The 515,659-nt window shown below is 21.8% G+C and overlaps 132 protein-coding genes and 4 pseudogenes across 134 annotated transcripts, besides 4 other annotated features; 71 read left to right on the top strand and 65 right to left on the bottom strand.

Moving 5' to 3' along the window:
* Positions 1-354: 354 nt before the first annotated feature.
* On the top strand, positions 355-1,845 carry PBANKA_0112721 (annotated as a pseudogene).
* Positions 355-1,845: a sequence feature (fam-a protein, pseudogene).
* A 1,674-nt stretch (positions 1,846-3,519) lies between these two features.
* On the top strand, positions 3,520-5,095 carry PBANKA_0112701 (fam-a protein; the record flags this gene model as incomplete). The annotated part of the gene is made up of 6 exons (XM_034564108.1): positions 3,520-3,650; positions 3,785-4,037; positions 4,142-4,208; positions 4,370-4,479; positions 4,583-4,816; positions 5,015-5,095. 6 exons carry the CDS (start codon positions 3,520-3,522, stop codon positions 5,093-5,095), a joined length of 876 nt encoding a protein of 291 aa, XP_034419732.1.
* Positions 5,096-6,533: 1,438 nt separating this feature from the next.
* On the bottom strand, positions 6,534-7,655 carry PBANKA_0112681 (BIR protein; the record flags this gene model as incomplete). The annotated part of the gene is made up of 3 exons (XM_034564097.1): positions 6,534-6,593; positions 6,684-7,502; positions 7,644-7,655. The coding sequence occupies 3 exons, from the start codon at positions 7,653-7,655 to the stop codon at positions 6,534-6,536; spliced, it is 891 nt and encodes a 296-aa protein (XP_034419731.1).
* A 3,786-nt stretch (positions 7,656-11,441) lies between these two features.
* PBANKA_0112661.1 (fam-a protein) lies at positions 11,442-12,883 on the top strand (the record flags this gene model as incomplete). 2 transcript variants are annotated; one of them, XM_034564075.1, is made up of 6 exons in its annotated part: positions 11,442-11,572; positions 11,717-11,954; positions 12,049-12,118; positions 12,289-12,392; positions 12,486-12,716; positions 12,860-12,883. In XM_034564075.1, the coding sequence occupies 6 exons, from the start codon at positions 11,442-11,444 to the stop codon at positions 12,881-12,883; spliced, it is 798 nt and encodes a 265-aa protein (XP_034419729.1). The 2 variants fall into 2 exon arrangements, with proteins under 2 accessions (XP_034419729.1, XP_034419730.1); XM_034564086.1 differs by lacking the exons at positions 12,289-12,392; positions 12,860-12,883 and having other exon boundaries at positions 12,486-12,535.
* An 872-nt stretch (positions 12,884-13,755) lies between these two features.
* PBANKA_0112641 (fam-b protein) lies at positions 13,756-14,618 on the bottom strand (the record flags this gene model as incomplete). The annotated part of the gene is made up of 2 exons (XM_034564064.1): positions 13,756-14,379; positions 14,550-14,618. 2 exons carry the CDS (start codon positions 14,616-14,618, stop codon positions 13,756-13,758), a joined length of 693 nt encoding a protein of 230 aa, XP_034419728.1.
* Positions 14,619-15,912: 1,294 nt separating this feature from the next.
* PBANKA_0112621 lies at positions 15,913-17,497 on the bottom strand (annotated as a pseudogene).
* Positions 15,913-17,497: a sequence feature (PIR protein, pseudogene;~BIR protein, pseudogene).
* A 2,003-nt stretch (positions 17,498-19,500) lies between these two features.
* Positions 19,501-21,012, bottom strand: PBANKA_0112600 (fam-b protein; the record flags this gene model as incomplete). Its single annotated transcript, XM_034564052.1, has 2 exons — positions 19,501-20,754; positions 20,938-21,012. The coding sequence occupies 2 exons, from the start codon at positions 21,010-21,012 to the stop codon at positions 19,501-19,503; spliced, it is 1,329 nt and encodes a 442-aa protein (XP_034419727.1).
* A 2,614-nt stretch (positions 21,013-23,626) lies between these two features.
* PBANKA_0112500 (major facilitator superfamily-related transporter, putative) lies at positions 23,627-25,884 on the top strand (the record flags this gene model as incomplete). The annotated part of the gene is made up of 4 exons (XM_034564041.1): positions 23,627-25,099; positions 25,244-25,335; positions 25,450-25,522; positions 25,723-25,884. 4 exons carry the CDS (start codon positions 23,627-23,629, stop codon positions 25,882-25,884), a joined length of 1,800 nt encoding a protein of 599 aa, XP_034419726.1.
* A 1,256-nt stretch (positions 25,885-27,140) lies between these two features.
* On the top strand, positions 27,141-29,576 carry PBANKA_0112400 (cytosolic Fe-S cluster assembly factor NAR1, putative; the record flags this gene model as incomplete). The annotated part of the gene is made up of 1 exon (XM_034564030.1): positions 27,141-29,576. One exon carries the CDS (start codon positions 27,141-27,143, stop codon positions 29,574-29,576), a length of 2,436 nt encoding a protein of 811 aa, XP_034419725.1.
* A 1,043-nt stretch (positions 29,577-30,619) lies between these two features.
* PBANKA_0112300 (conserved Plasmodium protein, unknown function) lies at positions 30,620-33,157 on the top strand (the record flags this gene model as incomplete). Its single annotated transcript, XM_034564019.1, has 1 exon — positions 30,620-33,157. One exon carries the CDS (start codon positions 30,620-30,622, stop codon positions 33,155-33,157), a length of 2,538 nt encoding a protein of 845 aa, XP_034419724.1.
* A 2,874-nt stretch (positions 33,158-36,031) lies between these two features.
* PBANKA_0112200 (myosin E, putative) lies at positions 36,032-41,908 on the top strand (the record flags this gene model as incomplete). Its single annotated transcript, XM_034564008.1, has 1 exon — positions 36,032-41,908. The coding sequence occupies one exon, from the start codon at positions 36,032-36,034 to the stop codon at positions 41,906-41,908; it is 5,877 nt and encodes a 1,958-aa protein (XP_034419723.1).
* A 410-nt stretch (positions 41,909-42,318) lies between these two features.
* On the bottom strand, positions 42,319-50,131 carry PBANKA_0112100 (AP2 domain transcription factor, putative; the record flags this gene model as incomplete). The annotated part of the gene is made up of 2 exons (XM_034563997.1): positions 42,319-44,786; positions 44,863-50,131. 2 exons carry the CDS (start codon positions 50,129-50,131, stop codon positions 42,319-42,321), a joined length of 7,737 nt encoding a protein of 2,578 aa, XP_034419722.1.
* A 3,919-nt stretch (positions 50,132-54,050) lies between these two features.
* On the top strand, positions 54,051-55,997 carry PBANKA_0112000 (syntaxin-binding protein, putative; the record flags this gene model as incomplete). The annotated part of the gene is made up of 1 exon (XM_034563986.1): positions 54,051-55,997. One exon carries the CDS (start codon positions 54,051-54,053, stop codon positions 55,995-55,997), a length of 1,947 nt encoding a protein of 648 aa, XP_034419721.1.
* A 402-nt stretch (positions 55,998-56,399) lies between these two features.
* PBANKA_0111900 (conserved Plasmodium protein, unknown function) lies at positions 56,400-58,568 on the bottom strand (the record flags this gene model as incomplete). Its single annotated transcript, XM_034563975.1, has 1 exon — positions 56,400-58,568. The coding sequence occupies one exon, from the start codon at positions 58,566-58,568 to the stop codon at positions 56,400-56,402; it is 2,169 nt and encodes a 722-aa protein (XP_034419720.1).
* Positions 58,569-61,129: 2,561 nt separating this feature from the next.
* On the top strand, positions 61,130-64,132 carry PBANKA_0111800 (AP-3 complex subunit beta, putative; the record flags this gene model as incomplete). The annotated part of the gene is made up of 1 exon (XM_034563964.1): positions 61,130-64,132. One exon carries the CDS (start codon positions 61,130-61,132, stop codon positions 64,130-64,132), a length of 3,003 nt encoding a protein of 1,000 aa, XP_034419719.1.
* Positions 64,133-64,343: 211 nt separating this feature from the next.
* PBANKA_0111700 (50S ribosomal protein L18, apicoplast, putative) lies at positions 64,344-65,111 on the bottom strand (the record flags this gene model as incomplete). Its single annotated transcript, XM_034563953.1, has 2 exons — positions 64,344-64,790; positions 64,920-65,111. The coding sequence occupies 2 exons, from the start codon at positions 65,109-65,111 to the stop codon at positions 64,344-64,346; spliced, it is 639 nt and encodes a 212-aa protein (XP_034419718.1).
* A 1,873-nt stretch (positions 65,112-66,984) lies between these two features.
* PBANKA_0111600 (rhoptry protein ROP14, putative) lies at positions 66,985-70,661 on the top strand (the record flags this gene model as incomplete). The annotated part of the gene is made up of 4 exons (XM_034563941.1): positions 66,985-67,173; positions 67,332-67,391; positions 67,554-67,722; positions 67,813-70,661. The coding sequence occupies 4 exons, from the start codon at positions 66,985-66,987 to the stop codon at positions 70,659-70,661; spliced, it is 3,267 nt and encodes a 1,088-aa protein (XP_034419717.1).
* A 719-nt stretch (positions 70,662-71,380) lies between these two features.
* Positions 71,381-71,667, bottom strand: PBANKA_0111500 (conserved Plasmodium protein, unknown function; the record flags this gene model as incomplete). The annotated part of the gene is made up of 2 exons (XM_034563930.1): positions 71,381-71,532; positions 71,628-71,667. 2 exons carry the CDS (start codon positions 71,665-71,667, stop codon positions 71,381-71,383), a joined length of 192 nt encoding a protein of 63 aa, XP_034419716.1.
* A 1,012-nt stretch (positions 71,668-72,679) lies between these two features.
* On the bottom strand, positions 72,680-73,446 carry PBANKA_0111400 (conserved Plasmodium protein, unknown function; the record flags this gene model as incomplete). Its single annotated transcript, XM_034563919.1, has 4 exons — positions 72,680-72,733; positions 72,860-72,923; positions 73,114-73,169; positions 73,390-73,446. The coding sequence occupies 4 exons, from the start codon at positions 73,444-73,446 to the stop codon at positions 72,680-72,682; spliced, it is 231 nt and encodes a 76-aa protein (XP_034419715.1).
* Positions 73,447-75,565: 2,119 nt separating this feature from the next.
* On the top strand, positions 75,566-77,395 carry PBANKA_0111300.1 (conserved Plasmodium protein, unknown function; the record flags this gene model as incomplete). Of its 2 annotated transcripts, XM_034563908.1 has the most annotated exons (6): positions 75,566-75,597; positions 75,725-75,820; positions 75,969-76,078; positions 76,221-76,271; positions 76,988-77,021; positions 77,340-77,370. In XM_034563908.1, the coding sequence occupies 6 exons, from the start codon at positions 75,566-75,568 to the stop codon at positions 77,368-77,370; spliced, it is 354 nt and encodes a 117-aa protein (XP_034419714.1). The 2 variants fall into 2 exon arrangements, with proteins under 2 accessions (XP_034419714.1, XP_034419713.1); XM_034563897.1 differs by lacking the exon at positions 76,988-77,021 and having other exon boundaries at positions 77,340-77,395.
* Positions 77,396-78,329: 934 nt separating this feature from the next.
* On the bottom strand, positions 78,330-80,363 carry PBANKA_0111200 (nucleolar GTP-binding protein 1, putative; the record flags this gene model as incomplete). The annotated part of the gene is made up of 1 exon (XM_034563886.1): positions 78,330-80,363. One exon carries the CDS (start codon positions 80,361-80,363, stop codon positions 78,330-78,332), a length of 2,034 nt encoding a protein of 677 aa, XP_034419712.1.
* A 2,118-nt stretch (positions 80,364-82,481) lies between these two features.
* Positions 82,482-83,465, top strand: PBANKA_0111100 (6-cysteine protein; the record flags this gene model as incomplete). Its single annotated transcript, XM_034563875.1, has 1 exon — positions 82,482-83,465. The coding sequence occupies one exon, from the start codon at positions 82,482-82,484 to the stop codon at positions 83,463-83,465; it is 984 nt and encodes a 327-aa protein (XP_034419711.1).
* Positions 83,466-84,090: 625 nt separating this feature from the next.
* PBANKA_0111000 (6-cysteine protein P12, putative) lies at positions 84,091-85,095 on the top strand (the record flags this gene model as incomplete). Its single annotated transcript, XM_034563864.1, has 1 exon — positions 84,091-85,095. One exon carries the CDS (start codon positions 84,091-84,093, stop codon positions 85,093-85,095), a length of 1,005 nt encoding a protein of 334 aa, XP_034419710.1.
* A 956-nt stretch (positions 85,096-86,051) lies between these two features.
* Positions 86,052-87,269, top strand: PBANKA_0110900 (cytoplasmic tRNA 2-thiolation protein 1, putative; the record flags this gene model as incomplete). Its single annotated transcript, XM_034563853.1, has 1 exon — positions 86,052-87,269. One exon carries the CDS (start codon positions 86,052-86,054, stop codon positions 87,267-87,269), a length of 1,218 nt encoding a protein of 405 aa, XP_034419709.1.
* A 652-nt stretch (positions 87,270-87,921) lies between these two features.
* Positions 87,922-88,281, top strand: PBANKA_0110800 (conserved Plasmodium protein, unknown function; the record flags this gene model as incomplete). Its single annotated transcript, XM_034563842.1, has 1 exon — positions 87,922-88,281. The coding sequence occupies one exon, from the start codon at positions 87,922-87,924 to the stop codon at positions 88,279-88,281; it is 360 nt and encodes a 119-aa protein (XP_034419708.1).
* Positions 88,282-88,625: 344 nt separating this feature from the next.
* Positions 88,626-89,330, bottom strand: PBANKA_0110700 (conserved Plasmodium protein, unknown function; the record flags this gene model as incomplete). Its single annotated transcript, XM_034563830.1, has 1 exon — positions 88,626-89,330. One exon carries the CDS (start codon positions 89,328-89,330, stop codon positions 88,626-88,628), a length of 705 nt encoding a protein of 234 aa, XP_034419707.1.
* A 26-nt stretch (positions 89,331-89,356) lies between these two features.
* Positions 89,357-89,710, bottom strand: PBANKA_0110600 (transmembrane protein 234, putative; the record flags this gene model as incomplete). Its single annotated transcript, XM_034563819.1, has 1 exon — positions 89,357-89,710. One exon carries the CDS (start codon positions 89,708-89,710, stop codon positions 89,357-89,359), a length of 354 nt encoding a protein of 117 aa, XP_034419706.1.
* Positions 89,711-90,986: 1,276 nt separating this feature from the next.
* On the top strand, positions 90,987-97,828 carry PBANKA_0110500 (leucine-rich repeat protein; the record flags this gene model as incomplete). The annotated part of the gene is made up of 8 exons (XM_034563808.1): positions 90,987-96,251; positions 96,337-96,383; positions 96,469-96,541; positions 96,638-96,729; positions 96,864-97,014; positions 97,163-97,226; positions 97,331-97,641; positions 97,727-97,828. 8 exons carry the CDS (start codon positions 90,987-90,989, stop codon positions 97,826-97,828), a joined length of 6,105 nt encoding a protein of 2,034 aa, XP_034419705.1.
* Positions 97,829-99,333: 1,505 nt separating this feature from the next.
* On the top strand, positions 99,334-101,040 carry PBANKA_0110400 (eukaryotic translation initiation factor 3 subunit L, putative; the record flags this gene model as incomplete). Its single annotated transcript, XM_034563797.1, has 1 exon — positions 99,334-101,040. The coding sequence occupies one exon, from the start codon at positions 99,334-99,336 to the stop codon at positions 101,038-101,040; it is 1,707 nt and encodes a 568-aa protein (XP_034419704.1).
* Positions 101,041-101,986: 946 nt separating this feature from the next.
* PBANKA_0110300 (conserved Plasmodium protein, unknown function) lies at positions 101,987-102,458 on the top strand (the record flags this gene model as incomplete). The annotated part of the gene is made up of 3 exons (XM_034563786.1): positions 101,987-102,067; positions 102,205-102,262; positions 102,427-102,458. The coding sequence occupies 3 exons, from the start codon at positions 101,987-101,989 to the stop codon at positions 102,456-102,458; spliced, it is 171 nt and encodes a 56-aa protein (XP_034419703.1).
* Positions 102,459-103,029: 571 nt separating this feature from the next.
* Positions 103,030-103,949, bottom strand: PBANKA_0110200 (lsm12, putative; the record flags this gene model as incomplete). Its single annotated transcript, XM_034563775.1, has 3 exons — positions 103,030-103,074; positions 103,194-103,323; positions 103,588-103,949. 3 exons carry the CDS (start codon positions 103,947-103,949, stop codon positions 103,030-103,032), a joined length of 537 nt encoding a protein of 178 aa, XP_034419702.1.
* Positions 103,950-107,106: 3,157 nt separating this feature from the next.
* PBANKA_0110100 (conserved Plasmodium protein, unknown function) lies at positions 107,107-115,436 on the top strand (the record flags this gene model as incomplete). The annotated part of the gene is made up of 5 exons (XM_034563764.1): positions 107,107-114,532; positions 114,684-114,756; positions 114,934-115,080; positions 115,160-115,250; positions 115,338-115,436. The coding sequence occupies 5 exons, from the start codon at positions 107,107-107,109 to the stop codon at positions 115,434-115,436; spliced, it is 7,836 nt and encodes a 2,611-aa protein (XP_034419701.1).
* Positions 115,437-116,785: 1,349 nt separating this feature from the next.
* PBANKA_0110000 (60S ribosomal protein L39, putative) lies at positions 116,786-117,262 on the top strand (the record flags this gene model as incomplete). Its single annotated transcript, XM_034563753.1, has 3 exons — positions 116,786-116,788; positions 116,922-117,025; positions 117,214-117,262. The coding sequence occupies 3 exons, from the start codon at positions 116,786-116,788 to the stop codon at positions 117,260-117,262; spliced, it is 156 nt and encodes a 51-aa protein (XP_034419700.1).
* A 1,282-nt stretch (positions 117,263-118,544) lies between these two features.
* On the top strand, positions 118,545-120,398 carry PBANKA_0109900 (basal complex transmembrane protein 1, putative; the record flags this gene model as incomplete). The annotated part of the gene is made up of 1 exon (XM_034563742.1): positions 118,545-120,398. One exon carries the CDS (start codon positions 118,545-118,547, stop codon positions 120,396-120,398), a length of 1,854 nt encoding a protein of 617 aa, XP_034419699.1.
* A 1,379-nt stretch (positions 120,399-121,777) lies between these two features.
* Positions 121,778-122,890, top strand: PBANKA_0109800 (conserved protein, unknown function; the record flags this gene model as incomplete). Its single annotated transcript, XM_034563731.1, has 1 exon — positions 121,778-122,890. The coding sequence occupies one exon, from the start codon at positions 121,778-121,780 to the stop codon at positions 122,888-122,890; it is 1,113 nt and encodes a 370-aa protein (XP_034419698.1).
* A 7,058-nt stretch (positions 122,891-129,948) lies between these two features.
* On the top strand, positions 129,949-132,357 carry PBANKA_0109700 (SWIB/MDM2 domain-containing protein, putative; the record flags this gene model as incomplete). Its single annotated transcript, XM_034568615.1, has 1 exon — positions 129,949-132,357. The coding sequence occupies one exon, from the start codon at positions 129,949-129,951 to the stop codon at positions 132,355-132,357; it is 2,409 nt and encodes an 802-aa protein (XP_034419697.1).
* A 348-nt stretch (positions 132,358-132,705) lies between these two features.
* On the bottom strand, positions 132,706-133,846 carry PBANKA_0109600 (ATP synthase-associated protein, putative; the record flags this gene model as incomplete). Its single annotated transcript, XM_034568604.1, has 3 exons — positions 132,706-133,036; positions 133,170-133,678; positions 133,844-133,846. 3 exons carry the CDS (start codon positions 133,844-133,846, stop codon positions 132,706-132,708), a joined length of 843 nt encoding a protein of 280 aa, XP_034419696.1.
* A 1,218-nt stretch (positions 133,847-135,064) lies between these two features.
* Positions 135,065-136,161, bottom strand: PBANKA_0109500 (AP2 domain transcription factor, putative; the record flags this gene model as incomplete). The annotated part of the gene is made up of 3 exons (XM_034568593.1): positions 135,065-135,182; positions 135,323-135,842; positions 135,960-136,161. 3 exons carry the CDS (start codon positions 136,159-136,161, stop codon positions 135,065-135,067), a joined length of 840 nt encoding a protein of 279 aa, XP_034419695.1.
* A 1,004-nt stretch (positions 136,162-137,165) lies between these two features.
* Positions 137,166-137,432, top strand: PBANKA_0109400 (succinate dehydrogenase subunit 3, putative; the record flags this gene model as incomplete). Its single annotated transcript, XM_034568582.1, has 1 exon — positions 137,166-137,432. The coding sequence occupies one exon, from the start codon at positions 137,166-137,168 to the stop codon at positions 137,430-137,432; it is 267 nt and encodes an 88-aa protein (XP_034419694.1).
* A 1,507-nt stretch (positions 137,433-138,939) lies between these two features.
* PBANKA_0109300 (SNARE associated Golgi protein, putative) lies at positions 138,940-140,058 on the top strand (the record flags this gene model as incomplete). The annotated part of the gene is made up of 3 exons (XM_034568571.1): positions 138,940-139,096; positions 139,262-139,825; positions 139,910-140,058. 3 exons carry the CDS (start codon positions 138,940-138,942, stop codon positions 140,056-140,058), a joined length of 870 nt encoding a protein of 289 aa, XP_034419693.1.
* Positions 140,059-141,673: 1,615 nt separating this feature from the next.
* PBANKA_0109200 (transcription elongation factor SPT5, putative) lies at positions 141,674-145,198 on the top strand (the record flags this gene model as incomplete). The annotated part of the gene is made up of 1 exon (XM_034568560.1): positions 141,674-145,198. One exon carries the CDS (start codon positions 141,674-141,676, stop codon positions 145,196-145,198), a length of 3,525 nt encoding a protein of 1,174 aa, XP_034419692.1.
* A 729-nt stretch (positions 145,199-145,927) lies between these two features.
* On the bottom strand, positions 145,928-147,940 carry PBANKA_0109100 (transketolase, putative; the record flags this gene model as incomplete). The annotated part of the gene is made up of 1 exon (XM_034568549.1): positions 145,928-147,940. One exon carries the CDS (start codon positions 147,938-147,940, stop codon positions 145,928-145,930), a length of 2,013 nt encoding a protein of 670 aa, XP_034419691.1.
* Positions 147,941-148,211: 271 nt separating this feature from the next.
* PBANKA_0109000 (conserved Plasmodium protein, unknown function) lies at positions 148,212-149,193 on the bottom strand (the record flags this gene model as incomplete). The annotated part of the gene is made up of 3 exons (XM_034568538.1): positions 148,212-148,311; positions 148,872-149,000; positions 149,165-149,193. The coding sequence occupies 3 exons, from the start codon at positions 149,191-149,193 to the stop codon at positions 148,212-148,214; spliced, it is 258 nt and encodes an 85-aa protein (XP_034419690.1).
* A 1,767-nt stretch (positions 149,194-150,960) lies between these two features.
* Positions 150,961-151,534, top strand: PBANKA_0108900 (peptidyl-tRNA hydrolase PTRHD1, putative; the record flags this gene model as incomplete). Its single annotated transcript, XM_034568527.1, has 2 exons — positions 150,961-151,061; positions 151,264-151,534. 2 exons carry the CDS (start codon positions 150,961-150,963, stop codon positions 151,532-151,534), a joined length of 372 nt encoding a protein of 123 aa, XP_034419689.1.
* Positions 151,535-152,046: 512 nt separating this feature from the next.
* Positions 152,047-152,457, bottom strand: PBANKA_0108800 (histone H3, putative; the record flags this gene model as incomplete). Its single annotated transcript, XM_034568516.1, has 1 exon — positions 152,047-152,457. The coding sequence occupies one exon, from the start codon at positions 152,455-152,457 to the stop codon at positions 152,047-152,049; it is 411 nt and encodes a 136-aa protein (XP_034419688.1).
* A 3,566-nt stretch (positions 152,458-156,023) lies between these two features.
* Positions 156,024-158,063, top strand: PBANKA_0108700 (RNA-binding protein 25, putative; the record flags this gene model as incomplete). Its single annotated transcript, XM_034568504.1, has 1 exon — positions 156,024-158,063. One exon carries the CDS (start codon positions 156,024-156,026, stop codon positions 158,061-158,063), a length of 2,040 nt encoding a protein of 679 aa, XP_034419687.1.
* A 1,179-nt stretch (positions 158,064-159,242) lies between these two features.
* PBANKA_0108600 (pre-mRNA-splicing factor SLU7, putative) lies at positions 159,243-161,025 on the top strand (the record flags this gene model as incomplete). The annotated part of the gene is made up of 3 exons (XM_034568493.1): positions 159,243-159,312; positions 159,496-159,597; positions 159,908-161,025. The coding sequence occupies 3 exons, from the start codon at positions 159,243-159,245 to the stop codon at positions 161,023-161,025; spliced, it is 1,290 nt and encodes a 429-aa protein (XP_034419686.1).
* A 262-nt stretch (positions 161,026-161,287) lies between these two features.
* On the bottom strand, positions 161,288-162,528 carry PBANKA_0108500 (mitochondrial ribosomal protein L19 precursor, putative; the record flags this gene model as incomplete). Its single annotated transcript, XM_034568482.1, has 3 exons — positions 161,288-161,880; positions 162,043-162,400; positions 162,526-162,528. The coding sequence occupies 3 exons, from the start codon at positions 162,526-162,528 to the stop codon at positions 161,288-161,290; spliced, it is 954 nt and encodes a 317-aa protein (XP_034419685.1).
* Positions 162,529-163,209: 681 nt separating this feature from the next.
* Positions 163,210-168,453, bottom strand: PBANKA_0108400 (conserved Plasmodium protein, unknown function; the record flags this gene model as incomplete). Its single annotated transcript, XM_034568471.1, has 1 exon — positions 163,210-168,453. One exon carries the CDS (start codon positions 168,451-168,453, stop codon positions 163,210-163,212), a length of 5,244 nt encoding a protein of 1,747 aa, XP_034419684.1.
* A 2,903-nt stretch (positions 168,454-171,356) lies between these two features.
* PBANKA_0108300 (palmitoyltransferase DHHC2) lies at positions 171,357-172,583 on the top strand (the record flags this gene model as incomplete). Its single annotated transcript, XM_034568460.1, has 4 exons — positions 171,357-171,447; positions 171,584-171,711; positions 171,808-172,329; positions 172,470-172,583. 4 exons carry the CDS (start codon positions 171,357-171,359, stop codon positions 172,581-172,583), a joined length of 855 nt encoding a protein of 284 aa, XP_034419683.1.
* A 1,022-nt stretch (positions 172,584-173,605) lies between these two features.
* On the bottom strand, positions 173,606-178,510 carry PBANKA_0108200 (conserved Plasmodium protein, unknown function; the record flags this gene model as incomplete). Its single annotated transcript, XM_034568449.1, has 3 exons — positions 173,606-173,671; positions 173,757-178,147; positions 178,234-178,510. 3 exons carry the CDS (start codon positions 178,508-178,510, stop codon positions 173,606-173,608), a joined length of 4,734 nt encoding a protein of 1,577 aa, XP_034419682.1.
* A 1,819-nt stretch (positions 178,511-180,329) lies between these two features.
* PBANKA_0108100 (conserved Plasmodium protein, unknown function) lies at positions 180,330-184,868 on the bottom strand (the record flags this gene model as incomplete). Its single annotated transcript, XM_034568438.1, has 10 exons — positions 180,330-182,363; positions 182,518-182,796; positions 182,905-183,077; positions 183,217-183,352; positions 183,474-183,621; positions 183,785-183,884; positions 184,012-184,164; positions 184,267-184,359; positions 184,522-184,630; positions 184,764-184,868. 10 exons carry the CDS (start codon positions 184,866-184,868, stop codon positions 180,330-180,332), a joined length of 3,330 nt encoding a protein of 1,109 aa, XP_034419681.1.
* Positions 184,869-186,070: 1,202 nt separating this feature from the next.
* Positions 186,071-187,879, top strand: PBANKA_0108000 (mitochondrial cardiolipin synthase, putative; the record flags this gene model as incomplete). The annotated part of the gene is made up of 1 exon (XM_034568427.1): positions 186,071-187,879. One exon carries the CDS (start codon positions 186,071-186,073, stop codon positions 187,877-187,879), a length of 1,809 nt encoding a protein of 602 aa, XP_034419680.1.
* Positions 187,880-188,302: 423 nt separating this feature from the next.
* On the bottom strand, positions 188,303-190,826 carry PBANKA_0107900 (conserved Plasmodium protein, unknown function; the record flags this gene model as incomplete). The annotated part of the gene is made up of 2 exons (XM_034568416.1): positions 188,303-188,453; positions 188,656-190,826. The coding sequence occupies 2 exons, from the start codon at positions 190,824-190,826 to the stop codon at positions 188,303-188,305; spliced, it is 2,322 nt and encodes a 773-aa protein (XP_034419679.1).
* Positions 190,827-191,923: 1,097 nt separating this feature from the next.
* On the bottom strand, positions 191,924-193,454 carry PBANKA_0107800 (citrate synthase-like protein, putative; the record flags this gene model as incomplete). The annotated part of the gene is made up of 2 exons (XM_034568405.1): positions 191,924-193,059; positions 193,247-193,454. 2 exons carry the CDS (start codon positions 193,452-193,454, stop codon positions 191,924-191,926), a joined length of 1,344 nt encoding a protein of 447 aa, XP_034419678.1.
* Positions 193,455-194,989: 1,535 nt separating this feature from the next.
* Positions 194,990-196,781, top strand: PBANKA_0107700 (zinc transporter ZIP1; the record flags this gene model as incomplete). Its single annotated transcript, XM_034568393.1, has 7 exons — positions 194,990-195,399; positions 195,538-195,589; positions 195,675-195,816; positions 195,954-196,072; positions 196,193-196,280; positions 196,386-196,450; positions 196,623-196,781. The coding sequence occupies 7 exons, from the start codon at positions 194,990-194,992 to the stop codon at positions 196,779-196,781; spliced, it is 1,035 nt and encodes a 344-aa protein (XP_034419677.1).
* Positions 196,782-197,339: 558 nt separating this feature from the next.
* On the bottom strand, positions 197,340-213,662 carry PBANKA_0107600 (nucleoporin NUP637, putative; the record flags this gene model as incomplete). Its single annotated transcript, XM_034568382.1, has 1 exon — positions 197,340-213,662. The coding sequence occupies one exon, from the start codon at positions 213,660-213,662 to the stop codon at positions 197,340-197,342; it is 16,323 nt and encodes a 5,440-aa protein (XP_034419676.1).
* Positions 213,663-215,709: 2,047 nt separating this feature from the next.
* On the bottom strand, positions 215,710-218,521 carry PBANKA_0107500 (conserved Plasmodium protein, unknown function; the record flags this gene model as incomplete). Its single annotated transcript, XM_034568371.1, has 2 exons — positions 215,710-215,754; positions 215,951-218,521. 2 exons carry the CDS (start codon positions 218,519-218,521, stop codon positions 215,710-215,712), a joined length of 2,616 nt encoding a protein of 871 aa, XP_034419675.1.
* A 1,067-nt stretch (positions 218,522-219,588) lies between these two features.
* Positions 219,589-220,833, bottom strand: PBANKA_0107400 (ornithine aminotransferase, putative; the record flags this gene model as incomplete). Its single annotated transcript, XM_034568360.1, has 1 exon — positions 219,589-220,833. One exon carries the CDS (start codon positions 220,831-220,833, stop codon positions 219,589-219,591), a length of 1,245 nt encoding a protein of 414 aa, XP_034419674.1.
* A 2,030-nt stretch (positions 220,834-222,863) lies between these two features.
* Positions 222,864-224,579, bottom strand: PBANKA_0107300 (T-complex protein 1 subunit zeta, putative; the record flags this gene model as incomplete). The annotated part of the gene is made up of 2 exons (XM_034568349.1): positions 222,864-222,985; positions 223,070-224,579. The coding sequence occupies 2 exons, from the start codon at positions 224,577-224,579 to the stop codon at positions 222,864-222,866; spliced, it is 1,632 nt and encodes a 543-aa protein (XP_034419673.1).
* Positions 224,580-225,996: 1,417 nt separating this feature from the next.
* On the bottom strand, positions 225,997-227,071 carry PBANKA_0107200 (conserved Plasmodium protein, unknown function; the record flags this gene model as incomplete). The annotated part of the gene is made up of 2 exons (XM_034568338.1): positions 225,997-226,655; positions 227,041-227,071. 2 exons carry the CDS (start codon positions 227,069-227,071, stop codon positions 225,997-225,999), a joined length of 690 nt encoding a protein of 229 aa, XP_034419672.1.
* A 1,835-nt stretch (positions 227,072-228,906) lies between these two features.
* PBANKA_0107100 (proteasome subunit alpha type-2, putative) lies at positions 228,907-229,859 on the top strand (the record flags this gene model as incomplete). Its single annotated transcript, XM_034568327.1, has 2 exons — positions 228,907-229,015; positions 229,261-229,859. The coding sequence occupies 2 exons, from the start codon at positions 228,907-228,909 to the stop codon at positions 229,857-229,859; spliced, it is 708 nt and encodes a 235-aa protein (XP_034419671.1).
* Positions 229,860-230,911: 1,052 nt separating this feature from the next.
* On the top strand, positions 230,912-231,322 carry PBANKA_0107000 (conserved Plasmodium protein, unknown function; the record flags this gene model as incomplete). Its single annotated transcript, XM_034568316.1, has 2 exons — positions 230,912-231,199; positions 231,290-231,322. The coding sequence occupies 2 exons, from the start codon at positions 230,912-230,914 to the stop codon at positions 231,320-231,322; spliced, it is 321 nt and encodes a 106-aa protein (XP_034419670.1).
* A 467-nt stretch (positions 231,323-231,789) lies between these two features.
* On the bottom strand, positions 231,790-233,154 carry PBANKA_0106950 (sorting assembly machinery 50 kDa subunit, putative; the record flags this gene model as incomplete). Its single annotated transcript, XM_034568305.1, has 1 exon — positions 231,790-233,154. The coding sequence occupies one exon, from the start codon at positions 233,152-233,154 to the stop codon at positions 231,790-231,792; it is 1,365 nt and encodes a 454-aa protein (XP_034419669.1).
* A 588-nt stretch (positions 233,155-233,742) lies between these two features.
* On the bottom strand, positions 233,743-236,994 carry PBANKA_0106900 (heptatricopeptide repeat-containing protein, putative; the record flags this gene model as incomplete). The annotated part of the gene is made up of 1 exon (XM_034568294.1): positions 233,743-236,994. The coding sequence occupies one exon, from the start codon at positions 236,992-236,994 to the stop codon at positions 233,743-233,745; it is 3,252 nt and encodes a 1,083-aa protein (XP_034419668.1).
* A 464-nt stretch (positions 236,995-237,458) lies between these two features.
* PBANKA_0106800 (conserved Plasmodium protein, unknown function) lies at positions 237,459-238,319 on the top strand (the record flags this gene model as incomplete). The annotated part of the gene is made up of 4 exons (XM_034568282.1): positions 237,459-237,553; positions 237,690-237,916; positions 238,003-238,095; positions 238,258-238,319. 4 exons carry the CDS (start codon positions 237,459-237,461, stop codon positions 238,317-238,319), a joined length of 477 nt encoding a protein of 158 aa, XP_034419667.1.
* Positions 238,320-238,467: 148 nt separating this feature from the next.
* Positions 238,468-242,001, bottom strand: PBANKA_0106700 (conserved Plasmodium protein, unknown function; the record flags this gene model as incomplete). Its single annotated transcript, XM_034568271.1, has 1 exon — positions 238,468-242,001. The coding sequence occupies one exon, from the start codon at positions 241,999-242,001 to the stop codon at positions 238,468-238,470; it is 3,534 nt and encodes a 1,177-aa protein (XP_034419666.1).
* A 519-nt stretch (positions 242,002-242,520) lies between these two features.
* PBANKA_0106600 (diphthine methyltransferase, putative) lies at positions 242,521-244,675 on the top strand (the record flags this gene model as incomplete). Its single annotated transcript, XM_034568260.1, has 12 exons — positions 242,521-242,602; positions 242,725-242,881; positions 242,992-243,070; positions 243,149-243,254; positions 243,340-243,373; positions 243,479-243,547; positions 243,631-243,695; positions 243,800-243,866; positions 243,979-244,044; positions 244,137-244,238; positions 244,347-244,420; positions 244,521-244,675. The coding sequence occupies 12 exons, from the start codon at positions 242,521-242,523 to the stop codon at positions 244,673-244,675; spliced, it is 1,056 nt and encodes a 351-aa protein (XP_034419665.1).
* A 306-nt stretch (positions 244,676-244,981) lies between these two features.
* Positions 244,982-247,345, bottom strand: PBANKA_0106500 (conserved Plasmodium protein, unknown function; the record flags this gene model as incomplete). The annotated part of the gene is made up of 1 exon (XM_034568249.1): positions 244,982-247,345. One exon carries the CDS (start codon positions 247,343-247,345, stop codon positions 244,982-244,984), a length of 2,364 nt encoding a protein of 787 aa, XP_034419664.1.
* Positions 247,346-248,207: 862 nt separating this feature from the next.
* PBANKA_0106400 (GTP-binding protein, putative) lies at positions 248,208-250,072 on the top strand (the record flags this gene model as incomplete). The annotated part of the gene is made up of 2 exons (XM_034568238.1): positions 248,208-249,622; positions 249,817-250,072. 2 exons carry the CDS (start codon positions 248,208-248,210, stop codon positions 250,070-250,072), a joined length of 1,671 nt encoding a protein of 556 aa, XP_034419663.1.
* Positions 250,073-250,932: 860 nt separating this feature from the next.
* PBANKA_0106300 (conserved Plasmodium protein, unknown function) lies at positions 250,933-257,460 on the bottom strand (the record flags this gene model as incomplete). Its single annotated transcript, XM_034568227.1, has 1 exon — positions 250,933-257,460. One exon carries the CDS (start codon positions 257,458-257,460, stop codon positions 250,933-250,935), a length of 6,528 nt encoding a protein of 2,175 aa, XP_034419662.1.
* A 4,344-nt stretch (positions 257,461-261,804) lies between these two features.
* On the top strand, positions 261,805-264,563 carry PBANKA_0106200 (spindle assembly abnormal protein 6; the record flags this gene model as incomplete). The annotated part of the gene is made up of 5 exons (XM_034568216.1): positions 261,805-263,752; positions 263,849-263,944; positions 264,037-264,151; positions 264,305-264,351; positions 264,511-264,563. 5 exons carry the CDS (start codon positions 261,805-261,807, stop codon positions 264,561-264,563), a joined length of 2,259 nt encoding a protein of 752 aa, XP_034419661.1.
* Positions 264,564-264,935: 372 nt separating this feature from the next.
* On the bottom strand, positions 264,936-266,318 carry PBANKA_0106100 (4-hydroxybenzoate polyprenyltransferase, putative; the record flags this gene model as incomplete). The annotated part of the gene is made up of 1 exon (XM_034568205.1): positions 264,936-266,318. The coding sequence occupies one exon, from the start codon at positions 266,316-266,318 to the stop codon at positions 264,936-264,938; it is 1,383 nt and encodes a 460-aa protein (XP_034419660.1).
* Positions 266,319-267,442: 1,124 nt separating this feature from the next.
* PBANKA_0106000 (G-protein associated signal transduction protein, putative) lies at positions 267,443-270,777 on the top strand (the record flags this gene model as incomplete). Its single annotated transcript, XM_034568194.1, has 13 exons — positions 267,443-268,027; positions 268,154-268,479; positions 268,585-268,851; positions 269,002-269,109; positions 269,202-269,239; positions 269,331-269,403; positions 269,518-269,607; positions 269,773-269,907; positions 270,086-270,146; positions 270,240-270,296; positions 270,415-270,477; positions 270,560-270,625; positions 270,745-270,777. 13 exons carry the CDS (start codon positions 267,443-267,445, stop codon positions 270,775-270,777), a joined length of 1,902 nt encoding a protein of 633 aa, XP_034419659.1.
* Positions 270,778-271,267: 490 nt separating this feature from the next.
* On the bottom strand, positions 271,268-272,666 carry PBANKA_0105900 (uroporphyrinogen III decarboxylase; the record flags this gene model as incomplete). Its single annotated transcript, XM_034568183.1, has 2 exons — positions 271,268-272,358; positions 272,498-272,666. 2 exons carry the CDS (start codon positions 272,664-272,666, stop codon positions 271,268-271,270), a joined length of 1,260 nt encoding a protein of 419 aa, XP_034419658.1.
* A 1,097-nt stretch (positions 272,667-273,763) lies between these two features.
* On the top strand, positions 273,764-275,084 carry PBANKA_0105800 (RING zinc finger protein, putative; the record flags this gene model as incomplete). The annotated part of the gene is made up of 2 exons (XM_034568171.1): positions 273,764-273,797; positions 273,955-275,084. 2 exons carry the CDS (start codon positions 273,764-273,766, stop codon positions 275,082-275,084), a joined length of 1,164 nt encoding a protein of 387 aa, XP_034419657.1.
* A 554-nt stretch (positions 275,085-275,638) lies between these two features.
* Positions 275,639-278,748, bottom strand: PBANKA_0105700 (MYND-type zinc finger protein, putative; the record flags this gene model as incomplete). The annotated part of the gene is made up of 16 exons (XM_034568160.1): positions 275,639-275,686; positions 275,806-275,862; positions 276,007-276,110; positions 276,212-276,365; positions 276,452-276,514; positions 276,603-276,674; positions 276,822-276,861; positions 276,976-277,025; positions 277,132-277,177; positions 277,295-277,370; positions 277,476-277,614; positions 277,706-277,757; positions 277,871-278,004; positions 278,145-278,327; positions 278,443-278,551; positions 278,669-278,748. The coding sequence occupies 16 exons, from the start codon at positions 278,746-278,748 to the stop codon at positions 275,639-275,641; spliced, it is 1,407 nt and encodes a 468-aa protein (XP_034419656.1).
* A 1,010-nt stretch (positions 278,749-279,758) lies between these two features.
* Positions 279,759-282,560, bottom strand: PBANKA_0105600 (translation initiation factor IF-2, putative; the record flags this gene model as incomplete). The annotated part of the gene is made up of 1 exon (XM_034568149.1): positions 279,759-282,560. The coding sequence occupies one exon, from the start codon at positions 282,558-282,560 to the stop codon at positions 279,759-279,761; it is 2,802 nt and encodes a 933-aa protein (XP_034419655.1).
* Positions 282,561-284,960: 2,400 nt separating this feature from the next.
* Positions 284,961-285,611, top strand: PBANKA_0105500 (glutaredoxin-like protein; the record flags this gene model as incomplete). Its single annotated transcript, XM_034568138.1, has 1 exon — positions 284,961-285,611. The coding sequence occupies one exon, from the start codon at positions 284,961-284,963 to the stop codon at positions 285,609-285,611; it is 651 nt and encodes a 216-aa protein (XP_034419654.1).
* Positions 285,612-286,588: 977 nt separating this feature from the next.
* PBANKA_0105400 (coatomer alpha subunit, putative) lies at positions 286,589-291,127 on the bottom strand (the record flags this gene model as incomplete). Its single annotated transcript, XM_034568127.1, has 4 exons — positions 286,589-286,624; positions 286,732-286,877; positions 286,968-287,109; positions 287,300-291,127. The coding sequence occupies 4 exons, from the start codon at positions 291,125-291,127 to the stop codon at positions 286,589-286,591; spliced, it is 4,152 nt and encodes a 1,383-aa protein (XP_034419653.1).
* Positions 291,128-293,697: 2,570 nt separating this feature from the next.
* Positions 293,698-299,177, top strand: PBANKA_0105300 (conserved Plasmodium protein, unknown function; the record flags this gene model as incomplete). The annotated part of the gene is made up of 2 exons (XM_034568116.1): positions 293,698-299,000; positions 299,144-299,177. The coding sequence occupies 2 exons, from the start codon at positions 293,698-293,700 to the stop codon at positions 299,175-299,177; spliced, it is 5,337 nt and encodes a 1,778-aa protein (XP_034419652.1).
* Positions 299,178-301,191: 2,014 nt separating this feature from the next.
* PBANKA_0105200 (polypyrimidine tract-binding protein, putative) lies at positions 301,192-303,756 on the top strand (the record flags this gene model as incomplete). The annotated part of the gene is made up of 5 exons (XM_034568105.1): positions 301,192-302,470; positions 302,612-302,748; positions 302,898-303,155; positions 303,334-303,537; positions 303,670-303,756. 5 exons carry the CDS (start codon positions 301,192-301,194, stop codon positions 303,754-303,756), a joined length of 1,965 nt encoding a protein of 654 aa, XP_034419651.1.
* A 999-nt stretch (positions 303,757-304,755) lies between these two features.
* PBANKA_0105100 (conserved Plasmodium protein, unknown function) lies at positions 304,756-305,524 on the top strand (the record flags this gene model as incomplete). Its single annotated transcript, XM_034568094.1, has 5 exons — positions 304,756-304,808; positions 304,896-304,944; positions 305,050-305,188; positions 305,298-305,359; positions 305,453-305,524. 5 exons carry the CDS (start codon positions 304,756-304,758, stop codon positions 305,522-305,524), a joined length of 375 nt encoding a protein of 124 aa, XP_034419650.1.
* Positions 305,525-306,915: 1,391 nt separating this feature from the next.
* PBANKA_0105000 (ubiquitin-conjugating enzyme E2 PEX4, putative) lies at positions 306,916-307,732 on the top strand (the record flags this gene model as incomplete). The annotated part of the gene is made up of 5 exons (XM_034568083.1): positions 306,916-306,992; positions 307,082-307,142; positions 307,210-307,318; positions 307,452-307,577; positions 307,656-307,732. The coding sequence occupies 5 exons, from the start codon at positions 306,916-306,918 to the stop codon at positions 307,730-307,732; spliced, it is 450 nt and encodes a 149-aa protein (XP_034419649.1).
* Positions 307,733-308,801: 1,069 nt separating this feature from the next.
* PBANKA_0104900 (RNA-binding protein, putative) lies at positions 308,802-310,990 on the bottom strand (the record flags this gene model as incomplete). Its single annotated transcript, XM_034568072.1, has 4 exons — positions 308,802-310,013; positions 310,152-310,295; positions 310,439-310,658; positions 310,866-310,990. The coding sequence occupies 4 exons, from the start codon at positions 310,988-310,990 to the stop codon at positions 308,802-308,804; spliced, it is 1,701 nt and encodes a 566-aa protein (XP_034419648.1).
* Positions 310,991-314,090: 3,100 nt separating this feature from the next.
* PBANKA_0104800 (conserved Plasmodium protein, unknown function) lies at positions 314,091-317,093 on the top strand (the record flags this gene model as incomplete). The annotated part of the gene is made up of 1 exon (XM_034568060.1): positions 314,091-317,093. The coding sequence occupies one exon, from the start codon at positions 314,091-314,093 to the stop codon at positions 317,091-317,093; it is 3,003 nt and encodes a 1,000-aa protein (XP_034419647.1).
* A 494-nt stretch (positions 317,094-317,587) lies between these two features.
* Positions 317,588-319,141, bottom strand: PBANKA_0104700 (long chain polyunsaturated fatty acid elongation enzyme, putative; the record flags this gene model as incomplete). The annotated part of the gene is made up of 5 exons (XM_034567951.1): positions 317,588-317,755; positions 317,933-318,038; positions 318,233-318,397; positions 318,498-318,625; positions 318,842-319,141. 5 exons carry the CDS (start codon positions 319,139-319,141, stop codon positions 317,588-317,590), a joined length of 867 nt encoding a protein of 288 aa, XP_034419646.1.
* A 2,591-nt stretch (positions 319,142-321,732) lies between these two features.
* PBANKA_0104600 (DNA repair protein RAD50, putative) lies at positions 321,733-327,330 on the top strand (the record flags this gene model as incomplete). The annotated part of the gene is made up of 1 exon (XM_034567840.1): positions 321,733-327,330. One exon carries the CDS (start codon positions 321,733-321,735, stop codon positions 327,328-327,330), a length of 5,598 nt encoding a protein of 1,865 aa, XP_034419645.1.
* A 514-nt stretch (positions 327,331-327,844) lies between these two features.
* PBANKA_0104500 (conserved Plasmodium protein, unknown function) lies at positions 327,845-328,624 on the bottom strand (the record flags this gene model as incomplete). The annotated part of the gene is made up of 1 exon (XM_034567729.1): positions 327,845-328,624. One exon carries the CDS (start codon positions 328,622-328,624, stop codon positions 327,845-327,847), a length of 780 nt encoding a protein of 259 aa, XP_034419644.1.
* Positions 328,625-330,556: 1,932 nt separating this feature from the next.
* Positions 330,557-336,481, top strand: PBANKA_0104400 (nucleoside diphosphate kinase, putative; the record flags this gene model as incomplete). The annotated part of the gene is made up of 7 exons (XM_034567618.1): positions 330,557-330,613; positions 330,742-330,816; positions 331,068-331,258; positions 331,450-331,729; positions 331,849-331,897; positions 332,010-332,152; positions 332,303-336,481. 7 exons carry the CDS (start codon positions 330,557-330,559, stop codon positions 336,479-336,481), a joined length of 4,974 nt encoding a protein of 1,657 aa, XP_034419643.1.
* A 598-nt stretch (positions 336,482-337,079) lies between these two features.
* Positions 337,080-339,222, top strand: PBANKA_0104300 (cyclin dependent kinase binding protein, putative; the record flags this gene model as incomplete). The annotated part of the gene is made up of 3 exons (XM_034567507.1): positions 337,080-338,798; positions 338,932-338,995; positions 339,215-339,222. 3 exons carry the CDS (start codon positions 337,080-337,082, stop codon positions 339,220-339,222), a joined length of 1,791 nt encoding a protein of 596 aa, XP_034419642.1.
* Positions 339,223-339,224: 2 nt separating this feature from the next.
* PBANKA_0104200 (calcium-binding protein, putative) lies at positions 339,225-339,698 on the top strand (the record flags this gene model as incomplete). Its single annotated transcript, XM_034567396.1, has 1 exon — positions 339,225-339,698. One exon carries the CDS (start codon positions 339,225-339,227, stop codon positions 339,696-339,698), a length of 474 nt encoding a protein of 157 aa, XP_034419641.1.
* Positions 339,699-340,303: 605 nt separating this feature from the next.
* Positions 340,304-341,763, bottom strand: PBANKA_0104100 (serine/threonine protein kinase, putative; the record flags this gene model as incomplete). The annotated part of the gene is made up of 4 exons (XM_034567285.1): positions 340,304-341,084; positions 341,162-341,233; positions 341,377-341,471; positions 341,650-341,763. The coding sequence occupies 4 exons, from the start codon at positions 341,761-341,763 to the stop codon at positions 340,304-340,306; spliced, it is 1,062 nt and encodes a 353-aa protein (XP_034419640.1).
* An 836-nt stretch (positions 341,764-342,599) lies between these two features.
* On the top strand, positions 342,600-343,974 carry PBANKA_0104000 (conserved protein, unknown function; the record flags this gene model as incomplete). The annotated part of the gene is made up of 6 exons (XM_034567174.1): positions 342,600-342,776; positions 342,965-343,091; positions 343,204-343,301; positions 343,434-343,561; positions 343,760-343,820; positions 343,930-343,974. The coding sequence occupies 6 exons, from the start codon at positions 342,600-342,602 to the stop codon at positions 343,972-343,974; spliced, it is 636 nt and encodes a 211-aa protein (XP_034419639.1).
* A 1,077-nt stretch (positions 343,975-345,051) lies between these two features.
* On the bottom strand, positions 345,052-347,259 carry PBANKA_0103900 (RNA-binding protein, putative; the record flags this gene model as incomplete). The annotated part of the gene is made up of 1 exon (XM_034567063.1): positions 345,052-347,259. One exon carries the CDS (start codon positions 347,257-347,259, stop codon positions 345,052-345,054), a length of 2,208 nt encoding a protein of 735 aa, XP_034419638.1.
* Positions 347,260-350,765: 3,506 nt separating this feature from the next.
* Positions 350,766-351,350, bottom strand: PBANKA_0103800 (50S ribosomal protein L24, putative; the record flags this gene model as incomplete). The annotated part of the gene is made up of 1 exon (XM_034566951.1): positions 350,766-351,350. The coding sequence occupies one exon, from the start codon at positions 351,348-351,350 to the stop codon at positions 350,766-350,768; it is 585 nt and encodes a 194-aa protein (XP_034419637.1).
* A 669-nt stretch (positions 351,351-352,019) lies between these two features.
* PBANKA_0103700 (conserved Plasmodium protein, unknown function) lies at positions 352,020-352,655 on the top strand (the record flags this gene model as incomplete). Its single annotated transcript, XM_034566840.1, has 3 exons — positions 352,020-352,067; positions 352,190-352,368; positions 352,598-352,655. The coding sequence occupies 3 exons, from the start codon at positions 352,020-352,022 to the stop codon at positions 352,653-352,655; spliced, it is 285 nt and encodes a 94-aa protein (XP_034419636.1).
* Positions 352,656-353,412: 757 nt separating this feature from the next.
* Positions 353,413-357,717, top strand: PBANKA_0103500 (RAP protein, putative; the record flags this gene model as incomplete). Its single annotated transcript, XM_034566729.1, has 1 exon — positions 353,413-357,717. One exon carries the CDS (start codon positions 353,413-353,415, stop codon positions 357,715-357,717), a length of 4,305 nt encoding a protein of 1,434 aa, XP_034419635.1.
* Positions 357,718-358,490: 773 nt separating this feature from the next.
* On the top strand, positions 358,491-360,094 carry PBANKA_0103400 (glyoxalase I-like protein GILP, putative; the record flags this gene model as incomplete). The annotated part of the gene is made up of 6 exons (XM_034566618.1): positions 358,491-358,826; positions 358,926-359,054; positions 359,176-359,274; positions 359,383-359,448; positions 359,611-359,742; positions 359,903-360,094. The coding sequence occupies 6 exons, from the start codon at positions 358,491-358,493 to the stop codon at positions 360,092-360,094; spliced, it is 954 nt and encodes a 317-aa protein (XP_034419634.1).
* Positions 360,095-360,657: 563 nt separating this feature from the next.
* Positions 360,658-367,197, bottom strand: PBANKA_0103300 (conserved Plasmodium protein, unknown function; the record flags this gene model as incomplete). Its single annotated transcript, XM_034566507.1, has 4 exons — positions 360,658-360,801; positions 360,942-361,015; positions 361,207-361,257; positions 361,365-367,197. The coding sequence occupies 4 exons, from the start codon at positions 367,195-367,197 to the stop codon at positions 360,658-360,660; spliced, it is 6,102 nt and encodes a 2,033-aa protein (XP_034419633.1).
* Positions 367,198-370,058: 2,861 nt separating this feature from the next.
* PBANKA_0103200 (conserved protein, unknown function) lies at positions 370,059-371,190 on the bottom strand (the record flags this gene model as incomplete). Its single annotated transcript, XM_034566396.1, has 4 exons — positions 370,059-370,108; positions 370,419-370,484; positions 370,575-370,651; positions 370,802-371,190. 4 exons carry the CDS (start codon positions 371,188-371,190, stop codon positions 370,059-370,061), a joined length of 582 nt encoding a protein of 193 aa, XP_034419632.1.
* Positions 371,191-371,999: 809 nt separating this feature from the next.
* Positions 372,000-373,991, bottom strand: PBANKA_0103100 (conserved Plasmodium protein, unknown function; the record flags this gene model as incomplete). Its single annotated transcript, XM_034566285.1, has 1 exon — positions 372,000-373,991. The coding sequence occupies one exon, from the start codon at positions 373,989-373,991 to the stop codon at positions 372,000-372,002; it is 1,992 nt and encodes a 663-aa protein (XP_034419631.1).
* A 664-nt stretch (positions 373,992-374,655) lies between these two features.
* PBANKA_0103000 (mitochondrial ribosomal protein L41, putative) lies at positions 374,656-375,378 on the bottom strand (the record flags this gene model as incomplete). Its single annotated transcript, XM_034566174.1, has 3 exons — positions 374,656-374,736; positions 374,901-374,965; positions 375,243-375,378. The coding sequence occupies 3 exons, from the start codon at positions 375,376-375,378 to the stop codon at positions 374,656-374,658; spliced, it is 282 nt and encodes a 93-aa protein (XP_034419630.1).
* Positions 375,379-379,096: 3,718 nt separating this feature from the next.
* On the top strand, positions 379,097-384,883 carry PBANKA_0102900 (AP2 domain transcription factor, putative; the record flags this gene model as incomplete). The annotated part of the gene is made up of 1 exon (XM_034566063.1): positions 379,097-384,883. One exon carries the CDS (start codon positions 379,097-379,099, stop codon positions 384,881-384,883), a length of 5,787 nt encoding a protein of 1,928 aa, XP_034419629.1.
* A 1,197-nt stretch (positions 384,884-386,080) lies between these two features.
* On the top strand, positions 386,081-390,610 carry PBANKA_0102800 (conserved Plasmodium protein, unknown function; the record flags this gene model as incomplete). Its single annotated transcript, XM_034565952.1, has 1 exon — positions 386,081-390,610. One exon carries the CDS (start codon positions 386,081-386,083, stop codon positions 390,608-390,610), a length of 4,530 nt encoding a protein of 1,509 aa, XP_034419628.1.
* Positions 390,611-391,878: 1,268 nt separating this feature from the next.
* PBANKA_0102700 (conserved Plasmodium protein, unknown function) lies at positions 391,879-392,997 on the top strand (the record flags this gene model as incomplete). Its single annotated transcript, XM_034565840.1, has 1 exon — positions 391,879-392,997. One exon carries the CDS (start codon positions 391,879-391,881, stop codon positions 392,995-392,997), a length of 1,119 nt encoding a protein of 372 aa, XP_034419627.1.
* Positions 392,998-393,782: 785 nt separating this feature from the next.
* Positions 393,783-401,704, top strand: PBANKA_0102600 (centrosomal protein CEP76, putative; the record flags this gene model as incomplete). Its single annotated transcript, XM_034565729.1, has 20 exons — positions 393,783-394,067; positions 394,189-394,323; positions 394,425-394,564; positions 394,672-394,766; positions 394,877-395,100; positions 395,229-395,480; positions 395,628-395,725; positions 395,818-396,009; positions 396,128-396,479; positions 396,587-396,722; positions 396,868-397,045; positions 397,173-397,244; positions 397,377-397,474; positions 397,634-397,807; positions 397,907-398,636; positions 398,747-400,559; positions 400,713-400,985; positions 401,102-401,192; positions 401,328-401,491; positions 401,642-401,704. The coding sequence occupies 20 exons, from the start codon at positions 393,783-393,785 to the stop codon at positions 401,702-401,704; spliced, it is 5,565 nt and encodes a 1,854-aa protein (XP_034419626.1).
* Positions 401,705-401,764: 60 nt separating this feature from the next.
* Positions 401,765-403,198, bottom strand: PBANKA_0102500 (phenylalanine--tRNA ligase, putative; the record flags this gene model as incomplete). Its single annotated transcript, XM_034565618.1, has 1 exon — positions 401,765-403,198. The coding sequence occupies one exon, from the start codon at positions 403,196-403,198 to the stop codon at positions 401,765-401,767; it is 1,434 nt and encodes a 477-aa protein (XP_034419625.1).
* A 1,798-nt stretch (positions 403,199-404,996) lies between these two features.
* PBANKA_0102400 (AT-rich interactive domain-containing protein, putative) lies at positions 404,997-410,911 on the top strand (the record flags this gene model as incomplete). Its single annotated transcript, XM_034565507.1, has 3 exons — positions 404,997-407,006; positions 407,282-410,647; positions 410,762-410,911. 3 exons carry the CDS (start codon positions 404,997-404,999, stop codon positions 410,909-410,911), a joined length of 5,526 nt encoding a protein of 1,841 aa, XP_034419624.1.
* A 745-nt stretch (positions 410,912-411,656) lies between these two features.
* Positions 411,657-412,979, bottom strand: PBANKA_0102300 (cation/H+ antiporter; the record flags this gene model as incomplete). The annotated part of the gene is made up of 1 exon (XM_034565396.1): positions 411,657-412,979. The coding sequence occupies one exon, from the start codon at positions 412,977-412,979 to the stop codon at positions 411,657-411,659; it is 1,323 nt and encodes a 440-aa protein (XP_034419623.1).
* A 3,157-nt stretch (positions 412,980-416,136) lies between these two features.
* PBANKA_0102200 (trophozoite exported protein 1, putative) lies at positions 416,137-418,842 on the top strand (the record flags this gene model as incomplete). The annotated part of the gene is made up of 1 exon (XM_034565285.1): positions 416,137-418,842. One exon carries the CDS (start codon positions 416,137-416,139, stop codon positions 418,840-418,842), a length of 2,706 nt encoding a protein of 901 aa, XP_034419622.1.
* Positions 418,843-420,064: 1,222 nt separating this feature from the next.
* PBANKA_0102100 (dihydroorotate dehydrogenase, putative) lies at positions 420,065-421,618 on the top strand (the record flags this gene model as incomplete). The annotated part of the gene is made up of 1 exon (XM_034565174.1): positions 420,065-421,618. One exon carries the CDS (start codon positions 420,065-420,067, stop codon positions 421,616-421,618), a length of 1,554 nt encoding a protein of 517 aa, XP_034419621.1.
* A 587-nt stretch (positions 421,619-422,205) lies between these two features.
* Positions 422,206-423,630, bottom strand: PBANKA_0102000 (mitochondrial chaperone BCS1, putative; the record flags this gene model as incomplete). The annotated part of the gene is made up of 1 exon (XM_034565063.1): positions 422,206-423,630. The coding sequence occupies one exon, from the start codon at positions 423,628-423,630 to the stop codon at positions 422,206-422,208; it is 1,425 nt and encodes a 474-aa protein (XP_034419620.1).
* Positions 423,631-425,893: 2,263 nt separating this feature from the next.
* PBANKA_0101900 (RNA-binding protein, putative) lies at positions 425,894-427,330 on the top strand (the record flags this gene model as incomplete). The annotated part of the gene is made up of 1 exon (XM_034564952.1): positions 425,894-427,330. The coding sequence occupies one exon, from the start codon at positions 425,894-425,896 to the stop codon at positions 427,328-427,330; it is 1,437 nt and encodes a 478-aa protein (XP_034419619.1).
* A 1,295-nt stretch (positions 427,331-428,625) lies between these two features.
* On the bottom strand, positions 428,626-430,125 carry PBANKA_0101800 (conserved Plasmodium protein, unknown function; the record flags this gene model as incomplete). Its single annotated transcript, XM_034564841.1, has 1 exon — positions 428,626-430,125. One exon carries the CDS (start codon positions 430,123-430,125, stop codon positions 428,626-428,628), a length of 1,500 nt encoding a protein of 499 aa, XP_034419618.1.
* A 1,912-nt stretch (positions 430,126-432,037) lies between these two features.
* PBANKA_0101700 (conserved Plasmodium protein, unknown function) lies at positions 432,038-433,485 on the top strand (the record flags this gene model as incomplete). Its single annotated transcript, XM_034564729.1, has 2 exons — positions 432,038-432,960; positions 433,083-433,485. The coding sequence occupies 2 exons, from the start codon at positions 432,038-432,040 to the stop codon at positions 433,483-433,485; spliced, it is 1,326 nt and encodes a 441-aa protein (XP_034419617.1).
* Positions 433,486-433,880: 395 nt separating this feature from the next.
* Positions 433,881-435,905, bottom strand: PBANKA_0101600 (JmjC domain-containing protein, putative; the record flags this gene model as incomplete). The annotated part of the gene is made up of 1 exon (XM_034564618.1): positions 433,881-435,905. The coding sequence occupies one exon, from the start codon at positions 435,903-435,905 to the stop codon at positions 433,881-433,883; it is 2,025 nt and encodes a 674-aa protein (XP_034419616.1).
* Positions 435,906-436,572: 667 nt separating this feature from the next.
* Positions 436,573-437,976, top strand: PBANKA_0101500 (conserved Plasmodium protein, unknown function; the record flags this gene model as incomplete). The annotated part of the gene is made up of 1 exon (XM_034564507.1): positions 436,573-437,976. The coding sequence occupies one exon, from the start codon at positions 436,573-436,575 to the stop codon at positions 437,974-437,976; it is 1,404 nt and encodes a 467-aa protein (XP_034419615.1).
* A 2,602-nt stretch (positions 437,977-440,578) lies between these two features.
* On the top strand, positions 440,579-445,023 carry PBANKA_0101400 (SAC3 domain-containing protein, putative; the record flags this gene model as incomplete). Its single annotated transcript, XM_034564396.1, has 5 exons — positions 440,579-442,907; positions 443,099-443,445; positions 443,632-443,895; positions 444,137-444,612; positions 444,834-445,023. 5 exons carry the CDS (start codon positions 440,579-440,581, stop codon positions 445,021-445,023), a joined length of 3,606 nt encoding a protein of 1,201 aa, XP_034419614.1.
* A 406-nt stretch (positions 445,024-445,429) lies between these two features.
* PBANKA_0101300 (geranylgeranyl transferase type-2 subunit beta, putative) lies at positions 445,430-446,584 on the bottom strand (the record flags this gene model as incomplete). The annotated part of the gene is made up of 1 exon (XM_034564285.1): positions 445,430-446,584. The coding sequence occupies one exon, from the start codon at positions 446,582-446,584 to the stop codon at positions 445,430-445,432; it is 1,155 nt and encodes a 384-aa protein (XP_034419613.1).
* Positions 446,585-447,279: 695 nt separating this feature from the next.
* PBANKA_0101200 (elongation factor G, putative) lies at positions 447,280-450,439 on the top strand (the record flags this gene model as incomplete). The annotated part of the gene is made up of 4 exons (XM_034564174.1): positions 447,280-449,787; positions 449,890-449,977; positions 450,167-450,259; positions 450,360-450,439. 4 exons carry the CDS (start codon positions 447,280-447,282, stop codon positions 450,437-450,439), a joined length of 2,769 nt encoding a protein of 922 aa, XP_034419612.1.
* A 602-nt stretch (positions 450,440-451,041) lies between these two features.
* PBANKA_0101100 (liver merozoite formation protein) lies at positions 451,042-451,995 on the bottom strand (the record flags this gene model as incomplete). The annotated part of the gene is made up of 1 exon (XM_034564063.1): positions 451,042-451,995. One exon carries the CDS (start codon positions 451,993-451,995, stop codon positions 451,042-451,044), a length of 954 nt encoding a protein of 317 aa, XP_034419611.1.
* Positions 451,996-452,993: 998 nt separating this feature from the next.
* PBANKA_0101000 (MYND-type zinc finger protein, putative) lies at positions 452,994-454,264 on the bottom strand (the record flags this gene model as incomplete). Its single annotated transcript, XM_034563952.1, has 3 exons — positions 452,994-453,098; positions 453,378-453,495; positions 453,699-454,264. 3 exons carry the CDS (start codon positions 454,262-454,264, stop codon positions 452,994-452,996), a joined length of 789 nt encoding a protein of 262 aa, XP_034419610.1.
* A 1,122-nt stretch (positions 454,265-455,386) lies between these two features.
* Positions 455,387-459,407, bottom strand: PBANKA_0100900 (ATP-dependent RNA helicase, putative; the record flags this gene model as incomplete). The annotated part of the gene is made up of 2 exons (XM_034563841.1): positions 455,387-455,522; positions 455,641-459,407. 2 exons carry the CDS (start codon positions 459,405-459,407, stop codon positions 455,387-455,389), a joined length of 3,903 nt encoding a protein of 1,300 aa, XP_034419609.1.
* A 4,545-nt stretch (positions 459,408-463,952) lies between these two features.
* Positions 463,953-468,101, top strand: PBANKA_0100800 (zinc finger protein, putative; the record flags this gene model as incomplete). The annotated part of the gene is made up of 1 exon (XM_034563730.1): positions 463,953-468,101. The coding sequence occupies one exon, from the start codon at positions 463,953-463,955 to the stop codon at positions 468,099-468,101; it is 4,149 nt and encodes a 1,382-aa protein (XP_034419608.1).
* Positions 468,102-469,186: 1,085 nt separating this feature from the next.
* Positions 469,187-470,345, bottom strand: PBANKA_0100700 (Plasmodium exported protein, unknown function; the record flags this gene model as incomplete). Its single annotated transcript, XM_034568515.1, has 2 exons — positions 469,187-470,074; positions 470,268-470,345. The coding sequence occupies 2 exons, from the start codon at positions 470,343-470,345 to the stop codon at positions 469,187-469,189; spliced, it is 966 nt and encodes a 321-aa protein (XP_034419607.1).
* Positions 470,346-472,388: 2,043 nt separating this feature from the next.
* On the bottom strand, positions 472,389-472,871 carry PBANKA_0100600 (schizont membrane associated cytoadherence protein; the record flags this gene model as incomplete). The annotated part of the gene is made up of 1 exon (XM_034568404.1): positions 472,389-472,871. One exon carries the CDS (start codon positions 472,869-472,871, stop codon positions 472,389-472,391), a length of 483 nt encoding a protein of 160 aa, XP_034419606.1.
* Positions 472,872-474,176: 1,305 nt separating this feature from the next.
* PBANKA_0100500 (BIR protein) lies at positions 474,177-475,608 on the top strand (the record flags this gene model as incomplete). The annotated part of the gene is made up of 3 exons (XM_034568293.1): positions 474,177-474,185; positions 474,385-475,356; positions 475,534-475,608. The coding sequence occupies 3 exons, from the start codon at positions 474,177-474,179 to the stop codon at positions 475,606-475,608; spliced, it is 1,056 nt and encodes a 351-aa protein (XP_034419605.1).
* Positions 475,609-476,876: 1,268 nt separating this feature from the next.
* PBANKA_0100400 (reticulocyte binding protein, putative) lies at positions 476,877-478,816 on the bottom strand (the record flags this gene model as incomplete). Its single annotated transcript, XM_034568182.1, has 2 exons — positions 476,877-478,663; positions 478,762-478,816. 2 exons carry the CDS (start codon positions 478,814-478,816, stop codon positions 476,877-476,879), a joined length of 1,842 nt encoding a protein of 613 aa, XP_034419604.1.
* A 2,259-nt stretch (positions 478,817-481,075) lies between these two features.
* Positions 481,076-482,390, bottom strand: PBANKA_0100300 (annotated as a pseudogene).
* Positions 481,076-482,390: a sequence feature (lysophospholipase, putative, pseudogene).
* Positions 482,391-485,177: 2,787 nt separating this feature from the next.
* On the bottom strand, positions 485,178-486,375 carry PBANKA_0100200 (Plasmodium exported protein, unknown function; the record flags this gene model as incomplete). The annotated part of the gene is made up of 2 exons (XM_034568071.1): positions 485,178-486,116; positions 486,289-486,375. 2 exons carry the CDS (start codon positions 486,373-486,375, stop codon positions 485,178-485,180), a joined length of 1,026 nt encoding a protein of 341 aa, XP_034419603.1.
* Positions 486,376-487,743: 1,368 nt separating this feature from the next.
* PBANKA_0100100 (fam-a protein) lies at positions 487,744-489,289 on the bottom strand (the record flags this gene model as incomplete). Its single annotated transcript, XM_034567062.1, has 6 exons — positions 487,744-487,800; positions 487,992-488,225; positions 488,330-488,439; positions 488,599-488,668; positions 488,750-488,984; positions 489,201-489,289. The coding sequence occupies 6 exons, from the start codon at positions 489,287-489,289 to the stop codon at positions 487,744-487,746; spliced, it is 795 nt and encodes a 264-aa protein (XP_034419602.1).
* Positions 489,290-490,373: 1,084 nt separating this feature from the next.
* PBANKA_0100081 lies at positions 490,374-491,442 on the top strand (annotated as a pseudogene).
* Positions 490,374-491,442: a sequence feature (PIR protein, pseudogene;~BIR protein, pseudogene).
* A 1,669-nt stretch (positions 491,443-493,111) lies between these two features.
* On the top strand, positions 493,112-493,690 carry PBANKA_0100061 (fam-c protein; the record flags this gene model as incomplete). The annotated part of the gene is made up of 2 exons (XM_034565951.1): positions 493,112-493,144; positions 493,313-493,690. 2 exons carry the CDS (start codon positions 493,112-493,114, stop codon positions 493,688-493,690), a joined length of 411 nt encoding a protein of 136 aa, XP_034419601.1.
* Positions 493,691-501,541: 7,851 nt separating this feature from the next.
* Positions 501,542-506,764, bottom strand: PBANKA_0100041 (conserved rodent malaria protein, unknown function; the record flags this gene model as incomplete). The annotated part of the gene is made up of 1 exon (XM_034564840.1): positions 501,542-506,764. One exon carries the CDS (start codon positions 506,762-506,764, stop codon positions 501,542-501,544), a length of 5,223 nt encoding a protein of 1,740 aa, XP_034419600.1.
* A 6,848-nt stretch (positions 506,765-513,612) lies between these two features.
* Positions 513,613-514,562, top strand: PBANKA_0100021 (fam-b protein; the record flags this gene model as incomplete). The annotated part of the gene is made up of 2 exons (XM_034563729.1): positions 513,613-513,681; positions 513,855-514,562. The coding sequence occupies 2 exons, from the start codon at positions 513,613-513,615 to the stop codon at positions 514,560-514,562; spliced, it is 777 nt and encodes a 258-aa protein (XP_034419599.1).
* Between the last annotated feature and the right edge of the window lie 1,097 nt (positions 514,563-515,659).

The following is a 515,659-nucleotide window of genomic DNA, read 5'->3' as shown; positions in this document are numbered from 1 at the left end:
AATATCATTTATATAATTAAAATTATTTATTTTTAGATGTTATAGTATTAATGATATTATGAATAATAATCTTTTTGATATTCATTATTTATCAAAGCTTTTGTTTTTGACGTTGTCGTATAGTTGGATTATTTAAATATAAAATATATTAAACTTATAAATTTGATAAAAGCATACAAATTTTTCTTTTAAATAATAATTTGTATTTTTTTAAAATAAATAATTGTTTTTATACTTTATTGGAGAAAGTTATTTGCTTTAATTTTAATTATGTTGTGCAACTTTTGAGTTGTTAATTTTTAATTAAAAAAAATATTAATATATATTTTAATATTTTGTTTGTAAAGTTCAAAAATGAATAAGTTTTATATTCAAATTGTTTTATTTTTTTTAACCATCTCCCTATATGTGAATAATAAAACCCTTGCAACTGAACCCTCTCCAGGAAGATCTACAACACCCGAATCAACATATCATTATCTTACGTAAGAAAATACAACAAATATATATATTACATATTTCATTATGAAAATATTAAATATACATCATCGAAACAATGTTATAATATAAATGCAATACCTTTATTTTTATACGCATAAAAAATATGTCCATTTTTATCAATGGTAGTCCAGAAGAATTATATGAAAAAAACAAGCACTTATTATGTACCGATCCAGAAGAAACTATAAAAGCAGGTGATGTTATGAACGAAGCTGTGAAACATTTAGAACATCATGCTGCAAAATATAGATGATTATAGAGTTTATGATAGAGATTCTAATAGTTCTTTGTTTTTATTTAAAAAAAAACATCAATCCGACCCAGAATATTAAAAAAAATGCATTATATAGCTCGTAAATGCTATGAGGTATCAATTAACGAACGATATTAAAGTTATAAATCAAATTAAAATAAAAAAATTATTATAATTTGATTATACATATATTTCTCTTTGTTTCCATTAGTATAATGAAATAATAAACATGTCATGGGACCCCCGATTATGCAAATTTTTAAATACTGGCTCTTTTAAAAGTATACAAAAACATAAATAATTAGTCAAATTAATATATTATTGTTACTATTTTTAGAAATTCATGATTTATTGTTGACATTGTTATATGATACTATATATTGTTTCCCATATCTTCAAATTCATAATATTTTAATTTACATAATGCAAATTATTATTATTTTAAAAGTTGTCCGTGTGTACAATCCAAATTTAGTAATGGTACAACAACGTTACGAAGATAGTTCTATGAACTGTCAGAAATATTTTTATGCTTTAGCTGCATATGTTGAAGTAAGGAAAATTTATTTTTCGTCCCCCCCAAATCATATTTTTCATATAATTCACAATATTTTATGCAACTATATATTATTAATTTTGTAGATATCAAAAGACAAAACTATAATTGTCAGGGTTTCAGCAGATATAAATGATCACAACCCTTCCAATGAAAATATAAAAACGAAATAGTAAAAAGTGCAAGTTTATTCAAAACTGAGATTGATTCTGAAGATGATATTAGAAAAGGAGAATTAAAAAAATGTTTGTTAACATAGCTGGATACCTCATTGAAATAAAGGCGATTGTGTTAATATTACCTACGTTGAATCTGTAATCAATATCCACATTTTAATAACATAATAATTTATTTCAACATTTGTTAAAAAAATATTGTTTTAAACAAATGTGTAGATATTTATAATTGCAAAATATTTAAACATTTTATATATTCATCCATTTATGTTTTTTTTCTTAGATTAATAGACATTGTACCATTTAACAAAAAATGCATTATTGAAACAGTTATAGGTTATTTATCACTTCATAAATAAACATATATTTTTCAGAATCGTAATATTAGAAGATTGATGTTAATAAAACAATTTATTTCCGTGCATAATTATTGCTTTAAATTACCATCATAAAACACATTTTTCCGTTTTGAAAAAGTATATATATTTGTTTATGTCTTTTAATATTAGGATGCATCTATATGTATTAATTTTTGAATACTACAAGTAGAAATGTTATTATTTATGATATTTCTTTCATTTAATACTTATCACCCTTTTGGTTTACCAAACATAAACATCATCTATCGGCTAAAATTTGGGGGGATATCCCATATATTTAAGCGATTTTTTATTTATGTATACTATTTAAGATGTTAAACTAATAATGTTTTAAAATTAATCAAACGAGACACATAAACCTCGAAAAAATAATATTATTAGTATCTTCAATTCTTTCTTTCTTATCTATATAGGGATAACTCTTTGAAGCTTTTAGCATAAATGTATTATCCATGCCTTCTAAAAAAAAAATGTGTTTATGGTTATTTAAAAATAGCTCATAAGAATTACACGGCATCACTATCTTATATATATAAATATATTTATTGTTTATTTAATAGACTTTTAAACAACCAAATATTATTAAATATGAGCCAATTAAACCATCTTTGACCCAGAAATAGAACCATAAACACCTTAACACCGAGACAATTGTAACTAAAAAATAAAATATTTTTTGTATTTTAAGTTTTTTATTTTATATTATATATCTTGCTAAATAAAAAATATGTTTTATAATTCCCATAAATTTACAAAAATATGCATCAATATTACTAGCATCAAACAATTTTTATCTCTTTAAAATTTATCAGCAAAATATTTAGAAAATTTTTATTAAAATTAATAATAAAAAAATTACAGATATCACAATTAGGTATAATAAAAATATACGATTTAATATAAATTTTATTATGTGTTGTTATGATGAATAGGAAATGGTATTATTGTTACAGTTGTAGTAACGCATTAATACACAAACTAATGTAACTATTACCTTAGATTAAGCTATGTTAATACATAAAAACATAAAAAATATGTTTTACGTTCAAAACAAATAGAAAGAAATAACAAAGCTATATTTTTTATATAATTGCCAGCATATTATATGTATAATTATATTCAAATCATATATATTAAAAAATATTCATTAAACTAAATATATTTTTTATATCATTTTCTTTATATTTTAAATTGTTGGCGTTGGTGATAGCTAAAATTATACAACTTTGTAACATATGTAAGGTATCATATATAATTCCATGCATAATAGCATATTTTATAAATTTTATTTTAAAGTATGTTTTAGTTGAATGAGCTATAAAACTCAAAAAACTTATATATTAATAATGCAACATTAAAGATATTACATAATTAAATTTGTTTATTTTTATTTATTATAACATTTTATAACCCCAAATCCATAATATTATGCATACTCATTTTATTTATGAAAGCTTTGGGTATTCAATACTTGCAACCAAACTAATTAAATATATATTTTTTATTTTTTAAATAAATTTTATTTTTATAGTTTTTTCGAAAATTTGTTTGATTTTAATTTTATTTGCACAATTTTTCGAATTCCTGGTTTGTAGTTTTTAATCTAAAAAAATATATATAAATTTATTAGTATTTTGTTTATTAAAATCGAAAATGAGTAAAGGATATATTAAAATCATTTTTTCTCTTTTAATTTCATCCGTATATATGAGCAATAAAACTTTTGCAGCTGAGGCTAATTCAGGTATTGAAGCTTTACGAAGATTTGCTCGGCCACCTAGCATGTAAGAAAATATGACAGTATATATATTCACATCGAATATAATTCGTATTTATGGAAATGTATATCTACATAAGATTGAATAGTAAAAACATCAGTCTATAAATTCATTTATATTTTTTCTTTGCAAATTAAAAGGTCGATTTTTCCCAATGATTATTCAGAAGGAACAATTGAAGAACAATCCTTCAACTCATGTGTATACCCTGAAGAAATTGAAATAGCAGAAAAGGTTATGAATGAAGCTGAACTGTTATTACAATACCATGCTGCAAGTACGGATGATTACAAATTATATCATAAATTCAGTAAGGATTCAATTGCATATTATAAGAAACATAGAAATACATTAATTTTTAAATTTAATCATAAAATCAAATACCCAGACAAGGTATGAATTAACAAGGAAGCATTTTTAAGTCATAATATTAAGTTAAAATTAAAAAATAATTATTACATATATATATATATATATGCTTTTTCCCTGTTCATTAGTATAATTATATAATAAGCATGTTATGGAATTCAAATGCCAAATATGTTGGTGATCAAATTGTTAAAGGTATTAACCAAATAATCAATCAATTTAATATACGATTCCCAATATCCAATATTTCATCTTTTATTATTTCCAATATTCTATAATACTGTTTTTTTATCTCTTACTCGTTATTTTTCGTAATGTCCTAATTTACATTTATGTAAACATATAATTTTTTTTAGAAAAAGTTGCACGTGCATACTCTCCAAATTTAATGATGATCCAACAGCGTTACAAAAATGATGCTATATCGTTCCATGGATATTACTATGCTTTAGCAAAAAAAGTTCAAGTAAGGAAACATTTGTTTTAGTTCATCCCTCTAAAAATGAAAATTTACACATTATATAGTGTAATTTATGCAAAACATATATATATTTTTGATTCATTTTTAGGTATCAGACGACACAACTATAATTGTCTATACATCATCTGATGTAAATGACTATAACAGTGTCGATAAAAAAAAATATACAAACACTATTGTAGAAAGTGCAAACTTATTCAAACCAAAAATTTATTCAGAAAATGATATTAGAAATGGAGAATTGACAAAAATGTTTGTTAATTTATCTGGATTTATAATTCAAAAAAAAAGGGATTGCGTTGATATTACCTATCTCAACTCTGTAAGCAATCTACGAATTTTTATAACTTAATAATTTTATTCCACGATTTATTTTGTTATTTCGTTATCCTATTTTATCACTTATAAAAAATACATACCATTTATATAAATGTAAATATTTATAATATATGATGTTCATCCGCATAAAACTATAATATTTCCTTTTATATATTTATCCATTTTTGTTTTTTGTTCACAGATTAATATTAATACCACTATTTTTGAAGATTTATTAATTAGAATAATTAATTTATCACAAATACTAACTATTAAGAGATAAACTACCATAATTTTCAAGAAATAGTGTGCAATCCTCATAATATTTTTGATCATTTTAATGTTGTAATACATTATTAATAAAATAAATATGCTTTCATATATGATGTCTATTTTAATTTATTTCCATAACCACATTTTTTAATAAAGTTTACTTTCTATATAATTTCTTTAAATCGTTTTAACATAAGGATGCATATATTTATTTTGGCGAACGTCATAAATATAATCATTATAATTTGTGAAAAATATTTCTTTATTCTCCCTGTTCATATTAATATTGATAATCCTTTTATATGTAGAAATATATAAATTAGTATTTTTCTTGTACTATTTCCCTTATTTTCATTATGCATATACAACTCCCCATTGTTATTATCAAGCTTAGAAACCATTAAATATATCAATAATCATCCTCTAAATCATCTATTAATGATTTATTTTCTCTTTATTTTTTTCTCTCTTAAATTTTCTCTTTGGAACTGTTTTCGAATTCCAAATAATGAATACTAATATATTTTTAGAATTATAGAAAAGAAAATTATAATTCGAAATCAAATAAGTCAACGATACAACATTGTTTTATATGGATTATTAAAATCCATATATTTATATTATAATATTACACAAAAATCCATTTTTTAATTGTCTTTATAAACCAAATTACTTATAATTTTTCGATATTTATATAGACTTTTAAATTCAGATCCAAAGAATCTGAACCCAAAACAAAAACTATTAATTAAATTTATAAATAATTGTTCCTTTTTATAAAATAAATAAATGGTACAGAATCGATATGCATAACTTTCTATATGTTTAATAATCCCATTTTCTCATCAACTCAATTTATGACCTTTTTCATGTTTTTTCCTTACTTCCCTTCCTTCTACCCCAGTTTCTTATATTATGAATTGTAATCACTTAAAGCAGTGTTCTGTTCTAGGAACAAGTCGATTGCAATATTTGATAAATTGACCCATAAACCATTAACCAAAAATTAACAATAAAATACAAAAAGTACATAGTTCAACACATTTAACATTAAGTTATATTAACACGAAATGAAATTCTTATAATTTTCAAAATATATTTCTTCATCCTCATTTTTTCTTAAATATTTACACTTAACATAAATATTAAAAACTACAACTTATCCTTTACATATCTTAATAATTTATTTCCTATATATATTTAAAACAATTATTTAAACTAATAAATGTTATCAAATTATAAAAAATTATGCAAAATTAAATGCAATATAATACTTAACCCTATCCCGAATATGGGGTCCACAAACATAACCCTGACTCACAACATAAAAATATATAAAAATTATGCAAAAATTATGTAAAAATTACTTATTTCTAAATATAAAATTTCTTAACATATATAAATCATTATTACTATTCCTGAAATAGCACTACTCTTCGAACCATATATTAATGATAAGTTCTCTTCTTTATTTTTTTACATTTTTTTCGAAATCCAAATAACGAATACTAATATAAAAATGGTAAACATATTATATATTTTTTGATAATCACATATAAGTAATCACGAAAATAATTTACAAATCCCTTATTATTTACCTTATAAGAAATCCCGCAAAAAATTGCTATTGTAAATAATATCGATAAAACTGGAATTAATTTATTTGCTAACGACAAAATTGATGATGTATCTTCAAATCCTTGTGCAGAATGTTGTAGAGAAATTTTTGTTGTTATCCATGGAAGAGATGGAGTATCGTTACATTTAGCATTTTTACATGTATTTTTAAAATTATTATAATCAGTTGATAAAGTAGATAATATTTTATTATATGAATTGGCATCATTATTATTATTATGATATTCATTAAGTTTTTTATATTTTTCAACAAATTCATTAGCTTTGTTTAAATATTTCTTGCAATCTATATTGTTTACATCAAATTCAATATACATATTACATAATATATTAAATGCATCATATAATATAGATATAATATTTTTATTCATATTCACATTCGTCATATCGTGTTTTTTAACTATAAGATCCTTATAACTATTATAATAAGTTTCAACACCAGTTATTTCCTCATTATACTTATGATTATTTATATGTGTAGTATAAAAAAACTTTAAACTGTTTTTTATTTCATTTCCATTTAGGCTTAATATATAAATTAACCATAGCAAAATGTAATCAACAATATCGATGTTACTTTTGGCAACAGACTTAAACAAATTAGAATCCTTAAAGAATGCATCAAGCAAATATAAACATCCAGCATTAACTTTTTCGATCGCATTAACACAATTTTGATTACTACAATACTTTTTGAAATCATTATTATTTTCAATTTTATAGTTTTGATTACTCGATTGATATGTAAAATTCGTCGATAAATTCTTGAACCTTTCACACTAAGGAAACATTTAAAAACAATTATTAGAAATGTATATTATTGAAAATTTTATTAAAATAAAATTTAATGATATTTATATATAACAAAATATCAAAAAATGTAAAGGAAATTATTATTATTAAAAAAATCCATATATCACTTCCTTATTCATTGTGATGAAATTTAATTTTAGATTTGTAAATTAGGTACAATCATGTTGCTTTATATGCACTGCATCAAATACTTGACGCTAATACTTTAACCCTATATATAACAATTTTCTGTAGTTAAATATATTATAAGTTTTCCAATAGTTAATATAGAATAATAAAATAATACTATTACTAAAGAAATTCTCTATTTCTTTTTATAATAATTAGCTAAATTACCTTAGATAGAGGGTTGCTTAATACATTTTTGATCAAATGTATATATGATGCATTTTATACAAAAAATGTTGTTCTTACTAACATCTAGTATAACTTTATTATAAAAATGGATATAATTTTATAAAAAATTTTAAATATATTTCCTTGTATTTATGTTTGAACATAGAAAAGGAATATATTTATATCTTATGTTTTAATGATTATCTTTTAAAACTTAAATACTGTATAAATCTAAAAAATAAAAAATTTTATTATTACTATAATCTTTAACAGTATATAAATAGACATTTTTTAAGGTATATTAAATTTGTATATACTTGTTTCTTATAATATATAATATAGTTTTTTCTAAAATTATAGTATTTTCAAATTAAGTTATATGCTCCACTTTTTATGCAAATTAAATAAATTTAATAATACTTTTAATTAATATATATACATTCCAATTATATTTTAACATTTCAATAACTTCATTTTTATTTTTATATAATTCAATTTAAAAATATACCTTATTATGTAATTTTATAATATATTTTACACGTCTTTTCCACGGTTTAAAACAATTAGCACTGACCCCATATTTATTAAGATATTTATAAGTTTAAATAAGCCTTTGAACGTAAATATTTTTTAAAATCATACTTACCAAATATTAAATATATAACACATAAATAAGTATTGATGTAATTTTTAAAGTATAATAGAAAACTATGTATATTAGGTTAGTATATTGCACTTCGAGAGGAGATATAAAGGAAGTATGTTTTTTTAAGACAATAATGCAGCCATATAAAATTTACTTATTCTACATAGTTTAATAATGTCTTATATTTTCTAACATTAAGGTTTCTAATTCATGTATACATTAAAATTCTTAATTAAAAATAACTTAGAACTATTATTTTTCTAAATATATAGTTTGCTTTTATATTTTATAATAAACTATATTTAGTTTTATGATGAAAAACAATATTTTTAAGAAGACTATAAGTATTAATATTATTTTGTTTGGTAGTGTTAGTTCAATATTATCGCATTAAAAGTTTACTTAACTAAAAATTATAACATTTCATTTTATAATGCATCCATACATTTTTATTCTTATTAGAAGTTTAATAATATATATCAACCTGCTTGAATAAAATAAAATAATATATTAATCTAATATTATTGTTGTTACTAATGATATATCACTGTACACTGCAATGCGATAACTAATGCACTCAAGAGCAATATTTTAATCTAATTATTAATTTTCTATGTCGCATTGCTTTTAAGTACATCATTTTATAACATATATATTATTTTGTAATAACAATATATTTAAAATATAAATTTTGAATTTGTATATATATGATAACCTAATAAAAAATATTATTATCTCAAAAGAAATTAATTATTATTTGCCTTCTCGACAAAGTTAATATTAATATTTAATAATATGAAGTTTTCACAATAAAGCAATATTTCAAAATTAGTTATTGGTAGAGTATTTTATTATATTATATGTATATAATAATAACTCTAGTTCATCTATCATATTAATTATAATTATTAGAACAAAATATGATATGAAATTTTATTAATATGCTTATATTTTTTCTTTTAACTATTTTAAAATATAATTTATTTATCCCTCAAAAGTTGAAAGTTTAAAAATGAATAGTGATTAATCTATTATTATACCTTATGATAAATAAGTTAAGGCATACAAAGCAATTTCTATTAATACAAATGTAAAATAAAAAAAAAAATAGTAACACAATTAAAACTTAAAAAATGCTGTATATATAATGCGATTTTTATTTTATTATTAAAAATGTTAAATGTATAAAACGTCTTTTATAAATATCGTCGTATTGTTGAACCTCGATCGATGTTTTATGAATCTATATTTTATGAATACCTATTATATACTAGTATTATACTTAATATTAATTATATACATATTAACCCGAAGGTATATTATATTGTAGACAACTATTCCAAACGAATATAATTATATGTTATACCCTCATGTATAAGATTACTATATAGTTTGGTTGCGAATTTAAAATTTAAATCAAAATAATAGCGACACAAATTATAGGCTTTATTAAATAGAATTTTCATCAAATAAAGAAACATATTGTGTTATGCATAATGCAATATAGTCACATATTAACAAATTTTATATAATAGGCAATTATGATATAGCATAATACGAATTCATATATATTAATATATACAATATAAATATTTTACTTTAATCATATTATATCGATATAAACACTCAATTATATATACTATAATTTATGAAAAAATGTGATGTGGTCGTTTTCATATTAATTGCCGTACCCCTTTTTTGGTTACACATTTAGACTTCATCTAGAGATTAACCATACGTAAATGGTATATATATTTAATCAACATTTATAGACCAATAAATATGATAAAATTATAAACAAATTAATAAAAGTATAACCATAACCCAACACATATATTCCATAAAACATATCTATAACCCATAGCACAGAACTCTAACCCATAAAGCATGAACACCTCAACATTAGAATATTATAATTAAAAAATAAATTAATTATATATATACATTTCTTGACTTTGCAACTTTATGTTTCATAATTTTATTTATATTTTATTTATTTGTATTTTTTTAAATTTTATATATACTCTGTTTTACTATTAAAAGGAAATTTATAATTTGTATTATTTATAAAAAAGCATGAGCGTCAATATTATACCCAAAATAATTTTTATAAAATTAACAAATTTGCTAGAAAAATGTAATTTAGTAAAATTTGTATTAAAAGTAATAATAAAATTACAAAATGTTTGATTATCATACTATAAACCTGGTCATATTATTATTATTATGATGAGGTAAAAAATATTGTTATTATAGTAGATTAGTAATATATAAAATTAACTAAATTTTTCAGATTAAATTAATTATTTTAATATTTATAAATATAATAGGCATGTTTTAATTAAAAACTATCCATTATCAAAGAAATTTTGTAAAGCAACTGAAGAAAAATAGCAAAAAAATTATTTTAATCTAATATTTACATTACTATTGCCTCGTTTATTTATTAATGTAAGTATATATGTATTCCATGCGCAATGGGGTGTTTTATAAATTTTAGACTGAAGTTAATCAATTATAAATATAAAACATATTTATTCATAATTCTATATGTTCAAAATATCATTTATATAATATAATTAAAATTGTTAATTTTTAGATATTATAATATTAATGAAATTATGAATCATAATATTTTTGATATTCAATATTTATGAAATGCTCTGTTATTTTGTTAGCGTCATTTTGTGGTTGAACTAATTAAATAAAAAATATATTAAACTTATAAATCTGATAAAAACATAAAAATTGTTGTTTAAATAATAATTTGTATTTTTTTAAAATAAATATTTGTTTTTTATATTTTATTAGAGAAAATCATTTGCTTCAATTTTAATTATGTTGCACAACTTTTCGAGTTGTTAATTTTTAATTAAAAAAAATATTAATATATATTTTAATATTTTATTCGTAAAGTTCAAAAATGAATAAGCTTTATATTCAAATTGTTTTATTTATTTTAACCATCTCCCTATATGTGAATAATAAAACCCTTGCAACTGAACTTGCTTCAGGAGAAAATGCAACATCCGAATCAGCATATTATTATCTTACGTAAGACAATAAAACAATATGTATATTACATATTTCGTTATGAAAATGTTAAATGTACGCATGTGCAACAATTTTATAATATAAATACAATACTTTTATTTATATATATATATATATAAATATGTTCATTTTCATCAATGATAGTCCAGAAGAATTATATGAAAAAAACAAGCACCTATTATGTACCGATCCAGAAGAAACTATAAACGCAGAAAAACTTATGAACGAGGTTGTAACACATTTAAAATATCATGCTACAAGTAATGATGATTATAAATTATGTAGAAAAAATCCTGGTATTAGTATGTTTGTTTATAAAAAAAAACATCAAGACCATACAGATGTTCAAAAAATTAAATTTAAATTTTATGATTCCGATAAGGTATCAATTAAAGAACAATATTAAAATTATAAACCAAATTAAAATAAAAAATTATTATAGTTTATATATATATAGTTCTCTTTGTTTCCATTAGTATAATGGAATAATAAACATGTTATGGAATCCCAATCATCTCAATCCTTTTAATACTGGCTTTGTTAAAAGTATATAAAACATAAATAATTAGTCAAATCAAAATATTATTGCTACTATTTATTCGATATTTCGTGTTTTATTATTGCCATTGTTATATGATACTATTTATTGTTTCCCATGTCTTCAAATTTATAATATTTTAATTTACATGATGCAAAATTATTATTTTTTTTAAAAGTTGTCCGTGTGTACAATCCAAATTTAGTAATGATACAACAACGTTACAAAAAAAAATTTGGACGCCGTCAGAAATATTTTTATGCTTTAGCTACAAAGGTTGAAGTAAGGAAAGCTTTCCTCTTCTATTTCGTTATAAATTGTATTTTTCATATTATTCACAATAATTGATGCAATATATTTTTATTAATTTTGTAGGTATCAGAAGACACAACTATAATTGCCTATACGTCAGCAAATATAAATGATCACAACCCTTCCAATAAAAAACATCAAAACACAATAATAGAAAACTCTAGTTTATTCATAACTGACATTGATTCTGAAGAAGATATTAGAAAAGGAAAATTAAAAAAAACGTTTGTTAACTTAATTGGATACCTCATTGAAAAAAAAAAAAGATTTGTTGATGTCACTTATATCGAATCTGTAAGCGATATCCAAATTTTAATAACATAATAATTTATTTCAACAATTGTTAAAAAAATATTATTTTAAATAAATGTGCATATTTATAATTTGCAAAAAATGTAAACATTTTATATATTCATCCATTTATGCCTTTTTCTTAGATTGATGGGCATGCTTCCTTTTAACAAAAATGCATTATTGCAAATGTTGTAAATTATTTTTTCCCTAATAAATAAACATATATTTATATATATTTTTCAGTACTGTAATATTATAATATTTATGTTAATAAAACGATTTGTTTCCATGTATAATGACTGCTTTAAATTATCATCATAAATTTTTCTTTTGTTTTAAGAATGTTTTTTTTGTATATGATTTGTTTATGTCTTTTAATATTAGATGCATCTATATGTATTAATTTTTTAAATACTAAAAATAAAACTGTTACGGTTTATGATACTCCTTTCATTTAATAATTATCACCCTTTTTTCTTTACAAGCATAGACATCATCTCGAGACTAAACATACAGATATGACATATATTTAATCACCATTTATAGAAAAATAAATATGATAAAATTTTAAACAAATTAATAAAAATATAGTTCTACACCAAAACATAGATTCCATAGAACAAAACTATAACTCATAGTACAAAACCATAAATCCTATATATACCTTATAATCTTATTAATAAATGTGTCTAAATTAAATTTACTTAAAATAATTATAAATATTAACTAAAAATGAGTAAATTAAAATTCCATTAATATATCATATATAATATATATGCATGGAAATAAGTATGAGTTTTTAACAAACATTAGAAAAGGATAAATTAGTTATGTAACATGATTATATATTAGATTAAAATATATATAATAATAAAACAAACAATTAAATCAAATTTCATTATTCTATAGAACGTAAAAAGGTGTAACTTTTATGCCATAGAGTATCAAATATATTAGTTTTAGCCATTTAAACAAATATAATAAAACAAAATAATAAAGAGTGATTATTCTAAATTTTTTAATGTTAATTCATAGATTTTTACCATTTCTCAATTCCGTCAAATGAGCCTCGTGGAATTAAAAGCATAAGTGGAATTAAGAGCCCTGATGATAGTATTATCGCCAAAAAAACTAAATTCGTCATCATCATCTTAAATAGTTTTTTTAGAATTTTTTTAAACTTTTGATTTGCTTTGGGTTCCTTATAATTATTACTTGATGTAATTTTATTATTTTCATTATTTTTCAATTGTTTAAAGCCTTCATGTTCTGATACAGAACAATTTTCATCTTTTTTTATTATTATTTGATCATCTATCGGCTGTATTGCTAATTCACCATTCATTTTATCAGCAATCTGTTTTTTTAATTCTTTTCGAAGTTCATTAGTCAGATTTTTAGTTTTCTTATCTAAATTATTTAAATTGGGTAATGTATTATTTTCTATATGTTTCTTTATATGTGAATCTATAATATTTCGAAGGTGTGCTATTTCTTTGTTACCTTCAACACAATCACCAAGTTGACTTGCAAGACTCAAAGTTGATTGATAAAAATCATATAAATCAAATTCGTTATCTGCATATGCTAATATCCTATTATTTCTAAAGTTTATTACATTCCTTTCAAGCCATATCCCTCTATCGTTTACAAAGTATAGTTCCTGAAAAGAAATGAAATATTTATTAACATATATGTAATTAATTTTAATTGTTGGTTTAACTTAAGTATACCTTACCAATACATGAAACAATAATATAAGGATAATGTGAAACAAATAGATACAAAAACTATAATGAAATATTATTAATAATAAAATAATATGTAACTTACATTTTGGGCATATTCAAAAGAACAAATAACAATTGAAAAAAGAACGCATTTTAAAATACTGACTCTCATTTTTACCTTTATTTATTAAATAAATGAGCTAATATATGTAGTTTAAGATAATGTTGATAACTTGATATTTATTCACAAAATAGTAATATTTACTAGTTTTTTGTTCTAAAATTTATGAATAAATGAATATATCTATAAAAAAAACGAATTTATTTCATTTATTAACTTTTTACACTTTTTGTAAAATTAATTAATGTAATTGTTATAATAAATTTCGTTATTTCATTAAAATTTCTTATGGATATATATATTATATTTTTTTTCAAAGAAATATTAACTTTTCTCTAAAAAATACACCGTTTTTAATATAATTTATAATACATTGGTGTTTTTAGTAGACGGTTTTAATATTTTATAAACTTATATTTTTCTATTATTGCTTAATACGAAAAAATTAATAAATATCAATTAAAATAATAAAATATTATATACATATATATTTTATATCTGAATAAATACAAACTTATAATGAAAAGATTAACGAAGCATCTTTGTTATTTACATTTAAATTATTTTTAATTTATTATATTTTGTTGTTATATTTTTTCAATTTTAAGTATTATTTAATAATATTATATATTTTGTTTACCACTTTTTTGTAAATTTTTTTTTTCATAAATTGGTATATAATCATTTTATTTATATAATATATCTATGCATATACACCACCAAATATATGATTTCCATTAAATAATATAAAATATTCATATCTTCAAATGCAATCCAAACAAATAATCAAATTATAATATTAAATCACAAAAGTAATACATATAGAACCAATATATTTTTATCTCAAATCGAAAAATAAAATATACTTAATTCTATTAACTTTATCTTCAGCATATTCATTTAACAAATGTTAAGATACTTTTTGTATTTAAACAATACAATATTTGACTTTTATAAATAATAATTAAAGACAAATAAGTATTATAATTCAGTTATAATAGAGATTTTCATCATATAGAAATTTTATTTTGTGTTTTATTATAAAATAAGAAACAAACTTTTGACATTTATCATATATACACAATACTTCTTTATATTAATAGACAAATTTACTATTTATTATTATTTAAATTTATATATTTTTTAAAATTTACTTCAAATATAAGTTAATTAAATTTATCATTCCAAAAAAACGTCTTTTCTTTTATAAACAAAAAAAATAAACAAAAAAATAAATTAATAAATGACACATAATCGGCCTCCATAAGTTTGTATATATTTAATAATCCCATTTTTTCATAGACGCAATTTACGAATTTACCATTTCTTCAATTTATAACATTTTTCATGTTTTTTTTTCTTTCCGATTTTTTCCCCACCCAAGTGATAAATACTAACATACAAATAGGAAAAATGTATGGCATATTTTTTTATTCGTAATTATTTATGAAGAAAATATTTTAAAAATTGTATATTTAACAATTTTTTTCTTATTTACCTTATAAATAATTGGTAGAATAATGAGTATTGAGATAGCTATAGTACCAATACCCATTACATCAAATTTATTGTTTGTTAATATACGTCATTTTATGGTTTTTTGTTCATTTTAATGTCAGTTCCAGAATGTGTGCTTCCATTTTGTATGTTTGATGAATCTTTACTATATTTTGGACCATGACTTTGTAATAAATTAGATGCACCATTTTAACTGTGCTTTGTGAGGGCCATGTATTGTTCTAGGCTGTGGTTGTGGAAATATAGGTGGTACTGAATTTTATTATGAATTTGAAATTTCCAATGTTTTTTGTGGATCACTGTCTGACCGGATTGATCATCAATTTGTATAGAAATAATGCCTACTTTTTTAGGATGGCTACTTATATCATCAATAATCCCATTTAAAAAACTCTTAGATGTACCATAAGCAGTTTTATATTAGGCATAGATGTACTATATAAATTCTTAATAGTATCCGTGGCCTTTATAATTTTTTCCTTATTTTCATTAAAAAACTTGAAAGCATTATTTAATTGTTCCATACCTTTTGATGTGATTGTAGAAATGTATGGTCTAATATCAAAAAATGCTCCTGTAACACTTCGTGGCACCTTGTACACTAACCGATCCACTACCTGAACCTCCTTGTTCAGTATTTGTAGTTACTATATCCCCCCCTGATTTTTTTGTGTTCTCCTTTGGAGATTTTGGATGAACTTTTTTACATTCTTCATTTTAAAATTCCTTTGTAATAGCATCTGCGCTTATTTCTGGTTTAAGTTCTTGAATAACTGTACCTAAATTATTTATTGTATTCCTCGTTATGACTAAATCTCTAAATTTATCATATGTTTTTTTAAAAATTTTCAGTAAATTAATATATGAATCACATTTATCAATCTTATTATATATTTGAGAGCATTTTGTGGTAATATTTCCAAGATCATTCCTTGTGCTACTATTTGTGTTATATTCATGAATTGTATTACATATTTGATAAAATAGTTCATAGAACTGACTCATGTAAACAATATTACTACTTTTCAAATAATTCTTATTACATAATACTTTCCAATAATTAAAATTACCCATATATTTTTTTAAACATGTTTCATAAGACTTTTATAAAATGGAATTATGGTCTTTACTTATCTGAAGTAATATATTGGATAACCATAACAACATATATTCAATATGCTGATGATCATTATTTTCACCATCTTTTATATTTTTATCAATTCTATTTAATTTATTATATAAATATGTACTTAATGTGCTAATTATTTCGTAATTAGTTTCACAATTGTGATGTCTTTTATTTTTTTATGATAAGGGCAATTAAATTTGAATAAACTCTTATTAGAATTAAATTTGATTTCATCGACAATTTCATTGTTAAAATATTTATTAACATTGCGAAATATTTTGCACTAAGAAATATTTATAGAATTAATAAAAAAAATATATTAATAAAATATATAAAAATTATGTTTAGTCATTTTATATAAATATAACATCCAAAAAATGTAAATATAAATAATTTTGTTTAAAAATATGTGGATAGTGCTCCATTATCTATTATAATTGAATTTTATTTATAATATGTATATTAGGTGGCATCGTATTATTTTAATATATAATATACATACTGTGATAAATATATGCTGCACTCATTTTAGTTATATACACAACTAATATCCATAAATAAAGACATTCTTATTATTTAAATTCATATGGAATAATAATCCAACATTGTAAACAAAGGAATATTCTATTTATTTTATTGCAATCACCTAAATTATCTTAATTTTTTATTATTTTGAAACATTTTTGATAATATTTATAAATTAAATATATATAATATCACAATTTTAATAACAATTGTAATTATACTATTATAGAATCATGTACAACATTGTAATAATTTAAATAAAATGTGGTTCTTTATAATCACACGTTTCCACATATAGAAGAAATATGTATTCTCTATATTTTTTAAATAAAATTGTTTCCAAGGCCATACTACTATAAATATATGATTACTATAATTTCTAAAAACATATTTGTATCTCATTATTTGATATCGTATATTGATATAAGATAACAATATGTACATCATATTTATCATTTTTAATATTACCTTTATTAAATATAAACATATTTTTTGTTTAAGTTATAATAACTAAAAAAATAATTTAATATTACTTCTTTTTCTAAATTTATTATACATAATTTCTATGTCTTTTTAATTTATTTATGTTAATTAATAACATATTTTAGAATGTACAATAACTTTATTTATACATAAATACATTTTAATAAATAATATTATGCTACATATTTTATGCATCTTTTTAAAATTAAAAAACACACAAGGCATAATTCAGCTTATTCGAAATAATGCAAATTGAAATTGATCATGGACATAAAATAGTTTTAGAATAGTATATACGAAATCCATATTATTATTTTCATCATTATTAACTATTTAATATATAATGGAGTTTAAAACTAATTTTAAATTATAAAACTAATTAGATGAAATAATTTCCATTTATATTATTTTTGAATTTTGTACTTTATAATTTTAACAATTTCTCATGGTTTTTTAGTAATGATCAATTTTTAGAAATAATACAAAACAGCTTATTATTTCTATGAACATATTTCTACTTAGGACCTAAATATATATTATACATTACATATTTTGTAATAAACTTATATTTAGTTCTATAATAGAAAAAAAATATTTTTAGGTAAAATTATAGAATTGTTATTAGAATTAATATTGTTTTTCTTGGTAGTACTAATTCTAATATTACTACATTAAATTAATACTTATAAAAATTATAACAATTAATTATCCATTTTATATAAGTTTCCAGTCTTATTATAACCTTAAAATTATATATGCATCTAATTGAATCATATAATCATAACACAGATGTTAGTATTTAGAACATCAATATATTATTGTTATTATTACGCTGTCCATTATTATTATTTTTTTTCCCTTTTACCTATGTTATAACACTATACAGTATAACGATATAATTAGTGCACTCAATATAATTACTTAATGTCAATGTATTACATTTCTCTTTTTCATTTTTTTAAAATAAATAATTGTAATATAGTATTTTAAGAACTCCCATAGATGACTATCTAAATTTTAACATTAAAATATATAATATCTATATTATACTTTAACTATATTTAATTTATATAAGTGCACTAGATAGAAATATTATAATTTATGAGCACAAATGTATACTTTCCTTTTCGTATTAATTATTATTTTTCTTTTTTGTTACCTATATAAAAATTTTTAAATTGTGAATTATAATAAATATGTTTTATCGTTCGAATAATAAAAATCAAGCCCCAAAAAATTATATTTAATTGTTTAAACATATAAAATAATAAAAGTTGGTTATTTCTTTCTGAGTCTTTCTGTAATTTTTTTTTTGTAAAATTTCCACATGCTCTTTACTTGATTACTAAATGTTTCTTTCGTTGCAAACATAAAAGGAAGTGCAGGTCCAATCGTTCCAATAATTAAAACCCCGATTATTATGTTTATACCCATATTTATGACTTTTTTTTTTAACTTATCTTTGGTAAGACTATTATATTTATGTTTTTTATAATTTGTTAAAATAATTCTATTATATTCTCTTTCATAATTACTGAAATCAATAATCAAGAAATTTTCATTATCTATTACTTGTTTAAAATGGTCATATCTCGATGATAAATTTTTTTTTTTTTCTACTGAATTATCTGAACATGGAATAAAATCTATCTTATATTTTATTTTACTATGATTTTCCTCGTTTGAAGATTCTAACTTATTCAAAACATCATCATCTATATTCTCATTATCATCAAATATACTTTTCTTATTATATTCATTTAATTGATCTTCAAGTATACATACTCTATCGTCAAATATACTGTCATCATAATCTATACTGTCATTATCATCAAATGTAATTTCCTTATTATATTTATCTAATTGATCTTCAAGTACACCTATTATATTGCCAAATATACTACCCTTATCATCTATACTTCCCTTATCATCAAATATACTTTTCTTCTTATATACATTTACTTTATCATCAAACATGTATACTCTATCATCATCTATATATAATATATCATCATCTATACTTACTGGTTTATCATTTACACATGTTTTTTTATCATTTACACATGTTTTTTTATCATTTACACATGTTTTTTTATCATTTACACATGTTTTTTTATCATTTACACATGTTTTTTTATCATTTACACATGTTCTTTTATCATTTGCACGTGCTCTTTTATTATATGTACTTGTCATTTCATCAAGTTCATTCACACATACATCATCTATATAGTTATCACTATCTATATAATCCCAACCCTCTTCACATATTTTTGTTTCTTTATATTTATTTTTATTTTTATATTCTTCGTTGTCTTTATGAAAATTTATAATATGTTCATTATATATTTCAGGTTGTGTTTCACCGCAATCTTCATATTCATCTTTCAGAGATGCAATAGTCATAAAGGAATCGTAAAAATAATTTGCATCTAATTGATTTGTTGAACCTTTTAATATTCTATCATTTCTAAAAATTATTGAATCTGTTTGGGAATACACATTTTTTCCTTTCCTTATATCGTATAAAATCTGAAAATAAGTAAGAATTTTATCAGCATATACTTGTAGATTTACATATAACCATTCATTTTAAATATAAATGCTTTATCATCACCATATTATAATAATATAAAACTCATACAAAATAAAAAATATATATACAAGGAAAAATAACCATCTTTTCATTAATCACGCAAATTATGAACAGCTTACATTTTGTTCATATTCAAAAGAGAAAATAATAATTGAGAATATCACAATTTTTTTTAAAATCTGAAATGGTTTCATTTTTAATTTTATCTATTCATTGAATAACATGTATACATAAAAATTGTTGGGATAATGTAATTTTTATATCTTAATATAATTATATATTTTTTTCATTATTACAAAATTTGTTAGTGAATTATTATATAGGAATAATAACAATTATCTACGTATGTGTTCATTCGCTCATTTTATATATTATTTATAGAATTTGTTAAGGTAATTATTATTGAAAATTTCACATATTTCACTAAAAGTATTTATGAATATAACTTTTTTTTTAGGTATATTGAATTATTTTTAAACAAAAATCATCAATACTAAGTATTCATTGCCTCAACGCTGTAATTATAAAAATATTATCAATAAATAAATGCGAGTTAATCATATTTTCTTTATAATTTTTTTTATAAAACTATTTGAGAAAAATTTATAATTTAAATATCGATTTATTAATAAATTTTAATTCTTTATAGATTTTTTTTTCTATTTTTGTATACCTCAACTATAATGCCAAATTGTTTTTATTAAATAATACAGAATACATATTAGTGCCCCAATCAAAAAATATATTATATTATTTATATTATATTATATTATTTATATTATATTATATTATATTATTTATATTATATTATTTATATTATATTATTTATATTATATTATTTATATTATATTATATTATATTATATTATTTATATTATATTATAACCTGGAAATAAAACACCATTGTTATTTATATTTAAATAAATTTTCATTTTATTTCAGTTTTATAATTTGTTTTCCATTTACATAGCTAATATTAAAATATACTTGCAATTTTCTTTTTATAACCACGTGGTCATACAAAATATGTTTCGACTACAACCATAACCACATTCTTATTAATTATTTCATATTAATAAAACATGATTAAAATAAATTGTAATTTTTATACAATCTATTATCAAAAATGCAAAAAAAAAATTATTTAAGGCCTATATCTTATAATATATGTTCATACTAAACGCAAAAAATGTATATTTCTGACTTTTTGTGTTTATAAAGAACTTTTACAATCTTATATACTCTAAATATGTAAATAATTAAAAATACATTATTAGAAAAATTCTTAAAACATATTTATATTTCATTATATCAATTTAATTTAACAACATATGGTATTTTTATATTTGCTACATTAATACTTTTTAGGTTACCTTTATAAATATAAATAAAATACACTTTTATTTAAATTATAAGAATTGTATAATAAACTTACATTATTTACTTTTTTAAATAAATGAATATAATAAAGATTCTTATCTTTTCTAAAATATAAAAAATATATAATTATTAATAGAGTTGATATTATATTGTTTCTATATTTAATTATATAGAACACCAAAACATATATAAATTGCTTTAACCTGTTTTAGTAAATTCTAACTATATCTTCACTATATTAAATCACGATATTTTTCTATTTGCATTTTTCATAGACATAATAATTTTAATTAAAATATTTATATGTTTCCTGATTGAATTTTGAGAATTATCAGTATTATAACAACCAAACAAGTTGGAAATAAAAATAATCGAAAAATTATAAAATCTAGAAATTGGGAAATTCTAAAAAATTTTAGGATATTTTATTATAATATTAAAAAAAAAATGTTGACAATAATAATAATGCTTTGTGTTATCATTTGCTCTCTTAAAAGACTAAAAAATAATTTATGTTAAATACCTTAAAATGTATACTATATATAAATACTAGGTTAATGAATTGTATATACCCTTTAATTATCACAAAACAAAAAAAAATAAAAAATGTTAAGAAAAACTAATAGCCCTTAATGCTATCAAAATATTGACAATCTTTTATTTGGGGGTTCATATAAATAAGTAATTAAGTAAATTATATTGCATGCATAAATCGGTATAACTTCAATCGATTTAATATATTTTTATTGTTGTTTTAATATAAACATATAATTTATATATTTTTATTTTTTTCTTTAAATAAAATAAAAGTACTAATTTCTATTTTAAAACAATTGAAGGGATGACATTAAAATTTGCATAGAATATTTAAGCAACATTTTAAAATTTAATTGCGAAAAAAACAATTTTACCAATTTAATTTAGTAATTCTCACAAAATCGACAGTTCTAGTGGCTTAATTTGAGTTAGAGAATTGTGAATAGATAAATTTTTTAAAATTAGAGAAAAATATATTACGTATATATATATATATATATATATATAACAATATATCCAGATTTGTTTCGTTATATATATTAAACGCGATTACTATAGCATTTATATAAATGTAATATTTTTTAATCTGTTTGAGTAACTATTTTTTAAATATATAAATTTTTGGCGAAGAATATTAGACTAAAATATATTTGTGACTTCAAGTATCTTTAGATGTATTGTCAAAATTTTCAAAATCGTACAAAAAATAATTAATTTATTACAAAAATCATATATTTTCAAACCAATTTAATATATAAAAAGTTATGCACATTTATGAAAATTTGAATATAACAAAAAAATGAATCAATATTAATTATCTCATAATTTATAATAATAAATTATAAATGCAAGCAAATATAACATATAAATATATACTTATTTATAGAAAAAAATGATAAATAAACAAAATGAAGATATAAATAATGAAAATAATCAACACCAAAATGAAAAAGCATCATCATTCAAAATGGAAGTTTATGAACAAAAATGTATAAGTAATAATAATAAATTTTCAAAACACGCAAACATTTTATTAAATGCCGAAAATTATATTAATAAATTAAGAAATAAAGCAAATAATTTTTACTTTATTTATGTAATAGTTACGATAATACATTTATTAATATATGCAAATAGAGGAATATTATCAGGATCATATGATTATTTATCATCATATTTTAAGTATATATATCCACAAGGAAATGTAGATGTACATATAGGAATTTTAGTATCTGTATTTATATATGGCATAAGTATAAATTCAATAATATCTGGATCCTTAGCATATAAAAATGATCCCTTTAAAATAACTACGCTATTTTTATTTCAATATGCACTCGCATTAATATTGACTAGCATATTTTTTGTTATCAAGTCATATTATGGTTTAATTTTTAGTAGGTTTTTTTGTGGTTTCAGTGAAGCTGCATTTGTTACGATTATTCCATCACTGATATTTTCATATTCTAAGCATAGAGCTGGAGCATGGATTAGTATATTCTATATGATGTGTCCATTAGGCACATGTTTGAGTTATTTATTAGCCCCTATATTATCAATGTTAAAAATAACTATTCCTCACGTGTTTGTATCGTCGAGTATATGCCTAATAGCACTATCCTTTATTTTCTGCCTTTTTGATGAAAAAATTTTAAAAAAAAATGATTATGAAAAAAATAAGAATAATACAAATATTCTTAAAGATAAAGATATTAATTTGGAGCATGATGATTCTTCAATAAATGGAAACTTAGAAAAATGTAATGAACAAAAAATCACCACAGAAAATAATTTAAACATCACAACTACTAAAAATTATAATAGCGACAATAAATATCTCGAAATTGAATTAGATAATTGTATTGAAGCATTAGAAGGTGAAAAAACAGAATCAGATTTATATTCCCTATTATATAATAATTTTTCTAATATTTCTTTTTTGTTGGTGGTTCTTGGTTTAACTGCTCATATAGACATAATGTCATGCCATTTGGTATATGGGCCAACAATTTTATATAGTTATGGTATTTATCCATCATATAAATTATCCGTAATTATTTGTAGTATAGCAGCTTGCTTATCTTCAATAATCGGTACAATATTTGGGGGATATTTAGTGGATTACAATAATTTAAATATACACGATATTGATAAGCATTATGAACATATTAAAAATAGTGAAAATATAAATAAATTATATAAAAAAGATTTTCTTGTTTATAAATTTATCAAATTAATGTCATTTTCTCTTTTGATTGTTTCGGTTTTTGGAAGTATATGTATGATGATCGCACCATTTACTAAAAATATATACATATTTACAGCTCTGTTATTTTTGGGATATACTGCTTTATTCGCATTATCGGTATGATAAAATTGTTTATTTCATAGTATGATATATATCCAAATTTAATTTAACTCACATTACTTAGTAGGCTTTTTCTTTTCATTATGAAAAACTTCCATGAAAACGACTAGCCATTTTTCATTTTTTTGTACATATTTTAAGCCAGGACAGAATATATTAGTTATGGCCGCTTTCCCTAAGAACTTAAGACCGTTTTCTGTTGGATTGTCTTCCTTTTTATCACATATATTGGGGTAATTCTTAAAATTAAACAAAATATATTTTTTGTGTCCTTTAAAAAAATCGAATAAATATTCGATATTATTATTTTTTTCCATTTATAAATATTTTATTATTTTTTTTTATAGTGATATACCATGGGTTATTATTATTGGGAAAATCAAAGGAACACTCGCTCCAGATTGTGTTGTTACTATCAATGTAATAATTATATTTATACATCTATTGTGTTACATGTTAAGGAATATTTATATTTTCCTTTTACCCACATTTATTTGTTTGCATGCTCATTTATATTCAATGCGCCCTCTCTTAAGTGGATATAAAAATAGCGAGACATTATAACCTATATAATATTTATACATATATATTTCCCCCAATTTTTTATATACTTAATACAGAGTGAAGTTACAGATACTTGCCGTAGTCAAAGTACTGGATTATTAATCACTTTAATGATAATATCATCCAAAACTATTGTAATAATATTGGGAACGTTTTTACTTTACATTTATGCGAAGAAAAAAATGATAAAATATAAAAATATACGATTTGTTTCGTAAATTATATATATATACTGATTAATGTTATCTAGTTTGTTACATATAGATGCCCACTTAAGTTTATACACAATTATTATATAATATGTGCATATATATAATTAACTATTTTTTTTTCCTTTACCTTATTTTTTTTGTTCTTTATAAATGGCACATATTCTAGTATTTCATTATACGCAGTCAATTTGTATTTGCTTAACTTTCAATAATTGCCTTTTGTTTCATTTTCCATATGTTTTTATTCATATATAATACATTAATCCTTGCTTGTTTAAAGCTGTTACTACCATTTTTGTTCGCAATAATTTCATGTTAAATAAATACATTTCCGCTATCCATGAATAGTTGTAACTATATGTACATACATATATACATTTTGTGTTTTAGTTAATCTGTGATTCTATATGTATACAAGCTATATACTGATGTTTTTGCTTTGTTTATTTTACATATAATTACTATTTGTTTCCTTTTTAAATAAACCAAATAATTATATTATATATATTCAATTGATTGGTAACTTGTTTATCCAACGTTTTGGATATTTAAAAGATTATTAAGATTTATATTGTTTTTTATGTCATTACTTTTTTACAACATCATTGAGGGAAATAACAGAATGAAAATGGGCCATATTTTCAAATTAAAAAAAAATTTGAGAATTTAACCTTTCTACTAGTATAACGTGTGAATAACCCATATTATCATTTTATTAAAATATGTAAAATATATATTCTTATTTTATGTAACACGCTTAGACTTATAAAATTCGAAAATAACAATAGTAAATTAAAATATTTATTTTTCTACAAATTGTGATATATTAAATTTTGTTTTTTCTTATTTCCCCCCACATTAATGTTTCAACTATTTTAAGGAAAAAAAATTGTCGTTCATGATGGCAAAATAAATAATGCGTATTGAGCCCTTTTTTTTATTTTCATTCTTACAGAAAAAAACAATATTTTAACAACTTAATGTTTTACAAAATCTCCACATTAATATTTATCCTTTGCGTTTCAGGCCAAACGCAATTGTATATTTTTATTTTAAATTTGTAGAAATCGGGAAAATAAAATTCAAATAGTAACGAAATAATAGCTGTAATAAAAAAAAATAAATACGCTATAATATATATATGTATATTTTTTTTTTTTTTGGTCATTACTCTACTATTAAATTCCACCAAAAATATTAAATGAAAGAAAATGGCATTCATATTTGATAAAAAATAAATAATAAAATAAACAACCAAAAAAATGTTTTCGAATGCAATAAAATTAGAAAACTTGAATGATTACTTCAACGATGCTGAAGAATGTATAAAGCCATTTTTGTATACGTCCAATGTTAATGAAAATAAAATAGAGAAACCAAATTTGATTAATATTAATAAGAAAAAAAATATAAAAAATGTAAAAAACAAAAATAATAATGAGAGAGGTGAAATTTCGTTAACTGATTGTTTGGCTTGTAGTGGATGTGTTACTAATGAAGAAACAAATTTTTTAAAAAATCAAAATGCAATTGAAATATTAAATAATTTAAAAAAAAAAAAAATTAACATCATTTCGTTATCATTACAAAGTTTAACAGCGTTGTCTGTATATTATAAATTGCCAATTCATACAACTCAAAAAAAATTATGTTTTTTTTTTAAATCGCTAAATTTTGACTATGTTTATGATTCATCTTTGAGTGAATTAATCGCACTAGATCAAGCAAAACACGAATTCCTTTCATATTTTTATAAAAAAAATCCAGATTTATATAAACAGACAAATCCCAAACTCAATACCACGCATGCATTGAGTAGTGATGCCGAATTGGGGGATAAGCTATTTGAAGGAGTTTTTAAAAAAATTAAAAATAAAGTAATAAATAATGAAATAAAAAGAGAAAATTATCATATTTATCAAACCCAATATAATCAAAAAAGTCGACCCATAAAACTTAATAACGATAAGGAACTATTAAATAATTATGAAGACTCGATTGATAATAAATGGGATGAAAGATATCCAGTAATATGTGCGCATTGTACTGGTAGTGTTATATATGGAGAAAAAAAACTTGATAATAATTTTTTAAACGCATTTAGTAAGTTAAGAAGCAGTCAAGATATACAAGGAATCATTTTAAAACTATTACATGCCCAGAATAACTTGTATGCATATTCCCTACTCAAAAAACAACTTATTAACACATTCTTTGACATGTATAAGTATAAATTAAAATTTATAAAAAGCTTCGAGAAATATTACCTAAAAAACAACAAGTTATTAAAAAGTACAAATAATAATGAAAAAGAAAACAATCCAACAAATTCAAATAAAGCTTATGAATATGTCCCTGTGTCAATTTATGAAATAAACCATGTTTATTTGTTATATTGCTTTGATAAAAAATTGGAATCACAAAGAAATAATATTTCACAAAAAAATGCTATTGATAAAAATATAGCAACATATTTGAATTATTTTAGTTTGAACAATATAGATAATCATGTGGATATAAATAGTTTTTATAACACTACCACAAAAACGAATTTAAGCAACAGTTTTTATTCTGTAGATTCAGTTTTAACCACTATAGAACTTATTGAATTAATTAATAAATTGCAAATAAACTTTTATGCATTGCCTGAAATAAATATTGATAATATTTATTCCCTTTTTGAAAAAATAAACAAATTTGAATTATCAAATAATAATACAAATATTGATACCACAAATTTCATGGATATAAAAAATTATAAAGAAAATAAAATACAAAATAATTTTGATGGAAACCCTGCATTACAGAAAGATAACAATTTTAACGAATCTCTACATTTTATCTATAAAAATATGTCTGATAAAGTAATTCGATGTAGTAATAAAAATAATATTTCAATGGGTTATGGAGAGGAAATATTCAAATATGTGTGTAATAAAATTTATGATTGTAATATAAATGAAAATAACTTTAATTTCAAATATAATGACATAGTTGTATTATCTTTGTATGAAAACGATACTTGCGTTTTCAGAGTTGTTTTATCTTATGGTTTTAAAAGTATGTATAGTGTTTTAAAAAAAATAAAAGAAGGAAAATATATAAAGAGAAATGAAATAAAAAAAGATGTCGAAAAAATATACAATATCAAAATCACTTACAATCTTCATTTTAATGGTCAAATTGATTATGTCGAATTAATGGCTTGTGAAAAAGGATGCCTTTTTGGATGTGCACAAAATATTTTTGATGAATATGACATTCCTGATTTTTCTACATGTTCATGTTATAATCTTAATATTTTTAAAAAAGTTGCTGAGCAAACTGTCATACAGAATTTTGATTTCCTTTCCATAGAAAATACTAATAAAAATACACTTTCAAAAAATGACGAAATACCAAATTATATATGCTGCTCAAGTAGTCAACACAAAGCATCTTGTATGAATAAATTATCATCTACTCAAATTAAAAATAATGAAAATAAAAAAACTGATAAAGAAAAATTATTTCAAGTTTTATATAACCAAATTCATAACGACGAATATACAAAATATGTTAATTCAAAAAAATCCACAAATGATTTAACTATTAACTCATTTTTAAACAATATTTTTAATATTTTTAACACAAAGACTTTTCATATATTTAAAACTACTTTAACTTCAAAAAAGAAAATGGACATAATTAACTGGTAGTTGCGATGATGATTAATTTCCCACATACCATATAATTTATCTGTATATATATACACAATGTATATCCATTGTTGTTATTTAGTCATTTATAAATACTAATATAATAAGCACACTTGTTTTGTCTTTCATACAAATTGTGTGATATTTTATTCTTGTTTACTATTGCTTTATTTGCATTATTCTTTAATTTGTTCGTTTTTATTTATTTTAATTCATTCTATTTATAACACTTATATTAACCGTATATTTTATTTTTTTGTAACAATATTTTTAAAACATACATAAATTCATGTACATATGTGTGTGCAATCAACATTCTACCCTATTTTATAATCCTCATTAATGTTTCAAATTTATTAAGAAAAATTTTAACAAAGAAAAATATAATATACAAACCAAATATGCATGTATCCCACAAAAATTAATATTACTTTTGCTTTTTACACCAAAAAAATATTATTCCATGCCCACAAAAAGTATATATAATCCTTTTAAGTAGCAAATATTTTAAATTTTTTGTATTTTTTTTCACATACGCTAAGTTATATATATATATATATATATATGTAACACCAATATCGTTGCAAAATGCAAATAGCTAAAAAAAATTATATCAATAATCATAAAAAAATAATAAAAAAAAATAGCCATAAAATTAATTTTTATAGTTTAAAAATAACGAAAAAAATTATTATTTTACTATCAAATTTATGTGCAATTTTTTGCATTTTTTTTACCAAAATTTGAATAATTTAATATGAAGAAATCACAACTTTTTGTATTGTCTTATTTTTTCATAATGTTAAAATATTTAAACTTTTTATAATATATATGAACATGCCCGTATTCCCAACATTTTTTTGCATACTGTGCAAGGAAAAAAGTGAATATATTATTTTTGTTGGTTAAATCGTTTTTTTTTAAAAGCATAAACACATAGCTATGTAGATACGTTTAACATATGTATATACGTTTATGTTCTACGCACATCATTGATTTCATTTTTCAAATTCGCTAATTCAATTTTTACCACATTTCAGCACATGATCGATGATAAAGCCATTGGAAAACTTAACAGCATATTAAAATGCAACCAAAAAAAGCAACAAAAAAGTGGAAAGAAAAATAGCACATCACATAGGATAGAAAATGAAAAATACTTTTCCCGAGCATATTTGATAGGAGAAAAATATATTAAAAAAATAATAAATGAATATAGAGACGATTTAACGCATATTATTGACACTTCAAGTGATAAAAATACTAAGGAAAAATTAAAACGTCTTCAAAATAAAAACCAAAATAACGATATTGAATTTACACATTTAAATAACTTTGAAATAGATCATCGGTTATGCAAAATTAAAGGAAAAAACATATATGAAGGAACAGCAGGAAAAATTAATGAAGTAATAATTGAGACATTAAATAAATCAGGACAATGTGTATATGTTGAAAATTCCATATTTGAAGCATATATAAAAAAAAAAAAATATGTAGATAAGTTAAACTATATAAGGGAATATCCAAAGGAAGAAAATGGATATGACACGTTCATACATAATAATTTATATAATGAACATTTATACAAAAAACACGAATCGTTAATAAATTGTGATTACAATAGATATAATGTTAATTCTATATTTTCAAATTACAAGAATATAAAAAAAAAGGAACTAAATAGTGATGATAACACCATCTTTGGTGAGAATAATGAATATAATTATCGATCTAAAAGTTGTGAAAGAAAAAAAAATCAATTGAATAACAATTATGCCTATAAAACAAATATTAATAAATCAAAAAAAAAAAGTAAAAACAATTGTGATGAAAATAGTCACTATAATGAAACTATAAAGAATGCTTATATTTTTGATCCTTTTGAATATGATGATCAAAATATAAAACTAACAACAAACTCAATCAAATGCAATGTACGTGATTTAAAAAATGGTACGTATGTAATATCTTATACTATTAGAAAAAGTGGCCAATATTATCTATCCATATTTTATAAAAAAAAACCTATAGCAAATACTCCTTACAATATTACCATCAAACCATCGACATCATATCCTCCAAATTGTATAGTATATAAATATATAAACCACAGAATAATTATTCCTGTTAATAAAACAAACAAACATAAAACAAGCGAAAATTACGGCTTGTTATATCCAGATTATGAAACTAGTTTACATGATCATTCAGTTGAATTTGAACACAATTGGAAAACAAGTAATGAGAAAAATTATATAGAAAATATTGAGAAAAAAAGCTTATTTCATCAAACAATTGAAACTCAATCAAATACTTCTAATAGTTACAGTAATAATGAAAATGATATATTACATGGCTCATCACATAGTGAGGGGTGCAATTATGGATACAACGAGGATTCAAATGATTATAAAAATATGCATGTGTTAAAATTTGACGATGAAGAAGATAACGAAGAAAATAAAAAATTCAACAACTTCTTTATTCAATGTTACGATGCATATAAAAATAAAATAAAAGGCGGAAACGAAACATTTGAAGTAACAGGATTGGGTGATGTCAAAATCACAAAGATAAATAACTTACAAAATGGAATATACGAAGTTATATATAAATATGTAAAAAAAAATTATCAAAATTATAGCGAGGACGATTTTGTTTCACCATCCAACTATAACACTTATAGAGAAATAAAAGTAAAGCTAAATGGATGTCATGTCAAAGGGTCACCATTTCAAATAATTTTAAAAAATGATAAAAAATATGAATATTTAAATAAAATAAGAAATTTATTGCCTATTAACAATATTAATGTGTTTAATCCTATTGGTAGTTTAAATAACATAATTAATTCATATAAATATATAAAAACGAATTATTTAACAAATGAGGATGGAAATATATTTATGAATATAAATCCATATTACAAAAATAAAGAACTTGATAAAATTTTGAAAAAGGTTGATGCTAATCTTATATCTATTATGTCTATACCTATGAAAGAACAATTATTTAATTATATACGACATATTAATCGTGATAAACATATAATGAAATTAAAAAGTATATTATTTAAAGAATTAATTAGTTCTCTTTATAAAATTATTAACTGTTCAGAACAAATTTATCAGGGATTAGAAGAGGATGAACAATGTTTAGTCAAACTTCGCCAAATACAAAATGATACTATTAGTGATGTAAACACTATGTACCAATCTTTGAAAGATAAAAATGTACATACATTACCATTTGATTTTTCAATTAATGATATGAAATTATACGAACAAAAATTAAAAGAAACAAAAAAAAAACTATTAGAAAAGCAAAAAGAACTAATAAATAAATATACAAACATCAAAAACAAAGAACACCAATTCTATAAAGACAGAGAAGATATAACTAAACAACTGGTTGATAAATATGAACTACATCAAGCTATGTATGATCAATCAAAAAGTGCTTTAATGCAAACACATGCTAATTTGAAAAAAAAAACTCTAACAAGTATTAACCAAGCATACAAACGAGAAAAAAAAATGATTATGTTTAAGGGGACGAATAATTTAGATGGAATTTAAAAAATCAAATATCCATATTTATACACTTTTATATCATTAATTAAAATGAAGGGGATATAAATATACAAGCGATTTTAAGAAGTCTAACAAATCTAGATCCTATATAAATTGAATTGATTATGTTTTCCTTCTATTTTTTATATCTGCTTCATTTTTTTTTTGAGAAACTGAATACATGTTATAAAATTTCTTTATTCATCTGTATAGAATAAAGAAAAAAAACGTTACACATCTAATTATGTGCATATATATCATGCGTGATAACCTTCGTTTTTTATTTTTTTTTTTAATTTGAATTATTTTCAATTTATGGCATGATCATGTCTTGAAAAATTTATTGGGTGGTGCTTAAATAAAATCATTTTTTTTTGTATAACCTCACAAAAACATTTCTTTATATACTCATGTAAATAATAATTGTTTATATTTCGATGTAATAAATTAATTCATATGTACGTGCCCAAGTGTTTGTGGCCATTTATTCAATAATATGTGTATATACTGAGAGGGTTTGTAAGTTTGGATTTAAAAAATAAAACTAAAATAAATATCATGCACAAAAGATACAAAAAAACTTATGCAACTAATCACCAAGATGATAAAAACATCCAACACACGTATATCCCTGAAAAAATAGGTGGATTATTTTCGGTATATAGTTATGATAAATTTTTAAAATACAATGAAAATATATGCAAATCACCTTTTAACAAAGTTCGTGATATTATTTTAGGCAGTGTCAGATTGGTACTATTACGATTAAAAAAATCGAGCGTTTTATATTTTTACAATACAACTTTAAAAGTGAAAGACATGCTAAATAATTATAATAATTCATTAATAATAAATAATATGTTGGATGTATAAGTGTTGATTCCGATGGTCTACATATAGGAAAAACAGATATTCCCATTCTATTTGCTAGAAATATTTTAGGAAATAATAAAAATATTGGTGATGTAATCAATTTAAGAGATGAATGCAATGTAAAAATACCCATAAATAATAATCCGAAAAAAGGAGTAGAATAAATTATTTTTTTCGACCCAAAGAAATCAGACAAATTGATTTTTCAAAAAAGTACCATCTAATAACAAACGCCAATTTAAGCAGTCAAAATTTATATATTTTACAAAAATATGTTGAAAATAGTTGCAATTTTAAATTTTATTCGTCGAAGGAAAACATCAATTATAACGAAAAATTAAATATTATATTTTTCATTCAAATTGATCAATTAAGGGAAATTTATTTTCTTCTCATTTAGGGGAAATTCAAATGAATAACAATTGTTATTATTTTACTAAATGGATCGAAAAAATCGAAAATATTGTAAACAATACATTTATATTTAGTGATGATGAATTATATGAATTGTTTCAAAAAAAAACACAATCCTAAATTTTTTAATTTAAATGATTTTTTTGTTATAACCGAAAAAATAGTATAAATAATGCGCCATATAAACAATATGAATCTCATATCAAAAATCTGTTGATAAAATATTCGAAAAATGTTTTTTATATAATTGTAAAAAATTCAAATTTCAATCATAACGAAATTGCAGATATTGTTTCCCTCCTATCTTATTTTTTAATGGCTAAAATAAAGTAAATGCACAACATACAATAGGTATTTTGATAAAACATTATAGGGAAATGATGGAAAATAATTGAAATTTATTTGTGCAATCAAAATAGATTTAGGAATTTGGCCAAATAAGAATTTACACACATAATTTTAGGAAAGCGAGTAGTTTGAAATTTTCTTAGAAAAGTGTATAATAGCTAAATATGTATATAATTATATGTGTGTATTAAAGGCTATGGGTGTAATTTATAGACATCAAATTTTTGTGTATTAATTTTCTCCTTTTCGGCAACCTATATGAATTTTTTTTATTGTGATAATGTTTGAAAAAATGTAAAAAAAACTCCAAAATGTTCCCTTCTTTTTTTAGTGTAAAATTTGGGTTTTATACATTAATTAATTTTTTTTAATTAAGTAAAATATGAATAGTTAATAAAAAAATGAAAAAAATTAATAAAAAAAAAATATTTAATTATTTTCTATATATTTCAATTCTTCACTAGCTTTATAACCCCGCCTAGCTAAAATAGATGAAGAAAAAAATGCACACACATATTTATAATACAATATTATAATAATAATAGAATAAATAGCACCGAATTAAAAAAAATGGAAACTAGTGAATTAATAAGGTATACCATTAAATATACTATATAAAATTAATAGATTAATTCTCTTTTTTTAGTAACAGCATTTATAATTTACTATTATTATAAACTTATATATTTATTTTATTTTAATATATTTATACATAATTGTTTCTATAACATATAAAAAATATTTTCATTGAATTATTATGGTGCTAATATGAGTCATTATTATTACTATTACAATAAATATATTTGTGTGTGGATGATGTTACAAATATGGATACATATATAGTTTATATACGTGTATATACTTATAATATATAATTCATTATTTATTTTACTTCTTTTATTTTTCTCAATTTTTTATTTTTTTTTTGTTTATTCTCTCCTTTGCCTAAACATTATTCAATGCCACATAAATAAACATGACAAATACCGAAGTTATAGGAGAAATTAAATTTAATTTAAATGTTGTAAAATAAAAAAAAAAAAAAAAATTGCAATGTATAATTAAAATTGTTACCAATTAAACCGTGTATTGTTTATTTTTACAAATTAAAAATAATATAATCTAAACATTGTTTATACACATTACGTTATTGTACATATTTGAATGAACTCATAAATAAATAAATATATATATATATATATATATATATATATATATATATATTACGTTTTCTCATTTTGAAGAATGTCCATAATGCGTAACTCCAATTGCGACCAAAGCTTCAAGGAAGGAGATTTGGTGTGGTGTAAAAACACATCGTCCACAAATGACCAACTCAATATGATGTACAATTTATGTCGTGTAATTGACGTAAAATGTGATAATCAAATATTATTATCTAAATATAATGATTACAGTGATTATGTGTTTCTTGCTGACTCTGAAAATTTAAGTAAAGCGAATTATTTATTTTCATTGGATCAAAATGATATGATGAAATTAAGATATATTAATGAACCATCAGTGTTGTATCATTTAAAAGAAAGATTTAAGAACAATAAATATTATACAAAAATGGGACCATTATTAATTTTTATTAATCCTAAAATTAACAATAATATTAGCAATGAAGAAACAATTGAAAAATATAAATGTATAGATTGTATAGAAGATTTAAGCTTAAATGAATACCACGTTGTGCATAATGCCCTAAAAAATTTAAATGAGTTAAAAAGAAATCAGTCTATTATTATATCTGGAGAATCTGGGTCAGGGAAATCTGAAATAGCTAAAAACATCATAAATTTTATTGCTTACCAAGTAAAGGGTAGCCGACGACTTCCGACCAGGTTCCCTATGATAGACAAAAATGAAGTAATAGAAGAAAATGAAACTGATGCTTATGAGGGGAATGCAAACGATCAAGAAGAAGACAATATTCATAACGAAGAAAATACAACATATCAATTTAACATGCCTGAAATGCTCAAACACGTAAACGTAGTGATAGAAGCTTTTGGAAATGCTGTAACTGTAGATAACAACAATTCAAGTCGATTTTCTAAATTTTGTACAATACATATAGAAAATGAAGAAATAAAATCATTTCATATAAAGAAATTTTTATTAGATAAAGAAAGGTTAATAAATAGAAAGGCAAATGAAAATTCATTTAATATATTTTATTACATAATAAATGGATCAAGTGATAAATTTAAGAAGATGTATTTTTTAAAAAATATAGAAAATTATTCTATGTTAAATAATGAAAAGGGCTTTGAAAAATTTTCTGATTATTCAGGAAAAATTTTAGAATTATTAAAATCATTGAATTATATATTTGATGATGATAAAGAAATCGATTTTATTTTCTCAGTACTCTCTGCATTATTATTATTAGGAAATACAGAGATTGTAAAAGCATTCCGTAAAAAGTCTTTACTTATGGGAAAAAATTTATGTGGACAAAATATAAACTATGAAACCATATTAAGCGAATTAGAAAGTTCAGAAAATATTGGATTAGATGAAAATGTTAAAAATTTATTATTAGCATGCAGATTATTATGTTTTGATATAGAAACCTTTGTAAAATACTTTACAACTAATTATATACTTAATGATTCTATACTTATAAAGGTGCATAATGAAACTAAAATTCAAAAAAAATTAGAAAGTTTTATAAAAACATGCTACGAAGAATTATTTAATTGGATTATATATAAAATCAACGAAAAATGTACACAATTACAAAATATAAATGCAAATACCAATTACATAAATGTATTAGACATGGCATATTTTGAAAATTCGAAATGTAACTCATTAGAACAATTATTAATTAATACGACAAATGAAGAAATAATTAAAATTAAAAATATTTGTCTCTACAAACAAATAGTACTTTCATATAATGAGGATGGAATATTTTGTGAATACAATATGGAAAATATAGACAATGAGCCTTTATACGATTTATTGGTTGGTCCAACAGAAGGGTCCTTATTCTCACTTTTGGAAAATGTTTCCACAAAAACAATATATGACAAAAGTAATTTGCACGTGTCTATAATACGAAAACTTGGTCGTAATTCAAAATATATTAAAAAAGATGATATAACTAGAAATAAAAAAACATTTGTCATCGCGCACTCTTGTGGAGATATAATATACAATGCAGAAAATTTTGTTGAAAAAAATATAGACATATTAACAAACCGTTTTATTGATATGGTTAAACAATCAGAAAATGAATATATGCGACAATTTTGTATGTTTTATAATTATGACAATTCAGGAAATATTGTAGAAGAAAAAAGAAGATATAGTATACAATCTGCTCTTAAATTATTTAAAAGGCGATATGATACCAAAAACCAAATGGCTGTTAGTTTGTTAAGAAATAATTTGACAGAATTAGAAAAACTTCAACATACCACTTTTTGCCATTTTATTGTTTGCATGAAACCTAACGAAAGTAAAAGAGAATTATGTTCACTTGATGCTAACATAATATTGAAACAAGTTAGAAATTTTAGCATTGTTGAAGCTGCACAATTAAAGATAGGGTATTATCCTCACAAATTCACCTTAAACGAGTTCCTTTCCATTTTCGACATAAAAGCAAAAGCCATTGATGAAGAAAACGCGGAAGATAAAGTTGAGCAACATGAATATGTAGAAGAGAAATCAAATGAATGCCTCAAAGAAAAAGTTGAAGCTCTAATAAAATCATATCAAATAAGCAACTACGAATGGATGATAGGAAATAATATGGTTTTTATTAGTAATTATTGCTTAAGATTATTAATTATTAATATCTTTCCTAAATATGAACATTTTAATATTTCTTATGAACAACATATTGAACATATGAAAAAATCAGCACTGTATAATCTAAATGATGTATCTAATTTAGAATGTATAAAATTTGATGATGAATATATCGAAAAAGAAATTGATACTGTAAAAAATGATAAAGCTTGTTCTGGAGAAATTTTAAGAGACGATATTCAGTCAAATAAAAAAGACAATCCAAAAAAAGGAAATAAAAATAGGCTTAGTCAATTATATCAATTTTTTGGATTCAAAAAACCCAGCAAATCTGAAGAAAAGAAAAATTCTATTAAAATAATGATTGAAGAACAATTAGTTTTGAAAAAAGATGAAAAAAATACTAATCCCATTGACGATAAATTCGATGAAAATATAGATAAAAATTCTAATAAAAATAATTTTGAAATATTAGATATTGTAAATAAAAACAGAATCAAGATAAATGAATCCATAAAGCAATTCTTTAATCTTTATAATTGTTATAAGCCATATGCTATTTGTACTAAGGGATATGAAAATTTATGCTACGCCAGCTTTGCCAAGAGGCTAACCATGGGAAGTGAAATTTTTCAGGATGCCGAAATGGAAAAATACCAAGTCATCCAAGATCTCTTTGGTGAAAAAATTAGTGAACAAGAAGATGCAGCTAGCAAAGCGGTTAAAGAAATTGAAAAGGTTGAAGAAGTTGAAGTTATAAAGGATGATTCTGAGGGACATGCTGAGGAAATTGAAACGGCGAACGCCGAAACAATTGGAGAAGATATTTCTGAGGACATCGTACCTATGAATGAAGAATCTAATAAAAACCCAAAAAATAATGGGCAAAATAAAAAAAAAAAACGAAGAAGACGAAAAAGAAGAAGCACTTCAACCGTGAAGAACGAACCGATAGACAAAAAGGAAAAACTTCCTGTAGGGGGTATATCAAATGAAACCGAAGACAAAGAAGTTTCCGTAGAAACAGAGCCTGTAGTAGAAGTAGAATCGGTAGTAGAAGAAGAAAATGCAGCTGAAGTGGAATCAGTAAAAGAAATAAAGCCTGTAGTAGAAGTAGAAAATGAAGTTGAAGTAGAATCAGTAGAAGAAATAAAGCCTGTAGTAGAAGAAGAAAATGAAGTTGAAGTAGAATCAGTAAAAGAAATAAAGCCTGTAGTAGAAGAAGAAAATGAAGTTGAAGTAGAATCAGTAAAAGAAATAAAGCCTGTAGTAGAAGAAGAAAATGAAGTTGAAGTAGAATCAGTAAAAGAAATAAAGCCTGTAGTAGAAGTAGAAAATGAAGTTGAAGTAGAATCAGTAGAAGAAATAAAGCCTGTAGTAGAAGAAGAAAATGAAGTTGAAGTAGAATCAGTAAAAGAAATAAAGCCTGTAGTAGAAGAAGAAAATGAAGTTGAAGTAGAATCAGTAAAAGAAATAAAGCCTGTAGTAGAAGAAGAAAATGAAGTTGAAGTAGAATCAGTAAAAGAAATAAAGCCTGTAGTAGAAGTAGAAAATGAAGTTGAAGTAGAATCAGTAGAAGAAATAAAGCCTGTAGTAGAAGAAGAAAATGAAGTTGAAGTAGAATCAGTAAAAGAAATAAAGCCTGTAGTAGAAGTAGAATCAGTAGAAGAAATAAAGCCTGTAGTAGAAGTAGAATCAGTAGAAGAAATAAAGCCTGTAGTAGAAGAAGAAAATGAAGTTGAAGTAGAATCAGTAAAAGAAATAAAGCCTGTAGTAGAAGTAGAATCAGTAGAAGAAATAAAGCCTGTAGTAGAAGTAGAAAATGTAATTGAAGTAGAATCGGTAGTAGAAGAAGAAAATGCAGCTGAAGTGGAATCAGTAAAAGAAATAAAGCCTGTAGTAGAAGTAGAAAATACAGATGAAGTAGAATCAGTAGAAGAAGAAAAACAAACCGTTGAAGTAGAGGATGTAACCTATGAAATCAAAGAAGATGATGGTGAAATCAGCATGGAACAGAATGTGATGATACATGTAGAAGAAGTTGAAACAAAGGAAAATCTAAACGAAATAGAAATAAACGAGAATGAAGAAATTTCAATCGATGAAAATAAAAATTTAAATGTTATAAATTGTGAATTAAATGAAATGAGCGAAATAGAAGAATCTATAGAAAAAGAAAACACGAGTGGAAATAATTGTGATGATAATGAAAATAATAAAGAGACACAGAAAGATATAAATAATACATTAAATGAAGAAACTAAAGCTTCTGATGATGATGAAGGCAATATAAACCGTGCAACAAATTACTTTAAAATGATATTATCAATAGAAAAGGAAGATTTTAATAATATTATAAATTTTAATAATTATGAAAATGGGAAACTCAAACAATATATATCTTGTTATAGTAATTTAAATGATGTAAGCTTTGAAGAATATTTTAAAAGTGTAAATTTATCTAATTACATAGATCACATAGGAGCCTTACATAAATATGGACCAGAAATTACGAAATCTATAAATAAAGATATGTTATTAAGTAATTTAAATGATTTATTTGTATATAAATCTAAAGAAAAGGAAAGTTTTATGACAATATTAAAAAATATGGCTACAGTTATGGAAAATGTTCATGGAAAAAAATGGAACATATTAATGACCGGATCAGATTACTATTTTAAATCATATTTATATAATGAGGATAAAGTTATTTATATTAATAATAATAACGATTTTAGTGAAAAAATAATTTATAATTATGAAGAGGATAAATATGACAATAAAATTAAGAATAATGGCATCAATGAAACAGGGGAAAAGAAAAGACATAGTTTGAGTTACACACCAATAGTTGAATACTTATCTTTATCAGGTGTAAATAAAAATGTGCATGAAATATGTATATCTAATAATTTAGATAAAAAATATTTTAATGAGAAATATGAAATATTATGTTTTAGATCCAAAACTATTAGTAAATTAGAATATATGAATGCTAAATCATTTTATACATCTATTAATTACAAAAAGGTAAAGACAAGATGTTTAACATTAACACATATAGATTTCACATATATGGAAGATCAAATGAAAAATAACTTTAAGCAACATGTTATCAATGAATTTATAAATAATCCCAATATAAATATGGATGATTTATCTGACAGTTTACTGAAATTAGCTACTTATTTCTATCCTAGCAATAAAGGTACATGGTGTGTATTCATATCAAAAAGACGATCTTTTACTGGATCCATTAATATTGTTAAAAATAGATATTTAAGAATGACTGTTAAAAATAAAAACAGAAAATATAACATTGTCATATTCGAGACTCCTGTATGAAAAATACCCGCATCTATCTTCATCAATTTTCATGTTTCCCTTTTTGATTTTTTTTTCATTTTTCCATTTATCCGTCACTCGTGGAATGATTTTTTCCTAATTTTTTGTTCGTAAAATGTGAAAATAAAAATAATTAAAAAAAATTAAAAAGCTAAGTGTGTTGAAAAGTTTTTAAACTTATAAAATTATTAAACGAATGTTAAATTGATGATACAATAATATTCTTCTAGTTGTAAACAATATAAAAAAATTAAAGACAAAAACGAGTAAACGACCAAATAAAAAACAAACAAAATAACAAATAACAAATCCACCAAATAAAACCAAACGAGTAAATAAAGAAAAAAGAACAAAAATATACAAACATTGCAAATAAATAGTTAATATTATGATTATATTCTTTTATTTTATCATTCATCTTTCGATTCTACTTTATTTCTATAATCGAAAATGGTTCCATCATCCGCGACTAAGCATTCACCAGCCATTCTAGCTCTCATTTCAATTGCCAATTTTTTACTTAAATCATATCCATATGTGCTTATTCCAAAATTTTTGGTTTTTTTACAACCATTTGAACTTTTCCATTCAGCTCTCCATGCTTGTACTACTCCATTGGTTCTAATAACATAAACACCAGATGGAATTGATCCAGCTTTATCTGATTTGTTATATGGACTTAAATCATCTTTTTGAGAATTTTTTGCAAACATATCTTCTTCTGATTCTTTATTATTATTACTATTAACATAGTTAGAATCATTTTCCATATTATAATCATTTATGTTCATATCTTTTATTGATATTTCTTTATTTTCATTATCATTTCTTTGTAAAAGTAAATGTGAACCCATATTTTGTTCTGTCATTTTAGTTACATCAAAATTATTATCTTCTATATTATGATCATTATTACATATTTTCGGTATTGTATCATTGTTTAGACAATTTCCATCATAATTGTCGTTTTCTATATTTATTATACCATTTTCTTTGTTATCATTCATCTCTAAATTATTATTTTTAAAATGGTTGATATCACTATTTTCTTCATTGCAATCAATATGATATTCTTCATTATGTTTTGATCCTTGACTATTTATAATATTATCAATAAGATGCTCCTTTATTACATCAGTACTAATGCTACGATTCACTTGGTTAATTATTTTTTTTTTTTCATTCTCATTTTTATTCAAATTCTGTACACAACGATTTTCATCTTCTTTTTTATTATCTTCATTATCATCATGATTATTTTCATTTTCAAAACCATGCTCACTATTATAATCGAAGCTAATATTTTTAGAACCATTTCGCGTATTACATCTATTACCTATCCCCATATTATTGATATCTATATAATTATTTTTTTTAACAATAATATTTTCATCATTATTATTACCTTCTAAATCTTTATCATCATTCATTTCTTTTTCTTTTTTTGTGTAATCAATACCAGACTCATTTTTTTCAAAATTCAAATGTTCTTCATTTAAATTATCATTTTTTTTAGAAATTAATATTTCTGAATTACTATTTTCAATTTGTTGTATATTATTAATTCCAGAAACATAATCCTTTTTAGTATTTTTTTTATACAAATTTTCAAATTTTTTTCGCGCTGCTATTGCTAAACTTCTAGCTCTTTCTTCACCAAACTTATTAATAGAAAAATATCTTTTTTCTTGTTTTCCATTTGAATACCAATTAGCACAAAAAGCTTTTTTAGAATCTTGATAAAACACTCCTTGAGGTAATATAACAGAATTATCAATTATATTATGATCACATCCTTTTTTTGTATTTGATTTAGCATATGTGATAGTGTTATTTCCATCATTATATTTATTATTTTGATATTTTATTTGTCCATTATTATTATTAAAGTTATTATCTTTTGTATATCCTTTTTTTCCTGAATTTAATAAATTACTATTTTTATTATCTAATTCAGTTTCTTCATATTCATATAATTTATTTGAGCAATTTTTAACGTCATCTATTTCACAACCATTTCCACTATCATATGCATTATAAAATGATCTTTGTCCAGAAATATTTATATCTAAATTATTATAATCAGCATATCTTTCTCCCAGCCAATTGTTATTATTTTTATTATTAAAATTATTTTTTTTTGTAAAATGTCCACTTCTAGTATTTACTCCTGATTTATATTCATCTTTATCATATCTTATTTTAGAATCACAATTTTGAGATTCTTGATTACTCCATATTTCATCATCTATATTATTATTTTTTTTTTTATCATCAGAATTATTTTTTTCATTTGGATTATTATGATTATCTATATCATTAAAATTATTTTCATCAAATCCAGCATTTTCATTATTATTTTTTTCTTCTACATCTTTTGAACTGTTTCTTGTTTTTATTCTATCATTATTATTATTTTCTATATCCTGAATTCCACTTTTTTTATTATTAACTACTGTAAGTTTTGTTCCATTCTTTTCTCCTGAATTTGTATTATTTTTAGATGTACTAGAATTACCTTTTCCGTTATTTCCTTCTAAATTTTTGATTCGATTTTCAAAAGAAAATCTAGCTTTTGTTGCTAATTCTTTAGCTTCGTCCCAACCATAATATTTAATTTTAAATCGACGTTTTATTTGTTTGCCTTCTTCATACCAACTTCCTATCCATGCTTTTTGAAATTTATCAAAATAAACTCCTCTTTGGGGTTTTAATTCAGCAACTGTATATTTAAGTTCATAATTTTCACCAATGTCTACATAACATCCACCATTTTGTTTATCTTTTCCATTGCCTCTTTTAGATCCATTTCCTTTTGTGTTTCCACTATTCTTATTCGAACTTGCATTGTCCGCTGAGTTTTTATTTTTTTCTAATCCTATAAAAAGTAAAATAATAAAATATAACGCTTGTTTATTTTCAATAATATTTAGCATTCAACATTTTTTATTTACCTTTTGTCCTTTGTCCACGTCCATAACTTACAAATAAACCGTTCATAGATATATTTCCATTTTTACCATTTTTATCTACTTTTATTCCGATTTTTTGATTATCTGTATTTCTGTGAGGTTCATTATTTTCTTTATGTTCCCCTTCATTCAAATTATTATAATTGTTTTTTTTTCCAAATTTATTTTTGTTTGATCTTAAAATATTTGTATTATTATTTCCACAAGATATATACATATTATTTTTATCATTACCATATAATTCTTTCATAAAATTTAAATTATCATAACTTGTTGTATTTCCTAATATATTATCACCATTATTATTATTAGAATTTAAAAATAAATTAGAAGAATTGTTACTTATAATTTTTCCCATCTTTTCATCATTTTTATTAATATTTAAACAATTATGCATATTATTTCGTCTATTATCGACAGAAACTAATAAAAATTTTCCAAGTTCATCTATATTTCCCATTTTCTCATTATTTGTATCTATAATCATATTTGAATAAGACAAATTTGATAAATATTCTTTTAAATCATTATTATCAATTATCTTAAAATAATCACTCTTATAGCATACACAATTCCCAGTACATAAACATGTACTATAAAGGTTATTATCAATTATATAACGATTATTACTATTTTTTTTTGCATTTTCCATATTAGATAAACAAGGCTTATATGATGCATAATTATATAATGATGATAAATCATTTTTTGTTTTATTTTCAGATTTATTATATTTAACATATTCATAAAACAAATTAGAATTATTTTCTTCGTTATTATTATTATTATTATTCCGATTTTCAATATTTAATTGCATCTGATTACCATACCTTTTAAATAATAAATCTTTATAAACAGTTTCTAAATTAATATCATTATTATTTTCTTCTTCTGATTTATTACCAAATCCTAACACATTTAAATTATCTGCTCTAATATTAGAATTTTCATAAATGTCCTGATCAGATTTATTATTATAATTTCTAACACATTCGCGTGATAATTCTTCTTTCATTTTTAAAAATAAGTTTTGAATTTCTCTAAAATTTATATTTTTATTATTTATGTTTACATCATTCGTATTCTGATTTACTTCCATAAAATTCAAATCAATATTATTATAAATAGATTCATAATCGTTTCCCATAATTTCTCCATTATTTTTATCACATAATTTTTGCAAATAATTCAACAAATCAGAATAAAATTTATTATTTATTTCCTTTGATTTATTTTTTTCTAAAATATGTTTCATAATATTTTGAAAATCCATAGAATCGTTATAATCATGCTCTTTATTGTTTAATCCATTTTTACACATATTTTCACATTTTAATAAACAACAACAGTTAGCATTTTTGTTGAAAAAATTGAAATTGTTCATATTTTCAATATTATTTTCTTTATAATCAGATTCTCCTTTTTTACTAAAATTATAATAATTTTTATTATAACATGAAGAGCAATTACTATAAAAATTATTTCCATTTCTATACTCTAAATAATTATTAGGAATTAATAAATCTCTATTTTTATTTTTCATAATATTTAACTTACTATTCAAATCAGATAAATTTAAAACCTCATTTACATTTTTAACATCATTATTCTGTCTAGAAATTTTAGACAATTCTTCCAAATTATATTCATCCAAATTACAATGCGATTTATTATCATTTTTTATATTTAAGAAAATATTATTAAAATAATGTTCATTTAAAATTATTGAAATTAATTTATTTAAAATATTAGAATTATTAGCTAAAATATTACCTATTTTATTAGCTATAATTCCTTTAAAAGTAGAATTTAAAGTTGTATTTTCATTCTCACAATTTAAATTATTTAGATATTTCAATTTGTTGCATATATTTAAAATTTGATTATAATTCATATTTTCATTATATTTACAATTCATACAATTATTTATGTTATCTTCGTTAAATATATTACATGTTTGTTTTTCATCAATTATCCTTTTAAAATTGTTATTCGAATTTACATTTAACAAATTTTTTAAATATGTGTCATATTCATTTGACTCTTTTTCTAACAATTCTGATTTTAAAAAATTTATAAATGATTCTTTATCTGATTTATTAAATTTAGAATTATTTGAAATCATATCATCACCTTTTTCTATTTCTTTTACATTTGTATTTTCATCTTGTGTATTTTCAACCTCGGGTTCTACATTTGATTCAACTTTTTCTAAATTTATATTATTAACAAAAATTTTATTTCCATAATTTCTTTCATTTTTCTTTGTTTGTTCTTCATATTTTATTATTAATTCTCGAAGCATTTGAATAACCTTTCCATTATTTTCAACAAATACATTATCTGAATCGATATTTTCAATACCAGCACATAATTCAGAAAACTCATTAAAAGGAGTAGAACTTACATTTTTTATTTTTAAATAATTTTCAACAAACTTTTTTATTTTATTAATATTATAGGAACTGTTATTTTCTGATGAATCTTTAGTGGTATTATTCATAAATTGTGATTTTATTTTTTCAGGAATTAAAGATAAAAATTTATTTATTACTTTTTCTTCTGTGTTATATAAAGCATATAAATTATTTGAAGTTTTGTCATCATTTTGCGAAGTTTGAAAAAACTGAGAATTTATTATACCATTATTTATATTTGTATATTTTGGAAATCCATTAAATGTTAAGTAATTTTCAGAATTAACTTTAGACATATTTTTATACATATAAAAAGAACGCATTCTTGAATTTTCTATATCCATTATTCTTATATTTTTTAATTTTAAAATCATATTATTAAATATAGAAACACTAATATTTGATACAATTCCTTCATTTCTTAATATTGGAGAAAAAATTATTGAATATTTTAATAAATTTCTACACAATATTATACTAATTATTTTATTTATATATCCTATTTTTATTTTTTTTATTATTTTTTCATTGGACATTTCCTTGTTTTGTGATATTTTTTTTATTCCATATTTTTTGTTAACATTATTATTTAATAGTAATTTACATTTATTATGATTATCAAATGTTAAAGAAGTATCTTTTTTTAAATTAATACAATTTTCTGAACTCATTTTTTCTTCGCATTTATTTTCTAAACTTTTAGAAATTATTTCATTATTTTTAATTAAAACATCATTAGAGGAAAATGTACTTTTATAAGATGCATCTATATCATCTGTTTCTAATTTATCAATTGTACTTGTTTTATCTTTATATATTTGTGTCTTATTATTAAAAAATAATTCATCTTTTTCATAAATCTTTATACACTTTTCACTATAATTATTAGTTATCTCTTTTTCTACTTCTCCAAATTGAATCATATCTTTTTTTTCTTTTACACCTTCCATTTTATTATTATCAATATCTTTATTATATGCATCACAATATTTATCCTTCTTTTCTTTGATTTCCTTAAAATTAGAACAAACAGAATCAACTTTTGTGGAATCGTAATTGTCTTCCCCATGTTCTATTTTTGTCTGATGTTCACAAAAATCACTAGCATCTTTATCACTATTTTCAATACAAGTCTGTTTGTTTAATGTAGTTCTGTCTGTATCTAATAAATTTGTATTTTCAGAATCATTTCTATTATTTAAATCTATAGATGCTATTTCAGTTTTTATTTGTTTATGAACATTTTTTTCATCTATTGAACTATGTCTTCTTTTTAAAATTCGAGCATTTGTTTTATTTTTTTCATTATTATTTATTAAACATTCTTCACCTTTTTCTTTTTCATCAACTTCCTTTACATTTTTAAAATCAGAAAAATGATTTTCTGAATTTTTATTTTTTTCTTTATTATTTTTTTTTATTTTGCATCTATTTAAATAAGGTAAAAATATTTTAGACACTGCACGAATAATTCTCCGATTATTATTCTTGTCATTTTTTGTTTTTTTTGTTTTTTCAGATTTATCATAAATTTGTTTATAAATATTTGAATAATAAATTATAGAATTCATATCAATTTCTGAAAATTCAATAGACATTATTTCTCTAAAATGATAAAAATACTCGTCATCATTTATATTATATATATACATATGATTTATATCTTTTAAATAATCAAGAATTTCAATTAAGCATTTTTTAATACTATATATTAATTGTTCTATATATTTATTAGAATCTAAATTGAATATTCCTAAAATTAATTCATTATGAATATATTTAAATAATTTATTGTTATTTATTATTGGAAATACATTATTATTCAATCTCATTTTTACATTACTATTTAAATGTTTTGTAGAAATATAGACAAGAATAGATGGTATTGAAATAATTGGTTTGTTTTCTATTTTTTTGCAAATTTTATTATTTTCAAATGTTTGACATGAACAACAACCATTCGTTTCTAAATCTGTTTTTCTAATTTCATTCATTATCATTTGTTGTAAATTATTTTCGTTTTCAATATTAGTGGAAATCGAATTGGAATTTTTTAAATAATTTTGAATTTTATTAACAATATTTTTTGTAATAACATTATCATTTTTTCTATTACAAATTTCAGAATTGTCATAATTTTTTATATTAATCTCTTTAATTATTTCAGATACTATATTATTATTATTATCATTGTTCGAAAAATTGGACGGTTGTATATTTTCAGAATATTCATTATAGTTTGTATTTTTTTGTGTTTTATCTTTAATATTATAATCTTGAAATATTTTATTAATATACATTTTTAATAATTTAGATGCATCATTCTGATTATAATTATTAAATTCATAATTTTCAAAATCTATTGTACAATTCATATCTTTACAAATATAACTATCATTATTATATGAACAATTAATACATGTGTTGTTAAATTTATTTGTTTGATTAGTAAAACTATCATTGTAGTTATCCATATATGTATTCATATTCTCGGTGCTCTTTAATTCTTTGTTTATTTCATTAATATAATTGTTATAATTATTTTCATTTATTAATGGTGTTTTTAAGAAATCCATCATATTATTACTTTTATTTTCATCTGAAAAAGATGCATTTTTTTCTGGGTTCTTTTCATTGTTTTGTAGAATACATGTGTTACAAAAGTCGTTTATATTTACAATTTTATTTTCATCTATTGTCGAATTAGATGCAAATGTATCCATACTTTTGTTTTGATATAAATTGTATGTTTCCTTTATTTGATCCACATCATGTTTATAATTTTCCAGTTTGAAATTTAATTTACAATTTTCCGATTTAGAATATTTATCCATTTTAGCATATAAATTATTTTTTTTAATAATTTGAAAAAAAAATTAATATATAAAATAGTAACAATTATCAATCATATATACACATATAGAAAAAACATTAAAAATATATTTATCCAAACTTTTAAATCGTGCAAATTAGTTACTATATATATTTAATATTATAAAACGGTTGAAAATGTACACTTTTTTTAAAATTACTTAAAAAAATTAATAAAACATATCTTCAAAAGATACACATGTTTCATATTCAAACAATAAACATAAAAAAAAACTTGTCTATGAATCGAAACTTTCTATATTTTGCATTTTATGTGCGCATTTATTTATACAAAAATGTTTTTTTTTCATTTACATCAAATTAAACAAATATAATATTCGATTAATTTACAATTATCGTATGTTTGTATCTATTATTCTCTTTTTTACTATAAATATAGTATAGCTCAAAATAAATGATATTTCCAAATAATATAAATATACATATACATATATATATTGTATGAATAATAAATGTTTAAATAAAATCTATAAAGGATAATTAAAATCTAAAACAACAATATATATGATCATATAAAAATAAATTGGATATGCATGTATTATTAAAAATTTATATTGATATTGGCAATATTTCTTAATAAATATGCACATATATCTACAACTATTTTAAAATCGTATTCTTCACAACTTTATGAAATGTATTATATAAATAATTATAGTGCTATATTTTTAGATAATATAAAACTATGGAAATTTAAACGTTTTTAATATAATTATCATTATTGTTATATATTTCCTTATTTTATATAAGGAAATAAATGAAACACAACATTATCAAATTGCTTATTAACATATATCAATATTTATTACATACTAATGTATGTATTAAAGAAAGTATATACTTGTTTAAAAACAAATGTTTTTCATACATTATATTGTTTATAATATTTTTCAAATCACAATAAAAAAGAAAATATATATTCGAATGAAATTTATGAAAATAACTAAATCCAACTAAGGCAACCATATACACACAATATGCAACAAGGGAATTGTTTTTCCAATTGAAATAGAAATATAGGAAAAATGTAAAAGACAATATATCAAATTTTCTTTAACCCCCGAATTTAATGTTCATACAAAATCGAAATATAATAAATACAGAATGAAAAATTATGTTAAAAAAATATTATAATATATTAAAATATAAAGTATAAAATTTAGGAAATATACATATATTTTTAAATACTTTATATTTTGTTAGTTATTATTTTCTTAAAAAACTATCAAAAAGAGTTGTACTAAGCAAATTATAAAAAGACGCAAAAAAATAATGAAAAATAAAATTAATAATAATAAAAATAACTGTAATATACACAAATATATGTATTACATTGTAATATATATTACTCAAAAAGGGAAATTAATAAATCCTCTTAAAAATATACATAAAATAATAAATGAAAAAAAAAAGTTAGCATACGATTATTACAATCTATTTAAAATACACATTTTATTATTTTGGTACATATTAACGAACTTCGAAAAAAAAGACAGTAATAAAAAAAAAAATATATTTTTTTTTGAGATAATATAAAAGTAAACAAACTTTTTTTCTTAGCGTTTTCTTTATAAAACTTGTTCTTTGTTTAAAGAGAGGAAAATAAAAAAAAATGTAACAAAACTTAAGATAACATAATAAAACAAAAAAAATGGTAAACTGATTAAAAAAAAATAAATAAAATATATATATATATTAACAATTTTAATGCATATTCTTATTTTCCTTTTTATACTTTTTATTTTTGCACTTTTGATTTCCTTTTTTTTTTCTGTTACCGTATCATATATGCATACAACCTGTATATGCGTATTTTAAACAATACATTAAAGGGTTTTGGCTCGAAAAATTAAGAACTTAAAACACACAAATATTTTTTGTTAATTAATGAATTATACAAGTTTTAAGAATAACTCTTTTATTTCGTAATGTGTAATTAATAATATATGCAAAAAAAAAAAAAAATAATATAATATAATTAATAAGTGCACTGAAAAATATTATCGAGAAAAAAAAACATATTTTAGTGCATATATTAATATATTTTCCTTTATTGGATATTTAATACACATATAATTTGAGGAAAATAAAATACATATTTTTTCCCTTACATTTTTATGTATTTTCAAAAAATTTTCCAATTCCAATCTCATGAAAAAAAAAATTTAATGAATTCATACCCGATGAAAAAAAAACTATATATACCAAAACTTTAAATATGCACACATTTTGGAAAAATTCCTTATTCTGTATCCTTAAATTATTGAATATATCTTATAAAAAAATTCAAAAATCATACTTAAGCATTAAACTGATAAACCATACACTATGTATTATATATATATATATGTATATTCCATGTAGCTATTTATGGATACATTATTTTTTTTTTGTTCTTGAATAGCTTTTATTTATTTTTCAATCATCGATCCATTTTTTATTTATGTGAACAAATCAAAAAATCAAGCACATAAAGAATAATAACTTTTTTAATTCCTCAATACCTATTAATTCTAATTTTGATGTTAAGGAATTTTCTTCTAATATATATGTACATGCATATGTATATACGTATGCATGTATATGCGTACATTTCCGAGGCAAACCAATAAGATAACCAAACAATATGCATGTATTTTTTTTCGCTCTCATATGTACCTTGTATTTGCATTGATAAATGTGTGTGAACAAAACTCGTTCTAATTAAATAGTAACAACATGAATTTAAGAGTTTTATATTGAAATATACCCATAAAAAATTATATTTTCCTTTATAATCAGAAAAAATATCCAAATTTATAAAAAAAAAATTTTGTATGTCAATATAAAACAACTATCTAACCTTCGATATTGTAAATATTCGATAATTTTGAAAACGTACTATGATGCGCATTTTACAACATTTTTGTTTTGTAAATAGAAATTAAATATTTCCTAATCATATTTTTCTACTCAAAAAATTATTTTCTTTAAACATTTTTTTCACAGCTTCTACATTATTAAAAAAAGTTAATAATCATTTAAATTTAAACCAACTTCCAATTATATAATCCCCTCATTTGTTATAATCCCTTAAACAAAAATGTATCCCATATTCCTTAATTGGAACATTTACTCTATATTTAAAAACTTGTACTTATATGAAAATAGTCACAAATTAACAATTTTTTGACACATAACTGTTAAACAAATTATATCTAAATTTTATAATAAATTTAATATTTAAAAGCATCTTTAATATTTCATTAAATAATTTACATAGATATGGCTCCATCATCACACTTTTTTATATAATGCTAGTATTTATCTCAAAAAAAAAAAAAAAACTATTATGTGCATTATAATGATAAAAAAAAATTGCATTATTTTGATAATTTGTTCTTATTAAGTATCTTTTAAAAAAATTGAATAAAATTACATACAACTTTGCATAAATTCGTAAATTTTCCCATAACTAACGAATTTTTTAATTGTTTCTTGTAAATGTATGAACAAGTCATTTTTTTTAGACTTTTTTTTTTACCTTACCAATTCATATTTTTAATTCAAAAAATAGCTAATTTAAAAAATATATGTTCATAGTTATGCTGCATATGTAATTATTATTTTAATTTTTTCGTAAATTACGTGATCTTTATTTCTGTAGTTTTCTGATTTTATAACATCGATTTTTTCGTTTCGATATTTCTTCGTTTTTTTCATTTTCCTTGTTTGCCAACAATAATTTAGAAATATTATCCAATTATATTCTTTCTAACGGAATAATAAAAACTGTTCATATTTTATTTCCCATTTTTTGGCTTGTTCCTCACACATCCTTACATATCATTTCTCTTTAAAATGGTCAAAGAATAAAAAAAAATGTCGTTGAGAGAAAGTTGCAGGAACAGAATTTTTACTGTAATCACTAAAATAACTCAGGTGAGCAAATATGTTGTTATGGTTGTAGATCAAAATGCTTACAAAATATTATCCATGATATGCAAAAATGAAGAACTATTAGAAAAAGGAGTATCATTAATCGAATTAATAAATACACAAAGAAATAATTTACAAGATTTTGATTGTATATATTTATTAAGTAATAATATTGAGAGCGTTAATATAATGTTAAAAGATTTTATAGATGAAAAAAATCCAAAATATAAAAATATTCATATATTATTTACATCAAATGCTTGTAAAAAAAATGAAATATTAAACTTAATAGCTACAAGTGATTTTATGTTAAAACGGATTAAGTCTTGTGCTTGTATAAATTTAAATTTCTATCCTTATGAAAGCAGAATTTTTTATTTTGAAAATAAAATAAATTTATATGATTTATATCCTTTAAAAAATTTACAAATATTAAATACTGCAGCCTCGGAATTAGTTTCTGTTTGTTCTTGTTTAAAAACATATCCAAATATACGATATCAAAATACCGAGTTATGTTATAAATTTGCAGAAATCGTTCAAAACTATTTAGCCGCAGAAATTTCAAAAAATAATAATGAAGATAAAGTGTCAGAAGAAGATACTGAATCTGTTTTATTAATTTTGGATAGATCCATTGATAGCTCTATTTTATTTATACATGATTATACATATCAAAGTTTGTGCTATGACCTTTTAAAAATTAATACAGAATTTGACGATAATGAAAAATATATAGAAGATAAAGATGAAAAAAATAATTATCCTCATGCAGTTACATTTAAAATGCCTAATAATGAAAAAAAAAATGAAGAAAAAAAAGCCATATTATCAGAAAATGATAATTTATGGAAAAAATATAGACACACACATATACAAGAAGTAAATGAAAATATAAAAAATGAAATAATTGAATTTACTGAAAAAAATTCAGTAGCAAAAATTCAAAAAAAAAAAAACTTTTTTAATCTTAATGAAGCATTAGAAGCAATCAGATTTTTACCAAAACATGAACACATGTTAGAACAATATTGGCTACATATATATTTATGTGAAGAAACTTTTAAAATATTACAAAATAAAAATGTAGTGGATATAGGTTTAATTGAACAAGATATTTGTTGTAATGTAGATAAATTTGGTAAAAAACTTAATCACATAGCTAATTTAAATAGCTTACAAAATATTTTAGCTAGCTATGAATATCAACAAGAAGAAAAAGCTAGATTATTATTATTATATTTTATTAATTATATAAATATAAATAAGCAAGATGAAATAAAACTCATTGAGTCAGCAAAACTTAGTTTGTTTATGAACAAAATTATAAATCATTTTTTAAAATTAAAGTTGCAAAAAAATGTTTTTCTTTCTATTGATAATGAGGATGATGTATCAGTACAAAATCATGTTTCCCATATATTTGAAAAAAAAAAAAAAAAAATTAAATATTATAAAGATATTGCAAAAAATTCAAATTATGAATTAACAAGATATGAACCAAATATAAAAGAAATTATTCAAGAACTATATACCGAAACATTGGATAAAATATATTTTCCACATCTACCAAATGTTAATATTATACAAAATAACAATAATAATACACCTAACGAATTAAAAGTAACAATAAATTTTCCTGATAAAACAAAAAATGTGTCAAGGGGAACTGTATGGGAATATAAAAAAGATATAATAAAAAACCAAACAGAAAATCATAAAAAAAAAAAAAAAATTATTGTGTTCATATTTGGAGGTATAACATTTCCTGAAATTAAAATCATATATCAACTTTCAAAACAAATAAATGTAGATTTATATTTGGGTGGAACTTCAATATTAACATCAAATATTATATTTAATCAATTTAAAACACATTCTGATTTCTAGCTATTTCAAAATATCTATTAATTTATACTACATATCACAACAATATCTAAAGTTCCCTAATTTAATAATACAATCTCTCATACTTTTTTCCTTATGAATCGATTTCCTTAATTAAAAATTTGATTTTTAAAATGAATTAATTGGGGGTTATATAATTGAATATAAACAAATTAAATAAATGAAAATGTAATAAAACAAATAAACTACTAAATGTGTAGACCTATAATAAAATTTATGCAAAATAAACTGGAAATTATAAAAACATATTTATTTGTGGAAAAAAGAAACATAATTTTTAATTACAAAAAAAAAATAAAAATAAAAAATAATAATAATAATAAACAATATACATATCAACTTTTGCATATGCAAATACTTAATATGTTTTTTTTTTGACAAATTCTAATAAATTTGTCCACATCTTTTTATATTCCTTTCTTGCTTAAAAACTTCAATCCATTGATTAAATTTTTTGTTTACATAATGTATCCTTTTTATTGGTTTATTTTTATTTACATTTATAGCATTTCTTTTTATATATTTTTGTGTTAATATATTTATATAGTAAATCCAACTATTTAAAATATTTTCAGTATAAATAAAATTAAACGAACTTTCACATCTTTGATCTAAAAATGTTAAATCTAAATTTTGATCATATAATGAATTTTGTGAAGTATATTCAAAAGGTATCAAATAATATGGCATTGAGTGTATATCAAATATAACTATACATTTATTTACTTTTTCTGAAAATTCAAAATGGATATTATTCATTATTTCAATTTTATGGTTGTTTGATATTTCAAAAATAAATTCATACATATTTTTCCTTATAAATATAGATAAATCTATATTATTTTTTTTTACAAAATCAAAGTTATTGTCCCTAAAAAAAACTATAAAACAATTTGTATACCATTCTGAATAATCGTAATTACTATATAAATGCTTTCCTTCATATATTTTACAATAATGTTTTAAAATTAAATTGTCTTTATGAGTTGAATTATTATTTAAATAAAAAACAATACAGTAATATTGTTTCCAACAATCATTATCTATATATATATATGTATATCCTCTTTTTTTTATTTCAATATCATATATGTCTGTTTCAAATACTCGTCGATTAATATTCAATTTCATATTACTATTTATTTTATCCATATTTATTTTTTTCAATTCATATATATTTTTATTTTTTTGATAATTAGATGTATTCAATATATTATTTGATATAATTTTTTCATCCTTTCCATTATCATTTTTTTCATAATTATTGTTTTTAATAACTGTATAGAAAATGTAATTAATTTTATCTATAAATTTTGATTTTTTTACATGATCATATTCAGAATTATTTGAAGCCTCTGATTTTGTTGAATCAGTTATTGTCTGTATGTCATATTCATTTATTTTATCATTTATTTCTAAAACTCTTTTATTATATTTGTTATTTTTATTATTTAAAACTGTTTCTAAATTATACACTTCCGATTCATTGTCATTAAAATGAGATTCGGTTAAATCTACAATTTCAGTGGGTGAAAACATTTTTTTTATTTTAATAAATTTATTTGAAAAATTGTTAAAAAAATTTAAATACATACTTTTATTATTTAAATTTAATATCTTATTATTATAACTCTGACAACATTCAGGATTGTTTGAATCAACTTCTGTCGATTTCTCAGAATTTGAAATATAATAACAAATTTTATCAGAGTTATATTTTTCATAATTTTCATTTTTTGTACATATATCATAAATATACACATATTCTGAACCATCCAAATCTATATTTTCTTTATATTTTTTTTCTAAAATATCATATAAATAATTAAAATTATCAGGAATGTTATTATCTTTAATATCATTTATTATAACTTTTTTTTTATCATCTATAAATGGAGTAGACTTATAATTTTCTGAATTTAATTTATTTTCATTTTTTTTTTCCTCCATATTTTCAACAAATGGCCCATTTACATTTTCTTCGTTATGAACTACTTTATTGTTATTATTTGTTACAATATTTTGCTCTTGTTCATTATTATTATTACTATTATTATTTTGGATGTTACAATGATTTTCTACCATTTCTACATCTTCTACACACGTTTCTGTTTTTTCATTTTTTTTTTCATTTTTTTCGAAACAATTTGATTCAACAATTTTCTCCAGGCTTATATCATGTACCTGATTCATTTCCACATCTTTTATTTTAATTTCTGAATTTTTTTTAACATCGATTTTTGTTGAATGCCCAATAAGATGATCGATAGATTTATTTCCATCCATATAACTTGTATCATATTTTTTATTATTTTTAAATTCAGATAAATGTTCATTCTTTAAAAATATATTATTATCATTATTTACTACGATTTGTCTACAAATTCTGTTAACATTATTATTTGATTTAATCTTTAAAAAATTTTCATCTTTTTCTTCATTTTTTTCTTTACTTTTTTCTTCATTTTTTTCTTTACTTTTTTCTTCATTTTTTTCGCCTTTTTTTTCACTAGGAAAATAAGGATATATTGTTTCAATACTTGAAATACTCATTTTTCCCGATTTAATAATGTCTTTTGATTTTTTGTAAACGTTTTCATATTCATCTAAAAGAAAAAAATATACATCCAACTAATAATCCTTATAAATATAAAAGGTTAAAACATCAAACCTTTACAAAACTGTACATATACATATTCACAATATATTATCAATTATTTTTTAAAATAATATTATAAATATAGAATATTCATAATAATAAGAAACATACAATTATTTTCAAAAATATTTTTAATATTATCAAAGTTGTAAATCTTTATATATTTAACTAACCATTTTTTTATATTCGAAAAATGTGCACGAAATTATAAAAATAAACAATATAATGTATGTATGTATGCATGTATTCAACAAATAGACAATTCACATTTATTTTTCTCTAATTTTACTTTTTTTCTCGCCCCTTTCAAATAAATGTAGTTATTTACAATTGCATAAATATATACAAACGTGTGTATATATATTTTATTTTTTTATTTTCTATGCATTTTGTGCATTTTATATTTTCCCAAGTTAAATTATGTTTTACCACTTCCATTATATATATATATATATATATATATACATACAAACGTTTATTTATTCAAATATACTCATAATATTATTAAAACAAAACAGATAAAATATTTTACACAAATATGAAATAAAAATACAATTCTTGTAAAACATATAGAATTGTTTATATATGTTCAGATATATTTTTTTAAAATTACCTTTTGGGTTGCTCGTTTGGTTTAAATTAATTTTTACAATAAGGTTATCTGTTTGTGTCTGCTTTTCCAAATTTGAAAAAAATATTTTTTTCATTTTAAAAAAAATTAAAAAAAATATATAAATTAAAAAAAATAAAAATGGACCCAAAAAATCCCTTAAAAATACTTCGATAATATCTGAACTAACCATTTACACACATATCAAATATATATATTTAAAATGTAGTTATATATATATGTGTGTTTCTATATAATTACAAAAATAACAAACCACAGTATTATATAATATGTCAATTTATAATTCTACAATATTACACACATTTGTTATATACAAATATATGTACAAGTTCTATACATATATTTATAAAACATTGCAAGCGGCTATCTGAATTTTTTTTCTGTGTTTTTAAATAAAAAAATAAAATTTACAATAAAATTTAATAACACAAATATATATATTATTCTGCAAATTTTAAATAACTTTTAATAATCCAGCATTTTATGTTAATATTTTTTCACCTATATTTAACATTACTATATATATTTTTCCAAACTCACAAATATAATAGTCACCACAATTAAAAAACCTTTTGGAAATTGCTTAGGTTATTTTAACGATTAAAAAAAATTAAAAAAAAAACAAACAATATAGTTTATATTTAAGCAAAGCAGAAAAATTTTGTAACTCATTATTAAAATTTAAAATATGGAAAAAAACGAACCGACTTTTGACTTTCTTTATATATTAAAATTAATTACAGTTTTATAGAGAGGATGGACCTCATGTTATTACACATAAATAAATTATATATTTACAAAATAAATAAGATCCTTTTTTTCTTATTTATAATCATTTCATTTTTTTTAAACTGATCAACATTTAAAACTAATTTTTTTTTTTTTTTCATTTTTTTACCACACCATTAAATATATTTTTGTAAAATGTGGAAAATAAATCCCAAATAAAAAATTGTGAACATAAACTGATTTACTCACACCTTTTTAAAACCTTTCCAACTTTTTCCATTTAATTTTGTGAAAGCTAAGTTGGAAAAATTAATGGAAATGAAATGAAGTTAACACTTTTGTTTGCTTTGTGAACAAATATCGAATTAATTTTTTTTTTAAATAATCTTGATTAAAATTGTTATAAAATAAATATCAATCAGTTAAAGATTTTAAAGTTTGAAGTTTAGGCCCAAAATAAAATTTATTTTTTTATGATTTAATTATATACAAAGTTGGAATAATATATATTCTTTTTAATGAAATATTTTTTATTTTATCTCCCAGTGAAGGGAACTGATTTGGATGTACTATCATAAATTTTAAAAATATTTTAATTTTTAAAATGTAAAAAAGAAAAAAATTATGTTATAGTTATCACACATAATAATATATAACGACACAGGAATTGTATTTAAAATAAGTGATAATTACTTTTTTGTTTTTGAGCATTTGTACAATGATATAAATAAATATACAGAATAATGTAAATCATATTTTATATATATTAAGCAACTTAATTTTTTTCCAGATTTTTATTTTTGTTAAATATATACTAATGTATGTACAAAAAACTTCACAAGTTTGCTATATTGTAAAAAAACAAAAATTTCAAAATATAATAAAATGTGAACATCAGGTATATATGTATCATATTTGATCCCTTTTACCTTCATTTTGATTTCCTATTTTGATTAGCTTTATATTAAGAATATAACTCATATTCCTATAGATAAATATGAAGGAAGTGGGGAATAGACTAATATAATAAATATGTTGATACATATTTGATTTTGTTTTGATTTGTTTGCCCCCATATAAATAAACAAACATAAAATGGAAAAATTTGGATTTAATATAAAACTACCCTTAATTGAAAAGGCATCTACAAATGTTAAGGATTTTATATCTTATATAAAACTAAATGATGGTATATACTTTGAAAAAATAAAATTTGATAATAATGAAATAATAAGTAATTTAGAAAATAATAATGTATATAAAAAGATCGAAGCTATGAAACATATATTAATTGCACATATTTTAAAAAAAAATGTTTCTTCTTTTTTTTTTAATGTTTTAACAAATATATCAGTAAATAATTTAGTATTAAAAAAATTAATTTATAATTATTTAATTTTATATGCCCATGGAAACACAGATTTAACATTATTATCAACAAATTCGTTTAAAAAGGATTTAAATAATAGCAATTACCAAATAAGATCATATGCATTAAGAGCAATTACATCAATAAAGTCACTTACTATAATTAATTTATTGATAGGAATGTTAAAAAAACTTTCAAATGACGATTCTCCAAATGTTCGTAAAACATGTGCAGATGTTATACCTTCTATATATTTTATTGATAAAGATCAGTTTATTTTTTTAAGAAAAATTTTATTAAAATTAATTTCAGACAAAGAAATAACTGTTGTATCATCAGCTATTATATCCTTTAGTACAATATGCATACATAATCATATTCAACTTCCTTATATTTATCAAGTGAAAAATAAAAAAGAATTTAATTCAAATAAACTCATATCTTATAATGATGATACATGTCAAGATTCTACAAAATTTACAAATTTGTATCATAATCAAATTTATGAACATGTTTCGAATCAAATAAATCAAACTCACATAAATCATAACATAATGCATAACACCCCAAAAGTAAAAAATGGTGAAGTAAAAAATGGTGAAGTAAAAAATGGTGAAGTAAAAAATGGTGAAGTAAAAAATGGTGAAGTAAAAAATGGTGAAGTAAAAAATGGTGAAATAAAAAATGGTGAAATAAAAAATGGTGAAATAAAAATGGACGATACATGGCTTACAAACATGCCTGATGAAACTCAGATATATAATTCGCTATCACTTTTGCATGTACACTATTATAAGTTGTGTAAATATTTGTTATATATGCACCCATATAATCAAACTTATTTAATTGATTTGTTACTACGATATTGTAGAATGTTTTATAGAAATCCTTTAAAAAATGAACAAATTAAATTAAAAAAAAAAGAAAAAAAAATTGATAAAAATATAAATAATGATAAACCCTTTAATGAAAATAACTATGACACATTTGACGAATATAAAAATTATACAATAGATATTGAAATATTTATTGATAAATTATTATTATTGTTATCATCAAATAGTTATAGTGTTGTTTTAATAACAATATCATCTTTATATAAATTAACAGAATTTACATATAAAGAAGAAATGATTCAAGCTATATTATTTTGTTTATTAAAAAGCAATATAGAAAAAAATGATGAAATATATGAAATATTTATTAAAAGTATAAAACCAATTATAAAATCTTTAAAAAATGATTTCGATCCATATATATCTTATTTTTTTATTAACAATCAAGATAGTACAATAAAAAAATCTTTAAAAATTGATATATTATATATATTAAATAATCAAAATAATCAAACAATTATATTAGATGAATTTATACATACATTATATATACCCAACAATAATGAATTTATTATTAAAAAATTATTTAGATATATAACAGAGATTTCTTTACAAAATTCAAAATGTATGTCTAAGTTCATTAATCAAATTATGATAATGATAAATTCAAATATAAAAATATATTCATATGAATCTATTTTATCGTTAAGAAAATTATTGCAACAAAATGATAATAAACAAATTAAAAAAATCATTTTTTTTTTGATAAAAATATTATTACAAGTTCAATCAACTGATGTTAAAATATCAATTTTATGGATATTAGCAAATTATCAAAAATATATTGATTACCTTCTAGTTTATGATTTGTCAAGAATATTAGTAAAATCTTTTAAAAATTCAGATAATACTTTTAAAATACATATAATTCATTTTCTGTTTAAAATATGGATATATCAATTGGGTTGTATAATTCAAAACAATTTTCATCAAGTTGATTTAAAAAAAAAACAAACTCAAACATTACACGACAAAAATGGGCAGAATTACCAGAATGAACATGCAAAAATGAAAAGCGACTTTTTGTTATTCGAAAAATTATGTAAAAGTTGCTTTTTAGTAGCATATCAAGATAGACATTTTGATATTCAAGATACGACAAAATTTTACTACCATGTGATGTTTACAATAAATAAATTAAAATCACAAAATTTATTGAATTATCAACTTTTACAAACAAATATTTTTAATCAACCAATTTCAGATTTAACATTATCTTTGTCTTATTTAAAATCTTTTTATTTATACTCTGGAGAATCGATAATTGCACATTCATTACAACTTGGATCAAATAATTTATTCGAAAATAAATTAGATAAATATTTTTCTCAATTCGAGCAAAACAAATACATTAATAATAAACACAAAAAAATACATATATACCAATTAAATACTATATCTAATTTGCTAAATCTAAAAATACCATTATATGCTGATTTACCATATTTTTCTCAATTCGATTTACCAAATACTGAACATGTTAATAATATTGAAAAAGAAAAAAAAAAACCTATAAGTTTTTCATCACGTGATTTAAAATATAATCAAAATATAACTAATAATATTAATTCTCATATTTTTTCGAACATTGATGATTTTTATAAAGAAGAAAACATGAAATTTGTTCAAAATCAAATTTCAAAATTTTCTGATACATCATTTTTAATTAACAAAGGATCGAATATTCAGGGCGAAGATGAAGAATCAGATAATAATCAACAATCTCAAAAAATAAATAAATTCGAAAAATATGAAAAGGTGGAAACTGCCAAAGATTTAATTTATGAAGAAATTGAAGATATAGAAAAATTATTTTTTAATACTAATGAATGATCATACATATCAAATTTTTTTTTTTCGATTCAACAATCATATTTGACTATTTTTTAACTTAATTAAAATTGTATTTAATTTTTTTTTTTTTTCAAATACTATGAATAAAGGTGTAGAAAAGAGCATAATAATATATAAAATGCATAAAAATTCGTACTCGTTTATTTGTGAAAAAAAAAAAAAATATATTATATTGATATATCAAAGGGTTCTATAAAATAAGACCAATGGCTCTCGCCCCCTCAGCTAAGGCTTCAATTTTATCTTTATATTTATATATTCCTCGATCAAACTTTACTCGATATATTCCTTTATTTAATGCTTTTTTTCCAATAATTTTTCCAATTTCCCATGCTGATTTTATACTTTTTCCATCATTTATTACTCTATTTGTTTTCTTATTAATATAAGTTCCTAGTATACTTGCTAAATTAGGATCTCTAGAGCAAGTAAAGCATAATATATGTTTTTTATAATCATCTATAATAGATGCATATATATGATTATTTGTCTTTTTTATTCGCATTCTCGGTATTCTTTTTCCTTGTAATATTTCTTTATCAATATCTAAGTTATTTCTTACTTCTCTGTTTGTATCTTCAACTTTTTCGACATGTTTATTTCCAACATGTTCATCTATTAATTGTTGCAATATTTCCTGTAAAAAGTTGAAAAAAAAAATAATAGTGTGCATCATACATGTATATATACACACAGTAGTTAGTACTACATATTTTTTCCCTTTTTTTTTTTTTTTTTTTTTTTTCCCATTTATTCTAAGGATTACATTTTTTACTCGTTTGCGATCCTTATGTTTAGCGCGTACTCGTGTATCTGTTTCTGTATTCTGTTTTTTTGTTTTTAAGGACAAATTAATTAAAAAGCTTTTGTGTAATGATGGTTTTTTATGAATTGTGAAACATTTTATTACACAAATAAAATATAAGAATATAGGAACTAGCAAAACTGAAATACGCATATTATTACTTTATTATTTTTTTTGAAAAAATAAACTTAAAAAAAAATTATATTATTCAAGTATCAAACACATAAACAATTTTCAACGTTTTTTTATTATGTAACTAAAATTTAGTTGGAACGATTTGGCTACCTTATAATAATTGTAATATGTAACTTTAAAATATGCATAAACATTTTAAAAGGACAATCAAATAGCCAAATATATATTTATGTGTATAACTTTACAAAAAGTTACAAAATATTATTAAAAGCCATACTGGTCTTATATTTTTATGAATTATATCTCGGCATTTTTTATTTTCCCTTTCAAAAAATTAGGGGATTTCCAAAAAAATACCCATAAATATATTTAAACTATGTTCATTGTTTTTTTTTGGGGGGAGGGGAATACGTATAAAGGCAAAACAATAATTAAATATATTTATTTCAATTTAATTATTTATTTAATTTAACTCTTTTAATTAATTTAATTTTTCCACATATATCAAATTACAAAACCCGTATTCATTAATAGGTGTATTGTTTTGGGGTAAAAGAAAAATATTACAAACCCAACGCATAGTGTTTAAAAAAAAATTCACAAAATAAAATTAATTCATAAATGCCCCCAAACAAAAAAAAAGAAAAATGTAGAGAGAAATCAATTTCAACAAATACTAAGTTGTATTCTTATTTTTTACACATTTGAGATTTTCAAAATCTATTAATATTATTATTTATTTGTTTTTTTAAATAAACAAAAAATATGAACAATCAATAATTCATAATATTTTTTTCTCCCCATAAGACAACTTCATAATTACATAAAATGACACAAAATTTGCTCAATTATATTATTAATTTACTGAAAAAAATATATAATTTTAAATGAATATATTTAATAATAATACTTTAACCTCTTTTGTTAAGTATACATATAATTGTAGGTTTTGTTAAAACATTCTACATTTCCTACTATTTTTTTTTATCATCTGTTTATTAATTTTACTAAAAAACACAACGCATATTATCTCAAAATAATATTAGTGTAGAATTTTCAATGTTTAAATATATTTTTAAAATTTTCTTATAATAATAATCATATAAAATATAAATTTCTTTGTTATTAGGTTTTATAAATTTTTATCATTAATTCTTTTTTCCTTCATTTATATTTATCCATTTTTTGTTGTTATCAAGGTAGCAAACTTCATAGTATTAATATGATTCTACATGTAAATAAGCACGAATATATATATCCTCAAATAATATTTGTAATTAATTAGACTTATAAAAATATATTCCCTTTTATTTAATTTTGTCATAAACCATGATACGTGAAATATATCATAGACATATAACTACCAAACGATGCACCCATTATGCACAGAATATAAAAAAAAAAAGATAAAACATGTTATCACAAAAAAAATTAATATATACATATATTTTTTGAAAGTGTTTTGTCTTTTTCTATGCATATTAAATTTAAAACAGTAAATGGAAAAATATAATTTATCAAAGGGTAGTATATTTCTTCAATCTTCACAGCATATGATTCTTTACATGTACATGTAAAAAACAATACATTGCGTTGTTTATATATGAACATACATGTGAAAATATATAATAGTCATAATAATAATTTTTATATGTTTTGCTTGTTTTGCTGTTTATCAAATAATTAATATATATTAAGGGATATGCCAAAAACTGTAGTTATTTGTTAGAACAACACTATCACATTTTGTATTAACATTGCACCTTTAATTAAATGAAAAGAACATAATAATAAGTTATAGAAAGTAAAAATTAAAAAAATATATATTTTTTATATATTTATAGCTAGTTGACGTGAATGCACACACATTAATAAAAAAAATAAAAATAAAATGGATGATGACTTTAGAGACCCAACCAAGCTTATGATTAACAGTAAAGAAATAGATAAAGTTAAAGCATTTGCTAAAATAAAAAATAGTATAAACAATATTTTCAAACAAATATTTTGCAATGATAATAATAATTCTTATATATATAAAGTAAAGGACATTGAATCAACATTTTGGTGTTCGCAAATTGTAAGAAAAAAAAAGTCTATAAATATAAACAAATTATAATAAAACGAAAAAGAAAAATACTTAACATTTTATTCATGTATTGAATTATTTGTCAATTTATAATATATATATTCATGTAAATACAATGTGTCATTTTTTTATCACTTTCTTCGATTCAGATATATACTCGAATAGTGTTATTGGCTTGTTTTTTTTCCTTTGTTGTTTCATGGAAACAGGTAATATAAATTGACTATAAAACATTTCTCCTTTGTCTTAATTTTTTATATTTTTTTCCATTTTTCGATCTATTTTATATGCACAAATATCTATATCGTATATTTAATTAAAATTATAAATTTTATTATTTCTCATATTTTTGTACATACATAAATTTGTAGAATGCGGCTTTAATAGGAGAAAATGGATTAACTCCAGCAAAGGAATTTGTAGAAAACATATTTGAAGAATTAAAAAACTCTGATTTATGGACAAAAATCCAAAATTTTCATTCCCTTTTTTGGTTTATTCCAACAACCGATTTTGCGATAAATTTGTTGGCAATTTTAGGTAAAATATTTATAAAATTTTAACTAAATATAGAAAAAAAAAAAAAAAAAAACTAAACAAGTGATATATATCCATCTTTTCCCATTACAGGAATGATATTAAGTGCAGGGGCTCTATTATTCAATTATATAAACGTAGTTAGTGTATTGTTGATATATATATTTCTACAAAGCATTTATAGCATAGGGAATGTGTGGTTTAATTATGTATTTGAAATCGAGCTATTAGAATTAGTTTTTCTTTGTTTATTTATAGTCCCATTAAATAAAAATCCTTTGAAAAGCCAATATTCAACAACATTTTTAATAAAGTATGTCTGCCGTTTTTTTGTTTTTAAAGTTTTAATAGGAACTAGTTTAATCAGATTTAGAAATACTAATATATGGGGGAAATTAGAAGGGAAATATTATTTATATGAAACTCAACCATTACCAACAATAATATCTTATTTCTTTCATACATATAAATTTTTGAGCAAATGTGATAATTTATTTTGTATATTATGTGAATGTGTATTTTCATTTTTTCTTTTATTTCCAATAAGATCGTTTCGAATAATAGGAGGTACATTAATATTTTTTTATTGTATTCTTAATTTTATAAATCAAAATTCTTATCTTTTTTATTTTCTACTTTTAGCACCATTGATGTATTGTTTTGATGATAAAATATTATTACATTTTTTTTTCAAATCGAAAAAAAATAAAATAATAAATGTTATTATAGACAAAATTAAGAATAAACACAAAAGTAGACGATACTTTAAAACCTTTGATATTTTTTATTTTATGGGAATGACTGAGGATGAAATATATAACATGTACGATTCATATTTTAATATAAATTATATAAATAGCCAAAATGGATTAAATACAACACAAAAAAATAATATTGAAAATTCTGATGATGATGAAGAAGATGAGAAAGAAAGTGGGGAATATGATTATAATGATGACGAAAAAGTATTTTTAAAATATGGTAATTCACAAAAAAATGATATTTATTTTAATAAAAAAAATAAAAATAATAATAGTTTTTTTCAAGATATAAAAAAAGATATATATAATATTTACAACTGGATATTCAAACAAAAGGGTTTAAGTTATATATTAATAAGCTATAATATTTCTAAAGACGTTTTTATTAATATTGTCGGATCTTTAGTTATTTTTTTATTTAATTGTATAGCTGTGTGTTTGATCAAAATATATAATAATATTGATTTGTATGAAGATAAAGTTATAATTGTTATCTCTATACTGTTCATAACTTATTTCAGTCTTTTGTTAATTTATTCATTATATTTATTCTTATTTACAAAAAATTATATAGCCCATTTTATAAGCCAAATGAGCTTATTATTATCAACATTATTGATTTATTCATATAAAATATTTCCAGATGGTTTTACAGATAAATATTATTCATCTTTGTTTCTATTTCAGTTATTATGTTTACTTATATTATCTGTGTTTTATTTAAACAATAAAAAATTTATATATAAATACTTATCACAATATTGTTATCTTATTTTATTTACACATTTTATTTATTCATTTCTACAAAATATTTTATCCCCTAATCAAATCATGAATAAAGCCATAAACAATTTTGAGTTTATGAATATATATGGATCCTTTGGTCAAATAAATAAAACAAGACATGAAATAATTATACAAGGAACTAATACAAAAGAAATAAATAATAACACAATATGGGAAAATATTGAATTTAATTGTAAACCTGATAATAATATAAAAAGTTTATGTTTCCCTGTTAAATTTGTTTATGGGTTCATACCTATTATATATATTGATAGACTAGATTGGCATTTTAGTTCATTGGCATATCAAAATGATAAAAATATTTTAGAATATAAATGGTTTAAAACATTTTTAGTTAAATTATCACAAAATGATAAACAAATTAATTCTTTACTTTACAAAAATCCATTTAATTCCAATGATAATAATAATTTAGAAACTACAATTTCTTTAAAAGTTTTAAATGCAGTATATAAATTTTCTCACAAAAAAGGACCTGAATGGTGGAACGTATCTTCTTCTGATACAATAGTTGAACCCAAAGATATTCCATCTGAGGAATTAGACACAAAAAGTAAAAAAAAAAAAAAATCTACAGCTAGCTTAATATTCTTTGATAACAAATATAATGACAGTATAGGAAATCAAGAAAAAAAAAATAATTCAAAAAAAGAAACGAATTATATGTTACGCCAAAATAATCGAGATACACAAACAAAATTTCAAAAAGCGACAGAAACAAATAATGATGAAAAAAAAAAAAAAAATTACTCAACCAAAATAAAGGAAAACAACCAAAATAATAATCAAAAATTTTTAGCTAGCCAAATAAATAAACAAATAAGAGGACATATATTATTACCACAAATTTCTAAAAATAATGTGTATTTAAAAAATGACACAATGGTTAATAAAATAAATAATATTTTGAATCAGTATTCACCTAGTTTGCTAAAAATACAAACAGCTAGCGAATTTTACGACCCTATAAAAAATATAAAATATTATGACCATTCAGGTAAATTTGGAAATAAAAAATACAAATTTTATAAACCAAATGTAGAAAAAAATACAATAGAAGAAAATGTAAATTATTTTAAAGAAAAATTAAGTGATAAAAATTTTGAAATAACAGATACATTAAAAAAAACAATAGACAATGCTATTAATAGCTCTTATGATAGTTTTGATTCCTTGAATTATTATTCAGATAAAATAAATAAGTTGGGTATGTTGGAAAATTACAATAATCAAAATAAATTAATTCCGAATTATATTTTTCAAGAAAATACTCTTATAAACCAGCCTCAAAATAATGGAAATGATGATGGAGTTTACTTAATTGAAGCTATTTCGGAAAATATTGGTGAAGATGATACACAAAAAAATTTTTGATTCCCATTTTTCAATACAATAAAAATAAACCCCATAAATCATATATTAACACATTGATCAAATATAAAAAATGAAAAATACAAAATCATCAGTAAAATGACTATATCGCTAAAGCCTCATCATAGGAATGATTCATTTTCTTACACATTTTTTTTTGTTCATTCCATTATATATATGTATAATTGTTTTTGTACATAATTTTTGTTTAATTTCAAACATTTTTATTATTACTTTCTTAATTTGTTTTTTTGTTTTATATTTTAATTTTTAATGTTTTAGATTTTTATTTTTAGACGTTGTATTAACCTTATATAACACCATTCCCTGTGCTTCATTTTATTTTTTTATTTCCTTTTTTAATTAATTATTCCTTAAGTAAATTAGAAAATAACATTTTCTATTATTTTACAATCCATCCATATATGTGTGTGGATATTGGGTTTATCCTTTAAATATTTTTTCAGTTTTAATATATTAATAAAAAAAATGTCTATAAATATTCATAAAAAAAGCATTTATGTAGCTCTTGTTCACTATGCTTAAACAGTATATAATTAAAAAATTTATAAACATTATACAATTAAAAATATATAAACATTATATAACTAAAAAAATATATAAACATAATATACCCGGTTTACTACAATAAAAATGTTTATTTATAAATGTTTACAAAATTGATATCATATTACTATTTATGAATAAAAAAAATACAAAAATTATTTATTTTCATATTTTCTTTGTTCAATGTTCATATTTTCTCTTTGCTTTTTTCGATATTCATTATTATAAGAATGAATTTTTTTGCTTTCCTTTTCTATGTTTACATAACACAAGCTCATTGTTGATAAGACTAAGGGTATTGTTGTTCCTGTACTTGTTTAAAAAGGTGAAATATATGTTATCAAACTGCTTAATTGAAATATATACATATATATAACTTCATTTCTTTGGCTATTCTTTTACCAATAATGAAAAAGCTACACCAATTAAAAAATTTCTTCATATTATTTTTGTTAAATATTATAATCTAAATGTTGTATCATTTTGTTATTTTATGTAATGTAATATAAAATTATATTATTTTTTTATTTATTTGTTAAAGATTGCAAAAATACAACAAAAAATCGGAGGGAAAAAATAACAAATAATATGAAATGACGTCAATAACCTTATAAGGGATTAAATTTATTTAGTTACCATTTATTTATTAATATTATAAAATATATTATTAATACTTATTTATTTATTATTATTATTTTTTTTCTTAGTTTTATCCCAGTTAGGCCTATAAAATTGTATATATATATATATGGAATATGCATGTTTAGAACGGAATAATAAAGTATACATATATACCACTTTATGTATGTCATAAAAATGTTAAAACATTTATCAAAAGGAATACAAAAAAATATAGTATGAATAATCCAAAACTCAAATATATGTAATTATTGATATAAGAAATATATAAACTTTTCCTTAAAATAAACCAATTTTTATAAATATATACATAAATAAACCTATATGTATGTTTAAAATACACACACATATATATAATGAGTTATACATATTTAACACTCTAACTAAAGCATTATATAATTTTCTATACTAGAATTTCAAAGATATAAGAATGAAGTTAAAAAAAAACATGAATAGTAATTCATATCCTAAGTTATTAATATACATGAAAAAAACGAAAAGATTATACAAATACAATTTAATGACGAAAGGAAAAAATTAATATATATATATAATATGCTCGTATGTATACAGGTCATATTAAAATATGCCGTAAAGCAACTTAAAAATATTCGGTTAAACATGCATATATATATATATGCACACATGAAATGTTCCCTTTATTTATTAGTGGTTTTTTTAATGTCCAATAAAATATAGTTGAAAAAAACAAAAACTATGAAATAATTTTAGATTTATTTCTGACAATAATGAATAAATATACTTTAAAAAAAATATATAAAGCGAATTACATAAATTCTTTTCTCTTAGGCATTTCAGTTCTTGCTATTTGACGTCCCGATCTTGGAATGTAGCAATGAGTCCTTGGTCTTTAAAAAGGAAACAAATAATAAATATACAATAAAATAAGTAACAATATATGTATATGTGTGCAAATTATGTAGCAATATTTATATGGAATATCACAAAGCGTTATTTATGTATTCATTTTTTACATTTGCAATTTGGAAAATGCCATAGATTCCTGAAAGAAACGCGACAACAAAGGTTATCGAAATCCTGTTATAAAGAAATATGAAGGGATATATATATTGAAAGTTACTAAATTTTTATGACATTCATATTTTTTTGTATAATATTGCACTTTTTTTCTGAACAAGTCATATAAAATGTGTTTCAATTTCTATAGCATAAATATTTGAAAACATTGACATATTTCCATTCGTATAATATCCATATCTATAATTACCAAAGTATAATGTGAAATTGCGTACTTGTCTGGTTTTCATCATATACTACAGCTGTCTGTAAAAAAGGACAAACAAAAATAATTTAATTATCCAAATGGTAGTTAATTTCTATGGCTATTTTCTAGCTATATATATAATATATATATTATCTTGTTCATATAATATAGTATATTTCTACATTTTTATCATTATTTCCCTATCCTGTTCATAAATATTTATCATATGTTCATGAATTTTATCCATTTCGTTCATTCATTTTATATAAATTTCTATACCTGGGCTGAAGCAAAACACAAGTTTAATATTATGTTATATAAAAACAAAAAAAACATTTTCCCTCCTATATATTTTCAAATAGTATAATTTTGTTTTCAGTAATTCAAACTTTTAAGTAAAAAAATATATTTATATATCTATATAATAATTTAATACATAATATATAAATTTTTATTTTTGTATGCTTTTATATTAATAAGAAAAATATAGTAAATCTTCTGTGTTTTTCTCAATTTAATTTAATTGAATTTTATCTTATTTTTTCTCGTTTTTTTTATTCATTTATCGATATAATAATATATAATATTAAAAAAAATAATAAATGGGAATATTATGACAATAGAAAAGTTTGTTTTAATTAAATTCGGGAATTTCTTATGTTTCCCCTTTTTTACATGCATATTTAATTGTAATATATAATATTAATATATATGGAAATATGCACTTAACTATTCATAAAAGTATTTAAGAATATTTTTTTTATTTTTTTATTTTCATTTTCTTATTTGTGTCCATTTTCCATCCATTGCTAACATTTCATATAGGATAAAAATGTAACACCCAAAACATATTTAAATTATATTTGTGTGCTATAAATATTATACAATTTTTTTTTGTGCCTTTAAAATAAATACCGGTGTTTATTTACAAATTTTTTGAAAATTCCCTAAGTTTAACAAAATGAGAAAATAAACGAAGAAAACGAAAAAATGGAAAAAACATATTTTGTGGGCCATATTTGCAAAAGTGAGAGTTGTGCTTCATATCACGAAAGAACATATTCCTTATTATATAATTATTTTTTTAAGATTAAATCATGATAGGACAAAATAATAAATTGCGTTATATGGAATATACTAAAGTATAATAAAATCATAGTTTCCATAAAATATAGTTTGTTTTAAAATTTAAATATACACACATATTTGCTTATATGACAAATTTAATACCCTAAAATAAATAAATATGTACAATATATAATGTGTACAACATATCTTCTTGAAGCAAACTACATTTCTTTAACTGGTAAATAATACGTTATAATATTTTCTATATATAGTAGTCACTTGTGTATACCAATTTCAACAAACCTCTTTTTTAAAATACAATGCAATAACAATGAACATGTAAATTTATAAATATCTTTTCATTTAATCATAAAATAGTACATACAAAAATGAAGGTACTACTTGGAATATAGTAAAAAAATAATATACATGATTATTTATATAAATTATTTTGTGTGCAAACGGGTTTTTAATATAAATATAAGACTTGTGTATAACTGTAACTATCTTATCAATTGATAATTAAACAAATATTATTTTCATGATATTAAATAAGAATTTTTACACATATTAAAATGTTTAAAGTATATACACAGGAAAAAATATTTTAAAAAAATATTCCACAATAATAATATAGTATATTTTATATACGATATATATTTAACTTATAAGTTTTTTTTGATTTATAGATTTGTTTCCATTCTTTTTATATATACACAAAAGGCATGGACTTATTTTTTTAAATATTATAATGTAAAAACAAAACAAGTTTTATTTTATAGTTAAAATTAAGGAAAACCTTATAAAATAACTAAATCGGGGTAATGTATATAAATTGCTTCATATATTCCACTGAGCTGTAATTGTATATATATCTCCCTATAATATATTATCATTTGAGCGTGGTTTTGAATTATAGTTATTACATTTCTTTGGTATGCTTTTAACTATGAAAATTATTATATCTATACAAATGTATGTATGCATATATATATATATTCATCGTATTTATTTGTGTTTATTTATTTATTTTTTAATTTTTTCCTTCCCATGCGATTTATTTATGCACTTATATGAAAAAAGTTTATGACAATACAAAGAAAAAATATATATATATATGTTGGAACTTTCCAATTAATAAAAAAGGTATAACAATAATAAAAAAAGTATAATAATAATATTATTTAATATAGAAAACACAGTATAAAGAATAAGGGGAAAAACATTTAGTAAATTTTTTTAATACATTAAAAAACAAATATTTTATATGTTATAAAATATACTTATTTTATATAAATTATAAGTGTTACACATAATTGTTTAAATAAATATAAATAACACATCCTTATAACATATTAAAATCGATGTTAATAAAAAGAAAGATAAAATGAAATACACAGCTTTTAAAAACTCTTTGAGGTTAAAGAAAAAAAAAACTTAATAGTCATTTTAAAAATATGTGATAAAATATAAAGGTGTACATTAACAAATTTTAATTATATCTTACCAACACATATATATATATAACCCTTTATCATATTTATAGATTTGCAAGCAAATTTTGCCAGAACAATAATTACAAGTTATACATGAACAGCGTTCCTCAGTTTTCAACATATGCATATGGGAAATACTTAAAAACGTAATAGAAAATGTGGAAATGCTAAATAAATATATATATATAACTCTATGGGATTATTTGTTTTATATTAAATGTAGTTTAGGAATTATATATATAGCTATTTATTATTTTGTTACTATTTTTTAATTGTTTTTTTTACTTTAAACAGAAATCCCCTTACGAATAGACTTGATGATTTACTAAAAAAAAATTCAAATTTAATTAGTATAATTAGCTTAAATGGATTGGATGATTTAATTACTCAATCCTCAAAAATAGGTAATTTATTTTATTCTATATAATTGATGTTGATTCATAATTTAAATAATAAAAACCAACTATTCCAAGGCATACACACATGAAGGTTTTTACTAAAATTATTTTGCTTTCATTTATATTTCATTTTTTTAATTATTTTTAGAGTCTGTTTCTATTGCGGATTGGCTACTAAACCTAGTTGAAGAGTATCAATGTATGATAAAATTACACCAGTATGAAATAATTATTCACATATGTATACATGCATATGTCTATTATATATTTTATGTACATCTCCCCCTATTTATACTACGTTTTACCTTATTTGAAAATATTTTTGTTGTTTTGTTTCCTCGATTTTCTTTTCTTTCAGCTCAAGAAAGATGTGTACATATTATGAGCGTATACAATATATGTTATAATTATATATTTCAGAAAAGTGAGATATGTTTAATGAAATAATATATTAATTGTGTTTATATATATATGTTACATGTTGTTTATTCTATATTCATCGAATTTTTTATTTTTTGATGTTTGAATAATAGTACTAAGAAATTAGTACTTACTTTATTTCGAATATCCATTCGTTCGAAATTGATACAATAATTATACATATGCTACATATTTTTTATTTTAATGATTTTATAGCTATCCATTTTGTTTTATGTAATTATAATATGAAAAGTCTTTGTATCCACAGTTATTATTCATTGAATTTTCTTCTTCCTTTTCTTTTTGTTTATAGTAACAACAAAATACGCTTAAAATTATATTTATGCATGTACATATACATATTTATATATACATATTTATATATACATATTTATGCATGTACATATTTATATGCATACATGTGTGTGTGCATACCCCTTTAATTAAAATTACAAAATATATTCATGCTATATTTTTCTTCCCTTTTTTATGTAGTAATGCTATCATGTGTAAATATGACCACAATACGGTTAAATTGAGAAAAACAAAAAAGCGCGAAAAATAAGTTTATATACTATCTATTATTAAACTTGCACACTATATATTTTATGTTGTGCTAGCCATATATTTATTATTTGTATATGTAATTATATAAACATTTATGCACATACATATATATTTATGTGTGTATGAACACGTATATATTCTATATGGGGACCCTATTTCAAAACAAACATTCAAATAGCTTATTATATATACATATGTATATTCATAAATACGTGATAGTTATTGTTTACTATTTTTATTCCCAATTTTATTAACACATATTTTTTTTTTCAAACAAAAGCAGTTGGTTTTCCATTAGGAGCATTGGATAGTCAACACAATTATATACATGAATAAAGAAATTACAATAAAATTTTTGAAAGAACAAAAAATATTAATTTATACTACTTTTTCCATAAATTTTAATTTGGGTTTTATAAAAAGTTATAACTAAGATTGTTAATTCGTTTTTTTATGTCATTTATGATATAAACTAATGCAATTAAAAACCAAACATTATATACCTTCATTTCGTTATCATGTTTTTTATGCTATATTTATCTAAATATTTAAATTCCATTGTGAGAAGAGAGAGATAAATAAGGACGATATATATATATTGTCTATATACTTATTTAGTGGTATGCTTTTTATTCATTACTATTTTTTTTTTGTACACAATATGAACATGGAATTTATTGACTTAAAAACATGCACACAAGTAGTTTTTTTGCATTTATCATTTAATAATTTTTTTTTTATCAGGCAATTTATCACTAGAAATTTGGCAATGGCTAGTTTATCTACATTCAAATTCCTAACAAAATAGCTAAAATCGATGAAAAAAAAAATAAACAAAAAAATAGCTAGCTATGCTAAATAGCTAACTCGATAAAAATATCACACAACATTATTTATGCAAATGAGTCTATTCTCGAGGGAAATCATTATTTCAAAGCAAACAACAATGATAATACATTTAATTATTTTGTTCTATTATTCATACAAAATTTTATAACTTTTGTATGCACTATATTCCTCATAATTTTTTTTAATTTCTTCCCACTTTTTTAAATATAACTTTATTTTATATAAAAATAAAAACCTTTTAAAAAACATATACTAAAAAGTTAATTTTTTAATTGAAAAAAAATCAAAATAAAGCAAAGTTAATAAACGAAAATAATGAATTATATATACAAATATTAATGAATTAAAATATACAAAAATGTCAATATAAAAAAGAAAAAATGTGACACATATTCGATTGTATTTTATTCCTTATTTAAGATTATCTTCTTGATGTTTTTCCTATTGGTCTTTTTCCTGAAAATAGATGTCTTGGTTTTTTGGAAGGAATAGATCGATCTGCCTCTCCTTTTGTTCCTTTTTCGATTTTTCTATAAGCAACTTTATTTAATTTATATGCTTTCTTTCTCTGTAATTCGGTTGATGTGCTTAGATATATTTTCGATTTTTGTGTTGGATCATTATATATATCATCTTTAATTTGTTTCCTTTTAGATATAAATTTTTTAACTTTATCTTTTTTGATTGATTTAATTGTGGATTTCCTCGATTTTTCAGTCATGCTTTTAAGTACTTTTTTCTTGTCAATATTTAATTCATCTAATTTCTTTTCTATTTCTTCAACTGTTTTATTTCGTTTGTGATATATAGGTTGTTTTTCTTCATTTAATTTTGCATTTAATTTTAATTCTTTTAATTTCATAGCCATTTTTTCTAATACCTTTTTCGTCTTAAACCATAATGGATCAATTTGAACATCATTATCAAACATCATTTCTTCTTCCTTTTCTAATTCTAATAATTTTTGTTCAATATTTATATCGATAAAATCACTTATATTTTTTCCATTATATATTTCTGGAATAACATCATATTTATATTCTTCATCTATGCTATAATTTTTTCGTATATCTACCGAATATACTCCTGCCCCTCCATTTTCATTTTGTAAATCGATTTCCAATTTTCTATCATCTGTTCTATTACTTAAATAGCTTTGTCTACTTTTATTTTTTTTTTTAAATTTCATTTCACGCATTGTAATTGGTGCATTATTGTTTTGTTCATCTGTTAATGTGTTGTCGGATATTTTTCCTTGAATTTCTGGATTTACACCTTGTTCAAGTTTTTTTTTTTTTTTTTCAATTATGACTGATTCAGGTATAAAGGGCGTCCTATTAACAACAGCCCTATTGGCAGCTAGCTTTTTATTGATAATATTTTGTTCATCTAAAAGAATATTTGAGCATTGATCCAACTTTAATAACTCACAAGCTGCTATTTTAGCTTCTTCAACACCTACTCCAGTTAATGTACTAAAAGAACAAAACTTTACTGTTTTTTTTATATCATCAACTATTTTTTTAATTAACAATTTATTTTCAATTGAAACATTGTCTAAACTTCCTTTATCAATTTTATTTAACCCAATAACAATTGATTTATTTGAAAAAAGCGATTTAATAGAATAAAGCAAATTTATTTGTTCTTTTATTGTCATTCCACATTCTTCACTAATATCTATAATAAACAATATAACACCATTAATATGAGCTAATGCTGTTATAGTTGTCATTTCTATAGTATTACGATTTTCTAAAGACCTATCTAATAAACCTGGTGTATCTATAATTTGATATCTATTTAAATTATAATCAAAATGACCTACATATAAACTTTTTGTAGTAAAAGAATATGGTTGTACTTCAACATTGGCTCTAGATACATAATTAATAAAAGATGATTTTCCAACATTTGGAGCCCCAGATAATAAAATAGTTTTTTTATGAGGATTTATTGAGGGAAGCCGAGATAAATTTTGTCGAACTTCTTCTAAATATAATAGACTAGGCTGTAATTTTTTTATAAGTTTACACATTCTTCCTAATGCACTAATTTTAAGCATTTTACATTTATATAAAGAAGAACTGAATTTTAATAGTTTAATATAATCATGGCATATTTTTACAACTAATTTACTTGCATAACTACATTGTCCTAACGCTAATTTATAATGATCGCGATCATATAATATATTTGCTAAATCAGAATAAAATGGATGTATATCATCTAATTTTGGGAAATCATTTATTATTGTTTGTAACTTATCTTTAAATAATTCTTGGCACATTTTAACTTTTCTCATATAAAAATTTCTTATTCTTGTGATTTTAAACCCCTTATGTATTTCTGTTGGGGTTTTCCTTTGTGTTCTTGATAAAACAACATCAATCAATTCCTTTGCACTTACCACCGGTTTGATATCTTTGAATCTGTATAAGTTGATTTCTTTCATTTTGAAAATGTTATATATATATTTGATATAAATTCAGACTAAATAAATACAGAAAAAGGTATATTTTGTAAATTTTTTTCTCAGTTTTTTTTCGCCTTTTTTTTTATTATATAAATCTATATATTTCTTTCCTCTGTAATCAATTGGCTGCGCATAACGTTCCAATATTTTTTTAGCCCTTTAAAACATGTTGTGATTTGGGGATATTTTTTTTCTAATATCTCTATATAATTATATATCCAAATATATGCGCAAACAAAATGTAAATATAAAATTAATATTTCTTGAATTGTAATTAAATTAATAGGTATATTTCGTATATACTTTTTCTATTAGCATTTTTATCATATATTGAGAAATAAAAAAATGATATAATTTGTTTTAAGAGGAAAAAAATAAAATCTAGTTATTTATATTTGTGCTTAAAACTGAAATAATGCATATAAACCCTTGAAAAAAAATTTCTTTATATTTTTCAAAAATGCATATAATGTATGCAATATTTTATAAATTAAAAATAATGATAAAGATAGTTATATTATGGGAAAAAAATAAAAATAAGGAATTAAATATTTTTATAAATCATGGACTAAATTTATATACATAATAATAAAAATATAGTAAACATTAAGTAAAAAATACAAATTTTTCATTTATGTTGATCATTTTTTAATTGAAAATATTTTAAGAGTTTTATTATTCATTTAAATAATTTGGAAAAAATATAATAACACAACATCGTAGCTTCATCACCGAAATATTTTATAACAAAAAATATATGCATATATAGATTGTTCTGATCTATCATATATTGGGAATAATGTATATATATTATTATATGAATTTTTTTTGCCTTTACAATATAGTAACTTCATTTTATTTTATTTTTATTTTCTCAATTTTTCACCTTTTTTAACTTTTCCTAATAAGTATACTAATTACTTGCAAAAATAAATAAACAAAATTTACCATTTTTATATATTTTTTTCTCTCAAATTGTATAGTAAAAATGGTAGCTCACTCTCCATTCTTTATAGAACATACATATTTATTTTAGTGATTTTTTTGTCCCAAAAATAACGAGAGGGGTGATGTGCCATATATATTATAATTATTATTCACACAAATAAACAAATTTTTTGAGAGTTTTTTTTTCTTTGTATAAATAGGAATATATTTAAATAAAATAAAATAAATAACAAAGGGAACATAAAATACTCCCTTTAACAATATATTGAAATTGGTGTTAAAAAAAAAAATAGTAATAATATAAAATGTACAAATAAATATATTCATTTATATAGTATACACAATATGCATATTTATATTTTTTGGGGTCATTTCATTGCGTTTGCTATGACTTGAAGTTTTTTTTGCTTAGCAATATTTTATTTATTTTATAAAAAGTGAATATATGCTCATATGGTGCAATAAAATTTGGCTATTTCTACATTATTGAAATATTTAATTTTATTTTTATTTTTTGTATTATTCATGTAAATTCCTACATATATTGTTTATATTACTTCAGTACTGACCGGTGTCTTATTTATTACATCAAAATAATTGACAGTTATATATAGGTATAATTTTCTGACATAACCATTTTAAAATATTTCATGAAAATTCTCCATTTTAATATTATGTTGCGATTTTCATTCTTATATATTTTCTCAAGTATATAATAAATTGCCATTTTTATAACACTCTCTATTTTTTTTAAATTGAATTTTCAGTATAATATGTGGTAAAAAACGTGTCATAAAAAAATATTGTTATATATATTTCGTATTATATATATAATCATTTTATTTTTTTCATTATTGCAAAAAAATATATTAGCTCTTTTGTGCATATAATTGCGAAGTTAAAAAAATAAACACAAAATCGAAGAGCTGAATTAATAAGGGCTTTATTTGATGATAAAGATATAAAATTAGGAAATCATTATTTGTGATTTGTTCAAAAACGTAAACAAGCGTATACAGATATTTCAGGGGCAACACATAACATTTTTTAGTCATGTGTATCTCTATGTTATAATATTGTGTGCATATTAACGGTCAGAAAAAAAAACAATTTTTTCCTTGCTGAGTCATAAAAAAATTGGCATAAATAATGATGAGCATATATTTTTGGGTAGCTATACACATTTTTTCCAGCTTTTGGATGATACAAAATATAGAAATATGTGATTTTTCAAGGGGCTCTCTAGACGTGGCACTTATGAATAACAAAATTTTGATTGATAATAATTTGAAGGAAGAAAATTATAATGATAATAATATAAAACATTGCGTAATTTTTACAAAGGGACTTGAAATATTTACATTTATATGTCCAAAAGGAAATAATAATGATAATTATAAAGGTGTAGAAATTCGGCCTGAACAATGTTTTGAAAAAGTTCGAATAAATGGAAAAGAAGAAAATTTAAAAGACATTTTAAAAGGTGTTGTAATAGAAAAAAAAGAAACAGATACAGAAATAATAAGAAAAGCATTAATTCCACCAACTATATATCAAGATATGTCTTTTGAATGTTCTTGTGATAATAGTTTAACTATTAAAGATAATTATATAGGGGCAAGAGGAATTATGAAAGTACATTTAAAAAAAAATATAATTTTTGGATGTGACTTTAATTATGATAGTAATGAACCTAAATTGTCCAATGGAAAAAGTGCATTTGCACAGTTTTATGATAAACAAGTTGTAGATTCAAATAAGAATATTATTTGTAATACACAAGTCAATAATAAAGAAGTATATCTTGGATTAGTATGCCCAGAAGGATATGGAATGTACCCAGAAAATTGTTTTGAGAATGTATTATTTGAAAAAAAGGTTATAAACATTACTGAATTAATTAAACATGATGTTAAATTGCATATTGAAAAAAATAAAAATATATCTTTTGCATCATTTATATTAAATCCAAATGAGAATCCCAAAAGTTTTTCATGTCATTGCATTAAAAATAATGATAATTCTTTTCCCCTTATTGCAAATATTACTTTTTCCAATTATGAATCTTATTCTTTTAATTTCCATGTAACTTATTTAATTCTTATTTTCATTCTTTTGATATCATATATATAGCACAAAGTAAAAAATGGAGGATATTTATGCATTTCGTATTTTGTCTATTTCATAAATGTGAATATTTGCAAATAAATCCATTTGTTATCGAATGTTGCTATTTTATTTGTTTTTAATTTTTTTTATTATTTATTTTTTTTTTATCATAACTAACAAATGATTTTTTTTGCCATTATATTTTCTGAAGTTTAGAAAATAAATGGAAATTATAAAGTATATACAAAAAATAAATGATTTTTATGTATTAATTTGATATTTGTCTAAATAAGTATTAAAAGTATTTATACAAATATTCCCTTATATATGCACACAAATTATATGCACACAAACTATATGCACCGTTATATTTGTAAATAAATTTCCCAACTGTTTTCGAAACAAATAAATAAAAAAAGAGAAAATATTGTGTATTTTTTGTGAAACTCAACAAAAAAAACATGTGAATTAATATGCACATGCGCATTCATAAAAAATAAATAAAAATAAAATAACGTAACAAATAGAACAAAATAAAATAACATGTAATCGATAAAAATACAACAAAAAATAAAATATACCAATATCAAATAATATAAAAATAATATAATAAATATAAATCAAATTCATTATTTTTTATATATATAAGATGGTGCAAATCAAAAAAAACATTTTAATATATACTATATTATCCTACTTAGTGTACACAATTAAAGGGCTTGAACATCAATGTGATTTTAATGAAAACCATACTATAGAAATAACAGATACTGAAAATCACGATATAGATAACCAATGTGTATTAAAACCAAATACGTTTGATAAAGTTAGTATAATATGTGGATCAAAAACAATAAATTATAAACTATATCCAGAAAATTGTTTTGAAAGTGTATATGATAGTCCAACATCAACTACTTCAAAACCATTAAATGAAATATTACCAGGTGCTGTAAATCTAACTATTAATAATGACCAAGAATCAGGAAATAAAATAGTTTCAATGCGAATACCACCAAATTTTGAAGAAAATAAAGTAATATATTGTTATTGTGATAATAGAAAAAATGATGCATCATATTCTAGAAAAATTTATGAACAAGACATAAAAAATTTGGGTACAGTTAAAATAATAATGCCTGTAATGGAAAAAAAAATTGATGGATGTGATTTTAAAAAAGAAGAATCTGAAATATTTACAAAAGGTATTAATATTAACAGTTCAGAATATAATAATGTAAATGATATTTTTTGTACTGTCGAAGCGGAACCAAATAAATTGATTGGTTTTAGATGCCCAAATAATTATGAAATTTCACCTCCTGACTGTTTTATTAATGCTTATAATTTTGAAGGAAAAACAGAATATATAAAAAATAAAATAACGTTAAATTCATTAATAATGGATAGTCATAAAAACATTTATTATTCAAAGGTACCAAGTACGGTTTATGGAAATCCTAACTTTTTCTGTATGTGTGTAAAAGACAATAAAAAACTTATAGCACATTTTAACTTTGTTTCATCTCCAAAATACAAACCATGGGATAAATATATCAGTCAATCGTATGTGAATAGTAATTCAAACTATTATGAAAAAACCACATCTATTCTTATTGTATTATTTTTTATTTTTTCGTATTTTATGTTATAATATTTTTTTCGAAGATAAAAAAATTATTTTGTAGCATATCTGTCCACGTACCAATAGTTATATTTTGAATATATCATCATATAAAATGATATTTGTGTGTTAGGTTTATATTAATATATTTTTATATTTGATTGTTTGTGAATTTTTTTTTAAATTTTATAGTATACATATTATATCTAGCTTTAAATCTTTTATGAATGTTTTTTATTTTTAATTTGTTTTAAAACTTTAAGTGGGATAATAATATAAAATTTAATAGCATGGTAATAAAATAAAAATTATTGCAAATTATCACTTTCCTCAAACGAATACGAAAAGTTGTATACGCGAACAGTATACAAATATCTATATATGTATGAAATAATTATAATTTTGAAAAAATGAAAAGATTTTTACAATCTTTATTTTGGAATTTGTCATAATTAGGATAGTATTAATTTAAAAAAAAAAAAAAAAAAGGAAACATTCCATAAATATATTTATATATATTTTTTTTATTAATGGTACATAAAATGTGGGGGAAAAAATGTTCGTGGGAATCGCATACAATTATCAATTAGCGATCTACAAAAAATAAAAAAAAAGTAAAAAATAATATATAAGTCAAAAATAAAATCATAAAAATGTAATAATGAAAATAATAAAGTGTGATAAAAAAAGGGAAAAAAATAGTAAAGAATAAAATACAATTCTCTAAAACAACAACGTTAAAGGATAAAATATGTGATAATACTAGAAACACCAAAAAAACTGAAAACTTCATAATAAATGATTATTCTTATATACATGTAAAAAGTTTATATATTCGTAAAAAAATTATATATATGCATATTATACTAAATAATCCAATGTATAGCGAAAATTCCAAATGCAGAAAAAAAAAGAAAAAGGCATAAGGAAAAGTAGCTAATTTTTTTATTAATATTTCAAAGAAGCTAAAAAAAAAATATTAAAATATGTTATGCGAACAGTGTAATAAAAATAATGTTTGTATTCTAAAACCCTCGAATAAGGAAAAATTATGCAAATACTGTTTTTTAGAAAGCTTTGAAGATGAAGTACATACAACTATTTTGAAAAAAAAAATGTTTGAAGACAATGACAAAATTTGTATTGCTGTGTCAGGTGGAAAAGACTCTAGCGTATTAACACATGTACTAGTTAATATAAAAAAAAAATATAATTATAATTGGAATTTATTTTTATTAGCTATTGATGAAGGAATTAAGGGTTATCGTGATGATTCATTAAAAGTTGTTTATAAATTAGAAAAATTGTATAATTTACCATTATCAGTTTTAAAATTTCAAGATATTTTTTCTTATACTATGGATGATGTTGTAAGTTATATAGGAAAAAAAAATAATTGTACTGTGTGCGGAGTTTTTAGAAGGCAAGCTATGGAAAAAGGAGCTTTATTATTTAATGCCACAAAATTAGTAACAGGTCATAATGCAGATGATTTAGCAGAAACGATTTTAATGAACATGTGCAGGGGAGATATTGATAAGCTAGCTAAAAATATAAATGATTTTATGCAAAAAAAAAAAAATAATAATAGCTCACTGACTAACTATTCAGAAAATAGTAACACAAATGTATTTTCAAATAGTAACAATGTTTTGGATAAAAATGAAGTTGGAAGTTCATCTTGTGTGTGCAAAGAGAAAATCAGTATACAAAGTAATAAAGAAATGGAAAAAAAAAATAAATGCAATGATGATATAGCCAAAATTAGTAATGATAATACAAAGTACGAAAATAAAGGTGATGGCTTTATTCCACGATTAAAACCATTAATGTGGTCATATGAAAAAGAAATAGTTTTATATGCTTATCATTTGAAACTTGATTTTTTTAGCACTGAATGTACATATTCTCCGAACTCTTTTCGTGGGAATTTAAGAAGTTTCATTAAAGATTTAGAAATTATTAATCCACAAATTATTTTAAATATAATTCACTCATCTGAATTTTTTTATTTTAATACAAACATAAAAAAAAAACTTAATACTTGTATAAAATGTGGGGCTTATACATCAAATGTAGTATGTAAAGCTTGTCTAATAGTTGATGGATTAAATAATTATACAGATAACTCTTTTCTATATGCAAACAAAAAAAAAAAAAATAACAAAAAAAAAATATCCATAGAATATGAAATAGAAAAATGATGTTCATATTTCTATTATTGTAAAAATGTGGAATTTTTTGATTTTATTTTGTTTTGTTCCCACCGCTATTTTATTAATTTTTTTTAAAATGATTCATTTGTATCCACATAGCTTTTTATTTTATATTTATGCAATAACTTTTGAATATTATCACTTATTCTTTTTTGTGTATATACTCCTACAATTTATTTTTTTTAATTTTATATAAACATACATTTTCACTATTTCACACAAAATATGTAATTATTTTATTTTAGGGATATCATATTATTGACAATATAAATAAAGTAAAATAATATTAATTAGTAAATATATTAAAGGGTACATTTAAACATAAAATGTGTTTCATATTTTGTTGTTTTTTTTAGTTTGGCTTATTTTTTTTCTGGACACTTGTAAAAATGTTTTAATTTTTTTTACGATTAATAGAAAAGTGTTACACTGTTTTATTTCAACTGGGTATAACTATATCCTATGCAAACAAATAAATAGACAAATAAACAAACCTATATATCTATATATATATATATGTATGTATGTATGTGTATATATTGTGAAGTGGCTTGTTTGTAAATTGTTCATATAAGTCAAAACAACTAAAAAAAAATATTTTTCACACACAAATTTTTATTCGATTTTAAGACTAACCAAAATGAGAAATCAAAACGAGAGTACAATAAATAGAATTTACGAATCGTCACTAAAAAAACTTGAAGAAAATATAGACAAAGGAAAATTAGTTTTAAAAGTGGATAAGGAAAGAAAAATAGATTTTAAAGGAATTGAGCTTAATTTAAAAAACCACATGAACGAAATGACAAAACTTGTAAAAGAAGCTAAAAATATAAAAACATTGTCAAGCAATAATATAAAAGATTTTTATAATTCTTTAATTAAATGTGATGAATTATGCGATAAATTTACAACAGATGAAATAAATAAAAAAATAAATGATATTTTTGATACAATGTTAGTAGAAATAAATACTAAGTGCAAAACAGTAGTTTTATAATTGTTGATCTTATTCTTTTGAGATATAGAAATTGTGTTGTTTCAATTTTAGTGAAAACTTATAAAACATTTTTCAAATTAATAAAATAAATTTAAACAACTTTTTTATAACTATTTAAATATTTTTTAATTATATATTTTTTTGTATTTTTCGTTTGGAAAAAGTTTAATCTATAAAAAGATTCAAATTAATTTTACAAACACCAAATGCACATTGCATACAATCTCAGAACATTGTTATAAATAAAACATAATAATATAAATTCAGTGAATAAATTATAGCAATATTCTAGCTATCCATTATGGCTACACATAGACACACAAAAAAAAAAAAAAAGAGAATATTTATTTATATATATGCTTATATATGTCTAAAATATATCGTCTTTTTGAAGTGTTAATTTTAAAATTTTTTTGCTGTTCCATTGCTGGATATTTTTTTTTAAAGTGGATATAATTTGTAGATATATAATTTGAATTAAGAATTATTTTGTTAAAATATTCATCAGCTAATTTAAATGTATTTAATAAAAGTTTATGTTCATTTTCTTTTATATCTTCTTGAAAGTTCGAATGAACAGACATAATTTTTTCGTTTTGTAAATTGTTTGTACCAAAACATAGTTGTAAATAATTTTTGTTATTTAAATTTTTTAATATATCTATATTTAACAAATTATAAAAATCTGATCCTAATTTTTCATGAATTTTAATATACTCTTTGTATTTATATTTACCAATTGGTCTGTATATATCAGGTATAATTATGCACACATTATTTGCATCTTCACATTTTAAATAATTTAATATATTTTTTATAGTAATTCCACTTTGTTTATTTATTTGGTTTATTGGCTTAACTAGTATTATATTATTTTTTTCACAAATATAAGATTTTATATTACTTAAATATATCCATGTATCATATTTATATTTATCGTTCAAAAAATCTAAATACATTCTACTAATATCCCCCTTTTTGAAGTTACTAACTATTTTATTTTTTATTTCATTTCCCAAACCAATTAAAATTTTATTTTGTTCGATCATTTGTATATATGTGCATAATTATTCTTTTAAGAGTTTAGGCAAATTATTAATCCTATACAAATTAATGTTAATCCTAATACAGATTTGTATGTAATATTTTTTTTTAAAATAATTATTTCAGTAATATATGTAAAAACAAAAGATGAAACATTTGATAAAGGCACTGCTAATGATATATCCGATTTAAATAATAAAAAATAATAAAACATAGACCCAATCTGATTTAACAAATATGGTAAAATAATGTTGATGTTTTTTAATATTGTAACAATTCCTTCTATTGTATTTTTTTCTTTTTTTTGTTCTTTGCATCCGATTTTTATAAACACGTTTGTACACCCCCACAAAATACCAATTAATATGTATAAAATAAAATGCATATTTTCACTTATTTAGGTTTTTATTTACATAAACAAATACGCTTACAATATTCTTATATGTGCTCGTATTCTGTATTTATTATATTCAATTGAAATAACGAATTGAATTTGTGTGAATTTTAAATCATTGTGCAATTATTAAAGGATAATAACTATTCTTCACGTTTTTTCATTACACTTTTATATATTTTTTTTTATTTTTTTTCTGCATTTGTTAGGTAATAATGATATCATGGAAATAAACCTTCTTATGCATAAATAGGCATATATATTTTTCACTAATATATTTAGTTTTTTTTATTTTTTATATTTATCATTTTGTTTGCAAATATGCAATATTTTGTTATTCATATTTTTGCAATTATTTATTTTAACACTGCTTTATATTTTTTTTCATTTTATTGTGTCGATTTAAAATAATATGTTCTAAGTATAGAAAAGGGATGCACATTAACTATTTATTATTCATGGAAACATCAATACTTGGGTAATAAACATATTTATTATATTTCTTCTTTTATTGTGTTATTCTTTTATTATATTCATCGTTTTAATGTGTTATTGTTTTGTTTATTTTATTGCATTTTTAACACTGTATGCAACACAAATTAATTGTTTTATGTATTTATTAGTATGCTATTTTAATTTGGTAGTTTTGTATTTATTAGTATGATTTATTTTAATTTTTTCTGTACCATTGACCAATTATTATTTGTGTTTTTGCACTTTTGTAATTTATTCATTTTTTTTATTCAATTATGGAAACTAGTAAAATGAGATGATAAAAAAATTATTGTCTTTACAACAATTCATAATTTAGCTTTTACTATACTATCAAAGTATACTTAATTTTTTGCCTTTTCATTTTTTTGTTTTTTATATATCGCGCTGTTTGGAGCTAGTGAAACTGTGGTGTATGTCAATTGCAACGATTTTATAATTAATTTAAAAAAAAGGCAAAAAATATTACCGAATAATATAAATTGATATGGATTCTGAATCCACACATCTGTATGTTACATATTTATATATAGTTTGTGCACACATCTTAGGATAGTTAAATATATTTTAAAATGTGTAATAATATTAATAGATTTGATATTATGTTGTTAAAATAAAAAACTTTATGTATAATTGAAAACAAGTGTTTGTATAAAAAAAAATTGAACATATTTGTGCGTACATTTTTTTTGTTACAAAGCTTTAGTTTATATTATTTGATTCGCTTTATTTGTTTTATGGATGCATCTATATAATTTTGTTTGTGTATTTTAAAATGCTGCTCGATTTATCTAGATGTAAGCTAAAAAGTTTAGAAGATAGTGATGTGATTCTTGAAAAATTGATAGAACTAAATTGCGATTATACAAGTATAACATATTTAGATGTTTCATATAATAATATTAAATCTATTAAAGGATTAAGACATTTTGAAAATCTGAAAATATTAAATATATCGAATAATGAATTAACTTCATTAGATGGTGATTATATTCCCTGTTCAACTGAAAAAATAATTTGTGATAATAATAATCTTAGTGACATTTATTTTAAGGGTATAACAAATGAAAGGGAAGAATCAGAATCAGAATCCAAATATGAAACTGATGAAGAAACGGGTTCAGATGATAATAGAAAAAATAATTGTATAGATAAAATATATAGTTATAAAAATGATAATAATATTTCTTCAAATTATTCAAATGATTTAAAAAGTTATAATATGCATGATAAATATAATAATAGTTTTTTTTATGATAAAATATATTACACAAATAATAATTTTCCATTAAGCAAATTAAAATATTTAGATGTAAGCTACAATAATATTAAGAGATTAGCAACATTTGAAAAATATTTACATATTTTAAATAAAAGAAATAAATTAAACAATTCCAATGAAACAAACATATCAAAGAATCTCAAATCTGAAAGTGTAGAAAGTGATGTAGATGATGCACAGATAAATAATTTTATTTCGAGTAAAACTGAAAAAGATGTTATGATTCTATTTTTTAATTCTTTAGAAACTCTGCATCTAAGAGGAAATAAATTAACTAATTTAAAAGGATTAAGTGTTTTAAAAAATTTAAAAGTTTTAGATCTTAGATCAAATTTAATTAGCCATCCAGTACAACTCTTTTATATTCTGGATAATAAAAATTGGCTAAAAAAATATCATGATAAAAAAAATAAAAATAAAAATAAAAATAAAAATACTTATTATTCTTATTTTTCATATATATTAAAAAAATATAAAAATATAAATTTACAAAATATATCCTTATTAGGCAACAACAAAGTATTCAAACCAAAACGCTTGCTTGCATCTGTATTTAACGTATTAAAAAATGTTAATAGAAAAAAGGAACTTATAACTGATTTTTCTGATCGTGTTTCGATAAATGAAAGTAATGATATTCTTGAACGTGAGTTTTGTGATGCAAATGGTGAGGAAGAAGATGACTCAGATGCTTCTTATGATACAGATTCAGACATGGGTTCAGAAGCAGATGTAGAAGTCGAGGAAAATTTGGTTCTAAATAGTGTTATGGAAAATTCAAACTTAATAGAAATCAATACATATATTTCTAAAAATAAACATGATAATTTTGTAAAAAAAAGTAACGAAATAAATATTCATAATGATATTAAAAAAATTACATCTAAACCAAAGGATTCTATTGAATTAAATGATCCTGGGTTCTATGATAAAAATATAAATAAAAATGAAAATGATTGTGCTGAGAATAGTCAAGGAGAAAAGAATAAAAATAGAGATATTCCAACTTCTTTAAGTCGAAAGGAGATAGATGTAGAATCAAGTGATACTGAAGAGGATACACATGGACAAGTAGAAAGTGTAATGGATTCTCATAGCGAATCAGAAAATGAAAAAGAATATAGTGTAAGTGATATAGAGCATGAATTTGCAACTGAAGAAGAAATCGAACCAAGCAAAGTAAAATATAATGAGATAGATGCAGGTACCATAACGAATCAAAATGATAGTGAAAGTGAAGAGGAAGAAATAATTAAAACCGTGGTAGATGCAGAGCCCATACATAATCAAAGTGATACTGAAAATGAAAGTGAAGAGGAAGAAATAACTAGAAGCGAAATAGATGCATATAGCATAAAGAATCAAAATGATAATGAAAGTGAAGAGGAAGAAATAATTAAAACCGTGGTAGATGCAGAGCCCATACATAATCAAAGTGATACTGAAAATGAAGAGGAAATAAATAGAAGCGAAATAGATGCAGACAGCATAAAAAATCAAAATGATAGTGAAAGTGAAGAGGAAATAAATAGAAGCGAAATAGATGCAGACAGCATAAAAAATCAAAATGATAGTGAAAGTGAAGAGGAAATAAATAGAAGCGAAATAGATGCAGACAGCATAAAAAATCAAAATGATAGTGAAAGTGAAGAGGAAATAAATAGAAGCGAAATAGATGCAGACAGCATAAAAAATCAAAATGATAGTGAAAGTGAAGAGGAAATAAATAGAAGCGAAATAGATGCAGACAGCATAAAAAATCAAAATGATAGTGAAAGTGAAGAAGAAATAAATAGAAGCGGAATAGATGCAGACAGCATAAAAAATCAAAATGATAGTGAAAATGAAGAAGAAGAAATAAATAGAAGCGGAATAGATGCAGACAGCATAAAAAATCAAAATGATAGTGAAAATGAAGAAGAAGAAATAAATAGAAGCGGAATAGATGCAGACAGCATAAAAAATCAAAATGATAGTGAAAGTGAAGAAGAGGAAATAACTAGAAGCGAAATAGATTCAGACAGCATAAAGAGTCAAAATGATAGTGAACATGAAAGTGAAGAGGAAGAAATAACTAGAAGCGAAATAGATTCAGACAGCATAAAAAATCAAAATGATAGTGAAAATGAAGAAGAGGAAATAACTAGAAGCGATATATATAGTATAAAAAGTTATGGCGATGATGGCGAAGATACAGGAAGTGAAGAAGAGGAAAAAGAAGAAAGCGAATCTGAGGACGATGTAAATGTGAGTCTAGAAATGGAAAGAAATGAAGGAATAAAAATAATTGATGTAAAAGAAGGTGAACAAATGCATAAATCACAAATAGAATTAACGAATTTAAAAATAGAAGAAAATATTTCAAAAGAAATAGATAATATCGAAAACAACATATTAGCTATTAAAGGAAAAGAATCAGAATATATAAATTCTCATGAAATTCCAAAAGAAGCGTATGTATCTAGTAAAGAATCCGAAATGAATAGTGAAATAAAAGTAAGTAATTCAAATGATGAAATACAAAACAAAAAGGAAGCAGAATTATGTTCAGATAAAGAAAATGAAAAGAAAAATGATCAAAACAAAACTTATAGAGATTTTCAGAATAGTTTGAAGATCTTTGATTATGATAAACATAAATATTTTCCAATATTAAATGAAAAAATAGAAAAATTAAATAATAAAATAGGTGAGTATTCGATAAAAAAACAAGCCAAACAAAAGAGTAAAGAAAATGAAGAAGAAAAGTTTACAGGTTCTATTATTCCAAATTTAATACAAAATACCAATAAAAATGTAGAAAAAAAATCAAAAAATGTGATTTATTTTTATAACAACTTAAAAAAAAATATGCTTAAAGAAAATTATCATAATAAAAAATGTGAGGAAAATGAATCTAAAAAATCAAATAAACAAACAGTTAGCTTGAAAAATGTGATTAAAAAAAAGAATCGATTAAATGGTTATAATTGTAGTGAAGTAAAAATAGACAATGATGAAAAAGAAATATATAAAAAAAATGATATTTCTTTGAAAAGAAAAAAAAATATATATAGCAAAAATAACTATTATTGGAATTCTCATAAAAATGATTCTATTCCTATCCAAATTAATAACGATAAATATATTAATATTCATTCTAACAATTTTAATAGCAATATAGATAATATAATAAATAATAATATTGATGATAAAGACAATAAATTGTATAATAAAAAAAATGAAAAATATATTAATATTGAAGACCATGAAACAAGTTGTTCTTTTTCCTCCATTGTAATAAATAAAAAAAACAACAAAATATTTAAAGAAACTGAAACTTATGATAAGCATTCAGATATTTCAAATTTTGTAAATTATTCATTCATAGGAAATGATATAATTAATAGTGAATTCGAACAAATTAGTCAAAACCCTACTTTTGAAAAAAATAATAGCAGCACAAATTATATTCCCCAATTTCATCAATGTAAAAATATAATCATAAGTGCAACTAAAAATGAAATCATTCATGAATCTGAAAAGGATGGAAATGATAATGTTAAAACAAAAATAGTAGAAAAAGCGGATCCAGACAAACATTTAGATGTAATAGAAGGTATTATAAATAGAAAATGTTTAAATCATGGTTATTCAAAATATTTCGATTTAGAAAATGGAAGCATAAATGGCAATGTTGATGATGATAATAATCGTGCTAAACAAAATTTGAACTTTAAATTTGAAAAGGGAAATAATAATGAATGTCTTGAATTGTTGAAAAAGAAAAACAACAATTCTAGACCAGATGTATTAGAAAAAAAAGAATCATCAATAGATGCAGCACACTCTATGCATAATGGAAGTAAAAAGATAGTAAACAAACTAGAAAGTAGCAATGCATGCAAAAAAGGCGATAAAAAAAGTGATAACAAGTTGGGAAAAAATAAGATAGAAAAAAACAGGGTAGAAAAAAACAGAGTAGAAAAAAACAGAGTAGAAAAAAACAGGGTAGAAAATAACAGAGTAGAAAAAAACAGAGTAGAAAAAAACAGAGTAGAAAAAAACAGAGTAGAAAAAAACAGGGTAGAAAATAACAGAGTAGAAAAAAACAAGATAGAAAAATTATGTAAAATTAAAAGTTTGCAAACTTATAATTTGCCACATAGTAAATTGCCAAATGGTGTGTGTCTCTCAAAACCTAAGCCATCTTCTGGCTTGTTTGAAATAAGCAAAACAAACAAAACATGTTTGAAGTTGATTAAAATAAATAAACATGACGAAATTAATTATACAAATAAAAACAATACCTCTTATGAAACTTGTGATAATTCGAATGAAATAAAACAATTAGAAAATAAGATAAATAAAGATTCTGTACATGATAATACAAAAATGGTAATGTGTAATGATAAAATAAATGTTTATAATAGCAAAATTAGTGAAAATAGTAACAACCATAAGTTAAGTAAAAATTTAATATTATATATAAAAGAAACATGTTTAAAATTGAGAAAAGAAAAACAATACAATAATATGTTATTTAAAGAAAATAAAAAACTTGAAAATAAAGTAAGACTGCTAAATCAAAGTAAAAAAATATATAAGAAAAAAATTAAAAATTTGGAAAAATATTGTGATGAAAAAAATAAAATTACAAAAAAATTTGAAAATATAATGAAGAATTTAAATTTATTGCAAAACTCCAAAATGGAAATTCCTATGAATGATGTCAAAATGCAGAACACATATATTGATAACACAATAAACCAATTATATGTAATTTACTATTTTTTTTATTTGCTATACGTTTTTACATTGTATGTGTTTATATTTATGTGTGTATTTCTTTGGTTTTTATCAGAACACATTCTTAGACACTTTAGGCGAAAATCACATAATAACAAAAATGTAATTAAACAAACAAAGCACATGTTGTTTACATATTTTATACAGTTTAATCAATATATATATATATGCTTTCTTAATTTTGTAGAATCGAAAATTTGGCTTCCGTGCATGCAAAAAAGGAAAAGAAAATAGCATTACAATTAAATGAACAAGTTAAGGTAAATATAATAAAAACATAAATATTTACAAATATATGTATATAATAAATAATATTGTTTGTTTTATTTTTACATATTATTTATGCATTATAACAGAATTTGAATTTGTTAAAAAGTCATGAAGAACTAACTCAAACAAAAAATGAATATTTCAAAGAATTACAAAAAAAAGAAAAAGTTATTATTAAGTAAGTGCATATACATACATATATCGTGTCTATGTTTACATTTTGAAATTTTAAATTTTGGTTGTTTATATAATCAGTTTTTTATAATTGTGTTGTTATTATACTGTATTATGCATGTTTCCAATTTTCTTTAGCTTAAATGAAAATTTAGAAGAAATAATGAAAAACACTAATGACATGAAACAAATGTTAGCAGAAAATGATGATAAATTAAAAAATTTTAAGATGGAATTATCTCAAAAAAACACAATCATTAAAGAATTGGAGGAAAAAAACAATAAACTGGTAAAAATACATAAATATATATAATACATTTATCGTTGTGTCTATATATATGTATGTATTGGCTAGCCAAAAAAAAAAAAATGCACACAATTATGTATTATTCCAAATTAACATTATTTGTTCTATATAACTTTATATAAAAATTTAGATAGAAAATGAAAAAGCAATGCAAATTGAGAAAGAAAATTTATTGGAGTTATTATATGGAAAAGGTAAAAAGTTTTAACACAATTTTTACAATTAATATTTAAAATTTTCTTGTTCGCTACTTGATCATATTAAAATATACAACATTTTACTTTATTTATTTTTTTAGACGAAAAATTAACAAACGCTAAAGAATACAAAGACGAAATTAAAGAATTACAACAAAAAATAAAAAACTATTTACATAAAAATGCTCACAAAGTACAAGATAAAATATATGAACAGATTTTAGATAAGTTATATGATGAACAAATTAAAATACAATCATTTTTAGTAGAAAAAGATCAAACTATAATTCAAAAAAATACAAAAATAGAACATCTTCAGGCTCAATTACATTCATGGGCAAAAGAAGCATCTAAATGGGTATTAATTGCAGATAAACACACAAAACTTATTACTAATCATAATAATTTAAAGGTAATTAAAAGTGTATATATGTAAATGCATATATTCCTATTTATATTAAGCAAAAATTTGCATCTATTTGTATTTTTTTTTTCAGAAAAATTATGAAGAACTTAAGTATAAGTATATAATGGATTTGAAGCATTTACAAACAAAAAAAAACGAAAAGATAAAAGAGCTTATAAGGAAGTTTTCATAAATTTGTATAATTTTATAAAAATTAAACAGGAAATTGGCTCTATATAATATTGGCTCTGAAACTTTTGAAATGAATAGGAATGTTACTATTTTTAAGAACATTATTTTAATAGCAAGTTACAGAATAGTAAATAATTGTAAATGAATTTTATAAATTTCATCCTTTTTATTTCATTTATCCATGTCTGCAATATATTTATTTGCTAGTTTTCATTTTTATTAGTAAAAGGTATTTTTCAACTTTAAGCATGTACACAAGTATACATATGTGTAGAGTGTATATTTATTTATTTATTTTGCCATTTATTTTTTTATTTTTTTTGAAAACAAAATATATAAACATAAATTATTAATTTTTAAGGAAACGAAAAATAAGTGATAAAGCACAGTGGTACCATAGGACATGTAAAATGTCGTAATTAGTTTTTTAGTATAGACAAAAGGTTTAATCTTTTATATTTAGAGAGAAATATATATTAAATAAGGATATATAAATTAAAATTCGATTTCTTAAAATTTAATATATCTTTATATAAATAAAAAAAATTCATTCTATAATTTACCAGTTGATATTCAATATTTTTATGCATATATAATAAGATAAATAGGGAAAATATATTGAATATATTTTTATTAATGCAAACAAAATATTTTATGATTTAAAATGTTCTTATTAATTTTCAGCCATTTAATTAAATGGTAAAAGGAAAATAAAATAAATTTTAAAGTATCAAATTGGTTGTTTATTGTTACATAATTTTAATAATATTTTTTTTATTTTTGTGCCTATAATATAAAATATGTATATAGAACTCATTATATATATTTGAATATTTAGTTATTTTGATATATAAATACAAAAAAATATATTTTGATAAATACTAAGTTTCCTTTCCCCCCCCTCATTCATTATATGGTGAAAAAAAACATGGTGTTTTTTTTGAATATAATGTAGAATGTTAACCTCATAACATTTTTCATTTTATTTTTTTTTTATCATTGTGTTTATACTATAACGAAATATAACATAATAGTATTAGTTTTGTTAGTATGAGAAAAATATGCAAATATTATATTTTACAATTTATTTATTTTTTTAAAAATTCACATTACCAATAAATATGACTATACATATGTACATACATTCCAAATATTATTTCCTTTTTAATTTATATATTACGGCATTTATAATTCAACATATTTAAAATTAGAGAGTTAAAGGAAAAAAAAAATTATAAATATAAGCATTAAGTATATATTTTTCATTTTTATTATTAATTTTTTTTTATTAATAATTTTACAATATTTTTATTATTTTTTTTCACACTTATATTTTTATCACTGTATATTTTGGGGATCTTAAACTTTGGTGTTTTGCTTGGAAAATTGCTCCAAATCTAAAAAAGTAAAAATAATAAAAAGTATAACAATTAAAACTTACGAAAATCCATTAAAGAAACAATCATAATAATTTACGCTAAACCATATTGTATTTAAAAAAAAAAAATGAATCCAGTACAAGCAGAAAACAATGTCATAGAGGAAAGGATAGTAAGCTTCGAAGAAGAAGTAGAAATTTTTTTAATTAATTTACATGACTTTGTATATCATCGCAATGCTGAAGCTATAAAGAAATTATTTGATACAGACTTTTATACAATATCTGATTTATATTTTAAGAATATTCGTTGGCCCTCTATAAAGCTAGTTGATTTATTTTATAAACAAAAAAATCGATTCCATAATTTGATTCACTCTTTATATGAAGAATTATATTATCGTCATGTATTTATAATAAATGATGTAACATTAGAAGATCGTAAAAATACATGGGAAAATTATAAATGTTTATTAAACTTTATATCAAGTATATGTATTGATAATGATACTAATGATAATGTATTAGTTATGCCAAATGTATGGATATATGATTTTTTGTCAGAATATATTTATCAGTTTCAATCTATGTGCCATTTTAAAATAGAATTATTAAATTCTCCTGACGAAAATGCAAAAGGAATAGATTTTGTTGTAAAAAATCCAGATGTTTTTGAAAGTAGTATAGTATTAGAAGTATTACATAGTTTATTATTAAAAGGTGAATTTACTACTTTACCTGCAGATGAAAAGGTTGCATTTGTTAATAATGTATTTAACATAAACAATGAAGAAATAACAAGTAAATATCAATTTTCTTACTTTTCATGTTGTATATTATTAAATGTATATGTATTATTAGGTGATTATTATAGTGCACTAAAAATAATATCAAATATACAATTAAATCATAAACAGTTATATTGGAAAGTAACATTATGTCATATTAATATTTATTATAATATTGCATTTTGTTATATGATGTTAAAAAGATATAATGATAGTATAAAAATTTTATCACAAATATTAATTTATTTATCAAAACAAAAAGCACATATATCAAATCAACAAAGATATCAACAATCTTTAATAAATAAATTAATCGATAAAATGTATTTGATTGCTATTATATGCCATTCATTATGTAATACACGATTAGATGAAACGATATTACAAAATATTAAAGAAAATTATTCTAGTAAATTTTATTCTTTACAGTCAGCTAATGAACAAGCATATACAGATTTATTTTATCGAGTTGCTCCAAAATTTATAGATCCTGTATCTAATATTAGTTTTCAGTTATTAACTAATTTTGAAAATGTACAAAATCAAACATATAATTCAAATCCAACTTTACGACAATTATCAATTTTTTTAAAAAATGTAACATATCAAAAAAAAACATATCATTTAATGTCTTATGTTAAATTATATCATAATATTCAAATTAATAAATTAGGGAATTTAATGAATTACCAAGAAAAATATAATGATAATGTTTATTGTGATATTATGTGTGTTAAAAATTATAATAGGCAATTGATTTGGAAAGAAGGTCCTTTATATTCTGGAGAAATAACTACATCTATTTTTGGAAATACTTTTGACTTTTATATTGATATAGATATTTTAAATATTAAAACAAAAGCACAACAAAAATTTTTCATAGATTATTTTATTCATCAAATTAGCATGTGTAAAAATCTCACAAATAATTTACAAGGAAATAGTTCTGGACATCTCTATAAAATTAAATATGATAATTATAAAAGAAAAAATAAAGGAAAAAATAGAAACAAACATGGAAATCATAAAATTCCAGTTATGCAATAGATCCATATTAAAAAAGTAGATAAAAGTTTCCACAAATATATATATCATGAATATATTTTGTTTGAATTATCACATAATATGTTATAAGATGCATTCACAATTATTTTGAAAAATGTTGGAATAACTAGGTATAAGGTTTATGTATATAATAAAATATATTTGTTGATATTCGTCGTAAAATATGCTGAAAATTATCATTGTATTGCTATCACATTGTTGTGATAATATGGAATGTGACAAAATCGAAATGGTCATAATATATTCAAACAACTATATATATAAAATTCCTATATATTTTTAATAGCAATATGTGTATAGATATTTTGTAATTGAAATGCATACATTCTTTTATGTGTGTGAATATGCTTGTTTTATTGCTATTTACTAATTTTTTATTATTTTCTTTATTGTTTTTCATTTTTCTAAAATTAAAATATTAAATTTTTAATAAAAAATATGCAAAATAAATTTTGAAAACTAACAGAAATGACTAATCTCCAAAATGTGCTATTATTTTATATATATATTTTTTACAAACTAATTTAGAACATTTTTATAGTTTTCCATTTACTAATAATTTTTTGTAAAAAAAATTACATATTTTAAGTTGTATATATATACATGTGTGTGCTTTGCTTATTTGGTACATTTTAAGATATCAACAAATTTGAAAATATAATTTTGGCTTTATTTTGTTCTAAAAATATTCGATTAATATTTTGAACCATTACTTCGAGATTGTTCTTTAAAAAAACATTTATTATAAAAAAAAAAAAAAAAAAATTAATGGCATACAGTGAAGCCATTACTATATACTTATAATAAATATATTACACATAAATCGAAAAATAAATAAAGAAAGAAATAATACATGTAAATACCATTTTGTTGTTTTTGATGTTTCGATCTAATTATAGTTTACTATTTCAACAAAATTCTGAAAAATATGGAATATCTTTCCCATCCGCCCCCCAAACCCGATTTTTGGATTTATTTTGCTAGCTATTTAAGAAATGGATGGATTCAGGTAAAATTAGACAAATAACATGATTTTTTTAAGAATATGGATATGTGTATGCTCTAATAAAATTACAACAAATATATAACAATTCATTATTTTCACCAATATAATTTTTGTATTTTTAAATTAAAACATTATTGTAGTGGACCTTTGTTATTATTCCTTTCTTTTTATTGGCATTTTATCTGAAATTCACAATGCGTAAGACAATAACCCCCAAAAAATGACCCAATATAATAAAAATAATATAAAGGAAGTGAAACAAATATTTTATCTATCCTCTATAAATATTAGCGAAATTTATTAAAATTATAAAACATATTATCAATCAAATTAATATTTTATTTTTTCCCACTTTTTTTTAGCTTCTTATGGACAAGATGAAAAAAACAAATAACATTCCCAACTTAATGGTGTTAAGGGAAATAAGTAAAATGCATGGAATTAAATTTCATAAAACTTTATGAATAACCTTTTATATTTAATTTTTCCATAATTAGATATATCATATGATGTTTTTTTTTATTATTATAAATTAAAAAAAAAAAATGTATTATTCGACCAAATGTATGCATATATCTACAAACACATATATTATGGCAAATACATGATTCCTCATCATGTGATCAATACATGCATATATATATATGTATGTGCGTATATATGAATACATTTAAGCGGATTAATAAATATTTCATATTATATTACAAAAACATCAATGTTTCACAAAAAAAATGAATATACTACTTTTTATTCAACTAGCCAAATATACATATGCGCATATATAAATATATTTATAAATAGCAAAATTATTTAAGCACATTATACGTATAAATACGTGCACCGGAATACAAATATGTTCGTTTTCAAGGCAAAATCCCTAATATAATTTAACCACAAAAAACCTTATATTAATAGTTATTTTAAATCATTATAATTAAATCCAAGAATCATATTAATTTTCTTTATCATTTTTTATTAGCCATGGCTTTCTTTTGACGAAATCTTGATATCTGAAATATGTCCAAAAATAACAAATAGGGAAACAAAAGCGTAAAAGGAAATAAATATTAAATTATATATACATGTATATATATACAAATTATTTAATATTATATTTATTTATAATTACCACTGTAATGAAACGCTCTCTTAATTTTTCATTTTTAGCTGTGCAATTATCGGGACCATAAGGATGTTTAATTCTAACTTCGCCATTTAGGACAAGAATATCTCTGTTGTTCCACGTACAGTCTGGATGGCTATTTTTGAAGATACAAACAAGTGTGCATATATATATATATATATATATATATAATAAAATTATGTATAAACATTTTTTTTTTAACAATATAAAATTTAAAGGTTATGATTATCAAAATATATTAAAAAAATAACTTAAAAAAGAGAAAAGCATATAAAAAGCATAATTCAGAATATTAATACATGCATAATGTAATGGTTATCATAAATATTTATTAAATTTTATGTAATTTTATTATTATTATTTTTTTGATTCTCCTTACGTTTTCCATATAAAATCAAACAACTCCTGAGCTTCATGTGTAACCCTAATACCAATTCTTGATTTTTTTTTTTCAAAATTTTCTATTGACTTTCTTTCAATTTTTTCAACAATAGCTTTATCGATTTTTGGTAATACTTCATATAACGTTTTTAATTTTTGCTTTGTTTCTATATCTACAATAGTATGCATCCTAATTATGTAGAAATTTGCTGTACCGTTTTTATTATCATCTTTTAATATAATAAAATTTGAACAGGTGTCATAACAATATAATTCTCCTTCAAATATATCCCCACTGGTTGTTTTTGTAGCTATTATATGACCAAAATATAAGGATGGATCAATATTGTTTTTAACCATAGTTCAATTTTATGAATTGTTCATATACTTCTATAATTGTTCATATATTTTTACAATTGTTCATATATTTTTACTATTGTTCATATATTTTTTGTTTTTTTTTGTTTATTATCCATTTGAATTTTAAAATATCAAATAGTAAAAACGGTATTTCAAAAAAATTTCGCCTTAATATATTATCGCAACGTATAAAATGTATAATGTATTATTTATATAGTATATAATATTGCATACTATTATAAATGTGCTGACTTAAACATTTATGCTTTTTGATATTTTAAATAAAAAGTTATTAAAAGAAATTCAATATACACAAATATCTTAAAAAAATAAAATATTGGTAGGATAAATAAGTAAATAGGTTTAAATTAAATTACCCTTTTTTTGCGCGATGTGAATATTAGTATACTAAAGGGATGGAACATATGGCATACAATGATTATATATTATGTTATATATCCAGTTTATTAGTTTAATATTTATAAATTATTTTTCCCATTTATCAACATATATATGATATCAATTTATTATTTTTTATTTATTTAAATTGCAAAATAAAAAATATAATAAGGAATTATATACGTAAAAACAACAGAAATATATTAAACCAAACATACCTTTATTACCACACAATTTTATTTACTATATGCGGATGTTAATTATAATTAATAATAAAATAATGTGGGAAAATCAATATTCGTATTAATTAGTTTTTATATAATATATATTATTAAACATTGTAGTAAAATTCATAATTGTAATGTTATGAAGTGTATATTTATTTGCGATATGGTATATGCTTTAAATTTAAGAAATCTAAATACGTAACATTATAAATACATATATTACTGGTTAATTTAATTTAGCTTCATTTTTTCTTATAATAAAAAATTAAAACAAGTATATATATATTATATAACTCTTCACCCTTTAACACATTAACCTATGTATAGTTGATGGAACTGCTTTTGCTTAATATACTATGGTCATAAATATCGGACAAATCAATTTATTGTTTTGAATAAATTCTGTGGATCTTTATTAAATGAACTATATGTATATGTAATTATATAAAGATTTAAATAAATTAATATAATGCTGTCTAACATTAATATTATAATATGTATATAGATTATGTTCTTTAAAAAAACGTATATATGTACCTATTTATTTGTACAAATTGTTCACAAAATAAACTATCTTCTTTTTTAATTACCCTATAAACTATAACTAGCAATAAACAATGTTTTATTTATTTTTTAATATATATGTTCACACGCTAATAACAAGCATATAAACGTCTATGTCACTTTATATAATTATAACGTATTATATACAAACGTGTGCGAGGTAAATAATTAAATGTATAATTTTTTACCCATTCTTATAAAAAATAAAAAATAAAAGAATATATACTATTTTATGTAATAAAAATAATGATTTAATTTTTACACACACTAATTCTCATTTTATGAAATAATTTCCTCAACTTTTTAAACATTTTTAACAATATATTGAAGCGTTATTTGACCAAAAAATAGTTAAAAAACATGATTATTAAACAAATAATTTATATTATTTCACAAATATAAACTATATTTTTGTATTATCAATAATTATAAAAAATATAATAAATAATGATCTATATATTGTGATTGTAAAAATAACACATGTACCTTATTTTGTGTATGCAACATTATAGCAGATAAGCATTAAACCTTTTTATTTCTACAAATGCGTTTTTATTTTTTTTTACGAGAATAATATATTTAAAAGTATATCAAATATTCTTTCCACAATCCATGAAAACAAGCTTATTTACACTGTACAATATCATGTATAAATTTATAAAAATATTATTCTCATAAAAGGTTGCGTAAATATTTCAATTTCTTTCTTATATTGTTTATACTTCCTCTTATTGTTAGCATTATATATTATTTTTTATATGTGCCTAGTATTTGATTACAACTTTTCATTTTTAGCTACCTTTTTTATCTCCTATTTCATTTTATTTGCTACCTCAATATATATACTATAGATTATTTATTAATTGCATTATACATCGAAATATAAATCCAATTTTTACAATTTTTGTATAATATATTTATTTGAGCGTGCATATATAAATATGGATATATAGACATATATATTAATGCCATTGGATTGATATGTGGGCATGTCATTTTAAAGCATCACGTGGTCTATTTTTGTATGCAATTTAAAAAATGGAAATAAACTATTTATTTTACATTTTTTTCATTAAATTCTTTTGATTATTTTATTTTTATATTGAATATAAATTATATGACATTTAAAAACATATGTATATTTTTTTTAAATGGTATATTTTCACAAAATTTATTATTGGCATGTGCACACCTCATTGTAATAATATAAGAAAAAAACAATTAAATAAATATGGAAGAATATATAAAATAAATCGTGTAGTACTTATAATTTATTTTTATTATTTTTTTATATTTAAAAAAAAAATTGAGTAGGAAATACTTTGGCAATAAAGTAAATGTACATATATGCATTTACAGTCTATACATTCTCACGTTATTTTTTATTTTATGATTATATTTAAAATATATGTATATTTTATTTTTTTACTTTCTTGTGAATTAAATATACTTCCTTTTTTGTTTCAATTTATATTAATATGTATATATTTGGGAAATTTTAGCATGCAAACACATTGTCATGTAGTAATTTTTTTTATTTTTTAATTTTAATATATAGTGTATGCTTATATATATGTACGTACTTTTATGCATTAATTTGTTTATTCGAAAAACATGAGAGGTTTGTATATATTACACACCTTTACAGAACATTAAAACACAAAAAAGTACATTAATTTGGTTAAATAAATACACATATAGAAATAAAATAAATTGCAATTATAGAACTTTCCTATCCATATTGTCAAAGAAAATTTGTGAAAAAATATACAAGTGTAAAAGCCATATATAATATGTCTGCATATTTTTTTTTCTATGATCCATACATAACTATTTTCACAAATTATTATAAAAGATAATATAACTCACATTTGTGTTTTCTTAGTTCTTCTCCACATGCGTATGCTTATAAAAAAAATATGCATATGGGGAAAATTTTAAAATTATTTTTATAAATTAACAAAAAAATGGAAAGAAACTTTCATGATGTAAATAGCAATAATGAAGATATAAGAAAAGGGAATTATAATGGGAATGATCAAATAGGAATAAATAATATATATATGAATAATAATAATAATATGAACAATTGTAATGTGGCAAATATAAATGCCCTAGAAAATATGAAATATAACCAAAATATATTCAACAAAAGTGATATAAATCTTTATAAATACAATTTATTGTTGAAAAGAAATAATATGCATATTCAGGATAATAGGAAAAACATCAACAGCATTATTACATCAATAAAACACACTAACCCTAATAACAATAAAAGCAATAATAACAACAGTAATTTAATAAATGGTGAATGTTATAACAATTCAAGCACCTATAATACACTCGATTTGAATAATACAAGTTATATGCAAAACCCAAATGTACATTTAAATGAATGTGAAAATATTATTTATAAAAATCAAAAGCAATTAAATAATACCATACACTGTCATAATGATATTAATAATATGAAAAATACATGTTTAAATAAAAACTTGTATGAACATTCAGATATTCAAAATAATATCCAGTTTTCTAATTATACTAGAAATATAAATAGTGAGAATAAATATCCATATAATTCTTTGAACAGTGATAATAATTCACTTATTCAATTTCAAATGGATAATTATGTGAATGAAATCGATAATAATGAGATCAAACAACTAATGATAAATATGAACACACACAAAAATTTGACACATATAAGAGAAAGAGAAATTATGAACAGTACATGTAATAACAACTTAGTGAAATCCCATGAAGAAAATTTTTTAAACTCAAACCAAAGTATAGTAAATAATAAAATAAAGATAAACCAAGAAAATCAAAATTTAAATAATGATAATATAACAAATAAAATACATTTTATGAATAATTCATTAAATGAGAATATTGCAAATAATAATTATAGCAGTAATAGTAGTATCGGTCATGGAATAAAAGACCAAGACGATAAAGGGATGCAAAATTACATGAACATTCATGAAAATCAGTATATAAATAGTAATGGTATATATGGGAATAGTAATGGCCACTTAAATAGTAATTTGTTTAATAATAATTTATATTTTCCAAATATGCAAATTAATAATAAAGTTGAAATGAATGGAAAAAATAATAAACATGATAATAAAATAAGCGAATTTAATACTACTCCAAATAACTATGATTCACTAATTAAAGTAGGAATAAAACATATTAATGGAAATAAAAATTCCACAGAACTAAAAAATAATTCGAACTTAAATAAAATAAATTTAAATGATTCGAGTGCATTATGCTCACCAATAAATGGTAATAAAAATAATATAAAATTTTCCAAATGTGTAAAAGAAAATAATGATTATATTGTAATTTCGACAAATAATAATAATTTTCGAAATATTACAAAAAATAACAATTTTGAAAACATAAAAAATATTCCCAATATTGTTAATACTGGCGATATTATTAATACTTGTAATATTGATGAAAGTGAATATTTAAATAATACTGAATCTATTGAGAATATTGAGAGCAATTCATTATTGGCTCATAAAAAAAAAGTCAATATTAATAATAAATTTCCTTTGAATATTTACATAAGTACTGATCACAATAGTAATAATAATAATAGTAATAATAGCAATAATAGTAATAATAATAATAATATCACTAAGGATATTGAAAATAATAGTGATAGTAGTAATAACAGTATACAAGTTATTGAGTGCGAAAATAAAAAAGTCCATTCTAATAATAATCCTCAAAGAAATAAAATTGTAAATAATGCCAATACTAATAATAATATAGAATCTTTTGATACTAATTCCTTTCCATATGCAAACTATATTATAAATAATTCATCCAAAATGAAAAACATAAGCCATAATAATATCAATGGGAAAAATTTTAATAATAATGGAATCTATGGAGAAAATATGAATATACATGACAAAGATGGTAAGTTATATAACAATTTGAGCAATTTTTATAGTAATTTAAATATTAATAATTCACAAAACTTAAGAAAAATGGATAATAATATTTCTCGAAATGGTAATGATAATAATAACTATATGCATGATTATAACAGTTTTTCAAATAATGGTAATAATTTATATAATAATATAAATCCAAATAATAATGGATATTTAAAACAAAAAAATAAAGAAATTATAATGAATCATCAAAATGATAGAACACATTTAAATAATGACGTATTTATAAATTTAGATAATTCAACAAATACGCCATTATCAAATTCTGCATCATTTGGAACAATTTCAAATTCCCATTTAAATAATATTCAAAATAATTCTAATCAAATAAATCCAGATATCCTTATTAATAATGAAGTAAATTCTAGTCATATATCAAATGTAATAAATAATGGAAACCCAAATTATATGACAAAGGGTTTACGAAATAATAACAATAATAATGTATTAATAAACGATGTAACGAATATAAATTCCCAAAAAACAGGGAAACATGTAAACAGTTTTATGAGCAATTTAACTAACAATAATGGCTTTAATTTATATAATAACATAGATATGGGTATAAATAAAAATACAGAAAATAATAGTGGAAATATGAATAAAATATTTCCAGTACACACAAATATGAGTAGCGATTTAAAAAACACAATAAATAATTTAAATGATAATAACAAATCAATGACAATAAAACCGCCATTAACAAATTTTGCTCCCATAAATCAGACACAAAATAATTATAATATAAAAAAATATGTATATGCATCAAATATAAATAAAAATATGGATGGATATTCTCCTAAATTAATAGAATATTCTTTAAAAAATGATAATACAAAAGGAGTAAATTATAATATAAAAGATAGATCTTTAGCAAACGAAAATGCGATAAATTTTATGAGAAGGAATGGAATAAATGATCATTTTATGAATAAAAGTGTGGTTCATAATTTAGCAAATAATGGGAATGAAATAGAAAATATGACAAACAGCTTACAAATAATAAATAACATCCAAATTAATCGTTCTAGTGATATAAATAAATACAAAAACGAATTATTAAATAATTTAAATGATTTTTCAAATAGGAATGATGGTGATAATTTAATTCTAAACCGTGAACATGCAGAAATATTCAGCGACAGAAATAATAATTTTTTTTACAAGGATATAACAAACAATAACATGAATGCGAATATGAATATGAATGCAAATGTGAATGCGAATATGAATATGAATGCAAATGTGAATGCGAATATGAATATGAATGCAAATGTGAATGCGAATATAAATAGTAGCGGAAATAATATTTCAATTAATAATTTGCAAAACAATATGACATTAAATGGGAATTATGATTTATTGAAAATTATGAATATATCTAACGATGATAATAAATTAAACTCAATAGATGTAAAAAATAATTTAAGCAATTTAACAAATATGGATAATTTTCAAAATAAAATCCAACTAAGACAAAAAACACATGCATGTTCAGAAAATGGAGGTTGCAATAACATGGAAAGAAATAATAGTGCAGGTATGAGTAATCGAACTAATAATAATTTAGGTGGAGTGTTAAATATCGGAAATATTAATTATAATAAATTTTATGATACAACACAGCAAAATTCTCGTATTCAAAAAAATAATATTCGACAAAATAATCCAAATATAAATGGAATATCTAATAATGGTAATTCTATGAACAATATTTCAAATATATATTCAACAGTAAATCATTTAAATAGTAATGCGAATAGAAGTAATTTAAATGTCAATGAAATTGCAAATAATAATAAAATACATTTATTAAATAATAATGTAACCACACAGACAATCGATGGATTAATATTAATGCGAAATAAATGTACATCTAATGATATAAAATATTTTCAAAATGAATATGAAAATGGAATAAATAAGATAGGATATACTTCTAGTAATGGTAATAATCAAATAGGAAAATATGAATTAAATTTAAAAAATAAAGATACATTGCCTCGTTCCAATACTAATGAACTTTCCCCACTTTTTAATAAAAATGAATATTTATATCATGCTCAAAATAATAATAACAAATATCCTGACATGTATAATAACAATATTGGAAATCACAATACTCAAATGGTTAATTCAAACAATAATGGATATGTGAAAAATGGAATTAATAATATAAACAAAAATAATTTATTTAAAGTAGAAAATGTAAATAGGATAAATAACAATAATATTGCCTATAAAGGAAATTATAACAATGGAATTAAATACAATAAGGAGCACAATATAGATACAGAAATAAATAACAATACTAAAGAATCTATCAATCCAACTAATGTAAATAATTATAATGATTTAAGAAAAAATAGTTATCAAATTATTAATGATAATAATGGGGGATTTAATGAAAGTGAAAAAGGAACTTCATCAAATTATAATTTTCAACATAACGAAATAATCAGAAATTGTATATATGATGTTGAAGCAGACAAATTAGTAAAAAATGAAAATATTAACAAAAACAATAGAGGGGGATTTGATTATATTAATAATAATTTTAATAATGCTTATAGTACAATAAGTGAAAATTATAATAGAAATAATTTTGCTAAATATGAATTTAATAAAATAATGAATACAATGTCAAAAGGAGATCTAAATAATTCACTAAATTTAAAAAACTTAACTAACATTAATAAAAATTTTAATATTCTAATGAGTAATTTGGATTCACAAAATGTAGGGAATTATGTAAATCACGAAACTAAAGACAATTGTAATATTAATATTGATGATAATAATAATAATCAATTTTATAATGGAAATAATCATAAAATGTATATCCATGATAATCATAAAAAAAATATTCAATCAAATAATCTGAATATTTTTAATGATAATAATAAAAGCAGTTGTAGTAATGGAAATAATGTTGGGGAAATAAATATGCTTAGCAAAAAAAATAATATGATATCTGAAAATATTAATGCTAATAATATTAGTTTAAATAATATTGCCTTCAAAGTACAAATGCAAAAAAATGGATATATGAGTAATGATAATAATATTTCTGGAATTTCAGATATGGGAAATTTTGGAAATCAGGATAATTTGATGTATATTCTAAATCGCAATAATAATGTTTTAATGAAAAATGGAAATAACGTAAATGGAAATGTAGGGTATATAAATACACCATTAAACAATGATGGAATATTAGGATTAAACAATCATATAAATTTTAATACAATACATAATAATGTGACAAATATTAATAACAACAATGTAGATCATTTAATTATTAGCAACATTTCACAGGGAAAAAATAATAATGATCAATCAAAATTTAATATGAATCAACATTTTCAAGAAATTAAAAATGGGTATCCAAAAATAGGAAACAAAAGAAAACAAATAGAGCCTTCAAAAACAATTGATCTATCAAATATTGATGAAAATCAGTTTTTAAATAATGGAAAAAAAAATGTAAGAAGAAAAAAAAAAGAAAGTGTCAATACATCATCAGGATCATCTGGTAATGATGCTTTATTGCCAAACTCAAAAAATAAAATACTTGGAAAAATTTCACAAAATACATTCCAAAACCATAATACTACAAAGTTATCAATTTCTACGAATAATTCTGAATTGGATACAAATCAACAATCTCACATAACCCCTGAGTCTAATACCTTATCAAATTGTGGAACATCTAAACAATTCACTGAACCCTTAACAAATTCAGAAACAAATATATTAAATAATAGCATAAAGGAAAATATTTATAATAGTGATATAGGAAAATCAGAAAATATGCAAATAGTTGATAATAATTATATCATTCATAATAATACAATTGGAAATATCAATTACACAGCCTTCGAAAGAAATAATGTTTCTATGAATGAAAATTTGAAAAATAGCAATAATATAATTTACAAAGAAAATGGTTCTGTAAACAATCAAAATAATGCATCTAATACAAAAGATATGAACACAATGATGATGGGTTCTGGTAACGAATTTTATCATAAAATAAAAATATATGATAATGATGTAAATATATGGGATAACAAAAATGGTGTTATGTCCAGAAAAAATGATCAGTTTCAATTCCCTTCATATTATAATAATATGAAAAGGAATGAAACTGAAAATGGACAAAAGGTTTATCAAAAAGATGTGTTGTTTCCAAATACAAAAATATCAGAAATTTCAGTAACAGATTCAACTATCTCAGATTATAAAAATGAAGAACACGATTTAAAAGAAAACCAAGTTCAAAAATCGTTTGAATATATAGATAAACATATAGCCAATTATGAAAATTTAATTACTAATCTTTCTTTTATTAGTGATAAGGGAAATAAAGAAATAAAAAAAGAAAATGATAAAATTTATAATGGAGTTATGAATTTCATTCCTACTAACATAAATATAGAAAATTTAACAGAAAAAAAAAATGGCATTGAATATGATTCTACATCTATTTGTAAAAATATAAATGAATTATTTGATAATAAAATAGAGAATGAAAAAATAAACAAATCAAATAGTGACATAAATATATCAAATTCATCATATAATATGTTAGTGCAAAGTAATAATCAAACTGAAAGTGTTATAGATAATTCACATATTAAGGAAAACAACCAAAATGCAAGCTTATTAAATGTGCCACTATATTTAAACGAAGTAGATAAAATGGATGATAATGATAATGTCAATAAAGAAAACAAATTTGAAGCAAACGAATTTGAAGATAATATGAACAAACACGTTTTTTTCAAAAATAAAAAACAATACGAAACATATATAATGTTTAATGACATAAATGCTGGTAAGGATAATATAAATTTATTTATGTCAATGAATATTTCACCATTTAATCAAAGTTGTAGAAAACAGAATGAAGCATATAACTTATATTTAGAAAATGAAGAAGGAAATGAAATGAATGTAAATCAAACTGAAAATATAAATACATCAAATATACAAAATGATAATCCAGTTGTATTATATAATGATCTTAATTCTGAGAAATGTGATTTAACTAATGATGAAATGAATGGCCATATATTGAGAAATTTCATTGGAAAGACAATCGAATTTAACGAAAATATAAATATAAGTGAAAATGAAATGATAAAGAATAATATGTTAAGAAGTTTGTTAAGTATAAATTCTAAGGCAGAAATTAAAAAAATAATAGAAAATAAAATATTTGAAAAAAATAATGAAAATAAAAAAATAGTATTCAGTGTTGTTAAACAAATTGATGGTGCAAAATTTTTGTATATATTAAGAATTATATTAAAAGAACAAAATATAAGTTGCAATAAAAACAAAATAAAAGTTTTGAAAATACAAAAAAAAAAAATTCTTTATAAAACATTTTATCAAAAAAGTAAGTATAAAATAAATATATTTTCCTCAAATTATGTATGATAGATCTATATTAGTTTTTTTTTATTTTTCACATAATATATTCGAGTACAAGAAATTAACAATTATATATATATATAACCATAAACCTTATGTTATTTTTTTTTTTAAAGGTAATAAATCAAAAGCTTTAACCCTTGAATATATTCTTAAACCATATCACAATGTTATAGGGGAAATGAACTGGTAAATATTTTTTTTCAATTTGTGCAGGTTCATACATATGTTATTGGATTTAAACCATATAACTATTTATCTATATCTTCACATATATATAGAAAGTTATTCATGTGTATGTACATCATAATTTATGCAAATTGGATGGTTATAAATAAATGAATTTTCTTAATTTATTTGCCTCAGTTTAGTGAGATCAGAAGAATGCCTACTTGAAAGTGATCGAGAAAAAAGAAATATTGAAAAAATAATAAATGCAAATTTTGAAATAACAACAACAACTGTATCTATGGCTACTCCCACAATTATTAATCTATTTAAGAATGACTACATGTAAGGAACTATATATATATGAACTATTTTTTTTTGTGTTAATATTATTATATTGTTTCAACTTTTTTTTTTATAAAAGGTTACAAAACTCGTATTATTGCGATATCTGGTCTTTTTATCTTTGCCTAAATGACCAGTTTAATGCTACTATTGAATTTCACCAAAATATGGTAATTATAGAAAAGGGAATATTGCATGATATATGTGTAAATGTGATACATTGTTTATAAAAAAATTCATTCTTTTTAATTATACAGAATAAAGCCAATGGAAATAAATTGTATAAGCTAAGCATACGGGCACATTGTGAAAATTACGAGACATTTTTTGAGAATTTTATAGAATTTTTGGTTTAATTTTTTTCTTTTTTATTGTTTTGTCTTTTTTTTGTTAAGATAAATGTGTTAATTTAGATAAAAAAATTAACTCATTCTATGTTTGTATTTAAAATAATTGTATATTCCACAATATATTAGTGTTTGAAATTGTCAGAATAATGAATATTCATGTTTTAATATATTTTTTATAAACACGAAATTCATGTAACACCCAACATAAAAATCGTATAAAATGATAAACAATTATGATAATGTAGTTTAACTCATATATAAACTTTTGTCAATGTATTTGGAAAAGACATTAATATCCACATAAATATCATGTACATGTTAGCTGTTACTTTATTTTGTTTGCTTAAAAAACAACAAAATATAAAATAATTTTGTTAAAACTGTCTTTTAGTCTCCATTAATTTATATATAATGAATATAAATTAATTATTATAATAAATTTATTTATATTTGTACAAAAGTTATAATTTCCCTTAAAAATTAAATGTACTTTTTATTATATATGCATGCATATATATACTAATTCGTTTTAAAAAAATATATCTTTCTATACTTTACGATTTCAAGTTTTTATTATATTTTATATTCGTAAAATATTTGTATTTTTTCGATATTATTTTTAACTTGTTATTTTAAAAGATATGGCAATAATTCCTATTATATATCTTTAAATTGGTGTTATTTTTTAAATAGGTAACTAATAAAGAATTAAGCCTATTAACAAAATTATAACAATTGAAATACATTGTTACCTTTAAATAATAAAAATTATTTATGAAATTCTTAATAAATTCACTTTTTAAACATAATTATTTTTAATACATTTTTTTAGCGTTATAATACTCCTGTTTTTATAGAACAATAATAAATTTTAATGGCGGAAAACATACATATATATAATATAAATTTTTTAATTATAATTTCCCTTATACTAAAATAAATATTATATAATGCATACTGATAGCGCCATAGGGGTTTATAAGTAATATATAACTTTTTTTCCTTTCATGTTTTTTATATATGTATTATTTGGTATAATAATAGATAGGTGACATATATATTATGCATGTTATAATATTATGCATATATAATATATATTATGTATGCATATAATAATATATTTTTCTTATATATTTTTATATACATAAAAAACATATAAATTATTTATATATAATGGTTGATTATACAATGTAAAATATGAAATTTTTTTTTTTCAAATTCAAATTTTATTTATTAATTATAAGCAAATAAAAATTTTCCTTTAAAATTTAAAATCAAATTTAAGATAGCTTTCCCAATTTAAAACAAAGCTTTGAAACTTATAACATTATCACTTATATACTTTTTTCTTGAAAATGGTAAAAAAAATATTTACATAAAAAACTTGTTATACATAATGTGATTAAATGAAAATTTAAACTCCTTGAACTACATAACATGCTAAAATAACTGTTTCATATAAATAAATAATTGTGTTTTTTTTTTTTTTAGGGATCAATTAAAACATTCAGATTAAAACAAAAACTTGGAAAATGTAAAAAGCAAAACAGGCCTGTACCTCACTGGTATAGATTGAGAAAAGATACTAAAATAAGGTAATATTAATATATAATTTTAATAAAAAAAAAAAAACATATATTTAGCGATACTATATCGGTTATAGTATTAAGTTATCGCAGATTGGGTATATTATATATAATGAAATTTTATATTCCCCCCTCCCCTTTATATTTTTTACAACATTTTATAATATCATTTATTTTTCACCCACCTCCACATTTAGATATAACACTAAAAGAAGGCACTGGAGAAGAACTAAATTAGGATTATAAATATTCAACTCAGTATTTTTATATCCTAATAAATATTATTTTGAATAAACATATATAGTGGTGATTTTACAGAAACAATAGGAACAAATACGAAAAATGGAAAAATAATAAGGCCTCTAATACTACTTAGTACTATGCATATTGTATGTATTTTTTTTTTTTAATTATGCATATAATATGCAAAAATAAATATTAATGTCTTGTTTTATCAATTAAATTAATAAACTTATATATTACGTATAAATAAGAAACATATATTTTAAAGAAAAATAGTAAACTTTTTTATTCGCGCATGTATATGCAATTACTTAAAAATCCTGCAAATAAAAATGTAAAGAATTCACACTTATTAGTTTTATAAATGAACAAAGATATATTTAATTGTTACTATCCTTTTCCTTTATATTTACTCATATAATTCGATTTGTTCTTGTGTAATTAAAATATACAAAAGATAACTTTTGTTGTGTGCTCAGGTAGCGCAATGCATTACTGTATGCTTGTAATATCCTTATATCGCATATTTAAAAAAAAACAATAATCGTGATTTTGTATATAATTGTATAAATACATATGTATATGCATATATACTATATTCCTATTTTTATCTTTTATATATGTAAGGAAAATAGGGGAATATAAAAAATTATAATATCCCCATCATTTATAATTGTGGCAATGGAGATTGTAACAATAAAAAAAATAAATAATATCAAAAATACAATTTATTGTGGAATAAAAATATATATCTTTTGTTTTATATGATAAAATTTTCATGAAAAATGTTATTTATTATATATGTCCATGTAAAAAATAAAAAATGGTACTATTTGTGCAATGATTGAACAGACACAAATACCTATTAAAAAATTAACTTGAAGGTAAACAAAATATTTAAGAATATTATTTTTACTTTGAAGTTTCAATAGTTTGTCAAATTATGTTTATATTCACCTTTAAAAAATTGTATTTTAAAGTATTTCATAATTACAATTTATAAAAAGTATTTATTTTTATTTACATATTTGTATTTTTTTGTATTGTATTTTGCACACACACAATACATAATGTAATAAAATTAATTCTAATTTATTGAATAAAGACAAGATTGTTAATTTGGTGTTAACTGCATTCCCCTTGTATTCTAAAAAAAATAATAATTTAATTTTATTTTTGTGGTTTGTTTGTCTAAATTTTTTTTAATTACATTTTTTGTATAACTTGTGTAATTCTTACTTTATCTTTGTTGTTTTTTTGGCAAAATAAAATAATTGAAAAAGAAATGGATAACATTACGGTTAATATAAATAATAGTAACGACTTTAATGAAATTATACATGAAATAAAATCAAAACAACTTTGCAATGAAAGTATAAAAAGTTCAAAAATGGCGAAATTAAAATTAACCACACAAAAGGTTAATGGTAATGATAATGATGGTACAAAGATGATAAATGAATTCGAAGAATATATGAATAAAAGAGTTCCTAACAAAAATAAAAATAAAAAAGAAACAACTCTACACAAATTAAAAAGTGAACAAAATTTAAGGAAACGAAATTTGTCAGATACCCCAATTTTCCCACGCATTACTTCATTAATTTTAGATCATGAAAAAGACAACAGTAATTCGGACTATTCTTATAAAACAAAAAATACAAAGGATTATAAAATAAATAAATATGTTTCTAATAATAAATTTGAGAAAAGTAGCATATATGACATTTATGCGAAAACATTAAAAAAACTTTCAATTGAAGAAGAAAATAATGAAGAAAGTTATTACAATGATAGTAATAATATAACCCAAGAAAAAAAAAATAAAAATATAAATAGAACAGATATTCACATTAATGAATCAGATACATCATTACATAATTCCACTTCAATATATGAAACCCAAAATTCGAGTATTGAAAAAAATAGAAACTATCTAAAAGAAAAAGCTATAAGAAATAAAGATATAAATATAAAAGGACGAAAACAAAAAAGTGATTTAATTCATCGATATAATATGAATGATTCAGAGAATGTGAATTTTAATACTTCAAGGGGAAATGATACAAAAGATTCATATTATAACTCTTTTGAAAATTCAAACTTAAGTAGTGATCACTATGCTTATAAAAACAAAAAGAAAAATAAAAAAGAAAATACATTTTATTATACAAATGAAGAAAGAAATAAAACTTATTCCAACGAATCAGATTTTTCTCATGAAAACCTTAGTGTAGAAGGAAATGTAAATTATAGAAAAGGTGATAATAATAACGAAATAAATAATATAGCTGAAAATGGAAATAATTTAAATGATCATAATTCTTTATCGATTGAAAATCATAAATATAAAAAAGAGGAAGCAAAAAATGATCATTTAATTAAAAAAAAAAAAAAAAAAACCTTGAATTATTCTGACAATCATTCCGAAAAAGACGGTTCCACAAAATCATTAAAAATTGGTAATGAAATGAATATGTATCATTCATTAAATGATAAAATATATAAAAAGAGAAGCGCAATATATTCGAAAGAAAGTTTAAAATATGATAAATCCGACATAACTACAACTGATTCGGAATATTATATGAATGATAAATATCAAAAATATATTAAAAAACAAATACCTTCTATTGAAGATGATTATAAACACAAAGAAAAATTATTAAAAATCGTAAATAGTAAAAATATTTTAAGTATTAGGAAAATTCTAATAATAATGAGAGAATTTTATATTGGATTTATAGGATTGCAGCTAATTTATTTTATAACATATCTTTTGTTTGGAAATAATAGTGTATATTTGATACAGATCATTTCAATATCATGTACCTTTTTTTCATTATTAGATGCTAATTATCACGGATATTTATTAAACGGATTCATTGATATGTGTATAGCAATTTTTTTAAATATAGCCATTATAGAAAATATTGCTGGTTTTATAACCTTACAATCTAACAGTGTCCTAAAAAATATAACTATATCAAATGTAGTTTTCCTCTATTTCTTTTCAATATTTTCATTTTTAAACAGCTATTTTATATATAAATTACATTCCCTTGAAAGGAAAAATATTAAATACGTTATAGAAAGCATTGAATCAAAGGTAAACAATGATGTTAAAAATAAAGCATAGCTTCCACATATGAATAGTTATTAAAAAAACATTATTTTTTTTAATTATTAATCAAATTGAACTTGTAAAAAAAAAGATATATTTAATAATATAAATGATTAGTATTTTACATTTTCTGATAATGCTTATAATTTTTTTTCATTATACATATTCTAGCATTAAAAAATTATTTTTTTTATATGTAACATCTTATGTTAGAATTAATAGCTAAAAACTTTGTTGTTTTATCTTGTCAAAAATATTTTTGTGCTATTTATATTTTTATAACTTTAAACTATATTTTTCATTTAATAAATGAAGAATGAAAAAAATGCCTAAATTTAAAAAATATATATTTTTTGGACACAACTTTTTAAATAGTAAAAAAAAGTTAAATAATTTGAATATTTGTTCTCATTATATAGTTTTATTTTGTCCCTGTCTTACGTTTTTAAAAATAACATTTATCAATATTATATAAAATAGGTGAATATATAACCCAGTATTAAAAAAAAGTGCATAGAATTTTCCATTCTTAATATATAATAAATAATTGTTGAAAAAAAACATTAGGGTTGATTATTTGATATAGGTTTCCATCTAAACAAATAATAGTACTTTTATTATAAAGTTCAAACACTTTATCTTTTACCAATGTCCATATTATGTGCATATGAAAATTTTATTCATATACGGAATTTAATTTAAACATTTCCCTTATAATATTTTATTATATTTTTTGAAAAAAAATTATTCAATAAATAAAAAACATATAAGTGAATCTTGTTTTAAAACATACACATATTTTGTTGTATTATATTTTAAAATGTAATTTCTTTTTTTTTTTGTCTAATAACCATAAAAATATAAAGCCCCAAATAAAAAATTAATGAATTTTATTTCAAAAAGAAATTATAACTTTTTATACAAGGGATTAATAATATATAGTGTGCAAAAAAAGGAAAATCCCACATTTCCGTCTATATGAAATGCATTAAAACATGTGTAATTTATACGATAATAATAAATAATATATATTACATACCTAAGTGTATTTAACATAACTTTACATAAAAACTTGTTTTAAATGTGAATAGAAAATAAAAGCATCGTATGTCGATGGTCATCACAATTCTGAACAAATTTATATTTTATTTTTTTTCCATAAATAGATATTTATGTTTTAATGAATATATATTTGTTTAGTTACAAAAAATATATATAACAAATCCTATTAAAAATATAGAGTACAGTTTCATGCTATTAAAACATATATGCAGACATGTATAAAACAGCAATCCAAAAGCATTAATTTTCACAAACTTAAATTCCTTAATTTATACTGTCTTATTGTATTTTTCAGGATATATTTGTGTTTTATATGTATAATTTTCAATAAAATGGTAAATGACAAGAACTGCATCAATTATGACAACAATTTTGATTTACTAATAAAACAATTTTGTACTGAGTTAAAAAAAAAAGATAAAAATAAAAATGGTTTAATTACACATAAAACTTTCATTGAAGTGTTGGATATATTCCAAATTGAATATGATACCCCTATTATAGATTATTTAATGAAATACTGTGTTGTAACTGAAGACGGTTTTATAAATTATAAAAATTTATTCCTTATTCATGATCCTTCAAAAGCACTTAAAAATATTTCCGAATGTGTACAAGAAATTTTCAATCCCCAATTTATGTATATGCAAGATAAATATGAAGATAATGATAAATATATACAAGAAAAAAATGAAATTATAAGAAAATTATATTCTCAATGGGATAAATGCTTATTAAAGGATGATGAATTCAAAGCTAAATTAATTAATAACAATGTTGACATAACACCTGAATTCGAAAGGTCTTTATACTTATATGGTCCAAGTAGGTCTTTAAGTTTTGTAAATGTAATGAAGACATTATATATTAACAATAGTAAAAACAGAAAAAACAGAACCACATTTTTAAACAAAATGAAAGATGATAAATCGTCAAAATTAAGTATTGATGAAAATTCACAGGAATGTTTTAAACAAATACATAGAAATCCTATAACATGGGAACAATCACGTATTAAAGATTCTGATAAGGTAGTTGAAAATGTTGATATTATTTCAAATCACTTAATGAATAATAATAACACTACAAATAAAGAAATGCTTCCAAGAAATTTTATTAATGACACAATTAAAAATATAATAAAAAAATATATAGCTAATAAAATTTCGGATTGTGAATTTTGTGAATACTTGAGTAAATTAAATATATCAGTAACGCCTGAATTAAGCAATTTAATTAAATATCATGAATTAGACAATAATGGGAAATTTAAAGATTTTGTTACAGCAATAAATAGATGTATGAAGAAAAATGTTTCTCACTGTTTAGAAACAAATAAAGCACTGAACACAATTAAACAGGACAATGAAAAAGGTAACTTAAATTATACCTTTAATAGATTACAAAAAAATGATTTATTGTGTAGTGATATTAATAATAATTAAAAATTTTGTGATAATTTCGATAATTATTAAGATAAAATCTTAAACAAAGCAAAAACCTTTGTAAATATTCTATATAATTTGTGTACAAAATTTGAATCAATATCTTTATATACATAATGCTTGTGGCGAAACCATGAATAAGTGTCATTATAAAATGTATGAAAAAACATAATTATACATACGCTATATACTATTCTTGTTTATATTTTTGTTCAAAGTAAATAAAATGTCATGCAAACGAACCCTTTTAATATTCCCCACGCAATATTTATGTCTTTTTATTCTTTATACTAAAATTTGTAACATTTTTTACTGAAATATTTATTACTTCTCAATATATTGGTACAAATTTTTTGTAAACTTTGTATTTATACATAATTATAAAAAAATATAAAAAAGGGAATTAGTACGTTGAACTAATGTATATATAACAAAACAATATAAAATCTACTGTTTTTTCAACATAATTATCATGATATGTAACCATGGAAATGGGTCTATATTATGCATAATAATTGAATTAGAAATAGTTTTATATGATTCTAAAAAATATATAAATATGCTAATATTTGGTGCTACATTTAATTTTCTTAGATTATCATAAAATTTATATTTCTATATTGATGTAGGAATATTATACCTTGGATTAATGTCTAAAAAAAAAATTTTGGAGTATATGAGAAAAATTGCATTTCTTATAATATTTATTTGTTCAATTTTCATTTATCATTTACTCAATTGCCGTTAATACAACAAAGAATATATTAAAAATTGTATAAATATTAAGTAAAGGATTTGTGCTTAAGTATAACATTAAATTTTGTGTGTTATATTTATTAGTAATTTGCTTAGTGTTTTTCAAATATTTTATGGTTATTTAAGAAGGGTTCTTTTATATATTTTGCAATTTGAAATTCAATATTATTAAGAATAGGCATGAAATATTTTAATAATATAGATGTAAAGTTTTAGCAAATGTTTAAATATAGTTTTTTATAAAACATAATATTATTTCATTACCTTTTAGAAAAAAACAAATATCTAGCAAATAAAAAAATTATTGACCATTTATGTGTTAAAAAATATTATATTGAGATCATTAATTTTGTACCTATTACATAACACGATTAAAGTAAAATTAGGAAATGAAAGAAATAATATATGGATGCAATTGGTTACCTATTATTTAGAAAGATGATTTAATATTTTGTCTAATTTTTTAAATTCACAAGTTTAAAGGGTTTCATTAGTATATTTCATGTAAATAATAGCAATGGTTTATCTACCTTTGTCTTTTTTAATATATTTTGAAAGGTGCATCTTAGTATCATTATTAATTGTTTTATACATTACATCCTCGGGATTGTCAATAGTTACACAACAGGTTCACGACGGATTGACATTTTTTTTAATAATATTTCAAGAATTAAATTCAATTGATATTCATAAAGTAAATACTAAGTATTCAATTCTTTACATTTCTTTAATAATGAACATAAAGATGTATATTTCTAAAAATTAAAGAGTTTTGCGCGTACATATTTCAATAGAGAAATTTTATATTCACCATTTATAAATATGGAATTTGGTAAAATATGAAAAAATTCCAAATATTATTATATTTACCATGAAAAACAAATATAGTACTTCATTAAAATATAAGATAAAAATGATTTTTAATTTTTATGATTAACAATGAAATGTGAAGATAAAAACCAAATATTAAGGATTTTCATAGCAAAATGTAAAGTTTAACAAAGAGTATAATAAGTATTGCAATGGTTTGGATAATACAATTATAGTTTAATAACATATATATCAATTGTAATATAAGACAATCAATTCAAGTATTGTTTTGTAAAATAATAAACAGAATATGCCTACATTTTTGAGAATTAAAAACCTTAAAAATAATAATTTTTGTTATTATCTATGCATAAAATAGCTATTAAAAACATGTCTAGTAAAAAATATATAATTCATTATATTTATAATATCACTTATTTATATAATTATTAATATTAATAAATATTTGATGTAAAAATAATAAATTATACTAATATAATTAAAACTATATTTTATATAGAAAATATAATAATATTAAATATATTATTATTTAAATAGTAAATAGTAAGTAAATGTTAATAAATATATTATTATTTAAATAATAAATTAATAAATGGATGTTAATAAATAATATAATAATTAAATGAATAATAAATGTTAATAAATAATATATTATTATTAAATAAGATATTAATAATTAAATAAATATATTATTATTTAAATAATTAAATGAATAATAAATGTTAATAAATAATATATTATTATTAAATAAGATATTAATAATTAAATAAATATATTATTATTTAAATAATTAAATGAATAATAAATGTTAATAAATAATATATTATTATTAAATAAGATATTAATAATTAAATAAATATATTATTATTAAATAAGATATTAATAATTAAATAAATATATTATTATTTAAATAATTAAATGAATAATAAATGTTAATTATCATTTAAACAAAATGTTAATAATTAAATGAATATTATTTAATAAAATAAAAATAAATATTAATAATTAAATAAAATAATATATTCGTAAAAAATGATAAATTAAATAAATAATATATTAAATAATTAATTAAAAAAATAATTTTTAATGAATAAAATCGTTTTAATAATATAATTTAATATATAAATATAATTAATATTATTATAATATTTAATAATTATATTATAATTATAATCAAATAAATAATTAAATTAATTAAAATAATATTAATAAATTAAATCATTTTAAGTAATAAATTATTGTATATAATAATGAATATTGTATAATTTTAGTATTTAAATATTAATTATAATTCAAATAAAATAATAAATATATTTATTATTTTAATTAATATATATATTATATACAAATAATAATATTATTTTACAAATATGTATATAATATTAAATAAAATATTAATTATAATAATATATTTATAAATATTTAAATAACATAATATTATATTTAATATTATTATTTAATTAATTAATTATTTATTTTAATTTAATTTTATTGTATATATATTATTTTATTATTTAATTCAATGCATTTTATATAAAATAATTTATTAAATATATAATTATTATAATAAATATTATATATTAAATTATAATAGAATAAATTATTAATAAAATTCATAGTTATTTTTAAATTAATAAAAATATAGTATATTTATTATAATATTTTATGGTATTTTTTTATTTAATTCATATATTTAGATATAATTATTAATTGTTTTTATATTATTATATTTTAATAATAATAATCTTAACTTACATGAAATTTATAATTAATAATATTCATTTATTATTTAATAAAACAAACTATTAATATAAATTTATTTAAAAGTTTGTCTCCTGTAATTGGAGATATAAATCACAAATTATAAAAATAAGCATGCCTTTGGTACTCTTGTATAAATGTTAAGAGTGAATTCTTACTATATGAAATTTGTTTACATTATAAACTTGTTTTGATTAATCTATCTTTATTCAATTTTTTTGCATTAGAAATTATAAATAAATGATGTATTAGTATAAACATAAAGTAATGCCAAGAGTACAATATTACTTAATAATTTGAACAATGGACAAATCCTAGTAAAAAGGAAAAAAACTTTTATATGATTGACTATTGACATAATCTTTGATTAAGTTATATTTTGATGTGTTTATAATGTTTTTTTATCAATATTTAGTAAATATGGAAAACAATTGAAACTAAAGACAAAATATAAATAAGCAAATACAATTCATTATACTAGAAAATCTTACAAATATCTCAGTTGTATGCTTTTAGGTTTATTTTATGTATATATTCTTTCTATGAACAAAAAAAAACTATTAAAGGTATCGAAATTTATACCTTTATTCCATTAAATAACATCTTTTTATGAATGTATTAATAGTGATTTATAAACAAATTATACTAAAGATCTAAAGCATTGCCTTAATAACATACAAAATATATTTGATAATATACCATACAATAAAATTGATGTTTATTTGAAAAGGGTGTTCTGCACTTTTATAACCATATGATTTTATTATATTTTGATTGTATCATTACATAACAAGAAACATAATTTTGGTAAAAAGGTTTGAAAGACATCTTTGCTGTTTTTAATTAACATTATTTTACACAAAATATGCATTCATTTAAATTGTATAGTAATATGTATGTATGATGGAATATATTTATCATAGAAATGAAAATATTAAAAATTAATCCATACTAATAGCATATTTAAATACTTGTATATCATTATTAAGTATCGCCATATATATATACTTTAGAAAGATATAAATAATATTGAAATTGAAAAGTATTTTTAATTCTGTTATATGTATATTTAATTTATTATTATATGCCCAAACTAAATAATGTACATATTGGGGTATTTATAATCATAAAAGAGGACGCATTTTCGAAGTATTAAAATAAGACAATTTTTTGTTTTTTAAAGATAATAGTACCATGTCTGAAAAATAAATACAAATATTTTTTGATGTATATATAAAATTGATGATAATTTGTTTTAAAAGGCAAATTTAAAAAGATAATGACACTTATTTAAAAACAAAGAAACTATGGAAACAAAAAACAAATTCATACATATTTATATTTCCATTAAATGAAAAATCAAATACTTTTGTTTTCCTCATATAAAAATATATGGATACTAACACACTATTATAACTATTAAATATATATAATACGTAGATAATGAAAAATATTATATTTTTTAAAAATAAAAAGCCATATATTTCGAAAAAACGATATTACATATATTTATGTGCATTGGAAAATATTGTGTATTTAGGGAATAAGTAAATCCCCATCACTTCGACGTTTATCAACAAATTTATTATTAGGCATAAATGGAGCATGCTAGTAAATAATATATATATAAGCTCTACAATATAAATTGTATTTATTTAAAAAGTAAAAAACAATTAGTTTTAGAATTATTCCATTTTTTTAATATATTAACAAAAGGTGGCAACTTAATATTAGATTTGTTAAAACGCCAGCAAATCATGTTAATAAATATATATAATTTAATATAATTTGTATAATTAAAACTATCGTGGTGTACTTATTTTTAAGAACAAGTATTAAGGAATATAACCAATTCAAACAAATGGCGCATATACAATAAATATTTTACTATAAATTGGTAGATATGTAACTTTTTAAAATTAGGAAACCTCAGTTAAAACTATGCATGGGATGTAATAATTTTTCATTAAATACAATATAAAATTAACAAAAATAAGCATATGTATTTTAAAAACAAAGTTAAGAGTTTTTTAAATATTATTAGTAAAATATAAACATAGGACAAATAATAGACAATATAAAATTAATTACAATACTATTTAAGTATTACATAAATAGAAGCAACTGATAATAACCAATGGAACTAATGTAATACTACTGTAGTTTTTAAATAACTTTGAAGAATTATTATTATTATTATTATTATCAAATTGTAGAATAAATACATTGTTCTAAAGGTAGAACATTTTTAGAAAAATTTTAATTTCAAAATAAACCAAACTATATATGTAACTATTATTACACAATAAATAATGAATTTCAATGTTATATAATCTTTATATAAATATTTCAATTTAGATGTATGTAAAAAAGCGTAGTGCTTTCTTACATCGCCAATTGAAAACAATTTAGAAATGTTATATATTATTAAAAAATATAAAAAAGTACATATATGTGATTTTAAATAACAAATTTCAGTACTTACTGTTTTTTGTTGTTTTATTTAATTTTTGTTATAAAAATGAATTATGGTTTACATCGATTAGGAACATTTATATATTTTTTGAACATCCACATAAAGGGATTTATTCAAATAAATTGGGAAATGAAATAAAATGTTTTATACCTAAATATAGCTTGATAACCTTCGTGTAAATGTAAATCAAGATGGTAAAAATAGGTCCAATTTAAAATAAAGTACGAACATTGTAAGTATCGTATTATGTATTTTCAAGGATTTCTCATTATAGTTCATTATTATACATATATTTTGGACTTTTAAAGAATATTATCTTATACTTTGTTTTAACTATGAACATTATGGAACTTTAATTTTAGACTAGTTTTGGCTCAATTATATTTTAGTAATATATTATAGAAACTATACATGCAAAAACTATATGTATCATTTTGATGGTAAGAAATATGTTTTATGTAGTCCCATTATATAGTAATGCGAGGAATGTATTTCCTTACATCTTGGAAAATGACTATGATTTTCTACTGGGCTACTGTACTTTTTTCGCATCATAGATGGAATTGTTTTTACTAGTTTTTTTTTTAATGTATAGTTTATTAATTTATATACTTATAAAATACAATATTTAAAAGTATATATTATATTTTACAATGGACAAATTTTTAAAAAAAACAATTTTTATTGTTCCAACGAATTAATTATGATGAGCAAAATTTAGATACCATGCATAAACATTTTTCTAAATATTGTGTAATTTTTTTATATTTATATTAATATATAATTTTTACTGTATACTTTTTCCTTTTGTTCTCACATTTTTAATGGTAATTGTGAACAATATTAAAATATTGTCAACAATATGTTTATCGAGCTTTTCATAATTTTAATTCCTGATTTATGCATTATTAAAAAATTTGATTTGTATATAAAAAATGAAATTATGTGTTTTTTTCTTTTTATGAAAAAAATAAAAAATGTAATTTGTTAAATGGTTTGATCATTATGTATTTTATATATTATATTATATTTTTTTTTTAATAAATTATATATATTATAAAAATTGTAATTTTTTTAACTGAAATGATACTATATTTTATGTTTTTTTGTAAAAAAAAACAAAAATAAATGTAAAAATACATCAATAGGAAGTAATGCTGCTCTTATAATACAAGTATAATTCTAGTAACATTATTAATTTAAAAAAGTAAAAAAAGTGATAAATTCTTAATATATGGAACCCATTGATAACTTAAATCCAAATAATACATTTGTTGATGATTATTTCGAGAAAGAAGATGTAATAAAAAAATTATATAGCTCAGTTTTAACAAGGACAATTAAGGAAATCGATGAAAAAAAGTTCAATTTAATAGAAACATCAATAAAATACGAAAATGAAATAAATAAATGTATTGATATAAGTAATTATTATATAAATGAAGCATTTTCATCTGCATTAAAGACAGAGGAATTAAGGCGAAAATTACGGATTCACATATATACAGTCTTTAATGATGGAGATAAAGAAACAAATTATCCTGTAGATGTAAAAATTGAAAATTCCGAGAATATATATAAATATGCAATACCATCATCATTTACTTTTAATATTCATGGTTATATTTTAAATAAAGATGAAAATGATTACGATTCATCGGAATCTGAAAATGTACGTTCAAAAAAAGTTAAATTTGAAAATGTGAATGGTAATAATTTAATAACACCTAAAGAAGATGATTGTAAATACTCAGGTACAGAAATTGATGACATATCTGAAAATAATGAGAAAATTGATTATTGTAATACGAATGTTATGAAATTCACATCTTTTTTTTCAACAATAATGGTTGTGAGAGATAAAGAAACAATTATATATGATAAAAAAAATAAAAATTATTATGATTGTGATAAATTAACATTTACACGTATAATAAATGAAAGAAAAAAAGAGATAATAAAAATATTTTTATTTTTGGATCAAAAAATACCATTTTTTGAGCTTTCACCTGATTTAAAAAATTTAATGAAATCATCTGAAGAGACAATGCCTGAAATCATAAAACGTATATATGAATATAGTTTAGAAAACGATTTAGTTGGTTCTAACTGTGTTATGCAAACTGATGAAGTGTTAAAACCAATATTAGAGGTTGATGAATATGAGTTTTCTGATTTACCCAATCTTTTGCAAAAGCACTTATCCATACAAAAACCAATAGTTTTAGAACATATTGTCGATTTAGAAAACGAAGATGAATCTGAAAGCATTTATGATGTTGTCATTGATATTTTTGAACCTTATATGACTTTAGATGAAGGCAAATATAAGAAATTTGTGCTTGATTCTCATCATTTAAATAATTTAGTAAGTTTTTTAAAAATAAATGAAATAAATGATAACAAACAATCTGAATTAAACGAAGGGGACGACTCTAAAAAATCTACTAAGTATACAAATAATCCAGATCAGTCTTGTAAAATAGAATCACATGAAGATTCAGTCACAGAAGGAGCAGATGAAATAAATAAAAACGGAAATGATGAAAATGTAAATGTGAAAGAAGAAAATGATGAAAATACGAATGTCAATGTAAATAATGATAACAAAAGTGAATACACACAATCGATTAAAGAAGAATCTTTTGATAACAATATAAATGAATTGCATAATAATAAAATAAAAAACACAAAAAAAAATATGCCTTCTTGTATTTCAATTTCAATATTTGAAAAAATTAATGATATACAAAATGAAATAAATAGTATTGATGATGATATTATAAATATATTATGTAAAATAAAACAAAAAAATAGTTTAAGGCTACGTTATACAAATTTTTATGAAAATCCATGTGTATTTATTGATCATGTTATGAATAGTAAATTTCCAAATAATATGGAAAATTTAAGCGATCACAATTATATATATGATCAATCAGCTAATATTAATGATGATAACTATTATACTTTGCCATGGGTTCATAGAGGCATTTCAAAATATTTATTAATTAAAAATAAAAATATTGACGATGTTCTTAAATCTGTTTTAAATTCAATGAATTTAGATTATAAGAGAAAAATTGATGATATAAATTCAAACGGAAATACAAAGAAAAAAGTAAACTTCGGTGCAGAAAATTTTAATCAACGCTTTAAAGAACATATGAATTATAATTACAATAACTCTGAAGTAAACAATAACCATATTAATAATAACGTTAACAACATTAACCACAATAATATTAATGGATATGATTATTTTGGAAATAAAAATATGAATTATAACCCATCTGATTTTTTAAAACAACCTATGCAAAATTATCCTTATAACAATATGAGTTATGAAAACAATATGTCAGCCCCTATGGATAATTATTCATCTTCGGGTTTTAATAATAATATGCAACCTAATCAATTCATAGGAAATATGAATCCCGAAAATAATTATATGCAAAATAATGATAATAATTTTAATGTATATAATAATCAGCAAATTTCACCATATCAACCGCAATATATGAACTTTCCTTTTAATGGGATAAACCCTCAAAACAATTTTAATTCAGTGTATGATGGTAATATGCCTATGGATATATATTCAAATAATAACTTTTATAATTCAAATAATTTGGGCTCATAAAATGAAAAATTATTTTAATGAATTTATTACAAAATTGTATGTGTATATCTATATATTGCAAGAATTATATATATATTAAATTTCTTGTAGTAGTTATGCGATAAAATTGCATAACTATATATGTTCATATTAACCACTTCACAGGAGTTATTCGTTTTTTTGGGGGGTATTTATTTTATTTAATTTTGTTTAGATTTATTGAATATTATTGAATTTTTCATAATTTTTTATTTATTTTAGTTTAATGAATATATTAAAAAAACTAAACAATAATAATAATAAAATTTATTTATATATACATAAAAATGCACATATATATCCATGAGTTTGTTTTCATGTTGTTAACTCCTATTTCGTTGCGGGTATTAGCACATCCGTAAACATGTATCTTGATGGTCTTAATAAGGATCCTTTATTATCTTTTCTATCAATATAGTCTCCCCAATTTCCGGATAAATTATTATATGTAAAATTTAAAGCAAATGATCTGAAGGGTTTTTCATATGATGGGATAGGAAATGTTTGTGTGTCTGGATTGTTTTCTCCATAAGGTATCATGTTGTATCTCCATATATGCTTTGGTTTAAAACTAGCAATTTGTTCATCATCTTTAATGGATAAATAATTGCACATTTCATTGAAACTGTTTTTTTCTGTTGAGTCTCTCAACGCCTTTTCCCTAATAATAAAAAAATATATTTGCAAATTATATATACAATGAGCACATGTAAATGGTAAAAATTAAATCGAAAGATTTACTTTTGCATGTATATTTATGTATACACATATATGTACAGAAAAAAAATGCTTACCATAACTCATTTAGCCTTTCATGGTCTTGGCTATAATCATTAATATTTTTATTTTGCAATTCACTTTGTGTATCGAAGAAATTATTGTCTTTCATATCATCAACCACTCCTAATTCTAACATATTTGTAACATCAATAATATTTTGATAAATGGAATTGTGATAGCAAGTAATAGCGGAAGTGGTTCCGAAAAAAGCCATAAGGGCTACTAACTGATAACGAACATCTGGATTGTGTTTTAAAATAATATTTTTTAGTGGCAAAATGAAAAATCTACCACCATTCTTAAGACTTCTATAAACATTTTCTATTATATAATCAATATAATATTTGTATGATCTTATATGCAGTATAAAATTATTATATCTGAAATTCTCCCCATAATATGAATTGTCATATGTGTATATATTATACTTTTCTTTATCCTTTACAACCCATTTTGGATGCTGCTTACCACCGCTTAATCGAATCTTACTTTTAAAAAAAAACCTCACATTATTTAATCGCAACTGAAAAGGGAAAATTATATATATAGAAAAATTATAAGAACATTTACTATGTAAAAGGAAGCAATTCATATACAAGCATATATACTCATATATAAGAATTCCTTTATTTATTTAATTCATTAATTCTGTGATTTTAACTTGTTTATTATTACTTTTCTTTCTTACCATAATTCACAAAATATTCGCATTACACTTTAAGGCCTGAACATATATATTTTATTTATTTGTGTATTTGATAAATAAATAAGTGTATCCTTCTTTTAAAATTCTTCTTACATTATAAATTGTTTTCACGTATATTTATATTTATTATATTCAAATGTTAATAAAAAGGATAATATATAAATAATATAATAATAATAAAAGTTAAGGAAAATATGAAAGGTTATTACGGATTATATACGTGTATTAAAGTTGTGTATGGGGAGTTATAAGAGTAAAAAAAAATAACAGGAAGAAAAGGAGTAATTACATTATTATATTATAAAATGAAATAGCCTTAAAATAATAAATATGGCTTTATTTATTCGTTCGTTACATTTAAATATTTTGTGAGTTTATGTTTTCCTATTTTAAATTTGATATGCTTAATTATAAGAAAATATCATGTTTCTTTTTTATCTCATTGCTATGTGCATCAATTTTTATAATTAGTAGAACTATGACACATTTTCTTAAAATGAAAATATGAAAAATATAGCCAAAAAGCATATATTTATTATTTTTGTGTTATATTCACATACACCTTAAAATTATAGAGATTATTTTTACTTATTTATTAAACAGCTATATATTATGAATGTGATATCATGAAGAAATTAACAATGTTTCATTTTTATACCATTATTATCTATGCAGTGTGGAAATGATAGATTCTTTCAAAGGGTGTGGTTAATGGTTTATGCACACACTCATTTATTTTATCATAGTTTATCATGTTTTATATATTCATAATTTGGATAGAGATTATTTATGTAAGAATAATAGGTATGACATATAAACATACATTGAAAAAAAATATTTTGTGTTTATAATTACTTTTCAAAACAATCATAAAAGAGGAATAAAAAACGCTTCCTTAAAAGTTATATATGAAAAAAAAGTAATAATAATCGTAAAACTCGTTCAAAGGTAAAAATGCGAAAAATTAATTGCATAAACATATATAAGTATATGCTATTTACAAAGTGTTATATTGCTAGAAAGCAGAACAGCACATCGTTGTCAAATAAAACATATAATCTTAAAAATGCATAAATTAAAAATAGTTAATTTGATTAAAAAAATGGAATTTAAATGTATCATATAACTTTTTAATTGCAAATTTATTATAAAATAGTATAAAATGATTAATGTGTGAAAATAATAATTTCCGCTTTAATATTTTTAATTCTCATTATTGTAAGTCGCATTAATTATTTGTTCGTTGTCTTCTTGTTCTTCATCAGAGTTATTATAATTTTTTTTTGACTCCTTAATATTTTTTCTTTTTTTAGCATTTTCCCTGTACAAGTAATAATAATTTTAAAAAATTATAACCACATAATGTTATTTACATTATTTTTATGAATATTTAACATGTATAGCTATTTGCACACAAATTATAGCTAACTATATTTAGCTCACTATTTTTTTTTTTCTTACATTTCGATTTCTTTCCATCTTTTCATTAGTAGTATATATTCATATTCGAGTCTTTTCCTATAAAGAACAGCTAGCTCTTTGCTTTTTTCAAACCCATATATACTTACACGAAAATAGCAATCACATTTAACAAAAAAATTGTGCTGATAATTTCTTTTGCAAAAATAGACACGCCATGCTCCACTAGCATGCCATCTTACGCCTTTAACATTACAGCAATACCTTTTCCAGTTAATGTTTTTTAAATTTTTTAAAATATTTTCCCTATTTGAATAAATAGCTCTTCTTATGAAGGATGATGATAATAATGATAAGGGGAGAATCGCATTTTTTTCGACCTCTCTTTTATTATATTTATAATTTAATAAATAATCTTCATATAATTCTACTTCTTTCTCATTATCAATATTTATATTATTTATATCGATTTTTTCTCTTAATCTTTCTTTTTCTAAATATTTTTTGTATTTTTCTGCATCGAAACATTCTTGATGGGGTTGTATCAATTTTAACATGTACTCTGTAAAGATAGTATGAGACAAAATGTGTAAATAAGTGTATGTATATATATATATATATATATAATATAAAAAGCAATACATATAAATAATAAACAAAATTATAATCCGTAACATACTTCTCTTTTGAACCACTCTTTTTACTCCAAAGAATTTTTTGTCATAAGAAAAAGTTAGACCAAATAATGAGGGTGGGTTAATTTTGCATTGAACAAATGTGGAAAAGTTCTTATTCAATATATCTAAGTTGGTAGCATGACTAATAATTATGTATGTGGATTTATTACAAGGTTTGTTATTCATCAAATATCTTCTAAGCATTTTATAGATTAAAAAAATATATTATTAAAATTAATATAGCATTCTTGGTATATATTTTGAACAAAAAATGTTTCCTTTTTCCTATTTGGTTAAATGGCATATAAGAGCCTTTAAATAACACTGTCAAATGTATATTTAAACAATGCGCTATATATATACATTTTTCGTTCTTTCATTTAATTTACTATACTTGGATAATTTTTCTATTATTCATTTTTTTATTGTTTTGTTATTATGCCATTTTTTTATTTAGTTATTTGTTCTTGATTTTCACATTTCTTTTTATATTATCATAGGCTTATTTTATTTTTTTTTTAATTTGAATATATGAAGTTATAACAAAAGAAAAAAAATATTATAGAGAAAACGCAGTGTATAAATATTAAGTGTATTATTAATTATATTATACATTTTTGATGCCTATTTCCTTTATCGCTTATTATTTTATGATATATTTTTTATTTTTCCATTTTATTACTTAAAAATGGTCGAGGCATTTACAAGCACATTTTTTTTAATGAAAAGTTAACAATGATGTGTGAAATAATGAAAAAATACAAACAATTAAAAAACATAAAAGAGGAATCGGGTTAATCGCATGCTAGAAAGGAAAATTATTCCTTTTAAAAAAATTATTAGAAAAATCTTTATATGAACATATTTTCAAAATTCGCAATTATGCATTTTTGTTTTTATGTAACAATAAACACATAAATTAGTGATGTATGATATAATATACTTAAACCATACTTGAATTTTCTTTAAATATATAATTAAAAGATAGGCTTATAGTATATGCATATGTGTGTTATATTTCTAAGTAATACCATTAAGGTGAAGTATTTTTTCAATTTGGGCATATTCAGAGATATAATTGAAGGATTATAAATCGATATTTAATCATGCTAGAACATATACAGAAAATAGAATAAATACATCCATACATATTTGCAAATATATAGTCTTTATTCATATAAAAATAAAAATACGATAATAATAAAAACATGCCTAAAAAGTTCATAAGAAAAGATGCATTTTATTTACCGGCTTTGTTTTTGGGAGGAGCGTCTTTAAGTCATTACTTTGCATCAAAAGAATTGGATGAAATCGAAAAAGAAACTACAAAATCAATTTGGGGCTTTTCAACTGGTGTAGTAATAGGACTAATAATAGGCATATGTATAGGGACCAACTATTATTACATTTTTAATAAAATATTTTCATTTTTTGATTATTTTATGAAAGATGATTCAGAAGAAAAAAGGAATTAAAAAGAAAAATGCATTTTTATAAACTTCCGAAACATATATATATAATAGTAACCAATATAATATCATATGATATTTATTTTTTATAATTTTATTCTCATATATAACCTGATTAGAATAATACTGCAACCATAAAAAGAAAATCCTTTATACAGAAAACAATTTTATATGTATTTTTGGCTTAGCAAATTTACCAAGAAAAATAAACATATTCAAATTATAGTTATTACACATTCATACCAACATTAATATATATATCCAATTTTTTTAGTATAAATACATAAGAGAAATAATTTTATTTTTATATTGATGTGTATCTTTTGTACCCACAGATACCAATAATGGAAGCCCTCAATCAAATGCCTATGCAAATATGTGTCGAAATTGTCACATAATATTTTAGTTTGCAATATATAGTTATAATATTCTTTATTTTTTTTTTATTTCGAACATTTATGTACTTTTGTTTATCCCTATATATATCGCATACATATATTATGTGTTTAAATATGATATTTAATAAATAACAAAATATTATATACATTAATATACAAAAAAATAATTATTTTAGCATAAACTTTTTATAATTGTGCTATTTTTTGATGATAATAAAAATAGTGGAATATGGCATGGATTTCTTTTTTTATTTTTTAAAAAACTGTTTAGCAGAAAAAATAATGTTTTATTATATTAGCATACCAAACTTGGGATATTATTATTTTATAAAAAAAAAATAAATATATGGAAAAAAAAAATTTATGTAGCATACTTCATACTGGGAATAAAACGTTAACGTTACAGAATGACGAAAAAAATATATATGCATGTGTATAAATGGAAAATTAAAACGGCAAGAATTGTTTATTCATTATAATAAAGCAATTTATTACAAATATATAATATATACATTTAATAGGAAACAATACCTTAGTATAATAATATGATATATTTTTAATGCGTTATTTTGGAAAACAACTAATTAAAAAAAATATATATGTAATGCATATTTGTACATACTAATGTATCTATTCATCATCATGCATATTTATTAATAACATTTATGGTAGTATTTATGAATATCTTTGAAAAAGTCAAAAGTTTTTAGTATTGGGACCCCATTAATATATGTGCATATCTGCATAAAACATACAATTTTAAAACTTTTAGTAAAGTTGAAAATGCTAAATAAAAATAAACCAAATCAATAGTTGTAATTTTTGTTCAGTTTTTAAGATTCACTTAATGTATATTTACATAGAAAAGGGCGCCATTCAGTAAATCGATAAACATTTTTTAAAAGAAGATAACCCCGCAAAAAAAAAAATAATAAAAAAAACTACAGAAAAAATATAGATAAATAAATTAATGGATGAATATACATGCACATACATCAAGGGAATATTTTTAAAGTGAAATTTCTATATTATTAAGAATTATTTTTTTTGTGAATTTAGTTTTTTTTTGGGGGTATATGCCATAAAGGTTTCGTAAAAATCTTTAGGACGAAAAAATGAAAAAAGAAAAACACAAAATAACTCCCCATGAAATAAAATATATTTCCGATTCAAAAATAAAAAACAACAATGTTAAAATAAACCTTTTTTATATTGTATTGATATTTTTAATATATATCTTAGGAGTCGTACTATATATATGTGTAATGCCAGGTAAAAATAATATTGTATGAGTTTTTATTTTTGTAAAAATATAATTTAGGAACACATTGTATATTTACTGCACTCCAATTGCTATTATTATATTATTTATTTTAACAGATTGTTATAATAGTGGATATAATTGTGTGCATAATTTTGAACTTTTAAATTTCGCAGGTCTGAATGCAGACAGTAAAAATAAGCTAAGAGTATTGATTCCCAAAAATTTTAAAGATTTAACAAATATATTAAATGTCGGGAAAATAAAAATTTTATATGAAGCTTTAATATCATATAGAAATGAACATGGAATAATATTGTTGATTCTTTTATCATTATTTTACATTTCTTATAATTCATTTCCACTATTTTTATGGTGGATGACAGGAGCTGGTAGTGGCATAACAATATTAATAGGAGCATTTTATAATTATACATTTTCTATAATATATTGTACAATGCTATCTATAGTATCCTCTTTAATTGCTTATGTTGTTTATAGTATGTATGGCAAATCAGTGATAGAATATTTTTTAAAAGATCCACTTGCAAAATTTAATGAACAAATAAATAAAAGAGTGAAAACTACTTTCGATTTGTTTTCATATATAGCAATTTTAAGATTAACCCCGATTTTTCCTAATACCTTAATAAACATACTTGCACCATGTTTATCTCTACCTATTATTCCACTTGTGTTTGCTACATTTGTTGGCAATCTTCCTAATATCATTATATTAGGTAAGCAATTCAATTTAAGTTTTTAAACATCACATATACCCACATATTTACATAATTAAAATTTATTATTATTTTTTTTTATAGTTTCAATAGGCCAAACCATTAATAGATTATCATCTATTGATATGACACACCAGTTTTATGTGCCCATAGCTTTTATAATATTGCTGGTACTTTTTCAGAGGATAATGAAATATACATATATCGAAACAGAGAAGGATAAACAATTATAGCATTTGTACTAATCATAGTGATGATAAAAGATATAATAGTTTATTCAATATATCTAAAAAAGGAAAGAATATGTGTATCCATAAATTTGTATTTTTTTTCCTGAATGATAATCTACATAATGCATACAAATGTACTGTTTTTGCATTTGTATATTTCGAAAGTTCGACATTAATTTGAAATTTTATTATATTAGCACAAATATCATATCTGTTATTTATTTTTAATTTTATTTTTTTCATATATTGATTCTTAGAATTTAGTTGCTATATTTTGTTGCTTTTTCATTTTGTTAATTTGGTATTATTTCATCATTAGTTTTTTGTGTTTATGCTATTAAGTGGTGGCGTATATTACTATTTTTTTTTTGTTATTTTTAATATTAAGCATAAATGTGCAATACACATGGATATAAAAATATGTGATGCATATATAATGCAAATAAATGGTTTTCCCCCATTCGTTTCTTTTTTTATTACTTTATAATAAACTTATTTAAGTTAAATTTTTAGAATTAAGAAAAAAAAATTTAACAAAAAACTATAAACTAATAGTATGTATGGACAAGTTTACAAAAATAAGGAAATTCTTATATTTTTAAATATATGCTTTTTTAGGGTTGTGATTTTTCATATGCCAAAGGGGTAAATATTTGTGTATAAATATAACAATATATGTAATGTTGTATATATAATTTGGGTAGTTGATAAATTATTTGGGCTTGACAAATAAATCCGATTAATTTCCATAATATAGTAGCTGTTATAAAATAAATAAAGTTTATTTAATTTATTACTTTTTTATTTTTATAACACATTTTTTGTGCTATTTAATTATTTTCTTAAATAAATTCAAAACAGGCTAGCCTATTTTATAAATATGTAAAAAAATATATTTAGATTGTAAATAACGCCGTTCCAATAAAGTTATTTTCTCTTTTATTTTTAATTTGTTCTATTTAATTTCCATGCCTTCTGTTTAACTTTATTTATTATTATTATTTTATTTTTTTTAATATCCATTTTTGTAGGTATGCGAAAAATAGGGTACAAGATTGTTTACATAATCTCATGTATAAATTTATTTTAATTCATCTTTAATATGCATATTAATTTGGTATATATATATATATATATAATATTATTATTATTTATTTTTTTTTATTTGCTATTTGTGCATTCTTCATACTTTGTATTATTTACAAAAGTTATTTTGACGAATGCTAGTAAAATTATTTTATAGTAAACAAAAATGAAATTACTTTTTTTTCATTTTTTTATTATATAATGTAGTATATATGCATTTTTTATGGTGAGTTGAAAATATACATAGGATATTATACAATTAAACAAGTAAAAAAGAAAAACAAAAAAAACGGGGAAAACAAAGAAAGCCAAAACAATTTTTACATTTTTCAATTATATCAATTCCCTTTACAATTTAACCATAAAATGAAGTTTAATTGTTGAGGGATATTTTACAAATACTTTAAAAAAATATGCAACGAAAGTTTTAAGAGAAAAAATAAAACATAAAGCAAAAGAATATAATAAATTTTAAAAACGAAAAAAAAAAAAAGAAATCCATCAATCTAAACGAAAGTCTAGTGAAACGACCATGGAAAAAAATAGTGAAGAAGAAGAGGTTGAACTTTTTAACGAGGAAAGTAATAAACCAAAAGAAGAAGAAGAAGAAGAAGTAAAAAATAATGAGGAAAATGATGAAGATATATCTCAATCGAAAAAAAAAAGAAAAAAAACAAATAATACAGTATCATATATAGATAATGAAGCAGATGAAGAAGATGAATATAACGACGATGACGATGACGATGATATTGGATATGAAAAAATAACTGGAAATAAAACAGGGAACAAAAAAAGAAAAGTAGGAAAAAATAAATATGTTTCTACATTCTTGGATACAGAAGCACAAGTAGGAGATGAAGAAGATGAAGAAGAATATGCAAGTTCATATGTAGACGAATTTGAAGAAGCTAAAAGATTAGAAAAAAAAAAATTGTATGAAACAAAATTAAAAAGTGGAACAAATCATTTAGCTCAAGCAATTAATAAATTATCACAAAGATATGAAAATGAAAAAGATTTAAAAGATGGTGCAACAGATGATGAAACTTTAACAGATGAAGAAATGTCAGAAGATGAAGAATATTTTGATGAAGCTGAAGGTTTAAATGCTTTTGATAGCCCTAAAATGTGGTTAATAAAATTATTTAAAAATGGTGCTGAAAGACATTTAGCTATGGGTATATATTATAAATATATGAAACTACAATCTAACGATTTTAATATTAAGGGTATATATGTGTCTGATGACTTAAAGGGTTATATATATATAGAAGCTGACAGTTTATATATGTTAAAAAGATTTCTTATAGGATTTAAATTTATTAATTTAAATGAAATATCTATTGTTCCAGTACAAGAATTAACATCTATATTTGCTATGTCTCATTCTAAAGTCGTTATACCAAAAGTTAATGAATATGTAAGAATAAAAAGGGGGGTGTATGCAAATGATATAGGCCAAATTTTTGAAGTTCACGAAAAAGGAATATACGCTATTGTCCGTTTAATACCGAGAATATTATATGATAAATATAATAATTCAAAGAAGGATCAATATGACAATGTAGGTATATCTACATCTGTGAATAAGAGCCATTCTACCATTCATTACGATATAACAAATAATAATTTGGATCAAATATATCCATTGATGGATAAAATTAATACAAATAATCAAATTAATAATGGAAATAATGCAATTGTTCCTTTATCGGGTGAAAAGCTAAGTTCTATAGATGAAGCGTTACAAATTCGAAGAAAAAAAAAAAAGGAAAGACCTCTTAAAAAGCTATTTGATAGAGACGAAATTGAACAAATAGGAGGAGTAATTGAACATGGACCATATCCTGGAACTATTAAATATCAAAATAATATATTTGAAGAAAATGGATATTTATTAAAAAAAATGAATATAAAATATTTAATTAGTGAAAATGCAAATATAACATTAACAGAAATACGAGATTTTAATAAAAATAATACAAATGAAGAAGATATAAATTTACATATAAGTAAATCTTTTATAAATAAAAATTCTTTACATTTATTTAAAAAAGGAGAAAGAGTAAAAATCATGAAAGGTGAATTATTTAATTTAATAGGTACAATAACTAATATTAATGAAAACGTATTAAGTGTGAATCCAGATAATTTAGCTAAAGAATTTAAATTTTTGCCAAGTGATGTAACCAAATACTTTACAGAAGGAGATAATGTAACTGTAATAAATGGTTTACATAAAGGTAAAAGTGGATTAATATCTTTATTAGATTATAAAGAAAATATTGCTCTTATATTTTCACCATCATTAAATACAGAGTTTCGATCGTCAATACAAGACTTGACAGGGACAATCAGCAGCAGTAACAACACTGTTGAAGGATTAGGAGGTGTTAATACTTTAAATGGATTTTCAATAGGAGATTTAATAGAATTAAATGATAGACAAATAGGTGTATTGACATATATCGATAAAAATAAGCACATTCGTGTATTAACAAATAGTAATAAAATTTTGCACACAACCATAGGGTCAATTACATATAAAAGATCTGCTATCGGACAAATATGTAAAGATGAAAATGGGAATATTATTCAATCAAAAGATACTATACAATTAATTAAAGGTGCACACAAAAATAAAATGGCAATTGTTAGTTATATATGGAAAAATAAAATTTTTGCAAAAATAAATAAAAAAATTGAAGATAATGGTTTTGTAGTTGTTGATTGTGAAAATTGTTTACTTAGTGGAAATGTAAATGAAAAAAAAAAAATAATAACACAACATAATTTATTCAGAAATAATAATATGCAAAGAAAAAATACTTTTCAATCATTCATTGGAAAAACAGTTAAAATTTTATCAGGGGTTTATAAAGGTCTTTTAGCAGATGTTATAGATGCTGAAAGAGATGAATTTACTTTACTTTTAAAAATTAAACCAAAAACTATACGACAAAAAAGAATAGAATGTGCAATAGCAGATGCATATAAAGATGATAAAATTTTTGATGATAAAAATACGGAAAAAAAGAAAGATAGTACAGATAAAACAAGTGGTACTGATTTTAGAGGAAAATTTAATTATGAATCAAGATTTGATAAAAATAAAAATTTGGAAGAAGATGAAGAAAGAAGAAAAACCAGTTTTAATCTACCATTTTATAATGATGTTAATGAACATAAAAATTATGATAAAAGAAAAAATGACAGAAAATATGAAAAAAATAATTACAACGATGGCTATAATAGCTATTCTAGTCATACAAATAAACCTAATTATTATGATGATGAAAAAAAAAAAAAAAAACATTATGATAATTCAAATAAAAAATATCATCAATATGATGAACATGAAAATAACAATTGGAAATATTCTTCATATAACAAAATGCATGAAAATGATACATTTCATAATAATAAAGATGAAAAAAATTATTTAAAAAATTATAAAAGTGCAGACAATATGGATGATTATTATACATCAAATAAAAATGGAAATACTGAACAAAGGAATGTTAGCCGATTTCATAATGAAAAAGATAAAAAATATGAAAAAAAAAAAACAAGTCCAACCTATTCAGAATATAAAAAAAATGATAACTTACATGAATATGACCAAACAGAAAGTCAAAATAATTTTAGTGAGATAAATAATGAAAATAATTTTCATAAAAGTAAAACAGATGAAAAAAGAGACCAAAATAATAAAGGAAACTCAGATTGGATAATATCGGGTGTAATTATCAAAATTGTAACACCTGGATTATTTTATAATGAAATAGGAAGAATAGCAGAAGTTATAAAAAAAGGTTCGTATACTATACTAAAAATTGAAACAGATAAAACATCTTTTAACATTGTTTCAGAAGCTGTTGTCCCATTGAAACCTAATAAACCAAACGACCAAGTTATTGCCATTTTAGATGGAGGGGAAATTAATCAAGGAACTATTATTGATATATCAAATGACAATAAAGTGGAAATTTCCACTATAAATGGAAATATAAACTGCGACATGCAACATGTTTTTTTGTATAAAAAGGTGTGATAATGAGATGGAAACAGGAAATATAATACACAAACAAATACACATATATTTCTTTTTTTTCATCATTTTTCCACGTTATCATTATTTTTCTTTGATTTTCTTTCTCATTCTTTACTTTTTTTTTGTTAAAATGATAAATGTTGATTTGTACAATGTATATTAAACTTACTACGTACATATATAAATATATGTTTTCACTTTTGCTCATAATTAAAGACTATGCACACGTATATATATGTGCCTACAAAAGTTGTTTAAACGGCGGAAAACATAGATATATAAATCCTATTAGATATTATGAGTAGCGATAAAAAGAGAGAATACTTTGCTCATATATGTATCTATGCATAAGGTTATAATTAGATAAGATCAAACTACTCAATCTTTAGCGAAAAAAAAAATAATAAAACAATCTCTATTGTATGACATTATATAATTATTTTTACAATATACTACCTTTTAAATTTTAAAGGAAAGTATAAAAAAAACGAGTTTGAAATATTTGTTATTTCGCATATACGTATAAACGAAGCGCAATGACGGTAACAAATGGTTACACTATAAACATAGCAAAAAAAAGATATGTTATATATACATATTTAATTGTAATGAACATGCATGTCTAGATTTAAAAGATTCACATGATTACGCGTTCGCTTGAAAAATGGCTCATATACAAGCATTATATCTCGAAATTTACTAATACTTTTAACATGTTTTCTTCTGTATTCAGTTTAGTTGATTTTGAATAAAATCCAAAACCTTCTTAACGATATTATCAGATGTAAAACCTAAATGATTCCATATTTGATTTTTAGGAGCTGAATATCCAAATTGATCCACACCTATATATGTATTAAAATAAGTATCGAATCCAAAAGTAGATGCAGGCTCAATATAAAATCGAACTATTTTTGGATCATTGTGCATCATAATAGATGTTTGATATTCTTTGGTTTGCTTTTTAAACATGGTCCATGATGGAAAACTCACAATTCTAACATTTAAATTATGTTCGCTTTTTAAAATAGCTTTGGCTTCAAAACATAAATGTAATTCAGATCCACATCCACTTAAAATAACTTTTTGTTTATCATTATTATTTTCAAAATCTTCTAATATATAAGCACCTTTTAATACACCTTCCGCTGATGTATTTTTTAAATGTGGTACTTTGTTTCTACATAAGGCCATAACAGTTGGGGTTTTGGGATTTTTAAAATGACAAAGATATGACCCTGATACTTCATTTCCATCTGCTGGTCTGATAATATTTATATTTGGGGTTGCTCTTAATAATGCTAAAACTTCAATAGGTTGATGTGTAGGACCATCTTCTCCTAATTCTATTGAATCATGTGTCGCTATACATAAAACATGATGATTTGATAAGGCTGATAATCTTAAAGCACCAAATGCATATGTATAAAAATTTAAAAAAGTTCCACAAAACGGTTCAAATCCACCATATGCATATATACCATTTGATATAGCAACCATACCATGTTCTCTTACACCATATCTTATATATTTATTTGCAAATGAATTTTTAGTTATATCTTTTTCATCTTTTAAAGCTGTACAATTAGATTCTGTTAAATCCGCACTTCCACCAATTAATTCAGGTAATATTTTATTAATACAATTTAATGCTATACCTGATAAATTTCTAGTTGCTAAAGGTGAATCATTTACTGTATATTTCGGTAAAACATTTTCCCAATTGTTAGGTAATTCTTTTTTAAATCTTCTTAAAATTTCTTGTCCTTTTTCTGGATATTTTAACATATACTTATCAAATGTTTCTTTCCATTTTATATAATTTTCTTTATTTTTTTGTAAAACATTTTTATAAAAATTTTTTACTTGATCAGAAATATGAAATTTTTTTTCAAAATCAAGACCCAAATTTTTTTTCGCATTTTTTATATCATCATCTTTTAATGCTAAACCATGAGATTTATAACTTCCTTCAACTTTTGTTCCAAAACCAGATAATGTTTGAACAATAATTAGTGATGGTTGTTTTAAATTTTTTTTACATTCTTCTATTTCTTTATATATTTTTTCAAAATTGGTATTTCCATCTTTTACTATTTTAACTTCCCAATTAAAAGATTCAAATTTTTTTCCAATATCTTCAGTAAATGATAATTCTGTATTCCCATCAATAGTTATTTTATTATCATCATAAATTAGTATTAATCGTCCTAAACCTAAATGTCCAGCTAATGATGCCGCTTCACAAAATACACCTTCTTGCATACATCCGTCTCCACATAATGCATATATATAATTGTTAAATATTTCAAAGTCATTAGTATTATATTTTTCTGATAAGTTATGAGCACATATAGCCATACCGACAGCATTCCCAGCGCCTTGTCCTAATGGTCCAGTAGTTACTTCAACCCCTTTTGTAATATAGTTTTCTGGATGACCCGGTGTTAAACTTCCTAATTGACGAAAATTTTTTAAATCATCTAAATTCAATCCTTGTTCTGTTAAATATAACATTGTATATAATAAAGAACTCGCATGTCCATTCGATAATACAAATCTATCTCTATTTATCCATTCTGTATCCTCATTATAATAATTCATTACATATCCCCATAATATATGTGCTATAGGAGCACATCCAATTGGAGCTCCTTGATGACCACTATTTGCTTTAAGTGGCAGTTCAGCAGCTAACATACGAATTTCGTTGACACATTTGATGTCTATTTCGGTATTCATATTAAATGTGTTTTAAATAAAAAATTGTTTATACAATTAATTTACGTCAGTGGATGCTTTATTTGTGATATACAGTTTGATATATTTATACAAATGGAGGTATAAAGATGAATATTCGTATTTTATTTTAATTTTACTAAATAAACACGGGGGGTTCTTATATGATTAATCATAAATGTTGCAATTTTTATTATTTAAAAAAACTTGGAAATAAAAATAACAGAATATGCTCAATATACCTTTTATATGGATATATATTCCAAGTTCGATGCTAAGCAAATGTTTCTATTGTTTTAAAAAAAAAATGTAAATAATCGTAAATGTTTTTAGCTTTATATCTGATATCTTCGTATGTATTGCTCTGTAATTCTCTGAAAAAAATATTTATACAAATAAATACATTTAATATAATTATGAATATTTAATGTGTGCTCTATACCATGAAATATGTAATTAAACAAATATTCAAGCAAAAATATATGCCATATATATATTTATATATTTTTTATACACGTTGCAAAAAATAAACTGATACAGATTGGTTAATTTCTCAAATTTTTACTTTTATGAATTTATTTTATATAAATAAAAAACCATAAACTAATAATATACATACAATATTTACTAGATTATAATATATAGTATCTCGTATCAATAAAATGTTAAGTGGGATATGATAAATAAACATATATTATACATGTACTCATTTCTATATGCGTTCAATTAACAGTAGTAACAAAAAAGTATTAATTTGGGGATGGTAATTTTATGTAGAATATAAAAAAATAAATGAACTAGCTATTTGTTATAATTTTTTTTTTTTTTTTTTAATATTGGTGTATATATAGCCATACTTTATGGAAACATGTGATGTATATATTTTATAGCGTCTATATAGAAGAAAAAAACTTATATAAAAAGTGATTATTACATTTTTATAGTTTCTCCAGATACATTTATATTTTTATACAATCGATTTTGTTTTAAAGATTCATCACTTGATAAACATTTGGATAAAATGTTACTATATTTTTCGGATGAACAATTAACTTCTATTGTGCTATAATATAAGGAGAAAATCAAATGTTTATATTATATATAAGAATAATTTAATTGTTTTTTATGTATTTATAAATTATTTGAAAAAAAAACTACCAAATAAATAAGCATAAATAAGTATTATGCATATACTTATACAATATGTAAGAATTTTAAATAGCTTACTGTGTAATTGTGCTGAGATTTTCACCCATTATAAAACCTTTAAAAAAGTAACTTGGGAGTTAAGAATATTCTTTTAAAAATTTTATATCGAAATGTAGAAATCGCTTAATCGTTAATGAATTTCACATTTACTTATATACATACACATATATATATACATAATAAATTATAATATTGGTGTTTTTTTATCGATTTATAAATACTAAGGAGAATAAAAATAATTAACTAAATAAAACTCGAAAAAAATATGAATAATATAAAATATCGGGGCACACTTAGTAGTATGCAATAATCTCATTGGTTTATATCCCTCGTTTTTTCCAATACAGTTTTATTAAATAATTGTAATGAGTTTGTGTTATTTTTTCACTTTATCGTTTTAATTTTTATTTTATTTGTTATATTTTTTTTTTGGGACATTATACATAAAAATGGAGAATAACTTTAACCATCAAAATGGTTTTCGATTTTAAAAAAATTCACCGCACTATTTACATTTTTTTTTAAGTATGAAATTTCAATAAAAATAAGTTCGCCATTTTTTCTCTTTTTTTTTGAGGGTAATTTTTTCATGTGTTATTACAGTTTTCTATCATGTTTTATATATTATTTAAAATATATTGTATAAGAACGTATACTAAAATACATACATATATGTATATGCTTGTATAAACTCATCAGTAATTAGCAATGAATATGTTTTATACGATATACTAAGATAATTAATGAATCTAAAATATACAACTAGAATAAACAATATTAGTTATGTCAAACTTAATGAAACCGACGAAAAAAACAATGTATTATTTTATATTTGTTTTATCCAATGATATTCTACTATAATATATTGTATCGCACTCTTTTTATTAACAATACATTCACCATTTTACTATTAGGAATTTATATTGTTATTCATATTTTTTAAAATATTTTTTGTATTTCATAATAAAATATATAATCATTGGCTATATGTGTTTATTTAATTGTGTTTTTTTTTTTTTAAAACGGAGTCTATAGGAAATGGGAAAATACAAGAAAATATTCAACTCTTAATTGAAATGTTTAAAATAAGCTAACACAATTTTTTCCGTTTAAATATGGGCTAAAAAAACATTTATGTGTAAAAAATTATTCGTTGTAATTCTACATAAACATCAATAAAAATTCATGTTATTTTGAAAAATTAAATAAATAAAAAAAGTGAAAGAACAATATTCGGGTTAAACGAAATATATACATTGTATAACATGCAGAAAGAAAAACGAAACAAATGGAAATGTTTCAAGGCAGAAATGCTAACTATATTTATACAGGTATATAGAAATATATGTACAAATATAGGTGCAAACATTTGTATAAATATCGATAACAATAAATATGTTTGCTATTACTACTATGGGTTTCTAAATATTTCACCGAAATAAAAAAATAAATACTATTAATTTATTTACAATGTTATTACATTTCATAGAACAAACTATATCATAGTATAATTAGCTATAAAATATTACAACATAATAATCTAAAAAACAAAACAAAATTATAATATTTTTTTCCATACTGAGAAGGTATATGATTAATGTATTCCTTTCATCTCCTACTTTATTATTATAAAATAAAAAAATAAAATAAATATCACTTCCTCTAAAATATATGCATAATGTTAACAAATAAATAGATGTATATACTTATATGCATGAATATCAGTGTACATGATTTTACATTCCTATTAGTTAAATGTGATACTGATGTACTTAAACATTTTTATAGGAAAGGCAAATTTTTATTAAGAAAAGATGCAAGAAAATCCAATTGTTCAATACATTTTAGTAAATAAGGAAATTTTGGATAAAAGATGGCCACTTGGGTCTATCATAGCACAGGGATGTCATGCATGGTAAAATATGTAGATATATAATTTCATATATAGCCAAATTCTTGTAGAATATTTTTTAATTCAAAACATTAATTAATCAATTAAATTGATAATACATATGTACTATTTTTATATGATTTATATTTTTTCCTTATAAAAACGAGATACATATGTAAATCCTTACATCCACACACACATATATATGATTTCACCTTTTTATTAGTGTTGCAGTAATAGCTGAAAATATGGACGATATTATCGTAAAGGAATATTTATCACCAGAAAAAATAAACACTATGCACAAAGTTATATTAAAAGTTGATAGTACAGATGAAATGAAAAACTTATCAGAAAACCTAGATAAAAATAATTTGAAATATAGAATTTGGGCTGAGCAGCCAGAAAACATTTTAACAGCAATTGCAATAAAACCATATTACAAAAACAGTATAAAGGACTATTTTAAAAAGTATGCATTATTAAAAAAGTTATAAACCTTATTTTTTCTATATCCACTTTTTATTACTTAAAACTTATAATATCATCGAGAAACCAAACCATATGCATATATATGTATTCTTATTGAATACCATCATTTGACTTCTTACACTTATATTGCATACACATACATACATATATACATTCGTGTGAGTGATCATGATTAACAAACCATTCGTTGCCTTACATGTATATATATTATGTTTATATATTTTTAAACTAATTGTACAAAAACAAGTTGTTATGCTCTTTAAAAGAACATTGTTTGTAAGTATCTAGTAATGGCTTCTAGTGAAGCCTCAAATATAATTTTATCATAAAAACTAAATAGTATATATGTATAAAAACGAATGCTATAAATATACATATAAAAAGAAAAAAAGGGCACTAGTAAATAATATACATATATACACAGAAAGTGCACATATGTACTTTAAAAACTAAAAAATTAAAATAAATCAACTAATATTATTATGACAATAATACCATGATGACTATTTTAAGTCCCTTAAGATCTTTCTCCACGAATACGTCTGGCTAATTGGATATCTTTTGGCATAATGGTAACTCTCTTTGCATGAATAGCACATAAGTTAGTATCTTCAAAAAGACCAACTAAGTATGCTTCTGCAGCTTCTTGAAGTGCCATAACTGCTGATGATTGAAATCTTAAATCAGTTTTGTAATCTTGAGCAATTTCTCTTACTAATCTTTGGAATGGTAATTTTCTGATTAATAAATCAGTGGATTTTTGATATCTTCTAATTTCTCTTAATGCAACAGTTCCTGGTCTGTATCTGTGTGGTTTTTTAATACCTGCTGAAATTGGAGCTGATTTCCTTGCTGCCTTTGAAGCTAATTGCTTTCTTGGGGCTTTACCTGCAGTTGATTTTCTTGCTGTTTGTTTTGTTCGTGCCATTTTTATTATATGTGGTTTACAATTAATATAATTATATATATATATAATATATTGTGTGCGTGTTTATAGTATTTACAGAAAATTTTATTTATATTTTTTGTAAATGTATATGACAAGTTTTGTTTAAATTATAATGTATAAAAAATAAAATTAAATTAATTTTTTTTTTTGGAACGTAAAATATTTTAATGTATACTTTAACTAATTCATTAAACGTATATTTTTTATTTTTTGAAAAAAAAAATTCATATGTATGCACTTTTTTTTTACATGCTTTACTGGATTTTTTAAATCATTTCTGACCCATTTTTTTTTTCTGAACTATTAATGCAAAAAGCCATGTATGCATAAAAAAAAAAAGGCAATATTATTTAAATAAATTTTAAACACGTAAAAAAAGTGCTACAAAATGGACAAAGGATATATGTGCATATAAAAAAGCAATAAATTTATATTTTTAGTTATTATAATTCATTGAGTTCGCCTTTATTTATATTTAAAAATTGCTATCATTATACTTAATACGCACATAATATTTTATTATTTTTTTTTATTTTTATTAAAAAAAATCGTTTTCGTTACACACACACACATGCGCATATATATAAGTGCGCAAATATTTATGATAACGCATATTATAATAATAAAAATCAGCGAAAGTCGGATTATATATATTATTGTATATTTTTACAATTTTTGTTAAAATTGCAAGTTTAATATTTTGCACATAGATGTGATTACCATGTTTTATTTAAAATTGTTTTTTTTTATGCAATTCATAATGCGTACGTATATATAGCATCGTTTTCGCACCTGCGCTACGTATGAAGAAAATATATATGTATATAATATTATATCTTAATGAACATATATTTTTTAATATATATTAAATTAACCCAAATAAATTATCCACTATTGCGGAATGCAAGTCATATATGCCTTCTGTGGTTTTATATTGGCAAAAACAAATGCGGAATGTTGTATTTCCTCGCGCATAATCATATCAAATATTTAATTTATTACTCCCTTTAATAATTTATAAATTACTCACCTAATTATGATATTTCAAGTCAGTTTAGGAAACGGAATAGCTAGTATGAACAAAATTTAATATGTATCAATTCTCGCTATTCTTTTTATTTAATAAATTAGACATACCCTTAGGCAAAATTTTAAATATTTTTAGTGCATTTGTGAGTATATGTATGCTCATAACATTAATGGGACTATTAAAAGTGCATGTGTTAAATTATAATTGATTCTTTTTAAAGAATAAATATGTAAAAGGACCAATGTATACCTTTTTTTTTTGTTTGCAAATAAAATTATTAAAATAAATGAAAGTATGGTGTATATTCATATATGTGTGCTTACATGTTATTGGTTTTTTTATTTACTTTCGTTTTGATAATAAACAAAATACTTCTTTTTTCCCCTCTCTTCGTCTCTCACCGAATATGAAATTAATTTCTTATATTATCATGAACATACGCCTGTAATTTTTAAAATATAAATTTTAATTCAAATGATGAACAAAATTTTCGTTCAATCGAAAAGGAAAGTATAAAGTTCTTTTTATTTATAGAATTTTTGAAGAATTTAAAGGAATCAAATAAATATGGGCATTCAGAATTTGTTTAATAATAAATGATAATATCACTTGTAAATATTATATACGATTTATTCTTATGTATTTTTGAAATAAGCATCAATGCTTCAATTAGTATAATTCCCTTTATAAGTATGTATTATCCTATTTGCGTTTATTTAAATTAAAAAAAAGAAAACAAAATTAGCGATAATCAATATTTTATTATTTTTAAATTATAGGAAAACTATACAGTATTTTGAAATTTTCTTTATAATCATATTGTTATGGTATATTTTTATGTTTTTGCTTATTCAATATGATTTTGAATATTATTCATTTTATGGGAATATGGTCTTTTTTGTTTCAATGTGTGATATAATGTAAAAAAAAGAGGAATACAAACAACGAAGATTAATTCGCTTTTATAATAACATATATTTTGTTCGATCTTTTATACTTAATCGTAATGAAAATTCATATGAGTTATCCGTTATAATTAACATATTATTATGACGGGTAAAAAATGTAAAGTGGCTAGCTAGCTAATGATTTTTTTTATAGCTATATTTGAAAAAATATGAATATTTTTTAAAGAAAAGCTAGTTAGTATAATATTTCAACTATCGCTAAATTAGTATGCTATGGACACGTATAGTTATTACTTGTGTCTATGTTACCTTCAAATATATGTGAGAGCAGTGTTATACACATTTCATATTATTTAACATTATATCATCAAATGATTTTAAGGTAACAAACACAATATATATATATATGTATAGTTTTTAGTACTCATTAATTTATACAAAATAATAGCCAAAAAGTTGTAGTAATAATACCGTTCGGCAAAGAAATTTAATACAAAGGTATGATGTAAGCGTCTTTATAAAGGAATGGAAGAATTGAAAAATTGACATTTGAGTTGCGAAAGAAAACATACACAGTTATATAATTCTTTAAAAATTATATGTATGTTTTTTGTTTTAAAATATATATGACCCGGTTTACATATAAAAATTTTATGTTAGGAGAAAGCAAAAGCATAAAAATTGCTCATAAAAAATGTATAGTTTTTTTGCAATTTGGTGGCAAACATCATAAAATATGAAATAAGTTTAAAAAGGGTATTTTTGTGTATCGAAATACAAAACACAAATAAATGAAAAATTCTGTAGTATATTTATATAAATATATTTTTTTTACTTTTTGTCCCATTTTGTAATTTTTTTTTTATTTTACCAAATAATATTTCTTCATGTATATAGATTCATAAACATTATTATATGTATCCATATTATATTGCTGTGATATCCCAGTAACAGTTTTGAAACTCATAAGCCATGCAATATATAAAGCACTAAATTAGTTATATTAAAAATATATATTTTAAAAAATATGTACATACTATACAAATGGGTTAATATTATTATATCTATTTATAATATGCAAAAAAATATAACTCATTATCCCTTATTAATTCATAAGTCTATATAAATTACTAAGGAGAAATATATTTTGTTAATTCTGTTAATTTATAGCTATATTTTTTTTTTACAATTTTTATAATAATAAATTACAAAAAAAATAAAAAAAACTTATATAGCTGTTTTTAACGACGATAATTTATAGGGGGGGTTCAATTAATGATTATATCCAAGTACCATTTGAAATAGATAAATATGTAAAACTATTTATTTATAAAAAGTGATTAAGTATTAATGTGATTAAATTTAATATAATCGCGTGTTTTTATGTTTCACTTTTAATTCCATTTTTTTAATTATGCCATTTATATTCCAATGTTCATGATTAAAAGCGCTTTGTGAAAATCGAAAGAAATTAGTAACAAAGTAAAAGGAAAAGTAATAAATGCCGTAACGAATAAAGTAGCGGAATAGGTAACATAATAAATAGCAAGCAAACATTTATTTATATATTCATCCACTTTTTGAACAAATAAAACTTGTATTTTTATATGATTAATAATAAGGCATTTTACACTAACTTGAAACCTATAGTAAATAAGGACGGGGAAGAAAAAGAGGAATTCGAAAATCAAGGAAATGCAAATAATGTAGTTTATATAGGAAACATAAGTAAATATATTGAAGAGGAAAATATATTAAAAATATTAAAAATATTTGGTGATATAAATAATTGGCATAGACAAAGAAATCCATCAACAAATGAGTTAATGACCTTTGGATTTTGTGAATATAAAGATATATATAATGTTTATTTATGTATAAATATATTAAATAATATAGAATTATGTGGAAAAAAATTAAAAGTTAATTGTAATGATAATTTAAAAAAAAAATTTGATTCAATTGTAGATATTTTGTTTGAAAAAAGGGAAGTTACACTTTTCGAAAATGATACAAAAAATATAAACGAAGAAAATACTGTAAATAATTCACTTGAATTAAAAGAAATAAAAAATAAAATTTCAAACGATATAGAACAAGATTTAAAAAAAAAAAAAATGGATGTTTTAAAATTTATAGGGGATATTAATAATGATTATGAAAAAAATGGAAAAAATGACGAAACCGAAAGAGGTGAATATAATAATGTAAATAATAACAATATTACTCAATTTGATATGGATAATAAATCCTTATTAAATAAGAAAATATATAACCATGGTAACGAAACTAACTACAATGAAAATAATAATAAATTAATAAACCAAGAAAAAGAAAAAAGAAAATATGTTACTAATAATTATAAAATTCATTGGAGGGAAAGAGACCGAATTGAAAAACTTGATGCAAGAGAAAAAAATTTAGAAAAAGATTTTTATAAAAGAGAAAAGGAATGGTTAGAATTAGAAGAACAAATTAAAAAAGATACATATAGAGAATGGAATAAGTTTATTCAAATCAAAAAAAAAGATATCGCTAAACTTATCGAATTAGATTTAAAAGGAGAAAATGAAGATTCAAGTATCTCAAGTTCAAAAAGAAGAGAAAGCAGAAGGTCAAAAAGAGCAAAGGAAAAAAAATTAGATGAACAAGATAGGTTAGATGAAATGAAAGAATTAGAAGAAGCCAAAAAAAAAGAAGAACAAATAAAGGATATTGATATAACAATGAAAGATAAAGAAGGAGAGATATTAAACAAAAAAGATAAACAAAATAGCGATACTACTGTGCAAACTAAGACAAAAAAAAGCAGTTTTTTCGCTACAGCTTTTTCATATGTGTTTGACAATAATAAAGATAAACAAAATGATAAAACAAATGAGAATTCTGAAAAGGGAGAAAATGAAAATCATGATATTAAACAGTTAAATCAAAATGAAAATGAGAAAAACCATGAACAAACCGAAAATTCTGAAATCGAAAAGGAGCATGAAGAATCTATCCAAGATAAAGATGATAATACCAATAAAAAAAAAAGTTCAAAAAACAAGCGAAAAATAACAAACAGCGAAACAGAAAAAGTAAATGACAAAAAAAAAAAAGTAACTATCGAAAATATACAAAATGAAGAAGATATTAATAAAACAAGTGGTAATAATAATAATAATAAAACATTAAACACGAAAAATAATGAAAATACAGAGGAAATACAATCTCTAGAAGACGATCCAATAATAGCATATGAACTAGAGATATCATTACCAAAAAAAAGGAAAGGAAAAAATGATACATCTAAAACAATTGATATAATTGAAAAATCAAAAAAAATATTAGAAAACATACCTTCAGAAGAAGAAGATATTTTTAATTACCCAATCGAATGGGATATATTAAAATTAAAAGATAATATTAGTACAAACTTGAAGCCATGGATATATAAAAATATAACAGAATATATAGGGGCAGATGAAAAAGAAGTTATAGAAGAAATAAGTAGCTTTTTTGTTGAACAAATATTAAAAGAAACTGCACCAAAAGATATCCTTTCCGAAGCGGAAAAGTTTTTAGATTCAGATGGAAAGAAATTCATTATTAATATGTATAGACTCATTATTTTTGAGCAACTCAAAATAAAAAATAATATGTAATGTAGCAAATATCTGACATTTCTCGATAAAAAAAATATATTCTGAGTATCAAATATTACTAAAATTTTATACACACCCATGGTATAAATATGCATTATTTGTTTAACTTTTCCTCTTAACCGTTTTCATTGCCTTTAACTAACATCAGAGGCAATTTATTTTGTTCGCTTTTTTTTTTTTTTTCATTTTTTTTTCTTTTTTTTTCTTTTTTCTCACGCTCCATAAATGGAATAGTGTCTACAACACTTTCTGCGCAAATTCTTAGATTTATATATATGCGCATTTTAACTTTTGTGATTATTTTACATAAAATAAAAGGCAAATTAATACATAAAAATGCTCCTTTATAACTATAGGCATTATACACATATACTTGTATATTCATACGTTTTTTGACAACAATTTGTTTTAAAAGCTAATTTAAATATACACTCTACTGTGAATATCGCTTTTTTTAAAGCCCAAATTGGAGAACAATGTCTTGGTTGTTTCTTTTTGGTTATTTTGTCAATTTGTTAATTTTTTTTTTATAAGAGGGAAAAAAATATTAACATAATTTTATTTTTAATTAATAAGTGTTAAATATCTATTAATTTTTTATGAAATAAAATGAACTTTCTCTCCTCATAAAAATGAAGATTTCATTGTTTGCCAACTTTACAAGGTTTAGTCAAAATTAGCTAAAATCAAAATAACAGTTAAAATACATAACAATTGTGGATAGGAAAAAACGATTTTTTTTTTTATCTTGGAAGAATATAAATAAATTAAAAGAAAAATAACAATAAAATTTTTTTTTTTTTTAAATATAAATAATGCATAAATATGCATATTTTATTCCCAAAAATATTTTTTTGCATATGCGAACAAAAATCCTATTACTATTGAATCATAGAGAAATGAGAAAATACATAAATTCAACAAAATAATTAAAATATAATATATTATATGTAAAGGAATAATGCAGTATGTTATTTTAGGACTTTTAATTATTTCTTTATTTCTCAAAAAATAGCTGATTGAATTTGTAAATTCACATATAATATATTAAGTAATATTTAACCCTCTTAGAGTTCTTAGAACAATAGATATGTTTAGTTAACAATTAAATAAGATTATAATTTATTTATACTTTTTAAGAAATAAATTATAATGTTAAAATCATGACATATATATAAAATGAATTCTAAAAATGAAACAAGAGAAGAAAAAAAAAAAGAAAAGGAGCTAAATGAAGCTCGGAAAGCCGGTATAAATTTTATGTACATATTATTTCTCTATAAAGAAAGATGTATATATTATGTAGATAACTAAATGCACACTCATATGTTCACTATTTTCATTTATCATAACTTAATATGCTTATTCGTTCGTTTTATTTCAATACAAGTTATTTATTATATTCATTTTAATGATATATTTCATTGTTCAGGAAAAATAGAAGCTCTAAAAGATGAAGATGGAAATGATATAAATCCGCATATGCCACAATATATTCTCAAAGCTCCTTGGTATTTAAATCAAACACAACCAGGTTAGAAAAAAATATTTCTTATAATAAAAATACATTTCTAGGCCCAAATATGTGTGTATTAAAAAAAGGGGGAAAAAGGGGAAAAACAAATTGTGTGCTCCATTTTAATGTTTGATAAAATTTACAAATGCAGTTAAAAACAAGTATACTTGCTCTATTTCAATCCTACAAATAATTTTTTCGAAACTTTAAGGCACATCCCTTAAATGATTTGGTCCCAATTTTTAATACATAAAATGCGTGTATATATCACTACATGTCTATATGTATATATATATATTTGAATAATTGTTAACACCCATTCTTTTAGGTCTAAAACATCAAAGATATCGAGAAGCAGATAAAGTGAAAATAGAAGAAGAAAGAAATCGAAAAATTTATGTTAAAAATACAAAAAATAAACAAAATTTTTGCAAAAATTGTGGAAGTGCTGCACATACAGAAAAATATTGTTTAGAAAGAACAAGAAAAAAAAAAAAAAATTTTATGAATAAAGAAAATGATCAAGATTATTTATGTGTTACCCAAGATCTAGGATATGATGGAAATAGAGATAGATGGGTAGGATATGATCCAAATAATTTCGATCATATATATAGAGAATATGAAAAAATAGTAGATGAACAAAAAAAACGAAAAGCAGAAAAACTGAAAAAAAAATATGAAAAGCAATCCATAAAAAAAAAAAAAGAAGAAAATGAAGAAGAAGAAGAAGAAGCTGAAAATAGCGAATTAAGTAGTGATAGTGAAAAAGGTAATGATTTAAATGATAATAAACAAAATAATAAAAAAAATAACAAAAATGAAAAAAATAAAACAATTGCTCGAAATTTAAGAATCAGAGAAGATACAGCAAAATATTTATATAACTTAAATTTAAATTCTGCTTTTTATGATCCAAAAAGTAGAAGTATGAGAGAGGATCCATTAGCTAATATAAAAAATAATTTAGAAAATAGTAATTATTATAAAGGTGAAAATTATTATAATAATACAGGAGAGGCGATTGAATCGAAAAAATTAGAAATATTTGCATGGGAATCATATAAAAGAGGTGAAAACGTTCATTTCAATGCGCAACCTACTCAACTCGAATTAATGTATAAAGAATTTTTAGAAAAAAAAAATAAATTAATTAAAAAAAAACAAGAAGATGTATTAAAAACATATAAATGTGAAAATATAACAAAAGAAATTCATAATGAACAAGAACTTATACATTCTGAAGTTTACACAGAATATAAGCCGGTTGATCAAATTGATATTAAAAAAAATAATAAAATTAAAATATTAAGTAAATATGAAGAAGATATTTATATTTCGGATCATACTTCAGTTTTTGGTAGTTATTATGATCGGGAAACAAAAAAATGGGGTTACAAATGTTGCAAATGTACTGACAAGTTTCAAAATTGTTTTCAATTATAATATTTTTTCTTTCTTCAAATTCTCATTTACAAAAAAATTATAATTAATAAATCGATTATTTATTCCGCTTTTTCCATTTCCCACTTTTTTTTTTGTTTACTTTAATTTTATATTTCTTAAACTTTTTTATTCGTAACAAATTTTTCTCTTCAAAAGCCGTTGAGCAAATTATTATTACTATATATATATATATATAATATTAACATATCATTGTACTTTTCATAAATATTAATATAAAACATGACTTTATCCAATCTAATAATCATAAAGTATTTAGAAGAGGATGATTAGAGGGTAAAGACATGAAAGCATTGTCTCCTTTATTTTTATTAATTTTAAAATTGCTCCAATGTTCTTTTTCCCGTCTTTTATTTAATTTTTGTTTTCTTCTATTTTCTTCATCTAATGCATATATAAGCATTCGTCTATATATTTCTGCACGAACTAATCTTGTTCTTTTTCTTGTATATTGTGCATATACACCACCAAATATATAAGAAGATAAATTACTTTCTATTCTTCTTTTCATATATTTTTTTTTTAGTTTAGCTAATCGCCTTCTAATTTTGGGTTCAATAGATCTAATACCTGGTTTATGTTGCCCTCGAGGTTTTTCATATTTTCCTCTTATATTATATTGCCACATATATCTATAATCTCTTGTTATTGGTTTATTTATTTTATAATATGATTTAAGCTTTTCCTCATTTATATTATATAAACTTCTTATATTTTTTACATATAAAATCCGTGGGGAATAAAATGGTATTAATTGTTCTACACCTACCCCATCAAATATATTTTTTACAATAAATGACGAATCTAATCTTTTTCTGCGAATGTCAACACAATAGCCTGTTAGAGGGGTGAAAAATACGAAAAATAAGAAAAATACGAAAAATAAGAAAAATAAGAAAAATAAGAAAAATAAGAAAAATAAGAAAAATAAGAAAAATAAGAAAAATAAGAAAAATAAGAAAAATTAGTATAAAATGGGAAAATAGTAAAATGCCCCACCCTGAAAAATTGCAAACGTTTGCTGAGATCGTGATAACTCGTATTTGATTTCAATTAGATCCCCTGTGTGTATTTTAGGCATTTTAAAATTTCTTAATTTATTCATTTTGTTCATTTCAACTAAATGGAGATTGTGCATTAACTGCCTATTATAAAAATCATGCATATAATTTTTATGGTAAAATATTGTTTTTTTGTTTTCTTGTCCTTTCTCTTTACATTTCTTTTCTATATTTTCTTCATCCTTGTCAATACAATTTATGTTAGGCCAGTATTTTGACGTCTTTTCATTTTTTATATTATAGCACTTATATTTATTTAAACTTGTTATAACTTTTGTTCTTATGTATCTTTTTATCTGTACAGGGAAGAAAGAAAGAAAGGAAGAAAGGAAGAAATGGATATGATATATAAATAAATAGGAATACATCACTTTATGTCGCATTTTCCAAAATAAAAATAACTTATTTTTTATAAGCTTACCATTATTCTATTTATTATTTTTTTTCTTCTGTGTTCAAGGGTATGTAATACTTTCTACTTTGCTGATTTACATTTGATTGACTGAATTTTTCTATCATTTCATAGTTAAAAAATAAATAAATATATATATATATATATATATATTTACATAATAAAATGAATTATTATTTCCACCTATTTTTATTAATATATTTTTTTATATACAATAAGCATATTTTTCAAAATTTATTGAAAAAAAAAACGAAAAAAAATTAATCTTAATGTATATTATATATATTTTTTTATAATGAATATATACACCCACAGTGAAATGTAGGATTTGGTAAAAAAAAATATCACCAAAATTTTAAACTATTTTTTGCATACATAAAAAAAAAAAATTAATATGATTTAATGTTTGAAAAGTTGTTAAATAAAAAGATAAAATTTACTAATTAATACACATAATCATAACCAAATCAAGTAAAAAATGGATATCCATATAAATTAAATTATAGTAAAATTTATGTATGTGAATTTATACCAAGTATAAATGAAATAGGTATATTTATAATACCAACAAAAAAAGTAAAATAGCTAATTAAAAAAAAAAATTAAAAGTTTATAGATTAAATATTACTTAATATTATATATACATAAAAGTGAATGTGTAATATATATAATTTATTATTCATTTGTTGGATACTAATCCCATACAATGTAACGAAGAAAATATTTTGCTTGTTCAAATCTACCAAGTTTTCTAAAAATGGCACTAAGGTTATATGATGCGGAAAAAAGAAGATGTTTTTTATCAAAAAAAAGGAGATAAAAATTCGAATATTTTGTATTTAAATTTCTGTAATAATTTACTATTTTTATTAAATCTGTTTTTTCATAAATAAATGGATAATTAAGACAAGTGTAACACATACACTTTTTCATATTAATAACATAGTCATATATAAATTTTTCGTTCAATTTTAATAATTTTTTTATTTCTTTATCTGCTTTTTTTATAAGTGTTATAACATTTAAATATAATTTTATACATTCATTAAAATAAGATAAATAGTGTAAGGCTCTTCCTAAATTATATAATATTTCAGCTAAATATATATATTTATAAATTTTATAAAATTGAGAATATTTTATATATTTTTTTTTTTTTTTTTTTATTTTTTGTTCATATCTTTTTAATATATATTCATTTAATATACAAAAAGAAGTCATAATAACAGATTCTCTATTCTCTACTTTATATGCCCCTGAGTAATTGAAGTACGATGCCATCAAACTAAACAAAAAATTTACATTATCAGATATTTTTTCAAACTTGTTTTCTAATTTATTTTTCATATAGACACATTTTTCAACTTTTGTTTCATTTATTTCATTCATTTCGATTTCTGAATCTACACTTTGAGTAGGTGCACTATCACGCCATTCTCTTATCCCCTCATTCAAATTATTTATGTTTATTTTTTCCATTTTGTTTTTAATTTTAACATTATCTATATTATCCTTATTCAATATACGAATATTTTCACGTCTTGATTTTAACAAGAAAGTATAAGCCCTTGTAAACTCATGAATTGCATGAATAACCATAGATGATATATTACAAACATTTGCAATTAAATAAATAAGAAATGGATTTGTTTTATCAAAATGTATACTTCTAACTAGGAAAAGTCTAAATATAATTAAAATATTTTTATATCTTGATCTTGATACTGATACTAAAAAATTTTGAGAAAATTTTCCTGTTAAAACTATATCAGTATAATATTTTAAAATTCTATATTCATTTTTTTTTTTTTTATTAAATATATACAAATCGTTTAAGTATCTAACTTGCTTTTCATAATTCCCACTGGATATATACAATCTATTAAGTAATAAATTAATTCGAAAAATATAATATTTGCAATCTCGATTTTTTACATTATTACTATTTTTTATGATTTTACTATAATATTTATTAATATTTTCCTTTATACTATTAGTATATATATTGTCAAAAAAATAATAATGGATATTAGAAAATATATTTGTATCATGTCTTTTTTTAAATTCGCTTTTTATAAAATTTATATATGTTAGTAATTTTATTTTATTTGTTTTCCTATTCTTTAAATATAAATTTAACATATGAATAGAATCATCATATAAATTCATTATACTTACTAAAAAAAAACATTCTTCTAAAAATAAAATACTAAAATAAAGTCCTAAGTAGCTTTCGAAAGAAAAAAAATTCATTTTTTTTTTTGTGTGCAAAAATGAAACACTTTTTTTTTTTTTTTTTTCTTTTATTTCATCGATTTTATTAATTGAATTTTGTTTGTTTTCATAATCCTTATCAATTATATATTTTTTTTTTAATTTCATAAGAACGCCATCATAATCAATACCAGAATATGATGAAAAAATTATATTATCACGATTTGTTTTGCCATTTTTATGATTGTCTTTTTTTAATTTTCTAAAATAAAAAGTTTCTTTTTCCATACATGCATATATTCTGCTAAAATCATGTTCCAATTCGTATAAAAAATAAAAAAGAGTATAACTAAATTTGTAAAACTTCATAACAACTCTATTATTTAATATTTCTGATTCAACATTATACTTATATTTGTAAATTCTAGAATAAAACTCTTTGAGTGCATTATTGATGTTACAAAATGTGTTTGATAATTCGTTTTTTTTATTATAATTAAATACTTCATTTTTATATGAATCATTTTTTCGAATAAACTCGCTAATATCAACTATCATAACGTCTTTATAATATAATTTGTTTTCCTCTATTTTCAAATTTTTATAAACAATAGTACTATAGTTTTCTTTTTTGTTTTTGTTTTTAAATATATTAAAGGAATAACTTAAATAAAGCAAATATTCACGATATTTGTATAATTCTGTAATATGGGTTATCCCCATTTGTTTTATCTCTTTATTTTTACAATCTATTATATCTAAAATGTTAAACAAATAAAAATAATTTAAGATTGGTAAATTATATTTTATACAAAAATAACAAAAACATATATTCGAATTTATTTTAATAATATTATTAATATTCTTATGAGATACATAATTATCATACATATAATAAACACTATTATTGTGACTAAAAGTTTTATCAAAATTTTGTTTTTTTTGGGGATATATATAAAATATGTGTAAAATATATTTATTATGTGATGTGTATAATAATAATTTATTTTTTTTTCTAAATATTTTTAATAATAATATTTCTCTTTCTTTATTACTAAGTGGTTTAGGTATAGAAAATGTTGATCTTAATTTTTTTTCTTTTATACTCAATAGTATATTAATTGATTTATTATATTTTTTTAATTTATACAAAATATTAATATATAATGTTTTTATATCTATTTCTATATTATCTTTTTCAATATTTTCATCATTTAATATTTTTAATATTATTTCTTCTCCTTTTATATAATTTCCTATATAATAATAACTTTTTACCATTTTATATACAAAGTTTGTAACATTTATTTTATTGTCAAAAGATATTATTTCATTTATTGAAGTGTTTTTTTCTGCATTTGTGTAATCAAGAAAAGTGTCATTTTCATTGTCATTTATTCCAATTATATCATTACATTTTGTTTGTCTATCTTGTTTATAAATTAATTGATAAAAAAATATTGCACATGTATACATTCCTTTAGCATAATATGATTCGGCAATATTAAAAATTATATCCTCATATAAAATATAATTTTTTTTTAATACTTGAAAAAAAAATGTATTAATTAAATACTTAGATTTAAAATTTACAACACTTATTATGGATTTTATGAATTGTGCAAATATGTCAATATGTACATGCTCACAATTTTTTGTTAATTTTTTATAAACAAATATGCATTCATTGTATTTATTATTTAATATCTGTGATTGCATAAATAAACAAATTATATTTTTTTCGTGATATCCAAAATTATAATGAGATTTTTTTTTCATTACTTTTATGTACATGTCTTTTAAAAAGCTATAACATTCATATGGGCGATTTATAATTACTAAGCATATGCATATATATATATCCACAATTATTTCATATGAATCTATATTATTATTTTCTTTTATTATTAATAAATTTTTTAGACAATTTTTATAGTCTTCTATTAATATATATGTAAATGCGATATTAAAATATAAATGATTCATAAAATTATCAAATAATTCTTTTTTATCAAAATTGTCATAATTTATTTCACTTTTTTCTTTGAAATTTATTTGAGATTCATCTTCATTGCAATTTGAAAATTTATCATTTTCCATTTCATCCACATACAACGAATATTCATTCTGACTATTTTCATCTATTAAATTTTTTTTTTTGTTATTATTATTTTTTTTTTGTAATTTTCCCTTTTTTCTTTTATATAATCTCATTGCTTTATATAAGCAATATAACAATATATTATATTCTTTTTCAATTTTACATAAATTAGAAATATTATACCAAGTTAAAAAATCATTACGAGTTAAATGTGCTGCTATCAAATAATAATTAATCGCTTTTTTCAAATTATCATACTCTCTTTCATATATTAAACCTAATAAATGATAAGGGTCATGTAAATCTGGAGATATTTTTATAACTTGTTCTAATAATTTTATACATTCCTCATAATTTTTATTAATATAACTATTATTAGCTTTATTTATTAAATTTTCAACTTCTTTATTCATTTTTGATGGTTCAGTAGATGTTATCATTTTTTCTGTTTTTCCTTTTTTATTTCTTCCTTTTTTTTTTCTTTCTTTTTTTTTCGAACTCTTTTGCTTCTCTGTGTATACATTTTCATCCTCAAAAATATCATTATCACTTTCTTCATTGTTATGTTTTAATAATAATAATTCTTCATCACTTATACTCGTATTTGAACTATTGTCTAATTTTAAGTTAGTTAACTCATCAGAATTTTCAAATATATATGAATCATATGTATATATATTTTTATTTCCATTCCCCAAATTTAATATATAAGACTGATTTGAATAAAAATAAAAATATAAAATATTATTTAAGTTTATATTATTAATATCTAATAACCTTTCTTCGCCTATTATTATATTTCTATTATTAATAGAATTAAATATTTTATCTTTTCTTTCTCCTTTTTCATTTTCATTTTTTTCTATTTTTTTATCCATTGCTATATCACTTTGTTCTTGGGAAATACTTGTTCCCCCATTATCTACATTTTTTGCATTTTCTACATTTTCACACTCAATTAACGTTTTTTTTTTAAATTTATTTATATCATCCATAAAATAAGAAAGACATATTTTATCTTCCTCATTGTCATATAATAAAGTATCAATATCATCATCGTTTACCGAATTTAATAATATATTTTTTTGTTTTTCTTCATATGTTTCAATTTTTTTCTTCGGATTTAATAATTTGTTAATTTTATTTTGTAAATTTTCATCATTTCTTTTGTTACTTTTAACCATATTATAATATTTCAAAACATCATCATCACTTCCCAAATTTGAATATTCACTTTCTTCTTCATTTTTATCATTATATTCGTCACTTTCATTTTCCTCTTCTTCATTTTTATCATTATATTCGTCACTTTCATTTTCCTCTTCATCCATATAGCTACTTTGGTCATACTTATATCTATGATGTAAATCTAACTCTGTCCATTCATCTTTTTCAAACTGTTTATTTTTTTTTTTGTTTTTGAGCTTATCGTTCATTGGAATAGATGAATAAAACATATCATCTATATTTTCAGATACATTCAAATTATTATTTTTATTTAAATTAAGTAAATTTTCTAAGAGTGAATCCGAGGATCCACTGTCTACATTTATGCTTTCTTTTCCATAATTAGAACCTGTTTCATATTGCTGTCGTTTATTTTCTGTGCTACGATTATCCATCCCGTTATATATACGAATTCTGTATGTATAAATTCACTAATTAGTTTCTCCATATACTTCCACGTATATATACATATGTTTGCTTATCTTTTAATTATTTATATATTTATTTGATTGTTTATATAAGGAATTCATTTTATCCCATTTTTTCATAGCCCATTAATGTAGTATACTCAATCCAATCATTTTCTTTTAATATATAGCGATTTTTGTATTATATAGATATGCAAATAAAACTACAGGGAATTATATTTGATATATTATTATAAATCACAATACATACACAAATGTTTAATTTTATATTTTTCAGTTATGTGTATTAATGGGGAAAGGTGAACATTCACATGGTTAATTATGGAAATTAAATATGTGGATATATACAAATATATTTTGAAAAAGAGAAAAATATAAATAATACATAAAAAAGTTTACTCTTAAATATATATGTACATAATTTTATGCATTTCTATATTCACAATTTAAAGAATAATATCACTTCCTTGCATCCAATAAGAATAAATAAGATAATTTAATATTTTTTATTTTAAAAAGGGAAAAATAAACAATTTGATTTTATATTAAAAAAAAATAAAAATATACATTTACATTTTTTAAATGAAAAAGATTTATTAAAAACGTATTTAGCCCCCATATATATATATGTTATTAACATTCATATTTTTCATAGAAATATATGTTTGTTTTATGATAAATTTTTATATTAAGTTATAATATTTTTATTTTGTTTTATTTTTTAATTAAAAATATAATAACTATATTACAAATTAAAAAGTTACATAAGCTATTTACCATTTTGAAAACAATTTCTTTTTTATTTTAAAAAATAATAATATAACAAGAGTAATAACAGTTATAGTATAATAAACACATTCCTATTAGGAAGTGTAAAAATGTATAGATTAATATATTACAATTTTACAACATTCAAATAAAAAAAGAAAAAAATTATGAAATTAGGATGTATATTTTTATTTCACCTAAAATAGCAAGCATTTAAAATTATCCCCATTTCCATCAAAAATTTTTTACATGTATACATAACAAGAGTATGGATTACCATATAATATTTTTCTTTTTTATAAAATCTGCATTTTTTTATTCATATAATTAATTTTCTCACTAATTGTGTATATGATTTTTTTAAGTATTACTCTTTGTTTTATTATATTTAGTTAAAATTTTGTTTGTGTATATTGCCTATTTATCCGAATTCTTTTTATTTTTTATTTATGTATACAAGTTAATGTGATATATTTTACTTAAGTCGTTTGAAAGTGGTTTATTTTAACATATAAATAAATATATTTTTTCTAAATATATAACATTTTTTAAAAATAAAAAAACTGGATTTATGTGTGAATATGTGTACATATTTAAAATCACTGAAAAATTATTAACATTTTTCTTTCTTAATGTTGGCTATGTATTCATAAAAAAATAGACTATTATTTTTTTATTAATTATAAAATTTTTAAAGAGAACAATATAAGATCATACTAATTCGCATAATTTATATATACAAATAATTAATAATACGCAAAAAATATATGCATACATGCGATGCATATATTCGTATGCACTTAGAATGGATTAACAATTTAACTGCATAAAGGAAATTATGATAAGACAAAGGAAATTTTTTATATGAACTGTACATAATTTTTTTTAGTTTAATAAATAAATGTGGCGATAATCGGTATTCATATTTTATCATATGTTAAAATAATATGAAAGATAAAGGCAAAATATTTTAGAAAAATATAAAAAATTAGGAAAGGAATTATACACATACCTATGCACTATATTTTACACATTATATACACAATTTAGCATACATATACACATGTACATTAAAACAAAAATTTAAAAAAAGTATGTAATGTATTTGTATATACTATATATAATATATATTTATATAGGAATATTAAACAAACTATTAAATGTGAAATGTTTAACTATTTGTGAAAACTAGTTATGGATATTTGTTTTTTTTTTAAATTAATTTTTATAGTTGTCATTGCAACAAAAAAATAAATTCTCTTTAATTTTATTATTATTACTATTTTATTATACGATTATTTTATTTTATGTATTGTTAAGATAAAAAATGAAGAAATTATGAACATACATAAAAAAAAAGACTTGGATAAAATTGTATAAAGATATTTTGGAATATTGTTTTTAATCCTTTTAAGTTATGATCTTAAAATATTAAAAAAAAAATTAATTGTTTATTTAACCTAATCCATAATATTTACAGCTCTTTATAATATATAAAATGTTACTATATTGATGCTTATATGTTATGCATATGCATGTATATTTTTACAAATAAGTAAATTTGTATGTATGTGTGTTTATATTCGTAATACATTTATTATTTGAGTGTTGTAGATTTTGTAATTTCATATATAATGATAATACGATATTATATTTAATAGGAAATCAGTTATACTGCTATATTGTTGTATTGTTTTTTTTTCCTTTGTTTTTTTTATAACACACCTTACATAGAAATATACATCGACATTTTTTTAGAAAAAAAAAGAGAAATAAACAAATTGCTCAGTGGTGTCATTTCGATTTTTCACTGATTTATATTTTTTATAGAAAAAATATAATGAACAGATAAAATTAATACATAAAATATATGTACATAATATGCATATGTTTTATATTCATATGTATGTTAATATATGTGTGTGTAACCTATAAATACCATTACAAATGACAGATAAAATAAATTCACCCCCAAATCAATGAGGAGAATATTATAAGAATAATTATTAATTTGTTAAGAAATAATAATAAATATTATTAGACAATTTAATATATATATATAATCAATAAAATAAATAAATCAATCAAAATCAATATAAAAAATGACACATAAATATATGCAGATATCACACGGGCAACCAGAAAAAAAAAGAGGTGGTTCGATATTCATATTTATTGTCTTTTTTATATTATGTAAGAAATAAAATAAATATAAATGACAACACAACCATATGTATATGTGATACAATTCGTCGTGGGAAAATAAGTTATATAAGTACTCTTTTTAATTTGTTTTTTTCTACACATTATTATTTTTCTTTTTTTGTAGCATTTATATACATTGGATATACAGGAATAGTTTTAAGATCATGGTTTATTCCATATAGAAGTGGTTCATTGACAATCGCCATTGTTTTCCATATCTTTTTTTGTTTATTTTTACTAAGTTTTATAAAAGTAAAAAAAATCTTTGCATATACACATTTTTACCTCTGAAGCTTTGCAAATAGAATGCAACTCATTTATATACGATTTTTTTTTATTCCCTTTTAGTGCGCATCAACAGATCCAGGAAAAGTTCCGAGAAATTGGGGGTTTTATGTTGGAGACGATGTGAAAAGAAGAAGATATTGTAAAATTTGCAATGTATGGAAACCAGATAGAACACATCACTGTTCGGCTTGTAATAGATGTGTATTAAATATGGACCATCATTGTCCATGGATAAATAATTGTGTTGGGTTTTATAACAGAAGATTTTTTATGCAGTTATTGTTCTATGGTTTAATTTGCTTGTTTATGGTTGCTACCCAAACTTTTCATTATATATTTATAGATAATATTAATGCATATATGGATAAAGGATTTCAAGAAAATAGTTCTTTTGTAGCTCTTGAATATACCTATGCTTCCATCGTTTTATTTTTAACTTTTGTTTTAATTTTTGCTTTAGTCCCATTTACAAAATTTCATTTAAAGCTTATTTCAAAAAATTCAACAACAATTGAAAATATGGATATATATCATCAAGACTATAATATTTATAATGTAGGATGTGAAGATAATGCAAAACAGGTTAGAATAAAATACGTGTATATATATATATATAAACATGTAATGATTTTTAATATCCTTTTATTATTTTCACAGTGTTTATATTTCAAATTAGATCAATAAAAATTTACACATATACACACATATTTACTATTCTACAGGTTTTTGGAAATAATATTTTATGTTGGATGTGTCCATGTCATTGTATTTCAAATAGACCAGCAGGGGATGGAGTTCGATGGAGAGTTAGTATGTCACATGGAAGTAATATATGATAGAAGAAAAAAAAAAGCACAAGTATATTTTTTTTTTGAGTTTATAATATGTCATAAAATGTTAAAATATAAAAATTTAATAAAAATTTCAAGCAAATATGCAATAGCATTATCTAAATAAATATTTTTTTGAAGTTTTCAATCCCCTTTCATTTACACACACACATAATCATACATATTTGTCTCTATGTTATATTTTTTTTCTGTTTATGCATAATATTATAATAAATATTTTTAACTGTCCAGTTTCTGATTTTCGCACTTGCTTTCTTTTTTTCTTCATCAATCTAAAATATGTATACTTTTATTGAAGAAAAATAAGACTGCGATTTTTTTTTTTTTTTTTCAATACTTTTCAGTAATAAAATGTATGTGTGTATATATAATTTTTTATTATTATTGTACTTCATATTAAAAATATTTGAAGTTTACTATTTTGATTTAATGACACATTTTTTCAATTTTTTTTGTAAAATTAAATTCCAGTGATTTTTTCCCCCATATTTATATATATACACACACACAATAGTTTTTAGGATATAGTATTTTAAATTAAAATAGTATTTTATTTTTTTTTTGTTCTTGTTCTGTTTTTTCTGTTTTTTTGTAGAGAAAAATTAATACTTTAGTTAAAAAATTCTTAATTAAAAAAAATAACAATAAAATGAAACATATTACAGAAAATCAAACGAGTAAACAAATAAATAACAAGTATATATAGGCTTAATTCTCAAATTACAAAAAAAAGTTGTTTTATAAATGAAACGAAGCATAAAGAAAAAAACTATTAATGGAGAGCCGGGATAAATTCAAAATGTATGTTTTAATCACGTGTGTATTATTAAATCGTATTAAATAAAAATTGTAGAAGCGAAATATTTTATTAAATATTACACACCTTGTACATTAGACATCAAAATTTGGGTAAAAAAATATCCATATAGAAATGGGAAATTAAAAGTGCACTTTAAAATAAATAAATATATGTTCCGGTATATGTTTTAGTTGAAAGCCGTATAGTTCTACTTCTTAACAAAAAACAATCCACAATAAAGACACGTAAAACCCATTTTAAACTTTTTCATACACTGAAAAAAAAAATGTGTATGATATTTCGAATATATTCAAAGATAATATATATATACATCAATTCATTTTGTTATTTTTGATTACCATTTCGGAATATGTCGCATCACATAGTTGACAACGATACTTGTATGTACAATAGACAAAAAAGTAGTAGCATATAAATATACGCTTATGACATGAATCACACACATTTGAAAAACTTCTAAGTTGTTTTTTGCAATGTGGGCAAATTCCAAATAACTCTTTATTTTTATAAGAATATTTGGATGTATTTAAAAAGGCATCATAATTAACTTTTTTCATAAAATTTTGAAAATATGTTTTATCTGTAAAATTTATATTACTACTTATATTATGATTATTAAAAAAATTTTCTAAATTATAATTTGTTTGTTTTCTATTAAATTTTATTGTTTTTAAAGTGTCATCAATAATATAATAATTTTTCATTTTTTTTTCATAATTTGTTAAATAGTCAATTAAAGATATATTATTATTTTTTTTTATGTCAATTTTACACAATATATCACCATTTTCTTTAAATTTATTTTCTGCATTTTCATCAAGTGGGACTATGGTATTAGAAATTTCTGACAAACATATTTTTTGATCATTATCCTCAATTGAATCGATAGTATCTTTTCCTTTCCCTTCTTTTATTTTATCGCTATTTAACTTTGAAATTTCGTCATCCTCAATTTTATTTAATTTAGAAAATTCGCTATTTTCTAATTCATTAACATCACGAATGCACATTGGGTTATTGGTCAAAAATGATTCATATTTGTTATTTGATATAAGAATAGAAATATCAAGGGACGATTTTAAAAAACCGTTATATTTTATACTAGAAGAAAATATATTAAAATTACTAGTCGAATATATATAATAACCCCACTCCGGAGAAAAAGTCTTTATCGAATTTTCAAAATCCATTTCATGATTATTTATTAATGAACATTTATTACTTTTGTATGATATGGCATATTTAAGAAATGTGTTTTTAGAAAGTTGGTATATTTCATGAATAATATTATTATTACTATTTTTTTTTTGGGATATATTTGTTTGTATTGGATCATCTATTTCGTCCTCTTCTTTTTTATCATTTTTTTCAAATTTTATAAAATCACATGGATATAACTTAAAAAAATATTCACATATTTTTTCCACATAATATAAACATCCCCTTAAAAATAAACGTATAATAAATTTTTTTAAAACTTTTTTTAACAATTTATCTATATTATTAGAACGATTATTTAGTTCATATGATATATACAATATTCTACATAAAACAGATAATAATACCAAAATTCTAGATGAGTTTTCTATATATTTATATCTTTTATATTCATATATAAGTATAAAAATTTTGCACACTATAATATTTATTACATTATTTTTTATAATAGTTTTTAATTCATCTATTGTTATATTCTTAGAGTAATTTACTTTTAAACATATATTTACAATTTTATAATTCTCTTTTAATACACGATTTTGTATAGTACAATAACTATTGATAAAATTATGAATATAATTTTTATTTTTTATGCATGCTTTTAAACTTTTTGTATATTTTTTTTCTAAAATATATTTTAAACTCATATTATTTAAATATTTCATCATTGATATTTTATATTTTATATAATTTATATTTATACTGTTTCTTGATATCCGTTTATCCTCTTTATATTTATCATTTTCCATGTAATTATTATTTTTAAATTGTTTTAATTCTTTATTTATTCCATATTTATGAACATTTTTTATAATGTATATTTCATAATGTGTCAATGGCCATATATATCGATAGTATTTTTTACCAATATTTATTTCTCTATCCGCTTTTTTGTTAAGATCTTTTTTATTTTCTTTGTGTTCTAGCGCGTTTTCTTCGAAGCTTGTTAGTTTTGTGCTATCATATACGTGTTCATAAATGTTTTCGTGAATGTTTTTTTTACTGCCACTGCACTTTTCACTTATTTCCCCAAAGTTTTCATCCTTAAAGTCCCTTTTACTAAATGTGAATTCATAACTATCAAAAGAATTATCACTTTTCTTGTTCATATATTTTATGTTTTCAAAATTAAAAAACTCATCAATACTATTTTCTCTTTTTAAATTTGCATTAACAGAATTATCAATATTAGATTCATTTGTGTTATTACTTTTTTCACTATTCGATTGAATATCATTAATAGGTGTATTTGATTTTCTTGAATTTTGGCTTAAAATACGATATTTTTTTACATAATATTCATTCATTTTTTTATTTTTTTTAATAAACTCATTTAATCCTTTTTCGGCAGGTGATTGCTCTCTTAGCTTTTTTATTTCTTCTTTTAAATTTTCTTGAATTTTTTTTTTTTTTTCTAATTCTTTTTTTTCTATTAATTCATTATATTTTCTTTTTATATCATCATATTCATATCTATCCATATCACTATTTTTACTTTCTTCATTATTATTAAAATTTTTTTTTTTTTTTTCCAAATCTATAAAATCTCTTTGCTTTTTCAAGTTTTCTAAAAATTTATCTCGATCGTTTTGTGACACCCCTAAGTTTTGAGCCCACTTATCAACAAACACATTAAAAATCTTATTTTCAAAAGTTTTATTAATTTCGTTAATTATTTCATCCATATTTATTTTATCATCTTTATTTATTTTTCTAACATTATGAAAACTATTACTTTTTTTATTTTGTAATTTTTCTTCAAATTTGCTATCTTTGTCATTTACATTATGATTTCTATTTTTTTCCAAATTTAATTTATTTCTACTTTCTTTATTCTTTTTCCATTCACTATTATTATCACTATTATTATTATCATTATCATTTCCATCATTTTTGTTAGCAATATCCTCATCGGAAAAATTAAAAAATGATATATTGTTATTTTTTAAATCAATATAATTTTCTGCATTCAAATAGGGTGACATAACTTCATCTATATGAATATTTTTTTTCATTTCTTTTCTACTTTCACGTTTTTCTTTCTTACTTTTTTTATTATCATCATAAAATGTCTGAGATTTTTTAGATACATCAAGGTCATTACTCGATGAATCCTCATTTTTTATAAATTTTGAATTATTTTCAAATGAATATTTTGTAAACTTTCGATTTGAATTACTTGAGCAATTCTCATAATGTGAATCATTATCTGATTCATGTTTTTTACTTTTTTTTTTTTTTTTTCCTTTATTATTTTCACTACCAAAACTGAACCTTTCATTATTAATATCCATCCCTTTTATTTCATCATTAAATTGACTAAACTTTTTTTTCATTTCTTCAATTTCATTATTAAATTCACTGAATTTATATTCTATAGTTTTATTATCACTTTCTTCATTATATTTATTATAATTTTCGAAAAATGAGTTTCCTGATTTATAAATGTTTTCATCATTAATATGTGTGTTGTTTTGGGATTTATTTATTTTATTCCCATTTATATTCATTTGTTGTGTGTTTGTTTGTTTTTCTTTTTTCTTTGTATTATCATGTTTATCATTATAGCAGTATTGACTACCATCTGATGAATTAAATTTATAATAACCATTTTCTGAATTGTTATTTGAATCTGATTTTAGTATTTTATCATTATCAATATTATCAGATTTATCATAAGTTTCACTTTTTATTGAAATATTCGAAAAAAATTCAAGAGGTTGATTATATTGTTCTATGACAAGGTCAGCTGAACGGCTTACAGCAAACAATCTTATTTCTGTTACTAAAAAAGAACAAATTTCATAATTTTCCTTATTATTTTTTTTATCAATTATATCCCCTAAATTGTTTAAATGGGAATTATATTTACCTATGCATATAGGTACAATGTTTTTAGAATCTGGAAAAAAATTAGTAGGATATAGCGAATTATTATAAAAAATTGCATACTTATTTTTATATAAATTAAAAAAATAACTATTATCTCCTGATAATATTACAAATATAAGATCAATTCCCATATTAAAAACTATAGATATATAACTCCAATAATAATTATTAAATTTTATGGTTTTTAAATGGGCAATAGGAAATTTGTCAAATTCAAAATTTTGGTTTTTATATTTTATCAAAAATCGACATTTTTCATCATCAATAATTAGATATATACCCCATTCGGAATATTCTATCCCCTTTTGAATTAAACAAAAACTTTTTTTTTCTTTTTTCTTTTTTATTTTTTTCTCTTTTATTCCTATCCACATTTCAAATGTAAAACCTTCATTAATATCATTTGATATATCCTTACATATTTCTTTTTTTATATTTATACTTTTTTCGTTAGTACTATAATTACCCCCTAAAAGTTCTAAACAATTATCTGATGGAATTTCAATATACCAATTAGATTGTCCGCTTACATTAAGACAATAATTTTTTTTATGTTTTTTTTTCAAATTATCTAAATTAAGAATTTCTTTGTTTTTTATTTTGAACATCCAAGGAGAATCTGCAAAATAGGAAGTAATTAATAAAGGTGTGAGCAAAACTATTTTTTTTTTTTTTTTCATTTTTTTATAAATCGATTATACGTACCATCAGAGCTATTTCCATCATTTTTAATATGAGCTATTCTGCCGCATCCCGATAAGTCTCCTAATTTTTTACTTTTACCTTCTGTACAACGATAATAGGCAACCAACCCGATTGGGGATTTACTAAATAGATTTTTACTGCTTTTCTTTTCCTCGGGATTCATATAATTTTGATCAATTGTGTTGATACTATAATGATGATCATCATTTCCAGAGCCATCCGAGTTTTTAAAATAGCCTTTTAAAGATATGTTTTTTTTTTTTTTTTTTTTTTCCATTATTATTATTGTTTTAAATATTATGGTATTTTACTATGCAAAGAGGATATATTTACATAATAATATTTATAGTCAAAGAATAAAAAAAATATTAAAAAAAGTTAAATTCCTTATATATATAAGCCATTTATAAAATTAGAATTAAAGAGCGTATATTTTGTTAATCTACCAAACCTTACTCTTGTAATATTTTTCGCATTTTTTAATACTCTTATTCATATAATAATTATCACAATTTTCAGTTTTTATATATTTTCATCTTTTTAAAGCAATTATATACATAAATTTTTAGTTATAATAACAAAGCATTCTCGAAAATCATATATATTTTTTTTATTACTTTTTCATATTAATGTAATATTTTTATCAATCTAATTTTTATTCTAATCTTTTATAAAATATTACCTATTATAATATTTTTTTCAGACTGTTTGATGGAAATTAAAAAAAAAAATTATCTTGTGGCATAGTACCTTCATTTATGTATTTTATATAGACAAATAAAAAATATATGTACAAGAATCAGTTAAATAATAAAAAAAATAGAGTTATATATAAAATGTGATTTTCTTTTTTATATTAATAGAAATAAAAAGGAAAATATATTAAATATTTTTAAAATAAATAAATCAGTAATAAAAATCATAAATAAATTAACTTATAGTTTATTTTATTCGTTTTTTTATAATCATAAAACATAAATTTATTATCATAGAATACTAATTATGTAGGAGGTATACAATCATGATATTTTTTTGAACATAATTAGAATGCAAATATGTACAAAAGATAACTGAAATATACACAAGTTTTATCTTGTATACATTCCTATATATTAAAAAAGTGAATACAATCATGTATATAATATCGATACATATATATATGGATATTATAGATATATTTATTTACTTACTATTTCTTACTCTTTTTCTTTTTATTTTATAAACATATAGTAATTACTATATTGGGGTATGCCCAACATTATGTTAAAAATATATAACAATTTTAACTGTATATGAATGTAACTAAGTAAATAAAGTATGTATAAATATTAATTTTTATACAAACATGAAAGAAAAGAAAAATAATAATATATATTCAAAATAACTAATGTAGTTAATACTCATATGAAGAAATTTGGTCAATTGTAAAAAAACGTTACATCAAAGTTGTACTTATAAATCAAACAATTATTAAATAATATATTTTAAAGACATGCACCAACGTGCACATAAAAAATACATGTATAAACAAAATGAAAAAAATAGACTTAATATTGATGTTGTGAAATTCAATGGGGGGAATACATCGATATATAAAACTTTAACTATATAAAAGTATTTTTCATATATACATATATTAATGAGCATAGAAAATATAATTTTTTACTAAAAAAATAATTACTATTTAATAAATTGAAAATAGTAAAACAATGCTAATAATAACCACCACCCCAAAAAAGTAGTAAAACTATAATCCTGTCATGTTATCACACATCATTCAAAATACTATAATGCTTTTATAATTTATAATAAAAAAATAGTAATAAAATATTAAGGTGATATTATAAGAAATATTTTTTTCATTTTGTTTTTAATTCACTATTTTTTGTAAAAATATTTAAAATTGGCTAGCTAAAATATGTTTTTTTCTTTAAATTGTTATGCTTGACATATAGAATGGAAGCAAATAAATAACAAATGGAAAAAAGAAAATAAAGAATCAATGTATGTATCACAGTTTTAAGGTTTAACTCTATTTTTATAATATTTTATTATATTTTGGTCTTTTTATTGATACCCCTTTTATGACAAATTCGTTAATTATATCCCAATAGTTTTAGCTGGGTAAAAATGTTGCACATGTCTTGATACGAAGAAATAGAAGAATTGTCAAAAACATTTTTTGTTTCATCTTCGGATATTGTGTAATGAATAGTTTTAATTTTTTTATCAACATAGTATATGTGCAATGTTCTTTTTGGTAAACTATTTTTTATAATATTATATCTGCATACCCCTATTAAATACCAAGATGTTTTATAAATTTGTGTGTGCAAAAAAATATAATCTTGTATTACTGATTTAAAGTAATGTGATATTAATTGTTCATCAATAATATATTTATGAAATGAGATAAAATGAATACTGTCTTTTTGATCATAATTGTATGTATATATATTATCTGTATTTTTAATAGATTTATGAAAAGCATTTCCATTAAAATAATTCCCATTTTCAAATGATACACAATATATCCTTGAAATTATTTTATTCAACATGTCGTCATTTTCGTAACTTATGTCAAAGGTACCTATATCATTAGTCTTATTTTTATGTACATATTCTTGTGAATTTTGTTTTACCATATTCATTCCAGCTATGTCAGTTAGCAACATTATACTATATTCGCTGTTCATGTAATTTTGCTCTTTTTCCTTTACATCCTGGGCAAAAGAAATCGTTTTTTTTAAGGCATCCAAAATATTTAAAATGTTTGATGATTTTTGTTCTATAGTTATTTTTATATTTCCATCATTCATATGTTTATAAAGTTTTATAAGCAAATTTTGATTAAAATAATTAACTACATAATACTTATTATATGAAAAAAAAAAATTATCTTTTATAAGGCTGATAATATTTAATTTTTCTTTAAGTAAGTATGGATTTGTAAAAACAATATCATCAATAAGAATAATAGTAATAATGCTAATTATATTTTTATCAAAAATTTTTTGAGATATTGAATTATCATTTACTGGATAAAAATTTTTATATGTTTTTTGAAATGTAATTTGTTCATAATTGTCTAATATATCAGTTTTTGCAAAAAAATTTTCATTGTTTTTGTAATTTATTAAAAAGGGCTCATATATTTTATAACAATTTACAGCTTTAAATAAAATGAATAAATGAGAATCATATTTTTTATAATTTTTTAAAACAGAAACTAAATTATTTATACACGGTTTTTTGGCACTCATATCTAAAATTTCATTCATATTTATTGGAAATATTTTTTTAATATTTTTAGGAATATTTTTAGTTTCTACTTCTACATGTATGTTGAATTTTGTTACATTTCTATCGATATTATTTGTCTCATCTTTTTTTGTTATTAAAGGGTATAAAATAGTAAAATGCTTATCAGATATTTTGTGTGAATTTATTTTATATATTATTTTTTTATTTACATTATAGCATTCATGGAAAACTAAATTATAACATGAAGTATGCACTAATGCATCACATGCATCAACTAATTCTATACTGTTTGTTTGATCAGAAGGTATAGCTTTTTTTTTTATAATGTTTGTACCTATTGGTTCTGGAAGAATTGAGATACTTATATCCATTTCTTTTTCGCTATAAGAAAATAAATTTAAATAAAATATATGTTTAATATTATTATCATTATCAATTATAGCTTCCCTGTAATATATATTACTCATATATATTTTATTATTTTCAATAGGATACATAAATCTTGTTTGAGCTTCTATCACATATTCATTTTCATAATTTAAACAATTTAATATGAGGTGCCAATACTCTTTATTTTCATATTCCTTTATATTTATTGGAAATTCTATGATATCTTCATTTTTAATTGATTTTTTTTCGATTTTTATACTATGTTGATCATTTTCCACGGGTTTATAAATAGAAGATGGAATCATTAATTCATGAGTATATGGATTTAATCTCTTTTCGCTTTTTGTTATAACGGATATAAGATTTTGAGGGGATTTAATTTCAACCAGGCATTTGTTGAAAACATGGCTATCCAAGAAATAAAGTCTTAAGTAAATTATATTCGGATTTTCTATTAAATCATTTTTCTTAATTGGCTGAAAAATAATCAAATATAAAATGGGATTCCCATATAGAAGAAAACAAAAATTCAACTAGGCTTCATATAGTTGGCACTTGTTTTGAATAATTACAAAAAATATGAACGAATATGTGTGTGCATATATATATATATGTATTTTTTTTTTTTACCTGAACATTAACTGAATGCAATTCCGGTGTTAAGACAATTCCCATGTGGGACTTTACCCACGTTATATTTTCTGAATATTTGTCTACAAGTTTTAGTATGAATTTTTTTGAGCAAATATCATGGGATACTTTTTCTAATAATTCTTTATGCTCCTTTTTTATTACAAAATTATTATTATCAACATTTAAAATGTTAATTATCCAATTCTTATTATTTTCTAAAGAGGAACGAGGATTATTTATGTTTTCTATTTTTAGTACAATTTTTTTAGCTACAATCTGTTTCATTGAAAAAAAAAAAATAAAAATTTTTATTTGCACACATTTCTTTGATATATTCATATTTATATGTACATATATGCACACCATATTTCGAGAAAATATTACTTCGTTTTTTGATGATTTGAGAATAAATTCATGATTTCGAAAATTATATGTACAATCATCAAAAGGTGTATTATTAGCATTCAAGTTCAAGCAAGGATTTTCGGGATTTTTGTGAAAACAATAATTGGAATAGCAAACATATGGTGGAATTTTTATACTAATTTTTATTTTGTCTGAAAATAAAAAATGAAAATGATAAATATTGATATATTATTTTTCCATTTTATTTATGTTTTTTAGATAATTTTCTATGCATATATATTCTATGTTAATTAACTATCCATTTATTTACATTCTACATCTATATTTAACCAGATTTAATATCCAGAACCGTTGTAGTTAAATCCATTTCAATCGAATATATCGAAGCATAGGCTCCCATAAAATATTTGCTAGTGGACACATTAATATTAAAACTTTTTCTCATATCAGGTATTAAATTCAAAATCTTTGAGAATAAAATAAAAGATTCTATTTTTTATTTTAGTATTAATTGGAAATGTAAAGTTCTTGAATAATTATCTGTATTATTCGAATATTCTTAGTTTCTGTATATTTTATTTTCATACCTCCGAGTTAGTGATACTATTGCAATACAACAACAAAATATTGTTGGATGTTGTTTTCTGAAAAAAGAGTTGACTTAAAACACTGGATGGAACTGTACACTCTTGGGTTTTGTCTATGGAATCATTTTTTTCTCCAATCGAAAAGATCCTAAAAACGGGCAAACAAACAAGAGTAGGTAAAAAAATGGGTAAAAAATGGGTAAAAAATGGGTAAAAAATGGGTAAAAAATGGGTAAAAAATGGGTAAAAAATGGGTAAAAAAATAGATAAAAATAATGGCAGAATGTAGCGCTCTTTTGGTGATCTTTTACCATATTCCTTCAGTGTCTAAACCCTCTTTTGAAACTTCGACAGAAATCTTTAGAGAATAATCTGATGGATAAATTGTTCCTTGACTAGGAAAAAAACTTTCTTTAAAAAAAAATTCGAAGAAAAATAAAAAATGTGTCGACATAAGGAAATAATATATTTTCCTTATTTTTAAAATGTATATAAATAATAAAAAAAGTTGGAAATATGAAAAATAAATTTTATTAACTTAATGATTTTTCTGAATATTCATATTTTTCTGGCATAGTCATATTATTATCCTTATTAGAAAAGTTGTAAGTATATATATTAAACATTTCCAATTCCTTTTTAGATAATTTTATTAAATACATTTTTGATGTTATAAGATAATCACAGTTATCTACAAATAGGGTGTATATGAAAAAGTAAGTATAAATGAATAAAAGACTTTTGTATATATATATTTACAATTGACTATTTATTGACTTTTTATTTTGTTTACCATTTTCGCTTATCTTGGAACTGTCATGATGGATTTCGACATTCGAAATTATCTCTTGTTCATTTTTTTTAAATGATAATATTTGTAGATTTTCTTATAAATAAGTAAATGGAAAAAGACATATATAAAGCTTATACCTACACATTTATATTCACATTACACATGTGTATACTTGTTAATGCATTAATTTTATGAACATGTACAGAACATATTTGTAAATATATAGTCATTGTGAATATGAAAAAAAAGTGTTACTAGCAGGTATTAATGATGCTAAAAAAAATTCCTTTGAATCTTTTCTTGTATTAAATTTTAAAATAATTTCTATTTCAAATTTGTTGACATTTTGTTTGTTTGTATGCACCTTTGAAATAATATTAAGGAATATATGACTATCTATTTTATTTTACTTTATTTAACACATTTAATTAAAAATACTCTTTAAATTGTTTGGAAAAAAATCCGATACCACTATTTATTTTTCAACAAACTTTTACCTTTTTACCATCCTTAAAGGTGAATAAAAAATTATCTTGGTATATACAAACTAAGTGATTAATGCAGTATAAATATACAATAAATAAAAAATATAATAAATTCATTTTAAAAAAAAAAAAAAACAGATAGACATAGGGGAGAAAAAGCATATATACATGCATACATTATTTGTCTGCTTTTCGTTTTTTTTTAAGGTCTATTTTTAATTAAATTGTGACAGAACATAAAATCATGCCATTTTATCATAATTCATTTTTTTTTTTTTGAAATTATATTTATTTTTTTATTCGCTAGTTTAGTGTTTTTTTTTACTATAAAAATAAAGGAATAATTACAAACCCCTAAATAGATATTTATAATAACATACATGGATCATAATATTAGAAAATTTAAATTAAATTTTATAAGTGTAATAATATATACACACGTATCTATGTATATATTTGTTGGTAAATGTGGGAACCTTAATCATGCATATATATATGTGTCTGTTTTTTTAGTATTTATGATATTTAGCAAATATTATAAGTATTTTCGAAAATTATATTTAAAAATAGAAAAATAAAAAATATATAATTCGATTTTTTTTTTTTTAAGCAATTAAATAGGTATGTAGTGTGAAAATGTCTGATTCTCCATTCGAAATACATTTTCTAATTCCATTAATATTATATCATGTTTTTATATATAATATATTCGTTTACCGCTTTTCAAAACAGTGGGAATGTTATATATATATATTTTAATATTTTTTACTTATACTTTTTTAAAGATTTATGGACCGTATTTATGTCAACAATTTTGTAAATTTTTTTTAAAATTATGCCGTTTTTTGAGTATGATCGAGTAATATTATGAGATATTTTTTATCCTTCCTTATTTTTAATATTTTTCTTATTTTTTCATATTTTTCTTATTTTTTCATATTTTTCTTATTTTTTCATATTTTTCTTATTTTTTCATATTTTTCTTATTTTTTCATATTTTTCTTATTTTTTCATATTTTTTTTATTTTTTCATATTTTTCTTATTTTTTCATATTTTTCTTATTTTTTCATATTTTTCTTATTTTTTCTTATTTTTTCTTATTTTTCTTTATTTTTTGGTTTGGATATTTTTTAATCTTATATAGAAAAAAACAAAATATAGGAAAAAAATATATACGACTTTTCCCTCATACATTGTTATGAAATATACATTCAAATAATGAGGAATTTATTTCGTAGAAAAAATAAGAATAAAGAAATAATATAGAGGTATATATGGATATATTCGGGTTTAGGGTATTTTGGTATAATAAGGATATATGAAAGTTGAAAACAAGTTAAGAGACAAAATATATAAACATATTTTAAATAAAAAAGGAGAAGAATGGAAAGAAGATGGAATAGATTTCAACAAATTAGTTGATTCAAATGTCGAAAAGTTAAATATAAATGAAAATGATAAAAAATTGATAAAAACAAAATGGGTTAATATATTAAAAAGAAATGCCGAAAAATATGGAAAAGTATCAGAGGGAAATAAAATCAAAATATATAATACAGGATATGCATGCTTTAAAAATATATTAAAATCTATAGACAAATGTAAAAAAAGAGTTTGGTTTGAATCTTATATATTTGATGATTCTGATTTTGCTGAGCAAATAATAAATAGCTTGTGTAATGCATCTAAAAGAGGGTGTGATGTTATTTTATTAGTCGATTATATTGGAAGTTTAAAATTGAAAAATAAATGGGTTAATAAACTTAAAGAAAATAATGTTAACGTTATATTTTTTAATACATTTCTAAATTCGTTTTTAAATATATTACCTATATTTTTTCGGGATCATAGAAAAATTATAATTCTCGATAATTCTGCATATTGTGGATCTATGAATGTCTCAGAAAATGTTATTCCAAATTTTTCAAATATAGTTAGAACTGATAAGGATGAAATATTGCTTAATATTGAAAAGGAATGTCAGAATTATCATTTATTAAATGAAAAAGAATCAGATAATGCTGAAGGATATATATTTACAAATGGTATATTAGGGAAGAAAAATAAATGTTTAGAATATTATGATTTGCATATTAAATTAAAAGGGCCAGCAGTAAAAGATTTAGCTGATGTATTTATTGATTCTTTAAAAATGGCAAATACAGATATTACCCGTGATCCAATAGAAAATCAAAAAAAATATAAAAAAAATGATGAAGATAATTCTTCATGTTATGTACAAGTACTTGAGTCGAATGTATTAAGAAAAATTAAATCAATCCAATTATCTTTTGAGTATATTATAAAAAATGGAGCTAATAATAACATTTATATTACAACTAGTTATTTTTTACCTCCAGGGTTTCTACGACGAGCTTTATTTTATGCTTTATCAAATGGGGTAAATATATCTTTTTTATTTTCTGGAAATTCAGATATTTTTGGTGATGTACCTGCTACATATTATGTTATAAAAAAATTTTTGAAAAAATTTGGTAATGAAAAAGATAAAGTAATTTATGATAATACATCAAATAATAATGAGAAAATATCTGATTTTGAAAATAGAATAATAAATAATTATCATAATAATTTACATTCAAAAAAAAATAAACTATTAAAATGGAAAAAAATAAATTTTAAAGATTTTAAAAAACATGTAGAACACAAATTTGGAGATAATTTGTTATTAAAAAATAAACATAAAGGAACTAGCGAATTTTTTTTTTTTGAAAAAAAACATTGCCATGCAAAAAATATAGTTGTTGATAATCTATGGTGTTCTATTGGTTCATTTAATTGGGATCGATTTTCTTCAAGACGAAATTTAGAAGTTATGGTATCTATTTTTGATAAAAATATATCCGATAAATTTATTAAAGAGCATGAGGAAAAAAAAAAAAATAATTCAAAACAAATAACCTTATCAAATATAAATAATAGAAATGTTTTACAAATTTTTTTTAGTTATTGTGCTTATCATATTGGAAAACTTTATGGAAAAAATATATTTGATGGATTATCCAATAATAATAAAAAAACTATCCTTAGAAAAGCTATCATAAATAGATACCTTGCAGACAATTGTATTGATCATATTTCTTTGAACATGATGTGGGGAACATAACATTTGTTCATTTATCCTCACACTTGCTTACTTATAATATATCAATTTAATTCTCATAAAATTTGAAAATATTATTAACATTATTTGTTATCACTTTTAATATTGATAAGGATGAATACACACTTTGTGTATTTGTTTAAATATGAATTTTATAAAGTTTTTTAAATTTATAAAATTTTGATAATTTAAAGAAAAAACAGTATAGTACTATATTGGCAGGCAACACACAAAAAAAGGAAATAACAGATGGGAAAATCAAAAAATGGATGAAAAAACATACTCAAACCGAAAATTATATATATCAGAAAATATATATTAATAGGAAATAAACAAATGCAGATATAAAATAAAGTGCATATGCACACAAATCGAAAGTGCAAAATAATATTTATCATTATATAATAACTTTAAATTTAAACAAATTCAAATTAAAAATTCTTTATCGTTGCATATATTCCCTAAAGTTATTAAATCAGTTCGTAATCGAATATTGTCAATTAAAGTTTCTTCCATAACCTTTCGCATATCATCATATGTTAGTTTATTTTTAAATAAAACGAAATTATTATCAATTCTGCAAATAAATAAAGCAATGAAAATAGTGAAAATGAACAAAATAATGAAAAAAATTAGTATATAGTTGTATACACATATATGCAAATTGTTCATACGATTTATGCATTTACATAAACAAAGCTTTTGAATAGTTTCAAGCATGCCATAGTAGACACTCGAACTATTTGCTTTTTCCTTTTTTTTTCTTTTTTGTGACCTACCTAAAGTGCCTTTGGCCGTCCAAGGCATTCCTTTTTATCAGATGTGAAATTATTTCAGTTTTTGTATTTATCTCTTGTTTTAATACATTTTGATCATCTTTAAGTTTTTCAATTTCTTTTGTAAGAAAAATAATTTCATTTAAAAGCTCCTGTATTTTTATTGATGTTTTATATTCAAATGTTTTGCATTTAGAAGTCTTTTTATCATCAAATACCAACTTATTTTCTTTATTGATATTTGTTATTTTTTTTAAAACATTTTGATATTTTTTATGAATTATTTTATTTTTTTCTATTTCATCTAATAATAATTTTTTTAGTTCCTTTAATTTATCATTTTTATCCAAATCTTTTTTTCTTTTTTCGCTCGATTGATATTCATTCAAAATAAGTTTGTATTCATTTAAAATTTCTATTAATTTTTCTTTGCTCATTTTGTTAAAGTTTAAATTGTTTATTTTTTTGAGTCCATATACTATTTCATTTACTTTTAGCGGTTTGCGCCATTTTATTTCCGAGTTGTTTTTTCCGGATTTATTTTTTTCACAATAATTGAGGTAATCGAAATCACTTTGACATTTCCTACCATCCATAAATGTCTTAATTTTTTTTATTTTAGAAGCATTATGGTTAGTTTCAATTTTATTTCTAACTCCCATATCGTTTATATTTTTATTTTTATCATTGCAATTAGTATTGTCATTCCAATTGCAATACAATGGACAATGGCTATACATAATTTTTTTTTTTTTAATTTTGTCCTTCATTTTGGTATGTGGATTTTCGTTACCAACCCAAAATGAACGTATTCTGTGATTATTTTCGTTAATAAATTTTATAATTTTTTTTTTTTCATTTTTTTCATTTTCCTTAATGTTGTATAAAATATTTTTGTGTATATACAAATCCTCAGATATTAGTTGTATATATTCATAATATTTATTTATTTTTTCGTCTACAATTTTTTTTTCTGTTTTTAATTTTTTATACATCTCTGATTTTGTATTTATTATATATTCTAGTTGTTTAATATAGCATTTTAATTCAAAATTAGTTTTTATATGTAATAGTTTATCACAAAGAAAATTTTGTAATTTTCCTTTTTCATCTTTTAAAATTTTATTTTCTGCTTCCAAAATTTTTAAGTTATCTTTTAAATAATTTGTATTAGATTCTTTTCTATATTCAAAATTTTCTTCAAAATTTTCTTCAAAATTTTTTATATTATTGATTTGCCCCGAAATTTGAATTAATTGTTTTGTTTGTCTTTCATTTATATCATTTAGTATTTTTTCATTTTTTTTTAATTCATTTATTTCATCAATATATTTTTTATTTATATTATTTAAATGACAAATATCAATTATATATTCTTTATAATCTACTAGTCTATCTATGGTTACATTTACACATTGCTCAACAATATATTGTATCTCTTTTTTGTTATAATATTTAATTTGTTTGAATTTATTTTCAATATTTTCGCAATTACAATGATTTCCCATTGTATCATCACTTCTTTCAACGCCTTCATTTTTATCACAAAAATTATTTTTATTTATATTTTCCATAACATCTTGTATTAAATCTTTTAGTTTTGAATTATCAAAAAAATTATTATTTTCTATTTTATCATTCTTATCTCCTGTTTTTATAACACTACTATTTGATTGGTTTGTTACACAATTTTTGTCATTTAAATTAGATTCTTTATTTTTTCCTATTTTATTTTGGTTTATTTTATTGAATTTTCCACCCTCTTTATTAAGTCCCTCTTTTTCATTTCCCACTAGATATGCCCCATCTTTTACTTGCCCACGCTTTTCATTATTGTTGATATTGTCACTATTGTTGATATTGTCACTATTGTTGATATTGTCACTATTGTTGATATTGCTCCCTTTTTTTACTATATTATTTACGGAATTCATTTCTGTGCCCTTAATATGTTTGCTACTCATTTGCAAAATATTTAATTCGTTTTGGGGAGTTGCATTTTTAATTATATTTTTATCCAATAAGACATTGTTTGAATCTGTGTTGGAATTTATGTGTTTGTTTTGTTCGAAAAATATCAAATCATTTTTTTCGTTATTAATTATTAATTTGTTATTTAATTGATTAAGTATTTTTTTCTTTGTTAAGTCTATATCATGTATAAATTTAAACATGATTATCGATATTTTTTTACAAAAAAAAAAAAAATATATACTTTGTTCACATGCTAATATATATATACACTTAATTTTATTACATCATAATATTCCCATTTTAACAGTACATATATATATATATATAATATATATATATACATGTTTATAAATATTTATACTTATACATGTTGTGAAATATGTCTGTGTTTAATATGTACAGACAACTTAATAATAATTAATTTATCATACATGTTACATTTATGTGTATAATATAATTTTATATAGTTTTACAACTATTTGAAAATATGAATCATTTAAAAATAAAAAAAAATTAATATTAGTAATTTTGTGGATCGCTAAATTACCATATTTTTATTTTTCATGGAAATTAAAAAACAAAAAAATTTCAATTGCTTTATAAAAAAAAAATACAATATAATAAAATATTATAAATAACAAATTGCGAATATATGGCGAAATAAATATAAATTTATTGGGGAAAATAAAACGCGGATTGAGAAAAAAAAATAGTATATGAATGTGAGCACTAATGTAAATGTATATTTTCCAAGTTTTATTAATACTAAAATGAAGAAATAAAAAATTTTATATCCTGAAGAATAAAAAATTATTTATATTATTGTATAAAAATTTGTGACTAATTTTATAAAAATAAATGAGCATAATAAAAAATGTTTTTTTTTATTATAATGTTTGAAGTTAGTGATCTGGTTAGGACCTAAGTCATTTTTCTTAATAAATCGCATGGAAAACAAAAAAAGTAAACAAAAAAATAAACAAAAAAAAAAAAATAAAAGCAAACAAAACAAACAAATAAAATAATAAAATGTGGAATATAAAATTAATTAAAAAAAAAAAATGAACTAAATTTTATAAGATGGAAATATCACATTTCTTGTCTTTATCTCTTATGGGTATAAAATAGCAATTACTATACATAAGTATGAAATAATAAAAATATAAATTTGTATTTTATATTGTTACCAAATATGTATATTAAAAGAAACACCAAAAATATAATAAATACAATAATAAAAAACTATTTAATTGCCCATAAGATATATAGTATAATTTAATTTCTTTTTAACTTTATATCATGGTTGATAGATATCAGTAGGTAAATTACCAACATATATAGATGAATATTTTACAATTTTCTTATTTTGTTTTTGCTCATTTATGTGTGCAATAATACTAGGCAATCTTGATAAAAAATATATTGTTGGCAATAAATTTACTGGAATATTTAATAAATAAAATGTTAACATGGAATAATAATAGGGTGAAGGATATTTATTTTTATATTTTAAAAAAATGTCTTCAATTTTTGTGAAATGGTTTAATATATATATACTCTGTTGTGATTGGTTATTACAATAATCTGTTAAATATTTTTTTAAAATATTTTTTTTTTTTAAAAAAAAATTGTTTTTATAAAAAAATAAGTCAACGTTTGGTATATCCATAATTATGTCATTTATATCATCTTCTGTTTGTTCTTTTGAATAGATATCTAAATTTAAAAACGATTTAAATGATAAATCAAAATTAATATTTTTAAATGTGTCTATATAAAAAGTAATAGCACATAAGTATATATTAAAATAATTATTTTTTTCATTCATATTTGATATTAATCTTAATAAAAAAATGTTTTCATTTATATTAGTTTCGCATATTAATGTTAATAGAACATTTAACAATTTTTCTTTATCTGTTTTTGAAGTTTCACTTTTATCCATTATTTCATCGACTTTTTCCACATCCTTATTTTCATTCCATTTTAATTTGGGGGTATTACTTTCTAGCATATTATTATTCGAATAATTTTGAAGAATAAATAAACATACATTGTCATATTCTTTATCTGTAAAGATATTTTCACATAAATTGTTTTGTGAATAAAAAATAGATAATAATCTTAGTGAAATAGCTAAAATTTTGTAATAATTTAAATTCATGTCTTTATTATTTTCTTCAAATAAAGATAAATTTAATATACATATTCTTATTAATTCTAATAAATTATTATTTTTTAATATCTTCATTATTTTTATAATATTTTTCTCATTTTCTACAAATTGGATATATTCTTTTTTTAAATAATTTATATTTTCATTAAGTTCTGTTTTGTTTGGCATTTTTTTGTATAATAATAAAAAAACTATTTCATCAAATGTGGACATTTCGCACAAACTTCGTAAACAACGGCCTCGATAAAACACATTAGCTGTTCATACGAAAATAATAAAAAAAAATATATGTTCATAATTAGTCACCTTTTTATAGGTTTTGTCATAAATGGAAAGAAACACCTTAACAAGCATGGGAATCAAATGCATTCTCAAAAAATATATATGGAATTATAAATCAAGAAATTAATATTTTTTTCTTTTTTTTTGGTTATTATAAATTACCCTTGAATTCAAAATATATTTCTGTTTCCAGAAAAAGATGAGAAAATGTGTGACCATTTTCTTTTTTGTGTTTTGTGAATTTTATCTTGTTAACATCTTTCTTTTCACAATTACAAAAATATTTTTTTTTGAAATTAATATTTTCTTTTTTAAAAGATAGGAGTATATTTTCATAAGCCCTACATATATTTTTTTTAAACATATTCATAGTAAAAAAATATATTTTTCAATTTAAAAAATACTATATATATATATATTTTTATGATAAATACCTTAACGTTTTAAATAATATCATAAAAAAAGTAGAAAATTTTTTATTTGATCATTTATTTTTGTGTGTAGTAAATATGCAATAATGCACACAAAATATTATTCTTGTTAAAACTGTTGGCATATAAACATGTGCATATACATATTTTTTAAAATTACAACAGTTTTATTGTTGTAAATACACGTTATTTTTGGATGTAGCTTTAAATGAAAAAAAAATAATATACATACATGATGGGTCGCAAAATATATATAACAACCACAACTTTTTTTTTTTTTAATTAACATTTGTGATATTTATTGAGGTTCTTAATCAATGCTTTCTATCGGTATGCCACTAATAATGCATACTGCAATATATCCTTATTTTAACTATAATTTTTTCTCTTTCTCTCTATCTATATATTCAATTATTTTTATTTCGTGGATATATTGCATGTACATAATTATATGAATACTCGTTTTCATTTATGTTTGCTATATATTTAAAATATTGCTTTCTGGTTTTGTTTAGAAATGAATAACATCGATGAAAATATATCTATTTCGAAATATATATACAAAAAAAAAAAAAAAAAAATAAGCACATATTATTCGCTATTCTAAATAAAATTTTATAGAGAAAAAATAAATAAACAAATCTGCATATATTTTTAGTTGATGTCGTTCTATATTCATTATTTATATTTTTTTTATTTTACAATGTTTTGCGAAAAATTAAAATATGAAATCATATTAAAATTTTAAAAGTATATCAAAAATAAAAGGCTGTGATTTTTCGATATTTTATTTTAATTAATTATTTAAGTAAATATATATATATTGTATTATATGATAAATTTAAATATGTATTGCAAATATTATATATAGATTTTTGAAAGGGAACAATATTAGCCCTATATGGATTAATATTCGGTTATTTATACATTCATTTTTTTTAATTTAGGTGTGATTTGTTTCGATATTAATTATAATATATTTAAATTCATATTTTTTTAGTTTTAAAATTCATATATTTTCCTTAAAAATGTACAAAAAACGAATATATACGCGATTTATATAATCACGACTTATCATTGTTTTTTTTTATTTTGTAATGTTAATAGCTATTTTTTTTTTTTTAATATTATGACTTGTTCATATTTTTTGAAAACAATTAAATATGTATGATGAATTATTTTTTGAAAATATGTATTAAACCATTATAATAAATAGCTATGATCACATATATATAATACCATTGATATACCTAGCTATTTGTATATATAGATAGCTCATATTGTATGCATAGATATATAAAATTACATGACCTCCAAAATTGATTAGCCATATGCATGTACATGTGCATATAAATCATTGATATATTTTTGTTTATTTTTTATAATATATACTATAATAATTTTATTTATTTACACGACTCGAAGAAATTTCCATCTTGCAATATAGGGGCCTAAGTATTTCTTTAGCATAAAAATGGATTTACTTTTGGCAAAAGCAATTTGCATTTTTGCATTTCTGTCAGTTGCAACAGGGGGATGTGCAATACCTTATATTTTGGGATTATTTGGAAAGAGAAATAGAAATAAGTATGAAAACAAGGTGAAAAATATTTTATCGAATTTAAATTGTTTTGGAGCGGGCTTTATTTTTTCAATTGTTATGTTTCATTTACTTCCAGAAACAATTATTATTGCAAGTTCTCATAAAGACATTACCATATTTAAGACCCATGATCCTGAAATGAAAACCCTATTTATATTTTTTTTTGTTTTTGTGGGTTTTTGTATGCAATTAGCTTTAGAATATGTTTTACCCACCGATACTAATATCTGTTGTATTGATCATGGGGCAGTGAGATTTACCGATGATAATGATCATATCTTGTAAACAAATTGCATGTTTTATTTAAATTTAGATGAAACAATTGTTGATATTTATACAATTGTAGTTTGTGTGCATATATATTCCTGTTTTTACTATATTTTATTTTAAATTTAATCACTTTTATTTCACTTGTTCAGAAATATAACAAACCATACGTTAGATAATCCAAACACCGAGATTCCCAACGCGGTACAGTTTTATAAATGTTACATTTTCTCTATCGTATATATATATATATTAATGTTAATATTTTTTTTTTTTTTTTTTTCTAAAGTCTATCAACGCAGATACACATTATCATCCACATGAAGGTGGCCATTCGAACCACAAAAATCGTTTAACAAAAATTTTAGATGTGTTAGCATTACAATCTTTTTTCTTAACAATTTCCTTGGCTATACATTCTGGGATTGAAGGTAGATAAATAAAAGGGTGATTAAGTTTGGGGATTTATCATGACACTGTATTTGTTGTGTATAAAACAATTCAGTTATTTAAGATATGCTATATTTTCTCGTTCATTTTATCTTTTTTCATTTTCTTTTCCTCACAGGAATGATTGTTGGGACATCTGATGATTCCCATTTTGTTTTTATAACCACATTTTGTATTTTGTCGCACAAGTGGATAGCCGGAGTTACAGTTTCGCTTTCCTTAAACCGGAATAACATTGTAATATTATTTAAATAAGAGTGCATAGCGTGCGCTTTTCCATTATGCATTTTACCACATGCACATGCATATACGCATTATGCACACAAATTTTATGGATATTTTTTTTTTCTTTTTCAGAGCCCAAATCTTAAGATAATTCTACTTCTTATTTTTATTTTTTCATCACCCCTTGGAATAATTGTTGGACATTTGGTTCATTCTTCAGGTAGATGGACACAATCTATGATATGTTTCATATTCAGTTATTTTTCAATAGGTTTTTTATTTCTACCTTTTCATTTAATATATATGATTTTTTTTTTTTTTATAGGGGAAAAAATTACATGTGTAATAAATGCATTATCTATAGGAACATTACTTTTTATTGGTTGTGAGGTAATATAAAAATAAACATACAATAAATTAGTTTACTATAGAAATTGTAGTATGTATTTAATATATGGACTATAAAATGTGTCACATTTTTTTAATTGCCTTTAATATTTATGCAAAAATTTACAAACTTTTTTAATTTCACACACATATATTTCTATTTTTTTTTTTATAGATACTTCTAAACGAGATACAAATGAAGTATACAAGAAAAGTTCGATTTTCTAAATGGCTTAGTTTTTGTTCATCATGTTTAATTGCATTTTCAATAATTTATTTTACATCACATATTGCCCCACATCAACATTCGCACGAATTGAATGTGAAAAAATAAAATTATACAAATATATAAGGACGATAAATGGCCATAATATATAAGCAAAGAACGAGCCAATATTATTATTTGGTTAGTTGGTGATTATATATTTAAAACAAATGGAAATACAATTTTGAGAAGTTAAAAATAAATGAACGAATACATAACCATCGATACATTGGTTATTGTATTTCCTTTTAAATTTCTTTCTTTATATAGAAAAAAATGTATTTTTTTTTTTCCCCCTTGTATTTATTTTTTTGTGTATATATACAAGATTTGTTTAATATAAATTAAAAAAATATTTTTAATGTTTTTAAATAATTGTTTGTGTGTTACAGTTTTGTAAAGTTTTTAAAACTATTTTTTTCTCTTAATATTAAATTTAATAGATTGTACAAAAAAATATAAAATATAAAAAAATGAAGATATTACAAAAATGGAAAAATATAGTAAATCATTGACTAGAACCAAATTATTATAATAAACAATACCATAATCCACAAGGTTTCTAAAATTATTGGTTGTTTGTTTTTTTGCACTATATATACATAGAAAATAGTATAGGAATAGAAGTTATGATTGCATTGCATAGTTATATAAAAGATAATAAATCTGAGTCGATCGTTGTAATATAAATGTGAATACTTTTAAGATATTATTATTTTCCAAATAGGTATTTGCAATTTTTTTCAAATTAATTTTATTAATATGATTAAGATTGATATTTTCAATATTAATTTTATTTACTTTTTGATTATTTAGCATAGCAAAAGTAAAATAAATAATACATGTTAATATTTTTTTTAAAACATGTATATCTATTTCTGTATTTTCTAAAAACTTTTTAACATGATCTAATGAGCATTTTTTATCAGTAAAAATATTGTCTTCACAATTAAATAATTCCGTTGTTATTTCATGTGCATTTTTTTTAAATCCATTTTTATCATATAAAAATTTATTTATTAAAGCATGTTTTTTTTTATCTTCATCAGTTGTTTTTTCCTTTCTTATTAAATTTGTTAATAAAAAAAAAATTATATTAGTTAATTTTTTCATTGCCACAGATACACTTTTTAACATATGTTTATTTTCATATTTAATAATATTAATATAATAAAAAGATGTGTTCATAAATACTTTTAAAACAATTTTTATATATTCATAATATTTGGTTTTATATTGTTGTACATATTCATCATAGATTCCTATATCATATTCAATTATATCTAAACATAAATTAATACAATGGAATTTTATTGAATATTTAGGAATAATATTTTGTAATATTCTATGTGTTCTTATATTTTTTCTTCTCATTTCTTTTGTATCAAAATTATAATTATTTTCATCAATATTATTATCACTTTTAACATTCACGTAATGATTTCCTCGGGTTTCTTTATGACTATCTATATCAGTTGTTACTAACTCATTTTCATCTTTCCAACTTATATCATAAATAACAAAAATAGATAAAATATTCAAAAGATCTTTAACATATTGAAGTATATATGTATGTTCTTTTATTATATTACATATATTTAATGATATTTCGTTAAATTCAAAACATAATCCTTTATCTATATAAAAATAATTATTTTCAATAAACCCATTATTGCTATTACTATTTCCAAAAATTGTATTCATATTATTACTAAGTACATTTTTATTATTATAATTCCCAATAATAAATTGACTATTTTTTTCGTTGTATACTGAATTTATTAATTTAGAAAAATTGTTTTTTATAGAATCCATTTCTCGAATATTTTTTTCTTCTTCTTCTTCTTCGTCTTCTTCTTCTTCTTCTTCCTCATTATCTTGACTTTCACTTTCGTCATAATCACTGTTATGTTCATTACTTTCATATTCTGAATAATTTGGATGAAAATGATTTCTAAAATAATTTTCTTTTTGTATTGGTATTTTATTAGGGATATTATTTTCATCATTAAATTTGTTGATATACCTGTTTATGTTTTTAGATGAATCAATTTCTCCAATATTTCCTTTTTTATTAATCAATTTTTTTTCCATATATGTTAAATTTTGTTTGATTTTTTTCGATTTATTATTTTTTTTTTTATTAATGTTTTCAACAATTTTTAATTTTTTTAAATTTAAATAATTTTGATGTATATATAAAAGATAATTTTTATACAACCTTAGTAAATAATAAGTACTCGAATATATTATATCTAAATTAACAAGTTTAACATTTGAATGATTTATTAAATTTTCTGTATATTTTGTATTATCATTTATATCATTTTCTTTATTTGTTTTTACATCTGTTTTAGATTCATGAACAAAATTTAAAGGTTTATTTGATGAATTACTAGTATTATTTGATGGCTCCCGTGTAAAATTACAAGTAGATGCATAACACAAACATTTATATACAAGATTATGATTATATGTTGTAAAATTATTTATTTCATGTACTATTTCATATGATTTCATAAGGTAGTTATTAACAATTAAATGATTTGTAAAAATAGTTATATTTGTAGTTATCCATTTTCCTATTATATTAAATAATTGCAATCCTTTTTTATCTATAACTTTCAATATAACTGTAATATATGATATAATTAACATTGGAAGTGGTATATATATATTTTTATTTTCAAGAAAATTTGTAGGAAATGTTAAAAAAGATATGCTATTTGATAAATAGTTAAATTTATATTCATATAAATTGTTAAATATATTGCTCTTTAAAAATAAACTAAATAAGTCTTCACTTGAAATAAATTCATTTATATAAGATGTATCACATAATGCACTTAATAAAAAACAAGTGTGTAATATTTTATTTTCATTTTCATTTCCAGAATTTTTGTTAAATATAAATAAATTTCCTTTTATGAGATTCTTTACATTATTTTCATCAATTTTTATATCTATTTCATATATTCCTATTCTTGTTAATAAAAATATTAACAAATTTATACTAAGCAAATTTAAATCATTTTTATTGTATAAGAAATTACTACAATATATTTCTTCATATAAATTTAAGCTTCTACTGTTTAAATGAATTTTATTTTCAAAATTATTTTTAAAATTTAAATTTATAACTCCATTATCTTCTTCACTCATTTTTACATCTACTTTATTTTCATTGACAATTTTGGTAGGTTCTGAATCTGCAAAATGAACTTTTTTTTTTTCCTTCATATACATCTGTTCTTTATTCAAAAAATAGTTTCCTATATCACTATTATCTGAATCTATTAAATTATGCATTGACACTCGATTCTTTGATTCTAAAATAGATGCATTATCAGTTAGTTCTTCACGGTTTTTTATCATAAATATCTCAGTATTATAATCTATAAATTTATATATATTATTGTAAAAATATATTGGAATAGTTGAATTATTATTTGTAAAAAAATTCTTATATGAATCAGTAAATAATGTACTAATAAATTCATTTAAAATATTATGATCTATTCTTTTAATTAATGATATAAACATATTTTTATTATTTTTTGAATTATATTCTTTTTCTGCAAAACAATAACTATAATGATATATATTTAATAATGTATATAAGCATTCATATATATATATAATTGTGTATTTGTTTAAAACTGGATGTTTTTTTGTTATTAAAATTATTAAAAGCTGTAATAAATCTCCAAAAAATTCATTACTTTTTAAAATTAATTTATAATATTCACTATGTATATCATAATATAGTTTATTGTCATCCAAATTTTTCGAACCTACATTATTACTATTGTTATTATTATTATTATAATTATTGTTAATAAAAAAAACAGATTTATATAATTCTCCTTTTTGTAAATTTGAAATTGTATCTATTCCATCGTCATGTATAGATGAGCTAGTGTTGTTGTATCTTGTTCTTGTTTTTTTATCAAAATTATTAATTATATTTGAACTACCGTCTTGATTATATGCTTTCGGAATGTTTATTATATTATTTTGGAATTCTTTTGTTAATATTTGTTTAGAAAAAACAGACGACATTTTCAATTTTTTGTTATATTTTAAATGATCAATCTTAAATTCATCATTATCACATAGATGCGCATCTGATTCTTTCCCTTGTTTAGAACCATTTATTTCATCATAAAATTTTATTTTTTTATTTATTTCATTTTTTTTATTATTATGTTTTAATATTTCACTACCTGAATCATCATCATTGTTTGTATCATCTTCGCCATCTATATTTTCTGTGTTTTTAAAATCAAGCATATTTTTTCCTTTAAATAAATTGTGAAAACCTTTGTTAATACATGATAAATATTTAAAAGCAAACTTATTATTATGTGATAAAAAAAATATAGTTATAAATAAATAAACAATAAAAAGGATTGGAGTAATTTGAATATTAAAATTTATATAATAAGAAGATTTTATTAAACTTGTTACACTTTTTAAATGACGTTGTATATTGTTTACTATATAAAAATAATTTTTCAAATAATATATTTTTTTTTTTATAGTATTATTTTTGATTTTTAAAATTAAATCAATTAAATATGTTATTTTTTCTATATATGTTTTATAAACAAGTAGCCAATTTTTATAATTTATGTTTAAATAGTTTATACTATTATAAATATATACATTTTTTTCAATATGTTCTTTTTTTTCTTCTTTTGATATATTTTCATTTATATAATAATCGTCTAAAAATTTTAATAAATAAGATTTATTTCCTATTATTTCATTTAAATTTTCAAAATTAAATTCATTTTCATTTTCTATATTTATTGGTTTTAGTATTTTATTTTTTACATTTTCATCAATATTATTATTTTCATAGTTTTCCACATATTTTCCATCATTAAATGTGTAATTGACATTTACATGTTTGCTAACTTTGTAACTGTTTAGTATTTTGCAAAAATTAACATATACATTTATTATATTTGTATATAATAAATGTACATTCTTTTTATTATATTCATTTATTCTACTTTTTGTGTTGAAACATTTTTCATTTATATCATTACATAATTTATTACTTTTTATATAATGTATATGTTCTAGATTTGAATAGTTATAAATTTTTTGAAATTCAAAATTATAATTAAATAAATAATAATGATAAATATAATGTTTTAAATAATTGTCATTATAATTTTTTACAATATTAATGTAATGGTTTATAAAATTCTGAGCATTATCAAATGTGAATATTGGGTTTAGAAATTCAAATAAATTTTTTTTTTCATTAAAATTTTCTTTATTTATTATATGAAAAATGTTACAATATTTTTGTGGACCTATATTGTTATTTTTGTTTCCCAATTCATTATTTGTTGCATTATTATTAATTGATTCAAATATTTGAATTGAATTATTATCTTCTTTGTCATTTGGAAAACTTAAATTAATAAATTTTTCAACATGTTTATCTATATTGATTAGTATATGATCTAATATTGGAATAAATATATTTAAAATGTGTAATGATATTTTGAAAAAAATTATTTTTTCAGTATCTTTTAATTTTTCGATATTTACATTTTGGGTAATATAATAAAACACATTATATTTGTTATGCCACATTGTATTTATTAAATTTATTATATATTCTTTTATTTTTTTATTTTTAGACAACATATATATAATATTCAAACTTTTAATAAAGTATATATTTTTTTCAAATGTATTATACTGTTTCAAATTGTTAGAGTTATTTAAAAATATATTTTTTTTGTAATAATCTTTTCTTTTTTTGTTTAGAAACACAATTTTTGAATTGTCGTTGTTTAACCCGGATCCCATTTCATATAAATTTTCATTATTCAAAAAATTATTTTCATTATCAGCTTTATTTATGTAATTTCCTAAAATGATTTCTTCTTCATCTTGACCATTTATAAATAAATCATCTTTAAATTCAAATTCATTTAATTTTTCATTTGTTAATAGTCGTTTTTTTCTGTCATTATGTTGTTCACCAATTTCAGCAATATTATTATTATAACCCACTTTAATCGTTTCAGATACATGCTCATAATTAGAAAAATTGACAATTACATTTTTTATCAACGAATTTAAGAAACAATTTTCTTCTAATTCTAATGATTCATCTATATTTGTGATAATATTTTTTTTATCCATTTGCTTAGAAGGAGTAAAAGATAAACCTAACAATGATAATACACAACTTTCAATTAATGAATCTGAATTATTTAAGAATAGAAATTTCCTAGTAATAACTTCATAAAAATATAAAATCAATTTTGTAATTGGCATTCTACTATAATTATTTAAAACACTATTATTTTTATTTAACCCCCCCCTTATTTCGTTATAATCTATATCTACATTTAATAAATGACTCAATTCAATCCATTCACAATATTCATTATTGATATATATATTTTTTTTTTGTAACTCTATAGATAGTTGTTTTTCAATTTCATTTTTTTGTGTTTTTAATATATTATTTATTGGGTTTAAAATGTTTTTATATTTTCCATCATTTTCTTTTTGTTCTTTTTCAGCAATTTTTTTTATATATTCTATATATTTCATTTTATCTACTTTATTGTCATAAAATATATTAGGAAATAGCATATTTTCATTAAGCTTATTTAATTTGTTGTAAAAATCGAAAACTTTTATTTCATCTTCTACAATTTTGTTTACATCATTTTGTTCATTTTCTGATTCTAATTTGTTATTAGTTCGAAATTTTATATCCTTTTCTTCACAATTTTGATATTTTATTATATCATTTTCATTTATTATTATTTTTTTGTTTGATGTTAAAGACGAATCATCAAAACCGCTTCTTCTTAAATTTGAAAAGGATAAATTATTTTCTTTTATTTCATAATTTATATCGTCATTTATATTTTCAGATGTATTCGTTTTATATTTATCATTTTCAGATGTGGCACTAACCTTTTCGATATTTAAAAGCTTAGTGAAATAAGAATGTCTTTTAAATGATTTAATATAAAAATATAATTTTAAATCACTTATATAAACAAGCTCACTTTCTATAAAATCATACTTTTCTGTATAAAATTGATTTATTGGTAAAAAATTGTATGAACTACAAAAACCTGTTACATTATAATTAATCGATTTTATTTCATTATAATAATCGTTTTTAGAATAATTATCATTTATATTTTCAGACGACAAATTATAAAATGTTATATTATCATTTTCTTCATCTTTTTCTTTATTATCATAAAATATACAAATCTTTTTACTTTTTATAGTGTCTATTAAATCAATATCTGATAAATAATCATAGACATATTTCGATTTATTTCTTTTCGAATTTTTTAATTTAAAATTTTTATATTTTAATATCATTTCATTTCTTAGACTATAATTATCATTTAATCCTATATGTCCTTTATTTTTTAAATTATTTATTTTTTTATATTCATTATCGCTTATATCACTACTATAACTGTTATATGTGCTATAGGAACTATTTGCGCTGTTTCCTTCTTCTATTTCTTCAAATAAATAATTTCCATCTTTTTTTGTTTTCAAAACCATATTTGAATTTTCAGATTCTAATTTATTTTTTTCAACTCGATAAATTAAATCGATTTCATCCATTTCATTATTTCCGCTATTATGTTTATTAATATAAGACAACCAGTTAGATGTGTTTAAAACTTCATTTCCTGATATTGAATTTTTTTTATTTCGTTCATAAAATTCTCGATCTTTTCGAGTACTTATCACAGAATCTTTTGTTTTTATATTATTTTTTTTTTTTAAGTAATACAATAAAGGAATGTCAATAAAATTGTTCAGAATATTTTGCATTTTAATTTCTCTATTTGATATAATATATGAATTGTTAAATTTTTGTTGATTTAAGTTATATATAAATATATTTTTTAATGCATATTTTAAATAATTAAATGATTCCGCATCTCTTTTTAATATATTTATCGTTGTTTTTGTATCCCGTATAATAATTTGTAAAATAAAATATATAATTATTTTGTTAATTTCGCTAGTTCGAAAAAAGTTTTTTAATAATAAAATTAAATAAGTAGTACTTGAGTTTATATTAATATTTTTAAACAAAAAATTATGTACACATATAGGGGTACATAATGATTCTGTAAAATTTATTTCCTTTCCATCCCCACCAGTAGATGCACCTGCTTCTAAACCTTCTTTTATTTGTTCACCCCCTCTTGAATTTATGTCATTAAAATTTGAAGTAATAATATTATTATTATTATTATTCAAAATCGATTCAGATATAGAATCATTTACATTTAAATTCATCATATTATTCATTGAAGTTTCATTATTATTTATAGAATTAAAATTTAAATGAAATTTATTAATTTTTTCATATAATATTTTTTCATTTTTCCATTGATTATACATATGTATAAATAAGACATCTCGTTCAAATAATATTTTTAAAATGCTCAATCCTAAAGATTTTATTTTATGAAAAAGTATATTATTATAACTTTCTTTTGAATATGAACATATAATATATTCCATTTTTTTTTTATAATAAGTTTCTGGTGTAAGCGTTGTAAATAAATTATTTTTGATATTTTTAAAATCCTTAAATTGGTCCGAAATTTTATTTTCATCATCTTCTTCCTCAATATTTGTTCGAAATAATGTTTTTTTCTTATTATATATAGTAATATAATCTGAATCATTTTTATATTTCGAAATTATTTTTTCTAAATTTTTATTTTCTTCATGAAGTATATTATCTAAAAATATTATGTTAAAAAATGTGTTCATAAACCTGTTTGATTCTCCTAAAATTTGTTCAAATAAATACATTGTTGGCCTAAAATCGCATAAATAATCGAACCTTTCGTTCATTACTGTATTTAATTTTTTATTATTTTTTGTGGAAGGTAATGGACCTTTTAATATTAACTTAAAATACATAAACACTAAAACTATTAATATATACATTTCTTTTTCTTTAAAATTTATATCTGATTTAGATTTCATATATCTTAGTTTGGCTTCTTTTATTAATTGAATTCTTTTCTCTTTTTGCAAATTATATTCATTTTTTTTTAATTCCATTTTATTTTTGTATATTTCAGCATTTAATACATTTGTTTTTATTTTTAAATCTTCATAATATTCTTTTAATTTATTTATATTATTAATACCTTCCCTATTTAATATATTTTGTAAGTTATGTTCATTTCCTAAATGCGAATAAATATTTCCTGTGCTAAATAAACTTGCATTATTATTCATAACATTTTGATTAGTTTCATTCCCAAATAGATAAGAGCTATTTCCTTTATTTCCCATTAAGTTATTTGAAAAACCCGTGCTATTATTACTAAATAGAGACGATTGTTGATTCATTCCCTGTCCTGTTAATGCTAAATTGTTTGAAGACAAACCCAACAAATTGTTGCTAGATGTAATATTATTTTGCTGAGATCCAAAAGAGTTATTGAATAGAGATGATGTTGTAGTTTGAGTCATATTGCTTGTTGTATTTCCAAATGATGATATTTGGGAAGTTGTATTTGCGCCAAATAAAGATGTAGATGCAGTTGGTGACGAAAATAAATTACTATTATTTGAAATCGTGTTAGATGTACCTAATGGGTTCTTGTTGAATATATTAGAGGTGCTATTATTTTGGCTAATTGGATTCAATAAACTATTTGTATTTGTGGTGCTAGAAAATATTGTATTATTTGTTAAGGTTGAGTTGCTTCTATTTGCTCCAAACAGAGATGTACTGGTAGATGCACCAAGTGTTCCTCCTAATTGACTATTTTTAGAATCCATATTATTTAACAATAAATTATTACTTGTATTCATTCCTGGTCTTGAACCCAAACCAAATCCACCACTCAGTCCTAAAGAATTCGTCCCCGTATTAGATGTACTTGATGTTTGATTGAGCATGCTTCCAAATGATGAGATAGTTGGGTTATTTTTGTTAGTTTGCATGTTCGATCCAAATATACTACTACTTCTAGAATCATTAATATTAGAATTATTGTTTCCCAAACTTGAACCCCCAAATAATCCTGTTGTATTTGACTGGGGAGTTGAAAATATACTAGAAGTATTTGTTCCTGAATTGGTGGAAAACATATTTAATCCAGTTTGTGGTTTGAAAATATTATTATTGGAAGAAATGGGTGCATTAAATAAAGAAGAATTAGATGCATCGCGAATTGTATTATTATTAGATGAGCTATTTAATCCTAGTGTTTCTTGAGATGGTGAAAGTAACCTAGATGTAGATGCAAACATTGTTCTTTGAGAATCCATAATGGAATGAGATGTAGTGTTTGTTTGAGATGGATTCAAGAAATTAGTAGAGTTGTTAAAATTAGATGTACTAAGAGATGATGTGTTATTTAAAGTATTCCCTGATGTTCCACTTAATATATTAGTTTGTGTATTTGAACTATTAAACATGCTTGAAAAATTTGTTCCTTTGTTATCTTGTTTGAACAAAGACATGCTAGTAGAATTTCCTAAAGCTATTGGGCTTGTTCCTAACTGAGATGTAGATGTTCCAATCCCAAAATTGGTTGGAAACGGGTTCAAAGAATTTGTAGGGATAGATGCAGATAAATTTCCACCCAAATTTGATGAAAAAGCTTTATCAAACATTTTTTGAGAATTTATATAAGGCTCAAAGGTTATGTTGTTTTGTCTGAGCATTTGCTCAATTTGATATATATTAGATGTGTTAATATTTACATCATTTTGCATTGTAATAATTTGGGATTCAATGTTTTTAGATTTGTTAATATAATAATTATATCTTCTTTTAAACATCGAATTTTCTTGTTTGTTCGTAAAAATTTCCAACTTAATATTTTCATCTAAAAAGTCTTCTGCCTCATATTTTTGATCCCGTATTTTTTTTAAAATAAAATTATTTATTAAATTATAAAAAATATTCTGAACAATATAGTTAGTTAAAACTATTAAATGTTTGCATACATTTTTATCATCGTCTGATATCATTAATTTTTTTTTTAAGCATTTTTCATATATATCATTATTTTCATTATCTTCAAAATCGTTTGAATTTATTTCTTTAATATTATTTCCAATAGTACTATTATTATTCATTCCTTGTTCTAAATTATTTTTAATGTTTTTTCCATTTTTTTCTTGATCACTTTCTATACAAATTTTATTCCCAATATTATTTGACTTGCCCATGTTTAGAATATTAAATTCTTGACCGTTATTATTTCGATTTTGACAATTTTCTGCATCTTCACTATTTTGTTCGTTATCAATTTCGTCAAAAAAATCATCAAAATTATAAAAAATATCAAAGAATGCACAATTTTGTGTTTTGGTACTTGAGTTGGAATTCATTGGCTTTTTTGATTTCATTTTAGCATCTATTTCTTTGATTTTTTCAATATTATTAAAAAAGTGCCATATTTTTGTTAAAGACATATTGAATTTTCTTTTTATTCCAATAATATAAATCAAAAAGTTAACACATTTCATAAATATAATAATAACTTTAAGATTAATTTTTGGAACTGATAAATTATTTGTTAATTGTTCTATCTTTTTATATTTTGGATTTTCAATAGATGCTTCTTTATCTAAAAAATCAAGTTTTTTTTTTAGCTGATCATTTTGATCCTTAAATTGTTTTACAACATCTAAAAATAGATCAGGAAAAATATTAGTGATAATACAAAGAACCGATAAAGCAGATGATGAATTTTTTACAAAACTAGAACATAATATTTCAAGAGATAAACATTTTAAATTTAATAAATCTAAAGATGAATTTCCTTTTGTTTTAACTATTTCATATAACATATCTAATAGATGTAATGTTTTATAATGCTTAACAATTTTATGTTTATCTTTAGATTTTTTATTACTATGCATATTCAAATTGTGTATGAACACATTTTTAAATTGAGTTGTATTTATATAATTTTGTGTATCTATCAAAGAAATCATATTATTATATTTTTTATTTCTAATTCTAAAGGGATTCTTTTCATCGTCATCAGGAAATAATTTATTCACATTATTATTTTCTTGTAAATGCATATTTGCTATATCCATAGATGTACTACTTGCTGTATTCCCACTAGCATTTTCATATTGCTCTAATAAAATATAATCAACTAATAGATTTTTATTTAAAGGCATATAATAACATAATTTATTATTATTAACTGATGATAAAAAAAGTAAACATTTTTCTAACATTTTTATACAATTATATGGATAGAATCGTTTTTCAAAAATGTTATTTAATAAATATCGTGCATCTATATAACTTTTTGAATCATCTTCTAATTCTCTTTTTAAAATTACTTTAGCTCTGTTCATAATATTTTCATTTAATGAACTTGAATCATCATCTTTAAATATTGGTGGCTCATTTTTTTTATCTTTAAAAAAATTTATTGCTTCTTTATTATCTTCAAAAAAAAATTTTATAGCTTCTTTATTATTATATGATCCATCAAAATTTGTTTTTAATATTTTGAATCGCTTTTCATATGAAAATATTTTATTTACATTATATTCAGTAAGCATTATACTCTTTATATTATCTAATTGGTTTTCTTCTGTTTTATTTTTAAAAAATAAATCTATCATGTTATATTTATTATATTCATATTTTAGTATATTATTTTCTCTTAACAAATTTTCTGCTACTTTATTATCTGCTAATAAATAATTTATACAATTTTTTTCTTCGAGTAAATTTTCTAAAAAATTTGACATCGAACTTTGAAGTTGTAGTGAATTATTATCTAAATTATTTTGCAATCCTCCAACGTATGAAATAGGATTTACTTGGGCTCCAAATAATGAAGTTACTCCTTTGAAATTTAAAAATAATTTGAGTTTATTATTACTTTGTTCAATGTCTTGTAATATTTTATTTGCATCTCTAGCAGATGCTGTATAATCATTTTCATAAGAAAGCAATTTATTATATGCATCTAAATTAGATGCATAATTTTTAAAAATTTTTTTATCATTTATATGCTTTTCAACAAGATAATTTTCTTTTATCAAATTTCTTAAATATGCATTATTCTTTTCAAGATATTCCATAACATTATTATTTTTTAAAATCTCTTTAAGATAATTATTTTGTTCAAATAATTTTTCTAACAAATTTAATTTAAAATAATTTATGTATGTAAAATATGCGTTAGAACAATAATCGTCATCATTATCATCATATCTGTAATCATTCCCATCATAACTATTATTGTAATTTCCATTTTCATATTCTTCTTCACCATTTCCATTTTTTCCATTTCCATCTTTATAAGATGAAAACAAGCTTACATTATTGTTTGAACTCGTTGTTGCATTTTGATTACTTGAAATATTTACACTTCTTCCAAATACGTTTCGATACAAATCTCTACTATTTTTTACATTAACTTGCCCATTATTAGTAGAATCTATATTTATAGAATCGATAAAACCATTGTTTGTTATATCATTAGATGTTTCATCATCTATTATATTAAAATTACCATTTAAAACTACTCCTGATTTTGTATTTCCACGTGTTTTTTCATATATATGTTGCTTATTTGTGATTTTGGAAAACTCATTAAATTTACCATTCAAAGCACAAGTAAATTGATTAAATAATTTTTTTATTAAATTAAAAATATTTAAATTTGCTGTTAAAGGTGTTTTAAAACACATAACAACATTTTCAATTATTTTCAAATCATAAATATTATTACATAAAACAGATGCAAAATCTAAAATTTGAACAAAAATATCTGAATAAAAATCGATACAAATTTTCATTTTTTCCTCGGCAATTAATTTTAAACTTCTATATTTCATTATTATCATTCTTCTTTCTTCATTTATATTATAATATTTATTTTCTTTTAATTGTGAATATTTATCATGCTCATTTTTGGAATTTCGAGTAGGAATCGTGTTAACACCATTTCTACTTCCACTATTATCAATTTCATGGATCTGTTCTAAATTGTGATGATAAAATGTATCATCGATTTCAGAAAATTCCATAATTCTCGAATGATATCTATTTATTATATTTTTCAAAATACATACATATTTTGTAATTAAACGTGGATAGTTTATACATAATATCTTTAAAAATGCTAGTATATCTATTATATATTCACCTTTTTTTTTATATATGTATATTATATTGTTATGCATATTACGATATGAATTTTGATGCATATAAAGATCAGAAGGATTTTGAATCGTTCGATTTAATAAAGAATCTGAACCCATTCTATGTTGGGATATGTTTATATTTTTATTAATTCCATCGAAATTTTGACGAGTTTGTGCATTATCTTGAATAAAAGATGCAGTGTTATTGTTTGAACTGGTAATTGTATCTTTAAATATATTTGCATCTTTGTTATCTATTTTTTTTTTTCGTTTTAAATTAAAGTCTCGTTTAATATGACTATCTATAAATGTATTCCATACATCTGTTGTTCTTCCATTTTTTATGAATGCTGATAAAAAAATACTGTGAAATAAATGAAATATTAAATTACCTATTAAGGTATAACTCGAAATTTTTTTTAAAATAAAATTCCGCAAAACTTTAAATATATTATCATCAAAAATAGATGAAAGTATATCTTCTTTGCTATTAATAAATAAACCTATAACAAATTTTAACATCAAAATGTTAGAATCATATGAACATGATCCAGTAATTCCATCATTAGATGCATCTTGAAAAATTTTGTCATTCCAAAATTCTTCGACAGGTTTTTCTTCGATTTTATTATATTTTTTTTTTTTTTTTGCTTCAGTTATTTTGCTAAAGAATAAATAATAATATGATATATTTTCACTAATATAATTTTCACTAATTATATAATTATTTTTTATTCCCATTAAATGTTTATAATCTTTTTCTGTGCTCATACAATTGTATTTCCATATTGTTGGTGTTTGAAAATTTTCAAAATCTATTTTTTTTTTTTTCAATTCTAAAAGTTCATTTATATTTTCTTTACCCGAGGATTGTACACTAATGTTAATACCATCTGGAGATGACGAATTATTTATTTTTATATTTTTTCTTTTTTCATAAACATATTTGTCTATATTTGGATGTAAGCATAATATTAATAATAAACTTATTTGTGTTGATAATGTAAGTGTTGATTTTTCAAAATTATTCAAACTACAATTACAACTATACCAATATCCAGTGCAATCTAAACATTTATTAAATATATTATTTTTTATTCCACATTTGTTTTGAGGGTTTATCATAGTATTTCCACTATTCTTCCCTCGCAAATTATTTATTTCAGAATGAAAATTGGAATAATTTATTTGATTATTTGTTACTATATTATTACTAAATTTATTTAATGTATCTACATCTACTAAATTTTGAGTTTTCTGGTTTATATTTGACATATTTTCGTTAGGTTCTGTTATAATTATATTAGGTATGCTATTTGTATTCCCAATACTAATTGGATTAGATACATTTTTTCCTTGAAAATTTGTAATTCCAGATTCTAATGATTGGTTTATCTTTGGAAAAATAGTAGATGGTTCAAAATTAAGAGATTTATAAACAGATGAGTTTAATCCATTTTCAGAAAAAATATCAAATTTATTCAAACCCGAATCCGATATATTTATATCTAACTTATAATAATCATCAACTTGTGAAATAAGTTTACTATTTTTAATATTTTTTATATATTTAATAATTTTTTTATTTTTTTTTTGTGATTCTAAAAATAAAAGATTGTCTAATTCTTTAACATAATAATCTGTTGATATGAAATCAAAATATTTTGTTGAAACAAGATGGTTTATTGATTTAAAAATGGACGAGATGTTATTTATATTTGCATGAAATTTAGAAAAATATAAAAACAATAAATCTAATAAATTAAATAATATATTTATTTTATGTGTTTTATAATTAAATGCATATTCAGCTTTATCGCATATTCCATCGAATTTTATTAAAAATTTAATTATTTTATCAATTTCTAAAAATATATTTTCAACAAAATCATTTTCTGTTAGATTAACTAATACATAATATGAAAATTTATCTCCATTTATTTTTTTATTATTAATATTTTTTTTTTTTTTTTTTTTAGAAATATTTAAACTAGCCAATGAATTATTAGTTAATGAACTATTATCACTTGATGATTTCACTTCTTCATTTTTTTTTAATTCATTATCTGTATAATTGTCTTCTTTTTCACTAAAATATTCATGTTTCATCGATTTGTTATCATTGTCTAATGTTATTCCTATTTTTTCATTCCTATTTATATATATCAAGATTTCTAAAAATATCATAATAATTAAATTCTCTTTTTCTATACATTCTTTTAATACCTCATTGATATATATTGTTTTACTTATTTCTGTATGTATGTTATTTTTTTCAATGTTTTTGTAAACATCGTTAAATAAATCACATACATAATAAACATTCCTATTTATTATCAATGAGCATTTAATTACATCTTCCATAATATTTAGTAAATTGGGATATTTTGTTCCCAAATAATTTTTTAAATCATTTTTATTTATATTATTATCTTCTTCATAATTTAAAAAATAAAATGGATTCGAAAATAATTCAATATTTCCATCAAAAAAACTTACTAACTCATCTTGAAGTTTTGTTATTTCAGTCAATGGGTTCTTATTTTTCAAAAAACATTTATTTTTTCTTTCCTCTTCATTGATAGAATATTCATAATAAATCTTAAGTTTGTGATACACTTCATAATAAAATGATGTGTTATGTTCTTTTTTTTGTTTTTTGTTATTTTCCTTTCGTATTGATTCGTCAACTTTTCCACCCCCAACTAGTTTATCATTTCCTTCAGAAATATTCATAGTTTTTATGAGATTATTCATAAACCCCCAAGTAAAAATTACTAATTTATTAGCATTCGCGTATCTACATATATAATCATGTGTTCTTTTCTCAAAATATTTTTATACAAAAAAAATAAATAAATTCAATAACTGCACATTTCTATTTGTACATTGTTTTTGATCCCATGCTTTTATTTTCGTCTTAATTTTTGGTAAATGTTATGGAAAATATAAAACTGTTTAATAAAATATACTTTCTATACAATTTTATTATTTATTTTTTACAAAATAAACTTACTATTTAAGAAGTATATAACTAAAACAAGCCCATACATACGTATGCGTGCAAAGAAAGTGAAAAAAAAATTATTATTATACCCAATTTACGATGATAGTCGAGTGCAAAAAAAGGTATTATGCTTATTGATTCACTTATTTATGATTTTATACAAAAATAAAAAATTATATGCAGATATTTACATTCATACATTTACAGCGCAAATAATATATATTATTTGTTTGTTTTTTTACAGAAATTATTTTCAATAACTGTCAATATAATACATATACAACCATTTGGAATTTAAACTCACCTTTTTGTAAGTAAAAAAAATATTAAGTATAAATTTAATATTATTGGAAATGTACGGAAATATGTAAAATTCATATATAAGTTATTCGTACTATTCATTTAATAAATAATACTATACTTACATATATACTTGTACGAATTTCCCTTTATAAAATAAATGGTCAAAATGAATATTAAATGTATTTTTAAAAGTCATTAATATTTTTGTTCTGTAAAAAAATATATATACAAAATTAAATAATGAATATAAACATGTATAATTAAATAAATTACATATATATATAAAATGTATATATATAATTAGTAAATGATGAATATATCCATGAATATTTTTTTTTAAGTATTTTTCTTATATGCTTATTCTTTTTTCACCTCATGAAACTTTTTAATTAATAGCATAATGCATACATTAATAATAATTTATTCATATGCATTATTTTTTTATTTCATCTTTCTTTGTATTGCATAGAATGAACTTATTTTTCCTTTATTCAAAATTATAAGATACTTTATATATAATAATTTTTATAAATATTATTCTTTTTCATAAAAATATATATTACATATATGAGTATTTATATTATTATATTTTACAACTTCTTTTCACAGATATATAATTTTTTTTTTTCTTAACCTATTAAGTTTATAAATTTAGTAAAAAATATTGTAGCATAAATATTTCTTTTAAATATGGAAATATATATATGCATTAATTGTGGTATTCGTTATGAGCTTAAAATTATCCATCAAACTGGTTTTACACAAAAGAAAATATATTGTTTTATTGATTTTTTTAACTATCCTGGTTGTATATATATTCATTTTTATATACCACCATGTGTGTATGCATATATACTTCATGCATGAACGCATGTTACTGCTGAAAAAAAAACCATTATTTTATTATACTACCCATGGATAGTTTACTGTTTTTTTTCTATTCCTACACATATAAACGGACTTATGTATATACCTCCAAATAATATTTACACAACAAAAATGCAATTGACAATTTTTATTAGGTAGCAAAAAGTATAAGTTTATTGTATCCATTTGTGATACATAATATCTTCTGAATAAAAAAAAAAAAAAACTAGCCAAAATACTTAAATGATAAAATAAAAAAATGGCTAGTTCGCCAAATTTTATCCTCTTAATGAATTGAGGAAAATTAGGGGATGTATATTAGTGGGGATTATGCAAATATGCTTATCATTGTTTATTTTTTATGGGTATTTTTTTGGGGGGTATAATAGAAGTCTGATAATTTTGTATGAACTTAAAAAAAAATATGTACATTCATAAAAAAATGATAAAATGGCAAATTACTATAAGTAAAATATTTTCCCATTTTATGCATACTGTTCAATGCACAATAATAAAATACATACTAATTAAACAAGTGAAATAATTTACAAAAAAATAGTGTTACATAATATTAGCAATAAATGCAACAATTTCAACTTAAAAAAAGAGGGAATTAGCAAGTTTATGTCATATGCTAATCGAATAGTTATTCAAGGTTTTCAATATTTTTTCCTGTAAAAAAAATTAACGTATAAAATATTAATAGTTATATATGGTGCACTAATAATTATGCCTATAACGACATTAATTTATTTATGTCAATTTAAAAGATAATATGAAAAGGTGTTGTTTACTTATTTAATTCCCCATGAATATTTATATATTTTTTATTTCTCTTATTTCTATTATTTGTTTTTTTTGGTCTTACCGTTAATCGAGTAACATCAATTTGATAAATGCACGAAAGAAACAAAAATGCAAAGGGAAATATGCTCTTTAAAAGAGCCTCGATAATAAATTGAAATATATTATATTTAAAAAATATGTTTTGGGTTGCCAAAAACATGGTTATCAAATTTTCAATAATATTTTTAAAAGAAATTTCAAACATATGGATAATGGTGTATAACAAAGATTTATCTATATAGCATTTAATGGTTTTTAAAATAAATATAATATTATAAAAATAGGAAATTAAAAAGGAATACTTTAATTTCCCAGCAATTTTTTCTTGGTAATGTTCTTGACTAAATTTGCTTGAATTTTTTGGTTCGTTTTCATTAATTTCTTTTGTTCTATTTTTATTTAAATCAAAAAAAGTTTTAGCATTTTTAATGAAAAATTCTCTTTGTTTTTTTAGTTCGGCATCTATCGAATTGGGTAATCGATTTGTCTCAACACCCCATACTTCTTTAGAATCATTTTTTTCATTGTTGTTTCCTTTGTCAAAGAACAAAATATTTTGATAAAAAATATTATTATTGGCTTGAAGGAAATCATAGATATATGCCACAAATATTTTGTTTATAAAGTTATCCATCACAATGGAAAAACTTATACATGGATTAGCATTATCTTCTTTTAATATTAAACTGTTTAAGTTATGTTTTCTATACTTTTGTAAATCCAACACGGTTTCCTTAATTTTGTTGTTTTGAATTAGCGATTGTATTGCGATGTAATGATTAAGAAATATATTTTTCTTTTTACTTTTTTTTTTGAAATCCTTTTTTATATTTTGTGGACAATTTTTTATTACATCATCATATTTTTTATCCTCTTCTTCATATAAATATTCAACAAAATTATAGTGATTTTTAAATGATTTCTTTTCTTGAAACCCAATATTTGTTACCTTTTTTTTTGAACTGTTTTTTTTTTCGTTATTTTTAAAAAATAATTTTTTTTTATTTTTAAAGAACACATAATAATACATATAGTTAAATATGCAAGTGTTTAAATTTAAAAAGGGATATTTCCAAGTTGAAATATTGTTATTTCTAAAAAAAAAATAACTGTCTAATATATTTTCTTCGTTTATATTTTTATTAAATTCATCCATAAATTTCGTTATATCATGCAATATATGTTTTTTTTTTTTTGAACTGTACATAAAATCGTAATTCTTTTCCATTTCAGGGGGTAGTTTTAGATTTGAATTAGACAATCTAGTGTCGTCTCGTTTGTAACAATCAGCCGAATTGATATTATTATTGTCATTACTATAATTACTATTTGTTTTATTTTTTTTCATAACAATTCGCTCATTAAGCTTATTCAACAAACGTATATTACTTGTGTGCATATGGACATCATTGTTTTCATTTAAACGGGGCGAATTCCCTTGTGTTATTTTAATATGTACTAAGGATAAAGCGAAATAATATATAAATGCTATATGTTTATATAAATTTGTATCTACTCCGTTAAATAATTTTTGATATATATTTTTTAATTTTAGAATCTCATTTAAAAATAGCTGTAATATTTCGTAACTATGTAAATTTTTTTTTTGTGTTGCTTGCCCTCTGTTATTCTCACAAGCAAATAGTCGTTCTCTTATTTTTGTTAATATATTATAATGTTTAAGTTTTAAGAATTTATTTTTGATGTATTCCTCACCATTTTTGTCTATTGCATGATGATTATCAATAATATGATCTACATTATTGCTAATATTTCCAGTGTCGTTATTATCATTATAATTGGCTAGTTTACTACTTTTTTCTGAACAATTAAGGCTTTTTATTTCGTCTTGTTTTCCCACTACATTTTGGGGTGTGTAATTATGATCGATTTTATTTTCATCAAATTTTAATGTGTTAAAATAATTAAATATATCGGACAAATATTGTATGTACAATTTTAATTTATCTACATCGTTCGTTTTCACAATTAAATTGCAAATAATTTTTTTAATTTTTTTAATTTGTTTATTCACAGTTTGTTCATAACTTTTTAAATAATTAACTAAGCAATCATTGCTGAATTTATTATTATAACAATATTGGTGAAGACATGGTTTTATGTTGCAACATAGTTTTATATATTTTATACAATTGGGCAAATTTTCTTCATGTTCATTACTATTAATATATTTATGAATTAATAAAGGTATTTTGAAGATTTCAGAAAAAAATATATTATTTGATAAAACATTTTCGCTAGTTAAATAATTTAAATCCTTTACATCCTTTTTATATTCATCACTTTGAAACAATTCTGTAATTTTGTTGTATATTATATTTACATCCTCAATTATTGTTTTTTTATTTTGTACATTATTTTCAAGCTCTTTATAAAGAATAGAGCTTTTAACAAAGATATATGGATATTTTGAAATCAAATTTTTCATATCTTTTATATTGTCATTCCTTTCCTTTGTTAAAGCCATTTTTTTAGTAATAATAAATGTACTAATATCTTCACCGTCATTTTTAAATATATTTTTTATTTCTTTTTTATGTAAATAATATTCATCCATATTTAGTTCTTTCATTTTTTGATAAAACAATTAAAAGGATAAAAGTATCCAAAAAAGAAATATATGTCGTTTGTGTTAAGAATGATATGTACTGATTACATGAACAAGTGCATGCATCATATCTCTAAAAGTGGGAATATGTATATAATATATAATAGTTACCAATGTGTAGTAATTTATATGCAGTAGATTTTGATAAATAGAAATATTTTATAAAATTTAAAAATAATATATTTATTTTGTGAGAAAAAATACATATGTAAGGAATAAAACGGAACAAGAACTTTAAATTTTAATAAACACTGAAAACGAACAAATATAAGTCACCCAATATATATTTATCGTTTAATTATTATTTTATTATATTAGAAAATTAAAAAAATAGAGAATTTCAATTATCATCAATACTATTATAATATGTATGATACACATGCACATGTTGTATTTTCTTTATAATTCACATACTAGGGCTAAATTTGTGATACATTTATGGAAAAATTCGAATAAGTAAGAAAACATAATAGAAATAAACCTTATGATAATGTTTTTGAATAAAACGAGAATTTCATTTTTGCATCAATTGAAATTGCTTTTTTTTTATACTTTTCTTTTATTCTCTTTTTAATATTTAAATGTTTTGTTGGCCATAAAAATATATGCATAGCCATGCACATACATAAAATATATTGATAATAAATCATGTAATTTCCCTCACACTTTTAAATATGTACAACATATTAGGCCTATAAAATAATATAATGAATATTACAGAAATGTAAAAATAATCGGAAAATTGATAAAAATAGTATATAAGTAAAAAAAAAAAAAAATTCCCCCCCAAAAAACCGATTATATTATAAAGCATTTTGCATATTATAAAAAATTAAAAAGCTAAAAACATCAAAAGCTCAAATTAAATGTGCAATTATAAATTATACAAATATCGTGATACAAACTTAAAACTAATATAAGTGTTACAAAAAAAATCAGCAAATTTGTAAAATGACCAAAAAAGAGCATATACTAGTAAACATCAACATGCCTCTATATATTATTTAATGTGCATTTCTGGGGATAATAATTTAAAACTTCTCGTCAAAAAATTTAATAGTTTTAACAATTATTTCTGTGCATTCATCCAATTGTTCTTTTGTGATACATAAAGGTGGTGTTAAACGAATTGTTTTGTCATGAACATCCCTAGTAATTAAACCATTTTCTTTTAATTTCAAGCAAATATCTAAAACATTAACTAGTTCATTTTTGAATTCAATAGCACATAATAAACCTTTACCTCTTATATCTCTAACAATTTTACTATCTTTTAATTTTCTTTTTAAATTTTCTAAAAATGGGCCACCTAATTTTTCAGAATTTTCACATAATTTCTCATTAATTAATACATTTAATGCTTCAACACATATAGATGCAGCTAATGGATTTCCACCATATGTTGAACCATGCTCTCCGGGTTTTATAACAAGCATAACATTATCATTTGCTAAAACAGCGGATATAGGATAATGACCTCCTGACAATGCCTTACCTAATAAGATTACATCTGGTTTAACATTGTAGTGATGTACACATAATAATTTTCCGGTTCTACCTAATCCTGTTTGAATTTCATCAGCAACAAATAAAACATTATATTTTTTACATATGTCATATACACCTTGGAAATAGTTATCTGATGGTACAATAACACCTGCTTCCCCTTGAATCGGTTCAACAATGAATGCACAAACATTGGGATCTTTTAATTCTTCTTCTAAAGCTTCTAAGTCATCATAAGGAACCTTGGAAAATTGTGGAGCAAATGGACCAAAATTATATGTACATTTTATTGTAGTAGATGCAGATATGCAACCTAAAGTTCTTCCTGAAAAATTATTTTTGCATACAACAATTTTAGCCATATTTTCTGGAATCTTTTTAACTTCATATCCCCATTTTCTACATAATTTATATGCGGTTTCGTTAGCTTCTGCTCCGGTATTCATCATTAATACTTTGTCATAACCAAGTAAATTTGAAAGATATCGCTCACATATTCCTAAAGATACACTAAAAAATGCTCTACTACAAATTGTTAAGTTTTTAGCTTGATTAATCATAGCATTTAATATATTTGGGTGACAATGGCCTTGGTTAACTGATGAGTATGCAGATAAAAAATCATAGTATTTTTTATCATTAACGTCATAAACAAATACACCTTTAGCTCTTTTTAATACAACGGGAATGGGATCATAATTGTGAGCTCCATATTTCAATTCGTTGTTTATATAATCTTCTGGTGTTTTTAAGTCTTTGACAAATTCCATTTTGAACAATCTAAAAATTGCGTAATAACACAAAAAATATGACCATGTGCAGGCCAAATTGTTACTTTTTTATAAAATACATTGCATGCACATAAATTTTATGGAAAAACAAAAATCGAAAAAAATAAGTACAAATGCAGGACAGAACACATTGCAAATGTATGTGTGGGTAATAACATGCATGTGGTTTTATATTTCCTCGGTTTAATGCATATTTTTTCGAAATATTAGAAAAGCTTACTTTTAAAATTAACAAATGTTAAAAAATCGGAAAACACAAGTTTAATGCGGAAAGTTTGGTTTAAATTAAATAATGAGTTTATATAATTATACGGATGGTACGGAATTTTTGTAATTTTAAAGTACAAGATTACAATATAACGATTAAATTTAATTAATTTCGCTTTAATTATAATATAATAAGCTTATATTGGAAATAAAATTGTATGTCATGTGGGAAATTTGAAAATTTTTGAAATAAATTAATTTAAAATAGTTTAAAATTAAGTGTGCTAAATAATCTTTTTAACGTTTTTATAAAAATGTGATATTTATCATAATACATTTTTCAAATTTCACGTGAAATTAAAAGTATTATTTTTTTAATTTTAATTAACGGTTTTTAAGCGAAAAATCATAGACGAGTGTGATAAGGGGTACATATAAAAATGTTCATAAAATGAGCAAAATCTGTAAATTTTATTACTCATCTATAATATTATAAGTAGAAAATTGGAATTCAATTTTTTATGAAAAACAAAAAAATAGCAATTTTATATGGATATTTTTTTCTCGATATTGTACCCATGTAATATTTTCTCCTAACGCATTAATATTTGCACGCATACAGTTATATTTTTTTGCTATACCCCTAGAACTTTAATAATATATAGAAAAGTAATTATTCTTTGAACAATTTTTACAAAGGGGAAGAGGATAGTATGAAAGTTATGTTTTGTGTGCAATATGAATGTAATTCCTATGATATTTATGAACATATGCTGAAAACCAAGTTATAATGCACCTTATATATAGAGATAAATATTAGTAGATATATATAATAAACCGTAATCAAGGTAAAAATTGAATTTTTAGTCAGAGAATATTTTTTTTAATTTATATATGCACTATTTACATAAGTTCCTGAATTGTTCATAAAATTTGGTGTATACCCATTCCAATTTTTTTTTTTAATTTGTATTATAATAGCTAGCTTATAAAAATGAAGGTTGGAATTGTAAAATAAAACCCTTGAAATAAAAATCATTTTATTGCAAATGCTATTCATAACTATATAATTTAAATTTCCAAATTGAAAAAACACATATATATTTCTACACATTCTTATATATGTGAAATTCCAATACCTTGGGTAACAATTATATGTACATAAAATGTGAAAGCTGTAAATTTATATTTCCACACATTTTTTTTAATTTGCGGGACAATGTAATATTAGTCTATAACTCATTTTTATTGTAATCATATAGTTATAACTTATTTGTTTAAAAAAAAAAAAAGAGATAAATAAATTTTTTTATTTAAAATGTTTTTAATAGGGACAAAGTAATATTACCATTTATAACTACTCATTAGTATTTATCAAGTTCCATATATTTTTGGGGATTTTTTTTTTGTGTGTTTTAGTGAATAGATTAACTTGTATGAAATGACCGTTAATATTACTGATAAAAAATGCACATACAAAAGGATCGACTAAACGCGTATGCTTATATGTATATAATATGCATATATTTATAAGTTGGGAAAAAATATATAATAATAAAACAAAAATAATCATTACATAACATCATGTATACATGCCTTACGCATATATTAGATATATAAGATATGAATAACTTTTATTTGTGGATTTGGAAAAAGATAAATAAAATGTGTTTGCAATTAGGAGAATTGTAATATATTCTTATAAAGTTAATTTATCTCTCCATAAAATAAACAAAACTTGTAAAAAATAGAAAAAGAATGTAATAAAATAAACAAGTGAATGTGTATCGTTTTGCTTGTGTTTATTTTTCGCCTCCCATTGATTTTCCTGCTCTTATTATTTCATCAACTAAAAGGATTTGTTGTGCTATTGCAGTTGAAATTGATATGATCTGTTTCTTTACACAGTAATTATCATAAATACCTATAAAAAAATAAAATAAAAATAAAATAATAAGCACTCGAACTGCTAAAAGTGGCAAAAGTAGTATTATTTTCCAATTCGTACCTCGAAGGTGGGGTATTATAGGCTCTCCAGAATCAAGGTCAACACCCAGAGGCTCTGCTGGGTTTTCATTGTATTTGTCTATGACATTAAAGAGTGATTGATGTATATCTAATCCACTATTTTCTAACAAAACTTTTGGAATGTTTAACAAACTGTTAGCATAAATGTCAAATGAGAATTTTTGTTTTCCTTTAATTTTTTTTTCCTCGTCTTTTAATTTATTATAAGCAGCAATTTCAAAAGCTCCCGCACCAGATATAACACAATTATCATCAATTGCATTCTTAATACTTCTTAATCCATCTCTAATTGCATCTTTAATTTGTTTAATTGTATAATCATTAGGAGCTTGTATAAATATAGTACAACTTTTAGGATTTAAAACATCTTCTATAAATGTATATTTTTCATCATTTACACATATTTCATATACTAAACCTGCATATCCAATATCATCATCTACAATATCATATACATTATTACATGGATTTCCACCACAACATAAAACAATACGTTCTAGATTTCTTCTTTTAATTCTTCGCAATGCCATAATATTTTCTTTTGCTAATAAATCTAAACTCATAGGATCAATACCTTTTTGATTAAAAACTGCAAAGTTATACATTTCGCCTGTTTCTTTAAATTTTTTTTCTATTATATTTTTTTTTATTTCAATTATTTTTTTTATTTTATCATCTGTGAACTTTCTTTCTGATTCAACTAATTTATCTCGATCTTCTGCATTTGAATAAACAAATGATGAAAATACTTCACTTTTTTCATATTCTAAGCTAGTATTTAAAACTAATATAAAACATTTTGTTAATCTATTAGGCATATTAGGATGTCGACACCCATGATCAAGTACCATACCTCGAACAAGTTTTGTATTTATACTCATATTTCTTTTTATATCCATAATTTCGATCATATGCAAATCTATTTGTTTATTTTTATTATAAACAATTTGAATACTGTCTACTAAATCTTCTGATAATTTGTCTGCTAACTGAATTGGTAATTTAGTTCTAACACATGTTTTAGCAACATTGTACAATATTTCTTTATTAAAATGATTTTCCATATTTATTGGAATTTTCATTGTATTTAATAAATCAAATAAAATATTTTTGATAGTATCAAATCCCTGTGTAATAATCCGAGGATGTATATTTTCATATAATATATATTTTTCTGATAAATAAATTAACCCTGTTGTTATTATTAAATTACTACTTGACCCATCCCCTAAATTTTCATCAATACTTGAACATATTCTACCTAACATAGTTGCTGTTGGATGTTGTATCATCATTTCATTTAATAATACATTACCATCTTTTGTTATTTTTATAGCCCCTGATGCGCTTACTAGCATTTTGTAACTTCCTTTTGGGCCAAGATTACTTTTTATTATTTCATACATCCCCTTGCTCGCATTTATATTTGTGAGCAACACATTTGTTGAGCGTAGGCTATCTGCCTTTTTGTTTAGCATGTGTACCGACATCTGCAAAAGAACCAAATAGAAAAAATTGACAAATTTGAAAAATGCAGAAAAAATTGAGCAAAACAAGTTCAGTCTTGAAATTGCAGTTTTTATTTATAACTTTCAAACAAGGTGAAGTATTCAATTACCTTTATTTTTTTAATTTAATTATTTAAGCCGTAATGTTTTCTTATTTGTTATATCACAAACTGTTAAATATTTACGAGAGCATTTGATATGTATATAAATAAATGTGCGAAATATGGAATAAATAAATAAATAAATAAATATATGGAATATGCAAGTACATGCCAAAATTATGTGCAATGAAAAAAAAATATAAACTTGCAAAAATTGTAAAAATATATAAATATAGAGAAATGGAAAAATGGAAATGAATATTTTCTCCTATCTATAGCTAAATCTTTGATGCTATTTTATTTGTATATTAAATTTTATAAAAATAATACAAAGCTAATATTTATGTAAATGTGGGGTATACAATTATGTATTATAAACTGTGATATAATAGTGAATTTTATTTTATTATTAAATTTTTTTTTTTTTATTCTACATGTTTTTCTATTCATAAACTCGAAACATAACATATATAATATTTGCCGAAAAAAATGTTTCACAAAAAAAAAATATATATATAACCCAACCTTCAAAATAATGCGACACATATATAGGAATGAAAAAATGAAATAATTTTTGCACTAAAAAAAGTACTACCAAAATAAAATACTTTTTCAAAAAAAATGAAGTTATTTTTTTATAATAATTTGTTTGTTTTCTTTTTTTATGTACATATGTATACACATATTTTTTGTTAGTATTCCCAATGTTATATGATTGCGCATTTTTTTTTTTGAAAAATAAATTCTTATCATTTCTATATATTATAAAATACTATACTCCAAATAAAAATATATAATCGTTTTTTTTTATTATTTATTCATTTTTATGTATAAAGGAAATAATTTCATTGAACTTATTCAACTAACAATTGGAAAGGAATAGAGATATAAAAAGGGTACATATTTTTTTCACAAACAAAATAAAACAAACAATTATAAAGATAACGAAAATGTAAAGGTTTTATACATTAAAATGCTTATGTATCAAATGGTTGGTAATTCTTAGATATTAAACAGAAAAGAAATAATTAAAATTATGAATATAATATATAATCATAATATTTTATACATATCTTTACTATTAAAAAAATAAGGGCGATAAAATGTTACACACATAAATGTAGAGAAAATATTAAGATTGAGGATATACCATTAAATCTTATAGAAGTTCATATAATTTTTATATTTTTCAACGTCTAATATTTATTCACACATATATATATATATATATATATATATACGTCTGTAGAAAATAAATTTAAAGATGGATTATATATTTGTGTACATTTTTCTCCTTTTTAACAACATGCTAATTTTTTATTTTTTTTTATTTTTGGGGGTTTAGAGTTTTTAGTTATATGGGGATATATAAATACATAACCTTGTGACGGGTTTAAGCCGTTATTTGGCTGATATCCCAATTGATAAGGATTAAAATTATACATACTAATTGTGTCTGTTCTATTTGATTGATAATAAATATTTGCTTTGCTATTTCCTATATTTTTACTTTGTTTATCATTTATATTTTCGCTTCTTTCTAATAATCCTGGACTTGTATTATATTTTATATAATCCTTTGATTCGCTATCAAATAATTTACCAAATATACTACTCCCTTTCCATTGGTGTTTACATGATCTTATTTTTTTATTTTGCAACTCCCAATCGTTACACTTAGAATTGCTATCATTTTCTTTTTCAACTATTTTTTCATTTTCTTTTTCAACGATTTTTTCATTTTCTTTTTCAATATCTTTCTCATCATTTTCTTTTTCAATATCTTTCTCATCATTTTCTTTTTCAATATCTTTCTCATCATTTTCTTTTTCAATATCTTTCTCATCATTTTCTTTTTCAATATATGTTACATCATTCCCCTTTTCCCCAATTCCCCCTTCATCAAGGGTATTTCTTTGCTCGTTTTCCCCATTACTATCTGCTTCATCTGTATTAACTTGAACATGGATAGAGCAAATGAAAATAAATAATTAATAAAAGATCAAATGGAAAAAAGTACAATAAACAAATGAGATATACATAATACTATGTTCATTTAGAGTGCTAAAACCACTTTCGCACAAAATAAATATATTTAAAATGCAATTATTTTTCCTGAATTGTTCAGGTTATTTAAATAATAATGGAATAAATGCATAAACTACATGTCATGCTCATGCAAAAAATATATGGCAGCGTATTAATGAAAAAAAATTTAAGAATAAGTTGCGCACACAAACCCATAGATATGTATATATAGAAAGAAAATGAAGAAAAGAAAATGATTTAATTAGCAATCCGTTTTCCATATAAAAAAAAGCAGAAAAAAAATACTTATATACCTGATATGTTTGTTCCATATATATTTTCCATAATTTTAAAAATAGTTGAAAGGTAATTTATATTTTTATTTAATTCTGTCTAAAATTATTATTAACAGAATAGAGAATTTATTAAGCTCATTAAAAAAAAAATTATAAAATAATATGATATGTTCATATAATATTTTAAACATAATATGAAATGCAAAAAAATATAATAATTGAAAATTATACTTTATTCAAAAAAAAGGTTATACTAAAATGTATTAAAAAATTAATACATGTCTTGATATATTTTTCTCAACATTTCCCTTCCTTTTTTGCACAATGATATAGAAATATAGAAGAATGAAGTAAAAAAATAAAGAGAAATAAAATTTTTAGACATTAAACTATTTTAAGTATAAATATTCAGAATATATAAAAACTATAAGTTAAATAACTTTCTTATTACAAAATGTATGACAATTCCTTGTTGGAACAAAATCATACATAGTGAAAAAAAAAAAAAAACTTATTTTTCATTTCGTTGTTTGTAATAAAAATTTGTTAGCTTCAGTGGGATATGCTAAACGCTTACAAATTTACGATATATTTTTATTTTATTATTATCACTTTTCTATTTCTCAATTTATCGTTTTATTTGTGTGTGCGAAACAAAATGGAGCCACGACATTTGAATAACCATAGATATGTTACAAATAAGTTAGTAAAATATATAGACAGTTATATGGCCATATATATATATATATATGTATATATTTGTGTTAATAAATGGCATTGTTATAAAATGGATTAAGGAAAACTATATATATTTTTATTTTTAATTTGCTAAACATTTTTTTTATAAAAACTGATTAGGGGTAAAGGAAAAAGGAGCATTCCCATTTGTATATCCGTCAAATAACAAAAGCAATGGCTTAAATAGTATGGAGGGTTTGGGGTTTTATTTTTATTAAATGTTTTTTATACAAAAATGTGGTGTATCAAAAATACAAATTTTTACAAACTTATATAATGCTATATTTCTATGCATTTATAATATATATAATGCTTATTTCGTTTTTTTTTTTTGTTTATTGTAATGCTTTCAAATTGTGAAAAATATTTATGTTATACCAAATAAAAAGGTACACATTTTAAAATCAAATAATAAAAGATATATATATAAAAATAATTTATTATATGAAAAGAAAAATTAAAATAATGTTCTTAGGATGTACATAAAAGGCTACTAAATTAATAATTTTTATATAGATATATTTACAATGAATGTTTCGACGAATATATTAGTATGCATAATATACATTAGCCAAGTACGATATAAATATTTCATAGAAAAAAAAAAAGCAAAAAAATAATGCATACTATAATATAAATATAAATATATATATATATATATATATATATATATATAACAAAAGGAAATATTTTTTATACCAAACTGATAGAATATTGCCAATAAAACCTAGGATTATAATTGCACATATAAATATAATTTAATGTGTTCTAATTTATATTATAAATAAATTATATGCTATGTATGATTTAGTATAATATGTAGCCATTTCAAATCCTTATATATATGTGTAATATGTTATCCTCTTTCTAAAAAAAAGTAAAGAAAAAAAATAAAGCTATAGTAAACAAAATTTACTACTGATATATTTATTTTTTCTTAAGGAAGTTTATTTTTCTAAACGAGAAATTAAGTATATAAAATATAGTTGGCTCTTTGATATATATTTGTTTTTTTTTCTATATATATAGTGAATAGGTACATATAATAAGCTTATTTATGTACAACTTTTCTTATGCTTGAATGATTGATACACCTTTTTAAAGTTATTTAAATTTTTATAAACATATTTATAAATAAAAGAAAAAATGGCTGATGGGGAATATAACTTTTCATTAACAACATTTAGCCCAACTGGGAAATTAGTACAAATCGAGTATGCTTTAAATAGAGTATCCAGTAGTTCACCAGCCTTAGGTAAATTCATAATAAATTTCTTTCCATTTTTTTAATCTTTACCTTAATATTTTATTTTTGTGTATACTCATCATATTTTAAAATATTTTGTAAATTTCATGAATATACTTCATTAACAATTTTTTCTGAGAAAAGAATATGAAAAGCTGAGATTATATCCTTATCAATTGTACTAGTTCTATGGGACCATTTATTGTGCTTATCCACTTCATTTATTTATTTATTTGTTTATTTCAATTTTGTAGGAATTCGGGCAAAAAACGGAGTAATAATTGCCACGGAAAAAAAAACTCCCAACGAATTGATTGAAGAAAACAGTATTTACAAAATTCAACAAATCAGTGATCATATTGGTATAGTATATGCTGGTATGCCTGGTGATTTTCGAGTTTTATTGAAAAAAGCAAGAAAAGAAGCTATCAAATATTCTTTACAATATGGAAATGAAATATTAGTAAAAGAACTTGTAAAAGAAATAGCATCAATTGTTCAAGAATTTACACAAACAGGAGGGGTTAGACCATTTGGTTTATCTTTATTAATTTGTGGTGTTGATACCTATGGCTATCATTTATATCAAATCGACCCATCAGGATGTTATTTTAATTGGATGGCAACATGCATAGGAAAAGATTATCAAAATAATATTTCTTTTTTAGAAAAAAGATATAATAGTGATATAGAAGTTGAAGATGCTATACATACCGCCATATTAACTCTAAAGGAAAGTTATGAAGGTGTTATGAATGAAAAGAATATTGAAATAGGGGTTGTTTGTAATAATAATACCTTTAAAATACTAACCCCAAATGAAATTAAAGATTATTTAATAGAAATAGAATAATAGAAAAGAACAAACACAATTATAAATAGTAATAATTGGATCAATAAATACGATACCTTTTAAAAAGGTTCCTAATCAAAAAGAATAGAAAAAAATTTTGTGCACACACATTTCATTTTTTACTTTCTTACCATTTTATGCTGCATTATGTTATATTCCATTATTTATTTTTTTTTTAATTATATATACATTCTCATGAAAATATGGAAGTCATATTTTCCACCTTTTCCAACTTATAAATATTAAAAATTGTATAAAAATTCGCTTTGTATACATAAATAAAAAATATATATTTTTTACAAAATCCACAAAATGTGTAAGTAATACCTAAATCCTATTCTCTGTATAGTATTAGTAGGAGATTAATAAAAAAGTGCCATAATGACTATCATTATTATGGTTTAAACAAAATTAATAACATAATTGATAATTCACACTTATTTGTACAAAACTATACTGAGTGTTGCGTATAGTGAATTTTTTTTCTTAAAACTTTGAAAAATTTTAACATGGTAATTTTCAAGGTACACATATTGAGTTAGTAATAATACTAACACGGAAATAGCATTAAATACCTCTAAATATATTAATAATAATAAAATACCCAATAAAATGAAAATGTATAAAAACAAAAGCGTGCAATCGGCATGTAGCTATTATATATAATATATTATGAATTAGTCATAATTTTTTGCACAAATAATAGAACAAAAAAAAAATTATAAAAATATAGCCAAAATAAAAAAAAAAACATAAAAATACAGATATAATATGAATGTATAGAGCTAAAATGTATATTTAAAAAAATAATATATCAAAATATTATTCCTGTTAATAAAAAAAAAAAATAATACAATATATATATTTATTTATTGACTATTTTGATCGTACTAAATACCAGAAGTGATTTTAAACTCATTTTTGCACATTTGGGATATCCCCAGAATAATAAAGCATTTAAGTTTAAAAAAATTGCAAAAAAAATATATATGATTTACTTAGGGAAATAAAGAAATTATTTTATAAGCACTTAGCTACTTTATAAATAAAAGATGAATCTTGTTAAGACGACATTTTGTAACTATTACAAAGGGATAGTAAACAAAAACAGCCTTTTCCAATTAAAGAATAATACTAATCATATGATTGGACGGCACATAAGTACTAGTCATATAAATTTTAACAAAAATAATACAAGTAATAATCAAGCACAAAATGAAAATAATTTACCTAAGGCAATCAGAGTGCCCATCATGCGTTTCTTTTACGGGATTATAGCTTTTATGGCAATTGTTCCTATTTGTCAGTCTCTGTATGAAACTGATAAATATTATAAAGAAGTAATTAATTAAAAAATAGAGTAAAAGGCTTTATCCATCTATTATCCGCATATTATCCACTCATTTAATTATTTTTTTTTTTTTGTATAGAACAAACAATTATACGAAAAGGGAGAGGCCTAAAAAAGACAAGAAATTCGAGTTTAACCCTTTGGGTGCTACAAGTTATAGTTGCTATATCTTGGAACATATTTTAATACAAAGGCGTAAATAATTCGAATATACTTTTCTGTTATTTCAAAATTTTTATTATTTTTTATGTTTTATTTTTTCGCAAAATCATTTCGTTGTAACAATAATTTATGCATTCCTGACGAAGATATTCATTCATATTCGCTAGTTTATTCACTTTTATGTATTCATTTATTTTTACTTATTTTAATTTTTTTGTATTATTATCATTGTTTGCCACATTTAAAGCGAGTAAATGAAAAATATGAAAAAATTATATTTAAAAAAAAAAAATATGCAATAATATAACATTAGGAATGTAATAAAAAATAAGTGTATAAATATGTGCATAAAAAAAGAAAACAAAAAAATCAAATAATTAAGGAATGAGGGTATACAAAATAAGATGATGTGTCATATTACAAGGCAGCTTTGAAATTTAAGCCAACTTGAAAAAACTTAGTTTTGTCAGTAAACTGATGTAATATTGGAAAATTTAATGAAAGTTCTAGAGCAATATTTTTCTGAACATATGTCATAACCCCAAAACCTGCTGAAAGACGAGTATCTTTTTTTAATTGATTAAAAGAAAAATAAAAATGATCACTTAACCTTCCTAATTGTATATAAAAAAATAACATAGGATTAAAATTTTGAATATTTAATATGTATTTAAACATAAGTTGTATATTAGTAAAAAACTTAGCCCCTAAATAGTTATAAGAAATATCATATTTTTTATTTTGTGCATTAAAATTAAAACATTTTTCTGTAGCTCCAATAGAGTTATATTCAAATCCCCGAAAAATTAACGAACTTCCTATACTACCAGTGAAATTGAAATTGTTTAAATAATATTGTTTATTTTTATTATAATTATATTTTATTCCATTACTAAAATGTATATAAGAATATAAATTTTTTAATATATTTTTAGCATATAAAAAATTAAAATGGTTTTTAAAAAAATTTGCTTCACAATAAGGTAAAGATACTTCATTTTCTATTTCATAGTAGTATCCTGAAGTTGGATAAAATGTGTAATGACTTTGATTTTTTTCATTGTCTTTTTCATAATTATTTATATGTACATAATTTAGTTCATCTTTTTTATATATATATTTTATAGTATTCTTAATATGGTTATCTGGAAATTTAAGAATATTGTCTGACGGGATAAAATTTTTATTTATTTCATGATAAATTTTATTAAGATTTAGTTCCCAAATAATTGAGTGGTTTTTTTTAACTAAATTTGTTTTAATAGAATTTGTTTTTATAGTATATGATCCACATTTTATATTGTTAAATGCTGATACGTATGTTTCAAAAACTAATTTACAATCTTTAAAATATTTTATATATGGTAATACAAATCGTATTGAAAAGTTATTAGTATATAAGCTACTTATGTTTGCTTTAAGCTCAATACTATTTATTGTTTTAAAAATATATGGCAAATTTATTTCAATATCTCCAAATATTTCACCACGATTATTAACATTTGTTCCAATAATATAATTTTTTTTTTTTTCTTTAAATATATAATCTATTATTATATGAGTATTTATTAAACTATTTAATTTGACAACTGGGTATTCATCAAAAATGTTTAAATTAATTATTTTGTTATTACATTGTGCGATATTGTAAAAAACTTCTTCGATATTTTTACTTTTTTTTAATTCTTCAAATATAAATTCTAATTTTGTTTTTTTAATTTTGTTAATTCCTTCCAAATTTATTGTTACGTCAGTTATTTTTTGCTGAGGATCTATTTCCATTTTTTCAAAGTTTTTCAAAATTTTTCAGTTTTTTTCAAAGTGCTTTCAATTTTTCCAACTACCTTATCATCTTCTTCATCCAATTTATATTTATACACTTATGCAATTTTTCAATTGCGTTTGAAATTACTTATCATGGGGAAGTAACAAAAATAGAAATGCCTAACCAACGTTATCAATATTGATGAATATTCATCAGCATGTTAGTTTGAAAAAAAAAAAAATTCATTACCTTATTGTATTATTACAATAATACGCATGAATATATATTTATTTTCCTTTTTTCGGTGACTTTAAAAACATTAAAAAATTGATAGTATTTCATGTTTAAAAAAAAAAAAAATTATTTCATAGTAGAGTCGTCTCAAAGGTATGAAAAGCATAAAAAATATTAACATATTTTAAAAATTTACAAAGAAAATATAAAAAGTGCAACACATTCGTATATATAAGCATGTACGAAAAAAATTTGCGACAACGGTTGAATATGCCCCTTTACAAACAAATACATTTGCACAAATTATTTTAAACTGTTCTTAACATTTTTAACTATTTTAGTGACATTAACAGCCTCTAATTAGTTGGCCATTAAAATTTTGCGAAAGCGCGCGGTATTATCAATATGTCAACATAGTACAGATAAATCGGAAATGATGAAAAAACTTTATATTCTTTATTATTTTTTTTTTTTAAAATGTTCAAAATATTCGAGTAAATGCTTATTTCGTTATGGGAAACATGGGGAATAAGAGAGGGGTTATTGTCAATATTTTTTTTTTTTTTTTCTTCATTGAAATTAAAATATAAATCATTATTATCATAATTATAATTAACTAAAATTTTATTGCTTGTAGTATAGTTATATATAGAGTTATATTTTTCAAAATGGGCGAATGGTGTATATTTTACAAAAAACCATAAAAAGGATAATATTATAGTTGGATATTTATATAAGTTGGAATTTAAGGGAGAAATAAAATTTGGCATATTTTCATTATGATTTATCTGTTTTTTCATATAAATATTTGTATTTAAAGGGATAAAATGACATAATATTAAAGCAGTCATATTTAATTGTCGAATACTAGCGCCATCGATTTTATTTTTTATTACATTTTTGATGTGATTTATTTGTTTATCTGATTTTATATGTATTGCTTTTTTAACTGAAATATCAAGATTCAACATTTCAAAAATATGATTAAATGTATAAAATAATAAATATATAATAAGTTTTGAATAATAATAATTATTATATATATGTGTATTTAAAATAATTAGTGTATTTATTAAAATAGATGAACAATGTATATTCATTTTTCTATTTTTCATATTTTGTTTTTCATCTATATCATTATCGTCTATTTTTATAATATTAGGAAAATCTGTTAAATTCTCTTTATTTTTATTATTACAAATTTTATAACTTTCTTCTGAAATTATTTTATAAATATTATTTAAATATCTATAAATTATAAATATATTGTTTTTATATTCCCAATCATTCTTTATTATACATCTAATAATGTATACACTATTTACCAAATCATTTGTCTTTAGCTGCAAATATAACTTTTGCATTTTATTTAAAATATAATTTTTATTATTTTCAAATAATACAGTAGAATTTAATTCATTTTTTTTTTTAGAAATCATAGAATCTTTTGTAATTATAAAACAATTTGATAAGACTGATCTTATGTAATGGTCTAAAATTATATTAAATTTGCTTATATATAATAAATATATAGATAAACACTTCGAATTTATTTTAAATATTTTTTTTTTTAAATTATTTAAAATACGTTTATAAATAATATCGTCATGGATGTTTAACTTACTTAATGTTGATAAAATACTACATAAATGATTTATGCTTAAATTTTCAATAATATTTTTATCTTTAATAATGGAATTATTATAATTATATGATTTATATTTTTTATCATATTCTTGAAAATTTGTTCTTGTCTTTTCGCCCTTTTGAGATATATCATTTTCATTAAAATGTTTCATTTCAATTTTTGAAATATTTTTCGATTTAAGTATATTTATTATTATATTTAGAATATCTTTAAATTCATTTTTCAAATGTTCGTTTTTTTTATGATCAATTATTTGGTTATTAGTTGTTTCATTTTTTGATATTTTAAAGTTGATAATGTTATTTTTTTCAAGCAAATAAAAGTTAGCAATGCTTGTAAACATATTAATAAATTCTACATATTTTAAATCAGAACAAATAATATATTTTTTTGAATATTTTTTTACAATATCATATATTTCTTTATTTATATATCCATGTCTAGAATATGCACTTGCAATATTCATAAAATCGAGTTTATTTATATCATTTTTATTTTTTAAAATTAAATATGTAAATATTTCAAAAACATTATTATCAGCATAGTTTAACTTACTAAGATTGTTTAATATGTTTGTCAAATGCTTAGTTAAAAATGATAAAATAAATAAATTTTCCATTACTTCATGATAATTTTTAGTGAAATTAGATATATTTTTTTTTTTTTTTTTCTTCATTTCTAAATATTTTATATATTCCTGTTTGATTCTTTTTATGATACTTTTAAAAATATAATCCACTTTTTCACGATCTAAATAATTATACGATTTTGTTAATATTGTAACTAAGTTTGATATACATTGATTAGAAAGCGTTTGGATAATTTTTTTATCACATATCTTGTTTAGACTCGTATTAAACAATTTTAAATTTATAATATGAATATTAATAAAACTGTTTAAAATAATAATTAGCGATTTTATATTTATACTATTTATATTTTTACATGTATATTCTGAAATTAAATTAAATAATATCTTGTCTCTATAATAAAATGATGCATATGAATGTGTAATGCTACTTATAAATATATCTGAACATTTGTTATTTTCATTTTTTATTTTCATTATTATTATTATTTTAAGAATTTCTAATAATTTTTTATTTTTTTCATAACCTTTACTACATGCATTTAAAATTAAAGCAATACTCTGTTCACTAATGTAGTTAACTTTACGCAAGCTACCAATTAGTTTTGTTTCTAATTTATGTAATATATTATTTTCTTCATTTTTAAATTCATTGTATATATTATTTGGCATATTCAATTTATTATTAACATTATTTTTTTTTCCATTTTTTTGTTCTAATATAAATTGGATAAGTGTACTTATATCTTTCTCTGTTAAATTTTGATTTATTTCATTGTAGTTTTCTGAAATATTTCTAATTTTTTCATATAAAATATTTTTATTTATTACACTAGTATTATTATTACTAAATTCAGAAATATATTTCAACACATTTATAGTATGTTTATTGATATTTATTTCATTTATAATTTTATTTGAAGCTAATTTTAATATTGTTTCATTTTTTATGTTAACTTTTGTTATTGCATTTACTAGTAAACATAGTTCTTCTAAATTAAAAAAGGCCAGGAAATTTTTTTCATCATTTTTTTCGTCATTTTTTTCATCATTTTTTTCATCATTTTTTTCGTCATTTTTTTCGTCATTTTTTTCATCATTTTTTTCGTCATTTTTTTCGTCATTTTTTTCATCATTTTTTGCCAACTGTCTATCCCCTAAAACTCCAAAGCGTCTCAAAACATTCGCATCATTTGATGTGATTAATCTACAGACTTTTATCCAAAAATCTTTTTCATGATAATTTATTTTAGAAAATTTATTCAAACATAATGATATTTCGTATGCATTAAAATTATAAATGTGTTTTAAAAATTGTTTACTTAAATGGTCAACATCAACTTTGTTTTTGCAATTGTTAAAACCTTTTAAAAAATAGTTGAACATTATACTGGCTTGGCAAACTCATGTTTGCCAATTTTATTAATTTAAATTCTGCATACAAACTTATAGATTATACATTTATTTTTTTCGCGTATTTTATATTCATGCTTATGTAGTCAATACTTTTGTTTTATTACTATTTCGACTTAACAAGTTTAAAATAAAAAAAAATACTTTATTTAAAGGGATCCTATATGTGTGCAATATTATTTGTTTATATGTATACGAGCAACGAAATATATTTTTTTTTTTACCAATTAAAATTATTATATAAATATATATTTATACAATATAGCTACAAATTGATGTTAACAATTTTATTTTCTAGTTTATATCAATTAGTACAAAAAAAGAAACAAATATATGGATAACTGAAAACTCTATATTTATTTTTTCTTTCAATATATTCACAGTTTTTCAAAAAAAAAGAAAAAAAAAATATTTCCTTACCATTTCACATTATTTATATGAAAATGGAAAAAAAAAAAAAGTTTTTAATTTTTTCGCGCATGATACACTTTAAAAGTGCTAAAGAATGGAAGCAGTTTATGAACCCTAAAATGTAAAGAAAGAAAATGAAAAATATGATTTTATAATCATATAATAGCTCCGATAAAACGAGGAATTTACATGCATACTACGATTTATACATACACTATTCAATGAACTTTATAGAAATGAATTAAATTTGTTTACAGAGATGGAACGCGAATAAAAAAAATAAGGAATGTAAGTGAAAATGATATGATACATAAACATACAATTTTAAAATATCCATATTTTAAGATGAAAAAAATAGGACGGTATTCAAAAATAAAGCCAACTAGCGAAATCATTTTCAATCGAGATATTGAAGTTGTTTATGATTATAGATATTGTGATATTTTTGAGAACTTAAAGGATATTATTTCATTAAATTTGAGAGGTACAAAAACAAATTAATACTTTTTTAAATGTTAATATATTTTCGAATATTTTTCATTTTTTTTTTTTTTTTTTTGGAAATTCCAGGTATTACTATACGAGAAAAATGCACAGATAATATGGCATTCGAAATATATGATACTCTTCAAAATAAAACATTAATTAAAAAAAAAAATGAAGGTTAAAAAATTAAAAAAAAATAATAAAATTTGCAGCGTTATTGTGTGCAAAATTAAAAAAAAAAAAATGAAATAATATATTTGTGTACGGATGTTGTAATGATATATATCCACAATAAAACAAATTCATCAAGGTGTTGGTTTTTTATATTTTTTTTTGTAGAATTTGTTGCAGAAGAAATATTTAAGGAACTTATTGATAAACTTCTAAATATAGACGAATAAAATTCAAGAACTAACATCTTCAATATAGTCATAGCACATATCCTATAATGTGTCTATATTTTATTTCACATATTATATGCATACAATATCACTTTTCTTTTTCATATAAAAAAAAAAGTTTGCAATATTATATCTCATACTTTTTATTTTACTTTTTTTTGTTTGTTTGTTTTTTGGGTAACTTCCCAGCTCTCTTTCTTTCTTTTGATTTTAATTTTTCAATAACCCTTTTAACTTTTTTATCTCTTTTTTCAGTTTTTTTTTTTTTTATAAGTTCCGCTTTTTTTTTCATATCATCAATTTTTTTTAAAGTTCTTCTTCTAAACGATAACCAATTTTGTTCAGATATTTTCAACTTTTTTTTCCCCCTTTTTTTTATTTCATTATTTTTATTATTATTATATTTTTCAAATGTGTGTGTCTTTATATTTCGCTCAGAAGTTTTCCAAGAAATAGACCCACCTTTATTGATAATATTTCCTTTTTCGATATGCTTATTTTGGGATTTTTTATTTCTGGTTTTACCTAAATATGTTGAATAAACATCTTCATCATTTGTTATAGAATAAAACAATTTTTTAAGGACACAAGATTTATGTTCACTATTATAAAAATGATATACAATTATTTTTTTTTCATCATTTTCACTTTCTCTTAATTTTCCAAACATTTTTCGTAAAACTAAAGTATTTTCAATTTCATTCATAAATACAAAACATGAATTATTTGAGTTTATGTTCTTTGCAAAATAATACTTTATATTTTTTAAAGTGCTTACAATATCTTCATATTCCACCTTTTCAATTTTACATTTCATTTTAATTAAATCTGTTTCTTTTTCATCAATTGATATAATAATTTTTTTTTTATTTTCATTCTTTAAAATAAATAATAATAATTTTATTTTTTCTTCGATATTTTTTGCGTATACATTTTCAAAATTGTATTTTAGTTTATTATTGTTTATATATCGAAAATGCACTTTCAGCTTTTCTATTTCTTTGTTTTCTTTGTTTTCTTTGTTTTCTTTGTTTTCTTTGTTGATTTTTTTTTTTTTTTCTCCACTCATCTCGTTTTCCATTTCATTTTCCATTTTTTCTGATACTTTTCCCAGTTTCTTCTCCATTTTCTTAGTTTTTTCTGGCAAGTTTATATTGGGTTCATTATTTTTGGTTTGCTCTGTTGTGCCGGTTCTGCTTTCCTTTTCTTGTTCATTTATTAGTTCTTTCTCAATTTGAGCCAAATCATTTTCATAAAGTTTTTCTACATTTTCGAATTTTATTGATTCCCCTATCTGTTTTTGTGTTGATTTATTTTCGTTTTGCAAAATATAATCATTAATTTCAAATATTATTGAATTTTTATTTTCTGTTACGTCAAAATATTTTAAAACATTTTTTTCGGCTGTATCACTATTTTGAACAATATGACCATCATTATTTATATTTTCTATTTCATTATTTATATTTTCTATTCCATTATTTATATTTTCTATTCCATTATTTATATTTTCTATTCCATTATTTATATTTTCTATTCCATTATTTGCATTACCATGTATATAATTTTTTACATCTGACAATGTTATATCGCTTAAGTCGACACATAAATCCGTTTTTGTTTTTTTCATCTCGCGTTCTTCTTGTTTTATTTCTCCATTATTTTGTTCGCTCTCAATATTGGTACTACTATCATCGCTACTATTTTGTTCAGGCGTTTTTTCATTTTCTCCTGAATTGTTCATAATTTTTTCATCAACAATGGTAGTATTTCCTTTTTTCACCTGAATGGTAATGTTAATATCGTATGAACGAAGTAAGGTATTCATTTTTTTTATGAGATTTTTCACAGTTATAGAGTTCAAATTTATATGGTTATATTTATTTTGTAACAATATTTTCATTATATGAGTTTCCTCGACTTCGTGTATATACACAGGCAATACTTTATTGCCATTTTTCATTTTTTTCATTTTTTTTTTATCCTTTGAAGCAGCATTTTTTTTTGTGAAAACATTTTTACCTATAATATCTTTGATTAAATTTTTTAAATCGCCGTCATTTATTTTTGGAACTTGTTTTTTAATGGATTGTTCTTCTAATTTCTTTTCTAATAAAAATTTATATTTCTTTTCAATTTGTGTAATATTTGTTTGGCTTATATTTTCTATCTTGACTGAATTATGTGTTGTCTTTACATCGTTATCACAATTTTTGTTTTCAATTAAATCGTTAAATATTTTATTGGAAAGTTTTTCCCCATTTCCTTCCTTTATAATATATTCATGTTCTAAATTTTTTATATATTCTAAATCTAAAATATTATCATATACTGAGTTTAAAAATATTTTTTTAATTGTTTCAGTATCATACATTTTTAATTTTTTTAAAGAACAAATAAAATTATCATGCTTGTATTTTGTTAACCTTATAATGTATATCATAAAATCTGTATTAAAATTAATATCAGTTATACTATAATTTTTTATTTTTTCAATAGATTTAAAATTTTTCAAATAATTATAAATTTCTTCTCTTTTGCTCCTTTTTCCTATGCAACAAAATAACCCACTAATTGCGTCAACTAGCCGAAAAAAAAAGTAGCTAAATGATTTATAGTTTGCATCCTTGCTTATTACTTTGCTAATTTTTGTACTATCTTTTTTTTTTTGTATTGAACTAAACAAATTTTCATCCTTAATATCGCTAGTAATATTGTTTGTATTGTCAACATCGTTGTAAGAGTTGCATAATTTGCTTGCCTCTTCATTTTTTCCTTTTAGTTTATTTATATATGCTTCTTTTATCATTTGTATTTTTTTTTCATCATATAAATTATTTTTATCTCCTTCTGAAACTAAATTTGGATAATCTTCTTCTGATTTGTTCATAAAATTATGAACGTTGTTCATGTGATTATTTTCCATAAGTACATTAGAATTAATGTGTGTATTTATAATTTCATCACAACTATTAGTATCATCGTTATAGTTTCTGTGATTATTATTTATATTAACTTGTTCAGATAAATTTTTCAAATTTTCATTTAATTTATTGTTTCCTCCTTTTATATCATCCATACCAAGATCAGTATGACAACTAGCTATTTGATTTACATTATTAGAATTATTAAATGTAAAAAAACTAAGAATATTTATAATTTCATTTACGTATACGGATACATCTAAAATATTTTTTGGGAAATATTCAGAAAGTTTAAATATATAAGATGTAGTATTTATATCTAAACAATCATTTAATTCTCTCTTTATATATGATCGCATTGCTTCATATTTTGCTGGGCTGTATATATATTTATTTTTTTTGATAATATTAATTTTTTTAAATATGTGATAGAAATATAGGTTATTATAATCCTCTTCTTTATTTGCATTTAGAAATTTTATATTAATATTTTTATCCTCATCACAACTGAAATTGTCTGTTATGTTTTCTATAGCATCAACATCATTAATGCCGCCATTTTTTAGAACATTTTTATTTTCATATATAGAATGGCCAGTATTATTTAAATAAATTTGTTTATTTTTTTTTCTGTTTTGTGCTTCGTCTTTTTCACTTTTTAAGATTGAAAAACTGCTATTTGTAAATCTATTAATATTTTTAATGTAACAAAAACAAAATTTTAAGAATAAAAAAAAAAGAAGGAATCGTGAGTTCATTAAAAATAATGTGTAGCTATATGTTCTTATTTTAGTAACTATTACATATACCCATAGTACATTGTAAAAATGTAACTAATATTTACATATATATATATATATATGTATGTTAATTATCAGTTTTATTATTTATAATGAATCGACTAAAACATTGCTGATAGGATTGTGTGGGATAGCAGTTTGGCTATTTTGGCGTACGAGAATGTGAAATAATGCAAAAAAAACGTTTTCAAAAAATCGAAATGCTACACAATAATAAAATGCATTAACAACCTTAAGCAAAAAATGAAAGAAAAAATTGAACATATTCATAATAACGAAACAAGCATTTTTTAAAAATCTTAGCAAAAAGAACAATAAAAAATGAAAATATAATAAAATAAATATGAAATATAAAAAAAAAATAATGAAATAAAAAAAAAAATAGCTAGCTATAACATGTTTTAAATATTAATTATGCATACATATATGAATATATATTATTTTTTAACTTAATATCGTGATAAAATTATAGAAACAATGATAGAGAAAAAGTATAATTTGAAATACTGTTGTGATGATATTTGTGTTTTTCCCAGCATAGCATTGTCAAATTATTGTGGTTAAAGCGAAAATAATCAAAAACCAAAAAATACACAATTTATTTTTATACTAATATGATATGACTTACACTTTTATATATCTATGAAAAATGCTATAATTTTATTTTTATTTCTTTTTTAGATGATAAACTTAGTGAGTATTTTGGTCTAACCGCTATATCAACATATCAGCTTAAAACGAATAAAGAGGTGCATAACATTGAGCAAAAAAAAAAAGGAAAGGTTTATTTGTATAGACTTGTGGAAAATACAAATGATAACCAATTGAAAAGAAAAAAGTATTTCTAAAATTGTCACATAATATATGCACATTGCTTTAAATGGATTTTATTCCATATTTCATTCTGTTTTACTATATTTCACTCTATTTCATTTTATTTTTTCAAAGTGACTATGCATTAAGTTATGAGAAAAATATAAATTACCATAGCGGAGTTCTACAATCGAGCTACTTGTTCGCAAATGATGTTAGTATTAAAACAATAGAAAAACGATAAAAACAATTTTTGGCTATTTCTATAACAGTTTTCCCATTTTTTTTTAAGGATTTAATGCTTGGAAGTATATGTGTCAACGGATTATATTTATCAAGTATAAAGGATGGAACCTATGATAAGATACTTGCAACTAAAGATGAAAAAAATAACTCAGGTAAATAAAATTGTATATAAACAAAATATATTAATATTTACATTTTAATTATTTTCATTTAAAAAAATTATTTTTTTTTATATAGGTCTATCTTTTGATGCGTTAGAAAACAAAATAGAGTAATCAAAAATAAAAACAAAATTAGCAAAATTAATAAATAAATAATATATATTATTTAAATTTAATAATACATATAAATATTTTCTATTTCTGTTTGTTTTCAGGAAAATGTGTGTGTCATTCAGTAATGGGGATATATCTTTTATCTCAGACGGAAATCCAGTTAACTTTTGGTAATATATATATATATATATATATTTTTTTTTATTAAGATTTTACCAATTTTATTTTGATATGTTATATATTTATAAAACAGGAAAGCTCATGAATATCACGTATGGTCTTGTGCATTCACAGGAAATGAAAATATAATTACCACTGGTATGGTTTCATTTTTTTAAGAAATATAAAAAATAGTTTTCACATGTACATGTATATATAACTGTACTAGTTTTATTTCATAATATTCAACTTTTTTTTATTAGGTTCTGATGATTGTTCTTTCAAAATCTGGGATATGAGATCTAAAAATTATTCCCACAAAAATAATAGGTAATATAAATTTTATCAAATTAAAATATTATATTAAATAAATAATTGATATATATAATCCTTGTTTGTCTATATAAAAAATATGCATAGTTATATTTTTCAATTTTTTTAGATCACATCCTCAGGGAGTTACAGTGGTTAAATTTGAATCTCATAACAGGACTTTATATACGGGCTCGTATGAAAAAAAAAAAAAAAAATATAAAATCCTTAATGTCTAAGTTTGTGATTCTTATTTATTATTTCCATTGTTTCTATCTTTATTCTTAGATATGATAACAAAATTCGAATTTTTGACCTGAGAAATATTCAGGACCCATTACAAACAATTGATTTAAAATCAAGCATATGGAGAATTAAATTTGCATATAAGTATGTAAATAAAAAAAATTGTTATTAAACATGTTTTATTTAATTTGTGCACTTCTAACAGTTACACCAAACTATATTCCCGCATATTTAACATTTTTTTATTTTTAGAAATGGGGCTCTGGATAAATTACTTGTAGCAATGTGTGACGGAGGAGCTCAAATAATAAAAAAAATAAAAAACGGTATGAATAGTATACATTTATATTTATGTTATGTATTTGTTTATTTTTCTAATTGAATGTTCATCATTTTTTTTTTTTTTTTTTTTTTTGAAATATTCAGAATATATTTTCAAAGAAATGATAAGTAATAATAATGAATTAACCTACGGAATAGATGGCATACAAATTTTAGACAATCACAAAAAAAAAAAAAAAAAAAAAATTTATATGTCTTGCTCTTTTTATAATAAAGAGGTTCAATTGTGGTTTGAGTGAAATGCAATTTGAAAAAAAAACCAAAACAAAATATGAACTTATCCAAAAGTTTGTAAATTTTATTTTATCTATCATATCAGTTTTATATCCCCTATATATAATATTCATTTATTTTTAAAATTTTCCCATATTTCAGTATACTATTCATATTATATTTGTCTTTCTTTTTTATTTCTCTATTTTCAGTGGTATTTTATTTAAAAAAAAAAAAAAAATTTAATTACGTCTCAGTTTCTCATTAATGAGCAAAAAAGAAATATTTTTAATTTTTTGTTTTTTTTATTTTGTATTTATTGATTCCTTTATTTATGGATTTTCGCCATATTCACCACTACATTCCTTTTCGTCAGTATTGTCTGATTGATCAAATTCGGAATATTCATTTTCCATAGATGTGTCATATTCATCATAATATTTTTGGTCTGAATCATAATTTTCGTTTGAATTTTTATCACTTTTTGTTTTTGGATTATTTATATCTGATTCTATATGTTCCTGTTCATTTTCGTTTATCCAATTGATTGAACTCAAATCCTCTGTTTCACTAGTATTAAATATATCAATCCATGTTGTTAAATATAAAATAATTTCATTAAAAGCTTTTAAAGTACTTAGTGAATATTTGGTATCAATATTATATATATATGGATAATCAAATTTTTTGTAATAAGCAAAATGTTGAACTTTCGAAAAAAAAACATGACTTTGTTTGTTTAAATTTTTATTTAAAAACATAAATAAACAAGATCTTTTAAAAAAAGAAATATCATAAAATATTTCATCTTTATCCAATATAAAAACATAATTTTTTATTATTGATTCTATTGAATATAAAGGTACAAAATTTTTGTTGAAAATATGAGAAAATGTTATTTTATCAAGATCTACATATTTTCTTTTTTGTGAGTTTGGGGTAGATTCTTCATCCTTTTCTTCTTCTACACCATATGTGTAAAAGTCCTTAAAAATATTATTATTAGTTTTAATGAAATTGTAAAAAAGTTTTGAACTTATATCATCCATACATATAACATAAACATTTTTTATCTTAAAATAAAAAATTAATAATATTAGTAACCTCTTAATAATTTTTTCATTTTTCAAATAACTTTTTTTATTATCAAATTCTTTATTATTTATTTCACTGTCTAATTGAGGATATATACACAACCCTTGTGTTAGATATCCAATTTTATCACAAATACTTCGAACACTAACATTTAATTTTTTATCATTTTGACTTAATAATAGAATTGCTTTATCTGTTTCAATATTCAATTCTTTCACAGGTTTTAATATTTTTTTTTCTTTCTTTTCTTCATTTGGTACTTTTATTATTATTGTTTTTTTTTCGGTATTTAAAAAATGCATATCATTGATTTTAGGTACACTTAAATAACAGAATTTGTTTACATCACTTTCTTCAATTTCGTTTTCATTTTTTTTCATCCTGATTTTTTTTATGAACTGATCCATATCTTCTTTCAAAGAAGCACAAGAATATTCAAAAAATTGGAAGTTTTTTATTTTTAAATTATTTAAAAATCGATTTTCATTTAAAATTTTAAATATATCAAACTTTTTTAAGTCGTCAAAATTTTTTTGCAATTTAGAAAGCTTTTGGCTAAGATCTATCATTTCGTTTATTTTTTCTAAAGACAGTTCTGGCGCGTTTGTTTTCATTTCATTTTCTTCAGAGTTATTTATATGAATATTATTAACATTATCACTATTATCATTATTATTATTACCCATTTTACTACTATTTTTTTCTTTCATGCCTAACAAATTTGAATCATCATTTTCCATTGAACTGTTCTCGTCCCCTTCATATACTAATGATACATGTTTGTTTATTTCTTCTGTTTTTGTTTTACTAACTTTTTTTGCTTGATCAATAGCACTTTTATATTTTTTCAGATACTGGTATTTAAGATAAATAATTTTTTTATGTATTACATTTTTGAAACTATGTAATTCTTTTTCTGAAATTGTTTGAATAAACTCATCGTTTATTTTTAAAAAGTAACGACCTATACTGTCCTCAATACATAGGTTTGATTCTTCTTTATTTTTATTCAAAACTTGTGATTCTAAAAATAAACTGATTTTATTATAGTTTTCCTCTTCGTTATTTTCGTCCACTTTCGATGTATTAATGACCAGTCTATGAAAATCATAATTTAAGTCACATAAATTTAGTAAATTATTATTTTTAAGCTTATTTATTCGTTCAATTTCCTTTTCCCATAGTGGTGTATTATGCTCATCTTTTGACGTGCTGTGCTCTTTATTTTTTGGTATGTATGTGTTATTATTATTATTATTGGTGTTGACTGTGTTTTGATTTTTTTCTTTTCCATCTTTTTCACTTATTTGAGATATTTTATCTCCTTTATTTTTTTCCTTTTGTTCTTTTTCATATTCATATATTATATCATTTAATATTTCATTATATTCATTATCTCGATTTATGTCAAATTGACTATAATTATTATTATTATCATCTGTATTATAAAGTTTATGACTAAAATTGTTATTATTTTGTGGATACTTGTTTTCTATATTCTTAATCTTTTTTATATTTAAATTGAAAATCGTTTTTCTATTATACTTTGTACCACTAAAAAACACGTTGCAAAAATATAAAAAACAGTAAACCTTTTTCATTAAGATTGATGATAAAACAGTTTAAGAAATATGTGATAATACAATCACACCACAAAAAAAATTAAAAAAATTATTTTCACAGCATAATAAAACAAGAATATAAATCAAGAAAGACTATTTAAAGAATTTTTATTCATAAATAATTTATCATAAAGTTCATTAATATATTACGCGCCATGTGTGTTTTCATTAAAATTTTTAGCTAAAGTTGTTCCTTTTTAGTGATTTTTTCAAATATTTCAAAAAAATAGGAAATAAAATGTAAAATATTACAAATAAATAAGCCCACAATGTATATTAGTTAGATAGTAAGTGAAAAAATCATATGTGAATAAATAAAAGCTATTTTAAATCTCTCCTATATTATTTCAAAAAAAATTACTATAAAATATTTTCTTTATCGGAGCGAGAAATTATATTTATATTAAATACTACGATAATGTTATAGAACATCTAAATGGGAAATATAATATATTTTGTATAATTTTGAGATATTGATTAGTGTTTCTCAACTTTATTGTTATTGGAACTAGCTAAATTTTTATTTTAGCTAGCTTAATTTGTAGTTTTTTTTTTTTTAGACTTTACATAAAAATTATGTCAGTGACATATTTTTTGTGTCATCATTTTCTCAGTATTACACTATCCAATAAATATCAAAAAAAAATTTGAAAAATATAAGGATTATATGAATATGTCCATAACTTTTACATATACTATAAAAATTATATCTTAATTATCTATCACTATGTTTATATAGTTGGTATAAAAGATAATTCCACTTGTGAACTAAAAGGGGGAAATACACAAGCAAATTGTGTTGCTCATTTTTGTATATGCTGAAAAGCTACCTCGTTTTGAAATGATTAATAAATTTAAACAAATAAATGGAATATTAAAAAATAATACAGTTTTTTGTGAAGGCCGAATTTTTTCCAAAAGTATTTTTTTTTATAGCATAAAAATTATTAACAAAGAAAATAAAAATGATATTAAAACTTATGGACATAATCAAAATGGAAAAAAAAATAAAAAAAATGATGAGGATGACTGTAATACCATAAATGTGTGCAAAAATATAGACCATAAAGAGGATTTAATAAAACCACAAAATAATTTGGTAAAATTTACTAGGAGTAAATCAATTTTTTATGAAAGTGAAAGAATAATAAAATGCGAAAGTGGGACAGGGGGAGATGGTGCTCTTAGTTTTAAAAAGTTTAAAAGAAAGGTTTTTGGAAATTTAGGGATACCTAATGGAGGAAAAGGGGGAGATGGTGGAAGTATATATTTGTGTTATTCATCTGTTAAAGGAAATATTAATCATAAAAATGTTGGAAATAAAAAAAATGATGATAAAAATAAACATATTTTTATTAACAACTTATCAGAGTTACCTTGTGCTATATTAGCTACAAATGGGGGGAAAGGAAAAGCAAATCAATTGAGAGGAAAAAATGGTACCAATATTTTTTTATATTTAAACAAAGTTTGTCATGTTTATAAAATTTTACCAGATCAAAATGATAAAGGTAATAAGGATAATATAAATGGGAATGAATTGTGTCATGGGAATAAAGTTGCTAACCATAAAAATGTTCCAAGCAATTTGGATAACCTAAAATTAGAAAAAAAAACAAATGCAGAGGATACAATAAATGAAAATTTATATGAAAAAAAAGAAAAAAAATTAATTTATTATAAATCGAATTATGAAGAAAATGTTTATAACATTATAAAAAAAGAAGATCCTGTTTATCTTAAAAGAAATCAACATATTTTAAAACAAATAAAAATTATGGACCAAAACATAAGAAAAGAAAAATATATTGGACTTTTGTGCGAAACAAATAATTGTATTTTACTATCAAAAGGAGGAATGGGGGGTAAAGGGAATAATATGCAAAACACATTTTCATTTGAAAAAGGGCAAAGTGGTGTTATTAATTATATACGTGTTGTATATAAATGTATTAGCGATATATGCTTTATAGGATATGATGGAGTTGGGAAATCAACTCTTTTGTCTTTAATTACACATCAAATTCACACTGTTAATAATTTATACATATTAAAAAAAATATTTTTTAAAGACAATTACCAGATATCGGTGGCAGATTTTTTTAGTGAAAAAAGCGAAACTTCTCAAAATGACGAGAAAAATAATATAACTTTTAATATTAATCCAAATTTTATGAAATATATGGAGTTAACTCACCTTCTTGTAATAATTCTTGATATCAACATGGATATAGCTGCTCAGTTTTGCAACATCAGGTATATTATATGTTTGCATTATATGGGGCTACTCCCAATAACTGATCCCCCAATTTTGCAAAAATATAAATAATTATACAAAAATGCAAAGCTTTCTCCACATTTTAATAAATTTGTGTGCATTGTTTTTTTTTTATAATATATTGTATTTGCATATTTCCATTTTTCAATGTATCATTTTTCATCATTTGCAGGGAAGAATTAAAGCGGAAAGATGACCGTATATATCAAAAACCTTATATTGTCGTTATAAACAAATGTGATTTAAACTTCAAAGAAAAAATGAATAAGGTGGAGGAAGCTTATAAAGGAATAAAAAATTATGATAATAATATTCCCATTTTTTTTGTCAGTGCAAAATACGGAATGGGAATAACAGAATTTGTCAATTGTCTAAGGAATTGTGTACAAAAATTAAAGCATAATAATAGTTTTTTTTCACGTTTATAAAAATAATATAAAATAGCATGCGTTATATATAGTTAGCATTATATAACTGCACACATTTGTGCATGAAATTTTATGAATGGAATGAACAATTTTGGCTAGTAAATGGAAAATTATGTCAAAATTGCATGAACATATCAGGTTTTTATAATAAAAATTAGTATATTTATGAACAAAAACAATAATAAATTGCGCCATAAAAAAAACAAATTAAATTCTATATATTATGAATAGTTCTAGAAATGTAATAAAAAAAATATAATACGAACTATTTACGGTGTTTTTTATCATAAATGATTAAAATAGTGTAGCGTGAAAATATACACTTTTCGACAAAATTCGGAAATTTTACATATTTTATATTGTTTTATTTGATGAAAATTATATTATATACAAATTCAGAGATATATACTTAGGTGTGCTAATTCGACACATTCTTTGTATATTTTTACGAACAAATTTTTTTAATTTTGCATAATTTTTTCATATTTATTACCTCGTTCAGTAAATAATTGTATTTATTGACGTTTTAAAATATGTTTGTTTTTTGTAATGTTTTTTTTCTTTTTTTAAATTTCATTGATATATATCAAAAGTATTATGATTAGAATAATCGACATGTTTACTAAAGTTATTTTGATTTAAATGGATATTATATTATTCCTATTCCTTTTATCATTAACTATGTGCTTTTCTTTCTATTGAACTATGGACAAGTCTGTTATTTTTTTTAAATTAGTTATTTATAAGTGCATTATTTTGTTCATATACATATTTTTTCTTAGGAAAAAGTATGTCTCATTTTGGCTAGTACTTAATAAATAGCAATACTTTTTATTTCTTTGTTTTTTTTCAGTTTCTATTTAATTGGGTGTATCTTTATATGAGAAAAAATCAATATATTCTTTTGAATTATTTATGTTATTAAAACTATTATTATTTCTCGAATTATTTAGTATGGGATTATTTTGTAGGGATGCCATATTATTTGAATAAAAAGAAAAGCTATTTATTTTGTCATTACATATACCACTATTTAATAAAGACAAATTTGTACTTGACATAGAGTTATGATTCCATATATCATCTCCACTTTTAACATTTGTATCATTAGTGGATACATTATTAAAATATCCAGTTTTCGGATATAAATTAGAGTTTTTCTTATATTCAAAAAGTATACATTTATTTATTTTTGTATTTTTGGTGGTATTATCATAATAATTATTTACTGTATTATCTAAATAGTTGCTACTATGAAATATATCAACATCACATTCTGTGATTATATTGTTTTTTTCATTATCATTATTGATGAATATTTTATTTTTAGCAATATCGATAGTGTTAGTTGTTGTAGTTGTAGAATTGCTATTATTGTTTTCTTCAATTCCGTTAATATTGTTATTTATAAGACTAATTTTTTTAAAACAATGAGAGTCAGTATTTAAATTATCATTACTATAATTGCCCATATGAATTACACCACCCATTTCATCCATACATTTATTGTCAATTATGTCGATAAAGAATGAAGAAAATTCTGGATTGTTCATAAAATTGCTATCTTCAATGCTATATAAATTTTCAAAACTTGGGTCCATATTACTATCATCTGGATCGTCAATACTAAAATATCCATTATTATGAACACAGTTAACTATATCATCTCCGTTATATAAATCATCAGAATAATTGACATAATTTTCATCATAATAGCTATCTGTAAAATTATCCCTATTTTTATTTTCGCTAAGTTTTATATCAATATCTTTATTTAAATATTTCACATCAATATTATTTCCATGTTCATATTCATTTATTTCTTCTATATAATTTTTTAAATCGTTTTGAATACCATTATCTTGTTCAAACACATCATTTGTTTTGCTAATTTTTTTGTAGCACATTTCATTGTGTAGATGATTCAGAAGAAGTTCATCGTTACTTCCATTATCTCTGTTAAACACGTTCGAATTTTTATTTGAATTTACTACATCCATTTTTTGCGTATCGAAATAAATATTTTTATCACTTTTATCATAGTGCACTAAATTATTGATCTTGATCTTACTATTATTATATAAGGAATTATTGGAACTATTTATATTTAATTTTGTTCCAAAACCATTAAATGTATTCTTCATATGATTAGACACACTTATTGACACATTCTGAGACTCCTTTTCAATTTCATCATATTGCAAAGAATCGCTTATATATTCATTATAAATATTAGTTTTATTCTGAACTAAATAATTATAGTTTTCTTTTGGATCCAATTTAATAAAATTCTTTTTAAGCATATTAATAGTTCCTTCTTTTTCAATTTTATAATATTTGTTAACATTTTTTTGATTATACTTATTGGTTAATTTACTAGAACAATTAACTAGATTATTATTAACATTGCTATTGTTAAGTTTTACATCTATATTATTATGTGAACCCAAATTAGAAGATGGTGTATTCCTTTCTTGGCAAATAAAATTTTCAGATTTATTTACACTATTATAACTATGACATTTTTGATTTTTGCCATCAGGATTATTAATAAAATTATTTTGATTATTTGTTTTTGTTAAGTTTGTTTTTTCTAAATTATATTTATTATCAGCATGAATACTCGAGTTTGTGTCAAAAAAATTCGAATGATCATTTTGAGCATTTATTGAAATATTTTTACCATCTTCAAAATATCCAAAATTATTCTGATATTTATAATTAGACACACCATGATGTTGACTATTATTTATTGGTAAAGTAGAAAATTGAGCATTCTCAATATTTGTGCTCTCTGTATATTTTTGATTATTTTCAGAATAAAGGATTTCATTGTTTTTTTTTTTTATTTTATATTTTTTAATCAAAGAATAAATATTCAAAATTGGAGAAACATAAAATGTGTTATTTAGATCTAAATAATCATTTGTTTTTTTTTTATAAAAAAAGTTCCATATATTATATTTAGAATCATTCCAATTTTCTTCTACACCGTCTTCATCCTTATAGTAATTATTATTCTTATTTATATCATCATCAATTTCATTATTTGTATAAGGAGTATTAAATATATTTTTTATTTTTTTAAATAAAAGTATATATGCATTATTATTTTCGGTATCAAAATCTATATGATACAAATAGTTAACTAAATTATTTCTCTTATTAATATTATTATCAGTTATATTATTTTCATTTTTTTGAAAATCAAATTTTTCATCTTTTACTGGTTTATTATAATTACCAGTATCTTCTTCCTGTTCTATTTTATTTATGCTGAGTAAAATTAAACGCATATTTTCATTTAATTCATGTTCTTTATTTAAAGACTCAATTACATCATTTTCTTTTTCATTATTATCTATTTCATTAAACTCAAATATACTTTTTATACTTTCTTGTATAAAAAAAGGTAACTTATTTATATTTTTGTATTTTAGATCAATGTTTACATTTTTTTTTTTTTTTTTTTTATTTGATACTAAACTATTTTTTGATAAGTTCGTATTTTCATTTGTAAAAATTTGATCATCAACCAAATTATTCGAATCCATAATATCAACATTATTTTTATCTGTTTTAATTACATCTTCTTTTTCTATTTCTTCCAATTCAGTTTCATATTCCTCCTCAAAATTAAGTGATCCAGAATAATAGTGATAATAAAAATCATTGTCTTCAATAAATTTTAGATGAGTGAAAAGACCATCAACTTCTTTTTTGAATATTTTGCAATTTTCAGGAGTTTGATATTTTCGATGCTGAATATGAGTTCGGTGCAAATTTGCATTAGGAATATAAAGTTTATAATATTTATTAAAAGGATCAGATAAAAGTAAATTCTGTAATTTTTTATAACCAAAATGTAAACTATTTAATTCTTTTTTATATTGAAGAATAAATTGTTGTTTTAATTGAGCAAGTACTAAACCATTTGGTCTATGATCAACTAATAATGAAATAATATTCATAACTTCATTTAAAGTTTTACAAATTTCATAATTATAGCTTTTTATTTTGGGATATAATTCATCAGCACTTTTTTCACAAGCAGATATTGGTAATAAAATGCGTTGAGAGTATACAAATATTCCTTTATGTATTGCTAATTGAACTAAATGTATAATATCTCCTAATCTTTTAAATTTAAATTCATTTATTTTTTCTTTTAATTTAGCAGCAAATGCATATCTACCACCATTGAACATATAAGATTTCATTTTTTTATTTGATGAAGAACAAAATATACATGTATTCGTTTCTACAGAATTATTTTTATATGTTGTAATGACATCTGTAGAATCATTAGCCAATTGATCATTATTTTCTACTTCCACATTGTTAGATGTAGAAATGGGATTCATTTGAGTATCTGTTTCTGGATTTTCTTTAAATTGTAAAATGGGTTCAGATGTGTTATATTTTTCTTTCATATTTTTATCACAAATCAATTGATTTAAATCGGGACTAAAAACAGGTTCAAGATCTTTTTCTAACTCTTCTATACATAATATTTCTGAAATACAATTTTGAGAATTAATATTTTTATTCAATGGGCAATTACAATTTTCATTAGAATCGTCATTTGATTGATATCTCATCATTTGTATTGCAAACTCATTTAACAACATCCAATCTCTTTTAGTAAATATATTATTCAAAGTATGACTATCAACAAATCCTTTAAAGTTTGGAGGTTCGTCGTTTAGATATATAACACAACCAATCTCCCCTTTTATTCTTACTTCTATTTTTATATTACATATATTTGTTAGTTGTAATAAAATAAAAGCAATTTCAGAAGCAGACCAAAAATTATATTTAATATAAATTTTCATTTGATTTGCTACATCTCCTAAATATGCTTTGATACCTTCTTGATATAAAAAAATAACAGATTTATAAAAATAGTATTTCAATTTAAACATAAACGCATCTAAATCTAATGATTCTTTTTTAATTATTAATAGAACCCGCTTTAACCATGTATTCTCTATAAGGGGTTCTATTATATATTTATCATTATAAAAAATATTATCTTTTATTAAATCTACATAGGAAAATTCGGTTTCATTACTACCATTTAAATAACCATTATTATTTCCTTTAGCCTTTTCTAATTTATCATAATTTATCGTTGTATGCTTCGAATTTTTTAAACGCAGTCCTGTATTTTCAGAAATATTTTCAACACCCAAAGTATCATTAGATTTCCACAATAAACTATTATTATTATTATTACTATTATCATTTTGTGAATTCAAATTATTTGGATATACTACCCATGTTAATCCTCCTTTTTTAAAATTTTCTAAAGAATTCATATTTTTAAAAATGTAAGAATTTAAAATATTATTTGTTTTTAACTCAGATATTATTTTACTATTTTCCTCTGACAAATTAATGTCCCTATCAATTATTTCTTTAATTTGTTTAATATAAACATCATCATCAACGTTTAAACATGCATTACACAAATTTGTACTAAAATGTTTATTTGCATTTTTCTTTTTACTACCATTTCCATTATCATTACTATTAACCTTATCAATATTATTAATGATGTTATTGTTCTTTTTTTTATTATTATTATTTGATTCTGTTGTTGGCCCTTCTTCTTGTTTTTGGATTTTTATAATATTTTCATTACTATTTTTATTTTTATTATTATTTTGAATCTTTCCTGATTTATTTTTTTTTGATTTTTTTTTTAAATTGAAAGAATGATTTAAATTTTCAACAGATTTTGTATTTGTAGGAATATTGAGAAATTTATTGTTTTGGTTTTTTATGCTATTTTTTTCATGTCTATCTTTTCCATCAAAAGTTCGAAATGAATTATAGTTGTTATGAATCGAATTATAATTATTGTAATTATTAATCAGTTTCTTGTATATATCATTATATTTATATCCCCCATTATTATTAACATTGTTTATATTATTTATATTTTCGTTGTATATACTAGTATATCCTGTTCCAGTACCAGAAAAATTCTTCGAGGTATTTTCTTTTTTCATGGGAATTATATTAATGAATCTATTTTCATTATATTTTCTATTTAGATAATTTGATCCCTTATATTTTTTAGAATCTGTTTTTACCGTTTCATTTTTTTGTAATTTGCTATCTATTTTTTGTTTCTGAAATAAATAAGTTACATCCTCTTCATTCTCTGAATTTAACATCGTTGCCATTTTATGCATACTACTAATATTATTGGGATCATTTTTTGAATAAGCTATATTTTCTTTATTCATATTATTATAAATATTATTTTTATAATTTTTTTTTTTTTTTAAATTTTGATAATTTATTTTTTGAATTCCAGATTCTGTTATCATTTGATTTCTGTTATTGTAATCATCGTAGTTTTGCCCTTTATAAATATTTTTTATTTTTGCATTATTATTATTATTTATATCGTTTTCGTTATTTATGTTATTATTATTTGTACTAATGGAACTATTATAATAATCTTCGTTCCTAATCAAATTAGTATTGATGCTAGTAGTTTTCTCATTCGCTTCGTGACCTGTTTGTTTAGTAGAATTTTCTTTTTTCATTTCTTTGGTTTTATTCATAGAATTATTCTGCATATTAGAATATATGACATTCGCAAATATTTCACTCAACGGATTCACTGAACGATATGTCTTTTTATTCATATTTTTATATTTATCAGAATATCTTATATTATTATATGATTCTTTATTTACAAGATTTGTATTATTGTTTGTATAAGCGATTCTTGAACAATTGCTCATGTTAGTGTTATTTTTTTCATAAGGAGATTTAGCTATCTCTTTTGTTGTTCGATTTTCTAAATTATTATCTGCATATCGATTAGGCATATCGCTAACCAGTATACATTGTTTTTTGTTTTTATTTTGGTTCATGCTTGTATAATTTATATTTTCATTTTGCTTGTTTTCAATTTTATGGCCATTTTGTGTTATTATTATATCATTGTTAATTATATTTTTATCTTTTTGTGAAATTTCATAGAAATTTGTTTTATTATTATTATATTTATAAGGAATATCATTTTTATTCTCAATATCATTTCGTAACAAATACGACTCTTTCTTGTTATTTTCAAACTCACTCTTTTTATCTACATTTCCATTATAAGTATTATGCACATTAAATTTTTGATAAACATTCCCAATAATAGATGCTCCTTCTTTATTATTAAATTTGTTTGTTGTCATATGCATATTATCACAGCTGTTATTTTTTGAATAACAATTTATATCAATGTCGTTAAATCGAGACAATTTCTTATATTTATTATAATTGTCAATTATATATGAACCCTCATTATTTTCGTTGTATTGTATGAGATATTTATCACATAACTCTTTTTGATTCACTTTGTAATCCATGTCTTTATTCTTTAATCTTGAGTTCTGATAATTTTTTTTTATTTCAATATGCAACAGTTATATATAAGTGTGTTGCACTAGATATATATAATATATTTTTTTTTTGTGTGTATCAATACGGAAACAATATAAACATATGAACAAAAATGCTTTTATAGCAGTGTATATAGATCCATAACATATACAATTATATATATGATATGCTAATAAGTTGTATAAATTTTGCATATACTTATATGCCAATTCATTTAGAATACAAAAAAAACATAAAAAATGATTTATACGTTACAAAAAACAATTATATATATATATATATTGATGACAATTTCCATCTATTTTTATGTATTAATTCTGGATAAAACAATATTGCACTAATCTAGTAACAAGACAAAATATAAAAACATGTGAAATAAAAAATTAAATAATGCAGCATATAGTATATTCACACATGTAGGTATGAAAATATAAAAAGCTAGCACATATATATATAAATAAAAGCGCTAACGAAATGTTGCCAAATTTTTAGCATATAGCGCTTATCAATTATGAAAATGTAAATAAAATGGTTATAAAAAAATAAAAACATAAGAGACAACACAAAAACAATTTAATATTCTCTTAAAAATTAAATTATTTGGATAAGTATATTTATAGATAAATAATATTTTCTCTTTGAATTTTTTTCAGATTTTTTGCATTATTATTCATTAATATTATATTAACGTAATTCACACAAATATTCGTTAATAATAGTAAACATAATAAAAAATATATACAACATATATACATATTAATATGTTCTCGTATTTTTTAAATGTACGCAAATATAAATGTGTAACAAAAATATATTATTTTTTTATACATATTTATATAAGTGTAATAAATAACAATCTATGAAACAAATAATATAGTATATAATATGTATATAAAATAGTGATATTAAAATATTATATATTATAGTTTTCATTTTTAATACACATTTTAAATTTCATATGAAAAGCAGGTGAAAAGGGAAAAGTCTTACTAAAACAGGACAAAAAAAACGACAAAAATATATTATGCTTTTTGCACACTTATAAGAATAAATATCTGTATATATAATATTTAGATATAGTTTTGTTTTTTATGCTCATTTTCTCTTTATTGTATATGAATACACATAAACAACATAATAGGTAATAAATGTCTTTTGCTTTTTAATTAAAACGGATTAAATATATGTAAATGTGAATAAATAAATAAATAAATATATCTACATGCAGCACAGTATACATACATATATATGCATACAAGCATGGCTATGTATAAATATATTTATATATACAAGCACATATTCACATATTATTACATTGTAATTTTAAAACAATATAAAGTTAATGCATTGTACTGTTTGAGGAAGTTCTTTTATATGCATGCTACGATAAATTATTAATATAATATTAGTATTTTCTAATATTATATAGATCTTTTGATTTAAAAAAAAACTAATATATGAAATTAAGGTCACAAATGCATATATACATATAATACCTACATCAATAGCTATTCACACAAGGATAGCTAAAAGCCGTGATCACAATTAGCTAATATCTAAGTTGATAAAAAAATACCAAAAATTGAATCAACATAGGAAAAAATATACGAAAAAAGCAAAAAAGACATGAACATTAAAAGGGTATATTAACCCAATGTATCAAGAGGCAATATACAAAAAAAAATGATGATAAGCATCACGATATTAAAAATGGATACATAAACACATGTATAATAAAAGGTATATGCATGGTTATGAAAGATACAAAAAAAATAATAATAAAATATTTGGGAATATAAATGTATATTTCCCAAATTTTATGCAACAAAAATACAAAAACAAGCCAAAGCAACAAATGTAAGTATTACAAATTTTTTTCAATAAAAAAAACGCATATTTAATTATCGTGGGAAATTAGGACATAAATATTACATTATGTAAATTGGCACGCTTGTTAATCATTTCAAGAATAGGAATACGAAAAAATGGAACAATGGTAAAGTCTTAGTGCAAAATAAGATACATATATGTATCTTATTTCATAATTGTATGCACGTATTTGCATATGTATAAAGCTTAGCAATAAATGTACTTTTATTTTTTGTATGCCATATATATGCGTCTTGGTTTATGCTTAAAACAATGTGTATATAGCGCGAGAAAATAATATGTTACATTAATATATTTAATAAATAAATGAGTAAATGATTGAATGAATAGTACATAATTTGGTAAACATAATGTAAATGGTTAAATAAATAATGTATGTGTGTATTCCTCTTTGTATTTTTATTTCGTTTTTAGTATACATATTTTTTTTTATATACAAAAATTAGTTACAATTATGTGATCAAAAATAAAAACCATCGGGGCATATAATTATGTTTAAATGCATTTGCATTATGTATTTATTCAAGAAAATTAAATCTTATACCCCTTATACATATTTATTGCAAAACTTAAATACATGCACAAAAAAAAAAAATATGAAATAACTAAAAGAAAATTGCATAATATTTTTTTTTATTCCGTGTTCATAAAAATAGCTTTTTATTAAATGTTTTTTTTCGCATTTCATATTTTCACTTTTATCTTTATATTTATTTCATATTTTTTACACACTATTCTTTCACTAAATAAAAAATGGAGAAATATACTCTCTGCTATTTTCTTACCACATAAACAATATTACATATTTTGATTTATTTCGTTATTTGTTAATAAAAAGTGGGCAATTTTAAATGTTTATTTTTTCAATTAGCTAATTTTATTCCCCTTTTTTTTTTTATTTAAATACAATAAAAAGAGCAACCTTTAAAATGACACACTATTATCATTATATTAGGGGTTATTTAGTTATATCTCAATTTTTAATCCCAATAAAAAAAAATGTGTTAAATAAAAAAAAAAATCATGCACACATTTACACACACCAAATAATAAATTATTTTTTACATTAACAAGGAATATTTTTTTTTTCGATTTCCCCTTAAATTTAATATATATAGCCATAATTTGACTAGCAGCCTTTTAAGTGTGTATGGGATATCATAATGTATATATTCATACACACTGTATGTATAATCTTATCAAACACTTTGGATGATCATATTAATACATATGCTATAATTAATATCGAAAAAATAACATTATTTTTAAAACTACTAAGAAAAAAAAATTAACTTTAGTACAAAACTTATAATTTTCTTCTCTTTTTAAAACGAAAAAGTTATGTATATACAAACGCGCCCACTTTTAAAGCATTTATTGTATGTTTTGGTCTTTTTCGATTTTTATTTTCCGTACTATGATTATTTTCTTATAAAGAATGTCTACACATATATTAATTTATGCGTGTGTCTATATATATGAAGGCTATACATTTTTTTTAAGTCAAATATTTTGGGAATCCTATATACTTTCTAATTAAATTTTTTTTAAAAAGGAGCAAAAAATATATATGCGTGTATATTATATTAGCATACATTAATATTCATACGTATGCTAATATATGGAAAGTGCACACTTTTAAGGCTACTTCTGACTTATATAAACGACTAAGACGCAATTTCATATATAATATATATATCGCGTGTTCCAACGATACTATATAAATGAGATACGTTTCCTTGTGAATATTTTTTTTTTCTCTCTTCAATTTTATATGTTTCCACAAAACAGGATAATTAATTTATTTTTCTTGAATGCAGTTATACACTATTTCTAATCATTGAAATTTATAAATACTCATAAAATATACGAAAATAATACAAACATTTTGTGTGCAATTTGATGTTCAGTCTATATATTTTTATTTTTTATGTACCGACTCATAAGCCAATTGCATGAAACGCAGTTGGCCATGGTATAAATTAATATTTGTTGATATAACTATTTCAATTGATTGTTAATTTTTTGATCTTTTTGAAGAGGAGGAATTGAGCGACACATAAAGACGCCAAAGTGTACCGTATGTATGTAAGCACACAAATAAGTAAATAAGGAAATATATATATATATATATATATATGCATGTGTGCGTATAGAGAAGCAGAGATAATGTATTTTTCGAGCAGTTTGAATGCTGAGATAAATCGTAGAAAGAACATATCTATATGTGCTATACTCCAAACTAAGCGAAAATTTTATAAAAAACGTTATTAACTATATAATTTTAGTAAATGTATATATAGAATAAGTTAAACAGTAATTAGAAAAGAAAAGCATATGTGGCGATATAATATTCACGCAAAAGAAAGTAGATGAAATAATGAAAGATATAATAATTTGAATAAAAATATCTAAAAATAATGAATTCGACGCACAATTATATCGAATACTCTTTTTCGAATGTTGATAATTTGGATATGAATAAATGTGTTGCAAACAATTGTATCGAAAGTATATACAACTATGGAGATACTAATGAAAAAAGAGATTGTATCATAAATAAAACAACAAATATAAGTAATATTAATGATAGTAATAATAGTAGTGTAGTTAAACCAATTTACACTGGAAATATAAATGTTTTGGAAATTGATTATGTACAAGGCATAATAAAAAATAACTATGATGATATAAATGTTGGGGAAAAGAATGGAATAATAAATCGAAATAGAAACACAGATGATGTATTAACAATTGTTGAATGTGGTAAAGGTGGGAATATAAATGGGAATAGAAATCAAAGCAGAAATATTTGTTTGAATCAAAATATATCAAATTTAAAATTGTGTAACAACTTAGATATGAGTTTTATTTATAACACTTATGATAAAAATGGATTGTTATATTGTAAAAAAATAAAATTTCATGTAAAAGGAGATAATATCAATGATTATGTAACCCCTTTAGTTGTAAAAATTAATACTTTAAAAAATAATATGGGAAAACAATATATGAGATTAGAATTAAGTGATGATAAAAATGAATCTTTTTTTTATTATCTAGATTTGTTTGAAGAAAATTATGAAAATATAAAAAAAGAACAGAAACTAGTTATCAATTTTAATTTATTTCCATTTAAATTTATTGATTTGTTGGAAGAATGTGTTCTCGAAAATGAGCAATGTGAAGATATAGATGATCAACGTTTGAATGCAGTTTTTATAATGGAAAATATTGTAAAGGAAGCTAATACGAAAGGATATGGGCGTGATGGATATATTTCCAGTTATATTAACAATCATAATGATAATAAATTTAGTGGTGGTACATCTAATGAGTGTAAATATGAAAAAGGGGTTCTGAATTTAGTAGAAATAAATCAATTCAAAGAACTAACACATCTATCATTAGTTCTAAAAAAAGCAGACAATGAAAATGTTATAAAATATTTGTGTAATAATATAAAATATATAAAAGAATATAGTGAACATGTAATTAAAAAATTAAATGAAGAAATAATTAATAATAATAATAATTGTATCGAAATAAAAACGTTAGAAAAAACTATAGAAAATATGGATGTGAAAATAAAAAATATAAAATGCAATTTCAATCATACCATGAATAATGAAATACATAACTTAAAGGAAGAACATCAAAAAATAATTGAAAGAAAAGAAGAAATGTTTATTTTAGAAAAAAATGAACTAAAAAAAGATGTTGAAACTTTAAAAAAAAAATGTAATGAATATAGTGAGGTAAATAAAAGTAATGAAGAAAACATAATTCATTTAAATAGTAAAGTAAATAAACTAATAAATGAAATAAAAGAAAAAAATGATTATTTATCAAAATTAACAAAAGAAAAAGAAAGCATAGAATGTGAAAAATGTAAACTGGAAAAAGACAAAAATTATTTTACTATCGAATTAAATAACTTAAAAACAAAATATGAAAAAGAATGTGAAAATAATATATCAAATAACTCAAGTTATGAAAGTATAAAAATAAACAATAATAATCTTGAATTAGAATTAAAAAAATACAAAGATAGAAATGGAAAGTTAGAAAAAGAAATAAATATAGCTATTGATGAAATTAATAAAGGCAATGATATTATTACAAAATTGCAAACACAATTAAAAAAAATTAAAGATAAGTTAAAAAATAAAACTCTAGAATATAACAATCTTGAAAAAAATCATTCTCAAAATATTATCGAAATGACTAAAATTAAAGCACAATTATCTGAAATACAAATTAAATTCTCAGAAAAAGAAACATCAGAAGATAACCTACGACAAGAAGTAAATACTTTACAAAGAAAAAATGATGAACTTGTTAAAGATTTGAACATATCTCGAGAGGGTATGAATTAAAATATGGATAGACTTATTCTGATAGACATTTTTTTCTACTATTCTATTTTATTTCATTCTTTCTTTTTGTTAATTTCATTTTCAGTTAATTTAAGACTAAATAAAGAAGTTGCAAATAATAATCTGGATATATATTCAGTAAAAATGAACAATATCACTGCATCCCCTACTATTTCAACAGGTATGATTCCCCACAATCATAGTCATCCGCAATGTATTTTATTAATGTACATTTATTTCTTCCTTATTCTGTGTCACTTTTGAAACAAAAAGGATCAAACTTTCAAGTGGACACAAACCTTTTAGATAAAGACTTATTTACAAAGTTAAAAGCCAATTTAAAGAATTCATCAGGAATAGGTTACACACCAGCATACACATCAGATAGGTAAAAAAAAAAAAAAATACGATAAAAATAATAGCAATAATAATGAATTTATTTTCTGCCTATGATTGTATTGCCGAGTTAGTAATAAAGGTATTACTATGTATTGTTAATATTATAATATTATTTTTTCCCTTTGATAATTTGTACACACAGCAATATGACCAACTTGAATTTAATAAGCGGAAAAATCGATGCGCTTGGTAAGTATATTAAATTAAAAAAAAAAAAAAGCTAGCTAATTAAAAAAGTCAAGTAATTAATTAAATAAATAAACGAATTAAATAAACGAACGAATTAAAGTTTGCAGAATATACATTTTTTATACGAATTTTTATTTTCGTTTCATTACAATTTTATAGACATTAATGATAGATATAATAAGCCCGTGAAATTTATTCCTCCCGGAATTTAGTTTCAAAGCCAGGTTTCTCTTTTTTTTAAATATAAATATATTGTTAGTGTGCTTATTATATCTGCACTTCCCTATCCGCGTTTTATTTCAAAAATATTTTATTTTCTTTCTTTTTCCTTCATTCCCTTCCTTTCCCCTCCTTTTATTTGTTTTTGTTTTAAACTTATTCGAAATTTTGATTATTTTACTCAACTACGCCAAGTATATATTGAAAATATTCAATCCTTTTCCCCCTATTTCCTATTTGTCTATTTCTTATACACTTAAAAGGGAATATACAATTAGCACCTGGATCTTTTCAATTTTATTATTTATACAATATTAAAATAACAATGTTAGATTTTTATTTTCATTTTTAATTTCAGTTTTTCATCATTTATCATGGCTTTTCTCCAAAGCTTCAAACATTTTTGCAGTTAATGAAGCGATAAAAAAGAGGAATAAAACATTTTTCGATTTTTTGAAAAAATTCATACATTTTTCTTTATCATCGATGGAAACATGATTAATCAAATAGTATAAATAAGCAACATTAAATGTTGTGAATATATAATAAGAATAATGCATATCAAATAAATATGCTGACATATAAAGTAAATATGTCATGTTAGCAATTAATATTTTCGAATATTTTATAGTATTTTTATCCCATTTTATAGCTAGCGATTTTAACTTTAATTTAATATCATCAGCTTTATCTTGATGTGCATATATTGTATCGTAAATAATTGTCAAATAACATAATGGAATAAAACTTATAATTAATGGAAATAAATTTTCCAATATATTTATATTCACACTTGATGCTATAAAAAAACCTAAATTAAATGTAAAGGATAAATATAGTTGGGCATAATATGTTATTCTTTTTAATAGTGGATATGTAACAATAAATAGAGAGGAAAATAAACCTGTATATATTGTTTCATTACTAAATTGAAATAATGCTAAAAGAGATAAAGAAGAATGTATAAACATATATACTAAAGCTTTGAAAGTAGTTATAGATCCATCTGCTAATGGCCGATTCTTTGTCCTTTCAACATGTTTATCATAATTTTTATCTAAAAAATCATTAATCATACAGCCAAAAGTTCTAATATTATATGCCCCAAAAGTAAACAAACATAAATTTTTAATAATATTTTTAATTTCATCTATATTTATTTCACTTGAATATATTTCATGATTTACTAAAAATAATTTATTAACATCATATGTTAACAAATATCCCCACAAGGATGTATATAATGTTAAGTATGTACCAGTTGGAATATGTAATCGTGAAAAAATAATATAATTATTAATATTTTTTTTAATTATTTCTTTAAATTTATTGTTTGTTTTCTCTTCATTATTAACATTCAAATTTGACGAATAATGTAATTTTTCCAAATATAAAGATTTCAAATTGGGTTCATTTATTTTAGTTATTAATTTATTTCTAATATTGGCTTTGATTCCATTGTTGGTGATATTTTTAATTCTTTTTTTTAAAATCGGTTTCGTATATTTTAGAATATTTCCATTTTTTTCATTAAGTTCGAATTGTAGAGGATATATTAGTTTATTTTTTATTTTCCCAAATTGTGATAAAATTTTATTGTGTTTAAAATTTTTTTCAAAAATAATTTGACTATTCTCTATTCCATTTTTGTAGTTAGAGTTAATAAAATTGGGGATATATCTATTTGAATTTTTTTCATTTTGTTTGTCCATATATTTATAACTATTTAAACGAATGTATCGTTTCATTAATATTGTCTTTAAAATGGTTTATTTATATGTTAATGTATATTTGAATCTTTTTTGCTACTCAGTCTTTTACAAGCTTTCGAAAGAAAATATCCATAACTTATTGGTATGTACTTGTAATTCAGTTTTTTGAATTTTTAAAAATTTAAGAGAGTTTACTTTAAATTGTGTAACAATATAAAAATGGATATTTTGGCGAATATACTTTCTTATGTGATTGTGGAAAGTATTTATCGATTTTGTCAATCTAAATTTATGGTCTTTCAAATTTAATAAACAACAAAATGGTATAAATGCGCATATTTATATATATTGCAACAATCTTATTTATAGTGTGGTAATAAAATGAATAGCATTATTTTTTTTTTAGTAAAATACTGTGAATTTCCATTTTTTTATTGATATTTTCAATATAATTTTTTGCATAAAAATAAATATATTATTATGAGAAAATTTAACTTTCTATTTATTTTATTAAATTGCGAATAATTTTCAGCATTTCTATGATATGTGCGTCATTCATATGCAAATAAATAAAAGTTCGCATTATCCATTATGATTATTTTTTCTTGTTATATATATTTGTTTTTCATTTTTTTTTTCATTTTTTTCATTTTTTTTTCATTTTTTTCACATTTTTTCCACATTTTTTTTTTTCACATTTTTTCCACATTTTTTTTTTTCACATTTTTTCCACATTTTTTCACATTTTTCTTTGCAATTTTGTCGTTTTATCTTCTTTGCGCTCTCTTATTTTTATAATTTTTTGTACAATATTTCCTTTTTCACATTTTTTTTTATTTTCACTTTACAATTCCTTGTATCAGTCTTATTTTTATCGAAATTCTCATTTTTTCCATAATTTTTAAATAAATTGAGAAAAAGAAAAAAATATACAATTTTTTCCCTAGTGGTGTTATTTTTTTTTTTTTTTTTTTTTTGAAAAAATATATATATGCTTTAAGAAAAAATAATATATTAAATCTTGTAATATATAAGAATAGACATCAATCAGTATGCCGAGATATAAATAAGCATACAAAACTGATTAAATAAGATTTAGTTGTTTGAATATTCGTTTATTTACCAAATAATTCACATGTTTTCTCGTTTTTTTCAAAAGAATGAAATTTGCCGAAAAACTGAAGCACCTAAAGGTGAAATCATGGGATAACAAATATATTAATTATAAATTTTTAAAAAAAATAATAAAAAAAAAAATAAATCCAGAAATAAAAGCCTTATATGATAGAATTGATAAAAATGATGAACAAATTCTTGAAGTTTGTAAACTAGTGAATTTAGACAATACACTAATTAATCAAAAAGATAAAAAAAAAAAAAATGAGATCGAAAATGAAGAAATCGATTACACATATTTATTTTTTTATGTTTTACAAAATTATATTAATATGGTTAAAGAACATTATGAAAATGAATACAATTATTTATATGAAAAAATAGATGAAATTGTATTTTTTTTAGAATCAGATAGAGTAAACTTAAAAGATATGGAAAGTTTAAAAAATAAATGCTTAAATATTTATAACTTATTTGATATATTAACAAATTATTTAAATATTAATGTATTGTCTGTATATAAAATTTTGAAAAAAAAAACCAAAAAAGAAAGGTTATCTACTTCTTTAGATCTATATCAAAAATATTGCAACAATCTTCACCAAATTAGCCAAGAAGAACATTTCAATGTAAAAATAACAAAAAAAAAAGAAACTTATATGTATAACAATTATAGATGCATATAACATTACTTATTTCACATTGTAGACATGTCAATTAAGCATATATTATTTTTTTCTTTTTACAATTTTTAGGAAAAAATAAAATCCACATTTTTATTAATACAAAAAAAAATAGGAGATAATTGTGAAAAAATTGATTTTTTAAATTTTAAAATTTATTTAAAAAGCAAAATAGAAAATCTTGGTCAGTATAGAGGAACTATATTTATTTTGTGCGGAATCTTAATTACTTTAATAATTAACACAATCATTTTATTATATATTAACATAAATGAAATTAACATTAATCTAATATTATCAATACTCCCCATATATAGATTAGTATATGTTTTGAATTTTTTCTTTTTATTTATTTTTGGCTCCTTTCTTTTCATGCAGTTGTATGGCGTCAATTTTACGTAAGTACCTACAAGGAATAAAATGAAAAAAAAAAATAAATAAATAAATAAAAATAAATAATAGTAATAATAAATGACACTGCACCCCTTTTTCCTTTTCACCAGGTATATCCTCGATTTGAATAAAAAAATAGTGGACGAATATTACTATTTAATAAATTATGTCATATTTTTGATTTTTTTAACAACTGTCTCATTATTAATATTTTTGTTAGACGTTTTATTTAAGCTTAACATATTTTCGAACATTATACTTCATGTTGTTATTTTGTGTATATTATTGGTGTGTACTACTATTTTTCCTTTTAATTTTTATAAATATAAAGAAAATAATTTTTTATTTTCTTCCCTTTCCCGTGTACTTATGAGTGGGTAAGAATACATATTCTTAGAACAAAAAAAAAATTTTTATTTTATATATATGAAAATTTAATGTCTTAATTATCAAGATTGGTATATATATTTATATTTCTATTTTGAGGCATTCATTTTGTGTTTGTTTTTTTTTTTCACATTCTACAGGCTTTTTCTAGTAAACAGTGTAAATCTACTCGACAATATAATGGGAGACATACTTACAAGTTTATCAAAAACATTTTCAGATGTTCAATATATCATATGCTTTTTTTTGTAAGAAAGGAAAAAAAAAAAATAAAAATAAAAAATATATATAATTAGGGTTATTATATATATACGTATTAATTTTATTTTGCTTTTTTTAGGAGTGGAATGGATACTACTGTTCCTGCAAAATGCCCAAGTAAGTTAATCTTATAAAAATAGTTACTATCAAACATAATAAAAATATTTTTATGACTTTATTATTCATTTTCATAATTATCTTAATTCAGTAATCGAGTCATATGTTAATCCAATATTTGTTGGCCTACCATTCTATTTAAGATTTTGTCAATGTTTAATAAGGTAAGAATTAGACTATATTCATGCTCATATATATTTGTACACATAACCTATATGTATGTTGCAATTATTTCTATTTAAGTATATAAAGTTATATTTCTTGACACTAACATATAGATATAATAATGAACGACAAAAAATACATATATATAATATGCTCAAATATATATCTGGAATTTGTATTGTTATATGCACTTCATTTAATTGGTAAGGAAAATAAAAATAATTTATTTTATAATGAATATTTCATCTCGAAATTAATCTTAAAAAATGGAATTTTCAAATAGAAAATGATTACCCCATATATAATATAATATTCATATACATACACATACATACATAATTGTATAATATTTGAACTCAATTTTTTAGGGGATATCTTGGATTAGATATATATACAAGCAAAATTATTTTAATATGTGCATATGTTATTGGATCGACGTATATGTATATTTGGGATGTGTATTGTGATTGGGGGCTTTTAAAAGAATATAATTATTTGTTAAGGTAAAGAATTGAACGATAAATATTAACATGAATATGTATAATATCATGATTATAAAATATATTTCAATAAAAAAAAAACAAAACAGAAATGAAATTATTCATTTGTTAGTTTAGAATTTAATTTATTTGGATTTTTTTATATTGATATGTCCATTATATTTTTTATAAATTTTTATAGAAAAAATAATAATTTGATGTACCCTCCACAATATTACTACTTTGCCGGCTTTTTTAATTTAGTAAGAAAAAAACAGAAAAAGAAAAAAAAATATATTTTGTCACTAAATTTTAACTTTCATACCTCTTCTACATATTCATTAATTTTTGTTCAGATTTTCAGACTAACATGGGCCATTACAATTATGCCAATAAATATATTTCCAAATAAGGTAAATAAAGCAATTAGTTTCACATTTGCTTTTTAGCTATTTTATCGCGAATTATGTTTTTATTATATCATTAAAATAAGCAAATATATATATATCAACCTTTTTAAATATATTGCAGGAAGTAAATTTTTTTTTAATTACCTTTTTTCTGATGTTTATTGAAGTTTTAAGGAGATCAATAGTAATAACTCATTCCTTTTTTTTTCATTTTCATTTCTATATTTTGAAAATTATTTAATATATATCCTCTTTTTTGCTTTTAGTGGATATGCTTTCGGTTAGAAAATGAACATGTTACCAACGCGTCACGATATAGAGCCATTTTATGGGTAAGCGCAATAAAACGATAAACATTGGTAAAATAAAAATGGTAACAAAATTGAGAAAATTCAATAAATTGGAAAGCACACCCTAATCCTATATTTTTATTTCCACTTTTATTCTTCAGGTCCCTAAAATGACAAAGACAAAGGAGTTTTAAACATCCCCAATTTTATTCAGTCAAATTATTACATTTTTATATATCCTTTTACTTTTCTATTATTTTTTTTTTGTGACGCTATGTTTTTATTGAATTATTCTACATTTTAGCTAGTTGGTCAATTGGCTAGATGGATTTAAAAAATATATTTACAAACTAAACGTTTATAAGTGTTTTATAATTCAAATTATTAAATATGTTTAAAGAATTAATATACTTGAAGAATACTTTGCATAAAAAAGAAAGCGATATTAAAAAATTATGATTATAAATTTAATATTGATAAGGAAAGACACATGAAAAAATAAGATGGCGATTAAATGGTAACCGATACATTAAAGTGAAAAAGTATTACATTTTTCTGAACATTACTAAGAGTATGCAAAAAATATATAAACAATTGCACACACTTATTCGTAATGTGATATTTTTTTGTGAAATTATCCCAAATTATTAAAAAAGAGGTTATGTTTTGTAGTTATTTACTTATTTATTTCACAGATTTAACTGCTTGAATAAATGCATAAACATTTTCAATTTTAGAATTTGGAAGTATACCATGCCCCAAATTAGCTATATATTTATTTTTGTATGAAATTTGTTGTATCATTTTTGAGGTATATTTTTGAACATTTTCTTTATTGTCTAATAGTAGTATATGTGGATCTAATGCTCCTTGTAAAATAATTTTATTTTGAAATAAATCATAATAATAGTTTGAGCCATTATTAATTAGCTGTTTATGGGTAATTGATAATATATCTATATCAAGATTTTTAATATTTTCATGAAAATTGTCTTTAACAAATAAAATAATATAAGTGTTAGGTCTATATGTTTTAATAGCTTGAACTATTTTATTTATATAATATAAACTAAATTCTTTAAATATATTTTTATCAACAATTTCAGCATTACTGTCAAAAATCTGAATTAGATTAGCCCCACCATCTATTTGATTTAATAAATGACTAATACATATATTACATAGAATATTTAAAATTTGATGTGTATCTTCACTATTTTCATATATTAATTTTAAGCTATTTTCATAGGGCTTCAATTTAGATGCATTATCTTTTGTTAAATATGTAAATAAAGTAAATGGCGATCCACAAAAACCAAGAACTGGAACTGAATTATTAATTTTTTTTTTTGTCAAATTAATTGAATCATAAACAAAGTGTAAATTATTTATTATTTCTTTTAAATTTAAGTTTAATTTTTTAAAATCGTCTAAGTTATTTATTTCTTTGTTAAATATTGGTCCAACATTTTCAACAAATTTTATATCTATACCCATAGCTATAAATATTATTAATATGTCAGAAAATATAACAACCATATCACATAAAAATCTTTTATATGGCATTATTGTGATATTTGATGATAATTCAGGATTATAACATAAATCAAAAAAATTATAATTTTTTTTTAGTTCTCTATATTCTGGTAAATACCGTCCTGATTGCCTCATCATCCAAAAAGGAATTTCATTATTTTTTTCATCTTTTTCATCAATTTCTTTATCTTTGTTTTCTATTACTCGTAATATTAGATCGTTAACAGGCCTACCAAATTCTGCATGGTTGAATATTAAAATGAATTATAAAATTTAGAAAAAAAACTATTAATAAATGAATAATTATGAATAATCACATAGTTGTATAGGCACACACAAGTATAGTATTTTTATGTGATTATTAATTTTAATGATTACTTTCATATTTAGAACTTTCTGGTCGAATATATATTTCACCTTCCAAATGTGGTGAAGAAGCTGTATTTATTTTTAGCATTTTCAATTTTATTTTTTTTATTTTTAAAAAACATAAAACTTGATATAGCAAACAAATCAGAAATATGAAACAAACAAAATTTTTTAGCATTATTTTGTTTGATCATATAATATGACTATATAAATGAGGTGTGAGTAGGGTTTAGGGAATGTTTTGATAAAAATTAACAAAATTAATTGAATGCCATGCAATTCAATGGAAAGGTAAGTGGTTGTTTTACAAATAAAATCTTAAATTTGGTTGTGGATATTATTTTGCATTTTATTTAGATATTGTATGTTATTTATTATAAGTCTTTATAGGAATTTTTTTTTTTTTTTAAAGAAATAAGAAAAGTCTTTAATTTTTTTAAAAAAAAAAAAGCAGAATTTCATAAAAATTAGCTTAAGCAAGTATCAATAATTTATTATTATTAAGATGATCTTTTTGTTTTTGCACAAATTTAAAATGTATAAATAATAAATGTGTTTGCTCAACACACAATTGTTTATGCCCTCTATTTTGAGACTACAAGAATGTAATATAAAAGGAATGAAAAAATAATAAAATTAGCAAAAGAATTAGCGAAAATAATGAAAATAGCGAAAATAATGAAAATAGCGAAAATAACAAAAATAACAAAAATAACAAAAATAAGCCACGTGAAATTTTAAAATAATTTAAAAAATTGCGAAGAATGAACGAAAACATAAGGTAATTTGAAAAAAAAAAAAAATGAAAATATGAATTAATTTCCATACATAAATTTGCATTTACAAATTCATATTTCTCATATATATTTAAACATATTATAATGATTCTTAATTCATTGAAAAGTTAAGACCTATTACTAATTATTTGTGAAACAATATTTACATTCCTATTTTACTACAAAGTATAAATGGTATATCTTTATTTTATTTTTACTGACAAAATTTAGAAAAAAATAAGAGGAAAAAACAATTTAAGCATTGCACATTTTATAGCTATCCACAAATTTGTAATAATACATATTGTATATATAGAGAGGAGATGTCTTTAGATTAAAAAAAAATACATAATATTGTACTTTTTGATAATGGATTAAATAATATTATTTAATTTATTGTCCTATTTTTATATTTAACAGAATAACATAAAACAAGTTAAAATATAAAATTTTCTGGAATATAGGAATACAAAAAAAAAAAAAAAAAAAAAAAATTAAAATGAACGAATATATGGATGAAGTAAATAATGATGGTAACATTTTTTTTCACATTATTGTGTATATCTATGCATGATTAAAATGAGATAGTATATTTCATTTGGAGAAATATGTTTTGTATAAAAATAAAGTGATATATATAATATATTTTTTTTTTTTTTTTCACTTTTGTCTACACATTGTGAACTACAGACAACTACATAGAAATAAGTAATACAGAAGATATCCTATTTCAGTATTTTGCCAAAATGTTATATTTGTTGATATTTGGTTGTATAGGATGCCTATTAATAATTATAGTTTATTATTTTAAAGTACCTTGTAAAGAATGTGATTTTATGAACAGAATACTAGTTATATGTATATTAATTAAAAGTATTGGTCATTTAAATCTGAGTTTAGTTAGAATAAAAAGGAGAGGAGAAATCGAAAATTCTGAAGAATTTAAATATATTGTAAAAAAGTTATTAAGATTGTTTAATATGTTAACAATTTTATTAGTAACATCATCTTTATATTTATTACATTTTTATAAAAATGTCTGTTCTAAAAATACAATGTCAATGCAAATTATAAGAATATATTATTATTTTACTATAGCACTTTATTTTTTACCATTATTATTTTATATATGCCTAGGATTATTTTTATCAATTATTATATGTATTATGATATATTTCTCAGTTGATGAACATGATAGAATTCCAACTCCGAAAAATGTCATTAACAAATTAAAAGTTGTGAAATATAAAGATATTGATTATATTCATAAAAAAAATATAAATGAAAAAAAAAAAAAAAAAAAATTTATTAAAAATCCATCATTTGAATTGATATTTGACAAAGTAACAAATGCTATTAGAAGTAAGGGAAATACAACCAAAGGAAAACAAAATACTAAATCAAGTTTCACAAATAATATTGATAATAATTATGATCAAATAGAGAATAGTAATTCTTGTTTTTCGGATATTTATTTTCAAGAAATATGTAAACCTCTCAAAAAAAATACACAAAATGATAACAATTTAGATGACATATACAGGCAAGATGATCAAATTAAATTTCCAAATGAAGAAATATTACCAAATAATAATGAAAGTATAAATAAGTTTGATAAACAAAAAAACGAAAATGAAGATATGTGCTCTATATGTATGATGGATTATATGGGAAATGACAATGTTATGATCATGCCATGTGATAAGCGTCATTTTTTTCATTCTAATTGTTTATCAAAATGGCTAAATAAAAGTCAAGTATGTCCTATTTGTAGAACAAATATTGTTACTTGCATTAATTCAAAAACCGATATAGTTTAACATACATGGACATATCTTTTATGAAAATATCAATTTATCACTATTTTATTGTTTTAAGCGATGAATATAATTTTATAGTATTCATACATGTATATATGTGCGCATATTTATATATAAATTCATTCTTTTGTCTTTAATTAAATGAAGGGTGTGTGTAGACATTGTTTTTAATTTGTTTCAATATTAGCAGTTTATATAATTTTAAAGTGATATAAAATATGTAAAAATATATATATATATCGTTACATATGTATATATTTTTTTACCACTGTTTTATCGATTTATCTTTGTTATTCTTTTCATGTTTTTTTTATATTTATTCCGTTTTTTGTTTGAATTATTTTTGAAAAAAAAAATTATAATAAAAATAGCATGTATTTTTGCTTTACCCTCATAATTTGTGAACAAATATTTTAACATATATATATTTTCATTGTGATATTCATTTAAAAAACATTAAAAAATTGTAAGGAATTAGAAAGTAAGCCTTATTCCATGAAATGTCTTAGGATTAATTTATACTTTTATGTTCCAAAAAAAAATAATAAATTATTTCATGTGTAACTTGAGCAGACTTCTCTATGATTAAACCAATCTTTCATCTGAAATGCACACAAAAAAAATAATTTTATTAAATTAAGCTTTTTGTTCTTTAATACAAATTTGCTATATATATATAAGGATGTATATTTTTTATGACTTATATTTCTATAGACCATACTTGGCACTCTTTTGAGCAATAGTATGTTTGTTTGCATTGTGAACATTGTAATTCAGCCTAAAAAAATATTTTAATACATATGAAAAAAGCTTTTCGATTGGCATTTATCATAATATCCCTTCAAAATGTGAATATTTTAATTAATGATACTACTGTCTTTAAAATATTAACAGTAATATATATACACTTTTGGAGGGTTACCATTTCTTTGCAATTATTGCAAGTGTACTGATTATCAACAGGTTTTTCTTTCTCAACACGATTTGTATCAATAGGATTTATTTCTTTTGTTTTTTTTTTCGACGCTGAATATGTAGAAAAATAAATAATAAATTTTGATTGAATACATTATGCATGACAAATTTCATTAAAATTATGTACAGTCATCATTTTTTTTTTTCAATACTTTTTATTTGGTGATCGAATTCATAGACAGAAAGATAAACCTCTGAAATGCTTCCTAATACTTCCTTTGAAATTGTGATATTATTTAACATGGATAATACTTTTTTTTTATTTTTTAGTATATCATTTTTTATTTCATCAAATATTTCTGGAACCTATGAAAAATATAAGTATTTTATTCGTTTTAAAATGTGTGCATACACATGAGCATACATACATTTTTGTTCATAAATTTTATTACCACATCAATGATTAGATAGGAATTTTTATTTTCAGGAAAAACACTTTTTGATATATATAAATGCTGAAAATCCAATAAAATATAAATTAAGATGATGCCAATAAACAAAGGAATATATGATTTATCATTTGTTATAATTTTGTTTATATACCTCTATAAATGTATGGAGAGTTTTCATGGGAGGTAGCTGTTCATATAAATTTTCGTTCATGTATTTCCTGAGCTGTTCAGAAAAAAAAAGTAGTGTTAATTACACATTAGTAAATAATAATTAGTAACAAATGCGAAATAAGTTACGAGTGATTGAACATTGTAGCAGATATATGTACAGGCATGCTTATTAAATACTATTTGATTTTTTTGAACATACCTTCAAAATGTTATTCCTTCTGTAATTGGTCATTTCATACCTATTAATGAGAGAAAAAATATGGGGAAATTTAAAGTTGTATGCATTTCATGTAGTTTAGTCATTTTCTATAACTTTGAAATCTTAATCAACTTTTTAATCATTAAATATTTACTTTTCTTGGCAAATACTATTGAGTATTAAGGTATACAAAATGATCCACAACTAAAAGGGGATAAATTATTGGGTGTATACAAACAGTAATATTTATAAAAAAAATATTCTTTTATTTATAAACATTTTTTATACACCTATTTCTCAGTAATCATACTTGTTTTTCAACAGTTGCCATTGCGTTATCGTCATTTTTTATCCACCTATATTGAGTTATATATTATGCATAATAAATAATATATATTTATATAACATGCAGTAAAAATGCCTTTTAAAAAAGACAAAATAACATAATTGCAAGGATAGAATAATATTATTACTCATTCTGTTCAAAAATATAATCATCATGTTTCCAAGGTTTTTTCTCAATAAGAGGAATTAATATTAGTAGAATATCTGAAAAATAAATTATTTTTTTATATTGCCAAAATACGATTTTTTATGAACTGTTCATATATTAATATGGAATATAATTATGAACTAGTCATATTTTTATTTTACCATAATCCACAATTTTATTAACGACTGTATTGTTTAATAAATGAATTCTATCAATAATGTTGCGCAATGTATTTATTACATTTATATATATTTTTAGTCTATCGATGTTATGTGTTTTATCGTTTTCTTCATTTAATATCTTCAATTTAAAAAAAACAAAAAACAAATATATTATGAACAATACCACTATATATATGTATACTATGAATAAGTTGTTGTGTTTTAATAACTTCAGATATGGGCAATTCAGTGATTGGCTTGACAAAATATTCATCAGAGCTCCTAAATTAGTAAAAATTGAATATATATTATATACATATATTTAAATAAAACGATGATTTTTTTTTTTCATATATAATTTAAAATTTATTATAATTATTTATAAAAAATTTTACGTTTTAAGGAAAGATACTAAATTAGAGTAAATGTAAGCAAATAGATTAATTATATATGTGTCTATTTGTTCATATATATGATCAGAAAGTAAGATTAACTCAAATATGTTTAAAACGGCCATTTCATGATAAAGCTGATCAAGACAGAATTAAAAAAATATACAAGCTTATTGTACATATATATGCTAAAATTTAATGTAAAAGAATAAAATAATAGTTTTTCTTAAATTATGTTGCATCATTCTATATATTAATTTTTATTGTCTTAGTATACTGATATGTAATCATAAATATGGTTATGTGAATTTTCTGTATCGCAACTAGTTTCTTTATCTATATTTTTATTTGTTAATTCATTTATTTGTAATTTTTTTTTATTATTTTTTTTAATTTTTTCTTCGAAATTTAGGAATCGTATAAAATAAGTAGTAATAAGCTCTCTGAGTAATACTTCAAACTATAGATAAAAAAAATAAAGTATTATATAAAATTTAAATTTAGGTAATATACACTTTTTTTAAATGCTTAATATATCCATATTTATATATAAAAATTATTTTCGATTTGTCTACCTTTGCCAGAATATGACTCATTTTATCATTACCAACTACATCTATTAATTCATTATTATTATGTAAGTATACATTAATCAAAACTACATTTTTATGATATTCAAACCATCTTAAAAAAAGTAAAAAGAAAAATACATGAAATATTTTATATAGTAGCTATCTATTTGATTTATTTGAACATTTTTGATGTTCTACTATATTTATTTTTTATCTATTTATTCACTACTTGGTTGAAAACATATCCAGCAATTCTGTATTCTTTAAATTATTGACATACTCGAAAAACTCTATATCCTTTATGTCCATCTTAAAATGTGTATAAATTATTTTATTTTGTTTTACGTATTTATATACAATAACAAGTGATTACTACTTAACTATGATTAAATTTTATTTTTTTTATTTTTAATTATGTTTTAAAAAATTGTCTTTATATAAAATGGAGAGAAAATAACTATTATAAACATATAGGAATAAAGGGGGAAAATAAAGTGAAAATGTCCAAAATATGACAAGTAAATATATAGATATACATTAAAAATTTGAATGGATCTATCTTTGTTTGACTTTTAGAATATATTTATATTTTCTGACCAATTCATAAAAAAATGTACTTGTGTACGCCTGTTTTTTCAGAATATTTGTGGAGAGGAAAAATAAATTTCCGACTTCACTTTATAAATACATGTGTACTAATTAAATGAATTTATTTTATAAATATTATTTCGTTTTTTTATTAATATTTTCTTTTCCTTTTTTTTAATTTAAACATTAAATTATCCAAAGATTAAAAGGATAAAATAAATGTATGAGAATTTTCAAATATTTACACACATATATAAATATAAATATGTATCATTTTTTTAAAAGAAATAAAACTAAATCATGTAGATATACATATATAATTATATAAAGCACATATATGTACTTATGTGCATATAAAAATTTAAAAAAATAATAAATTTGTATGAAGAAAAATATGAATATCACATTTTTATAATTTCATAAATTCTATCGAATAAATGGATATATTTGAGTTCAATTAGAAATGTCCACATATTTTTCTCCATTTTTTCATATATTGAATTGATGGTTAGAAATAGAAATGTTAACAAATGAGGGTTCAGATAATTTTGGTCAATTTTATTATTACATCACCCTGTTTATTCTATTTAACGCAATGGTGTGTTAAATATTGCCCATTTGGTTTCACATATTTCATATATGTACTTGCTGGATCATTCTGTGAATTTTTTAGAGTAAATGTTCATAATATTTGTATGCTCATTTTCATATTTTAATAATCATAAAGAAAGTTATAAAATGTTCAGAATCTTTTTAAGCTGTACAACTAATCGCCAATCGTCCATTGTGAGTTCATTTCTGAAGTATTGCTTTAAAACATCAATGCTTTCCCGCGTAATTTTACTGTATATTTTTTGATTAAAATCAAAATGACGTCCATATGTAACGTTTGGTTCCCCAGCTATTTTTACACAAACTTCTTCGCCTTTTTTTGCTTTATTACAACTTTTTTTATTCGATTCAATACTTACAACATTTCCAATTTTTAGATTTTTTTCTGGTATATATAAAGGGGTACCTATTTTTAAAATTCCAGCTTCAATTTTAACACCTACAACTATTGGGTCTTTTTTATTAAATACACAATCATTTATAATAGATACTTCACAAGGGAAAATAGCATCAGTCATTTTACTTTGTTTTTTTTCATCTTCTATTTTTTTTAGATATGCAGTAAATGCATCAAATAAATGATATATAATATCTTTTTGCATAATTTCAACACCTAATATTTGTGCTTCTTTTTCTGCTTCTGGATCTATTTTAACATCAAATGCTAAAATGACTGAATATTCTGGTTTTCCTTTTTCTCTCATAATACTAGCTTTTTTTACATCTTTTTTTTGAACCGTTCCTATATTTACTGAAAAAACTGGAATTTTTGAATCATTTAAAAATATAAGTAAAGCTTCTAAAGAACCTAATGTACTAGCCATAACATATAAACCAACACCAGATTTATCAACATGATTAAAAACATCAGATACATCTGTCATAACTTTTTTTTTGTATTCTTCAATTTCATCATTATTATTAGCTACAAATAAAGATGTACCACATAAAACTTCTTCCAAACCATTTGCTGATATTTTAACCCCAATACATGCTTTAATACTTTTGTGATGAATATATTCATTTTTTATTCTTAACTCTTTTAAAGGTTGAGGGGTTAATAACGCTCTGGCTACTGTCACAATAGGCCCATTCATTCCACATAAAACAAGTGTATCTGATTCTTTTAAAATTCCATTTGTTAATATAACATCTATTGTTGTACCTAACCCTTCAATATTTTTAACTTCTAAAACAGTACATTCTAATTTCTTATTATATTCAATATTTTTTAACATAAAACTTTGAGTTAATTTAACTAAAACCATAATTAAATCTGCTATTCCTTCACCTGTTATAGCACTTGTTGGAACTATAGATACATATTTTCTTGGATTTTTGTTTTCCCAATATAATTGACAATTTAATCCTTGCTCTGATAATTCATTTAATATAGTTTGTAATCTATTATTAAATTCTTCTTTTACATATTCTTTTTGATTTTTAAATGTATTATTAAAAGGTTCCCAATCATTTTTTTCCCACATATATAATCTATCTATTTTATTTAATGCAATTACAAATGGACAATTTCTTTGTTTCAAAATTTGAATAGATTCTTTTGTTTGTTGTTCTAATCCATGCATTAAATCAATAACTAATATCGCAATATCACATAAAGATGATCCTCTTTTTCTTAAATTATAAAAAGATTCATGCCCTGGCGTATCTATAATCATAATACCTTTTGACAAACATTTTATTGTTCCATCAATTTTTTTTATTTCTTTATCTAAAATATCTTTTGGAAAAAAGGTTGCTCCAATTTGTTGAGTAATACCCCCTGCTTCATTATCTTGTACGTTTGTGTGCCGAAGTTTATCCAATAATTTTGTTTTTCCTGTATCTACATGACCAAGAATACAAACAATAGATGATCGATATATATCTTCTTCTTCTTCTGTTTTTTCATTATCTTTATCTTCATTATTTTCTCCATTTTTATTATTTTTTTGTTTTTTTCCTTTTTTATCATTTGTGGAACTTTTTTTCACAATTTGAGTTTGTTTATTTTCTTTTGTGCTTTGATCAATATTATTTTTTTCTGCTTTTTTTTTTTCTTCATTATCCATATTTAGAAAATCTTCCCAATCATCTAAAACAATTTCTTTTTCTTCTTTTTCTATATCATCACTTTCTTTATCTTTATTTTCGTTATCTTTAATTTCTTTATTTTTAACATCAGCATTTGGATTATTTGCACACCCTGATGTTTGTTTATTTTTTTTTTTTTTTAATAATAACTTAGCTTTATTTATATCTAGATTTATAATTTCTGCTTTTGCCTTTTCTTTAGGTTCTATTAACATTCCTGATTCTTTTAATGTTTGTAAATATAATTCTCTTTTTTTTTTTTCTTCTTTAGCTTTTGCACTTAATAATTTTCCTTCTTTTTTTAATTGCATTTTTTTTTCTAATCGTGCTAATCTTTTTTTTTCTTTTTCTTCTTCTTCTTTCCTAATTCTTTCTTCTTCTTCTTCCCGTTTTTTTCGTTCTTCTTCTTTTTGTTTTTCTTCATATTCTTTTAAAAGTCTTAATCTTTCAGCAGCTGCTTTTGCTGCTGCTGATATACCAGTTTCTGCTTTTGATTCTTTATCTTTTTTTTTTTTTTTTTTTTTCTTCCCTTTAGCTGTTTCATTATTTTCCCCATCTTCTCCATCCTTTTCGTCATTTTTATCGTCTTCTTCTTTAACAACTTCTGTTTCTGCTATTGCTGTATCATCATTTTCTTTTAGTTTAATTTGTTCTTTTTTTTGCTTTAACTTTTCTTTTCTTTTTTTTGATTTTGATATTTGTGTATTTTCACCTTTTTCATCGCCTTCATTTTCATTAACTTGATCTTCTCTTTTTTCTTCAATTCCTAATTCTGCTAAAATAGCATCTAAATCTTCTTTTTTTTTTCCTTTTTTATTTTTACTCATTTTTTCTATGATATATATTTTTTATTTTATACAATTTTTATTGTGTATTTGTTTACTAGTTTGTGTTAATTTTATAAATTTATTATGAGTTTAACACAATTAATATAAGTTTGGGTTTGTATAGACTTATGTATTCCTTTTATATTTTTTTTATTCTATATAAAATATACATTTCCTTACTATAATAATCGTTTAAGCTTGTTTTATAGTATAATATAAAATTACCATGAATAAAAAGAAAAAAAAAAAAAATTATCATGTATTTATATACATATTTATATTATGATCTGTTTTATTTGTTAAGCTTCTTCAATTATCATGAACTCTAATTACAAGATGAGCAAAGCAAAAAGCTACTATCAATATTCACAAAACATAAGTTTTATTTTCATTTATATGACGCATACTAGGGTTTTATTTTCATATAGTATATATAATCAGCTTATTATTATAAAATTGAAAACCCATAAATAAATACATATATACAAACATATAGTTGTATATATATAATATATATAATTGTAATTTAAACTTTATTTGATAAATTGTATTCATTATATTGAAGGCTTATAATACATTCTTTATTGTTCTGCTTATTTTGTTACAATCTCATTTGATAATTTCCATTAAGAAATCGTATTTTTGTTTTATATATACTGACGTGGAAAATTTAATATCTTCAATATTCTTGAATAATTATGCCTTTTTTTTTTATTTCCTTACTCTATAATAAATTAATAAGAAAAAATCATTTACATGGAAATATATAATATGTTCTTAATATAATAATTTTATAAATTTTTTTTTTTTAAAGAATGCATACTTTTTATATTTTTAAGTAGTAATAAAACACCTGTTATTTTACAATACTACTAATATTATTATTTAATTATTTTATATACTATATATATATTTATTTATAGCACATATTTTATTATATATTCCATATAATATATATTATGTTTTCTTATAATTTTATAGTTTAACTTTTTTATTTTCGTAACTCCAAACATTAACACTATAGTTTATAAAAAAATATTTTCCAGCAGCCAATGAAAATTTGACTAAGATTAAAAATGGGTATTTAAATGATTTATATTATTTACCATTTTGTTATTTTTATTTATTATTTTAGAATTATATTATTTACCATTATGATATTTATTTTAATAAATTATTTAACACAATTATGAATTAAATGTAGGATAGTCTTAAACTGTGGTTAAAATGAAATTTATTTTTCTCAAAATTAATAAATGAAATATGGGTGTATAAGATAAGCCCTTATCTATAATCACAGGTTTAATAGGAAATGATATACAAAAAAAAAAAATAAATAATGTATTATATATACATTGTGTTTATATTTTCTAACATTTTATATACACACAAATGGAACTGTTCTTTAGCATATTTTTATATTTTCTTAAAAAAAAAAGTTGTTTTTCACATATTTGAAAAAGCATATTGTCTCATATTTCAGGGAATACATATATTATATGTGTATATCCTTTTTGATATAAGGAAAAAGCTTTATTTTTTTTTTCATGAATTGTTTATATTATATATATATAACGTATAATATTTAAAAGGGGAAAAGCGAATATGATATAATAACTAAATAAAATAATAATAATCCATACAGTATCTTATATTAAATGTAGAAAAAATGAAGCCAACTTAATAGCCGGTATATTTTGGGATAAATGTGATTATAATGTTATTAATGTGAAATGAAAATAAAACCTGTTTTTATGAAGAATTGGTGTTTATCTTAGGTTTTTAAAACTTAAATACATATTAATATATGTTTTTTTTTTTTTTTCACCAACTTTTACATATATAAAACCTTTTCATACATACATGTATTATTTGATATAATGTACCTCTTTTTTAAGGTTATGATTTGTTTAATTTAAAAATTATTATATTCAATTTAAAACCAAACTTAGAATACTAAACAAACATAAAAAAAGATAGTTAATTTTACTTTAACATTACTAAAAAATTGATAAATATATTCAGTTTATTTATATATATTTTTTCTTTACATTTTTAAATATTTTTATGAAATAAGCAAAAAAAACATATTCAATTTAATAATATCCTGTTTGGTGCATTTATATTGCCATAAAAAAGTTATCTATGTATATAATTTTATATGCCATTCCTTGGTCAATTTTATGAACTCTAAATACTATTTTAAAACATGGAAACGACAAACTTACAACGATTTATATATTTCTTTTAATACTATATACAATGTACAGACTTAATTATATTAAATTTCAATTATTATTTGAGTTATAGTTCTTTCTATATATAAAACTTCCATTTTTCCAATTAATATATATTATTTTTTTCCTTTATTTATTTTTTTTTTTCATTTTTGCTGACATTATGAAATTTATAACGGAAACAGATCGAGCAAATTTGGAAAAGTCTGGAGGGCTAAAATTATTCTACACAAATTCAAATCAAAGTAAAGAATATGAATCGCACATAAATGTTTTGAAGGAAATAGCTGAGGATTATGAAGAAATAAAAATATATGTTATTAACATGAATGGCAATAATAATAGTTATGGATTTGAATTTTATGAGGATACTAAATTATTAAAAGGTTTTACAAATTGTCATATAGGAGCAATAACTTCATTTTTAAGGAAATATATGTCATCATGTAACTATGGAGTTAGGGAAATGGAAAATGATAACGAAAATGATGAAGAAAAAATAAATAAAAAAATTGAAAACTTATTAAAAAGTAATAAAATTATACTTTTTATGAAGGGAAGTAAAACATTTCCACAATGTAAATTTAGTAATGCTGTTGTTTTTATGTTAAATAGCTTAAAAATTAAATATAATACATATGATATTTTACAAGATGAAGATATACGAAGCCAATTAAAAATATATTCAAATTGGCCTACATATCCACAATTATACATTAATACTGAATTGATAGGTGGTCATGATATTATTAAAAGTATGTACGATACAAATGAATTAAAAGAAATAATACCTTCAGACTGTTTCGAAGTATAATTACATAAAAAGCTGTACATATTTTTTTTTCCAAAATCCCTTTATATAACTACATGCATATGTAATGTTAAATGTGTATTTATCAAAAATGAAATTTTTTAACAATTACTTTAAAATACAATTGCAGCGTTGAAAAAATAGACCTTGTGGAAGCCTCGCTTTTTAGCTTGCTTTCCCTTCTTAGAGACACTAATAAAAGTTAAAAAATATACATTTTATTAATTTCAAATATAAAAAAATGTTTAAAATAGCTAACTAGCTAGCTTTTTTTACAACTTAATTGTACATAAAATTATGAACAGTGCATATTTTTTATGCAAATAAATAAGGTAATCTTTTTCCTCACACAAAACTAATATATATTTTTTTCGTTGATTTTTCTTTCTTTTTTATAAAATTAATTTAAAGGTTTATTATGCATAAATGGTTCTAAAGTAGCTAGCAAAAAAGGTGCCAAATATCGAAATGAGAAAGAACTGAAAGAAGCATATAAATTTTCTTTTCATAAAAAAAAATGTGTGCAAAAAATATATGTTTCGTATCAAAATTTGATAACTATATTTCTTAAAAATAAAGAGGAAGTCTTTATAAAATGATAATAGAAATGCATAAGTATTCAGGAAAATGCAAAATATGTATATATGTATATATATATATATATATATGCGTGTAAAACACAAGAATGATAAAAAAAATTAGGACATAAAATAGCATAGACATAAAAATCAAAAATTAATAATAATTCGTCACAGTTCTTGCTCAGTTGTAGTTTACAACATACCCCAAGAATTCAAGCATATGTATACATATTTATATGTACTAACCATGCTAACTGGTTAAATGTGCACTAAGCACAGCTTGCGCTTTGGTATATTTCTATCATATTAAACCTTTTTAAAAAAAAATCTCAAAAGTTAATTCAATAATTAACGAAATAAAGGGATAATAATGATAAGAAAAAATATATTGGGAAGTCCTTAAATATTTTTATTTAAAAAATCAAATCCAAGAGCCTATCAAATAAAACGAAAAGGTAAAAAAAAATGTAATTGGGAATGTTTACTAATAGGAAAATAAATAAAAAAAACATCGCTAGCTTGCATTCTGGTCGCTATCTTACTTTTATTCCTAATTGTGCAACTATACAATTAGAACACAACTTGGATGCAAAACTTTTTTTTGCAATGGAATGGCAAAAGGGGCATGTAACAATTTCTTCATTCGGATTAATTTTAGTGAGACTCATGCTACATATTTTGATATTGTCTATAAAAGAAAAATAAAAAAAAATATACACATTGAAATTATCTGCATATTGCAAACTTAGTAGTGCATTAAATAAATTGTTTAAATTACGGTAATCGTTCGGGTCGTAATCAATATTGTATTGCTCTGTGCTCTTCTGTTCACACACAATTAATATTTTTTTTGCTTTTATTATTTCTTCGTCTGATCCTTTTATGTTTTCATAATTTCCATTTATTAATCGTTTAGCAAACTATAATAAAATTGAAAAAAAAAAATATCGAATTATAAAAGAAAATTAGTAATGATATAGAATATTTGTGGATCTAGCCCATTTTCAATCAAAGAAATAAGAAAATACATGATACAAAGTTCACATTAGTGTAAATAAAAATAAAAGAAAATATGTGATAAGAACATAGAAAATAAAGTAATAAACATACCGAGCCAGCAGTAATATAATTTTGAGCTTTCCAAGCCAAACCCATTCCTCTTCTAAGGACAAGATAAAGATGTGAATTTTGTAAAGAACAACATGTAAAATATGCCATTAATTCTAAACTTCTTCGTGGATCATCATTAGAAGTAACATTTCTTTCTTCTTCTAATCTCATAGCCAAAATGTAATTTGTACACATATTAAGATATTCATTTAATTCCTTTTCATTTTCATTTTCATTTTCATTTGTATTAACAAAAATCATACTATATAAAATATTTCTGAACAAAGATAAAGCCGATGGAAATTTTCCTTGAGTCACTAATTTATGTGCTTTTTTTACTTGATTAAAAAGGAAATTTTTAGTAATATATGTTGTATTTGTATTATTATGAACATGGCCAGGTAAATTATATTCGTTAATATTTATTGGAATTTTTAAGGGAATAAAATTTTGAATAGGTGTTATATATGCATATGTAGAAATATAAACATTTTTTATAATTTGTTTGAATGGTTTCATATTTATAATTCCATATTTTTTTGAAATTAATTTTAAACCAATTTGTATATTTCCTGCTTTTATATGATCACTAATTTTACCATTTTTTTTCAAACCTTTTAATATCATATTTTCACCCCTAACTATTTTTCCACCTTTATTATTATTATTCAAATTGAACAAATTATTATCATGATTTTCTGGTAAATCAATATTTATATCATCATCATTTACATCATCTTTCCAAATGTCATTATTATCATCAAGGCTGCTATTTTTATCATCATATTTTTTATCTATATTATTATAATAGTTTGGATTATTATCAAGTTTGTTTATTCGACTATTAATATGAGTCTGGTTGTTAATAAGTAAATCATTATTATTTGAATTAATATTTCCTATTTGTTCTTTATATTTTATTTTATCTGTTTCTTTTATTTTATTTTCTTGAGCAGTGTAATAATAATTTTGTGTATTTTCTATAACTTTAACTGGCCAGTTATATGAACTATTCCAATAAGTTAAATTGGGATCGCCATTTTTTTCGGAATTTTCTTTAATTTTAATCAAAGGAATAGGGGGGGATAAATAAAAAGATTTAGTGGGAATATAATTACAATTAGTAACATCAAAACCAAATTCCTTTTCTGATAAATTGATAGGAATATTGTAAAGGTTAGAGCATAATAAAGCTAAATTACACTGATTTTGTTGTATAAATATATTTATTCTTTGTTCAATATCTCCAATATATAATGAATTTAAAAATGTCGAAATAAAATCTTTACGCAGTAATGAAATTGATAACATTTTTTTTAATTTTTCTATATTTCCGCTAAAAAAATATAAAAATGATAATTTATCATATGCTTTAATTTTTTGTAATGAATATTCAGCTATTTCATAATTTCCTAGCAATAATGCATGATTACTTAGAATATTCCAAATATGTTTTTTATCAATTTTTTTTGCAGCTTTTAATGCATTTTCAATATGCCCTAACTGTATAGACATGTTAAAAATTATATGATTATTATTAACAATTTGAAGAACTAAATTTGCAAATCCTTTTTTCTTAATATATCCAATTAAGTTATAACTAAAATAAATACTTTTTTTTCCATTATTATTTTCAATTTTATTTTGAGAATTTCGATACATTTCTAAATAGTAATAAGCCATTGCTTCATCATTATTAATTAGAGCCAATTTAAACATATATTCAGTATCGTTTAATTTATCACTAATTATATTATGTTTTCTATTTATATAATAAATTTTATTATTATAAACTTTAAATAAATAAACTGATTCCTTCATATATTTTATTAATCCTTTTTCGCCATTTGTTAAAAGATATTTTAAATGAGTATGTGTATTATATATAAAAACATTTTTATTTCCACAACTATCCCAAGTTCCTGTTTTTATTCTTATATTTTCATGTACTGTACATAAATGATTTAAATCTATAGTAGTAATTACAATATTATATTTAAATACAAAAGCTATATATTCTTTGACAATTTCAACGGATGTGATTATATCTGTATGGTGCATTTCATTTAGTATACTTTTTAAATTTATATCATATAAATATATTTTATTTTCTGAACATATAATAATTTTATTATTATTTAATGAATATATATGTTCTATTTTGAAATATACTTCTATTCTTTTGTATAAATTATCATCTGGAAAGTTATGTATATTTATTATGTACGAGAAACTCGTGTTATTTATTCCATTATTAATATTTTTTTTTTCAACAAAAATATATTTATTTCTAGAAAAAAAAGTAGCATAGATACAGCTTTTATTTTTAATTATATAATTAACAGATTCTGTATTAAATGGTGTATCATTTTCGCTAGCTGGTTTAATCGTTGATATGTTACCTCGTTTAACCCAAGACTTTAATACACCGAATGGGGAATTTGAAAATGGCTGTGATAAATTTCGATTAGAATTATTTGAACCTGTATTTATACCATTGCAAATAATTAAATCATAAAAAAATTTATCTTCTTCTTTATATAAAAATATTATAGCAATATGTGTAGTACAAAAATTATTAACAAATAATTTGTAATAATTAGAAACCATAGGATTCGTGTTTTTTTTTACGGGAAACATATTAACATATTCATTTGTATATATATTATACATAACAACTTGTTTATCTTTACAATAAAAAAGTGAATTTTCATTTTTATCATATGGGCATTTTTCTTTATCAAATTTAAAAATAACCATTCCACTATCATGTCCAGATGCAATCAAATTGGAATTAGGTTTAAATGTTAGAACCCAAAAACGATCATTCTCTCTTCTAAATGTATGAATACAAACCCTTTTTGTTATATCCCAAATACGCATGGTTCTATCTTCACTATTACTTAATAATAAATCATCATTATTTTTATGAAATAATAAACTTGATACATTATTAAAATGCCCTCTTAATGTATCTAATTCCCAACATTTACTATCATTATATCTCCACAATTTTATTAATTTATCATCTGAACCAGATGCAATAATAGGTAAATTATGATGAAATGTACAACAATTTATTCCTTTTTCATGTCCATCTAATATAAACTTACAAATAGCATCTGAAGCTCCAAACATATTATTATTACTATTTTGGTGATGAAGAGATGATCCCATAAAATGACTATTCATTCCATTATCTATATTAACACCTAACAAACTATTAGATACATCTAGGCCATATGGTTTTTCTGAAATAGAACCCACTCCAGGTATACCATCATTACTACTATTCATATTGTTGGAATGTATTACATTTTTTTCACGCAATAATTTAATATCCCATACACGTATAGTTTTGTCTAAACTACCCGATATAATCATATCATATACTGGATGAAATTCAGCAGACATTACATAATGATTATGACCAGTTAATATGGCTATACAAACTCTACTTTGCCAATTCCATATACGAATAGTTTGATCGTCAGAAGCAGATAATATCCATGGATAGCTTAGATGGAATTGTACAGTTCTTATATAATCTAAATGTCCAGTTAAATTAAAAACACATTTTTTTAAATGTATATTCCAAACTTTTATTAAATAATCATCTGCGCCACTAACAAAAAGAGGTTGAGCGGAATGAAAGCATATACCTCTTACCGGTCCTTCATGTTCTTCAAATTTATTTATCAATATACCTATTCTATAATTCCATAATTGTATTATTCCATTATGTAATCCCGCTAATACCAGATCAATCTTTGGGTGGAATGAAATACTTTTCACACGTTGACTTTTAGTTTCGCATTTTACTAACATTTTTTTGGATTTCCACAATTTGATTAACAAACTGAGGGTAGTGAAGGGTATTAAAAAGAAAGATATATATATATATAATTTAATATATTATAGAAATATGAGAACCCCAACAAATTATATTTTTATAAATGTATGGATATATATATTTGACTGAATGATGTGGGTAACACAAGTAAGAAAAATGTTATATATAAAATAATATTAATCTAAAGATGGACATGAAAAAAAAAAAAAAAAACATTAAATGTGTTACGGAAAGAAAGTAGAAATGAATGCAAAAAAAAAAAAAAATTATATTTATGAAGTAAGCTCACAATATATTTATCAGTAATTTTCATACTATATGCATATGGTTATGTAAACTCCAGGCTAAGGTGTATTTTTTTTTTTTTACAAAAATAGAATATTATATAAACATATATTTATATAAAACATTATGTATTGTATAAAAAAAAAAAAAACATGAAAAAATGAATAAATAAAAAAATTAATATATTTTTAGTGTCATAAAAAACTCTCTATTTTTATGTTAAAGTTGAGATTTATTCCTTCGTTCTTTGTGCCTTTTGATGTTTGTTTTATTAACAAAGATAAAAAAAAAATAAAATAGTAATATATAAAGGGAACGAATAAGTAAAAATATAAATTTATTAACAATAAATGATAGAATAAAATTATTTTTGCAAAATAATGAACAAATAATATAATAAATAAAAATATATATGTAAATATATATCCCCATGCATACACATAAATAAAATATAAATATATGCACTAGTATAAAAAACTATTATATATATACAAAAAAAATTGTGAATTGTTGTCAGATTTTTAACTCAATGGCTATAAAAAAAACAATACATTAAATATGGTTCTTTTATTTTTTTAGTTGGCAAAAATTCATATGAACATATGTTTAAAAAGTGAAAAGTATATTTCTTAATAATCTAAAACTGTATAGATATATATAAAGGTATATTATATGTAGGGCGATTGGTTTTGATAAAAAAAATACTTTTTATGTTTTAAAATATAGTTTAATGCAAGTATATATCATCAGACTTATAATTGGGATTATTATTGTATAGTTTAAAAAATATCAAAATGTGCAAAAAATATTTACAAACAAAAGGGAACATACATATAAATCATACATTCAATGGACTTTTTTAAGTAAATATATTTGTAGTAACTAAGTTAAATTCTAATTAGTATATTATATATGTGTATACATGAATTTGTGTACATATACATGTACAATGATATGCAATATATATTGGTTAGTACCAATTGTTTGTGCGGAAATTTACAATTTATTTAGAAAACTCATAAATGGTTAATTGCTGAAAGGTTAAACAAAATGATAAAATATTATAATTGTTTAAGAATATATATACCCATTTTATGAGGATATACTAAAATAATAATAACATATACCTTCGAAAATTCATCCTATATTATTTTATGTATAAACATTTGCACGCATATCAATATGGCTATAAAAAATTGTAATATATATATATACAGCTTTTGTAGGTAAATAAAAAATAGCGTTTTATTTTTTTTTTCAAGGGGGACAACAAAATAAAATATAGTAGAAAAAAAATGAGCATTAAAATTGTTGCATAATATATATAATTTATATATATTTTTTTAAATCGTTATTTAATTTTACTAACCTTATATCATTTTTTTTATTATTCTAATACATTTTTTTATTTTTATGTTCAAGTTTAATGGGGAAATATTTTTAAGTAAAAGTTTTTAATTAATTTTTTTTTCCCCAAAAAAATTTATATCGATATAAAAAATGTATGCTCCTTGAAGAATATATATAAAATCATATCAAATTGGTTTATATATAGAAATTACTTTTTTTTTATATTTTTTCATTTTTATGTTTTAATAAATTGTCCTAAAAAAAAATAAAATGACATCGTTTATTAAATCGACGAAGCTTAATTATTTTTTAGTGGGAAATAAAGATATTACATGGTCATATACATATATGTTCGTATAGTAAAATAAATATGTATATATATATATATATACATATTTATTTATACTTTGATAAGAATGTATAAATTAAGAGCTGTATATTATTCACAAGTTAATTAGCAATCGAAAATCTTCATTATTTTGAAGAGAAGACAAATTTTATACACATTAAAAAAAACAGGGCCTACGCCTTTAGACTTTTGTTTAATTAAATATTACAACTACAACTGGATAATCTATTTCGCTATATATTACTCTGTTTATATTTGTTATTTACTTTTCGTATACGAGCGCAGCTAGTCATGTACATGAGGAGAGTTCGTTTGATATTTATTATAAAACTGCATATTATTATATTATTCAATTTATTTTTCATTTTATTAGTTTAAGATTGTAGTTAATATTGTTTTTTGTGTTCCTAGCGGTTTTAACGATCCAAGCCCGTGAAAACAGGTCATATTCTACAAATACCTGTAAAAGCATATGTATGTTTATGTATGTACACAAATATTTTGGAATTAACAAAAAAAAATTTTAAACGTGAAGTTATCTTTTAAGTTGTTTTTGTGAAAATGGATGTACAAGAAATCGATGAAAAACTCGTGACGAACGGTAATTATGTTAGGCATGCTTTTAGCAATCGAAATATAAAAATAAAGGTGATGGATGCTGTGAATAAAATTGAAGATTACAACATTTTTCAAAATGAAGCTAGCCAAAATTGTCAACTAGCCAAAAATAAAAATAATAAATTTTTATCCTTAAACGAAAATTTAATATCAAAAATACGAAGTGAAAGTTCAGATATAATAAAAAAAGAAGGACAAATTTTAGACGTAAATTCTAGAAATGTATGTTATGCATTAAAAAGTGGAAAATTCCGATTAATAAATCAAAATGGAATAAATACTACAAGAATAAAATTATTATATGATAGCGAAGTTTTATATGTCAGTTTTAATCAAGAAAATGGAAATTTATTATTAATTTTAGATACTAAAGGACATTTATATATATACAATATTAATGAATATATAGTTGAGTTAATTTTTTGTTTAAATTTTTCATCTGTTCAAAATGAAAAAAAAATTTCTGACCAACTGAAAGATATATTGCTTCCAAATGATACAGAAGATGAAAATAAAAACATTGACAACGTTAATAAAAAAAATGAATTAGAAAAAAAAAATATTCCCAAAATAGCTAGCTGGATACCAAAAAATGATAAATTTTTTGTTACAGGTCATAATAGCTATTTATGTGTGTGGAATATTAAAAAGTTATTGAATTTTATTAATACAAATAACATAAATTCAGAAATAAATGTAACACATGAACTTATTTCTAGTTGTGGTTTTAAGATATCATTTGGAAAAATATTTTATAAATATAGTTATTTATTTAACGACATGTTTTTAGATAATACATATAATCAAGAGCAAACTTATAATACATTTTTAAATTCATATTGTTTTAGCTTAGATGGAAAATATATGCATGCTTTGATTAATAATTATTATTCCTTAATTTGGAAGATTCAAAAAGAGGATCAAACAACTCGACTTGTTTTGGTTGGTTTCCGTTCCCTACACGAGCAATTGGTTAATGCTCGAAAATATTTGAATTTAAATGAAATAAAACATGTTTTAAAAGTGGAAAAAAGTAACATTGAATGTCAAATTGAAGAAATAAACCAACACACAGATAAAGAAAAAGAAGGAGTTTCAGAAAACGGTATTAATCAAAATAATAATAATAATAATAACATTGAAATATCCTCAGTTCATATAATAAATACTTTTGTTCAAAATAAGGAAAATGAAGGCAAATTAAGCGAATATTATTTGTTAGTATTCCATAATGGATGTTGTATATCTCTTTTTTCCTTTAAAAGATTTAATGATTATTCAAATGTGAAACATAATAATAGTACAGAAGAACGTACAGATATACTAAATGAATATATCGAACAAAATATTTTTTTCGATAAAAGTATTACAAATATAGAAAATGTAGAACTATTTTTAGATCCTTCTGAATTTTTTGTTTTCTTTAACATATCTTATAATGTTATAAATAAAAATCAAGAATATATAAATAAAAGTTTGTTATTTGTCATAGAAATATTTAACAAAAAAAGACTAGATTTTAATATCCATCCTAAATTTTTATTATTGCAAGGTCAAAGGATTTTGCCATTATGCTCTATAAGGATATTAACAATAAAAGAATTTATTAAATTTGCAAAAGTTTTAAATGTTTCAGTATCATCAAATTCTATTAATCTCTTTATTTTTTCTATAACATTTAACACTGCAAAAAAAAATATCAATGTCAAATCATTCTCGGTTCCGATTCCATTATTAATGGGTGATATATGTGATACTCAAAAGGACCATGAAAAAAAAATTAATTTATATTGTTCAAAAAGTGAAAAATTTAATGAAGATATTGAACGAAATAAATTTAATCATTCTGATAATTGTATGGATTTTCCATCTTTTTTGGATTCCAAAACGAATACTCCTTTTGATAAAATTGATTCTTTTCATGTTAAGATGGATTCTAAAAGATGTGTATCTGACATAAATGCTAATGAACTAATTAGAAGTGGTGATACTAATACAGAATTGAGCTTAGTGAATAAAAAGAATGAATCAATTAATCTTGATTCCTCATTTTTTGATACAAAGAAAGATGAAGTAGACAAATGTGGTGAAGAAAAGATAGAACGTGAATCGATTAACACAGAAGATAATCATATTATTCATAAAGATTATGATAAACTCAGCAATTCCAAATTAAATAACAATTATAATGAAGTAAAATATGATGATAATTTTATTGACAACATTATTTCTAAAATTTCATTAACTGATAATAAAATTTGTGAAAACACATTAAATAAAACAGGGGTATATAAAAAAACTGAAAGAAATGATATAGTTAATACTCACGAAATGTTAGATAATAAAAAAGAAGAAAATTCAAAAAAAAATAGGTTATTTATTTCAGATCCTGTTGAAATAAATAAAGAAGAAATTCAAAATGATGTATATTTTAAGGAAACAAAACATATTGTTGATATAATATTTTCTAGTTCTTCAAATCAAAAGGATAAATTTGATGAGAATGATCAAATATTATTATCATGTACAGATGAAAATATTGAGAAAGAAAACCAAGATGAACTAGCCAATAATAGTAATAAAATAGTTGGGAATAGTAATATAGATATAATAATGTCAACACATGAAGACGTATTGAAACGATTTATGGATTTTAAAGATGATCAAAATCGGGAAGCATATGAAAGCGAAATTGAGAAAAATGATGAAAAAAAGGAGAATATCGAATTGATAAGCCAAGTGGATAACGACCAATTAAAAATAAATGAACAAACAAAATATTATAAAAAAGAAGAAGAAAGTCAGGAAAAAATATTACCTCAATCTCAATTAAAAGATAAAAACAAAGTTAAATATGATAACGAAAAATCAAATGCAAATTTAGAAAGTGAAGTTTTAAAAAAAGAGAAAAACATAAATTCGTTTTTTCACAAATTAGGATTTTTTAAAAACAATGTGTCAAATTCGGCATCAAAAAAATTGAAGAATGAAAATGACCATATTCAAGAGAATGAAATGTTAAATGAACAAATTTCGGAGGAAAAAATCGAAGAAGTTAATTGTGATCTTGAAAATAGTATAAATAATAAGATAAAACAAGAAAAAATAGAGAGTGAAGAAGTTGGGGGGAAAGAAAATGATAATAATTTCAATAACAAATGTAATAATGGTGATACACAAATTTTAGATACAAATTTAATAAAAGTTAATGAAAAAGAGGTTGAAAATTATATAAATATGAAAAAAGATGTAAAAAATAATATACAACCATGTACTGATGAATCAGGAGAATTGAATAATTATCCAATTTATGTGAATGAAGATGTTATGAAAAATATCTGTAATAAAATATGTAAACAAATGGGTACAACGATATATAATACTGTTTATAATGAACTAAATAAAATATGCCCATTAAAAAATATGAACAAGACAGGTGAAAATGGTAGTTATTTTTTGGATGAGTGTCGAGATAAAGAATATAATGAAATTTGTGCAATGTCAAGTAGGTGCAATAAAAAAATAAATGAAATGAAAGAAGAAATTATAAATTTAAAAAATCAAAATAAAAATATGAGTCTAAAATTGGCATCAATAAATAATAGTATATGTAAAATATATGAAAATATAAAACATTATGGAAATTTTATGAAAAATCCAAAACAAAATATACAAGAAATAAAATTAGAAAAAATACAAACCGAAATAAATACATTAAAGAAATCGGTTAATAATATGGTAAATAAAAGTTCAGAAAATTTGATTACTTTTCTAGATGATTTTAAAACAAATATAGGTAAAGTATTACGAGCAAATAATGATAATTTAAGGAAAATTATTCAACAAAATTTAGGAGATAATGAAAAAAATGATAGAAATATATCTAATATTAATACATTTTATAACGACCTAATTTATAACAAAGGAATGACAGAATTTTTAAATCAAGTTCATCAAAATGCTTTAAAAAAAATTATGCCATCAGTTATTTCATCAGAAATCCAAGTTCAATTTTCGAAAAGTATAGTTCCAGGCATGAGAGAAGCATATAATACTGGATTTCAATCTATAACAGAGCCTTTAAATGAATTATTGGTAGAAAATAGAAAATGGTTAAATAATAAAGTATGCGTAATTGAAAAAGGTATATATGAAAAAACTCAGAAAAACAACGAAGAATCTTTAATTGCTATAAGTCATAAAATAGATGCATTAGATAAAGAATTTAAAATGTTTACTTATAGTATTAATGAACAATTAATATATCTTAATGAAAATATAAAGGTTCTAAATAAAATTGTTATGAATCTTAATAGTAAAAAAATTGATAACCAAAAAATGGTAACATATAATGAAGAAATGGAATTTGAAAAAAAAGAATATAGAGAAAATGAAGATGATGTATCAAATATAAATAACATAAAATATACGAATAAAGCAAGCAACAATATTTCATATAATAATAAGCGTGCATCTATTGTTGAATTAAAAAATAATTATGATATAGAAGATGTTGACGACGAAAAAAAAGATGAAAAAAACCCCAAAATTGAAAAAAAAATGGATACTTCAGATATTATAATAAAAGGAAAAATTAATCAATTATTAACTGAACATGAATATAATCAAGCATTTACATTAGCTTTATCAATAGATATAGAAAAAAATACAAATGCTTTTTGGGTATTACAGTTATGTCATAGATTTCATGAAAAAATGTTTTTAAATGAATCATTAACTATAAGCCAACCAGCTTTATTGAGTATTTGCAAAATATTATGTGAATCTTTGATAAAAACAATTAATCTATCTTTAGAAGAATCAGAATTTCGTCTTAAATGGATCCGTTCGTGTATGCAACAATTGGCTTTAAATCATTCCGATTTAATGAAAACAAACGCATTTATATTTATGAAAAATATGCATAATAATATATCTGCATTTAGTTATTATGTAGAAAATGAGTTAGCAAAAATTATGGGAGGCAATGTCAATGATAATAATGACCATGACGAAGAAAATCGATTAATAATGAAAAGACATCTCTTTAAAAATAAAATCGTCTTTAATCAGAAGCAAACTACAAATGATAAAGAAAAAGAAAATGAAATTAATTCACATAACCATTATAGCTTGAATAATAACCACTTAAATTATGGTTCAGAACAAAATAATTATCAGTATAACAAAAATATGCTCATCGTTTTACAGGAAGAAATATTCCATATTAGGAAGTTGCTCAAACGGTAATTATACAACAAACGTTATGCATTATTAAAATGTATGTTATATATATATATATGACCATGTATTATATTTCGGTGTATCCTTTTTATTTTCATCATTTGATATGTATATATATTATTTGGATCCATTATTTGTTGTACAGGATAATAAATAGTATGAACAAGAGTAGTGCATAAATAATAGCAAGCAATCAACATTAAGTCATATTTTGCATATCCATGGGGGTAGAAAATGTATTCATGCTATATGTTTTTTTTAAATTCAATAACATTAACAAACATTCAAGGAAAGAAAGGAATACATAAACAACGTCCATTCGCCTCTACACCTACATGTTCATAAAACACAGTATTTATTTTGTTTATGATGGAACCATTGAAAAATGTCAGCATTAATTAATTTTAATTTTTTAATTTCGCATATTACTTTATTTTTTTACAACAATTCAGTTCTAGATATGTATAATGAAAACCCACTTTATGAAATGACATATTCATGTTTATGTTAAAAGTTGTTTTGGTTTTCGCGAGTTTATAGTTTTAAAAATTTATCAACATCGCATAATATATGCATGTTAAAAATTGATAAAGCCCACAGAATTAGTTTAAAAAAATTAAATGAATATATTAATTTTATTTTGATTTATAGAAATGTTTTTTACAAAGCGATCAAAATTAGGGCATACCTCATTAAATAATAAAAATAATTTAAGGAAATTATATCATTTTTTTTTTCGTTAATAATATTTGCCTGTAAAGTATTTTTCTATTTTTAGATCAGAGTTTTATTCATGTTATATACTCATATAGTATATATCGACACAAATCGACAGACATACATATATATATTGTGTGCATGTGGCATGTGAGGGTGTGACTCCAATCACCTGAACAGTGCATACAAATTATTAGTATTTTCGTTTTTTATTTGCAATATTAAAAAAAAATGATAGTTTATGTGTAATAATTTATGAACGTTCATAAAATTATATATTAATTTTATTTTATATTAATTTTGTACTTATTACTACCATTTTTTTATCTTCAATAAATGCATAGCTGAATAAGGATTCATATAATTTCAAATTTGTTCACCAAAAAGAAAACTATGCATTAATTAATTTTACATAATAAATAGATATAATTAATTTTATGTGATAAAAATAAATAGAATATATATTCATGCATACCGTTACCTAATAATAGTATGTCGCATAAAATAAGGATAACAAATCAAGGCTACAAATTATCACTAAAAGTACAAAGAAAAATTCTACCATTAGTATTATATACAATGTAATAATACGACTTTAAAATATATGGAAATGAATACATATATATTAGTATATGTAATGGTTTTCCTGTGAACATTTCCAATGGTTTATTTATAGCACATACAAAAAAGCGAGAAAATTAAATATAATAACAAATCGTTAGTAAACATATTAATATAGAATAGGTAGAACTATTTTAGTGACTTAAAACATTTGTACATATAGAAATAAATAAAATAAGCGTTTGAAAAATGTTTACTAAATAAAGATTGTATATTCTTTTATTTAATTAGTCTAAATTAATTTTTTTTATTATATAAATTATGAATAATGTATTTGAATTTTTTAAATAAAATTGCCATATTCTTTAATATTTTTCATTATTTTTTCTTAAATTTTCATCATTTTTTCTTAAATTTTCATTATTTTTTCTTAAATTTTCATATTGTTCATTTTCGTAACCGTTATCATGCATATATTATATCACATTGTATATGTAGCAAATATGTTTGTAAAAAAATGGATAAATAGTAAATATAACAATAATTATAATATTATATTATATATTTTTTTGATATTTTCATAATTTCCTTTTTTTTCACAAGTATATCGGCCTTTTCTTTTTTGAATGAATAATTTGATATGCATAAGAAAAGGAAAAAATAAAATAATAGAAACCCATATATATATGCATCCATAATACTAGATATATATTATCATCAGCAAAGATAAATAAAATTTTTACTTTCATATCTTTATAATTTTTTACATAAATATATAATATTTCTAACTGTAAACATCAACTTGCCACTTTTAAATAAATTAAATTGATAAGTTGCCATAAATAAACATAAAACACTACAGTTAACAATTTCAGTTATATACATGAATATAGATAAGGCATATTAATCAATAAGATGAATAAGAGAATTTTGCCAAATGGGGAAGACAATAATGATAATAAATCGGGAGTTAATCGATATATTGTGAATCCTGATGATCAATTGGGAAATGAAAATAATAGTTATAATTTAAATAATCCCGAAAATGAAATAAAAGAAGAAAACTATATTGGGGGAAATAACCATGATATTTCTAATAACATGAATTGTGATGAAAAAGATCATTTAAATTTTATGATAGATAATTCCAATGATCATAATAATTATACTGGTCTTAATATTGGATCAATTAGTAATAACAATAACAATGCAAATTTTAATAACAATAATAATAACAATATTTTGAAATGTTCAATAAGCGGTGATATAGATAGTTTCATTGGGAAGCATGGAATTGATAATAATCGAAATAAACATTCATATTATACAAATGAAGGAAAGAAAAGGAAAGGAAGTAGATATACTATGCCATTTTTAAAAAAAGAAAAAAATAATGTTAACAATATGCTTATTTTAAAAAATATTCCTTCTGATATTGATGAAGAAGATATAAAATCTCTTATAAAACCATTTGTAAATAACAAAACTCCTGAAATAACATTTAATGATGAAGGTGTAATAATAAAATTATATGACGATGATTTACAAGAAAATATTTTTAACTATTTCAAAAACCATCCAACTCAAATAAAAGGATCATTTTTTGAAATAAAATTAACAAAAATGAATGAAGATACATCAACTAAAGGAATTTTAGAGAATCATAAAAATAATAATGGAAATATGAATAGTGGATATGCAAATAATGAATATAATAATAACGACCTTTATGATATGCGTGGGACGATTGAACATTTCGATAGGGAAAACTCAAAGGATAAGTTAAATGATAATGATAAAAGAAATACTAAATATAACAAAAATGAATGTTCAAAAGTAATTTTAGTATCTGTTGTAAATATGCAATATCCTGTTGATATGGAATTAATTTATTATTTATTTAGTAAATGTGGAATAGTTGAAAAAATTATTACTATATCAAAAAAAACATCAATTTTTCAAGCTTTAGTGCAACTTGAATCGATTCAAGTAGCTAAAGAAGCAATCAAAACATTACATAATAGAAATATATATGATGGATGTAATACTTTGCAAATTCAGTATTCATTTTTAAAAGAGCTTATAATTAAAAATAATAATTCGCAAGCATGGGACTATACTACACCAAATCCTCAAAAAAATAAAAATAATTTTTCTTTTCAAACATCTCATGGGGTTTTACCAACTCCAACAAGTAAGTAGCCAACATGACTAGATAAACAAAAATTTATTTTTATTATCTCTACGTTATAAAATTTAATTTTTTGTGCACATTATAAAATTTTGAATTGGCTAGTCATGTGCAGCTTTTTTTTTTTATTTCATTTATTTGTAGGAAATATCAAAGAGACTGAATTATACAAATTGTTAGAAAGAAAATTTAAAATTGTCGATTTTGAAACAAAAAATACATCAAAAACTCCTGTCCTAATTTGCTATAATATTCCCAAGGATTATAGTGACGTAAATAAGGTAAGCTCATTTTTATATCGACGTATTTGTTATTATTATTGCTCATATAAATTTAATATAATGATTATTCCATAGTGTGCATAAAATATATGTTCCTGTTATATATACTTTTATTTCATATTTTTTTCTTATTATTTGTTGCTTAATAGCTATTTAACTTATTTAGTGTATATGGATATGTTTCAAGAATTAAAATATTGCGTGAAAAGCCAGATTCAGCTCTTATTCAATATTCGAATTATTTATTTTCTTCATTGGCTCAAGAATGTTTACAACATGCAAAGATTTGCCAAAACATTTTGGAGTTACATTTTTCTAAAATATATGATATAAAAATTTCTTATCAGGATAAAAATAGAGATTCTTATAAGGCGAAATTTTTTAGTAACCATGATCAGCGATATGGGGTTAGTTCAAATTTAGAAATTTCGATTTAATATATAATACTTTCATTAGTTCTTACTTTATATGCTATCTTTTTTTGTTCATTTATCCATTCCACAAAAATAATAGTAATAATAACGTTACATTATCAACCATATTGTGAGAAATACATACCCTTTTGTTCTTAACTGCTTGTTGCAGATATCTGACCAATTAAAATATGTTAAAGGAGCGTGCAAACCAACAAAAACTTTATTTATATCGAATGTTAGTGAAGAGGTAACAGAAGAATGTATAATAGCTTTGTTCAACAAATATGATGAAATCAACAAGTTTAAATCTCAACCTATAAAAGAGGGCAAGAAAAATTTTACAGCAACTATTGAAATGAATTCAGAGGATACGGTAAGCTTAAAACGAAAGCGGTTGAAAATGGCAAAAAATTGGAAAAAATTGGAAAAAATTGGAAAAAAAAGTGTATGAATGCTTTATTTTTCTAATCGCATTTTTTATTTAAATATTATTTTTCATTTTTAGGCAACAAAAGCTTTAATGGATCTTCACAACTTTCAACTTAAAGATCGTTGCATGAAAGTTTCATTTACAAAAACTAAACTGCCATGATTGTAAAAAACAAAATGTCCATAAATACGCATGTATTGATAATCCTCTTTGGTTACTCAAATATCTTATCTCTATTCTTTTTAATGTCACAAAAATGTATATAACATTTTTGTGTTTTTTCCTTTAATTCTTTTTAAATTGATTTATTTATTAAAAAATATTAATGTAATTCATATAAAGATAGCATAAATAGGGAATATGCATCGCCGTGTTTTATATATACCATTTTAATTTAATGTATGCAAGTATGTATGTAGGAATGTGCATATACTATATTGTATATTTCTACAAGCCCTTACTTTACGCCGTTATACTCTATATCTTGTTTTTTTTATTTTAATTTCTTTTATATATATCTATATATATGCTCTCTATATATGCATTACTACCATTATTAAAATTATTCTATTTAATTATGTATTTTGTTTTAAGATGTCTTTTTCTGAAACCCTATCTTCTTTTAAAATCCTTTATTTCAATAAAATAAAAAACTAACTTAAATTCTGATTGAAACATGTCATATTATCTGGTTTTCAACTTTTTATTCTATCATATTCTCTCTTTTCAATGCTTTTCAAAATTTTCTAGCATTCATAATTTTGTTTTAAATTTTTTGAGCTATATATTTTTCCTTTTTTAGCTTATAGCCATATGTCGTGTTAATTATATCACTCCTTTTTGATGATATAATTTTTTTTTCTGATTTATTTTTAATCAATTAACAATTGTTTATACTACATATATATATATATATATATGTAAATTGCACACAAGTTTTTATAGGCTTATATATGTAAAAATATACATGTGTATAGACAAAGTATAATAATAAATTATATAATCTTTTGTTTTGTTTTATTTCACACATTTTAATTGTTTACTATTAATGTAATATTAACATCCTTTTTTGTTGTATATATATAAATATATATTATAAACTATTTCATTGGCTAAGCTAAAATTGTTTTTTTCCAAATCTTTCCTAATTTTACGCATATCATGGATTTTACTATTTTTAAAAATGATAAAAATTTATCATTAAATGGAATAAAGTAAGCAAGCATTCGAAAAATGTGAACATTGTGAAAACAATTGACATGATTTTATGTAATTAAAAAAAAAAATTATTTTTATTTCAGCAAAATAGTTGGCGATGTCTATAAGGACAACTTGGATTATTTGATGAGGGTGTGTAAAAAAAATAAAGAAAATATAAAAGAATGAAAATTTGGTTATTCTAATTAATCATCGTTTTGAAAAGTATACACGATTGTCTATGTTTTATTTTTTAAGAAAAATAAAAGTGAATTAGAAAGACGAGAAACTGATAAATTTAGCTACGAAATTGAAGTATTTTTAAATTCTTTGGATGGCGAAGAAACACGATTATATGAAGAAAAAGACAAAATAAAGGAATCATTTCAAACTATTGGTTTGCTACATATATTATTTCTATTCAATCTTGTATATACGTGTATTTGTATTTACATATTATTTTGAATATTATCATACATATATAAATCCATATTTTTATTCCAAAGCATTACAGTTAAAAAATGTGAAACGATCTATCATTAAAACGGAGGAATATGTTGAGAATAAGGTTGTCTTATTACGCTCTTTTATTTATCTCTTATTTTACATTTTTTTAATAAAGTAAATATTATTTAAAATAACATTTATTATTGCCGTGCAGGTAAAAGGAGTGATGTTAAAAAATTCTCAAAAAATATTTGAAGTTTTTAAAAAGGATATTAACAACTTATAGTTTAATAATAAATAAATTGACAACTACATTACATTTATTTTTTTTTGTTTCCTATTCACATTTTTCATTAATTGCAATTACTTGAGTAGCACTTATAGAAATGGTGGCTTTGTATGAATTGCTTATTTTTCTTTATTTTTTTTTTCGAAATTGCTAAACATGTTAGACAAACTAGTCAAAAAAAATAAACAAGTAAAAACGAAAAAAACATATTTCCATTTTAAGAACCTAAATATACCAATGAAGTATACATACTAATGTTAAATTTATTTTTAGTATAGAAATAAATGTTATATATAATTGGAAACTTAGTATATACCCGAAATAAAATAGAAAAAACAAAATACTTAAAATGAGAAAACAGTCAGTCAAGTAATATACTATTAATTGCTAGTCATAATATATATAAGTGGAAATTTTGAGATAGTTGGTGAATTATTTGTTTTTTTGTTTTAATTTAAACATATATAGGCATATACATTATATCATTGTATAAGTTATATGGAATAATTTTGTTCAGATATTAAACTGTTAATTTTTAATTTGATTTTTTTTTAATTAATTATCATGTATATATAATTTGTTTTGGAAATAATTATTTTCAGTTTGTAGCACTTTAATTTTTTTTTTTATAAATTTGTGTGTTTTTTTATTTTAAAATTTCAATATGTTTATTTAATAGCCTTTAATATTAAATATTTTTTTTGAATTTTATCCATTTTCAGCTCTTTATTTTTCCTGATTAATTTTATATTTACAATGTTTTCCAATAACTTTAAATACTATTTTATTTTTTTCGCATAATATATGTTTGATATATATTCATTTATTATACATACTGCATATATAGGCATGTATGCATGTGTTTTAAACTTTTATATTTTCAAAAAATAAAATTTATTTCCGTTTTTTTTCAAATGTATTAATGCTACTTTTTTCTCATTTCACACTACAATATTTAGTCACCTATTTTTTACAATCATTTTTTATCGCGCTTACCATTTGTTATTAAAGAATGAAATATACAGACAATAAATTTAAGATATAAATTTTGGTGCTGTTTTAATTCCTAATTCTATAAAAAATATTTTCAAATATTATTTTATTTTTATTGTAGAAGAATTAGTTAATTTTAAAAAATTTCACCAAAACATAGTTTAATCAATTTTATGTGTAAAAAATAAGTTTTAAATGGGTATAAATAAACTACGTTTCGTATAAAGGCGCAAAGACAAATATTAATATACAAGGAATTTTAATTGTAGATTAAAAAAATAAAATACATTTTTCCCTTATTTATATATGTCAAGACCAATAACCTTTTAGTTTCACCAAAAATAAAATTATTATGTTTATTTAATTTTTTTTATTAAATAAATATATCATATATAATGGCGAAAAATCGACTTTTAATTGAGTCTCGGGAAGCTAAAAAGCAAAATGACCCTGACATTTTTTTGTCACATAGGTATGTTTATATAAAAACAAAAAAGAATATCATTTTATTTTCCCTTTAATGTTATTCTATATCTGCAGACATACATCTTCATTTTATAGTGATTACAATTTATACGAATGGGAAGCAATAATAAAGGGCCCAAAGGACTCACCATATGAGGTAATTAAAAAAAAAAAAAAAATCCACCTGACATGTTCATGTTAAAAATATATATTTAATTATTTAGGGAGGAAAATGGAAACTAAGTATAAAATGCAAAAGCACATACCCAATTGACCCACCTATGATAACATTTATAACGAAAGTATTTCATCCTAATGTAAATTTTACAACAGGTATAAGACTTAATAAATCTATATACCTTCAAATTTTGGTTATATGAGTTTTTGCACACATATTTATATAGCTAGTTGATTTTATTTGTTTTCCTATTTTACGATCTAATTATTTTGTTACTTAATTTTTAAGGAGCACTATGTATGGATATACTAAAAACAAATTGGAGTCCCGCTTGGACAATTCAATCCTTATGTCGCGCTATTCTTTTTCTTTTGAATGAACCAAACGCCGAAAGCCCATTAAATTGTGATGCAGGTAAAAATGTTTTCATATATATGTATCCCCGTTATATATTATGTATATTTATTACTTATATTTTGAACTTTTTTTTAGGCAATTTAATACGGTTTGGGGATATAAAGGGTTTTAAATCCATGGCAAAAATGTATACTAAGGAATATGCGATGTGATTGTGTTTTAGTAGTTTAAAAAGAAAAAAAGAAAAAAGAAAATATGGAAAACAAAATTTAGGATTTTTTTCCCTATTCATAATGTTTGTTCAAATGTTTCTATAATATGACAAAAACATATATCAATGTGAGTTATTTATTTCTTTTTATCTCATAAAAATGCATATGCAATATAGCCCATTTTTTTTGTTATAATTTAAGCTATTCATTATATATATATATTTTTTTTTTTTATTTCTATTTATTGATACTGGGTTATTAACATGTTTATATTTCATAAATGAAGATTAAATCGTGTATATATAATTTTTATAACTCTTTAAATTCGAAACAAGATTGTTTTAAATACGCTTATTTGTGTGTGTGCAAAAGTCTAACTTGCTTGGCGCTAAAATAAGGCATATGTAATTAATAATTTGAAGTAAATACGTTTGTATAAATACCATAAGTTAAAAAAAATAAAAATATTTGCTGAAAAAGCATAAATAAAAGGTATTTTAGTAAACCAAAAAAATTATATCATGTAAAATATAGGGTGAATAAAATGATAACAATTATGGTCTCTTTTATTAAGACATTTAAATAAAATAAAAAATATATATATCAATGAATTTACAACTTTTGAAAAAATTATATATAAAAGACACAAAATTTTAACAAATTAACTTCAATTTTATAAATATGAAAAATAGGAAAATAAAATATTCGCTTATTTTATTTGTAAATATATGCATAGACAATATGTAATTATTTAGTTTATATATTTTCCCCCCTTTTGAAATTTTTATTTTTCATAAATAATAAATATTAAAAAATAGAGAATAAATATCAAGTACCAAAAAATATAATAGTTCCATGCATAAAATCGTATGTTTATCATTTCCTTTTATTTTTAGCATTTACAAAATTGTATTATTTCAGCCATATCTATGTATATATACAGGATGATTTTTTTTTCTTCTTAATTTAGAAGGGGAGGAATGTACTATATATGCATAATATTGGGGGATGTCATATAAAACATATAGAACATACATACTGTATATCTAGAGGGACAAGATAAGTTGTTCTATCTCTTATCCCGATCCCTATTTCTATCTTTTTCTTTATCCTTGTCTCTGTCTTTATGTCTGTATCGTGATTTTTCTTTATGTTTATGCCTATATAACATTTCGCGTCGATATTTTTCTTTCATTCTTTTCCGAATTTCCATTTTTTCTGACTCTTTTATCCACCATGGTTTATCATTATTCGATTTTCTTTGTTTTCTTTTTGAAGAATGTGAAGAATGGCTATAAGTATCAGAGCTATCATAATTTCCTTTTGAGTTTTTTCTTCGTTTTTTTTTGTGTCTTTGACTTCGATATTTATCCCTATCAGTATGTTTTCCAGAATCATAAGAGCTTGATGGATCACTTTTGCTATAATTCGAACTCGAACTTGAGCTTCGTTTTTTTATTTTGTCTCTTTTTCTGCTATTATGTCTTTTATCAATATTTTTTCTTCGTATTTTCGATTTGCTTCTTCTTCTGATGCTACTTCCACTGCTACTGCTTTTGCTTCTACTACTGCTTTTGCTTCTGCTACTTTGACTTTTGGATGAAATGTGGTCTGATTTCTTTACGTCGGATTCATCACTTGTGTTTGGAGAATGATAATTGCTACTATATTTAGTATTTTTTTTCTGTTTTTTTTTTATATATATTTTTTTTTCATCGTCACTTGTATCTGCATCAGTTCTTTTATCACCAGGTTTGAATTCTTTTTGAGTAATTGTTAAATCAGATTCATTTTTATCGTTTTTTTCGTTTTCTTTCTTTATATTATTATTACTTGAAGTATTGTTTAGTGAACTTGCTAATAATAATTGGTTAGCTTGCATAAGATTATTCACTAATAATAAATTTGGATTATACATAGCACATAATTTAAGTGTTAATTTTTCTTTTAAAGCTAAAACTTTTTCGACTTTTTCATTTACATTACTTTGTTTATTTATTATATTTTTATCATTATTCATTTTTTTATTTAAATTGTTACAAATAGATAATTGGGTTTTTAATGAGTTATCATTTTGATTAAGAATACTATATGCATCTTTAATAATTACTTCTTTATCTTCTATTTTTGTTCCGTTTAAATTTAAAGCTGCTTTTGTATTTTCTTCATTTATAAATTCAACATATACAGTATTCATATTTGTTTCCTCATTATATAGAAACTTGTAATTCGTAGTTTTTCCCACATTTTTGAAAAATTCTATTACATCATTATCAGTATACTGTAACAAACCGTGGAAAAGGAATGCACACATATGTATATACATTCATTTATTTATTCATTCAAGCTTTGACAATTAGCTGTAAAAATTATAAAATTGACAAAACTATGAATACACAAACGTTAATTTTAGTTTTACCTTTTTGGGGACATTTTCCATATATATAATTTTCGAGAATACGTCAAATTTTTTATTTTTTTCATTTAATTCATTTTGAAAATCAACAAGTTTTTTCTTTTGCTCTGAAATAACTTGGTTTTGTACAAGAAGATTTTGCAATTTCTGTGTATATATTCATCCATATGGGAAAAAATAAATGAATATGTATAGATATATTTTTTATATAGAATTAAACAAAAATGCATAAACATATATATAAAGATATGTAGAAAAACGGCGCAAAATTAATAATGTATTTTTCAAACCTGATATTGAGAATTATTGTAATCATTATTATTTATATTTTTATCATATTCATTAATATTTGATATTTCACTAAAAGATTGTGATTGTAAAATGGGTTCAATAACAGTAACATTCATTGGGATATTCAATAAAAGTTCCCCATTTAATCTTGACGATTTTGTTATTCCTTCTGAAGTCTTAAATTCTATTTGGCAATATTTTTGATCTTTTCCAGGGAAGCTAAATAAAAAAAAAAGTTACATACATAAAATATATGGCTGTATAGAAGAAAAATGAGTATATACACATGTTTTTTTTTTTTTTTTTTAATTTTAATTATTCTCATTTTTCATAATATGTCTTAAATAAGTCACACTTTATAAATAAAAGAATGAACAAGTTAAGAAAAATTATATATGTATATAAAACAAAATGAAAATTACGAACTTTTTAAATACAACACTAATTATTTCATCGCATTCTTTAAATTTTTCCCTTATATCTTCTTCTGATACATTCGCAGAAAGGTTTTTTACATATACTACATTAGCTATGCTAAAATTGAAACTCATATTTTAAACAAACTTTTTTTTTCTTTTCTTTTTTATATAAATCTCTTTATTTCCCCTTGGTTTGTTTTCTTTGATATTTTAAATAAATATAACATACATATTTACATATGTAATTATATATCTATAAATCTATGAATTGGAAAAATAAATAAGCCATCATCATAAGTTAACAAATAAAAATAAAAATTGAAAAAAAATAATAAAAAATGAAAAAAAATAAAAAAATGAAAAAATAATAAATCACGTTTTAAATATTTCTCTAATTCCACGTTTTAATAATCGAAGTGTATGGAATAAAAAGTAAAAAATAGAAAATAGAAAATAGAAAATAGAAAAAGAAAACTGCTTTGTTCGAACATTCATGTAATTAAAGAAATCAATAAACAAAATAAATAACAAAATATATAAAATGAATGGTTTCAGTGCGAATTTAAAATTTGTACATTTTTGATAGAACTATCATTATATATCAATGTTGTGAAAGTTAATTTGGTGAATACTTAAAAGTTATAAACAAGTTTATGGAAAAAATAATTAAACAAATATATATACTTCAATTTTTGGGAAAAAAATAATTAAGGAAAATAGTAAAAATCAAATTAAAAGTATTGCTCTTTTATGTGAAGATTCGACCATATATTGACAAAAAAATGTAAAAAAGTTTTTTAGTGTTCAAAAAAATGTTAAAATAAAGATAAACATAAATGAATAAAATGTAAAAAAATAAAACAATATTCTTAACATTTAAAAAACAAAATCTTATTATTTTAAAAAACATTAAATAATTAGAAATATGCTAACTTATTAAGATGAATTATTTGTTTTAGCATCTCTACAATTTAAATACTATCATATATAGATATTGTTGGAAATTAAAAAAAATTGCATTGCATATTGAGCATGTGTATATAAATTTTGTTTTTTTTTACATTTATTTTATTTTTTTTCACATATTAGAAAACCCATTAAAAAGAATGATAAGGAAAATAATGAAAAAGTAGGCAGTTTTGTTGGAAAAAAGTATAACATTGCAAAGATTTATAGAGAAATAAAAACTTTAATCATTTGGTATAGACAATGTATCCTTTAAATTGTTAACAAAATAAATACATGATAAAAGTGTGCATAAATACGTGATAAAGCATGGACATTTTCTGGTATGATATTATTTATGTTTTCAAGGGGTTGCTATTATAATTAGAAAAGTATTTTTTTATTTAGCACTCCATTATATGGATATATAAACATGGATATATATGCAGGTTTAAGCGGAATTATATTTTAATATTTATAACAATAGTTTATAAGTTCAAAGGGGGCAAAGAATTATAAATGTAACGTCAATACATATCTGAATTATTATTATCAATATGTACATGCACGTGTTTATCTACAATTAACAAAATGTATAGCCATTTAATAAATGTTGGAAAGGTTGGAAAAATTGTAGAAAATTATACCGGCATGTTGTATATCTAAGTATACGTATAGGAATATGCTATATATTATTATTATATATACTTTGTATATATTACTTTACAACATAGGGAATGGCTTCCCTCTGATAGTTGTATATATATGGACTAACTTATGAAAAAGCCTTTTATTCGAGTCATAAACAAATAAATATGAATAGAGATTTTGATAAAAAATAAAAAATGCGAATTAGGTTATTTTACTATATAAAGGATATGTTCTTTCCCTTCGAAATCGTCTTTATTTCTAAGCTAAAATATTTTAGAATTTTATTTATTATTTTTTTTGATATATTTGACATGTTAACAGGAAATGATAAAATTTTAAATTTATGAAAAGGTAGGATATAAAAAAGTAAATTATATATCATGTCGTTTAATTTAAGAACTGGGAAATAGTCAATTTTTTATTCAAATATAATTATAAATATATTATTATCTAACAATATATAGATATAATTTAATAAAATAACGGATATATATAATGGTTTAAGATTTATTTTGTGTAATCCAAAATAAATAATAATGTTTTTATGAAAGTATCGTAAAAAAAATGCATATGAAAAAAAGAAAAAATATTAATCAGCAGCAAAAAGTTATATATATTTCTTTGTAATAGTGAAAAAATATAATAATAAAAAAATAATGTATATAATAAAATTTTAATATTTTTTTAATACTTTTTAATCATATTAATTATAAAAAAATTAGAGGAATTTTTTTTAAACAATATATTTATTATAAATATAACTTATATGAATTCCATAATTACTGCATTATTGGAAACTATATAAAAAAAAAATTGTTTTCTAAAGAAAATATATAATTTATTTCTAACTTTTTTCCATATATAATTTAATAGTTTATTTTTTAGAATGTTATAAATTTCTTTATATATTTAATTTGAATATAATACTTTGTATGCAATATATATACTGATTATATTATTACTTTTATTTGCAATAAATCTTATTAATTTTTTTTTTTCAAATTTGCTATTCTTTCCACAATACTATTGCATTATGATCATAACAATGTAATAAACTAATATGTTGTTATTTTATTTTTGTTTTATTATTCATTTTTTTTTAAGAAATGTTTTTAAGTTTAAATTATGGTTTTAGAATGATAATCATATATGATTAATGAAAAATGCAAGCAAATTTATTATATATACAATTTTTTTTTTTAAATATAATTAAGATAATAAAAAACCTTTGATTCAATCCTACTTATATATGTATGCATGTGTTAGGCATTTATAGTGCCAACATTTTTTGTGTATAATATTCATTTATATTTAAGAAATACTTATAATATGATCAATTATGTTTTAATTATGTTTGGAAAATATAAAACGAAAAGACAACAAACATAAATAAAGTTTATAACAGATAATATAATTCATATTATAAATAATTCAGTACATCCAACGAATATATATAAAAGAAAAAAGCAGTTTTTTTTTTTTTTGTAATTTGGATACATCAAAATAATTAAAAATTTGGTGTTATAGAATAGAAACAAAAATTAATTTCTTAGCATTTTGTTTTTTCCCTTTTTTTTTTCCTTTTTTTCTTCAAAATATTGTATTCCCCTTTTTTCTGTATTCATGTAATATAAAAATGGAAATAAATGAAAATGATGTTGAAATAAAAAATTCAGATGTTATATGGGAATCATTATATAATGACTTTGAAGAAATAACAGACACAAATAAAAAACATTTTAATTATATTGAAAATAGTTTGTACAATTTTTGCAAAGGAGTACATTCCTCAGAAAAAGCTAATTGCAATTTAAAAAATCGAAACAATGATATATATGGAAATAATAATTGTAATAAAAAAAATAATGAAGATAATAAGTTAGAACAAGTTCAAGGTTATAATATTACAAATTCTGAGGAAAATAATAATCAACTATCCATAATAAATAACAATGATGCCGATTATGATAATTTAAAAAAAAAATATATTTCATACGGAAAAATTTATAAAAATGAAAATGATTATTTAAAAAATAATTATGTAGACAATGATAGCGATTATTTAAAGGCAGATACACATATAAGTTACAACGATTTTATAAATAGTGATAAAACGCGAAACTCGGAAAATTTAAATGTTTCCTTTTCAAATTTAAGCTCCGAATTAAAAAAAAAAACACGCGCAATAAATAATGATGTAAATAATGTGAATGATGTGGATAATGGCCGCAAAAATCACAACACAAATGGTAATGTAAAAAATGTAGTATCATTTATGAGTGAGTTTGAAAATACTAAACAAAATATTGACATTAATAAAATGAGAAAAAATTTTCTTATAAAAAGAAAAGAAGATTACACATACTTGTTAAGCAATAAAAAAATTTATGATGACTCAAAAAGTTGTAGAAGTGAAATGTTGTATTCATCGCGATTTAGCACATTTGATAATTATAAAAAAAAAAATAGTGTACCTAATAAATTAAAAAATAATAAAAATTTTGATATAAATACAGAATTTAATTTTAATTATAATAATAGTGCATTTAGTGAAATAAATACTTCTCATATAGATATCAGAAATATAGAAAAAAATATGAATATAAATATAACTAATTTAAATTCTTTGGAAAGATTAGATATGTTATTAAAAAAAAAAAATAATAATTTAGCTAATAATTTTAACAATGGAAATCCAGAACTATCTTTCTTTTTAAATCATGAAAAAAATAATAATATATCAAGAAAAGCTTTATCACAATGTGCTAATAATGATTATAAAATGTATTCATACATGTTAGAAAAATTTGATAAAATAAAAAATCCCCAATTAACAAGTACTATTGAGGAAACTGATCATAATGAATTAATAAATAGATCAAAAAAGTTATTAGAAATAAGTAAAAAATGCTTAAGTGAAAATAAAAATGGTGAAAAAAAATATAATACAAATACTTTCAGAGATATAAATTCAAACAATTTTAATAAAAAAAGTCAAAATTTTATTTTATCAAAATTAATTAGGAATTGTCATTCCACTGATGTTCCTTCTGTTGGTGCTATTTCTACATTTAACGAAAAAATTAATCCTAATAATATTATAAAAAATGGAGAATACGAAATTAGTGATTGTAAAAATGAAGTAAGCTTAGTTAAACAAGGTTCTATACATGGGGGAAAGCATACCTATGAACATTCTGGAAAAAATTATATTAATCTTAAAAAAGGAAAAGATATAATACCAAGTCCTAGCCCAATAGATGTATTAAGTCAAATTGACGATAAAGAAAAAGAAAAATGTGAAAAGGAATACAATAAATGCTTACATCATTTATTTGAAGCTTATGATAAAGAAAAAATAGATGATATAAATATGGCTGAAAATAATATTTTGCATAGAGGCAATAGTAGTATAATGGATGCTGATTCATATAATTTGAATAAAAACATTAATCAAGATGAAATACATAATGATAAAAATGAAAATAACAAAATAAATATTACAGACTGTAATGAATCATATATTTCTAATTTAAAAGGAAATAGTAAAACAAATGTTGGAATTAGTAATAATGCATCCGATTTTGAAAATTTTGATGATAAAAAAAGTTATTTAGGATTAAACTTCCTATTTAATGATGATACAAAAGGTAGCAAAATCAGTGATAGTATTGATAAAAATAAAATAAATGGATTAAAATTATTCCAAAAAAATAAACAAAATATTAATAATATAAAATGGGAAGACAAACCATCCATTTTAAATGAATCAAAAGAAGATGAAGCTACTAATGATATTGAAAACATTTATGATTTAAAAAATTATGAATTTAATTTAGATTATCAAAACTTCGAAGAAAATTTAAAACAAAGTTGTGAGAAAAAAATAAGTGATGAAATAAAAATGTTAAAAAATAAATTGATTAACGAAAGAATTGGTATAAATGATGATAATAATAGTATTAGTAGCAAAAAAAATATATCAAATGGAAATAGCATAATAAATTTGTATGAAAATAATAAAGATAATGAGGCTTACACCGAAAAATTGAAAAAAGAAATTATTGAATACAGAGATTTGGAGCATATACCCGATGAATATTTTAATAAAAATTATAATGGTAACGATTTAAAACTTTTATTTAAAGAAAATTTATTTTTACAAGAATTATGTGAAAAAAGAAAAATCCGTTTACAAAAATATAAAATTGAAAAAGCCAAATTATGTGTAGAAATGAAATCGCTTTTAACTTTTAACAATAATTTAAGTTGTACATTAAAGGAAAAAGAAGCAGAAATTACTATTTTAAAAAAAGAAAAAGAAGAATTAGAAAGTTATTTAATGAAACAATTAACTAATAATACTAATAACAAGTATGAATTTTTAAAAAATTTTCAATTGCAGCATAGTATAAATAAACAAGAAAAATCCGCAATATTCAATACATGTAGTAGTAATGGCTATAATATGATGTTATGTGATAAAAATGACGCTCAATTACGTTACACAAATGATAATAATTCATCTGTGATAAAAAGTTATGAAGACAAAATTCAAGAACTTTTAATTCAAATTAAAATGTACCAAAAAAAAAATAGTGATTTGCAAGAACAATTGAAAATATTTATGAACGAATAAGGAAAAAAAAAAAAATATAATTGGCTAGGTATCGAAAAGACAAAATATTGGCATTATTGTCCAAACGTTATATCACATTTTATTGTGGTATTATTATTTGAATTCCTTTAAACCTGTGAGTATATGTATGTATAAGCATTATTTGATATTCGAATTAACAATATGCTTATTTTTATTTTTGTAACAATTTTCATTTTTTTCCGCAAAATTTTTTATTTTTACAACGTCTTATGGATAAATGTAAATGTCCTATCATTTCACGTACTTATGTGTATCTTCACATTTCATACCTCATTTTTAATAAAACATTGAACAACTGTTTTAATTTGTTTACGGTTTTTATTTTTTCAAAATATGAATATTGTCATAACTTTAGGTTGGGGGTTAATTGATTTTCTAATAAAATCATAAGCATATTTTACGAATTTATTCATAGTTAATTTATAACTTTTTTTTTAATTTATAAAAAGAGAAAAAAATGATAAAAAAATTTATTATGCAACTTTTTTTTTGGGGCGTATATATGTTTTATATGAAAAATGGCAAAATAAAATTAAAAGGGAAATACAATAGTAGAAACATAATCCTACTAATCTAATTGGGTGGGGGGTTTTATATTTTAAAAAGAAAACACAAAATCCTGGCAATATCATTGAAACAAACTGATAATAGAAATATAAAATTGGGAAAAATGAGCGTTAAAATGGAAGGATAAAAAAATGTGTTTAGTGTAAGTAAATAAATAAATGTGTATATATACATGTGCACATAGCTCTCTTAATTTGAGCAGCATAAAAAGTGATATGAAAATAAAAAAATCTCGAAGGAGGTTAAGTTACTTGTAGCATCTGGATATAGGTAACACACGATTTCAAATAAACTGGTATTTTATATTTTAAACTTGTAAAGAAGTAGTACGTATACATAATGAAGTGCACAAATGAGCTGTAAAAAAGTATATATAATATAAATAAAATAATAATAGATGATTATTATAATGAGAATGTGAGCTATTTGTGGAATGCAACTTTCATACACTATAATATTTATATATACAAATTTATATTATTTTTGGAGATAAAAATATATTTTAATTTTTTTAATATAGAGGTATTATTTTTCCATTTAATTGCTCTTACTTGGATACTATTATATAATACACATCACCGTCATATCCAATACTTGTGTTTATCCACATAATTAGAAAGATTGAAATGTGGTGATAAACATGCAAAAACGAGAATTGATTCCAATTTTGTTTAATAGCAATTAATATTGTATCGACAAAATCAAATATTTTATTTCTGTAAATATGAGGTAATCAAAAAAAAAGTAAAAATATATCTCTATATATATAAATGCATACTCAAACAAGTTTGATGTGTATTCCTTTTAGAAGCTTACAAGTAAAATAGCCAACACCAGAATGCAATATTTGTTTTTGAAAAATCTACGTAATTATAAAAAAGTGAAAAACCTCGTTTTCTTGCATTATAAATTGTTAAGACACATATAAGAGCACTCAATAATACCTATAAAAAAAATCAAGAAAAAAATAATATAGTGTATATGTGTAGTTGTGGATATATATTTTTGTTTGCATTATGAATAAGCATCTATATATATTTATATCAATTGAGGTAACTTATTTTTCAGACATTCAAAATAAAAAATATATGTGTAAATGAGTGTATGTGCATATTGTCTAGGGTTTAATAATATTATTAAGATATATTTTAGGGGCATACTTGTATTAAATTGTATATAGGGACTAGCTTTTCGATTGCTATGTAGCATCGAGAATTTTTATTTTTTGAACTTGATTTTATTTTTGATAGTTTATCAGGATTTTGATGTGTAGCATATAAAGACTTATATATATATGCAATAAAAATAAAAATAATATATGCGAAAAAAACTATAAAAAATTGTGTTGGATTTATCATAAACCAATTTTTAGTAACTCTTCTTCCCGGCTTCAACGATGCATTAAAATATTGTAAAATCCTCTCTCCAAAATTATTTAAAAATAATATATTGAATGCCATTTTGGAGGATATGTTATTATATGAATAGATATTATATGGCATATATATTATGTGCGTGTGTGCTTACATGTTATAATAAAAAGTAATATTAAAATGCATTTATTTTTTTAATTATAAAATATATTAATTATTTTGTGTAAAGATAATGAATTTTAAGGTTCAAAATAGTAAATATATATATGTTTTTTTGGAAATAAAATAGCAAATAAAACATAAAATTAATAAACTAAAATTGAAAAAAAGGTAAAAAATACAAAACTTAATACTATATATAAATACATATACACACAAAAATAATGCCTAATTATATTTATTGCATTTTTTTAACGGCATATGTTAGCAATTTATTGTGAGCATGATAAAAATTTAAAATATATATAATTCTTAACATAGTGCAGATTATTATATCAAGCACGTAATTTTATTGACTTTTGTTAAAAAGTATGCATGAATTTGAAGAAATAATAATATCGAAAAAACTTATTATTTGCACATATGCTGCTATATTTGGTATCCTATTTAATAATCTACAAAGTTAAGAGAAAAGATACAATATTACAAGCTCAAAAAAAAAAATATTTTTTTTTGGTGTTGCATTTTGGAAACTCATATTTCATATAATTGTATAATACACAAACATGTTGAGGAAAATACAAAAAATATATTAATGAGTGCCTTGCCGCACATATATATTTTTGTAGATTGATAAATATATCTGATAATAAACTATTCATTTTTGTTTTATTATCAATTACAATAAAAGTTTTAGCATGCAGATTATATACATTTTCTTTACAATTTATAAATCTCTTAGCATTTATTCCAATATAACGCATATTTATATATAAATACATATAATACAGAAATGAGACCATATTAAATAGAATTTAAAATTACTATAATGCATGGGAATTGAAAACATTTAATACTTTTGGATATATGTATAGCATATTTTTATGATTTCCATGTGTAGACGTTGAAAATATGAGATTTTTACTAAATTTATGTGTCTATTCACGATTAAGGTCATTTTAAATGGGGTTAAGCGAAGCATATCCAAAAAAGTAAATGAAAAGCAAATAAATTTGGCTAATGTAACGTTTATATTTTGGGAGGTTCATTTTTTCATATCATTAAAAATTATTCTGTTTATTGATACGAAATATTCCCATTTCTGCATTTCAGCACATTATTTTATATGCACACATATTATGCATACAATATATAATTTAAAAAAAACACGCTTTATTTAGTTGAATGAAATAAAATTTATATTGCCGTTCATAAAATAATATAATATAGCTAGCTATATACATAAATTATATCAATGTAAAATTATGTTGTTATACGATGTGTGAAAATATAGAGAACTGTGTGGTAGGTAAGTATGTTCTTACTTCATTATTAGAACTCATTTTGTTTTAAAACAACAATTGTGTTGCATATTAAAGGAATGCTTTTTTTATATCAAATATTCTAATTATAAAATAGGGGAAGGAAAATGTTTATATAACCTATATATTTTTCAATAGTATTATATCTATTCACATACACATACACACACACACATAGCTAAAGGTTCATAATTTTATGAATAATAGCATTGTGTCAATATATTATTATTATTATTATTATTATTATTTATTTTTTTTTTTTTTTGCTTTTTTTGGCTGTATCGAATAATTTGCTTATCCAATGTATATTCTTTTAGCGAAATAAATAATATTAAAAAATGTCATATGTAATATATAGTATTAACATATATTATATATATATATATAAATACACAAATGTGATGTGATAAGATATACGTAGTCGGCTTCAATTTTTTCTACATTAATTTTATAGTTATTATAAATATGAGAGAATTATAACTATTTTTTTCCTTTTAGATTATTTTTCTTTATTATTTGATTTTTTTATTGGCACTTTATACATGCTATATATTCCACAATATTTGAATGAATTAAGTAATTTTTTGAATATATTTTGGGGATCCCAAACAAAATAAAATTTTCTTAATTTTTGATTTTATAGATTTGTATAATTACCGTTTTAGTAGCTTTAGTAATAAAATTGAAAAAAAAAAATGTAAAAATAATTTTTAAAATGCATACATGTGTTTTAAACATTCCATAATTTTTGTAATTTTATTCTTATATTTCTTTTTAAAAATCGAAATGGAGTCTATGGGTATTATGGCTTCATGTTAATACAAAAATGTATTTGTGCAAATTATTGGTAAATATATATATTTTTTGTGGTATTTCTACCCCTTTTATTATATTGACATGCAAAATAAAATAGTAACTTATTATGGATAGGCATATTCTTTGGAAGGCTCCATCGTTATGCCTTTACAATGCAAACTTGTGTAAATTGAATAATATAATTAAGTATCATAAGCATATATGTATATGCAATAAATCAAAGAGATAAATTAATGTAGCTTAGAAAGTGGATAAGAGGTGCACATATATAGTTATATATATATATATTCATGCAGTGCCTTTTTTTTATTTCTATTCATTTAGTAAATTGTATGATTTTTTTCCCCATAGTGTGTATTTGTTAATCTCGTTTTTTACAAAATGACAACACTAGACAAAATAGGAATACAGGGAATAAGAAGTTATTGTGATGAATATTCACAGCAACTGGAATTTTCTTCGCCTATTACAATAATATATGGGAATAATGGAAGTGGTAAATCAACTATTATTGAATGTTTGAAAGTAAATTGCACAGGAGATTTTCCACCAAATGCCGAAAAAGGGAAATCTTTTATCCATGATCCACTAATATCTAACAAGATGAATGTTCGTGGAAAAATTGACTTATTACTAAAAAATTATAATAATAAAAAGATAGGTATATCTAGATCTTTTAGTTTATATTATTCTAAAGATAAACAAAATAGAATAAAACATACTTTTCGATCTTTGGATAATAATATTATAATTAAAAAAGACAAAGGTGATGATATTATAATAACAAATAAATGTGTGGATATAAATTGTCATATACCTAAATTAATGGGTGTATCTAAAGCCCTTTTAGAAAATGTCATTTTATGCCATCATGATGAAAGTTTATGGCCATTTAGCGAATCTACAAAAATAAAAAAAAAATTTGATGAACTTTTTGGGGATGATAATTTTTCCAAAATATTAGAAGAACTTGTAAAATGTAAAAAAAAAATGAATGAAGTGTTAAAAAAAAAAAATTATGAATTAATAAGTATAAAAGATTCTTATGAAAAAAAAAAAAATATTTTTTTAGAAATCGAAAAAAATCAAGCCGAAATAGAAAATGAGAAAATTTTTATACAACAAGAAAAAGAAGAATTGAAAAAAAAAACGATTTTATTAGATCAGTTTAAAAATAAAAATAATATTTTATACAAAATTAGCTCGGATATAGATACTTATTTTGTTTTATACGAAAGGCATCAATCCGATATACAACAATATAAAAATATGAAAGAAATATATGAAGAAAGTTCCAGTGAACTTGAAAAGTTTTCTGATCTTTTTAAAACCGATTTAGTTAAATGTAATGAATTAATTGAAAAAATAAATGACGAAATAATAAAATTAGAGGAGGAAAGTGAAAATTGTCTAAATGCATATGCTTGTGGGAATTTAAAGGAATGCAGTGAAATATCTGATTCGATTTTTTGTTTGGAAAAAAAAGAAAAACAACTTTTAGATATGGTAAAAAATGTATATGATTTAGATATATGCATTTTGAACAATTTTAAAAGTAAATGTGTTAGAAACATTCTTTTAAAAGAATATAAAAAAGTAATTTTGCTTGCTCAAAATAGTTTTCATACATTAACTTTTATTAAAAGCATTGAAAGCCCAACAAGGAAAGATGAAATCATTTCAACTTGTGATTGGAATGAAGTTACTAGTATGGAAAAAGAAGATTCAGGATATAATAGGAAACGTATAACAAATAGAGGACGAATAATAAAAAAATTAAATTTAAGTTTTTTAAAGGATCTTGATCTAAACTCTTATCAATCCTTTTTTGAAGAATATAAAGAATTTGAGAAAAGACATAAAAAACGAATTAAAAAAATTTATAATTTTATAAGACAAAAAAAAATTCAAAGCCAAGAAAATAAAATGGAAAAAAATAAAAATAAGAACATTTTAAAAATCAAAAAATATCAAGAAAAACTGCGAAAAATAGATAAAAAAATAGATCAAATAGAAAAATATAAAAAACAATTGATATCATTAAAATCTAATGATGATATTTATGATAAACAATTTAAAAATTTAGAAAAAATGCTCCAATTAAAAAATATATATGACACTATAATATTGAATGGATATGACGATTGTAATTTACATGATGATGATAATAATATTTGTACTTTTAAAGAGCAAAATGAAAAAAATATAAAAAAAAAAAAATTAGATGAAATAGTTAATTTAAAAAATAAATTAAATCAAGTACTAATCTATATTACAAATGTTAATTTACTTTGTGAATATTTTTGTGACTTTGAAAAAATTAATAAAAAGATTATATTTTTTTTTGGTCGCCTTTTTTACTATTTATCTCAAATGAAGACATTTTTAAAATTATGTAATGGAATAAAAAAAAAGAAAAATTTATATGATTGTATTAAAAGATTAGGGATATTAGATTTTGAGGAAAATGAGTTTTGTTCTAATTTGAAAAATGACAAATCTCAAATGTTTATAATTGTGTCTAAATTCGATGAAAAAAAAGAGGCAGATAAACTGTTTATTCCAATGATTCATAATAATTTGAATATAAAAAAGGAAGAAGACAATTGGTATGGTTTTGAAGAAAAAACAGTAAAATTAGAGAATAAAATAGAAAAAAATACAAAACTAAAAAGTTTGATAACTTTAGAAAATATCACAAATTGTGTAAATAAAAATGAAGACATTTTAGGTGACTATCTTATCAAATTGGAATCTAAAAAAAGAGCAACAACTCATTTTGAGGAAGCTGAAAGTGGAATGAAAAAAAAACAAAGACAAGATGAATTCAAGGAGCTACAAAAAATGAAAATCAAAAGAACTGAAAAAGAAGCAAAGAATGAAATAAAGTTAGAGTGGAGTCAAGACATGGAAATAATAGAGAGGGGGCTATGTGAATATGCAGAAAAGTGCGAAGAAAAAATCGAACAATTTAATATAGAGATTAAAAAAATAAAAGATAAAATTGTAGTTAAGACAAATGAAACTATAGAAGCAGATAAAGAAATGAAAAATTATTTAGAAAATATAAAAAATTTTAATTGGATGTTAGAAAAGTTGGAAATAAAAAATGCAAGTAATTTTTTGGATATATTTTATCAAACAATAAAAAAAATAAAAGAAACCAAAAGAAATATAAATTGGTTAACTCGAAAAAATGATGAAAAAATTATAAATGTAGACAAAATGAATGGAACCCAATTTTGCAATATGTGTAAACATAATTTAGAAGAAAATGAAATGAATAAAATAAAGATAGATTTAAACAATGAAATAAACAAAATCAAAAATGAAATAGAAGAAGAAAGCAAAAAATTAAATAATTTAAAAAAAAATAAAAATAAATATTTATCTTTACTAAAATATTACTATAATTATATTCACCCTATAAGCAATCAAATTAATAATTTTTCAGAAAATAAAATAAATGAAATAAAAGATGATCTAACAAATCTTCAGGAAAGTTTAAATATATATTTGAATAAAATAAATAAAACTAATGAAAAATATAAAATATTACAGGAAATTTTAAATATTTATCCTAATCTGATTAATTTAAAAAAAGAAATTGTTAAGCACGGAAAAAAACTTTTTTTATGTAAAGACAAAATAAAAAATGTGTTGAATTTTTTTAAAGATAATAATAATAATGATGATGATGCATTATTGGTGAAACATGAATTTTATAATTTAAGTGATGAGTTTGCAAAACTAATGGAAAATAGGATTGGCGTAGGAGAGGAAATGGAAAAAAGTCATGCTAAAGATAGTTCAAAAGAAATTATCGATTTAATAACAAAATTAAAAGAGTTCTTTGAAATATTTATGAGAATAACCGATAAGAAAGAAGACTTTACATATATTGCTAATATTATTGAAAAGTATTATGATAACATTTCGTGCACTTTTTCAATGAAAAATGGACTTTTATTTATCAATAATGATGATAATATCTATACGAAAAGTAATCCTTTTTTTTTTTCTAAGTTTATGAAATTAGTGTCAATAGAAATAGAAAGTGAAATAAAAGAAAAAATCGAACAAACTATAATGGATAAATATGTTATGGAAATAGATGACTATATCAGATTAGACGATATAGAACGAGAAATATTTAGTTTGAAATATATTGAAAAAGGGAATTTAGATAAAGAAAATGATTTAAAAAATTTTGAGATATTTTTAAATAACGAAGAAAGATATAGTCTTATAAACAAACTAAGAGATGTAGAAAAAATAAATAAAACAATCGAAAAATTATATAATGAATTAATAGTATATATAAACAAAGAAGAAATAAAAACAGAAGAAGAAATACACATATTATGTAGAATGGAATTTTTAATAAATGATAAAAAAATATATGTAAATAAAAAAATAAAAGAATTAGAAGATTTTATAAATAAAGAAAATAAAATAAAAGAATGTATAAAAAAAACAGATATATTTCTATCTTATTATTCAGAAAAGAAAAAGGAAATAGACAAATTTATAAATTTTAATAATGTTTTAATAAAAAAATATAATAAAAAAAATAAAGATATAAAAAAAAAAATAATAAATAATAAATATGGAATACTATTTGAAAATAAAAATTTTTTTCTAAAAAGTTATATAATCAATACAATTGGTAATAACCTTAAATTAACAAAAAGGGAAAAAGAAAAACAAGAATCCAATTTGAAAAATATTAGAGAGCAAATTTCTAATAATGAATTAATAAAAAATGAATCAAACGAGATAATAAATAAAATTAAAAAAAAAAAAGAACAAGTGTTGTGTCTTAAGGAAGAAAAAATAAATATAGAAAAAATGCATCATAATGTAGTTATGAATACAAATTTAAAAAAAATCCATGAAACATTTTTAAAGCATCAAGTGCAGTTTTTGGAATTATTATCAGAATTTCGAGGAAATGTTTTGAGAAGAAAAAAAGATGTAGATATTATAGAGAATGATATAAACAATTCAGACAACACTGATATGACAATTAAAAAAAAAATAGAAACAGAGAAAAATATAATAAAAAATCAAATTAACGAAATAGAGCTCATAATAAAAACATTTCAAATAAATCATCAATCAAATATTGATATTCACAAATTTTTAAGAGACACATTTGATCATCAAGTGTATAAAAAAAAATTAGAAAAAATAATAAATACTGAAAAGGAAATATTAAAAAGTAAAATAGAAGAATGTAAAAAATGTATTACAGATATTCAAATAAAAGAAGGGGAACTACAAGGAAAAATATGTTTACGAAATGAATATGTAGAAAAATTAAAAAAAGATATAAAATCTGGATCATATGTAAATATAGATAATGAATACAAACAAAAATTAATAGAAATATGTGTATATAAAAATGTAATAAAAGATTTATCAAATTTTCATAACAGTTTTGATCAAGCAATTATAAAATTTCACTCTTTAAAAATGCAAGAAATTAATTTATCTATAAAAAATTTATGGAGAAGAGTGTATAATAATCCTGACATAGATTATATATATATAAAATCGGATTTAGAAATAGAAAATAATGAAAAAATAAATCAAAGAAGATCTTATAATTATAGAGTTGTTATGGTAAAAGATAATTGTGAATTAGATATGAAAGGTAGATGCTCGTCAGGACAAAAAGTTTTATCCTCAATAATAATCCGCTTAGCTTTAGCAGAATCTTTTTCTATTAAATGTGGTATATTAGCATTAGATGAACCTACTACAAATCTTGATAAATCCAATTCTAAAAATTTAGCTAATTTAATTGCTAATATTGTAGATCTAAGAAAAAACAGTTCATCATTTCAACTTATTTTAATTACACATGATACATATTTTGTAGATGCTTTGTCACAATATGGATTAACAAACTGCTTTTATAAAGTAAGGAAAGATCGAAATGGATATTCTCAAATAGTTAAAGTTGAAAAATAACACAAATGTTCGTGCCTTTATTTTTTTGAACTTTAATTCCTCTATCTGTTCATATATATATCTTCTACCCAGTTTTACTAATATATATTACTTTTTATTATTGAATAAATTTATAAAAAAAAAAAAAAAACCTTTTCTTATTTTTTTAAACACTTACCAATTAAAAGGTATAGAAATATAGAGAATACAATTTGTATATAAAACTCACCATATAGTGACTTTTAAAAACTAATTAAATGTTTAAACAAATTAAATACACTTATTCATATGTACGTACACTATGCAATGATTCGAAATAATTCAAAATGTGAAGATTATAATTGAGAAATCTTCAAACTTTAAATATGTATATGAATGTAAATATATATATAAAATAAAATTTTCATGAGTTAATATATTTTTATTTGCTTTCCCCTTTTCAAATGTATATCTTAATGTATGCTTACCCAACAAATATGAATTATGCTTAATTCTTCAAGTTTCTAATTATAATCAATGATTAAATGAACTCAAACTAATTCAATAGATTTTGTGGATCATATGGGACTCCATTTTCCAATCGTTGCTTTGATGTAATTATAGGTTTTATATGTAAACTTACATTATCATATAATTGTCCATTTTCATCTAATCCTGTTGTTTCTAAATTTTTATTTTGTGATTTTGCTAAACTTTCTAAGTATTCATCTACTAAGTAATAATTATAATAAGATTTAAATTTCGAACATGGTTCATTATCTTGTGCACATAATTTGTTTTCTATATTTTTATTAAAAATAAAATCACAATTTAAATCCATTTTTTTATCAACACTATTATTATTCTCATATTTATTATTTAATGTTTTTGGAATATTCATTTTTTGAGAAACTTTATTCTGGTTACAAACCCAATCATCTAAAACATCTTCAGGAAACGATATTTTTGTATTATTATAATTTTCTACAGGTAATTTTATTTTACAAGTTTCATGATAAACTGGTTGCCATTCTATAGTTTGGTCGTAATCATTTGAACTGGTTTTTATTCTATTGTAATTTTCTTCTTTTTTAAAAGTATTTTCATTTGATTTAAGTTTGGTTGTTTGAATATCTTTCTCACATTTTTCATGTTGGCTTGAAAATAATCTTATAATTTTATCTTTAATGCTTGTTCCATTTTTATCCCCATTAATATTAACACTGGAACGATTTTCAACATTTTTTTGAATGAGACTTTTTGCTCTGCTTTTGTATATAATAGGGCTTTTAATTTGCTTATTTTCATTTGATAATACGTTGGAAGAATTATACATTTTATCGAATTGAGGGGGAGGTGGAATTAAAAAAAAAAAAAAAAAACGAAGTATAATAGTTTGGCTTAATTTAAATAAATTAGAAACTAGCCGTAAATATATTGAATTACATTAAAATGATGCTAATTAAATTGGATTTAAAAATAAACAATTAATGAGCAGAATTGACAAAAATTGTTACCATAACAAATATAATTAGTAATATACGATGAAAACAATAAAAAAAAATGTTTTTTCTTCAAAAATGGAAAATAGACAAACTACAAAATAGTATTATTACTATGAATATGTATTTATGATATTTATTGTAACATTTAAAAAATTTTAACTATGTGACAGTTACATATATTATTGTATATTTTTTGTTTTTAAGGGAATAAATATTATTTCTACTTATACATATTGAAAAATGTGCATAAATAAAGGTTAGTGTATTTATAATGAATATTATTGTGTGGGTATTATATAAATGTTAAGAATAAAATAAAACAAAAATAAAACAAATGCACAATATAAGCACACATAATTTTTTTTTTTTTTAAATTATATTGCTTGTTCATAATTTTTAAGTGGTTTTCGCTATATTTTTTTTTATGTAAAAAAAAGGCTAGAATTATAACAAATTAATGTGAAAATGTATGTATATTAAAAAAATAAAATAAGCTAGATTTATTTAAAAAGCTATTAACGAAATACTCTCATACTAGAATTTATAAGAATAAATGTGTTTTAAAATTGTGCCCAAATATGATGTTTTTCAGTTGTATTAAATCGGTATATAACATTTCTATATATAAAACGGTGCTTAGAGGGAGGTTATTTGTTTTTTATGTTTTTCTGACATATTTAAAAGTGTTTTAAACCCTAGTTTGATTATATTTTCTACAAAGAATATGTATGTTATATACATTTAAATGTAACCAGCGAATGGTAGTTTTTCACAAAAAAAATACATTTCTCCTATGCACACATATGTGTGTATTTACCTTATCAAGTATTTGTAAAAAAACAATATTTATATAATTATTTTATTCGTTAAAAAAGTATAAAACAAAGCATATAGAACATTTATAGGGATTTATATAATTACAAGAGAAGTAAAAATAAGTTAACAAACAAATATTATATTTTTTTAAAGGCTAATTAAGTAGATATTCATTATTATAATCAGCCATAAATGTATAGACAAATGTGTCTTATTTTGTGTAAAAAATATCATTATATTTTATTATTTTATCATTTTTTAAAGGAATTTAAATATAATAAATGTTTGATAAAATGACGATCATAATATTTTATGAGGTATGCAAAAAGTGGATTATCATATAATACACAATAATTAGTACATATTTGCGTATATAGGATTATTTTATATATTCTTAAAACTATACATATGTTTTAAAATATATACTAAATTATACTATTTTAATCAGCGTATATATATATATATTAATTTATAGTAATATTAAAGTAAAAAACCATTGTCTTTTTCATTTTTTAAATGCTTCGAAAGTCTACGAGAAAAAAATATATTAAACACAAAAAAGTATATATTTTTATATCTGAAAATATCGAATGAGAAATATTTAAAAATCCTATAAATGAAATATAATCCTTCGCGCATTTTTATGCCCATTTTAGGACGGCGTATTATATATTTATTAAATCTTTAGTAGTGTCTAAAATATTTGTGATTGGTTTATTTATTTATTCATTCATTCATTTTATTATTAAAATGATAGAGAAAAAGGATTAAATATATTATTTATATTTACAATTTACCTTGAATATATATATATATATATATATATATATATAAGTAATGTGAAATATGGTATTATAAAAATATATGTATACTTATATAATTAGCAGAATCAAATGCGAATAGTACTTTCCCCTTAAAATTTGCATGAACATTCATACTAATTTATAATGGCGGAGGAAAAATGTATTTTTATTATTCTACCTGATGTCACTAATAATTTTAAAGTAAAAAAAATATTTATATCAAGACAAACCTGTATTGGTTAAACTAATGAGAATAATATCAATAAAGGGAGCAAACTAAATGCCCATATACATATATATAAACTTATATATATTATTATATAATATAGGATGATGAAGTTATAGAAAAATTAGAGGAAAAAAATTTTATAATTTTAAATAAAAAAAAAGTGCACTTAACAAAAGTAAGCATAACAAAAATAATAAAGTGGATATATCCTACATTTTAGAAAATTATTCATATTATATTTATGTGAAAAAAAAAATAATTGTATAAGTATCAGTGTAAGCTAAATAAAATTCGTTGTCTTTATTTTCTGTAATTATGTAATAAGTTGTTTATGTCTATTTTTTAGTCAATCTTAAGATTTAGAAATATGTTATATTTAAGCTCAATTTAATATATGTGTGTCTTTTTTTTTTTTTTTTTTTGAAGTTTGATATAAAAGAAATATTTACTTACAAGCCTGAGCAATACAATAATATAGACGACTTCTATGAATATATAGAAAGCGGGTTGAGTGTTATTTGTTTAATAGAGAGCCGAAATGGAGAAACACGGACAAAATTAAGTCATTTAGTAAAGAATACATCGATAATTATAAAGGACGAATCCTATTTTGAATGGTTATACATGTTATGATTATGTGTATGTTATGATTATGTGTATGTTATGATTATGTGTATGTTATGATTATGTGTATGTTATGATTATGTGTATGTTATGATTATGTGTATGTTATGATTATGTGTATGTTATGATTATGTGTATGTTATGATTATGCATATTTTGCCCACACGTGTTTACTATTTTGTAGCTTAGAATATCAGTGCAATTTACAATGTAAAGACATACCATTTTATTTCAGCAAAAATGAATGGTATTTTATTCGAGACATTAATTATTTTTTCCCTCCACTCGATAAAACTAATTTGGAGAGAAATTTAATAATAATAAAACCTGATGTTATAGAAAAAAACAAAATAAGTGATGTAATAAATGACATACTTAATTTTAATTTATTAATTGTTTCTGTAAAAAGAGAGATCCTATCTATTGAGAAAGCAAAAAATATTTATAAGGAATTAGTGGATAAGGTATGCATTTTAAAAGGGCTATTATTTTATTGGGCCCATTTGAAACATAACTATGCACTTTTTTTGAGTCATTTTTTTTGCGTCATTTTTTTCGCTCATTTTCACTCTTTTTGAAATAGCCATATTATAACAGTTTGGTAGATTTCATGACTTCAGACAAGGGAATAGGTTGGTCGTAAAAAATGGAAATAAGGAAAATAAGATTGGTTAATTTATTATATGTTAATAAATATAAAAAATGTTTTGATTTTATATAGTTTCATATTTATTATTTATGCAGTTTGCCTTATTATAGAGGGGATGAATTGTATAAGACGATGTCGAATATTATGTGGAGAATCTTTGTCAAAAATGGATTTTGAAAATATTCCAATTGAATGTTTAAAAAGAAAATATGGCACTAACGAAATTATGAATGGAGTGGTAAGTATATTTAAAATAGGAAAATAAAAAATATAAATAATAACTTTTGGCATTATATATATGATCAGATTTTATACAAAGATATGTAAATAAATTCAACAAAATTGTGTATTTATATATGTGTGTGAATTTTTTTAACAAATAATTTAGCATATTCCTGATGATTGTAAAATAGGCAAAGAGATAAATATGTTTTTTTCAAAAAGCCAATTTAGAAATGAAAATGGAATTCTAGTAATAAAAAAAAGTATATTAAATCCTAAGAAGTTAACAATATTGAGAATGTATTTAAAGAACTATGGGTTTAACATATTAGAAGAAAAAATAGTTCGAACTAGTAAAAATATTTTAAATGAATTAGAAAAAGAAGGAATAAATAAAATAGTAAATTGGGATAAAGAAAAATTTATGATAATTATAATTTTATCTAGAATAAATTGTATTACTTGTTTATTTTATTTGATGGGATCAAAAAATGTAAATGAATCCAAAATAAAAAGACCAAATAGTATTAGAAGTATATTTTGTATAAATAATGATGATATTATATTAGTAAAAAATATAAATAACATAAAACTTTTAACAAAAAAATATTTTAATAATGGAAAATATAATGATATAGTTACAATGGAGCAAATAAATAATTTTTTTTTTTGTAAAAATTTTAATTTTTTAAAAAATGGACATGATAATATAAAGTTAAAGAATATTTTTATTGAATGTTTTCGAAATTTATGCCAAGAAAAACCAAATGCCAATGTTGCAAACTTGTGGATAAGTCAATGGATAGACAAATACATGAATTTAAATTTAGATAATTCTGATAAAAATATAAAACATAATAATGATATATGTTATAGTAATAAATATGAGGGATATACATATGGAGATATAGAATCAAAAAGTGAAAAAAAAGAAAAAAAAAATATAAAAATAAATAAGAACTTTATAATAATACCAAATATGAATGAAGTGAATGAAATAGAAATAATAAAATATTTTGAAAAATTAAATTATATTAATTTGAATCTTAATGAGTTATGTAATAATGAAGAAAAAAATAATTCTTTACTTGGAAAAAAAATTGAATATACAAAAAAAAAATATAAAAATTTAACTGTCGAATTAATAAAGCGAATTTTAAACGAAACTTTAGAAAAAAACAAATTATATAATAAATATATTTTAACAAATTTTTCACATATTATTGACTTTTCAAATTTAATAAAAAGTGATATAATTTCTGATTCTTTTTGTCTACTTGTAAATTTTATGAATGAATCAGATTTAACTAAAGAAAAAAAAAACCCGGATTTAAAAATAAATTTTAATAAAAATAATGAGTATAAAGATTTTCTTTTATTTTTAAAAGACAAAGGAATAAATGGAATTGGGGGATTTAATTGTAATTCTATAGGACAAGAATTTTTAAATAAAGGGAAAATACTTATATATAGAAATAAAGATAGTTATTTTCATGAATTTAAAAAGAAATTTCAAAATAATATAATAATTTTTTTTGGTGTTAAAACAAAAAAATTACAAAATATTATTAATTTTCTTATTGATAATTATAATTATGTTTTTGTAAATCATTTGTCTTTGTTAAATAATAAGAATAGATGCATAAAAAAAAGAGAAAATAAAGAAAATCATTATGATTTTACTATTGAAGAAGACATAAATTTAGATGCAAATAATGATTTTTTATATGACATATATTCCCCTGATTGTTCATCTCTTATTTATTCGAATATTATTGAAAAAATTATTCAATTACAAAATAATAATTATAAAAATATTATTTTGTGTAACCCCCCAATCAATAAAAAATATATTAACTTAGTTATGAAAAAAACAAATTCAAATATAAAATACTTTTATTTTGAATGTAGCATTGATACACATTTTAAGGAAATATATACTAAAGGGATAAATATTGAACAATTTGAAGAAATAATAAGTGGAAAACCAAGTTTTTCTAATAATTATAAAATTATACAAAATCATGAGTTTTATCAAAATGAAATAATCGAAAAAATAAAAGATAATCCATATTTTTTTAAATTCAATTTGAATGAAAAAGAAAATGATATAGCACAAGATTGTAGTAATTATTTATATAATGTTTTTGATATTTTAAAAAAAAAAATTATATTGATATGTAATACAACAAATATAGATGTTAATTTTATTGGATTATATTTACAATATAAGTATCCAGATATGATGTTTTGTGATATAAATAATATAAATGAAATTTCTTATAAAAATAATAATACAAGAAAAATTATAGACAAAGCTTTTTATGATTTAAGTTATGATAATGAAGAATATGGGGATAAAATATTATTAATAAATATAATAATAGATAAGATGTTATATTTTATTTCACAAAGAAATGCTAGTTATTTCATTTTTTCAGGATTTCCTACTAATCTAAAATTAAAAGATTTACAAAAATTGAGTTTTTTTTTTGAAATACAATTGTGTATATTTATAGGAAATGATATTTCTTATTTATCAAATTTAGAATTTTCAAAAAGTGCCCAAACATCTTTTAGTTCAATTTTTTATTATTTCCAAACTATGGGTTCACTTTTAATATTGGATTTAAAAGATGAAAAATTTAAAACAAATAATATTAGACATATTGAATCAGATTATGTTAATATCGAAGAAATAAAAAGTGATAGTTGTTTGACTGAAAAGGCAAGTAAAATCTTGGAAATAAATGAAGGATCTAAAGAAAAATGCAATCCTGTGGGTTCATTTTCAGATGCAAATTTTATAAATATAGAAAATGAGACTGAAATTAATGATAATGTAAAAATCGAAATTTTGATGAAAATAGAAAAAAAGATAAAACCCAAATTAATCATTTATAATTGTCCAGATAAATATGATTTAAAAAAATATTTAAAAGAAAAAAATAATCAAAATCAAAATAAAAAATTTCAATGTATATTTTATGATGATATTTTCAAAGATATACATGCATCTATTGCAGAAAACGAATCAGAAGAATATTTGATAAAACTGTTAAAAAAAAAAAAAGAACAAATAAAAACTGAAGTATATATAAAATATTTAGAACACAAATTAGGAAATTCAACTAATTATTTATTCTCAAATATAGTACTACTCAATATCCAAACCGATGAACTGGATAATAAAGAAGCTGGACAGAAATCGAACAGAATCGAAGAAATTTTCAAACTTGTTGAATTAAAAAAAATTATACATTTTATTTATTTCAAAAAAGTTGAGGAATCTCAAAAAGGAGAAAACATAAATTTGTCAGTTTTAAATGATTATAAAATAGTAAATTATCAAAGTTTGAATAACGAGACAGATAATATATCCAATGAAATGTCTAACATGGATAATAATAATAATAATATAAAAAATGAATTAGAATTAGAAAATAGTTTTAACTTTAATAATATTATAGAATATAATGAAGAAAAAAAGGAACTTGAAAGTTTATCATATAAAGAAAAGGAAACAAAATCGAGTTTGGAAAATAAACAAATCGATAGTGTAACAAAAAGTGAAGAAAAATTGGAGGCAAACAAAAGTAGCGAAGAATATGAATATAATAAAGAGTGTGAATATAAAATAAATTCACTTTTAAATAAGTATCCAGATATAGAATATAGTTGTTTATATTTAAACAGAAATATACCAAATAATTGTGATAATATATTTTGTCCTAAAATTATTATTTTGTTTATACCACAAAATATATATTTACAATTTTATATATCATTTATGATATGTTCAGTTTTAAAAAATTTTATTTCTATTAATATTAAAAATATATATATAGAGGAATGTATAAAGGATAAAATAAAAAAGGGAATTAAAAAAGGAAGAAAACAAAATGGAGAAAATGAAATTGTAAATTTTATAAATATAGAAAAACAAAGTTTGGATAATAATACAATACAAAATTCAAATGATTCTATAGAAATGAAAATAATATTTGAAACAATAATTAATAAAATAAAAAATACAGAAAATAATATATTATTAACGGGTTTTCCAATTGTTCAAAATAAATATAATATTGCTGATTATTTTTACCAACTTAGTTTTTTTAAAAATTATAAAATAGATGGAATAATTTCTTTTTATTTTAACACCCCATATTTAGACAAATTAAATTGTGATGAAAGTATTTCCATAGATAAATATAAATATTTGACAGAATTTATTAAAAAGGAATTTGGATGCAAAAATAAATTATATTTGAAAACTATAAATGACAAAAATGATATAAGTGATGCTATTGCAAACATTTATGATATGTTTCAGTTTCCATGAAAACTACATTCTGCTTTTCATAGTTTATTTATATTTTATTTTTTTTCAACATTAAGGATGTAAGCGATACTTCTCAAATTTTACTCATTAATTTTTACTATTTTTATTGCCATGTTTTTATATTTGGAAATATAATTACATTATTTCGACGATAAAAACATGGCAATAAAAATAGTAAAAATGAATGAATAAATAACTGCACACGCCCAGTGAATATTCCCTAATCTGACAATTCTAACTGTTATTTTTTTATTTTTTTTTTGAAACTATGCATAAAATTTTTAAACTTATAAACACATTGAATTTATTGAAATATTTAATTTTTGAAAGTTTAAGAAAAATGAAAATTTTCATTAATAGAAATAATTTTTTTTGAGCTCTCCAAAATAGCCTTAAAGGTTTATTATAGTTTCTGCAAATTTTTAATTCTTTATACTTTTTTCAAATTTATATAAAGTTACACAAGTATTCTATTGAAGGGTTGAATAAATAAATGAATATATACATACATATATATATGCATATATGTGTAAATGCTATAAGAAAACACAATCAAAGGTTTTAAGATTTTGTAATATTATGATAAAATAATACCAAAATGAAAAATGGCGATTATTTTAATGTCTATAATGAATTTTTTAAAGATGCTTATACATTTTTAAATACAATTATAGAAACAAAAAGGGATTGTGGTGAAATAAGCAGTAGTAGTGAATCGGGTTCAGAAGAAAAAAAAAAAATAAAAAATAAAAAATATATAAATGAAAATAATATTAGTAAAGTTTGTGATAAAACTGAAGATAATACAAAAAAGGAAAATAAAAAATATATATACTTTTATTTAAGCACATATGATAAGGATAAATATCTAAATGATAATGTTAGTACTCAATATATAAAAAAAAACAAATATATGTATAAAAGGTCTAATAGTAGAACTATACATGGAATAAATAATGATGAAAATTGTGAAGGAAATAATCACATCCCAAATAATATAAGGATTAATGTTCGAAATTTTAACAACAATAGTAGTACAAGTTTGAGTCAAAATGAATATGATATAAAGAAAAAAGATTATACTGAGCATTCAATTATGAACCGAGGAATTCCGAAAATTTTAATGTCTTATAAAAATGATTATAATATATGTTTATCATATAATATTAGCCCTGATAATGTATGGAATGATATAAATATTATGAATTATAAAATTCCGAGTTATAAAAAAGGGGGTAATATTTATGGTGAAACGGGTAGTGATATTGATCATGAAAGTATGAAAGAAGAATATAACATAAAAAAAAAAGATCAAAAAAATATGTTTAGTTTTTTATATAAATGGATATTATCAAATACTATACAAAAAATAGAAAAGAATGAATTAATTAATTATACAAACAAAAAAAAATTACAAATTCAATATAGAAATAAACAAATAACAAATGAGTATACTAATACAATTATTGATTTTCACGAAAATAAAGATGATATACTTGAAAATGGAAATTATAAAAATAGTCATAATTTATCATCTAATTCATACTATTTAGATAGTTATGAATACAATTACAATAATTTAAATTTTGATAAAGACAATTTTTATAATGATAAAAATACAAATAGAGATATATTTGAAGAAAATAAAAAAGACATAGAAAAAATATGTAAAAAGAATAACTTCAGTTTTAATAATACAAAAAAAATGAAAAAAAAAAAAAAAAATAAAGGAATATCATATGAACATTTATTAACACCAAGCAAATATGAATATGATGCTTTTTGTTTATTTAATCCTCGTTTTAAACAAGGAAAACATCATACAGTTTTATGTCTACAAAGTTACAATGTATCGATTATTCCATTTGTTCAACCCAAAAAATTAAAAGAAGAAGTGAATGAACTATTTAGTGAAATAAATCCATGGATACATAAATCATTAACTTTATCTAAATTAAGAAATTTAAAAATAGATTTATTTAATTTAATTAACCATATTCCTGAAATAGATATATCTACTATTTCATGTGCTTGGGTTTTTTTTGAAAGGTTAGTAATAAAAGGATATGTTCATAAAGGGAATCGAAAGTTATATGCAGCTACTTGTCTTATTTTATCATTAAAATTTTATCAGCATGATGATATACATATTTTAGAAAAATTGCTTATATATATTCAAAAGTTAGACAAAAAAGAAAACTTAACCCCATCATTAATTTTTTCAATGGAGTTTACACTTTATAAATTACTTGATTTTTCTCTGCAACATACATATGAAAATATACGTTTACACATACATCAGTATTTAGAATCTAAGGTAAGGAAATAAACAGAGAAAAATGTTAATAAATTTTATCAGCCAAAGTGTGTGGAGAGATATGCACATGGTCATTTTTGTTATTATGTCATTTTGCTATTTTTAATACCCTTTTTGCAATTCGCTATTTCAGGAACTCAAATTCGAGGATGTCTATGGTACCTCTGAAGACACATACTTAGTTCAAATGGAAAATGGTAAATTTGATTAATACACACTTTATTCACACATATAAGACTTTATTTTTTTTTTCTATTTTGAACATGGAAAATAATAGAGATTGTAAAGGCAAAATTTTAAAGATTTTATTTCTATTTTTTATAAATAAATGTTTATAAGTTTTCGGTCAAATTTATATTAACAAGTCATATATTTTTATTATTATTTTTTTTTTTTGTATTAATATAAAAAAATAGCTAGCTAAAAATGGATGAAAAGATAGACGATAAAAAAAGAGAAAGTAACTACAAATTTTTAAACCCAGACGAAATAAACAATTTAGAGTATATTTTTAATAAAATAAAAAAGAATAAAAGTGAAAATGTACCTATACAAAATATAGAAAAATTCCTTCTTAAAAATCATAATGAAGAAATATGTGATGATTTAGTTAGCTATTTTCACATATATGGTAGCACAGTAACGTTAGACGATTTTATAAGCCATTTAAATTGTGATATTAACGAATTTAAATCAAAAGAAAAGATTAAAAACTTATTTGAAATACTTGATGAAAATAAAAAGGGGTTTATAACATTGAAAGATTTCATTAATGCAGCTAAAGAATTTGATAATGAATTTAAGGAGGATATATTAAAAAATATATTCAAAATTATAGACTTAAATAATAATAACAAAATAATTTTTGATGAATTTAAAAATGCTATATGGAATATTTAGAGATTATATATCCCATAACAATTTAATATAGACCGCATATTAGGTCATTTTTTTGTCCTGAATTTTTTTTTTTTTTGGAAACTTATTAATTTTTTATTTTTTCCAAAATTGAATTACTGATTTATGTTTTTTTTTACCTAGACATGGAATATGTATATATTCGTGTATATGCATTATAGTTTGCGATAAGTTTTTCGACAATATTTTAATTGGTGCTTATTCATTTATCTTATTTTGTGTTATTTTTCTGTATAACTAATAATAAAGCTTAAAACAAAAAAATATATAATATGTATATATATATATATATGTAAAAATATATATAAAAACGAATTAATATAAAGTTTAATTGGAATTCCCAATGATGTGTCTGTGGGATGAGGAAAGAATATATTAAAAATTTAAAAACCGAAAAAATGGGTGAAGATAAATATTATGGTCACTTTTCCATACTTTCCAAATTATATAACATAGTATAATAAAGTGAAACAAATTTATGTTCTTATATATAAGATGTACTAAAAAAAGGGTGATATTCAAAATGATAAAAATAAGAAAAAATGTCAAATAAATATATACTTTTTACCCATAAATATTTTTTGCATCTATTTATTATGAAACCAAATTGGAGTAAGAAAAGATCCATCTTGTTCATTAAATCCTTTATGACTTAGTTTTGGGCCTTGTTTTCCTCTGGGTTGTGTAGCATAAGATTTAATACATGGTCTATTTTTATTATGAATAAAAATAAAAGGATGTTGAATTAATTCTTCAGCAGTTGGCCTTTTTTTTGGATTTTTATCTAAACATAGATTTAGAAAATTTTTAAATTCTGGAGACAATTTGTCTATTAAATCTTGTTTAACTTTTTCTGAAAATAATTGGCTCCAGTGATAATCTTGTATTCTGTTCATAATAATATCTTCCCTTTCTTCATTGGTTGATCCAAAAGGTGGTCTACCAAATTTTAATTCAAAAGCTAAAATACCAAGTGTCCATATATCTGTTTTTTGATCAAATTCTCCAAAATTTTTTTTTTTTTTTTGATGTCTAGCACATTGCTCAGGGGACCAGTAATCATGAGTACCTCTATAATGTGAAATTCCTTTTTTTTTATGTTTAGATCCTATATGTGCAGATAATCCAAAATCAGCAAGTTTACATTTTTCTTCATGATTTACTAAAACATTTTCTGGTTTAAGATCTAAGTGTGCTATTCTTTTATCATGACATGTTCTTATTGCCCAAATTATTTCGAATAACATAGTTGCAACTTTTTTTTCAGAAAATGGACCATGTTCATTTAAGTAGGTAAACAAATCACCATTTGAACAATATTCCATAACAAAAAATACATGGCTACTTGTATGGAACCACGTATACATGCTAAGTAGAAAATAAAATAGTAGCAGAAGTGATATATTGAAGAAAATTATTGCATAAAATATATTTATTTTTATTACCATGCAATATGAGGATGCTTTAAATGAGCTTGGAGTTCGATTTCTTTTCTTAAAAGTGCTTCTTGTGTACTTCTGTTCAAAAAAAAAAAAAAAAAATTATATTTATAAAAATATTTTCAAAGAACCAGATATAAGACCATAAATTATGTATAAATAATTTAAAAGATATGTACACCCAACTATATTATTAATTATATAATTTTATTTGTTATTACTTGACTAGGTGTGATTTAGATATACATTTTAAAACACAAATGAAATTTGTTCGTCTTTCACATGCTAAGAATACGCTTCCATGTGCTCCATCTCCCTAAAAACAAAATTATAATTTTTTGAAAAAAAAATGCAAATAAATAAAAGAAAATATTATTATGGTGTTAATAATGGAGCCTTTTATTTATTACTTAATGCTACAAATACATAAAAAGAAATATACATGTAGCAATGTCTATACATATATATATGTATAGTGTTCATTTTGATTTTACCAAAAAGCCTGCTATGTCAAAATCTTTGAGACTAAAGGTAAAGGAATGTAAACTACTTTTTAAGGCCATGTCTCTGCATGTTGCCTTAATTGGACTACTAGCTGATTCGTTCATTTTTTTTTTCGAAGAATGTGTGCATATATGTAAATTTATTATAATACATGTGTACGTATAATTTAACTGTATTCATAAAAAATATATAACATAATTCATAAATTTATTATATTTTTTTGCTAAATATATAACAATATATCTTCTATAATCATAAAATAACAAAATATCATTGTGTGCATTTTTTTTTGTCGTAAATAAATTTCGAGTAGCGTTTTTCAAAAAATGTATAAATGTTTTGTACGAAAAAAAAAAAAAAAGACTATGCTATAGTATATTCTATTAAATCTATTAAAAATTAAGTGCCATTAAAAAGGGAATGCACAAATATATATATTCGCATATATTTACGTAAGAAAATAAAGTAAAAGAAATATGTATATGTAAATTTGGATTTTTATATTTTATTTTTTTTTATTACAAATAAAATAATTATACAATTTTTATCATTTTTTTATCTAATATATATACTTTGAAAAAGGCAGAAAAAAGATGCGTCAACTGGCATCTGTCAATTATTTCAAATTAAAGGGGAAGATATATATGTGACAAATTATTTTATACATACTAATTTTCTAATATTATTAATATTTTGTTTATTTAATTTATATAGCTTATGCTGTGAAATCATGATACTGCTTAATAAAAGGAAAAAAAAAATATGCTATATGTGATAGGCTTAAAAAATATGATTTTCTTCACACTTTTTCATTGAAGTGCTAATTTTTATTTTTATTTCCATTACTTTGTATTTATTAAATTTACTGTATTTTTCCATATTATATACATGGGGTTCATTTCCTTTATTTTTACAATTTAAATGTGTATGTACTGTGTAAATGATACCGACGCCTGTTTCTAAAAAAATAAGAAGTCGATTGAGCCTGTCCGTTCAGAAAAAACCTCACTTTCTATTTCGGCAAAATTTATTACTCGAAAAAAAAGACAAATGGGAACCTAAATTAAGGAAAGGGCACCCTGATTTTGCTACACAATTTGATATTTTAAATAGGCAGGTAAATATAAAGAAACATCAAACAATATGTAGGGTGATAGTTTATAAAAATGAGACATGCATATATAAATATGCATGAGAAATAATCAAACTCAAATATATTTTTTATCCAAACGCACACATATATATATTGCATGCACAATCTAGCTATATTTAAATATATATATATTTTTTTTATTAATGGGTCAGGTTACAGGATTTCGAAAATATAAACCCCCTCTCGTAAAAAAAGAGGAAATAAAAAAAAATTATGATATAACGAATTTCCACGAAGTAAAATCAAAGTTCCGTTTTGAAATGAACGGGATATTTGAAGGTTCGTTTATGAAGTTTATTTTGTTACATTATTAATAGTTTTATTTTGGATAGTTTCTATTTTATCGTTGTCCCTATTTTTCTTATCGGTGTAATTATTTGAATTTTTTCAGATGGTGGATCTGTTTTTTGTGATGAATTATACAAAACAGCTAAACGAATGTTTTTAGTAGGATGGATAAAATGCAGAAGGAGATTTGTCATGGGACATGTAAGAAATGTGTTGCATTCATTTTATAGATAGTATTAATTACGAGTATACTTTTTAAAAGCATAATTATTTTATATATTGCTGTGTACACACATAAACTGGATATATATGTTTATGCATTTTTTTCGCTAGTTTCAAGGGGATTCATATTCTATTTCGTACATGAGACATTGGTTTGATATATATTCTTCGGAGTTTAACAAAATTCATAATTTGAAAATATTCGATGAAAATCATGGAATTCCTAAATTTGATTACTAGTAAAAATAAAAACATATTGCATTTTTTTTTCTTGCTTGTTCATGCATATGTGAATATATTTTGTATAGCTATAATTCATGTAATATATGTTTCAATCTTATAAAAGTGGAATTTTATTCCTTTGTGGAAATCGTTTTTTTTTCTTTTATTTATTTCAACAAAAACGCTAATATATGTTATCTTATTTTTTCACACAGCAATATTACAATAGTGAAAGATTATAGAAGCCCAGCGAAGAAAAAAATGCACCTCATTCAGGTATGAACAATAACCTACTTATAAAAATCATACATTTGTGTGTAACACGATTTTATTTGTTTTGCAAATTTCTCATATTTATATTAACATGTTCATGTATTTATTATAGAGCCAAGAATATTTAAAAACAAAAGCGCTATTCAACTTAAAATGAAATACTTTTCCAGCTTATTGCAAACAGAACAATAAAGATTGTGCCCTTTTTAACTCTTTTGCCAAGGCATGTTAACTTATTTTATTTATTGAAACATCAGACTATATAGACGTATAATTATTAGTATAATACAACATATTGAAGTATACAATATATATATTGTATATTTTACGATAATCGTAAAATTTGTTTTATGTTTTTTTTAATAAATCAAAAATGCATAATCAATAATTTTATATGTCGAGCTATTATTATTATTTTTTTTTAACTTGGTTATAATTAATTTTTCCTTATTTGTACATATAAAATAGAAAAAAAGTATGAACAAATTTTACATAAATAATGTAAATACATGTATGCGAATATTTATTTGTTTTGTTTTTCTATTTCCTTTTTTTGAAGAAATATGTATGCTTTGCTAAATGTATTAAAACTTGTTAAAAGCTTTTGTCCCTTTTTATATATTAAAAATATGATTATTTAAAAAAATGGAGAAATTCATGTTAATTATATGCTACAGTAAATTGTAAAATTATATATACAATTTGGTTTTTTTTATAAAAATACATTTACAAATTAATGTATGAATATTGATAAGACATACAAAAATAAAGGTATATGCACATATATAAATGCAAGTAAGCTAAATTTTAACAATGGGTTATAAAAAAATTAGCTACTAAATATGAAATAAATTATAATAAAACCGAATAACAATTGTGCGCATACAAAAAAAAAATATAAATGGGTAGTTGGATAAAGTATACAACTAATATGAAGGCATGAATAGAAATGGTAAAATATAAATAAATATAAAAAAAAAATTAAAAGATTTAGATTTTGCAAAAAAGTGATATATGCCAGTGGCATCCCCCTCTATACCCCTTTCGTATCAAATTGACGAATTTTTATAAATTTTTATAAAATTTGTATATTCCCTGTAATCTATTTTGATTAGACGTTTTTCCAAATATTGAATGGAATGTATAATACACAAAGGCGTATACAAAAATGGGGTAAAAATAAATATGTGGATAAGGAATAGTAAAAGTATTATGGAGAAAATATTAGTTATATTTAAAACCAGTCAAATTGAAATATTTTTGCTTGTATCATTAAAATAGCTAAAGAATTTGCTAAAGGAGAACCTGTAAGAGATACGTTAAATGTGTAAGATGATGAATCATTAGAATCAGTACATATAGATATATTACAACCTGATTTTTCAATTATTTCTTCGATTAAAGACTTTCCATCTTTATTTTGTGAATCAAAGGTTTCTAAATACACATCTGGCATATTTAATTCAATAGTATAAGGTTGTTTAACTGATAATATTTTAGGTAATGAAGTAATAGGTATAGATTTATAAATTTCATTTAAAAACATATTTTCAATTTGTTCTTTTGCATCTGTTTTATTTTTTATATTATTCATATTATTATTATTGTCATAACGATAATTAGATGGATTGTTGTTATCATTATTTATATTGTCTATATGATTGTTCAAATTATTACCCATGTTATTATTATTTATAACTGAATTAGAGTAATATCGACTATTATTTCCGCCACCATTATTATTATTCATAGACCCCCTTACATTGTTTTGTATGATTCTTGTTGAGCCATTACCACTTCCAATAATAGAAGGGTTATTATTGCTATTTTTTTTCATATTTGAATTTTTATTATTATTAGAATAATATAAATCATTTAATGGAATAAGTAATCCTTCCCTTGCTATTGCCGGATTATCATATTCTTCCAATTTTTGTAAAATTAGAACTGAAGCTAAAATTTTCGATTCGGGTGATCCACTTATTAAAACTAATTTTTCATTTTCACTTTCTTTATTTTTAGCTACTTGAATTTGAGAACCTGATTGCTCAGTAATGTATTTAATTATAGAACCTTTTCTACCTATTAAAAAGCTAGCTGCTTTACCAGGAACTAACATACGCATAGAATTATTAATATTTTTCTCTCTTTCTTCCATTTGTTTAACTATTAATTTTAATGCATTATATTTATTTTCTGGAGAACCCGATAACGTTAATATACGATCACATGTTTTTACATTTTCAATATTATCAGGAGCATCTACAATTACTGCACCTGCCCCGGTTATTGTTCGAATTTCTTTTATATGGCAGCCTGCTTTTCCTATAATCCATGCAGTAGTTTCTACATCTAAAACAAAACGAATAACACAAGAACTAGATTCTTTTCCAAATTTATGTAATAAAAGATTTTTTTCGCGTGGGACAGAAAAGTTATCATAGTCATCCATATTATTATTACTGTAATTATCATAATAATTATTTTCTTTATTTTTCATAGAAAATTTTGATCCATTATTTCCTATATTATTATTATAATTCATATTATTATTTCGAGATCCTCTAAATTGGTTTGTTCCGGAATTCATAGAATGTGTGTCGTTATAATGATTTGAAACACCACTAACACCATTGGCAGTTGAGTTTTCATGAAAAGATGATGGACCATTTATAGGAGGTGGACCACACAAACCAATATTAATAGGCGATGTAAAATTTTTCGAAACTCCAGGAAATTCTGCTATTTCTAATATTCCATTTTCTGTAACTTCTTCTAATAAATCATATATAATACTTATACAATCGATAATTTTTGTGATTTGATTTGATTTTATAAAAATAGCTTTATCTTTTATTCCTGGTACATCATCCTTATGAACGTTAATTTCACATAATGATCTTTCAGATAATGAAGATATTTTAGAACCCTTTTGGCCAATAATAATAGGAATAGATCTAGTAGGAACTATAATAACAATAGATTCTTTTCCATCCTCTTCTTGAAAATCCATAACAGTTTTAGATTTATTTAATACCAATTCTAATGCTTTCTTTTTATTTTCCTTTTTACCAGACACTGTTAATATTTTTTCAGAGGGAGGAGGGTAAACAGATATATCAAATTCTTTTTGGCATTTTATTATGACATCACATACTTTTTCAATTTCACGTACATTATTACCTGACTTACCAATAACATAACCGATTGCCCTATTTGGTAGCAAAATACAATATGGTATTAACATTTCCATATTACCACTATGTAATTTATTATTTTTATCACCATTTTCATATTCCTCATTCATACTTCCATACGTCATGTTGCTACTATGGCTATTATTCCGTTGTCTTTTAAACGAAACTTCACCCTCACTATTGTTATTTGGATCTACACCTTCATCATTTTCCATATGTGAATAGGACCGCTTTTGTTTAATCATGATGATATAATTTTATGAAGTATAAATATATAATATACATATATATATGCGTGCGTGTGTGGTGTGTATATACAAAATGATCGTAAATAAAAATTCTTGATTAGTACACAAACAAACCAACTAGAAAATAAAAGAATCCTCAAAATTTTTCCCTACTTTGATAGGAAAACGCTTTCTTACACACAAAAATAATTGAAGAAATCAGAAAAACAGAAAAGAAATGCAAATAAAAGAGTGTGTGTATATATATATCGCGTATGCATACTTTGGTGCAAAGTTTTAAACTTTAATATTAGGGCATATAGACAATATGGTTCCATGAAAATGAGATAAAGCCTATAAATTGTTATTATATAAAAATATTGTTTCCTGAACTTATTTAAAAAATTGATTTTCAAACAAATATAGCTAACATAATTTTTGCATTCATTTATATAATTTCTTGAAAATATAATATTAATAAATAATAAAAAAAAAAAAATTAATTATAGCTAGTTGGAATAATAAAAAAAATATGTACTGTTAATAATTATAATCCTATGATTTTCCAATTCTATACTTGTCCTAATATATTTACAAAAATCATTTATATTTTGAAATTGATCCTTTTGATTTTAATTCCTCTTTTTATTCATTCATTTATTTATTAATTTTTTAAACATATAGATTTTTACAATTCCTTAAGAAGTAATAAAACAATTCCTTGCACAAAAATTGTAAATTATTATTACACCTCAAAAAAAATATAGTAAAATATGCATATCCAATTAATATAAATAATTTATAATATATTTTATTGTGTGATCATTTTGTTATTCTCCATTCCCGTTATGATTTTCTTTATTCCTTGAATGACAAAAGAATAGCATATGCATACATATACATATATATATTTGTAATAAATAAATATATACTACGAATGCTGTAATATTTTTTTATCCGAGTAAGAAAAATAAAAGAAATAATGATAAAAAAAACTATATGCAAAAAATAAAATAAATAAAAATAAATTATATGCTGAAGGAACAAAAAGGCCTTAAAAATACGACTATATATGCATAGCAAATAAATTAACATATGCTTTTAAACGCTCAAAGATAAATTTTTATACTAAACAAAAAGGCTTCATATGTGAATATGTAATATGTATGTGTAATGTTCACAATAATATGATATAAATTTTAAATATTGATCCATCGAATATTTTTAGATGTATTGAATGTGCTATATATAATCCTTTAAAAATAATTGATACCTTTTATTTTGAAATATAAAACAAAGTATATATAAAGTATGTATGCATATATATATATTATACTAAGCACGAAAGGATATCACAAACTAAATTTAAAATAAACAACATTAAAAAAGATGTAATATAAAATAAATGAGCTAAGCAGTTATCGAATTGCTGAATTCATGAACAATGCTCAAATTAATTTAAAGAGTAAAGAAATGCGTGGAATATAGCTTGATTTATATAATTGTGCATTTTTTTTACTTCTTTTAATATTATCACAAAGAATAACAGATATAGGGGCTTGTGTATCATGTATATATAAATAAATATTAAGCATAAAATTCGCAAAACCTTGAATTATTTCTTTCTATATATAAAAATAATCGCAAAATATACAAGTTAAATGGAAAATATAAAGTAAAATAAGCAAAATAAAATATAAATTTTTAGCTTTATATAAAAAAATATTACTTTTTTATTAACTATTTTTTACATGTATTATAAAGAAAATTATTTTATTAAAAAAATAAATTAAAATAAATTAAATTAAATTAAATTAAATAAGCATAATCACTTGATATATGAATTATAAAAATATAAATCCCCCTGCTTAAATGACAAATAAAAATATGCTTTTTTATTTTTTGTTATACAATTAAAAATGAAAGTGATTAAAAAAATAATAAATAAAATTATTTGCATATATATATAAAAATATTTCTAAGTACATGAATAATAAATAATATAACATTATTATTTAACATGATTTTATACTGTATATATATATATATATATATATATATATATATATCATGATTATGCAGTGTATATTTTTTATGTATTAAAAAAATGCTAATGTAATTATTTTTTCCATATATTATTTTTTTGAATCGACGTATATGTAATATACTATATATATAAATATTCAGAAAAAATATGCATAAAATATTACCCAAATAATTATATATAAGTTTTAAAATGCATGTACGTAATTATAGCAAAAATAAAGAGGCAATTAATAAATTTTATACAAGATATTTATAAAAAAAATATATATCGAATTTTATACAAATATTATATAAGGGTTTGTTTGATTAATGCATATTAACATTAGGCTATAATATGAATAAATATATTTGTATAATTATAATATTGTATTGTGGTAGGTAATTCATAAAAAATATTATTATTATAAATATATAAAGCGGGATACCGTAAGGAAATTACATGATAGTGAAAAAAAAACTGTTTAATGATGACATATATTAATAATATCGTAAATTCATACGAATCTATTTATATTATATATATATAACACAAAGTTAAATAAAAATAAAATCGGTAAAAGTTCCACATAAATATTTATAAAAATAAAATTATGACATGTACATGTAAATTTTATAAAAGAGAAAAAACATAATTGTAATATTCTGAAGGAATAATTTGTTCAAGCATAATATCTTTACAAGTAATGTGTAAATAAAGCTATTAAAAGACAATTATTTTTTTAATATATCTCTATATTTTATTATATAATTTTCACATTATATATTTTTTTTGAAAAAATTGTGCACCAATTGTATATGAACATAGTCATAATATTTTGTGCAAATTGGATGTTTTTGCATAATATAGAATGAAGGTATATTTATTTTTTTCAAAAAGCGCGCAATAATTGATAGATGAATTGTAAGTGCGCTTAAAGCGTTAAAATCTACTTCATATAGCAATTTATTGTCTTTCAAATTAAAGATATATAGTTTTATGAAAATGGGCATTATATATTATTGAAAATAATTTATTGGCCATATTCATATTAAACGTTTGGGTGTGCAAAGGAGATAATTTAAAACTTGCGCTGATTATAAAGGAAATTTTTGTATTTAAAAAAAATAAAATAAAATAAAATAAAAGTTAATTATTATACTATTTCGTAATATTTTATATTATAGGATAGAAAAATAGGAAAAATTTTTTTTCATATACTTAATTAATTTTACGATTTTTTACATTTTATCGCCATAATATTTTTCTTTCAATTATTTTGTACTATATTTGGAGAGGGTATATAATTTCTAGCAATTTGAATATATTATTAAGGAATGGTGATTATTTATTTTCACTGAAATTGTCTTTATTTTTGGCTATAATGAAATCGCTAAATATATATATATGTGTGTAAATCGGTATTATTAATATATTTAGAATTATAAGATATACAAAAAAATATAAGAATAAATTAAAATGTAAAAGTTGACATTCATAACTATGATAACTCTCTATTGTATTTATTAACTGTTTGCCTTAACATGTTCATAAATTTTACATCAGTTTTATAGTCATATGTTTTCTTCAAAGCCTCCTCTGGGGGGGTGTCTAAGGGATTTTCGTCTGCCTGGTCATATTCAGATTCTACCTTTTTATCAATAGGCCATGGTATAACAATTCCTGATTTTTTTGATATTCTTATTATTTGATTATCATCAGTATATCTAATAGAAACTTTTGTATTTGTTTTTAAAAAGCTATCTATTAGCTGAACATTTGAATAGTGTATTTTTTTTTCAATATAAACATATTTATTATCAAGAAATATTTTCCTTAAATTACACCCTTTTACTTTAACCATATTCCGAAATTTATCACAACTTAATACTTCGCCTATTTTCCCTTTATCTTTTCCTGATATTACTTTCACTTCATCTCCTGGTTTTATTTTCCATACCTTAATAATATTCCTTGGCTTAATAATTTTATGATTCCTTACTTGAGCATATTTTAAAAATAAATTGTTTACATTGCTCAATAAGTAATATATTTTATTTTGGCTTGAAAAAATCGAAGAAAACATTTTTCATGTTTTCCTTTTTTTTATGGGGATTTGCTAGTTTACCAAAAACAGGGAATAGTAAGTCAATAACCACACAATACCCACGTTAAGGTATAGATAAAAAATGTTTGACCTCATATATACACCATTTGCATAAAACAATATTAAGCAAACTCTTTTTTATGAAATTTTTTTTTTTAATGTCAAAAATATATCTCTTATTAATATAAATCAATGTATACTTTTGTACTTATTTATTTATTTATATAACATTATTTTTGAAAAATATAGTATACCGTTAAAAAAATATTATGTGTACATAAATAGTGAGAAAGGAAAATAATTTTTAAACAAATCTGAATTAATTGTTACGATAATTATTATCGTTATAGGAAACGAAAAAAAAGAGATAGCGAAAAATAAAGAAAAAAATTATTTTCAAAATTAAAAAGAGGAATTTGAATTAATCTCACAAAAATTTATTATTCAAATGTGCCCAATAACACCATTTGAAACTCTACGAAAAGATAAGTATTTATAGCTCTCAATTCAAACAAAACGAATTTATATATGCTTATTCATTTAGATATATCATATCCCCTATAATACATATAATTTAATGTTTACCATTTAAAAAAATGCCACTATATTGATACTTTTAAAAGACGAATTTCATTGTAGAATAAAATGATGAACAAATTGAAAAAATTTATTTTTATTAGAAACGGGAAGTTTTCAGTAATTTTAAATATATACTAAAAAAATAAATTAGGCATATATATATGATTGTGTGCACGTGTGTACATAATTTGGAGAAAATTATTAAAAATAGCTAGCTAGCCAATTTTTTTTTTTTTTAGAACAGCCAAATAAAATTCTTGGCTTTTACGTCGTTTAGTATGTTGGTTTTGATGGTTACGGGGGATGGAATACAAACACCTATGAGTTATATAAGAAATGTTAAAAAAGAAATACAAAACGAAAAAGAAGAAAAGATGACAATGGAAGAAAAACTAATAAAGGAGTTGGGATACACAACGTAAGCACATATAAAAATAGTTGCAAAATCGTGTTTTTTATTTCAAAAATGTCTCTATATTTTTTCCCGAATAAATACTGCCATATTTCCTTTTATTCGTATATGCTACTATATAATATATCCTTAAAATAGTTTTACTATATGTGTATATTTTTTGCACACATATATTATTTATTTTATTGTTTATTCGTAATAATGCTATTTATGTATTTTTTGGAAAATTTCGAAGGTATAATGAATGGAAAAAGGCAGGAATAATTCCATCAGGGGAAAATGACAACAAATAAGTTCCAAATTTATAATAACCATTTTGTTTTTTCCGTATATATGTGAGTAATACTATTATGCATACTTTTGTAAAGACATAACAATTCAATAAATAATTATACAACAAATGAATGCTTTATTATATTTCGAGACGTTTATTTAAAAATGAAGAAAATAAGGGAAAGATACAGAATGTATATGCATGTATATTTGTTTATTCATGCATTTAGAACATTATGCATAATAGGCTTTAAAAATTGCATTAAAAACAACTCGCTAAAATGAAAGAAAAATATCACATACATAATTTTTTAATGTGTTTAATGTTTGTTTTTTTCTTAGTCCTTTTTATGATTATGTAAAACTGATGTTTCTCATAATATATAATATTTTTAGGATAAATTCTTTACATTTTTTTTAACGAACTTTTTAATATTTTTTTTGTTTTTAAAATTTCAAAATTTTTTGTTAAAATAAAAAAAATATTGATAAAATGTGTTAATTTGTTTTCCTTTATTTTTGATATTATGTATAGCAGCGTTATAATTAACTGGAAAATACATAGAACTGATTTAGCAATTTTTTTTTATATTAGATATTTTACATTGCATATGTGGTTTTTACAAAATAAAAATATAATCAGATTTTTTTATTTCATAATTTTGATTTTTATAGATTTATTTTTCTACATTTTTATCTTGACCCATGAGAATAACTAAACATAACAAAAAAATTGAATAACTGACATAATTTTTGTTTTTTTTTATTTTTTTTATCATGTTCATAAAAAAATATAATAACATTTTTGAAAAAAATGGTCAAAGAATAATACGCACAATAACATTATGTAATAATTTTAGTTCAATTAGATTTTTTTTTTCCAAGTTTCCTTACAAAAATAAAAAACCTTTAAATATCGATTATATTAATAAAATTCAAAAGAATAATGAACAAAATGAAGAAATAAAATATAAGCATATTGAAGGAAGTAATGTCTGTGATAAGATTAATATAGAATATAACTACAGACATAAATTTAATTGTAATCGAGGAATATATAAAAAGGGTGAAGATAATAAAATAATAACTAAAATATGCGAAGAATTATATGAAAATATAAAAAGAAAAGAATATAATGATTTTGAAAATAAGTTGGTATATTCTATTTCGCTAGCTGATAATGCAATAGAAATTTCACAGCTAATAAATGTAATTAGCAAATCAAATTTTTTGAAAATCCCTAAAGAGATTAAAGAATATAATGATAACAATAAAATAATATCTTCATATGTAACCTTAATTGACAAAAGCTTAAAAATATTTGATAATATGCCAATAAGGAGTATAAGTTTAATTTTAAACAGTATGATTAAATTAGGTATTTATCACACACGTTTCATTGACCTGTTTATTAAAAATATAAGAAATATATTAAATGAAAGTAACAATATAGACTTATGTATATTTTATCATTTTTATGTTAATGCGTTAAATAATGTTTTAATTTTAAGAGAAAATATGGAATATATATTAAAATTATTTTTGGATAAAATAAATAATATTGCTTTAGAATTACAAATAAAAAGTATTTCATCCATTTTACGGTGTAATAAAAAATTAGTAAAAAATATTTTTTCTCATAATGGCATAAAAGTTGACCTATTAAAAATAAGGGAAAAAAAAATTAACGAATCAAACAAAATAAATAAAGTCAGTACAGAACTGGAAAAGCAAACAAATCATGATAGTTCCATTTCGAATAAAGACAATTTAAAAATAATTAACGAAATAAATTCTAAGCTAAAAAATAACTTTTATATAAAAATGAATTATGGGAGTATACAACAATTATGCAACATATTAGAAGATTTAGAATATTTCGATTTAATTGATAATGATAGTTATTATGATATTTTAAATATATTAAAATTTCCTAGTAATATTTATAAATTAAAAAATATAGATTTTATAAATATATTAAATAATATAAAAAGTAGAAATAATAAATATAAAGATTTACTTCCATTGTCTTATTTTTCATTTATTTTTGATATTTTAAAAGAAAAAGATTTTTCAGAATGTTTAACTAATGATTTAGCTGAATTAATAAAATTAATACAATATTTTAAAAAAATGTATAATAATCTTAATTTTTGCATGAGCAAGTCAGAAATTATATTATTTAAAAGAAATTTAAATGATGTGTTATCAATACCAACACTTATTTATATTTTATATGATTATTCTATAATTAACAAGCGTGATGCTTTATTAAATTCATTTACTTTGAAATTATTTTACAGAATAATGGATTGTTTAAATAGTGAAGTAGTAAATGATAATAAAATTGTTAAAAATGTTGACGAATATTTACCAAAAACTCAAAATAGCGAAAAGCATAAATTATTTGTTGATAATTTAAAAAATAATAATAATAATAATAATAATAATAATAATAATAATAATAATAATAATAATAATAATAATAATAATAATAATAATAATAATAATAATAATAATAATAATAATAATATGCTTGATTTAAACACACATTTGTTACTAATAAAATCAGTTGATATGCTCATAGATAAAAGTGTAATAAATAATAATGATTATATTTTTTGTAAAAATTTTCTTTATTTTGATTTTTGTAACAAATTTGAATGTTCAAACGATATAAAATGTGAGTATGATAAGTGTGAAAAATATATTCATTATAATTTATATATAATAGGTATATTCGGTAAAATAAAACATGATGATTTTAATTTTTTATTATATTTGGTAAAAAATGCATTAATATTATCTGTTTATTTTTCAACAAAAGATATAGTGATGTTATTAAGGGGTTTAAGTAAATGTTCTTATTTTATTGATAAAGTTAATTATTTATTTTTTTATTCGACATTAAATTATTTAAGTTTTTTAATAATTAAAAAAAATGATATGAATTTTTTAGATTTAAATTGGAGTAACAATAATAATAATAATAATGGTGATAATATCAGTTTATTTGAAAAAAGGCATTTCGCTATAAATAAAGTTAAAACAAATTTTAACTTTAATTTTAATAAAAATAATTTTAAAGAGATACTAAGCATAACAAATAATATGTATAGACAAATAGAAAATATAATACAAATAAATTATGAATATATTAATACCTTGGAAATAAACCAATTAAATGAAAACAGATTTAATAAATTGACCCATTTATCCGACTCAATATTAGAAGAATTTGAGAATAAAATGAAGTTTCACATTTATGAAAAAGAAAAGAATAATATTATTGCATATAATGAAAAACAAATGTGTTATATGGATTGTTGTAATATATTATATTATATGAATAAGTTGAACTATATAAATCATGATATTATAAAATTAGTAATAAAAAATATGTATGTAAAAATTAATTATTTAAAAAATGAGCACATACTTAAAACAATAAATTCATTAACTATAATAAAAAATATCGATAAAGAGCTTCCTTCTTTTAATTATTTTATTAAAAAATTGTTGTTTCAATTTTGTTACAATATTGGTAATGTCAGTGAAAATAGTAGGAATTCCAGTTGTGTGCTTAAGATAGATGAATTAATAAAAATGTTTTATATAATCAGCAAATTATCCACAAAAAATGAATATAAAAATAATTTAATAAGAAAATATATTTTAATATTATTGGAAAAGTTACTCGAAAAAAATAAGTACCCTCGTATAAACAATGGTCTTATTATTATTATTAAAGCTTTTAAAAATATGTATCCATATCGATATATAAAGCTAGTTAAAATGGTCATAAACTGTATTAGTGACGAAATTGGAAATGATGAAATTTCTTATACAGACCATAAAATGTGTTTGAAAAATAATGAAGATATTTTTAAGAATGAAAGTAATAATTTAATTAATTTTGATTTTTTAAAAACATATTTTTCTGTGTTGCCTACATTAGTTAATCCAACAACAAACATTTATTCTGATATAAATGACGAATATTTATTAACAAGTAAGAAATTATTCTCTATATTACATGAACAGTTCAGAAAAAATAATTCCATAAAAAATTATGCTATATTGGTAATTGTGGATTTTATGAACATTTCTTTTCATTATATGGATGATTTCTTTTTGGAAAATTATCCTAATTTAATTTTATACATAATTAGTGAAAAGGAAATTTTATCAAAGGAACAATTTTGTTTATTTTTGTTAAATTTTAAATATTTATCAAATTGGGGACTCAAAATTAAAGACAACCAAATTAACGGAAACAGCTATAACATAGATAGTCGAAATAAATATACTGAATTATACAATTCTATTGAAAAATGTTTTAACGAATTTTTGAATAATGATAAAAATAAATCTATGAATGAAATAATTTATGGAGGTAATAACCCCAATGATGGAGATGGTAAATTGAATTATGATTTTAGTTTTAACAAAAAAAGGTTAACATTTTTAGATACAGAAGATAATGACGAGCAGGAAATAATTTCTATGGAATATAACAGTGTTAATATAAATGATTTATTTGATAAAAAAAAAAAAAATTTGAATAGTGATATTGGAAATAAAAAAGAAAAAAAAAAAAATCCTTATAAATTTGGAGAAAATAGTGAAAGAAAAGAAGGCAAAGATGAAATGTGTAGAAAGCAAAAAAATAGATTAAACGAGTTTGAAATTATTTTGAGGAAATATGCATATTGTCAGAATAATGCAAAAGATAAAATTGAAATTGTAAAAAATAAAAAAATATTTTTATTTGATATTAAATATATTGAATTGAAAAAAAATATTATTTTTGAATTTTTGGAGGAAAACAATTATTTTAAGGAGCCTGATGATTCAACCATAGAATTGCTGCCACATATAAATTTGCGATTATTAATTCTAAATAAATTAAATTTTTATATTTTTATTATGCCTTTTTTTGAATGGGATAGTTATTATGGTAGACTGGAAAAAGCTAAAGCGATTTTCCACAAATTATTAAGCATTACAAATAATACTAATTCATATCCTATACAAACAAATAGGAACAGTGTTTTTTCATCTATTGGTCAATATAAGTAGTTTTTTTTTTTTTTACACATTTTTCTGCTACTATTTCACATATTTGTGTGTGTAAATATATAGAGAATGAACAGTAATGTAGGATATATGTATAATGTAATTTTTTAAAATTTTACTAAGAATATAATTTTTTTAATCATGAGCAATATTATACATGTTCATATTTTTTTTGTTATTCAAAATATTCACCTGACTTGTTCATATATATTTTTTTAAATTCGCATTAAATTGTTTTTTTTACTATTTGTGGCATGTAACGCTTTATTTTATTTATCTACTTATTTGCTTGCTTGTTTATTATATGCTTCTTAGTTTGATTATTAATTTATTTAATGTTATTTACGTCTAATAGAAAAAACGACAAACAATGAACAATCTGAGTTTGGCGTTTCTCTATAAATATGTTTACGATTTTAGTGTTATTTTTTTGCGCATATGCAATATCATTATTTTTTTTTATTTTATTGTTATTTTTTTTTAGCAAATAGGTAAATATTTCACAATTATTTTGTTCCATTATTACACTTTTTTTACGTTTCCTTAATGCACAAATTAAGTTGTTTGAATAATATATTTTAAATATAAACATTTATTATTATTTTAAAAAATTTATTTTTAAACTAACTTTTCCTATATCGAGTCATGCCAATACTGAAAAAAGGAAAAGAGAAAACAATTTGGAATATTTACCATATATTAATTCCTTCCCTTTTTCTCTAAATATGTAATATATGCATATGGGTATATGTAAATTGATTGTGCATGGATAAATAATGAAATTCGATTTGATAAATATTTTTTTCCTTTTAGTGCTTTTTTTTTTTTTTAAAAAATATGATTTTTTGAATGTTTCAAAGAAACATACTTATAATTTTCTTAACGGAAATATTATTAGAAAAAAGGAAAAATATAGTTCTAAAAATTTTAAATGTAAAGTAGAAGGTATTGAATATAAAGTTCAGAATGTAGACAATTCAATAGAATTTTATAACAATGTGTTGGGATTTCAAGTAGCAGAAAAGGGAGATAATTATGCTAAGCTTATTTTAGGAAATAACGAAGCATATATTAAATTGATAAAAAATGAGGACAAATTTATTATAGGAGAAGTGAGAACAAACATTAATATGTATATATTGCGAAGATGTAATTATGCAAATATGCATTTTTTTTTTTTTATATATTTATATTTTTTAATTTGGTTTTAGCATTCATTCCTAGGATTAGGAATACATTTAAAAGAATTCGATTTAAAAAAGGTCAATATATATAAAGGACATATTGAGGACGAATTGGATAAAAGACCAATAACGGCTTGCATATTACCAGATGAAGATGTATAAAAAAAAATATATATATATATACATACTCTATTCTGTTTTCAAATTGTGAAAGTGAAAAATGATTAAAATTATAAAATTTTTGATATTGAGATAAATAATTTAAATACTTTTACAGGCACAAGTGCGAAGATTTTGGACAAACTGTTTTATAACAGATCCTGATGGATATGGTATAGAAGTGATATTGGAGGAAGATGTTCCGAAATTAAATAGGGTTCGGAAAAAGAAAAATAATAAAAATAATTTACTGTTTTATTTTAATTTGATATGTTATTTTTTTTTTGTAATTCATAATTTATACATCATCAATACAATTTTATAGATTCGGCTTTATACCACATCGACTAAAGATTCTCAGAAGTTTTACTCTGACATTTTAGGAATGGATGTAAATATAGAAAATAAATAAAATTAATAATTGAAAGAATTATATACTATTTTCTAAATATGATAGTTATTAAATAAATATCCATTTATATACACAAATATGTATTGCTATAAATATAATAATCATGCGCTATTTTATTATTCTTAATTTTATATATTTTAGTTAGTGAAAATCCAAAGTCATTTAGAAGAAATTTCATATCCTTGGAATATTTATGGTGGCATGAGTTATTATTTTTCGAATAAAAATAATTCAACTATACTTCAATTAGCTTATGCATATGATGAAAACAAGGTAAGAAAAAAAATATTTTTAATTTTTCTGTTCATATTTTTAATTTTTCTCTGATTTCTATAGTTTCATTTTTACACTTGCTTTGAAATAGGAAAATTTATGAAAAATATTGTTTTTTGTTTATTGACTTTTACATATATCCTTCCATATTTCATCACAGCTGCACATGGGGAATTCCTTAGGAAATTTAATTTTGAGTTTCCAAGATTTAAATACACTTGAAAAAAGACTAAAGGAAAACAATATAAAAATTATTAAGTCGAATGGAGAGATTATAGTGAAAGACTTGGATGGTTACAATATTTGCTTGAAGCAGATTACAAAGCTCAAAAAGGGGACAACAAAATTATAAAATAAAAGTATTTATAACAATAGTTTTTTTTTTTTGAAATAACTATATGCTAAAAAAATATGGCTTGTTCATGTAAAAATGTCGTTAAATGCATAATTATTATGCACATGGATTGACAGTGTGTAAATATATTTTTGTGTTATTACAGCATTATAATAAAGAATAAATATGGTTTATTTTCATACGATTTGAAATTGTCTCAGTGGAAGTTTAAACACAAGGACTAGATTAATGTGTCATATATAAATGCTAATAGTAAATAGCTGTTTGTATAAATAATTAGCCTTTATATGTTATATGTACATTTTTTATTTGTAAATTTTAAACGATTCAAATATTAGAATAAATTAAAGTCGATTTTGTTTTATTTTAAATGTTATAAGAGATTTTATACATGCACGCATATTTATCTATATATTCTTAAAAAAAAGGTATGAACAAATCGATAAATTTTGACATGCAAATAGAATAAATTACATATAAAATGATGTTTAAATAAATAAAATAAAAATGTATATTAAAAAAAAACGAATAATTCGAGCTATTTATTAATAGTTGTGGGATTATTTCGTTTTCTTGTTATTTACGTCATTTATTTTATTCGCATTAATTTTGTTATTTATTTTAATAAACTCATTTGAAAATAGTGTGAGTTTTTTTTTATCCTCAACACTGTGCTGAAGGAAAGCAAATATTTCTTCTGCTTTCTACGTGAAATAAAAAAAAAAAATATCAAGGGATATATATTTCTTATATTTTAAGAAAATAGCCCAATGCATATGCAAATAATATGCATATGAATGTGGAATATATAGTACATTGATATGAAAAAATTTGTAGACATTACTTTGAAATTTTTCAAAAAATTTAATAAGGACTCATCAAGTGGCAATTTACATAAACTCGTTAATTGCTTTAGATCTGGAAAGAACCAAAAGGTAAAAACAAAAAAATATAAAATAAAAAAAACACAAATTGGAGAAAGAAAGGAAAATATGTTATTTGAAATTGCATGAGTATGGTAAGAATTAAACGATAAGCAATTATTATTTTATTTTATTTCATTTTATTTTATTTTTAATTCGAGGCAATGCCACAGAAGATAAACATACCAGTTATTTCCTTATGTTCTGCGTTGTTTGACTTTTTTTTATTATTGGTACCTGCGATAAAAAATTTAGAAAATATAATAATGACCCACATTTATATATACATATATTATGTATTAAATGTGTATGCTTAAGCATTTTTTATTTTTTGTGACTCTCACTTTTATTTCCCTTTGGCGAAATAATTGGAGGGAATTTTGTTTCATTATCGTTTGTTTCGGTTTTGTTTTTTCCCTTTTTGCTATTCGATTTATTATTATTATTATTATTATTATTGTTATTATTATTATTATTATTATTATTATTATTATTGTTATTATTATTATTATTATTATTATTATTATTATTATTATTATTATTATTATTATTATTATTATTATTATTATTATTATTATTGTTATTATTATTATTATTGCTGTTGTTATTTTGAGTGGTATTTTTTGTTTGTTTTGTTTTATTTTGTTTAGATATAATACATTGCGTTAAATTTGGAAATTCTTGGTTATCTGTATTTTTTTTATTTTTTGTAACATGATTAACATCCCATCCCAGTTTTTTATTTTTGTTACTATTATTATTTCCATTTTCTTGTTTTTTTTTTGAATTTTCAATTTTAATTTGCATATTTATTTTTGTTTCTTCCCCTTTCATAATATCTACAAGTTTTTCAATTTTCCTTTCCCCAGTTGTACTCCATTTCATTTTTTCTGTTTTTTTTTTATCGTCATTTTTTTTGTCTTCACTTTTTTTATCACCAATATCCTCACCCTTATCCAATTTATTTTCGTTTTTTTTATTCACTTTATTTTTTGTTGTTTTTTCAGTTTTTTTGTTTGCACTCGGTGTTGTACTATTTTTTTTTACCACATTTTTCTGATTTTTATTTTTGGGCTGAGCATTTCGTTTTTCTATGTTCGTAGATGTATTGAGATTCGATGCAGAATTTTGGGGGGATGATATTTCTGAATTTTTAATATAATTTAGCATATTATTATCGTTGCTACTTTTAGTGTTTTTATTATCGCCGGCATTTTTATTATCTAAAATTTTGTGATTGTTTGTATTTTCTATTATTGTTTCGTTTCTTTTTTTTTTATCCACATCTAATTCGTCAGAAAATTTAGCGTTATTGGGTTTGAGAGTATTAGATTGTTCGTTTTCTAATTTTTTAGACATTTTTTTATATTTAATATTTGACAAATCGTTAGAATTATCAGAATGGTTAGGGATCGAAGGCGATTCATTATTATTGTTTTTTTCAGATACAAGAGCATTTAGATTGTCACTATCAATATTTTTATTTTTTTGATTTTCTTTTTCTATCAAATCATTTACCTCTTGAAGTTGTTTTTTAATTTCTTCAATTAATTGTGGGGTTTTTTCTTGTAATAACAATAATTCTATTTCTTTTTTTTGTTTAATAAGAAAATGTTTATATTGTTTATTCGAATAATTTTCTATGGGTTCATTATTTTGATCATTTTTAAAACCTTGATCATTTTTCATGTTATCCTGTAAGTTACACGTTTCTTTAGCAACTACACCATCTTTGATATGCAAATTATGTGAAATATTTTGAGTAATATTATTATTTTGAAATAAATTATCTTTTAAATAAATAAAAGGAATAACAAAAGGCATAGAACCCCTAGGAAATAGATCATTAAAATTAAACCATGGCATATTTTGACTAAATCGTACTGGTAAATCATGAGGAAAATAATTTGAATGCCACCAAAAAAACATAAGTTCAGATGAAAATGGGCCTTGTATATTTCCTGATGGATCTTTATATTGCCATACATTTCCTTTTATTTTGTTAACTTTATTTATTATTTCGATATATCTTGAAATGTCAGTATTGTTATTATTTAAATTAGCTTTTAAATCATTTTGCGTTAGAGTAATTTCATTACTATGCTTTTCAGAATTTGTTTTTTCGTTTGGTAATAGAATAGAATCCTCTATTTTATCTTTAGATGTGTAATGTGTTCTTATATAATTAATTTGAGGATTTGAGATCTGATTATGAGCAGTAGAATTATTATCTTTATTTCTATTAGTATTTTCAAAAGGTGTAGAATCAGAAGCCATTTCTTCTTTGTTAATTGTGACTCGATTCTTAGAATTATTGGTGTCAATTTGATTAGAACATTGAATAATGGCATCCATATTTGCATTATTTGTATCTGATATATTTTTAGATGCATCTTTATTGTTTTTACTACTGGAAATTCCAATAAAATTTAACCATTTATTTATATTTAATGATTTTTTATTATTATTATTTTCTACATCTGTTTGTGTATTATTATTTTCAATACATTGTGAAGATATGGATGTTGTATTGTTAGGGGTTGTCATATTAAATTGAGTTTCTTTTGTTTTAAAATCATTGATATTTGTTTTATTATCTATATAGGATAATGTATTTGTACTATTTTCATTTATATTAGTAATATAAAGAGGGTTGCTAAGATGTTTTGAATTATTTTGAATTTGGATTTGTTTATCATTTATTTCTTTTTCTGAATTAATCAAATTAAAATTATCTAACATCAATTGGGTAATTAATTCTCGTTTTTTGTTTTCATTTAAATTGTTAAATGCTTTTTCATCTATGTTAAATATTTGCATAATTTTTTTAAAAATAAAAACATTATTAGTTTTGTTTGATTGATTAATAGATGGTTCATTCTCTGATTTATTAATATTGTCTGTATATATTTCATCTATAAACATGTTATTCTCCCTATTTTTAACATTATCATATAATATTTTTGAATCTGTAATAGTGTTATGTATTGATAGAATTTGAGAATTTTGTTGTACATTGAAACTTGAAGAATTAGATGTAGATGTGTTATTTTGGATTGAACTAATGTTTGTATTATTATATATTTCATTTATTCCTATGTTTCTAGAAAAAGAATAAGGATATTTATCATGAATAGTATGTGATAGATTTGTATTAGAAGAATTCGATATTTCATTGATATTAGTGTTAATAAAATTTTGTTCAGAATTATTATTTTTATTTTTAATTTTTTGTAATATACTTTCTTGTGGTATATCTGTAGTATTTGATCCCCTAAATTTTGTGAAAGTAAAATTTGAATTGTTAGTTTGATCGTTTAATATTGTTGATAAATCTATATGATATTTGTTAGGAGCATGGGATCTAATATTATTTAAAGGATCTTTTGAATCTAAATGTAAATAATTATTATTAGTATGTATGTTAGATTGAGGTTTATCAATATATTTCTTGATGTCATATTTATTTTCATAGGTAGAGGGTTCCAATGATTGATAATACGGATGTGATATATTTCCAAAACTTCGATTTTGAATATTCGATTTATTTAAATCCTTAAGATCTCCCTGTAAATTGTTTTTATTAGTATTATTATATAATTTATTTAGAATATATTCCTTTTTTTCATTAAAATTATTATATCGATTTAAATTGTGAAAATTGACAGTATTGTTAATATTACTGATATTATTTTTATCATTAGTATAAACTTTATTAACATTACTATCAGAAAATAAATAATTAGAATTTTTTTTATTATCAAATATTTTATGAAAATTATTTATTTTGTTATCATTACTTGTTTCCCTAGGATTTATATTTTCCAAGGAATTTTTTATTTTCATGTTTTGAGTATTATCATCATCTGTTTTATTTATTTTGTCTGTTTCGTTAGATGTTTTATCCTTATCATTTTTTCCTTTTTTTTTTCCTTTTTTTTTTTTTTCATTATTTATAAGGTTATTATTATTTGTGGTGGGTTCTTCTTTTTTGTTTTTATTTCCATCTATATTGTTCAACGTTTTTGTTTTTTCGTCATTTATTGTATTTTCATTTTGTTTTAATTTACTAGAAATATTTTTTAAGAATTCATTATTATTATTATTATTATTATTATTTAATTCATTTTGTGAAAAAGTATTTATTCCAATGCCTCCTATTAATCCAATAGAACCTCCTTTATTACTACTTAAATCAAACTGTTCATTTATTTTATACCATATTAAATCATCTGTGATCTTTTTATTTTTTTCTAAATTTTTTTTCCTAATATTACTCCAGTCATCTTCTGCAATGTTTTTTGAATTTTTTTTGTCATTATTTTTTAAATGCTTATTAGTAATAAAATAAGAATTATTATTAGAAAAATTATTTGTTTGTATTTTTCCAGAATCCAAAAAATTTGGTTGTGACATTGTATTGTTTTTTCCACCTTTTCTATTATCATTATTTATATTTTCTAAATCTTGAATATTTTTTCCTAAATTTTTATTATTATTTGGGGTATTATATTCTCCTTTTCTTTCTTTATTTGTGGATCTATTTTGTATCTGGTTAGAATCGGTGGAAACTTTTGTATTCACATTTCCATTTGTGTAATAAAAGTTGTTATTTTTTTTATCATAATTTGTATCATGTCCGCTGTTTGGAGTGTTACCATATATTCCATTTATATTATTATTATTATATTCATATTTTCGATGGTTTTGAATTTGGTTAAGTTGATATTTGTTATTTGAATCCATCGCCTTTTTATTCATGTGCATATTTAATTTTGTGGAATCATTATTTTTGTTCATAATATTATTAGCTAAATATTCATTTCCATTTTTTGTTTTATTGTCTTCATGAATAATCGAATCATTATTAGTCGAGTTTATGTTATTTCCAAATATTTTATATTTTTTATATTTTAATTCATCAATTGTTGAATTTATATTTCCATTGTTATTCATATTATCTACTTCTGTGTTATAATTTGGAGATAAATAAGCATCTAAGTTATTATATCCATTTTTATTCAAAATATGTTGACTTTTGTTATTATTTAAATTATTACCATATTTTGTTCCTGTATTTTGATATATTTGCTTCTTTTTATATTTATCTGTTATGTTGTTAACTCTATTATTTGGATCTGTTCCTATATTTTGAATATCATTTAATGTATTATCATTGTTTGTAAAGTTGTATCCAGAATGCGAAGAATTATTGTTAAAATTAAAATCGTTGCATATATCTTCTCGTTTGTTGTTATTTATATTTCTATCTTTAATATTATTATGTTTGTTAGAATGTCTAGAAATATCATTAATTTGATTGTTATCTTCTGAATTATTAGAATTAGATAATTTCATATTATTAAAATTTTTATTTGAATTTTTTAATTCTATTTTGGAAATATTATCATTATCATTATTATTTGTTATTTGCCCATCATTGTTATTGTTTGATTTTCCAAATCGCCAAGATATCGATCCATCCCCTACCCCCCTTTCATTTTTTCTCCAAATAATTTTTTTATTATTATTTCCATTATTTGATTCTCGAATGTTGTTATTTCCAAAAGTGTTAGAATTTGCACTATTATTATTGTATGGATTTTCAATATTTAGATTATTTTTTTTAAAAAAATTATTTTTATTATTTTCTGAATTATCATGTATGTTAAGATTATTCATAATATGATCATTGCTATTACATGACTGATTTATAGGAGTTATATTTCCTTCAGCAAATTTTAAATCATTATTTTTAATAAATTTTTGATTTTTTAATAAATTGTTATTTCTTTTATTAATACTATTTAATGCATTATTTGAATCAAATGATTCATTTAATTTATTTCTGTTCATAATATTATCTCGGTTAAAAAAATCATTTTTATTTTTATATTTATCAAACCCTTCGTTTCCTATTTCATTATTATTTACCACTTCATTATTATCACAATATTCCATATTTTCTTTTTTATTTTCTTCTATATCTTCTATTTTAAATGAATTACTACATAAAGGTAAATCATGATTTTCTCCTAAATTTTTTCCATTTAATATGAGCTCTATATAAGCATATATGAATTCATATTTTGTATATACTAATACATTTTCATTTTTTTTCAAATTATCCGTTATAGTATAGTCAGGGACTTTTTCTATGATTTCGTTATTCTCCATTTTATTAGGATTTTTATTATTATTAATAATAAATTATGATTAATATGTACATATATATATATTTTTTTTAAAATATATAACTGTGTTATTTAGTAGAATGGTTATTATTAATTTGCAGCAAGCTTTGATGGAATATTTCCTTTCGATTTTTTTCACATATATTTTTTTTTTTTGAGCCACAAAAATCTATGCTTATTTAAAAATATATATAAACAAATTAAATAACACTTTGTATGAATAAATATAGATAACAAACTTGTTTAAACTGGATATGATTATATTTGTGCATATATATTATATATACATGTGTATGATGTAGATATTAATGGATATATGCAATACATAGATTTAACAGTTTGTATAATTTAATCAATATATAATAAAAATAAATATATGTATATTTTCTGAAATATATTTATAGTGTACTATGTATATTAAATTTTGTGTATTTCCTTTATGATATCAATTATTAAGAATATTCATTTTTTGTTTTAATTTCAAAGGCGCTAGTTCTGAAGAATGTATGATTTTGTGCGTTTTATTAAAAATAATGATAATATAACAATAATAATGTAATAGTATAGTTGACTAATTGTCGTTTTCTGTATAACTCGTTATTTTCATATAATTATATGCATGTAAAACTTTAGTTGTTTTGCTTTAAAAATTGTGTTTTTTTTTTTATTTTTAAACATATATATAAATATACTTAATTATAAAAAAAACAACTTCCTTTAAAGGCCCCTTTAAAAGGTGTTTCAAAAGTCATTTTTTTATATTTATAATAATGTATAAATAAATATAAATAAATATAATTTAATTGAATGGAGAATATAAAAAATATAAAATTTGGTGAAAATTTTTATATAAAATAATCCTATTTATTTGTAATAAAAATAGTATTTATTTAACTGAAAAAAAAACTTGCTAATATTCATATATAAATAATATAATAATAAATATATAATAATAATATTATATATAATTATATTACAATTATATAAATGTAGGAAAATATTAATTTATATTTTATGTTATGGTAGGTAAAGCCAATAAATAAATACAATTTATCAATTATAAGGATAAATACATAATTATTAGCTTTAAATATGCAAAGAATTTTTTTGAAAATATAAATATTATTATTCTATATATTTTAAATATATTATATTACACTAATTATATTTTACATTTATTATAATGTCGTTTTAATATATTTAACTATAATGTTTACAAAGGAAATAGCACTAAATATATATAATATGTTTATATAGATAATGTTTTATTATTATGTTAAAGGTTTGGGGTTATATTTTTTTTTACCCATATTATATATATATATATAATATATATATTATAAAAATCTATAATAATCAACATAATAAATTTATCCTTAAATATTCAGATATATTTTTACTCTTATATAAACTATTTGCACATATTATATATATATATATGTAGAAAATATTATTAGTACATAAATTATTTGAAATTTCCAATAGCCTATTTTTTCTTCAATTTTTAAGAATAAATAATATTAACAATATATTATCCACGGTTTGAAATATAATATGTGCTTATATCTTATTTTTATGGATATTATATTTTATTTTATTTTATTTCTTTGTTTAAAAATATGTGAAGGTTTTAAACAGCCCATTATTTATAGTTTGATATAATATTAATTTTCTATATGTATACTATTCATTACACCTCAAATCAAATTAGCGAAAATTAAAAATATAGTAGTTTATATATATAATATATTTTTTTTTAAAAAGTTTTGGGTACCCATTTCCTTATTTCCATTTTAGCAAGTTTACTTTCTTATCATAATTAACCTTGGAAAAAATAGCACATTATTTTGTAAAAAATAAAAATGTATGAAATGCATGGAAATATAATTTTTATTTATTTTTATAATACTGTAAAAGATAATAATAGAAAATTCCACATAAATTGAAAAGCCAAATTTTTTGTAAAATATTTATTTTATATTATCATTATACCCAGTATTTATTGGGGCCACATTTCTAAGTACTTTTTATATATGAATTAATCAAGCGGCAAAAAGTAAATATAAAATATAAAACTTAAAATATAAAAATATAAAAAATATAAAATATAAAAAATATTAAAATATATATAATACATACACAAATAGTGACCATATTTTTAACAAATTAATTCAATTGCTAGTCTACATATTATAAGATATATTTGAGTATTTCGATGTTGTAAAAATATTCTTAAAAAAAAAAAAAAAAAACTTATGATACACCTCAATTTGGATTCAATAAAATTTGCACACAAAATAAAATTTAATATGGGCTTAAAAATATTTTTAATAATTTTCCAGATATAATATGCTCCTTATTTTTTTTATATAGTTAATATATTTTCATTTACACACGTTTGATGGTTATATAAAAAAGGTATAATATTATATGATATAATATTGTTTTAATTCAATATGAATATATTTAAATATATTTTTTTTTAGTATTCACATATTTTAAAATTTTATTATAAGACAATCTATATTATTTAAATATTATTTATATCATATCCCTATGATCAAAAATACAAAAATATACATTCACTTTATATTCATTTGAATATATATAACAAACTAGGTTGGAAAAGGTTATATCAATTTAAATAAAATAGTATACTCACAAAAAAAGCATATGAATTTGATAACAATAAAATGAAAAGGATATATATTTGGAACAAGAATAATATTTTCAAGTATACTATTATATAATCTCATTTGTGTTCGGATTTAATACAACAAAAAGTTGTTTACTTGTTTTATTTTACTCCGTTTTATTTTGGGGCTCCTTTATATGTTATGAGTTTTAATTTTTTAAAAATGTCATTAATTCTTCTATTGATTTGAACTTTTTTTCTGTTAATATATATTATATAAAATATTTAGAAAAAAAAATAAGTGCAAAACAAAAATGCACACATCACAAAATAAAAATATAGAGAATGAAAAATTTACTGATATGGGAATAAATATAAAGTTTTAAATAATAATTTTATGTATAGTATGCAACTTGCAGAATATAAAACTTAGTTAACTACTAGACTACATCTTTAATGAAAGTTTGAAAATAACGAATAAGATCGTGATATAGTTACTATTCATAAATAAAAAAATCCTAAATTCACATTTTTTATTTTTTTTTATATTTTTTTCTAATATTTTTAACCTATATTCGAGGACATTTGATTAACGCTAACTCTTAGGTTTTCGTATTCTTCAATTTTACCTTTTACTATAATTTATAAAATAAATATAAATTTTTCATTTTGTAAAAATGAATATGAACAAATAATAAGTTTATTTAGGAGCCATTAGATATTACCATATATATCTTTATCTTCAGGACTTAAACTATTTATATATTTTCTTTCATTGTTTATTTTGTCTCCTAACAGCATTCTATAAAAAAAAAATAATGGAAATGTGTATACAGCCAAAAATAAATGAAGGGTGAAAAATAGTGAGTAAATGATAAATTATAGAAAACATAATATATTTTACATTTTTTTTTTATTCTTAATGAATTAGAACAATAAGACATGCACATACCTATAAGATATGGTTTTGTTTTTTAGTGATATATAATATTTTGATATAGGTGTGTTGAAACCTTGTAGAAAATCTAATTTTCCTAGCAAATATAAATCTTTGAGGGATTTTTTTTTTTTTTCATTTTGGTCATTTATAAATATGTAAATAGGCTTGCTTATATTTTTTTCATTTAGAATATTGTATAGCATTCGAATATGATTTGCTTTTTTTTTAATTTTATTTATTAATTCATTTTTTAAAGTCACTTTTGGCTTTCCTGCTTTCATATTTTTCAATAAGAAATTATTACCATTTTTGTCAACATTGCTTGAACAGGAAAACATACCAGAGTTATTCAATAATTGAATGAACATAAAAAATGAAATACACAACGATAATATATTCATATTTAACTAAATTCTATAAATAAAAAATTTTGTATTTTATTAGTAGCGCATAAACAGTTGACACAAACAAGTATATATACGAATCGTTGATCTAGAGTAATATAAATTAAATAAAAACATGAAAAATGTTGAAATTCATAAATAAGTAAATTTAATATTAAAGTAATGATATATATTGTTTGCTTTCCATGTATCTTTAGTAATGCGTGTAGAATAATCTACATGCACGCAAGTATTGCATAATGTGCATATATTTCTTTATATATACATATAAATATATAGCAGTTCCATCAAAAAATTTTGTAATATTGTCTTATATGTTATTTCTAATTCAGGTATTCCACTTATGTGTTTTATTGTGATAATTTTGAAAATGAAAATCGTTGTCGCTTTTTAACTAAGAATGGCAGAGCTTTTAAGCTCAAGAAAAAAATATATGCATATATATATTTATGCACATTTTAAGATAAATTTATTCCATGTTAATAAAAATAGTTAAAAAAAGATTGCTGTACATGTAAAATTAACAAAAAAAACATAAATATATATATATTTATTTATATTTTAAAATAGGTTTATTGCGAACTAATAAAAATCGATAAAAAATATTACTGTTCATTCAAAATTCACAAAAAAAAGAAATAAAATAAGAGTAGCATTAAATAATAACAATATCTTAAATAGTAAAAAAGTTGTTATTATTAACTACTATTTTGTTGTTTTCGGATTTTTCAGTAATGCTATCAGCGGTGTGTCATTTAAATTTTATTTTGATAAATAAACTAGTTTATTTGAAAATGCGTTTAATGCTACTCCGTTACAATAATTGACCCAAGATCGATAAAATATGTTTTTCCATTAAATTTGTTGAATATTTTTGCAAAGGGTAAATTATGAGCCCCCAACATAATAGCTAATAATTTAATACTAACTGACTTTCGCTGTTGAGGTTTAATAATACCAACCTCGATTATGGAATTAAATGATATAAGTGATGATTGTATTTGATTGCTAATATTATTGTTCGTTTCTTGTATTTTAATAGTTAAATCGATATCTTCATATGAATTATTATAAAAATTAAAAATAGCTATTAATATAGATGAAAAATTAATTTCTTTAACAAATGAAACTTCCAAGTCGAATAAATTTTGAGAAGGCATTTCTTCTTCCAAAAAATATTGTGACCATATATAATTATTTAATGAATTATCAATGCACCATTTTAAAGATAGTGAAATAATAGTTTTATCATTATTCATGCGAAGTGTTAGAATTTCATTTCCGTTTTTATATTTTTGTATAACATCATTTGGTTGGGTATATTTGTGTTGAAAGTTATTTCTTTCATCCTCATTACAAGGAAAAAGAGTTAAATCAATCATATTTTTATTGTTATTTTCTTGTGTGTTTTTTTTTTTATTATATTTTTTGTCCACCTTTACATTATTTAATGTAATAATTTCTACAAAATTTATAATGGGAAAATAAAATGAATATGTATCCTCAGGGTTTAATGAAAATGGAAATATATTATTATCAATATTAATTGATCTTGAAAATAATTCAAAAATTTGTATTTTATGGTTTTTCGTTATATTTTCAATTTCGACATATAAATAATGATCTACTATTTTACATTTTATATTTAACGGTTTAATAACTATAATAGGTTTATGCAAAATTATTTGTTTATAACTTTTGTTACTCTTATTTGAACTTCGCATAAATTCATCATATTTATGTAAAGACGTACAAATGTTGTGTAAATTAACATGTAATGGGAAATTTTTTTCTGTATCTATATAATTATTTTCTTCGTCATTTTCTTCATCATCATTAGATTGATTATAATTTTGATCATTGTTATATTCCTCTTTACTTTTTTTTTTATTATTATTTTTTTTTTTTTCTTGTAAAATTCCAGAGGTAAATGTAGAAGACCAATTTATATTATTTAATAATGTAGAAGGATAATTAAAAATATTTTTCAAATCATTTGCATTTTTTTCAGTTAAAAAATTACTGTGTTTTTGTTTTTCGATAGTATTGTTTTCGATAATTTGTATTTTTAAATTTAATTTTTTGTTAATATATTTCTGAGAAATTGATAAAGGAAATTCTATAAGGTATATTATTCCTTCCATATCATAAAATGAATTGTTAATAAAAAAAAATATATTATTATTTTTTTGTTTTATTTGATATAATTCGATTGAATTAATATCAATATTGACATATTGTATATCACCATATTTGCTTTCTTTTATTTCTATAACATTTGTATGTAAATTATTAATTCCAATGGGGTTTTCATTTTTTTGTAATTTCTCACCATTAAATTTATTAGTTTGGTTTAATTCATATATTTTATTTGAATTATTATCAACACTTAATTCGCAATCAATTTTATTAATGTCTTTTTCGCCATTTTTTTTTTTTTTAATTATCAACCTCTTGGAAACAACCTTAAATTCATCATCCAAAATATTTTCATGTAATAGTTGGAATTTATGTGCCAAAGTTGATATTTCCGAATTATTTTCATTAAGAGTAATGTCTGGGTAAATATTTAGATTTTTACAAGTGTCAATCCAATTTTTTATATATTTTATATTATTACATGTTTTATCATTTCTTTGAATTATTATTCCTATATAAAGAAGTTCGCCCAATAGCTCTTTGGATATTTCATCATTGGGTTTATTGTAAAATTCATGGCACATATAATTAAAGGCATCTTCGATATGTTTGTGATTGTTATTATTCGATATTATTAGTTTTATATATGACTCGTTCATATGTGAAATAACTTTTTTTTCATAACTTTTTATGTGTAGATTATATGGGTATACATATATCCTTGTTTAGGTATATGTGGATGTAATATATACACAATATATAATTTTTTGAGTTTGAATTTTCGCTAGTTATCAATTTGAACTTTTATTATTTTTTTTGAAAATTTTGATATATATTATGCTGTTAAAACTTTTAACATATAAAATACTCGATTCACATTTTTATACATATATTATTTATCTTTTATGATTTTAAATGTGGGAAAAGTATTATGCATATATGTTCGCTATTTGTTTGATCAGGTTTTTAAACATTTTTTATTTTACATAAATTTGCCTGCTTTCCATAGTAAGTATATTCCTTATTAAAAAAATACCAAAAAATTGCTATAAAGCTAGTGCGGATAATTAAAAAAAATAGTGTATAATTGTTTATATATTTATTTGATTTATGAATATTTTTACATTCTTTTTTAGTTTAATTAATTAAAAAAATATACACGGGCATATGCAGATAGAGAGCACATAGGATTGAAATATAGAGAGGATACCAAATTTGTAAAACAATTTAAAAAAAAAAGTTGAAAAAAATAAAAAGTTAAAAAATTATTAAAAGGTAATACAAAAACATATTTTTAAAGGTGTAACGATTTTTCTTTTTTGTTTAATTTAAAATTTTTCTTTTGGGACCTAATTGTTTTTTCATAACAATTAATGGCGTTTTTCTTGAAACATATGGTTTTAACTAAAAAAAACGGACATAAAATGATATAAATAAATCGAGTAAACACATTTTTATAAAATTATTAAAGAATATACATGAAAGAAAAAGTGATAACATAATGAGTATATAGATTGTGAGATTATGCAAAAAGTTTTCAACAAATTATATTTTTGTTTTCTCATTACATTACAATCGCTTAAATCTGGGACATGAAAATTTGGTACGAGCATTTTGTTAATTATAAAAAAACCTGCACAATAGAAATAAATATATATATTTATATGAATAGTATATATCACCTTTTTGAATATAAAAAGAAATGCAAGGATTTTTCATTTATCATTATATGTACAATAAATTAATATTATTCTTCCCTTAAAATAATAATTTTTGTAAAAAAAGGACATGAAAAATTTAATGACATATTAAATCATATTTATAAAAAGGTGTGTATATGTCCATATCCGAACAGTTCATAAATAATAATACATATTAGTAGTGGAATAAAATTATATTTTTTATGATACCTTTTTTAGTATGCCTTCCTAATCCAATAGCTCCAAATCCTTTCTTAAAACCAGCAGGCGCATATTTGGCTATTAGTGGACCTTTTCCTTTACTTGGGCCCATTTTGGCTAGCATATAAATAGCTAGCTTAATCATTTTTTGAAAAAAAAAAAAAAATATAGCTACTTTTTTTTTTCGCTCTTTTTTTATAAATGTTTCACACACATTAAATAAACTTGATTAATATGCCAAATGTGGATATAGGAATATGAAATTGTTCGCTACATACATGAATGTATATAAAGTATATGTATATATATGTATAATTATGTGTGCATTTTGGGAAATACCAAATATATATTTACACAAACTAGCAAATTTTCACATTTTAATAGTCTCAAGTATAATGGTGGAAGGCAATAAAAAAATAAAAAAGTATTCTATATTTATTTGTATCATAGTTTAGGATATATTAAATCGTCATTTTAATTATAATGTTAAATCCTAATAATTTTTTTTTCTCTTAATAATATCACATATTTTATAAATAGTTTATGCTTATATTATATATATTTAACTGGGGTATATATTTGTTTATATATTTTATGTATATTGAAAGGCATGGTATAAAAAAATGTAGTGATAGTACCGAAATTCAAACGTATAATTAATGCCGAAACATACAAAGTATAATTAATGTTGAAATATATGGGTTGAAATTATAAAAGATAAAAATTGTAAAAGTAAAACATTTTCCATTTTATCGTAGAAAAAAAAAAAAGGTATACAAAAGGATATAAAAAATTATGTATAATAACACAAAGGGATTATATTAATTTTTGGAAATTTGATTATAGTTTGTAATATGTGGTTATTATATTATATTATATTTTGCTTTTTTTTTTATTTAGTGTTTTACAATACAATTTTTTAAGAACAAATTAAATATGAAAAAATGTACACCATTATTTAAAGTACAAAAATATTATAATAGGTTATATAACAATTATGAGGAATAAAATAAATATGGAAAATATGAAAATAATTGATAGGATTTTTATATAGCATTTGACATTGTAGTGAGCTTAGGTTGCAAATAATTTATAGTGTTAATAATAAGGAATATATATATATGATGTTTTTATAAAATTTTTTTTTTTTTAATATTTTTTAGCACTTTTAAGTTGAAATGTAAAAATAAATACTTGATGGGAAATGCTAATAATTACACACAATAAATATTGTGTATACAATAAGTACTTATATATACATGAGCATTTATATATACATAAGTATTTATACATTTGTATTTATTTAGTTTATACTATAACAATTAGTGATAATCCAAGTATTTTAGTTTATTTGCTTGGTATCCTCGAAGGAAAAGGCATTTTATCATCATTCTTAAATTGTTTCTTTATTTGTTATTAAATTATTTAGGACAATATTTATTTTTCGTTATTTTGGTATATTTAATTAATTTATGATTTGATAATTTTGGTACAAACTGGTTAACGTGTATATAGTATCGCCGTATTTTCAAGATATAAAATAATTGAAATTCGAAGAAAAATTTCTTTAAAATATGAAAATATAAAATACCTACTTATTTGTTTTTAACTAAATTGTGAGAATACATATTTGTAATATGCATATGTATATATAGCTTTCCTATAAATTTGTTCTGGTGAAATTAATTTAGTTATTTCGTTAAAACTTTTCTTCTTAACATATATAATAGCATTTCTTTTAAATGCTTAAAAATTTATAAAACAATAAATGCTAGTATAGATATATATATAATATATTTTTTCTGTGTTTGAATGCATTATGTGTGCAATAAAGTAAATATTTAAAAAAAAAAATTGTTAATACATAAATTTAATGTGTGCAAAAAAAAATACACAATACTATCGTATATATATATGCTTATCAAATTTTACTTAGACATGTGAATGGATAAAAAAATATTAGTATAATTTATTCGGTGTTTTAATGTGTAAAAAAAAAAAATAATGAATAGATTATTGCTATTCTTTAGGTTTACTTATATATTAACAAAAGGTATCGTCTTTTTTTTTTTTTTTTTTTTTTTTTTTTAATACACGTATATGTATGGATTCCTTATTTATTTTATGTGTATATATTTAGCTCTTTCATGTATTTTTTTTATGCATGCATATTTAATTTTTAGTATAGTTTATTAATTTTAATTTAGTTTCGCTTTTCTATCATGATCTTTTATATGAAATTTTCTTTTTTTTTTGTTTGTTTTATTTTAGACATTTATTTTTTGTAATTTTTCCGTATCGTATTAGTTGTATAAATATTTTTCATGTATCCCGAATAATTTTGTGTGTTACATTATAAATTTAAAACATTTTTTTTGTTTTTTGTTTGATAGCAAAACTTGTTTTACCACAAAAAGGCACCAAATTTTATTACACATTGTATTTTTTTTTGTTGGTATTTTTCTCTAAATATATATTGCTTAAAAGGTTTGTTCTATTCTTGGTATTCGTATTTTTTTGTGTCTAATAATTTATTTTAAATATATTTGATTTTATTATTTTTTTTTCGTATATTTTTGTTTTATATTTATGATAAAATGTTTAAAAGATAAACTATATGATTAGTTATACAATTCATGTTATTTGGTATTTGTAAATTTGAAATGTGCATGAACAATATTATGCATGTTAATGTATGTATTGTATAAATAGTATTTATATTTGTATAATACATTTTTATTTATTTTCCGCATTTTAGAAATTTGTATATTTTTCTGTATCCTTTTTTATTTGCTAATATTACTAATTATATATATTTTTTCAATCATAATATATGAAATAATATATATATATTCATTTGTGATACCATGGATATATATTATATATAATAGAATAACTTTAAATTTTTTTCATAAAATTGTGTGAAAATATTCATATTTTATTCATGATTAATAAATACATGATTAGCTTATGAGATCGTATGTGCGTATAATTTTCATTTGTGTATAATATGATTTGGTAACATTTTTTTCATGTTAATTATACATTTATTTTGTCATTTCTTCATACAGATAAACTCAAGATGTTTTAGAAAAATATTTATTTACATTAAGTCAAGAGTTGTATATACATGCATAATTATATGGGTGATTCAAAAATATTATTTTGATGCCTACTTTTAAGTCGAATAGGATACATTATTGTATTGGTTTATTGTTTGTTATATATTTGCATTTCTATATTTTTAGACTATTACTTTTTTTCATTTTACCAACACATTTGTTAGTTAATAATCGGGAGTAATATATGAGTTTATAATTTTTTTTTATTCGAATGCTTATCTTTCTGATGTAGAATTTTAAGTGCATATAAATTTTTAAGCATATTATTTGTTTTGTTGGGTTTGTTTGAATAAGACTATTCTTTGCGTTTGTTTATTTGCCTATTATTTTGTTTTTGAGTTATTTGATTTGTTTTGTTTGTAAAAAATTGCATTATTAAAATCGTTATTATTAGAGGGTATTATATTAGATGCATTCTTCTTTGTTTAAATTCGTTCCAATAATGAGAATATTTTATTTTTAGGGTGTTTTGTCGTTGCTTATTCTATTCGTATAGAGTTTTAGATTTTATGATATTATTTTTATTTACAAATTTTTTCTTAAAATATATTTTTCATTTTTAATCAAATTATGTTTTTGCACATACACATGTGTATGTGCATATATGCATAGAAATTTGAATATTAAAATTAACAAAACATTGTAACTATCATAATATATACATGGGGATGTGTGTTTGTATAATTTTTAGAATATAAAATTGGACATAGTTTAATTTTTGTTTATATTTCAAGGAAATAAATGCAAACGTGTAATACAAATACAAATTATAGAGACACATCTAATAATTTATTATTAAATACACAAAAAATTGAAAAAAAAGAAACAAAATTTGGACAAATATTTGTAATTGATATGATAAAGAGTGTGAATGATAAAGCAAATAATATGAAGGAAGAAAAGGTGTTTGAAACAAGCCCCATTATGCCAGTAGAATCTATTAAAAATGGTAATGATGTAGAAGTAGATAATGGCGTGCCTAAAGTTAAGATAAATAAAGAACCCGTTATTTTAATAGACAAAGTCGAACGTTGTTTAGTAGTAGAATGGTATGAAAATGATATAAGAAGAGAGCAAAGGATATCTTATAAAAAATATGGTAATGATAAAGCTAAACTAAGGGCAAAGGAATTAATAGAAAAATTAAAATCAGGAATTACATTTGAACAATTATATCCAGATAAAGGGCCACCAATTGTAAAACTTTATGAAAATATAGGAGATTATAAAGTTTCATTAATTAGAGATAGAATAGAAAGGGAATGGAGAGTTGAATGGATAGATAATGGCGAAAATATGAAAGCAAGGTGGTCATGTAAAAAAGTTGGAAATGATGAAGCTCAAAAAAGAGCAGATGCATTTGCAAAAAGTATGATAAAAGGAATATTTAATCCAATATTATTACACAAAGCAACTGGGACAAGATTTTCAAGATCTGATCATACAGTTGTTAAAATAAATGTATATATGAAAAAAAATATTAAAAGAAAAAAAAAAAACAAATCAACTATTGTGAAAAATGAAAAAAATACGACAATTTCAACTGGGACCAGAGAAGGTTTAAGACGGCTCCGAAACAATAACAACATTGTCAGCAATAATAATAATAATAATAACAGTAATAATGATAGTAATAGTAATAATGATAATAATAATAGTAATAACAGTAATAATAATAATAATAACAGTAATAATGATAGTAATAGTAATAATGATAATAATAATAGTAATAACAGTAATAATAATAGTAATAACAGTAATAATAATAGTAATAACAGTAATAATAATAGTAATAATAGTAATAATAGTAATAATAATAGTAATAATAGTAATAATAATAGTAATAATAATAGTAATAATAATGAATATTCTAGATCTGTTTTGAAAAATATAAATGAGAGTGAAAATACATTGGAAACTAAATTAATTTCTAATAATATAAACAAAACATATAATACCGAAGAAAATAATGTAAATATTCAAAAAATTAAAGGAAATACTACATATTATATAAATACATGTGAAATTATTAAAGCTGAACAAGATAATTCCCCCAAAAAACGAGCATATACATTTAGAGGAAAAGGTAGTAGAAGTACACGATTAAGAAAATTATCTAAAACAAATAATAAGGCATCAATTAATGGTAATAATGTAAATAAAAAAGGAAGAGCAAATAATCAATATAATGATTCAAATAGAAATAGATATGCAATTAAAAATCAACATGTTGTAAATAGTGCAAACAATTTATATAATATGTCTTTAGAAAAAAATGGGATTATATGGAATAATAACAACAATGAAATGAATAATAATATAAAAGATATTTATTATAATAATATGCAAAACATATGCGAAAGATATCAAATAAATAATAATATTCATAATGGTGTAAAAGTTGATACTATCGATAATAATTTGGACAGAACAGAATATTCTGTACATATTCCATATTTAGATAATTATAATAATAATTATAGTTTTTTAAATTATAATATTGAAAATTATATTCAAAACAATTTACAAAATAATCAATATAATGTAAAAGATGATTTAAGAGAATTATATCATTATGCAAATTCAAATAATTTTATAAATTGTGAACTAGAAATAAATAACGGTTTATATACAATTGGGAACATGAATAAAGATATGAATTTGATTTCTGATTCTAATTTACAAAATAAAAATTATTATCATATTAATAATAGTGATGGATGTTTAGTTAATTATAATAATAACATAATAAATAAAAATCAAAAATTCGACGATGGAAATATTATAATTGTTTCTACTGAAAATTTTAATTGTGATATTATTCAAAATGATTGTAAAGATAATAATGTTTTAAATTCAGAAATATATAGAAAACATATATTGAATGATGAAGAAATAAGTGATGAGAATAGAATAAATAAATTGGAAACTTCAAAAATAAATAATATGAAAGGTTTAAATTCCAAAAGAAATGAATTAACATCTAAAGAAAGAAATAATGCAATAAATGTTATAGATAAAAAGGTTGAAAAGAATGATAACATAAATGATGTTTCTATTTTTCAAAATGAATTCGAAAACAATTCTAGTTGTTCTAAAGGGGGGTTACTTACAAATAAAAAAGCTAACCAAAATGAAAAAAGTGAAAACAATAAAAATATTTTAAATGAAACTCCATTTTATTGCATATCACATAATGAAAACTTAAACAAATTCGAATATATTGTTAATAATGATTATGATTTTTATGAGACGGATAATGTTAAAAAAAATGGTCAACGAAGAAGTACAATTAGTAATGGATATAATGAAAATAGTGAAAAAAATGATGAATATTTAAAAAATAGTTTTTTTGACAATATAAATAAATCTAAAACATCTATTCAAAAAAGACGAACTAGATATTCAAGTTTAAGCAGGTTAAATACAAATGACCATACAATATGTTCAAACGAAACCCTAAATAATAATTATGATTATTCATTTAATAATGAAATGAATGAAATTAAGGATATAAATAATTTCTATAAATATGGGGGACAAGAAAATTATATGAATACATACATAATTAATAGTAATGATTCAAATTTAAGAATAGATGATAAAGATGAAAATAAAAATGTTAGTGAAAATATTGAAGGAAAAATATATCATAGTTATAATGATATGTTAACTATTGATGAAAAATTGAGAATGAATAATAGAAAGAGTATTAGTAATATATATATAAATGATAAGGATTATAAATATGACAACAATTTAATATGTTATGAAAATATAGAATTAAAAAAATTGATTCCTGAAAATACTTCAATCGAGTTTGTAGAAAATCCAAGAGGATATAGAGTTCCATATATTTATCAATATAAAATGTTTTATGAATATTTTGAGATCCCTTTAAATGCATCCCCCAAATTGAAAATCCAACAAATATATAATGCACTATTATTTTGTTTACATATATTATCAGTTGGATGGAATGTTAATAAAAATGAATGTATTGAAAATTATTTAAATGCATTGTCTAATCCATCTTTTAAAAATATAGTAATGAATAATTATATGACAGATTCCGTAATTAATAATATATATAATGTCGGATATAATTTACCTAATTCTAATTATAATAAAATGGGATCAATTGATGATATGAATAGTAATTTATTTTCTTGTACATCATTGAATAATATAAATATGTATAATCAGAAATATTTTACAAATAATTTAGAAAATGTAAATATTGAATCAGGCTTAACTACTAGTTCTGTAATACCCGTTTCTACTAGTACATCTAACATAGATGGAACATATTTATTAATAGACAATGTAAATGATTCTGGAATGGTAAGTAATTCTAGTAGAATAAATATAAAAGATGAGACGTGTTTGAATAATACTGATTTATATAATAATATAAACAATAATACAGATGCTCATAATTATAGCAAAAACAAAAAATTTGAAGAAATTAATAATATAGGAAATGTAGTAAATTTAAATAATATAAAAGATGCAAAATCTATTCCTGATATGGTGCATTTAAGGGATATAAATAATTTATACAAAAACACGATTTTTTATAATATAAATAGTGAAGAATGTGAAATGAATAATATAACTAATATTAATTTGACTAACAATTTAAACAATCCAATATATATAAATCATATTGATAATAATAATTTAGAAAATATGAATAATCATAAAATAATTATTTGTTCAAATGAGTTAAATAATGTAACAAATAAAAATTATATTAATAGTGTGAAAAGCACTGTTAATTTAAACAATATATATCAAACTAGCAATTTTAATGATATAAATTCTACTTCTAACACAGAATACAAATTATTAAATGGTCAAGATTTATCAAAAATAGATAACATTAATGGTGGTTATAATATTAATTATATGAAAGATAATTTAAATAATGTAAATTTAAATAACTTTAGCGTTGTAAACCAAATAAATATGGTTAATGCAAGTGACCAGCATTTACAAAATGGAAATTATGGTGTAGATATAAACAAAAGTTTTAATTATTTAAATAATGATGATAAAAAAAGTATAATTATGAATAATGATTTAGTAATTAATGATGGGAAAATATGTTCTAAAGAAAACATATCAAATTCATATTATAAAACAATGAACAATAATAATTATCAATTAGATGAATTAGGAGGCAATTGTTTCGTTGATTCGTCTTTATCTGCTTCTAATAAAAAAGGAGACATATATGAAACCAAAGATTCAATTAATGATAAAAATGATTCTAAAACAGATGTAAAAGAAAACTTTGATAAGGAAAATGTAGAGATAATAAATCGAAATAATAACTCTTTGAAAGAATCGAACTGTTATACTATGAAAAATTATAATGATTCTATGATCGATATGAATAGAAATGATTATTATTCAGATTTGAGTATCAATGAGAATAATAAAATAGATGTGGGTTCAAATTTATCTAGAACCCATGAATCTAAAGATAATACAATCGAAAATAAGGAGTATAATGATAATAATGTAAGTAAGGATGATATAAACTTAGTAGAAGAAAGTATTAACAATAATGTTGTCGCAAAAAAGAATGATTGTATCAATAAAAGTTTAAATATACAAGAAAATATAATATCAATAAATAATCAAAGCTGTGTTTCTAACATGATGAATATGGTTTATAAGGAAAATGGAGATAATGTAAATAATAAGAAAGAAAGTTCTTTAAAACATGTTTTGAATAATGATAATATTAATATTGAAAATGTTGATAAAAGATGTTCTTTTTCTATGAATTATAATTTACAATCATGTATTAATGAAAATAAAACTGAGGAAATCGAGAATAATTGTGATACAAATATTAAGAATGAATTTAGTAGAAAAAATAGTTTGAGTACAGAATTTCAAAATAATATAATAAATTGTAACAATTTTGTAGAACATGATATTATAGATATTACAAATTTGATAATTAATAATAATAGTGAAAATATGAATTATAAAGAAAACCCTAAATGTACAAAAAATAGTATTTATAATAATAAAGAATATAAGAATGTTGAAAAAGAAAAAAAATTAGACGATAATATTATAAATAGACAAACACAATTTAATATTAGTAATTCTTGTTATAATTTAAATATAAGGAATAATGAGAATAATCAAAATATTATGAACAATAATATTAGATGTAATGATTTAGTAAAAAATAATAATATTAATACTATTAATCATAATATAGATAAGTGTGATGAAATGACTTATAATGGATATATAAAGGATTCTAAAAATAATACAAATGTAGGATCTATATATTTATCATCAATAAATTTAATTAATGATTCTTATAATTATGATTTTTTTTCAAATACAAAAATTATTGATAAATTAAAATCTACTTCTAATTCTAGTACTACAAATACAGAATATTCCTCGAGTAATATTATGAACTCAGATAGTATTAATAATGGTTGTATATCGAATAATATAAATCCCCAGATTCATAATATATTGAATAAATAAGAAAACGTATATGTATAGGTTGAATGTTAAGATTATTTTTTGTTTTTAAAACAAGAAGCTAAGGAAGCTTCTTATTTTCATTTTTTTTTTTTTGTTTTATATTTTTCTATTTGTTTGTGAAATCATGCATACAATATTCGGTGTGCTATGAAATCTCTCAATTTTGTAAATATTTTTTCGCATTTTATTTTTAACTTTTAATAAAATTTTTTGAAAACAAATATATAAATTATGAAAATATACTAATTTGAGATGATAAAAATTATATATTTTAAACATATATTTTGTATTTTTTTTATTGTTAAGTGAGGTAAATATTCGGATTAATATTTTGTATAGAATACATGTGTTTATTGTGTATTATTACATTTTTCTTTTTGATATTTGTAACTCTTAAAAAAATAATAATTAAAAAAGTAATATATATACACGTTATTATTTATTTATATAATACATTCACTTTTTTTTTTTTTTTTTTTTTTTTTATTAGCATTTCATTTTTCAGTAATAATTTATTTATGCTAAAACTGTATAAGATGTAGAAAAAATTATTTATATTAAATTTAAAAGGTTATTAATATTTTACTAATTTATATGTGATATGTATAGATATAATAATTTGATCAGAAAAGTATTTGTGTGAAGAAAATTGTGAAAATAAATATAAAAGTGGGAATGGATAATGTTTTGGAATAGGATGGCGCTAAAAAAATATTATTTTTTTTCCATTTTTTCTTTGAATTGTATATATAGTATATACTTTGTTATGGCTTTGCTTATATTCCTTATTTTCCATCATTTAACTATTGAATATTTTTCTAACAATTTTAAAGAAACTATGTAAACAAATTCATTTTATTATAAAAAAAGTTGTCATTGTTTGTTATTCTGTGTAAGGTGTAGTATTATCATGTTTTATATTATATGCGCAAATATATTTTTTTGTAATAAAAATTATGAATTTGAATATGTCCCAAAATAAGCAGATCACTACGATTTATTTTGTATTTTATTATTTTTTATTTTATTATTTTGTGATAACAAATAGGATAAAAAAAGAGAGAAATAGTTGGTCAAATATTAAGGTAAACATCTATGAATAAAAAGACAAAATAATGCAAAAGTTGAGAAAAATTATTTAAAATAAAAAAGTGAAATAAGAATACATGCAATAAAACAAAATATTGAAATAACGAAATGATGAAAAACAATGTAATTAAAAGAATTTGGAAATATGAAAATGACTATGGTGTAATGTATAGATATAAAAATTCAAATTATTACTGTAATAAAATAATGTTGTTAAATAAGCCAATTGGAATTATATGTTTAGATTATGAAGGAAATAAAATAATAAATAAAATTATTTTCCATAATATTCATAGTAGCGTGAAGAAGACAAAAAAGGAAATAAATAATATTTTTGATGATATTAAAAAATGTGTATTATTTAATTTAAGTCCTAGAACAAATAAAAGTAATTATAATAAGGGCATTTCCATGAAAAAAAAAAAATTTAAACAAATTTGGTATACTTATTCAAAAATAAATCAGGATATTGAAAAAGAACAAATAAAACAAAAAAAAGAAAAAACTGTATCATTCAATGATGGAGGAAAAAGTAAAAACCTTTTTTGCTTAAATAATATGAATTATTTTAATTCAAATTGTGTGGAAAAAATACAAATTCGAACATTTACACACACAACTAATATACCACTAAAAAATGATAATTTTGTGAACATTTCTAAATTAAGCTTTATTGAATTGTTAGATTATTTAAATAAAAATTTGGAGAAAAATAATGATACAAAGATATGGGATAATATATTTATTCAAATTTATAAATTAATTTCAAAAAAAAAAAAAAATGAATATAAAGAAGAAATAGATTTATTTTTTCAAAAGTTAAATAATTTTGATTATTATACTATTTTAAATAATCTTAAATATGTAGATGAAAATACAAAAAATGAAATTCTGAAGGGAATATTTTTTGAATGTTTTGTTTTAAATTTGTGGAAAAGAGACATAACATATTATTATGGGAGTGACAAAGCAGTGTCTGCTTATATTTTGGGAAATGTTAAGAAAAATGACAAGAGCAGAAAAGAAAATAACATTCAAAATGATGAAAAAAATGAAGATAGAACAAATGATAAATCATATATTAATAATATACTAAACATAAAATTTGATAAAAATAAAGAAATTAGTAAAGAGGAGGATATGGAAAAACAAACGGACGAAAGGAAAATAAGCCAAGAAAACATAGACCAAAAAAGAATAGAAAATATTAATAGTAAAAATGAAAAAAATGTTAAAATAATAAAAAAATGGTTGATTTTGTCAGCATCATTTTCAAGTAATTGCGAAAATATGATAATGTTAAAAAATTATTTAAATAAAATATTTAGACAAAATATTGACAACTTAATTGAAATCGATTATTTTTCAAAAACAACAAAATATTTAGAAAATCAAATAAATAGCAAAACTATGCATTCAATTATATTTACATATGAAAATAAACTTGAATTAATGAAGCCTTATGATTTAAGCTTTAGTTTATTTATTTTACAAAAATTTTTAATATTAAATTATAATATATTTAATAAGATTGTTGATTATATAATTTATAATCCTTTAAATAAATTTCAAATACATCAAAATTTTATAAATTTCATGAAAAGTGTCGAGTCTTTTATTATAGGACAGCCTCAAACTTTAGGGAAGCCTATTCAAGACAACATTAATTTGTATCATATATCTAATCGAAATAAAGATGAAAATAATATTGCCTGTGCAAAACAATTTCAAAATAGTATGAACAATTTTTATAATACAAGTTTTTTAATTTTTATAAAAAAAATTAATTTAATTATGCATAATTATAGTTTAGAAAATCTTTTGTTTTTATCTGAGTGTATGCAAAATATAATTTTTATGGCAAGTACACAAAATCAAATTATGAATATGTTTATAAATAAGTTGAGATATAATATTGATAAATGCATAAATTTAAATTCCTCTGATAATTATACATTAATTCGTCTTTATAAAATATTTTCTGTATTTTCTTTTGTTCCCGAAATTGAATATTCTTGTCAAAATTCATTTAAAGATTATAAAATAAATCCAAAACATAATGTAAATATTGAGGAAGATAATTATGTTAATAATAATGAGTCAATAAGTGTAAAAAATAATTTTTTTGACGAAGAAAAAAAAGACAATATAGTAGCTAGCGAATTAGATGAACAAAAAAAAATTATTAACAAGTCAGAAAAAAATAGTAAGAATAATAATGAAGACGAAAAAATAAATAGTGAAAAAAAAAATATATCAAAAAATAGGGAAGATACGATATTAAATGGAAAAGATGATATAAATTATTTAAATACATTTATACGTGATTGGGATTTAGTTCAAATATACGATAACACAATTAGTATAAATAAAGATCTATTGGATTATAATAAAAATTATAACATAAATCGAAGAAATAGTTTGTTAAAAAATGTGGTAGCGATTCTTTGCTCAAGAATGGATATAAATTTAGACGAAATAAAAATAGAATTAAATAAAATAAAGATAAGTGATTCTAATCGAATATATATGTTATTTCCAGATAAAAAAGATACGGTATATTCTTTTGCAAAATCGGATATAAATATAGACATTTTAATAAATGAGATAAAAAAAATGAATGACAATAATGCAGATAAGGATATATATAGAGAAAATTCCAAAAATGACTTACAAAATGAATATTTATTTTTTTATAATATAAAAGTATTAAGTGATATATTTAAATTTTCTCAATTTTCTGTAAACACAAATAGCCATACATATGATATAATAAAATGTATAAAAAAAAAATTAGAAGAAATAGCAATTTTGTATTCTATTAATAAAAGTGAAATGATAGAAAGGGAAAAAAGTGGTTGGAATGAAAACAAAAAGTCAAATAGCTTAGGAGAAACACATAAAATTGATAAAGATAAAATATGTAGCGAAATAAAAAATATTTCGTTGTTTCATTTATATAATTTTTATTGTTCTTGTAAAAATTATAGTCCACCTTTTATTTTAAAATTTGCAGATTCATTAATAAAAATAACACCGAAAATTAATATAGTGCATTTGGATAATAATAATAATGTTATATCATTTAATGAACAAAATATTTGTAAAATAGAGTATGCACAATTTTATGAAGAAATAACAAAAAACAAAATAATAAATAACACAATTATGTCGTTTATTGTTCCTCTATTACAAACTATTAAAATAATTATTTCCTCAAATTTATTTCTTAAAAATAATGCGTTAAATGAATATGTTAATGTAATGGCACATTACTCTTATTTTGTATTATTTTATTATTATTATAATAGTAATAAATATGAGGGAAAAATAGAAAATCCGGGTGAGCATATTTGGAATAATGCACATGAAGAAAAACAGATGATTAACAATTTAAAGACAGATAAATCAAATAAGGAATACACTGAAATAAATGGTTATAATAATGCTAGGCATGATAGAATAAATGATAAAGAAAGTGGTATTTTTAAAAATAAAGGAAATATTATAGATAGTCATAAAAATTATACAAAAAAAATATGCATTTTTGAAAACTTATATTTAGAAGACATATGGAATATATATATTTGTTTATCTATTTGTTTACATTTTTTAAATAAAACAGAAGAAAAAACAAATGGAATACAGCATTTAGCACATTTAGAAAAAAATTTTTTAGAAATAATTTCGAAAAAAAAGTATATGAAATATGTGTCAGATAATTTTGTTTTTTATTTATTTAAAACACCTTTTACAAATAAATTAGAAGAAACTTTTGATAATGCAATATCATCACTAAAAATTAATAATTTAAAAAAATATATAAATAAAAATGATGAGAATATTTCTTCACAATCTTATTCACAAAATGAAAAGGTTTTAAGTTTACCTGCTTTCACAGCTTTTTTTTTATGCAAAACCAAATTAGCTATGCAATGTAATAATATGGATAACCCCGAAAATATCGAAAGAGTTGAAAATTGTAAAAAAATATTTGAAATATTAATTAATGATTACAAAATGCTGGAAAATTGCATTGAACATATATTTACTTCTCATAATAATCTGGATGAAAATATGAATACTCATAATAATAGTACACAAATATTTAGAAGAACCGAAGTGGAAAATAAAAGAAATGGAAAAGAAAATATATTTAATAATTTTTCCAACAAATCAAAAAATTATTATTTACCATATATGGTGTCTAATAAAGTTTGTGTAAACAAAAATATTTATTTTAAAGCATCAATAAGTGATATGTTTTTTGGTGCTCATAAAATTAAAACATTGTATAATCTTCAAAATACTTTATTAAACACAGTTAAATATATAGAAACAACACAAATTAACATAAATGTAAATTATAAATTAAAAAAAATGCAACCATTTCATAATAATATTTTGTCGTATTTATTTGAACTTTCAAATATAGTAAAAAGCTGCTTATATTCAACATTTTTGTCACAACCATATATTCATAAATCACCAAAAAAATACGTTACAAATGGATTAGTTAATTATTTTATTAATAATTGTAGACTTTTGAATGATGGTAATATATATGAAAAAAATAATCCAAAGTTATTTAATGGGATAAGAAATTATAAATATTTGATCAACAAATTGCATAACTAGCTATTTTTTTTTTACAATTTTGCATTTTAGCTAGATTTTTTTAATTAAAAAAAAAATAATAATTTTTTTATTTATTGTATCATTTTATATATTTATTTGTATGAAGTTACTTTTAGAGACAAACGTAGAATATTTGCATAATGTTTTCTTAAAGTCTTTTATTATTGTTATTCTTATTTAAATGATTATATTAGTATATTTTTTTGTAATTTTTTTTTGGAGGGAATAGAGAAATGTATGCGGTTATATATACAAATGGCCAGACCCTTATATAAAGGCTTTTTAAAATTGCATATCGAATCTTTGAAACAAATTAAAAAATTACTAACTTTATTTTGATCTACTATTTTAATTGTATAATATTAATCTGTAATATATAGAAAGGTATGGTCTATTTTTTTTATGGAGAATATTATTTATTGATAGTTATTTTTTTTAATGCAATATTCATAAGTTTGTAGAGTCTGATTCTTAATGAAATTTTCACTAATTTGAATGATGTACATATTTTGTGTGCATGCCTATATAATATTAATAAATCCAATTTTTAGTAAAAAATAGATTGCAAAAAATGGGGATTTTTTTATTATGTGTTTGAAGGGATATTAGACAAGGTTTATTGAATAACCTCTGTGTGTTAATATACATAATCCCAATGGGATATGAAAATGCAAAAAAGTAATATAAATATTGATAAAGGTATTTTTTTGTAAAACATATTTTCAAAACTATATTACAAATTTATTAAAGAGAAAAATTATTTTATAAATAAAAAAATAATATCTCATATTTGTCTACTATCGAAAAAACGCGGCCTTTTTCATAATATAAAAATTATGCTAAAAATAGTATAATAAAAAAAGATGAAAAATATTTAGAAAATTTATAAAAATTAATATTGTCTGCATATAGTAATGAAATCATAAGGTTTAGAAAGTTTTATTGATTTAGTCCATTTTTTCTTTTTTGTTTTAATTTATCAAAAATTATCAATTCATTTTCTTAAATTGTATTAAGTGAATTAAAATCGTTAATAAGAATAGAAATGGGTAATGCATCTAGATAACTGTGGATATATGTATGTATGATTATTGTATAAATTAAATTATTTAGTAATTTTGATTTTGATAAAATATTAATGTGTTTATGCTCTATTATAGAGTTGTATATGAACAAATACATTGTTTAACATATGGAAATATTTATTTGAATTGTATATATAAACTTATGCTCATATTTATTTGGGGTTATTTATATCATTATAAATGATGGCTAAGGAATATAATGAAAAAGGAGTTGAAAAAAATGATTCTGATAATTTTTTTGCTAATATAGGGAAACAAAATGTAGAATCAGAAAACATGGTAGAAAATGATCAAGGAATGGCTAATGAGTTGCTACAAAAAAGGTTTGAATGCTTAAATAATACTATTGAGAATATGAACATTCATTTTAATAATATATTAAAAGATAATGAAGAAAAATATATATTGGCATTTAACACATATATGTACGATGTTCAAAAAGAAATTCGTATTTTGAAAAATATAGTGAAACAAGAAAAAATAAAACAATTAAAGGATGAAAAAGTAAAAAAATTGCAAAAAGAGCTTAAATGGTATATCAATGAATGCTTGAGATTAGACAATTTTTCTGAATTTTTAAAAAAAGAAGCCGAAAAATGGAAGAGAAATAGTGAGCTTATGAAAAATCACATGATATATTTAGAAGAAAAATTATCAAAAGCATATGAGAAATTTATTAAAAAGGGAAGTATAAAAAAAGAGATTTCCAAAATAAAAAATGAAAAAAACGAAAATATAAATAACATAGCTAGTATGAATGACGATTGCACTAAGGAAAGTATTTCTATCAAACAGGATGAAAAACAAAAAGATGAAAAAAATGAATATGAAAGTAAATTAAAGCGTAATGAAAAGGGAAATGATAAAATATATAAAGAATTGGATTATAAAATAAAAAATTTAGAAAAAAAATTAAAAAAACAAATAACCTTAAATTGCAGTCTGCAGCAAAAACTTACAAAGCATTACATTGAAAAATCAAAATATGAAAAATTATTTGTGGATTGTGCCCAACAAATTAAAAAGGACTTAGGAAAACTAACTATGAGCAATGATAAAGAGAAATATATAGATGAGAATTTTTTGTCATTAATAAATGAATCTAAGTTTAGTTATTTTACTAAAGATGATAAAAAAAAGTTGTTAATTTCTTTTTTTTCATCTAACGATTTGATAAATTTAATGAAAAAACTGGTTTTTAGTAAAGAGCAAGAATCTTTTAATTTAAAACAAAAAAATAGTTATCCAAGTACAAGAATAACAAATCAAAAAATGTCAGATATATCACCATTTATTTTGTAAATTTGATATATATGGATGCACACACTTTGTAAACATGGAATAATGCTTTCTTAAAAATGTACACCAAAATACCATTTAGAAGGATAGCATATCTATAATACGTATGTATATATTTATAGTGTGTGAGTAAATGAATAGATAAGCCTTTAGCTTTATTTCTCATACTATTTATATATTTTACATTTTTTATTGCCTGTTCATAATTTTTTTAATTTTTCGATTTATTCTTAATTTTTTAACTTTTTAATAAATATAACTTAAAAATAAAGCAAAAAAGAAAAAAGTGTATACATTGTGGGGGGAAAATAAGATAAAAATAGAATAATACTGAATTATTCAAAGAATAATATTAAAACACTTTTAGGTTAATACTTAAAAGGGAATAAGTTGTATATATGCAATCTGCCTATTTTCCAATATTAAGGTATTGGAACATAACATTTATGAGAAAAAAATAATAATAAAAAGGGAAAACAAAATATCATAAAGGAGATGTATTTTTCTTTTTTTAATAATTTTTTTATTTTACATTTTAATGTGTTTTCCTAATTTGTACCATTTATTGTCTTTATTTTTAACGATTTTTTCAAAATATTTTAGTAAAATTTAAAAATCACTTAAAATGTTTTGAGATTAGAAAGAGTGAAAATAATTGCTTCCTAAATTAAATGAATGGAAATGAGAAAAATAAATTTATATAAGTAACATATGTTGATAACCTTTTAATATTGTGTAATATGTTTGGTAAATGTGAATAATAATACTTAATATTTTAATGTAAAAAAATGTATATAATTCAAAAGATAAAGGGAATTATATATGACAATGCTGATATAACTAGTGTAAAAAAAGAAAAAATAAATAAAAAAGTTCATGTTAATGAACTAAAGGATGAAATATGGTTATACAAAAATGAATATAATAAAGAAAATGTAAATGAGGAATATGACAAAGAAATTGATGATAACGAATATGATGATGACGAAAATGAAAAACAGCCAACAGATCATTTTTTAGAAGTTCCGTTATTTGATGAGGATGATTATGGGAAAAATATAAAAAGACGAATAGTAAGGATCCTTTTATTTTCTTTGCATTACTACTGTTATTTGATATGCCCTTATTATATAAATATCCTTGTCTATTTATTTGCTTATATACATTGGTTCTTATGAATATATATACATGCAGAAGGATTTCCCAAATAAGAAAATAAATTCTATCAAAAGATATGACGAGACAGAAATGAGCGAAGAAACTTTAAGTACAACATATGATGATGAAGAAATAGACGAACCCTTTCTGGATTTATACGAAGAATTAAAGGTTGTTATAAATAGATAGATTTTTTAAAATATTAATTTTTACATATGTTAATTATAATTCTGGATATATTTTTCCTTATTTTTATTTTTTTTTACAAATAGAGGGAACAAAAAATAAGAGAGTTCTATAATCCGATGTTAAAGCCACGCTTATGGCGTTTAGAATTTTTTATAAAATACATTCATAATTTGGAAAATAATATTCAGAAAAATTTTTATTTAATATCATTTGGAAATACCAAGTACCATTAATATGTGTCAATGTATTTGTGTGATGGCTTTGACATTCATAGTAAGGACATGTTTATTTCCATACACATATTATATGTATTCGTTTTTTCTTTTAAAGAAATATAAATCTTTATGGGGGGTTGCAAAATGATGTACTATATACTCCGGGATATTCTATCAAACCAGGAGAAATTCAATATTTAAAGATTCCATGTATGGGCTATAAAATTATAGATATTGATATAATATTCACAGAATAATAATTATAAAATTGAAAAAAATATATATTTATGTAATAAACCCTTTTTTACGCATATTTACAGTAACAATTTGGAGTGAAAAAGAATTAAGCATATCTTATGAAGATTTGAAAAAATTTGAAGTTACAATTGAAATGTGGTGCATAAAGGGGCTTATCTTTAATGATCTTTATGCTTCTTCTAAAATAAATTTAAAAGAAATAATTGAAAATGATCCAGATAGTAGCATAGTATTAAAAAGGAAGATTGAAAAAAATAAAATGACATTTGAAGCCCAACGTTTGGGGGTAGCATACTTATTCTGCATTTAAATTTTATCTTTAATACAATATGCTATTATTTTTTTTTTTGTTAATTCATTTATTCACTTAATTGTTCATTTATTTAATTTCTGTTAACATATATTTATATTCAGATATATATGCAATTATCGGAAATCTTCGAGTTTCATATGGCCTTAGACAGTTGGTGGTTTATAGCAAATTCTGAGATGCCCAATTATTTAAAACTATTACCAAAATTTTTAAGATTTAAGTTCCCTTTAAGTGAAGGTGAATGGGTAATTCATAGTTCGAATAAATCTAATAATAATTTTTGGCTTTATCCTGGATATTTTTGTTTTATTGGAACATATCGACAATTAGCAAATGCTTTTTTTATTCTCGCAGTAAGATATACTACATCTTTTATTTATAGTTTAATTATTATTGTGATATTAATTTTGGTTGTCTAATAAATTGTGAAATTTCCATTATTATATTATTTTATATTTTTTTCTAATTAATATTTTGTAATTTATTTTGATTTTTTTAAGGTATTATGCTATAATTCTAACTACAGATATAAGCCACCTATTTTATTGGGTTCATGTATAGTATCTCTAAAATCAGTAACTGAATACCCTTTTTTTAAGTATACCATAAAATCTGGATATATGAATCATGATATTTAGAGAAATATTTTGTCAGCTTTTATGATTTCGTTTTTTTTTTGTTTTTTATTAGGGGAACTGTAAAAAAGCTAACGTTGGAAAAAAGAAAATTTAAGCAGGGAGAAATTGTAGGAAATATAAAATGCTTTGTTAATAGTTATGGAATACAAGAAGACGATACAAATATCCAAAGGCCTGTTCAACCATTAAGTGATGTTACATTAGTAAACCAATTGTCTTTAAACGATCATTATTTAGTAATAAGGTTTGTTTGTCTATTTATATCTCTGTTTAATTTGTTCATATTTTCATGAAACATTGACAATTCGGTTCGTTTGAAGTATTAATATTTATTAACTTATTTAAAATTTTTTTTTTTTCAGAATAATAAAATGCGAAAACTTAGCTATAAGTAGTATAGACCTAAACAATATTAATATAAATGTGTGGGTAAAATGGGATGGAATAGTTAACAAAACAGATATTGTATCAAAAACTGTGTCCCCTTTTTTTTATCAAAATTTATATTATCCAATACGATTAGTTGACAAAAAAGAATTAACAAATGAAAAATTAATACATAATGTATTACCTATCGATTTAATTTCAAAAGGAGATATTTGTTTAGAAGTTCACAATAATAATGAAATATATTCATCAATTTTAGGGATTTTCGAATTGCCATTTTCGGATATATTTAATTACGGAACATATGATTATAGAGGATTAGTTCAGGTTATTTAATTTTTTTAGCTAGTCATTTTTATTTTTTTTTTATCTAGCTATTTTTATTTTTATTTTGACTAACCATTTATATATTTTTTTTTCATTCTTTATTGTAGGATAACAATTCGAGTTCAATATATAATGAAAACAAAAATTACGATTTTTATGATCAAGAGTTTGATAATCCCGATGAGAATTATGAGGATTATTATTCAAGACAATATAAAACAATTGTTTATAAAAATACATTAGGTAATATAAAATGAAAATTGTCTTTAATTATATAACCCTTTATTGTATGCTCGTTTTGCATGGTGTCTTATTTTGTTGTGTGCGTAGGCGCTTGCATATGTGTATATGTACACATATATATATTTTTTTTTTTTCTGAAATGAAGATTTAATGTATTCTAGAGCACATTTAAAATCTTTAAATAAGGGAAATGCGCAAACAAAAAGAAAATCGACCATATCAATCGAAGCTTTTGTAATCCCTCCACTTCCAAGTGGGTTGGTTTTTTTTAAGGAAAATCAATCTCAAAATTCTTCTATAATATACAAATCTATGTCAAAAAGGTATTTATAAAAACGTTAAAATTTGTGTGGGGGGGTTTCTTCCTTTTTTATTTACCACCATTTTTTATACAAATATATATATACTTATTTGTCACTCCCCATTTTATTATCATTAATTTAATTTTAGATGGGATCAAGATTTTAAGGGATTTAATGATATATATTTACAGTGGTTTCCAAAGGCTATTAAAAATAGAAGGTACTAAAAAAATGAAAAAAAATAAAAAAAATTGGAAATAAATTTTAATCAGAAACAAGCCATTTATATTTATTTACAGAATATTTATGATCATAAGAACATTTTATTTATAAAAAATTTTGATTTATTCAGCTTCCCTTGTATAAGCAAAAATGAATTTGACGATAACTACTATCCTCTTTGTAGTTTTGTAACGCCTATTAATTTACCGGCCCAAGTTTCAACACCTGGTATTTTCAATAATTTATTATATTTAAATATTGTATTTGCTGAAATATAAATATAGCTATTTGTGCAAAAAAAAATGCACAAATTAAATTGGCATTCATATTGAGTGTGTTCTGCAATTTTTTACCAACTTATTATTATTTTCTATTTTATATGAACAGGTCCTTTATTTCACTGGCTAAATAATATTGAGTATATAGAAAACGACGATGAGTCGACCAATTTGACTCCTCCACATTTTTTCTTGTCTTACAAAAAGGGAACAATACAAGACCATGCCATATTACTATGCTGTTGTTTGAAGGGATTGGAATATGACGCATATGTATGTAAAGGTAAGGAATATATAAAAATAATAAATATAAATTATAAATATAAGATGGATATATTTTGGTGGATTATTTTAATTTTATATATGATTTTTTTTTTATAAGGCACTATAAATAACGGTAAAACGGAGCATTACTGGGTAATGACTAGACATGAAAAAGGATGGGTATGTTTTTGGGAAGTAACAAATAAATCTATTATACATTTAAAAGATCGATGGAATAACAATAATTTTTTAAAAAATTTTGATATATTAGCAGAAAATAAAATGATTAATAAAATAAATGAAAATGATAATGAAAAATATTATAATGGTGAATATTTAGTAAGTTATATAAAATATGGTTTAGAAGAATTAAAAAATCGTAAAAACCAAATAATACAAGAATATGATATAAAAGAAGAAAACCAATTATATACTATGGACCTATATGGGGAGCATCTTATGAAAGATGAGGAAGTGAATATTGATGAGCTTTTGTATAATGATGAAGAATTTTTTGATAATATATTTAAAGTAAAATATGAGAAAAATAAAACATATAATTGTAATAAAGCTATAAAATATGTATTAGAATCTTTTTCAAAACATATACCTATCGCCCCCAAATTTGGTTTATTAAATTATGAAAATACATTGGCATATGTTCCATATACATCTATAGAAGTTATTTTTAATGATCAACAAGTATATGGTAATATGCAAAACCATCATCCTGCATGTATTCTATATGACTTGGAAAATAATTATCATTGGCGCCCCTTTTTAAATCATGAGCCACCACAAATAAAAAGTGAAATAACAATTTCAACTCCATTAAGTGATAAACTTTCGTAAGTTAAAAAAAATATGTGTATATAAATAAGGAGAATTTATTTTTGTATTTTTTTTTTTATTTATAGCATACTGATATTTTATGATTGTTTTTTTTTTTTTTTTATAGAATAAAATATATGAAGGAACTGGAAGAAGAATTACAGGAAATGATTTTTTTTATTAGAAACGTTGAAGGATTAGAAACAAATTTTGATCATTCAAAAGAAATAAAATATTTTTTAGAAATGTATATTGATATATGTGAATATAAGTTAAACTTAGACAACAACTTTAATCCTAAACCAGAAAACTATGAATATAAAAATGGAAAAGAAATCGAAAAAAATGTGAATAACGGTTCAATGTCTGGAAATAAGGAAAATAGTATGGAAAATATGAATAAAATAAATGATAATAATATTTATAATAATGAATCCAAAAAAAGCTGGTCTCAATATAAAAACGATTTTTATCCAAATATCGAAGGGCAATATATAAATAAAGAAAATATAAATTTTCATAATTCTTATCATCCAGCTAAAAATGTAGAAATAATGAATAGTGAAAAAAAAAAAAAATTATCTAATATTCCTCAAGATTATGTATATGGAATGAATAATGAAATATATAATGATGGAAAGGAGGAATATATAAAAAATTATGTTTTTAATAAAAATAGCACTGATATATTAAATAATTATGATGAAAAAATCAAAAGTAAAAACATTAAACGTTTTAGTAACGTTCCTTTACACCATCAATATAACGAACAAGACATAAATTGGCATTTAGATATTCCAAATTATATTTACAATTGTGATAATATTAAAAAAGAAAAGGATATAAATGATGATATAGATTGCAATGATAATCCGAGAAAAGGAGACAAAATACGGGTCGTAATAGATGATGAAAAAGAAAAAAATATATACAACGAATATTGTGTAGAACATAATTGTGAAGAATATGAAGAGGAAATATACAAAGAAATAAAAGAAAGATATTATCGTTGTGATGATAGTGAATTCTCTGACAATATAACTCATAAAAATATTCCAAGAAAATATATGAAAAATAATAATAATATTCTTAAATTAGAAAAAAAATTAAAAAAATATGAAAAAATTATGAAAAAAGAAATGATTGATATTAAATTGGCTCGTAAAGGTGTACAAGACAAAAATAAAAAAAAATTATTTTCGAAATTTTTAGATGCACAGGAATATTTGATGAATAATCTGGAAAATAAAAATTATTTGAATTGTGATAATAACATAAATGAGATCAAAATTGGAAATGAAGATAATGCTGAAATTTATCACAACAATCTTAACTGTAAACAAAATAGTAATTGGAATAAATATAATGCACAGAATATAAAAGAAAAAAATATAGGTTATCCAAAATGTGGAAAAATGAAATATCCAATCAATGGATATTTTATTATTCCTTCAAAAAGTAGTAGGAATAATATATATACTTTTGTGGATGTAGGGAAAAATGAAAAAAAAAATTATAAAAAAAAAGGAGATAGAGAAAAAGTAAAAGTGGGCAAAAATGATAAGCAATGTGAGAAAAAAAAGAGAAAAAATAATTTTCTTAATATGTGTAAAAAATCATATAATATAAAATTAATAGATGATAAAAATTTAAATAAAAAATGGGCAATTAAAAAAAAATATAATAAAATAAAAGTGGGGAAATTTAGATTAGGAGGGCGTATACACATTAGTGGAAAAAGAAAAAACAAATTATTTTGTGAAAATATTTCTTTTTTCATAAATTCAAATATCATCAAAAATAATGGGGAAACGCAATTTTTAATTGATAAAGAAGCAACAAATTTTACCAAAAATAAAAAATTTGCATATGAAAGTATTCATCAAATGTACATTTCAGAAACAGAAGGGAAGAATAACCATACAATTGCAGAAGATCAGGTAAGAATAGCATATCTATATATATATATATAAATATTTTTTCCTATGATATAATACTGGTCGATTCGCATTTTGGGGGAAATTTAAATTAAGTGTATATATTATTATGTGGCTATATATATTATTAATTTTTTTTTGTTTAAACAAATATAGAGTTTGAAATTGGACACTCAAATAAATCAAAAATGGCCTATGAATATGCTAAATGAATCTAATGATGAAAATATAATAATCAAAAATAAAACAATTCCAAAAAATTTTGGTGAACTGGCAATGGGTAAAAAATTTGAAAAAAATGAAAATGGTGAAAATAAATCTGAAAAAAATATTTCAGAAGTTTCTCCACCCAAAACATGGTCAAGATTAGATACGACATCTAAATATGCTGCCCATCAAATTTCACAATGGAACTGGTACTATGCCTTGGTAATATAATTTATGCTAAGTGTATATAAATGTCTACGTATATACATTTGTAATAGTCATTTTTTTTAATAAAAATTTATTATCACATTATTTATTATATGGGAATTTATGTAAAGGAGGAGCAATATTTCAATTGGCAATACTACAAATTTCCAGTTCCGGCAAATCATACTTTTGTTGGATTCCCCATCCATTTTTCGACACCTGGTAAGGACTGAAAAAAGGAAAAATATACTTGAATTATTCTGGCCTCGCATTAATATGTCTAATATATGAAGATATATTATGTTCATATTAATGTGTTAACTTTTGTTTTTCCTTTCATTTTTTCGATTTGAGCAGACTTTTCCGAAATAAAAACCTTCTTGCTGAACTCCAAACGATTTGACAATATAATGAAGCTTTCAATAAATAACATTTCATTTGTTATATATTGCAAGTCTTATCCTTTAATTGGAGGTGTAATGTCTAATTGGGTATTTTTAGGATGTTTGGTTCCTTGGATGGTAAGAAAAATAAAATAACAATTGTATATGTAATTTAGTAATATTCTGAATTGATTTGATGCTTAAAATGGAATATAGAACTGTTCCTTATGAAAATTATTAATTTTTGGATGTATAATATTTTTTTTTTTTTTGCTAATTTTTCTATAGACTACTCAAGAAAGAGAAATAAATATTAAAAAAAGATTTCATAGAAATCATAATGAAAGATAGGTTTAATTTATATTTTAAAATTTTTGAAAAAAATTATTAGAAATTTAAAATTTTTTCCATCTATCTAATAGTAATAAAACATTCCTTGGTTAATGCTTGTATAATTTTATTTTGTGTTTCATTTATATTTTTGTGGGTTAAGTTTTGAAAATGTGATCTATATATTATTCTATAGCATAAACTTGTTTGTTTTGTTTTTTGATTAAAATAATGATCAATTTTTTTAACTTGTTCAATATTTTCATTAGCTATATCTCGACATATTTGAAAAAATAATGCTTCATCAAAATTGTCATTTGCATAAAATGATATATCTTTATGAATTGATGGAAAATTGCTGAATGGTATAAATTTTGAGATTTCATTTTCTTTAAACTGATTTATAAATCTATTATCTTGGCTCCAAAATAATCTTATATCATTAATACCGTATAATAGCATAGCCAATCTTTCAAGGCCTATTCCAAATGCCCATCCATCATATTTTATTGTTTTTAAAAATTCGTTAATTTTAATTTCGATTTTTTTATTAAGATCATCATTACACAATTTATTTGATACATTGAAAACAGATGGCAAATAAATATCAATATTTTTTTCATTTGAAAATTTAAAAATATCTTTCAATAAATTTGGTGCAAATAAGGAAATTTCTTTTTCTATAATTTTATTTATTTCATTTTCATATAATGAAATTGCAATTACTTCTTTTTTTATTTTTCCACAACCTAAAACCTCGACCCAGTTTTTTAAGTCGTTATGATTTTCTTGTGTAGTGCACCCATTAGATTGTGATGTTACGATTTTTGGATTTGAGACAATAATATTATTATTATTATTATCATCTGGATTTGGTTTTATGTATAATTCGAAGGAAGGCTCTGTAAAAGGAAAAGATGTTTGATGGTCCCATTGCATTTGTATAGATTTTGATACAAACAAATGGGAAATTAATTTTTCCAATTTTAACTTTAACTCGGATTCTACATCAAAAGTATCATGATGTATTAAAAAGCCATCTGTTTGATGAAAAATAGGAAAATGCAATTTATCTATTTGATCTCTTCTATATACTGTACCCGTATATATAACCTGTTTATGGTTTGTTCTTAACAATTCAGGTAAATGTGTAGTCATGTGTGTTCTTTTTAATTTAATCTGATCATGATGTAGGAATTTATTAGCTAAATAATATTTATAAAAAGGATTTAATTTTTCATATATATCATAATAATATTTTTGTATATAAGGATAATTTTTTATATAATTTTGATTTAAATAAAATGTATCTTTAAAATTTCGAACCGGATGTTTTAAAGGAACAAAAAGACGATCAAAATTATCTTTTACTGATATTTCATTATTCAAATTATCAAAATTTTCAAACTTAAAAAAATATTCAATTCGAGATTTTACTGTCCTTATTGGATGATTCAGAATATTGTATAGGGTTTTCCCTTCATTGGTTAAAATTATTTTAGGCAATTGCGACATTGCCTCTTTGCATATATTATATGCATAAAATGTTTATAAATAGTATTTTTATTTCTTTTTTTTTATTTTTACTAAAAATAAGGAGTATATCCTTACTTGACTCTTAACTGGTTTCATGATTTTAGCATCGTGTTATAGATATTCAAACATATTCATATTATATATATACACGTACATATTCGTATTTACATTGATTTGTATAATAATTTATTTATATTATAGAAAGCACACAAACTAAATAGAAATAATGGTGGGTGAAATTGATTACTATTTGTGATGAAATAAAAATGAGTTACAATTATTTTATATCATGGTATTTTTACTTTTTTAATTTCAATCATTATTCATATAAGGAGTTAAAAAAAAACAAAAAATATGGAAATGATATATAAAGTTGTGAAATTCGTATTAAATTGATTAAGATAATTATTTTATAAATTAAAAAAAAAATTAAATAATATTTAAAATATTAAGATGATTGTAATACATTTTTACGACAATTTTTTTTCCTTTCACTGTGTATGTAATATTCCACTAATAGGTTTGCTCAAATGTATGTATATAAAAACGCAAATATGAATGGGACATTTTTTTTTTAGTAAAGATTATGGTGAATTGTTCTTTTATTATTTTTAATAATATTAACATTGAGTAATATTTAAAATGAATGAACTATGAAGATAAATAAAAGGGTCTTACATTTGTTTACTATTTTTATTTATTTTTTTCAATTTTTATTAATTTTTTGGGGAATTACATAAAAAGTAACAATAATTTAAGCCCGTATTATAGTGGCATAAATTTAGTACTGAAAAAATGCTGGTGTCTAAAAGATATTTATCATTATATAATTTTCATGGGTATTTGGGTAAACATGATGGAAAATGTAATGAAAAAACAACAATAAGGGATGTAGTAGTAATCATTTGTTCTTAGAATTCATGTAGATATGTATGTAAGTTAGTATTATATATATATATATATATATATATATTTTTTATTTAAATTTGTATTTATTATTTTGTGTTAAATATAATTAGTATTATTATGATTGTTATTATATTTACCATTAATATTAACTTATTTTAATTTTCTATTAATATAAATAAACAATTTTGTGACTATTATTTATACAAATTTTTCAAAGTGTCCAAAAAGTGAAAAAAAATATGGATTATTTTGCTTTATTATTAACGTTGGCCAATTTCTACAAATGTATGTGATTAAATATTTGCATAATATAAATGTGTATTTCATAAAATAATTTCCACAATAATAATTAAAAAAAAAAGTACACACTTAAGGAAAAGTATTTTTATAATGTAATAATTGTAGTAATAAATAAATAGGGATAATTCCTTTTTCTTTTTTTTAATAATTTTCCTGAAATTCTGAATATTATCACATATGTATATACATGAATAATATTAAGGAATTAATGTGTTTAAATCGGGTACAGCCAAATGAGTCTATCTCCTAACTAGCTTATTATTTATTACTTTGTTATTATATAATTTTTTTAAGTTTGTGAAAGAATAGAAGGGTTGAAATAAATGTGTATATATGGTGCTTATGTTTTATTATATTCTTCTGTACTTTTTTTTGAAAATAAAAATTTTATTTTTCTTCAGGATTTATGAAAAACAGATGTTTATATGGATAATATATGTGCTTAGTTATTGGAATTAATGTAAACTAGTTTGTAAAAATGTGAATTATATATAGTTCATGAATATATAATTATTATTAATTGAAGTATCTATATAAACTATATATGATATTTTTTCGTACATATACAATGGAAAAAGAAGAATTTTATAGAAAATATGAAGAATATTATGGTGGAAACATAAATGAGATTCCTTATTTGTTGGAAGGAAAAGATATATGGTTATATGATTTATATTTAAGTGTGTTAAAACATGGTGGATATTCGTGTGTAAGTCGAAATGCGAAATGGTTAAAAATTGGAAAAGAGTTTGGGCTAATAAATAAAGAAAAAAATATTAGATTAATAGAAATAAAAAATATTAAAGAGTATTATTTAAATTATCTTAGAGAATTTGAAAGGATACATGATAATTTAAAAAAAGGGAAAATATTAACAAAAAAATATAGGTGTCGTGTTGGAATAAATAATATTGATGTAAAAAATAAAAAGAAATCAGTAGTAAATAGCAACGGAAATAATATAGCAATATCTTCTAAAGGGATCAATAATAAAAGGAGTGTTCCAAATAGTGGGAAAAGTAATACAAATATAATAATTGATGGTTCTCGTTTTGATGGAGTTAATAAAGATTCTTTTTTTGTTAAAGATGAAATATTTAGGGTAGAAAACGGTTTAACTATTGATAAAAATAAAATTAATATTGAAAATGAAATGTCTACTTTGAATTATCCCACTAATAATAATCTTAATAACAATATAGAGGTAAATTGTAAAGCAAAAAAAGAAGTATATCATGATAGCTATACTAAAGAGAGTCGAAAAAATGAAGGAAAATATAAGAAAAACCGAAGAAATACTATTTTTAGAAATTGCAATAATATTGGAGTGGAAATTAATAATGGTAATAATAATGATATCGTTCGAGGGATTGAAATTGATAACATTCAAAATAATGAAGAGATAGGTAGATATAGCGATGATATACAAGTGAAAAAAGGAAAAATAAATAATAATAATAATAATAACAAAGAAATAGAAGATCAAATAATTAATAATGAAAATTTTGTGAATATAAATAACATGTCTTGTTATAATTTTACATATAATACGATAAATAATTATCAAAATAATTTAAATTACATGAATTATTTAAATATAACTAATTATGGTGACAATAGATATATAGGAAATTCCGATTACAACAATAATATATATTCCTCCAATTTTAATAATAGTTCTATTTTTAATAGTCATATAAAAAATGAAAATTATATTAGTAAATGTGAAAATAGTAATTATATAGGAATATCCTATATTAATAATAATTTTGTTGATGCTAACTGTTCAACATTGAAGTTTCTAAACGAAAATAATTATAGTGAATATAATGATTCTCCAATTATTAGTATAGGAAATAATACCTTCCCGACAAATGTAGGATATATGAATTATGGATTTTTAAATGAAAATTCTAAAAATAATAATATCGGTAATAATTATAACAACTTAAATGGTGGGCTTTTAAATAATAATCTTTATGTTGATAATATTGGAAATTACATGAACAATGAAAGTTATGAGAATAATATAAACGATTTGAAGAATGGTGTAAATGTAATTTATGAACAAGGGAAAAATATTACAAATAATGTGAAAGAAACAGATAACCATAAATATAATTTCGAAAATAATAAAGATATGATTTTGTCTAAAATTGAAAATGAAAAATGTATAGATATATATAGATTACTATTGGGATTATATAAAAGAAAAGAAAATGTTGGTGATTTTATATTATGCCTAAATATACTTTATTCAATATCAAAAATGGAAAATATAATTTCAAAAAAACAAACTCGTATTGTTATATGGTCACTTTTGCATGTGTTAGAAGATATACTTAAAATATTCTACGATGGATTTAATAGTAAAAAACGATCAGTATATATTTTGATGTTTTTTTTTAAAGATAGTTTATTAAGAAACAAATCAATCGAAAAAAGAGAAAGAAATATAATTTCAAATATGAAAAGTGACAGTAGTCAATATATTTTGGAGCAAACTCTGAAAGACAGCTCTAATATGGCAAATTCGAAAAAGAAGAAAATTGAAGGTGAAAAATGTGAATCAGAAAAGGTAAGGATATAAAAAAATGGATAAATGAATAGGTAGAAGTATACACAATTATGCAATTTTTTTTTATAAAAATGAAACTTATTTTATGGGATTATGGAAATTTATATAGAGGGAAATAAAATATGACTCATAAGTTTTCTTAATTTTTGTTTTTTATTGTAGTATATTTTTTTTATATAAAACTTTTGATTTATTTTATATGTTCTTAACTTAAGTGTGAAATAATATTGTTACATATATTTTTGGTGTGTTATTGACTTTTTCCTTTTTTGTAGAGAAATGAAAAAAACCCTAGATTGAACAATAACAATATTTTAGCTAACATTTTATTTTTAAACAAAAAAATAGAAATAAGGGAAATGCTCGATTTGCATTTATCTTACTATGAATATTGTATAGAAAAAAAAAAAAAAATTAAGCGAATATATGAGCTAGGAGAGAAATGGACTGAACAAAAGGATAAACGAAAAAAAATAAATAAAAATTTTGATGAAAAAAATGAAGTATGTGCTGAAAATATTCGTAACAATACAGACTCATCAACAAGTTCCTATTATTGCAGTAGTGTCCATAGTACAGACATAGAAAATATGAATATGATTCTAAGAAATAAAGATAGACACGATTTGAATTGTAGCTATTTTTATAAAGATAAAAAATATGTGAAAAATATTTTAACAAAAAAGAGCTCCGTTGACTTTGTTTTTATCATTTTGTATATACTGAATAATATGTTTCAAATTAGTAAATATAATTTGCATTTTTTCAATATGTCAGCAAATTATAAAGAAAAAGATAATGAACATGTTTGTGATATAGATAAAAATAAAAAAACAGCCGAAAATTGGAATGTATCGAAAAATAAAAATGAAATGGACACTATGCTTACACCTTTGAATGAAGAAAATAAAAATATTTTGAAAAAAGAAGAATTGTTAAATAATCAAATTCCAAAAAATGATTTTTATGATGTAAGTTCATCAGATGTGTCATCATCGATTTGTAGTATGAATAGTTGCATAAATACTGATATAAATTTATTTTCCTCGTTGAAAAGTGGAGGGAATATTACAGTAAATAATAGTAAAGATATATTATATTATAAAAATAATAACAATATGAATGAATATGAAAAGTCTGAGTTTGAAAAAAATAGATATAGTTTGTATAAACCTAGTTATAATAAAGTTGATGGTCAAGATAGTTGGAAATTAATTGATTCCGAAATAAAAGAAGGAAATAAAACTAAAAAATATGATATAAAAAATAGTGAAGGAGATAATGTTTGTACAGAAGATTGTGAGGAAAATCATTTGCCAAAATTGCCATGTGATGATACTGAAAACTGGGGTAATAATGTAGAAATTTTAAATATTAAGAATAATAAAACTGGGACAGAAAATGAATCCGAAAAATGTGCGTTAAAAATTGATTCCACGAATTTGAATAATAACAATAGGAGTAGTATAGACAATTCTAAGGAGACAAATAAGGTAAATAAAAATAAGAAGGAAGTTAGAGAAATATACAAAAATCTACAAAATGAAATGTATAAGGATATGAAAAAATTATTTATTAAAAAAAAAAGAAAAGAAACGAAATATAAATTAATACATTATTTTTATTTAAGTAAATTTCTTAGTATATTTGAAACAATATTTTTAAAAAATTTTGAAAATATAATATATCATGAAAAGGTTATTGAAAATGTATATATTAATATGTTTATTTGTATCGATATAATAAATAAGGAGTTGGGGACAAATATTTCGTTAAAATATATTTTTTTTCCATCACAGTATTTAGAAAAAATGAACAAAATGAAAATTGTTGCCCATTTTTCTTCGGATAACAAATTTTATTTATTTTCAAATCAAGAAAATCGAAAAAATAATAAGCCAAAAAAAAATGATGAGATGCATAAAGATGATTTTGGAAAAGACAATAAAAATGAATCTATTAACTGCGGAAAAATAAATATAGAACCGTTTTCTAAATTTGTAAGCAAAGATGAAAATTCAGAAAATAGAGGAAATGAAAGATGTGGAGAAAATCGAAATAATCTTGATGATAATATGAAAGATGAAATTCGAAGAGGACAAGAAGAAAAGGATAATGGTAATGTAAATATGAAAAGTGTTAACATTGCAGAAAAGGATGGAGTGAAAATAAATGGGAATAATAATAAAGAAATGGATGGAAATAAATATAAAAAAAAAATGAGAAAATTATTTTTAAAAATATTTCGAAAAAATAATAGAAAATATAATATTTATAAAAAAATAGATGATAAATATTTAAAGGAGCATTATAATTATTTCGAAAGTTTTTGTTGTAAAGAGAAAGAAAAAATGGAAAAAGACATTTTGTTAAATTTACATGGAATTACAAAAAATATATTATTAAAAATATATAAAAGAGTTAACAAATATTTAAATATTGGAATGTTATCATTAAATATATTAGCACATATATTGTATTTAATTCCTAAAAAGTTGTTTTATGTGTCTATTATTCCATGGATATTAAATAATATTATAAATGTAAAATGTTGTTATACTTATGTGAATATACCTTTATGTATTTTAAATTATAATGGATTTATATTTTTAGAAACATTTATGAAATTTATAATTCAAATGATTAGAAATAACATGCTATCAATTAAATCATATATTTTTTCATTCCTTCGTTTATCCTCTTTTCCGTTATATATTTATATACACTTTGACATTCCATTGTCTCATAATCTGATTTTAACCTCTTTGTGTTTAATATATAAGTTAGTTACTTATGATCCCGATTATTTGGCAACGGGACTTATTATAGAAAGAGAGTTTCAGAATGAAGCCTCATCTGTTTTCTACGATAAAGGGATTGAAGTAGAAAATAACAATGAAGATAATATTTATATTAAAAATAATTCCAAAAAAAGAAAAATTGTTCAAACAAAATATGTTAGTAGTAATACTAGTCCATTTGAAAACATAACAAATGATTCATTCCAAATTTGTGAATCTATTAGTAATGAGAGATCAGTAAAATGTGAATTTAATACAAATAAAAATACAGAAAAAGAAAGAAAAAATGAAAAAAGAGAAGGAACAAAAAATTATGATCAAGATAATATTAGCGGAAAAAGAAATGAACTACTAGAGAAAACATTTTTAAAAACACTTTTTTTATTTTTAAAAAAATTTATTTATTTTAAAAGTATTTTGAATTGTGCTAATATAAATGATATAGACGAAATGGTAGTAGATAGTAAAAGAGTTCAAGATATTTTAAATAACTGGAACTTAAATAATAAAGATGTAAAATTTAGGAACAGCGAACATTATACTTCTAATGTTGAAAAGAAAATATTTTATTTACATGATAATTTAATTATATATGCTAAGGAAAACAAAATAAATTCAAATTGTGTTAAGGATATAAAAACATGTTATAATATAATAAACCGTTATAGAAACCAATACAATACAACTAGCAACTATTCATATGAATATATGGCATCCAATAACCCTGAAACACAAAAACTCAGTATTTATGCTCATTCGATAATATCTATACTTTTATTTTTATCGTCTCACCACAATTTATGGGAATCTTTATCTCCTTATATTCCATTGTTAGTTCATGTAAGACATGCCTATATAAAAGGTTTATTTATAATATCTACGCATGGTACATAATTTGTTTTGTTAATTAATTTTTTTTCATTTTTTGATTTGTCCATTTTGTTCGCGTTTCAGATGGCACTAATTCGAACAGACGTCAGCTCGTCCTTGTGGATAGTACTAAAAGAATACTACTTCCGAAATTTTATGAGACAAAAAAGAAGCCCCCAAAAATGTAGGAAATATTATAACTCAAAGGTTGTGGAAATAGAAAAAGTAAAGTGATGTTAAAAGTTTTGTATACTTTTTTTTGCTTTTTCATATTTCGAATTTATTTATATCTTTGATGAAATTTGTTATGCCTCCTTAAAAATATAAAATAGTTTTGTTGCATTTATTGTTTATGGAACAAACTGTTTTGCTTCTTTTTTCATCCCTATCCTTATCTTTAATCGGACTTAAATATATAAAAATATTTACAAAAATATTTACAAAAATATTTACAAAAATATTTATAAAAAATTTAGTTTATTTACCTAAAATAATAATCTAAATATAAAAATGAGAATGTGAAAAAATAATAATATTGTAATAAATGTACTGTATGTGTAGAAATATAATCATACAGAATGTCAGCTAAAACTTGAGTAAAAATAAAAATAGTTTATTTGTGTATATTTAAAAAAAAAATAGGAAAGTGGATAATGTATATGTCTAACAATAGACTTAGTTAATATGGACAAATTTTATAAATATTTGGAAATAAATATAATATTACATAAGCAATGCATATGGATAAACGGTTAAATATATAAAAAATAAAGGAGAGGACCAAACTGAGATATTGATCTTATTTGTGAGAAAATTTACTTGATATAAAGAAAGAATAAATATTACATGGTGACAAAATGCTAAAAATTAGTGATAAAAAATATATAATAAGCGATACTGTTATTTTTTTCACGAAAAAATGGATGGAATGATATATGTAGCTATTTTTATAATAATAGTGTATATATTTTAAATTAATTTATGAACCATCGAACCAAAAAACAACACCAACAATAAGATAAGCAGTAATTAGCAAAACACCTTCTAGCCAATTACTTTCACCATCTTGTACAATTGCCATTGTAACTATAACTGATATAACTAATATAACACTTGATAAAGGAGAAAAGGCTAAGGTCATAGGTTTATTTAAAATCCATCCAAATAAAACTGTTATTGGTACAACAAAAAGAGCAATTTGAGCAGATGATCCAACAGCTACTCCCATAGTTAAATCAACTTTATTTTTAATTGCAACCGTAACAGCTGTTAAATGTTCTGTAGCATTGCCAACAATAGGTAAAAGTATAACTCCAATAAAATTTTCAGAAATATTATAATATCTAACAACAGATTCAACAGTATTAATAAGATATTCAGAATGAACACTTACAAGAAAAGTTATTATAATTAAAAAAAGTGATCCTGTGATTACAGATAATTGTGGTGTTTCTTCAGTCATTTCTTTATCTTGAAATAGTGATATATGTGTATATAATTGGAATAATAAAAATAAACAATATGTTATAAATATTAAAACGGCTGTTATTCTTGAAACTTTTAATAATACATCCGCATTATTATTAGTAGTAACTGAAGATACTGAAGGTATAGTTATAGCTAAACTTGATAATAATAATAAGGATGTACTACAAGTAGCTCCTTTTTCATTAAACTTTTGAACATGGTGATATAATCCTCCTGCAAAAAATGACATACCCAAAACTAATAGTAAATTTGATAATATGCTTCCTAATAATGTTCCTTGAACGACATTAATTAATCCTGCTTTTAGCGCTTGAATAGAAAATATCATTTCCATCAAATTACCAAATGTTGCATTTAGTAGCCCTCCAATAATTTCTCCTGTATGTAAAGCTAAGTCTTCTGTTACGTTTCCCATTAAAGCTGATAAAGGTATTAAGGCCATGAAATTAAAAAAAAAAATATATATATCTGAAGCTTCTAATAAATAACTAAATATACCAATAGGAATAAATAATAAAAGTATATTTAACTTGTTATTTAAAATGCTATATATTGAATTAAGGTCTGATTTTCTAGGCATATAAAATGGTTTGGTTTCATCAAAATCTTGATAATTTCCTAAATGCTCAATACATTCATTGTATGGCTCTTTTCCATTGCATAATAATTGTAAGTGTAAATTTTTATTTCCTATTAAATTTGTATCATTTAAACCTCTAGAATTTTGTATATTCCCTGCAGGATGGTTTTTATTTAGTGGCTGCGAAATGGTACGTCTTATATAAGACGTTGCACGTACTCGTCCCATAACCATTTTGTTTAGAACTATTCGAGTTGTTTCATATGATATAAATAATATATTATGGGTTAATATAAAATCCTATGGGAAACCAATGATTATTTTATGAATAAAAAAATATAATTTGAAATATTATACATATACCCGGTTTATAATTAGATGATATATATATTTGTGTGTGTGCGTGAAGATTTATAGTGTGGTACACGCTAGTATTAAAATTTTTTTTTACTCCGGATATATGTAGATAACTAAATGGAATTATAGTGTCATGGGTTTAGTACAGCAGACAAGAGTAATAATGTAAATAAAAGTATGGGAACATCATTACTGATAATTGAAGTAGCAAAAATACAGCTTATATTATAAATTTATTAATATATACATATTTATATAAACAATATATATATGATTATTATGTAAGTTTAATGATATATGAAAGGATAAATATTTTATTATACATAATAAAAATAAATACGGTTAGCATTTATTTTTTCATGCAGGCATATATATCATAGGCATAAATACTGAGATACATTTTATATGCACATTTGAAAAATAGAGAATGAATTAAAAATTATAAAATATTTCATGTTAAAAGAAAAATAAATAGGTAAATAGCTATAAACATATTTACAGTGATGAAAATGTGCAAAATGTTTTTAATTTTTCGAGTCGTGGAATGACATACACAAACGTTTTTATAAAAATCAAATTTGTTCAATGTTTTAAATTTATTAACTAAAAGATATGAAAATGTATAAAATAGAAAAACTGTAAAAAAATATATATGTATATATTCGGTGAATATGCCCTAACCAATGTTCACATTTCTGTATGCATGTTTCTTCTTTGTATTAGGGAATGACCATAAGCAAATGCAGTACTAAAATATTTTCAAAAAAATATAAATGAATAAGCACACACGAATGCTTACAATTTGCATATATACATGCATACATACGTGTATATATATTCATACTATGCATTTTTATAAGATATGTAACTTCCAATTGCACAGCCAAATAAGGTTTAACTTTATTTTATGCTAATAAATAAAATGTTTGCTTTATAATTTTTAAAAAGGGAAATTAAGTTGAAAACATAAAGTTTGGCGTTATAGAGATAATTCATATTAATTTATTTGTGAATATAATATTGTGCATTTTTGTACATATATATGTGTGTGTGCTTCTACAAAGTTGATAATATCGTTTTCATTATTTTTCGTAGATAATAGTAACTGTTATTTCGTTTTTTTTAATTTATTTTAAAAAGAAATTACCTTAATTAAATTGAATTATTTCTTATGTTCACAAACAAGAGGAGTATGAAATAAATATGCTAGCTTATTATATATATGTATATATTTTGTATTGGATATTTTTTGTTTAATAACAGTTGTATTTATAAAAATTATATCTTTATGCTAAAGCTTTAATTATTTGAATGGCCATTAGCTATATTCTTATATTTTGTAATATATACAAAGACAAGAGAAATGGACAAAATATGAAAGAAATTCTCCATCGACAAAAGGATAAATATGTCATGAAAAATGCAAATAATATCCATTTAATTGTAAATTCTTAACAAAAAAAATTTATAAAATACGAAGAATGAAACAGTTTTGGCCTTTTAAAAAAATAATAAATAATTTATTTTTTTTAATTAGCATTTAAATCGTGCACACTATATATATCCCAAACAATGCCTTTAAAAATAATATATATTTTGTCACAAACACTTAAAAACATATTGATATATTTAAAAGGTGTCTATATAATCATAAAAAAGGGGGAAAGGGAATTATACGATATTAAAAATATGGGAAAATATATGATAAAATATATTATAAGGATTTATTCTCATAATTAATTTAACTAATATATTTTAAAAGAAAAAAATATATATATAAATAATCCAAAACTTTATGATAGAAAAGCTGGTATGTTCTATTATACATTATTTCCTATTATTTTTGTCTGACGTTATGCTACTATAAAATATGAAAAATGTTTAAAAAAATATATTTGTAAGCATTTTACATGTTGAAAGTTTCTACATTTATATTGTGGATAGTCTCGAAATTTTTTTTTTAAAAGAGTTATATGAAAACGCATTATAAACCTAGCACAAAAACTATCGAAAGTGGCATAAATAAATGTACATATTTTGCTTTTAAAATAATTTTAATAAAAATTAGTTTGTTATAGCGATAAAAATATGTTCCTTATTAATTTTCATATCACTAACTACTTTTAAGTAATCTTGAATACACTTATTTTGTTAGTAAAAAAATATATTAATTAAATAATATTATTATTAATATTTTGGCCAAATAATAAATAGTACTTAAATAGGGTATAATTTTTTGTTCCCCCAATTATAAAAAATAAGGGATTTTATTTAATACCTTCAATTCATATCTTAACCCAGGAAAATGTGATACATTTCCAAAAAAAATGTTTCATATGTTAAATTGAATTATTTTAACAATTTTAATTTATAGGAAATGAGTTCATGCAGATGGTATTTATTTTTATTTTAAAATATTTAATTTTTTTTTGGGAACAAACTATTATAATTTTTTATATGCATACGTGCGTTATTATTCCTTTATATGAGAGAATAAAAAATAGATTGTAAATAATGCATAAATGAAATTTTTGATAGAATATATATTTTTAATTGGTATTATATAATGTAGTTGTTTTTTTATAAGGATTAATGTTTAGGTTATATCAAAATGTTTTCATTTCCTTATGAATTAAGTATTATTTTGTTATATTTAAAGAACGTAATTATGAAAAAAATATAATTTATATTTATATATTTTGATATATACCATTATTTTGGTATCATGCATATGCAAGGGTATACATGACTGTTGTATATGCAGTTACCTCTGTATGTATGTATATATGCATGTATATATTATATATGATATGCAAGTGTAAATATTCAAACTCAGAAAATAGGATAGTTCGGCTTATTAAGCTTTTGAATGGATAAATATCCCATCCTACCACACAAATATAGATCTATAATTGCTTATTTTGATGTATTTTTTTTGTTTTTTGTTATTATAAATCGTTTTTTCACACCTCATGTTTTGTATGGTTCTACAGCTTCATTTATTATATATATTAACAATACTTAAATTAAAATAATGAATAACAAGAAAAGAAATAAATATGATAAGCACAATTATATGGCATTACCACTAGAAAAAACTGAAATAATCATTGAAAATATTTATAATTTAAAGCATTGTTTGAATTTATATCGAAAGGAATTGCAAGAAAAAAACAATTATATCGATAATGCAAATGAAGATTTGAAGTTTTATAAAAGTGTTTTAAGAAATATCAATGTAGTATGGAAAATATTTAACAGTGATTTATTAAATTTAATAAATAATGATAAAGGTATTAATGTACATGTAAAAGAAGAAAATAATAACAACAATGACAATATTAAAGAGTGTAAAAAACGAGAAATAAAGGATGAAAAAAGTGGTGATGAGTATGAAAATATGATTGAATCTCCTTATTATAATATAGAAAATGTTCATGATTTATTTTTAAAATATGTGAATAAAAATGATGGAAATGAAAGTGATGAAGAAGAGGACTCTGATTTTTTTAAATCATTATCAGAAGACGATATAGAAAATATAAAAGGAAAATATAAAAAAATAAAAATAAATGAGCAGGATGCTCACGAAAAACCATTTATAAAAAATGAAAAGAATACTGATAAAGAAAAAGGATATACTAATACAAAGCGAAAAAGGGATGAAAAAGGAGAAGATAGAGAAAGTTCAGACAACACAAAACAATGTAACGGAGAAAAAAATTCCAAAACAATTTTTGAAGAAAAAATAAAATTTGAATTTTTAGAAAATATAAAAAAAACATTAAATTTTATAAATAATATTATTTGTTTAAAATCAAATATTAATATTGATTGCAATTTAGAATATATAAGAAAAATAAATTATGAAAAAAATGTCTATTATGAAAAATATAAAGATGAAAAAAAAAATAATAATAATGCAAAAAATGAATATAATAATATAAAAATAGAATTAGAAAGATTGGAGAAAAAAAAAGCATCTCTACTTTTTAAGCTATATAATTTAAATATATGTAAAACGATTATTGAGGATGTTAAAGTTGAAAAGCCTGAGGATATTATGCAAAACGAATTAAAATTAGAAAATTTTGACGAAGCTAAAAATAAAATAATATGTGTTAATTGTGGTTATGAAAATTTATGTGAAAACAGTGCTATTTTGAGCGAACTTAATAGTGGAATGATTGCAAAAAATGAGAGTAATAGTTTGTGTGCAGCTAACCAATTATCCACACCAGGAAATACAATTAATGGTAATAGCAATACTACAAATATGAATAGCACGATTGGTAATTCAGGAAAAAATGAAAATGATAATATAGGTAATAAAGTGGAGTCAGAAATTTTGTTAAACTTTGAAAATTTAATTACAAAAGAAAAAATAATACAAAGTGATCCATTTAAAAATTTGGTGAAAGAAACGATGAACATTTATAATACATTAAAGGAAAGAGAAAAAGAAATAGTTCTTTTAAAAAAGGAGATATTAAGAATGGAAAATGATAAAGATGAAGAATATGATAATTTATTAAATGAAACAATAAATAATAAAAAAACATTAGTTAATAAAATTAAAGAATTAGAAATAGAGATTGTTACATATAGATTAGATAAAGATACTATTGAAAACAAAATAAATGCTATGAAAAATGAAGTCAATGTGTTAAAAAATATTGAAAACAATCAAACTACCCAATTAAAGCAAAAAGAAAATGAAATTTTAAAAATGAAAAGTAATATTGACGCACTAAAAATGTCAGAAAATAATTTAAAAGAGAAAATAGAGATCATAAAAAAGGAGAAAAATGACTTATTAAGTTCAGAAGGATGTATGATAAAAAACGTGAATATAAATAATGGTAATGCAATTGGTGATGACTTAAAAAATCAAACAAGTGTTGATATAGATAAATATAATGAGCTTCTTCGCGAAAATGAAAATATTCGAAAAATTTTAGAAAAAAAAAAAGATGTTGAAGATGAACTAATAAACTTAAAAAGCAGTTACAATTCTATGAGTGAGGAAATTGAAGAAATAACAAAAGAGTTTGAAAAAAAACAAGAACAAATTGATGAAATGATTTTACAAATAAAAAATAAAGAGATGGAATATTTAAAAAAATATAATAATATGGTAAGCAAAGAGTATGCAGAAAATAATTTAAAACAGCTCGAAAATAGTTATAAAGAAAAATTATCCTTGATAAATGATACATATGATAAATATAAAAATTTTTCAAATTTATATTTATCACTATTTTATCATGCTAGAAGAAATGCAGTTATATCAGACAGTGCAAAAGAGGAGCAAATGAATATAATTATAAAATTAAAAGAAAAATATGAATCAATTTTTCAAAAAAAAAAAGAATTATCTGGAATATTAAAAAATTTGTATAATTGTAATAAAAAATTAATTACAAAATGTAATGATTTATATAAAGAAAATAAAAAGCTCCAAAATACTTTATGCTCTATGGAAAAAAATAAATATAAAAAAAATTTGTCACCAAATAATGAAGATAATAATTTACTGATAGAAGAAAACAATGAATTGCGAAGAAGATTAATATGCAGTGTTTGTATGGAAAATTTTAGAAACTATATTATTATTAAATGTGGACATATATATTGTGAAACTTGTATTTTTAATAATCTTAAATCAAGGAATCGAAAGTGTCCACAATGTAAAATACCTTTTGACAAAAAGGATTTGCAAAAAATGTTTTTAGATTAACTTATGGTCAATTTTATTTCTCGTGATAGCATAAACAATGCACATGCTGGATATGTGTTATAATATTGTGAAAGCAGATATATTTTTTTTAAGCTCATTATTCTGCGCATAAGCACAGTAAATAATTTGTTATTCATAGCAAAAGTTTTATAATATTTATAGACACTCCTTTGTAAACATTTTTTATGATACATTTATAGCCATTTTTTTAAGACGTTTTTTATTCGTTTTTACTTTTTTAAGCATTTTCTTGATATTCTCCCTTTTAAATTTTAGTTAAAGCGATATATATGTATATATATAGGCTCACATTTTAACTATATTTTATTTTGTTTATTATTTTTTTTTAATACCCACTTTCTTGCCCCTTTATATTATCATTTGTGAATAGATAAGTTGTATATTTTTTTAATTTAAACTATAAATAAAAATAAATTAATGGGCAAATTAACCAAGTTTATACTTTAGTGTGAACAAGGCGTAATTGTTCTTTGCGCCCATGTATATATGTTTGCGCAAAACACTATTTGTTATATATATATATATACGAAAAATTTGTAAGGTTGTTTTCCTATTTGTATTTTCAATAGTAAAATTTTTAATCGTCGTTGTTAGCGTGTTTTAGGATATTAATTGGCATGAAAAAAAAATTTTAAATAAAAAATTTGGAACATTCCACAAATATATTTTGTGATTTTTATTAATAGTTATTATTTTTATTTAAGATGGCCTACATTATTAGTTTACATCATTGCTTGGTAACTTTAAATTGCACGAATAAATAAATAAATATATGCATTTTGTTACTATTTTATTTATTATATTATTTTTCGTTTTTTTGTGGTCGCATGGGGCGAAAACTGTTTATTCTGGAGACAAGGTTTTACAAAGAGTGAAATAAATGTTCCTTTTTTTTTATTGTTTTATTAATTTAATAATTTTTATTATTTGACGATTTTTTTAGATAACGACGAACTTATTGAGATGTTCATTTAATAATTTTATTAAGTATTTACTTGTTTTCAATTTGATTAAAATTTTTTCCTGGCGAAAGTATAAATATTATTCCCATCTTTCTATTCATTGAGAAATAACTTAAGAGTTTGATTAACCCCAGGAAATATTAAACATGCTCAAAAAAAAATTTAATTAAAAATAACCCCAAAGCAGTTCATAATATATGTAGATATACATTAACACTTAAAAATTAGTACGTCCAAAAATGATTACGAAAAAAGGACTGGAGAGCTACATATCGAGAGGAAATTCAAAGTTAATTGGAAATTTATTAAAAAATTATGGAATAGTGAACAATAAAAATAGTATAGCTAAATATAGGAATTATTATAATAGTTTGAATAATGCTCCTAAGAATGATTGTTTAGTATCATATGATAAATGGAGAATAATTGGGTATAATGGTAATCGCTATTTTTCAAACATAAATGCCCGAAAGTATAGCAGTAGTAGCAATCATTCGAATTCGGATCCTTCAAATGCAGAATTTTTTGAGGATGAAATGAAAAGATTTGATGAAAGAATGAATAAAGAAAAATCCAAACATAAAAAAGTTTTATTTTTTATATTTAGTAGTATAGTAGGATTATATATGTATTTTGAATCATATAACCCCGAGTTTTTTATGTATGATGTATTTTTAGATTTTTGTTTAAATTATGTAGATAGTGAAGTGTGTCATGATCTATTCTTGTTATTAGGAAAATATGGATTATTACCATATGATACAAGTAATGATAGTGTATATGCAACATCTGATATAAAAAATTTAAATTTTATAAATCCTTTTGGAGTTGCAGCTGGTTTTGATAAAAATGGTATATGTATAGATAGTATATTAAAATTAGGGTTTTCATTTATAGAAATTGGTACAATAACACCGAAACCTCAAAAAGGGAACAATAAACCTCGAATTTTTAGAGATGTAGAAAATAAAAGTATAATAAATGCATGTGGATTTAATAATATAGGATGTGATAAAGTTACTGAAAATTTAATCAACTTTCGAAAAAAGCAAGAAGAAGATAAACTATTAAGTAAGCACATTGTTGGTGTAAGCATTGGTAAAAATAAACATACAGAAAATATTGTGGATGATTTAAAATATTCTATTTATAAAATTGCTAGATATGCAGATTATATTGCAATTAATGTAAGTTCTCCTAATACCCCAGGATTAAGAGATAATCAAGAATCAAACAAGTTAAAAAATATTATTTTATTTGTAAAGCAAGAAATAAATAAGATAGAACAAATTGGTCATAATGGTGAAACTTTTTGGATGAACACAATAAAAAAGAAGCCTCTAGTTTTTGTTAAATTGGCTCCAGATCTAGAAAATAGCGAAAAGAAAAAAATCGCTCAAGTTTTATTAGACACAGGAATAGATGGTATGATTATTTCTAATACTACAATAAACAAAATGGATATAAAAAGTTTCGAAGATAAAAAAGGAGGAGTCAGTGGAAAAAAACTGAAAGACTTGTCAACAAACTTAATATCAGATATGTATATATACACTAATAAACAAATTCCAATTATAGCATCTGGCGGGATACTTACAGGGGCAGATGCGCTAGAAAAAATAGAGGCTGGTGCATCAGTTTGCCAACTATATTCTTGTTTAGTTTTTAACGGAGTAAAATCCGCTATTCAAATTAAAAGAGAGTTTAATAATGCGTTATATCAAAAAGGTTATTACAATTTGAGAGAAGCTATTGGAAAAAAACACAGTAATGCAAAATCTTTGAAAGTGTAAAAAAAATGTTCATTTATTTAAAGAGCAACATAATTCATGTACCACATCGTATGTATACTATATATAATTATACAATGTTTTAGGAGTTATATGACGTTTTACAATTTTTATGTAGTTACGAAAAAAATTGATATTTTTAATTATTTTTTGATGCATTTGTTTGAGCATGTTTAATCTGCACATATTGCGTATGTTTGCAATTTTTAATTTGATCTTATTTCATTATTTTATAATGGTGGAATAAATTTTTTATTAACTTGAAACGTAAAAAAAATTATGAATTTTTGTATATCTATGTTGATGGGTATGTAGAAAATTATACCGATCTGAGAGCTGGGAACCATAATCATATAAGGTATTTATAAATTGGTTATTCGGTTAATAAAAATGGATATATTTCATATTATAGTTATACCATATTATCATTACTTCGATCCATATACTTAAGACGAGACACAATTTGTTTTCTTTTTTGCACTATATAATTGTCTATTTTTTCAGTATTTTATTGTTTCATATTTTATTATTTGTATATATTTTTTTACTGTAAGTTTTACGATTCGAGTTTAAGTGAGTAGGTAAAATATTTAAAAGTCATCTTTTTTTTTGGCATATAATTTGACCCAATCCTCAGCATTTTTTATGGTCTTATATGGATCATGCTTTGAGAATAAAAAGAAAGACTGTATTTCAGCCATACTTAAATTAAAATTTTGAAAAATCGTAGAAAATTTATCAGCCAAATCATTATGATTCGGAAAAAATCGTAAAAACATATTTTTATATTGATACATGCTTGCATAAGGAATAAATATTTTCATATCAACTCTCCCAGGTCTAATAAGAGTACTAGGAAGTTTTTCAATATTATTAGTTGTCATAAAAATTATTCGTTCTTCTGTTGCAACAACACCATCTAATGCATTTAAAAGGCCACTATAGGATACACCTAGTGTTCTTATAGAATGGGACTCAGTAGTAAATATAGAATTTGATGATTGTGCTGAGGTATTAGGTTTATTTGTTGAATTTTTAGTAGTAGTATTATCTAGTGCTGAGTTGAGAAAAATGAAATCAATATCTTCGAGAATTAGAATAGTTTTTGGAGGGACTGTGGCTAGTAGATGTATGAATCTATCATCAGTAAGATATATGTCATTAACATTTATAGTGCAAATATTAAAATCAAAATATCCCGCTAATGCACTGATCAGACTACTTTTTCCACATCCAGGTGGACCATGTAATAAATAACATCTTCTATAGGGTATACCTTTATCAATGTACCACTTGCTTGAATTAAGAAAAGTTTGTATATCACTAATTATATACTCACGTAAATTTTCAGGTAATATAACTGAATTAATAGGTCTTTTATTTTTGGGTGCTCCAAAAGGCCTCCATTCATGGCCAAAAGTTTTATACAATAATGTTTTTCCTTCTTCTTTTTTATCTATATATATTTTTGCATCTTTTAATAATTCTTGAAATATATATTTAGACCATACAAAAGTGCTTAATTTTATATTTTCAAATGGCAATGATCTATTGGTTTCAGAAATCATATTTTTATCTCTATTTCTTTCAATAAATATAAATGTATTATTATATATAAATAAATGATTGCCAACACTTGGAAGAAATGAAAATATAGCATTTTTACAATTTTTGTCATTTATTATTTGTGTTTTTAAACTTAAATGTCTACTAATGATTCCCTTTTTTACCATATATTCTAGTATCCAATAATAGGATGTATCATTTATTGTTATTTCTAGCGATGTAAATAAATTTTTTTTTATAGCACTATACATGTAGCTATTTAATCTATTAGCAACGGTGACAAATGCGCCAACAGATATTATGCCAACACCTGCACTAAAATATTCATTTTTTGTTATATTTTTAAATATCGACGCAAAAAAACCATCTTTTTCATCAAATGTATATCCTAAACTTGTATTTTTTTCTGCGTTTAATTCGCAGTTTTTGTTCATCATCAGCTTTTGCATTATTTCGACATGTGGGTGAGCATTTGTGAAAGTAATAACATCAGTGAAATACTTTTTTTTGGAATAAATTTATATGATCAATTTACACATCAGTGGTTGGTATGTGTTTTTTAGGTAGTAAATATGGACTACCTTTTAGTGCTCTAATAAATGTGATAAAATTTGTTTTTTCAGTGTGATTAAGTCGTTCTTCTATATGATATATTTTTTACCATTGTTTTCTTGTTTAATTCTGTATCCTCATTTTTATGCGTTCAACTTATATTTTATCGTAATTATTTATATTAAGCTTTTTTTTTTTTTTAAATAGAACTAAGCATATTCATACGAATTGAATGTATGTCAACCAGAAAAAAAACTAAATATAAATATGCATGTATAATTTATATTGGAATATTTTTTCTATCGTTCAAAAGTCTCTTACTACTTTACACTGAAGAAATTATAAGTCATTTAATTATGTGCATTATATACATAAATTATTTTTTTTGCAATTTTAATAAAAATATTATGTTTTAGCTATATTCGAGCGAATAGTACAACTGTAAATTATGATAATGTGCTTAGGTGATTTAATAATTTTTTATTTCATCAAAAAGTGGAAATAGTATAAAGTATGGGGGAAAACAACATGGCAAATTACGAAATTGGGGAAATTATTCGCAAACTTATTTATATATTTTTTTTCTGTATGTAATTAAATGTATTATTTTATAATATATTTGTAACATTAAAATGGAATTGTATTTTTTCTTAACAATCACATTGAGAATGATATGAGTAAAATGTAATGAAATATACAAAATTTTATTATATTTTTATTATATTTAAATAAATATAGTTTTTTTATAAACCCATAGAAGTTAATTTTTTACACTTATACATTTTATATATATATTTATGTGAAAATAATATCGGTTTCACAAATACAGCATACTTATAAAAATCTCTTAAATTTTTCCCCTTTAAAAAAGAAGTAAACTTTGTTATTTCAACCAGCAATTTTTATGATATCTTTTAATCATTTTAAATATTAATTTGATTGGAAAAATAATATACACAACCAAATTGTATTTTATTGGAGTGTATATTTTTATTATGTCTTTGTGTAATGTTTTTAATATTTCAAATTTAATAAAAGTATAGAGAAAAAGGTGTAAAGCCTTTGAGTAAAAACAAAGCAAAACGCGCATTTTCTATTTAGTACAATTATGTATGAATGATTATATATATTTTATACTCTCTTTGAGGGCAATTGCTAATTATTATATTAAGAATTTTTTAATATAGTGCAAAACAATTTGGAAATAAAAAAAATATAAATAGTCTTTTGGTATAATATAATTCTTCAAGAGTTATATATTTTTAAAAAGTTAATGGAGAGATTGAATTTTATACATATTATTTTTTTTTTCATAAGTTCAATTTATAAATTAAATTGGTAAAAGGTGTTGAATTTTCCATTTTTCAGCATTTTCCTACTCCTCTTTATATTTAGTCTTATTTTAAAAAAAATAAATAAGTGCAAATACAAGTAAACGGATTTTAAATAAGTATAAGAATGTTTTGTTAAACAAGTATACAAACATGATAAATAAAACAAGGAATAATATATAAAACCGTTTGCTAAGAGATAAAATAATATTTTTTTTTGAAATACGATTTTAAGAATAAATCGTTTTTTAAGCATTCCTTTTTATTTTAAAGAATATACACACTAAAATTAAAAAATAAAAAGAGTTAAAAAGGTAAAATATATAAGCACATAATGAAATAATATTAAAAAGAGGGCAAATGAAAAACATAATGAATAAGTAAATAATAAATAGAATGAATTATATGCATAATCTTAAACTGTTAAAATTAATAGGGAAATAATATGCTATAATATGATGTAATGTTATATATATTTTTTAATTTATACTGTATATAAATGGATGAGTAAAATAAGCATATTTCAAAATAAAATATAAATATAAACAAATAATGAGCATATATTATATGCATATAAAATAATGTGTGGGAAATTAAAATTTATAATTACCAAGTTAAAATTGTGAATAATAATTAAATTAAAAATATATTAGTATAGAAAAGCTCGAAAAAAATTCTTATAAGCATACATTTGTGAACAGAATATATATGTATATATAATTATATAAAAATCCTTCCATCCTTTGTGGTTTGTTTATATATTACTTTTGTGGATTAGCCTTTCTCCGGTTTTTACTTTATTATTTAAAAAAAATTATTTTTAAATAAAATGGAAAATGATAGAAGGAATAACCCTCAAGAGCATGTTGATATGAACGGGGGGTTTAATAACTTGAACTATTATAATAACAATGCCAATGAGCTGAATATTGGAAATTGTATGAATCCGGGATATTATGGTGTATATGAAGAGCAAAATAACAATTTTAATATGAATACAAACAATACAAGCATGTATATTAATGAAGAAAGTTTTAAGAATAATCAAAATACCAATAATAGCACGATGTATAACAATTTTAATATGAATAATTCTAACTATAATGAAAGTAATTATAATAATTATAGTAATTATGGTGCCAATTACATATCCAACAATATGAACAATACTAGTAATATGAATAATATTAACAATACTAGCAATATGAATAATATTAACAATACTAGCAATATGAATAATATTAACAATACTAACAATATGAATAATATTAACAATACTAGCAATAGTGGGTATAACAACATTGCAAATATAACGCCAAATTATTATCAGAGTGACCAATATATATTAAATAAAAAAAACGCTAAAATATTGTATATATATAACGTAACAAATGAATATTCTGATGAGAATTTTATTTATAGCCTATGTTCTATTTATGGTAGTGTTGATACAGTTAGCTATATAAAAGGGAAAAATGTATTTATAGTAAAATTTGGGTCTGCAGATGATGCATTAAACGGATATAAAAATTTACCAACACATTTTAAAGACTTTCAATATGAGCTTCGTAATGAGTCTAAAAAAATTAGTTATTTTAGTGAAAAGGCTAATAGCCATAAATATATTTCTCCTAATTTTTCTGAAAAAAAATTTTTATCATTAAGCTCAGAAAAACGAGAAAAAATTATGAGCATAAAACAAAAAGAGCTATTAAGAAAGTGTAAAGAAAAATTAAATGAATATATTAACATGTTCAATAACAAAAATATAACAGAAGATGAAAAAAATAAATTACAAACTTTGATAGATCATATAAAAGCACGAATACATGTATTGAATAATCGATGTGATAATGCAAATTTCGGAGGAATGCAAAATCAGTATTTAATAAACAATTATAATAATACATATGAAAGTAACATAAACACTAATAATATAAGCGTGAGCGGTAATAATTTAAACATTTCTAATAATATAAACTATAATAATAGTAGCATTTATGCAGAGGGTAGTACTACTATTAAGATTAATTCGTTGAATAATATTCAAAATAACGAAGACTTAAGTAATTATATAATTCAAAACAATTCTATATTTTTAAATGAGCATATTTCATATCTTTCGTTATTTACATTTGGTGAAAAATATGCAATAATTAAATATAGTAGCCAAAACGCAGCAAAAACAGTTTTCAACAATTGCAATATGTGTAATATTAATGCAGAATTTGTTCCCGATGATAACGGCAATCAGCAAGGTATCTAGAGGATAATGACTGAAAGGCTTCAAAATTTTACACAATTGCCGATTGAAAGACATTGTTTTCGCAAAATGCCCTATTTTGTATAGAAATGCATATTGTGTGATATATTTTAAAGCAAATGAACAAATATATATAAACATTTGTCTTTTTTTATTATTTTTTTTGCATGTTTTAGTTTTTTGTCGATGATGTTACTTTAACGCAACACAATGAATATTGTTCCTCTTTCTAACTTTACTTTTTTTTCAAAGAAAAGGGCATAGTAATATTTTTAAATACATATTATGATGAATACTCGAACAAATAAATTATATTTTGTGCTTACATTTTTATGGATTGGCAATATTTACTTAAAATATATATTTAATAGTAATGCCCCGTTGTTTTGAGTTTTAGTGGGCACAAAAAGTAGTTTATTTGCCTCATTTGAGTCAATTTATTTTGCGTTTTCCTTTTATTATATTCATTTGAAATTTGTATTTTTTACTATTTATTTTTCGTATTATTTTTTTATTCATATTATATTTTTTTCCGTGGGCATGTAGGTGATTGTGTATGTTTCATGGGCATATTAATGGGCATTACTTGTGGGTATATAACCATTCCTATGCTAAAGGATACATACTGTTTAATTATTATATAATTTTATTGTAAATTTTTTATGAATAAATGGAAAAATAAAATTAATATACATATACAATGTCTTAAAAATATATATATATATATATATTATATTTTTTCCCCTGAATGGAAGTAATTTAAATAAATTTTTATAATTTAAAAAAAAAAAAATTACTATTGATTAAATAAAAGAAGTTAAATATTTGTCATTATATATATATAGTCTAAAATATAATTAAAATTAAATTGTATGAACAAAATAATGCATCCATTGTAGGGTAACAAACTTGGATGGGTAAAAATATAGCATATAGTATATCTACAAATACACATATATATGCATACACAATTCTTCGGATATGTAGTGACTCAACAAAAAAAGTGATAGTGGGAATGTATTGCTCGTCCCAATTACTATAGCAATTAAATAAGAAATAGAAAGATGAAATAGGAAGAAACAAAATAATAAAAACAATAGAAGGGTCGTAGCATCGATAAGCGTAATGACATTTGTAGTAATAAAAAAATAAAATAAAAAAATTGCGAACAATTTATTATAATATGCCTATATGATCATGAGAAAATAAAATATGGAGCAGAGAAACTATATTATATATAATTTTTTTCTTTCTTTGTCTCCTATTTTTTTATTAATATAAAAATGCATTTGTGCTTTTCACAAACATGTGTACATATCATCTAAAGATTTCAAGATATTGTTTTTATTATTAGTTTGCTCGTTTTTGTCAATATTTTTTTTCGTTTTGATTTTTTGTGATTTTTTTTTTTGTTCTGCTTCATAATGAATTCCACTTTCTACAATTTCATGGACGATGTTTTTTTGATTGTGTAAGAAATCTGTTTTATGGTTTATTTCGATTTTCACTTCATTTTGAGGAATATACTTATATATTTGTTCATCTGAATTATCATTGGAAACGGTAATATTAGTTAATAAGGAAGATGCATTATTTAATTTGTCAACTATGGTCTGTTCGTTTTTTTTTTTTGTTAATAATTTTTCAGTTGTTTGAACTATATTATCTAATATAACTCTTTGCCCTCTTATATTTCTTGAAGCATTACTTAAAATGTCGTTACTTTTTTTTTTCTTTTTTTTTCTTTTTTTATTTCTTAAATTAGCTCCAAATCCTCCTTTCCCCCCTTTTAGTCGAAATAATACATGAATGTCAAGAAATTCATCAAAAATATTAATAGTGGATTTGTTTTCTTTTATTTTTATAATACATTTTTTTGTATCAGAATTATTATATTCATTGTTATTAAGATCGATTACCTCCCTTTTGCATGATAAACACCTATCATTTATATCGTTCTCTTCGTAGTTGTTTAATTTTAATTCATTTATTTTATTCTGTATATATTTCAGACTTATTGGGTTTAATGGAAATAAACTTTGGCTCTTTAAAAAACTGGAATATTTATTTTTAGTGCTATGCATAATAGTGGTATTAGACGTTTCATTATTAGAATAGAATAAAGATGAATTAGTTACAGTAGAATTACTTTCATTAATATTTAAATCAGTTTTGAGATAACTTGGGTTACTTAAACAATTGCATATGATGTTGTTTTTTCCTAAATTATTTTCACAAAATACTTTATTATTTTCAAAACATTCTTTTTGATCGTTTCTTAAGATATTATAAAAAATATTATAGTAGGAAATGTCTTTTTGCTCATTTATTTGTAAGCAATTATATTTGGTGGATAAATTATTTTTAAAAATATTATCATAAAACATTGGACGTTTTGAAAAATTATCATTATACATATTGGAGGATTCTGAAATAGTATTAGCTTGGCATGGTGATGCATCGTTCATCCAAGGTTTTGTATTAAAATAGCGTTTTTTATTTTCAATCAGATTTATAAACCTTTCATTTGTATCAATGTTGTTCATTATTAACAATTTTTTTGTTATATCAAATACTAGATAATTTCTTTTCCTTTTTTTTAAGAATATGTACTTTCTGTTAATAGCTAATCGAAACCTTTCAACTGGCAAGTTAAATATTAAATTTATAAGTATATAGAAAAATGCATTCGAATTTTTTTCTAATATTTTAATTTCATACTTGCTTAAGAGTCCTTTAATCTTTATTCGTTTATTTATGGTGTTACTCCCCATATGAATTATATAGTTGGACGTCATTTTTTCTAAATAAAAAAATATTTCATTATAGTGTCTGGAATAATGAACATAATAGGTTGTAAGTTTCGGGAATTGTGAATATATACAAATTGAAGGAGGCGTACGTATATATGTATTATAGAATACGTACGTCTATTATTATATATGTATTAGATACGAGCACAAATATACATACATTATATGAGTGAGCATGCTTTAATAAATTTTATTCACGCTTATTCGTTTTATAAACAAATATTTTGTAATATAAATATATTGAGTATAAAGATATATAAACAAAATAATAAAAAAACACCAGTTTAAATATAGATAAATATGAATTTCAATCCCATGTTTATAAAAACACAAACATTAAAAACAAAAATAATAATACATGTTAATAATAGCACAAAAAATTATGTCATATTATTATGGGATTATATATTAATCATTATACATTCCCCTTCATTATGTTTTAAGCAATAGTGCAGCATCCACAAAAAAAGGGAAATAAAACAAACATGATAATAGAAAGATGATATTTGTTGAAAAATATGGATAATAATATATAAATAATTTCTATATATATTGGGGTAAGATTCGCAAGTTATGCGAAAAAATGAATGAATATTGGAAATGAAAAATAAATATAGAAATATAAAATGAACATAAGAAATAAAAAATATAAAATTGCAACATCGCACATAAGCAATGCCATGTATATAACGCAAACAATTCAAACGATAGTAAATATATGAGATAAATATAATTATTTGTTGTTTTATACTAAATGCTTTTATTAATTTTATATTGTATGTATATTACATATATTATGCATTTTTTGCTATATGATTTATATGTAGCATTATCCACGTGCGCATGTATATAGCTATATGCAATATTACATACATAAATATGCAAAGGCGTAAATAAAACTTTGCCACTTTACAAAAAAAAATTTTAATAATTTTTTATATTACTCATTCAAATTTATTTACATATTTGTTTATGCCATCAAATTTAATTTAAAAATAACGAAAAAAATGAAAATAAAAAAGTAAATGAAATGAAACAGGATAGCAACAAAAATAAAGATAATACAAATAATTATAAAAATTCCTTAGCTTGCTTAGGGCTATGTACTAATTTCATCTTTTTTTTTAATTGTATGAAGGAAAACTTGCTTAAATAATAATTATGATATTTTAAGTGGAAATAATGTGAACGAAACATATAATAAAATTTAACGAAACAGGGGGAAACATATTTATTGCCTTTTCCATTTTCTCATTTCCTTTATACACAGTATTATTTTATTATGTTTATTTATTTTACCCCTTTTTTATGGGTTGACCATATGTGCAACGAAAGAAGTATTAATAAAAAGAGAAAAATAGCATGAGACAAAGAATATCAAAATAAAATAAAGAATTATGTTGGCACACTAAAGGATTATTAAAATAAAAAATAATGAAATAAAGTAAAAATATTGTGGAAAACTGTTGAATATTAATAGGAAGGATACATATGAAATTATTCGTAAACGAGGTGTAAAAGGATGTATATGTATATATCTTACATAGCATAGCGCATGTTTTTGTTATTATAATTTTTATTATATATTTTTATAATTTTTTTTCATGGGTATGATATAAAATAAGTTATTAAAAAACAATAAAATATAAATTCGATGAATTTTTTTGGCATAACATTGAAACATTTAAGTTGATTATATATGGAAGTAGATATGCATATATTATAGTCTTTTTTTAAACATGCATTTGAGCATCTTCGTACTTTTTTCTCTTACATGAGAATATATTATATGAAAATATTTTCATTTATCCCTATGCACACACATCGTTAGTTAGATAAGGTACATATGTATATGTGTGGCCTTAATGCTAATTGACTTTCATAAGGTATATATAGAATGGACAAAGTAATAATATCAAATAGTAGAAATGTAAACTTTGATAAGTCAGACATATTCGGAAATATGAAACTAAACGATGATGATAATAATAAAATAATAATCGATGAAATTAATAAGGGCTCATTATATCATAAAAATGCAAATACAAGTATAAAAATCCAAGAAAATGTGGAAAACAAAAAAAGTAGTAATAATAATAAAGAACAAAAAATTTTAAATATAGATTTTAATAATGATAATGCCAAAGACGTTAAGAATAATATTAGAAATTCTCAATGTGATAATGAAGGAGAAATAAATAAAAATGAAGTAAATCCGAACAAGAATAATAATGGTGTGAAAAACAAAACGCCATTAAATAAAAAAAATTCAAATTATAGCGAAGAAAAAACAAAACAAACAAGCTTATTAAATAATAATAAAAATAATAGTAAGCTAGTAAAATTAAAATCTGAGAATAATAATATTGATTTAAAAAAAAGTGAATCTTTTAAATATAAACATAACCTTAAGACGAACTATTCAAATAATGTTAAAAGCAAAATCAATAGTAGTAACGTTGGAAATAATTATTATAATGCAGACGATACTACTGATAAAAAAAAAATGCATTTAAATAAGGTTAGTACACACAATAAAAAAAGTAATAAAGGTTTACCTTCTCCTTCAATTAGTAAACTTGATGATGTTGAAATAAATAAAGAAGATATTTTATTCCAATACGAAAAATGTATAAGTAGGAAACGAAAAGAAAGAAAAAAAATAAAAATGAAATCAAAACTATTTAGAAAAAGTGTTAAGTATTCAAAATATTATGGGGGAGATATATTAAACGTAGTTAATCAAATGAAGTTAAATTTGAGGTTCTATCAACGGGAGATGGATGACTTTTTATGTGTCATATGGAATCTTCAAAATATGTAAGAAATCTGAAATGTTGTGCATGTATATTGTTATATTAGTACGCGAATTATCAGAACGTACATAATATTTGAAAAAAAAAATGAAAAATGTTTTTTTTTATTTATTTTATCATTTTTAGGGTTTCGATAGAACGGGAAAAATATAGAGAACTAAAAGACATGCTAAAATATACAACAGAAGAAATAGAGAAGGAGAACAACAAATTATATGACGAATTAAATTTATATAAACAAAAATATAGCAACTTAAAGAGTGTTATATCAAATATTGGTTATGGAATGTTTTTAAATATTGATAAAACAGAAATAAATAATCATAAAGATTATATTAAAGGTAACAATTCATTTATACATTCTGAAAAGCTATATACAGATGAACTGTATGAAGAAAATGATGAACGTGATTATGTCATGATTCATGAACCATTGAGTAAAGCGAGTAATTGCTATAGTAATCATCATATCACAAGAGGTGGAATAAATCGTAACAATTCATCCTTATTAAAATATCTTGACTTTTAAATACCCAAATGCGTATAATATATAGCCCTTGAATGGTTATATATGAGGGTATATCCCAAAGGCAAACATGTATAATTATGTTTTTTGTAATGATAAAAAGCAAAATTTGTTAATAAGAATATGCATTTAAATGCCATATTTTTTTTACTTATTTAATTAAAAAAAACAAACATGTTAATGCACATCATTTGCTTATTGGGTATACTCACTGTTGGAAAGAAAACTATATTGTTTTTTCTTTTTCTTTTTTATGTAAAAATTTATAAAGTGTTCTAATTTATATTTTAATATATTTTTTAAGTTTTTTGCATGCATATATATTTTGGCATATCATATATTTTTTTGTGTGTTAAAATATTATATATATTTGTATAAGTAATAATTACAAAAAAAAGTTATAAATATTTCGTGTCAAGAAGCGAATAGAGATATCCTTGTATTTTTTGAAGATAAAAATTTTTATATTTAGATGGCATTGACATTAATGGCTTTATTTCGTTTTCTATTTTCTTAAATATTTGATTAGCTGTATTAATATCTTGGTTTCCATATAGATCTTTTTTGGTAAATAAATGTAATTCTTTTTTTTTTCTAAAAAAATAATTAATACTAATATTTAAATTAGTATTTTTAGAAGTATGATGGTCAGTTTTTTTGAAGTCTCTAATTTGTTTGTTATTATTTGAGAGTGTGCTATAGTTGTTGCTTTGTTCGATGGTTTTAGTATCGGTATTATAAGTTGCTTGACTATTTTGACCATTTCCAATTTTGCTACTATTACTAGTAACAAAGTTTATATTATCAATATTAAAATTTTGCTTTAAAAGTTCTTCAGAATTTTCCAAATGACTATAATGTTTTATTAATTCATTTTTATCAAATGATTGATCTAAGCTTGGAAAAATAAGCACCTCATTATTTTCATCATATTTTTTGTTATATGAAAATAAAGAATTTGAAATATATTGCAAAGATATATTTTTTCTCTTTTTATTTTTAAATTTTTTTAAATACATATTTTTTGTTTTAATTTTTAATTCGCCATTTAGGAAACGTAAGAACGACGGTGTTTTATTTTGTCTTTTTATTGAGCAATTTATAAATTTTTCATTTTTGTAAAAAAGAAATATATAATTTTTTTTTTTGTTATATATTTTTCTTCTTTTATTAATACGATAAAATAATTTGTTACTTGGGGTAACATATAAATATCGATGGTTATATTTATATTTTTTTTTTAAATGTGTATGGTGGGGCATATTATAAACATAATGCATCCATAAAGAAGGAATGTGTAGAATTTCTCCTTCATATAAATCTGCTACATAAGCATGCTTTATGATTATTTTTTTAATAATTTGCTCTTTTTTATTTCTGTTTTTTTTTTTTAGTAGTATATCAAATATGTTGTAAGACGATGACGAATTTAAAATGTTAAAATATTTTATGTATTTTGGATGGATTAATAAAATTTTTTTTCTTCCTTTTATCTGAATTAAAAAATTATCAGGTATATCATAATGTAGCCATATAAAAATATTGGGTTGCCCTATTCTTAAAACAGAAGAAAAAAATTCGAATTTTTCATAAGATGGGTAAATTTCAGGTGGCAAAAAAAAATTATCTTTGATAAATTTATTCATCTTTTTAATATCAGAGGCCTCTTTAAATTGATTAATTCCTAGAGACCTATAATAATAGTAGTAATTGGTATTGTTACCACTACTATTATTGCATATTTTATGTTTACATTTATTATTTATCTTTTGAGAATCGTCCAAAGGGGAATTTGTATTATCTTCTTGTATATTAGTGGTAATAGAAGTAGTAGCTAAACTTTTGCTTTTATAATTTTTTATAAGATTATTTATCTTTTGGGGGATAGCACACATTTCACCTGTATCATCTTTGAACATTAGACTTATATGATTTTTATTTCCATGATAATTAACTGAAAAATTTTTTTTTTTTTGATCTTCTTTATGAATTAATTGAATAAAATTTTTTAAGGTTGATAAACTGTAATGGAAATTTTTGTTTACATTGTTTAAATATTTAGAGGTGCTTATATGAATACTTATTTTTGTGTCACCTATGTGGTCAATAATATTATTACTATCAAAAGTGTTTATACAATTTCCTATTTTATTTTTTAGGTTTTTAATAATAATTGGCTCTTTTTTTTTATAATAATTGTCATAGAATTCATTATTATATAGTAGACATGTTTTATCTTTTATTTTTTCTAGAGAAACCTTTTTTACTTTTTTTATATTATATTTTTTTATCAATTTTTCAAATTGTTTAGCTGTTTCTACTTCATCTCGGCTAATTCTACCGATTTTTTTATTCATTAGTTTACAATAATTATGGAAATTATTATAATCAGTCATTTTGCTTTTGACATAATTTTCCTTCATATATTTTCCTCCATTATTAACTTCTACAAATTTTTTATGGTCTTTAAAAATTTGATTAATGATTTGAATGAAATATTTTTTTATAGTTAAACTTTACAAGTTGTATTTGAGGTTGATATAAAGAAAATGCGATATTCTATTTATAAAGGAGTTAATGTTTTTTAAATAATTTTATTTACTTGTATAATCGAGTGCTAGTCAACTGTTTTACATTCGTTGCCGTTCGTTATTTTTTAAATGAATTGATTATGTTATCCCTTTTTTTTACAATTTTAATGGAACAATTATTTCCTAATTTTGTTTTTTAAATATTTTTTTATTTCTATTGTTTTTTTTCCAAAATTTTCTGAATGTTTTTAATTTTAAAATTATGATAATTATGGGAATGGAAAAATAATATATATGTGAGGATATTGTTACTATATAAAGAAAAATTTAAAGAATAAAAGTTGTATTTTATATGCCCAATTGAAAAAGTGTATATTGAAAATTAGCATATGAATATATATATATTTAGTTCTCAATTTTTTGCATTTATTTATCGTACTACTATATGTAAATTTGACCTTAAAAATACAATATATATACATGCATACATAATATGCATATATCTCCAATTTTCTGAAGGTAATATAATATTATAAAATTATTTAGAAGGAAAATATTAATGAAAAAAAAAAATGAATATATTAACTATTCTTCGCCAATAAAGGGAAACGTGAAATATTGTGAAAAGACTTCGAAAAGTGAGATAATAAATCGAAGACATAAAATAGATAAAGAGGGGTATTTTGAAAGTTTTAATCTTTGTATTGATAATAAAAAAAGAGAATGCAACCCTTATATGATATCGAATTCTTTTATATACAATAAAGCGAGCATTATAAGTTCTAGTCGAAATGAGAAAAATGATATAGCATCATGGAAATCGAAAGTACAAAATGTTGTTAGTATGGATTTGATATATGATAATGGCGATTCATTGAGTAGCTCCAACAAGATATTGACAATTTCTCCAAGGGATATCGATTTAGAAGAAAATTTGATTACTAAATGTGAAGAAAATATAATAAATAATGATAAGATAAACAGTAAACTAGTTGATATTACAATTTTAAAAAACATTTTAAATATATATTTTTTATTTGATAAAGGCAATGAGGGATATATTAATCAGGAATATGCATGTTATGTGATTAAAATGATTTATGAAAATGATAGAAACTTCATGATAAAAAATGTTATATTAAATGGTAATGAAATAAATAAAAAAATGAATAAGATATTTAGAAAAGAAATTGAAAAAAGTGAAGTATTTTTTTGTACAAAACAATTTGCTAGCTTTTTATTAGCTATTTTGCTAAAAGTATCAATTTTTCAAAAAAAAGACAATATTATAAGAAAAATATTTTTCATTAACATCATAAAAGAGTTTGTGGATGCATGCAATCAAAATGATAGTAATGATTTATTTGGAATGTTTAAATATCCTAGAAACATAATAAGGAAATTTTATGATTATGTATATTATTTAAAAAATATAAATGATAAAGAAAAAATGAAAAAATCTAGAATAAAAAAAAAAAATAAACAATTAGAAAACATATGTTTTTTAGATGGTAATTTAGTTAATGCTAGCTTGGATACGCATATAAACTATTTCAAAGAACAAACCAAAAAAAAACTCAAAAAAATAAAAATATATATAGATAAGAAAGAAATGACAGAATGCACATTTTCTCCATCTACTAATAAAAAGCCAGTATATTTATTAAAACAAAAATTCCAAGAAAATATTGATAACATATATAGAACAAAAGAAATTATTAATAAAATATATGCTCCCATAAATACTAAATATGACATAGATAATTCAATTGAAAGAACAATGCTTTTACCTAATAATTCATGCTTGAAAGACTTAGATTCAAGCACATATAATGAAAAAGATAAATATAATATAAATATAGAAAATAATGATACCCCATTAGTACAAATAAAATATATAATTCACCAAGGATATAAATCGCCTAACAATATTTCATGGTATGATACATTGCGGAATGCATAGATATGCTATCTAAATTTTACAATAATATGCTAACATGCACATTAAATGTATCAATTATGTAGATGTAAAAAATTGTATTTTAAGAGTTTTGTACGATAAGGTGCATATACATTAAAATAAAAAAAATAAATGGTGCATCATATTGGCATTATTAAATTTGGATAAGTGAAAAAAGTGTCTAACAAAGCGTTAGGGATATTGTTTCTTTTTCCAAAATGGGAATTTTTTTGTATCTTTGTATTTTTTGTTTTTTTCCGTTTGTATTTTTTTTTTTGATTTAGCATAATCCTGTGAATTTGCAAACATATAAATTCTTTAATGAAAATTTGATTTTATATTAGTTGCACATTTGTATACAGTGATATATAATAGAAATATTTATCTTAACCGTTGTGTTTGTTAACCATTTCTTAAACGAATTAAACTAATTTAAGATTTAAAAGGAGGTATAGCGGCGTCGATATTTATGTGTATATAAGAGAGTAAGAAGTAATACTGGAAGGATTTTCATGATTTTGTGATATTTGAATTTTTCTTATGTTTTTAATTTATCATTTAAACATATTTTGTAGGAATATTAATTTTTATACCATTGTTAATATAATAAAAAATGGGTATGAGAAAATAATAGAATTCTTTAAAGTAGTACATGTAGCGAAATTGTGAAAATGGGAAAAGATATATTTTTATAATAATGAATATATTGAAATAGACTATATGTTATTACTTTTTGTTGTACAAATTAATATAGTTTTTTGGATTTATGAATACAATATGTAAATAAATAAAACGTTTTTATGAAACTAGAAATGAATACGCGTCTATAAAAAAGTATCTTTTAATACACAAAAAAAATTTACTTAAATTATTTTTTTTAATATACATATACTCATATATGTGTATGTTTGTGCTTTGCTCCGTTCTTAAATTATATAAATGTGTGTAGAAAGTCTCTATAAAGTATTTTCAGGTTAAATTCCGGAAATGATAAATTATGAGCGTTGAAAATATTACACAATTAAAAAAAGAAAAGTAAAACGAATGAGGTGATGAGATAAGGAAGTGATGCATTTAAGAATAACATATCGAAATAACTTTTGGTTATAGTAAGCGTAAATTCTTTACACAATGGGCATATATGCTTATTTTTTTAATTTCATATAAATTAAAAATACTCGTAAAATTTAAGGAAATTAGGATATGATTATATAAAAAATAAATGATTTAAAATTTATTTCCCATCAATGTGTAAAAATAAAAAATTATAAACAAAATAGGAAATTATTAATGGGTTATAATACACACAATATATATGCTTTTTATGCTTGTTAAAACAAAGGCTGCACAGTATATAAATTGTTATATTTTTATTTTCTTTATATAAACGAGGGAATACATTATACATATATATAATAATCCAAAAAAGAAAACCATATTTTAATAAATGCATAATTATATGCTCTATCTATATCGATTTTAGTATATATCATTCACATTTTTAATGTTATTTTTATTTTTTTTTTAATTCAATACCATGCACATTTATTTCGTTTTTAATACAAAACTGCAGCGACAATTATTGTAATACAATATATAATATTTGCATAACATTTTTAATGTTTATCTTGAAGTTGACATATTGCATTATATTAAGAGTAAAAAAAAATATATATTTAATATGCTTTTTTATCTTATAGATTTTATAATAATTTTTTATACTTATACGTCATATTGTTCTTGCTTCCTATGCATATAAAAAAATGGCTTATTAAATTAAAATTTATGCAGTAACTTAAATATGTTATTTATCCATATATTTCTTTATTTATATATACATTTACCCATGTTTTTATAATTTTACTTTATAATATCCCTTTTAATTATAATAAATGTTTTAGCAATTTTTTGTAAATTGAAATAATAATTACTAATTTGATCACCACGCAGATTATTTTAAAATTAATAAATTTTCGTTTTATTCATACATTTTTTTGATTTATTTTGTAACTCTTATAATTTTTTCATGACAGTTAAATATTGAAACGACGAAAGGAAATGAAAAAAACAAAAAAATCGAAAAACGAAGAATACAAATCAAGGGAATTGTATACCTATTTAATGACTTATTGCAACATATGTGGAAATATATAAAAATATATACGAATATACATATTATATACAAGCGGCATTTGTTCCACATTGTCACAATCTGATTCCTTATAGTATGTGTATACAATAATTTTGTATAGTAGAAATAAATAAACTACTTTTGGAAAATATTAAAATTAAGGCTTTATAATTCTTCGTGCTTTCGTAAGAAGAAGGAGTAAACGAGGAAAAAACAAAAAAATGTTTTAACGATATTATCAAAAGAATTTACATTTAGTTGTGACATAATTATATTGTTTGTGATCATTTGTGGGGAAAATCAGAGTAAAAAAGCAAACAGAGGAAAATAAACGTGAGCAAACGTGGAAAAAAAACCGAAACAATGCATATTCTATGATGAAAATATGCACGTATGTATAGGGTTAATTTTTTTAAATAATTATTAGCTGCATATTGATTTATGTATATAAAGAAATCGTATTTATGTATATAAATGCACGTGTACATGAGTAATTTAGTGGCTGGAAAAATGAACGACTCAAATAAAGACAGAAAGGACGATATAAATAAAAATATACACTATCAAAACAAAAATGAAGCAAAGCCTTTGTATAGTAATAGCTCCAATTCTGGAGTAGGAAATACACAAAATAGTTTAATAAACAGTCACAATTTTGATGAATGTAATTATGCCCAAAGCAACTATCAAAATAAAAACTATTATTATATGAACAATGATAATAAATATTACCAAAATGTAAATAATAATCAAAACAAAGGAAATTATAATAATTATATGAATACATATGAAAATAATAGTGGTAACAAAGTAAATAATGAACAGGATAATAAAGAAGAACAAACTAAAAGTGAATTTCCATATTTTATGAACACTAATGAAAACTACGTAGAGTTATATATTAATAAAGTAAAGGAGATATATTATTTTCATGTTTTTTATCATTATTTAAAATTAGGATATCCTGAAAAAGACGCAGCTATTGAATCTAAAAAATATATTTTTATAACGTTAAATAGATATTTTTTACTTGTTAAAAATGCGATATTATCATCGCCTGAATCTATAAAACAAATTAATAATTGTGTATCATCTAATTTGCTATATTATCAGCAGCAAACAAATCTACAAGAATTTTTATTGCATCAACAAGCAAGCTTACAAAATGGTAATTTGCAAAAATTAAATTTATACGATCAAATGAATTTAAATAATTTGGGCAATTTGAGCAGTATAGGCATAAGTAATATTAATTTACCTTTAGCTAATAATGAAAATTTATCAGATCTATCTAAGATAAGTAATAGCGAAAATATTTCTGGTCGAAATGATGTGATAGGGAATATAGCTACTTCTATTAGAGGTGGTAATGTCAATTCTAGCAATAATAATAGTCGTGGAAACAACTTCCTTGATAAAAACAATGCATATGGTTATGATTCCAATAATAGTAAAGAAAATAAATCCATTTATAATAATAATTACTATAATTTGAAGGCAGACAAAATTAATAATATGATTGATTCAATTGAAGAGATGAAAAAATTAAATAAAAATATTAATGATAAAAAAAAAAATGATTACAATTTTGCATCAGAACAAATGAGTAATTTTCAAAATAACTTTTCAGGGAGTGGCAGTACTAGCTATATTAATAAAAACGAGAATATGGCTGGTTTCGGTAATAATAATGATGATAAAAAAAAAAAAATAAGTTTTAGCTTAAATAAGTCTAAAAATAAAATATTTCAATCATTTAATAATTCCTATAATGATACTAATCATAGAAAAAAATTGAGTGATGCAATGAGTGAAGTAAGTGACTTGAGTGATGAAAATAAAGGTGGAAGTGCCGGAAATAATAATACTGGCGGTAATATGAGTGTGATTAATAATAGTGGCTTATATGGGTTCAATAGCATTCAAAATGCAAATTATAGCCAACATAATACTAATATCGGAATAAATAAAGGCGGATTATATAACCTGAAAGGGAATAATAACATAGATGGAAAAAATAAAATGAATTATGATAGTTTTTATGGGAATATAAATAATTATAACTACAATGCAAATTATAATAATAACGAAAACAGAAATAATAATTTCCCAGCTGGGAATACGATAAAATATGGTATTAAAGGAGGAGAGCAAGAAAATAATTATGGTTTGAATAATAAAGGTATAAATAAAAATTTAGAAACAAATAATAATATGCATGGTACCCAATATAATAATGTATTTTCTATGGATTATGGAACGAATAATGAAAATATTACAAATGATCTAAGAACTGGTTGCCTTTATAATGTGAATAGGATAAAAAATCGAGGAAATGAAAAGGACAATTTTATGTATGATAATAATAAATTAAATAAAAATAGTGATTATAAAATGTGTGAAGAAAATTATAATTTTGAAAAATCGGGAAATGATTACAATTCAGATAAATCTGAATATGATGGCGGTGAAATGATAAGCAATAATGATAATCTGAGTGGATACGGAAAGTCAGTTAGTAACAATAATAATTCAAAATTGAATAACTTGGAATTTTTCCAAAATTCTAGTGAAATAACAAATAAATCGGATAGCTTTAAGACTTATATAAACACTTTAAATGAGCATTTTAGAGAACACTGCAAAAATAAAGAGTTTTTTAAAAGCTTAAAATTTTTCATAAATAAATTATTTGCATTAAAAAAGAAAAAATTATTAAAATCAACTTTATGGGTAAATAATATTTTGCCAACAAAAGAGGAAGTTATAGCATTGGACATGCAATTCTATCTAATTAATAAAAGTAGGATTTTTCTGTCGTTTCTTATGCGTCTATTTTTATCATATTGTTATCGTTTTTCAATTAATACATCATTGCATTATTTAAAATAATGTAATTGTTTACGCAGTATAGCATGGATGATATTGCTCAGTTAGTTTATTTCAATTGCCTACATTTAATTTCGGATTTTTTTAACTTTTCAATATTTTTAGGGTCGAAACGAAAAATTGGAAATAACATAGATATGGATATCGATTTAGTAGGATTGAATTTAAATGACAAGAAGCTGAAATTAAGCTTAGAAGAAATAGAAAAGAGAGAAAAACGAAAAGAAAGATGCTTTGATATTGGAAAAAGCAAGAAAAAGGAATTAGGAGGTGGCAATCCCTTTTATCTTGATATATATGGAGAAACGGGAAGTGAAGAATATCGAAATCTTGAAATTTTAATTGAAAAATATAATTATTCTAGTTGTTATAAGAATAAAAATTTTGTTGGAGAATGTAAAAATATTCAAAAATTTTTTTTCCGATTAACTTCCCTTCCGGAAAAGAAAAATGTAAGAATTGAATTTTGCTTATTTGTATTTTTTTTATATACATATATTTCAGATAATTATATTACACAACAATATAATAAAAAAAATACTCCCACTTGATTAATAAACGACACGAATAACACGTAGTATATTGGACTTTACAAAATATATATATGCATTTTGCAATTTGTTCCCATCCTCTTGTAGGTACGAAGTTTCTCCGTTTTAAAGTGCACCTATGCATATATTTTATATAAATACAATATTGACAAAAATTATAAATATGTAAACGAGCAATTTAGATCTATGCGGCAAGATCTAAATATACAAAATATTTTTCACCATGATGTTATAAATATTTACGAAACGAATATTAGAATTTGCATTGTGAATAATGACTTGTTTCAATTTCTACAATGTATTAACAAATTGTTTGAATTGTATCAAAGGCTTAACATAAAAAAATCAAAGGTAGGGATATTTCCTTTTTCCAATATAAAATACACAATATATATACGTACATATGTGCATAAGATCGGTTGGTGATTATAACATTTTTTGCAAATGACATTAATCAATTCATGATGAATAAATGGATTGACAGTTTCTTGTGGCCGAGCAAACCACTTCATAATATAAGCTGGGTTATATACTATTTTCATTAGTAGTAATTAGCACGATTATCATTATTTTTTTTTTGGGATTTTGGCAGGTTGAATTTCTGTGCTATAAGCTGATTTATCTAACTCTTCAAAATATGCACCAAGAATTTATTATCGAATATTTAACTCTGAGTGAAGAAGAGAAACATAATTCGAATATCCAATTATGTTATTATTTAAATGAGTGTATAAAAAACAAAATGTATTTAATTAATATCAATATGATATCACCCTTAAATGAAACAGAAAATCATGAATATATATATTATAGAGTGTTTGTGAATAATCACATATTAGCATATTTGCCTACTTTAATGTCAATAAATGAAAATGCTGATTTAAATGTAAATATTGATTCGCTTTCTGCATTTGTTAATGAGCATAGTGATCCAAGTAGGCTTGAGAATATTCAGAATGATGTTGCTATGACAGATGATAATGCAATTAAAATGCCTTATTTGACGAATTATTTAATTGTTTTGTTTTTGCCAAAATATAGGCTTTTGGCCCTTATAAATATATGCAAGTAAGTTTATTCAAGGATGCATATTATTTAACTCGTTAAAACTTAATTTTATGTTTTAAAACGTATGTTTTCGTTCAGAAGGTGCAACATATGAAATGTTATGGGTGTATTATATTTATTTTATTGCAAAAATGCATTGCCTTTGCAAAGGGGAATATTCGATTTAATTGTCCCCATTTTGATATATTCATATAATGCTTAATCACCGTTTTTTTTTGTAGGACGAGCATAAAGGTAAATATATCAACTCTAACCAAATTGTTAAATTTTGAAAATGATCACGAATGTTTAAAATTTTTAAACGAAGTTAACACAATTATAAATAATAATGAAGTATTAAGCAAACCATCGCTTGTTAATCTTTTGAAATCGCCATTGCTAAAAAATAAATATATAAATCATATAAGATAGGGGGAAATAAAAAAACATTAAAAATATGTACATGCACACTCGCATATGTAACCTTTTTTTGAAAACAATTTAAACCAACGGTTCTGCACTGGGCCATTTGTATATGTAAATGGATATGTATATGTATTGTTTTATTAATTATATATTTTTTATTATTTATTATTATTTTTTTTGTCGCTTTTGTTGTTAAACAGTAACTTTGATGTTACAAAATATAGTGATATACAAAATTTTCCGAAAAAATATATACGTATATATTTGAACTCGAATTAAATTATAATTTAAATTTAAAAATAAAATTTGGTTGACACGTAATATGTGAGTTAATGCGTATAATACCTATGTATGAGAATGTTTATGTTAACAAAAAAAATATAATATATAATAATACTTTTTACTATAATTCTTATAACATATCTATGCCGAAACTCGGTAAATTCCTTTTTTTGACTGTATCAATTGGAATGGCATAAACTGGATGCATTTTCTTTAAATTGAATTGTTTTTCTGAATCATCAATATTATCTATCAAACTTAACGCTGCTAATCCAAAAAATGTATGACATATATCAGGAAGGCAATCAGGGTTGTCACTGATTCCACCACTATTGATATCTTGACAAAGAAGAATATATTTTTTTAAAGAATTTTTATTAATCCATTTATATTTTTTTAAAATAATTAATGATGAAAAAATCCACCATGAGTAACACGTATCAGTCAATTTTTCAGCTCGTCCGTTAAAACCACCATTATTGGTTTGTCTAAGACTTAGCCAATGAGCCACTTTCTCTTCATTAATTAAATATAATTTTTGTGTTAATGCCAAAGTTGCAATACAACAAAAAACGCTAGCTGCATGATATTCATTTCCATGTGTCCATGAAAATGAATTTCCACAAATAGAATAATTTGTTAATAAATATGATGATATATTTTCGATAGAAATTAAGTGCATCTTATTTAATATCGTTAAGCAACTAACAGCACTATAAACAAAACGTGTATCAACTTCCCCCCATATATCACCTTTAACTGAGCCATCTGTATTTAATAGACTTAACACATATTGGGAAGTTATTTCTCGAATTGTTTGCTCATTTTGAACATTTTTATTTATTTTATGATCAGTATCACTTGAAATATTATTAATCTGATCACTGACCAAATTTTCATAATTTAAATCGATTTCTCTTTTTTCATCCTTACAATTTGCTCTATCTATATCATTTAGTTTGTTTCCATCCTTATATATATATTTATTAACTGTATCAAATGAATAATTTAAAATTAACAGTGATAAGATTGCATAATGTGTTGATACAATATGTGAATCGTAATTTATATTATTTCCAAACCCACCATCTGCATTTTGGCATTTTAAAATAAAATTAATCAATTCTTCTTTTTTATCGATTTCATAGGATAATATTTCACAAGAACAGATGAAATAAAACACCCCACACATCTTAAGGGTTTCGTTAAATAGTAGCTCTTCGACACTGGTAACAATCGTGTATGAATTTAAATATTTAATATGTTTCTCTTCTAAAAAAATCATTTTAGTGAAAAATTATTTTTGTAGGTTTCATTATAGTGCTTTTTTGATTGAGGGTTTTATAAAAAATCATGGAAAAACGATTTATAAATTGGAAATGAAAATTGGGATAAAGTTTTACGCAGCATTAATAAATATAGAAAGGGAAATAAAGGGAAATGAGAAAATATTAATGAGACGATTTAAAATAGAGGTAATGAAGATGAAATCAAGTATCAAATAAAATGAATAATATAATATTCCATAAACTGCTGCTGTATATTTTTTGCATAATAATTAAATTTGTTTCTTATTATAAAAGCATTTAGGTATGAATTATTTTGAGATTTCATTGAGGCTATCTTTATCATCATAATGATTATGTTATTTATGTGCATATTATATTTTTTATTTTGTTTGTTGTTATCTTGACTGAAATGCAACATATTGGGGAAAATACGTCACATTATAAAAGCATTTAAAAAAATATATGCATCATCTCAGGTTTTAGCTAGCTGGGTAATTTTTTATTAAAATTTTGCTTGAACAAAATTTTTTCCTCTTCTTTTACATTATAAAATAATAATTGATTTAGCTGTTATATATTTTCTGTATAATTTACACGTATATATAACAATACACAAAGATATAATTTGAATTCCAAGTCAAAAAAAATACATAAAAAATAAGTAAAAAATGAAAGGAGGAAAAAAACGGAAATGATAAAAATATTCTTATCAAAAAATTATAAAGGTTTGGATGGATTTATTTTGGTTTTATTTTTTATATTTACTATTGTGGGGGCAAATGGTTTGAATAATAAGAAAAGGCTAAGTCAATGTAAAAGTATATTTAAACATAATAGGGGGGGGGGAGGTGAAGGAATAAAATTGTTTATTCGAAATAAATATTTTAATAAAAATAATGATCTTTTAAGCAAACATAGGAGAAAATGTAACAATATGCATAAGGTAAATATTTTTCGATTAAAATTGAGTAGCAATCATTCTTTAAAAAAAAATGTCGATCTGGAAAATTATAGAAACATAGGGATTATTGCACATATTGATGCAGGAAAAACTACAACAACAGAAAGAATATTATATTATACTAATGTAATAAAAAAAATAGGAGAAGTGCATGAAGGTTTATCAACAATGGACTATTTGGACATAGAAAGAGAAAAGGGGATAACTATCAACGCGGCTGTAACTACATGCTATTGGAATGGTAGTGAAAAAAAATTAGGAAATTATCGTATAAATATTATCGATACCCCTGGGCACGTTGATTTTACTGCAGAAGTTGAAAAAAGTTTAAGAGTTTTAGATGGTGGAATAGTAGTTTTTGATAGTAGTGAGGGTGTTGAGTCACAATCTGAGACAGTGTGGAAGCAAGCAAATAGATATAATATTAGTAGAATAATATTTTTAAATAAATTAGATAAAGTTGGAGCTAATTTTGAATCTTGTATTGAAGAAATTAAAAGGAAATTAAATAAAAAAATATTGATTTTATATGTGCCCGTTTTTGAGATGAGTAATTTTATAACTACTATTGATATATTAAAAGAAAAAATGATTGTATATAAAAATTCCCATGATTTTTATTTTGAAGATATTCCACAAGAATATTATGGCATCTTTTTAAAATATAAAAATTTATTATATGAGCAAATAGCCGAAATTTTTAATACCTTTTTAGATAATTATTTAAATGATAAAATTATGAAAGTAGAAGAAGTTGAATATTATATAAGAAAGCTAGTTGTGGAGCAAAAGTATAATGTAGTTATTTGTGGATCTTCTTTGAAAAATAAAAATGTCCAAATGCTTCTTGATATGGTTGTAAAATATTTACCTTCTCCTATAGATTGTATACAGAATTATAAGAACCAAATTATATATAAATATGACGTTAATAAAAAAGGTGAGAAAATTGTATTAAATAGCAAAAAATATGAAAAGGGCATATGTGAAAAAATGGATAATGTGAGCATTGGCAATGATATAGACAACGGGGTTAATAGCGAAACATATAAAAACGTTACTTCTGGATCTAATGATATATATGATGAATCTGTAAATCAAGGAATAAATCATAAAGCTATTCCCAAAACTTTTAATAGTAATGAAAAAATTGAAAAAGATGAATCAAAACAAAATGAATTAATTTCAGAAGAATTAAACAAAGAGAATATAAAAGATTATAACAGAAAGTTTGTGGGGTTAATTTATAAAATTATGAATGATCAACATTTGGGAAATATTAACTATGTCCGTGTATATGAAGGGAAAGTGAATAAAGGAGATTTTATATATAATAATAGAACAAAGAAAAGTGAAAAAATATCAAAAATATTTTTTATACATTCCAGTGAAAAATATGAACTCGAAAATGCATATGCAGGTGATATTGTTGGAATTGTTGGATTGAAGGATTCCCAAATTGGGGATACAATATGTAACGTGTTTTTAAGAACTGAATTAAAAAAGATTAAAGAAATACCTCCGATTATCAGTTTTTATATATATAATAAAAATAAAAATGAATATGAAAAATTAATTAATGCATTAATTAAAATTAAAAAAGAGGATCATTCATTTTTTTTTCATATAAATCCTGATACAAAAGATTTACTAATTAGTGGCGTCGGAGAATTGCATTTACAAATTATAATTAATAAAATTCAAAAAGATTTTAATATACCTATTATATATGGACAACCACAAATATCATATAAAGAGACGTTTATTGAAAATGTAGAAGCCCGAGGAAAGTATATTAAACAGTCTGGTGGTAGAGGGCAATATGGTGATGTGCATATTAAAATAGAACCTATGTATAATTATACTGAAGAAGAAGATAAAGAATATGATGCTAATAATAATAATGATGACAGAAAAGAACAAAATAATGACGATATGGATAAAAATTGTATGAATATTGATACATCAGAAGTAAATAATAATATTATTATAAAAAATGAAATTACATGTGGAGCTATCCCTTCTGTATATTTTGATGCAATCAATACAGGAATAAGGGAGCAATGTAATTTAGGTGTTTTATCTAATTCTCCATTAATAAATATTGTTATAAGAATAGTAGATGGTTCGTTCCATCCTGTTGATAGTAATGAGCATGCTTTTAAGTTGGCCGCAGGACTTGCAATCAGAGAGGCTGCAAAAAAAACAGCAGTTCGATTACTGGAACCAATAATGAATGTACGTGAGACTTATGGATGCATGGATATGTAAATATATGGAACATATTTTTATATACTTTTACATATGTTTACTAATTTAAATTCTTCCCTTTGTTTTCAGATAAACGTAACAGTGCCAACTGAATACCTTGGGGAAGTTATAAGTGACTTGGTTAAAAAACGGGGAAAAATTCAACACATAGACGAAAGTAAGTTCAAAATAGCCTTAAAAAAAGGATAAATATACTTTGTTAGTGGTATTATCAATTTTTGTTTTGCACTGCTCTTAATTGCTAAATTATTATTTTTATGTTCGAATGTAATCAATATATTTTTCGTTTCTAATTATAAATACACTCGTTTCCACATGGATCTTTGTAAACTTACACCCAAATCAGGTGATGAGTACACCAAGGAAATTTATGCCAGGGCCCCCATGGCATCCATTTTATCATATGTTAGCGACTTAAGGAAAATAACAAAGGGACGAGGTTATAATTTTTGGATGTTATAAATATAAAAATATGAATAAAAAATTACGAAGAAATTCATAAATCACTATATATACATTCTATTGTTTCGTCTTTATAGGGAATTACACGATGACACTACACACGTACTCATTGGTACCCCCCTACATACAGGAGCAGCTTTTACAAAAGAAGGAATAATAATATGTCAAAATTATGCATAAATATATTGATGCATACAATTTACATATATATTATTTACTTTTCCTACCTAAACCTTTTTTGAATAAAATTTTTGGCTATTATTGTAATAATAATTATTTTTTTTGGTGTTACAAAAAATATTTCTGTAAAAATATTTTTGTAAATTTATAAATGGCAATTATATTTGTATTAATTATTTGGTGTAAGTTTTTAAAACATTTTTCTAAAAAAATAAATGTACATAAGATGAATATAAAAGATGTGTTTCTCAAAGTGTAGGCTGCGCAAAAGTATTTAACATATATTTTTTTCTTTTTTTTAGCATTTTTCATCCATTCTAATTTTCAAAATGTTTACATAATATGGATTTTATGAATTTATAACACATTTTTAAACTTATAAAAAAATTATTTATTTTTGTTTAATGGTTAAAATATTTTTAAGTCGGCATAATTTAAAAGCCTTTATTTTAATCAATGTATATTCGATTGGTTCTCTATATAGGCTATAACATTTGGGGGGTTATTATATATGTTAAAATGAGAAAATGTGTACAATTTATTTAATTTTTATTAATGTTGCATCCATATTTTTGCGAATTATAAAATATTTCCATCATGCTTCTTATATATATTATCTATGCTATTTAAAATTGCTATATAATTGCCTACAATTTTGAAGATCTGATTTTTATATTCTTCGTTAATATTTTTTATGGAATAATAATATTTTATTTTGTTTATAGTGCTCAAGAATATATTATAATAAATTCCATTCGTTTTAAAGTATAAGAATAGTTTGAATAGTATCGGATTTGAGAACAAATTAAATTTGTTTACTGCAAGAGAATATTGGATCATTTTATTTAGTCTTATGGACTCAAAAAGGATGTCTTCTAAAATATTTTTTTTAAATTCCTTATTATTATTGTTAATTTGCTTATAAATTTCTAAATCATTTTTATAAATATTTTCATCTTTGATATGAGATGTTAATAACTCCTCTATATCATCGTTGGAGTTAAACATTTTTTCATATATTAATACTTGTAAATTAAAATACTCTTCAAAATTTTGTCTATTTTCATATATAAATGAGCATATTTCTTTATTTTTGACATTAGAAGTATATATTTCAATATTTTTAATATAATTATATGATGCTAAACATGCTTTTAATAATAAAGATATATTAAGTTCTATATCTTTTTCTTTATCAATATCAAAAATGGTCAAATGGGACAATGTATAAATATATTGTTTTAATATATTTGCATTCCTATTATTATCTTCTATGTCACAAGTTTCGCTGATTATAGATGGTTGTGCTGCATTCTGTATAAAGAAATGGTGTTTCATAGAAGAGTTTCTATTATCATTTTTGCCTATATTCTGCCCATAGCAATTTGATACGTTTCTATTTATGGGTACCTTATTATTATATCTGATATTAATTCCGTTTAATATATCCACAAAGAAAGTTTTATTACAAAGGACTGATGATAATAGTAGAAACGGGATGGCTAAAGCCTTATGTCTCCAAGAGTTTTTCATTTTTGCCTTGAAGGCCTAGAGGAGGAAAATTATTTTATGTGTGACTATAAGTAGGTTAAATAAGGAATAACAGAAATGTTATTCTGTAACTCTGTGACATTGAGTTGTTTTTTTATGCTAATTACTTATTTGCTTATAATATATTATTTGTTAGTTTGTTGATTTAATGATTTTTTTTATTTTTCCATAAACGATAATACTGAATTTCAGTTGCTAGATTAATGTTATCATTTCATGCATGCTAAACTATAATATGTGCACACATATTTGGATTCATTAATTATTATTTTTTGTGTATTTTAATTTTTTATAGCATTTAAAAAAAGTACGACATTTATACTTTAAGTAGAAATTAAAAAAATATATATATCTTTGGATTTGTAAACAAAATGCTAGATTAATGCATACGTCAAAAAAAGAAAAAAAAAATGTGTACAAGAATAAAATTTGTTCTATTTGATCATTATGGCATTCTCAGATTAAAATGGAAATATTTGCAACTTTTCATATCATCAAATAAATTAATATATATACCAGTGGAACTGTTTATCTATTGAGGCTGGAATATTTTGTAGATAAGTTATACAAAAGAGTCTCTTATAAACCCTGATAAAAAGAATAAAATTTTGTGCTTTTTATAATGTATATCGAAAAAAGTAATTAAACTTAAAAAAATAAAATCGTTTGGATAGGAATGTGTAGGGAATAATATCTTGAATTGTATTATGCGAATTTTGTTGCATTACATTATATTTAATTAATTTAATTAAATTAATTTTTTAACAATGTGTTTTATATTAAAAAATGCATATACACTATATGAACATGATTATAGTTGAGCACATAAAAAAAGAGCAACGAATTTTGTCATCCAAAAGTGGTTGTTTTCGCATTATATAAAAAGTAATCCATTAAAATATAAAAAAATAATATCGATAATATACGTATATAATAATTAATTTATATGTTAATTATTTATACTGGTAAAATATGAATTTCTAAGAACAAATTCTTTTATGAAAAACAAAATCTTTTCTTTGGCATTCAACTGAGCAGTAATAAACCTTTTTGCATTTTCCACACCTTTTTAATGCTTTTTCCTCCTATAAACATATAAAATAAATAAATTTAAGAAAATTACATTGAATTAATAAAAATATATGTCTACGTAGAAATTTTTTAAAATTTATAAAATGATAATTGTTTCAATAAAAAAATAGTTTTATCAAAAACATGTGATATCGCCGTATTATGCTACTTTTCAAGGTGTGGAATACTTTTATTTATTAAGACATACAAAATCACCACATTTATGCTGCATATATTAGGCATATTAGAGATATAGATAGAAAGTTATATGGGGGATTGTCCACAAAACTTACCTTATAGCAATGTTCACAGGTGATAGGCTTTGCAACGGATGCATTGGTATTTGCAACTCCTTCTTTTTGATCTTTCATTTGTCTTAGCAAGTCTTGCATAGCTTGGGCTTGGTTCCATCTATATAGATAATTTTGAAAAACAAAAAAAATATTAAAAAAAATGTGAGGAATTTAAAGCTAGTTCATATGATATAATGTTATAAAAAAATGTTTGCATACATTTTTTTGGTATTAGACCGATAATTTCTTATTGTATATATATGTATATTGATCAATGATAATAAAATGCGATACGATATACCATAAAGCGTATAATATTACCTGTTTTCGGCCTTTGGAGGATTTTTTAAAAATTCTTCATACTCTTGTATTGTAAAATCACATCTTTTAAAATCTTCATTATCATACGTTTTTGACAAGAATGCATCTCCATATATGTCTGTACTGCATATTCGTGAAGCTCTACTATTATATGGTAGTTTTTTAATTCGTCCTATGTCATCTATATAACAATTAATTGCATAATAATTATTTTTTTCAGTTGGTACCGTCAATGGAATGATTTGATAAGTCTGAGATGACTCTATTGCGGTATTTATTAAATCAGGGGATATTGTATTTAAAGAATTTTTGTTTTCGTCATTTTCTTCGTTTTCATCTTTTTTATTATTATTAGTATTTTCTTTTAATTTTTCTTGGATTGTTTCTTTTAATTCATATTTTCCTTTTTCATCAAAAATTATTCTTCTAAAATATGAGCTTAAGGTACTTTGAAATTTTTCTTCTGCTCCTTTGAATTTTAATTCTTTTATTTCGTTGTTTATATCACTACTTATTAAAACATATTTAAATTCAGAGTGAACACATTTTAATATATCGTCTGTCATTTTGTGGATTGATTGTTTTTTAAGATTATATTTTATTTTTTAAGGAATGGAAAATATAACAGTAATGGTATGGAATCAAAAAAGATCGAATAAAACTGATATTGTATAATTGAAAGAGGTAAAATAGGTTATGTTTACCTTTCAATAGCTGATTAGTGATTTTTAAAAAATTTAAATAAATACATCCTAATAGGAATTTTTATCAAATATAAACATGAATATACGAAAAAATGAACATTTTATTTTAGCATTAAAAGAGATATCGCAGCCATTTTATTATAGAAAAAAATACAAAAATTTAAGTTATCAGTTCGGGGTTTTTGGTTCATATACATATTGGTACTATTTTCGATATCTCCGAAAAAATGTAAAAAAAGCACATGTATAAATATAAAAGAAAAGCATTAATTTACAATATGCTTAAAAAAAAAATAATAATAAGGCTAGAAAATTGTGATAATATTAGCATCATTATTTTTAAATGGCATAGATAAAAAACATATATATATATATATATATATGGTTCTTTGTTATTTATTTTATTTTTATTTTGTTTGAAAACACTGCTTTAATAATCTTTATCTTTTTATAAAAAAAAACTATTACATATATCCAAATTAAAGAACCACGATGGTTAAAGGTTGCCTTTGTTTCCCAGTAATATTGATAAAAGCGATATATAATTTTACAGTCTATATATAAACGTAATATATGTTATGGTTATAATGGTAAAAGTGATTGAATTGTAATCGAATGATGATTTGTATAAAAATACAAATTATTTAAATACTTTATTTGAATTATTATTAAATATATATAGGATATGATTATATGTAAACGTTTGTGTGTAAAAATGAGCAATTATTTTCGCAAATGCATATTAGTCTATATGGATATAGAAAAGTAATAATAAAAACAGAAAAAAATGGAAAAATATATTAAAATAGTTCTTACATATTGATAATTTCTACAAATTTAACGAATTAGTGAGTTTTTAAAAGTGTTAAAGAAAAAACAACATTATTACCAACGGTTAGGGTGATATTAAATAAACATAAGATATAATAATATATTACAAATAAAAGAATATTTAAAAAAAAATGAAGATAAAAATTGTATTCATTATAAATAGAGGGAAGGTGAAAATGGAATTCCCCGGCGCAACTTTTTTGTAGCAGTGGTTAAGATTTCACACATATTATCATTATTAATTCCTCTAAATGCACAAATCATTTGTCTTAGTAGCTCATCCAAACGTCTATAAAAATAAAAAAATGTTTACAAAAATTAGTAAAGAGGCACGAGCATATATATAATTTCTACATATATACATCAATATATACAACGCTCACTAGCACATATATACGTGTGCCTACCTTAATGTTCTTATTATTGATCCTTCATATATTTGTGAATCTGCGAGAATCTCCATGAAGGAATGGCCACGAGCCCATAACAAAACAATAGGCATAATAGCTGATTTAAATTTTTCCAAATAATCTTTGACATTTATATTCATTCCACATTGATTCATTTTATTAGCTATTATTGTTGCCGTTTTAATTATTTGCTGATATCCTTCGATTAGTATAGGGTCGTTAATGGTAATTTCTTTATTTGTTGATTCGTCATATACAAAACATGATAATAATGCGCATATATAATCATAAGTATATTTACTAAAAAAATTCGAAAAAAATAATTCAGATATAACTAATTCATCCACACTTAAAATTGCACTAGCTATTTGCCCTTTCATTGTAACAACATAGTTTTTTTCATCATTATTATTTTTATTAGTGATATCATTATGAGTGTCATTTTGGGTAAGCAATTTTTCGTTAATAGTATCAATTTGTTTTTGGTAATTTTCGCCCTCGGAACGATTTGTTTGATCATTTGTTTGATTTTTTTCATGGGTTTTATACGTAATTTCAATATAGTTTAAGCTTTCTAATAATATTAGCATATTATTTAATTCCTTTTTTAATACAATAAATTTGCATTGTTCAATACTGCAATCAAGTATGTTTTTTTCAAATTGCAAAGCAACATATTTACTATATAATTGATAATATTTATTTAAATTTTTATTATTTAATAATTTATTTTTATTTAATATATTTTCATAATAATAAATATTTTTAACAATTTTAAAAAACTCATCATCTTTAATATTCATTTGATTTGAACCAATAACTGGTATATTTTGTTCGCCCTTTATGCAGTTTACCATAGTATTATATTTATTTTTAACTTTTTCAATTTCTTCTTCAGAAGATTTATCAAATGGTTTTTCTATATTTAAAACAACCGCGGATATTTGGTATATGCATTTTATATAAAATGTCATGACTTTCCATTGAGCTTTTAATCTATCATGAGCTGGTAAAAATTCTAAATCTCTTTTTTTGGAAATTTCACCATCATCATCATTATTTTGGGGCAACTTTCGTTTTTTGTTTTGAATATAGGGAACTAAGCATTCTACAACTAATATATTTGTATTATTTCTATTATTTTCTATAGAGTTTTTTTTATTAAATTTTGTATCGTTGGAACTATTGGTGTGGTTGGTATAATAGCCAATGATATGATTATCATTTCCTGTATTATTATTCTTATGATTAATGTTATATTTTTCTTCAGTAATTCTCCCTTCAATACAAATACACCATCCCCACTTCAAGTCATCCTCAACAGCATATAGTAATCTACCCATGGTCAAATATTGAGTTATATTTTTTTTAGATGTTAATAATGATCTATAAGTTTCGCCAAGTTCAACAAGTTTATTTCGTGTTATGTAGTAATTAGATATTTCAGAAAATGTAGTAATATAATTTTTAAGTACCTTGTTTGACGTTTCACTATTATTATAATCATCTATTGTTTTAGTTTCATTTGGATCGTTATTTTCAAGTAAAATATGTGTTCTTTCATTTTTTACATTTTTATTTTTTAAAATTGTTTCCACATCGTTTGTCTTAACTTGATTTAATAAATAAGCTTTAGTAAATTCGTCCCCATTTTGATCTAAATAAATATTTGTCAATATATTTAAAATTTCTTGACTTTTTTGTTCAACTTTTTTTGATGCAAAGATTTGTTCGAAAAGATTTTTTTTCATTTGATATTGAATAAAAGATCTTTCAATCATAAATTCTGGTGTAATACCTTCGATTCTTAATAAATTTAATATCATATTATAACCTAAATGAAATTGGCTTACTAATCGATTAGCTTCGCCTACAAACAGTTTTTCAGCATCTTTCCAATGTAATGGACTATCTAGCATAATAATAACAATCCCTCTATCATCTAATCCTCTTCTTCCAGCTCTTCCCGCCATTTGAATATATTCACCTGATGTGATTAATCTTTTTTCTAGCCCATCAAATTTTTTTAGTGATGTAAATACGACTGTTTTGGCTGGCATATTTATGCCCATAGAAAATGTTTCAGTACTAAATAAAACTTTTAATAATGATTCTTGAAACATAATTTCTATAATTTCTTTAATTATTGGTAATAATCCCCCATGATGGATACCAATCCCTCTTAATAATAGTGGTAAAATAAATTGGACCTGTGGCAATGCTCTATCGTCATCTGCTAATATTTGAATAGCATTTTCATATAATTCTTTTATGATTTCTTTTTCTGAATCATCAGTTAAATTAACCTTATGTAATGTTGTAGCATTAACTTCGCATTCTTTCTTTGAAAATGCAAAAATAATTAAAGGAGTATAATTACGAGAGTGACACATTTGAACAATTTTTTCAATATCATACGTATTTTTTCTCATGCGTTTATTAAATTTATTATTACCGCCACTTTGATTATTTTCATCTAACATGCTTTTATCTTTCAGCGCGTTAACAGCTTTTATAAAATTATCTTTTTTAAAATTTTTATTTTCATCACATATTAAAAATACACTTTCACTAGATGTAGGATAAATATAGTGTTGAAGAGGTGTAGGCCTATAATCTGTATACACAATATGGCATGCTTGGTTTTTAATACTACTAACCCATTCAGCGAATTGTATACCATTTGGTATGGTAGCACTTAAGAAAATGAATCGAACCATTAATGGCAGCAATATAATAGTCTCTTCCCATATAACACCTCTATCTCTATCTCTCATATAATGAATTTCATCAAATATAACCCATTTCACTTCCTTTGTTAATGAAGATCCTCGATATAGCATAGATCTCAGAATTTCTGTTGTCATAACTATTATAGATGCTTCTGGGTTTATTGATATATCACCTGTAATTAATCCTACATCTTTAAATTCTTCACTCAAGTCTCTATATTTTTGATTGCTTAATGCTTTTATAGGACTTGTATAAATTACTCTTTGTTTATCTCTCAATCCTAATGCTATTGCATATTCTGCTATAACGGTTTTCCCAGCAGATGTGTGAGCAGATACTAAAACACTTTCATTTCTTTCTAAGCATTCTATTGATTTTTTTTGAAAAGTATCTAACTCAAATTTATATGTTCTAGCAGGTGTTATAGATTCACTTAATTTATTATGTACATAACTTTGAGGCCTAACACATTTATGTATGCAATTCACATCACTACCAAATTCTTCTAAAACTAAAACATCATCATTGTTTATTGTCTTGCTATTTTCAATTAGCTTTTCCCGAACAGGTTCTTTATATGCGTTTGTTCTTATTTCGGTTTTTGTTTGATCATTTTTTCCATTCGTTTTTCTTATTTTATTATTAAAAAAATTATTACTTCTATTTATACTTCCTACCTCATTATATATTTCTTCTTTAATTTGATCTTTTATTTTATTATTACTTTTATGATTGCTTATTATATTGTCAACGTTTATCTTGTAGTCTATTGGGGCATTATATTCGGAGCTTTCGTAATTTATTTCCATTTCAATTTCATTTTCCTTAATTTCAGCTCCTGTTGTTTTGTTATTTATATTCCGTTCATTTTCCATTATATATCCTCCGTTTGCATAGCCTATATTGTCTTGCCCATTTTGTTCTTCTACAATAGTATTTAAATGGTCAGGACCTTTGCTATTATTTAATAGGTTTTTTTTTGTCTCATCCTCCTCAAAAACATTAAATAAGTCATCAATGTTTTCAGACATTTTTAATTTATGATGAAACTATTTCCTTATCAGAAACACAATTTTTCTTAATTCTTATAAGCGCATATCCGAAAAATGTGCGTGTAAACATACAAATGGATAAGTATATATATATTTTTTTTTATTATCTATTTATACTTTAATATTTTTTTCATATATTTATTATGTTCTTTTTTTTTCTTCCCCACTGTATTACTTTATTTATTGGTTAATTGTCGTATATATATTTCTCCAAATTTATTTTATCAACGATCATTGAAAACAAATTTAAGTATTTCTTTTTTCCCGTTCGATAAAAAACATAGCAAAACAAACATGGTCTTTAATATTGCATAGATGAAGAAAAATCGAAACAAATTGCATTTTAAAACATTATTTCTATAGAATTGCCATTTTTGTTTTTCGCATTATTTTGTTGTTTTTTTTTCAAAAATTTGTAAATTAGATGTATTTTTTATTTATTTATTTATTTATTTATTTATTTATTTATTTATTTATTTATTTATTTATTATTTTTTTTAATATAAAATAATTAGCGATACTTTATATGATATATGCTCTTTTAATATTATAGCCGTTTTTTCGAGTTATACTATAATTATTTTACGTAAAAAAAAAGGCCATTGTATATATATTTTTCTTTTTTTTTGTATATAAGATTAAAACTATATATGTGACGATAAAATAATAACCATGATTTTTAAGTAAATTTAATTACATATTTCATTAAATATATAATTATACTTATGTAAAGAACAAATAAAAAAAATAAAATATAGCCTTTTCTTATGGCGACGGGTCTTTGAATGTGGGAATAAAGAATTTTGTATATCATATATTTTGCCCCAATGTATTAAATTGTTAAATTTTATTTCTAAATACAAAACAATTGTATATCATAATTATGGTATATAGATAATATTTGAATAATACGCTTATTAAAGCTGCATATATGCCATTATTTTTGCATTCACAAGAAAGTATAGGGGATTGGTTGCATATATATATGTAATTTACATATATACACTTTCCCTCGATTTTAATAATCTACTATGAAATAATATTAAAATGCTAAAATTTTTATTATGATATCATTTTATAAAGTTTTGAATGACTATCTTAAGATTTAAACATATTCTTTATGTTGTGTTTTTCAAAGTTACATGAATGAAAAACAGGCAAGTTTAGTGTATACTTTGAATTTTATAGGACTTGTATTATAATTATTTATTATTTTATTTACATATGTACTCCCCGTGTTCGGGAAAATACAGTTATATATAAAATGTTGTAGGAGGATGCATATAAATATACAATAAATTGCTATAGTATTTTCTCCTTATTATAAGCATATTACTAAATTGCATTTGTACATGAAAAAACAAATATATATATAGCAATTTTTTTAATCGTTGTTACTTAAGAAGTTTATATAATTTTAATATTAAAATTTTTCGTAGTTTGCATATTAATATGTATAAGTTTAAAAAATTGAGTATTATATGCATAATTTTGTCTATGTATCATATTTGAAGTTAAAATTAAGAATAAATTACAAGAATGACCAAAAATTAGATGTATTAAATGTTATAAAAAATGGATAAATGATCATATGCATGCATTAATCCGCGAATATATGTAAATTTTTAATAAAAAAAATGGAATTACGATAAATGTATAAAATAAACTCTGTCAGTATACATACAGTTGATGCATTTAGTGGGGTGAAAAACATTAAGTGTATGAACACTCCCCCATTTTTTTTTTTTAAGTTTTAAAAGACCATATTCATTGTAAACCATTGTATTACGATATTTTTGCTTATACATTTTAATATTTTTTAAAGATATACTATATGTCATTTAATTTGGCATATTAATAAAATATGTATTTTATTCAATAAATCATATGCAACAAAATATTCACATAATTCTATATATTACATTTATTATTTGAATTTTTTTATAATAATTATATATTTTTTATTTTTGTTTTGTTTTCTTACTCTTTCTTTAGTAAGTTTTACTTTATAATTTATTTATTCATTTTTATTTCACAAAGTGATTTGTACATTTGCATAAATACATTGATATTATGATTGATATTATTTTATTTAAAACAGATGAAATATGCATTTTATGTTTGTTAGTCTGGTGATATATATTAGTATGTGTTTTATATTTTTGTAGACGTTTTTGTAATCGTGTAAGAATAACTATGTTGTGTGATACATAAATTAATTATTTCATGCGATCAAAGTTATACATTATACATTGAAGGTTATTTTCGTATATATATTGATTTTAATTATATTGTAACAGTTTAATATATTTTTGTTAAAAAGAAAACGCAGAAAATTCGTTTTAATTTGATTACATAAGAAATATACGTATCCTTGTATACATAAGCATATGTGCAAATAAATGTATATGAATGTATAAATATATATGTAGATATATAGTGCTCGTACATTTTTTATTTTTAACTATACATTAAGAAAAAGTTAAAAAATTTTCCAACATTTTATTCCATATCTTTTTCCATGGATACAAAATATTATAGGACATAGAACTCTTGTTTTTATTATCATTACATTATTTTTACTTTTGATGCTTCTTTGTATACTACATTATACTTTAAATGGCGTATTCAATATATGCAGATATTTAGACATCAAGGTTCTACATATGGTAAAACATATGTACGATTATATAGTTTGATTTTTGTATTATGACAGAATGTGCAACTGCTTGTTTCATAGATGCATATAGTATATATATATTTAACATATTCATAGGATTTGTATATTCGCGCATTGTTTGTGTATTGTGCATAAATTTTTTCATTCGTTCCAATATACATAGATGTGTGTAGATTGAAATATTTATCTTGAAATATATGCACATATGTGTGGAAATATAATATCACGATTGTTTTATAAGCATAATTAAAAAATAATAATAAAATAAAAGGAATGTATATATTTTTTGTAAAGCTCTATACAAATATGTAGCAAAAAGATATATAAAAAAAGTTACGTATAATAAATATATATATTTTTTTCTTTATAAATATTTTAATTAGTTTTCTTAATGCCCAAATATGTCTTATTGTATTTAGGTTTATAAATTTTAAATATAATATATTATATTTCTTTGTATTTAATATATAAGACATAAATATTTGTACAATTTTATATTTTTTTCTCCTCAGCTTTTATTGGTAATATATAATACTATATACTGTTATTCTTTATATTTATCCACTGTTTATGCATTAAAATTGTTATATATGTATGTATGCACGCATATATTTATATGTGTGTATATTTATAATATTATTCTTTATGATTGTGAATGGATAATAAAGCTAACATTTTTATTTATTCTTACTTCTCCGTAAATTAAATTAAATTAAATATTTTATTCTTTCTTTTTTATTAATAAATAATATTATGTACTTTTAGTATTTTGATTAGCGTTTGTTGAGTGTAGTAAAATGAATATGTATATCTATTTATGTGTAATTATTAATTAACACTTTCATTATTTACAATAGTATTTCTTTCGTATGATCTCATATATTATTTAATTTTAGTATATAGCGTTTGATTATATTATATTATATTATATTATATTATATTATATTATATTATATTATATTACGATATATTTCTTCTTTATATGTGCATATATATTAATATGGTTATCATTTCATTAACATTAAAGTATAGAGTCATATATAATTACTTGCATATATTTTTTTGTGTCAAAAAAAGGAAAAGAAAAATAAGGAAATGTAATTTATATGTAAAATAAGATATATTTTGTATGTGTAGCAATTCATATAACATATTATATTTATGAGGGATTATCTCAAGGTATCCTCTGATATATTCTTTTTGATTTTTTCACATATATACGTACATTTTTTATTGTACTATATAAATATTTTTTCCATCGTACGCATATCAATACATCTATAACTCATGTTTGTATACTTGCGTTGCATATACGTATAGATGCATATCTATGTATTCATTTTCTATATTTTTGATGCTGTTTTAATTTTGATATTCATTTTTTTGTATAACTTTATTCATATTTACATATAATTCTAAACAAAAATAAGTAGATACATTGAATATTCCAAAAAATATATATAGACCCTTCTTGATTATAATAATTAATATTATTGGAGTTAGTAAATATATTTTTTTCTTTTATATTTTCTATCATGTATAAAATAAAATATAATTGGAAAAAGGAGGCTTACCTATATTTATTATGTTACTAAAAAGATTTATGCATGTGTAACTTATGCCACCACGTAACAGTATTATTATATGGTTGTATTGTATATGTTTATATTTCATATTTATTTTGTGTTATTATTTTTTTTGTTTTCCTTCATTTTATATACATATATATATAACATTTTTAATAATTTTTTACATACATCACAAAGTTTCAATAATTTAATTTCACAATTTTTTATGTTTATGATCGTGAATTAAAGTATACAAGAAAAGGAAAAATAAACAAAATGAGTATCGGTGTCCCCGTAACAAAATCTTTTAACAAGCTGAAAAAGTACCCATACGAAATAAATAAATTTGATAGAAGAGAAACAAATGAATATTTTTATTTGCCAGTTGATTGTCCTCGTATGAAAAAATGCGACGATGCATATTGCCCATTAGCCCATACAAAATTAGAGAAAATATTTCATCCAATAGTTTATAAAACACAAGCTTGCCAAATGGCTAAAGATGGGGCATGTGATTATTTTCAAAAATGCGCTTTTTACCATGATTCAAATGATAAAAATGAAGCTCATTTGAATTGGACTATTTGGGAAAAAAAATGGGATAAATGGAGGAATAATATCGATAGTATTTTAACACAACATAATAAAAATGATAAAGAAATCCGAAGAAAAGTAGAAAGTATATTAAAAATTCGTATGCCGCATTTTAATTATACCACGAATAAAAATAACTTATTTTTGAATAAAAGTACATCCTTTCATTCTACATGGCCTAGTCTGAATAATAACAATTCGGGAATTTCTAACATGGAAATTGTCGACATAGGAAATATGGGGAGTATTGGGACTATCGGTAGTATTGGTCAAACTGGAAACGCAAACAATGGAAGTAACATTATGGAAAGTGGTAGCATTGGAAATGCCGGCAAATTGAGCAATATAAATAACATTTTATGTAAATCTATGAATTCTGCATTGTTTCAATATTCAAGTTCTATATTTAATAATGCATGGAGTAAAGGAATAAATGGGAACAAAAAACATATAAAAAATAATAACGATAATAAAAATAGTAATATTTGGTGGCTTAATCAAATTAATGAAATTGGGATTGTGAACTTAGACAAAAACGTGCATAACATAAATGAAAATAATATAAATAAAAATAACATTTGTTGTGACGAAACTTTAAGTTATAATAGCAATAACGGAACAGAATGTGGAGTAAATTATGATATTTTAGATAATAATGCGTATAAAATAGTTGAATTTTGTTTTACTGATTATGATAATAACAACAATAGTAATAATAATAATATCAATAGCAATAAAAACAAAATTAAATGGAGAGATACCACAGATGCTTCCAATGGGCAATCACTGAATTCCTTTTTTTCACAAAACACAAAGGGTTTGAGTAATGATATAAACTATTTACAAAATGCCAATAATAATAATAATTATAACAATCAAAGAAATAACATTTTTCAATGTATAAATTATAATAAAACCTGCGAATATATACCAAATATACAAGAAGGTATTGATGATAATAAAAATAAAAAATATAATACCTTAGAAACTAATTACAGAGACAATTTTCTAGCAGATATGAATAATTCTAATAAAAATTTTGATTTTATAAATTCCACCTTTTTTTCAAACAGTTCAAATGATATAACCGGAGCAGAAAACTATGTAAACTTTCCTACTATGTTAGAGATCATTGATGATGACAATAATGCTGTTAAGAATAATGTTTTTTCCACTGGTAATGGAACTACGACTAATAATTATAATAATGAAAATGATAATAGTGTTATTAAAAATAATGAGAATGATAATGATTGTAATGGTAATATTACTAATACTACTTCTTATACTGATGGTTTTTCTGCATTCTACAATAATAATACTGGCATTACTATCGATAATAATATAAAAGATTTTCCTAACCTTGATAATTGCAAAACTTTTGATAATTTCAATTTTGATGACACAATTAAAAATAACATAAGCAATTTAATATTTTCTGGTGAAGATAAAGAACACATAAAAGAGATGAAAATTAAAAAAGAAAACGAAAATATAGGCAATGGAAATGCGAATGACGATATGAAAGGCATGGAAAAGGAGTTAGAAGAAAACAATGAAGCAGAAGACAATGAAATAAAAGGAGATGCAGGAGTCAATACAGGTAACATTTTAGGATCTGGAAATAGCACCAAAGGTGTAAATAGGTCTCTGAAAAAAAACAAAAACAAAAAAGGTACAATAAATAATGCAACTAGTAATAATACTGAATCAATGTTTTCTAACAATATCGGAGATGAAGAATCTAAAAATTCAAGCATAATAAACAGCAGCGAAGTAAAAACTGATATAAATGATAAAAAGAAAAATCCTAAAAAGGAAAACCGAAACTCGAAAAATAGTAATAGTGAAAAAGATCAATACGAAAAAGGTGGAAGTAAAAAGATTCTAAGTTGCGTTAGCAAAATTGGAAGCAATAATGGTAATGTAAGTGTGAATGAAAATGCCTGCCTAGAAAATGAAAAAAATAAAAGTACAAAATGTAAAAATAATGAAAATAATAATAATAAAAAAGGTGCATATTCGAAAAATACCAACATTAATGGAGATAAGAATATGAGCAAAGTTGGCAAGAAAAATATTACTGAAAACTTTGTTAGCAGCAACAATGATGATGCTGATAATAAAAATACTGATAAGAAGAATGTGGAAAAAAACAAAACAAAAAATATTGAAAAAAATAAAATTGATAATAGGGATAACACGTGGTCTATACAACTAAATAGGAAATATAGTGACGTTTTAGGAGAAAATATAATAAACGGTAACGAATGGAATAATACTATTAAATGTTTAGATAAAAGTAAGGGGAACGATAATTTGATCAATAATAGTGGGAAAGCTGATAAAAGGAAAACGAATAACAATAATGTATTTAGTAACAGTATAAATAAAAGAGAACTTGAAAATGATATAAACAATGATGATAATATTATAGTAGAGAATTATGGTTTAAGCTTAATATATAACAGTTATTATAACGAAAAGGTAAAATTAGAAAATAAAAAAAAAAATATAATCGTCGATATCGAAAATGTGAATAGTATAGAAAATAATAACGTTATGGTGAATGAAAAAGGGGATAACAACAATACTACAGAACGTTGTAAGAACAATACGGATGTATTGTGCCCGAATACACCAAGCAATAACAACCTTTTTAAATATGACCAAAACTTATTGATAAATAGAGGTGATAATAAAAATGAAAATGTAGACAGAAATATGAGTAGCCATATGAAGGAATCATTTTGTGATTATACTAACAATAATGAAAATAAACATGATGGAAATAGCATTTTAACAAAAAGGATTAATACAGAATATATTTTCAACAATGTCAACAATATTAAAAATAGTAGTGATATCAATTATATAAATAGTAAAGATAATTTGTTTGTTTTCAAAACAATAGAGTATAATAAACCGAATAATGAAACAATTGAGGATAGTAATAGAGGTATTTATAATAATTATATAATAAATGATGTTGATAGCTCCATAAATGTAGAAAATAAATCAGCACATCTTGAAAATATTAATAACAATAATACTGATTCTACGGATATAAAAGAGGATATAAATAGAAATAATGTAATGGAAAATATCAGGAGTAACAATAGTGAGAGAATAAATGATACATTAACTGGTGTGTTAAACAATGCATTAAATGGCATATTAAATGGGGCATTAGACAGAACTATGGATAGTATTTTTAAAATAGATACCACGTCTGATGATACATATAATGAGTTGTTTAATACATTAACAAGTAATAGTAATAACAATAACTTTAGCAATGGTAATAATAGTGGCCATAACAGCACACAAAATGACGAAATTAAGGAAAATATTACGAATAATGGGCAAACTAATGAATCATTCGATTATACAAATAATTTATTAAATATATTTTTATCATGTAATAGCATAAATGAAAACTTTGATATAACAAATTCAGTTAACACCAATTTTTATGAAAATAATAAAAGCGATACAATACCATTTAATAATAGTGATAAATTTACGCCAGAAATATACGGAGTGCTTAATAACTCTTCGAATTATTTCAATATTTTTGGAAATTATAATTTATATGGAAGCACATGTATGCAATGTAAACATTATAAAAATGAAATTAAAAATTTAATATCTCAAATAAAAGTTTTAAGGGAAGAAATTATTAAATATAAACAAGTTATTATTACATATGGAATAAATGCAAATAAAGATAATACGCTTAACCCTTGTAATTATAAATGGGATAATTCAAAAAAATTTAATGGTATATATGAAAAAAATTATATATCTTCGGTTGAAGCAAACGACTGATATAAAAACCAAATTAAATGTAAACAAAAGATAGACAAATATAAACAAAGGAATATATATAATTTTTATACACTTTTTTTATATTTTTTAAAGTTTGTGAATAACATTGGTAACATTATATTATTATTTTTTTTTCTTTTCCTTCTCATACTTAAAAAATGGGATATATCCATGCTTAGGTGTATGTATATATATATATACTTATACATATTATTATGATAAAATTTTTGTACATTTTTTGTTAATTTGTGTAATTGTTAAATTGATTAAAGCCTAAAAATAAAGCATGCATGTAAATTTTTTATACATATATTTTACAAGTGAAAAAACAGCATATTAGGTTCAATTTAATTGTTTGTTAATTTATATTTTTTATGATTAGTTAAATAATATATAATAAGCCTAAACTTAGACCTATTTTCTTTATGCACATTTACCCTATATAAACTTTATGCACATTTACCCTATATAAATTATATCTATATAATGATTATTCCAAAATATCCATAATATTAACATTTCGCCATAAAAAACAGAAGGACGATTTAATAGGGATTGGGTATATACCTTAATAAAAATCGAGCAATTAATGAATCATCAAAGCAAATTTGTGAGCTTGTTTTTCTATATAATATATGTAAAAAAATATTTAAGTTAAAAACCAAAACTATTAATATGCAATATTTCAAAGCTTTATGATTGCGAATTAAATTACAAAATCTACGCATACATTTATAGTTAACATAGAGGTATTATATACTTTTTCTTATTCGAAGCAATAAATCAAAATCTTATATTATTTTAAAATAATAAAGATGGGCATGAAATCGCGCAAAAGTTAAAAACTCAAACTTTATGCATACAATTAAAATTACATTATATAATTGCATCTATTAAAAAAATATTGGAAACAAAATTAATAGAAATAATATATGCATCTTGCGCATATATATAATGTTTTTATTCGAATATATCTATAAAACTGTATTATGATGTTTTTCATATGCAAAATATGCATCATGGTGAAGATAATAAATTTATTATTATATTTGTATCTTAATGATAATTAAAATCGTTTATTTTTTTTAATTTTCAAGTGTATCGTTTTCTGTTTGTTTTTCTGGCAATGGTTTGTTTACTTCTTTAAGTATCATTTTCATGTGTGCTTTCATTAATTTACCTTGTTCCTGCAATTTACGCTTATCGGGTTTTCCGTTTTTATCCTTGAATGTGTCAGCGAATGAATTAGCTAGACTTGAAGCAACATTTAAAAATTTCATGAAAGAGATAGGATCTTGGTTTAGTTCACCATTTTGAGTGAGATTTAAAATTTCACTCATATTTTGTTGAATAAGATCTCCTAAATTGAATTCTGATATAAAATCGGTTAACATATTTCCGATCTTATCGATTTTTTCATCCATATGTGCCCTTTTTTCTTCATCAATTTCATCATTATTCGATAAATCGTTGCTTAACATTTCTTTGAGGCTCATGAGATTTTCCATATGGGGTGGTAATGTTGAAAATGTTTTTTGAATTTCTTCTTGATTACCATTACCTTGAAATAAATCATTTAATGATGCTTCTGCTGTTGCTTGGTTGGATTCAGCATCATTCTCTTCTGTTTGATGTGATTCATCATTATTTTGTTTTGACTTTCTAAAGAACTTAGATCTTTCTTTACGATCGGATTCATTATCGAATTCGGGGTCGGATTCGGATTCGGACTCAAGGCTAGATTCTGGGTCAGAATCTATTTCATATTCTGAGTCGGATCCAAGGAAAGATTCTGCATCAGAATCGATAGCATCATCTGCGTCAGAATCAACAGCATCATCTGATTCAGAATCGACAGAATCGTCTTCGAGGGATTTATTGACCCCGAGATCATTTGTTGGTTCTGCTAATAATCTTGTTAATTCTTTATTTGTTGCAAATGATACATTGTGATTGCTTTCCTTGTTATTTGCCTACAAATTGTATATATAAAATGTGACAATAATATTATTTTTATGGTATAATTAGAAAAAACATTAAAGTATAAATGTAAATATAGGATGATGTACACATATTGATAATATATTCAACAAGCATGTATATTAAAAAAAGTGTATATATTAATGAAACGCATATATAACTAAAATATTATTTATTTTTTATTACATAATTAATTATATATGGTAATAATAGTATAATAGATAAAAGGAATAGCTTCCCAGAAACTAGAGAACAATTTGCCATTTTTTTTGTTATTATTATTTATTTTTGTTGGGGGGCTCGGTATATTAACTTTTTTTAAATATATTAGTATTGTCAGATTAATATTAAATTATTTATTATTAAAATATTTTTTTAATGTTTTTATTAGAAATAATTATTAAAATTGAAAAAATATATTTAGCGTTGTTAACAAAATGTAATAAACTTTAACAATATAGAATAATTTTATATCTAATAAATATATCTATTTATATAAAGAAGGAAGCTAGTAAAAATTGTGAACATGTAGCGACGCATGCGTGATATAAAAATATAAATTTTTTTAATAATATGTTTATATAATACAATATAGCATTAATATATATACATAATAAGCAACGCGTGCATTATTATAATATTTATTATTTATTTTAAATTGTTTATTAACTTGATAATATATCAATAACTTATTTTATGATATTCTTTAGAATATTCCTGCAAATATAAAACGCACTATATATTATGAAAATACATTATTATTTATATATTTTAAATATATTTTATAGCGAATAATATATATAAAGATAGTGCTATCTAAATATGTTATTTATGTTATTATCAGAATGTTGACGACTTGTAACGATTTATTGTGTTTAAATGATACAATTTATTAAAAATTTTAATTTAAATCGCGTAATTATTAGTGTTGCTAGATTTGTTTCTTCTATTTTGTTTATTATAACTAAATTATTACTATTATTTATTATTAGTTTGTATTATTTAATCGTTACAATAGAATTAAATAAAAATTTTGTGTATAATTCTTAATTTATTACTAGTAATATAATTAAAAAAATGGAATTCGATCCAATAATATTAGTTATAGCATAATTTAATATGTATATTTCTATATAATGGCCCTAGTACTAATATATTTACACATATTTATTATTAATTGTATTAAATTTGAAATTAATCATGAAATAAAAAAATAAAAAAAAGACCCGATATTGCAAACTATGGGATTGTGAATGATTATTATTACTTTAATTTATTTTTTCCACGGTTATAATATTCTAGATACATTAAAAGGAGAAAAATGTTAATATTCTAAAAAAATATAGGTTTATTCTATAACTTATATATTTTTCCTTTTTATGTTTTATAATATATTAAGCAAACGAATTTTATCTGTAGAATATTGCAACCCATAGGTATGCAAATTAAATACTGTTTATGCATTTTTAAATAAACAAAGGTTTTAAATTAATAAGAAAAAGAAACTGACATAATATATTTATTTGAGCTGTAAGATAATAATTCGACATAATAAAATTGGGTGGGGTAAAAATTTTTGCAGTTAAGGAAAAAATATACAGTAAATATATCTTATTATATAATATATTTTGTATGATATCTTTGCTTAAAAACGAAATTATTTTTAGCGTTTTTTTTAAATATATTCTAATTTTTTTATGTAAATAAACTTATCATGGGTTGTATTATTAATATTTTATGGGGAGATAAAACTATATAAATAATGATGGAGAACTAATAAAAAAAATATATTCTATACAAGTTTGCGTTTTCACTGAAAAAAAAACATACTTAAAGAGTTGTATTCATAAATGAAAAGATGTTTCACCTCACGTTTCAATCATTTGTGTATTATCACTATATATTATTTATGTTTTTTCACAAAAAAAAATTCATTTAATATTAATACAAGAATGTATATAGAATTATAAACTCATAAAATGTATATATTTATATAGGAAATATTTCAAAATATAGCTTATTGCACTTTATTATAAATTTTAATAATAACAATTAATACATAGATGCATAAGCACACTGTCTCAAGTATAAAATAATCTACCATATCCATAACACTTAATTATTAACATTCACAAATAATGAAAATATATTAATAATGTAAATATATTGTAACGATTGCTATATTTATAATGCACATTGTGTATTTTTTATTAGTTAAATATGCATAATTTCATATTTATCTCATTAATAATAGTAAAAGAATATTATTATTATTTTAATATATAAATATGTGTTTGTTCTTTTAATTTATATGGAAGTGAAATAAGCGAGTACAGCAGCAGAAAATATTAAAAATAGCACAGCTCTAATTCCTAAATCTTCGACAAGAAAAAATATCGCTGCAGATGATCCCATAATGATCTTAGAATTATGTCTTAGCCTTTCCATGAACGTACTATTATAAAAATTGAACTCTTCAGAGGGAGTATATACATTATTGCGATGGTATTTATATTGGCCGTGGGTAGGTTGTGCATAAAAACTTGCTGATTGGTTTTTGGTATTAGTAGTGTTTTGTGAAATACCATTTGATTCATATGTATATATATTTTTTTTTTTTTTTGATTGATTGCCATTATATTGATCAATGTTAGCGTCATAATATTCTACTAGAAATCTCTCATTTCGTATATTTAAAAACTTGTCCAATGATTTTCCATTGTTATCGTATTTATCAACTATAAATTGAAAAAGTATAATAAAAAAAAATATGTGCGTTAAATATTTCATTTTATATTCACAATGTTGCAAATATTATGTGTACTGGTTGTTAAAAGAGTTAAGGATGTATGTAAAAGATAATAATATATAGTTTGTTTATAATAAATGGCTAATAAATAAAATGATAAATAAGTATTATATCAGATTCATGTAAAATGGTGCATGCACTGTGTATTATATTAAATTATTATTTTAAAACTAAAAAGTGCTACATATATGATATATAATGCATTACGTCAAAAAAGAACAATATATATTTGTCAATCTATCAAAAATAATTATTTATAGCATCTCGGGGAAAATAATATATATTGTGATATTTTTTACTTGTTTAATTTGGGTAATTTAAATACATAGTAACACATTCTTTAAAAAATATATTGGGACCGTTTACAATTGGGTTTTTATTAATACTCTTTACCGATTCAGAAAACAAATAAATGGAACTTTTTATTATTATAAAAATTAATTGTCATAATTCTAAAGCTATTTAATATGTATATTTTTAAAATGGGTTCAATATATAAATGTAACAAATTACTAATTAAATAAAAAATTAATAAATATATCATATAAATATTTTATTTAAAACTTCCTCGAAAAAAATTATATATTTTTACGTGAAATGTAATAATTACAATAAAGTTTATATTATATCTAAAATGTCTCTTTTAGAAAATATAAATATATAGATATTATCCTTGGTATTTGATTATATATACACTGCCATTTTTAAATATATACATAATAGAATTCGTGGACTAATTTAAAAGGGAGAGTCATAAAAAACAATAATACTGTTATATAATTAAAAAATATAATAATAATGCTTAATGAAAAATAACGATATATTTATAATGTTGTTTTTTCCTTTTAATAAAATATGTTATTATACCAAAAATAAATTATTAGTAGTATATAATATCTCTATAGTATTATATATATAACGAATTTAATTAAATGTTATTTTTGAATGATTTACTATTAAAAGCACGCATATTAAGAATAAACTGTAAACTTTTTTATTTTTTATACTTTTTAAAGAATTATACATTAGTAATTAATTTTATCTATATAATTTAATTGCCCTCTTTTCTTTTATTAATAATATTTTACAATATTGTACTTTTTTTATCCATTTTATTATTATTATTATTATTTTCGTTTGTGCTATATTAAAAAAATATAATAATAATATTTTATATTAACTTGCTGAATATACTATAATAGGTTTTTGTTACTATAATAGTTTATAGTTTAATGACTTTTTTTGAGAAATATATATACAATTAAGCAAAGGAATTTTATTTATAAATGGAGGAAGTAATACCTACATCGATTTATAAAATAATGTGTTTTTTAATCTTTTTACTTTTTTGTCTGTTATTTTTTAATTCTAAATTTTTATTATTGTAAACTGTATTATAGTTATATTGTATTTTTTATTTCATATGCTGCGCTATATATATAGTTTTATGATTTATATAAAACGAATTACCTTTTCTTCTTTTAAACTTTCCAGGAGGAAAGATATGAGCATTTACCTTCATATGAGTTTTACAACAAACTTAATGAAAATGTATCCGACGAAGATAAAGAAAAACCTAATAAATATTGGAAGAGAATAGAGCCAATATTTGAACCGTCAGAATGGGTTCGTGAAATTGTTTATAAATTACATAGAAATGTGACATTTTTAAATGAAAATCGTGATGATGATAAACTATATGGGAAGCATTGCTATGATTTGAATTATTGGCTATACGAGCAAGTGTATAAAAATTCAGATTTGAATGATAATAGTTTAAGTTTTTTTATAACATTAGATATACTTTTAAATAGCTGGGAGAATATGAATGCTGATAAATTTAATGGCAATAAAGATATATGTCAACCAGACAATACATTAGTAGATATAAACTATTTAAAAGAAATTAAATATTTAGCTGATTATGTTGAAAATTTTGAGACTATTAAATCTGCGGCTATAGAAGATACTAATAAAGCCTGTAATGCATATATTGATTATTTACGATCTGCGATTCCAGCTTATTATGAATGGAATACAGTATGTACAATAGAAGAGGAAAATATATGTAATAAATACATTCGTGATTATGAAAAATACAACCCTAAAGGCGTATTATGTAATTTATCTGTCACGGGGCTTGCAGTTGCACAGTTATTTAACCAATGCTATAAGAGTATTGTAAATATATTCATGAATGTAAATAACGCGCCTGTACGAACAACAATAAAACTTAGGAATGGATTAGAAACAATATCTTATGGAATTACAGAAAATAAAGGAAGATCATTATATGAAGTTGAAACTGCTATTGAAGAGCCAACTGATTTGCTTGCTTATGTAATATATATTCTTAAATCATTATATAATACAATTAGCGAAATATATATCAATAATTATAATGATATAATATTATTAATTGTATTATTTTCTGGAATCCTAGTAACCTGTTTTGGAGTACACAAAGTAAAAAAATATATTTGCACCCCTGTGAAAATAGGAGATATATTATAGGAATATTAGCAATATCATGCATATGTATTATATATTTGATTATTTGTGGTTATCAAATAAAAACACTAATTATACTTTATTATTTTATTCATTGTAAATAATTTATTTATTGTTTTATTACCTTTTTAGATTACTAAGATTGTAAAATCTACATCCAGTGTACAAAATAGGAGCCAAAACACACAGGCAGAAATATCCTTATAGTATTTAACATATTAAAGGGTATTTATAAGAGTTTTTAGTTTATGATTATGGTCCGAGAATAATAATCATATTTAATGTCATATCATGCTCATCAATCCTAATATTGCAAATTATTATACAACTATAAAAGAGACAAATCGGAATGGTGTGCTGGTATTGTAAAGATATGAAACGTTAAGAGATCATTTACGCTAAAAATGAAGCAAATATGTATAAATTTGATAAGCTTTGTGGTTCATACAATAATCAAATGTTGACATCTTAATGAAACTAATTAAAATGTAACCAATTATTATCTTTATTTTAATAAGAAAAGATGATTATTAAAAATAATTATTTTCATAGAATTGATTATTTTATGCTATATTTGTAAAATCAATAAATTATTTTTAATTTGGTATTTTATTTGAGTAGGGACATTTATGCTTTATTTTTTGACTAATGTAATCTACTCACGACCAAAAGGTATATTAAATATATTTAAACTACACACATTTGTTGCATTTCATATATGCACATATATATATATATATTATGTTTTTGTTTTTGTTTTCTTTTAACACATACAATGTTAATCACAAGCTCATATAAGTTTTTTTTTAATAAATTAAAAAATATATAAACAAGTTTTGTTGGTAAATGAATAGTATCCAATTTCGTAATGTTATACAATTTAAAAAGTAAAAACAGAAATGTTAGTAACAAGTAAATTACTTTATTTAGGAGTTCGACGCATATTTAGTGTGGAATATAAATGATAGATATATAAGTTGAAACATGCTTATTTCTATATTTTTTTTAACAAATCTTTATTTTTCAATTAATATAGGACTTTAATATTTAATTAAATGAGGCTTTTATTTATATCACACACATGTTTTATTTGATTAAAAGTTCATTACTATTTATATAAAATGTCTATAGTACCCCAAAATTATATTTTGATTACTTTTTCATTATATTTTTATAATTTATGGTTGTTCATGCAATAATATTTTTGTACAAATAATTATATGTGAATATTTTGAAAATTATTTGATACATTTGTTAAGTATTTAATTCCCCACGTATATGCGTTGTTTCATACAATTTTATATGAGCTTAAATTAATTTTTTATTACATTTACATGGAACTTAAGGCATTTTAAATTATGTCAAATCCAATACTGTTGGTTTATTATTTTTTATTATTAATTAAAGAAATGTATTATGTGCAGTCTTTTATGACCAGTTAATACGATTACCTTTAACTATAAATATATTAAAATTTAAATGCTTGTGGAAGTTTCCAATATAATATGATTTTTTATTAGCGAATCTTTATATATTTTCATAAATTGTGAATTATTAAGTTTATCTGTAAAATTTCCGCATAAATCTTTAATTTTCGTTTCCAACTCAAGAACTGTTTTATTATCATTGTCTAATTTTTTTTTAGTTTCGATTTTTGAAGATTTCCAATTTTTAGCTTTTTGTATTGCTTCTGTAAGTTTATTTTGTACTTGATTTAAATTCACATCAATAATTAGTTTTTTAATTGTATTTTCGATATTATGTCTTGTTTCAACTTGTTTATATTCATTTTCCATTTTTTTAATTAAATCACTTAAGTTTTTCATATTACTTATTGTTTCTGATATTATCTGATTAATTTCACTATTAGGTATTTCTAAAGGGGTTTTGACATATTTTTCATTGAAATTAAAACCAAATGCCTTAAAAAATATATTTTCTAATTTATTTAATATAGATATAGGCTTTATGATTTTGAAATCGTAATCATCATTTGAAACCACATGGTTTGTACATATATCTATTTTTCCAATTAAAATATGTGGGATAAAATTAAGAACATTGTTAAAAGCTTGGATTTTATTATTATACACACTTTCTAGGTCAATTATATTTTTATAATTTATATTAAAATCGGCATAGGCATTTGCTAAATCTGTTATTCTTTTTATGGATTTACTTTTATTACTATAATTCATTTTTTTAGCATTTATTTCAATTACAATTAATTGAGCATTTGCACTATTTAATTTGGTTATGCAAGAATTATATTTTTTTCTTATATCTTCAATGTATTTTTTAATGAAATTAAGTGGATATATAACATTCTTTAATTCTTCGTTTTTATTTGCAATTTCTATTACTTTATTTATGAGATTCACATATTCATCCGATTTCAGAATAGCTGGATTTCTAATTCGATTTAACTTATTATTAAATTCTGTTTTAACTATTTTATGACGAATTTCATAACATAAGTCCATGTAATGAGGATGGCCCAAATTTACAGAACGATATACGAAATCAGCGTAGTTACTCATGTAGAAGATACTGGGGTAAACTGTTTTGAATTTATCATTTATACAATGAATAAATTCAGTTGTTATTTGTTTTAAGGTTTTATCATCATCTTGATTTGGTTTATTTTCATAATTATAAATGGCGTCCTGTAATTGGTCTATTTTGTGTGCTAATTTTTTCCTCTTATCTACGCACTCTTCTTCTGCATTTCTAATTTCTCGGTTAACTTGACCATATGATTTCCATATAGCGTCTATATGATATTTAAAATACATAAATTGATATAGAAAATTATTCAAAAGAACCGAATAGTGTATTAGTTTATAATATTTATATAACGATATTTTACTTTCTCCATTATATATGATATCTATGTTATTTAGTATATTATCATCTAATATATATGCATTTGGACGATCAATAAAAGAAATCGTAGTATTAATTAACTGTTTATCTTTATTTTTGTCATTATTTAAATCGTTTATATAATTTGGGACAGTTTCTAGCATGCGATTATTATATGATGGATTACTTGTATTACTAATATCATTTTGATTTATACTTTTATTTTCGATATCATGAAACTTTTCATCTAAAATTGGTGGATTGTTTAAATTGGTTTCATTTGTTTGATAATTTTTTGAGTTTGCATTTAGACTTATACTGTCGTCAAATAAAAAAGAAGTTGTTTCTGAATCATTTTTATGTGCATATGACCAGACGTTTCTCCTATATATCATACCTATATAGAAATGGCAAAATAAAATTTAAAAAACATTTACATCGAAAAAAAAAAATATACTTTTCTGGATAAATATACACAAATATAATTATTATTACCTGCAGAGATTAATAGAATAATAAATATTGGTTTTAAATATATACAATTCCCCATATTTTAAATGAAATAAATAAATTTTGAGGGCCGCTGACAATAGTCTAATTTTAATTATATTTTTGGATGAAATTTGATTTTCTTTAATTGAATTTTCCAAATTTTATATTATGTACTTTTTTATTCAAAAGAAACTGTATATATATATGAAATATAAATTTATGCTTATATGTGTGTAGATTAAATATTGCATCTATATTATTTTTAGAATTGTTCTAAATTATAGTACAAATATAAAAATCAAATACAAAAAAAAACTAAATTATATATATATATATATATAATAGTAATCCAAAAGCTTAACGTGATTATTTATATTTGTCGTAAATATATTGTCAAAAAAATTAGTTATCTTATAATTGTAATTATCGTGATTTATAAAAAACAAAAAAAATATTATAAGGATCAAAGTAGTAGCATATAAAAATCAAATAAATTGAATTTATGAAAGAAAAAAAAAATAGAATTGAAATATAGTTGCCAGATTTATAAATAAACCACGAAATTTATGTGCATATATGTAACAAACGGAAACTATAATGCACAACAACAAAAATTAGTTAAATAACTTTAATGCGGTACAAATAAACTATGTATAATTATACATAAATTAGTTATAATAACATTTAAAATAAATATATTACTTTTAACATAATTTTTTATATATTATTGTTTTATCTAAAAATTTTAGATGATTAATAGCTTTAAGGGGGAATCTTAAATATATAAAATTTTCCTTAAAACAAATTTGTTCTAATTTATTGCATCATGTTGGATATTTTTATTTTAGAAAAGTGCAATGAAATTATAATATTGAAATTTTTTTTTGAGAAAATATCTATGTTGTTTTTAATTTTTCGTTATATATATTATTACTGAAAGGTAATGGATTTATTAACACAATATATAACATAAATTTTTTAAAAACATATATGGAATCTTTAAATATAATGTAGGACTTTTCTATATTATTATAATAAAAAAATTTTAAAACACTAAATATATTGAAAAATACATTTTTTACATCTTATATTTTTTAAAATGTGCGCATTCCAATATGACTTATAGGGGTCAAAATTTTAAATTGGGGATTATGTTTTATTGAATTTTTTATTATTTGATAATACTCATTTGTCTATTTGATTTTATTAAAGCTATTATAATATAACAAAAAAACTCTTTAAATATATGTAAGTAAAAATTAAAAAAAAATTATATATATATATATATATATAACTGTTATAATGAATATAATAATTATATCCATCTCTTAGAATATTATACAATATGTTCTTGTGCAAATATATAAATAGAAATATAATAATGTTTATTAAACAATGTATATGTTAAAAAATATACAAATAATAGAAACACGCTGCGATCGAATCAATTTGATCATTTTTAACAGATATATATTTTTTATTATAAAATTGTATTTTATACAACTGAAGTTTAGATATAATCTAGAATCCCATTGAAATATTATAAAGGTTCATATATTTTTTCAATTATAATATTTATATGACACACTTATAAAATTTTCAGGATAAAATTGTATATAAAAGCTAGTAAGTGGAATAACTTCTACACGACCAAATAATCTAAATACATTATAAATGAACATATATTACATATGCAAGGTAGTAATATTATAATTTTAAAAATATATATTGTTAATTTAAGAAACCAGCTGTCGATTTTCCTTATGAAATACGTATATTCATTAAGAAATATTATTATATAAAAAAATATATCCACACATCTAAATAATGCTTTTCCACAAATTTACGTAATAAATCCATCATATTTAAATTGCTTCAACAACATTTTATTTTTAAAATTATATTCTAATTCTAAATTTTATTCTTCGTTTTTTTGTCCTTAAAATCGTCTTACATATAAATAAACAGCAAATAATAAATATAAAAAATATTATTTTAATTACCCTTTTATTAATTATAAGAACATGAAGATAATTATAAGTTATTACATAATTAATTTTAATTCGTATTAATTCACAAATATTATATATAACTATACATTATATATATAGCTTCAAATTCCAACTAAAATCATTATATACAAATTTAATTTAAAAAAACAATTTGAAATAACAAAGAACATATATACAATGTAAAAAGATATAATATATTTATTATTATCTTTTTATGTTTTGACTTAAAAAATTAATCGAAAAAGTTACATTTATGTTTATAAAAAAACAAAACAATAATTAATATAAACATTATAAGGGGCATTTTATGTTTCATTTTCTTTTTCATCTTCTATTTCACCATTTATTTCATCTTCATCATCCCTTCTTAAATTAGAAATTCATTCAATAATTTTTTTTAAAATGTTTTCATTTCCTGGCCCCATCGTTATATCATGATTCATATCATCAACAAGGTGTAATTTTTTTTCATTAACATTTGCTTTATTATAAAACTAAACTGCCCCTTTATAAGAACAAACACTATCATCTGTTGAATGCACAAATAATAAAGGAATATCATTTGGAATGTAATTAATATTACACTCCAATTGGATCGTTGCCTTTATAAGTTCAGCCATACATTTAAATTTGATTCCATTATTATTTCGAAAATTATCGTGTTTATATATACTAGCAACATACTTGGATATATTATAACGAAATTTTGACGGAATTAGTGCATGGGTCGCTATACGAGACATGAAGTTTACTATAGGTAAATAAAAATGTTTAAATGAATTTTTTCCATCATTCAATATTGTTTTTATTCTCATCATTCCAAATAATGTTGCGCAATCTTTAATATTTAATTTATATAAATAATTATAGAATCCTTCATCTTTATCACTAGCAATAGTATTTGTCGTAGCAGAGGTACTAGCACATGAATTATCGGAATTATAATCATTAGAATTATTCATATCATTGCAACTTCATTAACATTAGTAAAATTTTCTAGCATGGTGTTACAATTTTTATAGTTATTTGAATTTCATTCCTTAATTATGTCTTCTTTTGCTTTCCTTAATAATTGTAATAGTCTTAAAGCAATATTTCCTCCATCGAATGCCCAATAATATACATAGGAAGTTTTTTTTTAGTTGTTACTATATTATGAGATTCATCATCTGTTTGATTATCATTTGAGATTTCATCTTGAATTTGGTTCATATATTGTATTACATCATCAACTAAATCATCAAAACTATTAGAACTTCCTCTTAAATTTTCCATGCTTGTGATTCCCAATGTCCTTGCAAATATAGTGCATATACTGAATAACCATTTTATTAAATTTTTTCAATCCAACTATCTTTATAAATATAGTAATTATTATTGTCTACTACTAAGTCCTCATTGTTATTTGGCATTTTAAATTTATTCTCATAAAAGTTAATCGAGCATGATATTTGAACCCATGCATAACAATATAATTTCCTATATCATTTTTAATCAGCCACCCATATGTTTTTAAAAGTAAACCATTTTTATTACAGAAACAACCTGTCTTAGGATCACCCATCGTAAATTATATTTTGTATTTCTTAATTCAGGATTATTCAATTCAATTTCTTCCATCACCAATATTATGGAATATAATAATCTATGATACAACTAAAAATATATATATTTATATATTACTTTTCCTTTTAATAAGGCATTTTGAATAGTAAATGTCTTTGTTTTTTGCATAAAATGGATATATCTACATATATATATATATAATTAAAATTTTAATTTTCAAATATATCTATATATATTATTAACAGAAAAAATTATACTATACTAAATCATATTATGGCTTTATATAAATTTATACATACAAACTCTATATACATATTAATTACTATCAAATAATATTAATAGAATTGCATGTATATTACAATAATATGACAAATCGTAAATAAATTATAAGAAATGGGAAAAAATGTATAATTATAGTTCTTTATCTTATTTCGAAGTTTTTACTAGTATTTCATGTAACCAGATGAAATTGCAATTAATATAATAAGATGAATACAAATTATTATATATCGTTTGCTTTCCGTTAATATATTTTTTGTTTTATTTAATTTTCTTAATTTCGGTAGTTCAAATTTGGTCTAAGAAAAAATATATATTTAAATATATAATTTCCATGTATTATTTTTTTATTAGTAAATAATGATTTATATAATGGTTTTACTTAGGAAATAATAATGATTAAATACAATACGCATAGCATATTTATTTGCAAAAGCGACGAAAAAAAACAACCCCAATTTTTTTTTTTACTTCGATATAATAACAAGTACATTTAAGTTGGTATAAATAAAAAAAACTATATATATTATTACTAATATAATTTTTTAATTATAACAAGTATAGAATATAATAATTTCCTAGAAAGAAATATTACTAATAGATATAATACTTTAGAATTGTTAATGATTTATGACACTAATTATACATTACAAGAAAATCTATAAAAATGTTTACATCTTTTTTTTATTTAAAGTAATAAATATTTTACTTACCTCAAAATTATTGTCTATATTTAAAAATATATTGCTAAAAGTTATGATATAATTTTAACCGTAAACTTTATAAACATATTTAAAAGTTAATTTGTTCATTTTATGTGTTTATAATTTAAATTATTATCACAATTGAGTTAATATATATACTATTATATTTAGCATACATTAACAAAATAAAAACGATCCCAAATAGCAGAACAAAAAAAAAATAGAATCTCTATTTTTAAATATTCTCAAAATCTATATAAAATTGTGTTTTTAAGGGTTGGTTTTCTTAATATTCTAAATTATCAAGACGTGAAAAATAAGTGTGTTTAATACATTTTATTATTTATATTTTTCGATATATTATAAACCCTAAAAAACATTATGTTATATTTGTTCATAAAAATGTGCGTTATATAGAATATCCAAAAAATAATTTTCTTAAAAATATATTTGAATTATTATATAAAATACATTGAATTGGATTTGAGGAATGCTGTTAATTATGAACAAAGATAATTAAGCACAAAATAGTAAATAAAATGCTTAATAAATGGTTTCTCTCTATGCTTTGTATTCTTGGTTTTGTTTTGATTTAATTTTTTATGCTTAATAGCATTTGGTTGGCTATGCAATTTGTTAAATATATATAACCAATAAGATAATGATGATGTCTTACACATACGAGTTATATTTAAATAATTATAAAACATTATCCCTTTGCATATGAATTTAGCATCAATAACTATTTATGACTTACACAAAATGTTAAAAATTGGTGATAATATGGTGCATAATTTTCACCATGCCCACAAATGCTTTTAATTTTTATAAATACGACATTATATATGTTTTCAACTCAAATCATGAGCATTTGAAAGAAAGTAAATACTTGTTTGCAGTTTATAGGCAGTTAACATATTTTTAACGACATAATGTTTTTGCATAAAAAAGTAGCATCGTTATTGTGCACTGACGAAGCACTAATACATACTTATTGTGTTTTTAATATTTTATATGAAAATACGACGTAAATGAAGATGCTTTATACTATCCTTATTGTTTATTTTGGAAGAGTGATGGAATAAGATATATTTGTGATAATATACATATATGCTTGTTGTATTTTATATTTTTGTTTACTATTATACAACGTTGTTTCTTCCATGTTTTTTGCATTTTTGTGTAAATTTCTATATTTTTCTCTGTTTTACTTTTTTAAATAAGCATAGAATTATTAAAGTTATAAGCGGCCTTAAATTATTTTAATAATTTAATTTAATAACAAATTTAATATTTTGATAAAACGGATTTTTACGTTTTAAAAAACCAACATTAACAATTATTATAAATAAGAAACAAAACAATAATTTTTTATTATAGCATTTATATGTAGGAACTATTTCGGCATTTTCTATTTTTTTACGTAATTTTAGGAATTTCATATAATAGAAAAAATATGTATAATAAGAGAAACACAAATTCAAAAAAATAAAAATGTTATATATATATATATATTTGTTGTGATCTGGGTACATTTTTAAAACTTGTTATATACTAATATGATTGTTGCATAAACATGTTTATATATTTTATGAAAAAATAAGGGGTTCAGCAACTTTTAAAAAAAAATACATTTATATTGCGCCGTACACATTGTTTATATATAATATAAGGAGTAAGAGTTTGAACGGTTTGAAAATGGTGGAAAATGTTAAAATTTAACATTAAGGAATGTGCTTCAAATATATATTCTGCATAATTATCAAGCATTGAATATTCCATAAAAGACGAAAAAATCAGTTACTCCCGAGTATATAAACACATTTTAATATATATATATATATATTGACTAATCGAATTATTCCATTTTTAATTCGATCTGAAGTTTCAAAGGTATAAACTGGTATTTGTCTACGACGCAATTATAGGATTTTACTGTTTTATCTTGGATGTATGCAAGTGATAATATTATGATAACGACGGATGTTATGTAATATACGATTCCTTTTAAATAAGACAACATTGTTACGAATGCAACCCCTATTGTAATAGGAATTAGCATTTTAGCGAAAAAAGCAATCGTTGAAATCACTTTATTAAACCAATTTCCCAGCTTATATGCTTTATATAATTTTAGGGAAGCATTTAACATGATTTTATCATAAAAATTATCTATTATTTTAAATAAAAAAGATAATACTGGAATTTTTCTTTTTTGGGGCATGGAATTTGTTTTATTTTGCTCATTATCTGAAGTCCATTCACCATTTATATTTTTACAGACATTATTGAAATAATTTAATACAAAAAGTACCTTTTCCAAATTGTTAGAAGTAAATAACAGTTTAGTTAATTCGGGATCGTCTGAATATTTTAATACAATAATTAAATCATGAAGTCCATTAAAATCTTGTAATTCGTCAATTAGTTCTTTAATGCTGCGATCTCTTTTTAATTCATTAACTACATAATCAACATGAAGAAACCCTTCTAATTTTCGAATGAGTTTTTTGATACTAATACCATATTTGACGGCTTTAAATTTTTGTTTTGTGTTATATGGGTCCTTTATGTTTTGTGGTGATTTTGAGGAGTTGGATGATGAATTGAATAATTTTATTTTTCCATTTTCCTTCGGTATATCAGATTTATCCTGAATAATATCAACTTGTTGATTATTCAATACGCTTGATTGGCTTGATGACTGACTCAATTCACTTAATACCCTCGTAACTTTAAGTGCGAATGGGGTGATGAGCTGGCCATTCTTGCTTCGTGAGCTTATCAAGATATAGGACTATAAATTAAAAAAACAATGATAAATTATTACACAAAAAATATTAATAAAATTGTATATATATAAATATGTTGAATTGCCTACAAAACATAGTTTGTAAGCAATTTTTCTAAATAAAAATTGTATATAAATTTTATAAATGTTATATATTAAAAAATATTTTGTATAGTACTTGATTGGAAAAGTACGTAATCCATATTAATAAAGTAAATATAAATATTTTGAATAACGATAGAAAATCATTTATTTTGAATACCATATTAAAATTTATATTATATATTGGTTATATTCCACATAATGCTAATAAATGAGTTTGAATGTGTTTAAGTGTTTTTTTATTTTCTCATTATTATTTTATATATTTTATTTTCGATATTTTGGAAGCATAGTAAAATTATATATAGATATTTTATATGTATAAAATTTTCGAATATAGAATATATATAAAATATATAATTAGGCATTTTTATATTATGAACAGCGGATTGAAAAGAAGACGCAATTCTTAAAATATTAAATAGATGAATAGTAGCAATTTTATAATTTTATAGAAAAATTACACAAAAAATTAAAACATTTTTAAAGTATGATATAAATAATAAAAATTATAATATAAACAACGCAGGATATATATACATAAGAAAGTGCTATTTGAATATCGAGATTATATATCTAAAACTAAGTACTAATTTTCTATGTAATTAATATTAAAATTCTTTAAAAAATGTAAACGTATAAAAAATTACCTTTATATAATATCTTTTTTAAATACACTCAAGGTAACATATTGAAATTTTTTTTTTTTTTAAATTAGGATGTCCCTCTTAGCTGTAAAATATTTTAAAAAATAATAATGAATAGCACTAATCATTATACGAAGAACAAATTCCTTTAAAACAGCGTGCATGAAGTATTTTATACTAGTATATTATGTGAATATATGCGAAATACTTAATGTTGTAATAAGACAATTATTATAAATAAATATAATATTTTTGTTTTTGAAAAGTTAAAAAGGAAAAAATAATTAAAACATCATTACAGATGTTCAAAAGAAATATTTTTTATAGAATAGATATTATAATTCAAAAAAAAAACATTGCTAATTAAATATATGTACATAAATAAAAGGAACGCTATATATATGGACTGTATTATATTCATATAACAATTACATTTTATCCTTTATTTGAATAAATATTATGTATATAATTCACATAAAAAATGTTTTGTTCTCTCTTAAGTTTATATATCTATGTATATAATTTTTTTTAAAACGATGTTCCTAATATTGATAATTTGAAAATTGGCACTTATAAAGTTTATGAGTTTATTTTTCACCTTCATTATACAAGTGCATGTAAACAATATGCGTATTTTTGTCACAAATATAAATAAATGTAATGTATTATTAAATTAAAAACGCATGAAAAAATGATATACAAACCAAACTTTCTTAAAAAGAGAAAGAAGCAAAATTATTATGGTAACTTCAAACAAAAACAATGTATAAAAACAATTTTATTTATTAATATGCGATTCAACGCTAAATTGTTAAAAAACTAATATGTTTAATATAGTTTATTTAATAATAATGATTTATAATAACGGATAATAATTCCCAATTTTATGCTTTGCACATTTTAGTAAAAGGATTTTTGGCATTTGAAACATTATCATAAATCTACGAAAAAAAAATGAGTGAATTATGTAAAATAAAATCTTCGAATTTTGGAGTAGATGGATATCATATATTATAAATTAATACATTTATCCAATGACTGTATATATTAATAAATGTTAAAATTTGTATAATATAAAATAATATAAATGATGAATGTAATTATTATGTTATTAAAATATTTATATTCTTACAGAGCTGACACATGTAAGATCAACATGTTCATCTTCCTTTTTAATGAAAAATCCGAGTAAGTTAACAAACAATTTTTTTAATTCACCATTTCTAATGTCGATTTCAGAATTTACTTCAGTTTTAAATAAATTTGCACTTTCTAAGATAGTGTTTTTATAGAATTTTTTATCAGAACGGTTGTGATCGTTTATATTTGCTGACGCACAGACAATTACTGTTGTGTTTTCTGATATCTACAAAATTATAAAAAAATATGTGTATTTGCATAAATAATTGGGAAATAGTTAATGCGAAAGTGTTATTCATGTAGGAACGAAAAGAAAAAAGGCTTTCTTACTTCAAATTTTTCGGCTAAAGCATAAAAATATTTTTGAGGTAACTCAAAAAGGTTTCTGCAACGTTGTTGTACCATTACTAAATTTGGACTATATACACGAACAACTTTTCCTAAAAAAAATATAATTTTGTATACATACAAATTAAAATATCACGAGATTTAACAAAATAGTAGCATATAGCATTGATAATAAAGCAAGAAATCATACGTAATGATAATCATATATTAATTGATTGATTAATTAATTAATTAATTATATTTTTATTTACCTGTAAGAGCGTTTCCATCGACAATTTTTATACGATTTAAATCACATATCTCCTTTATTATGGTATTATACTGATGACAAAAAATATATAATTAATTTTACTATTTTAACTTAATTTTATGGATTGAAAATGGTTTCTTGCGAATTCATACCTTATTGGAATCAGAGATTTTATTATTTAATTTTTCAATTATTGTATGACCTCCATGATTCTTAAAATATACGCTTCTACCATTATTATAATTAGAAATTAATATGTAATTCTCTGTACTTGTAGCATGATATTGTAAATGTATCACAGCTTCGTTCATAAGTTCTGCTGCTTTCCTAATTTCTTCAGGATCTCTGCATAATAGGGGGTTTTCTGGGTCACTTCCTTGATCCAAACTATTATTGACCGGAATAAATATATTTTATATAGATTTTTATTTTGTAAAAGAAAAATAAATGTATTTATAGATGTTATTTTGACGATCAATGGTTATTTATGTACATATTTGCATGAATATGTATATACTATTATCATAAATGCTCACATATGTATAGTTATATTGATGTAAATATAATTATATATATTGTATTATTTCTTATGTAGAGGCATACGGAGCAGGACTATTTGCAATAGCTTTATTGTTCATATATGCAAATACGATTAAAACACAAAAAAATAATGTTATGTACCATTTGCTCATTTTTGAATTTGATAAACAAAACACTAAAAAATATAGATAAGGGGGTTTTAAATATTAAAAATCAACAAATAGGAAATGTGAGGTATAACCAAAACAAAGGAATTTTCTAAGAAATAATAAAAAACTAATACTCATTTAAAAAAATAAAAATAATTGGTTAAACACTAATTAATGTAATCATTTAATTATTTAATCGATATATATGTTTATCGGGTTTATAAATATTATTTATTTTTTTATTTTAAAAGTCACATTATAAAGCAACATAATAACAAAAGTTTTCGTAAATAATATTAATCCAAAAATATTGGTTCTTAATTTAACTAATATTATAATATCAAAAAACATAATTTAATTTACTATATTGTGGATATACGATTTTTTAATTTTTATAATTCATTAAACTAAATTTATAAAATATTCCATTGTGTGTAGAGTTATATATTATAATATACCTTATATACGCATCAAAGACAATATATATTTTGTGTTATCCAATAGAAAATTTATAATATAAAACATTAATGTAAACAAAATTATATAAAATTAATATATAGTTTTATATAACTATAATTATAATTGTAGATACATATATTAATTGATAAGTTATTATGGTAAAGATATATATTATATTAATAATTATATCAAAATAATAGTTTTATTATTTTTCCATTTAGTTTTCATATTTTTCTAAATACATTATTTTGAGTAAAAAAGTGTCTTTATTTTTAAAAGTTACAAAAAAATTATATAAGGTGGGTATTGCATTATGTATATGCCTGGTTGCAACTATTTATTACTACAATAACAATATACATAATCGGTAATAAAATAACATCATAAATTTGATATTGTGGGAAATTACATTCCTTGTGATATTTATTATTAATTTTGATAAAAATTTACTAAATAATAATTTTATAATATTATACTAAAATGGCATAATTACGTATCGTTAAAGTATTGATGCCTACGTTTTTTTGTAAATTTGTGAATTGTAAAATATTTTTTTATATAGAAAAATAAAAGTATATATATATACAAATATAGGAAATATGTTTATTTTTTAATACTAATATTATTGATGTGGGATGGCCAAGTTTTATGAGGTTCTATATTTTTGATATGGGCTCAGTTCTATAGAATCAATGTTTTGGATTAGGGTTATATTTTTATTAATTTTTATATATATTTTCTTAGTGTGAATTATTTCTTGAAGTTGATAAGTTTTTTAAGGGTAAAATTGTAAGAATTAACAAATTTAATTCTAACATTAATTTATACCATAGTATTGTCGTAATCGAAAATGTAGTAATAATAATGAGCAAAACATTGCTTTGGGTGAGTATTTATTTATGGAATTAAAAAAAAATAGTCGTAACCAGTATTATGACTATTTCACAATGTGACTATAAGTGATAAATTATATAAAATACAAAATAGCAATAAATTTACTCTAAAGGAATTCCATGAAAAGCATTTAGATAAATCAATAGAATATTTTAATTATTGGGAAATTGTAAATAATGGTTTGAAAGATGCTAATCATGGGAACATGCGTGAATTTTACACGTTATTTAATCATATAGGTAATACAATTGCATATTACAAAAAAATGGCAAACGTAAAGAGTTTTCTAAGAATTTTGCCAATGTTTTAATAAATATAGATCCCTTTATGAAAATATTTTTGAATGCAATTCATATCTGCATTTATTGAATAAATTAAAAGTATATATAGTCGATTTCAGAGATTTTGCTGTTAATGAAAATAAAATTAAAAAAATCGAAGGTCGTCTTCAAAAACTTACAGCGACAAATAAAAGCTATTCATATTTTGCGAAAATTTTTGAAACATTTGACTTCAATAATATAAGGTATAAACCCAAAAATAAAGTAAATATCCTGAGTGATAAAAATAAAATAATCATATTAAAGAATACAAACAATTTGGAATTTCAATTATAGTTCTTTTAATACCCATTAGTTTAGCTATTATGCACAAGGTGAATAAAAATAAAATTATGAAGTATACAATTTTTAAAATACTTTCTCACTACAAAATATTATATATTTTTCATAATTTTACGTTAGTATTTGTCATTTGAATGGAGAAAACAACTGAAGACAAAAAATGAAAAGGTTATAAATTGAATTGGATGGAAAAAACCGATGCGAATAATTATAATAAGTTGATACGAGAAAAATGACAAATACGATTATAAGCCCGCTCATGGGAAAAAATATCACTATTAAATATATATACAAACTTATACAGGATGCCCCTGTGCCATTTATTAACTTATTTGTTTTGTTAATTTTTTTTTTTATAAAGGAAAACTAAATTATCTAGAGTGATAAATTTAACTTATATTTGAAGTCGAATTTAAAAAATGTATAAATTTAAAGAATACTAAATAGTAAATTTGTCTATTAATATAAAGAAGTATTGTGTATATATGATAAATGTCAAAAGTTTGTTTCTTATTTTATAATAAAACACAAAATAAAATTTCTATATGATGAAAATCTCTATTATAACTGAATTATAATACTTATTTGTCTTTAATTATTATTTATAAAAGTCAAATATTGTATTGTTTAAATACAAAAAGTATCTTAACATTTGTTAAATGAATATGCTGAAGATAAAGTTAATAGAATTAAGTATATTTTATTTTTCGATTTGAGATAAAAATATATTGGTTCTATATGTATTACTTTTGTGATTTAATATTATAATTTGATTATTTGTTTGGATTGCATTTGAAGATATGAATATTTTATATTATTTAATGGAAATCATATATTTGGTGGTGTATATGCATAGATATATTATATAAATAAAATGATTATATACCAATTTATGAAAAAAAAAATTTACAAAAAAGTGGTAAACAAAATATATAATATTATTAATATTTAAAATTGGAGAAATATAGCAATAAAATATAAAAATTATAATCCATTTAGATGCAAACAACTTTTTTTAATTGTTTTTCAGACGTCTGCATATATGCAATATATATATATATATATATATATATATATCTAATATTTTAATACCATAATTAATATATATTAATTTGCTTGTAGACAAACAATAGAAAAATATAAGCTATAAAATATCAAGCATGTTATTAAGTGAACCTTTAAATTTACTAAAGACTTATTTATATAAAAATATGCAAAAAATATATTTTAGGTTGAATGTGTTACATAAGGTTATTTGTTTATAATTAAATAATGTATTCGGTACGAAAATGGGATGTTATTTGAAAAAAACATAAATATAAAAATTTTCGTAATTATATATTTATATGATGATATATACATATAAATTAGTGCATTAATTTATTTATATTTTAATATTAAAAATAATTTTGTTATATTAAATATAATGGTTCAAATAAGCAAAAAATATTCGCGAACAAATCTATACATTTTTATGCATTTAAAATAAATTATATTATTTATTTATTGTTATTACTTATATTCAAGTAAAAATAAAATATTAAATTTTGTTAACTTATAATTGCATGATCATAAATTTGTGAATGATTTCAAATAGAAGCAACATATAATCTCATAAATATCAAATAATTTGCTTATATAAATTAAAATTAAACAAATTGTATAAGAACATATTGCTAATAATTGTAATATTAAATAATGGCATATTGCTTTACAATAATAATAGATAAAATGAAAATTGGAAACGAATAAAACATATATATTATTTAAAGCGTAATCGAGGAAACACTTTTTATTAATAAGAACATGAATAAAAAAATATGTAGTTACCGTTGTTTCCTATATCCTTATGATTGCAATAATACAATGTTTTACAAATAACGTGAGGCGAAAAACACAACAAATAAAAATATATATCGAAAAGTTACATATATAGATATGTTAAACATTGACTTATTTTTATTTCATCTTATATAAAAAATATAGTTGTTTACATATTATTATGTGTACGTGAATAGATACATTTGTTAATACGTTTATTGATATGCAGGACGATTTAAATAAATATGTCAAGAAAAATAAGAATGCGCATGATGAACATGAAATAAACAGTATAGATATAAATAATAATGAACATTTTAGATATAGAAGTATTTCAGAATATAATATAGAAGATAACTACAGTTTTGGCTCTATTACGATTCAAGAATTTGCACATAACAAAAAGTCTAATTGTTTTAATATATTTAAAAGAGATAAAAAAACTAAAAAATCGTCAAATGCCAATGGATTTCTTTCTAAGGTAGCATTGCTGGTGGGAAATGTTCCGCATAATTTTCCTGTACAAAGTCCAGAACATTATCAGTTTTTATTAAATTTAAAAAACAGATTAGACAATCACCCTTCAAATTTAAAATTAAATGAATAATATTCATATAATAATTATATTAAAGTGATATTGAATTAAAAACGAGCAAAATAATTTTTTCTAATTATCACTTAAACTATAATGTTTGACAGGTGACACTTCTAGACGAATGAATTATGCTGTTATTTTCTACATTTACGAGCCCATATTTTAAGTTTATAATTTTATTATGTAATTATTAAAATAAATGTAATATGTTTTGATTATATATTTGAATAAAATACTAACATATATGTTTATATGAATTTTTTCGTTATTTATACTTATTTATAGTATAAAATTTGTGAAAAAATGTTCCGAAAATAATTAATAACTGAAATAAGATTAATCTGTTTTCTATAATCATAGTACTTATTGTTTGTATCCGTATAATTTTATATTATATACATATGGTTATATTTTATATAATGAAATTAAAATTTTACAATATTTCATCTTTTGAAGTTTATTAATAGAATAATACTATAAACAATTTCATAGATACATTAAATTTATTTAATTGAGTCAATAGTAGTATGGTAATATATATATGTGTATGAAATCATATTTGACTCCATTAGATATGTGTTTTTTATTCATAGCTTTCTTTCATCATTGTCTTTTGTATGCATAACATAAAAAACATTTTTTTTGTAACGCTAGAACATAATGTTAATATATATAACATTTATAAATTCGCTTATATTAAATATTCTTTATACATATATTATTATTTCTCTATAATTTACTCTTAGTATTTGAAAAATGTAATTCAAAATGATTTTGTCTCTAAAAGTTAATACAATCGAAAGAAAGGGGATAAAATACGATTAGTAATGACGATTATAGTGGATGGCAAAATGTGTCGAAAAATATATGAAATAGAAACGCCAAAAAATATATAAAATATTAGTCAGAAATAACGATACAATTGGGTTTAATTATAAATATGAATATTAATAAAAATATTGTTATAAAAGTATTATAGAAAATAAAAAATAAAACTAATATTAATCTAGAGTTTCAAATTATATAGATTCAATACATGGAAAAACAACTATTATAGAAAGAATGAATTAATTGGGTGCTAATAAAAAAATATATTTATAATAAGTAAATTCTATGAGATAAAAATGAACAGAATAAAACAGGTATCATCAAATGGATAAATTAACTCTAAACCTTTATCTGGACAAAACTTGGTATATGAATTTCATCATAACAAAATATAATACGCAAATTGTAAATGATGAAATATATATATATAATATAATAACTGTTTTTTAACTAAAAAACATCTCTATGTATTTTTGTTTGATGATTTAAATAATGAAATGCTTTTTTCATGCTTTTTTTAAAAAATAAATTGTCTAATATTATTTACAATATGTTTTAATTGTTCCAAACGTGCTAATCCGTTACTTATGTTTGTTTTTCATTATTTTTTATGTGATATTTATTTCATGGTTAATAATTGTTTAAATAAACAATATATATTTGAGTACTTTGCATGCATGGAAAATTTACTCTTATATATTTTTTATACTTTCTAATATTTATATATTATATTTATAATAATATGGAATGGGTATTCTATATGATATCCCCCAATAATATGATATTTATTTTTTATTTTTTTGTCTAATATCGTTGGGCATAAAATATTTTTACTAACAATAATATTTAAGGAATGAACTATAGATAAATAATAAAATTGTTTTATTTATAACTAAAAATAAATTATTTTAACGATCAATAATTTAAGTTATAGCAATGTTAGAATCGTTCTTAAAAATAATTAAAATCAAAACTATTAAATATTTTTATAAGCAGCAAAAGCAATGACGTGAAGCATATAAGTTCGATTTAAATCGTATCAAATACAAATACAGTTTATTCAATTTTTATAATTATATGAACAAAATTATTATTTCTTAAAAAATGCAATTTTCACACACACACATATACACGTTTATAAAAAATTTAAATCTTTCAATCACGTTCTCGTAGCATTTTATCACCTTACAAAAATGGAACAAATATAAATAAATGTGTTGGAATATTATGGAAATACAATAAAATAAATACTATGTATTAAACTATATTAAAAACGGCACTAATTTCCTATTATTATGAAAAAATTATATCTATGTAATAGAAATATATGAATATGATTTATATATATATTTTATTTGATAGTCCTTTCTCTTTATTTTTAAAGTCCTATTATTATGAAAAAATTATATCTATGTAATAGAAATATATGAATATGATTTATATATATACTTCAGTTTGAAGCTGTAGTAGGGAATATATTTTTTAACATTTTAAATAAATATTATGGCTTTTTATTCTTATTATCTATTTTTTTTTGTATTAATTGGTTAATATAAGAATTCGGATTTGAAATGCTTTGCAGAACCCAATCTCTAAAAAAGAATAACGAATTTAAAATAATTAGTGTGCAAATACCAAGGGTGTAAGCTTTATGTATTTTCGATAAATGAGTGGCCTCGAGTTTTCTCTTTTCTTCTTCTTTAACTGAATTTATATATTTTTTATTAGCTTTATAATTTTTATAAAATTCTTTATTATATTCTTTAAGGATATCAATTAAGAAAAATATGAAGGTTTAAAAAAAATATATAGTTCATGTATTTATCGATATAGAAAGACATATTAAAAACAATTTAAATATTCTTATATAATAAAGCAAGAGTAATGCGAAAACGGTGAAGTAATATTATGATAAGCATTTACATCGTATACAAATTTTTGTATTTACACAATTTTGGACAATTTGTATATAAGCATAAATAGACACATTTATATAAATATTTAATATTAAAAGTACCTATATCATCCTCATCCTCATCCTCATCAGGTCTTTCCACGTGTTTATCATCTTTATTGTAGTTTTTTTTATTTTTCTTTTTGATCACATTTATTCCATGTCTATCATTTTTTTCATTGTTCTTATTTCCCTGAACAGTAGCACAATAAACTATTATTAAATATATGAAAACAAACAAGCTGTATAATTTTGTATTCATTTTAAATATTTTAATGATTAAAAAGGTTAATTAAAGTATTTTAAATATTAAATATATTTTCAAACTTAAAACCACGGTAGTGTTCTTTTAAAAATTTTATTTATTACCATATATATATGATAAATGTATATAAGCATATGGTAAAATAATAAAAATAAAACTGGAAATATTTACATAGAATATGTTTTGATACAATTTATTATAAAAAATATTTTTTATTTTTGAATTATAAAAATTAAATATAACTATTTAATGACAAATATATGAATTATTAATACATTGCTAATTAATTTGTATATTTTGGCTAATGGTCAAAATCATAAAAATGTTGCAAAACCATTATAATTTAGATTATGTTTTCCATAATAACTTATTATATACACAATTTCATGGTGAAAGGGTAAATATTTTAGATAATCAATGCATGTAAGATTTGCATGCACATAAATCCTCTTATATAAGAGTGTTACTATTGTATGGATACTAGTCATATAATCTATATAACATTTCCATTATATACACACTTATTATTTATTATTATTGTTGTTGTTTGGTGCTTTTATTTTTGTTTTATAATAGGTAAAATGATTTGAATTTATTTATAAATTATTGGCTCAATTTTAGTGGTTTAGATTCGTGATTTTGTTTTAATTTATTTTTTATTGATGATAATATTCATTGGGTTTTGCAAATTTATTAAACATAAATAAGCAATATGTTATTAAAATAAAAACACATAATTATCATAACAATGATTTTTAACCTCTATATGGGATCTAAGATGTGGTCCACAAAAGGGGAATAGACATTAATATGAAAGATGTTGCATAAATTATAATGCATGTTTTGTAGTGTTCACATCGATTAAATATGATTAAAGTTAATATTGATGCTTGATTTTTTAATATTAAATGTTGCTCATATATGTCATTATTTGATATTTTCATGTTAATATTCTGCTAATTACATATAACTCAGAATATGTTATATTATAAATGTTTATTTATTTAAAAGTGATGATTATTATATTTGGATTATATTATATATACCACAACATACATTTATTTAGTTTATTTGGTTAACACCGTTATTTTTTTTTAATATATCTTGATGTGTGGTATATCACATCTATCGATTTATTTTTATGAATAAAATGGTTACCTTTCATTTCCTATTTCGTAATTTACAAAAAAAATTTAAATACATCAGGGTTTATCATACACAAAAGTAAATATTTTATTTTGTTGTAGCTATGCTTATTTTTGATTTTGCATCTTTCTTATGCATCTTTCTTATGCATAATGAATTACTGAAAATTATAGATCAGTATCTTTATCGAGGTTTGCATTTGTGCACATATGTTGTGTGCAATTTTTGAGAATGCCCTTAAATCAAAAGGTGATAAACTTTGAACAAAATGAATAATATATGTTTATTGCTTTTTTAGCATACTATATATGTTAGTGTTATGTTATAGTTTAAATGATATATATAATATAAAGTTTTAAGAGAAAAAATTAAAGTTTTTTTTATAATGGTAGTTAAAAATATATAAATAAAATTTAAGGTAAAAAGTGTTGTAAAAGTTGTTATATAAATAAAATAAAATTTAAGGTAAAGTGTTGTAAAAGTTGTTATATAAATAAAATAAAATTTAAGGTAAAAAGTGTTGTAAAAGTTGTTATATAAATAAAATAAAATTTAAGGTAAAAAGTGTTGTAAAAGTTGTTATATAAATAAAATATAATTAAGTTGCATAAAATGCTAAAAAATGTATGCATATATACATATTTGTGTCAATTTGTTTGAAATTGCCAAAAAACATTATGTGATAATTAAATATTGTATGACTTATTTTGGATTATGCCATTTTTTCTTTTAGGAAGCGTTGTCTAAATTTAATGATACTAGATTGAAGACAATATTATTACATTGATATATGTATCAGTGCCAATGGATATTCTTCAATTGGGAAGTTATTATAACTGTTAAGTGCCTTAATATTTTTTGTCAGTTATTATTCCACATTCTATGGTATTGTTTCTAAAGTAGAGTTATTTATATGGCCAACGATATTGATTCGAGACATGTGCAATTAGGATTTTTTTTATTATTTTAACATGTATATTTTTATTATTATTTTTTTTTTTTTTTTTCATTATATGTAATATATTTTTCCCCTAATTGGCACGGCTCTCATCATCATATAGAAAGCGCGTTTGAATATTTATACGTATCTTGTTTATGCGCCTTTGTTTCATATATTTTGCCAAATACTTTGTATATATCTTTTTATGTGTTTATATTTCATTTGCCCAACCTCGTACCCGCATTATTTTTTGCCTAACATAGTACCCATATTCCTTTTTTTATCTTATCTGTTATATTCAACCATTTTCTTCTGTTTTAACTGTTATATACTCAACTATTTTTTCTGGATTATCTGTTATATACTCAATAATTTTCTTCTGTTTTAACTGTTATATACTCAACTATTTTTTCTGGATTATCTTCTATTTCCTCAACTATTTTTTCTGACTTATCTGTTATATACTCAATAATTTTCTTCTGTTTTAACTGTTATATACTCAACTATTTTTTCTGGATTATCTTCTATTTCCTCAACTATTTTTTCTGACTTATCTGTTATATACTCAATAATTTTCTTCTGTTTTAACTGTTATATACTCAACTATTTTTTCTGGATTATCTTCTATTTCCTCAACTATTTTTTCTGACTTATCTGTTATATACTCAATAATTTGCTTCTGTTTTAACTGTTATATACTCAACTATTTTTTCTGGATTATCTTCTATTTCCTCAACTATTTTTTCTGACTTACCTGTTATTTCCTCAATGAATTTCTTCTTCCTTAACTGTTATTTCCTCAACTACATTTTCTGACTTACCTGTTATTTCCTCAACTATTTTTTCTGACTTATCTGTTATATACTCAATAATTTTCTTTTGTTTTAACTGTTATATACTCAACTATTTTTTCTGACTTATCTGTTATATACTCAATGAATTTCTTCTGCCTTAACTGTTATTTCCTCAACTACATTTTCTGACTTACCTGTTATTTCTTCAACTATTTTTTCTGGCTTACCCGTTATTTCCTCAACTACATTTTCTGGCTTACCTGTTATTTCATCAATAATTTTCTTCTGACTTATATGCTCTATCTTCAACTATTTTTTCTGCTTTACATGTTCTTTCTTTTTTATCACATCTTTTTTTTTGTGAAGATATTGGTATTTTTTTGTGGAGTTATTTTTTATGCTATTTTTTTTCATTAGTTCTTTTTTTTTGGCTGTCTATCAGAATTTTTAACTCTGCTACAAGAAACTTATCTTTAATATATTTTGAGTTATTTGCTTTATCGATAAAAATGAAATGTATTAGATCATTTAGTATGGTATTTTGTTTGATTTACACTAATTTTTCCACACTCTTATATTAATAAGTAGGTATACATTGCTTTTTTGTGCAACTTGGGTTGGTATTGATTAAACGAGTACCCATTGTACTCACCTCAGTATTGCACTTGCTATCCAAAAAAGAAAGTTTCTCCATATAAGAATAGTGATCCAAGTGATAGGTTGTTTGTAATCTATTGCTCCAGCAATATTTCTACATTTCTTAGAAATTATTATATCATCAGATGGGATACGCTGTTCATAATATCTTTTAGGATATTTGTAATTATATAGATTTATAGAAGCATTCGAAATACTAGCTAGCTTAGACATATTCAAGTGTAATGCACAAATTAAATGTAATACACAAATCCAATGCAATACACAAATTAAATGTAATACACAAATTAAATGTAATACACAAATTAAATGTAATACACAAATTAAATGTAATACGCAGATTAAATGTAATACACAAATTCAATGTAATACACAAATTCAATGTAATACGCAGATTCAATGTAATACACAAATCCAATGTAATACACAATTCTAATGTAATACACAATTCTAATGTAATACACAATTCTAATGTAATACACAATTCTAATGTAATACACAAATCCAATGTAATACACAAATCCAATGTAATACGCAGATTCAATGTAATACACATTTATTTTATTTTGTAGATTTTGAAATGCATTATCAATAGATGAACATATATTAAAAGTTTTAGCTAGCTTGATTAGTGATGAATTATTAACAAATGTAATAAACAGGTGTAAATGCAATATACGATATTAATAAATCAGATGTTAGTTTAAATGCAATATAAATTTGTTATAATTACAAATATCGTTAAAATTATATTATTTCGCAGAACTCCCTTCTTCTGTATATAATAATTTTTAGAAACATGACAATATTGCTCACCAATAGATGTTAAAACAACTTCAACTTGGCATCGTTCTTCTTTATATGGATCCCTTTGCTGTTTTCGGATGCGTTACATACGTCATTAGTGAAATGAGTAATCATTGTAATCAATACTTTCCCCTTGCTCCACTCCTTAGCAACAATACTTTTCTTACAAATCAAAGATTGCTTAATATCAGTGAACTTTTTAAAATATCATACCTTTCTCAAGGCATTCTTTTCTAAATATAATTAAAATGACTTAGATATTGCATTATATTATTTAATATATGATCTAATGCATTTTTTCCAGATTCCTTATCTGATTCCTTATTTTTTATTGAAAATTACAAAGTTAAATAATTCTCGATTTTCCGATTTAGCATTTGTATTATTCTCCATAATTTTTTGTACCATATCTATAGTTCATAGTGATAGGTATTAATACTTTTTTTCATTTTCGAACCCTTATGGTAGTATTTTATTTCCAAGGACTTTTATGCAATGTATTTTTGTTTTCGGACTTTTTTTTTGTTGGTGTAGAGGCTGTTTTTGTTGGTATGTATGTAGTTTCTGTTTGTGTAGAGACTGTTCTTGTTTGTTTAGAGGCTGTTTTTTTTGGTATAGAGGTAGTTTCTGTTTGTGTTGTAATATTTTTTGTTTGTGCTGGAGTATTTTTTGGTGTTGTAGTATTTTCTGTTTGTGATGGAGTGTTTTTTGGTGTTGTAGTATTTTCTGTTTGTGATGGAGTGTTTTTTGGTGTTGTAGTATTTTCTGTTTGTGATGGAGTGTTTTTTGTTTGTGTTGGAGTATTTTTTGGTGCTGGAGTGTTTTTTGTTTGTACTGGAGTATTTTTTGGTGTTGTAGTATTTTCTGTTTGTGATGGAGTGTTTTTTGGTGTTGTAGTATTTTCTGTTTGTGATGGAATATTTTCTGTTTTTGTTGTAGTATTTTTTGGCGTTGTTGGAGTATTTTTTGGTGTTGTAATATTTTTTGGTGCTGGAGTGTTTTTTGTTTTTGTTGGAGTGTTTTTTGTTTGTGTTGTAGTATTTTTTGGCGTTGTTGGAGTATTTTTTGGTGTTGTTGGAGTGTTTTTTGTTTGTGTTGTAGTATTTTTTGGCGTTGTTGGAGTATTTTTTGGTGTCTGAATATTTTTTGTTGGTGTTGTTGGAATATTTTTTTCTGGTATATAGTTATTTTTTTCTAGAATTTGGGTACTTGTTGACATGTTGATACTTTTTTCTAGATTTTGGGTATTTGTAGTTGGGATGTTGATATTTCGAGATTCTATAATTTCTTGTATAATATTTAATATATCATCATTTTCTAAATTCATTGTGTTATTTGATATATTTTCACATGTTTCTTCCTTTTCTTTATCCCACATCCAAAATTTTTTAGCACTTTCATAATCCATTTTCCAAAAATTTAAATTATCGTTTTTATCCCAATTCCAAAATTCTTTGGTTTTTTCATTATCCCAATCCCAATATTCTGTAAGTACCTTACAATTATACTCTTTGACTTTAGGAGTTTCTACTATGGGTCTTTTTGTCAAATTTCGATTCATGCTTTCTCTTTCTTTTTTTTTTTGAAATTCATATGATCGTCTTTCTAGATGTCTTTGTGTGCGTTCCGATATTAAGCAGGAAGTATGCTTTTCTAATATATCGTTATGGTATGGCTGGCCATTACTAAATGGATTTGATCGACCCTCGACAAACCTATTTTCCCAATCTCGTTTGGTACCAGCATATTTAAGATATCTCTCATACATTTTATCTACTGATGACTGTGCTGCGGCAGACGAATCAGTAGCACCACCTTCGCTATAATGACTATTTTCGTTAGAATCGCTTATATTAGGGGATTTTTCTGGCGACTTTGTGGTTGTCATGTCATTTTTGGCATATATATTTTTATTATCAGATAAAGAATGGTGGCTTTGAGATGGTGCAAATGAGTCACTCTTATTTACATTTCTTTTCAGTATTTTCTTTGTATATTTTTTTGGGGGCTTAGGTTTCTCACTAAGTGCCCGTTTTCTTGAATTTAAAGGACTCAAATTATTATTGTTAAATACAATAGGTTCTTCTTTTTCTTTCTTTATTAAAATTTCATCAGTACTATTTTTAATTTCTTGTGTTTTCTTAAGGGCTTCAGCTTTGTCTAACATTAAATAATGATTAAGAATTTGACGTTTGTTCTCTGCAAGTATTTCATCAACATTTTTAAATTCTGTTGTCGCTGGAGCTTCACCATTCGAATCAATGCCTATATTTTTGTATAATTCATTAGTGGGATCGATTTTTTTCTCTTCATGCTCTTCACTAATGGCTTTTGCTTCTCTAAGTTTATGTACTACATTAATGAGATCCATTCCGATATCTTTATACAACCCTTGCTTTAAATACATGTCTCTTTTTTGTAACGATTTACTAAGGCTTTCTGTTTCTCTACTTTGGAAATTTTCGTTATTATTTTTATTTATTTCTATATTTTGATGGGTCATATGAATAGGAGTACATATTCCTCTATTTTGGCACATATCATTAACCGAATTCATGTATATATTTGTGGAATTATTATTAGTTACAGTATTTAAATCCATAATATTATTATTCACATTATCGAATTTTGATGGATTAAATTTTATTTCTTTTTTAATTGGAACATTTGGGTTACCCTGTCTTTCTATTACATGATTAATATTTCTATTTTGTCCATAAGAAATAAGCATATTATTGTTTTCATTAATTAAATTAGGAAAATCGATATAATTTTTTTTGGGGGGTAAGTTAGGTATTATTGTCACTTCGCTTTGAAATCGAACCCTTTTTTTATTACTTTCTTTTGGTACATTATCGTAATCCTTATTTTGACCATAAGTCATAAGCTTGCAGTTTTTTTTAATTATAGAACCATATAATTTAGCACGTTGTGTGTCTTTAAGTAAATTTTGTCTGTTTTCTTCTTCATATTGAGCAACTTGATCATCATTTTTTTCTACTGCATTATTAATGCTCATATAATTATTGGAGTATTTAAATTTCTTATTACTTCTTGGTGATGATTCATCAAATATAACATGTTTACTTCTTTTACGTGAATCATTTTTTACTTCTTTAATAATTGGTCTATCTGTTTTTTCTACTGTATTATTATTAACTTTCTTTGTATTTAAATTATCTTTTGTAGTTTCAAATGAATTCTTAAGTTTTACAGGGGTATATAGATCATTATTCTCAGTATTGGGTAATCCAAATAGTTCACTAGCAATAATAGGTTCATCTGGGTTAAAAAAGCTTGATGGAAAAAAGGCGCTAGTAAATTTGTTATTTGTTGGCTCTATAGCTGAATTTTCTTCGATTTCATCTTTCTTATTAATATCAAAAGACCCCAAAAATAAATTTGAGTAATCTGGTTCTTCTTCTGAACCTTCGTCGTTTGTTTTAAATGGATTTTCAAAATTTTCCTCGTTATAAAATGTTGATGGTAATGTTCCGTCATAATATTCAAGTAATTTGCGGTGTTCTTCTTGTGTTAAATTATTCACATGATCTTTCTTTGTATTAGAATAATGTATTTCTTTAATTTTATCGTTCTTACTCATTTTTATAGGTGTCTCTGCCTCTGGTTGTTCATCATCGATTTTTTTTGTATTACTATCTTTTTTTAATTTATAGCTTTCATAAAATAATTTTCCATCACTATAATGGTATCCTAAGTCAGATTTTTCATTGTAATAATTTTCATTATAATGCTCATTTTTTACATAGTTTTCATCCTCACTAATAATTTCATTTTCACTAAAAATTTCATTTTCACTAATAATTTCATTTTCACTAATAATTTCATTTTCACTAACAATTTCATCCTCACTAACAATTTCATCCTCACTAATAATTTCATTTTCACTAACAATTTCATCCTCACTAATAATTTCATTCTCACTAACAATTTCATTCTCACTAACAATTTCATCCTCACTAATAATTTCATCCTCACTAATAATTTCATTCTCACTAATAATTTCATTCTCTAACTGCTCGCAATAAAATTTTTCTTTTTGATATGTTTCCAAAGAGATGTTTTTTCCTGACACCGCACTACTTCCTAATGATGTTGTTTGATTAGATAACTTAAATGAGTTACATACATCTTTTCCATTCTCAACATTCTCATATGATGTTATAGATGCTTCAGAATTACTATTAATATTGTTTTTCATAGCCTTATAGTTTTTTAAAGTTTCATCCTTATTATAAATTTCCTTATCAATTTGAGGATTTCTAGAAACAAATGTCTTTTTGGTAAACTGGTGATTTTTTGAACCAATTAATTCATTTGGGGCATACTTATTTTTATAGGATTTCTTTTCCTTCAGTTCTTTTAAATTTTCAACCTGAGTAAACTTATCATTATTATTATTATTATCACTATTATAACAACTTGAAGACGATTTCTTTTTTAATATAGTTTTCCCTCTTTTAAAACAACGTGATGAACTACCAGAACTTTTATATGAGCAATTTGATTCATTATCAACATCACCTTCTTCAGGAAGCTTAACCAAATTTGAAACAGTTTTCTTCAACTTTCTTTTTTTTTCTAATTTCACGCATTCCTTGCTATCTACTGTGTAATTTTCTGAATTAAATGATTGATCAGATAACTTTTTTAAAAGAATTTTTTGTTCTATTTCATCTAAAGCGGTGTTGAGTTGTGATTGTTCTTTCTTAACATTTGTGATATTCGATGGTTTTCTATTCATCAAATCTATGATTTCAGAAACATTGAGGTCAGTAAAAATTGTGTACATGTGTTTCTTTTTTGATATGTCATTAGATTCTATGTTTGCACAGCTTTGATTTTCATTAAATTGATTTTCGCATTTAACCAATGGATAATTATTGCCTTTTTGTTCTACTTTATTTTCTAAATCACATATAATATTTTTGTCCGATATAATATAAGTATCCCCTAATTTCTTATCGTGTGAAAGTACAATATTTTTCATATTTGATAAATCATAAGAATCCAAATCTTTTTCATTGTTAATATACAAACCATCTAAGGACTCATTTTTTGGTAATTTAGTGATATCATTATTTTTAATATTCTCGGCAATATCAAATTTTCGAACTGGTGCCGTCGGTGTAATCCGTTTAATTGTACTATATTTTTCTTCTGTTTCCTCTTTGATCAATTCGTTCATTTTGGAATTTGGGTCTGTGTCACAAATAGAATTGCACATAATATCATTTGTCCTTTCATTAATTCCTTCAACAATTTTATTGGCATTTTCCCCTAATACAAGATATCGTTGTACAAGACTTTTACACACGGAACATTTTTCATAATTATGCTTCTTATGCTTTCTTGAGCACCTTTTAATTCGATTACGTGAATGATAATATTCTTTCAATATACGAGATTCTCCACATTCAACACTTTGACGAAGTTTATCATATTTCTTTCCTTTGTTTCTATAGTATTTTTCCTTAGCAGCATAATACAGCGATCTTTCCTTAATACGATTTTCAACATGATTTTGTAAATTGTGAGAAATATTTGCAGCACCGTCCTTTGCATTCTTTCTATTTTTTAAGGATATATGTAGATTTGCCTTAACTTTTGGCCTAATAACACATGCATTTTTTGCAAGTGGTATATCATTGTTAATCATCGATGATGGTACCATTTAAACAAACAACAGCGTTAACTCAACCCCGCGAGGGCTTTCGTGTATTTTTTTAAATGGTTAATAAATAATTAAATATGTTTAATAAAAACATGATTATAATAAAATCTTATGAATAAATAGTTGCTAGACAATTGTTTTGTGAAGCGTAAATGTTGCAACACTATGTCAAAACATACAAATAGTTAAACTTATATATATATATATTATGAAATACACATGATAATATGCTATAAAAAAATTATGAGGGTATATAAAGTAAAAAAATAGGGGTATTATGCTATGCTTTATGAATAAAATTAATTTATATTTTACTTTACAAACAATATGATAACTAAAACAATTAAATTATTAGTAGTATAACAAAAGATTTATAATACAAATGGTATAGTAATGTAGAACGTAATAAGCAGTCAATGTATATGAAAAACCAAAGGGTTGTGCGTGTAATATATGTATTATGTACATAATATAATATAGAGTGGGGTAGCATATGAGAATACTTGAATTCCAGTCAAAAAATTTTGGTGAATTCAATCCATGCGTGAAGGTTTTTTTGAGAGTATTCAAAAAATTTAAACCAAATAAAAAAGTTAATGTAAAAAATTTGAGTGTAATATTATATAATAAAATATATATATAATATTTATTTGTTTTTATAAGTATGTTTTTTAATATTTTTTTGTGTAAATATTTTTATAAGTATTTTTTGGGGTGTTTGGTATAAATTAGTATTAATTAAGATAATCTTTAAGATATAAATAAATACTTTAAAATAAATATGTTTTTTTTAATTTTATATAAATTTTAATTTAAATAATTAAAAAAATAATTTAAATAACTAAAAAAATAAATTAAATATATTTTTGATATTGTTTTTTTAATATTATTTATGCATACAACAATTTGAGAATTATTTTTTGTGTTTAAGACTAGCTATTTTTCCAACTTAAAAAAAAAATTATGCATTTCTTTTATTTTTATTTAATTATGTTTTGTTATTTTGGTGAGGTTATTAATTTTTTTAGTGTCTTTATGGGGCCATTATTGTTTCCAATATGTATTCTCACATAAACACTGATATACTATGAGATATTTTGATTTATTCTTTTTAGATAGGATACACTTATAACATATGTATAATTATCATTTAATTATTTACATTTATTTATAGTATTATTTGAATGATTAACTTTAATATTATAAAAAAATTTTTATGAAAATTTCTTCTTATAGTGATATTTCGTACTTCACAAAAAACATATATATCCAAATATTGATATGTGCACAAAATTTCGTGCATACACAATTATATACCGAGTTATTGAATCTTTCAGCGTGCTTTATATTTCTACATGCAATATTAATTAAATACATGGACGCAAATTACGCAACCTCAGGCATGTGTACATAGAATACGAATTGCATACAAATTGATGATTGTATATGTATTCTCAACAAAATAAAGTATCCCTTTTACATGCCGACTTCTTAAATAAACACTTATACTTGAACTTTTATTGAAACTTGATAATATTTTATATTTTTTTATTATTTTCGAAGATATATATTTATTATATATTAAATAATTCTCTAAATTTACGTAGGTATTTTTACTTATATTATCACTTATGTATATATCATCATCTATATTTATATAAGGATTTTTATGTATATTAAAATTGGCATTTATATGGGCATTTGGATTTATATAAGGATTTTTATGTATATTAACATTGATATTATATGGGCATTCGGATTTATATAGGAGTTTTTACCTATATTAATATTGACACTTATACGGGCATCAGGATTTATATAGGAATTTTTACCTAAATTAACATTTATACTTATATGAACACTTATATTTATACAAAAATTTATATTTATATTTATGGTTTTACTAAATTTGCAATTTTATTTATATCAAGGTAAGCACATTTACATTTTTTTCACGTATACTTCCCTTTTCAAGGGGAATTATCGTCGGTATTCCCTTTAATAAACGATATATTCTAATTCATACTTGAATTTTCATTCATTCTTCGCATGTTCCAAATGTATTTATTTGATATAGAGAGAAAATTATTTATGATAATTGCTTCCTTAAAGCTTGTTTTTTTTTTTATAAATATATTAATGTATTGAGCATTTGTGAATTGTTATACATTTTATATTTATATTTCACAAAAATTAATAATTGGAAATAATATGGATTATCAATTTTATTAACTTGTGTAAACTTATGACTTATCACATTATATTTATCGAAGTATAAGATTGGAATAATATTTTTCTTCCTATATAATTTTTATTAAATAGAAAAACAGTTTTATTGTAAAATATATGGAATCTCTTCCTTTTACAGTTATTTTTTATTACGCAAGTGTAATTTCTTCGTATTTTTTTATATAATATTTTTCTTATTATTACTTCCCCTATGCAATTTATTACAATACGATTGGGTGTTTTAAAAGTATCTTGAAACAATGAGTTTCTTTCGATAATAAACCTTCAAAAATAGGATGGTTAATCATAATGTTAATTGTAATGACAATAATATTATTATTTTATAATCATTAAATAAGCTTTTATGATATTCTATCTTATCAAACGCTTCATTATAAAAGTGTTTCTTCGTCAAGTAACAAGTATTTTTAATTTATTTTAAAAACATTATGGCATATTGTGCTTGACTTTAAATGTGTGTACTTACATTTTTCCTTTTACTAAAGAATGAGAAAAACTGGATTGTTTTATTTTTCGTTTTTTTGTTATTTCTAATTATTTTCATTGTGAAGTATCTATATCTTCCAAAATGAAATTATTGCATATTTGTTGAGTGTCAATTTGTTTGAAACTCAAAATATAGGTGCAAACATAGATTTCCCATACTAGTTACATATATATGAAATAATGCATAACAAGATTATATTTTTACATACCAATTTTTAATATTATTTTGGGGATGACTCCCATTTTTATGTTTGTGAGTGTTTAAAATGTGTAATTCGTTTTTACATATCTTATAATTGATATATGCATTTTTTTATGAATGGGTATGTGTTGACAAATGTGATACACAAATATACACATATTTATAATATACACATATTAAAAAATATATTATACATAAGCACATCGACTATTTTTATCTTCCATTATATATTCATAAATTAGGAAGTGATACAAATAATTGTTGTTTATTTATAAAAAAATAAAGGAGGTATTATTAGATATATATGGGAATGAAAAACCTCTAATACATAAAAAACGATTATATTCATTGAGCCACATTGAGAGGTAGAATAAAAAAAATAAAACGCAAATCAAAAGTTCAATTTTGTATAACAAAAAAAACATATATGATTTTTCTGCATGCTTATTATTGCTTTTATATAAAATACAATATAAGCATTTTTAATTTGTGAAACTTCAGATTATATTTTCTTTAATTGATGAACATAAAAAAGAAGGAATTTTATTTGGTATAACAAAATTAATAGTAAATAAATGAATATATATCAAACGAAGTCAAATAAAAAATATATATATAAATTAAAAGTACTAGTATAATGAAATTTTAACATAATTTTGTTAATTTTTACTTATATTATTATTTTATTACCTAAACACTACACAAAAAATATGTATAAGTATCAATTATAAAATTAATCTTTTATTATGATTTTAATTATCTTTTTAAATTTTAAAATCTACATAAGTTCATATTTTATTTACTATAAATATGTAATGAAATAAATAAAAAGTATTTTTGAATAATAATAAAATATTGCCACATACAGAGTTTAGCAAGAGGATCAAAATAATATATGTATATTATGTACATATGCTTATTAAGACATGACAAATGTACATATAAAAAACAAATACAATTGCTTTAATTTGTATTTGATAAAAAAGAACATTTAACTTATTTAAAGGTATTATATATTTTTTATTTTTTAAAAGCGCCCTAAAATTATGTAGTATATTAAATAAATAGTAATATGTTACAACATATGTAAAATATTCATACATATGCTTACACATTATTTCAAATTTCTTACAAAGTAAAAATATTTTTGTATAAAATTATATACGGATTAGTATTGTGACATCATTTATTATTATAAAGAAATAATAAAATTTCAATAATTTAGTATATTAAGCATACATTATATACCATTAATATTGTCATATTCTTTTAAAACACGCGAAAGGCTACTATTATAAATAACTTCATATTATTGATCTTTAAAACTTTGATAATTACAAAAAATTTCTATTAAATAAATATTACATAGATAAGCCTAATATATTTAATACTGAAATAGCATTTTACAAAAAAAACAAAACCTTTAAAAAATTAATTTTTTCTTGGATGGATAAAATTTTTCTATATATTATATAGAATTTATATGGATGTGCATTTTTTTCGTAAAGTAGTTTTATTACACAAAGACTGCAAAACATGCAAAATAAATAGGTCATCCTTTTTTTCTTAACTGAAATGCTAAAGATATTATGAAAAGCTTCATTTAAATGGGATTAAATATTCACAATATATAATAGTTGTTTCTGCTAAGAAAACTGATATATTTATATTTTTTAATTTTGAACGTACACTTAAGTTTTTTTTTATGGGTATAGATATTTTTTCATTCATTTTTTTCATTAAATATGTGTACTTTTACAAAAATTTTGTAAAATCACCAGAAAGGATAAAACAAATTTTCTTTGATTACACTTGTCATATATTACATATATCATTATATATGATTAATATAATATAATAAGCTTTAATGCTGTTTTCCTTTTATATTATATAATTTTAAATATAATTATAATGACATTATTTTTATTTGGTATATACTTTTCGTTTAATACACTACTGCATATTGTTACCATTAACAAATAGATACCTTTCATATATGTGTAAGCATTTGTATGCATCCTTGCCTATATATATACAGTATCATGTTATTATCATTGGAACTTAAAGATATTAAAATAAATAAATTTAACTCTGAAATGCAATAAATTATATTGCATACAAAATTTTTAATTAAAAAACATTAACATGGACACAAAATGTAACATGCTTCTCCATATGCTATTTTTAATAAGGTTTGCTTTATATGTATATATTATAGGCATTTATCTAATGACAATAAAAAAAAATATTATAATTATACGAATTATTTGTTTTTTTATATATACTTTTAAGTTCCTTCTCATATTTGGAGTTCATTTTTTCATTGCCCATACTTAGGATAGTTTGTATCATTTTATTACTATAAGGAAATTATAAATGCCAAAACGTAATTTATGTAACTCACTGAAGGTATTGTTCAAAATATGTTTTTTATTTTATTATTAATGCACAAAAGCATGTTGCACATTTGGGCAATAAACTTAAAGGTTTACTCCTTTTCTCAGAAGGTGGTTTATATCTTTATTTAACTTTTTATAATTTTATCACATTTATTGGTCTTTGAATACTAACTAAATCTATGTACAATCGCATGCTTAATCACGAGATGAAGTTTAAAAGTCCAAATATGCAACAAAAAAAAGGGGCATAATCATTAATATGAAAGGGGCCGTATAACATTTTTTCATAAGTTATATATAATTGGGTAATATTGATTTAACATGGTTAAAGTAAAATAACTAAATTTCATATATTAATATAGATATTGGGTATATATGAAATTGTATTATGTAATATCATAATTGTTTATTATATAAAACTTGTTAATCAGGTATTATATTGAATTATGGATATCAAAACATAAAATATGTTTCTTTATTTGATGAAACATTTATTTAGTAAAGCTTATAATTTGTGTTAAAATTACTTTAATTTAAATTATATTATACCAACTGAACTATAACAATAACATTATATATGAGGCTGGGTACTAATTATAAGATGATTCAGTTGAAACCATAATAAATTATAAACCATTTAAATATAAATAACAACGATGATTTGTTAATGTTTTCAGTATATGTTTGTATCTATTCTTATATATGTATCTAATGTTTTATGATTTTAATTGATATTTAATAATTTGTTCGTATGTAAACAATAATAGAAAAATATAAGTTTATAAATTATTAAACCCGTATCACTAAATATATCAATGTATTATAGATTATATTAAAAGCCGATTTCTATAAGAAATTTCCCCAAAATATTTTTTATGGGTAAATTATTATATACATATATTTTTTTAAAAATAAAATTATATTTTTAGAGAAAAGTTAATATTTATTTGAAAAAAAAAAAATATTTATATCCATAAACGCTTTTAATGAATATAACGAAGCTTATTACAACGGTTACATAAATTAATTCTATAGAAAATGCAAAAAATTAATAAATGAAATAAATTTCATAGTTTTTTTATAGATATATTCATAAAATTTAGAACAAAAAACTAACAAATATTACAATTTTGGGAATAAATATCAAGTTATCAGCATTATTTCAAATATTTTTTATGGGTAAATTATTATATACATATATTTTTTTACAATTAAAAATGTTGTATTTTTAGAGAAAAGTTAATACTTATTTGAAAAAAATATTTATATCCATAAATACTTTTAATGAATATAACGAAGCTTATTAAAGCGGTTACATAAATTAATTCTATAGAATATGGGAAAAATTAATAAATGGAATAAATTTCATAGTTTTTTATAGATATATCATTTATTCATAAAGTTTAGAACAAAAAACTAATAAATATTACTATTTTGGGAATAAATATCAAGTTATCAACATCATTTCAAACTACATATATTATTTCTTTTATTTAACAAATAAAGTTAAAATGAGAATCAGCATTTTAAAATTTGTTTTTTTTTCAATTATTATTTGTTCTTTTGAATATGTCAAAAATGTAAGTTAAATATTATTTTATTTTATTATTAATAATATTTCATTGTAGTTTTCGTATTTATTTGTTTCACATTAACCTTATATTATTGTCTCATGTATTGACAAGGTACTTAAGTTAAAGAAGCAATTAAAATTAATTACATATATGTTAATAAATATTTCATTTCTTTTCAGGAACTATACTTTGTAAACGATAGAGGGATATACCTTGAAAGGGATGTAATAAACTTCAAAAATAATAAGATATTAGCAGATGTAGATAACCAATTTGATTTTAATGAATTTTATGAATCAACTTTGAGTCTCGCAAGCCAACTTGGTGATTGTATTGAAGGTAACAAAGAAATAGCATACCTCCAAAGTATTATAGACTCACATATAAAGAAGCATAAAGAAAATAATACATTACCCGATTTAAATAATGTAGATAAGAAAACTAAAAAGTTAATTGATCAACTTCGAAAAGAATTAGAAGAAATAAAAAAAGAGCTTAATAATAAAAGGAGTAGTGAAGTAGAAATACAACCGATAAAAGATAAAATAATAACAAAAAAAAATAAAAATAATTCTGTATCAGAACAAGAAGACTTTAAACAATTGGAAAATGAAGGAAATTTCTTGGAGATTAACGATGATAATTTTAAAGATGAATATAATGAAATTACATCAAGTAGTAATTATAAGAAATTAAAAATTAATCGAAAGTTAAAAAAAGAAAATAAAAAATTAGTTAAGAAGTTTATGGTGTTTATGGTATCTCATTTTGTCATATTAGGATCAGGAGGGGGGTACTTAATATTACTAGTTATACCGTGTATGATTTCCGTAATTAAGAACTGTTGGAAATCCCTTAAATTATCCTTTAAAAAATCAGAAATATAAAATAACCACTCTTTATTATTATGTTTTATTATACTTGTTTAAATGATTAAAAAAATATATTTAACATTTTATGGAATAAAAGTTACACTTTTTACATTTTATAGAATAATGAAATTTGATTTTATTGTTTGTTTTATTATTACATATATTTTAATTTAATATATAATTACGTCATATAATTAATTTATCTTTGTTTAGTATTTATCAAAAACCCATTTGTCCTTATTTCCATGCATATATATTATATAGTAATGGAATTTTAATTTACCCATTTTTAGTTAATATTTACAATTATTTTAAATAAAATAATTTAAACACACTTATTAATAAAATTATAAGCTATATTGAGAGTTTGGATTTAGGGTTCAGGGTTTAGGGTTTAGGGTTCAGGGTTCAGGGTTCAGGGTTTAGGGTTCAGGGTTTAGGGTTCAGGGTAGGGTTCAGGGTTCAGGGTTCAGGGTTAGGGTTCAGGGTTCAGGGTTCAGGGTTTAGGGTTCAGGGTTTAGGGTTCAGGGTTCAGGGTTTAGGGTTCAGGGTTTCAGGGTTCAGGGTTTAGGGTTCAGGGTTTAGGGTTCAGGGTTTAGGGTTCAGGGTTTAGGGTTCAGGGTTTAGGGTTCAGGGTTTAGGGTTCAGGGTTTAGGGTTCAGGGTTCAGGGTTTAGGGTTCAGGGTTTAGGGTTCAGGGTTTAGGGTTCAGGGTTCAGGGTTTAGGGTTCAGGGTTTAGGGTTCAGGGTTTAGGGTTCAGGGTTCAGGGTTTAGGGTTCAGGGTTCAGGGTTTAGGGTTCAGGGTTCAGGGTTTAGGGTTCAGGGTTAGGGTTCAGGGTTTAGGGTTCAGGGTTCAGGGTTCAGGGTTTAGGGTTAGGGTTCAGGGTTTAGGGTTCAGGGTTTCAGGGTTTAGGGTTCAGGGTTCAGGGTTTAGGGTTCAGGGTTTAGGGTTTAGGGTTCAGGGTTCAGGGTTTAGGGTTCAGGGTTTAGGGTTTAGGGTTCAGGGTTCAGGGTTTTAGGGTTTAGGGTTCAGGGTTTAGGGTTCAGGGTTCAGGGTTTAGGGTTCAGGGTTTAGGGTTTAGGGTTCAGGGTTTCAGGGGTTTAGGGTTCAG

The sequence above is a fragment of the Plasmodium berghei genome (genome assembly GCF_900002375.2).
Source record: "Plasmodium berghei ANKA genome assembly, chromosome: 1".
Classification (NCBI taxonomy): Eukaryota; Apicomplexa; class Aconoidasida; order Haemosporida; family Plasmodiidae; genus Plasmodium; species Plasmodium berghei.
The sequence above is the reverse complement of the archived record's forward strand: the minus strand, read 5'-3'. Positions and strand labels throughout refer to the sequence as shown.